Raw genomic sequence first — 472,494 nt, 5'->3', positions numbered from 1 at the left:
AAGACTATGGGATATTTGGAGAAAATGCTGGGGTTTCTATTCTTATATTTTCTTCTACAAAGCATCTGGTTATATTTTTATATGTGCTTTGAAATATATGAAACATGCTACCGTTGTAGAATATAAATAAAACTTAAGAATAGATGCATATATATTCTGGGTATACACTCAACATGTCTAATGACATGAATTTTTAAATCTGGTCTAGAAGAATCCATCCATCTCAACTACTCAATGACATCATTTCGGCAAGTGCCCTTCTCTTCTACATCATCAGTTTTCCCATTGTCCTGGGGCATCCCTATCAGCACCAAACATGCTGTCATATTTCCTATCATATAAAATTCTCTCCTGTGGCCCTCGTGTCACTCCAATATCTACCCCATTCCTCAACACCCCTTTTCAGCAAAACATCTACAAAGGAGTTTTCTGTATTTTCGGTTTCCCTTTCCTTTTCTCTCATCCTCTCTTGAACTTAAACTAATGTGGCTTTTCTCATCACCACTCCATGACCTCCACATGGTCAAACACAATGTCCAGTCCTCAGTCCTCAGTCCTCAGTCCTCAGATCTCTCCGAAGCATTGAAACGATTGTCACTCCTCTTGAAATATTTTCCACACAATGGGACACCATTTCATCTTGATTTTCTTCTTACCTCAGTGTCCATCCCCTCTCCATCTCTTTTGATAGTTTCTCTTCATTCATTAAACTCTGCTTTATTTTTTTCTGTACTGTTTATCACCACCTGAGAGACTGTGTATTTTTGTTGTTGTTGTTGTTCTCAATTTTCTCTGTCTAGAATTTAGGTTATATGAGGATAAGAACTATTTTTTTGTTTTTGACTCCAGTATCTCTCACTTAGAACAGGCCTAACCCATAGTGAAAACACAATAAATATTTTCTGTATAAATAAACAAATAATGAATGAATGGTGCTCAAATTTGTACCTGCCACCAGAGAAATCCCAAAGTGCCCAAGATTTGTGTGGGCTGTCATTGGATGCTCTGGTCATGAAACTATCATGACTCTGTAGCCTATCTAATGTCTTACTCAATCTCAGGCTTTTTTATCCATATCTAATACTGCTTTAAGTGTAAGTTCAAGAAGAAGCATGTCTCCAGTGTCTACATGTGAGGTATACCATGAGCTATATTTATTTTTGCATTTCATTAGATACAACTTCTTAATAGAAGTTCATACGGAAAAGAAAGAGCTCATGCTTGAAAAAATAAGTAGCTGAGTTAAAAACACACGCACAAACTAAAAAAAAAAAATCACAGGATATAAAATTGTTCTATTGGCTTAATTAATCGAGTATTTGCTCTATTCCAGTATCTAGCTTAGAGCTTTGCATAGGAATGTATGTCCAAATACATGGATAAATGAATGCATGCAGGCATGAATAAATGAGTGATTCTTTCCATATGGACACTCCAAGCACGCAGACATTTACAGGCTGCCCCAGCAAGCCAAATCTCTTTATCTTTGAAGAAGCTAAATATTCAATATCTTATGTCAAGAATGCTTCCAAATTAGCCCCATGAAGTGTTTGTACTGAACTATCTTTAACAATGTAGACCTCATCTTAGTGGAAAAGTGTAGCATCTGTGTGATCAGTGATGGTGCAGCTTTTTAATAGAATGTATTTTCAAAATTTCTGTTAGGATTGGTTTCAAAGACCATAACAAAACACCACAGCAATTCCTCTCACGCTCATTTGCAATGTGACATTGCCACCTCTCCCATCAAGAGGAGTCTGTTTGCCTTCCCCTTGAATCAGGGCTGGCCTTGTGATTTGCTGTGGCTGACAGAATGCCATGGAAATGATGCTCTGCCATACACAAGAGGCTTGCAGCTTCTGTTTTCCCTCTCTTGGAAGGCGACCCAGAGATTGCCGTACTGTGAAGAAGCTTGGAATGAAAATAACATGTCAAGAGAGAGTCCCAGCCATGCCAGGCATCCCTGCTGAACCCGGCCTCAGTCACCGAGCCTGCTGGATGCGATCACTTAGTGACCCACATGAGAACAGCAAAGGAACCACCAGCTCAATCCACAAAATCATGAGAAACAGTAAATTGTTTTAAGCCATTAAGGTTTAGAGTGATTTGTTACATAGTAATAGATAAATGAAACACAATTATTCACATCAATAAGGCAACCTAAGGAATACAGCAATATGAGGTACTTCTTTGATTCTAATTTCTTTGCTTTTAGAACTGCTGCTCTGGGAACTGGTGGACTATACAGTATTCATTTGTATAGGAACAATAACTAGTACATTATGAATAAAATATGACACCTGTACGTCAGATTTCTCTCAGGATGGCAAATAAGAGTGAAGAGCCATTTAATCCAAACACAGGTCCAGGAGGCGCTGAGGGTTATAGTCCTTCTAGCGCAGCTGTTTGCAGGCTTTGGGGTATGGTGTAAAGTGGACACAGCCGGCCAACTTCCTGCCCTAGGGTGAACCCTGGCCCAAGGCAGCCAATGTAAAAGGCACACATCTGGTGTGAGTTTACAAGGAGTGACAGGAAGCCTCCTTCAAGTGGACTTTCATGTGGCTTCTGTAGTCACAGTGAGTGCAAAGAGAAGCAGGAAATAACAAATGACTGTGACTTAAATCAGCTGTCAAGCCTTCCCCTATTTTATTCCTAAATTTCCACCGTTTAATAGATCCTCTTATCTGAGACTGAGACAGGTATGGTCCCAGAGTCTGGCCCTGTGTAGCCATAATTGTTATTATCATTACCAATTAGTATTAGCAGCAGTAATTGAAGAGTAACAGTAACAGGGAATAGAGGTAGAACTAGAAGCCATCATAGCAATGATAATTATGATTATTATAACAATAATGAGGGATCCCTTCCTGAGACCTTGCTAGAGGCCAAGATTATCTTAAGCTTGCTGCGCTACATGCATTATGTTTCATTTAGACCTCATAACAGCCTTTGAGGGAGGAACTTTTATCTTCTTCTCATGAGCCTTTGCAGACAAAGAAACATAGTTTTAAATTTTTGAAATGCCCCATTCAGATGATCTGAGCTTAATCTGAAAAATGGGAATCACACCTCTATTGCACAGGCACATTATGATAACATTATTGGAAAATGCTCAACTGCAAGTAAGCACACAATACATAGCATCTATTGTTACTATTCAGATAAGATGAAGTGTTTGTAGGACAAATGACAAGCAGCAGTAACGTTTAAATTGTTTCCACACTCCTACCTCTTACTTTATCTGCCAGACAAACCAAATAGATAACTACTTTCCTCCTATCCCCCTTCCCATCTGTCTTATAACGTGTTTGTAAAATAAGCAGGTTTTGTGCAGAGAAAGATAATTTTTTCATGTCATTCCCATAACTCTGAATTGCCTCATGATGGTGGTCCCATCCCACTAAACAATTCAATTCATCTGTAATAAAACAAATGATACATACCAGTTGTATGTCCTCAATGAAATTGTCAGAAATAAATCAAAAGGTCTCAGGTCTCTCAGACCTCCAAACAACTAATGATAGAGATTTTTTTTAGTTGTAAATTGTAGAGATGACTTTATTATTATGGTTTTTTGGGCCCTTTTAGGGTTACTCCTTAAAACTCTTTTGTTAGAAAATCACCATCATCTTTTTTCATTAACAGCAAGAAATATTGGCCCATGCATCTTGATTTAAATCATCCTTCTGATAATGATTAGCTAGCCAACTTTCAACCTGGTTTTATGATCTGCAGGGGCATATCTGGAGTGAATATGACTTTTCAAGTTTCACCCTGCTTTCAGCAAAAGTGCAGTTTTTACTGCTGTGCATTGCATTGAATAGTGAGGACAAAAATGCATGTTTCCCATTTAAACCGATTCTCCTATGATTTGGTACCCAGGCTTTGCTTTATATGGTTCCAGAAACCTGGGAACAGCATCTGTCCAATATATTTGGCAGTGCCTGCCTGAGGACAGCTGCTTTAATCACCAATCACAGAGTCTCCTAGGATGGGAGAAAACAAGCTCCCCTTGAAAACTGCTCCCAAATCCACATCTTTCAGCTGGAAGTGGAGCATCTTTCAGAGGTGCTCATCTTTTAGAGGAGGCTCCTGGCTCAAAATTAAACTCATTCATGGCTGAAATAAGGCAAACTGAATGGAAGCAAATATAGGTGTTATGAAAAGTCCCTAGAGTATAGGAGCTCCAGGACCCCATTTTGACTCAATCCTTCATGTCAAAGATTTGGCTGCAGCATTAATTGATTTATTCAGCTACATGCTCAACATCCAGCTTTGTATGGTTGCAAAAGCCTTTTACCATATGAGGCAGGTGGTCCACAAGACAACTTCTAGGTTAGCTTTCCCATACAGAGATCATTCAAAAACTTTATTTTGCAAGGTCAGTCCCATTTTCTAATGCCCACTTTAAAAAGAAATTGCTCTACATTTTAATCATTTGGGGATTTTGTTTTTTGTAAAATGTAAATAACTAGCACTAACCACCCAGAGTAGGTTTAATTTGAAAATATTTTTTTGCAGGAAGAAAAATTAAGTTAAGCCGAACTTTACCTTAATTAAATGTTAAAAATCGTAATAAAAATTGTCTTTTATTGGGCTTCCAAAGCCATCAGGTTTTCCAGGTCCAGAATATAGACATCCCATATAGAATATAGACATGAATCCAGGCTCAAATTTTTCTAAAAGTATTGTTTTTTAAATGCATTGATAATTGGTTCTCTGAAAAACAGAAGGGAAGGCAGAGGGTCCTCTTGATTGGTGATCTGAATAGTACATGGATTTCAGGTCACCACCCTCCCACTGCCAAATACCAATTTCATTCAAATATTGAATCTGCAGTAATAGGACTTAAGTGTCTCAAAATGAAGAAGAGCAAAAATCATCAATTTAATAAACTGTTCGTCTGAAGCCCCTAGTGGCCAAAATCAGAGATTCCAATTATGCCAGTTTATTTAGCATTTATCATGTTGATAGAATGAGAGACCTTACCATGGGAGAAAAAAGGATGAAGAAAATATCACTCACAATTAGAGAGTAAAATGTAATGTCATCATCCAGACTGACAGAGGGTAACTTAAATCATTTAAAATGAAATACAAATTAATTATTCCACTTCTCCCTTGAAGAAACTGGCCAAACACACACCCTACTGAAAAAATCAAATTTGTTTATATTTACTAGAGTTCCAGTGAACTTTCAGAGTTCTAGTGACCTTCCAAAAGCATTTCAGTAGATTAACATCTGCCCTTAAGACTTATTAGTCTAGAGGTGAGACTATTATAAAAGACTCAAAGGTGTTAAAATAAATTCATTGTTGCCATGCATAATCTTAATACCTGTTTAATAATTATTCTCAATTTTATTTATTTATTTTATTCTATGCTTTTTTTTTTTTTCTGAGATAGGGTCTTGCTCTGTCACCCAGGCTGGAATGCAGTGGCATGATCTTGGACCACTGCAAACTCCACCTCCTGGGTTCAAGCGATTCTCCTGCCTCAGCCTCCCAAGTTGCTGAGATTACAGGTGCACACCACCATGCATGACTAATTTTTGTATTTTTAGTAGAGATGGGGTTTCACCATGTTGGTCAGGCTGGTCTCGAACTCCTGACCTCAAGTGATCCACCCTCCTCAGCCTCCCAAAGTGCTGGGATTATAGGCGTGAGCCACTGCACCAGGCCTGCAGTTTACTTTAAAAGGGATGATTAGACCTCTTTTCAAATGATATTTCTTTCTGTGTTTTTTGATTGAAACAATAAAAACTAGAGATTATAAAAGTAGGTGAAAATATTTCAAGATGACAGACCAATTTATAGTTCAAAACTCAATTTAGATTCTAATAGTGTTTAGGAACAAATTTTGTCAAAGTCAGTCATCTTCCATGAAAATCATTGCTGACAAGAGACTATATCATTTAATCAATAATATAGACGAAGTACAAACAGATTTGGGGGATGCTATATTTTTGTTCACTGTTATAAGTGAGATATCAAAAGCTCATTTCTTAAAGTTAGGTTATTTTCTCCTCAAGACTGTAAAGATTGCTGCCTTTAGATGCCAGTTAGTATGCGTATAGTAATTGGTAAATTTCTGTCCTCAGATTTGGAATAAGATTTATAATCCAGCCAAATATCTTTACTCTCCACAAACAGCTATATTAAAAAACAGGTATTTGTGATCACTGATTATTTGAAGCAATAATTGAATATTTGAAGGCATAGATTGTGACCTTTCTGACCAACTGTATGTAATCAGTGCTTAATTTAATCCAACTGGGTGTTGTAGCTTCTACTTCCCACCAAATTTCTGAGTGTAACCCTCTTTTTTAGGCTCGACTATCTTGCTGCTTATTAGCGAAAGACTCCTTAATTCAAAGTCGCATCCATCATTTCTGAAACTCCAATCCCTACACTGTTCTTGCTGAGAAGTCTTTTGTTTTTCTTAATGAGAAATATCAATTAACAACCTCTACTCTCCCCTTCTACAACAATTAGATACAAGGCACTATCCTCTTCCCTCTCAAGGGTGACTCATGTTTGAGAAGAGTGAAAATTTTTGAACATCGAAGTCTCTTTAGTGCCCTATGATGAGTTGACTTCTGTAAGTATCTGTTCTTGTCAGGAATGGCAGCACTGGTAAGTCATCCAGGCTGTGATGGTGGCCTGGAGCAGTTTCCATTAGCCATTCCTATTCTCTTCAGGCTGACTTTCAGAGGCCACTGCTGGACAAGGGTGGTGAGGATGTCCTCTTGCATCCTATCAACTCTCCTAGGCCAGTAGCAGCTGCACAACTTAGCATTGCTTTCTTCACCCAACCTGGATCTCAGAGCTGCCCCTTCTTAATCACCAGGGAGCAACTGTAGGATAACACAGCTCCTGCAACCCTGAGTTTAATCGGAGACTAGGCCACTGCTACTGTGACACTCACATCTCCTCAGAGGCCTCCCTCCATTCCAGACCACCCTTTCCCTACTCCCTTGGAGAATTCAAGCAAAGCTCTCCACCTGTTCCTAAGGATGGTCTAATCTCAGGACACACAGACAAGAACCTGGCTAGGCCAGGATTCTACCAGAGAGGTAAGCACACTTTAACTCTAATTAGAGGCCTAGATAGGTATGTGGACAGTCAAAATCTGTCTAGCAACAAAAGCCCTGCCATCTTAGTGTAAACAGCCTCGGGCAGCTTCAGCTATTTTCTCTGGATCAGTATCAGGTGACCCAGTTCACTTTCTCTTATTTCAGCATAATTTGCCTTTGCGACTTGTGAAGAGGAAGTATGATCTAACTTTTTCTTTCTCAGTACTATTTACTTTTCAGCACTGATTTTTCTGTTTTGAGTTTAAACTTCACGTCTTAATCGTTTTCTTGCTATCTCTTCCATCTAAAACTAGGAAGCAAACTAAGCTAGTTTGTGACCTCTGGGCATCTCTCCTAAATTCTGCAACTCTCACCTTCTATCATGTATTAGATCACTGAGGTTAAGTTAAATATTACAGAGGTTGAGCACAGTGGCTCACGCCTAAAATCCCAGCACTTTGGGAGGCAGAGGCAGGTAGGTCACAAGGTCAAGAGATCGAGACAATCCTGGCCAACATGGTGAAACCCCGTCACTACTAAAAATACAAAAATTAGCTGGTCATGGTGGCGCGCACCTGTAGTCCCAGCTACTCAGGAGGCCTAGGCAGGAGAATCACTTGAACCCGGGAGGTGGAGGTTGCAGTGAGCCAATATTGCACCACTGCACTCCAGCCTGGATGACAGAGCAAGACTCCGTCTCAAAAAAAAAAAAAAAAAAAAAAAAAATTCTATAGGAATTCGATGCTCTCTTTAGAGTCAGTCCCATCCTTTAAACTTGACTAGGTTCTTTGAAACTGGTGTCAGCAAAATCCTTCTTTTGCTGACAGTTTCAAAGATGCCCAGACCTTGAAGGTTTTTAGCACTGGCTTATCCCACCTAAGATTGTTCAAAACACAAGTTTTTGAATCATTCAAACATATCTGGGACACACAAATCCGATTTTAAAACAAGTACATATATCCCTTTTGGAACAATACCCCAGCAGCCTAAAAACCACCCCCATCCCCACAGTGGCCGTGGCAGACCCTGCCCAAGAAAAGTCTGAGCTCAGACCCACCTAACCCTGCCCACAACTGGCAGTATTTCTCCACTTGCCCTGGTAGCTTAAGACAAAGGACACAAACTTTTGGGAGCTTTATGGCCACATCCATTGCCTGAGAAACCAGAATACTTCCCCTGGACAACTTAGGGCAGCTCAAATCCCACTGCTACTAATGCAGCTGGTCCTCTCTGGAAAGCGTGAACTCCTGGCTGAAGGCCAACAAACTCAGACATGTACAGTACCTCTTGACAGAATAGCATTGTGCCCAGGAAGGAGAAAATGCCTGCATGATCTCAGCTAACACCACTGCCTGAAACACCCTGACTAACCAGACGTCCTGCATCTATGTGACAATTTCACTACTAGTATAACCAGCGTTTGAGAGAGCCAGCTCACTAAGCCTGTCTACAACCAAGGATTCTCACAATCTGTCTTACTCCCCTGTGATGCCATCAAAGTGGGTGCTGGTACCCACTGCTGGGAGACTTGAAGACAGGTCCTATCACTGGATCCTTTGCAGACATTCCCGAGCACCAGCCTGGAGTCTGGTAGCCGCACTGGGTGGCTAGACACAGAAGAGCAATAACAATCATTGCAGCCTGGCTCTCAAGAAGTCCCATTCCTAGGCTAATGCGGAGAGCGCCACATGAAGGGAATACTTCCACAGGGTACTGTGGAAGAAAAAATTCTGAACAGTAGGCCTTGAGTCCTAGATCTTTCTGCTGGTTGGAAGTTTCTTACAGGAGAGACACAATTGCAGCACTGGGAGCAGTAGGAAAAGTCTGTACCTCTACCCCAACAGGCAGGCAGCCTCTGTGATAATGAAGGGTTTTGGAGAAGGGGTCCTTGTTCCCCCCTGGAAGACCACTACAGACACATCCGGGGCTTTTCACATGGGAACACAGCATGGATGCACTTATAGACAGCCTTCCTGGAACAATTCAAGTTGATTACAGCCCCACAGGAGGGGCACTCCGCAGATTCAGGCCTGCACAAGAGGCAGAGTCACAATCCCTCCCTACTTGGAATATCAACATTCCTATAGATGAAAAGAGGTGCCTTTCTAATCTGAATAGCCAGTACACTGGGGCAGGATTGAGACTATGAGGTGGGTAGCTTTCCTGCAGGCCTGGTAGGGCAGCTGAGGTAGCTCCCACTGTTCACCCTGATAAAACCTCAGCACATCTAATTAAGAGCTCCCCCAGCACCTTCATCAAGGCTGGGACCTCTGCTCACCATCGGGTATTACATCTACCCACCTGCCTTACCTACAAGCAGTGCCTACCCAGGGATACCTCCCCTATTCGCTTGAAACCTTAATTATCAGCTCAGTAAATAAAATACTGGGGAAAATTAAATAAATAAAGTGTACACCATGAGAGAATGAGATAAGTTTCAAGAGATCCCTGCCATTTCCAACCCCATAGGAGACAGTGAACTCGCCCATACACTAAGTACATAACTACGACACCCAGGATCTGGAAAAGCCAGTGCACAAAGACTCTGTATAACTAAGGAACTCATATATAGTCTTCACCCCTAAAAGCACCAAGAATCAAATTAGACTAAAATAAAAAATAGAAATTAAAAAAGAAAAACTCGGTCAAATAAAAAATAAACTCAAGAACAATTAGAAGAAATAGTCTACCCAAATGAGAAGGAACCCGAAAAGTAATTCTGGTAATATGACAAAACAGGATTCTATAACATCCCCAAAAGATCACACTAGCTCCCCAGCAATGGATCCAAACTAAGAAGAAATATCTGAAGTGCCAGATAAAGAATTCAGGAGGTCGACTATTAAGCTACTCAAAAAGATACCAGAGAAAGGTGAAAACTAACTTAAAGAAATTTTAAAAACAATCTAGGATATGAATGAAAAATCTTCCAGAGAAATAGATATCATAAATAAAAACAAATTGGAACTTCTGGAAATGAAAGACATGCATAGGGAAAAACAAAATGCAGGGGAAAGTTTCAACAATAGACTAGAACAAATAGAAGAAAGAATTTCAGAGCTCGAAGTCAAGGCTTTCAAATTAACCCAATCAGACAAAGACAAAGAAAAAGAAAACAAATTAACAAAGTCTCCAAGAAATATGGGATTACGTGAAATGGCTAAACCTAAGAATAACTGGTGTTCCTGTTTGGAAAACTTATTTAAGAGAATAATTGAGAAAAACTATCCTGGCCTTGCTAGAGATCTAGACTTCCAAATACAAGAAGCTCAAAGAACTCCTGGGAAATGCAGAAGATCACCACCAAGGCCCATGGTCATCAGGCTATCTGAAGATACAGAGTAGAATCTTAAGAGCTGTGAGACAAAAGCATCAAGTAACTTATAGAGGCAAACCTATTAGACTAACAGAAAGTTTCTCAACAGAAACCTTATAAGCCAGAAGACACAGGGGTCCTATCTTTAGCATCCTTAAACAAAATAACCATCAGAATCTTGTATCCAGTAAAACTAAGATTCATAAATGAAGGAGAGAAAAAGTCTTTTTGAGACAAATACTGACAGAATTCACGACTACCAAACCAACACTACAAGAAATGCTAACAGGAGTTTTAAATCTTGAAACAAAACCTCAATATACACCAAAATAGAACCTCCTAAAGCATATATCTCACAGAGCCTATAAAACAATAACACAATGAAGAAAAACAAAGTATCTAGTTAACAACAAATATGATGAATAGAACAGTACCTCACATCTTAATATTAGCATTAAATGTAAATGGCCTAAATGCTCCACTTAAAAGATACAGAATAGCAGAATAAATTAAAAAAAAAAAAACACTAACCAAATATCTGCTGTCTTCAAGAGACTTACCTAACACATAAGGACTCACAGGAACCTAAGGGGGTGGAAAAAGATATTTTATGCAAATAGAAACCAAAAGCAGACAGGAGTAGCTATTCTTATACCAGATAAAACAGACTTTACAGCAGCAACAGTAATAGAAGACAAAGAAGGACATTATATAATAATAAAAGGATTAGTCCAACAGGAAGATATTACAATCCTAAATTTATATGCACCTAACACTGGAGCTCCCAGATTTATAAAACAATTAACTACTAAGCCTAAGAAATGAGATAGACAGCAACACAATACTAGTGAGGAACTTCAATACTCCACTGACAGCACCAGACAGATCATCAAGACAGAAAGTCAACAAAGAAACAATAGACTTAAACTACACCATAGAACAAATGGACTTAACAGATATTCACAGAACATTTTTCCCAACAACTGCAGAATATACATTCTTCTCATAAGCACATGGAGCATTCTCTAAGATAGACCATATGACACGCTGCCAAAAAAAACAAGTTCCAATACATTTAAGAAAATCAAAATCATTAAGTATCTTCTCAGATGACAGTGAAATACAACTGGAAATCAACTCCAAAAGAAACCCGCAAAACTATACAAATAAATGAAAATTAAATAATCCACTCTTGAATGATTTAGGGGTTAACAATGAAATCAAGCTGAAAATGTAAAAGTTCTTTGAAATGAATGATAATAGTGATAAAATGTATCAAAACCTCTGGAATACAGCAAAAGTGGTACTAAGATGAAAGTGCATAGCATTAAATGCCTATATCAAAAAGTCTGAAAGAGCATAAATAGACAATCTAAGGTCACACCTCAAGGAACTAGAGAAATAAGAACAAACCAAACCCAAACCCAGCAGAAGAAAAGAAATAACAAAGAACAGAGCAGAACTGAATAAAATTGAAATAACAACAAAAAAATACAAAAGAAAAATGAAACAAAAAGCTGGTTCTTTGAGAAGATAAACAGAATTGATAGAACATTAGTGAGATTGACCAGGAAAAGAAGAGAGAAGATCCAAATAATCTCAATTAGAAACGAAATGGGAGAGATACTACAAGCAATACCACAGAAATACAAAAGATCACTCAAGGCTACTACTATTCATCTCCTGGAATTCAACTCACTCAAGGAGATGAATAAGTTCCTGAAAATATACAACCCTCCTAGATTAAATCAAGGAGAAATAGAAACCCTGAACAGACCAATAACAAGCAGCGAGAATGACGTGGTAATAAAAAAATTGCCAACAAAAAACGTACAGGACCAGATGGATTAACAACTGAATTCTATCAGACATTCAAAGAATTGATACCAATCCTACTGAAACCATCCCAAAAGATAAAGAGGAAATCCTCTGTAAATCATTTTATGAAGCTAGTATCACCCTAATACCAAAACCAGGAAAGGCCATAACAGACCAATTTCCCTGATGAACATAGATGTAAAACTCCTCAACAACATACTAGCTAACTGAATCCAACAGCATTTCATAAAGATAATGCATCATGATCAAATTAGTTTCATACCAGGGATGCAGGGATGGTTCACCATACCCGAGTCAATAAACGTGATACATCACGTAAACAGAATTTAAAACAAAAACCATATGATCATCCCAATAGATGCCAAAAAAGCATTTGGAAAAAATCCAGCATTCCTTTAGGATAAAAACCCTCAACAAAATAGGCATAATAAGGACTTAATTCAAAGTAATAAATGCCATATATGACAAACCCACAGCCAACAGTATACTGAATGGGAAAAAGTTGAAAGCATTCCCCTTGAGAACTGGAATAAGACAAGGATGCCCACTTTCACCACTTCTATTCAACATAGTACTGGAAGGCCTGGCCAGAGCAATCAGACAAGAGGAAGAAATAAAGGGCATCCAAATTGGAAAAGAGGGAGTCAAACTGTCACTGTTCCCCCATGATATGATCATATACCTAGAAAATCCTAGGCTCATCCAAAAAGCTTCTAGATCTGATAAATGAATTCAGTAAAGTCTCAGGATACAAAATCAATGCATACAAATAAGTAGCACTGCTGTGCACCAACAATGACCAAGCTAGAATAAAATTAAGAACTCAATCCCTTTTATGACAACTGCAGAAAAAAAAAAAGGAATATACTTTACCAAGGGGGTAGAAAGAGCTTTACAAGGAAAACTACAAAACACTGCTGAAAGAAATCATAGGTGACACAAGCAAATGGAAACACATCCATGAGCATGGATGTGTAGAATAAATATTGTGAAAACAACTATACTGCCTAAAGCAATCTGCAGATTCAATACAATTCCTATCAAAATGCCACCATCTTTCTTCACAGAACTAGAAAAACAATCCTAAAATTCTTATGGAACCATGAAAGAGCCCACATAACCAAAGTAATACTAAGCAAAAAGAACAAATCTGGTGGCATCACATTACACAAATTCAAATTATACTACAAGGCTATTGTTACCGAAATGGCATGGTACTGGTATAAAAATGGCATGTAGTCCAATGGAACAAAACAGAAAACCCAGAAATAAAGCCAGATACAGCCAAATGACCTTCAACAAAGCATACAAAAACGTAAATCAGGGAAAGGACACCCTATTCAATAAATAGTGCTGGGAAAACTGGCAAGCCATATGTAGAAGAATGAAACTAGATTCTCATCTCTCACCTTATAAAAAATCAACTCAAATTGAATAAAAAACTTAAATCTAAAACCTGAAATCATAAAAATCCTAGAAGATAACGTTGGAAAAACTCTTCTGGACATTGGCTTAGGCAAAGAATTCATGACTAAGACCTCAAAAGCAAATGCAACAAAACCAAAAATAAATAAATGGGACCTAACTAAACTGAAGGGCTTCTGCATAGCAAAAGGAATAATCAGCAGGGTAAACAGACAACCCACAGAGTGTGAGAAAATATTCACAAACTGTGTATCCAAGAAAGGACTAATATCCAGAATCTACAAGGAACTCAAACCAATCAGCAAATAAAATAAAATAAAATAAAATAAAATAAAATAAAATAAAAATAAAAATAAATAAAATAAAATAATAAAAATAATAATCCCATCAAAAAGTGGGCAGAGGGCATGAATAGACAATTCTTAAATGAAGATATACAAACAGCCAACAAACATGAAAAAATGCTCAACATGCACGTGCATGTTTATAGCAGCACAATTCTTTATTGCAAAGATATGGAACCAACCTAAGTACCCATCAACCAAAGAGTAGATAAAGAAAATTGGGTAGATATACATAGAATACTACTCAGCCATAACTAGGAATGAAATAATGTCTTTCTCAGTAACTTGGATAGAGCTAGAGGCCATTATTCTAAGTGAAGTAACTCAAGAATGGAAAAACAAATATCACATCTTCTTACTATAAATGGGAACTAAACTATGAGAAATGCAAAGGCATAAGAATGATATAATGGACTTTGGAGGCTTGGGTTGGAGGGAAATTTGGGAGGAGAGTGAGAGATAAAAGACCACATATTGGTTATAGTGTACACTGCTCAGATGACTGGTACAGTAACATCTCAGAAATCACCACTAAAGAATTTATCCATGTAACCAAAAACCACCTGTACCCCAAATATTATCAAAACTAATATGAACAAAAATTTAAAAAATAAAACAAGTTCATATAGTAATACTTCTTCATGTTCCTTCTAAGCAGCAGAATTATTCAGTTCACTCATTTCCATGTGTTTTGCCAATCTAAAAGACATTAGAATGATTTTAAAAATCACAAAATATCTTGCATTTGTGCCAAGAACAATACAATTAATTGAAATCAAACATATCATCTAAAATCTTAACCTGGGAGAAAAAAATGCTGGTAGCAGAGAATACTACACGAAACAGAGGACACAGAAATTTCTGAAAGAAGTTGATTGTCTTGAAAGATTTTTTTGTCACCGTCAAAGTCAAAAGAGCAGCAGAACTCTAAAAGACATGTTCTGTTGTGGAGGGAGGTAATAATGGATTGAAAAGAGAGGGTAGGAGAAGACAATTACGTAAATACCAGTGACATTTAAAATGTGACAGGATGAGAAAGTTAAAAAAAAAAAAGTTCACCCTGTAAGCAAGGCCACTCAAGATAAATTACAAAACAAGATGCCACTAATTAGATTAAAATTCCAACATTGCTCATTATGGTATTCAAAGTATCCAGCATATCAAGATAATGTCATGATCTGCCTTATAATGTGCCAGGGGTCAAATCTGGCCAGGATTCTATTAAATAATTTAAATACATCTAGTTTTAAATGACCTCTAAATTCTTTCCTGCCAGATTAACGTTTTAAAAATAATTAAATAAATATGTAGAACAAACTAAATGTTAGTTGCTTGTATATACTTTTCACTTTGAACTTTAAAATACATAATGATCTTTACTGTTAACACTGCACTTTATGCACCGACAACATTATGTAAAGAAAGAGATTATGATTGGATAAAAAGTTTCACATTGAAAATACTCTCCAATAAATCAGGAGAAGCTAGACAGTATTGATCCTTTGGTTTGTGTAGCTCTTATAAGTGCATATAATGCTTCCCTATAATTTAATTTGAGAACCTTTACCCATAATTCACACACAAAAGACTAGAGAATTAACTTCCTCCAGGATCTGGAGCTTTAGAAAGAAGTTCCTGGTTACTTGTTTGTGTTTCTTTCACACTTTCAGCGTAACTTCAGAGTTAGTTTTAATTGAGACTTTTAATTTTACTATTATTGAACTCAACAGTATTCCTTTTGGCTTTGGTTTTGCATTTCTGATGTGATGTATAGTAAGCCATTTCCAAAGGATGGATAATTTATTTATCATATTCATGGAGAGTAAACAGATCCTTCCAAAGTTCTGCCATCTTGAACTAGTGGTATTCTATGCAATTTCAACACCAAGCTATTGAGTGTCTGCTATGAACCTGATGTTATATTAACAGCTGGAGATTCAAAGATGAACAAAACAAAATTTGTCTTTTTAAGGGAATAAGTCATAATAGAGTCATAGGAGACTGGCCATCAAGGCCATCAAGATCAATGTGGATATCAGATTAATTCATGTACATGAAAATCAGTTACTCACTTAATTGTTTTCCTCTGATTCCTAACAGAGCATGTAGGAGCAACAGACACAAATAAAATATTTGAGCTACCTGTGAAGCAGGGTTTAGGGAAAGGGCAAATAGGTAAACAGTCAGAAAACCATAGAGAACTATCACAATACAAATTATACCAAGAGGGTATGGAATCTTTACTAAGAATATGGGGAAAAGTTAAGTTATAATTATCTGGAGTTGTAGCTTCATTCAACTTGGCATATTCAGAAAACTGCTTGCTTATCTACACTGCCTTTTTGAATTCCATCTTGTCTAAATAATGAGAATATTTTTCTTCAATTTTATGTTTATGGTATAGTCAATCCAAGTTGTTTTATTTTTCTAGTTTTCAAGGAGCAACATTTTATCACATGATTTATTTTTAAAAATCATCTTCCGTGGGAGCTGTTTGCTGTGGTGGTCTGATGTGCTCTGAATTTTAAAGTGCACCTACAGAGTGACTTTTCTTTACTTCTATAGGGGATTTCAGAGTTGCCACTTGTTGTCGACTACATTTTATCGTAATTTATTAGTTTGGGAGTACTATGCTATGTGCATAATAAACAGAATTTATGTACACTATAATCTACTACAAAACCACATGAAGCAAATACTGAAGTTTGATTTTTGTATACAGAATTTTGTGTTTGTTTGTTTGTTTCTAGGTTTATTTTTCCATCCAGATCCTTAGGCAGACAAAAGCTTTCTTTGTTAGTTTTCTGGGTCAGAGATTGGAATGCTTCCAGTCCCACCTTAATAGACTAGGCATTCCATCAAGGGTCTTGACACAGAGGTCTTAATTTCTCCTTCATACCTCTTGAGGATCAAATGCTATATCTGCCGAATCCCTGAGGATATTAATTTGATATTAACTCATAGGAACTATACCCATACTTACCACCTGCCACCTCATTAACTCACCAATTTGTCTTTGTTTGTTTGTTTTGAAGCCTCAATTATTCGTTTTGGGAGACATAGCAAATACTTTAAATATTTTTGGTATGTTTTATCTAACACTCTTGCCCTAATGTTGAAAGTCATTAGATTCTTCCACGCTACAAAAAAAAAAAAAAAAAAAAAAAAGGCATGATTTATTGGTGACTTTAAGAGTATAGTTTGTATGGAATCTGTATGGAGTGGGAGAAAAGAAGGTCAGTAAGCAAAAATGTTGACATGTGCATTAGCCTTCTTAACGTTACATGGAAATGGAATGTTTATAACTAGACTGTATGTCAATGATGAACTTAAGGAATACATTTTTGCCAGAAAATTTAAGAATTCTTTTTAAACTGGGAGAGATTTCTGATACTGTATTAGTTCATTTTGCACTACTATAAAGAAATACCTGAGGCTGAGTAATTTATAAAGAAAAGGGATTTATTTGGCTCATGGTTCCGCAGCTGTACAGGAAGCATGGCACCAGCATCTGCTTCTGGGGAGAGCCTCAGGAAGTTTTCAATCATAATGGAAAGCAAAGAGGGAGCAAGAGAGGAAGAGGGGAGGAAGTCCCAGACTCTTTTTAACAACTACATCTTACATGAACTCACAGAAGAGAACTCACTCATTACCATGGAGAGGGCACCAAGCTGCTCATAAGGGACGTGCCCTCATGAGCCAATCACCTCCCACTAGGCCCCACCTCCAACACTGGGGATCACATTTCAACATAAGATTTTGAGGGGACAAACATCCAAACTATGTCAGATCACACTCACAAAAGACTAATTGCAGGCCGGGCGCGGTGGCTCACACCTGTAATCCTAGAACTTTGGGAGGCCGAGGTGGGCGGATCACCTGCGATCAGGAGTTCGAGACCAGCTTGGCCAACATGCTGAAACCCCCATCTCTACTAAAAAGGCAAAAATTAGCCTGACATGGTGGCAGGCACCTGTAATCCCAGTTACTCTGGAGGCTGAGGCAGAAGAATTGCTTGAACCTGGGAGGTGGAGGTTGCAGTGAGCTGAGATCACACCACTGCACTCCAGCCTGGGCAACAAAAGCGAGACTCCATCTCAGAAAAAAAAAAAAAAGACTAATTGCCATGCTGATTGCCCTACCACTATAACAACAGGAAATTCAGACAGAATATATGAAACATTGGTTTCAGATGTAAGACAACAGAAAGCAAGGACTTTGATCCATGAGGAAAGAGAAATGAGTAAAGTAAGTTCTACAATTGCATGGACTTACTGCCTAGAGGCAGCAGTTATCAGGCTGCAACAATGTGAGGGGGACCCTTTCAAAGCCTGGTATTCTCACTGAGCTGAAGAGACAGAGATTGTATTTGAAGAGGCCATGGCAGCTAGAATGTGCGAAGCAGAGAAGTAGAGAGAGGATCGTTACAGATATCTACAGAGAGGTCCCAATGAGTCTTTGCCTTAGATCCACAAATATGTGTGAAGAAACTACTCCAGGTCATAAAGACTTATGAGAAAAGCGTAAAAAGAACAATTTCCAGATGTCAGATAGTTGGGAATAGTTTAGTTTTTCATCTGAGGGGAAAGACCTCCTAACATGGGGGTACTGAGAAGAGTTTTCCAATAGATACTGAGTAAAAGGCCTAAACTAGCTTCACAATAAAGACCACTCTGGACCCATAGTAATAAAGCTTAAAGCAAGCTTTTAAAAGGTAAATCTCATTTGTAAGGAATTTAACTGCATCCCAGAATAAAATGCCAAGACTATTTAAAGCAATGAAATCTGGCATCCAAGAATATTTGGCATCCCATCAAAATTTACTGGACATGCAAAAAAGCAGGATAATATGCCCCATTGCCAAATTTTAAAAATCAATAGAAACAGGCCCAGAAATAACAGAGATGATACAGTTTGCAGACAAGGACCACAAAACAGCTATTACAAAAATCTGAAGATGATATAATGAGAAAATACATTGAAGACACACACACACACACACACACACACACACGAACCCAGATTGAACTTCAGGAGGAAAAGTATAACATCTGAAATTTAAAAATATACTGGATATGGTTAATCAACGATCATGAGAAACTGAAAAGCAGCCAAAGATAAAAGACACTATTTATAAGGAACAAAGGTATGAATTACAGCAGATTTCTTGTCAGAATCTATGCAGTCCAGAAGACTGTAGAATGACAATATTAAAGCACTCAAAGAAAAAAACCATTAACCTGTAAAAAAAAAAAGGCAAAAAATAATTTTTCAAAATAACAGAAATGCAGAGAATCTATTACCAGCAAATTTGCACTACAAGAGACAGTAAAGGATGTTCTTCAGGTATAAAGAGAAATGATGCATATGCAAATACACATCTACAGAAAGGAGTGCAGAGTGCCAGAAATGGTAATTGTGTGGGTAAATATGAAAGACACTCTTTTTCACTTATTAATATCTTTAAAGGTAACAGTTTCAAACAATTTTCAAAAAATAATACTGTATTCTACAATTTACAAGATATTTAGATACATATAAGACAGAAATAGCAAGCACAGAGTGGAAAGCTGGATGTATATTACTGTATACAGGTTTTTACACTATATATGAAGTGATATATTTTTAAAGGCAGATCATGATAAGTTTATGATATGTATGTTAAACCTGAGAGCAAACACCAAATAAAATTTTAAAGAGCGATATAATGTAAGCCATAGTGATGACAAAGTGTAATCATGAGAATCATTCAATTAATCCAAAAGAGGCAGAAGATAGGAAAAAATAAATAAGTAATAAATGGGACAAATACAAAACAAATATAAGTATAGTGAATTTATTCCAATGCATATCAATGATTATATAAAATGTGAAAAACCTAAACAATGCAATCGAAAGGCAAAGATCATCAGGTTGGACAAAAATGGAAAACTCAGTGAAATTCTGTATACAAAAAACCTTCTTTAAATATAATGACACAGATTGCTTGAATGTAAAAGGGCGGACAATCGTATGCCATGCAAACACAATCAAAATAAGAGTGATGTTGGCTATAATTACATTAGAAAGAAATATTTTTAAAACAAGGAATATTACCTTGGATAAAGAGGAAAATTTCATAGTGATAAACAGGGAAATTTATCAATGAGGGTAAAATGAAAAGTGTGAACAGCCTTAATAAAATAACTTGAAGCTTTATAAAGCAAAAATTGATAGAGCTCAAAGGAGAAATAGAAAATTTTACAATTCTACTTGGAAATTTCAACACTGCTCTCAACTGATAGAACATGTAGACAAAAAAATTTAAAATGATATAAATGACTTGAACAACATTATCAATCAAATGGACATCATTATTTATAGAATACAAAAGAATATATATTTTTTCAATGCACACAAAATATGCATCATAAAACAAGCCTTAATACATTTAAAAGGATTTAAATCATGCATAATATGTTCTCTTACATAATCTAATTAAATTAGAAATTAATAACAGAAAGACATTTGAAAAAATCTCCAAATGATAGGAAAGTAAACAACACACTTCCAAATAACCCATAAGTCAAAGGAGAAATGTTAAAAGAACATATGTATTTTGATCTGGCAGAAGAAGAAAGATTAAATATCAGTATCTCCTTAAGACAAAAGAAAAAGAAAAGATTAAACCTAAAATAAGCAGAAGCAGTGAAATCAAAATGTTAAGCCCCTAGGAGAGGGAGTGAAAGTGACTATTTAATGAATAGTTTCCTTTTGGGGTGACGAAAATATTTCGGAACTAAATAAAGGTGATGCTTGCACAACACCAATGTACTAAATACCACTGAATTGCACACTCTAACATGGCTAGGTTTATATGCTAAGTAAATTTTACCTCAATAAAACAAAATGATAAGAATATAAAGAAGTGATATAGAAACTGATTTAAAAATTGAGAAAACCAATGAAACCCAAAGTTAGACACAAATTATTAATATCAGAAATAAAAGAGGGAATATAGTCACAGACCCAACAGATATTAAAAGAATGGTAAAATCATATTCTGAACAACTTAATGCAAGTAAATTTTAAAACTTAAATTAGACAAATTTATTGATAGATATAAATGATCAAAGCTCACCTGAAAATGAAGAGATGAGCTGAAGAGTCCTCTATCTGCTAAGTAATTGAATTCATAGCTTAAAACTTTCCCTTAAAGAAAATTCCACGCCCAGATGGCTTCACTGTTGAGCTAAACCAAACACTTAATGAAAAAATAATACTAATTCTACACAAAATAGTTCAGAAACTAAAAGGGGAGAAAAATTTCCCAAATCATTCGATGAGATTTAGGTTAGCTCCGATACTAAAATTGTAACAGCACTAAAGAAAACTACACACCAATATTTCTCATAAATGTAGACAACACAATTCTTAACAAGGTATCATAAAATTGAATCCAGCAATAGATTTTTAAAAATAATAAGCTATGATTAAGTTGAATTGATCCTAGGAGTACAAGGTTACATTAACATTCAAAAGTCAAGTGACGTTCTGGTTAGGTAACAATTTTTTAGAAAACAAAAAGCATAAATGATGAAAAATAAAACTGATAGACATTCTCAAATTAAAAACTTTTTTTGTAAAGACACTATCAGGAAAATGAAAAGGCAAGCCACAAACTGGAGAAAAGGTTTGTAAAACATGTAACAGAGACTTTTATCCAGAATATTTTTTTTAAAAATCCAAATTTTTACAAGTCAGTAATAAGAGAAACAACTCAATACAAAATGCACAAAATAGTTGAATATACTCTTCTCCAAGGAAGATCTATGAATTGCCAATAAGCACATGAAAAGATTCTCATGATCTTCGGTCATAAGAAAAAATTAAAACCAAAATGAGATACCACTACACACAAACCAGAATGGCTGAAATTAAAAGGATTGACAATACCACTATGCGAAGTGAATAAACTCATTTATGTAAAATTCTTGAAAAGGCAAAACTATAGTAAAAGCATATCAGTGATGGCCAGGGATTAGGATTGAGAGGAGAGGCAGCTACGAAAGAGCACAAAATAACTTTTAGGGTGAGGAACGGTTCTCAGTCTTGATGTGGTGGTTGCATGACTATGTAATTGTCAACATTCACTGAATTATAGTTTTGAAATGGGTGAATTGTGATGAATGTAAATCACATTTTAATAAAGCTAATTTGAAAACATATGAAAGATGCACCTTGAAAGGAAAAGAATCTTCACATAAAACAACAGTTGTGGGTGTCAGGAAAGCAACTTCATAATCCTATAAAAATCTTGAAATCAAAACACCCAAGGACTTGTAGTTCACCTTATAATTGCATATTAAGAATTAATTTTGAGACCCCACAACAATCCCTAAGAACAGTATTCCCTTATTTTTATACAAAATTATCCTTTGCCCAAAATATGTGTATGAGCACCCATGTCTTATCTATAATTACTGATAAGAAATATTGGTTACATTTTTCTAGTAGAAGGTTTTTAAAAGATACCAATTACAAGTCTTATCAATTCTAATTTGCTTAGAAATTCAAATGATTTTCTAACAGTTTGTCAACAATCATGTCATATATATATATATATATATATATAAACACACCTATAAGGTAAAACAGAGCATTTCTCCCTAACATCTGTTTTACAAGTTGGAATTTTTGCCTAATGGGTTGTATCCAATTTGGACATTTATCAAATCTAAGAAAACTTAGTTCTTTTTCAAAAATATATTTTAAGTATTAGATTTTGGAGAAAACAGAATGAAATACTAAATGAATGTTACATATTATATATATGTATTCATAAGATATGTGTGCTATTTATATCTAAATATATATTATATACCGAGATATATATTCATAAGATTACATATGTACATCTTCATAAGATAGATATCTAACAGATATATATCTGGAAATAGATGATAGATAGATAGATAAATAGATACCTTAAAATTAGTCCCTAAATTAGAACTGGAGTTACAAAAAGTAATTTGTATATTTTAAATACATTATTTACAATTAATGTTTAAATGGTGTTACTAAAAAACACGTAAATCTGAAATACACTCCATATTTAAAGTAGGTTGATTATAAAATAACAAAACTGAAGAATAAGTAGTTTGTCTTAAGTGCTGCTCTTGAACATGAGAAAAACAACTTTGTAGATGACATCTGTGGATATTCTGCAAGAGATCTTCAGACGTTCTCAGCAGCTTTAAGTGTCAATAATGGCTCCATATGAAAAAATTCACAAGTTATACCTTTGTATGTCCTCAAGCATGCTCCTATAGTTTTCAATATAGTTATACAATAATCCAGGTAAAACTCCCCACTCCACCAACTAATATGCGCAAATACAATTAAGAGAAAGAGAGAGGAGATAGATGCCATGGAGAACATGTATATATAAACCAGATTATTTGAGATGAGATTATAGACTATGCTGGAAAGTGTGGAGAAGGAAAGAAAGAGAGAGGAAGAGGAAGGAAGGAAGAAGGAAGGAAAGAAGGAAGGGAGGGAGGGAGGGAGGGAGGGACTGAACATTAATGCAATCTCCCAAAAAGATTAGGAAATTCTGTACTCAAGATAAAAACAAACAAATAAGAAACTTAGATAGAATATTTTGTCAAAAAAGGATTGTCCAATACTTGTAGGAGAAAGTTGAGATAGAAAAGAAAGTTCTGTAGGGAATTCATGATAGTCACGCCATTTGAGTTCGGCCCTGTACTTCTGTCTAATAGCAAGGGGGCTAAATCCCAGCTGTGGGGTTCAAATCCCAGCTTGGTCATTTGCTGCTATGGGACATTAAGGATATAATTTATCCTTTTTCTATCTTGGTTTCCTCAACTCTACAAAAGACTAATTAAGTACCTATTCCAGAAACTCTAGGAGCATGGTCCAGGCATTTGTTTTGTGTTTGTGTGTGTGTTTGTTTGTGTGTGTCTCTGTGTGTTTTCTGTATTTTTTTTTTTTTAAAAAGATCTCCAGGTGAATCTAATGAAAGACTAGGTTTGGGAGCCTGTGGATGAGATAAAAGTCTAAGATTCTATAGTTATATTTTGTGGTTGTTGTATTAGACTGTCCTTGCATTGCTATGAAGAACTACCTGAGACTGGGTAATTTATAAAGAAAAGAGGTTAACTGACTCACAGTTCTACAGACTGTACAGGAAGCATGGCTGGGGAGGCCTCAAGAAACTTACAATAATGGCAGAAGGCAAGGGGAAGTAGGCACATCTTACATGACCAGAAGGAGAAGAGAGAGAAGTGGGAGGTGCTATACACTTTTAAACAACCAAATCTCATGAGAACTCTCTCACCATCACAAGAACAGCAAGTGGGAAATCTGCCCCCATGATCCAGTCACCTCCCACCAGGCCTGTCCTCCAACACTGAGGATTACATTTCGACATGAGACTTGGGCAGGGACACAAATCCAAACTAAAGCAGTTGTACACACCAAACCACCATGAATTCACACTAAATTAGATACTTAGAAATATTTTCTCTCTTTCAAACTATATTGCAGCTGCTATATACATAGAAGTTTTTCAATAAATATTGAATAATTCATTCTAAGAAGACACTTGTTTTAGAGAAATAACGCTTTGGGGGCATGAAGTAACAAGGCCAAATCAATGGCAGAATCTGGGGAATTCTTATTCATCTGGAACTTTCCACAATATACTGTCTTATTTTTGTGCTATTAATGCACTATTTTCCATATATGTACAAAATTGTATGCATATTCACTGTTACTTCTAGGAAAGGAAATTCCCAGACCTACTACCGTAATAATACTCTAAGTAGGTTATTTCATTTATATGTAAACACAAGCTGAGATTTTTTTTCTGCATCTATAAAATGAAGATGTGACCAGGCCTCTCATACAGAGACACTGAGAGGTAATGAGACTAATAATCCCTTTGATGGTAGCAGGCAAAGTTTTCACAATCAAAATCAACAAAAAATAGCAGAAACTTAGGCTTGCAGGGATAATATTTCTTTTCTCATTGTCAGGCTTTTGCTTCTTCTATATAAATAAGAAAGGTTCAGCATATTATTCCCAGATATTCTGCACCCAGAGAGAAACGTTGTGCTTATTTCAATAGGAATTTGACCTTTGCTTTAGGTGAAACCATCAGAGCTCTTGGATGAGAAGCTCATCTTTCTGGTCCCTGGAACATTGTTCATGTACACTTGACTACATTTCATCTCTGTCCTTAAACCTTAAGTGGGGGTCAATAAACACAGTTGTTTGACTTGGATAGTACAACTCATATTCTTAGTGACATTATAATTACTTAACAATTCTCCTATGACTTTAGAGCCTAATAAAATCCGTTGACTATACATAAAAGAATAAAATAAAGTATACCTCTTAGGTAGGCCTGTCAGAAAGATGCAGGCTTAAATTTACACTGCAGCAGTTACAAAGCTCAGAGATAGAGGTATTAGAGTTCTCACAGCAGTCTAGCTAGAACACTATTGGGGAATAACTGGGCAATTGTAAAAGAAGAGTCACCACCATGCAAAGTTTAATTGTGACCAATTTTATTTTAGAACTGCATTGTTGGGTGTTTTATGGTAATGTAGATTTTATTCAATATTTATTTTTGCATATTTTTAAGAAAATTCCCAAAGCGATGCTTTTATACACATCTTCCCAATAGTAGTCAAGTTTGGAGATGATTTATACTGTAGCCTCAAGGATGCAAGAACAATGAAGTAAATCACAATTCTGGGTAGGTTTTTACAGATATCTGCTACCAAGACGAGCAAAAAGCTCAGGGTTTTCAGTCCTTTTAAATAGTTCTTCAGCTAACGCAAGAGAAATAAACTTTGGAAAAGTTCAATTTTGAACCCCTCCTGTGGCTTTTACATAAAAAAGATTTATGCATTTTAAGTTGTAGGACTCATGCAGTTCATATTAGTTGCTGTTTTAGGCACTGCTGTAAGTACTAAACTATAACAGACTCAAGAAATGCAGTTTTTCAAATATGATTATTAAATGGTTCTCAAAATAACCTTATGGAAGTTACACTGTCTGAAGGATGGTGACTTGACATGTGATGCACTAAACATGCACAGTTTTTAAATTCTGCCTTGTCCTAAATATCATATAATCAACCAAAGCGTAGATTTGATAATGGACCTCAACAAGGCTCACATTTGAGAAATGAAATAACAGAGATGAATAGACTTATGGGTTCATCATATCAAAGAGGTAATCATTTGTGACTTTCCAACATTTTAAAATAAAAGATTGAATAACTTCATTCAACTAAAATGTGGCTTGAAAAAAACATAGCATTCTGGATATAAAGCATTCTGTTAACATTGCTCTTCAGTACCTTGCTTTATTATTATTTTTTTGGTATGTTTGCATGTTGCATCCAGAGCTACAGATTTTCCACAGTGCTTTCCTGCCTCATTCAAGTATAATAAAGTAGAAATCTATAGAAGCTCTAAGGTTAAACAAACTGTACATCATACAAAAAATTAACTTAATTTACACAGTCAAAAAGTATTGGCAATGCCCTTTATAAATCTTATCAAAGATTCATCACAAAGGATACTACAATCCACATATGTGATCATCAGCATACAAATGCCATTTTGATTTAGGTGGTGCAGAACTGAGTATCTGTTAAATGTACACATGTAGAATCAGCAATTTGTACCGTATATATTTCTTTTAAAGTAACAGTATTGTCAATCTAATCTAAGGTACAGGATTTTCTTATTGCATATTTATTGTTGCTGAGGCAGTTAGTTATGATACAACAACACAATATCCATAATAATTTTAAATAAACAAAAACATTTCTCCTGGCAACAATATAAAGAATATATTTTTTCTAAAATCAATGAGAACATTGCTACATACAGATTTACTCAAATACTGAAAAACATGACCTTAAGGCATCTGCTAGAAAAACAGATGTACATATTTATACGAACTAAGTTATGCAAGAAAAATTATTGCACGAAATCCTATTATTTTCAAAATAAAATATTCTTCTGTCTAAATGTACATAATTCCTTATTTCTTCATCAAATCATGTTAACTGGCTCAAAACCACTCTGCCTCTTAAATAAGGTTTAACAACATACACTAACAATATTACTGGGTTTGACCCAGGAACATTAGTGCTGACATAGGGTTTGTAAAAACTATTGCCTACATTAAGAAGTGCTTTGGAGGAAACTAGATTTGGGGATTCATTTTACATTCTTAAATATTCTGATTTACAAATATCTTAAGATTCAGGGTCTTTTATGCCAGACAAAATGGAATTTGTATAAGAAAATTTATTCATGAAAATAATCAATCTTTTCCTGAAAATCCACATTTTCTACAAGAGAATGAAGGTCTACTGATAATGAGACATTCCCAGTGTTCTCCTCTTGATCAGGAGTCTACTTGTTCACCTTAATTAAGAAACAATTCATTAGAATTCCTGAATCCTATTATTAGGATATTAACATAGAATAGCACTAGTAACGGCAGTCACATAGTTTTTATTTAGAAGGGAGAGACCGTTTCTACAGAACGCTGTTATTAATATAAAAATAGTAAAAATTGGATTCCCATTAACATGCATCCATACCTTCAGTTACTCCTAAAATGAGTTCAGTGGCTCTAAGTATTGAAAAGGAGCATCATTCCATTATAGAGAGCCCTGTGCAGCCTGGTTATCTGATAATAAGATAAACAAAGACACTCAGTTTCTAAGTCTCTGAATCTGCCCTTTAAATGTGGTTATCTTAGCAGCATAATATATTTAGCATAATAATTGAGAAAGTTAATGAAATTAGAAATGATACTATGGTTCATACTTAGAGCATGCTTTAAATTAAGCAGCTAGGTTTTTTTTTTTAATTTTGTGTGTTAGAATCTCAGCTAATAACATCCAGGCAAAACACATTATTATTATTATTATTATTTTAATAAAAATTTGCAATTCCTTTTCCTTTGTTCCTTCAGAGCAGGGACTATGTCAGTGATTTTATTCCCCATATCCTCAGTTACTGTACCCTGCATATGACTGGTACAAAAAGTCAATGAATAGTTTTTAAATGAACATGTTATTAACTAATTTTAATTAACTGAAAAAATAATCATGCTATATTTTGGTGCTTTTCTAAGACACATTAAAGTAGGTAATCATCAAAATACACCACTTAGTAATATTTTCACTTAAAAAAAATAGCTCCTAAATTCCAATACTATTTCTCTATACCCCTGAAATACCACGGATGCAATATCTAAGGGTAAAAAGAAAAAAGTGAGAGTAGGATTCAGAAAGAACCATGACTCCATTGCAGGCCAGATAAAGACTATGTACCAAGGCCAAAAGTCTTTTTAGTTTATACAATTCTGTTGTATAACAGGTGTTGCTTCTTTGAAAAATAATTTCAAAAAGCAGAGGAGCTTACAAATATTTGGTTTAGTTACCATAGAAAATATGGGCACTGTAGAACATAAGATAACAACTTTCCTTTATTTCAGAACTCACCCCAGTTTAACTTCATTCTCACTATATCCACCATAATACTAGGAAGTCTAAGTTTAAGAGCAGACTTTGAATATTCAAAATTTTACTGGTTTGAAATACAAATACTTGGTAGTATTATTCTGGATGTTTTTAAAGAATAACATGCAGAATTGTTTTTCTGCTTTTGTTTTTAAAATAGAATAAAACCACTAATTTTGCATTAAAATAAGGCACAAATCATTTTTAAATACCTTGAGACAATTATTTATGAGTGGCTAAATATCCTCAAAGCAACACAGTATTATAACCAAACACTTTGAAAGGTGGCTGAAAAGTAGAACAAAATTTGGATTTCTGAAGCCATGATGTCGATTAAGCAAATGGACTAAAAACCAAATTTGACCTATGCTACACTCACAGTTGTTCTTCAGACTGAGTTCTGAAAAAACCAGACAAAAAACCATACCTCATTTCAAAATTCATATTAAAATGCTGATTTGCATTCTTTTCACAAATTATGAAGGAATATTTGCCAAGCAGATTAACAACCAGAGTAACCTTTTTTCCTTCTGATTTAAAACAGCTCTTTTGCTATATGGACTTCTTCCATTATAAGCTTCAGTAAAGTAAGTTGTAATTTTGTAATAAGCTTATAAAGGCAAAATTTGACAAGAACCTTGAGTCTTCTGTATTAAAAAATAAGGATTAAACATTGTTTTCCTTAATGTATACAGTCCATACTTATAAGGGAAGTAAGAATTGTCTTCTCATATAATCATAATGAATAAGTGTCCCAAATAACACATATCCATTTAGATTTTGAAACGCAGGTTTTAAAAAAACTTGGTCATTTTCTTTAAATTATTTCAAATCCTCTTCTAGGATTTTAGCTGAAATTATATTCTTTCAATAAATATTTAGAATATAGTCTTATTGGGGTTCTTTAATGATTTCTTGAACATCTTTTCTAAAAAGAAATGTAAAAAAAATCATGACTGGGGGTGTATAGAGTGGATATACTGAAAATGCTAGTAACAATTTAACCATACCATCACTGCTTTTTTCCCTGATTGTGCCTGTTAATCTAGTCTATCATGAAGTAATTAGTATATGATTCCTTCTCAGATGAATTCCAAAGCTCAACAGTGAATCTGAGAAAGAAGAAACAAATTTTCTATACAGAATTCCCAGTAATTTATGTAGATACTTCTCTGCCCTAAAGAAGGGGAATTATGACTCCTCACTCCTGCATGTAGTGACTTCCTTCCAAAAATGACAGCACGGAAAGGGCAGGAAGAACTTTAGAGTGACAAACGCTACCTCAGTCAGGTTATCAAGGTCCGTATCAGCATTCACAAATCATGTTCACAGTACATACCCTTGATATGACCTGATGAAAATGGCACTTTACTTCTGTGATCATCTCCTCAAAACCCATAATCCCAGTCTAATCATGAAAAAAAAAAATCCAACAAACTCCAAGAGAGGAGCACGCTACAATTTATCTGACAGGACTCTTCAAAGCTGTCAATGTCATCAGAAATAAGGAAAGTCTAAGAAACTGTCACAGGCAAGAGGAGCCTAAGGAGACATTCCAACTCAATATAATGTGGTATTCTGAATAGGATCTTGATGTGGGAAGTGGATATTAGGAGAAAACTAAGAAAATCTGAATAAAGTATGGACTATCAATATTGGTTCATTAATTGGGGCAGATGTACCACAGTAACGTAAGATGTTAGTAACGGGTAGATGGGAACTCTCTGTACTATCTTTGCAATTTTTCTGTAAATCTAAAACTTCTAAAATACAAAGTCAATTATTTTAAAAAGTAAATTTGACATGATGATATGAAGCATTTTGATAGAGAATTATTAGTTAAAAAAAAAGATTTTTTTTTTGTCAGGACAGTTTATGTTGTATTTGGCTTTCTTGGGGTGGACCCCTAAATAGCAAAGGCATACAGAGAGACTGTGAAAACTCGTTAGAGTGTCTCATTTGTAAACAGAAGTCATTAACTTCACATTGTAATTCAGCACTTCCTATATTTCACTGAATGAAAGGTAAATGTATATTTTTATACTTTTTGGAAAACATGGCTATAGTGCTTTATATAAGCAAATTAAGTATTTCCATTAAGAGAGCTTTTTAATCTTGAAGAGATGAATTTTGACCTTGATTTGATGAACAGAAAAAGGCATTATTGCTCTGCAGAACACTAATAACTTATCCTTCAAACTTTATACATACTTCATACATTATTTAAGTATGCTTAAAACAGCTTTAAGATTAAGGCAATTAGTGGGTTAACAGTTTCATCAGTTTCAGGCTAGTTTTGATAAGTTTTGATATCTTGATCAGTTCATGCTCAACCAGATTAGTATAGTAGCTACTGGTTATGTGCATGGGTTACATATGCATTCTTAGCTTAAATAAAATAAATGGCATTAAGCACCAAACACTGGGAAATCTCATGTTCAATACATACTTTAAACATACATACAAACTAGTACCTGATTTAAAAGCACAGTAGAATTCGCTTTATATTTAAAAATCAATGCATTTCATATATCCTCGAAATGAACAAGTGAGGAAAATGTTCCAAATGCAAAAAAAAATTAAATAGTATGAGTTGCCATTCCTACAAATAATTCTGTTTATTATACAGATTGCATTGAATCTCAAATGTCTCCATAGAAGCTTGGATGCAAGATTTAAGCTTGGTTTCCATTTGTGTTTTTGTCTGAAATGTTCAAGCTTTGTTGGAAGTCAGATGTCATATGACATAATGACACTACTTCATGGAGCAGTCCAATATCTTCTGAAGTCTCTTTGGCTTCTTTCCCTTCTTTCTCCCAAGGAACAAAAGTCGATGAATGCCGCCCAAGACCGGGTATAAGCAGATCATCTGAAATCTGGCTTAGTGTTTCCCTCTTTCCTGTTTTTCCTTTATCAGTCTGGGAAACTTCAGGGGAAGTGAGTTGGAAATCCAGTCCTGAAGTAGGGTCACTCACATTGTCAGCACTGAGGTGCTTGTCACTGTTTTCCTCTTTCAGGATAAACAGAGAATCTGTCAAACCACTAGAGGAAACCCGCTTCCTAGGAGATGGAGGGAGGTGTTTGCCATGGAGGGCACTATCGTCTTGCCCAAGATTCCACTCTGCTTGGTCACCAGAACCACCACAGAGGAAAGCCAGGTTATTCTCACTAGGAGCATTAGATTTATTCTGAAAAAAGAAGAAACAACAAATTCAGAAAACTTCTAATAAGCATTAATTTAGTTCTTTTTTATCATTTTGAAATAAATGTTAATAGCGTTAATTTCCTCCCAGAGAAAATACAGCATTGAGAGTCAATTTTAAACATTTCCAAATGGCTCTATTAACAGGGATGAAATGGAATGGGCTTGGTTTCCACTGTCTTGCAGCTATCACCTATCAAATTCAAACTAGATTATATAATTAATGCCAAGTTCTGAAGTCACTTACTATCAGAACAGGATTGTCATTACTCATACTTCTATCTCTGCTATTTTTAAGCATTCAGTTGAATTTGCATAAAATAATGTTAAAAAATAAAATCATGTTCATTTTTGGGTAAGAAAAATGATTTGAATGAATACATTTAGTGAAGTTTTTTTGAAAACTCAGGAAATATGGGGAAAAAGTGAAAACATTTCACATTTTAAAAATTCCCCAGAGACAAGTACAAAATTAGATTGCAAGAAAACATTATTGCTTGACAAAATAATTTCAATTAATGACAATAACCACCAGAACTAGATAAATGAAAGGGAAAATACTAGAATTTTAATAATAGAAGTAATTTCTAGTGATTAAATTTTATCATATTTTTGAAGTTTTGACCCTTACCTATTTAGAGGTTAAATGCTTCTACCAACAAAGATTATAAGATCCAGTAATCACAGCAAAGGCAGAATATTTTCTTCTAATTTTATAAGTAAAAAAAAAACTACTAACCGTAGGTTTGTAATCAATGTCATCCATTGATCTAAAGAAATCCAAGCTCTTTGCAGCTGCCAGCTTCCCCTGATCTGAGCTGTGTGTGCTCAGTGTATCAAGAATCTCTCCTAGTAAGTCCATTTCACCTGAGTAAGGAGTCTTCACTCTTGTTTCAACAGAGTCATCACTCTCATAGAGATAAGCAGAAGCTTCTTCACCATCTTCAGAAGATAATCTGAAGAAAAATAAAACACGCAGTAGTAGGTAAATAACCATATTTGCTGCATGTAAGTAATCTCTCACCAGTTACATTACATTAATGAGAGAGTTAGCAACAAAATCAATAATTGGTTCATGACCAAATTCTTTACAGTGATGTGTATACCAATTCCAATATGGAAATATTTTGTACATGCATTAAGAACAAATAAAAAGTTTACGGTACCTTATGAAACTGAAAATAGAAGTAGGGCTTTTCACAGTTTAATTCTGTGGAATTTGGGACCTTTACTTTAGGAATATTAGACTGAACTACTTGGAAAGTTTGCTATAGCCTAAATTCACTTTCAATATTTAATATGGTTTTCCTTTATTTATTCACTTATTTTAAAGGAGAATGCATATTCCTTTACATAGACAGAGATATAGTTAACGAAGAAAAAAGAATGTTCATTTTGTCATTGTCATACATCAATTGTAAGAAGCTAAACATATACTATTTCCCTTATATTAAAATTAATTTTTAACATTTTTTATTAAATTTTCATCTTCTGACATCACCATAGACTTAAGTCTCTGGTACCCTCAATTCCATTTCTTTCTATTGAGTATTATCACCATTCCTGATATTTAACCTTCCTCTCTTCAGAATGAGTAAGAGCCTAATTTAGATGGGCTTCTATTGACCCTTTAATACTATCCCAGATATCTCTGTAGACATTATTGCTTTCCAAGAACAAGATATTTAAGGTCCATCTTAGTTTCCTGTCCCAAGATATCCCCCATAACATTCCAGGAGCACTGGGTCCTTTTGCTGAAGAACACTTAAAAAGGCAACATCTGAGCTCTAAGAGCGCATACTCTTCAAAATACCCTTTATCACCAAAAACTTCTGCTGTTAAGCGATACCACTTAATAGGACACCAAAATCCATTACTTACTTGCTTGCTCTTTCAATGTCATCATCATCTTCATCATCATATAGAGCACCATCAAGGCTCTTAAGAGGCCTTTTTAAGCGTGCCTGGAGAGAGAGATTGACAATAAATTGGCATTAGCAGTTTAAAATAAGGCTCTTTAGCAAATTTTAAATGTGCTAAAGATGTGATTTGATAAGAAACACTTTCGCAAGAAATATGCATTCAGGGTTTTTGAATATTACCCAATAACTTGACAAACTGGGACAGGAAGAAAGGGAAGCAATAAGGTATATTTATCTCAACACTTACTAACTTCTCAAACCAATAAAAAAAAAAAAACAGATCACTGGATTGAATACATATGCACAGTCACACAGACTTTCAGGCCCTGATTTAGGAATACTTGACTTATACTCAATTATACCCTCATGCACCCATCACACAGTTTCAACAATTAACAGTATTTGCCAATTTTGTTTCTTTTATCCCCAGCCCACACTCTCTTCCACCCCAAGTATTTTAAAGCTGTGCTTCTCAAATCTTCATGTGTGTATAAATCGCTTAGGGACTTATAAAAATGTAAAAGTGTAGATTCTGGTTCTATAGTGTTTCTGAGTCTGAATTTCTGCATTTCTAACAAGCTCTTAGGTAAGGTCAATACTGCTGAATCTGGGGGGGGTCACACTTTGAATCATTAAGTTTTTGAAGCAAATCCCAGGCAACCTATTGATTCACCTGAAGTACTTCACTATGTATTTTTAACAACTTTTTAAAAAACATAACCAAAATATCATTATCATACCTAGCAAGTTAATAATTGTTCTTTAATATCTTATATTACTCAGGCCATATTCATATTCCTCTATTTCTCCCCATATTTTATAGTACGCTTCTTTGGACCAGAATCCCAACAAAGTTAACATTGTATTTGGTGGATATGTTTCTCAGGTCTCTTTCAGGGGACTCAGTTCAACCTTCCCTCTCCTATAAGCCATTCATACCCTTTAACATGTTATCCTGTCCTCACTTCCTATAAATTGGTAGCTACCTCTGGAAGCTTACCCTCAGTTTCTTTTTCATCTGGCAAGAATATTACATGGGTATTGATATGTGCATTTTTACTGTATCATGTATAGGCACATAATGTTTAAATATCTCATTTTTGGTGGTACTAAGATTCATTAATGACTTCAGGTATGATTCATTAAGCGATCCGTTATACATTTCATTATCAACTTTTGACCGAAGGTTTTAGCATTCTATGATAACCACTGGCTAAATCTGCTATTTCATTAGGGGCTAAAGAATTATGCTTTTCTAGAACATTCCTTCTATATTTATTTGCTGGCATTCTATAAAGAAGAACTTTACCTTATCAACTATTTGACTATTCCAAAATACAATGTATGGGAAAGGCAGGACAAATCCTTGATTTCTTTCCTTTTAACAATTTTGAGAGTGATGAGCTAAGCTAGTGTCCTAACAATCTCGAAAAGCAAGTCAGGAGGGTTTTTTTAAAAATTCCCATTATTAGTAGATACTTGATGTTGTTCAACCCACCACAATTCTTCTTCTTGATGTTCAAATTGTTCCATCTTTGAAATACACCATGATTATGTTTTTAAAATAGTCCTTATCTTTTAGAGCTACATCTTGAAATACTCCCAGATTAAATGATATGCTTTTGGGTACTTATTTCAAAATAATTTAATGGTGGAGAAAGAGAATAGGTGAGGCTGTGACTGAAATAAGATTGGCCATGAGTTGATAATTGGTGAAAGCTACATAAATGGTTCCTGGGGATTTTTTTTTTTTTTTGGCTTTCAGAATTTGACTTAAATATTTATCGTAAAATGTGTTGTCCCACTTTTTTCATCTTCTTTTTATTTATTTATTTATTTATTAATTATTATTATTATTATTATTATACTTTACGTTTTATGGTACATGTGCGCAATGTGCAGGTAAGTTACATATGTATACATGTGCCATGCTGGTGCGCTGTACCCACTAACTCGTCATCTAGCATTAGGTATATCTCCCAATGCTATCCCTCCCCCTTCCCCCCACCCCACAACAGTCCCTGAAGTGTGATGTTCCCCTTCCTGGGGATTTTTATAAGCTTCTCCTTCCTTCTGCATATGTTTGAAATTTTCAAAATAAAGTTTTTTTTTTTTTTTAATTACCCCATCTGTTACCAGTGGTAGCCCTTTCAAGTTGATTCCTGTGTCCTTTGACATAAACTCAGAAGTGTTTAGTAAGTTTCCTGTTTTGGGCACAATAAGATGTCTCATTTCAACTTAGAATTTTTCTGCATCAAACCTGGAATCAGCCATTTCTTCTAAAAAACACTGGTTTCTGTAGATGGGAAATGGCATTTAAAGGTTCGAGTCTGGGTGCTATGGGTGCTTATGGCTGCAAACCATCCTTTTGAATGAACAACAGTAAACTTGAATTTGGAGACTTCAACCATGACACCAGAGAGGAATAACTTTCTGCCTTCTGATTTTGAGTTCCCAATCTAGATAACTGTCTTCTTTTATTGCAGCCACAAAGAGTAAGCAAATTTATGGAACCTATAGGACTGATCCCTACTCCACTCCCTCTATGCCACTGCTTGTGAGTGGCAGAAAGGACGGAATGAGTAGTAAAATATGTTCTTATAACCCCTACTTGGAATGTGTAGTGAGGTTCCCGTAAGTTCAGGGATTAGAAATGTATCTGGGGCCTCTAACTGTCTAAAACTGAGGCCTATCACTTTACCACTGTAAGTTTAAGGTACATGAGTTAAACAGAAATCTGCAGAGTAGCCTAAGAACAAAGCCGCCACTCACAGCAATATTTCTGTGGGAAAAATATATTTCACCTACTCTCTCCAAAACTCACAAAATATGATACAATCCTTTGTTTCTGAAGACAAGCCATTAGTATTACACTGAGCTCTGTATATGGTTGGCTTTATACCAGCTAGCAGGTCCTGCATTTAAGTTTTTGTTTACAAATGAAACAAACTGAAACAAAGTCTATGAGGAAGCTGAGACTTTATATTGCTATCAATTAAAATCACTGCTACTTAGGAACTAATACAGGAAGATTAGACAATACATACTCAACAGTGTTTATATTTGTAGAGTACTTTGCAAAACACTCTCACACACAGGGAATATGAAGTTAAATTAAGTCAAGTCTTTGACACTAAACAGCTCTAAGTCTAATGGACCCTACAATAAATCTGGAGGTATTCCCAGAGAAGTATATAATTTGTCCAAGGACACAACTTTATCAAAACTAGGAACCAGAAAACAGAACTTATGTCTTTCCTATTGTGTTGCAAGTCCTTTGTTCATTTTCTTCCACAAAAGTTACCTTTATATTCTGTAGCTGTCTGCATATACCATAGTGTCTCTATTTTTTAAGTCCAACTTTTTTTATGAAGCTACTGCTTTTTCCACAATCAAACATCTACGTCATGATATAAGCTTCACAGATACATTTAAATTTTAGTTTCATGTTTCCTAGCTAGACAAGCATTCTATCCATTTCTATATAGGGATTTTAAACAGTGCATCTTATGATAAGTTTTAACACTACAAGTAAAATTAGAAACAGAAGTAAAACTGATTAATATGTTGTTTTCCTTTCCTTGGCTGTTAACCTTTGTGTTATCCATACTTATTATACATGTACTTATGTACTTAAAATTATTTACATATATGAAATAAGCTTCTTCTAATTAATAGTCATTGAATATATATCAACCTGCATTAGGAACTACAGTTTATATATAAGAAATAACAACGTCCAAACAGGTGACAGAATATGTCAATTGCTTGATGACTTCTACATAATTTTGTTAAGGTCACAAAAAAAGAAAAAAATTAAGGAGAAAAATAATCATAATGTAATCGACATTTAAGATAGAGAAGAATAGCAGTAGAGATAATATGGGTCCATACAAGCTCAGCAGCTGATGGTGTTCTGGTGGGTTGCGACTCTGAAGCACAGTGCTTTCAGGGGAAATAAAGGACAGTTTTCCCCATGTTCGGAACATACAACACAGGGCAAAAAGGCCTGGTCACAATCTTAAAAACAAAGGTCTTTTGTGGGGAAATGGTAGTAAGTAAGATTAGACTGCAGAAAACATATTGTGTATTCTTAAGGGTGCCAATAGCTAGCCAGTAACAGTACATCTTCATCTATGTTAACAAATCACAGACACATCATTATTAAAAACATGCATATGAACTATGCAGGACCTGAAATGTAAATGACTATGATAGAGAAAAATAATCTCAACCCACACAATAAAAATAAAAAATATATATACATTATTTTAACACAATTGGGTATAGTGACTTATCCTTCAACATCCAGCTCAAATGTAGCCTCTGGAAAGCTTTATCTGGTAAGTGTTCCTCTCTATGGTCACATATTTGGTAAACATTTGGCAAATGTGCTATTAATCTCATTGTGTTATCTGCTCATGTGTCTGCCTGCACCACTACACTCAGAGCTCTCTGTAAGTGGGATTCAAATTTCATACTTCCTTGTGCCCTTTGCACCCTATTGTATGCCTTCCTAGCATGGAAGACAGTAGCAGCATGAATGCAGTATGTGCTTACTGGGTGTTTGTGGATTAAAGAGATGCTAAAAATTCAGAGAATAATTAAATGTGGCTGCTTCCTTACTTGAGGGAAGTACAGAATAGCAGCTTACAGAAGGTTCTCAATAACTATTTGCTGATGAAAAAAAAAATGAATAAATGACATTCGCTTGCCTTTCATTCATTAGGTCCTGCAAGTTCAAGGTCTGCACCCTAGGGTTCCCTTTGTTCTAACCAAAGGTATCACCATGGCCTTCTTCAACCCCTTATATTTGTCCTGATTTGTCCTAGCACAGGACCTTTGCATATGATTCCTTTACAAGAAAAGCTTTTCTCTTACATTTAATCTCTTTGCACTTTGTCTATACACACCTATTTTCATTCAAAAATATGTAGTAACTGCCTACCCCATATTGAGTCTCTATTATTCTGTCTTGTAGAATGCTACAGTCTGTAAATTGCTGACAGAGTGATCTTTTTAAAAGGCAAACCTAATCATGCTATACCCCTATTTAAAGAAATCCTTCAACGGCCCCTTACAGTTTTCAGGATAAAGCTCATACTACTTGCCTTGCACAGAGGGATCTGGCTATGACAGCCTCTCTGGAGGCTTCACCTGCCATAGAGATGTCTGCTCCACACTACTAAACCGTCTCCTTTTCTTGTATACTTCTCAATGTCTTCTGCCTCTGTCCTACACGTGGGCTGACATGCTACCAAAACTTCTTTCTTCCTGGCTCTTCCCCCCAGCCTCCCCATGTTTTTTTTTTTTTTTTTTTTTCAGTTATCCTTCAAACCTTGGCTCAAGAGTTTATCTTTCCAGGAAACACTCCCTTGCTCACCAATTAATTTATATGCCATTACATTCTCTCTCTCACCATACAGTAGGCTTTTGAGGGCAGACCCCTTGCCTTGCTAATTTATCTCCTGTGCCCTCAGAATCTAGCACATTGTGTTATACATACTAGTTCCAGGAAAACTGCAAAAGACTCTGAAAGGAGCAAAATGATTATGAGGTGTCTGACCAGTGGAATTATGAATGCTGTCTAGAAGGTCTTGTGGGGGTTATCAAGTTCTGTAGTGCTCTGCATCTTTCATTGTCTTTAATTATCTTGCCAGGATATAATTGGACAAATTGTACAACCAAGGCCTTATCTCAAGTGGCAGTAATGACAATCCACTATAATGGAACAAAGAGGTTGTTGTATTTATGCAGTTAATGCCCACAAAACCCTCCCAGGAAAACTTACATGCTGCCTGCCTGAGAAAGTCCAACCTTAATGGGGTAAGGAAGGCCCTTTTCTAGAAAACCAGGAACCTCAGCAAATTTGGAGAATCTCAAGAGGAACTCACCTTAATTTAGAGATGTTTCAGGTAAACCATATCGTGGCATGGTTTCTTGGGCTTAGTTGCTTAGCTTCAAGATAGCAAATAGCAGAGACTATATAAGCTCAATCTGAGGTTTCTTATGAAAATTTACATAAATAAGGAAATTCTGAAGCCTTAGCTAGTCAATACTGCACGGCTCTAGATTTACAAAGCAAACTCAAGGAGGCTTAAATGGTTAATTAACTTTCTGGTTGCCCCAACATAAATAGGCCAAATCTAGTAAGAACAGCCCTCTTTTTGTGATTAAGAATAATCTTAGAGATTATTATGAACACAAGTGGGGAGACTGTCGGGAAAACTGTGAAAGACTTTGAAATGGGCAAAAAAAAAAAATTGCCATCCTCCCAGTGGAATGCTGAATGCTGTCTAGCATTCTTTTCCAGGATTTTCTGATACTATACAGGTCTGCACCATTCATGGGTTGTATTTTTATAGCTCTGTAAAGATAGAAATTAACTTGTGAAAGACTGACAGTAATGCAAATGTTTCTTGTCCATAGAGATGCAAGTAAATTTTGTCCAGTGAAGACATAATTATTACATTGTGGATATTATGGTTTTGTATCTGTCAGCATATGTATTTCAGGACTCTAGAGTGTTTCTCTTTTTCAGATTGTCCTTTATACCACCTTACTGGGGTTTCCATATTAATTAATGAGCTAATTAAAATATGAGTCATAAGTTTATTTTTATTGTAAAATTATTCTTTAGGTCAGGCAGAAATGTTTTCTGAATAAATGAATATCTTTATACATAGTAGGTAGTTTTTGCTGAGAATCTATTAATGAACTGATAAGAAAAACATAAAGGATAAAGCACTATACTAGTTCACTGACATAAACATTTTTAGTGTCCATGAGGCACAGAAGGGTATTATAGTCATTCATTCAACAAAGATTAAAGAAATGCCTGCTTTGTGCCAGGCATTGGGCTACATGCTAGGGTACAGTGATGACTAAGAAGAGGCTCCTTGTCCTCATGGATATTATATTCTAGTAAATGAGACATGAATTAAATTGAACAGTCATACAAATAAGCATAAAAATTATGACTTCGGTTAATTTGTACTAAACTATGATTGCTATGAAAGCCCTTCAGGAAGTTGACCTAGTGTGGGAGGTCAAGGGAAGTCTTTCCCTGAAAGATATTTGAGTTGAGCTCTGAAAAGTTAGTAGGTTAGCTAGATGATGGAAGATGTAGCAATATGTGCAAATGTCCAGTGGTGGGACAATCAGGGCAAATATTAAGGAATGAAAGGTAACTACTGGTGCATTGTGGATTGGGGCTTATGTTGGTACATGGGATTTTTTAAGGGGCCCATTAAGACTTGCAGTTATCCTCTTAATCACTAGATGGCAGACATATATTAAGAAGGCAAAAGCTGGAAATTTAAATTCAAGGGGGATTATAATAGTGAGGTGGGGGAAATCATAGATTTAGCAGGAAAGTATGGGAGATGAGAATTTAGTAGGGGCAGGCAGGCATGGGATAGCCTCTGGACTTACAGGTCCTGATAATGAAGAGCAATAGAAAGCCATCTAATCAACAAATATTTATTGAGAACCTACTGAAAGCTGCTACTGTGTATTCCCTGAAAGTTAGTAGCTGTATCTCATTTTTCCCTCAGTTCTTAGCATCTCTTCACTTCAACATCCATTAAGCACTTATTACATGCATACTACTGCCTTCCATGCTGTGAAGCATAACAAAATAAATGAAAAAGATGTTCCCTTTTCTCAAGACACTTAAAAAATATAGGGTGAAATGCCAAAATACTACATATAGTAGAGCAGTTATAAATAAAAACTTTATTCCTCATTGTATGAACATAATTGATAAACTTTTTGATCATAGATGAAAATCTTACATAAATGACCATTAATACTGATAAGTAGTGTCAAATTGTTGATGTTCCTAAATAATGAAAAAATAGGTTCAGTCAGCTAATAATACAACTGTAACTACATATTATAAACATTGGTAAATTCTGAGATCAAATAAGAAGGTATAGAAGTTTCTGAACTGTACAGACCTGGTGTAGCTATCACATTAACACTGGTTATTTCACTAGTCATGTTGATGCTGTGCAAATTAGTAACTCTCTTGAAAGACAGTACTGCACAAAACAAAGGTACATTTTTTTGGATGTAAAATACGTCATGAGAAAACAAAATAAGCAAAGTTTTATATCATTCTGATACAAAGAATTAAGAATAAAATGGGGAATTGGATGTCACACAACCTCAATTAGACTGCTCCTAGGGCCTAAACACACATAACTGTAAAAGTTTTGCTCCCCTGAAAATGTAAAAGGTCAAGTACACATCTAATATATGTAAAAATTCATAAGTGAACATTCGTGTAACAAGGGATGCTTGCTAGGAATGTGGAAAGGTACTAAACTAACGAAAAAGAAAGGCTATCAGCATGGAATACAACTTATTAGAGGAGATATTCTACTAGAGACACTGACCCTACAGGTGGACACTGAGTAAAAAAAATATACTGGTAAAGACAAGAAGGAAAAGTATTTTATATGAAAGAAAAATATATAAGAAAATGTACACAGAATGTGACAGAGGTAGAAGGACCAAGACACAAAATCATAGAACTTAATGTCTGAGGAGATCTCAAGAAATAAGTTTAGTTTCATTGCAGTAAGCAAAATAAATCTTTCTTTTCACTGCAATGGTTTCCAGAAAGTAAATCAGAAAATAGAATGATGAAAATCACTCCCCTGATGCACCAAGGAGACTGTTAACCTTGCAGTTACCATTTTGATCACCAGGTGGCAGACAAATATTAAAAAGGCAAAATGCAGGGTAAATTTAAATTCCTGGGGGTTGGGAGGGGGAGGAATAACAGATATAGGCAGACGAATGAGAAAATATAACTTTTTAGACATAAGAAAATTAAGATGTTTGTAATACATAAATTTTTTGAAAGTAGGTACAACCTGTACTACTACTCCATTTTAGAGTTTGAGGCAACTGAGATCCAGAAGTGTTACCTTGCTTATCTAAAGTCTACAACAAATCCCCAAGCTTATGTATTTTGTAGCCTAAGAAAAAAATACCTGCATGAAATAATATGTGAATAAATTAAAGAATAATATAGAATTATAATGGTGACATTTTAAAATGTCATCTTAAAATGCAGTTTATAATTCAAAATGAGCTTTAAAAAGATGTGTTTTAATCTGTATAGGTAATAACTAAAGTACAGAGTTAAAAGACTTACCCATGATTGACTTGCTTCAGTGTGTTAGCTACTTTATGTACTATATTTTATTTCATTTAAATGTCTACTATACAACAAATCTGGTGAACATTTTCCCTATTTTACATATTAAGAAACCAAAAGATTAACAAAGCAAAGTGACTTGGGCAAGATGAGGTAAATCATAAGCAACAGAATGTGACTCCAACCCAAGTGTTCTGACTCATGAACACAACTGTTTTCATCATAACTATGCTAGATAAATAAGTCCAGAGAGACCCAGAAGAAATAGATGTCCAAGAACTAGCCTGAGAAAGGCTAGCTCTAAAAATAGCAAGCTTTAAACCTCATTTGTTAAGGCAGGTGGTAGTTACAGAATAATAAGAGCACTAATGTTCCAGGTAGGTGAGATGTCAGGATGAAGAGACAAGAGCTGAACATACTTTGCGAAACATGCTGAAAACATACCTGTCAGGGCAAAAAGGTAAACTGGAAGATTATCAAGATACATATTTGGTGAAGTCTGATGAATTCAGTTGATTAAGGGCTGCTATTATTAGACTAAGGACACAAAATTTTACACAAGCATCAAAATTACATTCCTTGAGCAAGTGACTGCTATGTGAGACTAGGTCACTAGGGAAGATTCTGATGTGGCCCTAACACATTCAAGGACCCTTTACCAATTCTCCCAGTCCATAGTGATTTCAGATTCCTTGTCAGTTTTATTCACTTATTTCTCTACCACTCAACTGTCACCTGATATATTCTCCATTATAAAGGCAGTGTTTAATTTTAAGTACATTCCTCTCTTACCAAATCCTTGAGACTAAGAATCATATCTTTTCATTTGTTTTGCTTCTAATATCACTTCCACTTCAACTTGGAAGGCAAAACCAGCAAGAGAATGTCACTCCCATCCTAACAATGAGAAAAAGGTGGATAATCTTTTTAAAAAATCATAATTTTTCTTGAACCTATGAGTCCTGTGTTGCAAGTCAACCAAGTAAACTGAATTTCATATATTACAAGCTCCTCCAAGGAGAGATGAGAGACAGGATTAACTTCACTGTTGGCAAAGCACAAGGAAAGAGGTAGCTGCCATATAAACAGGTAAGAAAAAAATCTGCTAAAATGTCAATAAGGTCTTAAAGGCCAACCATGGGCTAACATGTCAGCTTAGAATAGCTGGGCATCTCAAAGACAGGAAGAGTTTGCACACGCAAGCTCTTTTCCATATATAAATTTAATTTAATTTCCAATTGAGGTAACTCTGCTACCTCGTGCTCATAAGAAAAATCGGGAGCAGTACAGGAGACTGAAAAGCACTCCCCTTGGTGGTTCAGGCTTGCAGGAGGTGACAGGCTGCACAGGGACAGGCATGAAGTCCCACTGACCTTTGAGGACATTCATTTATGTAAAACAAAAGCCTTAAACTGCTGACAAACTCACTGCCTCCCAAGACTGCTGGGGGAAATGTAGAAGTAAAACCTTTATCTGCCTTAGGGAAGAATAAGAAACCTTCTTAAGCACAGAATCCTATACTGATACCAAGCAGAGGTCTACTACCACTGGGCAGGGCAGAAAAGCCTCAGCCACTTAAGACCAATCACAGATATAAGGAAGTTTCTCTGCCATGAAAAGAAAGTGGAAGGATGCTAAGAAAGCCCCACTCCTAAGGCACGGGGGCGCATGGCCCACTTAAGACAAGCATAGGGAACACATAAGGCTAGGATCAACTAACTAGTCACAGATGTTAACTGCTTTGGAGGGGCAAAAACATTGAAAGAAAACCCTCTATATAGCTCAGGGGTTCCAGGACTGCTGATAGCTCAGAGTGAAGCAAGAACACTGAGAAAGCTTTCCAGTACCTTCTTTAGAAGTACTCTACTCTAAGCACAAGATAATAGCAGCCCATTATAGGTAATAATATCAACAAAATCAAAATCCAATTCATCTTCCGATGGACTCAGCCTCTTATACAAACAGCATTATAGAAGAAGAGCCTGCCAGTTTCTAGGTGTAAATACTATTTAACTGTTTCTACCCATTTCTGGGTGTAAATACTGTTTAACTCTTTCTATACATGGGGTCCGTTGTTCAATTAAGAATTACAAGACATGAAAAAGCAAGAAAAATAAAGATGGACAACATGCATGAATAGATGGAATGATAGCAGAGAAATGGAATCTATTTTTTTTTAAAGTCAAGTGATTAAAAAAAATTTTAAATGATGTAAGACATGAAGAATTCTTCTGATGGGCCCATTGGAAGACTAAGGAAAGATTCTGTGATCTTTAAGACAGGTCAATAGAAATTATTCAAAATGAAACACAAAGGAAGAAGAGAGCAGGAAAAATAAGACAAACAAAAAAATCAACAAGAAGAAACAGAGCATCCAAGAACTGAGGGATATTAGCAACCAGTCTAACTCATTCTTCTCCCAACACATAGTTGGCACTCATTAATTTTTTTTTTTGGTATGTTGTTGTTAAAGTTGACAGGATATAAACAATATTACTAATATTTATGAAACTTCTGGTGACTGCTGGAAGAACAAATTCTGTCACTACACTAATTCTAATCTTCACAATAACTCTATGGAAGTGGATATAATTATCAATATTTTATAGATCTGAGGGCTAAGAGGATTAGAGAAGTTAGGAAAGTTACTCAAGTTCACATACCATCCAAGCGGCATACTGTTCTGGTCCTGATCTCTTATACTACAAAGCCTGGAATCTTTATATTCCCACAGGGGGTCTTTCTATTAAGTGATGAGGGTGATGGTTGGATGTAAAAAGGAAGAGTAAAAATAAACATCAATGAAGTAAAGTCTTTCTGAATTTGTAAATAATGGTCCTTAGTAAGTTAAGAGGAGATAAGCGATCTTGAAAACTCTGGATCAGCAGGCCTAGCACAAAGTAGGTGTTCAGAGGAGGTATACAATCTTGAAATCTGTAAACCAGCACACGCTAGATACTGGTTGTGTTGAACTGAATTAAACAGACTCTCCATTATGGTATGTCCATTCTGTTCACATTGCATTAAATGCTTATTAATGCTAAGTTAGGGTCTGTTCTAGAATTTGACTAAAGAAATCTGCATATTAGATTTTAGAGAGAATATGAGAAATCGTAACTGACCCCTTTACAGTCTGATTTTCCTGAACACAGATTAGGAAGTTTAGTTTCTATCTAAAAGATCCCAGAAATGCAGTAGTTTATAATTCATTTCCCCATTGTTAATCAGAAACTACATAAAAACCCATTCAATGGCAACACTATATCAGGGATTCTAAAAGACTGTCTCTCACTGAAGTGTGTTAATAGGTAGAAGAAAGGTCCTGTATTCACAGGAGGTCTCATTATTTACCTGTGTTTATATGTAGTATGTAGTATGGTTGTGAACTGTTAATACTTTTAGCCAACTTTTAAAGACAGTTCATATGCCAAGTAATTATATCAATTTTAAATTTTTAAAATACATTGTTTCATTTTTTTTTTTTGGTCTTTAATATTTGAAAATGCAAATTCTACCAAAGACCCTGCAGTAACTTTTCAGGACCAAGAGATTATTGATCAGTGCAAATACAAGTTTTATAAGACTATTAAATAGTATTCTCAAAACAAAATAAATAAGTCAGTAACCCTTTGATAAATGGTAAGCTATTTGCAATTTCACTTTTGTTGACAGGGTTTAAATATTTCAACATTTAAAAAGGTTTCTTAATACATGACAAGTCTACTGTATTTTCAATAAGACACAGAATTCAGTTCCTCTCACTAACTAATGTGAAGATGACTTTTCTAGCTGGGATAAATAATTTAAAAGTTAGTACTGAAGAAAAGAACCATATTATTTTCAATCACCTTAGTAAATTACGTTTTCAAAAAATATATAGCTAAGGGTTAAACTATTTGTTAGTAAAATAATTATAGCTGCATTTTATTTCTCAGATTTACCATATTAATACATAATGAGCATAAATGTGTGTGTATGTGTGGAATCACACATAAGTAGAGTATTAAAATGCTTCTGGTGTTAAATGAATCAAAGGTCTTAACAGAAATTGCAATTACATTTTGGTCTCAGAATCAAATAATACTAGTTTTCAAAAGCATTTACTATAAACATCAAAGACACTAATAAAGGCAAAAAGAAAACAGATCTGTGAAATAACTGGTATTTTATTCGTATGTTAGAAAAGCCATAAAGAACTTCAGAGAAGGTTGAAAAACATAGTCCTATTTTGTAATTAGTATGGGCGCACAGGCCAACTTAAGATATTTATGTATTATTCTAGTGTTTTATGTTAGGAAAACATGTTAGGAAATATAACAATGTGTAGCAGATACAAATCCAGCTCAAATTATAAGATCCTATTATACCCCCATAGTTAGAGATCTATTGACATTTCTGAAAATTCCTTTCTCTTAGGAGACACTAATAGGCAGCAGCAGTAGCCCTACAAAGAAAAGACTAGTTTTACCTTTCATCAACACCAGCATTGATCTCTGACAAACTTTAAAAGCAGCTCTATATTCAAAACCAAAAGAAAATGGGCATTTCTTTATCCTAAGATTCTTGGAAAACAATAATAATTTGTTTACAAAAGGTAGGCACTTTTGGAATAGAGAACTGTTGTTAATTTTATCAAGACCCCTTACAAACAAAAAAGGCAACAGGAAAAAACAAAGTCAAATAGGACAGAATATAGGGAGGAAAAAATATTAATGATGTGATTACTGATGTAAAGTCTAGAATGGTAATATTCACTAGATTTACTAAATGGAGAAATTGAGTACCTTTGTTTTTGTTTCAAGACATTGTAATAAATGACAGTCATTTCTGGCAATAAATTTGAAGAGTAAAATTATAACATTAAGGTACATGTCAACTTTAAAATGTCTCAAAATATATACTGAACATGCTCACATAAAAAGATTATTTTCCATTATATGTTATTAATATACTAGGTGTTGTTCAGCAGAGCTAAACATTTTAAAAATGAAGTCCAAGCAAGTTATTGAAAGGAGCTGGTTTTGAATTATTTCTTTGATAGAATTATGTTCTTGAATAATCTTATGACAATATAAATGTCTCAATGTGTATCCTGTTGTGTTTCTAAAAGACACACTATTCTGAAAGGCGCTAAAAAATTTTTTGTGTATCTTCTTTTAAGGAAAGTACTACATAATGTCCACTAGAGGGCACCCTTGTAATCCATAACTGATTTAAAACAAACATTTAATTATAATCACATTTAATATTTTGGAAATTAGTATTATTTCAACAGAGAAACAAAAAGAGAAAAGTAACTTTCTTTCACATTAACAATATGGAGGGCGTATTTTTCAAAGTGAACTCAAAAGATCAATTTTATAAATTATTGACATTAGTATTAATATAATTAGACTATATATATCTTTGGAATGCTGACTGCTAAAATGTGTTTTCATTTAGGCAGTATTTTTTTTATGGACATGGACGTGTGTTAAAAGAAGAACATTCACTTAACTTATTTCAAAAGAGTTGATCACTTGAAGGTTTTTTGTTTTTTGTTTTCTGAGGCAGAGTTTGGCATGATCTCGGCTCACCGCAACCTCTGCCTCCCAGGTTCAAGTGATTCTCCTGCCTCAGCCGCCCAAGTAGTTGGGATTATAGGCATGCACCACCACACCTGGCTAATTTTGTACTTTTAGTAGAGATGGGGTTTCTCCATGTTGGCCAGGCTGGTCTCGAACTCCCGACCTCAAGTGATCCGCCTGCCTTGGCCTCCAAACGTGCTGGCATTACAGGCGTGAGCGACTGTGCCCGGCCTATCGCTTGAAGTTTTATAATATTTTCTTATTACTTTAACATTTCAGCTTGATAATAGTGTTCTTAATACTGAGCCAAATTACACAGTGATAAAAATAAAGATTGTCTTGCTTATCATGATTTGATTCAATTATTTGTATTATTCTGTAAACGTTTATTTTACAAAGTAAAGTATTCTTCCGAATTTTCTGCCCCACCCCCACCCCAGGTAACAACTATCTTTCTTTTTTGGATTTACAATCACTTTTTTTCTTGGTCAAAAGTAAGTGGTTACTTTCCTCTATAAACACTAAGTACACCATTTCTTTCCTGACCAGTAAGGCAAACTATTCAACAGATAGTATTTTTCCAAAGATCCCAACAAGTATAGAGTTTTCCGAAATCTATTACATCATCCGAACAAGAAACACTGTATTTAATTACATTCATTTTATTCCCAGAGTCCATTGAATTCCTATGAATAAAAGTGTTTCATAAATACAATACTATAAACCACACCCTACTAGGTGTGGACATCCCATCTTTTCTTATGCTTAGGAAATAAGTAATTAAGAGAACCTAAGATATTACCTTTTCTTATAAGTTTCACAGAAAATTTCATCTGCAGCATTTTAAAATATGACATTTATTATATATAAAAATAAACTATTTGATTGCTCATATTTTTAAATAAGATGCTAACATATTGAGATTTCTCTTAAGTCCCTATTCAATCAAAACATGGCTTTGAAATGCTTTACTTGTAAGTCTCTGCATGCATATAAGTATATATGACTTCTGAGCATATTTTAAAATATAAAAGTATGTTACTCATCAACTATAAAATGAACTCATAGCTATTGTGCTATGTTCCACAAATCCATTAGAATATTTTATAAACCATTAAATACATAAAGATTCAAAAAGACAAAAAGTTTCATTTTTAAGTGTGATATCACCTCGCATAATGGATAAAAATATAAAATCACAGATTATATTTTATGGTTAAAACATTCTTATTTGTGCCTTCAAAAGATAACTATTTATACCTCAAACTATTAGTCTGTATGTGACTATATTAAGTAAAATAAACGTCCACCAGTTTAATAGTGCTTGGTCTAATAGTAGAAATTGTGACTATTAAACATATTTCTATTTGTAAACACTTTATTTGGGTAACATTCCAAGTGAGAGTATTTATCAAGAAGCATACTGCTTTGTATCACACTGCAAATGAAAAATAACTTTCCACTCATTTTCTCATGCTGTTTTTACATAATTAACTGGAGGATGAAAATCTAAAAAGATTGCTATTTGTCCCAGACATGAAATAGTTAAGAGTGATATATATATATATATATATATATATATATATATATATATATGTATGTGTGTGTGCGCGCACACGTGTGTGGGTGGGTGTATGTGTGTGTGTACGTGTGCGAGTGCCAGGGTTTTAATAGGGCTTAACAACAAAAAGCTTCAGTCCCCCACTTTCCCTAGGTTTTGTTGTGATTTTGCCTTGCTTAGGGCCATCCATCTGTTAATGTTGACTTGTAATACAGCTTAGCTCTCATGCTTCTTCACTAGTATAGTTGAGGTGTCTGTGAGTCTCATGAAGACACACAGAAACATACACATTATAACTGCTAGACTAAGCCACACATGGCTAATATGGAGCAATATCTTAGATATATATAAATTTTACATATTATTTAAAGAAATTTCTTATTCTTAGAAAAGAAAATGTTAGTAAATGTTTACAAGTAAGTATTTTTAAACATAATTTCAGATTATAGATTTATGTTGTCTTATATTTTTCACTAAGTCTCCAGTATTCTGTTCTAAAATAAAACTGATGAAAGAACATAAGTACATAGGATTAAGACTGTTCTGCACCATGACCAGTGGCCATATTCTCAATGGACTCACTGGCCCTGTTTTCAATAAAACCAGAGAAGGATCCTTTCCCTGGAGTCCTGTTAGGCTGGGGCTGCTGTTGGAACTGTCATCTTTACACAAAAGGGAAAAGGGTTGGGTTTTACAAATGTGGAGCCTAATTGGGAGATCTTCATGGCTGTACCCTTGACATTTATTTAAGCCTCATCAACAAAACGAGCAATAGCCATACTAATTAGCAGACCAGCACACAAATTACTATTTGTTGGAGGTCGACTATAGATTCACAATCTATTCCAAAGATAAGCTAAATAATGGAAAACAAGCTTAAAACACAGGCTTAGAACTTTGTTCTTTTCTACAGCACACAGATTGTAAAACTTCATAATGTTTTACTTTAAAATACATTCTTGGAATTTAAATGATCATAATCCCATTTTCATCTTTTGAAAAACAGATGAAAATAAAGTCTCTCACTGACAAGTCTAGCTGGAAACTGGAAATGTTCTTTAGACAACTGAGATCCACTTCTGAAATGAATAATCAAATGGACTAGGAATAGGATGAGTGAAGACTATACTCAATTTTACTCACAATAAAATGACATACTCAAGGTCTTATAAACTTATAAATAAGATATTTATTGGTACAATAAGTTTTATATTTCTATTCAAGTCATATACTGGGATCTATGGTCATCCCTACTTAGAATGAAGATGGATAATTTTAGGAGTCCTAACTACTTTAGTGATTAGAGATTATTAGTGATCCTGGACTACAACTGCCAAGAGAGAAATCAGATGGTGCCACTGCTACAGAGGCCTGGAGTTCAAGATATATGATACGGTAACCATAAACAAACAGCTACCAATTATCAAGTACTTATTATGTGGCAGATATTTTATATACATTATCTATAATGCCTATAGCATCCTGGGAAAATAACCTGTATTATTATTTTACAAATGTAAACATTAAGGCTTAGGGATATTTTGTTTTGCTCAATGTTAAATCCTAGTACCTTTTTCAAAGTTAAGTTCTGTCTGGCTCTAAACTCCATATCCTTATTTCTAACTATCCCTCTTCTACAATCACTCCACCCAACATAAGGGCATGATAATAGTGGTTAGGTACCTAAGTTCTAGAATCAGTCTGCCTGCTTTTTAATTCCTATTCTGCTATTTATTACTTGTATAACTCTGGGCACATTTATTAGTCTCCATTTGTTTCTAAATCTGAAAAATGGGGATAATAATTCTTGCCCTGACTGGATTGTTGGAAGTTTTAAATGAATCACGTAAATACAAACATCCACAGATAGCCTCACTGTTATCACAAAACTGTCCATCTTCCCTAGGTCTTCTGAGGCTGCTCTAGTGCATTTTTCTATTATTTCAACTGTATAAAAATTGAAGTTTGAAAAATAGTAGGAACATGAAAATTATCTAGATTACAAAATCACAAAGGTCCCTGCAGAAATTTGCCTTTAGGCAATTAAATTCACCACATAACAAATCTTTTAAAAGAATTTGGATACTTGAGCCAGTTCTAACAAGACAGTGACGCTACTCTTCAGTAGCCTTACAGTAGGAAGAAAAGAGTGTATTTTATTTCCACTTGTACCTGTTTTCACCTTTTTTAATGAGGTTCAACAGCTAGTAAACTAAGCTGTCTTTGAGAGAGGTATTAATGAGACTGAGCATTTCAAATAATAGAAACGGCACAGAAAAGACTAAATGAAGAAAACTAAATTTCTGTCTTCCAAAACAAAAGTCTTTGCCTCTGCTAGGTACCTCCACCAGCATGTGAGCTCTTGTGACACTGAAAAGATTTGTGGATCTAAAACATCTACCCTATTTCTTTGGAATGATTGGGTAATTCATAAGCAACTTTTTAAAAACCAAAACTTTGCGGATTATGCATCATGTAGCTGTGCTTTTCTCTTCTTTTTGGCTGTGCAGGGAATAGGCCTTAACAGCTTCTTACTACATTTAACATTTTCTCTGCCTTAAAACTTACCTAATTTTAATACAGTTTAATCTTTTTATGGTTCTTTGTAAGATATTAAAGTATTTTTGGAAATAGGTAGAATATAAATGAATAGACATGTTTCTCTGACATACATATTGATAACTAGACTGCCTTTAACCACATCCAAATATTTCTAGAAATATTACATATTTAGTTGAAAATCTTAATATGCTCAGATCCCAATATTATTATACTTGGAGAGTCAGGAGTAAGAGAATTCCTGGATTTGGTAATCATCATACGACAGTATGCCCGTGGCTCTAGCATCAGCTTTCTGCCTCTTCCATAACATACTGTATCATATTTCACTTAAATCAATAGGGCTGGATTATCTCCAAAAAAGCGAACCAAAGAAGCTTCTGCAATATCAGACTGCAAAGAAAAGGCAGCAGAGTATGGCTGATGCCTTTTGGTTTCCTTGCCCAATGTGCAAATATAGTACCCTAAATTCATTTCCACCTGTAGCCTTTTTTGGTAGTGTAAGTGGCTCAATTCTCAGGAGAGAATTAAGGCAACATCAATCCATTAGGGTAGGCTGACGTTAAACTTATCAAACCCCAGATTTGTGGTACAAATTCCCAGCATCCAGGCATTTAAAAATGCAGATCTGTTTTTGTTATTTTGCAAATATGACTTTTTGGCAAATAGCATTACAGCAGTTCCCCCTTACCCACGGGGGATATGTTCCAAGATCCCCACTAGGTGCCTGAAAGTACAGTTAGTACCAAATCCTATACAAACTATGTTTTTTCCTAAACATACATACCTATGATAAAGTTTCATTTATAAATGAGGCACAGTAAGAGATTAACAACAATAACTGATACTGAAAAAGAACAATTATAATACTCAGAACAGCATGTAATTAAAAGTTTATGAATTATTTATTTCTGGGATTTTTCATTTAATATGTTTTGACCACACTGACTGCAGGTAAATGAAACCTTGAAAAGCAAAATAGTATGAAGCAATTACAAACAGTAGACATCTTGTGAGATATTGTCACAGTCCTTAAAACCACTTCTCTGAGAACTGTTTCCCTTGTTCATCCCACTCACCCCTACTGCCCTTCCTGTGTCCTCGGTAACATGGTACTCTCCTTGCCTCTCTGGCTGGAGTTTATCGAACCAAGGATTAATGCCTGGTCCAAGTGAGCTGATTACATTCTTCCTTAAGAAACTGGATTCTAGAATTATTATCCATTTCTAGTGGCTGCTTCAATTGAAGGCCTATAAGATCTGTGTCAAGGACACAGAGAAGCTGAGAAAACCAGTCTACAGAATACACAATGAACAAATAAGCAGAAAGAACAGGCCAAGCATTAAAGGGGGAGTGGGAGGGGAGGAGAAAAATGAAGGAACAGGGGAGGGGAGAGGGAGGAAGATGGAGAAAAGAAGAGGAAGAAGAAAAGGGACAGAGAGGGAGAGAGGAAGAGAGGAAGAGAGGGAGAGAGAGAGGGAGGGAGAGAGGGAGAGGGAGAGAGAGAGAGATAGAGAGATGAGATGAGATGAGATGAGATGAGATGAGATGAGATGAGATGAGATGAGAGATATGAGATGAGATGAGATGAGTAGGGAGAGAAGTTGATATTCTTCCCTGATTACTTTTTCCATTTCCTAGTTCTAATCCTACCAGAAGCCTAGATATATTCCTGCAATTAGATGTCCTAAAGAATGCCTATAGCCTTATAATAAATGGCTTGATATTATTTAATTTGTGAGTTTGCTAACACTATTAAAACTAAATAATTAAAATCAAGGATTTGATGATAATTTCAATGTAAACGTACCCTGCTCTGCTTTTATAAATAAACTGTTGGCCACCAATTGGCTATCATTTCAAAGTAGTAACAAACTCAGCATCAATTCAAAGAAGTAACATTAGTAATGCAAGATAGCATGGACTCTGGAAGCCTTGGGAAAAAAAAATTAAGGGTGAAATGTAGCAGAAAACAATTGCTAGGGGGCCCAAAATTTAGCTCTTTGTTAAATACATATGTGAATCTGAAACTAAAAAATCAAATTTCAATTATAGAAAAAAATGCAAGCAAAATACTAAATTATAATAGATATCAGTAGACAGGATATGAACTCTTAAATATGTTGCTACTAAGACATACACAACACAGGCCGGGCTCAGTGGCTCATGCCTGTAATCCCAGCACTTTGGGAGGCCGAGGTGGGCAGATTATGACATCAGCAGCTCGAGACCATCCTGGCTAACACGGTGAAACCCCGTCTCTACTAAAAATACAAAAACAAAATTAGCCAGGCGTGGTGGCGGGTGCCTATAGTCCCCGCTACTTGGGAGGCTGAGGCAGGAGAATGGCGTGAACCCAGGAGGCGGAGCTTTCAGTGAGCCGAGATCCCACTACTGCACTCCAGCCTGGGGGACAGAGAGAGACTCCGACTCAGAGGAAAAAAAAAAAAAAAAAGATATATACAACACACAAATATATTTACCTATTTATATAATGGGACACATAATGAATAAAAAGAAACATATATACTGGGTATACACGTTTCCTGAAACTCAGATATTTATCATTTGAAAACTAAAGATTGTTATTCAGATATTATCAATATTTGCATCACAATTCTAAACATGTACGTTTAACACATTCCTATACAGCAAGTAGGAAAATCATGTTAGAATTCTTAAAGAATAAGCCCTCCTCCTCTCAATTCCTGCTATAGTTATTGCTGTCATGTCTACTGTAAACCATAAAATGCTAATCAATGCAGATAACTGAATTAATGATAATAAATAGTAGCCCTGAAGACTTAGTATAAGTATACACTGAATGGAACCCATTATTCTATAAGGTTTTCCGTAACCTAATACAATTTTCTCTATTAGAATGTACAGTGTGAGGACTATAGTTAATAATACTGTATTGTATACTAGAAAATTACTAAGAGAATAGATTTTAGGTGTTCTTACTTTGCAAAAAAACAGGTAATAGATGTGTTAATTTGCTTGAGTGTAGTAATCATTTCGTTATGTATACGTATATCAAAACATCATGTTATACATGTTAAATATATATAATAAAAAAAGAAATTGTCTCTAGAAGTTAACAGAAAACAAAAACAGAAATCAGTAATGTATTTTGTAATTACATTATCATAAAAATGCTATGCATGTTAAAGGAAAGAAGACTTTAAAATTTTTTTTTAGATCTACTTTACAGCATGGTGAATATAATTAATAATAGAATACTGTACATTTCAAAATTGCTAGAGAGTAAATTTCAGATGTTCTTCCCGCAAAAAAATGTTAAGCATTTGAGGTGATGGATAGGTTAACTAGCTTTATTTAATTATTCCACATTACATTCATGAATCATAACATTACTTTAGACCCTATAAATTTGTATAATTATAAACCATCAACTTGTAATGAAAAATAAATTAATTAAAATATGAGGAGCTAATAGTAGTTGTCGTAACTTGAAACTAATATTTAGGAAACGTGTTTCTCCAATATAAATCATTTTTTTTTACATCTTAAAGTATCCTATAGGTAACAAAGATCTCATATTCTTTTTCACAGAAAATCTACTCGCCATGGTAAAGATAACCTAAATGCTCCAATATTAAGCCAGTAAACATTTTACAACAGTATTTGAGATGTTAAAGCTTGAAAACAGACAAGAATTGAACATATTAGTGGTGGGAAAAAAAACAACAGAAAAATCAATAGCAAATCCATTATTAGTTCACACATTAATAAATGTTCTCCAGTTAACAGCAGTAACAAGAAAAGGTTTCTGACTTCTGGAATAATTATTTTATTGAAGGGCTTATTTTAGAACAGACAATCAGTATTGACTGTCAGTATGCTACAATTACACAACTCTAATGTGAAAATATCAGCTTAATAAATGAATAAATCAGAAGGAAATACTACGTATGTTAGAAAAATAGTCCCATGAAGGCAGAGAATTTTTGTGTTTTCCTTTTATATATACCTGGTATCTAGAAAAGTGTCTGGCATATAGTGTTGATGAATGACTGAATTAATGGGATTTTTTATTTTTATTTTTTATTTTTTTTACAAAGGCCTGGAGTTTCAGTACAGCTTCACTATCCTTTCCCATTCTTAAAGACTGTTGTTACGGTTTGAATTTTGTCCTCTCAAAATATCATGTTGAAATTTAATTGCCATTGTAATGGTATTAAGAAGTGGGACTTCTAAGAGGTGATTAGGCCATGAGGGCTCCACCCTCTTGGGTGGGATTCGTGCTGTTATAAAAGGGTGAGTTTGGCCCCCTCATCTCTCTTGCCTTTCTGCCTTCCACCATGGGATGACACAGCAAGAAGGACCTCATAAGGTGCCAGTGCCTTGATCTTGGGCTTTCCAGCCTCCAGAACTGTGAGAAATAAACTTCTGTTCTTTACAAATTACCCAGCCTCAGATATTCTGGTACAGCAGCACAAAATGGGCTCAAAGACAAAGACCCATGGAAGCACCTTATGGCCATGTATACTTCTGCGGTGCCTGGCTATCCAGGAAAGCTAACTGAGCATCAGAGATGGGTTTTCGCCTCCTTCTGCCACTGATCAGTTATGAGACTTATGGCAAGTGTTGCGACCATTCTAGCTATCAACTTTCTCATCTGCAAACCTTGGCAACTGTTATAAATGAAGCTTTGCAGCCACTTCCAGTTCTGTAATTTTGTAGCTAGAGTCCACTCAAGAATTCTTTTTTGAAGCTAGTTTTCTAAGGCCACTTAAGATACGATTTGGTATATACCAATTTTGTTTAGTTAGAGCCTTCATAAATGTACTTATGAAAAAAAAAAACCAGAAACACTTATAGCTATGATTCTGAACACTCTTGTCACTTGAAACAATATTTTAAGTAGCATCAGCATATAAAAAGAAGCTTTAAATATTTATAGCAAATAAAATAATCTAACTTTAGAAAAGGTTAGACTTATAGTAGTTCAGATTTTAATTTCTATAGACTATTTTAATGGCCAAATACCCATCTATAAGATTGATTTTATTTTTGTAGTAAAGGAATCCTATGACTTCCAGTTTATCATCAAGCTATTCACACTCTATAAGAATCACACATTCAATTGTCTTTTCCCTCACTGGACTATGAGATCTATGAGGGCATGGGCTAACAAAGAATGTAGAAACTGATATCTGAAACATTTGACTCTCAATCCCCTTGTAGCCTTCCCAGGTTCCACCTACTCCTCCCCTTGACCAATACTGCAGGTTTTCTTATAAGATAAAAAAAATTAATGGATCCAAATTGTTCCTAAATAATTTATTGGAATTATATAATTTGAGAATGTGGAGGAATGAAGAGTAAATAACCTTACTTACCTGAGCAAGCTTACGCTTTTCTGAGTTTCCTCCCTTTTCATTGTGTAACTTGTAAACTGGTGTATATTGTACAGAACTAGAACAGGTCCCATAATCTTCTTCATTTTCCTACACATGAAAAAATATACCAGCAATAATTGTAAAGTACTCCTTTTATTACTAACGTATTAGATTAATAAACAAAGTATCTGATATACATACAAGTAGCAAAATAACACTTCAGCTTTAAGTGTAAAGAATCTATTTAAGAAGAAAATGCATTTTTCTATAATCAAAATTAATAAATTTAATTAAATAAGGTTAATGATATTATTTATATTGATAAATTTAATTTAATAAAAATAATTAAAAATCTTTGATTACTTTGAATAATCTGAATAAAACTTATATAAAGATAATTTGCTATCACTACACTGGAAGATTTAAGTAGTATGTTTTCTCCAAAGGTAAAAATTCAAAACATAACAACTGATAATAAAATCTGCGAAAATACAAATTAAAATCAACACACATATACACACATTTACATATCTGCAATATTCATAGCTTAAATACATACATAATATTTTGTAAATTAAGAACATTCTTCATTTTAAAGTAACTACGATTGGAATGAGACTATCAAAACAAATGATGGCATTCCTGGGTTACTTCTACACAAAAGATATCTTCGAAAAAAATTCTTAGCATAAAGCAAGAACTTCAATTGTGATATCAAGGCAATTAACTTTATGAAAACATACATCCTGTTAAAACATCTTTGAAGATTTCCATAGTTCTGTGATAAAATATTCAAAGAGTAAAGAGATTATTTGGTGAATGCATACAGAATAGCAGATAGTTGCCAGAGGGCTTGTATAAAAAATACATTCTTGAACAAAGGGCTAAGCATATTTCAAATGTCATTAAAAACACAAATTTCTAATTTGTAAGTATAAACCTCAAACTAATACAAGAATCAAGGTAAAATGGAAAAAAATGAATATGACAAACCTTGTGTTTTAGTTTACTCTTCACTTCCTTTAGTCCCAGCTTTGCATGATTTTTTGCCTAGAAAATGATAATAAATGTGCCTGGCTCAGGATGGTTCCATTACCATTTAAAGAATAAGTATACAAGATCAAATTTAATGACAATTACTAACTGTTCATATGATTTAGAAAAAGAACAGATTATAATCTAACACTCTATTTTCAGGGATACACATATCACCTACTATTTTATTACACCTAAATCAGTTGGTAAAACCATTAGTCTCTTCTTTGTATACAAGTATCATATGAAGGCTAACATTTAGACTATTTTGTTCCCTAAACTATAAAGAACACAAAAGGAATAAACCAGATTACTAATGTTAAAACTGTAATAAACTGGAGGAACAGAGAAAGTACATCCCAGCAGCAAATTATTTGGGTAGATGTTTGAACTTGAAGAAACTCTGGCAATTTTACAAAGCTTTATTAAGAGCTTTTACAGGCAGACACAGAATTTTATTAGCAGAGCCATCTTAATGTAATGGTATCTCATATATAGTTTTTCTGGTAAAAATTAAAAGTCATTTAACAATTTAAAGCTATCCTCATGTTTCACAGGGAGCCTGGCCCCAGCATTTGAGTTTCTCACATCCTGCTGTGATTCCTGTGGGGTATAAATTAACTAAAGACAACTGGGGGCTTTCATAAAAGCCTTAGCCTTTGTTCCACTAGAAATTCCTACTCACAGTGGCAAAGGTGAAAAAGAAGAGAAAAGGAATTCATATTTATTTTGTTTCCTAAATATATGACTTTGTGCTGGGTGCTTAGCATGCATTATCTTAGGTAGTTATCACAACAATTCTGTTAAGATTAGTACTACTATGATCACATTTTAAAATAAGGAAAGTGACTCAGGGAGACTGTAATCTAGCTAACTATCCTCGAATTCACTTGATCACACTAATCTTTTCAGATGCTCTTTAGTATACAGAGTTGAAGCTACTAGTGTCAGTCTCTTCCATGGTTCTATAATTCCATAGTGCACTGATTCATTAAAATAATTGTTGTCCTATGTCCTCCTCTGACTTCCTTCAGATTACCTGGATGACAGGATATACGTTCTCTCTATCCTTTTCAACTTACCAATTTGAAGCTTAACAAAATGCAAGTATTCTCCAGAGAAATGCTCCAAGCAAATGGCTTTGGTAATAATTTAAAATGGAGACCTAATAATTTAAAATGGAGACCTAACGAGAAAGATGACTCTGAAAACCATTTAGCTAAGTAAAATATGAATTCCACTTTGCTGTTATTCGTAAATTTATACAAGTGTGTATGATAACTCTAGTTTTCTTTTTGGCCCCTATCAGCATAGAAAAACATATGCATGAAAAGTATAGGAAAAAAATTTTAACTATAAAAATATATAAAAATGTTATAAGAACAGGATGGAATCATTATTTGCTTTGACAAACACATATTCAGTATTTCTGTAGTATGTTCAAAGTGCAGAGCAAAGTGATAGTAAAACAAATATAAAAGTTGGGACAGTATCTCTTACTGTACCTTCACATTCTGCTATAACTCCAATGATGAGTATAAGGCCTAGTTCATGATAGGCACTCAAATAATTTATTGAATAAATGAGATAGAGGTAAAAACATGATTCCTACTTTTGAAAAATTTACTGTCTATAGAAAACAAGGTAAGTAAATTCTGTTATACCACAGAACAGAAATTGGGAGTTTTACTCATAGCAATTTGTGGTCAAAGAAGGAATTTCAGAGTACGGATTTCAGAAAATGAGCAGTCTGGAAAGATCAGTTTTAGATACAACTACAAAGGTCACAGAATGACTGACTTACCTGCCCCAAACCTCTTGATTCAGGGATGATATGATCACAAGATAAATGATAAAAGTGATTAGGTATATTCTAAAGATCTTAATTCACCAGAAATTAATTTAGGGAATAATCCTCCAGAGTAGAATCCTTTTTTTTTTTTTTCTGAGACAGAGTCTCACTTTGTGGCCGAGGCTGGAGTGCAGTGGCACAATCTTGGCTCACTGCAACCTCCACCTCCCAGGCTCCAGCAATTCTCCTGCCTCAGCCTCCCAAGTAGCTGGGACCATAGGAGCATGCCACCACATCTGGATAATTTTTGTATTTTCAATAGAGATGGGGTTTCACCATGTTGGCCAGGCTGGTCTCAAACTCCTGACCTCAAGCAATCCACCAGCCTTGGCTTCCCAGGTGCTGGGATTACAGGTGTGAGCCCACAGCACCTGGCCCAAAGAATAGAATTTTTAATTTGAAAAGATTTTACTTCCTTGCAGAGAAGGGTTCAAAGTAAAATACTCCACTGATTAGAATGATAAATTTTAAAATAATGAATAGGGTTATGGACATGTTTGCTTCATTGCTGTGCTTTTGTGAAAAATGTGAGTGAAATTAAGGCAAGACACATATTTGGCAAAACAATACAACTTCTCTAAGCCAAAAAAAAAACCCTCAACTGCCTGCTCCAGAAGAAAATGAAGGGCTATTGACTGTGAAACCATTTTTAGAATCTTAAATGAATGTGAGAAACAAGGATCAACATTACTTTGCTTTTTCACATGGTGGTTGTGTGCTATTTCATTGTAAAAAAAAATCTCTTCAAAAACTGCACTTAAACCACCAGAGACGTTTCCTAGGAAAGCCATAGAACAACCAAACAAAACACAGAGGCTGAGGTTTCTAAGGGAAAATGATAACCTTGTCTTACTTTGGCTTTATGGTTAGGGATCAAATAATTATAATTTTTGGACTGTATTGTTTAATCAACTCTATAGATTAGCTTCTCTACTATAAAATTTAATATTTGAATGGAATTTTTAAACAGAAAGGGTGGCCATATTCATATCACAATTTTAAGTCAAGGAATAACAGAAGTTCTAAAATTTTATTAAAATATACTATTTTATTATTAATTCAATCACATCAACTCATTTACCAAGAAAAGCTTTTGAAGACAAATTCTTACAAAATCAAAACCCTTGCCTTAAATACTTTTAGAAATATAAAATATCTGACCTATTGAATTTTTAAAAATTTATTGAACACAACCCACTAGCTTCTCTCCTGAGAAGGTACTAGACTAGTATTAAGAGAGAAATGTACACAGACAACACAAGTGTTGAAACAGAAGGTCCTTCAGATACAAAAATACGTATATAAACATTTTTGTGTAGGGTTGAGAAGACAAAAATATGTATATAAACTTTTTTTGTGTAGGGTTCAGAAAAATTTTTTCAGGAGAAATAATGTCTGAACTAAGTCCTATAAAATGAACTGGTGTTGACTGGTGGATAAAGGCCAAGAAACTGACATTCCAATTAATAGGAATGGCTTGAGCAAGAATCAAAGGGCAGAGGAGAGTATCTTACATTCATGAAATGAGGAGTAGCTAAGTATCTTCAGAGATATGGAAGGTTCTGAGGAGTAGGGGGAAAAGGAACTAGACATGAAGGGTCTGGGTTTTGAAGAGTCTTAATTGTCATATTAAAGAGTTTTTTTACTTTATCATTTATTATTTACTTTATTATTCTTACTATTATTCCCGTTATTTTTTTCTGCAAGTCTTAGAGCAGCGGTGTCCATGCTCTTTTGGCTTCCTTGGGCCACATTAGAGGAAGAAGAATTGTCTTGGGCCACACATAAAATACACTAACATTAACAAAAGCTGATAAGCTAAAAAAAAAAAAAAAAAAGAAGAAGAAGAAGAAGAAAAATTCCAAGAAAAATCTTGGAATGTTTTAAGAAAGTTTAAGAATTTCTGTTGGGGCTGGGCGCAGTGGCTTACACCTATAATCCCAGCACTTTGAGAGGCCAAGGCGGGCAGATCACTTGAGGTCAGGGGTTTGAGACCAGCCTGGCCAACATGATGAAACCCTGTTTCTACTAAGAATACAAAAATTAGCCGGGTGTGGTGGTGGGTGCCTGTAATCCCAGCTACTTGGGAGGCTGAGGCAGGAGAATTGCTTGAATCTGGAAGGCAGAGGTTACAGTGAGCCGAGATCATGCCACTGCACTCCAGCCTGGGTGACAGAGTGAGACTTTGTCTCAGAAAAAAAAAAAAAGAATTTGTGTTGGGCCACATTCAAAGCTATCCTAGGTTGCATGCAGCCCACAGGCCATGGGTTGGACAAGCTTGCCTTGGAGACTCACTGAAGAATGTTAATAAACAGTCAATGCATCTTTGAGGGAAAAGACCTCGCTATATTTTTCTTTTTTTTTTCTACTTGAGCCACAAGTACGCAGCAAGAATGTAAAATGTTGTTAAATGAAATAATGACATTTTACAAAATGGTACCCCATCAAGAACTGTTTCAATTTGCTGCACAACTTTGCTGATAGCTTTGAAATAAAATGAGAATCATTTTTAGATTATATAACAGAAACTACCCTCTGCATGCAATGTTATAATTTTAACAATTGAATTTGCTTTGGTCAATATTAATCCTAAATTTTTTTTAGATTTAAAAGAAAAACAGAAAATATTCAGAATTTATATGTCTATCATCTAGGAAAATGTTTTGTAATTTCATAAATAGGATTTTTAAATATCAAAAAAACTTACAAATTTATATGCTGTTCGTACAGCAGGGGTTGCTTTGGTCATTGCTGTGTTGAACAGTGCACCTCCTTTCTGCAAAAGAAAAACAGAAACATATTTCCAACAACTTTTAGCTAAAATGTCCTGAAAACAAAGTATTACAGTAAGTTGCATATTAAAAAAGGGCTTTACTCACAACTTAAAGACCTATACAAATTATTTCATGTTCAGTGTTTTCAAGTTTCTATGTACTATAATAATTTCAAACAAAATGTACACTTTCCACTTTGTTCTTTAGTTGATATAATACATCACTTAAAAATCATTTCTTCCTTGAAGCTTAGGTAGACTTGAGCAATATGACTAGTAATTTGAATATATTTAAAGCTTAACAAGAAAGAAATACAAGTTTATCAGCTGTTTTAATATCGGGCAAATAAAGTCTCAGTCTGGGGGAGAAAGTTTCATATTTAAAAATCATATTAACAAAACTACATTACCACAAATTATAAAATTGCCATCAAATCCTACTAACCCACCTAATTTCTTCTTCTGGAAAATAATATAAGAAAACCAAGATTTGGCAGTAAAATCTTGCTTTTCAAAATGAGCCATTTATCTTTGGACCAAAACTTTCCATTTAAAAACTATCTTAATGAATATCAAAATATAAACATAAAATAAGAATATTTAAAATGTGACAAAATATACAAACATTTCAAATATTTCAAATAAACAGCATAAGTATAAACAGCATACCTTTGCTGAACATTTCTCCATTTATGTTAGAGTGAAAGAATAACATTTGAATGCTTATGATTACCTTGACTGTATGCACCCATTGTTGATATGACCTCGGGTTCCCTGGAATATATAAAAATGAGATGCCAGGAATGGTTGATCAAAAATAAATCTGTAAACCAAAATTTATCAAGAACTAGTATTTGCACAACTTTTAGTAGGCAAATTTTATATGCAATGTTGTAAAAGAAGCAATAAAAGCAATGGCATCGTAAGAACTAATAAATTGCTCTAATTCTTAGAAATAGAGTAATTAGCAATTTTAGGAATAACAGAGAATCACTTTTTCTTCATCCATATATGAAGCTAACAGTGTTCAATCTTCTTTCACTTTAATATTAGCCTCAGAGGAGAAAATATAACCAACCTCTCTTTTGAAATACAAAATTCTTATGTTTTTCAAACTGATTTTTCAGTGTTTAACATCTATGTTGCTTTGTAAACTTTGCCTCCCTTACACAATTGGGTTTATTTTTTGTTTGTTTGTTTGTTTTTAAAATAGTATTTCATGTACATAGAGAACTTTTAAAAAACTAGAAGAAAATTTAGAAATGCAAAGAAACTTGGCAACAAAAAAGCATTCTTCCACAGCTGCTAAATTAACAGAGATCAGTAGCTACCTTTATTTTAAGGTAAACTTGCAGTTTTAGTTTTGAAAATATCCTCTAGTTGTAAATCTGTAAGTTAGAGAACTATTACCCAAGGAAATGTGAAGCAAATGCAGCTTTTAGGTTACAGGTTGACATGATTATGAAAAAGTTCAAGCGCTAAGAAAAGTAGTTCTAATAAAATCTGGCAATCAACATATCTGGTTCCAAATTCATAAATAATTTAGTCAATAAGATGATATCAGAAGGTAAAAAAAAGAAATACATATACAACTTATCTAATCTTTCCCATTAACTGATCTCCGTTAGATTTCAGCTACCTTCTTGTTTAAAAGCTTAAATACTCCCTAAGTCACAGGGGTAAAAAGTCACAATCAAAAAACAAAATCCCAGGCCTGGTGTGGTGGCTCCCACCTGTAGTGCCAGCTACTTGAAAGGCTGTGGCCAGGACATTGTTTGAGCCCAGGAGTTCAAGGTTGCAGTGTGCTAAGATTATGCCACTGCCCTCCAGCCTGGGAGACAGGGCAAGACCCCATCTCTTTTTTTTTTTTTTTTAAGTCCCAGTGGCTACTCAGGCACTATCCAATACAAAGAACCCCTAAAACATACTGTTCTCCTCTACTTTGAGGCTGTGGATTTTAAAAGATGTATCACCTTGCTCTTACAAAATAGACACAAAATGATCTCAGCCCCAAAATTTCTTTCTAGCTGTTATCTTTGCATCCCTAATCAACATCAGGCAAGAAGTGTCCAGCTCTGGATTCACTTCTATATTTAAAATCTTACTCTAATTTAAAAGAAATATCAAAAAACAATTTTTATTCTGAAAAACATCTCTGACTACTCAAAACTCAGCATTGCACCTTTTCTGGAGGATGAAATATGAAGACAAATTTTTTTTTCTTAACTTGTGAAATAACTACAGCAAAATGTAACTACTTAAAATAACCTTTGTACAAATAAGTTGCCCTGTTTAAAAGGTATGAGTTTCACGTGGTATTTGGCTTGACCAAACTTTTAAAAGTATATTTCCCTTGTAAAATAATAAAACATTCCAAGTCATTCTACCAATTTATTTCCCAAGGAGATTTTTTTAAACAACAACAAAAAACCCCCACAGATCTTTATTCATCCAGATTATTCATATATGTTTATTTCTGTATTAAAAAGCTCTCATCAGTTCACATACTTTTGACTTCTCTACTAAGAATGGTTGAGTGGAAATCACATATTTAAGACTTTGTTATTATTCATAGTATTCTGTAAAGTGTTTTAATTATTTTCCCAAAATGAATGTAAGAACGTGGAAGAAGAAACACCACTTTAGCATTCTGTAACCTTTGTCAATCCAAAAAACAACTTTTTTTAAACCTCTGAACCACAAAGAAACTACCTATCATAAAAGCTTCAAACTATTGTAGAAAGGTTAGGGTCTTATTTAGAACTATGAGGAATAAAGAAGCTAATTTTCAGCTCTGTACAAGTCATCGCATGTTTTTATCTACATTATTTGAAATGTATTTTTCTACTGTAAAATAGGGAAACGTGCCATAAGCAGTCAGTTCAATGAGAAGGGAGTGGGCTTTGGAGTCCAATGGAACTTTGGAGCTCAGGCCTACTCTATCTTTGTGAAGGATGTGATTTGGGATGAGGTCCTTAACTTGGCTGAGCATCAGCTTCTTCATCAAATAAGCATAATAGTCATTGTCCTTCAGGATTATTGTGAGGATGAAAGATAACGATTAAACAATGTTTAGTATGGTACATAGTATATTGAAGAAATATCATAAATGATTGTAATTATTGTAAATAATTTGCCAAAATAGAAAACTGAGGTTCTATGATGATGTATTATTCAGCCATGTTCTTAAGGCTAGCAACTGAAAAAGAATAAGAATCTAGGAATTTAATCCCCGGTTCATTATTCCTTCAACTCTGAAAAACTTCCTCTAAGACTGCTAAATGAAATATGATTAAAACTTAAGTTATACAGGGTTTCCTCTGTATCACATCCAAAGCAATTATATTTGAAAGGGAAAGGGGCTGCTCAAGGCTAATACCCTGAAAAAGAAGGTTAATAGAATTACCAGTAATAATCTAAAATTTCATACTATAGGGGCAAAGAAGAAGTCCCTTGCTTCGATGTTAGGAAAACATGGTACAATTTAGGTAGATTCCTATTTTAAAAGTTTTAAGGGCTAATTGTGCCTTTGAATTTTAGTGCTTTTATGATTTAAGGTTCCTATTTCCACAATATTTACGAGAAAAGCACATTATTCTTTAGTAGTGTTAGAAAAAAGCTGTTATTCTTCTAAAAATTAATTTGAATGCTAAAGAAATCCCTCAGAATCTTTCTTTTAAAATAACTGGATTATGGCAATAATAGGCATTACTGAGGAAATTCTTAACATTATTTTTCTTAATAAAACAAGTGATTTTCTCACACTCAATGACAAAATATCTATTTCTCATTTATGCCAAGACTTTCTCTTCAAATGTACTTGCTTAAATTCCAGTAATTTGTACTTATTTATCTCAAAACGTAAATTGGTCTAAATTGTTCAACAAGGCCAGAAAAATGCCACTAAACTGATATTACGTACCACTTCTTCAAATTTCTTTGATACCTTAGTCAGTAAAACTAAATAAGAACGGAAAAATAAATAAATGAACAAATAAAAGACTCATCAGATTATATGTGTAAACTAAGGAAGAAACACATGCTAGTGATAGAGAGTAACCACACACTCCTCATAAAATGAATCTGAAAATATTTCTCTTATTTAAAGTTAAGTTGATGTAAATGTAAAAACTAGTTTTATTTTAAATGAAAAAAAGTATTTAAAGAAAGAATATGTTCTTAACTACTCAATATTCCCTACCTGCTTTTTCACAGACCAACGCTGTGTTTACTTAAATGCATCCTTTGTTCTACTCCTGTCCTGTTTTATTATCTTTTAAACTCCATGGTTACTCTTCCCTTCACACATTCCTTTTAAGTTAAGTTAAAATTTTCCTTTTAAGTTAAGGTTGAAGATTTTGCAAAGGTCTCATGAAGGAGTAAGGTGTGACGTGGATTTCCTTAATAGTCCTGATGAGGGCTCACAGGGCAGAGGCAGTTTTTGAAAAAATGCACGTATTCACAGATTCTTTAACCATACAGTTCTAGATTCAAATGTGAATCTAGATGTTTCTTATCTGATTGTCCTGCACTGTGTATTTTTAATCAGAGCTACAATAATGATAAAGCTCCATCATATTCATATTCATTTTATCATAACCATCGGCATTAACAAAAATAGTGTATAAACTACTACTGCAATGATAAAGAGGAGAAAATAGATGTTTCTCTGAAATTTCCTAATTATTGTTGCTTAAAGGAACACAATTTTTTCCTAGTTTTAGTTAATGTTAATTTCTGCCACAGTGGTCTTTCTAGGACTTTATGTGTAAAAAATCTACAAGAAATTCAAAAGAGATGAGAATTTTGCTTTGATTCAATCAGAGTAGGAAAGGGTTAAGTATTACTCTTGTTTACTGAATGTTTTTGCATTAAGAAAATCTACTATAAAAAACAGTGTATCTTTGAAGCCACATAGACACATGTGGAATTGAAACTCTGGCCACTACTGGCTGTGTGACCTTGAGTAAATTATTGAGCTGAATATTCAATAAAAATGAGGTAATGAAAGTACCTCCTTGGCTGGATTAAGAAAATGTGGCACATATACACCATGGAATACTATGCAGCCATAAAAAATGATGAGTTTGTGTCCTTTGTAGGGACATGGATGAAGCTGGAAACCATCGTTCTCAGCAAACTATTGCAAGGACAAAAAAACACCGCATGTTCTCACTCATAGGTGGGAACTGAACAATGAGAACACATGGACACAGGAAGGGGAACATCACACTCTGGGGACTGTTGTGGGGTGGGGGGAGGGGGGAGGGATAGCATTTGGAGATATACCTAATGTTAAATGACGAGTTACTGGGTGCAGCACACCAACATGGCACATGTATACATATGTAACTAACCTGCACGTTGTGCACGTGTACCCTAAAACTTAAAGTATAATAAAAAAAAAAAAAAGAAAGTACCTCCTTGGGTGTTGCGAGGATTAAATGAGATAATATTTGTAGAGCTCTTGGGAAAGTTTCTGCCACATATTAGTGCTCAATAAATATGACCAATTATTATATTACTATTATTATCAGAGAAACAACAAAGTTAGATCAGTTTACTTCTTTGAAGAACAGGTTAATTTCATGACATCGATATATTCTTCTTTCTCACAAGGGTAATGTGAATGACATGTGTTTGGAACTGACCTCTAGGAACCATTTTATAAACACACACACACACACACCCTAGATAGATGGATATCTTCTAATTAATAGTTAGAACACTGCTAATTTTTATTGTATTAGTCATCTTTTTATTTCAAATCCTAACACATTTTGCTTTATTTTCATCTACAAAAAAAGTCTATGTATATAATAACATAACATAGAATAATTTAAAAATAATGCTTGACAGGCACAAATTTCTAAGGGACTTTCTTGCTGTACTCACTGGAATTAACATTTGTCAAATTAGGCTTTCCTTTTAGATAAGTACTGGCTCTCTCAAATTAAAATAAGAGTTCAAAACCTTTTCATTTTAATAAAGAACAACAAAGTAGTGGGCATTAAGTTGTACTGAAAATGCAGCAGTTTCTAAGTCAGATACTAGTCAGTAATCATATTTTCCTAATCTTTTTTAAACAATAAGGCTTTTCATGAAAAATTTTACTGGGCCCTCCCACCAGAAAAGCCACCTATCTCTACTCTATTACAGAGGTACCTGGACCAATGGTTAAGACTACAGAATTTAACTGTACAAAAGGATCATAATTCTAGCCTCTTATTGTCACAAAATGTCATCTTCAATTCTATAAAAGCTACTAGCCTCACGGGTCATAAAGATAATGAGACAGCAGTTATGTAAATATTGAATAGATGCCTTAAGCAACTTGTCCATGAGCTGACAAAATTTTGCTTGTCTGAGTTGAGAAGTAAAAAAGTGTTATTTTAACACAAAAGTTCCATTGAAGCTAAATTTTTACCCATGAACTGAAGGAAGCAAGGAGCTGAATGATTCCACATTCAGCGTACTTGCTGAGTCAAGCAAACTAACTTTTCCCCAAGCTAAATGCTTTCAATGAAATGCTATACTTACATCAGACAAAGGTCCACAACTACTGAGTTCATTTGTACCTCCTTTAATGAACCAATTATCTCAATGATTTCTATATTTTCATGGTGGGAAAATGAATCTTAAAAATAACGTTAAATTTTGTGAAATGTGTAGATGAGTACTTATTATGTTTTGTCTTTCCATGTTTCATTTCTGAATTCCAGCATCTATTCATTTACACATAGACTGAAATTTTTTTTCCTCAAAACAAACATACAAAGAAGTTTAAAAAATTGCTATTATACCAGGCCAAAAATTAACACACTATTTAGTACACCTAATATTTAGAACAGTGCCTAATACGTTGTAAGCACTCAGCAAATAATGAATGAACAGGACATTGCAAGGACTCAAGCAAAATGCTCTGCAAGTCAAGACTATACACCACAACAATCGTGCAAAAATATCAGTTTGTAAATTATTAATTGCCTAGATAATTATAACAGTATTTGATCATTTACACTAGAAGGATTAATTGTACTTATGGAATGGTAAACTGGAAACTTTCCTAACGCTGCAGTGATCTATAAAGTAAAAAAGGTAAAGACATTTGTATAGTAATAATACAGTTACTTAAATATGTATAAAGAATTTTGGTGCTCAGACCCTTCTTTTTGGATTGTATTACCAATCATAACCTCAGTTCTTAAATTCATACTCAGTAATAACCATCACTAGTAGTTTTTCTAGCAGAGAATGCTACTATTCAGAAGGAAAGACAGGAAGATATGAGTTGACTGGATTTCTGTATTACTAATTTCCAGCAATATTAAGAGATTATCCAGGCCAACAGCTACCAATTCACGAGGCCAACTTAATGCCTTGAGTAACAGATGTCAGGCAAAATAAGCTAATTCCATAGCTTTTATAAGACGAAAAATGTATTTAAGACATTACATATTTAGGAGAAAATCATTAGTTGTTTATGAAATAGGTTTTATCAGACACAAGTGCAAAGACCAAGATAATTGTTATTGAGAAAATGGATAATCATATTGTAACTTGTCTTTACCTCCACAAAAGCCACCTGAAGTGATCTCTTCTTCAAATACATCAGAGAAACCCCTTCCTGCATTTAGTTTTGCCAGTCGACCATCGATAAACTAGAATTAAAAAGTGTCAAATAAAATGTATCAAATAAAATGTTATCCAATAAAATGTTAATTTTTCATTTTATAAGGTTAGATTTTTACTTACATCAAAAACATTAATAACAGACTTTTGTATAAATTACACATATATGGTGTATATATACACACACACACGAAAATTCTCAAACAATGGAAAGAACAGGTGCTCAGTAAACAGCAGCTAATTAATTAAATTGCAAATGTACAGCAAAGAGTCTAACTCTAACTTATCAGCAAAAAATAGCAAAGTGCAGTAGTAAAGATCATAGGCTCTGGATAGGTTGCTCAATGCACAATCTCTGCAGAGGAGTTTGTACAAAGGTACTGTTGCGTTGCCAAGCCATTTACCCATGGGGCTCTGTCTTCCCCAGCTAGGCCTGTTTTCCCAGTACCTACCTCATGGTGTTGCTGCAAACAACAAATTAGATTAACCTAGGAAATGTGACACAGCAAGTATCTGTGAGATGTTAGACATTACCTGTTTTCAGCTTATTAACTTCATTCAGTAAAATAAAACATTACTTGTCTAAACTATTATATTCTAAAGCATAATAGAGCACCAAATAATTTTAACTATTTACAATAAAATCAATACAACTTTCATAGTTCCTGGCATACATTCTCACTGAATGACAAGAATTATGATTATTAAGTTAAATACAGTTGAGGTAAATGCATATTGACTTGACATGCATGAGGTTATTTTAGGCAATATTTTTCAGTGTTCTTAAAAAAGAGGTTGGAGGAGTGGGAAACTGAAACTATCAATAGCACCCAAAGATCTTTTTCAAAGTGCAGAAATCCAGATACCCTGGAGACTATCTTCCATTGCCTGTTCTGCTCCAGTCCTTACCTGTTCCAACATACATAGCATATCAGAATCTCACGGTATTAATGCTGCATTTGAAAAGTATCCTGGGTATTTTTATATGACCAACCCAAGGTGAAAATCAATGATTATACACACACACACACACACACACACACACACACACACACACACACACGTATTACTAGCACTTGGTTACCTTTTAGTTTGTTGATTTGCGGCACCTAGAATTTGATATGTTGTGGTTTACTCCATCCATAATTATGATGAATTATCTTTAAGTCTTCCTTGCTTAAGAGGCAGGGGATAACATAGGAAAGATTTACATGCTTTTTGCAAGGAGGACTTGAAGATGGATTAAAACGTTGAGCTCCATCGAAAAACTAACGAATCCTGACCATAATTTTTTACCCTAGAAATTTAAATTTTACCTGAACTAAAATAAAGTAGCTGGTCTTTAAAAAGAAAAACTCAGATACTTCCCTGGTTTTCTATTTGAACGGTTAATGAACAAAACTAATTAAGATGAGTTGTATAGGACAATACAATATTCCTCAGCAGCAATTTAAGATAATTAATAGGCTGAGCATGGTGGCTCACGCCTGTAATACCAGCATTTTGGGAGGCCGAGGTGGAGGGATCACAAGGTCAAGAGATCAAGACCATCCTAGCCAACATGGTGAAACTCCGTCTCTACTAAAAAATACAAAAAATATTAGCTGGACGTGGTGGCGCATGCCTGTAGTCCCATCTACTCGGGTGGCTGAGGCAGGAGAATCGCTTGAACCCAGGAGGTGGAGGTTGCAGTGAGCCAAGATCGCACAATTGCACTCCAGCCTGGCAACAGAGCAAGACTCCATCTCAAAAAAAAAAAAAAAAAAGGGGGGGGGAAGATAATTAATAGCAGTAACACGAGTTATAAGACTTTGATACAAAAATCTCTTACAGAAAAAATTAAGAAAGAATAGAAAATGAATCAACAGATTCATGTTCAAAATGTGGTTTACCCAGACCAAGGGAACAGAATAGAGACACCTGAAATAAAGCTGCACACCTACAACCAATTGATCTTTAACAAAATTGACAAAAATAAGTAATGGGGAAAGACACCCTATTCAATACATGTGCCAGGAAAACTGGCTAACCATATGCAGAAGAATGAAACTGGAGTCTTACATCTCAAGATATAAAAAAAATTAACTCAAGGTGAATTAAAGACTTAAATGTAAGACCTCAAACTAAAACCTTTCTTCCTAGAAGAAAACCTAGGAAATACCCTTCCAGACACTTGCCTAGGCAAATAACCTACGACTAAGTTTTCAAAAGTAAATGTAACAAAACCAAACATTGAAAATTGGGGCCCAATTAAACTAAAGAGCTTCTGCACAGCAAAAGAAACTATCAATGGAGTAAACAGACAACCTACAGAATGGGAGAAAATACTGGCAAACTATGCATCCAACAAAGGACTAATACCCAGAATCCATAAGAAACTTAAACCAACAAGAAAAAAACAAGTAACTCCATTAAAAATCAGGCAAAGGACATGAACAGACACTGCTCAAAAGAAGATATAAGTGGCCAACAAACATATGAAAGAATGCTCAACATCACTAATCATCAGAGAGACGCAAATCAAAACCACAATGAGATACCACCTCACACCAGTCAGAATGACTATTATTAAAAAGCCAAAAAGTAACAGATGTTAACGAGTTTGTGGAGAAAGGGAACACTTATACACTGTCGGTGAGAGTGCAAATTAGTTCAGGCCCTGTGAAAAGCAGCTTGGACATTTCTCAAAGAACTAAAAATAGAATTACCATTCGATCCAGCAATCCCCATATTGGGTATATAGCCAAAGGAAAATAAATAATTCCTCCAAAAAGACACCTGCATTTGTATGTTTATCCCAGCACTATTCACATAGCAAAGACGTGGATTCAACCCAGGTGCCTTTTACCAGCAGACTGGATAAAGAAAACATGGTACGTATACACCACGGAATACTTTGCAGCCATAAAAAAGAATGAAATCATGTCATTTGCAACCAATAAATGATGCTGGAGGCCATTATCTTAAGCAAATTCATGCAGAAATAAAATCAAATACTGCAAGTTTTCATTTAAAAGTGGGAAGTAAACATTGGGTATATAGGGACACAAAGATGGGAACTATAAACACTGGAGAGTCCAAATTGTGGGGAAAGGTGGGAGTGGGGCAGAGGTTGAAAAACTACCTATTGGGTACTATGTTCATTATCTGGGATATGGGATTATTAGAAGCCCAAACCTCAGCATCATGCAACATACCCATGTACCAAACCTACATATGTACCTCTGAGTCTAAAATAATGAATGAATGAAAACAACTATTAATGGAAAAATGTGGTTTAATCATCCTTTTATCATCATCTAATGCTTTTGAGTGAAACTGTGGTAAGATAGGTTTAAATAAACATAGCCTAAAATAATGGAATCTTAGATTTTTTTAGAGCACGAGTTGTTCTCACAAAACTTAGAACTATTTGAGGACAGGGACCATACATTACCCATTTTCACATCTTCATTACGCTTGGCATACAAAAGGTTTCCTATAGTATAAATTAACATGGAGTGTGGAGTATCAAAGGCCTGCATCACAACTCGGCCACTTGCTAGTTTTATGATCTTGGGCCACTTGTCACCTCTAAGACTATTTCTCCTTCTATTAAATGGGAGTAATAAAAATACCTTATGGGGTATTGCAAGAGCTAATTAAAATAATACAAAGTGTCTGCATTGTGTACACCCAATAAATGCTAAATAATAAAGTCCACTTTCCCCAGTACCATCACCTTTTCTATCTCTGTCAAATTTTTATGAGTTTCCCAAGGGAAGGATCACTGTCTTTGTCATGTATGCATCTTCAATACCTGGCAAAATACCTGCCGTAAAGTTTGAACTGAGTAAATGTTGTGGAAAGACTGAAGTACACTTTAACAATGCTGAAGTTCATATACTTCTACTCAGTTTTAAAGTTAAATAATTAAAATGCATAGAACTAATTCATTTCATTCTATCTTGAGATCAAAGCTAGGAACTTACAATGTTGGCATCTTTGCTATACATAATGGTAATTTTTAAACAAGGTGGTTTAAAATGCATGCAGAATTTGACTTGCACACATTTGTAACACAGTTATTATAAATCAAAGTGATCTAATTTGATGGGCTAGTTATAATTTTTTAAAAAATAAAGTGAAAGCAAAATGATAAAGTGAAAGTAATACACTACTGACAAATAGAACAAACTAAGACATCCTTTAAAGGACTTAATTTGCTCTAAAAGATTAAGACTAGAAGACTTGCTAAAAGGTTTTCATTTTTGTATTTACTGGAAATAATCCAACCATTTCAGAAATAAGTGGAACAGTTCAAGTCTAAAAAGCGATAAATCCCAAAACTATTTACTGATTATGCATTTTTGAGTATGAGTAACTACTTTGTCTTACTAACCTAGTGATTTGAGCCAATAGAAATTAATCACTCAGTAAAATGACACATGTTATCACTGACTTTGCAAACAATCCTGGCAGTGGCAGACACCAATGTACATAATGAGTGAAAATGTTTGTTCTTATAACAAAAGATTGATTTCATACATATACATACATATATTATATATAGATGCATATAAATAGACATCCAGGAATAAACTGAGAAGCGTTATTAATGAGAAGGATGCTGAATTTAACAGTTTTTCAAACACCTTTTTCTATTTTTATTCAATAACAGCTATTTTTCCCCCAAGTGGAGTTGGTTCATGGTTATACCACTTTAATAACTCTGGAGCATTTCATAATAAGTAAAAGAGATAAGAACATTTTTAGTCACTGATGCAGAGAAATAATTTTGAACTAATAAAAAAAATCTGTTGGAAAAGCTGTGACTCTATAATGTGCTATCACATGTTGCCTGATAAACAGTTACCTATTTCATCTAGTAAACACATATCTACAGGTAATTGGAAGACATAAGCTTTGAAAGAATTAGTTTATTATTATAAGTAATGACAAATAACATTGTTAATAACAATAAAAGTGACATAGATATAAAATGAGGTTGCAAGTAGATTTTTAAAATAACTTAAGAATTTGCTTTAAGAAGATGCTTTTATATAAATTTTAATATTTCTTTTTATTCCAAAAGAAAAAAATTAAAATCTAGATCTAAACATGTTAATTAATCACACCAAAACATAAATAACATAACTGGAAATCTTACAAAAATTCATAGATGTTATCCCATAGTATAGATTCCATAATTTCACAAATTATAAATAGATAAAATTGATTTAAATAATAATATATGTAATTCTCAAGATCAATGACATTATTCCCTCTAAATCATCAACAATTGCAAGAACCAGATTTTGTTAATCTTTATGACATGATCTTTTTGCTTTTGGAGATGTCAAGGATTTTAGGAGCTATGAGCCAGGAACCATGGACAAAAACAAATATACATGTTACATAACACCAGAGGCCACCCCCTAGTTTTCAATCACAGGTCCGTTACATCAGGTTTGCAGGTTTCCTTTCAACCTTGCTTATGACATGATCTTAAAGTACTGTGACAGGTTACAAGATAAATATTTTCAAGCAGCAAAACTGCTTCTGGCTCTTCTTTTTGATATTGATGTCACTAAGGTTTTTAAAAGTGTTTTTATCTTCAAATAGCCACCTAACAGGACACTGAGTCAATTTTAAAAGTGTTTTTATCTTCAAATAGCCACCTAATACGACACTTAGTCAATTTAAAGCAATTATCTGTTGCTTTAAATATACTTCAGTAAGTAATACTGTTAAATGAAAATTAACATTCACTATTCAAATTCATTTTTTAAATACAATTAAATATAAAATGAATGTTTCAAATATGTAATATAAAGAATAGACTCCATAGGAGGCTTCTTTCCAAAAAATATAAAGAATATGTTTTGATCAAAGTCACAAATTACACTTCAATATAGCTGCCAGTAAACTGGTAGGAATGTATATGTCCTCTAAGAGATAAGTCATATGCCTTTTACCATTCTTTAGTTATTTACCAGTTAGTGTATTTCCAGCATTGAGTCTAAAAATCCTAAAACAAGTTATGCTATTATCAGTGTTCTAATTCCCTTAGTGGTCTAGACACATGTTATATAAATATTTAATTGCAATCACTCCATCAAAACTCTATGACAATTGAATTTCAGGATTCTAGTATCATTTTAAAAGAAATAGTTGATCTTTTTAAAATCCTTATAAAAAAGATTCTGGTAGGGAGATGAGGCAGTGGTGCAATTCTCTGCCGAGCTGAGGAAGTAGCAAGATTCAGTGTTGTTTTTTGTGCTAACATGGCAATCCTGTTACTGAAGCAAAGCTGCAGAAGTGCTGAAGCAACACAATAAACAAATCTACACACCCAAATTCCTTCTTCAGCCTGGAGGAAACATTACCATGGCTCAGAAATTTATCTCACATTAGAAACCCTTCTTAGGTACAACGATAAGAGGTAACTAATAGATTCAAGTCTTGAGAGCTAGAGAAAAATAGTTTTAAAAATCAATCAGCAATTTAAGGAAAAAAATCTAAATACAGTAAAAAATTGCTTTCAAAAATAAACTAATTTCTTATGAATCTTTAAAATTTGCCTTTGTATATAATGCTCTGGGCTAAAAATTTAATAAGTAGTCTAATTTAAATATTTCTTCTTAGAAATGTTCAGTAAACCTTGACAGGTTAGTGAAAACTATACTGAAGTGTTACAATAAATTACATCAACAGATATTTATAGACACCTGCTAAATGCAAGCCATTCAGTTAGTAGCTATATATAAACACAAACTGCCTATAACAAGTGGGAATAAGTAAGGTAGGTCAGCTCAAACTAAGAAAACTAAGTATGTGGAAGAATAGAAATAAATTGTTATTTTTATGCCATTAGGTAATGAGATGACTATCAGGCTCCAGTATACTAAATTAGACTACCATGGTATCATGAACAGGAAAACACTATGAAGAGTATTAAGAGCCCACTCAGTGCAATGTATTATTAAAACTAATAACCTAAAATAACAGTAATAAGACAACAATACTACTTTCAAGGATATATCAATTGACATTAAATAATGTGCTAAAGAATTTAGTCTGCTGAAACTTATGATCACCAGACCAAAAGAATCAACTAATTATATTATTCAGTGAATATTTCACTGAATATATATGCTTTATTCCAGGCACTTTCCTAGATACCTGAAATACAGGAATAAATGAAGCAGGCAAAAATCCAAGCCCTTGTGATGCTTAAACATGTAGTGGAGGTAGGCGAAGAGAGTTATAGCATGAAATAAGAAACAACAAATGATGTAGTCATCTCACATACTTGTGAGAAAGTGATGAGTGTTAGAGAATAAGATAGACTTCCTAAGGGAAGTTAGGAAATCTAGGCCAAGGAACTTTCTATTTTAAATAGTGTGGTCAGGGTAGGTCTCGTGAAGACAGCATTTAAGCCAAGTCTTCAAAGCCATGAGGAGGTTTAATGGGAGAAGAGGATTCTAGGCAAAGGGAATAGCTAGAGTAAATACCCACACTGGAGTAGGAACAGGCAGGTACTCAGTAGGCCTGTGGGAGGCTCCAAGTATCAGGAGAAAATCCCACCAGCCATGACTATTTGCACTCAAAATTTATAAACCTCAACCTCCAATAGGATTTGAATACCAAGCAATTCTATTTTACTTTGCAGTCACTCCATTCACTCTCCCCATCCATTTCACAATGTCCTATCTTCTTTCTCCTTAAATGTTTAACGACCTCTCCCATTCTCTTTCAGTTGACGATCTTGCTTCCTAATTTCACCAAAAAAGAGAAAACCAAAGTAATTAAAAGAGAAATTCTACAAGCTCTAAGTCACACATTTACCTACCTCCTCCATCTGTGCTCACAGACTGCCTTTTCTCCTGTTATGAATAAACTGCCTGTGCTCCTTGCAAAGACTAACTTCTCTAACAATTTTTCCTTCTCTCTTCTGAATATAGTTTTATTTCTTAACTAGATCTTCCCAGCAGCATACAAACATGTTATTTCTTCTCTTGACCCCACTTAATTCTCTAGCTATGTGCTATTCTATTCTTCACAGCAAAATTCAAAAGAGCTGTTAGTACTTTGTGTCTACGTCCTCTCCTCTCATGCTTCAATCACAATTTCTGTCTCACCACGTCAGCAAAATTGCTCTTGCTAAGGTCATCATATATTCATGGTTCCTAAATCCAGTAATCAATTCTAGGTCCTTGTTTTAATCAGCCTGTCATGAGCATTTGACAGTGTTGATCCCTCCCTCTTTGGTATTCTTGTTGGCTGCTAATATAAAGTACTCTTCTGGTTTCTGTCCAACCTAATTGTTCATCCACTCTTTCATAGCCTCCGTTGCTAGTGCCCTCTTATACTACTTTCTTATCATTTCTATTTATACTTTTTCCTTTGGTAATCTCATCTAATCTACAGGCTGATGGCTTTAAATTCTACCTACATGCTGATGACTCCAAAATGTATACCTCCAGTCCAGTTTTCTCCCCTCCTCCTTTATCCATCCACTTACCTAATCAATATCCTGCTTGCATCTCCAATAGACATCTTGACTTAATATGTCTGAAACTCAACTCTTGTTCTTCTTAACGAAATCATCTTCTGCCCACAATCTTCCCAATCTCAATTGTAATTGAGACAAATACTTCCTTCCAGTTTCTCAGATGAGATAACATGGAATCATCCATGACTCTGCTTTCTCTCATCTTTATATCAAATCCTTCAGAATATCTATTGGCTTTATTTATAAAATAAACCCATATTCTGACCAAATCTCATCATATCTTCAATCAACAGTTCCACACTGCCATCAATTTCTCACCTAGATGATAGCAATAGTCTTCTAAATCTTCTTTCTCTCTGTTTCCACTTTTGGTCACCCCACAGGATACCGCTGAAGTGACACATATTCCAGGAAATCTACATTGACTATATTATTTTAAATTGTAATCCTCCCCTCACCTCTGGTAGTCCCCATTTAACATACCCTGTTCTATCTACTTTCCAATAGTACTTCTGACCTTTGAAGATCCACATTATTTTTAAATTATAATTTGTTATTAGAAATAAAAGCTTCACAAAGTCAGAGATTGTCTTCTTCTTTGTTCTCTGATGTACCCCACACAAAACACTGCCTATTATACAATGGATACAGGCATATCTCATTTAATTGAACTTCACTTTACTGCACTTCAAAGACAGCTTTTACAAATTGAAGGTTTGTGGCAACCCTCCATTGAGCAAGTCTATCAGTGCCATTCTTCCAACAGCATCTGCTTACTTTGTGTCCCTGTGTCATATTTTGGAAACTCTTGCAATATTTCAAACTTTTTCATTATAATCATATTAGAATTACAGGATTATATTATATGATTATAGTTGTTATGGTGATCTGTGATCTTTGATGTAACTATTGTAATTGTTTTAGGACGCCAGGAACCACCCCCACATAAGTCAGCAAGCTTAATTGATAAATGTTGTGTGTGTCCTGACTGCTCCACTGACTGGCTATTCTCCCATCTCTCTCCCTCTCCTCAGGCTTTCCTATTCCCTAATTAATAACCTTAAAATGACCTCCATGCATCCAAGGGAAAAAACTAAAAATGATGAAGCTTGTGAGGAAGGCATGTCAAAAACTGAGACAGCCTGAAAGCCAGGCCTCTTGCACCAAGCAATTAGCCAAGTTGTGGATGCAAAGGAAAAGTTCTTGAAGGAAATGGAAAGTGCTACTGCCAGTGCCCACACGAATGACAAGAAGGTGAAACAGCCTTATTGCTGAGATGGAGAATATTTGGGTGGTCTGGATAGAAAAAGTCAAACCAGCCATGACATTCCCCTAAGCCAAAGCCTAATCTAGAGCAAGGTCCTAACTACTCTCTTCAATTATATGAAGGGTGAGACATGTGAGAAAGCTGTAGGAGAAAATTATGAAGCTAGGAGACATTGGTTCATGAGATTTAGGGAAAGAAGCCATCTCTACACATAAAAGTACACGGTAAAGCAGCAAATGCTGATGCAGAAGCTGTAGCAAGTAATCCAAAAGATCTAGCTAAGATTATTGATGAAAGTGGCTAAACAACACATTTCCCAGTGAGGATGAAACAACCTTCTATTGGAAGAAGATATCATCCACGACATTCATAGCTAAAGAGGATAAGTCAATGCCTGGCTTCAAGGCTTCAAAGCTTCAAAGGACAGGCCAACTCTCTGGTTAGGCGATAATGCAGCTGGTGACTTTAATTGAAGCCAATGCGCATTTGCCATTTAAAGGCGAGTTAATGGGTGCAGCACACCAGCATGGCACATGTATACATATGTAACTAACCTGCACATTGTGCACATGTACCCTAAAACTTAAAGTATAATAAAAAAAAATCCTAGGGCCCTTACAAATTATGCTGCGTCTACTCTGCCTGTGCTCTATAAATAAAACAAAGCCCAGATGACAATACATCTGCTTACACCATGTTTTACTGAACATTCTAAGCCTACTGTTGAGATGTGCTGCTCAGAAACAAAGACTCCTTTCAAAACATGACTGCTCACTGACAATGCACGTGGCCACCCAAGAAACTCTAATAGAGATATAAAAGGAGATTAATGTTGTTTTCATGCCTGCTAAAACAATATTCATTCTGCAACCCATGGATCAAGCAGTAATTTTGACTTTCAGGTCTTATTACTGAAGAAATACATTTCATTAGGGCTACAGCTACCATAGGTAATTATTCTTCCAATAAATCTGGGCAAAGTAAATTGAAAACCTTCTGGAAAGGATTCACCATTCTAGAGGTCATTAAGAACATTCACGATTCACAGGAAGAGGTCAAAATAGCAACATTAACAGGAGTTTGGAAAAAGTTGATTCCAACCAGCTCTCATGGATGACTTTAAGGGGTCCAAGACTTCTTCGAGGAAGTAAATACAGATGTGATGGAAACAGCAAGCGAACTAGAATTCTAAGTGGAACCTGAATATGTGACTAAATTGCTGTAATATCGTAATAAAACTTGAACAGATGAGGAGTTACTTCTTATGGATGAGGAAAGAAAGCAGTTTCACGAGATGAAATCTACTCCTGGTGAAGATGCTGTAAAGAGCGTTGACAATAATGAATTTAGAATATTACATAAACTTAGTTGATTAAGCAGCATAAGGGTTTGAGAAGATTGACTCCAATTTTGAAAGAAGTTCTACTGTGGATAAAATGCTATCAAATAGCACCATATGCTACAAAGAAATCTCTCATGAAGGTAGGAGTCAATTGATGTGGCAAATTTCATTGCTGTCTTATTTTAAGAAAAAGACAACCACCCCAACCTTCTACAGCCACCTCTCTAATCTGTCAGCAGCCGTCAATACTGAGGCAAGAACCTCCACCAGCAAAAAAAAATGATGATTTCTTAAAAGCTCAGATTATCATTACCATATTTTAGTAATAAAGTATTTTTCAGTTAAGGTATGTACACTTTTTAGACACAATGCTAATGCACACATAATAGACTATAGGACAGTATAAACCTAATGTTTATATGCACTGGGAAACAAAAAACTTTGTGTAATTCACTTTATTGCAATATTCACTTTATTGCAGTGGTCTGGAACTGAACCCACACTATCTCTGAGGTATGAGTAAAGAATACTTAAAAAGTGTTTCTTAAATTTTAGTGTTCTTACTTTTTATGGCATTTCATTAATAATGTATATTTCTGGCTTTAATCCAGGCCTCTTGAATCATTAGTTTTGAAGGTGAGACTCAAGAATATGCATGTTTAACAGGCTCTCCAGGTAAGTCAGTCTTACCAGAAAAGAGCAAGCAGTCTGAGACCACATTCTGAGAAACACTAGTTAGGATATTGAAATCAGTTAACAAGAGATGCTGGGGAAAAAAGTATCTTTTATCCTGATAAACTGTCTCCTCTTGTACATTTCTTCTTTCTGTCATTAAGTCTCTATATTCCCCCATGTCACATTACATTTTATCATTTTTTCATGTTATAAAATATATGCTTGATGCAATTACCATCTCCCATCTATTCATAACTCAAATGTTTCTTAACACTCCAAAACTGTTGAATCTTTATTTACTAGTAATACATGTGCTGACATTAGCTATAGATTACATACCATGAATCACTATCATGAAAAAGAATAATAGGAAAATGTAGAAGTCTGTAACAATTTTTTATGTTAAAAGCTTTTAAATATCTTCCGAAAATCTGTAGCTAACATAAAAGGAAATATTTCGCTTTGGTCCCACTCCTTTTATTCAACATCTTACTATGTCAGGGAAAGTAGATCACAGCACAGAACAGAGCATGTGCTCAGGATCCCACAGAATTTCCACTTCTACATGCTACACCACTATGTGACTCCAAGTTTAAAATTGTAGATATCATTTTATTTAAAATACAGTAACACTTTACTCCTATAATTTTCATACAGGTCTTAGATAAGTTTCATTATATTAATTTTCATAAACTCTTCATCTACTAAAACTGTCAAAATATTTTCATGCATATTCCTTATAATAGGGAATCACTCATCAACTTTTCATTTATTTATTTAATAAACTTAAATGCCTATTACGTATCACCTATTAGGATACAAAAACACTTAAAGCATGATCCTTGTTTTTACAGAGTCTACAACACAAGAAGGAGCCAAACAAACTAATAAATATCATATGGTGCTAAAAGAAGGGAAATTCATAGAAGTATGAGAGGTAAAAAAAATTTCCTGGAAAAGGTGTATCTGAGCTTGGTCTTAAAGAAAGAATAGACTGAGTTGTGGAATGTAAAATGGAGAGAGGATATTCAAAGCAGAGAAAACTAGAACAACAAGCATATGTGCATTTCTTCATTCATTTATTCCTAGAGGGACAGTAAATCATAATGACTAATGACAGTAAATAAAGACAGAAATAGTGACAGTAAATAAAGATTAGAACAGAACTAAATGAAATAGAAACTAGAAAGGCAATAGAAAAGATCAATGAAACTGAACATCAGATTCTGAAAAGTTAAACTGACAAACTTTTAGCTAGTCTAACTAAAGAAAAAAATAAAGAAGGCTCAAGTAAGTAAAATTGGAAATGGAAGAGGACACAGTTCAACTGATACTACAGAAATATAAAGAATCATAAGAGTCTACTATAATCAACAACTATACACCAACAAATTGAATAACCCAGAAGAAATGAATAAATTCCTAGAAACATACAACCTATCAAAACTGAATTATGAATTAACAAATAATCAAATAATGAATAAGGAGATTGAATCAGTACTCAAAAATCTTCCATCAAAGAAAACCCCAGACCAGATGACTCCACTGCTGAATTGTAACAAACATTTAAAGAATACCAATCCTCAAACTCTTCAAAAAAACTGAAAAGGAGAGAATATTTCCAAAGTTATTTTATATGGCCAGCATTACTCTCACACCAAAGCCAGACAAGGAGACTCCAAAAAAAAAAAGAGAATTGCATCCAATGTCCCTTAAACATAGATGCAACAAAATACTAGCAAAAATCTTCAACAAAATACTAGCAAACCAAATTCAACAGTGTTTTAAAAGGATCATCCACCATGATTAAGTGGGATTTATCCCTGGAATGCAAGGATGGTTCAACATTTACAAATCAATAAATGTGACATACCACATTAACAGAATAAACGGCAAAAACCTTATGATCACATCAACAGATGCAGAAAGGCATCTGACAAAAATCAACACTCATGATGAAAACACTTAACAAATTATGTATAAAATGATTTATCTCACCACAATAAAAGGAAAAATATAACAAGTTCACAGCTAATATAATAGTCAATGGTAAAAGCTAAAAAAAACTTTTCATCTAAGATAAGGAACAAGACAAGAGCTCTCATTCTCACCACTTCTTTTAAACACAGAAGTGGAAATCCTAGTTAGAGAAATTCATGAGGAAATAGAAATAAAAGGCATCCAAACAGGGGAGACGAGGGGAGGAAAGGAAGGAAGGAAGGGAGGGAAGGCAGGCAGGCAGGCAGGGAGGGAGTGAAGGAGGGAGGGAGGAAAATTGTTTGCTCATGGCATAATATTACATGTGGAAAACTCTAAAGACTTGACCAAAAAAACTGTTGGAACTAACAAGCAAATTCAGTAAAGTAGCAGGATACTCAATCAACATATTAAAAAGTAGCATTTCTATACATTAATAACTATCCAAAAAGAAAGCAAGAAAACAATTAAATTTACAATAGCATAAAAAAATACTTGGGAATAAAATTAACCAAAGAAGTGAAAGACCTATACAATGAAAGCTATAACACTAATAAAAGAAACTGAAAATGACAAAATAAATAGAAAAATATTCCATGTTCATGTGCTCATGGATGGAAGAATTAACATTGCTAAACTATCCATACTACCCAAAGGGATCTACAGTTCAACATAATTCCTACCAAGGTTCCAATGATATTTTTCTCAGAAATATAAAAATCAATCCTAAAATTCATATGGAACCACAAAAGACCTCAAATAGACAAAACAATCTTGCATAAAAGGAGCAAAGCTGGAGACATCACATTATCTGATCTCAAAATATACTATGAAGCCATAATAACCAAAATGGCATGGTACTAGCACAAAAACAGATATACAGACATATGAAATAGAATAGAAAACCCAAAAATAAATCCATACATTTCTCATCAACTGATCTTCAACTAAGGTGCTAAGAACACAAAATGGAGGATATCCACGTGCAGAAGAATAAAATAGGGCACTTATCTCAGATTATATATAAAAATCAATTCAAAATGGATTTACAAACATAAGACCTGAAACCATAAAACTACAAGAAGAAAACACAGGGGAAAAGCTTCTCAACAGTGGTCTGAGCAAAGATGTTTTGGATCATGACTTCAAAAGCACAGGCAACAAAAGCAAAAATAGACAAATATGATTACACAAAGGAAATAACAGAGTGAAGAGACAATCTCTGCAATGGGAGAAAATATTTGTAAATTATATCTGATAACGAATTGATATCCAAAATATATAAAGAACTCAAACAAATTAATAACAAGAAAATAAATAACCCAATTAAAAATGGGCAAAATATTTGAAAAAAAAAAATTGATCATAAGAAGACATACAAATGGCCAACAGTGAAAAAATGTTCAACATCACTAATCATCAGAGAAATACAAATTAAAACCACAGTGAGACATCATGTCATACCTGTTAGGATTTTTATTATCAAAAAGACAAGAGATAAGTTTTGGCCAGGATGTGGAGAAAAGGTAACCCTTGTACCTTACTGGTGGGAATGTAAATTAGTATAACCATTATGGAAAATAGTATGGAAGTTTCTCAAAAAACCAAAAATAGAACTATTATATGATCCAGCAACTCCACTTCTAGCAATACATCCAAAGGAAATGAAATCAGTATGCTGAATATCTATCTGCATTACATGTTCAATACAGCATTACTCAACAATAACAAATATATGGAATCAACCTAACTGTCCATGAATGGATGAATACAAAAAGAAAATGTGGTATATATATATATATATACCACATACACACACACACACACACACACACAATGGAACACTATTAACCCTTTATAAAGAAGAAAATCCTGTCAATTGCAACAACATGATTGAATCTGGAGGACATTATGCTAAGTAAAATAAGCCAGGCATCAAAAGACAAACAGTACATGATTTCACTAAAAAAGTCAAACTCAGAGAAGCAGAGAATAGAATGGTAGTTACCAGGGGTTGGGGTAAAGCAGACAAAATTTTAATTAGACAAGAGGAATAATAAGTTCAGGAATTCTATTGTTCAACATGGAGAGTACAGTTAATAACTACATAGTTAGTAACTATGTTATTAAATACTTGAAGATTGCTAAGAGAGTCGATTTTAAATGTTCTCACCACAAAAAAATGTTAATTATATGAGGTAACTGATATGTTACTTAGCTTGATTTAGTCATTCCACAATCAAAATTGATGTTAATTAATTTAGCCATTCTATAATCAAATTCCAGTATGAGAACATCATGTTATATATCATAAATATATACAATTTTTATTTGTCAAAAAAGTAATGGCCAGGCACACCGGTTCATGCCTGTAACCCCAAACCATTAGGAGGCTGAGGTGAGAGGATCACCTGAGATCAGGAGATCAAGAATAGCCTAGGCAACATAGCAAGATCCCATCTCTCCAAAAAAAAAAAAAAAAATTAAACCAGGCTATACTATGGTTACTGAATTTTCCTTATGTGACATGGGACTGTATCTCCAAAGAAGTACCAAAGATTAGTTGAGAATGATCTCCCCTCTCCAAAGCTACATGGGATTTATTTCATCAAATACTAAGTATTCAGATGTTTCCTCGCAATAACAATATAGTTATCCAAGGCCCACCAGAGACTTTTGAAACAAATTTTTATTCAATTACCTGGTAAGAATAATCTGAAGAAACAAAAATAAGATTTTTCAATTTATGTCAATAAAATTACATAAACATTTGATAGAATTGAGGGCATGTTTACAAAATGGAATGGTGATTTTATTAGAGGTGGATGATCTTGAGGATTTTTACTCTATTATAATTTATACACTTTGGTGAATGTACTATGTTATCTTAGTGTTCTCTTTTGGTCATAATGAGGTTACCTTTAATGAAACAGAAATCTCCCTATCTCCCTAATCTTAGAGTCCTTACTTATTGTTTATGGTTGTTATCACTGTAATATGCAAATATTTGAGTATTCAAAATCACTTTTTATGTGTAATAATAAAAAACATGTTAAGGAGAGATTTGACTAAAATTTATCTAGCACCCAACATTGACAAGGTCCTATGCAAGAAACTGGATATATAGAATGGAATCATAAATGGTCCCAGTATTAGAAAGGTTCATAATCTATTGAGAAAATTGATATGTAAATGAATAAGACAGTTATTAAAAATGTCAATATAAAAAGACATATATGAGCATTATCTTTGATTTCTTATTTCTCTCTACTCTGTCTAACCCATAAGTAAGAGTTGACAATTCTACCTCTCAAACATAAACAAATTCTGGCCTGCTTCACTCCATCTTGTTTACTACCACCATCACTTCTCTCCTGGACAACCGCAAAAGCCTCATAATTGGACTTTTGCCACCTCTCTCTCCTCTAACATATTTTCACATAGTAATCTGGGCAACCTTTATAAAATATATATCAGATCCAATCATGTGCTAGCTAAAACTTCCCTATAGCATACTGTTCCATTTAGAATAAAAGGTAAACTCCTTATGCCTTCAAAGCCTTGTATGATCTGTCCCTTTTATGCCATTCTAACCTCATTTAGTACAACTCTTTTCCATGCCCACATTTCATTTATTCTGATCTTAGAAAATGCCAAGTTCTTTCCTTCCTTTAGGTCTTTGTAACAACAATTTCCTCTACCTGTAATCATGTTCTTCTTTTCATATCTCAAAACTGATTCCTTCTTTAGATGTAGCTTAAATATCACCTTTTCAGTAGTGCCTTTTCTGGTCACTCAATCTAAATTGGCCATCCAGTCAATGTCTCACATACTCTGAACTTTTTGCTCACTGATATTTTTCTTATTTGCTGTTTGTTTGTTTGTTAACCCATTTCCTTCACTAGAAATATCAGCTTCATAACAGAAGGCTACACATCTCTGAATCTCAAGTGCTTGGAGTAGCAGCACCTGACACAAAATAAATAATCCATATGTAATTGTTAGAGTAAATAAACAAATAAAATGTGTTCAAACTGATAGATGCACAGAAAAGAGTACAGACTTAGTGACAGGGAGGAACACTCAGGGAAGACTTTAGAGAGGTGAAAATACATATTAAAAAGAGAAATTACAATAACATGGGATAAACGCTACAAGTGAGACATGAATAAAAATCTAAAGGAGGGATCAGTTCCAAGATGGCCAAACAGGAACAGCTCTGGTCTGCAGCTCCCAGCGTGATCGATGCAGAAGACAGGTGATTTCTGCATTTCCAATTGAGGTACATGGTTCATCTCATTGGGAGTGGCTGGGCAGTGGGTGCAGCCCACGAAGGGCGAGCCGAAGCAGGGCGGGGCATCGCCTCACCCGGAAAGCACAAGGGGTTGGGGAATTTCCCTTTCCTAGCCAAGGGAAATCATGACAGACTATATCTGGAGAAATGGGACATTTCCGCCCAAATACTGCACTTTTCCCACAGTCTTAGCAATCAGCAGACCAGGAGAGTCTCTTCTGTGCCTAGCTCAGTGAGTCCCACGCCCACGGAGCCTTGCTCACTGCTAGTGCAGCAGTCTGAGATTGACCTGCGAGGCAGCCTGGCGAGGGTAGGGGCATCCGCCATTGCTGAGGCTTGAGTAGGAAAATAAAGGGGCCGGGAAGCTCGAACTGGGTGGAGGCTACTGCAGCTCAGCAAGGCCTACTGCCTCTATAGACTCCACCTCTGTGGGCAGGGAATAGCTGAACAACAGGTAGCAGAAACTTCTGCAGACTTAAATGTCTCTGACAGCTCTGAAGGGAGCAGTGGTTCTCCCAGCATGACATTTGGGCTCTGAGAATGGACAGACTGCCTCCTCAAGCAGGTCCCTGACTCCCTGTAGCCTAACTGGAAGCTGGTAAGCAACTTCTGCAAAGTCTCAGGATACAAAATCAATGTGCAAAAATCACAAGCATTCCTATACACCAACAACAGATAAACAGGGAGCCAAATCATGAGTGAACTCCCATTCGCAATTGCTACAAAGAGAACAAAATACCTAGGAATCCAACTTACAACGGATGTGAAGGACCTCTTCAAGGAGAACTACAAACCACTGCTCAACAAAATTAAAAAGGACACAAACAAATGGAAGAACATTCCATACTCATGGATAGGAAGAATCAATATTGTGAAAATGGCCACACTGCCCATGGTAATTTATAGATTCAATGCCATCCCCATCAAGTTACCAATGACTTTCTTCACAGAATTGGAAAAAACTACTTTAAAGTTCATATGGAACCAAAAAAGAGCCCGCATTGCCAAGACAATCCTAAGCAAAAAGAACAAAGCTGGAGGCATCATACTACCTAACTTCAAACTATACTACAAGGCTACAGTAACCAAAACAGCATGCTACTGGTACCAAAACAGAGATATAGACCAATGGAACAGAATAGAGGCCTCAGAAATAACACCACACAACTACAACCATCTGATCTTTGACAAATCTGACAAAAACAAGCAATGGGGAAAGGATTCCTGATTTAATAAACGGTGCTGGGAAAACTGGCTAGCCATATGTAGAAAGCTGAAACTGGATCCCTTCCTTACACCTTATACAAAAATTAATTCAAGATGGATTAAAGACTTAAATGTTAGACCTAAAACCATAAAAACCCTAGAAAACCTAGGCAATACCATTCAGGACATAGGCATGGGCAAGGACTTCATGACTAAAACACCAAAAGCAATGGCAACAAAAGCCAAAATAGACAAATGGGATCTAATTCAACTAAACAGCTTCTGCATGGCAAAAGAAACTACCATCAGAGTGAAAAGGCAACCTACAGAATGGGAGAAAATTTTTGCAATCTACTCATCTGACAAAGGGCTAATACCCAGAATCTACAAAGAACTTAAACAAATTTACAAGAAAAAAACAACCCCATCAAAAAGCGGGCAAAGGATATGAACAGACACTTCTCAAAATAAGACATTTATGCTGCCAACAGACGTATGAAAAAATGGTCATCATCACTGGTCATCAGAGAAATGCAAATCAAAACCACAGTGGGATACCATCTCATGCCATTTAGAATGGCGATCATTAAGAAGGTAAGAAACAACAGATGCTGGAGAGGATGTGGAGAAATAGAAAAGCTTTTACACTGTTGGTGGGAGTACAAATTAATTCAACCATTGTGGAAAAAAGTGTGACAATTCCTCAAGGATTTAGAACTAGAAATACCATTTGACCCAGCCATCCCATTACTGGGTATATACCCAAAGGATTATAAATTATGCTACTATAAAGACATATGCACACGTATGTTTATTGCGGAACCATTCACAATAGCAAAGACTTGGAAACAACCCAAATGTCCAACAATAGACTGGATTAAGAAAATGTGGCACATATACACCATGGATTACTATGCAGCCATAAAAAAGGATGAGTTCATGTCCTTTGCAGGGACATGGATGAAGCTGGAAACCATCATTCTCAGCAAACTACCACAAGGACAGAAAACCAAACATTGCATGTTCTCAATCATAGGTGGGAATTGAACAATGAGAACACTTGGACACAGGGTGGGAACACCACACACCAGGGCCTGTTGGCAGGTAGGGGCCTGGGGGAGGGACAGCATTAGGAGAAATACTTAATGTAAATGATGAGTTAATGGGTGCAGCAAACCAACATGGCACATGTATACCTATGTAACAAACCTGCACATTGTGCACATGTACCCTAGAACTTAAAGTATAATTAAAAAAGAAAACAGAAAAAGAAAAAGAAAAAAGGAAAAAATCTAAAGAATAGAAAAGACAGAATGATCAATGTAAGGGTTGACGTTTGAAGAGGCTATGGTGGAATAACAGGAAGCATATTAACACTGGTGGGATAGTATGGCATACACAAAACCTGACACTGTGAAATGTATGTGTGAAGGAACATTCAATGTGATTGCATATTGCATTAGAATAGGAAAATGGGCAAGGATTTGGAGCCCAGAGAGTGACCAAGCACCTTATATAGTGTGATACTCCATGAAAGTGGCAGAACCAGGATTCCAAGATCTATTGGATTCCAAGCCAATACTCTTCACAGGGGTACAGACCTGTCATTAGTGACAATCAATGGTGTGACCAAGAACACAAAGCCAAAGGATGTATATGGTATATTTAACTGAAATCTTTCAGTTAAATATTTTAATTAAATTTATTTATTTAAATTTATTTAGTATTAAATTTAATCAAATTTATTTAGTATTAAATTTAATCAAATTTATTTAGTATTAAATTTAATCAAATTTATTTAGTATTAAATTTAATCAAATTTATTTAGTATTAAATTTAATTAAATTTATTTAGTATTAAATTTAATTAAATTTATTTAGTATTAAATTTAATTAAATTTATTTAGTTAAAATTTTATTTTAATATGAAGGTAAGAAGAGGGTAATACAACCAGTATTTAAAATGTTTTCACTTTAAAATAAACACTGCTATGTTGTGATACAGAATGTACAACATGTATAAATGTTTTGGAAAAATGCAGAATGCTTCCTAAAATGTGCCTGTCAGTGGGCTTCTACAGCCATCCCCTTATACCCTTTAAAAATATGTATTCTCTTCTGCCATGGGGGATACTTTTTTGGATAGAAAAGTTTGAGAAACACACATTTTTATTACTCAATGAAAGGTAGAAAAGGTTTTGGGGGAACACTAAAAAAGATTTTTCCAATTTGAATCTTAACCATTTTCCTCCCTGATAAGAGTTAGAATTTGGGCAAGCAGAATTATTTTGAATATCTATTTTAATATATGTGAGTTCCTTCACTATTAAATAAGTTTCCTAACAGTAATCTAGATTATCAGTTAAAAAGGCCTATATTCATGGAGATCCCGTAAGTTTACAGTTCTAGATGAGGCTCTTGGATTGACACACTAAATTCAATGAGAGTGCATGAATAAATAAAATGTGTTTAAAGTAATGTAGGCACAGAAAAAAAGGAGTACAGACTTAGTGAGGGGGAAGGACACTCAGGGAAGACTTTAGAGAGGTGAGGTCAATATAAAAAAGATAAATTACAATAACATGGGATAAATTCTATAACTCAGACATGAACAGAGCTCTAAAGGAATAGAAAAGATGATATGATTGACCTAAGGGTTGACATTTGAACTATTATAGCCACTTGCCATAGCTACATTGCGGTATAGAATATACAATGTATAAATGTTTTGGAAAAATGCAGAATGCTTCCTGAAATGTGCTTATCAGTGAGCTCATACAGCCACCCCCTATACTCTTTAAAAAATGCATTGTCTTCTGCCATGGGGGCCACTCTGTTGGATAGAAAAGTTTGAGAAGTACACATTTATATTACTTTATGAATGGTAGGAAAGGTTTTGGGGGAAAGGTTTGGTTTTGCCATGGTCGTTAGCCATGGCGAATGTATGGTAAGATGAGCAGGAAAAACTTCAGTTCCAGGGGCCTTAATAACAAGCAATGTACAGAAGAAAATAATTTCCTTCATTGTATTAGTATGAGATAAAAGTAAGAGACCTGAAAATAATGGCTTAAATCTTTGTAAAGCTGCTAGCTAAAGAAAGATGGTAATGTCAGTTGTGGATTTAAGGAACTGTTTCTGGGATTCCTTCCAAATCCATTATCTAAAGAGAAATTCATACAAATGGAACCCACTATCATCCATCTAAGCTATGTTTATTTCAAAGTATCATGGAATGTTAGAGATGAGAGGTATCTCAAACTCAGTGATCTTTAACTCATGTTACAGATGCAGAAACTGAGACCAAAAGAGGTTAAGAAGTCAACTGTCAACGAAAATACAGCCTATTACTGGATGATGTATAAACATTAAACATATATATGCTCTAACACAATACTTTAATTAAATATTAACAGTTTAAATAATAATAATAAAGCAAGGATAGTTGGTAGCTTATGCTTTGTTGACTGAAGGAAGGAGTGTCCAGGGGAGGGGAAGATTTTGATCAAAGGATACAAAGTTTCAGTTAGACAAGAGAAATAGGTTTTTGAGATCTACTTCATGGTATAGTGACCACAGTTAATACTAATGTATTGTACATTTCAAAATTGCTAAAAGAGTAGGGTTTTTGTTTTTTGTTGTTGTTGTTTTTGTTTTTTCTTTGAGATGGAGTCTCGCTCTGTCGCCCAGGCTGGAGTGCACTGGCAGAATCTCGGCTCACTGCAACCTCTGCCTCCCAGGTTCAAGCTATTCTCCTGCTTCAGCCTCCTGTGTAGCTGGGATTACAGGCGTGTGACACCTTGCCTGGCTAATTTTTGTATTTTTATTACAGACAGGGTTTCACCATGTTGGCCAGGTTGGTCTCAAACTCCTGACCTCAGGTGATACACCCCCATCAGCCTCACAAAGTGCTGGGATCACCAGCATGAGCCACTGTGCCCGGCCCAAAAAAGTAGATTACAAATGTTCTCAGCTTTCTAAAAAATGTGAGGTGATAGATATGTTAATTAGCTTGACATAATCATTCTACAATGTGTATGTGTGTATCGAAACATCACATTGTACCCCATAAACACACACTATTGTCAATTAAAATTTTTTAAAAATAAAATACAACAAAAATTATACAATTGAAATATTTTTAAAATGATAAGTAAACTAGGAGAACACTGTCTTTCCTTACACATATGTAACAAACCTGCACATTGTGCACATGTACCCTAAAACTTAAAGTATAATAATAAAAAAAAAAAGTCCCTCCCTTTAAGGGACCTCCCTAGTTAGCCTCACCTAGTAGCTAGAATTACAGGTGTGCATCACCACAACCAGCTAATTTTTGTATTGTTTGTAGAAACAGGGTTTCACTATGCTGCCCAAGCTGGTTAGTCTTCTTTTTAAGGCTTTCCAAGTGATTCAGATAGGTCCACCAATTAGATTATCTAGAATAATCTTCTTTATTTATAGTCAAATGATTAGGAGTTTTAATTTTATCTTTAAAATCCTTTCATAGCAAAACCTAAATTACTGTTTGATGGAATAATTGGGGATGGTAGCCTAGGCAAGTGGACACATTAATAAAACCAACACAAGGGGCGCAAACTCTGTTTTTGTTGGGAAATGTCCTCACGTCACTCATAATTAAAAGGTTTTTTGTTTGGCATAGAATTCTATGTATTTTTTCTCAACACACTGAAGATATCATGCCAGTATCTTCTAGATTCCATTGTTGCTGCTGCAAAGTAAGCTGTCAATATGTTGCTCCTTTGAAGGTAATCTTTTTTCTCCTATTTAAACAAATGTCCATTTTCTTTAGTGTTTTATAGCTGAATATACACTGTGTGTGGGCATAGATTCTTTCTTCTTTATTCAGTTTGGATGTTAAGACTTTATAAATTTATAAATTTATGAAGTGTATTTTCATTGGTTCTGGCACTATCCTTTCAACTACTGTCTCTGTTACATTTTCTGTCCTCACCTATTAGAACTGACTATATGAATTTAAGGACATTCTTAGTCTACCCTCTACGTCTATCAACTTCCTATATTTTCCATTTCTGTCTTTCCATACCATATTCTGTATAACTTCTTTTTCAAATATATCTTCAGCTTAGCAAACCTCTCTTCACTTACATTTGATCTGCAATTACGCCCATCAACTTATTTAATTTCAATTATTACATGCTTCCTTAACAGAAGTTTATTTGCTACCTTTTCAAAATTGGCTTTGCACTCTTTAAAGTTTTTCTTCTCTGAACATTTTAAAGCTTGTTTCTTCTTTCAACATGTTAAACATGGCTATTTTCATATTCTATTTCTGATAATTCCAATATTTAAAGTCTTTGCAAGTCAGTTTCATCTGTTGTTTCTGCTAGCTCTCATTTATAATTTCTTTCGTTGTATTTTTAATAATTTTTCTTTCTTTCTTTTTTTTTTTTTTTTTTTTTTGAGATAAGAGTCTCACTCTCTCGCCCAGGCTGGAGTGCAGTGGTGCAATCTCAGTCACTGCAAGCTCCTCCTCCCAGGTTCATGCCATTCTCCTGCCTCAGCCTCCCAAGTAGCTGGGACTACAGGCACCTGCCACCACGCCCAGCTAATGTTTTTGTATTTTTTTTTTTAGTAGAGACAGGGTTTCACCGTATTAGCCAGGATGGTCTCGATCTCCTGACCTCGTGATCCGCCCATCTTGGCCTCCCAAAGTGCTGGGATTACAGGTACCTGTTGCTAGGATCTAATAATTTTTCTCCTGTGAATCACTGCGCCCGGCCCTTTTAATAATTTTTAACAGCAAAATTTCCTTTTGGAATTTTAGCTGGAAGAATTATTTGATGCCTGGCTGAAGGTGATTTCCTGAAGAGGGAATATACGTTTGCCTCTTCCTGAGGTCTGGGGGCACTAACATTTAGGGTCCTTTAAATTTGGTTTGAGTTTTGTCAGCCAAAATCAGAAAATATTAATTCAGGCTGCAAATTTCTGTGCAGACTGACATGTGGTTACTTCTTAACAGCATTTTTCCCTTCCCTCTACCCAGCACTAATGCTTTGGATGTATGAGTTTCCTTACAGATCCCCAGGAAACTGACTGAGAAAGCAAACATCTTTATTTCTAGTTTACCTGTACATTAAGTCTTCTCAGAATTACAGGAATTGGGTCTCCTATTACACTTCTCATCTTGTAAAGTGATCACTAGGCTTTGTCTCCTATACTGTCTCAACATAAGGAGTTCTTTAAATATTACGTTTTAAATTGTAGTATGTAGGTTATCTATGGATCCTAACCCGCCATATTATCAGAAATAAAACTTCACTTTAACTCTTTCCTTAAAATTATATGCTGTTCTCCTGGATCAAAGTCCTCTCAAATTTGAAGCATAAGCTGTTCTAAGAGATAACCTGAATAATACTAGACCTATAATGGATCACAAAATCATAGTCATAAATCTTTTGTACCTAATAAATATTTTTATACTTTTTCAGCCATACGAGTAGTATCTTTGAGGATTCATCTGTGTTAGTTTTTTACCAATTGACTCTTCTTTTAGAAGTTTGGGAAACTCTGTCAACGAGAATCTTTTCAATCCTTTCAGGGCTATCTTCACGTATCACTTTTTTAAGAATCATGACCATATCAAGTTCTAGAAGACAGCCAATTTGTGCAAGTAAGACTATCCACATTGTCCCCATAATTAGTTCTTTGGTTGACCATTTTCATATTTTACATTTAACCTCCTTGACCAAACTGTATTTTTTAAAAGTCTTACACAGATATGTATTTTGTTATTGTAATTTCTCTAAGAATGAGGCAGACATTAAGATTTGCTGAGCATCAACAAGGCACCATGCATTGCGCTGAGAGTGTACACGTGTTAATTCACATAAACCTTACTATAATCCTGTGAGGTAGGTGGTAATATTTCTATTTTAAAGAAAAAGAAATATGTACTCATGTAAAACAGATATTCTGCGATAGTCAAAATGTAACCCAACTATACATGACTCCTAAAAAGTAAACGCTTCTGTAACTATGCAAAAAAATTACTGTTTTATTAACTTTATTAAGTGGTAAGGAACTAGTTACAGAAGCTCATGATGAAAGGGAAGTAAGTTAGATATTCTACCTACCCATTCAATCCCTAAACCCCATATAATTTAATCTTCACAACTCAGTTTTGATAATGGAAGATAGTCCCTCTTCTTGATAGAGAAAAATACAAAAAGGTACTGATATTTTACTCAACAAGCATGCACTGCATGACTAGCTTAGGCCTGTACTGTGTTATACTTCAGCATTTATAAAGCACTATCACTTGATCTTCCTTTCAACCCTGGGAAGTAACTGAGTCTATGCTTGGAGACCTCTAGGGACAAAAAGCTCCAAAAGCAGCCCACTCTATCTTTCGGAAATTCACAGGACATCTCTGATCCTGAAATCCATGCTCCTTAAGTTTGCATATAGGATAACCTTAACCGTTTCCTTAATGTAAAACTTCACTTATTGGAAGACAGGTATCTCCCCCTGCCCCAGAGTATTTTGTAATCTCAGATTATTTTTTAAAATTTCCTCAGAAGTAGTAGCATTAATTGTTGCCATGCTGACTTCTTTACTGACCTAATTTGAAGGTTATTTTGAGTGATATAGTATCTTCCCTTCTAACAGTTCAAAAAAATGATTAGACTGTCAGCTTCTCAAGGGCATTACTGAGTTTTTATTCATTTTTGTATCCTGGCCCTGAGCACAGTTTATGACACACAGTAGGTCTTCATTAAATGTTTAGTTCACGTAGTAAACTTTACACTTAACATTGTCATGTGGAATAAGAAAAACAAGTGTTAAGAACTTAATTCAAATTTTGTATACAGAAACTAAGACAACCCAATTTAAGACACTTGCTATGATTACACAATGGAATGACAGAAGCAGTGCATCCAAAATTTCTGAAATCTGATGTCTGGTTACTGCTTTTTTGAAATAGCAATTATATTTTCTGAACCAAAAATCAGGACAAACAGCATAACTATGAGTCTTATTATTAATTCTGAATGTATGAGTATTAAAAAGTCTTACAAAGCTTAAAAAGTTAAATATTCATTTTATGAACTATTTTATAAACTATATTACAATGGAATAATCCTATAAAAATACAGTTTGTTAGTTTACCGTATCAATCCACCATACCAAAATAACTTCTTCTAAGATACCTTATATAAGTAAAACTAGTCATGTTGCTGCTTCTTCTGTGAATGTATATTCTTCCTCAATGAGACTTTGAGCTCAACCACATTTGATGAGAAATTTTTTAATAGCAAAGTTATTATATAATATTTCTAGAGTGCTATGTCATAACTAGCTACGAGTTACAAAAGAAACAAAAATTTCCTGACATTCTAGAAAAGATGCTACTCAGGGTTTGTACATAGTTTTATAGTAATACAAATGTGTAAAACTGACAATGTTCTCTTACAAAAGAAAAATGTGGAGGTCCACTCTTACCTGCTTAAAAAGCTGGAGGTTAATGGCAGTTTCCAGGAACTGTTTCATCACGCTTGAGCGGTGCTTTACAAAACTCTCCTCACAGAAAGTGATGGGCTCACCCTAGATAGAAATAAAGATTTTAAGGGCATCAATAAAAGGTTAGTCAGAGAGAACTAGTCTCTTTAAATAGGTATGTGGAGAGTAATAGAGGAAGCGTAAGGTGCAGAAGCAACAGACCCTTCCTTACACAGAATAGTTTAGGCTAGTAGAAATATTCCTCTACTAATAAGCCTGTACTACAGCTTTCTAATCCCGGATCCTATATACTCTTAAAATTGCTCAATTTTACTCCCTCAAGTAAAAGTAAATCCCCTAAAAATAAAGATTTGACATCATCAGATTGAATTATGAGTATTAAACATAGCACACATATCTGAAAATATCACATAATTTTATTGCATCCTGATTAGAAAACATTGTTACTATAAAAATTGCTGCATGATTTTTGACATTCGCACTTAGTTGTTATGATCAGTAATTTGTTTTATAATTAATGAAAAGATTTTACAATCACCTTCTCTTCATGACTGCAAAACAATTCAGGCTGGATACTTTCCAGGATAAGTCCTACTTGGCATCTGCTTTCATTAATCCTTTGCGTTAAGTAATCATATTTTTGCAAGCGTCTTGTGGTAGCTCTACCAAATGCTCCTCTAAACCAGCAAGGACTTAAATCTCAAGTCCTACTGATTCCATTTTTTTCTATTTATTCCTTTGCATGAATGCAGAAAATCATCACCCACTGGCTAATTCCTACCACCTGCTATTTCCCTCATCAGCCTGAACAGCCCTTTAGCCCATTCAACACAAACAAAGATAAGTGACTAAACTTTATGACAAAAATGAAAACAGATGAATAAAAATGATTCATGCATTACAATGCACCTTGTAGCAATATTTATGTCATAGGAAAAAGGAAAAAGTGTGCCTGTTTACCTTCTAACAGAACTTTGAAAAAAATAAGAATTATAATTTAATTGCAATTATAATTTAATCTTAAGGAAGACTCATTATTACAGATATCTTTAAGTACAATTCTGAAAATAGGTTCCTGTATAAATAAAATGAGAGTAATTATGTAATTAAACTATTACCACTTTCTGATAAAGTTAATACAATATAGAACTGTACTGTCACATTCAGTAGACACTAATCACATGTAGCTATGTAAATGTAAATTTATGAAGATTAATTAAAACTTCAGTTCCTCAGTCATACTAGCCACATTTGAACTGCTCAATGGTCACATGTGCTTAGTGGCTACTATATTGAACGGCACAGATATAGAACATTTCCTTTGGCATAAAAAGTTTTCCTGGATAGCACTGCTATAGAAAAAAGGAAACAAAATTCAAACAAATTATTAAACAATTCGATAAACTCTTAAGTGGTGTCACCTACCATCAGCCACCAGCCAATGATTCATAATAAAAATGTCATTATACATTTTTATACAGATGATTGCCAATTTTTTTCAGCGGGGAGGGGTTGGGGAGGGTGTCATTCTGCCATGCAGGCAGGATTATAGTGGTTCATTCATAGCTCACTGCAGCCTTGACCTCCTGGGCTCAGGTGATCCTCCCACCTCAGCCTCCCAAGTAGCTGGGACTACAGGCACATGCCACCATGCCCGGCTAACATTTTGTATTTTCTGTAGAGAAAGGGTTTCACTATGTTGCCCAGGATGGTCTCAAACTCCTGGGCTCAAGTGATCTCCGCACCTCGGCCACCCAAAAAGCTGGAATTCTAGGCATAAGCCACCAACCCAGCCTATTATTGCCAATGGTAAAGAGCTACAGATGATCTTTAAATTACATATTTTTTAAACTGGACTAATTTACATAAATATATTTTGGAGGATCACAAATGTACTATATTTTCCACTATCACGGAATTTATAATCTACTGAAGGAAGAAAATCTACAACAGGCAAGCCTGTGAAAAATAAAGGTCTATTGTTTTCTAATCTCTAGTACTAGCATCATCCCTAGTTACACTGGGAGCCCGATAAATGTTTTATGATTGAATTTTAAAAATAAAATAAAAATAGCAAATGAGCTAAGCCTTATTCCATATGACATATCATCTTCACAAAAAATAAATACAATTTTAAAAATAAATATAAGTAATTGCCCCTAATGGCAGTTCTGGCATCACTGCTATTACAAAGCAATCAGGACTAATAGTAACTTTAGTTTTTATGTGATAGATTTTTCCTTAAACATGTAAAAATGTATTTCAAGACAAGAAGAAATGGATGAGAGACTAAAGTCTATGCTTTAAGAGTTGGGCATAGTTTAATTATTAGCCTATGTGAATTAAGCTGGAAGAATTCTGTCCTCATTAACCTTTGAGTACTTTCAATCTCTCCAGAGAATAAGTAAAGAAAAAGCTCAGATTTGCTGTCCATCCACTTGTGATGACACAAATCATGGAAAAATTTTGAACTAAACCTTCAATTTGATTAACACGGTTTATTTACTAAGAATCTCTGATAATAACAAAAGACAAAGCACTGACACATTAGAATTTTCTCTCAAGGAAAAAATAAGTCTTTATTAATAATGCTTTAAAGTTGTATATATTAATATACAAGAACCTCAATTACTGCCATCATTGGAAGCCTCAATTATTGTCATCCTTAAGGCATATGCTACGAAACAGATATTAATAAATGACTCCTCAGTATGAGTTCTTTAAAATCAAAGTTGAATTGAATGACATGAGAAGAATTCTGCCTATGATTTTAACCCAGGTTATGAGTATTTGAAGTTCATGTGGTTAACTACATTGTTAAACATTTCGTGGCAAAATCAGTAGGACTAGTTTGTCAACTGATATGCAGTGATGTTTTTCAAAGTGTGATCCAAGGTCAGACTTTTCCACAGGATCTGTAACAACAAAAGTATTTTCATAATAGTGTAAGTCATTATTGGCACTCTTCGCTCTCATTTTCTCCTGAGATCCAACAGTGTTTCCCAAAAGCTACATGGTTGGCAATATTGCAATAGACTGAATACAGAATCAAATATCAGAATCCAGCTGACTTCTATTAAGCCAGATATTAAAGAGATCTGAAAAAAATGTAAAACAATGATATTGTTCAGACTAAATTTGTTTAGGAATATAGCAATTTTTCATAAAAATGTTTTATATTCATATTTAATTAGTTTATATTGCTTTTTAAATAAATGTATATTTTCAGTTTTAATTTCTAATATGATAAATATTTATACATATACCTCCCATAAATTAAGGTTCTTTGATAATTTTTAAGAGTATAAAGACATCCAGAGACCAAAATGTTTGAGAACTACTGATATACAGTAACAAGTAGGGGTCAAAGGTGACTTCCATATTTCTAGATTAAGGGTCATAAAATGACATTATTTATTAGAGACTGAAAATATAGAAAGAAAACCACATTTAAGGAGATGTTGATAAAATCAATTTTGGCATATGTTTTCGGTAGTATTCCTACTGGAGCCTGAGACAGGGGTTCTTGTTCAATTGATTTTCGCAGATCACTCTCAGGAAAAAGGTATTAAAGAAAACAAGACAGGAGATTTTGGGCTGAGACAATGGGGTTTTCTAGATATACTATCATGTCATCTGCAAACAGGGACAATTTGACTTCCTCTTTTCCTAATTGAATACCCTTGATTTCCCTCTCCTGCCTAATTGCCTTGGCCAGAACTTCCAACACTATGTTGAATAGAAGTGGTGAGAGAGGGCATCCCTGTCTTGTGCCAGTTTTCAAAGGGAATGCTTCCAGTTTTTGCCCATTCAGTATGATATTGGCTGTGGGTTTGTCATAAATAGCTCTTATTATTTTGAGATACGTCCCATCAATACCTAATTTACTGAGAGTTTTTAGCATGAAGCGTTCTTGAATTTTGTCAAAGGCCTTTTCTGCATCTATTGAGATAATCATGTGGTTTTTGTCTTTGGTTCTGTTTATATGCTGGATTACATTTATTGATTTGCGTATATTGAACCAGCCTTGCATCCCAGGGATGAAGCCCACTTGATCATGGTGGATAAGCTTTTCGATGTGCTGCTGGATTCGGTTTGCCAGTATTTTATTGAGGATTTTTGCATCAATGTTCATCAAGGATATTGGTCTAAAATTCTCTTTTCTTGTTGTGTCTCTGCCAGGCTTTGATATCAGGATGATGCTGGCCTCATAAAATGAGTTAGGGAGGATTCCCTCTTTTTCTATTGATTGGAATAGTTTCAGAAGGAATGGTACCAGCTCCTCCTTATACCTCTGGTAGAATTCGGCTGTGAACCCATCTGGTCCTGAACTTTTTTTGGTTGGTAACCTATTGATTATTGCCATAATTTCAACTCCTGTTATTGGTCTATTCAGAGATTCAACTTCCTCCTGGTTTAGTCTTGGGAGGGTGTATGTGTTGAGGAATTTATCCATTTCTTCTAGATTTTCTAGTTTATTTGCGTAGAGGTGTTTGTAATATTCTCTGATGGTAGTTTGTATTTCTGTGGGATTGGTGGTGATATCCCCTTTATCATTTTTTATTGCATCTATTTGATTCTTCTCTCTTTTTTTCTTTATTAATCTTGTTAGCGGTCTATCAATTTTGTTGATCCTTTCAAAAAACCAGCTCCTGGATTCATTTATTTTTTGAAGGGTTTTTTGTGTCTCTATTTCCTTCAGTTCTGCTCTGATTTTAGTTATTTCTTGCCTTCTGCTAGCTTTTGAATGTGTTTGCTCTTGCTTTTCTAGTTCTTTTAATTGTGATGTTAGGGTGTCAGTTTTGGATCTTTCCTGCTTTCTCTTGTGGGCATTTAGTGCTATAAATTTCCCTCTACACACTGCTTTGAATGCATCCCAGAGATTCTGGTATGTTGTGTCTTGGTTCTCGTTGGTTTCAAAGAACATCTTTATTTCTGCCTTCATTTCATTATGTACCCAGTAGCTATTCAGGAGCAGGTTGTTCAGTTTCCACGTAGTTGAGCGGTTTTGAGTGAGATTCTTAATCCTGAGTTCTAGCTTGATTGCACTGTGATCTGAGAGATAGTTTGTTATAATTTCTGTTCTTTTATATTTATTGAGGAGAGCAAAATCTCCTTAAGCTGATAAGCAACTTCAGCAAAGTCTCAGGATACAAAATAAATGTACAAAAATCACAAGCATTCTTATACATCAATAACAGACAAACAGAGAGCCAAATCACGAGTGAACTCCCATTCACAATTGCTTCAAAGAGAATAAAATACCTAGGAATCCAACTTACAATGGATGTGAAGGACCTCTTCAAGGACAACTACAAACCACTGCTCAAGGAAATAAAAGAGGATACAAACAAATGGAAGAACATTCCATGCTCATGGGTAGGAAGAATCAATATCATGAAAATGGCCATCCTACCCAAGGTAATTTACAGATTCAATGCCATCCCCATCAAGTTACCAATGACTTTCTTCACAGAATTGGAAAAAACTACTTTAAAGTTCATATGGAACCAAAAAAGAGCCCGCATCGCCAAGTCAATCCTAAGCCAAAAGAACAAAGCTGGAGGCATCACACTACCTGACTTCAAACTATACTACAAGGCTACAGTAACCAAAACAGCATGGTATTGGTACCAAAACAGAGATATAGATCAATGGAACAGAACAGAGCCGTCAGAAATAATGCCACATATCTACAACTATCTGATCTTTGACAAACCTGACAAAAACAAGAAATGGGGAAATTCCCTATTTAATAAATGGTGCTGGGAAAACTGGCTAGCCATATGTAGAAAGCTGAAACTGGATCCCTTCCTTACACCTTATACAAAAATCAATTCAAGATGGATTAAAGACTTAAATGTTAGACCTAAAACCATAAAAACCCTAGAAGAAAACCTAGGCAATACCATTCAGGACATAGGCATGGGCAAGGACTTCATGTCTAAAACACCAAAAGCAATGGCAACAAAAGCCAAAATTGACAAATGGGATCTAATTAAACTAAAGAGCTTCTGCACAGCAAAGGAAACTACCATCAGAGTGAACAGGCAACCTACAAAATGGGAGAAAATTTTCGCAACCTACTCATCTGACAAAGGGCTAATATCCAGAATCTACAATCAACTCCAACAAATTTACAAGAAAAAAACAAACAACCCCATCAAAAAGTGGGCGAAGGACATGAACAGACACTTCTCAAAAGAAGACATTTATGCAGCCAAAAAACACATGAAAAAATGCTCACCATCACTGGCCATCAGAGAAATGCAAATCAAAACCACAATGAGATACCATCTCACATCAGTTAGAATGGCAATCATTAAAATGTCAGGAAACAACAGATGCTGGAGAGGATGTGGAGAAATAGGAACACTTTTACACTGTTGGTGGGACTATAAACTAGTTCAACCCTTGTGGAAGTCAGTGTGGCGATTCCTCAGGGATCTAGAACTAGAAATTCCATTTGACCCAGCCATCCCATTACTGGGTATGTACCCAAAGGACTATAAATCATGCTGCTATAAAGACACATGCACACGTATGTTTATTGCAGCATTATTCACAATAGCAAAGACTTGGAACCAACCCAAATGTCCAACAATGATAGACTGGATTAAGAAAATGTGGCACATATACACCATGGAATACTATGCAGCCATAAAAAATGATGAGTTCATGTCCTTTGTAGGGACATGGATGAAACTGGAAATCATCATTCTCAGTAAACTATCGCAAGAACAAAAAACCAAACACCGCATATTCTCACTCATAGGTGGGAATTGAACAATGGAACACATGGACACAGGAAGGGGAACATCACACTTCGGGGACTGTTGTGGGGTGGGGGGAGGGGGGAGGGATAGCATTGGGAGATATACCTAATGCTAGATGACGAGTTGGTGGGTGCAGCACACCAGCATGGCACATGTATACATATGTAACTTACCTGCACGTTGCGCACATGTACCACAGAGCCTAAAGTATAAGAATAATAATAATAATAATAATAATAATAAAAAGAAAAAATAAATAAATAAAGTGAGATCTTGAAAAAAAAAAAAAAAGAAAACAAGACAGGGCAGAGGAAAAAGTCAAGCAAGAATATGGTCTCAACTGGAGCCGAGCTTCAGCTGAATCCCATGGGAAAGCACTGACTGTACCACAGAGTTGATCCCACTTTGAGGCAGAGAGGCCAGCTTCTTATATCCCGTATAAGAAGTGGTCTTTTTCAATGGTGAGAGGTGCAAAGATGAGGGTTGAACATAGTTTTCCTGGTGAGGCACTCCCATTTAGCTAAATGCAATTTTTCACAAAATGGCAACAACAAGTACAGGGGATCTGGGCAGGGCACCAACAATATCTACTACAGATGTTTGTGAAATACATGAAGACATGTAGCACAAAGCTAGAAACTCGTGTTAGGAAAATTTGTTATTTAATACATACTTAAGAATTATCTGTACAGACTTGAATATTAAGTTGAGTTGATCAATCTACTTACAGAAAATGACTTATGCAATTGAGAAATACCCATCTATAATTTATTTTTTTAAATGTTGTATTATTCATTCACAGAAAAGTAAGTAAACATATGATTCTGTAGAGACACAAAGTAACCATGTAGAAACATAAAACAATGGAAAAGAAAATATCTTCATGAGATAATTCTGACATGAGAGAAAAACAACTGAATATTTTGCCCCATAAAACAGTGATGGGGCAAAAAGAAAGGAATCAAAAGCAGTCATTTTGATGAAAAGCCCAATAAAGGAACATAAACAGCTATCAGGAAAACATAATCTGCAGTAGAATCGGAATAAAGTTTATATTACAGAGAAGAGAAACAGATTTTCTTTGGGACTTATTTCCTGCCATACATTCAAGGTTATTTTCATGTATCTTATCTGTGAACTCTGGAGGTCTGGGACTAAATTCTTGTTCATCTTTGCATTCCCTATGGCAGTGGTCCCCAAACTTTTTGGCACCAGACACGGGTTTTGTGGAAGACAATTTTTCCACGGACCAGAGGAGTGGGGAATGGTTGTGGGATAATTCAAGCACATTACGTTTATTGTGTACTTTATTCATATTATTATTACATTGTAACGCATAATGAAATAATTCTACAACTCACTATAATGTAGAATCAATCAGTGGGAGCCCTGAGCTTGTTTTCTTGCAACTAGATGGTCTTATCTGAGGGTAATGGGAGACAGTGACAGATCATCAGGCATTAGATTCTCATAAGGAGCATGCAACCTAGATCCCTCACATATGCAGTTCATAATAGGGGTTTTGCTCCTATGAGACAGGAGGTGGAGCTCAAGCAGTAATGTGAGCCATGGGGAGCGGCTGTAAACACAGATGAAGCTTCATTCCCTTGCCTGCCGCTCACCTCCTGCCATTTGGCCTGGTTCCTAATGGGAGCTGGGGATCCCTGCCCTGCAGCACCCAACCCAGTACCCTGCATTTTGAGTGTTAAATAAATATCTGCTAGTTACTGTATGAATTATTTATATAGAATAATTAAGCCACAAGTAAGTTATGGATGAAATTCAGCTGTTTTTCTACCCTAGTATGCTGTTCAACTTCAGAGTGATAATCATTATTGACATAATGTTTGTGTTTGTTTGTTTTAAGAATAAGTATCTTTCAAGTTCTATATATTGTACCTGGAGTAGAAAACTTTGTAAGAACAAGAAAATACTTAAAACATAGATTAGATCTTGTACTATCAGGATGTGTATGACTTAGCAAGAGTTCACTGTGAAAGAAAATTAGGGCATCAGAAAGAATGATAACGTAAGAAATGTGAAATATAATCCAAAACATCAACATTATACTTATTCAGTTCCTTAATGCACCTGGACTCTATGTAATGTCACCATTACAAAAGGAGTATAAACAAACTAAGCAAAAATGTCTGCATATTGATGGCTATTTTAAATTTAAAATACCTGAAAGACTCTGCTGTCAGATATCTCATGGGAATGTTCAAATATTTGCAGATTCTCACAGGAAATAATAATAAATGATTTTCAGGTTATACAGCATTTTTCTTCTACATGTCGCATTGCTATTATTATGTAAGGTACAGCAACTCTACTTTCAGAGTATATTAACTATGGAAACAGTAATTTTCTTCCATTGTTGGCACTTTAGCTAGAAGTCAATGAAAAAGAACCTCACAGTCAAACCATAAAGTTTAATCATCAGCATCAAAATATTCTATTTGTACATATTATTTTATTACTTTATCCTCAAGTTGCTAGATCTGTCTTGAAAAAAGAAAAACTACAGCTACCTACTAATGTTCTATTTACCTATGATTCAGCAACTTAAGATAGAAAAAGGAACTAATTTTTCTAAATTAGACATTGCTGTTTATAGTTTTTTGTGTGAATTTAAATACTTAGAAAAAATTAATAGATTGTGCATTAACTTTGTTCATACTATTAAAAATTACATTTTTCTTCCCCACAACTTAAGACAATAAGAAAAACACTCTCCATTCTCATAAAATATATCAGTGATATATAAATGGAACACTTACTACCCAAGTCCCTAGTTCTATCTGTTCCAAAGTACTTGAGGAGAAACTGTATATTATTACTGAGGCAATTAAGCAAAATTATCTCCCTACTAATTAGAAATGAGCAGAAAGAAAGTGCCATAAAACAACTTTTATCCATTAGAAATCCAGATGCACACCAAATATTTCTTTGGTGGTAACCATCTCTCAAGTCAACAGGTCTATCTGTGCTCAAGCAAGAGTAATGACATGAAAGGATGAGTAAAATGTTTTAGTAACCATAAAACTGTGAGGAGTAGTACTTTTCAACTTGGATTTTTAAAACTCTAACAAGTTGACAATTACAAATTTCTTAAATGGAAATGTTAAGACAAAGATTTAGTGAATGGCCTTTTAAATTATGGGATGCCAATCCTGTGTTTAAATTGCTTGAGCTTAATCACTAAATACAACATTACTTACTGATAATGTTTTAAAGAAAATAATCAAAAAATGTTTGAAAGATAACTCCTCCAACTTGTCAAACGGAGGCCCGGATTACTAACCAATCTTTATTTTTAAAGTAACTTATTTTTTATCCATTAGCAAGGTTCAAGGCAGCCCAAGAAAGCTTGAGTGATGGAAACACATGACAGCACCTTAAGCATTAAAGGGAATAAACTTGAGTGTTACTTCTATGCTCTCAGATTGGATAATCAAGTATGTGTTTCAATATACTAAACAATATTTTAACTCAAACAAACATTTCTTCGGCATTAGCTGTTATTTAAAAATTTGACTTATTTTTAATAGCTTGTGACACAAGTGATACACAGAGGTATAATTAAAGACCATTTCTTAGTTATTTAATACCATCATTTAAAAGTATTGTCATGTTAAAGGCAGTGTTTTCCTTTCTGGAAAGATGCTTTGTTTGTGGTTATGCTAAAAGGATTTTCCTTACTAAATCTACTGATTTTAATATTTTATTTTTAATAATGACGACGTAAACAGCATTTACTACATGGCAATCTAAGAAGCATCATTACTTTTTATTAACAAATGCGAACACCAAAGCACGAATAGGTTAATTTGCCCCAAGTCATACAACTAGTTGGTCACAGAATGAGGATGAATCCAGGCAGTATGGTTACAGAGTCTTGCACTCTTACCACTTTTCTTCCAATCATTTAGTACATTAGTTTTATCTCACATTTTCAATCCTTAAAAAGTAGCTAACTTGCTGTTGGCTAAAATTCAAAAAAAGAGTAAAATATTCATTATTTAAATTTCCAACAACTTTAAGGAGTTTTATATTTTTCTCTGTAATTAAGAGTAGGTACAATTTATTTGCCAATCATGCCAAGTTAACATTTAGAGAGTGTGGATTACGCACTGTAAGTAACAACAATTTAGGGTTGCCAGCTTAGATGTTTTAAGTACTTAATTTATAAAATAAGTTACTCTTTAGCAGTATTTAGCATACGTATTTAGTATCTGTATAGGGATATGCAAATCATCCTGGTGGGTATTTTTCTCCTAATCCACATCCACTGGTTCTCCAGTACTCCTGTCTTCCTTCCTAAGGTCTTTGAGATTTGAGCCTTCAGGATATTCACAAAGGTCCTTTCCTCCTCTTCTTCAATAAGACCATAATAGCTACACCTGTCTCCCCACCTCTGGTCTTGCTCAACTTTGATCTAACATGAACATCATAAAAGTGAACTTTCTACTACACAACACTAAGCACTGCATTCCCATGATAAATAATTGTAAACACTGTGCATTAATTGTAAGATAAAGCTGAAACTCTCCTGATTGAAAGGTCATTTATGACTGGTTCTGCTGCCTCTATAGGAGTGAATCCTAACCCTTTTTGGTTTTATTCTTTTTTGAGAACATGCTGAAAGACACGAAAAACACATATATTCAATAGTTATCTCCCAGGTTTCTTGTTTCCCATACATTTAGAAGTATAATTTTTTTATAATTTTTGGATTCATTTTGTTTACTACTGCTAGAGAAGAAATGACTATATCACCCTTTATCACTATAAGCTCCTGCGGGGATGGGGGTGGGGCACATGCTGAACATTATTTTTTGGCCCAGAAGCTTCAGAGAGGGCCTATTATAGCTGCATTCAACATATATCTGATAAACATAAATTATATATATATAATGCATCCTAATAAACAGAAGAAGAAGTATATTCTTATACAATGAAGCATCTTGCCATTGACTTTTACTTTAGATGCTTTTCTACAGAAAGAGAAAAATAGACAAATCAAAACTCCCTTTCAGTACAATATATTCAGTCCTGCTGTGTAGAGTATTAAGACAAAGAAGGGAAGAGAAGAATTAGAAGACTAAAGGGAAGAGGATGAAGCTGTTTGAGTAGTAGTAGTTACTCCAGGTAAACAAAACCATAAATGGAAAGAGACAGCATAAATATCAAATAATTTATCCAATTTATATACCCATTATGAGATGCCTATACCACCTGTTTCCATTATGAAAATTCCTAAGACTTTGTATTCAGTTTGGTCTTTCCATTAGTGAATACTGAATGCCTTTCATGTATCTTCATTTAGAAGTAATGCATGTTCAGGAAACATATCTTAAGAAGTGTATCACGGCCGGGAGTGGTAGCTCACGCCTGTAATCCCAGCACTTTGGGAGGCCGAGGTGGGTGGATCACAAGGTCAGGAGATCAAGACCATCCTGGCTAACGCGGCAAAACCCCGTCTCTACTAAAAATACAAAAATTAGCCGGGCATGGTGGCGGGCACCTGTAGTCCCCGCTACTCGGGACGCTGAGGCAGGAGAATGGCATGAACCCGGGAGGCGGAGCTTGCAGCGAGCTGAGATCGCACCACTGCACTCCAGGCTGGGAGACAGAATGACATTCCATCTCAAAAAAAAAAAAGCATCATATGATAACAGAGGCAAGGTAGAACAGAAATATGCCACACTAGAGCAAGAGAGGGACTGTGAAAAAAACAGATTCAAACCTAAGCCCCACTCTTTGCTAGCTAGAGAAACAGTGAGGTTACTTAAATTCTATGAGTATCATTTGCCTCATCTTTAAAATATAAAGAGTAATATTTTGAAGGCTTGTAAAAATTCAGTAAGAACACTTATCTAAAGGGCCTATCAATGCCTGGCATCCAATGGGTGCTCAATGGTCAGTTAATGTTTTAATAGTGATCAAAAATTATGAATATCAGTCAAAATAACAACGTAATTGACAAATCATACATGAATAAGGCTGAAGAAATGTGTTAAAAGAAGTATAATTAATTCATAGAAAGAAGGGGTCAGTACAAACTACAGCTTCCAGGATCATGAAGGAACTAGATGGCTATTAAAAGTGAGGATTAAAAGCGTTGCCAGGAAGAAAGAACATTGTAAGTAAATGTGTGGAAGCCTGAGAAGCTTGGGACATTCGAAGCCACAGGCAGAATTCTCTGAACTGAGGTCAAAGTTTAGGAAAAAAGGATAACAGACTGCCTGCCCGTGGTAAGGGCCTTGAATGCCAGGTGAAGAGATGGCCCCTGAGACTGATCTGTCATTGGTCTAACCTACAGGTTTAGTTCTGTTAAAAGTAAGGGAAATAATGGTTTATTTTTATGTGTATAAACAATCATAAAATTTTAAAAAGTAATGTCTAGTAAAATAATTCACATTATTAACACCTACTGAGTAATATTTTCCTTTCCAATTGTACTATAATAGCTACAGGATATTCCTTAAATATTTTTTGAAACTTCTCTCTGCACTTAGCCCTTTTTTTAATATCAACAAAAATATATTTGATTGATATAAAATATTTTTGGTTGATATTTAAAAAAGGTCTAAGCGAAGAGAGAAGACATTGGTCTATTATATCAATGACGAAAAGGAATTATAAAACAAAACATTAATATACTTTTAATAAATTATGATACAAGTAATTTATAAAGATAATGGTTGAAAAAGCATAGTTTATGCACAAAAAGAAAGAAATCATTTTCCCTAAAAACCATCTCTTGTGAAAATAAATAAATGGAAAATAATCATCTAAATGCATTCGGTATACATTAAAAAGGAAGCTTTCATTCAAAGATTGAGTCAGAAGAAATGTAAAGGCATAGAAAATGAAAATACTCCTAAAAAAAAAAACTAGCAGCAGAAATGAAAACAGGAAAATATCAAATGTAAAAAGAAAAAAATGTAGGCAACTAAACAAATAAATTTATAACAAAATGTGATCAATAAACAAGAAAGATACTCTAAGATAAAATTAAACATTTTCACAGATAGTAACAATATGGCTTTCAAGATTTTTTAAAAAAAAAGTCACTGAAATCTTATACTCCTATCTGTGCAATGAAGCTTAAAGGGTGAGAAAATTAAATAATGAAATCTACAGTAACTAATATTAAAGATGGGATATTTTATTAATTTCACTCAGCACCCAACAAACTGATAGTTCAAATCATTTTAGAAAATGTTCTCACTTCGATTTGCTCCTTTCTTCAAATCTGAAGTACTCAACACATTTTAAAATAAAAATGAAGTTTAGTTTATAAAGATGAATACGTACTTAAATATGTCAAAATTCAAGCAAAGTGATATTTTTAACTTTCCTTCCTGTACTGTAAACTTGAAATCAATCCCTATTTTAAAACTTTGACATAACCAGAATCAATCACCAATTTTGTGTTTCAAACTCATTTTTATATTTTAACTGATGCTGAACAATTCAAATACGAAGATGCTCTACTGTAGTATAGATTATCGGTTTCCAGTCTTTTAAAGAATGAGACCCTTATAACTATGAACAACTTTTTAAGACTCCCCCATGTGAGATATGTATACTCTGTATAGTACTATGAATTATATAATGCTTTAAAAATATACACATATCTGAAAAAGATTAGCAAGTAAACTAGACAAACACACTTATAGAAACAGCAGCTGATCTGCCCATGCATTTAAGGAATGCTTCCAATAATTAGATGACCTTTTAGAGCTATAAGGACCACTTAAGTGGGAACCACTAATTCAGAAGTCAGTTTAGAAAAGATATAACCCATTCACATTTGCTTAGTGCTTCAGAGTTTACAATTGAGTTTAACTGAGTTACAACTGAGTTGTCCTGAAAGATAGAGGGGGAAGGTATAAGAATTCTCATTTTACAAACATGAAGATCAAAATCTAGAGAGACTAAGGAAATAGGTCAAGGTTACGCAGCTTAGTAACAACTCCTATTAGATAGCAGGTCTTCTTATTACTAAATCAATGGTTTTATATTTTACAACTTATTCACCCAGTGAAGGAAGAATAGTGTAATAATTTCTGTAAAATCAGCCTAACATGCTCTAACCAACAATTCAGAGAGAGCAACAAATGTATTTTGACTTGCACCTTTTTGGATACTCTTAAAAACTTGGCTATAATTCTACACAATAATAATTAGGGTATTAAAACAGAAAGAATGAGAAAATGAGCTAAGATATGCTAAAGAGATAAACCCACCTTAGCAAAGGGTCATGAATTAGGAAGACAACAAATTTCCAAATATTGTAAAACCTTCAAGTTCTATTTTTCTTAAGTATCACTTTGTACCTGTCATTTCTAAACTCAATCTAATAAGCCCAATTGTCTTGTGAATTTCTTAATGATCTTAACAAGATCAGGTAAGTGTTTTAAAATACAGTAATACAATTCTTTAATTAGTTAAGGAGTAAGTATTCCAATTCTAGAGCATTAGGTAACACAAAGACTCTGGGAAATACTAATGAAAGAGTACTAAACAAAACTAAAACTAAAAAGTCAAAAATTGGAGATGAAATATATGTTTTAAAACACATTATTTTGGATCTTAAAAGATTTCCATGATATTTTTGAACGTGTAATATTAAAATGATGTCTCTTTTTTTTCTGTCTCATTCCAAAGAACCATAAAAAAGCAAATTAAAACAGTGATGAAACAAAACGCTTACAGGTTTGTATCTCAGTGCATCTCTGTAGGATCCAAACAAAGCAGCCTGTGCTCTAAGAAAGGCCCTAGCTACTCCATCACCCGTAGCTGTAGACTGCTTCTTCAGTTTATTTTTCAAGGCCGAGACCTGCATGACAGAGAGGAACAGTTAAATTAACACCTCAGAAATTGGTACAGCGAGGTAGGAACCCAATCAGCAGGCAAACCACAGTGTCTGTAGGTCAGCCAAAAATTCATCCTCCTCCCTGATAGTTTATCTTTTTAACTGCAGAGAGCACCTGCTGGTCTGTTAATTGAAAGGAAAGGAGGAGAGGAGAGTAACGTGCTAATGCAAATTGGTTTATGCTCTCTTTTTTTCCCAAGGCCTCTTGACATAAATAAGCTTTAATTATTTTACAATAAACTGCTTGTGAGCCACATTTCTACAGATTTCTAGCAATTACAACATGTGTGTACTTGTTTTGAAATGAAGCAGGTTAGGGTTTGTTCATTTTTGCTAGGTAAGGTTATTTGTTACAGGTCCTCCAGGATCACTTACCATTTAAATTTTATTTTTGGAAGTCTCATTTGCATATATAATTTTCCAGTCATTTGTTGAATAGTTTTTGTCATTATGAGATAAAGAAGAGGGGAGAGGAGATAAAGTTATTGAAATTAAACCATGAGTGGAGAATTTTATGCAAATGTTATACATTGTGTCATTTAATCTTCACAACAGTCTTCTAAGAAAAGCATTCATATTCCCATTTATGAATGAAGAAATAGAGGAACAAAGATGTCAATTCATTTGCCCTTACTATGTAGCGAATAAGTGGCAAAGCTGGGATCTAAACCTAGTTCTGTCCAGTTTTTTCCACTACCACATGGTGGGTTTGAGTTCAATATCATTGCCTCATGAACCAGTTATCCGATTAAAACACTAATGTTTCTAAATCAAAGAAAAACTTATCTAAAAATTTGCATAATTTTAAAAGGCATTTAAGTTTGTTTTAATTCTTCATACATTTTTCTATCTTTCAATTTCAAGTGCTATGTATTTTAGAAAATGCATATTATTTATGAACAGAATTTTAAGTGAGATCATACTCCTGATGTAAACTTTTATTTTTTAAGGAGGAGGAGATATAAAATGCTCCTATGCATCCAATTCACTGTACCAATTCCTTTCACACAAAATAGAGAACTATATTCTGTTCACTTAAAAATATTGGTTCTCATATATATTCATCAATGCTTAAAATGGAAACATATTACGTTGTGTAACAATTCTGTTTTATTTAGAAAAAAAACTGGTACAACAAATTTTGGAAAGAATGCTCACTTAACAGAGCATATTCTTACCCTTATGAAACTATCATACAACAAAATAGTGTCATTTCTCCTTTTTAGGTATATATGTGCATACATATATATGCAAACATATACACACATACATACACATGCACACATATACACACATACAACACATGCACACATATACACACATACACATGCACACATATATCTATGCAAGAAGGGTTATTTTTATTTCTTTATGCAAGTAGCCCTGACTTTGCTTGTAGACGATTGTAATTGAACTGTCAACCTAATTAACAACTAAACTTTGAATAATGCTAATGAGAAATGAACACAGCATCAGAGGAAAGACCAGCTCTACAGGTGATAAACCTTCACAGTAGTGACATTTTCCAGTGTAAAATCACAGTTACTGTGATCTGATCAAAGAAACAGACCCCCATTGGGTCCAATTATAATCACAGTTTTGAAAAAATTATTGAGTTATGTTCATAATCTATGCAGAAAGGCCTTTGCAGTGTAGGTCTTCTCCCCATAGCTGTGATCTTTTCAATTTATATCCAAGCTCCATAGATTCAGATAAAAGTTGAGAGCCTAATTCATTTAGCCCACAAAGTGCATAAACCAGGATTCATTTAAGAGAGATTTTTATTATTAAAATCTAACCTCAATAAATGCATATTTTTTGGTAACCCACATATTCAAACAATAATAATTACAAAAATAAATCTAAATTAATGTCCTTTATTCTGAAACTTCTAATGCTATTTTTAAGTTTCAAATGTCTTCAATAACAATGGGAGTGCATATCAATATACATATTTAATTACTACCTCCATCCCCAAAAAAGATTACGATGTAAGGAATATGATTCCAGTCTTTTTAAAGTATTATTATATATAAATAGTTTTTTATTAAAGATTTTTACTTTAGAAAATAAAAAAATTGAAATGCACCTTACATCTCTGCAAAAGAAAATTCCTTAATGTGTATTTTTTAAAATAAAATATGAAATTCACAACTCAGTTCTCCACAAATCAAGAACACAATGTTCTCCGGACAATCACAACACGTATGCTCACTAAGAATACAGGCAAGTCAAGCCATTCCTCAGCCTTTATTATACCAAATCCTTGACTGCATAGTTGTTGCCTGAGTTATAAGGGAGTATTAAACACAATGCCACAAGCCATTCCAAACCAAATCATAAATATGCAGCCTTCACTTCCAAAACTAGTCAATGATAGCTCCTGAGATCCCTGTGGATGTGTAGAAAATAGGAAAAGAAAGTACCTGTTCTAGAACTATGCTGGCCAATAGGGTAGCTATCAGTCATACACGCACTTGATATTTGACTTGTCTCAACTGAGATTTGCCATAAGAGTAAACAGACACTATATTTAGAAGACTCAGTACAAAAAAAACTCAATAATGTTTATATTGATTATATTTGGAAGCAATAATATTTATATATAGGGTTAAAATATATCGTTAACATTAATTTCACCTATTTCTTTTATGATTTAATGTGGCTACAAGAAAACACAATCATACCTGTGGCTCACATTTTATTTTGGACAATGTTATTCTACATGAGTATGCTATCTAATTTCATACAGATTTTAAACTAAAATTGCCTGGCAAGAAATATAGTTATATTTCTCCTTTGCCTCTTTCTACATTATTTCAACTTTTACAAATTACATAAAAATAATTTTTCCTTGACCTACTCTAGTGGGCTTCAATTGTCAGTACATCTGATGTTGTTCCTGTTTTTCAGAGACCAGATGGGCAGCTAAGTGTTTCTACGTGGGCAAATGAATGCTCAAAAATAGTCTGTAAGAAAACAATTGTTTTTTAAAAATCAGTTTTAGATATAAGGATATTAATATAATATAAAATCATTGCATCAACCTTGCTGTGTTTCTGGTCTTTACATCACTGGAGTAAATTATCACCAGTTACCAATGCCCTTTGCAGTGTTAATTAGCTTTTAGCAGTTTTTAATCTATAAAAATGATGGTGTCTGCCCTGTACTTTTTAATACCCGGTCTAGGAAAGAGCATTTTCTGCTTTAATTTCCAAACTTCTAACTTTAGTTATGAAATAAATGTATCTCTTCCCATGAAATCCTAAGGCTTATACTCACACATAACTCTGAATTCAGAAAAGCATTTGGAGCCTTAGTCATATGGCTATCATCACATAATCCTATTAATACTGAAAAAGTATCAATTGTTTTCTCTTTTTATTGTTAAGAAAGCAAGCTAGCCTCAACCTCCAATGGCTAAGGATTACTTCACAAAGGACATTTTATTTTATTGTCTTTAGAGACTTTACACTCTGTAAATACATTTTTTTAGTCTAATTTAGTATTAGGATAGATCACAAATGAAAAGTTAAACAATGAAAAGAAAATTCAGAAATAAGCATCATTTCATTGATCTTATCAAATGTTTTAAATTCCTTTCAGCGAGAATTCAGACCTCCAAGCAGCCATCCATGTGAAGAATTATAACCTGGATTTTAGCACGCTGGGAATTCACCACAGCATGAATAATATTACCACCAATTCCCCACTTTTACCCTCTTAGCACTAAAATGACTATGAATAAAAGGACAGAATTACATGAGTAAACACAGCAAATAGGTACACGTTAAAAGAGTGCAAGCCATGTGCACCCAGTCTAAGTAACGAAGTAATTATACCAAAGGACAGTAAGCCAGGAAAGCAGCGCATATAAGGGGGTTGAGTTTTTCCGAGAAGTAACAGATTTTTTCTTTTACTTAACTTTTAGATGTGATTTCTAGATATGTTTTTGCAGTAAAAATATATTAACTGCTATACCTAGAAATTTTTATTTTACTTTTAATGATCACAAAGAGAAACATCAGGATAAAGAAGATAAAAATAAGTGTTCCAAAATAATATTTAGATAATCTACACAACCTAAAACACTCCTAAGATATTTTTAAATATTTCCTTTCATATAACTAAACTGCTCTCTAAAAACTACATACACTTAGAAAAGTTAAAGTGTCAAATAATTATCTGTAGAACAAAGTTATAAAGTTGAAAACTTTTGTTCTCCCATGAATCATGTTATAGTTATCACATGAATTAGATATTAAATCCTTACACTTCTTTAACCTTTCTAAAGTTCAGTTTATTAAGAAGCAAAATTAACACTTCTCTCTTAATAATTTTCTAACAAGTCTCTATTTGAAGATTAAAACAGTAACCTTTAACATTTATTAAATGAAAAGCATATGATATACTTACCTACAGAGTGTATCATTACATTGTTTCATTGTATGTTTAAAGTACCTGTCAAATCCTAACTAATATGGTATCATCTACAAGTATACAATGAATTTCCAATAAAATCCTAAGGTCTTTAACAAGAATTACACATCTTTTATGATCACCCCTGCCTATCTCTACTATCTCATTTTGCATAATTCTTTTGTGTATTTCACTACAGCTATATAGGTCTTGAATTAACCAACCTCTTCCCCACAGGAAAACCTTTATATATGTTATCTCTCCTCCCCCTCTTCTTCCTCCTCCCATTTGGCTTACTCATACTCATCATCATTGAGGCCAATTCTGCAGAAAAATGTTCCTGATACACTGAGCTTGGCTGTACCACAAAAGGCTGATCTGAGAGTGCGGACTAGTAAAAATGGCATCTCAGTTTGGCTAAAATTATTTTCTTATCAGTTTACTTACAGCAGAGATGGCTTTAAGTCCACCAACATCTCTTCTCCCTTTCTTTGCTAATGGAAATCTTAAGTTTGGACTGGTGCATATTTAACAAAACTAGGTTAACTCAGCTAGTTTCCAACATCCCTTGGAACTTGGTGTGTCCGTATGGCTGGGTTCAGACAAATGGAATGTGAGTTGAGGAACATGACATTTTCAGGCTGTCCCTAAAAGGGATATGAATACTCCTCTGTGGATTCTCCTCTTTATTCTGGGGCAAGGTAGACAAAGAGCATACCTTAAACGTGGAGTTGGATGCTATGTATTGAGGATGGCAGAGTTGTCCCACATCTCTGGAAAACTTACCTCTTAATTATTATACAACAGAGAAATACATTTCTATTTTTATCTAAGAATGAGTATTTAGGTTTCTCTGTTATAGCAGCTTAGCTTGTACCCTAATAAATATACCAAACAGTATAAAGGATAATAAACAAACAGTATAAAGGATATATGAGAGATATGAAATAAGAATATAGACCAAGCTCCTAACTGCTTCTATACTTTCTCATACTGGTGCACCTGAAATCCCATCCTCAGTGCAACTGGCACAGCATCAGGTTCCTGCCACATCATAAGAAAAATGAAACCTCAGGCTTGCAGCCTTTATTATTAAGCTGGAGAAGAACACTTGAGCCCCCGAGAATTTATGCACTACCACATAAGATAATGCCTTGCTGCACCACAGAGGCACACATGGTTTTTTTCCCGTGCCACTGAGCTACAACAGGCCCAGCCTCTACCTATCTCACCCTTAATCTAAATTAGGATATCACTGTAATTCTCTCCAACTGCACCCTGTTCTTTTATAACATTTGTCTCTATTTGTAATACTAGATGAGTGTTAACACACCATAAACTCTATGAAATCAGGGTATATGTTTGCTCGTTCACCACTATATACCCAGTTCTTAGCACAATGCGTGTACATAGTAGATACTTGATAAATACCTGTTGAATGAATGAATAAATGAACAAATCTAACAACCTGTTCCAGGCACAATTCTACATTTATTCCTCTAGTTGACTCAATCAAAGTATCTGTGATGGTGCTCAGAAACATAATTCATTTAAAAGGTCACCAGGTCATTATGATATCAGCAAGGTTTGGGAACTGCTATTGTGACAGTGCTCACAATATTACACACAAAAAGTTGCTTGGATATGGAAAAATCAAGAATTTAAAGGACCAGAAATAAATTGGAAATAATTTTAAAGCCAAAATCAAGGTTTACCTTTTTTAGAAAAAAAAAAAAAAATCTGCAGTAACAAGAGAAAGAAGCATGCTATTAAGATAATACATGGTGGGTGGGAGGAAGACATTAAAAGAAAGGCTAGGTAATTTAGTTGGAAATGAAAAGCCATGAGAAAGCCAAGGAACTTCATTGAGCACTTAAAATCACTAAAAGTAACAAACAATAAATCAACTTTAGAACGGCAAAAGTACAGAGACATAAAGGGGGGGATTACCAAAGCCTGGATCATTGCTGTGGGAAAGCCAGGTTCTCTTATTCAATCGAGAGAAACTAACAAAAATATTTTAAATGTTCAGAAGCACAGTTAAGGTTTTTGGGTTTTGCTTTTGTTTTCTTTGTTCTAGCATTTAAGGTTTATATTTTCAAAATATACACCAAGAAAACAGTTGGGAGAACAGCAAAATCTATAACAGTTTACCTACAAACAAAAAATCTACTTTGTAAATAATTATATCTCTGATAATAACTATTTAAAAGAATAGCTGAGTTTCCACAGACATTCAGCTGGGTATGCAGAAGCACAATGATTGCCATCACAACATGGTCTCTTTTTCTAAATACAGGAAATAAAAGATTATACTCATAGTCAAAAAGTATACTTTATATATGCGTCCAGGTTTCTCATTTTCATTATTATTATTAAAGTCAAATGGAAATATCCTTATAAAATGTTCTAGGAGGTTAACTGTAAACAGACTTTAAAAGCAAGTTTCTATTACAAAAGATAAAAGAAGTGCAATTATATTTCCTTTCAGCAATCACTTATTGAATGCCTATTTACAAAGCACTGTACCAAGGCTGTGTGGTGGAGGCAAGGTACAACTAGATGCCTGAGTTCTAACAATTGGAGATTGAGAGGAGAAAAAGCATGACTATACTTTTCCAAGGGCAAACTGAAAGCAGTATTCGTCTCCTGAAGTAATAAAATGTTCTCCAAATTACTCTAGAAGCTGAATGAATCTTTCTAACCTGACCACCCTAGAAATTTGTTAGGGACTTCATTTACCATTAAACACAATAAGGATTACAGCAGAACTGTGGCAAACCTGGAACCAATATAATATTCTCTGGGGCCCTTTTTTTTCTTTATAACATATATTATGACAATTTAACATGTTAAACCTTCATGTTAGATTACAGGAAATATTCAATGAATTAAACATATCCATTGACAATCTGTGTGGTTCTAAGAGTTTAATTTGCTTACATAACTTAGTATTTTTTGAAAAGTTTATTTTAGAATTCTCTGAAAAAACTAATTCTTCCAAACTTATCCCCAAATTAATAAATTCACTTGAATGTAGATATTCAAACATTTGATATCAGAGTTTTAGAGGTTTTCTCCAGTTCTTACATGCTCTTAATGATTTTTGGTGATTCAGAGCAATTTGTGTCTTTCCTTTTTTTATCACAATAAAACCACTTAATGCACTCCTTCTTATGATTCCTGAAAGCTTCACTATAATATATATATTTTAGATAGCATCATTATAATAAGGTCTTTTCAACATTTTAGTAATTAAATATGCTTCATACAAAATATAGCTATCCTGTAACATACAGTGGTCTACAGTGACTTGTACAATAACTCTTAAGTGTACTATATTTTCTATATACCCTCATAGTAGAAAACAGAAAATTATTTTCCAATAGTATTATATTTAAGATGAAAATGAAGTTTTAAAAATAGTGCTGAAAATCCTAATTTAAATCAAATGGATCAAACTGATATTTCTTTAACAAGTTCAAGTGGCAAGTAAGTGTCTATAATATATTTTAAATGAGTTATTCATTACATTGTATATCACATTTATATGAAAGGGACCATGGTCTACTGTTTCGGACACAGGCCTGAGGATCAACCTCTATGAACTGAATCTATAGATATACCATTAACAGTATACTTTCTGTGCCTTGATTTTCTTATCTAAAATAGGAATAGCATATTGACCTATCGATATTATTACTATTCTTACAATCTAATGAGTTTAAATTATTAGAGACTGTTAAGCAATACAGGTAAAAAAAACTTGCCTGTTGTAATGAATATTCTAATACATGTAACTTTTTCAGATGTCAATTCTAATGTGCTTTCATCTATAGGAATTTATAATTGTTTAATATTCATATGAGAGAATTCCTAAATCTTATAATTCTATTAGCTTAATTCCTAGTAAGAGAGTAATTCTATTTATATTTGAAATAGTAACAACCTCCAAATTGCTTTTTAAAATGTTGATGATAAAAACTAAAATGAGCAGGAATATCTCAGAAATACATTTTAAATTATTACAATTAAAACTAAATTGTATACAGATTTGGAATAGGAGGTGTTAATACTGCATTTTCATAAATTAAAATCAACTCATTTGAGATTTCAAATGTTATATTTAATTCAACTGGTTCTTTTTCTCACCCTTATAGACATACTACAATAACACTAACTGTGATTGATGCTGTAACTGAGTCCTAACATTTACTTTTTTTTATTTCAAAACATTCAAACTATACTACAGATGTTTGTAGGTGTCTATTTGGCACAGCCACTAAAAAACTAAAGTCACAATATATTAATAGACAAAAACTACCAGAGTATATTTTATCGGATCTACCACCTTTAAAAGTTATTCCATGTAATAATCAATATCGTTAAAATCACTCCCAATAAAATATTTGTTTTTTTCTCTTAATGATCCAAATCTATAGTGAAATGATGAAATCAAAAAACAAGTGTTCTTGTCAGAAGACAGGAAAAGAGGTTTACCCCCTCCCTTAACGAAAACAAAGGAATCCTGAAAGCTTTGCCCTGATTTATTTTTCCAATTTTAAATACCTTAAGAGTAGCGGAACTGCTACTGGCATGGTAGTATTTCTAACAGTCAATAAATCTAAAATATTATGTGTGAATATTGGAATGAAGCCATTAAGAAGATTACAGCATGCAACACAGCAGAGGGTCCACAGGAAAAAAGAACTAGTAATTCAGGACAACTGTGACCACTGACCTTTGAACAGCCAAGACCACTGGTCAATCTGACACAATAATAGAGTACACATGCATAGAAAGTCAACCAGCCTGTAAGTATAATTTAAATGCTTTGGTGAAGGATTTTAAAAGGACCCCCCCATTTAAATCTCAGTTAACCTATTAAACAATCAAACAATACTAATAGTAACATTTTTCAGGTTTCAAGTATATTTTATCAATTTAAATCACACACAAAAAATTTTAGTAAGATCATTTGTGATTTTAACACATCTCATTTAAAACATTTACAATTGTACTGTTCTGTCTAGTGGGGTGGGGAGCTTCTAAAATATGATGTGATGCTTCATCCTATTTCCACCAAAATTGTAAGAGATAACTTTAGAAAACTGATGAAAAAGCTATATTTATTAGAAATGGGTTCTAAAAATCACCCAAAATATTTTTAGAAAATTACTATAACTTTAAACCATCTCACACTTTCAGTAAATGGTCCTAGCTCCATCTCAGAACTATTTTTATTTGTCTATTCTTTAAATTTCTCTATAAGTCTGTGTCCCTGAATTTCAAGCATATATTTATTTAATCAGTCTACACCACCTTTCAGTATAATTTTTATCTATATTTTTAAATATTTCAGTTATGTTTATATTGTTGTTTATGAGTAAATAACAAGATGGTCTCCTCTGTCATTTTATATATTTAGGCCTTTACATGTGTGAATATTATTTACTTCTCCATATATTTAAATACTTACATGTGTGAAACATTATTTAACTTCTCCATATATCTAAATAAATGTTCTAATCATCAAACTAATTCTACTAGGAAAGTAGTACTTTTCAATTTAAAAAAGAATCACCCATCAAAAAATAAAATTTCAAAGATTATTTTTTCAAGAATCATCTATCATTGATTGAAGCTGCCTATAAAAATTTTAATATCACGTACAGAAAAGCTGAATTTCTTTCTCTTTTTTTTCTTCTTTCTCTTTTTAACAAACAATCTTTCTCCCTAGGGCATTAACAGTAGGAAGTACATGCATATAAGGAAAGCATTCTTAAAAGTTGGGATTCTATTTTCATAATTATTTCTCTATCCATTGAATAATACTTTTATTGATTTTTAAATGAGTAACTCTAATAATTTCTTTGTGATTTTGTTTTTGCAAATATTTTACAAGGAGGTAATTTAGTTATAATGAGCTAAAAAGATGTAATTGTTCACTGGCCTAGGATTAGATTTGTACATTCATAGCATAAGTTTTATTACAGTAAGATAAGGTAGTTCAATTTTAATATGTCTCAAGGTCAGCAAGTATTTTAGGTTATTATGGGCAAAAATAATCTGATTTTGACTTTAAAATCATATTTTTCCTATCATTAGACAGAAGGACAATCAAGGCTGGTATTAGTGTATTTTTGAGTTTAGGATTTTTAAACTCACTTTCTCAAACTCCTTAATAATGGATTTCAAAGTATTCAATATTACAGAAAAATATGCTCTGAAGGCATTTTTATTCCCAAATTTTAATATCCATATAAAGAATAAATGCTTTGTTTTTTAAAAAAGGAAGTTATTTTAACTTAGAACTATGCTATAAAAACATTTTTAAGTAGCCATTAAAATATATACAGAAACAGTACTAGTTTGCATTTTTATCCTGTACTAAGGAATATGAAGGCCAAAAATAATGCACTTTTGGAGACTATTTAACGTGACATACAGAATATGTCCCATTATAAGCTGCAGACACACGCACACACACACATAACCCTCCGCAAGATCAAAGACCAGAAGAGAACTGGCACTTAATTTATCAGCCTTTGCAGACAAAAGACAGTTTTCGTCATTTCAAAAGGATCAGATGTCTTTTATGACAAACTGGGTTTGCAGTTTAATTTACAAATAGAATTCTAAGTAAGCAGTCTTTGCTCTGCCAAAGCAAATGACAAACAGTGTAGGTTTTCATTCTTGCGGCCCTCAGCAGGATAGAAAAGATTAAAATAAAACTGAAATAATTTAGAGAAAACAAATAAATGTTTCAGAAAGTTGAGGGAGATCAAAGCCAGAATTTTCTGACCCCAACTGTACAAGCATTTCTTATTATATTGACCAGTAACATCAGATCATTAATTAAAAGGAAAAGCGCTGGCAGGTGGCAGGGAAGCAAAAGCCGGTAATTGGCCCCCTTCTTCTTCTTGCCTTCAAAAACTCTCTCATTTTTTTGCAAGACATGCCACTAGGCAGACAGAAATGCCTACTTTGTAATATAATGATTAAGATGAGATGAAGAGACTTAGGTTTAAAGAAACTCTGCCTAATGAATGCATCTAGCTTTTTAATTATGATCTTACTTTTACAATAAGGAATATGATGTTCCATTCAAAATCTCAACTGCTAAAAGGTAAAAATATTAAATATAGAATCAACATTGATTTCTCTCACACCCCATGCAAATACCCAACCCTTTTATTTCAGATATTAAAAGTGGGAAAAATAACTTAGTAATTCAGAGGTCCAGGAGAAAACATATATGTTTACCACTGAATAGCCTTCAGACTTACCACATCACTTGGTAGGTTGTTCAAGTCACTAAATGGTGATTCTAATGTGTTTGTATCAACATTTAACATAACAACATCTTCCAATGATTTGTTTTTCACTCTCTATTAAAAAAACACAATTACGAATACAAATCAGTATATTTACTTTACAAAGTTATGATGAGCTTGGAAACAGAAAATATTATCTTAATGCATTAGGCTTAGGAAAAGAAAAAAGGAAAATCCTATATTATGAAAGGATAGAAACAACTTTGCCTCCTGAGAAAGTCTGACTACAACTCATACAAAAAGATTCAGTAAAAATGCTTAAAATTGAATATTTCCTCATCTTATATTAAACATAACTACAACAAAAATTCTTATAAAATAGGCACAGTTATATCAAACTGTAAACAAATTATATTCTTTAAAATTTATCTATTTAAGTTCAGTCCCATGATATAAGAATTCATGGCCAGCGCTATACCTATGTTTAGCATAAATCATATTGCAAGGATAACATAAACCAATAACTATGACTACAGCATTAAACTATAATTTAAATTTTTTATCTATATTCCATACCAAAAGGTATATGTTGGTGATGAGGACCGAAAGCTGAACAAGAGAAATGTAACATGGAATTTATTGTTAGTAATATTTCTCACATGAATTTCAACAGAAGGTACCAAATTTAATAGCCTATCAGACTATCTTGACTTGTCCCATTTGTTTGAAAGTTTAATCAAAATAGTCAAATTATCTCAATATGTGTACAAATAATAGTAAATAAGAATTTTATCATATTTTTCATCCTTAAAGAAAATACTTATGGTTCATTTTTCCTACTTAAACTAAAAGGTATACTTAAACAATTCATATAATTTTATTAGTCTTATTTAATTTGTAACAAATAGTATTATTCCTTAGTGATAAGTGCTCATTAATTAAATATATTCATGAACTCTAAGTTTCATAATTGTATAAAGTCAACTAGCAATAGGTTAATAATTTTAGTGTGGTATTTTTTAGGTGGTGGCCTACAATAATAGTCATTTTTGAAAATTATCACTTAAAATCTTATTATTACCTTATATTTTAAATTGGCCAAACTGGTTATTTTAAGTTGGTCATAATTAAAATTTCTCTGATCCATTTACAATTTCAAATCTCTGCATATCAGAATGTTAAACCTTCTAAAGCCATGGTAGTCTAAAGCAGAGAATTTCCACATGTTAAGAAAGGCATAATGTCTACAGTGAGGACAGATGATTCTAAAAATCTGTCTTCTTTATTATAAAGACTTAAAAGATGCCACTTCTAAGATATTAGCAGAGAATCACTTATAGTGATACTAATGATACTACTGCAAAAATATTTACAAATACACTCATTTCCTTTTCTTTTCACATGTTTACATATATTTAAAAAGCTTTAAGTACATATATGCATAGTTACCTATAAAGTAACTATAGTATAACTACAATAACCTATTTTATATGTAAAAATATAAATTATATTAATTGCATTTGTGTGAAAAAACATGTCATAATTTTGATTTTCATCTTCAACTTTAAGTTGTCATTTTATGACAGAAACTGTAAAGATAATCAAATAAACCTGATGTATTTGTTAAGGGATAAAATGAGTTAGTCTGTAAATAGCTTAAGATAAAACTATGTGCCCCCAAAGTGTTTTATGAGGACATTATCACTAAACTCAGAACAAGGAAATTAGTACTACTATGACATGTACACTTTTTTCAAAACTGCTCTTAGTTTTAAAAATCTGGTAATTGCTGAATATTAAATTTTATTTAAGGAAGCACTCGAAAAAGAATAGAAAAATATATTCATTTCAAATTAATAAACTGAGGTTCCCTAACATGAAAATAATTCTATTAATACATTAACAAAAAAGGAAAAAATAGAGTGTAACAAATTTTTTTTAATTTGGATTAGTATCAATATTTCATCTATTTTTTCTCTCCAAATTAGACTTCAGCTATTTTTTTTTCTAAATAGGCATGGGAAGTCATGTGGTATATAAAATGGTACCTCTTTCTGTGTCCCACTGTTACATCTCATAAGTTATGAGATGCAAAATTAAGAAAATTTTAAAAATTGTCTTTTTCTTCAAAAATAAGAAAATAATATTAGACATAGACTGAAATGCTTATTAAGAACAACTGTAAGGTGGTGAAGTTAGTGAAGTCTTTCTCACATCCTCTATGTTTAACTTTTCCATACAATATGGCTACAAAGGTACTTTTGCACATTAATACAAAGAAATGACACAGTGGCAGCAATCACATGATCTTATAAAACTGGGTCAACATTTTATTTAGAATCCGTTGTATATTAAAACAAGACAATCCTCACATTTGTAGCCTTTACTAATTTATTCCTAATGACCTGCAGGCCTTAGTCTGCCTTGAGTTCATCCCCAAAGTCTAGTTTTCAGGCAGAACAAAATGTCTTTAGCCTTTATTTTAGAAGGAAATTTGTATTTTAAAAAGATCTGGCCATCCTTTACTCATAATTTCATTAAAACAACTGAAAGAAAGATGTTAAGGGATATTAATTTCATGTCTTTGAACAACTACATTTAGAAGTTGTTACATTAGGTTGGTGCAAAATTAACTGCAGTTTTCGCCATTAAAAAAAAAAAAAAATAGCAAAAACCGCAATTAATTTTGCACCAACCTAATAACACAATAAAATGTGTTGAAACTCTCTTGACCAAGGGAGAGGGAATAAGAAAATATTTTAATTATTCCTTAAAGAAAAAATTGGTTGTAATTGCCAAGCAAAATGCAAACATTTACTCAGTTCAGTCTTACATACTAAATATGTAAATAGCTGTATCAATATTTTAATTATGAGACCATTTTGGTAAAATTAAAAAGCATAAAAGATAGGAATTTTAGTGAAAAAATCTGCCTAATAGTGGCATAACAAGAATGAAATTTGCAGGATTTACATAATCTTGTAATAGATTAACAAGAAAGTTGCTGAATGGTATCCAATTGTTTTAAAAGAATTCCTGAAGTCCCCAGTACAGCTTCTCATTCACTAATAAACCAATTAAATAAAATAAGGCTGACTATTAAGACACTTAGATAAGTCCAGAGTACGAAAAATACAGAGATTTCCACCAGTCTAATAATGGCTTCAAATATTCTCATTTAATAATAAGAGCCAATTTAAAGTCAGAATGGATTATTCTCTAAGACAACACTTTTTAAGAAGCAAATAATTCTTAAATTTGCTACTTAAAAACAGTATTGGTTTTCTTTATAGGTATCCAAGAATATATGATAAATTTAATTGAATGTTTAAAATATATACCCTTTTATACAGTATTTTGGAAACACTGAATCATTTGTTTTAAAAGTTGATGTAGAATCATTATGCAAAAAAAAACTATAACATCAACAGGTAACCAACAACTTCAAATATTTTTCATCTCTATAAATAAATAAACATATTATAAAAATTATGTATCCTATTAGATTCATTAAGAAGCAACAAGTACACTAATATAAAAATCAAATTTGATGACTCTTTTTAGAAAAGAATCCAACCAAGGTTAGATTTTAAATAAAGTCATATTACTGATAAATTAAATGCTAGTCATATATTCCACAATCTAATTAACAAATTAAGTACCTACTCATTCATATTTTATGTAATTTATCCTTTCACTGAAAGTACCTTGGCATGTAAGAATAAGTTTTCTAGAAATGAATAAAAAATAAGGAGTCATAAAGTTAACCAACTCAGACTTCAATATTACAAACAAACCTACTAAAGATATTCATTTAAATATTTTTTTTTTGTTATTGGTGAAACAAATAAAAAATGTTGCCCTAGCATTTTGTGATAAGAAAAAATGCCCAAAGCTAGAGTACCGGTTGGAATCCACAACCTGGGCCTCCTAGAGGGGCATGACTCTCTCCCAATATGATCCTCAGGAGTTTTAAAATATATCAACAGACTCATCTTTGATCAAAGTAAGGACTGATGGAGGGTATACAGTGATGGCAAGAGGAAAACCAAAGCTAACTCATTTAGGTTGCTCATTAGAAACTGGGTTAAAGTACAATCTGTACAACCAGCAAAAAAAGACAAATTTATCTGAATAAAACTGATAGCATCTAGCATAATGACACCACTCAATTGACCCAAGCCTTTGTTTTAATTCAAGCCTTTTGCTTATTTTATTAGATGCTGATCCTATACCAAGACCTTCCTGGAAATCTCACTAATTTCAAGTTCATGGTGTTAATAGTTCAAGGTCTTTCACTATAGGAATAACTTAAGTGACAAAACTAATTTTAAAATGATGTGGTAATTGTGGAAAAAATTACTAAACTTTATATCCCTCAACAGAACTGAAAATTAAAACTTAAGGCTCTATTCTAAAGTTCATGATTAGTATATTAAAACCACACTTAAAATGTATACACTGATAAATGGGAACATAATGAAGTCTGAAAAATAAAAAATTTTACTTCATGACTCATAAGTACATAAATTTTGACTTTCAAAATATAGGTCTGAAAAAGAGATATAAATGATCTCAAGTTGCCACAAAAAAAGGCAACTGATCAAGGACTGAAGTTTTAGTATTTAAAACTTACCATATGATTTCTACCAAACATAACTAACCTATTTTTATGGATTTCATGCCATAAAAAATGGTCATTTAGTATGTTAATTTAAATGAAATTATTTCAATGTTGTCTTTTTAAAAATGATAAGCATACTCTAAATATGAAACTAGTCACTTCTTTGTCCTATACTACTGATACTCCTTCAAAACAAAACTGTTTTAACTATTATTTTATGAGTTAATTTTATCACTATCTCATGTCTGAAAGATACTCACCTGTATGAGGCTGGAGTGTATTCCAATCAGGTATGGCATTGGGGCACTAAATTAAAAATATATATATGCATAGATTCATATAGTTCATTAAAACTGAAACAACAGTATAAGTAATTCAAAATGATTAAAAATTAAATGTAATAAATGCTCAGTTCCAGCATAACACATTATAGATATTCAAAATTATTCAATATATAAAGCTCAAATATAATCTTAGAGGTCATTAATATATTTAAAATTAAGATTGCTTTTTATAAACATCATAAAATCATTTATAATTTAATCAAGAGTTATAATGCCTAAAAAGTTTGTTTGTTGGTTTGTTTTTAACTTAAGAAGAATATCCAGGTCTAGGCCATAGTCTGAATTGAATCTTTTCCATATACCTCATAGCAAATATATCTTAAATAATCATCAAATTTATTAACATCCCTTTTGCACATCTTTTCCTATTCAATTAAATTCTTATTTCTATGATATTCTTAATATATATATTCATTGATACATACCTCCTATGTCACCAAATATTTGGGTCAGAGGGTCAGTCTGCAAATATCTATCAAGACTTATTGTTTGTCAGGCACTGTTCTGGGACTGGATGTACAAAAGGAAACAATTTCCTCACCTACTCTGCTATCTTTCCCCTCATGTACACTGTCTTTTATTTACCTAATTTATAAATTCAGATTTATCCAACTTTCACTTTTATTAATAATTTTAATAAATTTAAAAATACCCAAGTGTGAGAATAATCTTGAATTAATTAATTCAACACATGATATTTGGAGCATAGCAGGTGCCAGGCCTTAGGGTAGAAACTTGGGAACAATAATAGAGAATATAAACAGAATATATTCCCTATGGATTTTATACTCTTGCAAAAAATATAGATACTAAATTTTTAATACATAAAATAAGAATTGCTGGTTATTTCAGAAATACTTCCCATGAAATACAAGAAGAAAATTATTCAACTTGACATTTCAAACCTAAAATATTATCTAACAGAAAAACATGAGAATTGACAGATATCTACGAAGTCAATAGCAGATATATGAATAAATAGCTATTTTAAAATAAAACATTTTTGGCAATTCTTTTATAGGCATCTTTGTGCTCTATTATGACGCACCTTTTCTGTTAATGCAAACAGGTAATCCTCTTTCTCAAAGGATTTGCATAATTTTCTAAACATCTTTGTCATTATTAGAACAGAGCTGTCCAAATTTCTATGTGTTCACTTTGCTACTGAGAACCAGCAATAGATTACACAGCCACCCTGACAGACCCAGAGATTTCAAAGTAACCTTAAAAAGTTCCAAATTTATTTAAAGATGGCTAACCACTAATCTATATATCCAGAATTTACAAAATAAGTGCTAAAGTTCTTATTTTACTCCTCGTTAGCCTGTACATTCCAGTTCATTACTTCTTATTGTACTAGATTCTAATTCCCAGTTGTCTTTGCCCTTTGTAGCTTTGTTCCTTCCCATTTTTTTTTTAATTTGAATGCAAGAGACCATCTGGAATTGATCTGATATTCTGGATACTTCACTTGGCTAAAAGTTGAAAACTATTTATAGGCCTTGATATCCTTAAGACCTAACAGATTTTCTACCTTCAAAAGAAAACAGGAGGAACAAATGTGGACCGTTCCACTACTTCCCTAATTCAAGTTCTCATCCCTGAATTCCTTCTGGGTCTCCAGAGAAGAAGACATAAAATGCATATCACTAACAAATCTAGGCTTCCACAACAAGGTTTTGATAAGTTTAACAAAATGAATTTAGGCAATTCCCATGATCTTAAATATCTCAAGCCCTGCCTATGTCCAAAATAGCATAAAATTATTAAAGTCACTGTGTAAACTTCCAATTAACCTCAGGTTAGTTTATTCTACTCACAAGATTTATAATACAGAAAAGCCCATGCTGTCTGAAATTTCAAAGTACATTTTAATGAAAGAGTTTTAAAATAGGTAAGCCTTCTAAAAACAATAATTACTAAGTCCATTTTACAAATGTTGGTGGGATAAATGGGTGGGTCAGTGTTTCTTAAAATCAGAAGCAGACTGCTAAATAACCTACCCAATACATCTAGGAAAACATTTTTTTTTTTTTTGAGATGGAGTCTCGCTCTTTCGCCCAGATGAAAACATTTTTTTAAACTATATGGAAGATACACTTACCTTTAGAAGTATAAAAAACACATTTATAAAAATTGTTAAGCTGGCATAAAAATATCCATTAAAAAGCTTGTATGCAAAATTTAATCACATAATAACTTGAAACTTTTAAAACGGGATCACTTGTTATCTCCACATGTTCTCTTCTCACCAATTTCTCACAAAATCCAAAACACAGATGTTAGAACTGTAAACATTATTAACCTAGAGACTAATTTCCTAAAATAATTACATTTTGCAGAATATAGAGTGAATAGTTGTTTCTCACAAAAACTGGATTGTGTAATACTAATATGAAATCACCCAAATCTTATGAAAAGTAACTTTGCAAACCTAGCTTAAATTTCCTAATTATATAAGGGCATTAAAAAGTCAAGAAGAGATTCCTGGCAACACTGATGTTTTGTCCTCTATGTGAAAAACTGTCCTAAATCTTTCTTTTCAATGAAGTTATTTTGCAAAGATAGGATACAGAAGCCTCCATATGATTGCTGCTTCTTTTTGGTAGCAATTCATCTGTACTTAAGAATAGCTTTTTTTTTTTCTTTTTAGGTTTCCTTACAAAGAGACCACCCATGACACAGACTATAACAGCAGTCTGTTGGGGTAGTCTAAAGAACACATTTTCCATTTTTTTTTTTAAAAAAACCTATTCTCTCAGAAGCTAAATCTGCTCCTTTCATAAAAAGAAGAGTCATATAGCCTAAATAGTGACTCAACCATTCATGAACAAATAATAGATAATTATAATTTTACTAGTCCTAAAGTCACACTACCTGCCATGTGTTTATGGACTTAGATAGGTTAAGACTGTCTTGCAACATCATAGACTTGCCACATTAAAGTACTCTTACATTGGCTGATTAGGGGAAAATGCAGACGGTGTCATTTCCTCCAAGGCACCTTCCCTAAGCTACCAGGGACTGTAGGCCACTTCTTCTTATGTGTTGCCATCCATGGTCCTTTGTATGCCTATTCTGTAATACTTATAGTATTGCAGTATTACACTGTGCTATGTGTGTGCATGTGTGCACATGTAAGTATGTGTGTATTTCTTGCTATCTGTGAATCCTGCAATGGCAGAAACTAAATCTTATTCATTACATTACATACTCACAGCTTGGCAAATATTAATAGATGGTCACTAAATGTTTAATGAACAAATGAATGGATGAACGAATCAACAAACTAGCAAGGCTTTATTGGTGGACCAAGATGCGATATTCATCCATGGTCACAAGATGGCATTATGGCTCTCCACAGTCCAACCCACACCAGAGCTACCAGTTGCAAAAACAGAAATACTTTATGGAGGTAGGATTACCTCAGGATTCAGAAAGTTCCAATCATGCCAAAGAGTTAGCAAAGATATATCCTTTCCCATCTAATCTTCATGATACTATTTTTGAACTGGAATATTCATAAAAAGTATTTAATCAAGTACTATGAGATTGAAGGGATGGTCTGTAATTTTTTTCCCTTTTACATGTAGATCAGTATGATTTTTTATCCTCAGGGATGGAAATGGAAGAAAACTATTTACCCTAGGAAACAGTTTAGTTTACCAAGTTTTCTGATAGCTATTCTTTAAAAAAAAATTATATTATACTACTCAGTTCCTACGATAGAAGCTGAGCCTATCATTGTGACCTTAAGGTTCAGGAAGTTTCAGATAACTTCTTGTTTGAATATCACTGACTTACTCTTTGAACCCAGGGAGGTTTTTGGCCTGGAAGCTGTTAGAACTCAACCCAAAGACTATTTCAGACATTAGACACTAGAAAGAAAATTCCAGGGACTGAAATATGAAACAAGCTTACTTCATTGAATTTTATGGCAGGGGTAGAAACGATCAGAAAAGCTCTGGAAAAAAATTAGTACAGAACTGCCTGTGTCATATAATAATTTCTAAATAACATTTTAGAAAGTCTTAAATGTGTAATTCATTACAGATAATTGAACTTAATTAAAGGTGTGCTATCTCTTAAGAGGTTAGAACATTTTAATAGAAAAATTAAGATGGCACTAACATCATATGTAAAATGTAATTCTAAAGATATATTATGTAAAATCATATATCAATATATTTCCAAATACTGCTGTAAAATATATTTTTAAATAAGTAAAGTTTAATTACTGAACAGTATATACAAAGATCTACTGCATATGTCAACATAAATAAATGAGAGACCCTCCCTTTAAGGAATGCTAAAATATTATAGGTGTGTTGGTTAAAGAAAAACTCTAAAATGAATAACAAAGGGCCTATTTATAAATTTAGCTTGATTCTTAGACTTGTGTGTGTGACACTTAACAATATAAACTACATTCCTATAGTTTCCTGCCAAACAGTTTCTCCTTTCTAGTTCTCAAACAGCATAATAGCAATGGCAGGTCACTGGGCACCTACTTCACAGCATTATCAATACTAACAATATTACCATGCTGTGGAAACACACCAATATATTAACATAATCAATATGTGGCCAAGTACATGTGCTGTCACTACAATCACTTGTTCTGAAGAGGCTCAGTCATAAAAAGTTAATAGAAACCCTCTATGTATGAACTTAAATCATTTTTAATCCTTAATACTTTCTGCCTTTTATGAAATAAGAAAGTTAAATGAATGCATTGATTCTAAAAGTGCTGTGTTTTAGTAACATTAGCTGTGAAATAAGCAAACACATTAAGGTCAAAATTGTTTCCTTCTATGTGTGTGCACAATGATTTAGAGGAAAAATCCCATCACATTTCTTAAGAATTAGGCTATACCTGCAGAAGATGATTATGCAATGAAGATAACATTTCCCTCCCTAGTCTTGAAGAAGGCCCAGAAGCTGCTATTTAGAAGTCTAATCCTTGTTTAGACTCATGATAAATATGCAGACTCTTCCAGGCAAAGAGAAGAAGGAGGGTCTAGAGGCCTGGTTATTGGGTGGGATCCTTTAGGAATTGTGTCTAATGCCAGGAAACTTTTCAGAACTACTCCCAATAGTTTTCAACATTGCTTTTCATGGTGGCTCAAGGCTGAGACTTTGACTTAAACAAAACACAAGAATTCTTGTATTAGAGACAACCCCTTTGTCAGTCCTTGGTATTTGGTGTGCTATTATTGAAAAAAGAGGGGTAAAGAAGTGTATTGTGAAGTAAAGGTAACAGGAGTATGCCCTGACAGAGACAATGTGGTTGCTGGCAGATTTGCCAGACAAATTCTGACACCTGGGATACTGGGTTCTCTAACTGACACCATAACTTCTATACAGTTTTCCTAAACACAACTTAAGACTGTTATTTTTTTCTATTTTACATTGAGTTATCTAAATGACTGCAGAAGAAATTCACAAAATCTAAAGAACCTTATGTTTGCTAAGTATAAACTTGTGCTACCTTTGTACAGAATTATTCTGTCCTTCATAAAAGCCATCTTTACTATTTATTAAAATGTAAGTTTCTGTGATTTCTTTTAAATATGCCCCCAAGTTTCCCTAATTCACAAACAAACAGATATCTAATTATGAAACCTAAACTTAAAGGAGTCTGGCAAAAGCCAGCTTACCAGCAGTAGTCCAGCAGGTGTGGAGGAAGCACTGGGATGTATATGTGTTGCCAATACATTGGGTATAGAAGAGCAGCTGATCCATGGATACAGGCAGTTAACTAAAATTTGTAAAAGGATAACAAAAATAAGTAGCTGCTGACCTTCCAAACAAAAAGCAATGTTCAATGTATCAACAATGAACAGTAATCACAGAACAATTTACATAACTACATAAATAACATTGTCTTTGCCAATTCTACATGTAAAAAGTATTATGTCTCAGAGGCCCCTCTGAAACATATATAAACAGCAAAAGAAGCTTCTTGGGAATCATGTAGATAGTCATAATCATCTGAAAATACAGAGCTTGGGATTGAAAACTTAGAACATAAGTAAAAGTAAAACTGAAAAATTAGGTGTGCATCTTAGAAAAATTGCAGGAAATTACAATTTTTACAGCATAGTTTGTGTATCACTCAGATTAATATAACATGATTAAATATGGAAAGGAAGAGAGGCTGAAAGCTCCTGTGGGATATCATTAGGGCAAATTGCCAAAGAATGAAACATGAGCCAGTCAGGAGAGTCTGGAAGCTGCAATAATATCAGGGGACTTGAATGTTCGACAGTTGGAGCTTCAGTAATGTGTGAACTGCGGGTTATGGTATCAAGAGACTCTGTTCACTGACACATAGAATGTCACTATTGACCAGCGAACTGCCCAAGCTTGACAGCTGTACTACAGGAAGCCAAGTATATCATAATTTCATATTTAAACTGTTCATTCCAGATTAACATTTTGTTTCCTAGCTTTATATCACAACAGCTGTAATTACATTGTTGCTATTTTAAAGGTAATTGCCATTTTAATTGTTTTGTTTTGATAAGCAGTTAATTAAACATTTTTTAGTGCTTAACAAAAGGATATCACTTTTTTCTCCCATCTTCTGACCCTCATCAGAATTCTTTCAATGTGACTTTCTTTCCATTTTAAATTATATTTCTGTAGATGTAAAGTCATTTTTATGCATAAAGCAATAATTAAGTCAGCATTCTTAATCATTTTAAAGTTTTGCTATAGTCTGTATTTCAAGGTTACCGATTAAATTATTTTATTCAACTTGAATATCAGAATTTTTAAAAAATCTGAAAATGAACCAGACTTTCTATAAACCATTTTCTCTATTATTATACAAAGATATTTAAAGAAACTACATGATACGCACAATTAATTTTTTTTTTTTTTGCTTCAAAAAGCTATTTTATTTCTTAATATATTTTTGATGTAAAAAATACAAATATAACATTCTTTGTCTACATTATAAATATGTCACTTCAAAATGTAGATAATTAATATACTAGTTTCTTTTTTTTTGGGGGGAGGGATAACATTGGGAGATATACCTAATGCTAGATGACGAGTTGGTGGGTGCAGTGCACCAGCATGGCACATGTATACATATGTAACTTACTGCACATTGGGCACATGTACAAAAAAAAAAAAAGAAAAAAAAAAAGAAACTAGCACAATTAATTTTAAAAAAGAATGTACACAAAGCGGTCCAAATCCTATTATTAGCCACATTTGTCTATGTTTAAGTGCAAAATAGATCCATTACATAAAGTCAATTAAAATAACTCGATTTGAACCAAAACCAAAAATTTTTATTCAAAGTATATTCATCTTTGCTATATGTATTATATTTTTTCCAGTCACGTTTTTAATCAGTTTTGTATGGCAAATAATGTATTTTGATTTCACTTAGGATGTTATCATTAAAGGATTTTACTACCTTGTACTTACAAGCTTTAATAGGTTATCATAGTATTCCTTCAATAAATATTACTTTTTAAATTCCTTAATTATAGCCTACAATATGCCACTAGGAGGCATTCAAATACTTCCATTTAACAATTATAGACCATGGATTTATTTATGTTACAAACTGCAGCGAGAGGGAAATGAAAATGGGGTTGATCTAACTCATTGTGTCAAATTCTCCAAGAGCTCTCAGGTACTCCTTAGTTGTAAATTAGGCCTCTTTAAGACTGTATTAACTCTTTCCACCCCCTTTTTAACCTGATGGGCTAAAAGAGCTTATGCAGCTTTGAAAGGCAGCTAATTATTCAATTTCTCAATCTGCACACAGATGACTTTTTAAACAGCTCATTTAAAGCCTTAAAAACAACAAAAAAGAGTGTTCTTTTTTTGTTACTGAGCAAATAAAAACTGTGGCAACAGGAAAAACACGTTCTTAATGTGAGGTATTATATTTAATACCTCACTTTATTTCACTGGGCAATTTAGTTCACTGGGCATATCCAGAGTCCAAAGCACTCTACTAAATGCCATGTAAATACTTTCCCTGCCTCCTTACTGGTCATCCTTAAATGAAGTTTTATTAGTTATTCGCTAACAAAATTCAACATTATCTGATGAATTTGACTGATTTCTTAGAGGATGGTTTCTGTAATTATATGCAGAGTCACAAAATTTCTGCAATGGCCAGCACCTGGTAGAGGGTTATGCCTGCTAATCAAGATCTGCCAGGAGAGAAGCAAGCTCTACAGGACTCGGCAACTTTCTGGATGTGGGGTATAGGTAACAAGCAGAGGAAAAAATATATGACAACTCCTCCCCAACCACAGTTCTGGAACTAAGCAACCAGAATGAATTATTAAAGGTAATATAGCAAAAGTGTCAGGTTTAAGTGGAATTACAAGGAATCTGCTTTGGCAAATATTTATTCTGTTAACCATGAGACACCTAAATGGAGATTTCCAAAGAAGACGGAAGCATCCCAAAGATGATCCTCTATATTCACCTAGTAGCATGCAAGAGCTGTGAAACTTAAAAAAAATGAGAAAATACTATTATGGCATATTCTTTTAGAGATGATAGCAAAGTTGCAAGTAAATAGAATAAAACAAATTTACTAGAAAATGTAACACATTCATATGTAAATTGCATAAAATCATAACATGTATATTACAGACACAAAATTAGGGCTCTGCCACCAACAAGCCATGTGATCTCTGGCACATCTACAGATATAACCATGTCTCAGTTTTCTGATCTTTAAAATAAGAACTCTATGCTAGATGATCTTTAAGTATTTTCTCTCATAGATCAAACATTCTTTATTTTTAAATCAGATCAATTCTATCTTTTTTATATTCTTATGTATTGAGATTTCTTCTATCCTGGTGGCTAACGGAATACTATGACTGGACTATAATTCAGAACCACTTTCAAAATATATCTAAAAGTTTAAGTGCTTTAAAGTGCTTTCATAAAGTCTCTAGGTGCTCTAGAGTCCATAAGGCAATTATGCAACTGAAAATATTATAATAATTCATTTGCTTAATTCAACAAAAATTTTGAGTGTCTGCTATATGCAATCGAAATCCCTATGAGGCAACAGGGGCACAGTACTAAACAGAACAAAGTCCCCGTTTCTATGGAGCTTACGTGTTGGTGGAGAAAGCAAACAATAAACAAGTAAAATAAATATTGTCAGAGATTAGATCTATAAAGAAACCTAAAGTAGGGAGTGATGGGGGTGGGGGGCTATTTTAGATAGGAGGATTACAGAACTCTAATGTGGTGACATATGAACTGAAACCTAAGTGAAGGGAGAGAGTAAAATCGTGGATTTGGGAAGAAGAGCATTCCAGGTAAATGAAACGAGGCATTCAGAAGTCCAAGGTGAGAACATGCCTGGCATCTTCACAGAGCAATGGGGAAGTCAGTGAGATTAGACTGGAGGAAGTGGGAGAATGGCAGGAGATGAGGTCAGCTAGAGAAGCAGAATCAATGATGGAGAGCCTTCTAGGACATGGCAAAGACTCTAAATATTATTCTGGATGACATTTTTACATACCTCTGAAGAGAGCGCTATCATCATAAACTATTTACCCGGAACATTTTGAGAATATACAAATTAAAGGAAAATATACAAAGTAAAGGAAAATAGAGCCTTCTAGGACATGGCAAAGACTCTAAATATTATTCTGGATGACATTTTTACATACCTCTGAAGAGAGTGCTATCATAATAAACTATTTACCTGGAACATTTTGAGAATACACAAACTAAAGGAAAATAAACTACATATTTTAGAAGTTTGGTTTGCAATATAAAGTACTACAAAGAAATGAGAACAATTTAATAAGCCAAGTAAGAAGAATCTTATTAATTTAAAGTTATTTATGATATATTGAATCTTTAAGCTTAAAGAAAAATGAAATATCATATAGTCTTTCTTTGGGCTAGAATTACCCAAGTATCATATGTCTGATTAGTGACAGGGCCAAGACTCCAAATTGCTTTTCTAATATCGTCAGTTGCTTCTTTAATACCACAATTGTTCCTCACGAAAGCAGAGAAAAGGGTAAAAGGAAAGAATTTCCATGTTTCACTTCAAACATATCTCTGGCATTATACCCTGAAACTGAATAATACACTGTTATAATTTTCAGAGAAAAATGAATTTACCAAATAAAGGTTTATGGAAAAAATTTTTTTATCTTTATGTGGCATATGATATTTAAAATGCACATATATTTTCATAAAGCATACCCAATATATTGAACTAATACAGTTCCAAAGAGCTGACTAATGCAAAATAGAAACATTGGGAAGACTGATTTACTATGGACTTCAATTACAACATAAGTATATATGGGAATCATGAGAAGGGACAAGAACTAATGCCCGTGAAACCAGACAGAGAAACCTGACAGCAAAGGTCAGCAACAGTTAACTCAGTCATAGAACAAAGGCATTTGAAACTTCTGGTCCCAGGTCACCAGGTCTAAACATAGGTAGTGCCATTGAAAATAATAGCAACAACAAATGTTTATATAATGTTTACCATGTGCCAAGAACTGTTATGAGTACTTGAACTACTCATATCTAATCCTCACAACAACCTCATCAAGTACTATTATCATTATTTCTACTTAACAGATCAAGGCACTAAGACAAAGTTCAACCAACTGCCCATGATCACAGAGCTTATAAACAGCAAAGCCAGGATACAAGTGGAGGCAGGCTAGATGCAAAGTATAGTAACCACTATTTCAAACTGCCTTCAATATACAAAGATTTTAAATTATCATCATTATGAGGCTTTGAATAGCATCCACTGACTGAAAATATTGTGTTTTATACTAATTGTATAATAGAGAATGCATCTTTGGACTGGACAATTAAACAAGAACCATTGACCTTTGTATGAGAAATCTATGATAGACAGAGATCTGATTTACAAAACTTTCCTCAGGCAACACAGACTGTTAAACTACAGCAGGAAACTAATAAAACAGACTCTCCCAGAAAATGTTAAAAGGATAAGATCATTGATACAAATTCTACAAGTTATCATCTCAACTTATGTCTATGAGTACACCTAAGTTTGAAACTGAACCAAAGTTGTCCTGCTCTGTGATACAAAATCTGATTTGTTCCTTCTTCTTAGACTATATTTATTAAAAGAAATCAGTCTATTAATAAAACTAGAATTGTTTTAAGCAATTAAATAGGCATGTATTTTGAGGGAGGAGAAAAAGACATTTATCAGACTCCCATGGACACAGCAGAAAGAAAATCCATCTAGTATAATCACCACTATGAAAAATAGCACAATTTTAACTAGCATGCCTTACAGGTAAAGGTATCATATAGACACATTGCTATTCACACTATTCTAGCCTCTGTATCACCTATCTAGATTGTGCCTCATTCTTTTGTAGAAATCCTACACTTCAGCTAGAGTTATATGAGTTACTGCAGGGTTAAATGAGTTACCGAGGGGCAGATTTATATTCCCTAAGAAAGCATTTATTAATAAAATCCAAGAAACATATATTAGAGACCTCACCTGATTTTTAACTGAATCAATACTTAATTTAGAAATTTAAGCACCATAAATAACTATAAGTATAAAGAGTAAACTGCTGCAGATGGGAATGTAATGAATTCTTCATTAAGATTTTTAAAAAATTAGTGGAAACCATAAAGAAAACACCTGCTTAAACACATTTAATTTATATTCACATTTTAAAGTTTAGACCAAAAACGGTAGCAGCAGGGTATTTGAAAACCACAACATTAAATACTAAATAGTCTCACTTAAGCAAAACTCTAATACTCAAATTAAGTGAGACTTATAAGAAAATGTTTGGAGAGCAGAAATTTTACATAATGCAAAAACAATATTTTGTATATTTTTTAAAAATGGAATTTATTTTTTAGAATACTTTTAGGTTCATAGCAAAACTGAGCAGAAAGTACAGAAATGTCTCATATTCTCCCTGCCCTCACACACCCATGGCTTCCTCCATTATTAACACACCCGACCACATTGGTACATTGTTACAGTCAATGAACCTATATTGATACATCATTGTCATCTGAGTCCCTAATTTACATCAGAGTTCACACTCTAGGATATAAACAAATTTACAGTGACATGTATCCACCATTATAGTATCATAAAAATGCTCTATTAAATAATTACGTATAAATCTAACAAAATATGTATACAATCTATATAAGGAAAACTAAAGATTCTGATAAAAGAAATCAAAGAAGAACTAATTAAATGGAGAGAGATTCCATGTTCATGGGTAGGAAGACTCAATACTGTCAAGATGTCAGTCCTTCCAACTTGATCTATAGATTACAATCCCAATCAAAATCCCAGCAAGTTTTCTTATGGAAAACAAGAAGCTGATTCTAAAGTTTCTATTGAGAAGCAAAAGACGCAGAATAGTCAACACAATTCTGAAAGAACAAAGTTGGAGGACTGACACTATCTGAGTTCAAAACTTATTATAAAGCTACAATATTCAAAACAGTGTAGCATTTATAAAAGAACATACAATTAGATCAGTGGAACAGAATAGAGAGCCCACAAATAGACCCACATAAATATAATCAACTAATCTTTGACAAAGAAGCAAAGGCAATACAATGAATAAAAGACAGTCTTATCAATAAATGGTGCTGGAACAAGTGGACATCCACATGCCAAAAAAATGAATCTAGATACAGTCCTTACACTTTTCATGAAAATTTACTCAAAATGAATCACAGACCTAAATGTAAAATGCAAAACTATAAAACTCCTAGAGGATAATACAGAAGAAAATCTACATGACCTAGGGCTTGGCAATGAGTTTTAGAGACAACAACAAAGTCATGAACCATGAAAAAATTAATTGATAAGCTGGATTTCATTAAATTTAAAATTTTTGTTCTGTGAAAAACAATGTCAAGAAAATTTAAAAAGCAGCCACGGACTAAGAGGAAATATTTGCAGAAGGCATATCTGATAAGAGGCTGTTACCCAAAATATACAAAACTCGTAAAATTCTACAATAAGAAAACAATCCAATTAAGAAATGGGTCAAAAACTGTAACTGACGCCTCACCAACCTCAACAAAGATATACAAATGACAAATAAGCATATGAAAAGATGTTCCCCATCACATGTCATCGGGCAAAGGCAAATTAAAACAATGAGATACCACTACGCACCTATTAGAATGGCCAAAATCCAGAACACTGACAACAAATGCTGATGAAGATGTGGAAAAGAAACTCTCATTCATTTATGGTGGGAATACAAAATGGTACAGCCACTCTGGAAGACATTTTGGTGGTTTCAAATAAACCTAAATTGTTTATACTTCATTTTCTTCCTTTATTCTCTTAGGATGGTATCTTAGTCTCTTTGGCCTACTATAACAAAATACCTTAGAGTAGGTAACTTATTAATAATAGGAGTTTATTTCTCACCATTCTGGAGGCTGGGAAGTCCAACATCAAGGTACCAGCAGATTCAGTGCCTGGTAAAGGCTTGCTGTCTTCTCCATAGATGGCACATTGTTACTGCATCCTCACACGACAGGAGGGACTGAACAGCTCTCTTGAAGCTCTTTTATAAGGTCACTAATTGCATTTATGAGAGCTCATGATTTCATTACTTCCTAAAGGCCCTAACTCTTAATACTATCATATTAGGGTTTAAATTCCAAAAATATAAATTTTAGGGGACACAGTCAGACCATAGTAGATGGTAAATTCTGATACTTCACTGCTAAAAGTTTATTCTAAACTATTTCCATCATACCCAAGACCTTTGGAAAGTTCTAATCATCTCACATTTAGTCATTGGTTTATTAGCTCTTCCTAGCCAAATAATTCTAAATTTTTCTTTCTTGCTTGCTTCAAGTGTTCATTCTTTCTTTCATTTTATAGTTGGAGAAACTGAGGCAAAGTTAAGTCAATTGCCCAAGATTACTAAGCCAGTAATTGGGGCACCAAACCTGTGCCAGACATTATTATTAGTGATGAGGATACAGTAATGAACAAAACATACAAAAATCTGTACTCTCAAGGAACTTACATTCTAGTTACCCTCTATATATCACCATTACTGTTGTACTCACCTCGTCACAACTCTTTAGATTTCTGTGCTATCACATTATACATAAATGCCAATACCCTCAAATACATCTCCTCACCTACATGACATTTCCCTATCACTAAATTTACTTCTTTCTAATTCTCACTCTCAAAGTCAATTCAATAGCAGTTTTTCTTTTCTTAGAGAAGGCCCTTCTACTTTTCCACCAAAATTAAAGAGTGTAACACTACAACACTCCTCAAATCTGTCTATATTTTCTCTTCACAAATATCTAAACTCTACATTCTGGAGGATGAAGGGTTAGGATATGGTTTATACAAAAATTACATAATTTGGCAATCATTTTAAAAAAATAAATTATACAATATAAGAACCATTGTATTTAACAACTAGAAAGGGTCCTAGAGATCATTCTTGTTCAATTTCTTCATTTTTTAGATAAGAAATTTCAGGGTAAAAGAAATTAAATGAATTATAAGAAGGTAGCTGATGTACTGTAGAGTAGTTAGGACTAAAACACAAATCCCTAATTTTAGAAGATATTATTAATATAAACACATACTACCATATATTTCAAATAAATTGTAAATAAAAACTGATTGAAGCTACTCTTTAACTATTAGTCATATTTGAAATTATAATTTAAAATGTCTTTCACCCAGAACAAAATAAAACTGATTGCAAACCACCAGCAACTGAAAAAGAGACAATCACAATGGCAGAACAACAACTAAGTAAATTCTAAATCTTTAGAGTTAACAAATATAATAATTTGTAATTAAATAATAAACAATTATATGTATTTTGTTAAAATTACCATATATACACCTTTATCTTATGTATGTTTAACTTACATGTGTATATTTAGAATGCATATCATATATATGTGAATATATGTATGTATATGTGTATATATGCATACACATAATTATAAAGTGAAATTTGCTGTTAGTAAATGATATCAAGAACTGTCCCCTTATAAAGCAAATACTAAGTAAACATTTGGTAAAGACTTGTCCTGTGTGTGCCATTCTACACTCTCCCTTTTCTTACCTACTCTTAGGCTAATACCATAGGCAAAAGACTTTTGCTTGGAAATGTTTCTAAAACCCAACCTCACCTCCCTCTTAAGGTCACTGTACTAGTTCAGGAGCTAAACATCTCTTGCTTTTATTACTGTAACAATCTTTTAACTGATCTCCTGTCAGCTGGACTTCCCCTACTGCATTTCTTCTTTTATAAGGCCACCAGTGTTATCTTCTCCAAAACAAAACGTATCATGTCATGTACCTCATTTGCTTCTCCACAATCTGTTGTATAAAAGCCAAACCTCTTAAATTAGCAAATGTGATTCTTCACAATCTGGCCACTGTTTATATCCCCAAATAGATTTTGTAATCTGATTTATCTCTCTCCCACTCTCTCCATATACAAACATACACACACACACACACACACACAGTAGTAAGTAATATATTATAGATATATTTCCTAGACATGATACAAATTCCTTTCGAGAATGAGGTGTCATTTTGAAGCAAACTCTGTAGTCTACCACTCTACCTCCTAATATCTCCCATGTTAGAATTTTTATCACACTGACTGTCCTTGACTCACTGACACTGTTATAGAATCACAAATTAGTAACTCTGAAATTCCCAGTACTTAGTACCTGGCAAATAATAGCATTTATCAATGCACAAATGAATAAATACTTATATACCTTATCTTTGGAAACTCTACTCATGCCAAATATTTATTTCAAAATAAAGGCATTTCTTTCCTTCTCAGGTGGTTAACTATTTTTAACTCCTTCCTATTTAACAGAAGAATGCTTCTACTTGAATTTTAAGATGCCACTTGGCTAACTGGGGTACAATATGCCACTGAATCAACAGGCTGAAAAAGAGGAAGTTAATCTACTGGCTTGAGTGATTGTTCTCAATAACCAAAGGGAAACTGGGGTGCTTCTACATAATAGTTTGGAAAAGAGAAATGTGTCTTGAACCAGGGGATTCTCTATGGTGCCTCAGGACTTGCATGCCTAAAGTAAAAGTTAATGAAAAACTACAACAACCAAAACACAGCCAGATCTTTGAGGACTGAGTTTCTTTGAGAATGGGACATTCTACCAGATAAAGATCCTGTCCAGGTGAAGTTCTAGCTGAGGGTGAAAGAAATATGGAATGGGTAATAAAAGGAAGCCATACATACCAATTATGGCCTCTTGACCAGTTACATAAACAAAAGCTTCTCCTTTAGAGGAAAGTGCGAGAATGTCTACATTTGTAAAAAATGATAGTTGTATGTTATTAGGTAGAAATATAGATTCGTTTTATTGTACAGGAATTCAAATGTGTGTAGAAGGGTACAAATAGAGGCTGAGTATCCAAAGGGGTGGACTGTACCAATTATCAACTTATTGCCTCTCAGCTCCAAATCTGCCCCTCACTGCCTGATCTGTGAAAATGGATCTGGACTCTGGATATTTTTCCTTTTAGCAACTGGCGTGATGTCAAACTTTGTCAGGAGAGGGTACTAAAGAGACAATGCAAAAAGAGGGAACTTGCTCCTGGTTCCAGTGAGACACTCTGCAGGCTCCTGCAAAGCTTATGGCTCATCAAGGGCTGGCTCCTATTGTACATGCAGCTTCCCTAGGGCCCATTTCCTATAGCACAGGTGTCCACCAGGCTCCTATGCAGTGGGCAGTTTCTGCAGTGCCTGGCTCCTGCAGGTACTGGCAGCCAAAGGTTTCCCTCGGCATTCCCCTACCTTATAGCAGAGTACCTCTGGCTCTTGCAGCACTTGAAGCCTTTCTAGTGCCTGGTTCCTGCAGCACAGGAGGCATCTCCTGCACCTGATTATTGGAGTTGTACAATTTCCAACAGTACCAAGTGGCCAGCAGCTTCCCTTTGTTAGTTTTTTAAGGGAGTTTCTCCAGTAACACAATCCTAGTTAATAGCTTCACCTTAGGAGGCTTTATAGTAGTCTGCTGCGAGTGAGGCATCTCTCTGAGAACAGCCTCCCCAGTACCTCTCATATGGCTTTCCAGCAAGTTCTAAGGAATGGCATTTCTCTGAGGGCAGCTTTCCTGGGCACCCCAAAGGGCAGGATTCCAGAAAATTCTGCCAGTGTGGCATCACAGCAACTTCTCTGCTATCCAATGAGCCACAGCTGTGCCCTCTCCATTGGAGTCTGGATCTCACCCAGATGGGGCTTCTTCCCTGGGTCCTCCGTCTCAGCCCTAAGACTAGTAGCTGCTTTATATTTGGTATTTCTATAGTCTTTAGAATTTCCTTCACTTACTAGTAGCCCATCCCTTGTTACCCCAATCCCATTTTATAGTTTTTAAATACTTTATATTAAACTTTCCTTGTTCAAATTACTATGTAATTTCTCTTTCCTGGTCATATCCAGACTGATACAAAGGCTGTTACTTTATGATCTTACCTATAGAACACTGCCTGGCATGAGTTAAGCATTCCTTAAATGAGGAATGATTCAATGAATGAACAAATGAACATTTTTCATAGAAAGAAAGTAATAAACTTTCTATTTAGGACTACATGAAGACCAAAGAATACCAAACTAAGTTCCTGTATAGGCTGAACAAGAGCCATAATTGCAATACAAATTCATGAATCTGAAAAGGGTTTAAGATGTATTAATACATTTTTCCCTAAGGCATTGACGTTTTGGCATAGACTTTTTAAAAAAATTATCTAGTAGAAAATAGCTAAACACAAATCTTCTTTTAAAGACAAAACCTATACAGAAATTAGTGCCTAGGCTGGGCACAGTAGCTCATGCCTGTGATCCCAGCAACTTTGGGAGGCCGAGGCAGGAGTGTTGCTCGAGCCCAGGAGTTCGAGACTGGCCTGGGCCACATGGTGAAACCCCCGTCTCTACAAAAAAAATACAAAAATTTGCCAGGCACAGAGGCGCATGCCTGTAGTTCCAGCTACTTGGGAGGCTGAGGTGTGGGAAGATGCCTGAGATCAGCGGGCAGAAGCTGCAGTGGGCCCAGATCATGCCACTACACTCCAACACCTTGGCGACAGAGTGCAACTCTGCGTCAAAGAAAGAAATAAAAGAAAGAAAGAAAGAAAGAGAGAGGGAGAAAGAAAGAAAGAAAAGAAAAGTAATTAGCACCTAACTTGGAAACTTCGAGGTTTACAAAGAAACTTTTATTATTTAAAGAGACAAATGTCAAAGAGATAAATCAAGGGATACATTTCTATTTGACAAAGATACAGTTTCTACTCTGGCATTCTCAGTATCAGATGAACACTTTATATTTTACACTATAATATAATTAATAGTTTTTTATTTTAAAAACTTTTCTGACACAATTTAAATGATTAAATTTATTCTTCACTACATACATGAACACACCCACAGACACACACAACCCATGGTTTTATTTATTTTATTTTATTTTTTGATACAGGGTCTCATTCTGTTGCCAGGCTGGAATGCAGTAGTGCGATTATGGCTCACTACAGTATTAAACTCCTGGGCTCAAGCAATCTTTCCACCTCAGCCTCCCAAGTGTCTGAGATTACAGGCGTGTGACACCACACCCAGCTAATTTTCTTAATTTTTTGTAGAGACAGGGTCTCACCACATTGCGCAGGCTATTCTCAAACTCCTGGGCTCAAGTAATCCTCTCACCTCAGCCTCCCAAAGTGCTGGGATTACAGGCATGAGCTACCATGCCAGGCAGGTTTTTAATTTTTAAAGAGATCGATATCTAATACAAGAGCTTGACATATTCACTAATAATTAAAATTTGAGAAGGGTATGTGGTAAATGCTATCATAATTCAGAAATGAAAGATGTTACACTGGTTACTCATAAAAACTAACCCTTATGTAAAGCAAACCAGATTTTGAAAAACATTCAGAAGCATGCATGTGGGAGATTTAAAACACATATGAGGAAGAGCAAAAAGTGCAATTTCATCCATTCACTCAGAAAATTATTGTTAAAACCTTCTATGGATACATATCATCACTGTCCTAAGAGATGGATACATTGCAGTGACTGACTGAACCAGATTTAAAAAAAAGAAAAAAAAAGAAAAAAAAAAAACCTGCCCTGATAACTTTATTGTCTAAAGATCTGCGTGGACTATAAGTAATCGAAAAACTTAGAAAGACAAGTTTAGGATCAGATAATGGATAGTTTTTTACCAGACTTAGCAGTTTATGGGCAATGAGTAACCAATAGATGTTTTTTTTATTCTGAAGGATTGAGTAATTACATATAGAATGAATCTAAAAGATGAGAAAATGGAAAATGAGAGGTCCAAACAGAAGATAAGTGCTAGCCCTAAAAGTGGTATTCAAATGAGAGAAAGGTATAAATATGACATATTGAGAGATAATCAACTAGACCTGCAAAGACAAGGAAAAAAGTCACTTCACTGTAAGTAATTCAAATAATAAACTCACGCTCCTTAAGGGAAGGGATACTACATTGGGGCAGAAGGTAAGGATGCATTTGGTTTTATAAGATGGTCATTGTAAGAGCCAAAATTGCATAAAGGTTGTAAGCATATACTTTGGAATCATACAGAACTGGTTAAACCAATTCCTAGTACTATGGCCTTGATCAGCTTACTCCCTCTCAATTTCAAAATCCACATTTTCATCTGTCTACTGTGGATAACAACTGTACCTACCACATAATACATAATAATTAAATGAGTTAGTTTAAATAAATTTCTCAGTAGGGTAAGTAGCGCAAAGCATGCCCTATATTATATATTGGCTATAATTAATAACATCATCATTTTATGTAAGTGAACTCAGTAAATATGATCTGAAAATAATATCTGTGGAAAGTAGTAACTGCTGAACTAAGACAGTGGGCAGTTGAAATAGAGAACAGGAATCGGAGAAGAAAAGATTAAGGAGGTAGAACCTATAGGATGTAGGTGGGGAAAACAGATGAGAGGGAGGAGTGATTCACCAAATTAGCCCTTTATAGTAGGAGAAGGAGACTATGGGGAAAAGATGGCGAGTTCCATTTTGGAAGCATTGAATGGGATGTCAACAATGAGCTAAACTGCACCACAAGAAAGCTCACTGGAAGAGAAAAACTTGCCTAACTGTAAAATGAAAAAAAAAAATTATAGTATGTAAAAACATATAAATATAGAAGGTACATTTTAAAATAAACACACTGCCCTCAATAGTTTTATTAAAGAAACAAAACCAACACATACATTGTTTTATTTTATTTAATGTTGATTACCACTATCAGCACAAAACTGTCACTGTTTCATATAAAAAATACTAACATTAACACTGTCTGTAAGCTATAAGAATAAGAAAAAAGAAAAAAAAATGCTTGGTAAACTGAAATCATCCAAGGTCATTTTTGTGGATATCATACAGGAACAAAGCTTACAGAACCTAGGGGAATGACAAGTTAATAACAACTCTTTGATAATTCCATAATTGTTAAATTAAAAAATTCTTCCTTGTGAATTAAAAGCCAATTATTTACTTTTAGAACACAAATGAACTAAACCATAAGGCAGAAATACGTGTTTATTTTCATGAAAAAACAGAGCCATTATCACTACAGGAGTTGGAAGATACAAACACCTCTAGTTTTCCTGTAACAGAAGTCTCCTCCAAATAACCTTCACACATCCCTTCCAATAAACTGTTTCCTGATTACCTCAACAGTACCATTTCCCCACTCCAGTCATATTCACTTAGCACTGACTAAAAATACAATGTTCAGAATAGCTGTGTACCAGTGAAATGATAAACTGATAAGTAGAATTATTCACAGTTTCAGATGACATAACTGGTTGCTTATGGGTTTGGGGAAGAATTAAAAATCTAAAAATTGCTTCTAGAATCTTTCCCTGAGAGATCATGATAATTTTTAACTGCACCACTCTGCTGCAGCTTTAAAAACATTAGGCACAAAAATACACTTTAATAACCTTAACTAGGAAGCAGGACTACGTAATCTTTGTTCTCTCACCAAATGTTCAATTGCTCATCTCCAGAAAGAGTCTCTGCACTTCAGGTTTCAGATTAAATGCTGACACAGGTGGCACCATTAAGAGACAAATCAAGAATATGTATAATCCAGATGAAGGGGTTAAAATCCTCTGGACTGCCTTTCAGTCTGACTAAACCTGTAAAATCTACATTTAACACCTGATTTTCCAGAGATCGAAAGATTTCTTTTTACATATGCCCTTGATGGAATTAATGAGAGGAGAGAAAAGCATATGCTTAAATGCCTGGGGGTAACTATAACAAAGGAAGAAATTACAGTTTATTAACGTAATTCCAGCACTCATAACATATTGCTTGTTCTAAGTATCCCCAAAATAACATGCACTACACAATCAAATCTCTGTAACTAATATGCTTATAGACTTTCTGAGGGTGAATTTACTAACTAAATAATGGTCAAAATAATAGCTAACATTTAGACATCTGCTTTTAAAAGAAGCATCCCTTCCACCTGCTTCTACAGGCCACAAAGATACACTCTAGTTAACATATTACTGACAGGATGATGAGAAAGCTCCTGTCAGATGCTGGCCAGCCGGGTGTTTGAGACAAAATGCACAGCCCCAGCTGACTAGTTAGAGAAAGTCTGGTGAGGTACAATTATAGAGGCATATGACAAGGCTTCATGCCTGACTGATTTGAGAACCACTGACATGGCTTTAAACAGCAATCCAACCTACCTATGGTCACAAAACAGCAATAAGTCAACTGATATCCCCTTGTAATATCATGATTTATGCCTCTGCTTTGAATACACGAGACTCTAATATGATGTTCTGCTAGTCTACCAAGATTCACTTGGGGCTTAAACATCTATGGCCTACCTACAGCATGGATAAAATCAATGTTCTTGTTCAGGATTACCAGAAACCGTTCCATGTGTACTTGACAATGTATAAATCAACAGAATAATGTATGAATCAACAGAATAAAAACAAAACTGATTATATCTCAATTCATTAAACTCAAACATGTAAAAGTATAATAATAGGTACTAACACAATACCACACTTTAAAATATAGGGAGAAAACCTACTAGAATGTTGAAAACATAACAATATTCTTGATATCTGTGCTTACATATCTTAATTTTTTTAATTTTAAATTTTTTATCTTTTAAAGGTTAAAAATTACTTTTTTTTTTTTTTTTGGACGTAGTCTCGCTCTGTCACCCAGGCTGGAGTGCAATGGCGTGATCTCGGCTCACTGCAACTTCCGTCTCCCGGGTTCAAATGATTCTCCTGCCTCAGCCTCCCGAGTAGCTGGGACTACAGGTGCATGGCACCACGCCTGGCTAATTTTTGTATTTTTAGTAGAGATGGGGTTTCGCCATGTTGGCCAGGCTGGTCTCGAACTCCTGACCTCAGGTGATCTGCCCACCTCAGCCTCCCAAAGTGCTAGGATTACAGGCGTGACCCACTGCATCCAGCAAGAAATTATCATTTTTAACCACAAACAGCACCTAAAGAAAAGGAACCTCAAGCTAGCTGATTCTCTAATGAGAGTGTCACCACTAAAACCTACAGCAAGCTGTAAGGTTTATAATTATCATTCTATTTTAACTATGAAAAATCATGATTGTCAAAAAGTAAATAACTGAGACAAACAAAATTTCTAAAACTACAATAGAATTATGAATGTTAGGCCACCTTTACATATATTCTTCTAAAAATTAAGAGTTGGGCTGTATACTTAAAAAATTAAAAATGGATAAAACGTAATTTCTAACATTAAATACATTATAATCTCCGTGATATATAAAAATATAAGAGTATAAAAAGCTTAAAAACAAGTAAATTCATTGATTTTACTTTTAATTTATGTTAAGAAATGAGTCCTTGACCTTAAAGGCCACTATGCATGGAATTTATAGCAGATATATTTTATATACTCTCTATATAAAAGAATTATTCAAGATAGATTCAAGTAAAGCAGCTTCCTCCATAAAAGAAGACTAAGATCATGAAAGAGAACTTGAATTATGTTTCTTTTATCAGCCCAACGGTCCCAGAGAGTGAACCGAAACAGAGCTGGTAACTTAGAAGTGACATCACCATCAAGTTTTCATAAACTGTCATAAACAGTTGATAATAAATTGACATCAAACATAGAAAACAACTCCCCCAAAATACTAAGCCTTTATGATAACAATTTGTTTTTAAAGCCAAATACTAAATTAATAAATAGTAATGTTAATTTTTACTCTAACTGTAGATGTAGACTATTATAAAATTAAATGTAGAGGCCGGGTGCGGTGGCTCACGCCTGTAATCCCAGCACTTTGGGAGGACAAGATGGGTGGATTGCTTGACGTTAGGAGTTCGAGACCAGCCTGACCAACATAGTGAAACCCCATCTCTACTAAAAATACAAAAATTAGCTGGGTGTGCTGGCAGGTGCCTGTAATCTCAGCTACTTGGGAGGCTGAGGTAGGAAAATAACTTGAACCCAGAAGGTAGAGGTTAGAGTGAGCCAAGATTGTACCACTGCACTCTAGCCTGGGCAACAAAGTGAGACTCCGTCTCAAAAAAAAAAAAAAAAATTAAATATAAACGATTATAAAATTATAGCTCATAATTACTAAACATTTATTCTATGCAGATATCATTCTAAGCACTTCATATATATGTATGTCTTTAATCTTTACATCAACCCTATGAGATTAAGGCTACTATTGCTCCTACTCTACACTTAAAGAAACTGAGTCAAACAGATTACTTGGTCATTAAGAGGTGGATACAAATTAAAACAAATAAAACACCATTATTTTTCAAAAACATATACTCAGATTTATTTCTAATACACAAATAGAGTAGCTTATGCTTCACTCACATAGCTTATTCCCTCACTTTCTTTGGATCTCTGCTCAAATACTACCTCACTGAGTTGGGCACAGCGGTGTGTGCCTATAGTCCCAGCTACTTGGAAACCCAAGGCAGGAGGATCCATTGAGCCCAGGAGTTTGAGACCAGCCTGGGCAACATAGCAAGACCCTGTCTCAAAAAAACAAACAAACAAAATACTACCTCACTGGAGAGGCCTTCCTTACATAAAATGGAAACCTGTCCATCACTGTCTACCCTGTACACCCACTCACTTTATCCATTATGTAACCCTAGCTAATAAATAATTGCTATTTGTTTGCTCACTTGTTTACAATCTGCTTCATGCCAGTCGAATATGGTTAATGTCTAGAAAGTGCCTGGCACATAGTGTGTGCCTAATAAACATTTGTTACATGAATTAATCCTGATAAAAATTAGTTCCAAGGCCTATTATACAATCTTTTTAATTTTGAGGACAATATCCATTTAAAAATATCATTTTTAAACTTAAAAATATCATGTTTAAAAAATGAGGAGGAGGAGCTGGGGGGAAAGAAGAAGAATATTTCACTTCAATAGTAAGTTAAAAAATAGCAGATAGGCAAATTAAAATGTCAAATGAGTCAAACTGAATTTCTTGACATCTCTAAGATGTGTAAGGAAAAAATTACTTGTGTCATTGACTAACACTTATTACTGCATCATTTATCCACCCTTACTCTTTTAAATGCGTATATTTTTCAATATGTAAAGTGCATTTTCAACTTTTAGGAGTGAGCATATCAAATTACAATTCAAAATCTCAAAATTGTATTTTTGAGATTTGTGTGAATTATAAATTCATAAAAATTATATGTACAACTGTATGTATTTTTTTCAATTGTAGAGTAATGGAAATAACCCAAAAACTAGAATCAAAAGACTCAATTTCACATTATCTGTCTCTAACTAGCTGTTTGGCCTTGAAGTGTTCATTTAATCTCACTGAAAATACCTTTCTCACTGTTAAATGTTAAACAGATATCCTACAGAAATCCTGAAACTCCTTCTACTTTAAATGCTAAAATACAGATGAAGGTTTTTATTTCTACTAAAGGAGAAGAAAACATTAAAAATATGGTTTTATTTATCAATTAATCAAATTTGTGAAGAAAATTCATACAATATTGAATAATAGTTTTTGCTAAATAAATACATCATAGACTACCTAAAACGATATTTAAATTTGTATTTAAAAATTTAAGTTGAAAATATTAAATTTTTAAAGCTTAAATGAGAAAAACATTATAAAATCTAGCAAAATACTTTTGAATATTTTTCTATGACCCAAGAAAAATCTTTCTCTCACTGCCTTTACCATATTAATAAAGACCTTCCAAAAGAACATTTTAGTGAATATCATAAAACCTGTGATTTATAAAAAATGCTACTTTGACTTTTAAGTTATTATCAGCCTGAAGAGCTGCTCTAAATCAAACTATTATACAATCTACTCCCAAACCACTACTTGGCAACAAAGATGAATCTACCTATTACCAGGTTAGGATAGCAGCTATTATCATGGCCCCTTGATTTCTTTCAAGTAGCTCCAATGGAAAAAGCCACAAGTGAATAATAAAAATCTCATAATAGCTCTTAAGAATTCTTTATATGGTAGAAGGCACTAAAATGAACTCTGGAGAGTTAAAAAGAAAAAAAAAACTCTCATCTCCTGATAAGAAAAAATAATTAACCTGACTTAATGCATCTGAGAAGGCTTCCTATAAATCAGACTTTTGTACTTCAAGAGCCAGATTAAAACCATATATCAAAAACGTATGTAGATATTGTCTTATAAGTACACATAGCACATTTCTAAATCTGCAGAGGTTTTTAGGTCTTCTTGTGAAACACTCAATACCTGCTACTTAAAAGAAGTGTGAAGTACTTACAGTGCTTAATTTGCTCGAGGTAATCACGATGCGCCTTTCATGCAGCATACTGGCATACAGCTGCAGCATGTTGCTCACATCCACGGCAACAAAATATTCTGTAAGATTTCTCTGTACAAATAAAAAATAATTGTGTAAGTTACAGCTCATAGTGAATGTGAAGAAAAATATTTTACACATTTACCAGAAAGTCTTGAAGTTCAAAGGATATTCTTATTTAAAATGGTATTCATTAAAATAATTAAGTGTAATACTAGTCTGTTGCCACATAAAGCACATAATATTCTATTATTAGTTGAAACATAACCCTACTCAAGGAAAGTATTTGCAGAGGATGATCAGATCACAGATTTCCCAACTTTCTTACCCACTAAGTATTTGAAAAGAAGCTAATTTCCTGGGACCCAACCCAGAGCTGCTCTGTTGAACTGTCATCTTTAGTGTATGTCCCCAAGAATCTGCTTTTTTTTTTCTTTTTTGTCACCCAGACTGGAGTGCGGTGGTGAGATCTTGGCTCACTGCAACCTCCACCTCCCGGGTTCAAGTGATTTTCACGCTTCAGCCACCAGAGTAGCTAGCATTACAGGTGCACGCCACCACGTCCGGCTAATTTTTGTATTTTTAGTAGAGAGATGGGGTTTCACCATGTTGGCCGGGTTGGTCTCGAACTCCTGACCTCAGATGATCTGCCCACCTCGGCCTCCCAAAGTGCTGGGATTACAGGCATGAGACACCACACCTGGCCAAGAATCTGCTTTTTAAACAAATACTTCTGGTGATTCTTATATACACTGATGCTTCAGAAACCGCTGCCCCAGACAACACATTTGAGTCTTTTCATGTTTGCCATTCACTATGCAGGCACAATCATCATCTGATATGACACAGTATGCACAAGGTACCCAAAGGATGAGATGAATTTATAAAACAGCCCTTTGGTACTTTATTAAGGAGATTACCTTGTTTATACTTCATGTCAGGCTTGCTTTATATCCACTATAATCAAATATAATTTGATGATGTTCTAAATTGATTCCTTAATTTAGCACTCTTATCCCCCACATGAGAATGAAACTGGGATAAGCTACTATATTAACTTTAACTTTTAGATCTTCTCCTTTCTTATTATTTATTTTTAATTTTCTATAATGAAACAAATACATCAGAAAGCAACAAACTAATTAAGGGATTCAATAAGATATAACAAACAAAAACTGTAGCATCAGGTGGGCTATGACCTAGTAGGCTAAAACTTTTAGTCGGGCAAGAATATAAGAAATCCAATTACTTCTTCAATTTCCAGAAGATAGAAACTTTACCATCACAAATTGGTAATCATGACAGAGCACATCAATAGAATCTGTAACTATCAGTGAGTGATGTTGAATTTGGTGGGAAGAGGTTTATTTCATGCTTTCTCACCTTCCAATTCAACTCTCCATATAAAAATTCAAGTTATTCATGATTAGTATATTTCCTATAATCTAAAAGAAAGGTAATTTTTAGATGGGGAATTATTTCTCAACACAGAGTGCTGCCTTATGCTTATTCTCTTGCTTTCTTTTCCCTAAACAGGACTTTCTGCAAAATAAAACATGTTAATAGACACGTAAAAATATATACTCTCAGTGGCAGTTTTTCCTTTGAATGTTTGTTTCTTTGAAACTTTCAAAGTAATCATCTTTTTTAAAATGTGACATTTGTTAAATCAAGCTATTAGTTGTTTGTTAGTAAACATAAGAGAAAGGTAAACAGGAGAGAGAGTAGACGTAAGCAAATTTGACTTTGAAACTCTGAAGTGAAGGGACAAGGGTCATATAAGTCAGGGCATGGTCAGTCAGCCTTAAAGAAAACATTAACAAGGAGTACCTGGCCCACAATGTACAGCAGTCAAGACTTTAGGATCCATTATGTAATCTGAGAGCTTTGATTACCTATCTCAGGCCCATACGAGCAACTTGATGCAAAGCTTTTCATAAGGGTTTTTTGGATCCATCTGTACTGAAAACACCATTGACAGTCTTGGTTTGATATCAGAAAATTTACAATTGTCTTCTTGGACTTCCTTCACTACCCACGTGCTTTTAGAAACCAAACATTCAGTAGGTTTGAAAACATTTGGAAAAATACTAGAATCCCAAAGTAAATAATAAGTATATATTGAAATACTTTTTTCCTCTTGATTTTTCCTTTACTTTTGATTGAATTATTCCTACTGATTCATTTTAACTTTCCAAGGGAAGCTGAAGAAAAATTACGTAAGGGAATATTTCATTTTCACACAGTTATCCAAAATCATAAAAGCATATTTGTTACTTCTACCTCTCTATGTAAACATTTCTACAAAATACTAATGTGTAATAACTATTAAAATACTGAAAATATTTCTAGTATGGCTAGAATTAGGACTCTAAATAAAATGAAAATTTTAGCAATTTTTAAAATTTCTTACAATAGCCATCAAACCTTGCAAGATATGTATTACTTTAAATTAAAATCAGGAAACTAAGAACAGTTCATCTACGATTTGAAGCATTATATACAAGGAATATAAAATACTATGTCAATTTCACTAAAATAACGATTTGTGTGAAGACATTTCCCATTGTTAGAATTCTCCACAAGTAGAAGCCATCTCCTGAGGTATCTCTTCTATCATATAGAGTGAGGCTGAAGACCTAATTGAATATATATGATCCTACCTAATTACTACAAATGACAGAAATAGTTTTCCTTATATTATTGTCCTTAATTTTCCTTATCCACAACCAGATATTAAGAAGAAGGTAAAGGGGCAGATATATAAAGAAGAAAAGAAAATAATATCATTATTCTTTATTTCTTCATTATTTCTCACAAACAGATAATTACAATGTATCCTATTTCTCTATATAAAAATGCATAAACAGTGAGACCAAAATAAACAAAATTAATAATATAAGAATAATTAGAGTAGAAAATAGGAAACTTACACTCTCGGGTATTGTTGGGAGTCCAGTTACATCAGGGGCAATGAAGTAGGAATGCTAATCAATACAAATAAATCACATACGAAAAAGATAATTAAAACTGGTAACATATAATTTGTAATGAAAATCAGAAAAAATATATTGAGTAAATTAATATATGCCATGGACTGACATTCAGGATTTATTGAATTTGAGAGATTCTTAAATGAGTTAGCGGGTTCATATGAGATTTAACAATTACATTACCATACAAAAAGTTAAGACTTGGTTAAAAATATTTGACCTTAAAATAAAAATAAAAATAAGGAAAAAGTGTTAAGGCAAAAAAAGAGTATAACTGAAAGGTTTATTTTGTACATATATACATATATACGTATGTGTATATATATATAGTATATAGAGACATACACACCTATACATACATATGAACATATATATTATTAAAACACATTTAGTTGAGGTAGACTGGAAAAATTAAAGCTTGCTAACCAAATATATCAAAATCTATTAAGATTCCTGAGTTTCTATGGTAAGTCACAAGAAATCTCTTTTGTAAACATCAACCACCCTATTATTTAGCAAATAGCAATAAAACATAATTTTTCAATGTTTAAAACTTCTTAAACGTGTAGTAATCCCACAATATGATTGTTACACATCTGCCAAATATTAATTAGCTTCTATAATGTTCAAAGAAGTAAAACAGTTCATCACAATACTTAAAGAATACATTGTGTATATATGCCTTCATGTTTCCCACAATGTTCCCAAATTTTACCACCCAGAATCAAAGTGCAATTTAATCATCAAAAAAGTTTTATTTTCTGTTCATATTAATCTCCAAAATTATTTAATATCTTAATCACATAAGGACATATTTAATACTATCTTAATATTAATGATTAGAAAAGAAACATTTTAGCCAATATTTGAGCACAGCTGAACTAGTCAGAACAAGGCTAGTTAACACAGTCATAATGTATAATTTTCCAGGGTAGAAGAACAACAGGAGATAAATCACAAGATCTTTTGTGATCTTGGGACCAAAAAATGTGACAAATCTCGTGCTGTGAATATACTTTAAAATTACTACTACTGAAAATGAAGAATATGCAAAGATTTTGGTCTCTATAAGCTACTTTTATTTGGAATAGTTTTTAATAGTACTACATTTCATAAAACTACGCTTTAAAAGATAGTATAAACAGAAAATATTATATATTCCAAATGATTAATTTTCTTAAAAGAGTCAAATTTACCATTTCCCAACGGGCTGGAGTGAAGCTTTAAGGCATAGTGAAATAAGTGATTATTTTTCCTATTTAATAGTGATTTTTAGAAGCCAATGTCCTTTTAACTCACCGGTACTAGAGCAGGCTGATCTTTCAGAACTTGCTCACAGGCAATAAATATCTCTTGGTTCTTATAATACATGAGAGAAAAAAATGAATATTTTACTTTCATGGGAGAAGCTTACACAACAATTCGCTGTGTAATTGAGACAAACCCATGTAGCCAAATTAGCCACTAAAAAATACTTGAATAATACTAATTATAAATATTATTTTAAATGCTGATTTGCTAATTTTATGCTAGAAAAATCCTAATGAAAGTATTTTCATATTACAAGAGTAGAGAATGCTGTGGATATTTAACGATTTTGAAATGTTTCAAAAAAAAGCATTCTCATTAGACATTAACTTTTATAAAAATCTCTGATTACTAATGGCCATTATCCACTTGTACAGGAACAAAAACTTCCATAATCATCCATTTTAATCTTGCATCATAAAACTACAATCTGCTCTAGCTAGCTGAAGACGTGTCCTAGTCCCAAATTTGTCACTTATTTAACAGCATAACACCAGATACAGTACTTTAGGAGTCTGTTATTGAAATCAAACGCAATTAATTATTCATGGTAAACAAACATAACAACTGATTTTATCAATACTTAAGATATTATAACTAGGCCGGATGCAGTGGCTCACGCCTGTAATCCCAGCACTTTGGGAGGCCAAGGCGGGGAAAATACCTGAGGTCAGGAGTTTGAGACCAGCCTGACCAGCATGGTGAAACCCCATCTCTACTAAAAACACAAAATTAGCCCGGTGTGGTGGCGGGCGCCTATAATTCCAGCTACTCAGGAGGCCGAGGCAGGAGAATCGCTCAAAACTGGAGGCGGAGTTTGCACTGAGCTGAGATCACGCCACTGTTTTCCAACCTGGACAACAAGAACGAAACTCCACTTCAAAAAAAAAAAAAAGATATTATAACTTTAAAATAGGTATACAAGGCTTGAAACTATCAGACTATTAATTCAAGTGTGTATAAGAAGGCTTAATTATGGAAATAACTATTATACATAGGAACAAAACACAGCCACTCAAATTCCTTTGACAAGATTATTTCAGCTACAATTTAGCTATTTCAGAATAAAGTATTTTCTCCATATGAGATGAAACTTCAATTTACTACCAACTAACATCTGAATAGCTCTTCATGGTATATCTAGATATATCATTTTATTTGATTACCAAAACAATTTTCTCAAAAGTTGACATGCTCAATTTCTCAAATGGAAAAAAAAGGATCATCTAAAGATATTAACTTTCTTGACTAACATTACACACTTTGTGACTGTAACTTAACCCAAAATCTTCTAATCCTAGGTAAAAAGGGGTAGAAATCTTTAATTTATGGTTCTTATTAATAAAGATGAAGTGTTTCAATAGCTGGTAGTTTTGAGATGTACTTTTGTAAGGTATTTATTTACCCCTGAGCAAATATGATACTCTAATTTAAAGGGAGAACACATTTGTATTTCTCATTAATGCCACCTCCATTGTCTTAGCACCTTTATTTTCCTTAACTCTTTAAGAGTGTTAGAATAACTTTATAAATATAACACTTTCAAAGAGAAATTACCATATTTTAGAAAATCCCAGGCTCTTCTTTATTCTCCTTGACCTTTCCCTTGGTCTTTCTACTGTATTTCCACTGACCATAAACCTTGGATTCTTTGGGCATCAATGACCTACAAGTCTAAGTTTCTCCTTAACTGCTCTTTCCCCCAATTCTTTCACTGGATCTCCTTTCCTTTTCCCTATAGCCTATTTGGGCAATTAGAACTTAGCCTCTGCTCTGTGCTCTTCTATATTTCATCCTTCAAATAGCTACAACTATGTCTGCTGTTGACTCACAAATTTAGGTTAAAAATTCCAGATTATCCTTAGTTTTTTATCACCCAGTCTACAAATGACTATTAAACCTTTCCGCTTTGACAGTGTGCAACAAAAGAAGATGCAGACATAAAGCAGCAGAGAGGGTCACAGGAAAGAAAAAACACTGCATTAAGTTGTATGACAAGAGGTTTCACAAAGTTGAAGACTGAGCAAGTTCTAGACTAACAACACATAGTCAACAAAGAGGCTTTAGTCCAAAAGGAAAGCATAATGTTCATTCAAGAAGCTGAACAAAACAATGTGACCAGAATAGAGGAGGAAAATTAAAAGTTGGATTGAATCTAACAAATGGATGGTCCTGAAAGCCTGGCCAAAGTTTGGACAAATTCTATAGAAAATGGGGAGCTACAAAAGGTTTTCAGCAGGGGGCTTTATATAGCTTAAGTAAGTTTCATCTGACAGTCTTTTGTAGAAATGACTGGAAGGAGAGCAGCTCTAGACTAAGAACTCTTTGAAGTACTAAGCACCAGAACTAAGGTGCTAACCATCTTAGTCTACTACTAATAGTAGGGGTTAAAGAATGCAATAATGTAAGAGAACACTACTATCACATGAAATCACAGGACGAAATTTTCTCAAGACACATGGACCAATGGAACAGAATAGAGAACCCAGAAATAAACCCAAATACTAACAGCCAACTGATCTTTGACAAAGCAAACAAAAACATAAAGCAGAGAAATGACACTCTTTTCAACAAATGGTACTGGGATAACCGGCTAGCCACATGTAGGAGAATGAAACTGGATCCTCATCTCTCAGCTTATACAAAAACCAACTCAAGATGGATTAAGAACTTAAATCTAAGATCTGAAACTATAAAACTTCTAGAATAAAACACTTGAAAAACCCTTCTAGACATTGGTTTAGGCAAGGATTTCACGACCAAGAAACCAAAAGCAAATGCAATAAAAACAAAGATAAATAGTTGGGACTTAATTAAGCTAAAGAGCTTTTGCAGGGCAAAAGGTACAGTAAACAGAGTAAACAGACAACACACAGAATGGGAGAAAATCTTCACAGTTTATACATCTGATGTCCAGAATCTACGATGAATTCAAACAAATCACTAAAAAGAAACAATCCCATTAAAAAGTGAGCTAAGGACATGAATAGACATTTCTCAAAAGAATATATTCAAATGGCCAACAAACATATGAAAAAAAAAAGCTTAACATCACTAATGAATGAGGGAAATGCAAATCAAAACCACAATGTGATACTACCTTACTTTTGCAAGAATGACCGTAATCAAAAAATCAAAATACTTTCGTAAACATCAGCCACCATATTATTTAGCAAACAGCAAGAAAACGTAATTTTTCAATGTTTAAAACTTCTTACACATGTAGTTATCCCAAAATATGATCCTCACACATCTACTAAACAAATATTAAACTGATCACCTGATCACCGCATCCATGTCAATAATAGATGTTGGCCTGGATGCAGTGATCAAAGAACACTTCTACATTGCTGGTAGGAATGTAAACTAGTACAGCAACTATGAAAAACAGTGTGGAGATTCCTTAAAGAACTAAAAGTAGAACTACCATCTGATCTAGCAATCCCAGTACTGGGTATCTATCAAGAGGAAAAAAGTCATTACATGAAAAACATACTTGCACACACATGTTTATAGCAGCACAATTCACAACTGCAAAATCGTGGAATCAACCCAAATGCCCAGTAATCAACAAGTGGATAAAGAAACTGCGGTATATATATATATATAAATGATGGAACACTACTCAGCCGTAAAAAGGAATGAATTAACAGCATTTGCAGCGACCTGGATGAGACTGAAGACTATTATTCTAAGTGAAGTGCCTCAGGAATGGAAAATCAAACATCGTATGTTCTCACTGATATGTGGGAGCTAAGCTATGAGGACGCAAAAGCATAAGAATGATATAATGGACTTTGGGGACTTGGGGAGAAGAGTGGGAGGGAGGGTGAGGGATAAAAGACTACAAATATGGTGTATTGTATACTGCTAGATCGATGGGTGCACCAAAATATCACAAATCACCACTAAAGAACTTACTCATGTAACCAAATACCACCTGTACCCCAATAACTTATGGAAAAATTAAAAAAAAATTAATTTTTAAAAAGAAGAAAGTTATTACCAAAGAAAATATAATAAAGATAACAACTTCCCTGTCTCATAAAAACCCAAAAGACTTATTATTATATATACTTTGAGTTAGCTTTTCTCTCATTTTCTCTTGCGACATTATATTTTTTATTCTTTATTAGGAAAAGTTTATTATTTTAGAAGAAATAAAATTAATATAAATAAATTTTAATAGTCTCACCCGTATGCCAAAACCATGAAGAAAATTAATAAAAAATCCATATTTTATGATTTTGAACTTTAAGCATTTACAAAAACTCCCAAAACATGAGTGTTTTTAGACATAGATGGTACACTTCGTTAAAAGTTTCAATAGTACAATAAATAATCTATCCCATCACAGGCTTGTTGTCTGACAAACAGCAATTCAATCATATTTCCAGTATTTTGTGATTATACTAGAAGACATATTACTGTATAGGGAAAGCAGACGAAACTTTTCACCCAGAATTTTTATCACATATTTATATGTCATATGTCATTTTCTATTCTTACTAAGTACCGTTTTCATTTTAGGAGGGTTACTAAGCATGTGTGTATATTCCTTTATTATGCACGGATTTCACCTGAAAATCAATGCTTCTTTTTTTTTTTGAGACGGAGTCTCACTCTGTCACCCAGGCTGGAGTGCAGCGGCACGATCTTGGCTCACTGCAAGCTCCGCCTCCCGGGTTCACACCATTCTCCTGCCTCAGCCTCCTGAGTAGCTGGGACTACAGGCACCTGCCACCACGCCCGGATAATTTTTTGTATTTTTAGTAGAGACGGGGTTTCACCGTGTTAGCCAAGATGGTCTCGATCTCCTGACCTTGTGATCCACCCGCCTTGGCCTCCCAAAGTACTGGGATTACACGCATGAGCCACCGCGCCCAGCCAAATCAATGTTTCTTAAAAGTGAAATATTCTCATAGATTTGGTTACTTTTAGTTTACAATAAAATTTTTTAAATTCAACACACCTGATATATCAAGTTATGATAGTTACAGCATGTTAAAAAGACACAATATTATCACCTTGTTATGTTAGCACTAGCAATGAAGTCTTCCTGGAAGCAGAGATGATTTGGTAAAGAATTGCCTGAAGGTTCACATGCTCTTAATGAAATTGAGACATAGCTATGACTCCCAAAAACAATTACTGATTGAATACTTACCACACTCAAATTTACAGGAGTATTTGCCTTTGGTACTGGGTGGTTATACAGTGATTTGAGAGTTTCATTCAAATCATTTTCCTAGAGCAAAAGAAAAAGCACATTTTACAAATAAAAGATATACCAAGCAACTGCAATTAAAACTACTTGATAAAATAATCTACTACGGCTTTTCATATTAGACATATTTATATAAATGTTTTCCACAGAAACATTTCAAATACCTGAAATTCAAATATTTGAGTCTAATAAATATGAAAACATATTTAAATCCCTTTATCCAGAAGAATAATGGCAATATTTCTATTTAGTATAAACGTGTATTTGAAAAACTTAGTTATTATAAAACATACTAATGCTATAAAAGGAAATTATCTAAATCATTACATCCAATAAGAACAACTGGATTGAATAAAAATAGTAATACAACTTTTTATCAGATCACAGAGTACTCTCATTTTCCATTTTCATTTTAAAATCCCAAAGCAATTTTTAAGGAATAGAAACAATTTAAGTAAGATTATTTCACTGAAGTGCAATGTAGAGGTTGTTCTAAATATTTCTTTTCTACATTGCTACTGGTCACTACTTGACCCACAATAAATGGGATTAAATAAAACATATAACAAATCTACTTCATAGGATTTGTATAATAATAATGTGCCTTGATGTGCACCCTCAATTTTTCTGCATCACATACTACAAATCCAGTAATAAATATACAAAGATTTTTATAGACATAATTATCCTTATTCTCTATTTTCATATTGGAGAGAATAAATCAAAGGAAAAGGCAATTGTTCAGAGAAGTTAGCAATTTTAATAAGTTTGGATACGAGACATAGACTTCTCATGATCATTCTTATGCCTTGTCTATCCACTTATACCAAAACTTAATAAATCAGAACTCTGTAACTACTTTCAAAAGTATTCATTCAAAACTACCTATTTGAAGTACTCTTCAGAATGACATAAAAAGACCAAAAACAATGTATTTCTTGATCATTTAAACAATGAAATGTATCAGAGAATACTGTAGATAATACCAACCCCCTTTGTAATAGAGGCTCATATGGTTATGTTTTAGAATTACCTTGTAGAAGAACTGCAAAATAAACAATTTACCTCTTGGACTTTTAAACAATGAAGTATACCACAGAAAATTGTGGATCATATTGATATTCTGTTTATACAAAATTCTTATAGGTATAAAAATTTTTAGACTAGCTTTTAAAAATTCTTTGCACTTTCTCACATTGATCAAGTAAGGATAACTTGAACTTTAAAAGTTACTTAAATAACCTATGGCACTGAATTAGAAATGAACAGAAAAAAGTACTACAATTACAGATTTATTTCTGGTTTAATTAATGCTATAAACTTATTTCTTCCTCAAATAAGGAACACAAATGGAGCCTCCCGTATTTCCTCTTCTCAGAAAGCCAAAATTATATAAATTTGCTCATAGCTATTTTCTTTTATGTATTCCAGTATTACTGATGGTTTCAGGAAAAAAAAAGATACACAGTATGGAGATAATAATTTATCAGTAAGAGTTACTAAAAGTTACTAAATAAAGAAAAAGTATTCAAAATTTGGACAACTAATATAATTAATGTGAATTCCACATGTACATTCACAAAAACAAAGAACAAGAAATTGTCATGAATAATTTAACCAGAATTCTGGTTTTGACTTTTCATTGCAAAAAAATAAGTAGTTGTATTTCCAGTTATTTTCTTAGGCAAGTGAATGTCTGTACAGCTTCAACATAAAATTATTCAACTGTAAAGTGATGTTAACATATACTTCATAGAATTAAGCAATCAAATATATACAGAAAAATATTTACATGCACAAACACATACATATAAACAACTAGACTTTTGACAAACATTAAAATTTGCAACTACATTATAAAAAATTGGTTGACAATTTTAGAAGAGTAAAAGGACTACCTTATTAGTAACACATTTAAATCCTATTTATATAAATAATACCTCCCTTACTTTCCAAGTGACAGAACTGATTATCTGACTTATAAACACTGTACTTTAATCAAAGTCACAAGGATATTAGGAAATATAACTTAGGCCGGGAGTGGTGGCTCCCACGTGTAATCCCCAGCACTTTGAGGGGCTGAGGTGGGTGGATCAAGAGGTCAGGAGTTTGAGATCAGACTGGCCAATACAGTGAAACCGCATCTCTACTAAAAATATAAAAATTATCCAAGCATGGTGACGCATGCCTGTAGTCCCATCTACTTGGGAGGGTGAGGCAGAAGAATCGCTTGAACCCAGGAGGTGGAGGTTGCAGTGAGACGAGATTGCACCACTGCACTTCAGCCTGGGCGACAGAGTGTGACTCCGTCTCAAAAAAAAAAAAAAGAATTTAAATCCAGGATGTCAGGGTTCAATCAAACCACATTGCCAAAAGTCCAGTTACCTTTGTATTACCAACACTGCATTAAGCTTCCTGGGAACATTTATAAAGATTTTAATTCTAAGGTGACCACATTCACCTTTACTTGCAACCACCACCACTTAAGGCAAATGAAGGATTTCAGCTGATTTATCAAAATCATTAATTTTTATTCGTACAAGCTTATTTTCAAATATAGTCTGCATCCATGTTTAGCATAGTGCCTGTTTCACCATACTGGGCAGAGAGAAATGTCTATACCATTTTAGCTGAACTGTATCTACCAAAGCTATATAATTTTTAAAAATTAAATAAAAACTCAAAATACTATGCCCAGGAGGATATTTTGCTCCAGATTCAGTCAACAGAACTTTTAAAACAATATAAAGAAATAAATGATTGTTTACTGAAAAGCTGAAAATAAGCTTTTCCTATGGAAAAATTTAGAGTGAGGAAAATAACATTCTGTCTTACTATATTCCTATTTTAAAAATTCCATCAACAATTTTGTCTATGATTGATTGACATTAAAGCACAGGCATACAGAATCCAGTGAACAAAAAAGTCACAATAGCTGGATATTAGTTTCTATAATTATAAAATGGAAAGCTAAAAACTGAATTATAGAAACTTTCTAACGTATTTTTACTTATTCTACACCTTTTGACTCAATATCTATTTGCTATGGGAGACACAGAGATAGAACAGTTCCAATTCTCAATTATTACTTTAGTTGTGCAGACACAGAGTTACAACCCAGTGTAAATGCTCTTGAAACCTACAGAAAGCATCACCTAACTTGACCCGGAGAGTCAGGAAAAGTCTCTAGAGAAGTACTTGTGCTGAAATTAGGTTTGTTTCAAAAGATAACTACATTAACTCTTTTTTTTTTTTTTTTTGAGATGGAGTCTCGCTCTGTCGCCCAGGCTGGAGTGCACTGGCGCGATCTCCGCTCACTGCAAGCTCCGCTTCCCGGGTTCATGCCATTCTCCTGCCTCAGCCTCCCGAGTAGCTGGGACTACAGGTGCCCGCCACCACACCCAGCTAATTTTTTTGTATTTTTAGTAGAGACAGGGTTTCACCATGTTAGCCAGGATGGTCTCGATCTCCTGACCTCGTGATCCGCCCGCCTCGGCCTCCCAAAGTGCTGGGATTACAGGCGTGAGCCACCGCGCCCGGCCCATTAACTCTTAAAAGATAAGTGTTCTTTTTTTTTTTTCTTTTATTATTATTATTATTATTATTATTATTATTACCAGTAACAGTTAGTGAGTGGTCTGTAATCTATCACAACTGTACAGAGTTATGTTCTGGGAAATTTAAGTGGCTCAAAATAATTAGATAGTACATTATGTGCAGCAGATGAGTGGGAGCAGATTAATTAGAAGAGAAGGTCAGAAGCCAGATCATAAAGTTATTATATGTCATGCTGCATACAAGTTTAAATTTTATTCTAAGAAAAAGAGAAGACTATGAAGCGATTGTAAGCAGTGGAATAAAATCAGTTTTCAGAAAGTTCATCTTGAAGAGAAAAGAGTAGTATGTAGACAAAGAGTGTGTCTGAAATACCCACAAATAGTATCTAGAGAAAAGAGAACCAAGAATATAACATAAATAACACCGAAATTTTAGGTGTAGATGGACAAAAAAGGCCCAAAAGAGAAGGTGAGGACATAAGTAAAACAAAGAGAAGACAATGTCAGGGAAATCCAGAAAAACACAATGTCAAGAGTGACAGACTACCAAATAAGAATTTAAACAGATAATCAGAGAATGGAAAGTACACCCTAAATGTAAAAATTAATAGACAATAGACAATTATAAAGAATTTTTAAAACACATTTTATTTCAATTAAATTGTATCAAATAGCATAGCTAATATTTTAGTAAATTAGCTCTTGTTAAAAACATCAAAGAATGGCCAGGCCTGGTAGATGGGAAGCAGAGACAGGAAGATCCCTTGAGGCCAAGAATTTGAGACCAGCCTAAGCAACATAGTGAGACTCTATCTGTACATAAAAATTTAAAAAATTAGCTATTTGTGGTGGCACACACCCATAGTTCCAGCTAATTGGGAGACTGAGGTGAGTGGATTGCTTGATCCTAGGAGGCTGAGGCTGCAGTGAGTGATGATTGTAGCACAGCGCTCCAGCTCTGGGCAACAGAGCAAGACTCTGTCTCCAAAAAATATTTTTTAAAAAATCAAAGATTAAGGGGAAAAAAAATTAAAATCATTATCCCAGAGAATTTTGTTCATTCAAAAGCAAACTTCAGCTTTTATTTCTATTTTTTAAGAAAAAAAGCATAAAGACTTTCATTGAGAGCTAAAACTATAAAATTCTTAGAAGGAAACATATGAAGAAAGCTTTGAAAGACTGGATTTGGAAAAGATTTCTTGGATATGACACCAAAAGCACAGGCAACAAAAGACAAAAAGTAGATAAATTGGACTTCATTAAAATTAAAAACTTTTGTGCATCAAACAATACTATCAAAAGAACAAAAAGGCATGCAAACCATAGATTGGGATAGAATACTCGCAAATCATCTATCTAATAAGAAATGAATATTTGAATATATGAAGAACTCCTACAATTCAACAACAAAAAACGCAACATGATTTAAAAATGGACAAAGGACTTGAACAGACCTTCTACAACATTTGACTCAATACCTATTTGCTATTGAGACACAGATAAAAGAGTTCCAACAAGTACTTCTCTAGAGACTTTTCCTGACTCTCCAGGTTGACTTAGGTGATGCTTGCTGTGTTCCCAGAGCATTTATCCTGGGTTGTAATTTTCTGTCTGCACAATTAAAGACCTTCTCCAAAGAAGATATAAAAATGGCAAGTAACTGTCCAATATCACTAACCATTAAGGAAATGCAAATTAAAACCACAACAATACACCACTTTGCACACACATTAAGAAACTATTAACCAAAAAAGAAAAGAAAAGAAAAGAGCAAGTATTGGCAAGATTGTGAGGGAAATGGAACCCTTGTGCATTACTGATGGGAATGAAAAATAGTGTGGCCACTGTGGAAAATGCTCTCATGATTCCTCAAAAAATTAAATGCAGAATTACCATACTACCCAGTAATTCCACTTTTAGGTATATACCCAAAAGAATTGAACCCAAGGGCTAGAACATTATTTGTACAAACATTTTCATAGCTGTATTATTCACAATAGCCAAAAAGTAGAGGAAGCAACCCCAGTGTCCATTATTGACAGATGAATCAACAAACTGGGGTGTATTCATATTCAGTCTTCAAAAGAAAAAAATTCTGACACATGCTACAACATGGATGAATCTTGAAGACATTATGCTAAATGAAATAAGCCAGTCACTTGGCAAATAAGGACAAATACTGTGTGAGTCCACTTATATGAGATACATAGACTATTCAAATTCATACATATGATACAATGGTGGTTGCCAGAGATGGTAAGGGTTGGGGAGGAATGAGTAGATACTGTTTAATGGATACAGACAGAGTTTTAGACTGGCAAGGAAAAAAGATGTGTGGTATTGATTGCAGATCAACATTAATGTACTTAATGTCACAAAACTATACACTTAAAAATGGTTAAAATGGTAAGTTTTGTGTTATAAATATTTTACCACAATTTAAAAATGGGGAAAAATAGCTTACCAGTTCCTTAGCCAAGTAATCTGCAAGAGTATTTAGAAGCTTGTAATACACTTCAAACCAGGGAAGGTAACTGTAAGATAATTATTTTAAAATGTATATACATAAAATTCAGAATCAGAAAACAAACAGACAATATAAACAATTCATATTAATTCAAACAAGTTAATCCTGGAGGTCAAAAAAGAACTATACCCATTTTCTTTACTTTTTCAGCACAGTTTTACATATTATTTATTACTAGTTTTCATAAAACAAATCAGAATCTAGAGTTCTATTTAAAAAGTTGTTAATTATATACTTCTATTTTACATCAGCAATATTTAAAATTATTTTCATGGTATTCAATAAAAGCATGCATAAGATAAAAATTAACCATTGTAAAAAAATCATATAAAAACTAGTTTTAAAAAGCTTTTAAACAAAAGATATCAAAAATATCTCCTTTGAATATGTTACTGCATTATATAATACAACAGAACTATGTGTTTTTCAATTCTTCAGAAATGATGTTTAAGAATGATGGCAAATTTCAAAATAACTCAATGCAAACATCAAAAAGACTATTCCAAAAATTATAAAAAATTTTAAATGACTTTTATATATCAAAACCAAATATAATTCAATATTTAATTCATTGTACTAGATAAAACTATAATTTTTATGATAGCTAAATATTAAATCTAAAAATCATTTATATAAAACAAAATCTATATTCCTTATTAAAAATTAAAATATTAGTATATTTTTAAATGTCTAAAGATTTTAATGTTAAACTGTACACTTTTCATGTAGAATAAGAGGAAATCACAAAATACACTGTTGTTAATTATCAATTGACAAATACTCAAGACTTTTCTTCAAAGCAATAATACAACATGCTACTTTTAAGAGAAAATATTGTGATGCTTTTACTACATAATTGTACACAGATTAATAGTACATACACATAACGTGTAAAATTTTAAAATCAGTAAGTAGAACTTAAAAAAAGAATTCTAACAGGATTTTTTTCATATAATGCCTGATTTGTTAGTGACTATGAATGATGCCATTTGAACCAGAAACTGAAAGTAGTAATAAAAGAGGAATTTAGGTAAACTACAGTATCTTTACTCAGCAGAATATTATAGTTATTTAAAATGATAATTACAAATACTAAGTAATGATATGAAAATTGATGTCATACTTTAAAATATGTACCCAACTCTGGTTAAATCTAACATATTGACTGTATGTATTTATCTCTGTGTCCTCTGGAAATAACTCCAAAATGACAATAAATGAATAAAAAGGGTATATATTAATGAATACAAGCAAAATGGAGGAAAAAACAATAGCAATGCAGGTGGATGACTTTGTAAATATGGTAAGCAGAAAGATAACTAACAGCAGAAGAGAGGAAATCAAAACCTAAATGCCATTAGAAAGGAAAAGGACCAGCAGAAGTGCTTCCTACAGAGTTGTGAAACACTGATTTAACAGTATCTCAAAGAAAAAAGCCCCTCGAAGTCCTATTTTCTTGGAATGAAACCCACTACTATACATGCAATGTTTCCAAATCAGTTTAATACCTTCCTTTTGAATACAAATTAATAGCCAACCACCAGATATTTGAGGAAACACAAATACAAAATGATGTTTATATTGAACATAAAAAGAACTACAAGTAAACATAGACAATACAAACAGCTGAAGAGAACTCCAAAACTTATATTTAATATCCTTAGGAGCTGAATTAAGAGCAGGAAGCTATTAAAAAAAAACTAAACTTTTCTAAAAAGGAAAGAGAAAATTTTAGACAGGAAGAAAGAGCTTTAAGAAATTCTAAAGTCAGAAAAAAATTAAAGTCAATAGAAAGTTTAGATGATAACTCCAGAAAATCTCCCAGAAACTAGAATAAAAAGATAAACAACCCTTGTAAGTTGTATTCCTAGGTATTTTATTCTCTTTGTAGCAGCAAACCACCATGGCATGTGTATACCTATGTAACAAACCTGCATGTTCTGCACATGTATCCCAGAACTTAAACTATAATAAATAATAATAATTTATGTTCATAACAAAAAAGATAAATAATAAGAGAAAAAATATTACACTATCAGGCCATCAATCTCAACTATCACGTAGCTATAGTCATTCCATAAAGAAAAAATAGAGGAAAGAAATGAATGAAAGTTTCATTTTAAAGAATTACTGGAAATTTTCCCAGAACTTCAGACATGAGTCTCCAGACTGAAAGAATGAATGAATGAACAGCACAAAGAATGTTCCAAACCAGAGTATCACTGTGAAATTCCAAAACAAGTGATAGAAGAGTGCCTAAGAGTTTCCAAAGAGACAAAACAAGTAACAAAGGGATCAAGTTCAAAAATGTCATCAAACCTCTCAACAGCAATAAGGAAAGTTAGAAGATAATGCCTTCAAAATACAAAGTTTAAATTCTTTGCACTCAAGACTTCTATGTCCAGACAAACTATCAATAAAGTGTGAGAACAGATTAACAGCATTTTCAGTCAGGCAAGGACTCAAAACTTCACCTCCTAAGACATCCTAAAGGATGGCTAAAACAAAATAAAGGAGATGAAAAAGAAGGAATACACAGATGTAGGAGGCAAGAAATCTAAGACCATGGAAGAACAGTTGTGCAAAGGCCTTGAGAGCAACCAGTCCAGACTGAAAACAGGAATGAAGGCTCTAGAAGGGAGATGCTGGAACAGGGTGTTTACAATAAGCATATTAACAACTTTGCCTGGAAAAATCTGGACAGGTATGTGACACATCTGTGACAGCTTTTGGGGAATCTAAAAATTAGAAATTACTATTGGTAATCTCAATTTTCCTACTTAAATTACTTAGCTCTTCAAGCCCCAGTGCTTAGATGGCTATTTTACTATGTATATCTTCCACTTACAAATAAAACCCTTAAAAATTACTAATACTGTTATAATACTAACTAAATATAATGCAAATCAGCACATCATATTTTCTGCATTCACTATAACTCAAAGAAATAGTTTTCATGGCAAATTTCCTTCCACCAAGACACATAATCCTTAGTTAGAGCCTAATTGCTTTCATTTGTAGTCATTTCAAACTCTCATTTCAACTTTTAATAGCCTGAAGAAATTGCTATTTCCAGACAATTTCAATGTGTCATGTAGTTCAGACCTAAAAATTCAGATAAGATGAAACCTAATCTATTCAAAGAACGTGCTGGTCTGTTTCTATCCAACTCTCAGGGAGCTTTAGATAAAGCAAAATGTATTGATTGTAGGTGGCTGCATGTCTACCTGTTAATGCTTACATTGTCATTTTCACCTTATTTAAATAAAGTGAGGCCTTTGGTAACCTTAATTTTTCTTTCATGGTCTACTATAAAAACTATATATATATATATATATATATATATATATATATATATATAAAAAATAATTATGTTATTAGAAAGTGAGATAATGTTTTTCTTTCTAGACCAAAAACCCTTAACATTTCTTTCAATGTTCTGGTTTTCTGAACTTTATATTATTGTTTTTCACTGGTTATCTTCCCCTTTTAATTTCCTTTCAAATTGCGAAGGCACATCAGAATCAGATTTTTCATTAAGAAGCTAATTTATACAGATAAATATAATTTATCTGTAAGATTATATCCTTGTCTTTGAATAAATAATTAATATATCCATATTTAGGTTACTTTTAAAAATTTAAACAGTTTTTATTTGTGCTAGGCATTTTGGTATCTATGTAATTATTACTGTTTTTTACATGTCCAAGATAATAAGCTTTATTGAATTTCATCCTGGTACCAGGCTATGACTTCATCTATAAATCAAACTATGACTTCATCTATAAATTAAACTAAAACCGTTTAGAAATAAGCTTTACCCTTATGGGATATTTCTCATAGTCATCTCTAAGGCCCCAAAATACTTTATTATTTCTATTTGGGGAGTATAACTCACTAGTTAGTTATACATCCATCTGGGGGTTGAGAGCAGAATCTAAGAATCATAGAATTTATGTGTTAAAACAATTGGAAGTGCAGGAAGTAAAATTACTTAAGGAGTAACTATATGAATGACAGTACATTGGATACTTACATGTATTATCTCATTTAATTCTTACACTAATGCTTTGATACATACTTGACTAAACTAAAATAAAGCAACTTATCTAGGGTCACAAATCTATGGAATGGCAATCTTGGGATTAGAACCCTAATCAACCTGAGTAATATATGCTCAGGGGTCTACCACAGACAGTCTATCACCCTATCTTGGCATGTATTTCTATACAGCGAGCCTTTTTTTTTTTTAATATATACTTTAAGTTCTAGGGTACATGTGCACAACGTGCAGGTTTGTTACATGTGTATACATGTGCCATGTTGGTGTGCTGCACCCATTAACTCGTCATTTACATTAGGTATATCTCCTAAAGTATAGTGAGCCTTTTAATAAACATGTTCAATGACCAGGCATTTCAGTCAGCTAAATGAACTGAGACAAAAATCATTCTGTTGTAATCTTAAATCAGCCTGCCTATATGTCCTATCCACTGAAGCAAATTCTATTTTTCAAAATTCATCTGTTTATTTAACATTCAGAGCATTACCTTTATGACTTTTAAATTATAGTTTGTTCATAGGGGCAAATTTCCCAACAAATAAAGATCTATTCAATGTGATTCTTTAAACTAACATTTTGGTAAATCCTTCCAATTTTAAGTTTGGTATTGCTTCTGTGTTCATCACTGTGGATAAAAATTTTGAAAAGGACATGGCCTGCAAAAGTCTTCAAGATGCTTCTCAAAATAACACCAATTATTTACCAACATTCTAAGTATGAAATTTTAACCTAATCGAAAGACTTATAATTGTATCATCTAACCAACACTTTTCTCTACACATAATTTGTTTGTGAAATATTAGAACAGACTCAAATTTCAACTACAGCACTCCCTGTTACATCAGTATGTACTATCACCATAATAAACCAAGCCTAGTTATAAACAATGCTCTCTTTGTAAACACGTACTGGCTCTCAGTGATAACTTTCTCCTTTTAAAGAGTACATATCATTCATATTTTTTAATAAAAATATCACATATAAAAGTGGAACTACTCTATAACGTAGCCATTGCTCCTAGAAACGTCAAGAAAGCAAGGACATTTTCTGTTGTAAATAAACAAGCATCTACAGCAAACAGTGCTAACTGGCTATTTGCAGGCTGCTTCTATCCTAAGGGCATATTTTGTTTGGTCAACACTGTACTGTTGTTTAATTAAATAAGTTGCCAACTTCCAAATCTGAGATAATTCATGGTAAAAATCCAGACTTCTTGTTTCTCTTAAAAGTCAAAAGAACTGGTAATACTGGCCACACATTTTTCACTGTGCAACGAATTCCTAGGGCTGAGTTGTGGCTTCTGTCTTTGAGTGTGGCATGTACTATTCAGATCACCATACTTACCCCAACTTCCTATTGTTAGGCACCTAACAGGTTTCTCTCATTTGAGTCCCTTACCTGATCTACACAGGTAACTGAATTCACAACTCCTGATAAGAAGCAACTGCTCAACAGGAAATCCTACTGACTACTCACTTTCTTATCTGACAAGAAAATGATCCAGGGTATACAAAGTAGTCCAGTAATTCCAATTTTAACTATACTCTAAGTACACTTTAAGTCTAAATATATGGCAAAAACAACATCATTTTTAAAAACAAAACTTTTGAAACACACACATACACACACACACACACACACACAGAGAGAGATAAAAAATATTGTAAATTATATAAGCTTATGTTGCTAGAGTAAGAAATGTTATTTTCAAGTCTTTATTTTGTGGTTTCTTAGGGAATTTTCAAACGATATATGTTCAAAGCAACTAATTTTAAACTGATTATCAATAAGGTAAAATGTTAAAATGTTTTTCACTAAATTTTATAGTCCCAAAGACAGTCAAAGTCTGTATTCTTACAACAGAGCACAAAAATCCTAGGAAGTTAAAAAAATTACTCGACATATTGTAATAAGTGAATAAGACACTTCACTTGAATTTTTAAAATTGAACAAAGAATAACTGTGACTCTCGTAGTCTTGCCAACATATATAAATGTAAAACATTATGAGCAATTATTTTAAAACAAAGTACAGGAGATTAGTTAAAATTTAATTGTAAGATCATTTCCTTAATTTTCTGTAAAGACATAAGGCAAAAGAGAGAGATATACATCAAGTCATGAGTCCATTTTGTGGTAGTAAGAAGACTTCCCCCACACTTCTACTTCCACTATAGAGCTGATAAAACTTTTACATTCAAAAGTCAAAGGTTAAATAAAGGAAAGGAAATGTTTTTTGTCAAATAGTCAGGTAACCACTAAAGTCTAAGCAATCAGCAGGAACCTAACTTATAGTAATCAAATAAAACTAAGGAAACTGCCTTTCCGTAGGAAAACGTCTAATGTCTAGAGGCTGTTTTTCTGTCTGGAAAATTGACACAAAATGTGTAAAATTGAAACATTCTGCTTCTAAGGGATTTGCCCAAAGGAAGAGTGTGAAAGCTTCAAGTTTGGTATGAGTTAAAAGGGGGAGGGGGAACTACAAAGGCCCTAAACATAAATCTGTCTTCCTTATTGGAGTATTTCATTTTGAACCCTTGGCGACAATTTTATAGTTATAAAATTATGTTAATCAAATTAGGTTAAAAAGTTATTTCTTGCATTTTTGCTAGCATATGAAACAATTCTAAATACAAACAACTGCCAGATTTAAGTTAGTAATATATCTCAAGATATTTTTGAAATCTTGTTAAAAGCAGGATAGACATGTCATAGAAAGAACAAAAGAACAGAACAGTGGCTCAAAATTAAATATCAACTTTTGTATTAAATAGGCCTAAATTCTAATATTTTTTTCTGAAAGGTGAACAAAATAAATAGAAATCAAAGAAATGTACTAACTTTCAAATCTTGTAATGGCATAAATCCAGGAGAAAACGGACACGTGGCTTATATAGCATAGCATGCAATTTTCTCAGAACTCCGAGGTAAATGCAGATTACAGAAATTTCAAGTCCTATAATAGCATCATCCAGGAGTAGATAAAAGCAGCTTTAAAGCATTATATACAAATGTTCTAGCTTAGAACTCTAAGGACTAGAGTAGTTTTTTGGGTTTTTTTTTTTAAAAATAATGCATACATGTCACTAAGCAGACCACTTGGCTATGGTAAACAAACACTAAATGATGTTGCCTTTAATTAATTGCCACATAGTATCATTAGTATCAACATCTTTAACCAAAAGAGTCTCTGCCAGTCAAGAAATCCAAATAAAATTATTTTCTGCTATTTCTAACGAAAATATTCTATCAATTTGTACTGTTTTACTTTACTTTGTCTTGAAATATCTTAAAGCTTCTTAAATGTATGGCATTTTAATTATGTCTATGCTTTTATAAGGACCTAAAATATTTTAAACAGTTCAGTATCAACAAAAACTCAAGAGACATTCATAGATATTTTTCTTTTACAATTTTTGGATTAAAAGACAAATTCAAACAGTAGAAGATAGCTCACAAATGAGAAGATTTTTATGAAAATATATTTTATCACAATAGAAAAAATTAGTGTTTAGGATATTGGAAAGACAATAGGAGAAACATCAATTAATTTCTATCCAAGAATCTTAATTCCTTTGCTTCTGACAATGAACTCTGGATAATCAAGCCATTATTATCTCACAGTAGAATACCTACAAATGGAGAATGCTTCAGTATAAAGGCACTAATTTTGCACAAAAGGCACCTTTAAGGAGAAGGTATTAACATTTTTTAACATCCAAAAGTCATAATACATTTCTGGTAAAGATATAAGAAAGTGATTAAATATAACCCATATTCAGAAGGGAAATATTTTTGTGTGAAATCTCAACTTACAAGAAAAGAAACAACAGCAATGAACAATTGTCAGATTAAGCATGTGTAAACATTCTAGGCACTTATGGACGATATGAAAGCCACTGTAGCTTTTTCAATTTATGAACTGCTTTAGATGCATTCATTCATTTTGCAAACTGTGAATAAAGACTACAGTTAATCATTTATTTTGACATAGAAAAATTTGTAAATGTATCTTAGCAAGTCTTTTGAAATAAAACTAGAACTAAATACCAAAACATAAGTGACAACTATGTGTTCACAAATATAAGTGACTTTTAATTTATCTTTTAAACTTCTCTGGATCCTCCAAATTTTCTATAGCAAATAAATTATTTTTGTTATCAGAAATATGGTTAAAGGCATATGTCTATGTCTTGCTTATGCAAGGATTTTATCATACTTCTCAATAAATTTTGGCCCTATTAAGCGCATGAATTCTAAAAGTGAGGTCACTCCTACAAAACTGACTGCAAACAAAAAGGCTTTTGCCAGCTACTCATGAATAACTCAGAAAATGAGCATAGTTGATCTTCTCTCACATACTTCTGGAAGCAGCACAGTCTGTTATAAAGGAAGCTGGCCTGTAAATTAAGAGACCTGACTACCCTAAACCATTGTATGAATAGCTCATTAGATAATCCTACCTTCCTTTTCCCCCTAAAATTACTAGTTATTCTAAGTCTTGGTTACATAGTGAAATAAGACAAACTAGGCTGGGGGCAGTGGCTCACGCCTGCAATCCCAACACTTTGGGAGGTCAGGCGATTGAGACCATCCTGGCTAACACGGTGAAACCCCGTCTCTACCAAAAATATAAAAATTAGCTGGGCGTGGTGGCGCGGGTCTGTATTCCCAGCTACTCCGGAGGCTGAGGCAGGAGAACCGGCTGAACCCGAGAGGCGGAGGCTGCAGTGAGCCAAGATCGCGCCACTGCATTCCAGCCTGGCGACAGAGCGAGACTCCATCTCAAAAAAAAAAAAAAAAAAAAAAAAGACAAACTTTTTCAACCACATCTTAAGGGACAGTAAAATTAAGTAACCACTGTTGGAGAAGGAGAAAAAAGAAATTAATTTTAGGTGTCACAGAATTTCTCCAAGCATCTTACAAATCATTCCCATCTGGTTGAACATTTTGTGTTGAAATTACAGAGAAACATCAACATCGGGCTCGAAGATTGTAAAGCCACCCCATCAGCAATATTTTTTTCTCTTTAAATCCCAATTTTCAAGGACACAGAATGAAACTGTCCCATTCCCATTCTTTTTATTTTTATTTGTTATTATTATTATTATTTTTTTTTTCTGAGACAGAGTCTCTCTGTCGCCAGGCCGGAGTACAGTGGCACGATCTCAGCTAACTGCAACCTCCGCCTCCTGGGTTCAAGCGATTCTCCTGCCTCAGCCTCCCAAGTAGCTGGGATTATAGGCGTGCGCCACCATGCCCAGCTAATTTTTGTATTTTTAGTAGAGACGGGGTTTCTTGACCTCTTAATCCGCCTGCCTCGGCCTCCCAAAGCACTGGGATTACAGGCGTGGGCCCCTGTGCCAAGCCCCCAATTCTATTCTTAATACTGCTATGTCACCATGATCACCTGACTTGTATGGAGTGCCTATACTAAAACATACTAGTAAGATAATTTCCCATCCTGCAAACACGTACATATTTTACCTGGCAAAAAATGATCTAGTTAAATTCCTACTAATTTTTAATATGATATCTGTGGTTCCATATTTATAGTTTATTATCTATATCATAACATCTCAGAGTTTTAGAGCAGGAAAAAATTGAAATGATTTTTGCTTATTGTAAAAAGTAGACAAATGCTGAAGTGAATAAAGTAAAAAAAATTCAGGGTATATCCTTTTAGACTTTTTTATAAGTACATACAATCACATATTAAGAAACAAATAGCTATGTGTTAGCTATTTCTTAAAATACATATACATTTACATACACATATAACTTGTTCTCTACAAATATAAGAACATACTATAAATATTATTTTGAAATTTTTCATCATGTTACAACAGATCATAAACATTTCTCTAAGTCAGGGTGTATATATGTGTATGTTTTTCTTAATAGTAAAAAAAGTTGCTGCATTATTCATTTATTTATTCAATAATTATCTATCAAGTCTATTAAGAATTATGTGCCAGGCACTATTGTAGACACTGGGAATATATGAGTAAACAAAAGACAAAAATCCCTGCCCTCATGAGGGTAACATTCTGGTGGGAAAGAAGGGAAGGGGTAGTGGGACAGAGAGGAGGTTACAAAATGTACCATAATATACCTAATCAATTCCTACTGAGGGGCATTCATGTTGTCAACACTTTTAAATTTATTTTTTATTATTTCTTTAAATTGACAGATAAAATTCTATGTACTTATTGCGTATATTTTCTTTTCAAGTATAACCTCCTCTCTGTCCCACAACACCCTCCCTTCTCTCCCACCAGAATGTTACTCTCATTGTTTGTATATACTTGAAAACATTGTTTTCAAGTACATATACATTGTGGAATGACTAAATATTGCTAATTAGCATTTTTCCTACTATAAACCATGTTGTAATAAATACCTTTGTTCATACTTTTCTCCTCACTCTTAGAAATAATCCTGGATTTAAACTCCTAGAACTGAAATTACTGACTGAAGAAATATGAGATTTTATAATTCTAATAGATATTATTAAATTTTCCTTCAAAAGCTTAATACCACTTTTTAGTCCTACAAACAGCACATGAAGTGTGTTCTCCCTCATGCTTATTTAAAAATTTTTTCAATTCTGCTAATCTTTTTTTTTTTTTTTTGCATACTAAAAATGGTCTTTTATTGAAAATGTGTGTGTGTAAGCATAATAATCATGCCAGTACAAAAATTTAAAAAGGAAATATTACAGAATAAAAAATACCAATACTTTTAAATTACATTATATATCTCAAAAAGAGGGGAGAGTTTATACCTACATGTTAGTCTGTCTCAGTAATGCATACTAACATTACAGTAACTGATAACTGAGTTTTAGTAAAACCAAGACATCTGCAAAAGGTACAATTTAGACAACTAGATAACACCACTGATATAACATTCTGTTTTCTTGAGTTATTCTTTTTTTTTTCTTTTTTATTATTATTATTATTATTATTATACTTTAGGCTCTATGGTACATGTGCGCAACGTGCAGGTAAGTTACATATGTATACATGTGCCATGCTGGTGCGCTGCACCCACCAACTCGTCACCTAGCATTAGGTATATCTCCCAATGTTATCCCTCCCCCCTCCCCTCTCCCCACAACAGTCCCCGAAGTGTGATGTTCCCCTTCCTGTGTCCATGTGTTCTCATTGTTCAATTCCCACCTATGAGTGAGAATATGCGGTGTTTGGTTTTTTGTTCTTGCGATAGTTTACTGAGAATGATGATTTCCAATTTCATCCATGTCCCTACAAAGGACATGAACTCATCATTTTTTATGGCTGCATAGTATTCCATGGTGTATATGTGCCACCAACAATTCTGCTAATCTTAATGGGCTCATTTTTTTTGCCCTCAGCAATGCTGAGCATCATTCATAGCTGCATATGTTATTTACATTTCCTCTGTAAGTTATCAGATGCTTTACTTATTTTTCTATCAGATTATTTTTCTTATTAACTTGTAGGTGCTTATTATGTATTTTGGCTATTAACCCTTTCTTATAGTGGTTGTAAATATATTTCCACCAGTTTATTATTTGCATTTTAAATTTTATTATACTTGTCACCATACAAGCATTTTCATCATTATGTGCTCAAATACACAAATCTTTTAGGGATTCCATGTAGACTCTCACTGCCACAGTAATTTTTTTCTTCTAGTCGACATAGCTTTATCTATCCTTTCAACAATTTTAAAGCTAAAAGTGGCGAAGGACCCATCAAACCAGGTGGATAAACTCGGACTAAAAGCACCATAACTCCTCTTATTGTAGCACTTACAGAAATCTGTCAAAATTCCTTTCCAGGGGATACACTGATTATAGCTTACAAATAGACATTTATCTATCTATAATTTTCTGAATAAGATGCTGAATTCCATTATATTTGAATACTCCATTCATTATTAAAATTAAATAGTTATCTAATTTGCTGGTTATTCTCTAAATCAGCTGTTCTCAAAGAATCCCTTCACATATTGTTTTTCAGAAAAAATATTAAGATATGCCATTAAAATCTTAAAATGGCAATATTTTTCTAATTTACTAGGAAAAATAAGCTGGAGAATAGAATTTTCTAAATTTAAGATTTTCCTCTATGATTTTTTCATAAAGTTTTGACACCTCCTACTTCTTATCTACCAAAAGCACTGTCAAATGACAAAAATAAATATAAAAGGAAAAATTATTTTAAATAAAAGATAAAATATTCAATAATACTTATTGTGAAATGTTCTCTTTATCAGAATACACGATTTTACTTTTGGTTTTCATTATCTTTATCTAATATAATCATATTTTCTGCAGGTTAAAAACTCTTCATACTGCAAAGAATATACCACAACATTCAGGCGTTCTTCTACATATACAAGTTTAGAACTGCAGATAAAAATAATTTGATTATTGTATTTGCTTTAGAGTTTGTTTTCTACAAATTAATGACAATTGGGTTGTCGATATGGACATTATATTATTCTTTCAGTCGATTAACAAATAGTTATAGTTCATGTTTTGTATTAATATTTTCAAGTAATGATGGCTTTCCTCAATTTAAACAGAAATTCCTAAGAATATTTATTCCACAAGCACATTTATAGAAACTATTCTAAACATTCAATAATTATTTGTGAATGATTAATAAGTTCAATGTATTCAAAGTATTTTAAGAGTTCAAAACAAAAGGCTCAGACTTTTAAATTACAAATATCAGGAGGTCAGTTTAGAGACAGTGAGGTAAGCTATAAAATACAGACTCAAATCTTACCTGAAAATGATGTTTACTCTCAAATGGGTGCACAAAAACAACAATAAAGGTGGGGGGAAGACTGTGTGTGTGTGTGTGTGTGTGTGTGTGTGTGTGTGTGTGTGTCTGTGTGTGTGTGTGTGTGTGTGTGTGTTGAGAGAGAAAGGGAGAGTAGGGGAGACAGGGAGAGAGGAAGAGAAATGCATGCTAACAACTGATGAATCTAGGTAAGGTTTATATAAAAGTTTATTGTACCATGAAAATTTTTCTGTAAATTTCAATTCTTTAATGAAAAGTTTCAAAAATTCATTGAGAAAAATAAGAAAGCATATACAGCTTTGGTCTTTCCATTAGGGCAAATCCATCTTGGGCACAGTGCATAAAGATATACTCCCCTTTAAACTGTAGCTTTTGAAATTTCAGCATGAAACAATGATAAAAGGAACTCTCCCCACCATTGCCCACACTGTCATCTCCATCCCCACTGCCCAGCCAACCTGTTCCAAGTTCAAAAAATTAACCTACAGTTTTAAGCATGACATTCTTTTGGATAAAGTGTAAGTTTTAAGCACAATTGTTATCCAGATGAAAAAGTTGTGCTAAAGAGAGAATGGGGGCACATTCACAATTCTATTACTTATAAGGCAGTTAAGCACTTACTTTTGAATAAAGATTGAAAAAATCTCTCCAGCTCTAACCAATGTTCTAAGTAAATTAACAACCTCTCAATGAATGATATAACTGTAGCTAAATATGAATAGCAAATGAACAGGAAGACTGATTTTATACCAAAGTTTTGTTTGTAATATGTTATTTCATAAATTGTTATTTCTTTTCCTATAAGCATTTCTAAGAAATCCAGTTTGACCAATATCCATGTTATAATACTAGTTTGGAGTCCTATTTTTATAGACTACATCTGGATTTCTGATTCATCAGGACATATTGCAAGAATGCTAACCTTTAGAACCCTTTCTTCCTAACAGTCAGCAACTCAGATCCCAAGTCCACAGGCAGGAGACATACTCTAAACTACCTACTGAATCAAGGCAGATAATGTAAGCAATTAGGCAGGACAGACAGGACCTTTAGAAACTAGCAAGCTCATGACACAACTAAAAATCTGCTATTCAGTTCCAGCTTATTGTTGCCATGGCAGAATTAGTAGATAGCCTCACTTTTCAAAAGGAATTCGAAATATGAACCATATACAAAACTTCCTAAAATTCATAAGGTTAATGTCCTTTAAAATTTTTTAAACACCCAGTAGCCAAACGAAAACCTCTAAATGCTTCTACCAGGTTCATCAGTTTGCAACCTCTGTCTTAAAGCAGCAGTTCACTTTTAAAAATCCAAGGTCTGGTTCAGTGACAGAAAAGGGCATACATTAATTTAACTTTTTTTTTGTATTCCATTTAATAGGTGAAACTCATATATTATTTGAATACGTCTCTTTATATTTAGTTTTCAAAAGTAATTCTACAAAAAACTAATCTTTAAAAAATCGATTATTTCAAGGAAAGTTGCACTATGTTAACGGTAAATCTTTAAACTTAACTGATTCTGTATACAGAAAATCAGGAAAATTATTTTTCAACTTGTTTTTAAAGAAAACAAGTTTTTCTTCATCCCAAGCATAACAAAGTACAAAAGAGAGATAGTTACCTATTTTGCATCTAGTTTTTTTTACTACAAATACTCACCTAAGGATGCATAAACAAATTGTGCCTCCTGACGTCAGTCTGCAGAATCCAAATCTCTGTTTACTTTCAATGTCTGTCAGTACAAAGGTAAAGTGCTGTCCAACTTGATTCTGAGACACCCTAAAATATAGTAACATTAGGAAACATTGTGCCTTGTTTGACAATTTTCCTCAAGAAAAACAAAAACAAGAGTATATTTATATGTGACATTGGTTTCATCCTTCTAATCAGCTGGTTCTTGAAGCTAGAACTATGTTCTAAAACTAGAGTAAGTGTGAAACATGTAAAGTAAACACCAAAATAAGTTGTAATACCTCACAGACTGAACAGTTCAGCATATATTAATCTCTCACTAGGAAATCATAAGGTAGTCTACCATAAATGTTCATAAGACTAAAAGTGCTCCTATTTCATAAATTATCAAAATATTATTACTGAAACTGTAGAAGCTAGAAATGATGACTAAGTCCTTTTCTTCAACTTTAGCCTCTATTCTTAATTATTCTAAAATTGCTTAGATAGCAAATCATGTCACTTTAGAATCTAATGGCAGACACCACCAACTCTGTTTAATTGCTTCTCCTGTTGACATTCTCACCCAATAAAGTACCCTACAAAAATACCCTTGGTATATTTTTTCTAGAATTCTCTTGTACAGCTATCAATATACTGAGGGATAAATTTCCAAGTATAAAATAAGAATATAATTTCTACCAAAAAAACAAAAGGCTTATCGGCTAAGCTGTAAAGAATTTTAGTCAACTTTGAAGTATCATACTACCATAATATGTGTCACACTTTGGTATAAGGGGCAATATAAAACATTAGATTGAATCTTTATTTCTATTTAAAATATATGAATATATTTCCTAGTACTGGCTGTAATCTTGCCATTAGATAACCATAACCGAACTTTCGCTTCCTTGTCCCAAAATAAAATATCCATGACGCCTACACTTTGGTTTTGAAATAGCCATAGGGATTGTGCAGAAGGAAATAAATTACTGCCAGTATCAATGCTACAAACAGTTTTGTCAGGAAATGCTGCATTTCAAATGCTGAACATTTAACAACTACACTTTTCAGTGGATAGGTTTCTCTTACACTTTAATAAACTTAAAAAAAAAAAAAACCCTGTAGTGACAAATGTGACCTCTAGTGCCCAAGATTCATAATATCCTTTTTGTAGCTGGATCCTAAATCTTCCTTACTATTAATATGAAACTTGTAACTTTTTTTGGTGGGGGTAGGGCAATGATTCCTCAGATAAGGTAAAACAAGGATTATCATTCATCAGCAATGCTTATTAGTACTGATTAGTCCATCATTCAGAAGGCTTTATCTTTAATACAATAAAATCATAAAGTCTCACTAATACTTACTTTAGCAAAGTATTTTCCTAAAATAAATATTCTTTCAAAAACCCTTCATATCGCCCTCTTAAGTAAACTGAAAATAGAGTATAAAAGTCACATGTAAAACAATAAATGATCTGTTGTTATGCTCACAGGGCTGTATGTTCCATGAAATTTCAAGTCTATGCAATTTCATCATTCAGTATTTGTTCAGTGAAATATAAAAACAAGATTTTCAAAACTAGAGGAGTTTCCCTATAGCTTTCCATAGTATTACACTATCTCTAAAAAGCTATTATTGAGAGACAAGTAGCCATGAGTTTTACAGCATGACACAGATGGTCTTTTCAATGAGGATGAAGTGAGATAGAAACCAGGAAACATACATCAAGACATAATTCTAAGACTCCAATCAAGGTCATATTCGTATTTTTTTCCACTAGTGCTCACAATTTCTACCTGAAGAAGAGAGAATAAAGGGAAAAAATAGAACCTGTTGGCAATGTGTTTTCAGACTTGTCTTAACTGGTCATAGTAGAGAAAATAAAAGATGTGATTTAAAAGGCTTCCTCTTCCACATATTCATTAATTTTCAAACTCTTTTCAATCTCTAGCCTTTTTGTGAGAAGCAATAAAGAGAAGCAACATTTTATAAAAAAGCACATGTGATCATTTTTAAGTATGTACTATAATAATCTACATTTATTTTAAATGATACTTATACTGTACCTTTCAACGTCAAAGGGAAAACAGAACTTGGGCACACTCTGTAGTATTTCCTACAAATGGAAATTTCAAATAAAAGAAATAAGTTTTAGAATATTTTTTAAGATGCAGTTAAAACTTCTTTGAGACATTTTCTACGAGAAAAAGTTGCTTTCTTTGTCCTTAAGAAAAATAGCACAGGTTCCTAGACTAAAATAATTGATTATTAAAAAGGAATTAAGTTTGTGCTTTGGCAGATTGCACTGACAATGCCACAGAAACCCCAGGGGGGAAAGGCCTGGCCTGAAGGGTATTAACACCCTTCACATTCCCGCTGGGATTCCCTTCAACAAGGCCATATGGATTTTACAAGAAGCACCGCACCATATGGGTAAGCTACGTCTGCTGCTACTTGTACCACAGTCTAGCCATAGGGACTTCTGACAGATCCTGGCTCAAAAATATAAATGTTGTTTCAATTAAAATGCAGGCAGAGAAAAGGGAATGAAGTTGGCAGCAGAATGAATTACTGAGAGGTATAACAACTCTACATGTCCCATAGTCAAACAGTTTAAAAAAAAAAAAAAAAGAGAGAGACTTTCTATAGCCAAAGAAACATTTACATGATTCAATTCTTGGTATTAAGTTTTATCTTAACACTCTTAAAGAAATGTGAACCTAAAAACAAGCTTTCAAAAATATAGCTTCTATTCTGTGCACTTTCATTTAAGGATTGCCTAATATGAAAATCAATGCTTTAATAAACACAGAAAATAATCTGAATGATTTTGAAACCTTCAGTTATTTAACAGTCATTAAAAATAATTTTAAAATCTTTTAGAAACCATACACATTAAAAACTATAATAAAATACAAATAATTATCAGCTACTTGGCAAACAAAGTCTTAAAAATCTATTTTGTTATATTTGAAAAATAACTTAAAATTAAGTCTGATTCAAAAGTTAAACTTTAAACTTGAAGACAACATCATACAACTTCAAAGTCAGGCAATTTTACAAGACAAAGAGTTTTATAAGGATGTTTCCCATTAAAAAGAGCAAATATCTTAATGCAGCAGTCATCCTCACTGAACAATATTTTTGCTACTACTTCTTTGCCACTAAAACTAAGGTCTATAGAAGTCATCAATATCTGAATATTTAAACCCTATACATAAATATAGCATTGAGTGTTTTAAAGTAGAATTTCTTGCATTCTTTTAAAAAGGTAGACTACAATAAAGTGTCAACTAAAAATAAAACATTATAAAATTCCAATACCAATACCTAAGAAAGCTTCAGTGCCTTAATGCACATAAGCAGAAAGAAAAGGATCTTGCAAAAAAAAAAAAAAAAAAAAAAAAAAAAAAAAAAAAAAAAAAAAAAAAACAATCATCTACTCTTAGGGCAGGGTACCCTGGATTGCTTATAATCATAATCATGTACCTTTAAAAATATGAGCACAGACTCCATATTAAGCGAAAGCTAACTGTTTCACCACTGACAATATTTTGTTAAATGTAGTTAAAAGAGTCACTAAACTTGCAGTAAGTTAAATTCTGTAAACTGAAAAACAGTTCATTGCAAATGAGACCAGTTCATTTTCATTTGACCGTTGCTTAATCCTTATCTTGTACTTCATAAAGGGAAACCATTCACCATTTTTACTATACATGTGAACACTATTCGGACCTCCTCCTATAAAATTGTCCACATAATTTCTGTAACAATAAAGAACATATATTCAAAATTCAATATCTGCCTCTAAATACACAAATTAGTAATATATTTCACATCAATTTTAAGACTCAAATTAAGACGAACGCTTCCCAGTTAGTTGCTCAATCTTTCACACCCTCCCTCTCCCTTCTTCCACAAGCAACACACATGCATACACTTCTGCGAAACAGCCTCAGCTCGCTTCCCAACTGGCAGAAGCATCCCTCAGGGGACAAGTCTTTAAACCTCCGCACTCTTTAAAATTCAACCAGCCAGCAGGTCTATAGACTAGTGTATAAACAGTATAGACAAAAAAAAAAAAAAAAAATTCCACTCTCAGCTTATGTCAGTGACAAAGCAGCTCAGCAGTTGACTGTTTCTCCCCTGACAGTATAAACTGGGTTTACACAGATCAATAGCTGGAAGTCCTACCTAGCTCCCAGGGCTTGGTTTTCTTCCTTAATTACAGGTGCTATTGAAACTGAAGTGTAAAAAGAAAAGAGAGAGACTTGGAGGGAGGCATAAAATGCATGCAAATAGCTTTTATGGATCCTCTTAGCAATAGTATTAATTGAAAATTATACTTCCACATTTATTACAAAAGTGTGTATGAAGGCTGGTATTTTCACTACACAGTGTTTTTAATATGACACATATACAAACACACACACACACGCACACACAAAATCCTAGGTTAGCATCCACAGATTACGTGAAAAGTTTAAGAAAATACTCTTCAGAAGTTATCAGTTTTTCCTTTTTCTACAGACTTTTGCTTTTAAAGAATACTCCTTAGCCAAGAAAAATTATTTGGGATTCAGAATCCTCCTAACTCTCCAAAATATTTTATTTTTATGCCAAAAGAGTATATTGGCTAACACATGTCAAATGATAAAAATAGGAATAACAAAAAGAATCGATGGACTAGAATACAAAATTATGAACAGCAAAATGAAAGAAGTAATAATACATATTTCTGTGTATGTCCTAAAACAGCACTTCTACTATCATGTTAATGACTGGAAACAAGGACTGATGAAAATTTACAGCACTTCTACTATCATGTTAATGACTGGAAACAAGGACTGATGAAAATTTATATTTTGGGGGGTTTTGGGTTCCATACCAGTGTATCTCTAGTAACAAGCATTACAATGAAATTGATCTTGTAAGAGAGAACTAGAGCCAATTGCTAGTGTTAGAGTGCTATATTAATTATTTATCCCATCAGGTTACCATTTAGCACCATAAATTGATCAACTGAAAAGGAAAACAAGCATTTAAGAAAGAATTTACTTCAAAAAAAAAACACTAAAGTTTACATCTTGATCAAAGTTCTTAGAATTTGTTCTTAGAACAAAGGTCTTTGAATTTATCTGAGAAAAATCTAAGATAAAATGAGATGTGTCATTGTCGATACCACTAATTGTTTTTCCTCCTTCTCAACCACTTTGTCCTCCACTGTACACTGAAATTTCAGAGCGTTCTCTGAAATTCCATAGTTTCTTCTCTTCCCTACTCAGTAAGATATACCTGTAGGCAATCTCATCTATACCCATAGTTTCAACTACAACTACTAAATCTCTTAGTCTTGTAGTTTAGATATTTCTCCAGGATTATGGCTCTAACTACTTTCTGATATGACTTTCTAAATGTTCCCAGACACCTCTAATGAAGAATGTACAAAACCGAAGCTGTTCTTTTACTTAAGGTCCTTATCACCTAAACTGGCAGCACCATCTACCTAGTTACCCAAATCAGAAACATGGTAGTTACCATGACCCCTCCTTTTCCCTGACCCCCACATATAATTAATCACTCACCAAGTCCTTTCATTCAATTTCATAACTATCTTGCTCCAGATGTTCTCAATGGAGGGTGGAAAGGATTAGAAAGAAGATGAAGAGGTTTTAGAATCACTTGGGAGTGTTTTTCAAAACACAAATTTGATTGCCTACACGAAACCCACAAGGGCCCTGAGTCTTTAACTTCAGTTTGAATAGCACCAATAATTAAGGACTAGGAGTAGCTATATCAGTTAAGGGTGCTTAATGTATATAAGGAAAAGTTATACTCTCATAGCAAGAAATGACATGGTTGACTTGTTCAGAGACTGTTTAATTCAACATCTACCTCATGGACCCAGAAGTCTTCCCTCCTGCCCTGCTGGGCTAAATTTGTTGGCTTTTTCCTCAGCTATCTCTACTCATGATCACAAAATGAGCTACCAGAGTTCAGCATATCCCATGAAGATACAGCAGTGTTCAGTGAAAGAAGCCTCCCTTTCTGTCAGTCTTTTTATCAGTGAGGAAACCTTTCCCAGAAGTCTGATCCCTGACTTTCCCATTACATTTAATTAGCCACAGGGTCATAAGCCACTCCTAAACTAATCCCTGGCAAGGGAAATGGTTATCTATGCTCAGTTTAGCCTTAGACTAGTTAGAGTAAAAGTCAGAATTCAACCCATTCGTCTCCCGATAACCATGACACATGTAACTATAGAGAAATACAAGTGAAGTATTATATTTTATTTCTTAAGAATCCTCATAATGATATTAATCAAATATTATGTTTATACTAAAGTTCTCAATAAAAGTACTACACCATATCATATAAGGACAATTTTAAACTATCTGTAATTTTATTTCATATGAATAACACTTTCAGAATCATTTTGCTACAACTAAATGAGCTACTTGTCCATTTTAATCTAATTTTTCACAAAGGCCATGAATTTCTGAAAAGATGATTACTTAATTTTGAATATTATCCCCCAAATAAGTGAGAATTACCTAATACTACACATTCATTCAATTTATTTATACTTTACACAAGAGAGTAATAACTGAAATTCCCGAACAGCACTTAGATGTTCCAAGGCACCACAGCAAACTCTCAGGGACACCATCAGGTATTTTAAATTTTCAAGGGAAATAAAGTTATATTAACAGGGTGATTAAATCAAAATGCATTTTATAGGGAGAATTATATTAATTTGTCAAATTACAGAGATAGCCTCTCTATCATCTTTTATTTTTTAAGAAGTGTTCTGCTCCCACTTATGATTGAGAATATGCAGTGTTTGGTTTTCTATTCCTGTGTTAAGTTTTCTGAGGATGATGGTTTCCAGCTTCATCCATGTCCCTTGGAGAATATATTTTTAAACTTAGGGCCAAAAAGGAACTGTCAGGACAACTATGCCCAGTGTGGAATTTTTCTCTTGGATTTTACTTTTATGTAGTGTTTTCGTTAGAAATAAATCCCTCTTTTACCCCTCCTCCTTAAATTAGGGAAAACACTCTAAGTCTGTGAATTCCAACACTAAAACTACATAGGTTATTAAATCTGATCAAGTTATTTTTCACTATCAAGAATTTAAAATAAATTTATATTATTAGAATATTAAAATAACTGCCATGAAGCAAATACATTCTGCTATAAAAAGAACTATGTTATAAAATATAAATTTCAGAAATTTCAGTTCTATGTGCATAAGTCTTAGGTGATGAAACCTATGCAATCACTTTAGTTTGATCCAATGTCAACGAAAAAGACTAGATTGGAAGCAGTGCAGAGTGACATTACCAAAAAAAAAAAATCAGAAGATTATGCATCTGCAGATTCAACCAACTGTGGATTAAAAATATTTGGAAAAAATACAAATAATACATATAAAAAACCAATATACTATAACAACTATTAATAGAGCATTTACACTGTATTAGATAGTATAAGAAATCTAGAGATGATCTAAAATATATGGGAGGATGTGCATAGTTACACGCAAAACAAAAGTCCCATTTTATATAAAGGACTTAAGCATCTGTGGAATTTTGGTATCCATGGGGATCTCAAACCAACAGGATTACATATACACACACATATTCCATGTATTTATGTACTTACATATATTATAAAAGTATATATGTATCTAAATATTTTGTGTATGTATATATTTATATATGTTATCTATATTTACAACAAGACAAGTGGTGTGCTTGGCAAATAAAAGGCAAAATACATTTATTCTCATTAGTTTAAGAAAGAGAAGTATTTTTAAAAATCAAAATGTATATATAAGAATATGGGTTTCCAAGGGTTTTTTTTTTTCAAAAAATTCTATTAAAAACTGTCTTCAAAGTTATGCCCCAGCCAGGCATGGTGGCTCACACCTGTAATCCCAGCACTTTAGGAGGCCAAGGCAGGCGGATTGCTTGAGCCAAGGAGTTCGAGACCAGCCTGGGCAACATGGTGAAACCCTGTTTCTAAAAAATATACAAAAATTAGCCAGGCATGGTGGCATGCACCTATAGTCCCAGCTGCTCAAGAGGCTGAGGTGGAAGGATGGCTTCAGCCCTGGAGGTGATCGCACTACTTCACTCCACTTCACTAGGTGACAGGGACCCTCTCTCTTAAAAAAAGTTGTGTCCCCAGGTTAACACTAGCTTTTAAGCAGGGATTTGAATAGAAATTACCCAGCTCTATCTAAGAAAAAGACATTTGGGAAGACTACCACTCTTTTCCCTTGATAACCATATAACCTCCTACCCCCTTCAGACTAAATATATCTCTGCTTCATTCACTCCTATACTAACTAGTAATATTTTCTAGATCAAAGAAAATAGATCATAAAATAGAACACTGCCCATAAAGCAATCATTTAAATCAAGATAAGTAGACTTAAGATAAGTAGGAAAATGCTTCAAGTTTTAGAAAGAAACAAGTTTTACAGCAGTTGACTAATGATCAGTTACCATGACTCCAACCCACAGCTATGTGCTATCGAGAGTAAAGGAAATACAATTCCTAATTTTCAAAACTAGGGAGACTTTAGATCATTAGAAAATAGATGTGTGCAACCCAATACGTACATTTTAAAGTATGTGTTTTATTGAAAATAAAATAAAATTATATTCTTAGATTTAAAAAAGAAAATAGATGGATAGTCACATGTACACAAGCACACACACATTAGGCAGCATATCAAAGTAGCCAAGTGCATGACGTACTTAACTCATTCAAATTCTGGTTCTGCAAACTACTGGTTATGTGCTCCAGTTTCCTCATCTAGGAAATGGGCAAAAATTAGTGTCTATCTCATAAGATCACACAAGGATTTATTTGAGGAATTTATATGAGGATTAAGTGAAAATAAAACAAAAATCCATATAAAATGATTAGGATAATATCAAGCACATTAACCACTCCCAACAACTGTTAGCTCTTTTATTAGTCAGCTATTTGTTCTAATAACTCTTGTTATATGAATTTAAATTCATACATATTTAACAAGTGTTTACTAAGCACAGTACAATATTAAAGGTCCTGTGTCCAATGCCTGTTGCCAAAACTTTAACATACTGAGATATAACATGATGAAAAGCATTATACTGAATAACTTATCTGCTCTTTTGAAGATTTTTCATGTATTTTGTAAGTAGGTATGGATGTGGATACAGATGTATGTACAAATATATATTTGAATATATGCAACTACTTCTATCTAACCAAACACAATAGAAGCAAACACTGTTAACATTGCAAAGTTATCCGATGTACATATCTGATGATTTCATCACATACAAAAAGCTTACTTTGGACTACTACATTGGCTGCTTTCTTTCAAATTAAAAATACCTTCAGAGTCATATCAACAGATATTTTCAATTTAAGGGGAACATACTGATCAAATTCTTTTATTCATGTACTTATTCAACAATCCAATAATAAAGATTAATCACCAACTCTAAGTAAGGCACTGGCCAGTTTGAGGAACAGAAGTATTTATTGGTCTCATCTACAACCTAAAAGTAGGCTTGTCTTCAGACTTTGTCTTCAACTATCTTGACAAAGGGTATTGCTAAAGGTAACCTTAGAAAACATCCTTTTTCTATCATTGCCTTGTATTACAGAATTTTGGTTTCTATTTTACTTTTGAAGCAATCTTTCTTTGTTCTTTGTCAGTCTCTATTTTACATTTCTCCCCAGTCTTGTAGACACCAAACCACCACATTATTTCTCTTAGTCTTCACACCTAGTCTATGTTCATACTATCTTTCTGTCATCATATTCATGCAAATATTCTCCATTAACTGCCCAGGCCATATATTAGAAAACTGATTTTTGTGCAACAGATGGAACATAGTGATAAAATATGTTCCAGAGCAATAAATTATAATTAACCTTGGTTGTTTTTTTTTTTTTTTCTGGTCCTGCCTGGAACCTAGTTCAGAAATATCCCTAAACTGCTTGTTTTCCCGAAATAGTAAATCCTGTTATAAACCAAATAGGACTCTTGTGGTTGATCTAGTTGCTTCAAGAAACAATAAAGCCTTTAGTTTTCAAGAATAAATCAGGGACCCTACATTTTAAAGGTCTGAAAATATACCTTTAGCTAGTTCTTATATTCTGGCGTCAGTGGCATATTATTAATTATTTATTTAAGCCTTGAATGTCCTGGAAGTCTATGAGACCACCCAGTATAAATGAGATTCATGGTATATTTGAAAAGTTTGGAAAAATCATAACTGATTGTTCATTCAGTTATTTGGAAGCTTTGTCTAGAGGAACTAAATTATAATTACACAATTTTTAAAAACAAATTATTTAATGAAGACTATTTACTTAAAAGGTATAAAGTCTAGTCAGTACCACTCATATATTTACAAACTCAATGTGAAATTATACAAATAACTAATTTTTATGTATATTCACTTTGCAAATATTTAATACATTAGAATAGCAATCGCAGCTAATAACAATATAGAGTAATAAGAGCATTGGTAGGAAAATTGAAAAATAGTAGGGACTCTAGAAGACAACATATAAATCAATGTGTGGCAGGTCTAGGAGAAAAGTCCCAAAGGAAGAAATCCTATGTAAATAGAGAAATGAAGAGCAAATAAGAAGTTGGCCAGGCTACAGCATGAGGAAAGAGTGGTGGGGGGGAAGTAGGGGTGGTCCTTCCATCATAGGAAAACATATGTGCAAAGAAAGGTCTGGAGTTGAAAAAGAAGTACAAATGTTGAGATAGTAATAAGACAAACTGGACTGAGAAATAACCAGGGGACTGATTATATAAGGCTTTTAGGCCAATTAAAAATTTTGGACTTAATACAAAGGGCAAGGAAACCATTCCTCCTGGCAACACTTTACATATATCTTCTCATTATAATTATCAGTAGCATTCTCTTTTACTTTCAAAAGTATCTGAGTTATAATTTACATTAGTGGAAATCAGCGAGTGTTTGTCTGGGGTAGGGGAAGGAGTGGAATGAGGAATCAGAATGGATATTAAATAGATTAACCAGGAAGCAGCAGGAGGGAACTTCCTGGAGTGATAGATTAATACAAGGTATCTTGAAAAGAATATGGGTTACATAGTTGTATGCATATGTCAAAACTAATCTCATTGTATATTTAAGATCTGCATTTCACCACATATAAATTATAGCTCAAAAATAAATTAATAAATATCTCAGTTTGAACAATAAATCATATGGCTACCCTAAGAGAAATAAAGGCAATTTGAAGGGCTTAAAGCAAGGAAAGGATATGACTGGACTTCAATTTTAGCAAGATCACTCTGGCTATAGTGTGAGAAGGCTGAAAAGGGGCAAGACTAAATGATGGGGGATCAGATATAAGGCTTTTACAGTAATTGAAGTGTATGGTGCTGGCTTGAAATAAGATAGCTGCAGCAAGAATGCAGAAACAGGCACAAAACTGAGATATACAGAGGAGTAAAAATGGAGACATACAAGAGGTAGCTGGATAAAATTTCTGGTGCTCCACAGAGAGAATCTGGTCTGGGACTCGCACTGATTAAAAGATATAAAAGCAGTAAGAGATATTACTATTGTATTCTCCAATGTTATGAAAGATAAATATCCTTCTTCATATTTTTATACTCCCATCAATTAGCAACTTTATTATCATATTCTCAAGTATGAAATCACTAAATTTTCTCTTACAACAGTGAAAACATATATCTTCATTTTCCTAACCACTTGTATCAAGACATAGGTTTTAATGTGTTCAACCACTTTTGATTTTATAATCACAATATGTGATTGATTAGTTAGCAACCAGATCAATGGAGTTAGTGGTGAATCAGAAAGCTCTAGTTGTTCCAGTTGGAAAGATCAGTTGGAACAAGTATGTCTCCAAAGTTTTTGTGGCTGTTTTCAACTTCGGAGGTGCCCTAGGGCCTAATCAGTGCCTGGCACATTACTCATGCTAAGAAAAAATCTGAACTCATGTAAAACGACACCATTTTAGCACCATCAGAATCAATTTGCCCTGATAGACATTTCAAGTAATATGATTTAAGAGTCTGCATGCTTGCTTTATCTTCCTAATAAAGACAAGATAAAATAAATGCTTACTCTGTGCCAAGTTCTGACCTAAGCACTTAGCATACATTATCCCATTTAACCTTACAACAACCCATGTTTCATTCCCTTTTATGTGTGAAAAAAAATTAAGTAGAGCGACTGAGAGGCTAAGTAGCTTGTCCAAAGTCAAACAACTAATAGAGTTAGGATTTGAAAACAAAGCCTGAAGCTTCAAACCATTATGCCCCAACCCTATGTATTTTTTTTACATTGTTTTCATCGAGATTGCAATCGATAATCAGCAGATGCCTAAATCTGATGCCTACTTGATCCTTATACAATGTATATTATCCATATATGAAGAGTTAAGATTATACAATAAATACTTCATAACCAAGGTTCAATCTCGTGTATAAAAAAATAAAGGGATGGGGTATGAAAGAATGGTAGGAGATGAGACAATATGTCATAACAAATGTGAGTCTTATCTGCCATAGATTGTTCTATTCCCTTTAAATTATACCGTGAGGCCAAAAAAAAAAAAAAAATGCTACTTATATCTATGCTTACTTATTACTACTAAGAATATCAGATTTACAGTAAAAACATATATTTAACTCTTTTCAAGTAATAGACTTATAAATAAGAGCTTAAACTGATTCTTTCTCACAGATGAGCAAAACACCAAGTAATTAAATTTGAGGCATTTTATTTAAAATCTGGACCAGGCACAGTGGCTCATGCCTGTAATCCCAGCACTTTGGAAGGCTGAGGCAGGTGAATCACGAGGTCAGGAGTTCGAGACCAGCCTGGGCAACATGGTAAAACCCCATCTCTACTAAAAATACAAAAAATTAGCTGGGTGTGGCAGTGGGTGCCTGTAATCCCAGCTACTCGGGAGGCTGAGGCAAGAGAATCGCTTGAACCCATGGGGCGGAGGTTGCAGTGAGCCAAGATCGCACCACTGCACTTTAACCTAGGCGACAGTGTGAGACTCCATCTCAAAAAACAAAACAAAACAAAACAAAAAACTGAAGCAAATTATATGTCATATTCAGAACAAGAGTCACAGCAGAACAAATAAATAATACTAGAATAACATAGGCAGGATGAGATTAAGCAAGGTCAATAATAATAGAGAAATATATGGTTGACAGACTATTTCATCTTAAGCTCAGGACTGGGAATCTGTAAATAAGACAAAGCTGTCTATACCTGGTGGTCAGATAAAGACATGTAACTTGGAAGGGAGACAACCTGGGGTCAGCTGTTATACTTTTGGCAATTTTATTCAGTAAACTTTGTTAGACTTCTTGTAACTCTTTCAACTTAAAGCAGGAACTAAGTACTTAGCAAGTGAAATAAAATTATATTCAGGTTTTATTTAGTCAGCAAGGTGTACTAAAAAAAATCAAGAATCTAGGAGATCCAAATTATTTTCTGTATTTTCAGGTTATCTTAAATTACACAAGATTTTTCTTCTACAAAAATGCACATGCCCATTAATGTTATTTATGTATTCGTTTTTTAAGGCTAGTCAAACGAAGTAGTGGAAGTAGAGAAGGAACAAAGAAATGTTAACTGATAGTGATCAATTAGTTGTAAAAACTACTGCACTCAGACCAGCCCCAAAATTTAAAATCTGAAGTCCGAAGTGTTTTTTTTTAATTGAGTGTTTCTTGAAATTCCAAATAGAAATATTGGGAGCCAATATTTTGCAAACTTATACTACCTTATCCATTATAGAAGACCAACCTCTTGGAATAAACATTTAGTTCACAGTTCCTGCTGATGTAATCTTTGGCCTCTTGCTGAGTTTATAAGTGAAGATGCCAATTTTGTTCTTAGTTCTTATCATGTAGAATGCTTTCTATGATAAACTGAAATATGAATACCAGTTGTTTTTACATAACAGAAAGCCATCAAAGAGCCCTCACCAAATAGCAATGAGTTTTTATCACTCCAGTCTAGTCTGCTTTGGCACAAGAGAACTTAAAGAGAAAACACAATTTCCTAAGTCTCTTACAGAGGATTTTACTCGATAAGGGAGGAACTATAAATAAAATTCCTTAATAAGCTTTCTCAGTTAAAAATAAATAATTCTCCTGAATAAATTATATCATGCCTTCTATTTATTCTTACATTTTATGGAAATATATCATAAATAAGGGACAAAATAAAACAGGAATGACTAATTTATAAAAACAGATTAAGGTAAATTCTCTGAAGTTAGATTTAACCTTAGATCAGCTAAAAAGAATAACTAAAATAGTTATTCCTTCCACTGAAAATTTCCTTGAAAGTATAATACATTCAACAAGTCTCTACCACATTTTGCTACTGAGTTTTCTCAGCCTGCTGCCACTAGTAATCTCTAGTTTCTACATTTAATAGCCCTTTTCCATTCTTTATCATATTTAACTTTTCTACAATGTGTGACACCTCGCTCAATGACTTTAACATGTGTTTATTAAGAAATGTACTATGTATGAAACTAGGATTCAAAGATGGAAGTACTCTGCTCCTTAATCTAAGAAAACCAAGATTTTAGACTAATCTCCTCCCACTGAAAAGTATCTTCCTAGATATCTGTCTCTTTTTTTTTTGTAACTCTCTTCCTATCTTTGTCATTTCTTTTCAGGCTGCTTCACAACTCCTTCTTCATATTGGTGTTCCCTCTGGACTCTGTATTCAGCTCTTACCTTTCCATGGGGAATCTACTCTCACTGCTATACACAACTGATAAAAGCTTGGGCTCTCCAGCCAGAATGCTAGGTTCAGAATCCAGTTGAACGACCTAACAGCTGTGTAAAATCGTTCATGCAACTTTTCCTCTCTTTGCTTCAATTTCCTATTCTGTGAAATAAAACAGCTGTATTGAGGGTTAGATAATTGATATAATACAAATAATGTTCAATACAATGTCTAGCATGTTAAAATGCTTAGTAAATGGGAGTCTTTATTTCTGAAGCAGAATAGCATAAATAGATGAGAACATGAACGCAGAGTCCAGAATGCATTGACTCAAATCAATGTTCTGCCACTTAAAAGCTGTGGAACCTCAGGCAAGTGACATGGCCTCTCTGTGCCTCAGCTTTCTCATCTATAAAATAAGATAACAGCTAATACCTACTTTGTAGTGTTACAGTGATAATTAGATGAACTTACAAGAGTAAAGTGCTTGGGGTAGCATTATGTAAGGTTTTTCTAAGTATTATTGATGCTTCCAACGTCTCCTCAGAGCTGCATATTTTTTCCATTTGTAACAACTGTTACTTTGATATTTTAACCAGAATGTTTGAAGAAATAAAACACATTATGTCTAAGACTTATCTATTTATCTTCTTCAAAAATTTCTACTTTCCCTTAATTAATAGCATCACCATTTATCTAATCTTCTAAGCAAGAAATTTCAGTAACTCTTTACTCTTCACTTTCTTCAAGATCTCTTAATAGATGCAGAAAGGCATTTGACAAAATTCAACACTTTTTCATAATAAAAAATCTCAACAAACTACAAACAGGGTGAGACTATCTCAAAATAAGGAAGGCCATATGTAAAAAACTCACAGTTAACATTATACTTAATAGTGAAAAACTGAAAGTCTTTCCTTAAGATCAGAAACAAAGCCAAAATGCCTATTCTTACCACCTCTATTCAATATAGTACTGGAAGTCACAGTCAGAGCAATTCGGCAACAAAAAGAAATAAAGGGCATCCAAATTAGAAAGGGAGAAGTAAAATTATTTCTGTTCACAGATGACATGACCTTATATGTAGAAAACCCTAAAGAGCGCATCAAAAATTTATTACACATACTAAACAAATTCAGAAAAATTTGTTGTAGGATATAAAAATCAACATACAAAATCAGCTGTGTCTGTATACAATAACATCAAACTATTTGAAAAGCAAATTAAGAAAACAATCTCATTTACTATAAGATCAAAAAGAATAAAATACTTAGGAATAACATTGACCAAGGAAATGAAAGATTTGCAAATGAAAAACTATAAAACACTGATGAAATAAATTTTAAGAGACACAAATAAATAAAAAGACATCCCATGTTCATGAATTGGAAGACTTCAATATCATCACAATAGCCATAATACATAAAGCAATCTACAGATTCAATGCAATCCCTATCAAAATCCCAATGGTATTTTTCATGGAAATAGAAAAAACAAACCTAAAATTCATATGGAACCACAAAGGACCCCAAATAGCTAAAACAATCTTGAGAAAGAAGAACAAAGGTGGAGGCATCATATTTCCTGATTTCAAAGTATATTACAAAGCTACAGTAATTAAAACAGTATGGTACTGGCAGAAAGACATATAACCAATGGAACAAAATTGAGAGCTCAGAAATAAATCCATGCAAATATGTTCAACTAATTTTCAACAAGGGTACCAGGAATACACAATGAGGCAAGGATAGTCTCTTCAACAAACACTTGGGAAAACTGGATGTCTACATGCAAAAGAATGAAATTCGACCCTTATCTTACTATACACAAAAATCTATTCAAAATGGACAAAAGACCTAAGCAGCTTTTTGGCAAAGGGTTTGCCACCAGAATACAGGTGTCATGAAAACTACCCCTAAATCAAACCGAAAATGGGAAAGAAAAAGACTCATATCAACATCATCATCACTGGACACGTAGATTCATTCAAGTCCATTACTACTTGCCATCCAGTCTATAAATGTGGTGGAATTGACCAAAGAACCATTAAAAAATGTGACAAGACTGCTGAGATAGGAAAGGGGTCCTTCAAGTATGCCTGGGTCTTGGATAAATTGAAAGCTGAGCTTGAACATGGTATCACCACTGATATCTCCACATGGGAATCTGAGACCACCAAATACTACTATGTGACTATCACTGATGCCCCAGGACACAGAGAATTTATCAAAAACATGACTACAGAAACATTTATTGTATTAGTCCATTTTCATACTGCTGATAAAGTCATACCTGAGACTGGGTAATTTATAAAGAAAAGGAGGTTTAATGGACTCACAGTCCCATATGGCTGGGGAGGTCTCATAATCATGTTAGAAGGCGAGCGAAGAACAAAGTCATGTCTTACATGGCAGCAGGCAAAGAGAGAAAGAGAATAAAGTGAAAGGGGAACCTGTTATAAAACCATCAAATCTCGTGAGACTTACTACCATGAACACAGTATGGGGGAGACTGCCCCCACAATTCAATTATCTCTCACCAGGTCCCTCCCACAACATGTGGGAATTATGGGAGGCACAATTCAAGATGAGATTTGGGTGGAGACACAGAGACAAACCATGTCAATATCAAATTGACTGTGCTATCCTTACTGTTGCTGCTGGTGCTGATGAATCTGAACTTGGTATCTCCAAGAATGAGCAGACTCATGAGCATATCCCTCTGGCTTCCACATTGATTGTAAAACAACCAACTGTTCATGTTAACAAAACAGATTCCACCGAGTCACCCTACAGCCAGAAGAGATATGAGAAAATCATTAAGGAAATCAGCACCCATATTAAGAAAATTGGCTACAGACCTGCTACAGTAGCATTTGTGCCAATTTCTTTTTTTTTTAAATCCATCATTTATTAATTCAACAAAACTTAAGGAGTCTATTACCTACCAGGCACTATGCTTGGCACTGAGGTGCAGCAGTGAACAAGAAACAGTCCCTGCCATCAATGTTAGAATGGTGACAATATGCTGGAGTCAAGTGCTAACATACCTTGGCTCAAGAGATGGGAAGTCACCTCTAAAGATGGCGATACCAGTGAAACCATGCTGCTTAAAGCTCTGAATTGCATCCTACCATCAATTCATTCAGTTGACAAGCTGTTGTGTCTGCCTCTACCTGATGTCTACAAATTGGTGATATTGGCATTGTCCCTTTGGGGCTAGTGGAGACTGCTATTCTCAAACCCAGCATATGGTCTACTTTTGCACCAGTTAACACTACAACTGAAGTAGAGTCTGTTGAAATGCACCAAAAAGCTTTGAGTGAAGCTCTTCCTAAGGATAATGTGGGCTTCGATGTCAAGAATGTGTCTGTCAAAGATACTCGTCATGGCAATGTTGCTGGTGACAGCAAAAATGACTCACCAATGGAAGCAGCTGACTGCACTGCTCACGTGATTATCTTGAGCCATCCAGGCCAAATAGGTTCTGGTTATCCTCCTATACTAGACTGTCACACATCTTATGTTGCTTGCAAGTTTGCTTGATGGAAGCAAGATTGATTACCACTCTGGTAAGAAGCTGGAAGGTGGCCCTAAACTCTTGAAATCTAGTGACGCTGCCATCGTTCAGATGGTTGCTGGAGTGTTGAGAGCTTCTCTGACCATCCCCCTCTTGGTCATTTTACCGTTCATAATATGAGACAGACAGTTACTGTGAGTATCTTCAAAGCAGCGGACAAGAGGGCTGCTAGAGTTGGGAAGGTCAGCAAGTCTGCCTGGAAAGTTCAGGAGGCTAAATGAATATTATCCCTAATACCTGCACCCTAGTTTTATTCAGTGGTTGAAGAACAGTCCCAGAAGTATTTGCCTGAATAGGCCATTTTAAGTTTAATAGTAAAAAACTGATTAATGATAGCAATGCATTATAAAACCTTCAGAAGGAAAGGAGAACATTTCATGGAACATTTTTGGGTTTTTTTGTGTGAGAGTTCTTAAGTTGTTAGTCTTTAAAATAATTACTTCTTAATGGAAATAACGTGACCAAAAAAATCTGTCATAGAACTTTGAAACCCATTAAAATATATTTTAATGAAAAAAATAGACTTAAACATAAGATGTGAAAAGTGTAAAGCTCTTAGAAGAAAACATGGAAAAACTTTCATGACATTGGTCTTGGCAATAATTTCTTGGCTACAACACGAGTCATGGATATATGATACAGATGTTTATAAACATATGCACAGGCAACTAAGGCAAAAATAGACAAGTGTAATTACGTCAAACTAAAAATCTTCTGCACCTCAAAGAAAACATCCTGAAGAGTGAAAGGCAACCTATAACATCTAAGAAAATATTTGCAAACCATACATGATAAAAGGTTACTATCCAAAGCATATAAGGAACTCCTATAACTTAACAGCAAAAAAAAAAGACCTGATCAAAAATTGATCAAAGGACTTAAACAGACATTTCTCCAAAGAAGTCATAGAATGGCTAAGAGTTATATGGAAACATGCTCAACATCACTAATTATGAAGGAAATGCAAATCACAGTTGGATATCATTTCACACCTGTGAGAATGCCCATTATCAACAACCAAATAAACAAACAAACAAAGGTAAGTATTGGAGAGAGTGTAGAAAATTGGCACCCTTGTATACTGTTGGTGGGAATATCAAATGCTACAGCAGCTATGGAAAACAGTTTCTCAAAAAATTAAAAATAGAACTACCACATGATCCAGCAATCCCACTCCTGGTTATTTATCCAAAATAACTGAAATCAGGATCTTAAAGGGATATTTGCTCTTCCATGTTCTCTGTAGCATTACTCAGAATAGCAAAGATGTGGAAATACCCTACATGTCCATTAACAGATGAATGGATAGTGAAAATGTGTTATATACATACAATGGAAAATTACTCAGCCTTAAAAAAAGAAAGAAAATCCTATTTGCCACAACATGAATGAATCTGGAGAACATTACACTAAGTGAAATAAGCCAGTCTCAAAAAGACAAATACTGCATGATTCCACTTAAATGAGACATCAAAAACAGTCAAACTCACAGAAGCAGAAAGTAGAATGCTGGTTGCCAGCCAGCCAGGGTCTGTGAGTAGAGAGAAACGGCAAGTTGCTGTTCAACAGATACAAAGTTCAGTAGGTCTGAACTTATTCTCAGAACATGAATAAGTTCTAGAGGTTTGATATACAATACTGTGCTTATAGTTAACAATACTGTACCATAAACTTAACAATTTGTTTATAGAGTAGATCTCATGTATCTGTGCCTCCACAATAAAAAAAAAACTCAAATCCATTCCCTTTCCCACTTTCTCTTTAAGCTTTCTGTAGTTGAGGTTCTCAACAGTTCTACTAAACAATTACCGTAGCCTTCTAACTAGTCTCTATGTCTCCAACAGGCTCCTTTTATCCAATTCAAAGCACCTAAATCTAAAGTTATCTCTTTAAAATATAGATGTGATGTGGAAGCCTCCTAAATATGTACCATTTTATGGTTATTTCCTATTGTCAATGCCAAAGCAGTTAGCATAGTATACAAAGTTCTTCATAATCTGACCAAACTACCTTCGTAGCCTCAGTATCAAGTTCCATATATCCCACACTCCAACCACATGAAATCAGCAGTTATTTGAACAAGTTCGTGTACTTAATTTAATATTTTGTTACTTCTTCCATTCCCTATGGCTCAAATTGGAGTTATCTGATGTTAATCTTCCTCCTTAATGTCCCATATCCTATAAATAATAACTCCACAGACAATCATGTAAAACTTCAGACTATTACAATTGGCAATGCAAAACATATTAAATAATCCTAGCTAGTTATATCAAAAGGAGGAAGTGAAATATATTGTTTACCTCTTAAAAACCAAAATATTTATAAGGGTCATAGGGTATGATTATCAAATTATATTTTTCAGTATGGATTTAAAGACATAGGTTGGGGCCTATAAAAGCAGTTGTTCTTGGAGATTCTTCTCTTTCCCTAAACTTTGCCTGGTAAGTTCATCCACAGAAGTAAATTCCATACCATCATCCTCTTCCTGAACTCCAGTCAGAGGTTTCCTTCTACTTAGAAGATATTCCTATTAGAATACCTGGCACATCCAAAATTAAAAACATCATCTTCCCTCAAAATATGATCCTCTTACCATATGCCTTATTTTTACATTTTCATGCTAATTTTTTCCTAATCTAACCTTTTGCAAACTTTAGAATCAGGGAACAACCTTTCCTTTATTAACACATCAATAACTAGTTAAAACCACATGAACTCTGTGTCCGCATTTTACAAAAATGACCACTAGATTGCATTGTTGTCTGGTCAAATAGGCTAAGGATATAGCTGTATGTTACCACTTAGTACTAATTCACCAAGATAAGCTGCAATATTGTCACTTATTTAGAAAAATAAACATAAGTAAACATGTGACTGTGTGTTTAAATAATTGTTACAAGGTAACAAAATAATTCATACTTTAAATAAAACATTCACCATCACAATTAGTTAAAATGCTTAAATTTAACAACCATGAAGTTAATTTTTGAAATTAGGTTCATTTAAAGGTGCCCAAATATTAAGCAAATATTGTATACCACTTAAAATATTTTTATGAAATATCATACCTAACATTATGTCTTTAAGATTTAAAATGTCTAAATATGTAAAGGTCTATTAAAATGCACATAATTTATCTGAATCAAAATGAAAATATATCTAATAAGTAATACCATTCATCTGGACTCTTTTAGCTCTCTCTTAATATACAAATGCATTCCTTTTCTCCAAAACATGGCAGCTGGGAATGAAAGATTTCAAATTATCATTTTCACATCATATTCCATCATCTTTTCATCAGTTTCTCCTAGCTTTTCTTTGAGCTCCATTCTTTTACAAGAGGTCTCTTTTTAGATCAGTCCATATTTCCATAATCCACACTGCTGTTTCCTCCTCTTCTCCCCAGGGGAGAATAACCCCCACATCCAGAACTATGGCCTACAACTGTCATTAAGCCTTATAACAATAACAAGATAACAAAAGATCGGGTGGGGAAGAGGCTAGCTGGTAACATATGTTGATCAAGTTCAATATTTTCAGCTCATACACAATAGTTTTAAACTTAAAAATTTTAATAATGAAGTACCTTCATACCTACTTCTTATCCTAAAGTGTATTTCAGGCTTAAATTTTCAACATTAATAAGCAACCTGGCAATACTTCCTTTAAATCGTTTATCTATTGATAATGTGAAAGGGGGAAGGAAAAATAGAAATCACACCAAAGAGAAAGGTGAGATGGCAATTCATGGATAATTATTCATTTTATAACCCACTCAACTTAGCCTTATTTTTAAAAAAAAATTAGAAAAATTCCCCTAAAAGTCATTTTAAAGCAATATACAGTTATAATAAACAAAATTATTTCAAAGTAACATATTTTATGAGTTAATAATGACTTTATGCCAATTTTGCAAGACTTTATTTTTTACCAAGTAACATTTTAAATGCTACTCTTGTTATTTCCATTATTTGTTTCACTTCACAGTTAACTAACTTTAACTTCTCTTCAAACTAAAGAGAAATTTGAAATGCAAAACTTTGAACTAGCAGAGAGATTTTCATGTCATGTTATAGTTATGCTTTTTCTCCTGACTTTGGGAGAATTGCTTCTAATTCATCAGCCTATGTTAGGTAACCTTGAAAAAATAATTTCTCCACTCTATTTCTCTCAAAGATTCAGAACTCTTTATAGAACTAAATTCCAGTTTCACTTTTGACAAATGTTTACAGCTTAATAAAGCTTTTGGGAAACCACATTTATTTCTTTCAATCAGAATCATTTATCATTATTTAATTTCTATAGATGCTGCATAACATCAGACCTTCCAGGTCTGGCTTGAATCATTTATATAGTTAGAATGTAAATTTCACTGCCATAAAAATAGATATAAAAACCTCACCTCTAAGATCTCATTAAAGTAAAAATCTGTTCACCCTTCAACAGAAAAATAAGGTCATTTGTACAGGGGTTTTCAAATACAATTTTATTATCTAAAATGTATGCAAAAATATTCTTTTCAATGGGAGTCTGCTAGATGAAATATTCCAGCAAATACTTCAACTATAAAGCAAAGTTCATAAAATATCACTATGTTTTTCCAAATTAGTTTCCCTGTTTGCATTAAAATTTTAAAATTTTAGCAGTAGAGAATATAAAATACGCATGCAGGTAAAATAAGAATGTGATTATGTTTTGCCTTGAGCTTCCTAAACTGCGCCTGCTAAAGAAATAAAAATCTAGTCTACATAAGATAGATAGATACAAAGATATGTTTATGACGATGATTTTAGATTTACTTTTATACATTTTTCCACGTTTGCCCCTTATAATGTTTCATTCTGATTCATCTTTTTTAGTCATAAGAATATACCAATAGTATATTGGTATAGTGGTTATACCACTATAGTGGTTGTATCTACAAAGAAGCCGATAGGAAATAATTGCTATTTTAGCATTACTGAAATATATGAATAATAAAATTTTTGGAATATGAAACCAAGTAAACAGCCATAATATAATTATAATTATCTTACATTTACCCATCATCTCTATAAAATTTATAAATTTTTATTTAATTAAACATTAAGAAATCGATTCGTTTTAGAAATACGAGTTTATATATAATATTCACAGGGTTAGAAAAAGGACTTTATATATAACATTTACGGGGAATTTACTATTACATATCAAAAATTAGTTCAAGACACTTCATTCTTTACATATGGAAAAACAATAGTTGATATAGAATGCAGTGAAATTATTTTCTGTCTCATGTAATTGACTGGTAGTTAAAAATGACAGAATCAAGCCCAAACAACCAAAAAATATCCAATTTTTAGAAATCCACAATCATTTAAATATTTTCAGAGTATTAGAATTTAATAAATTATTTCTGAATAATTTAGATCTTCTTTATGATGATGCAAGAAGCAAAATTATAGAATACTCAATGTGTCTCAATTTCAAATAATGAAAAACTAATCATTCCTACCAAATACCTTTTAAATCAATACAAAATTTTAATTATGAATGTATAAAAAAATTGTTTACTAATAAAACAAGCATTCCTCCTAAACCATGCAGACCTTAACTCCTACCTGCATCCTTTTTTTATTCAATAATGACCCATCCTTTTTATATTCAATAATGACCCATTAGTCATTATTAAACATAAAAACAAAACTGTATATAGTACTGAGTAGACTGGATTTAATGTCAGCTAAGTAGCCGGCTGCTTGCCATTCATTCCTACAAAGATGCAGCTGAAGGGTAAAATTTAAAATTCTCTGCTATTTTTGTATAATACATAATTTTTACTACTATTCATTCTTACAGTTATACTTTAAACTGTTTCCAGATAATTTCTACCAAGATTTGATTAATTAATGGAATTTTTATTATTGTTATAATTTAAAATAATGATATAACATACGCCCTTTTTTAAAAGCATTTCTTAATGCATTTTCATTATTTATCATGGAGGCACATACTAGGTTGTCAGTATATACTGAAATTTAATTTCATCTCCTGCAGAAATGAGGGACAGAGGAGAGAACAAACAAGTCAGGTACTATCGTGAACAGTCAAGGACCTATTAAATCTTCATGCTACCTAACCCCTCTGCTAAGTTACATCATTTCATTCAGACTTTGTTGAATTCCTACGATATGTGTCATAACACCAGTTTGAAATCTTTCCAAATTTAAGGTGAAACACTACTCTTAAATCCATCCTTCTTAAATTACCTTGCCTGTTATTTTTCCAAGAAGATTAAGATAAGTTATCATGAGTTTATTCAACTTCCTCTGACTTGTCACTCATTCAACTAGCTGTTCAAAAACACTTATTCACATTTTATGTTCCAGCCACTCTACTAGATGCGGAGATTGAAAAATGAGAAAGTTCTGCCCCTTTTCCTTCAAGAAACATACATACAGCCTAGGAGAGACAGAGACATACAAAAAAAAAATGAAAATATAGTTTAGAATTAGAGGTACATATAAGAAGCTACGGAAGTACAGACAGGTTGCCTTGGAGGTTCAGGAAAGTCTTCAAAGAAGGATTAATTTTCAAACTGAGTTTTAATAAACAGAACTGGACCACACAAAAGGAGAAACAGAATGGAAAAGTAAAAACAGAAATTCCACAAAAAAAAAAAAAAAGGAAAAGAAATAAAACCTAAGAAGACAGGGTTAGTGTGTGAAGGAAGTCTGATCATGCCCTCTCGTTTGCTGAATATCTACCACAGTACTTCAGACAGACCTTAACTCCTACAATGAATCCTGCGAACTATCATGTCACTGATAGCAGGGGATATTTTTTGATGGCAAAACCCATATAACTGACAGGGTTAGGATTTAAACTCACGTCTATATTACCAAAAATTTATGTAAATCTTCAACTAAATAAAAGAAATAACATTCCAACGTCTCTATCACTCTACTACAACTTCAAATCATGAATTAATTTCATCATTCTGTCTTTCCGCTACAATAGTGTATCACACTCAATTATCTGAACTATACGGCAGTGTCCTCCACTCTCACCCTAAGAAGAGGACCAACTAAAGGACAAAACTCAATGATCAAAAAATAAGGCTTAAAGATCACTTTCTATGTACTCCTCCTAAACACCAGCATTTCCTCATGAATCTCAGTCTTGCACTCCAGTTAGAAGTAGAGCCAGAACACAAATCGGATAGTCAAGACCCATCTGTGTGCTATATTCAGGAGACCCATCTCACATGCAAAGATACACATAGGCTCAAAATAAAGGGATGGAGGAAAATTTACCAAGCAAATGGAAAGAAAAAAAAAAGGCAGGGATTGTAGTCCTAGTCTCTGACAAAATAGACTTTAAACCAACAAAGATCAAAAAAGACAAAGAAGGGTATTACATAATGGTAAAGGGAACAATTCAACAAGAAGAGTTAACTATTCTAAATATATATGCACCCAATATAGGAGCACCCAGATTTATAAAACAAGTTCTTAGAGACCTACAAAGAGACTTAGACTCCCACACAATAATAGTGGGAGACTTTAACATCCCACTGTCAGTATTAGACAGATCAACAAGACAGAAAATTAACAAGGATGTTCAGGATGTGAACTCAGCTCTGGATCAAGTGGACCTGGTAGACGTCTACAGAACTCTCTACCCCAAATCAACAGAATATACATTCTTCTCAGTGCCACATCACACTTATTCTAAAATCGACCACATAATTGGAAGTAAAACACTCCTCAGCAAATGCTAAAGAACAGAAATCAAAACAGTCTCTCAGACCACAGTGCAATCAAATTAGAACTCAAGATTAAGACATTCACTTGAAACCCCACAATTACATGGAAATTGTACAACCTGCTCCTGAATGACTTCTGGGTACATAATGAAATTAGGCAGAAATCAAGAAGTTCTTTGAAACCAATGAGAACAAAGAGACAACATACCAGAATCTCTGGTACACAGCTAAAGCAGTGTTAAGAGGGAAATTTATAGCACTAAATGGCCGCATCAGAAAGCTAGAAAGATCTCAAATTGATGCCCTAACATCACAATTAAAAGAGCTAGAGAAGCGAGATCAAACTAATCCAAAAGCTAGCAGAAGACAAGAAATAACTAAGGTCAGAGAAGAACTGAAGGAGACAGACACATGAAAAACTCACCAAAAAAAAAAATCAATGAACCCAGAAGCTGTTTTTTTTTTTAATTAACAAAACAGACCATTAGCTAGACTAATAAAGAAGGGAGAAGAATCAAATAGACACAATAAAAAATGATAATGGGGATATCACCACTGATCCCACAGAAATACAAACTACCATCAGAGAATAATATAAACACCTCTGTGCAAATAAACTAGAAAATCTAGAAGAAATGGATAAATTCCTGGACACATACAACCTCCCAGGACTAAACCAGGAAGAAGTCATATCCCTGAATAGACCAATAACAAGTTCTGAAATTGAGGCAGTAATTAATAGCCTACCAACCAAAAAAAGCCCAGGACCAGATGGATTCACAGCTGAATTCTACCAGAAATACAAAGAGGAGCTGGTACCATTCCTTCTGAAACTATTCCAAATAACTGAAAAGGAGGGACACCTCCCTAACTCATTTAATGAAGCCAGCATAATCCTGATACCAAAATTAGGAAGAGACACAAAAACAAAGGGAAAACTTCAGGCCAATATTCCCGATGAACACCAATGCGAAAAATCTTCAAAAAATACTGGCAAATCGAATCCAGCAGCACATTATAAAACTTACCCACCATGATCAAGTCAGCTTCATCCCTGGGATGCAAGGCTGGTTCAACATATGCAAATCAATAAGCGTAATCCATCACGTAAATGGAGCCAAAAACAAAAACCACACGATTATTTCAATAGATGCAGAAAAGGCCTTTGATAAAATTCGACATCTCTTCAATAAAATAAATATTGATGAAACATATTCCAAAATAATAAGAGTTATTTATGACAAACCCACAGCCAATATCGCTGAATAGGCAAAAGCTGGAAACATTCCCTTTGAAAACTGGTAGGAGACAAGGATGCCCTCTCTCACTACTCCTATTCAACATAGTATTGGATGTTCTGGCCAGGGCAATCAGGCAAGAGAAAGAAATAAAGGGCACTCAAATAGGAAGAGAGGAAGTCAAACTACTGTGTCCGTTTGCAGACAACATGATTTTATATTTAGAAAACCCCATCATCTCAGCCTAAAAACTCTTTAAACTGATAAGCAACTTCAGCAAAGTCTCAGGATACAAAATCAATGTGCAAAAATCACAAAGTATTCCTTCACAAACTACCATCAGAGAATAATATAAACACCTCTATGCAAATAAACTAGAAATAACCAAGCAGAGCACCAAATAAATCACGAATGAACTCCCATTCACAATCGCTACAAAGAGAATAAAATACTTAGGAATACAGCTAACAAGGGACGTGAAGGACCTCTTCAAGGAGAACTACAAACCACTGCTCAAGGAAATAAGAGAGGACACAAACAAATGCAAAAGCATTCCATCCTCATGAATAGGAAGAATCAATATAATGAAGATGGCCATACTGTCCAAAGTAATTTATAGATTCAATGTTATTTCCATCAAACTACCATTGAATTCTTCATAGAATTAGAAAAAAAACTATTTTAAATTTCATATGGAATCAAAGGAGACTCCATAGAGCCAAGTAAAAAGTAAAATCCTAAGTAAAAAGAACAAAGTTGGAGGCATCACGCTACCTGACTTCAGACTATACTACAAGGCTACAGTAACCAAAACAGCATGGTACTGGTACCAAAACAAACATATAGACCAATGGAACAGAAAAGAGACCTCAGAAATAACACCACACATCGACAACCATCTGATCTTTGGCAAACCTGACAAAAACAAGCAATGGGGAAAGGATCTCCTATTCAGGAGCTAGGAAAACTGGCTAGCCATATGCAGAAAACTGAAACTGGACCCCTGCCTTACACCTTATACAAAAATTAACTCAAGATGGATTAAAGATTTAAATGTAAAACCCAAAACTATAAAAACTCCAGAAGAAAACCTAGGCAATATCATTCAGGACACAGACATGGGCAAAGACTTCATGACAAAAACAACTTCAACAAAAGCCAAAATTGATAAATGAGATGCAATTAAACTAACAGCAAAAGAAACTATCATCAGAATGAACAGGCAACCTACAGAATGGGAGAAAATGTTTGCAATCCACCTATCTGGCAAAGGTCTAATATCCAGAATTTACAAGGAACTTAAACAAATTTACAAGAAAAAAACAAACAACCCCAACAAAAAGTAGGGAAAGGATATCAACAGACACTACTCAAAAGAAGACATTTATGCAGCCAACAAACATGAGAAAAAGCTTAACATCACTGATCACCACAGAAATGCAAACCAAAACCACAATGAGATACCACCTCACGACAGTCAGAATGGTAATTATTAAAAAGTCAGGAAACAATAGATGCTGGAGAGGCTGTGGAGAAATAGGAATGCTTTGTTGGTGGGAATGTAAATTAGTTCAACCATTGTAGAAGACAGTGTGGTGATTCCTCAAGGATCTAGAACCAGAAATAACCATTTGACCCAGCAATCCCACTACTAAGCATATACCCAAAGGAATATAAATCATTCTACTATAAAGACACACATACACATTTGTTTGTTGCAGCACTATTTACAATAGCAAAGACATGGAACCAACCCAAATGCCCACCAATGATAGACTGGATAAAGAAAATGTGGTACATATACACCATGGAATACTATACTGCCATACAAAGGAATGAGATAATGTCCTTTGCAGGGACATGGATGAAGCTGGAAGCCATCTTCCTCAGCAAACTAACATAGGAACAGAAAACCAAACACCGTATTTTCTCACTTATAAGTGGGAGTTGAACAATGAGAATACATGGATACAGAAAGGGGGACAACACGCACCGGGGCCCATTCGGGGGCCAGGGGTGAGGGGAGGGAACTTAGCAGACAGGTGAATAGATGCAGTAAACCACCCTGGCACATGTATGCCTATGTAATAAACCTGCAGGTTCTGTACTTGTATCCCCCCCGCCTTTTTTTTTAAGAAAGAAGATAGAAGAAGAAAGAAGAAAGAAGAAGGAGAAAAGCCAGAACAGCTCACATCTGATTCCCAGTCCAATCTTCCTTCTCCTAACAGACTTCTGGAAGGCAAGAACCACATCGTCTTCTTTACAGCTTTATTGTGCCTGACAAGCACCTTTCAAAGTACTCTACGAGTAATTTTAAATTCTTAAGACAACTAGAGCTGCATGCTAATTGCCTAGGCTATGTTCATTTGTTTAATATTTGGTAAAATTTTTCATCTCTAATTTAAGAGTAACAATCAAAAATATAACTTAAAATGCCTTAAAAATATAGCATTACTTTTATAATTTTTTAAATTTTCCTACATACCTATTTAATCTGTTTATTATACACAGTATAACTAAAAACACCACCAAAAATATTGATGCCTGTGAGACTGTATGTCTATATTTCATAAAGACCTTTGCTCTTGTTGTGTTAGTATGAAGTATTTCCCTATCTCTGGAGTGTATCAATAAAGTAGATTATAAAGCCTCATAAATTAAAGACACTCTGTTCTGACTAACTTCTAGAGAGAAATGTACATAAACAGAATATTCCCAAAACATCTATAAAATAAGGAAGTTGAACTTGTAATATTTCAAATGAGCTAGACTTTCAAAATAATTCTTAGAGGATTCAAGTTCACATTATTAAGGCAAATCTTTAGACAACTCAAGTTTTATAACTTTGGCTTAATAAAAATAGCCATGTCTTCTCTGATTTAATAATGTTAAGGACAGAGCAAGTACACATTTTATTCTATTTGGGTACGTTTTTCCCAAATGTATACAAGTTATTGAACTAATAAGCAACTATGACATATACATGTAAATTTCTATTTAACCAAACTTAATCACTATTCTGGAAAACTTTATGTCAGCAGTGATTATATTATGTAGTACATCTACTTGAATATAATTTCCAAAATCTTTAGGTAACCAAAATGTGGAATTGATATTAAATTGACTTAATCAATGGATAATTCCTCAGAACACTAAAACATTAATTACTAAGCACAATTTGTCTATATACTTTTTCTTCTTATTTTTGTATGCCATCAAAAGACAATTTGAGTTATGTTAACAAATGTGTTCATTTTTCCTATTTTACTAAAACGTAAAAGAGATGTGGGCAGCTCTGGCAGTCTGTTAAAATGCTTGTGTATGACTGAAAGTTCTCAATCATCTACCCCTCAAGTGTTGTTGTTTTCCTGTAAGACATTAGTTACTTAGATTAAAAGTTATAATTATAATACTATGAGTGTTTAAGACTAAACTAGGGGCAACAGTGTCAAAGAAACAACTGAGTATATACTTTTGTTTTTTAAAGAGAAAGAATTATTTTGCCCTAAATCAGCAGTTCACTTCAGCTTTGCTTTTTTTGTTGTTTTGTTTTTGTTTTTATTTTTGAGACAGGGTCTCACTGTCGCCTGGGCTGGAGTGTAGTAGCAGCATCTCAGCTCACTGCAACTTCTGCCTCCCTGGTTCAAGTAATTCTCCTGCCTCAGTCTCCCAAGTAGCTGGGATTACAGGCCTGCACCACCAGGCCCGGCTAATTGTTTTGTTTTTAGTAGAGACAGGGTTTTACCAGTTGGCCAGGTTGGTCTCAAACTCCTGACTTCAAGTGATCTGCCTGCCTCGGCCTCCAAAGTGCTGGGATTATAGGCATGAGCCACAGCATTCAGCCCACTTCAGCTTTGCTTTTACAAAAAAAAAAAAAAAAAAAGAAGAAAGAAAGAAAGAACAAAAAAAAACACCTCTATACTCCTTTTCCTTATTGGGACTTATTAGGGACCCTGGAGAGTTGTTGTTCATGTATAACTATTGAAATGTATTATATTAGAAATTAAACTTGATACATTTTTTAAGAGGTATGGATCCATATAACAGCAATCATGAATCTGTTGGATGTTAACACAAATACCATAAATGATTATGGTATTACTTTTCATCATCATCATTTTGACTTTGCAGACCTCTGAGAAGTCTTAAAGTGTTTGGTCTTGAACATGAGCACACTAGGGAATAAAATGTGATTTTTGTCTTATTTGATAATATCTGATTCTAAAAAGAAGCTACAAAAATTGTTAAAATAAACTTCAAACAATTTTGATGGGTTTGCTTCCCTGGCTTACTGATTAATTTTTTTTCCTACAATAACAAAGTTATTCCTACCTCTGGCAATTCTCAAATTTGAATATTCACACTTTTTTATTTTCTTAGGTTGCAAACATTCTCCATTCTTTTCAAATCTCTGATGCCTCCTCTCTTCACTCACACAGAAAATTATTCAACATTTCTTGAAATGATAAAAATCAAACTCATCTTCTCTTCTTTAGTTTTCTCCATCTCTCCCCAGTCCCTCAAAAATAAACTTTTTGGCCAGACTCATGTCTATAATCCCAGGACTCTGGGAGACCAAGGTGGAAAAAATCACTTGAGCCCAGGAGTTCAAGACCAGCCTGGGCAATAGGGTGAGACCCCATCTCTACAAAAAATAAAAAACATTAGCCAGAAGTGGTGGTACATGCCTGTAGTCCTAGCCACTTTGGTGGCTGGGGTGGAAGGACTGCTTGAGGTTGAGGTGGGAGGATCGCTTCAGTCTGGGAGCCAGTCATGAGGGCACTACTGCACTCCAGCCTGGGCAACAAGTTAAGATACTGCCTCAATCAATCAATCAATCAATCAATAAAAAATACAAAATTTTTTCATGCAATCTCTTTTTTCCCTTACACTTATACTCTTTTCCATTCCTAATGTAACTGACTATTTCAGATCCTTCTTACTTTTCACTGAACTACTAAAATAACTACCAAACTAATTTCCTCGGCTCTAGTTTCTACCAAAACCAATCCATACTGAAATCTCTCCCACTTGAAGAAACAACTCTTTAGCAAGGCAAACTGTGCCAAAACCTAGCTCATTTACTTTTATAGTTTTATCTCCCAATACTCTCCTGTACAAAACCCTCCACTGCATCAAAAAAAGAAAAAATATATAATCAAAGCTCCTGAAATGCCATGTCAGTTGTCCCACTGGTTCCTCAATTGCCAAAAGAAGGAAAACATACTGCGAGAAGCATATAATAAACCAGTGCCTACGGGGACCAACAACTCCATGTTATGATAAATGGATTTAAAATTTAATTTAAAATTTCTTTGGACTAAATTACATATTGCTTTTAAATTCTAAAGATACCAAGAGAAAAATTATTATAATAATCTTTTTTAAGGGAGCTAAAATAAGTGAGGAAAGTTTGAGACAACATGCCAAGCAGAAAAAAAACAATAAAGCTAAAAATTTAAGAGTAAATGCTTTTGAGTCAGACAAACATGTCTTCAAATCTTAGCTCCGCCTCTTACAAGCACTGTGACCTCAGGTAAGTTTCTTACTTAAGACTCAATTCAGGTATAATACTATCTCCTATTAGCCCTGGGAGGATTTAAAAATAAAATGAAGTATGTACATAAAGCACCTAGTATAGTGCCCAGTGCATGGTAAGAGTGAAACAAAGAGCTTTTTAAGATTATAATTACTGAGGCAGCCTCAGATCCAGAGAAAAGGCTAGTTATGGAGAAGGCAGTTGGTAGAGAAAAGCAGTAAAAGGGAAAAGGGTTAAGAAATATACACAGAGTACTTGTGTCTTCTGTAGAATTCAATAAATTCCCTAAAAAGTATATAGCAAAACAATTATTCAAGGCCCTTGACTAGATTCCCATGTAAAGCTTGATTTCTTTAGATGTAAAATGAAATAGATACACAAAATGGTATCTAAAGTTCCTTTCAGCTCTAACCTTCAAGAAGGCTATAAGAATTGTTGTAAACTAGAATCCTAAGAGTTATGAATGTTCATCACCATTACATGGTTAAGCGCTTCTGTATTTCACTAAGCACATGAGGGTTTATTGATGTTCCAGTATCTCACAATTTCAGAAACAGAACAACAATTAAGCCCCAAATAAAAAAATTCCAAGCTGGACCTGACAAGTACATTATCACTCTCATGTGAACCCAAAGTTAGTAGTCTTCAGAACCCCTAAAAATGCTCAGGGGCAGTTTATAAAGTAAAAGGTAGAAATTAAAAAAAAAAAAAAAAAAGACCTGAACAGGAATAGGAGTTTTGTAATTGGTTGAACGGACAAGACAGAATTGAGAAGACTAATATATATATATATATATATGAATGGTAAAATGAGTGAGCAAGGCTCTAATCTAACTACAAGCTACTTGAGAACAAACGCAAACTTCTTATTCCCAAGTCATGTCTTCACTGTAGGGAGTTCTTTTACATACTTAAGATATTTATACATCTAAAAAGCTAAAATCAAATTATAATTCTATACCCTCTTTTTATGTGAAACCATGGTCAAAGGTTGTACTAGACGTAATTAATATTTATCACGCCCATTTAACCGACTTTTTGAGTGTAATTTCTAAGTCTTTCAAATTGACTTTCACATCTAGAAAAGTATTCTTTCATGTTTATTCAAAATTACATGTCTGTAGGTTATTTCTGAATGAACTGCTTTAAACACATACTTTTATCAGCTTTCATGCTTGCAAATTGTGAGAACTGTATCTGTGGACTTAAATTATAGTAAGTTTGTGTATTCTGAATTTAACAGTGACAAGACTGTCTTATCCCATTTATTTGAAGATATAAGAAAGAAACCTGCTCATCAGGCATCCAGCAAAAAGTACTTATGTCTATTAAAACTTAAATTTGTATAATATAAAACCTGGAATAATGCGTGAAGCTAGTAGGACAAAACATAGGATAAACACTTCAGGATGTTGCGCTGGGCAAAGATTTCATAAAGAAAACCTTAAAAGCACAGGCAACAGAAGCAAAAATAGACAAATGAGATTATATCAAACTAAAAAGCTTCAGCACAGCAAAAGAAACAACCAGCAGACTGAAGAGACAACCAACAGAATGGGAGAATGTATATGTAAACTAATCATCTGACAAATTAAGATCCAGAATACACATGGAACTCAAACAACAGCAAAATCACAAATAATACAATTTTAAAATGGGCAAATGAGCTGAATAGACATCTCTCAAGAAAAGACATAAAAATGGCCAACAGGCACATCAAACAATCTCAGCATCACTAATCACCAGGGAAATGCAAATCAAAACCACAAAGAGTTATCATTTCACCCCAGTTACAATAATTATCACCAAAGAGACAAAAACTAACAAATGCTGGCAAGAAGGCAGAGAAAGGGGAACTCCACACACTGTTGGTGGGAATGTAAATTAGTATAGCAATTATATTAAAAATAGTATGGAGGTTCCTCAAAAAACTAAAAACAGAACTATTATATGATCCAGCAATCCCACTACTGGGTATATATCCAAAAGAAAGAAAATCAGTATGCCAAAGAGATACATGTTTATCGCAGCACAAGAGCCAAGATACGGAATCAACCTAAGTGTCCATAAACAAATGAATGGATTAAAAAATATGGTATACATACAAAATGGAATACTATTCAGCTATAAAAAAAGAACAAAATCCGGTCATTCATGGCAACACAGATGGGCTTGGAGGACATTATGTTAAGTGAAATAAGTCAGGCACAGAAAGACAGATGTCTCATGTTCTCACTCATATTGGAAGCTTAAAAAATTTATCTCATAGAAGTAGAGTAGAATAGTGGTTACTAGAGGCTGAGAAGGGCAGGCAGGGGCTTGGGGCTGATAGCCACAGGTTAGTTAATGGATCCAAAATGACAGCTAGATAGGAGGAATGGTGTTCTAGTGTTCTGTAACACTGTAGGGTGATTATAATTAACAAGAATTTATCATATATTTTCAAATAGCTAGAAGAGCAGATTTTGAATATTCCCAGTGAAAGAAATGATAAATGTTTGAGGTGATGGATATGCTGATTACCCTGATTTGATCATTACATATTGTATACATGTATCAAAATATCACAGTGTACCTATATATATGTATAATTATATGTCTTTTTTTTTTTTTTTTAGACGGAGTCTTGCTCTTGTTGCCCAGGCTGGAGTGCAGTGGCGCGATCTCGGCTCACTGCAACCTCCGCTTCCCAGGTTCAAGTGATTCTCCTGCCTCAGCCTCCCAAGTAGCTGAGATTACAGGCACATGCCACCACACACGGCTATGTTTTGTATTTTTAGTAGAGATGAGGTTTCACCATGTTGGTCAGGCTGGTCTCGAACTCCTGACCTCATGATCTGCCCGCCTCAGCCTCCCAAAGTGCTAGGATTACAGGCGTGAGCCACTGCGCCCAGCCATATCAATTTTTAAAAAAGCAAAAAATATTGGCAAAAAAATCCTTAAATCTGTATTGTTTACCATATATTATATATAAAGCAACATCAAAATGATCTATAACATAAAGTTTAAATGATTTTGCTATTTACATATATCATGTAAAACTACCGTATCATTTTGGTCATACTAAATATTTGAGGAACTATAGAAGACCATAATATAAAATGCAAATGGAATAAATTCATCCAGTAGTTTTGCATGCCATATTTTTTAAAGAAAGTAAAGCTATAGGTAAGAACTATTTTAAAATAAAAAAAAGTGATAATTCAACTTCCATATGTAAATGACTCAGATAGTACTGTGACAAGGAGAGAACTGATCACTTATTTATGGCAGTAATGCTTACTTCTAAGTACACAGAAATCATAAGAGTATATTTAACAAAGATTTCATATTGTCAACTTTTTATTGTTTTTAATGTTTTCAAATATATATTCTATAGATAAATTAAACAAGTATAAAATATGTTGAAAGTTTAAACATCTAGTCCCTATGAGTTTCAATATAAGGACTTCTTCATCACCCATCTACTTGGTAACTTTAAAAGATTCTTCCATATATTCCACACACATGCATTTTTTTCTCACAGTTGATCAAGAGAAAATAATTTTAGCAATTCATGTTCACTAGTAGTTATACTAGCAACAGCAGCAGTAATAGTAGCAACAATCATAATACTTCAACTTTAAATTTTTAAAAAAATTATATGGTACCAACCTGGTCTCCAAAGTCCTCTGGGAATTTCCACAATACCACAGGATCTGTAAATAATTGACATGTATAATTAAACAGCAGCAAAAGAACACATTTAAAGGAACAGTCTTGGTTAAGCACTCTTAAAATTGTCAAAGCTACTTTAATTACATTTAAATTTTTCTTTAAACATTTATAGTTGATGACATTCACTTCCTTTCTATAATTAAATATTTTGATTGTTTAAGAAATTTAATGACCTTTGAAATAGAAATAAATGATATTAATAACTTGGTCAGGTTATTAAAAATCATTACTGTATTTCTTTTAGCAACTCACTTTTTATTTACATATCTTAGATTTTAAGATTTTAAACTCTGAATTTTCTTTTTTAACTACACTTTTAAAATACTGGTATTACTTTGAAAAGAAAAATATAAATGTATCAAGTATGTAATAAAATATATTATAGCCCTCAGAGACTAGACCAAAAAACACCTTAAATATCCATTTAAAATTCCAATTAAGATTTACAAATACTGTAATAATATTTGCCTTATATCAGTTTTTAAATCTCATATTTGCAGTAATAGATAAGTTGGTAAGTAGATATAAAGCAGTTCATTTAAAATACAATTGATATTTGCAGGGCATTTCACAGAAATTTTTCTAGCATGTTTTATCTAGTAATTAATATATATAAATCAATATTGTTTTATAAATATTCACACCAGTTTTTCATTTTCTTTGTTTCTCACAGTATTTCTCTTCTACTTAGCACACTAAAATGCTAAGATCTTAGTTTAGTAAGCACTAATAAATATTTTAGCCATATACTTATTGTTTAATTCTGTCAAAAATAAACTTCTGAATACTTCAAATGTGTTTTAAAGGGATAGTGTATAATGGATTATTTCTTCTGGGCAAAAAAAAAAAAAAAACTTGAAAGCCCAAGATAAGACTAATGTGAGTAACAAGTACCACCCATATGACAGGGTTTGAACTCCATGCCAAGTAAAAGGACTTGTGGATCAAAGATAACACTTCATGTACCAATCAGTGAAAACTTATAGCTTGATTCCATTATTTCCAATATTTCATACCATTTTCTAAAAAACACAACCTAAGGATATATATATATTTCAAAACTTTTAATTCTAAAACTCAATAAATGTCTAGCAACATTTTTAGCATGAGCTGGCTCCTCTTGTGTTTATACTTAAGTTCCACAGAATTTTTTTCAGGTATTTTAAATTAAAAAGAAAAAAGTAAGCTTTCAACAATTAAACTTTTTATTTATTAAGGACTAAAAAGTTTCCATATAAATAATAAAAATCAATAATTTAAAACATCTTATATAAGAATAATACATTACAAATTTATGAAGGTAATATTAAATGATTATATCCTCATGTAAAACAAAATGTGTACATTTCTAACATGAATGTGGAATGCATTATACATCACCTAAAAACAAACATAAATGTCTTGTGGATAATGATATTCCCAATTAAAAAAATAGACATATATTTATATGGCAGTTTTACCAAAATGGTAGCTGCTAAAATTTGAATCTCATAAAACAAAGGCATATGACAGAATTTTCATAAAATATTATATGAAAGTTTTTATCTTTATAAAGTAATACAATTACTAACGGCTACATAAACAAATCCTCATGCAGAAATGCAGAACAGTTCTTTCTCATGAACAATTACAGGGTTTCAATGTGAATATTTAAAATATCCCTTTTAAGTAACCTCAACTTTGTAATTACTATTTGAGAAGATGTTTGTGACAACTTTCTTACAACTATATCTTAAATAAGGATATTTATGTTATTGAATAGCTTACAGTTTGTCCTTGCTGTTTGTAGCATTTACCCAAATATGTTTTGCTGCCTGACTTTTCCTCACTACCATTTTTTTTTCTGTATACTCTGTTTTTTCGGAGAGAGAACAAATAAGTACATGAAAACTGCATCTATTGGTTTAAGCACAAAGTAGAAAATATCCCAGGTCTTTTCATTAAATGAATTTTACCCTTCAGCATGCAAAAAATTATTATAATCATGTGCATCCATATTTTGAAATGGATTAACTTAGTTACTGCCTATGTGATTAGATTTAGACCACATCTGACACATCTTTGTGGCAACTTTTCAGAAGTACTGCAAAGGAAGAAACAAAAGGGCTCTGAAAAAAATAATCCGATTCAACAACTTTATGCACAAAGAATGAATTTTCTGTTCCCTGAGGATTACTTTCCAGATACTCAATCTGATCTGGCAATGTTAGGTCAATTTTATGCTGATTTTATGGGTGAAAGGATGAGAACTGCTGGTGGGAATCATCGTTGCCAGTTATGACTGATATACACTGTGTTTCTCTTTTTTCCAATGTCTACCAGTAAATCAAAGGAGACTCCATATCTTAATTAAAGAAAAAAATTTTACTGCCAACATTCTAGAAACCAAATAAATATAAAAGGAAGAATACTTGATTTTGACATAAATATATTTAATCTCTTAGTTTAATAAGAGATAGTGTTATAGCATAGTAAGAAAAAAATACAAGTTTTTATTAAATCAGTAACTTTGGAAGATGAACATTTAAAGTATGATTTGCACATCATCAACATAAGGATTCCAAATTCACTATTAAGGCTTTTTTAAAATGTAAAGTAAGATAAAGTCAGTAATATTTTCTTTCCCAATCAAATATTTCACATTTCCTGGCTCTTAACTGAAAACAAAATTAAAATAACTTAGAATATCAGTGTGATTCTACTATACTACAAAAAGAGTATGCAGTAAAAGATCTCCAATTTGCACAAAAGGATAATATTTACTTAATTCGGTGGAATTCAAAGATGATTAAATATACAGTATCTTCAAATTTATGCATTTGTAAAATCTCAGTTCAGAGACTACATACTTTTGGAAAAGTATAATATATCATATTAGTATTTTTCTTGATTACGGGTTTCAGTGCCTAATATACCCACACTGTAGAAGAATATGTACGAAGAAATTGAGGTCAAAACAATGAGGAGTGTGATTTACTCATGTAGCTAGGTAATGTCCGAGGTTACAGCTTTCTTTATTGAGATGTGAGGAGCACATGTTTTAAATAATTTCCAATAATTCACACATTTTTGTGGCCCATTTAACTTAAGTTCAATTTATTTCATTCAAAAATCTATGCAGTGCTAAAGAAAGAGAAAAAGTCCCTGCGTTACAATGCCCTACAACATTCACAGAGAGAAACGTCAAAGGGCAATTTCGTTTTTGTACAAAACATTCTTTTAAGTGAGGTATCCTGTAGGAACATTTGAACTCAACTTGAAAATTCACTGGCTTAAAAATGTAAAAATAAAAAAAATGTTCCTAATGAAGCAATGATGTTTTCTGAATATAAATGAGCAAAAATCATTAAAGAAAATGTGTGATTTTTTGGTAATGTATGATTTTTATTCTTTCACCTGTGGACACATAATGGTAAACTAAACAAAACAGGGTCTACCACTTACAGAAAAGAGGAGTATCTAAATATATAATGTAATAAAACGTAATGCATTTTTATGATACTAGAAGAAGGGGTACTGCAGGAGCACATAATAAGGAAATCTAATTTAGAGAGTCACTAAAGGACTTCAAAAGGAAAGGACATAAGTTGACACAAGTTAGACAAGCAAAGGATAATCTGGGCCATAAAGTGGGCAAGGGAGAACATTCTAGAGTGAAGAACCAACATGCATGACATCTTGAAGATCAAAAGAAAGCAGAATACCTTTTAGAAACTGAAAAATCATCTGACATATCTAGAATGTAGACTAAGAGGGAGAAAATGTCTAGAGATGAAGCTGGATTGGCAAGGGAAGCCACTGAAGCAGACAGTAGTATAAATCAAGTGAGAAAGAACAACCAGAAAGGGAGAATGCAGCTAGAGTGTGTGTTATTATGAAAGTCAAGAGAAGAGGGTATATCTAAAAGAAATCCTCAAACAAATGCTGCAACACATTGAGAGATGATGACTGAAGAATGGCAACTATATTAAAAGACATAACATCACAATAAGATGAGCCTCAGTGAAACGGTAGGAAGGAGGTGGCCAATTTAAGATTATGGAATGAGTGAGTATGAGGAAAGAGAGGCAGTATGTACAGAGGCAATTTACTTAAGAAAGGATACACAAAGTAGAGGAAAGTACAGGTAGACAGAAAGATTAAGCTAGAGATATTTGTTTTTTTCTTTTGACTGGTACAGACTTGAACATGTTTAAAAGGCTATGGGAATTAATGAGCTAGCAGAGAGACAGCAAAGAAGGAATACAAGATCCCTGAGAAGACACGAAGGTTGGAATTCAGATCAAGACAGTGAGAGGAGCCTAAGACAGAAGCTGAAGTATGTTTTCCATTGTTATAGGAAAAAGAGAAAAGACATAAAGCCAAGTAAATTTGTAGTGCAAAAATACAAGTTTTGTGAAAAAAACTGCTAATATTTTTCTATGTAGTAGGTAGTTCTCTAAAGCAAAGCTTTCTGCTAAAACACACAAAAAAAGCTGTTGGAGCTTTAAGGAGGAGGTATGAAATAACTGTTTCAGGCAGAGTTCTCAATATAGGTAGATATCCAACATGGCGTTTAATGGCAGCAAAGTGGGATTTCTCTCAATTGGTGGATTCTGTCGGGGTGAGGTTTCTGTTAGTCAGGTGGATGGGAAGATAATCTAAAAGAGTGGCTGCAGATCTGAATTACGTATCTAAAGCTAATAAAAAGGAAGTCATATTTTCGGAAAAGTCCATTAATATTATATGTTATACCAAACAATACAAATGTATTTTAAAACAGCATAGTTTCAGTTAGAGGTCTACAACATATAACTGAAGACTGCAGGATTCAGAAATAAGATGACATAAATAAATGGAAGTATATGTAGAATTATGAAATCACATAGCTGAAGTCTGGGTCTTCTACTTATGAATAACACAATGCTTCCTGTATATGATCAGAAGTAGGTTTTGAAAAATAGCTAATCAATTTCCTTGTCTCTTTCTCCCTCAGACTCTCTAGGTTGATCTTAAGAGTCTCATCTATTTATCCAAGTGTACTATATAAATACCTTTTTTGACATGTGCTATTTTTGAAAAAGTTTGATAAGCATGTAATTTAATAATTATGGTTAAAATTATATTTTATTACATCTGCCAAAATAATTTTCAAACTCATTAATTATTGTAATTTTTTTTGAGACAGGGTCTCACTCTGTCACCCAGGGTAGAGTACAGTGGCATGAGCATGGCTCACTGCAGCCTCACTCTCTTGGCCTCAAGCAATCCTTTCCATTTCAGTCTCCCAAGTAGCTGGGACTATAGGCATGCACCACCATGCCCAACTAATTTTTTTTTTTTTTGTAAAGATGAGGTCTCGCTATGTTGCCCAGGCTGGTCTTGAACTCGTGGGCTCAGGTGATCGTACTGCCTCAGCCTCCCAAAGTGCTAGGACTACAGGTGCGAACCAACACATTCAGACTTATCATAATTTTATATTCAGCCTGATTGAAAAAAAAAAAGGGTTTAAGGAAATAATTCACTCAATCATTTAGGGCCACAAATGACTTTGGTGAAGCCAGAGATCCAGAAGATCAACACTTTTGCCATTTTTCCTTGGCACAGACTCCAGCAAAACACAGATTTACTGCATGATAGAAGATATCACTCATTTTGACAAAGTAGTAATAAAAAGCTTCACTGATCTACTCAAAAAAGAATAGTATGATAGACTGTATTATAAACCTTAAGACTATAAGCAACAGTGAAAATAAAAACAAATTCATTGCTGGAAAGTCTTAAATTCAGACTACATCTAATCTTGATAAAACATATATAAGCAGATGTTTGTACAAATTATTCTGAAGTTAACCTATAGATGATAATATTTAATTTTAGCATCTTCTTAAAGGTCTAATTCAGTAGTTCTCAAACTTCAACAAAAATATCTACACAAACAGATTGCTGGGTCCCACACATAAAACTTCTGAGGTGGGCCTGAGAAACTGCATTTCTTTTTTTTTTTTTTTTTTTTGAGACGGAGTCTCGCTCTGTTGCCCAGGCTGGAGTGCAGTGGCACAATCTCTGCTCACTGCAAGCTCCGCCTCCCGGGTTCACGCCATTCTCCTGCCTCAGCCTCCCGAGTAGCTGGGACTACAGGCGCCCACCACCACACCCAGCTAATTTTTTTTATTTTTAGTAGAGACAGGTTTCACCATGTTAGCCAGGATGGTCTCGATCTCCTGACCTCATGATCCGCCTGCCTCGGCCTCCCAAAGTGCTGGGATTACAGGCTTGAGCCACCACGCCCAGCCGAGAAACTGCATTTCTAAAAAGCTCTCAGGTGATACTGATGCTACTGGTCTCAGGACCACACTTTGAGAACTAACAGCATGGACTATGTATCTCTCACAATGATTAGCATTATGTGTCACATGTTAAGAAATTTAATATTTCCTTCAAAAGGAAAGGACATAAATTGACACAAGTTAGACAAGCAAAGGATAATCTAGGCCATAAAGCGGGCCTAGAGTGAAGAACCAGTATGCATGACATTTTTATATATTTATAAAAATATAAATATTCTTTAAAATATGACAATAAATAATTTATATTTTCCTTTATTACATATATACTTGATATGACAACAAATATATCTTCATAGGGCTAGAAACAAACATCAACTATGCCACTTACAGCAGAAAATAATGTTAGCAAGAAAAATACCACCAAAATGTTTTTAAAACCCAGATACTACTGATACTACATAATTCTATTTCCATATCCCAATGAAAAGAATTTTATTTCAAAATTGAGTGTTTTGTGACACTGGAACCATATGATTTAAGGAACAATTATGGAGGACTATAGTTATGTGTACACAAGATATACTGCCTATTACTCTAACTTTATATGCTGTATGCTGTATACATACCTATTGGTAGTCCACACCTAAACAAGATAGATGTCCTTTTGTACTTTTCCAACTCAGATATGTGAGAAAATTTTTCTTGCTGTGCTGTCTTATAATGCTTTCTTTCATGAATTTAAGCAATTAGTTCCAATATGAACAACAGAAAGACTATCCGTGAATGCAAAATATAGTAATAATAATAATAAGGCCTCTTTTATTTACTTATTTGGTATTTCAAGAAAAGGTTCATTATATATGGATAGAAACTTTGTATTTTCTGAATGAGAAAGGACATTAAATATTCTTTTTTTTAAATCACCTAAAGTTATACTGTATCCTGTGTCTAGAGCTAGTAACTATTGAAGCCAAGACTAGGATTCAGGTATCCTTGCTTCTTATATAACATCCTTTCTAAAATATGCTGCTGCAATTTGCTATACTTGGTTGATCTTTGATTTTACTGTTCATTCATTGGACAGTAATTTAAAGAACATCCACAAGTCTAAAAGCTTCTTAGTTATCTATAGGAAGACATTCTCACCAAGCCAAATATTTGTATTTTGTAAAACAATGGCCTAAATCTTACAGACTTCCTTTGAACAATACTCGGAAATTTGTATGTGAAGAAACCTAGAAAAGGAGATTAATTACTAATAATACTCAAATCAATACCTTCTCAATCTGAAATTAAAATAATTCTTCATTTAATCATGTAAGTTTGATTCACACATACAAAAATCTCACAGAAATGAAAACATTATTTCAAGATCTTTTACTTTATAATCACTTGCAAAAATAGAGATCACATTTCTATTTGTTATTTTACATAATGCATACATTTAAAATTAAAAGTAGGCAATTTTGAAAATATGTCCATTTGTTCACCATTCTAAAAATGCACATAAGCAATGGTGGAAATAAAATTTAATGTAATGATCCACTGTGATTATCTTCATTCGAATAAGCCATCCTGGAAAATCAAACTAGCACTTTAAAATAAATTTGGTGTTTTTGAAACTCAAACCTTAAAAAACAATTTGGATAATGGATAATTCCAACCTTTCTAAATATTTCTAGAAAGATGTAAAATCAGCATCACAACTTAAAACAAGGAAGCTCTTTTTTGAGCAAATATTAGCCAATTCTAACTAAGGTAATGAATATGGAACTTCAAAGAACCTTAAGAAAATATAACTCATAGCATGTTAGATATATCATTTTGCTACATCCATTCCTTTTAAACAAGACCTATTATAATAAAATGAAAACCCTCATCAATCACCTGATAGAGTAATTCCAAACTTAACCAAACAGGGCTAATGGGTGAGAATTGAATTGAAAACACCTTGACAAAGAAAGCAATTTCTTTTCTTCGCACTCTTCTGAAGCTGTGGGTGATCATGGTAATCGAACCATCAACAGTGAGGGGCCATCTGTCCCAAAGGCCCTTCATGAGAGTTTTAAAAAAAACATCAACAATAAAAAAGGGAAAGAAATGCTGTACCACAGATGTTCAATCTTGATTAATCTACGACAAGGAACTTACAACTGAGAATCAATGTTTTGACATTTTTCAGATACTAATCATTAAAAGCCAACACAAACGTTTTTATAAGAACACAGGGAAAAAAAGTTAATAGGTTGCTTTTAACCTATTAAAAGAAAGATGATCTGTCATACAGAACCTAATATACCTTTGAGTCAGCTAAGATCTTAAAGTTGCTTTAAGATCATATCCTAAAGCAATCGCTTTTATTACGATTCCTTTAAGGAGGAAAAGAAGGTAAGAGGCCATGCTTTAAATTAGCATGAGACTGTTGTTTGTTGTAATTCTTTATAATTTTTATAATTATAAGAATTATAAAAAAGCAAGTATATGGTTAAATAAAAAGAAGACATATATTTTTATTCACAACACTCATTATACTTAACTCTTTGAAGTAAAATATTGTCAAGACACAGTCTTAATGTGAAACTTCAGAATGTAAAATTAACTGAACTGCTCATAAAACGGCTTCGTTTTATTCATGACATTTAAAATCATGTTCATATTACACCAAAAAGTAATTTTGGGTAGATGTGCAAATGCTTCAAAGCTTTCTTCTTTGATATAAAGATGGTCTGAAGTACAGTAGACTTCTAATACTCCTGGATATAACACACATAGCTTCAATGATTTGGGAGTAAGCTAAAATTCATGAATAGAATTATATTACAAAAATGACTTAAAGTTCACTAACATAAAAACATGTGTAAGCTAAGTTAAGAATAACTGCTAAAAATATTTTAAAATTAATTTTAAAATGAAAAATACATTAAAACAAAACGTCAAAGAACCAAATTAAACCATGCATGACCTTTCTTTCAGGATACTTTCAAGTTAGAATAAAAGTAAATGTAGAATAAATATAAGATTCTAACGAATATAATAAAGTCACTAAGAAACTTACTGTAAATGCAATAACTCTTATTTATCTTTGTATCTACGAAGCCTAAAATGGATCCTGTCACCCTAAAGAGATGGCACCTCAGGCACATGACAAAAGGAAAGTACAAATGCCCTCTTGAAGAAGAAACACTCAACTCAGGTCTTGCCTAACATAAATGGATAATTCAAAATTACCACAGAAAATCTAAACATCTGTGATTATAACCATCAGACACAAAGAATGGAATTAAGATACTAATTTTTTTTGTTCCTCCCACATAGGCTTCAAATATTAAAATTACCTGAAACAGCATATATTATAAGGATATTTAAAATGTTATACAATAAAATAACTCAAAACATGAACTAGCAAATTTTGAAAACTAGAACTTTTAAAAATATAAAAATATAATCTATGAAATTAAAAGCTCAATGAATAGAACAGCACATCTTATAAAACTGAAGAGAGAAATAGTGAACTAAGTCAGACACAAATGATATTAAATAGATTGAGCCATAAAGAGACAAAATAAATGAGAAAAATAAAAGAGGTTAAGAAAAATGGAGACCAGAATAAAATAAATCTATATAAATTTCTAAAAGATCAGACCGAAGACACCAGAGTGTGTATAATGGAGGAGGGAAGAAAATAATATTAGAAGAAATAAAGGCTGATTTTCCAAAACTGATAAAAGACACATCTTTGGATTTGGAAATGACAACAAACCTAAGCAAGATCTCAAGAAAGACATGACTAGATGCATCACAATGAAATTGCAAAGTATAAAAAGACATGGATACCTTTCAAAGCATCCTAGAGAGAAAAGAGATAAGTAGAAAACTACATACATTATTACATTGACAGCAGACTTCTCAATAGCAGCAATGGAAGCCAGAAGACAGTGGAATAATATATTCAAAAACTTAAGAACTGTGCAAACAGGAATGTAGGTAAAATAAATACATTTTCAGAAAGACAAAACTAAAAGATTTACCAAGAATAGACCCTTTCTAAAGGAGCAGCTAAAGAAATTGTAACAGAAAAATTCTCCTTTTTTATAAAATGCAAGAAATTATATATTTCTTTTTTTTTTTTTCTTTTTTTTTCTTTTATTGTAATTATTATTATTATTATTATTATTATACTTTAGGTTTTGGGGTACATGTGCGCAATGTGCAGGTAAGTTACATATGTATACATGTGCCATGCTGGTGCACGATTTCTTATATGCAAACATAAATATAAAACAATGTTCACTGAAGCACTGTTTACAATTGGCAAAGTTTTGAAAGATAACCTATATGCCCATCAATATGAAAATGATTATACCATTATTATTCTATGAAACACTATACAACTCTGAAAAAGACTATAGCCTTGAAAAAAAAAGTTATATTTGTTCATATGAAAAAAATCTAAAAGAGTGATAAGTGAAAATAATGAGACAAGGTGAGGTCAGAGAGTTAAGGAGGAATAAGCAGAACATAAAGGGCCTTAAGAGTGATAAAAAGGAACCGGCTTACACTCTGGGAAAGGGAGCCACAGCAGCATTTGAATAGAGAGGAGACATGCTCTGACATATTTTAACAGGATCACTCTGGCTTCTGTGTTGAGTATAAACTGAAAGGTAATAAAATAATGAACCCAGTTATGATGCTACAGATAATATTTAAAATGAACCTCTTAGGAAAAGAACTTATTCATATATATGAATTGACTCAAGATACATATATACACACACACACACACACACACATATACACACACATATACATATATATAGATAATTTGTGGTAAAATATCAGGGAAGGAAGCAGATAACATAAAATTTACAAGATGATCTACCCTCCTGAGACAGAATTCATGGCAAGGGCAATAAGGGTCCAAGAGTCCAATGGAAACTCTCCCAGTAGATTATAGTGGGTATTTTATGAACCTGACCTGGACCCAGTGATCTTGCTGGCATGTAAATACTCTGGAAAGGAAAGAATAGTGTTTTATACAACTAAATGAGTTCTAGATCTGCAGAACTTCAACACAGATGATGAGAAGCCCTCCCTACTCACTTTGCAGAACCGCAACCCAGGCTGTGAAGGATCACATGACATTAAAACTGCAAAGACCTGTGACTAGCAACATCATCACAAATGGCAGTCCAGGAGCCAAGTGCAGCAATAATGAAATAGGATATACTTCAAACAATGGGCTAAGATGAGGCTGAATATCACTGTCAGCACCCACCAATGTCAGAAGCATAATCCTAGGTGAAGCACTAAAACAAGGTCTAGACAAATGATTGCATCAGTGATATGGAAATAATCGCAGTGAGACATTAAGAGCAAAGGCATGAAGCACAGTAGTTCAGGTAGACAAGCAATTCCTCAGTACTTATAAGATACCCCTGGAGGGCCACAGAAATACTAAAAGAGAATGAATATCTCAAAATGGGATCGAGACCCAGAAGGTACTCAGACAGAGGTTATCAAGCTGGAAAAAAACTGAATCTAAATATCAGTGTGATGTGATGTCATCTATACCTTCATGTTAGAGAAACCTAAGGACTTGTGGGGAACACCTTTCAAATGTTCATAATAAAAACTAAGGAACTTGTTAATGTAAAACTATAATAATCAAATGAACACAACATAGCTATTACATTTCAGTTCACAGGTCTACTGATGTAGAATGAAAAGCAAATGAAAGTAGAGATGTGAATATTTTATTCTGTTTCTAATTAAATATGTTGTTTTATTGCTAAAATCTTCCCTGATTGTATCCAGAATTTCCTTAAACTAATAATGGGTAAATATCATTAACCTTTGAGGTCAACATTATGACTGGTAAATACAACACTGTGATATTGGCAAAAACAAACATTTCCTTGAAGGGGCAGAAAACTATTAGTCTGAACATGCTTACTAATAATTAAGTCCTACAGTAATTTTCACCCATTTTTCTTAAAACATATAATTAGCACCAGGCGCCCTGGCTCACACCTGTAATCCCAGCACTTTGGGAGGCCAAGGAAGGTGGATCATGAGGTCAGGAAATTGAGACCATCCTGGCTAATACAATGAAACCCCATCTCTACTAAAAATACAAACAATGAGCCGGGCGTGGTGGCGGGCACCTGTAGTCCCAGCTACTCGGGAGGCTGAGGCAGGAGAATGGCATGAACCTGGGAGGCGGAGCTTGCAGTGAGCCAAGATCGCACCACTGCACTCCAGCCTGGGAGACAGAGCGAGACTCCTTCTCAAAAAAAAAAAAAAAGAAAAAAAGAAAAAGAAAACATGTAATTATCAAGTTACTGGGAATTATATTAAAAGTGCTATGTATTTCAAATAGAAAACAGTGATCTGATTTTGAGGCCAATTGGACTGGATTCTACTAAGTAGAATTCAAGAGCAAACACAAGTTCACAAGGATAATTTGTCATGTGATATTACACAAAATTGCCATATATCATAGATCAGAGGTAAGAGGGGTCACAAGAGACCTTGTTTCCTCTCCCTACATGGCAGGCTCCTTTATGTTCCACTAAAAAAAGGCACATCCTTTTATATTCTACACGTATACAGGGACTGCTCCAAATCTCCCAGCTTCCCTCCTAAAGTGTCAAATAAACTAATAGTTGAAAGTTCTTCCCAATGTCCAACTAAATCTCTCAGAAGATAATTTAACTCTTTTCTCACTTGTTGAAGAGCTGTGAAAAAAAAAAATGGATCACCCCCACGTATAATTTAAAACAAATTCAAAAAATTTTACTGAAATTCTATTTCCCATTGTTCACAAATTATTTCCTATATATTTACACAGTGGTTCTCAATCCTTTCTGTTCATTAGATTACCTAAAGAAGATCATTTAAAGTTTTAAAACGTGACCCTTCACTCCACCCAATACCATTCTAGACACATCCACAATTGTTTAAAAACTCCCCAGGTGATTCTTATGTGCTGTTCTGGTTGAAAACTACTGCTACAAATCTTTCTGTAAAGAAATTTTTCTCAAGCCTTTTAAAAACCTTCTGCCATTTTTCAAGTTTCAAATATTGTTTTAAACTGGACTAAAAACAAGAACATAATATATAATGTGATATCTAAAACTAAGTGTTTTTGTAGATATTCATAAGCATAAATGAAGCAAAAATTCTGTATCTCAAATTCAATTTTCCCAATGACTTGATTACACCATCCCCTTGACTAGTGTCCAACACTGAATCATATCCCTCTCACTCTACCTATGGAACCCAGACACCAATGCTAAAAGTTTCAGAATCAGTCTTCACACGCCTTCATCCTCTATGTCTAATCAGCTGCCTAACCATGTTAGTTATTTCTTCGAAATGTAGTTGTCATCCATTCCTCCTCTTCCATATTCATCTTACTCTAAATTCTTATTGCCTAATTAGTCTTCTTGCCACTCAGCTCTTCTCAACTCACTGCCACTAAATTAATCTTAAGAGTTTTTATTATTCCTCCTTTCACAGAACAATATTCAGTGGCTCACTACTGCTTAACAAAACCCAACTCATCAAACTGTGTTAATATTTAATGCCTCATATAGAACTTTAAGATTTTAACATAATAACTCCATATATTAAAACCAGTGTTGCAAAATTCTGCACTTCCTACCCAATTCCATCCTACCTATCTAAATGTATTTCCCACCAACTCCAACGCAAATTTTCTACTCAATCCCAGTGTCCTTTCACATAAATAAAATTTATTCCCAATTCCAAGGATTTACTTATACTCCAACAAATGGTGCGCCCCCTTCTGAAATCCTATGTTCACTTTTCTCTGTCTCTCTAAAATCAATGCCTTATTCCTGATCTATGCTATGAGACCTTCCCAAAACACTACAACCACACAGACTATCCCACTTCCAGACAATAACCATCGCTACCAAACCATCTTATTTGTGTCTCATTTAAACAAAGCTCCTAAAAGCAGGAATCATGTTTCAAATTTTAATGTACACTTTATAAAGGTAACTTTTTCAGTTTGTTATTGAGTATATTTTCCATTCCTTCCATTCAATGGAAATATATAATGCAAATAAAATTATTCCCTATCATATCAATTTTTCACAGTAAATGTCATAAACTTAATTTGCTTATTTTAATGTGCTTATTTTAAGAAGTAGCTAGCTTACCCTAACATAAACCTGATCAATTCTGATTTAAAGGTAATATAATAAATCAAGTAATTCTTAACACCAAAGAGAGTGATCCGCCCTTATTTTCATTACATATTTTCACTAAAGATAACAAGCAAATGAGCCGAGTAAAGCCATTACTAATTAAGAAAGCCCCATACTTCAAGAAAGAAATAGGCAATTAAATAGTAATCATGTAGAATAAATAGTAATTACACAAATTATCCTTGGGCATTTGCCGCTGACGTGTTTTTAGTTAGCCCCCATAATGTACAGCACAGTACCTCTCAAGCTTTTTGGTCTCAGGACTGATTTATTCTCTTAAATATCACTGAGGTCGTCAAAGAACTTTTGTTTAGGTGAGTTATAGTAAATGACACTTACGTATTAAAAATCAAAACTTAAAAATTAGTAAAGCACAAAAATCTTCAAGTACACACTTCATTAGTCATCAGAGTTATAACTTCATCATGTCCTGAAGCATATGCAAAAATCTACCATATACTTGTGAGAAATGGGAGCGAAAAAGGCTAATAACGTCTCACTACTACGAAAAAAGTTCTGACCTCACAGAACTCCTGAAGTACTCCAGGGAACCGCCACAGACCCCTAGACTACACTTTAAGAGCCAAAGATATATCACAAAGAATTTTAAAAACAGATTAAAATAATGTTTTTATGTATGGTATAAAACTTGTTTTCTAGTTAAGATTTTCTTTAAAACTTGAGAAAAAGTCAAGGTATAATTATTTATACCTTATATATTACACAAATATAGTCCCTTTTTACAGGCAGAAAAGACAAAGGGGAGATTTCAAGGTTAAATGCCTTTAGGATATATAGGTAATAAAAATGAGTAGAGTGAGCCTATAGAAGACAGACTATAAAAGGACATGTAGTAAAAAATAGATCCCATTCCCCTTCCCAAAAAAGCAACCATTATTCAGCTCCAGCCATGTAGAATGTGGGCCCAGTGTTGACAGATACTTTTGATTTTTCAAGAAAATCCAGAATATTTATGAAAACAAAATCACCTAATTTTTAAGTTGGGAAAAATAATTAAACATTTCATGAATACCATGTGAGCCAAATAAGGTGTGTCAGGGGGCCACTATTTTTTATCTCTGTATTATGACATGGGAACTTAAATTAGAAAAGAAAAAATTCTTTAAGGTTAATCACATGTTTAAAGTAAAGGGCTACTTGAATTTTTTAATCTGTTACGGTGGCTTTTAGACTGAAAACAGTTTTTATCTAATTTTTTCAAATGAGCCACACTAAATACAGGAAAATTAATCCTAATTTTGCAGATTCTAAGGTTAACATTTTAAAAGAAAATGAACATAGACATTATTAAACCTGTTTCCTTGAACTTAAGAACATTTAAAAAAATAAGTTAGATACAAGTTGTTCAATCAGAATTGGTACATATATACATTATATATGTATATTATTTGACATTTTTGAGATGTCTGAATTTTATAGGCACACTATCAAAAGAAAATACAATCTCAGAATAGGGTTGATCACTTTAAAAATTAGCTTACTAGAGCTTATTATGTTGATATTACCATATGACAACTTCATGATTCAACATAAAGAACAACTGAAATCTAGGAGGATACTGGCCACTAGAAAGTTTCAAGGAATAGCAGACACTACTTTATTCTGGTAACTTCTTGAGCGTATTTACATCACAACTTGTAAGAAACAATGAGAAAATGAGACAGCCAAAAGGATTAAAACAGATTAGCAAAGAACTCATAAAGATAAGAATTATGTCCTTTGGAACAACAAACAGAATCACACATTTAGAAAAATAATTATTGGCTGAGAAACTATAGCAGGAAAACAAACTGAAAGAAAAAGAATAAATTTGAAATTCATGACCTCAGACCAAAAATATGCTTATATTTGTTGTATATTCTAATACTAGTCTACCCTCTAGGAAAGTGAGCGATTAATTCCCATTTAGGTTGTCCTAAAAAAAAGTAGTAAGGAAGTAAAACAATAAAAGAGTTGGGGGATTATCATTTGAAGTTTAAAACTTTCAGTAGTATATAATTATATCTTCAGTGAATTCTTAAAGAATTCACGGCATGGTAGTTATGTGGCTGGATACTGAAGTCAAACTTTCACATAGACATGCCATGCATTGTCATTCACTCATTATACACCAGGGGTGTCCAATCTTTTGGCTTCCCTGGGCCACACTGGAAGAAGGAGAATCATCTCGGGCCCCACATAAAATATACTAAAAATAGCTGATGAGAAAAAAAAAAAAAGGAAAAACTTTTAAAATGCTTTAAGAAAGTTTATGAATTTTTTGGCCACATTCAAAGCTGTCCTGGCCACATGCAGCCTGCAGGCCATAGGTTGGACAAGCTTGCTATATATGATCTTTCTCAAGCTACACAGCACTCTGTGCCTCACTTTTCTCCAATGTAAAATAATGATAATAGCAGTACCCACCTTGAGAGATGTTGATAGGATGAGTGGAGATTACATATATTCACTATATCATTATATGCATTCACTATCACTATTCACTATCACTTTATTCATTGTTGTAAGGCAAGATGGAAAAAATGCTGAGATACTGATGCAGAAATTTGACCACAGTGAACAGAGATAATGCATTAAGCAAAATGGTAGGTTATTACTGGCTCTTTCTTTCTCTTCATATAAATCTACCTCCCCTCACCCAGGACCTTCCCAAGTCTGGTCACTTGTTTTGTAATGCCATCCTTCTATACTTCTGTCTTAAAGAGTAATTTCTTATGAAATTTTTACATTTATGGTCAACTAATTATTAGTTCAAAACTTAAGAGTGCTGCACAACAGCTCACCACCCATTCCTAACTGGCCCACCTATGTGTTTCACGTGTTTTTCTTTCCTTCAACTCACTCTCAACTTCTATTTTCTATACTTATCTCTTCGCCCTTACCTCATTATCACTCAATCGCCAGCACAATCTCTCCTCTCTCTCACCTTCTCTATCTCCTTTTCTCATTTTCTATCATGGTAAAAGTGAAACTGGGTCACTATAGGAAGAAATGTGTATTGTTACCAAAGGGAATCGGAATAACAGAAGAAACATTAAGTTAGTTAAAAGACACCATGGCAGACTGATCCTTAGAATATGACTCAAATAATACAATATAAGCTGCTGCTTCCCCATATGTATAGTTATTCTCAGGAATAAGTTACACACATTAATACATCCAAGCAAGAAGCCCAAGTGCATAAAACCTTAATTATTGCTCAAGATTGATATGTGACTGACAAGAGGAGAAGCAATTAGTCCAGGTTGGTAAATAAAAGCAGAAAGATGACACAGTTACTAGCAACTTAACTTCCATCACCTCTAAATGGACTGTAACTACATTCTCGGTATTGATAATACCAATATAAGATCAGACAGAGCTTCCGGATTCTTTGTACGCTAAGATTGCAACCATCTCCTCCAAGGAGTTGTATAATAACACTGCCCACCAGACCTATGTATCAACGGAATAGGTATCAGAATGCCAAATACCAAATTGGAGAGAGTCTTAATTATGTACCGCAGATATGCAGTGTCCTACTTCTTTATTTCTATAGACAAACGTGATCATATTAAACAAGGAAATTGGGGGAAAAAAATGAAGAAAAAGGATCAGATTTTGTACTCACACAACAGAAAATAAACATTCAGAATTTGACAGAAGACTATAATGGAGCTTTTTAGGAAAAAGAGTAAATACTAGACATCTACTGTTTCCTGCATTTATAGTGTGGTCTGCAATATACACTCTTCAAATTAAGAAGTTTAAACACCTATGTTTAAGAATAAGCAAAAAAAAAATTAGAAATATGCATGTATTATTAGAACTCAAGTATCCACCCCTGACAGTTATGTGCTTAACCTGTTTTTATAAACACAGCATACAGACCTCGATGAATGTTTCTCCTGTTATTCTTCTACCTTACCCAACACTTTTTCCCCCTTACCAGCTTATTTTACGGTCAGAGGTTAAACTGCTAACCCTTCACCTTCCAGGAAAGTTTTTTTTCCTCTCTCATAAAAGGTTTTTCACAGTGTGCAGCAGTCGGATTAGCTCTTCTCTTCGAGAACAAAAGCTCTGTCTTTGTCTTCGTTGTTTGGGCATGGAGCCCCTACATCAGAGGAAGCTGCTCCTACTCAACATGCACAATAATGATATTGTGAGGCCCCACGAAAGCCTGGCCTCTCAGTGTCTAGACTCTCATCCAACCAGCTAGCCAAAGAGAAAATCCTGTCAAGCACTCAGCTGAAAATTAACTAAGGTATCCTGTTGAGAACCTGATGAAGATGTTATTTGACCATACGGTAAAACTTTCTATTGTTGAATATAAAGATAAGAGAAAAACTTTTAGAACTCAATGCTTTAACAATCCTGGTCACCAATTCACACATGGGTCAGTAAATGTATTTTACCAACATATAACCCTTTCCTCTATACGTGCTCTTAAAATAATACACAGGCTTATTTATGACATTCTAATCTCTTGCATTTAAAAATCTGTGCAACCAAAAGATACATTCAAAAAAATTACAAGAAATTATATTTTATTTGCAGTATTTACATTAAATATTTATCATTAGAAATTCTGCTGCTGGATTTTTCACTGAAGGACCCAATCAAAATGCAGAAGTCAAAATAAAACTGTCATATCTTTTCATATTCCTGAATAAGTTTTAAAATATTGAACAAAAGAGAAACAGTAAACTAAAAAGTAGATAACTGATTAAAACTTAGAAATGAAAACAGAGTATATAAACCAAACTATTCTTATAAAAACTATTTATAAATTTTTAACCTGTAAAAAGTTAAACACATTAGATAAATTTAAATTCAGTCATATGATGGTAGTAAAAGATAATTCTCTCAAGTATATTAAGTTATGGTTGAGTTCATGAATATTTACAAGGGGCTTTGGGAACTGCTGCAGTTTATGAAATATTTTGTAATTTAAACCAATAGCAACAACCAATACTGAAAATTATTAAGTGAAAACTATATATGATTACAACCACATTTAATAAGCTCATATTGAAATCTAAAAAAGAATACACAAAAATAGATGTTTTGTGTTATTGGTATAAAAAGAAAAATCTTTCTCCTTCTTTCAAAATTGACTGCAATACATTACATTAGTCATTTAAAAAATAAACTTTGCAGAATAATCAGAATAGTTCAAAACCCTACAAATAGACAGCAATTAATAAAAGATAAGGGTGTAACTACTGTCTACAGGATTCAGAATTAAAGAATACATCATTTGTTACATACTCCACACAGTAATATAAATTGATTTCCCAAATGTTAGGAGAAACATAAATGTGCTTTTTTTTTTAACCTACAACAAACTTAACAAAAGAAATACATTTATTCTTAAGAGGGAAAAAATCAATGCTTATACATAGCAGATGTCTGGCATGGAGGAGTATGTTCCTACTCTTTTAATAGACACACGAAAATCTAAGCCTGGCAAACAAAAATATTTAAATTGAAGACTCTGGAACACAGTGAATAGTAAGAACTGGCAGAAAATGTTAAATATTTCATTCCTACTTCTGTAGAAAAAACGGACAAAATTTTAGCAAAATTTAAAAGAACATTTCATAAAATAATAATATGAAATTATAAGAAAATAGATCCGGTTAAATCTATATTATATATGAATAATACAAAAGTTAACAGAATGGTACAAAAACCAATATTGAATGGGTCCAACATGCCTACCATTGACTATCTTTTATATCAATGAATTAGCAATCTGTAAAATGATTACAGTACCAAATACATCCACCCAAATATTGGAGGCAGAATAGCTTTATTCTACTATATGTTCTGCAAAATACCTCTGCTTCAAGTGGTTTTATTCCCTCAGAATGCTACACAGCTCCACCTTGGCTTTTGGCAATTAAACTGAATAAAATTTAAAACTCCAAGACCTCAGAGTACTCACTGTTAAAAAAAAAAAATACTCTGAAGCTACTTCTCATGGGTTCTCGGGTACATTTCCTTTGTTAGAAGAAGTCATCTAAAGTTTTGCTTAACAGTTTATGTTCACTTTAGTGTGAACTATGAAACATTCCATTTACAAAGCGTTCTTAGACTTTTATGAATTCTAAAGGGTATTATTCGAAACTTTGGTTGGGGCCATCTTTTCTCCCCCCGTGGAGCTGCCGCCATGAAGGTCGAGCTATGCGGTTTCAGCCGGTACAAGGTCTACGCCGGACGCGGGAGGCGCTACGCCAGGACCGACAGGAAAGTTTACCAGTTTCTTAATGCAAAATGCGAATCGGCGTACTTTTCCAAGGGGAATCCTCGGCAGATAAACTGGACGGTCCTCTACAGAAAGAAGTACAAAAAGGGACAATTGGAAGAAATTCAAAAGAAAAGAACTTGCCGAGCAGTCAAATTGCAGGGGACTATTACTGGTGCCTCTCTTGCTGATACAATGGCCAAGAGGAATCAGAAACCTGAAGTTAGAAAGGCTCAACGAGAACAAGGTATCAGGGCTGCTAAGGAAGCAAAAAAGGCTAAGCAAAGTATCTAAAAACACTGCAATGGCTTCTGTTAAGGCACCTACAAAGGCAGAACCTAAGCAAATGATTGTGAAGCCTGTGAAAGTTTCAGTTCTCGAGTTGGTGGAAAACGCTAAACTGGCAGATTAGATTTTAAAATAAATATTGGACTTTAAAAAAAAAAAAGAAAATATAGGTTGGAATACTGCAAAACAACCCACTCTTTTGATTTAAAGCTCAATTTTAAGCTGCAGATTCCAACTTTTATTGAATTTGAATAGCAAAAATTTTGAGTCAGAGAGAACATAAGATATACTCATTTTGAGACTTAGGATTAAATGGTTTGCCCAATTCTTTCTTTCTATCTGTCTGTCTGTCTCTCTATCTATCTATCGAGACAGGATCTTGCTCTCTTGCCCAGGTTGGAGTACAGAGGCACAATCATAGCTTACTGCAGCCTCAGTTGAGGCTGCCTCAGCCTCCCAAATAGCTAAGACTACAGCCGTGTGCCACCACACCCAGCTAATTAAAAAATAATAATAATTTGTACAGACAGGGTCTCACTATGTTGTCCAAACTGGTCTTGAACTCCTGGCCTGAAGCAATCCTCACACCTTGGACTCACAAAGCACTAGGATTAGAGGTGTGAGCCACCATGCACAGCCTCTTATGTTTTAAATTGAAATAATAAATTCTATGTATGTCATAAAAATCATCCCTGACAAAATCTGTGATAAATTTGTTACTGTAACCTTTCTTTACAAATGCCCATACTGTATTCCTGTTGTACTGGAATGGCTATTCATTAGCCCCAAGGCTCTACTGATCTTGCTTGCCTTTCTCTTAGACTGCTATCCATATTTTTGTTATACTACTCATTCTGAAAACAGCTTCCTCTTTATTTGCGACTGCTGAGTACACACCCAAGCATCCATTCGAGTGTCTCTTTGAGACTACTTCATAAATGAGATTTCTCAATACCAGCATTTATGCAAGACATCAAAACTGTTGCTATGTCTCTTGAAAATCACCGAAGACTGCCTAATTGCACATAAAAAAGCCTATTCTGAGTCTAAATCATACTTCATCTTTGATAAGCCCTCATCCATTCCTAACTCTATCCCAGTTCTTCCAATTGCACACATAGGGCATATCAGAGACACTGCTCCTTTCCTACAATCAGTTATAAGGCAGCACACCAATAAACCTTACAGCAACATCTCCAACAGAATAGTGGGAAAATCATCTGCCCTATGTCGAAGTGGTTGGATCTAAGCACCACCACAGCCCTATTCCTTTAGACAATGGCTTCAAACTTTCAGATGCATAACAATCACCTGGGAAACTTTTTCCAAAATGTAGATTACACTCCCACCTCCATCCTTAAAATAATCAAAATATGTCCCAGGATCCTGACTTCTCAATAAATCATCTATAGCTCTAAATTACATACTGACAAACACTGAATAGCAGCTCTTTCTAAACACTTGCGGACATCCGTCTAGCAACATTAAACATTCCAACTTAGAGGTATGACAAAACTCCATAGGTCCCTGAAAACAAGGAGATTTTTGCACTCTATTAGACTTGTTTGCCTCTATCTACTAAGCTTTATAGGAGATTCTCCTACTTAATCATTACGGTAAGAATGCAGCAATGATTCTTACTCATTTTTAGGCCTTTTCTTAGCTAGACAAGAAAAACATTCACATAGGTATCCAGGATCTAATTTACTACAGGTAGGAAAGCCTCAAGATTTTAATTATGTAAAATTTGGTGAATTTAAAAATAAATACTTAGAATTCTGCTTCAAAAAAAGAAAAACAAGTAAAGCTATGTCTTCCTGCTGAGTTACACATCTCCCTTTAGTCTGGTAGAACTGTGTTTTCCAATCACCTTGAGGAAATAAAGCATTACTTAGTTCTAAGACAAAATTTCCAGTATTATGCTGAAATTGTATTAGAAAGGAGAGGGCAACATAGATATCTGACCTGGAAAGCAGATAACCCAGCTCATTTTCTTCCAGCAGGTTTTGATTGCCTCCTAATTTCCTAAAATTTATTGTCCCTATTTACTTTCCCCTTCAACTTATTTACACAGATTTCTCTGACACCTGTTTATTACATTTCTTCTCCTCTCTGTCACTGATCCAGTATGAATTAGCATGCATGAGTACCCTCTGTTATATAACAGGACAAACGGGAGTATCTAATATTATAACTGGAAAAGAAGCTTTCATGACAAATGATTTTGAAACAATGCTGAATTTTGAATTTAAGGTGCTATTTTTCTCATTTAGACATAGAAGTATTTTCCTTTCAAAGCCAAAAAATATCAACATTAAATCCACATAGAGAATGACAGCCAGGTCACAATTCCCTCTTTTCTGGGAACTACATCTTATACCCAGGGTGGGTTTTCAGTAGTTGCATCCACAATTGGTGAATGTGACCTCAGGCCAGAGCTGAGAAGTCAAACACATGAACTAATCTGGGCCAGTTTCTTTCTCATAGAAGACTTGGGTTATGAACTGTGAAACACAACATGGAAGATGCTGATGCAGAATCACTTTTTGGCAGAAAGATGACAGAAGATCCTCAGAACTTCCATGGTAACTATATTCCCAAACATTATTTACCCATGTACTTAGTTAACATAGCTTTTCCTCTAACCATAGATGCAGAATGTTAAAGCAGCACTTTTACATCCATAAACAGGACACCTGCTTCCAGCCAAGAGAAAGTACAAACTGTATTTGCTCTCTCTCTGACAACTAAAAATCTAAAAAAATACATTAAACAATTTTCAGACATTAATAAATACAGGACAGTGATCCCTGACAGAGATAAAACAAACAAGGTAAGCTTTACAATTGGTCTTACTATCTGGAGTTTCCAGGATGTGGCACAAGGTGGGAGAAACCCAGGCATTGCCTGGTGGTCTTCCTGAGATGAGGTTGGAAGGCCAAAGCATCTAGACTCCACAAAGAGAACAGGAGACGAAGCTGCACAGGAATAGAGCTCTGGAGAGCTGCAGAAGGTTCACCACCAACCCACCCAAGACTTTAGTGCTGATGGTCAGTGCACACATATGAGGAAACTACCAGACCCTGAGGAAAGAATCACCCAAAAGAAATGGGGGGGAATCCCAGGATCAGCTGACATTCACACCACCCAGAGTGGGAAAACCTCATAATCAACAGAGTATCCTTTACAGTACTCAGAGGGTAATACCTTAGCAGTGGGACAAAATCAGCACTGGACTGAAGATGACTCTGGTTTCACCTACCAAAGCTTAAAAAGCAAGCCTCAAATGTTCAAACTATTTCCAAATAACTTAACTGTAATCTAAAACAAAACCTTAAGTGCATATGGGACATATAAGGTAAGAAACCATATAATGCACCACAAAGCAAGTCCCAACTGATTTAAAAGGATTCAAGTCATACCATGATATTCTCTGGAATTACATTATCAAAATATAACAGAAACATCACAGGAAAATCCCCAAATATTTGTAACTTAAATAACATACTTCTAAATAACCCAAAGGTCAAAGAAGAAATCAAAAGGAAATGAAAATCTAAATGAACTCTAAATGAAAATAAAAACAAAACTGATAGACGGATCAAAAGTAAGGACTATTCTCTGTGAAAGACAATGTTAGTTAAAAGCGTGAAAAGACAAGACACAGATGGGAGAAAAAAATGCAATTCCAACAAAGTCAGTGTAACCTGGATATTTCAAAATCTTTCAAAATTCAGTAATAAGAAACCAACCCGGTAAAGAAAATATAAGGGAAAGAGCTGAACAGACATTTCACCAAAGAATATAAACAGATGGAAAATAAGCAAATGATTTCATCTTTTTTTTTTTCTTTTATTGTAATTATTATTATTATTATTATAATTATTATACTTTAGGTTTTATGGTACATGTGCCCAATGTGCAATAAGTTACATATGTATACATGTGCCATGCTGGTGCACTGCACCCACCAACTGGTCATCTAGCATTAGGTATATCTCCCAATGTTATCCCTCCCCCCTCCCCCCAACCCACAACAGTCCCTGAAGTGTGATGTTCCCCTTCCTGTGTCCATGTGTTCTCATTGTTCAATTCCCACCTATGAGTGAGAATATGCGGTGTTTGGTTTTTTGTTCTTGCGATAGTTTACTGAGAATGATGATTTCCAATTTCATCCATGTCCCTACAAAGGACATGAACTCATCATTTCTTATGGCTGCATAGTATTCCATGGTGTAGATGTGCCACATTTTCTTAATCCAGTCTATCATTGTTGGACATTTGGGTTGGTTCCAAGTCTTTGCTATTGTGAATAATGCGGCAATAAACATACGTGTGCATGTGTCTTTATAGCAGCATGATTTATAGTCCTTTGGGTATATACCCAGTAATGGGATGGCTGGGTCGAATGGAATTTCTAGTTCTAGATCCCTGAGGAATCGCCACACTGACTTCCACAAGGGTTGAACTAGTTTACAGTCCCACCAACAGTGTAAAAGTGTTCCTATTTCTCCACATCCTCTCCAGCACCTGTTGTTTCCTGACTTTTTAATGATCGCCATTCTAACTGGTGTGAGATGGTATCTCATTGTGGTTTTGATTTGCATTTCTCTGATGGCCAGTGATGGTGAGCATTTTTTCATGTGTCTTTTGGCTGCATAAATGTCTTCTTTTGAGAAGTGTCTGTTCATGTCCTTCGCCCACTTTTTGATGGGGTTGTTTGTTTTTTTCTTGTAAATTTGTTGGAGTTCATTGTAGATTCTGGATATTAGCCCTTTGTCAGATGAGTAGGTTGCGAAAATTTTCTCCCATTTTGTAGGTTGCCTGTTCACTCTGATGGTAGTTTCCTTTGCTGTGCAGAAGCTCTTTAGTTTAATTAGATCCCATTTGTCAATTTTGGCTTTTGTTGCCATTGCTTTTGGTGTTTTAGACATGAAGTCCTTGCCCATGCCTATGTCCTGAATGGTATTGCCTAGGTTTTCTTCTAGGGTTTTTATGGTTTTAGGTCTAACATTTAAGTCTTTAATCCATCTTGAATTGATTTTTGTATAAGGTGTAAGGAAGGGATCCAGTTTCAGCTTTCTACATATGGCTAGCCAGTTTTCCCAGCACCATTTATTAAATAGGGAATCCTTTCCCCATTGCTTGTTTTTCTCAGGTTTGTCAAAGATCAGATGGTTGTAGATATGTGGCATTATTTCTGACGGCTCTGTTCTGTTCCATTGATCTATATCTCTGTTTTGGTACCAGTACCATGCTGTTTTGGTTACTGTAGCCTTGTAGTATAGTTTGAAGTCAGGTAGCGTGATGCCTCCAGCTTTGTTCTTTTGGCTTAGGATTGACTTGGCGATGCGGGCTCTTTTTTGGTTCCATATGAACTTTAAAGTAGTTTTTTCCAATTCTGTGAAGAAAGTCATTGGTAGCTTGATGGGGATGGCATTGAATCTGTAAATTACCTTGGGAAGGATGGCCATTTTCATGATATTGATTCTTCCTACCCATGAGCATGGAATGTTCTTCCATTTGTTTGTATCCTCTTTTATTTCCTTGAGCAGTGGTTTGTAGTTCTCTTTGAAGAGGTCTTTCACATCCCTTGTAAGTTGGATTCCTAGGTATTTTATTCTCTTTGAAGCAATTGTGAATGGGAGTTCACTCATGATTTGGCTCTCTGTTTGTCTGTTATTGATGTATAAGAATGCTTGTGATTTTTGCACATTGATTTTGTATCCTGAGACTTTGCTGAAGTTGCTTATCAGCTTAAGGAGATTTTGGGCTGAGACAATGGGGTTTTCTAGATATACTATCATGTCATCTGCAAACAGGGACAATTTGACTTCCTCTTTTCCTAATTGAATACCCTTGATTTCCTTCTCCTGCCTAATTGCCCTGGCCAGAATCTTAATAAAACATAATGAGTCTTAAAATGCTTCCACCAATTTCTAAGAAATCAGATCTTTACCTCTAAATTAGAATATGTAATGTGCTAAGATATTCTTAATAGTCCCTTTCAGTTACCCTATGAAAATTTTGCACTATCAAATATAATTTTGCATCAGCAAAGACAATCACTATAGCCCTGAACTTGTGTTTGATTTGGGGCTGGGCAGGCATATAACCTAATTATGAGCGCAAAAGGAAGGAGAGTGCAATTTTAATTCTGTTAAGTTGGTTAAAGTGAGACTCATTGACAACGAGCAAAAACTTGAAAAAGGTAAAGAAATTACGTGTGCGGATACCTTGGGAAAGTGTATTAGAAGTAAACAAAAAATGCAAACCCTTGAAGGAGCATGCTTGATGTTCTTCCAGGGATAGCAAGAAGCCAGTGTGGCCGCAGTTAAGAGAGCAAGGGAGAAAAGTGGGAAAGGATGAGGTTAGAAATGTAAACAAGGGGGATTTGAGCCAGTTATATGGAGCCTTGTGGGTTCCTGGCAAGTCAAAATTTGAATGGTTTGAAAAGGCAGAGGGATGAGTAAAAAAGGAATTATGAGCAAGAGATCCCTATATGGGGAAGACTAAGTCTCAGAAAGTCAAGGTTTGAGAATTGAGGTTGTAGACAAATTTCTATTATTATATCGAATACGCTATACAATATATTGTGAGAACTATCAAAAGAAAGATGAAATCCTTGCTTCAGTGAGTTGATAATGTAGTTAAAGAACTAAACAATAATACAATTAAAATGACAGAATGTTTAAATTACAAGGGGCTTTCGGATAGTCTGTAGCTTTTGTTTATCTGAAGGAACTTGAGTCAAGAAAGGGACAATGTTTTATGCAAGATCATATAACTAGTTGTTGGTTCAGGCAGAACTAAATTGGCCACCTTCATTAATAAGTTCTCTTAAAGTCCAGTTTATCAATGCTATGAAGGACAAGTTGAAGAAAAGACTATACTTATAAAGCACTTTTGCAAGATAAATAAGCATTTGTCACATTCACTTGCTTTCCTGACTTCCAAATTTCTGTCCTACGATTTTGAAGGAAGGAGTGAAAAGCAAAGCTAACACCTATGTTGATAAGTAAATTTAGTGGATCAAAAGATAAAAATCCTTCTGTATTATGATCAGAAAAGCATACAAAGCTTTTCATATGAAGACTATATTTTCTTCCTAAAAAAAAAGACCCTATTTTCTGGAATTTCTCTAGGCTACAAAGAGAAAGGATATGACAAGTAAATCATTATCCTCTATGTTGATAAAGCTTGCTTCCTTCAAATCAAGATAAACACCACTGGCTGGTAAAAAATAACATCTCCTGCCAGAGTCCTCTCACTGAAGCAGTAGTACTTCTGACATATCCCAAGATAGAGTAACCAATTAATTCATGTGCATATTCCGAAGATCATCACTTCCAACTCAACCCAACTAAGGATGTGTTACCCAAAAAAGGGTTTAAAGCGATTACAATGATGCCATCCTTATTTATGCATATTTATAGAGCAAAGAATCATTAAAGCAGTTTTAAACTACAAATATACTTTTAAAATTCTAATGTTAGAACATTAATCTTCAAAGTAGAACAAGTCTAATGTGAGAATGTCAATACACAGTCTTTAACACATTTCTGCACAATCGTTTGAACCTAATTATCAAATTGACAATTTAAAGTAATTATAAAGTAACACAAAAACATAACTTTTATGCCATTACTAAAGATTTACTATTTAAAAAACTTCTAAAAGTAGTTTCAAATATTTAATAGGCAGAAAACTTAAAACATTGGTATCTATACAATCTCACCAGGTAAAGAATTTAAAATTTCAGCTTCATAATCCTATACACAGAATGAATAAAATGGGCAGAAACTACATACACTCAAAAAGAAAAAAAAAAGAACTAAAATAAACGTGGCAACCCACACCTATGATATGCAGAAAGGCAGAAAGAACATTAAACTTCATTTAGAGATTCAATTTGCAGTCTCAGCTCTTCCACTTTATAACTTTGGAATCTTAAGTATGAAAGAACCTCACTGAGCTTTAATTTGTTCAATAAAATGAGGATAGCTACTGAACCTAACATAGAGAGTTGCTGAGAAAATCAAAATTAATTTAAAATAATATCTGTAAAATTCCTTTCAATCTGTAAATTAGTACACAAATTTACATTACAAGGAGAAATGTTAAATGTAATACAGTGGCACTATTTCAAGTCTTAGTCGATACCATCTAATATAGCAATCTCATTTCTTTAGTAATTTTTTTCTTTCAAAAACTCAGTTCATAACAAGTTTTATGTTATCAACTGTAGGCATATGTTTACCTAGAGGTAAATAACCACAAACTAACCTGTCATATAACATCCTAATTGTCATCATTACCATAACAATAATATCAAGGGACAGAATTTTTATACTTCAGTCTTATATTTCTACTGTGTGCTTTGTGGAACAAGACACATTTACTGAGTACCTACTTATATAACACTCTAAAGAATTTTTAAAAGAAGAAACGATAACATCTCTGACTTTACCAATCTTGCAGTCTAGCTGGCATAATACTATATATTCACAAATAATGCAAATTAAAGTGATAGGAGACTTCACTTTTGGTCATGAGGCAGTAACAGGCACAAACCAGCTGGCCCACCATAAACAATGTAAAATAAAGTAAAACTGTACAAAATATTTGAAACAAATATTTTTAAAAGTTGAGCAATAGGAAAAGCAAGACTGTGGTCTCTGGGAAAAAGAGCACTACAATCTCCCTGGCTTTCTGTCTGAAGGCACTTTCAGAACTGTAGCACACAAAGAACTACAGTCTTTCTGAGCAGCGGAAAAAGAGAATAAAGTTTGGAGATGAGGCAAAATTTGTGGAAGACAATATCAAATACAAGGAGCACCAGAAATCTGTATAAGGGTCATATTAAGTCTTTGGCCAAACACTAGGTTGCACATGTGCAGGGTGACACTCTTGACAATGCCTGGCAGTGAATAGCTGATTGGAGATTCTGGTGGTCACATAGAACCAAGAGACAGAACAAGCAGATAAAACCATGGACATGTGAGGGATTCAACTGAGACACCTCAGAAAGGTCACACTGTTAGGAGACAATTCCAGGGGTCTCTCACTTCACTTCACTTCTTTAGAGCCCGGATAGATGACTGGGTTTTATTCCAGACTATCTTTTCCAGGATGACTGACTGACAGGGAAAGTAATCATTAACAAAGTTTTAAACTATTAACATGATATTAACAAGATTAAAGCAAACACCCTTAGAAAACAGTCTCCATCCCAAGCAGAGCGCACATTACCTTATAGCCTTGGAAGACAGAAACACAGATATACCTTGAAGATATTGCAGGTTCAGTTCCGGATCACCTCAATAAAATGAGTATCACAATAAAGCAAGTCACACAAATTTTGTGATTTCCTAGTGCATATAAAAGTCATGTTCACACTATACTGTAGTCTATTAAGTGTGCAATAGCATTATGTCTTTAAAAATGTACAAACCCTAATTTAAAAATATGTTACTGCTTTAAAAAATGCTAACAATCTTCTGAGCCTTCAGCAAGTTGTAATCTTTTTTTTGGTGGAGGGTCTGCCTCAATGTTGGTGGCTGCTAACTGATCAGCATAGGGGTTGCTGAAGGCTACGATGGCTGTGGAATTTCTTAAAATAAGGCAACAATTAAGTTTGCCACATCAATTGATTCTTCCTTTCACAAAAGATTTCTTTGCACCATAAGATGTGGTTTGATAGCATTTTATCCACAGTAGAACATCTTTCAAAAGTAGAGTCAATCTAAGCTGGTTACAATAGTGCAGGCCTGAAGTCCTAGCTGCTAGGGAGGCTGAGGCAGTAGGACTGCTTGAGCCCAGGTGTTCAAGGCCAGCCTGGGCAACATAGCAAGACCCCATCACAGAAAAAAAAATTGGAGTCAATCCTCTCAAACCCTTCCCTGCTTTATCATATAAGTTTATGTAATATTCTAAACCCTTGGTTGTCATCTCAACAATGTTCAGAGCATTTTCACCAGTAGATTCCATCTTAAGAAACCACATTCTTTGCTCATCATAAGAAGCAACTCCTCATATATCAAAGTTTTATCATAAGATAGCAGCAATTCAGTCACATATTCAGGATATACTTCTAATTCTAGCTCTCTTGTTATATCCACCACATCTGTGTTACTTATGCCACTGAAGTCTTAAACCCCTCCAAAGTCATTCATGAAGGTTGGAATCAATTTGTTCCAAACTTCTGTTAATGTCGATATTTTGACCTCCTCCCATGAATCATGAAATATTCTTAATGACATCTAGAATGGTGAATCCTTTCCATTCACCAAAGAGATTTTTCAATGTACTTTGCCAAGATCCATCAGAGGAATCAGTATCTAGGGCATCTATAGCCTTTCAAAATGTATTTCTTACATTTAGACTTAATGATATAAAACTTGAAAGTCAAAATTACTCTCTGATCCATGGGCTGCAGAATGGATATTGTGTTAGCAAGCATTAAAACTTTTGTCTTCTTGTATATCTCCATCAGAGCTCTTGGGTAAACAGGTACATTGTCAATGAGCAACAATATTTTAAAAGAAATCTTTTTTTCTAAGCAGTAGGTCTTAACAGTGACCCTAGAATATTCAATAAACCATGCTACAAACAGATGTGCTGTCATTCAGGCTTTGTTATTCCATTTATAGAGCACAGGCAGAGTAGATTTAGCATAATTTGTAAGGACCCTGGGATTTTTCAATTGATAAACGAGCACTGGCTTCAACTTCAAGTCACTAGCTACATTAGCCCATAATAAGAGTCAGCCTGTACTTTGAAACTCAGAAGGCAGTAACTGACTTCTTTCTAGCTCAGAAAGCCTTACATGGCATCTTCTTTTAATATAAGGCTGTTTCATCTACACTGAAAATCAGTTGTTTAATGTAGCCACCTTCATCAATGATCTTAGCTAGATCTTCCGGATAACTTGCTGCAGCTTCTACATCAGCACTTGCTGCTTCACCATACACACTTTCATGTTACAGAGATGGCTTCTTTCCTTATCTCATGAACCAACCTCTGCTAGCTTCAAATTTTTCTTCTGCAGCTTCCACATCTCTCTCAGCCTTCACAGCATTGAAGAGAGGTAAGACCTTGCTCTGGATTAGGCTATGACTTAAAGCAATGTTGTGGATGGTTTGTGGATGGTTCCATCCAGACCACTAAAACTTTCTCCACCTCAGCAATTAGGGTGTTTTGCTTCCTTATTATTTGTGTGTGCACTGGAGTAGCACTTTTCATTTCCTTCAAGAACTTCCCCTTTGCATTCACAACCTGGCACAGTTAGTCAGGTGCAAAAGGCCTGGCTTTCAGCCTATCTCAGCTTTTTAAATGCCTTCCTCACTAAGCTTTATCACTTCTAGCATTATATTTCAAGTGAAATACATGTGAGTCTTCCTTTCACTTGGACACTTAGACGCCACTGTAGGGTTATTAATTGGCCTAATTTCAATGTTATTGTGTCTCAGGGAATAGTGAGTCCCAGGAGAGGGAGAGAGATGGGGCAACAGCTGGTCTGGGGTGCCCCATCTCTCTTGTTAGAACACATATATTTATCAATTAAGTTTGCCATATTATGTGGGCATGTTTCATGGTACCGCAAAACAATTACAACAATAACATCAAAGATCACTGATAACAGATCACCTTATTTTTTATATATATATAATATATATAATAATAATGAAAATTTTTAGAAGGTTCAAAGTTACATTATCTTGAGTTATAACTGTCTGCTTAATACAATTACACCATTTTCACTTCTAAGAACCATCCCATAATTTAAAGAATGACATGGCTGAGAAAGATACTTAGGAAGACATTTTTAGGCACTGCTGATTTTAAATCATCTTCCAAATACTACATTCTGCCCCTTTCTTTAGTGTAACAGTTTATCTGAAAGTAAAAAAAAAAAAATCAGTAAATTGCTTTTACTATGCAATTCTGAAATATCAAGTCTACTGCCTCCAATAAAAAAATCAGTAACTCCTTTTATAACATTAAGGTCAAGTCATTTGTAAAGACAGTGTCAATTGAAACTTTTTGGCATTTATGACTAATCCATTATAAACAACTGTTAATCTTAAAAATACAGTTCCAGTAAACGTGTAGTTACACTGGATACAGATAAGAAAGTACAAGGCCAGCATGTTTGCTCACGCCTGTAATCCCAGCACTTTGGGAGGCCAGGGCAGATGGATCATATCAGGCCAGGAGTTCAAAACGAACCTAACCAACACAGCAAAACCCATCTCTACTAAAAATACAAAAAGAAATTAGCTGGGCATGGTGGTACTTGCCTGTAATCCCAGCTACTTGGGAGGCTGAGGCATGAGAATCACTTGAACCCAGGAGGCAATGGTTGCAGTGAGCCAAGATCATGCTACTGCACTCTAGCCTAGGTGACAGAGACTGTCTCAAAAAAAGAAAGAAAGTACGAGAACCTCACTGACTACGCTAAACCAAATGAACGAAAAACAGCAAAACTGATTTTATACTGTGGGTCTATACAAATAAATAAACAAAATTCTATCCTATTTTTCTATATTTTTTCTTACATTTCTTATACAAATACGAGAATGCTTCATTTTATTCACTTCAATAGGACAAAGCCCTTAGAGAAAGATTGAAAAGAGCTGATAATCAAACTCCCAAATTTTATGCTTATTTTTGTTCTAGTGCTATCAATTTTCTGACATATTTAACACAGGCGGGAAAACGTTCTCAGTAAATTGAGCATATGAGTCTACAAATGTCTTGAAGCACTCTGGTAAGTTATGCACATCCCATGTCACTTTTGGTTTCCCATCTCTTCTTTGCCTCAAACCCCCATGCGAGTTTCTTCTTTCTGGGGGCAGCCTGTGAATTTTCAACCTCCTTTTTGGCTTTTACAAAGTTGTGGCAGATGACTGCTTTGGCAATTTTTACACCAAGCTCTCGAGTAGCTAGCTGGTTTCTGAGTTCCTCAGTCTTCTCAATATTCCACTCCTCCACAAACTGGTCTATCCTCTCTTCGAGGCCTGATTTCTCAACATTTTTCCTTTTAACATGGGGTTCAAATTAATCATTGACTCCAAAATACTGAGTAAGCTCCTTCCACTGGGTTTCATTTGAGCACTGTTCACTGTGAGCTTCTTTTTCATTCCTCAATTTATCTTTTCTGGAGCGTTTTTTTTCCCTCTGAATCTTGAGGTTGCGTTTTTCTGTTCAGAATGTCTTTTATGCAATTCTTGAAATTTATTCTACATATCTAGGGGAATTCCAGAAGGACAGTCTTCATAGGCATTTACATTCGACTCTGTTTCAGTTTTGGGTTCATCTATTGATAATCTATGATTTCTGTTTTTCTGATGTTCCCATCCTCTTTATCTTCTTGTAAGTTAAGTCCAGAGTTCTCCAATGTAGCTTCATCTTCAGAGTTTCACTCAACATCACTTTCATTTAGGCCAGGAGGTAGCAGCCCACTCCACATCTTTTCTTCTGTCAGGAAGCAGTCACCTGGCAGCCATCTTAAGACCCCGTCAGAAAATGTTTTAAATATTGGGAGAGTTACCAAAATGTGACACAGAGACACAAAGTGAGCACATGCTGTTTAAAAAAAAAAATGGCACCAGTAGACTTGCTCAAAGCAGGGCTGCTACAAACCTTCAGTTTTTAAAAAATGCGATACCTAAAAAGCACAACAAAGCAAAGTGTAATAAAACAAGATTTGCCTAAAGTATATCTGCCTCCAACAGCAAAAAGCAGGCATGCTTACTGCACACTATATGCTACTTGGGTTTCCTACACTCAGGGTTCCTCTTCTATAACATATCCAACTGCATTTGCAGGCAACCACCTGGGTGCATTCACACCCCACTCCTGTGATTTAGGGGCAAGGAAAACTGACACAAATTATTGATGCTCATGTCACTTGTGCCATAGATAATAAAGTCCTCTATCTCTGATCATGGAAACTCACATCTTCTGATAGCATCAATGAAACCATAAGAGGCTAACCAGTTAGCACGTAAATAGAATAAAATCTCAAACTCTACACAGTTGTTGACACATAGCTTAGGAGTAAGGCTACTTTAGCCTTAGAGGTAAAATACTCTAGACCCACCTAAAGATTAAAAACAAACCTTGAAAAGATCTAATTGGTCCATCAAAAATTTGATTGCCCACCAAAAAAAAATGTGATACTTAGTTAAAAAAGATAAATTTCAAACTGTCAATAATATGATAACCAAAATATTCAGCATGTAACAGAAAATTATCAGACATGCAAGGAATCAATAAAATGTCAGGGAAGTAGGGGTGGGGTGGGGTGGGGGTGGGGGCATGAAAAGTAAACAGAAACAAATCCAAAATGAAACAGATATTAGAATTACCAAAGAAGAATGTTTAAAAAGAGTTATGCAGTAGGCAGAACAGTGGCCTCTCAAAGATATCTATATCCTAATGCCTAGAACCTGTGACTGTATTACATAACATAGGAGAATTAAGATTGCAGATGCAGTTAAGGTTGCCAATCAGCTGACCTTAAAATAGGGAGCATATCCTAGATTATCCAAGTGGTACAATCACAAAGATCCTTAAATGTTGAAGACAAAGCAGAAGTGTCAGCATCAGAGTGACAAACTAGGAAAAAGACTCATCGGCTATTGTGGGCTTTGAAGACAGAAGGAGGCCAAGAGCCAAGGAAGGCAGGCAGCCCCTTAGAAGCTGAAAAAGGAAAGAAAACACTTTCCTAGAGCTTCCAGAAAGAAACACAGCCCTGCTGACATCTTGGTTTTTGCTCAGTGAGTAACATTTCAGCCTTCTAATTTCCAAAACTGTAAGATAATAAATTTATATTATTTTAAGCCACTATGTTTATGGTAATTTGTTACAGCAAAACAAGAAATTAAAACAAGCTATTAAAACTACATCTAAGTATTTAAAGGAAAAGATAGAATGAATTAACAGATAGAGATCCTCAGTAGAAAAATAGAATCTATTAAAAAGATTCAAAATGAAAATCTAGAACTGAAAAAATACATTATTTGATACAAAAACACTCACTCTATGGGCTTAACAGCAGATTGGAAACTGCAGAATAAAAGATTAGAGAACCTAAGTACAGAATAATTGAAACTGTACAAACCGAGGCACAGAAAGAAAAAATACTGAGAAAAATAAAAGAGTCCCTGTGACTCATGAAACAGTATCAGTCTAACACATATGAACTGTGTCCCCAGGGGAAAAAGAATAAAGGAGGATAAACAGAAAAATAGCTTCAATAAAATAATGTTCAAAATTTTTCTGAATATGTATGTACATATATATAAATTTATAGACCCAAGAAGCTCAAAAAGTCCCAGTCAGAATAAATACAAAGAAAACTAAACCTAGCACATAACAACCAAATTTTTGAAAACCACAATAAAAAGGGAAAACCTTAAAAGCAGACAAAGGAAAAAAAAAGATATGACATAGATAATGATTAAAAACTTCTGCTTAGGTATCATCAAAAACTATGCTAGCCAGAAGACAACAGAACATTATTAAAAATGCTGAAAGAAAAAAAACTAGAAATCTATTCCCAAGTAAATTATCCTTCAAAAATTAAGATATAATAAAGACGTTTCCAGATAAAATGTGAGAGAATGTGTCACCAGCAGACTTGATGTACAATTAATACTTCAGGCTAAAAGAAAATGACACCAGATCATACTTCAAATTTACATAAAGGAAGAATGCAAGAAATGGTAAATAGTAGGTACAAAAGATTTTTTTTTCATTTCTTAACTTTTTAAAAAAGGAACTGATTGTCTAAACAAAAATAATTTATTATGGGGATTCTCTTATTTAATAATTTCAATTTATAGTGAAGTTTTTTGTTTTGTTTGTTTGTTAGTTTTTGAGATAGGATCTTACTCTATCGCCCAGGCTGGAATACAGTAGCACCATCAGGGCCCACTGCAGCCTGGAGCTCCTGGGCTCAAGCAACCCTTCCCCTAAGCCTCCAGAGTAGCTGGGACTACAGGTCCACACCACCACACCCAGCTAATTTTTTTATGTTTTGTTGAGATGAGGTCTCACTATTTTGGCCAGGCTGGTCTCAAACTCCTGGTCTCAAGCAATCCTCCCACCTCAGCTTCCCAAACTGCTGAGACTATAGGCGTGAGCCACCACGCCTGGCCAGGATTTTCTTTCACATAGAAAAAACAGTGTATGACAGCAATAGCACAAAGGAAGGAAAGGAATAAAATATAAGTGAACTCTTGGAAGGCTCTTATACTCACAGTGGTATAATTTTAATTCACTGTAGATATGATCACAATAGATATGACATAATCATCAAGTACAATGTAATCCTTAGAGCTACTAAAAACAAAGTGAAGAGAAAAGCATAAAATACAAAAAAAAAGAAAAATACATTAATCTAGAAGAAGATGAGAAGGAAGCAAAAAGGTAACAACAATCCAAACAAAAACCAAAAGTACAACCATAAAACAAATAAGATAATGAATTTAAACCTAACCATATCAATAATTACACTGAATACAAATGTATCAAACATTCTAATTAAAGGCAATGATTGTTAGACTGGCTAGAAAAGCAAACCTAAGATAGATAGATAGATAGATAGATAGATAGATAGATAGATAGATAGATAAAGATATAGACATAGTTTAGACATAAGAGAGTTTAGAAAACAAGAATGGAAAAAGAATTTCATGCAAACACTAATCATGAGGAAGGCAGAGCAGTTCTATTCATATAAAAGTAAACTTAAAGACAAAAAGCATTACAAGCAAATTTCTGAAAACTACAATAAAGAAACAACCTTTTGAACTAACCCTTTTAACATATGAAATTTCTCTCTGTCAGACAAAAAGAGACAGAGACAGAGAGACAGGGAGAAATTTCATATGTTAAAATGGTTAGTTCATAAAGAAGACATAATAGTTGTAAATGTGTATGTTTATTACAACAGAGCTTCAAAATACATGAAGCAAAACCTGACAGCACTAAAGGAGATAACCAAGAAACCCACAATTATACAATTATAGTTGGAGATTTTAACACTCTTCCCCCAGTAAGTGAAAGAAACAGATCCAAAAAAATAAAAATATAAAAGGTTTGAAAAGCACTATCCATCAACTTTATCTAACTGGCATTTAAACAATACATCCAACAACTGCAGAATATATATTCTATATAAGTGCACACTGAATTTTAACCAAGATAGACAATCTCATGGGCCATAAAACAAATCTCATATTTCCAAGGATTGAAGTCATACAGAGTATGTTCTCTGACCTAAATCAAATGAAAAATAACTAATAAAAATATATCACAAAGAATCTCAAATATCTGGAAAGTAAGCACCCCATTTCTAAATAACCCACGGATCAAGAAAGAAGTCACAAGCGAAACTAGAAAATATTTTCAACTACATAACTATGAAAACAAAATATATCCAAATTTGTAGGACACAGCTAAAACATTGCTTAAAAGTCAATTTACACATTTATGATTACACTAGAAAAAAAGAAACGTTTAAAAATTAACACTCTAAACTTCCACATTAAGAAGCTAGAAAAAATTAAATCCAAAGTAGAAGAAAATAATAAACGTCAGCCAGGCGCGGTGGCTCACACCTGTAATCCCAGCACTTTGGGAGGCCGAGGCAGGTGGATCACTTGAGGTCAGGAGTTCAAGACTAGCCTGGTCAACATGGTGAGATCTTGTTTCTACTAAAAATACAAAAATTAGCAGGGCGTGGTAGCATGTGCCTCTAATTCCACCTACTCAGGAGGCTGAGGCAGGAGAATCACTCGAACCCAGGAGGCAGAGGGTACAGTGAGCCGAGATCGTGCCACTACACTCCAGCGTGGGAAACAGAGAAAGGGGAGGGGAGGGGAGGGGAGGGGAAGGCAGGGGAAGGGAAGGGAGGGGAGGGGAGAGGAAGGGAGGGGAAAGGAGGGGAAGGGAGGGGAAGGGAGGGGAAGGGAGGGGAAGGGAGGGGAAGGGAAGGGAAGGGAGGGGAAGGGAAGGGAAGGGAGGGGAAGGGAAGGGAAGGGAGGGGAAGGGAAGGGAAGGGAGGGGAAGGGAAGAAGGAGGAGGAGGAGGAGGGGAGAAGGAAAAGAAGAAGAAAAAGAAGGAGGAGGAGGAGGAAGAGGAGGAGAGGGGAGGAGGAGGAGAAGAAGGAGAAGAAGGAGAAGAAGGAGGAGGAGAAGGAGAAGAAGAAGAAGAGGAAGAAAGCAGAAATCAATGAAAACAGAAAATGGAGACATCAACAAAATACTATATTGGCTCTCTGAAAATATCAATGAAATTGATAAACTCCTAAAAAAGACGAATAAAAAAAGAGAGGTGATATGCGAATTATTAATATTGGAAGAAAAGAGGGATTATCACTGCAGATCTTATAAAAATTAAAAAGGTAAATATTATGAATGGTTTTGTGCCAATACCTTTTACAATTAAATAAAATTCCTGAATTTTGTTTAAATTTTAAATTCCTTGAAAATTACCAAAACTGACACAAGCAGAATCCAAAAGTCTGATTAATCATTTATCTGCTAAAGAATTTGAATTCATAATTAAAATCCTTCCCACAAAGAAACCTTTGGGCCTAGGTAACTTCATGGGTAAATTCTATCAAACATTTAAAACAATAGTATCAGTATAATTCAACTAAATTAAGTTTCTACATACATTGAAGATGTAATTGTAATAAAGCAATTTGATCAGAAATATATTGAAAACATTAACTTCTGATTTTCCCTGAGTTTAGTAGCTCTTTGGCAAAAACACCAAAATAGAAATTTTTTTCAAAGACTATTTTTTTTTCTTTCTTTTATTATTATTATACTTTAAGTTCTAGGGTACATGTGCACAATATGCAGGTTTGTTACATATGTATACATGTGCCATGCTGGTGTGCTGCACCCATTAACTCGTCATTGAGGTATATCACCTAATGTTATCCCCCCCTCCCCCACCCCACAACAGGCCCGGGTATGTGATGTTCCCCACCCTGTGTCCAAGTGTTTTCATTGTTCAGTTCCTACCTATGAGTGAGAACATGCGGTGTTTGGTTTTCTGTCTTTGTGATAGTTTGCTGAGAATGATGGTTTCCAGCTTCATCCACGTCCCTACAAAGGACATGAACTCATCATTTTTTATGGCTGCATAGTATTCCATGGTGTATATGTGCCACATTTTCTTAATCCAGTCTATCATTGATGGACATTTGGGTTGGTTCCAAGTTCAAAGACTAAATTGACTACAAAAAAATTTAAACTTCTGAATAAAGAACATAAAACAAAATTAAAAGATAAATGTTAAATTGGAAAAATATCAATATGTGATAAATAATTGGTTGCTACAGATAAAATTAAAGCCTTTATTGAATGTGCAAAAGACAAAAATATAAAATGCACCAAAGAAATATTAATGCCAACATGAAATACTGGCCAACCTTTCTAATTAATCAAAATATAAAGTAAAGCAAGATAGGCAAAAATGCTTTCAAAAATTAAAAAAGGGAAATATCTCTGGAAAAGGCAAACTGTAGAGACAGTAAAAAGATCAAGGGTTGGAGGTAAGAAGGGATGAAAAGGTGAAGCACAGAGAATATTTAGGGCAATAAAACTATTTCTGTATGATACTATAATGGGGGATATGTGTCATTATACTTTTGTCAAACCCATATAATATACAACATGATAAGTGAACCCTAAACTATGGCTTTGGGTGATAATTAAGTGTCAATGTAGATTCATTGCTTGTAATGAATTTACCACTCTGGTAGGGGATGTTGATAGTGAGGAAAGCTGTGCATATGTCAGGGCAAGTGATATATAGGAAAACTCTTTACATGCAATTTTGCTATGAACCAAAAACTGCTTTAAAAATAAAGTCGATGGCCATGTGCAGTGGCTCACGCCTGTAATCCCAACACTTTGGGAGGCCCAGGGAGGCAGATCACCTGAGGTCAGGAGTTTGAGACCAGCCTGGCCAACATGGTGAAACCCCGTCTCTACTAAAAATACAAAAAAAAGCTGGGTGTGGTGGCGCACATCTGTAGTCCCAGCTACTCAGGAGGCTGAGACAGGAGAATCGCTTGAACCCGGGAAGTGGAGGTTGCAGTGAGCCGAGATCGCGCCACTGCACTCCAGCCTGGCAACAGAGCAAGACTCCAACTCAAAAAAAAAAATAAATAAAAATAAAATAAATAAAGTCTGTTTTTAAAATACATATAGGACTTAAAAGACTAAGTAAAAAAACTGTAAATTATTTTAATAACATTTCAATACTATTAAAATTATGTTTTGGATATATGGAATTAAATAAAATACATTGTTAATATTTTTTAAAAGAGGATTAATACTTAGTATTGTTGAGAACCGTGGTACACAGAGGCTCTCTAACTATTAGTAAGACTATATATCTTTTCGGAAAGGCAATCTGCCAATACATATCAAAAGTCCAACAGTGATACTCAAGAATTTATTTGAAGTAGATAATAATACAAGTATAAATGAGATATATACACAGTCAGCCCATACAATAAAATTCCAGGTAACTATTAAAACTGATAAAGTAGGCCAGGCACAGTGGCTCACATCTGTAATCTGAACACTTTGTCAGGCCGAGGCAGGAAGATCACTTGAGGCCAGGAGTTCCAGCCTGGGCAACATGGTGAAAAATTAGCCAGATGTCGTGGTGCACACCTATAATCCCACTTACTCAGGTGGCTGAGGAATGAGAACCACTTGAACCCAGGAGGCAAAGGCTGCAGTAAGCCAAGATCGTGCCACAGCGCACTCCAGCCTGGGCAACAAAGCGAGACTCTGTCTCAAAAAAAAAAAAAAAAAAAAACTGATACAGTAGATCTATTTTCTGACACAGGAAGATGTTCATAACAAATTATCAATTGGTAATAGTCAGATAATAGGATACCGTGAACAGATGAACCAGTTTATGGAAAATGCATATTCATGCAAATATATTCATATAGAGATGTGTAACAGATTGTTCAACAAAATATTACCCATTATATTCTCTGGGTAATGGAATTCTAGTCTCTTCATGTTATTTTCTTCTTCTATTTGAATCTTTTGCAATGGGCCTGGAGTTTTTTGATAAAACATAAAGGCATTTACACTCATACACATACGTAGGCATACATATACAGGCACACATACTGACAGTATTTGGCTACCCTAACTTCCAATTTCTCCTAGCAAAGAAAAATTTCATTCTACCTAAAGAAATCATTCACTTGAATCTGTAATTCGAGGCAAGTCTCTCAAGTTACTATACTTATCTGATATAAAATTGAGGTTTACTGGAAAAAGTGTGGGTTTTAGAGTTGAAATCTTGGTTCAAGTCTGCCAGTTATATGTATCAGCCTGGTCACTTCACTTTTCTGTGCTCCAGTTTCCTCAAATGTAAAATAGGAATACGAGTATACATCCTATCAAAAGATAGGTATGAGAATCAAATAAATAATTCATATGAAAAATACTTTCTCAACATACTTTCTAAATTAGTAGTAGTGGAAGTATCTAAATTATTAATATTGGTAGTATACCCTTAAGAGTAGTATACTGCTCAACAGAAAAAAAAAAATACAATGGTACAGGATGCCAAAACAAAAGAAAAAAAGATCAGACTTTTAAAAATGGGAAGAAAACTAGTAAAGAGAAAATATGTGAAGAAATATATGCAGACAATAAGGAAATAAAATGAGCTTAAACTAATAAGAATTTCCATTTTTAAAAAAATCAAATAAATGAAGAAGTAGTTATATTAGTCTGTTTTCACACTGCTGATAAACACATACTCGAGACTGGGCAATTTACAAAAGAAAGAGGTTTATTGGACTTACAGTTCCACATGGCTGGGGAGGCCTCACAACCATGGTGTAAGGCAAGGAAGAGCAAGTCACATCTTCTGTGGATGGCAGCAGGCAAAGAAAGAGCTCGTGCAGAGAAACTCCCGTTTTTAAAACCATCAGATCTCGTGAGACCCATTTACTATCACAAGAACAGCAGAGGAAAGACCCATCCCCAGGATTCAGTCATCTCCCAGCGGGTCCCTCCCACAACATGTGGGAATTATGGGAGCAACAAGATGAGATTTGGGTGAGAACACAGAGCCAACCCATATGAGTAGTTACAAAGTGGTCACATAGAGAATAAAAAATCTGTACATTTAAAAGTATAGGGAAATATACACAATGTATAGTAAAACCAAAAAATCTTTTTCACCAATGGCATCAGGCTAGTTCTTCATTAAGAGTGCCAAGAATTATCCTACACATAGTCTAGGAAGGAAGAATTAAGGAACAGAATATTTTGATTAACTAACTGATTGATAGAATTAATACATTCACCTGTTCCTCTGTGAATTTTAGTCTACCAGGTCAGACGATGTTTGTTCCTAAATGTTTCTCCAACAATTAGAATATGCTTTCATTAGGCTGGGCATGGTGACTCAGGCCTGTAATCCCAGCACTCTGGGAGGAGGAGGCAGGCAGATCACTTGAGATCAGGAGTTCAAGACCAGCCTGGCCAACAAAGCGAAACCACATCTCTACTAAAAACACAAAAATTAGCCGGATGTGGTGGCATGCGCCTGTAATCCCAGCTATTCAGGAGGCTGAGGCAGGAGAATCGTTTTGAATCCAGGAAGCAGCTGTTGCAGTAAGCCAAGATCGCACCACACTCCAGACTGGGCAACAGAGCAAGTCTCCATCTCAAAAAAAAAAAAAAAAAAAAAAAAGAATATGCTTCAATTAAACAATTAGATTTATTATTTAGGGAAAACAATGGCATAAATAGCCAGACTTTCAGAAAAGCATGGGTCACTAATAATAAACTAATATTAAATTTTATTCATTATCCCTTTTATTTAAAAAAGTTCATTAAAACAGATGTACATTAGATACTTGTGTTTAATAATTATCAAAACCCATAATTAGAGTTAATCATTATTAAAGAAAATATTATGCCTGAAAGGGAAAGAAATACTTGCATAAATATAATACATCTCTCATAATCCTTAATTTTTATTGCCATTGTTAAATTTTGCAATTCTCTCTCCTAGCTTTGGGGTCAGAAGCCCTCACTGATATACTGTGACACTATGCCATTATATGTTAAATATATTTATATGTATATACACACTATATATATACACAGACACATGTATGTATATAAAACAAAAGAATCTATTTCTTCTTGCAAGTTACAAAAGAGATGTACCTGCAGTTTGCTTAAATTATATTAAAAATAACCATCTATTTAAAAGCATATTCATATAATTTATTATCTCTATTGATCATCACAGGTTTACAGAAGAAAGAGAAGGGGGAACATAACTGTTCTCATTTTAAGACAAAGAAAACAGGCTCAGAGTGGTTCAACTGGAACTCCAACCCAATTTCGAACTCCAATCTAACTCTAGAGTTCTGCTAACCTACCTAGTAGCATAAAACAACAGTGAACAAAAGCAGTGAATAAAAAGCCAGTCTCACCAAAGAAACCATAAAGAGAACATCCCAGCCTGTGCCTCTCTAATGGGTAAGAAGAAATAAGAACATATTGATTCCCTCAACCCTAGGAGACCCCAGGCCACTTACCTCCTATCATTGCATGAAGTCCATTTGCCCAGAAGTACCATACAAATATGGTCATTTTCTATGTGTTATAATATAAATAAAATTAAGAAACACTGTTATTGAGAACTCAGGAATCTACAAAATGGTCTTACATAAATTTGTCTGACAAAATATAAACTTCATCAACATTATTAAATTACCTATAAAAAGGAGATTTATATCAATGATATAATGGAATCTTGCTTCAAGGATAATTTCTGGACTTAAATTTAGCATTCACTCAAGAAAGTTATACAGGAATTCAAATAAATGGGAATAATGTCATTACCAAGATAGCCTTGAGTGTTCTGTATTTTTTAATCATTCACAAGTTGCAATACTTAGTATTTGTTTACACAGACCTCAAAACCAATTACACTATACCTCTCCTCTCAACAAATATTTCCTTTGAGAACCCTACACTTGTGTAATATTATCCTTAATTTTAGCTCATCATCATTCCTTCGAGGATATAAGCCCAATGTTATTTCTATTCTAACAACTTTCTAGCTTATCAATATTAGCTCTTAGAAGTTTGAAAACTTACACATATATGGAATTCTAACTTTGTTGCTGAAGTTGTACATGTGAAAAATTCGGAAGAAAGGAGTGCTAAAGAAAAGTCACATTGTAATTTTCAACTCCTGTTTGACCTCTCTGGACCTCACCAAATATTTATATGGATGCTGTCCGATTCGATACTACAAACTTATTCTCTGCTAAATATCCTTTTCAAAGTGAAATTCACTAATCACAGCGCAAAATACCAAAATACGTGTCTTCTAGCCTCCTTGTTCCTGACACTTCTGCAATATTAAAGAGGGGACTTGGAAGTTTCTTTAGCATTCCTATCTTCCAGATTGATCACATACATCAAAATAGGAGGAAAGTTTTCTACTAACAATTTCTGTTGAAGTGATCATACCTTTTTTCATACGGCTAACAACCACAACACTGAAACCAAATAAAAGTTTCTATCTACATGGTGCAATTTATGAAGCATTTTCATGCTATTATGTATTTGACTCTCATAACAATTAGAGATATGCAGTGCAAATATTTTACAAATGTGAAAATGAAAGTAATAGAATTTAAAGGACTTGATCAAAGTCAGAATCTAACAAGTGATGAAGCCAGTACCAAGAACTACGTTTCAACTCTCGGTCCAGTATCTTCCCATTCCACCATGATGTCTATCAGGTAAAATATCTGTCTTATCTTTAAGAGGATTCCAGAGTTTAGGCTTTTAGAAAATCACGGCATCAAACCCATTACTCCTGTTCATCTTGAAACAGAGTTTTAATTACCTATTCACAGTCCATTAAAGCATAAGTATTAGTTTTATTAAAATGTGTCTGCTACATCTTATGAAATTCTCTCTCCTTGTTTCTTCACTAAAAAGGAAAAAGGTTCAAAAGGCACACTAATTAGAACAAGAAAAAGCACAACTTTTCCCAAAGAATAGAGAGTACTTCATTAAATTTTTTTTTTTTTTTTTTTTTTTTTAGATGGAGTCTCTCTCTGTCGCCCAGGCTGCAGTACAGTGGTGTGATCTCGGCTCAATGCAACATCCACCTTCTAGGTTCAAGCAATTCTCCTGCCTCAGCCTCCCAAATAGCTGGGTACTACAGGTGCACACCACCACACCCAGCTAACTTTTGTATTTTTTGGTGGAGATGGGGTTTCACATGTTGCCCAAGTTGCTCGAACTCCTGGCCTCATGTGATCCACCCACCTCAGCCTCCCAAACTGCTGGGATTACAGGTGTGAGCCACCATACCTGGCCTTAAATACTTCTTTAAAAAATTTAAAAAACAAAATAAAAGAAATTAATATAAAATAATAAAAAGCAAAATACAATTAAAAGTAAAATTAGAAACTAAAGAATTGAGCTAAAACATTTTAAAGTAACATAAAAATATTAAATATCTAATCAATGAAAAAAACACCAAATACATTCAAGATAAAAGTGAAACAAGGCAAAAATACAAATTCCAAAATGAAAGTATCTGCACCATCTTCATGCAGGTGGCATGAGGTGGTGCAAAGAACCAGCAGGCCATCTTTGGTGAAACCCCGTCTCTACTAAAAATACAAAAAAAAAAATTGGCCAGGCGTGGTGGCAGGCGCCTGTAGTCCCAGCTACTCGGGAGGCTGAGGCAGGAGAATGGCATGAACCCAGGAGGCGGAGGTTGCAGTGAGCTGAGATCACGCCACTGCACTCCAGCCTGGGTGACTGAGCAAGACTCCATCTCAAAAAAAAAAAAAAAAAACAAAGTATGCAGGAGGAAGATACTTCTTAGAGAGCACCAGCTTATTCATCTCTTTCCCATAAACCAGGCAAAAGCACCCTCAATCTACTCTCCTCAAACCCAGCTTTTAAATTAAGTTTTAACAGAGAATGAGATTGAAAAATCCCTTAACAGCAATACATAAATAATTTTTGTGTTTTGACCAATTCAGCCATACCTTAAAAAGATCAACTTTAATCATACTTACAATTGTTTTAAAATAAATTTAAATTATATGTTTAGTCTGTCATATATATTAAACACAATGTAAATTATACGTTTTTGAAGAACTAAGATACCCTGAAAAGGTAAAGTGTAAGCCATCTTAAAATGTATAGGATGACTAGAAGGCAATTCTAATCTTCATGATTTGGAAGTCATTCCAGATGAGTTCAGTGACTTCAAACATTTTTAATGCTTTGATCAATATTTTGAGTATATCATATGAAAGTAGCAGTAAGTGATGCAATGTTTAAGGTAGAAAATTTGATATGAATGCTATCTCCTCTCTTTCTTTCCATATCCATTTATAAACAAAATGGTCATTGTTAATCTGGATAATTACTGAGAGAAATGAATCAAAAAATTACCGGCAAGGCATAGTGGCTCACACCTATAATCCCAGCACTTTGGGAGGCTAAGGTAAGCAGGTCGCTTGAGCTCAGGAGTTCAAGACCAGTCTGGGCAAAATAGCAAAGCCCCATCTCTACAAAAATTAGCTGGGCATGGTGGTGTGTACCTGTAATCCCAGCTACTTGGGAGGCTGAGGTGGGAAGATCACGTTGGGCCCAAGAGGTGGAAGTTGCAATGAGCCAAGATCACGTCACTGCACTTCAGCCTGGGCAACAGAGTGAGATCTTGTCTCAAAAAAAAAATAAAAATTACCCAAGGATTTTATAATCCCCCAAGAAGAGTAAATTATTAGTCAATGGGTTTAGTAATGGGCTTTATAATGAATTTTAAACAGCTATATCAGCTCTATCAAAGGCAAAATTTAGAACAATGACATCTTAAACATTATACTGCAGATTCATTTATGTCTTCAACTATTAAGCTAAAATGAGGCAAATATTTACAAATTAAAATTTTGTCTTTCAACTAGCATTCCATTTCAATATTTCCATGTTTAGGGTATACAGTCAATGTCCCTAACAAACACTACAGTAATCATTAAAAGTTGGAAGCTAGTATTCTTGTACGTAACAGTTCTCAGCTTATTATTTCTTCTCTAACATGTCTAAACCTGTACATAGTAAAAGAACCAACATATAATCTTGATGAAATTGTGCTGCTCCTTATTGTCAGTGATTACTCTGCAGGTATTCATCAACAAAATCACACATTTCATAGTAAAACTAAGACTCCAAAACTTAGTTCTCAAGTCTTGAAGTAATAAGAACAAAAAAATTTTAAAGACATTATTTTCTAAAAACCAAAAAAATTAGCTTCACTAACTGCTTATAATTATTAAACAGAAATTGCTCTTTTAATTTATATATGAGTAAAAATGATGAAGACCTTCAAAAATATTTTCTAAATATTATATTACTTCCTCTTCCAAATATCATATCTAAAATACACTGTAATCTTGAAGAAGAAAAAAAAGAATCCTTTCTGAACCACTTCCATGCAAGTTTAAGAGCACCTATAATTTTAATGCATAGACCTTGAGGACATATGATGTTCCCGTGTATTAAAACACATTTGAACTTATTTGACTTTCATGTGAACCATGTTTTCTGTATAAACATATAAGTTAATTTCAAATAACTTTTAATTAATTTGATGATAATCTTATGAAAATAAAAGTCATCTAAGTTTTTATAATTACCCAGGTGATAAAATTTTAAAGGACTGCTTAATTCTAGTTAATAGTAAATTTGAATACTAAACATACCCTCATGCTGGTACATTTCTGCTACCAAACCAAGATAAAATTATTTTTTTAATGAGTAATTTCTGGAATCATATATATCCGCAGAAGGCTATCAGATGAACTAAACTGGTTGTTGTGTGCTTTTCTTCAGATTCGAGTGATAATTAAGAAGGAACTGAAAAAGGAAAAGGCTCTATCTTGATCTTTACCAGTTCTGCCTACAAAGTTACAGTTTGTGGTTTTTCAACAGCTCTACTTAAAAAAAAAAAAAAAATTTTTTTTTTAAATAAAGTGCCCATTGCTTGTGATGACAAAAATCTGCAAGCTTTCAAAGTCCTTTATGTTCAAATTTTTTTAAGATTTAAGAAATCTTCAATAGGAATTGATAATCAGAACAATCTTTTACAAATTTCACTGTAATAACAATATAATTTAGCAAGTAATCATTGAACACCATTCTCGTGTAAGACAGCTTCCCAAAATCTGCAAGAGATTCAAAGAGGTCCTTGTCCTTAAAAGCCTGAAATCCAGTAAACAACATAAATCAGGACAATAAAGACCTAGCTCAAGATAGACTATAACTTCCACGAGACAGACACCAAAAGGCTTATTAGTCAGCAATTTTTTTTTTTTTTTTTTTTGAGATGGAGTCTCGCTCTGTCGCCCAGGCTGGAGTGCAGTGGCACAATCTCGGCTCACTGCAAGCTCTGCCTCCCGGGTTCACGCCATTCTCCTGCCTCAGCCTCCTGCGTAGCTGAGACTACAGGTGCCCGCCACCACGCTTTTTAAATAAAATTTTACCGTGTTTATTTGAGGTGCCCAACGTGATGAAATACATACAGATAGTAAAATGGTTGCTATAGTGAAGCCAATTAACGTATCTATCATCTCACATACTTACCTCTTTGCAACAGGAGCAGCTAAAATCCATTTATTTAACAAAAATCCCTAATACAATACAATTTTATTAACTTTGGACCTCATATTGTATATTGGATCTCTGGACTTGTTCATTCTATATATCTATTTTGTATCCTTTGACCCACGTTGCCTCATTTCCTCTACCCTCACCCCACCCACGGTAACCACTGTTTCATTCTCTATCTCTGTGTATCCGAGCATTTAAAAATATATATTCTACATATAAGTGAGATCATGCAACATTGTTCTTCCTGGGTCTGACATATTTCATTTAGCATAATGTACTCCAGGCCCATCCATATTGTAGCACACGGCATTATTTCCCCCGTTTTAAGGTTGAATAATATTCCATTGCATATATGTATACACACCACATTTTCTTTATCCATTCTTCTGCTGAACTACTACAGGACCCAGCAATCCCTCTTCTGGAAAAAAGATAAAATCACCACCTTGTAAAGACATCTGCCAGCTTGGCGGTGGCTCACGCCTGTAATCCCAGCACTTTGGGAGGCCAAGGCAGGAGGATTACTTGAGGTCAGGAGCTCAAGACCAGCCTCTACAACAGAGTGAGACCCCATCTGTACAAAAAATGTAAAAATTAGCCAGACATGGTGACATACGCCTGTAGTACTGGTTACTCAGAAGACTGAGGTGGGAGAATCCCTTGAGCCCAGTTCGAGGCTGCAGTGAGCTATAATTTTGTCACTTCTTTTTATACATATTTTTTTATTTCTGAAGCTTCACTTTAACAAATCTTACCTGTTTAATACTGTAATTATACTTTTTTTAAAAGAAAGGAATTTAACAACAATTATTAAGCCCATAATACCCTACACAATTTCCATTCCTTTTCTTTAAAAGCTATCTCAGTACCTTTATCAGTTTAACAATTCAACAAATATTTACTGAGCACATACTATTAAGTCAGACACTGTTTTAGGCTCTGAGTAAACAAAATTAAATGCAACAATCCCCTGCCAAGGCAAGTTACACTGTAGCAGAGAGATTCTTTATCTTCTTCATCAGATGCAAGTATTTATACCAAAAGCAATATATTCTTTACTTTTAATTATTCACACAAGATTTTGAATATGAAGTAAAACTCCAGTTAACTTTAGAAAAAGATAACCACCTGACACCCAATTGTCTCTCCCTCTATTACCTCACAACTACCCACAAGATCTCCCCACTCCTCTACTGTTCCCTAAGCAATGAACTGAGTTAGGTGCCTTCTTCGTACTTCAGTGCTATATGCACTATACAACCTCTACCACAGCCTTTACTACTCTTACAATTACTGACTTGAAATTGACGCTTCCCCTTCAAGAATGCCATCTCAATTGCATTTCATCTGTGCATGACACATAACTGGCACTCAGAAACATTCATTGAAGGAATGAGAGGGCTGAATACTTCCTATGGTGTTTAAACTCTTCTTCTGATGTCTGTTAAGAATATCACAACAATTCTGGTCAAGTCTAGAATCAGTCAGGAATTTTCTAAAACGAGTGGCTTTTTAAAGTTGCTGCAGAAGATTTCACTGCTATTGTTCTAAAGGTAGCACAGCATAATTGTTAAGAGCTCAGGCTCTAGCACCATAGAGACAGGTTCAAATCCTAGTCTTACCTCTTAAGTCTGTGTGCTTTGAGCAAGTTGTTGAACTTGCCTCAATTTCCTTATGTTTTGAAAAGAATAACAGTCAGTAAATTTTATAGCTGAAGTGAAGACAAATGGAAGATGTAGGCTCTTGGCACATTTTCTGACATATTATAAATACCAAATAAACAGTTTCTATTACTATTTATGTAGAACATCTAACTGGAAGCCTAATCAGAGAAAATAAATTGAAAAATAAGGTCCTGTAACCATGACATTATAGCTTTAGCTCATTAACCAGGAACTTTAAGCAACAAAAACAAGTCTTTATGAAATTCACTGAATTAATACTCTGACTAAATATACTTATACACTTACTAAAGTTGTTAATCACAATTACAAGAGTATCAACACGTATGGTGGAAAGATGGTAAAATGAAACCAGAATTTGGCAGTTACAGATACATTTGACCCTTAGTCAACAGATCTTCCCATTATAAAAAAACTGCTTCTTTTTAATTGATTTGAGTTTACAAGATTTTCTTTAAAATTAAAATGTTCCCTTAAAAAATACATAATAAAAAATAAAAATAAAAATAAATGTTTCCCTGAAGGCTGTCTATCAGTTGTTCACACCTCACTGTTAATTAATCAGATATATACTTTAAGTAACACCAGTGTACTTAAAAGAAATTGTTAGTTGAAAAGTGGTGAGAAGAGAAGAGGGGAAATCTTAGTGGAGCAGGCCTATATAATGCTCATTGTGAGAATTTTTACCAGTCACCAGGCAGCATGATGATAACAGCACCTACAAGGTGACAGCAGAGGGGATCCAGGAATTGTAAAAGGCATCAAAGCAATTCCCCCCACACTCCATGGGATTATACTAAGTGCTCTTCAAGGAAACTCAAGTTCTGTTATTCTACTCTTCTCTTATTCAATGTCATAAGAATTAGTACCACAATCTCCTAAATAAATACTTCTAAAAGGTCAAGTCAGGATCACCTTTTAGCAAGTTCCCCCACAACGCCAATGACTGACCTATCACAGAAACGTGAACCAAGACATTACTTTCTATAGATAAAATTAAATTACTACATGAAAGAAATCAAGAGTTTGAAAGTGGGAAAAGTTTTTCAATGTTAAACATTAAGCTTATTTCCAGGGAAGAAGTATTATTTTGGAAATGATTAAAAATCCAAGAGCTCAAATGTGATATCCTCATTGTTATCTAAAATACCATGGCCATCTGCGTAAAGCATTCTAAACATGTCTATTGCTAGTATTATATGAACACTTTAAAATGTATACTGTACACAGTAAATTATTATCCTCTAACTTGCAAATAAAACATGAAAATTTAGAGAAAAAGAATATACTATCTGAGCCTAAGAACAATCTGAAAATGAGAGAATATTATCAAAAGCACATCAGGAACATATCACCTTGAAAGTCAAGAAAACAAAGTTATAAGAAAAAACCTGAACAAACTTGCACTGTGGCAACACAGCAGTGACCAAACAACGGTCTTAAAGCATACCACTGTGAAATCTGCAGCAGAGGCCAAGCAGCCTCACATTTAACAGTGGAAATCATGAACATCAAAAACCAAGAGGTCACCTTAGATTAAAGCGGCAAAAATAAAGAACATGTAAACAAATGAAAGTACCTAATGAGAAAGTGATAACCAAACCATTAAAATGTAAACTTTGCAACATACCTATGAAAGTAATAATCAACAAATACTGAACAGTGAAATTTGATTTGCTTTTTACACTTGCAGGCAGCTACGTGAAGGAGGATGTAATGCCCCAAGCCACATATAAAAGTACATATATTCTCAACTATTTTCTATATAAATCAAGAAGGGCATAACCCAAGGACATGGTTCTGAAGAATCACATTACATTTTGTTCCTGGCTAGCAGTGTAAAAGAAAAAACAGTTTCATTTTATTTTATTTTTTAATAGAGATGGGGGCCTCGCTATGTTGCCCAGCCTGGTCTTGATCTTCTGACCTCAAGGGATTCTCCCACCTCTTCCTCCCAAAGTGCTGGGATTACAGGTATTAACCACCATGCCTGGTCACAGTTTCATTTTCTTCAACAATTTAGCTTATACAGTTTGCATTACTCTAATTTATCCTAGTGCATCTGAATTGAGAGAGAGACTCGGAGTTCTTAAATGAACACAAAGTTACAGCAAAAACAACTATCATGGTAACCACATTTTACTCAGACTTTTTCCATGTTGGACAGTAATGCAATACCTCCTAAACTACTTTATTATCTGTATGATTCATCAAGGTTCCACGTTCTAAATGTTAGAGTTTTGTTGGGTTTTGGTATGTATGAATGGTTATAGATGAGTTTTAAGGTAAATTCACAAACATATATAGCAACTGTTCTTATAAATATTTTGATATGAGGAGAGGAAAGGAGACATAAGCACTGAATGAAAAGAGCTTGAGGATGGGGTATTCCAAAACAGCCCATTCCAAGACATATATGGACTTCTATTTCTAATGCCCCTGTACTGTCATACCAGTACACATTTAAAATCATTGCTACAAGCAGCTCTCTGTGGATTAATGTAATCAACATTCATTTATTCAATGGCCAAACATTAAGCTAGGTCCAATTTATTTTTATTTTTTATTTTTTAGAGATAGAGTCTCCCTCTGTCACCTAGACTGGAATGCAGTGACACAATCTCAGCTCACTGCAATCTCTCTCCGCCTTCTGGGTTCAAGTGATTCTCCTGCCTCAGCCTCTCAAGTAGTTGGGACTACAGGCTCTTGACACCACACCCCGCTAATTCTTGTATTTTTAGTAGAGACAGGGATTCACCATGTTGGCCAGGCTGGTCTCAAACTCCTGACCTCAAATGATCTACCTGCCTCAGCCTCCCAAAGTGCTGGAATTACAGGTGTGAGCCACTGCACCCAGCCCCAGTTTCTTTTATTCATTCTGTAAATATTCATTAAACATGTCAGATGTGTTAAGTTTTTTCTTAAGAATACAAATTAATAAGTTCTGGTTCATGAAGAACTTACCTCAAGCAGGGCAAACATACATTTAGACACATCAGTATTTCTCTAAATGACCATATTAAACATATCTGTAATAATACAATAAGTGCTAAAATACCAAGCATAAGCAAAATGTTGTAGAGTCTAGTGTAGATAGTATCACTATAGACAAAAAGTTATCAAATGCAAAAAGTAAGTTTAGAAATACCTTTCTTGTGCAGGGCATGGAGGACACTAAGAATTCTTTGGCTTAAGGTGCTAATTTAACAAAAAAGTGAAAGGCAGTTAAACTGTTAACATAAGTTGCAGATAAGAAAAATTGATAATTTGATACTGGGTCGGATAGGCAGATCAAAGTAGAAAGCTGGTAGCAAAGAAGAATTTGTTCCTAAGAGAAACTGTTCTAGGTAAAAAGAAAGGAATAAAGAAAACAAGACGTGCTAAAGATGTTTTAAAACTACTATTAAATAGCCAGAACTATTAGATAAAAGATTCACTAAATATGAAGATGCAAATCCTAAAAATGAAAAGTGATAGGGAGGGAAATGGGATGAGTTAGGCTCTGCAACCACAAAGAAAAATCTCAGTAATTGTTTTAGGTGGAATTATATTGGATTCATTAATTTTAGGGAACACGCTGTATTCCCATTTGGAAAAAATTATTTGTACCACATACAGTTTATACTCAAATATTTCCTCACATGATAAAACCACCTATACATGTGAAGTCACTATGCAATGGGAGGCAACAGAGCAGTAGTTAAAATACAGACTCTGGACAGACTACCCTGGGCAAGTTTCATCATGTCTCTGTTCTTCAGTTTCTCCATGTGCCAAATGGAAACAAGCATTTCCTATATCATAAGATTTTTGTGAGGCTTAAATAGTACATGAAAAATATCCAGAATTGTGCCCAGCACAGAATAAGTACAACATATTAGCTGCTGCAGCTGCTGCTGCTCTTCCTCCTCCTCCTTTTCCTCCTCCTCCTCATCGTCCTCCTCCTCGTCCTCCTCCTTCTCCTCCCCCTCCTTCTCTTCCTCCTCCTCCTTCTCTTCCTCCTCCTCCTCCTTTTCCTCCTCCTCCTCCTCCTCCTCCCCCACTACTGCTACTATTACTACTTGGAATAAACTATCAACAAAATAAAAAAAGAGAAAGCTAGAGTACCAAGGCCACTTCCCAGAAGAGAAATGCTTAGAGGCATACCCAAGCTTTTATTGCCGAAAAGTTACTTTTCATTTCCCTGAAGTCTTATGTCACTTTGGGGAAGGTGGGGACAGTATGGTAACAATGACTCCTGTTAACAGAATTAAGGAGAGGCCATCACTGCTGGCTGTACTTCCCTGCCTGCTAAAAGGAAGACAGACAACAAAAAGAATAAGAACACTAGCAATTATCTTGGAGATCTACCAGGAAGAGCATTAAGATCTAAATTTTGGCACTTCACTTTTGGACAGCTGGAGCAGAAGTTACTGGGAGGTTGTTCTGCCAAGGAAACCTCCATTAAAAAAAAAAATGCCACAACTAATCTGTCAGACACTGCCAGAACAAATTCTACTAACACATAGGGGACACTATAGGGAAATACTACCAACCCCTCTTATGGCATTTTTTTAGATTTGTAGAGCACTCCATATGAAACTAACAAGCTATTTTCCCGAATGTTCTGAAATGTGTTGTTCTCAAAAAAAAAATCAATATAATGCCTCTGAAACAAGTCCAAATAGCAGTAGATCAGATAAAGATCACAATCTTACCAGAGGAGCTTTATCAAGTTATATTTTAAAAGCTAATGTCATTTCACACTGTTAACTAAAATTTAATTAACCACCTGTCTCTGAAGATACTAATCTAAGCTATTCAGGATAAATGAAAACATTTAGACTTATCTATTAAAAATGAACAAGAGAAGCATGCCAAATACCTTAACATAATGTCACCAATCTTAGTATAAACCAAATTTACTCTAAATATATTTTCTATTTGATCAGTCATCAAAAAATAAATATTCTGAGAGTTCTTTCACAAAGGCATTTTAACTGATTTCTCAACATCTATTCATTGCCAATTTAAATAAATCAATCACGATAGTCTTGCCACCCACCCCTTTACCTCTACCCCACCAATGATAATTTCAGGAGTGGTCAGGTGCATGCCAACTTAGGCTACCAGGATCTAAGGAAAGGCTTTCTAGGGGATTTGAAAAAGAAACTTTCTGGCTCTAAATAGAGACATGTAAAGCCAGTGTCTGTCACCCCCAGAGTCACAAACGAAAAAGCAGAGTTCCAACTTCCACTGACAGTCTTAGAACCGCAAGAAATCTAAGCCCTCCAATGACACCATTACTGTGAGTGGCAGAAATGAGAAGCAGAAAGCACCTGGATGTTTGACGACTTCTTGTATGAACTATATCAAGTTTCTCTAGTTCCTCTATTATTTAAACCAATCTTATGTTTGTACTCCAAAGCATCCTAATTTATACATTTTGTTTTCCAAGTCTATTACTATTTAAGAATTTCACCCATGATCATTTAATGTTAGCAAAAAAAAATTATCATACCTTAAACAAGCTGATAATGCACATATCAGAGCCTCATTAAAACAAATAGGTACTAACAGTTAAATAGGAGGATTCCAATAACTTTTAAAATATTTTTCATATATTTTTCTATTTAAGATTTAGCTATAAAGTAGAACACTGATAAAATATTACAGAAACATTAATCTCTCAATTTGGCAAAAAAAATTACTTTTATAGCCCTCTTATAGTTCTTGATTTTATTATTTATAGTTACTACTTTATCATTTGTTATTTATTATAGTTACTGATTATAGTTATTACTTGTTAGATCCTAAAATATTAGCCATATTCATACTATTTAAGTCATAATAAAAGAAGAAAGGTTACTGCTGCTTACATGGCTGAGTTCAGCTTTTTAAAATATCTTTAGAATTTTCTGCCAATTAGCCATATAGAATGGATTATTTGCAACCTACAGAGAAGCCAACATTATTTACTTTAACCATTTATCATATTTACAACTTTACCAGGCTAGATATAAACTGTTAAAATACAAATGAAGATGTTTCTAAAAAGTAGTGATTTAAATAACAACAGCAAAAAGACAAGGTGTAATATTAAAGCAGGGCAGAAGTAGAAGATACAAACTGGAATAACTAGCTCATGAAAAGTGGAAAAGAGCAAAAAGAGGAAGAAGGGAGTAAACCACTCAAAAGTCTTTATAAAAAGATCACAATCTCTCTGACACATGCATAGATTGGGTGTTATATAAGGCAAATTGATCTTTTAACAAGATCACTTTAATACACATTTAAAATTAGAGAATCCATATTTTCCAAGTGAAATTAGCCTGTTGTGTGTGTGTGTATATACATATAGATATATCTATAAATATATATATATATATATATATTTTTTTTTTTTTTTGAGACAGAGTCTCACTTGGTCACCCAGGCTGGAGTGTGGTGGTGCTATCTCGGCGCACTGCAACCTCCACATCCCCAGTTCAACTGATTCTCGTGCCTCAGCCTCCCCAGTAGCTGGGATTACAGGCATAGGCCACCATGCCTGCATAATTTTTGTATTTTTAGTAGAGATGGGGTTTCACCATATTGGTCAGACTGGTCTCGAACTACTGGCCTCAAATGATCTGTCCACCTCGGCCTCCAAAAGTGCTGGGATTATAGGCGTGAGCCACCATGCCACACCTTTACAAGCAATATCAGATGAGCATTACTTCACACACCTTCGGTAATGCTGTGGTAGGTATTTTTTAGATTAACTCATATCATAAACCACTATAGAATAGAATTAAAATGGAGCTGAAAATATAATGTATCCATTTGAGTATCTATTCTACCTAATACATCCATTCTTCAAAGAGAACCTGGTTGGGGCTCAAAATAATGCAAATGGACAAACTTTACTACATACAGGACAATACAAGATAACTTCATCAACTAGAAAAGGCTCCCTACAACCTAGGATCACTCCTTGCCAACAGACAAACCTGACCACAGCTGCAGTTCAAATAGACCAGGAGTACAGTAGTAGGGCTGATGGAGCCAACAATGTGTGACTTCATACTAAAATTAGCCATGCCCATTTCACCACAACTGGGTTGGGCTTCTCTATTTTAAGGTGTGCAACTCCAAATTACTTAAGAGTATGTAATTGCTGGATAGTTTCTGAAGCTAAAATTGTCAGCAGACTTTCCTCCAAGGCTTTAGGATGTCCAATCAGTCTCCACAAAACCCCTATGCTTAATCATCATGCTATCCAGGGTCTAAGCACACAGCAAGTAAAGACATATACTTTAAGTATCTAGAAAGACATACCATGCAAGAACACATTAAAAGAAAATAGGCAAGAAAAGAATTCCTTATTCTTGTCTGCTAACCCTGCCCCCTACCACACATATGCACAATACACAATATGACAAAAGTGGAGGGAAATTATGAAAATCATGACATTAAAGTATTACGCTCTCATCTTTTCAGGAAATTGTACGGAACTGACACCTGAAACCCTTCCAAGTAATTTCACACTATTGTTTACCTCCCTGCAAAAGTGCTGTGCTATTGGAGTAAATCCAGCAGAAGGGGCTACTCAGTCTGCATTCTGCGTTCTGGAAACATCAGAAGGGAAGTGGTGTAGCTTCCATTGGTACTAGCAGGAGAATGCGCACTAATGTTTAAAAAAAGACACTAAATTTCCAAACATAAATGAAAGAAAATGAAAAGACTTGCCCTTTCACCAAAACTAATAACTTTACCAATGAATGGTGAAGCTGAGTTGTAAGTTATATGGGCTTAACACACACCTGAAATTCAAGCTGCACAGATAACATTCATGATTTTTACAATCCCAGGGCAAAGACTTAACACCTATTTTATTACCAGCAACTTGAGACACTCAATGCAGAATACACATTTAGTAGTATTATTTTCCTATTACTATCATGTTCCAGCAGTCCACAATATCAACACTTGCTTTGACAGATTCAATCAATTATTTTAAGAATTAACAGAACAGGCCAGGCACAGTGGCTCACGCCTGTAATCCCAACAATTTGGGAGGGCAAGGTGGGTGGATCACTTGAGCCCAGGAGTTCAAGACCAGCCTGGGCAACATGGTGAAACCCCGTCTCCACAAAAAAATATACAAAAATTAGCTGAGCGTGGTGGTGTGCATTGGTAGCTCCAGCTACTCGGGAGGCTGAGGTGGGAGGATCACCTGAACCCAGGAACGAGAGGTTGCGGTGAGCCCTGATCATGCCACTGCACAGCCTGAGGAACAGAATGAGATCTTGTCCAAAAAAAAAGAGACCTTGTCAAATAACAGAACACAGAAGACACATACCTTCATTTTCAGAGGCATGACATTTCACTTTCAACACCAAGTCAAAGGTTCTGTCTGGATTTGCCCTAAAAGAAAAAAGTTTAAATTAATTTCCTATGACAAATAAACATCTCCATGAAACTTGTATTTTCTTAATTCTAAAACTAATCTTGTTTTTGTCTCAATACATTTCATGTGACTATATTACTACAGTATAGTAGAAATAACAATGAAACTGTTTTCTCAATTAAGCAACTTAAAAGAGCTGAGACTTAGGAATTCTGAAACTTGGGGCAAAGCATTTAAACTCTTGAGACTGTTTTCCCTCACCTATGAGGTGCCTTGTCCACTTCACAGAATAACAGTGAGGATTATAAAACAAATAACATATGTGCAAGTACTTCATAAGTACTAAGTGCTACAAAAATGCAAAGTATTGGTTTTATCTTATTGGATCAAATTTAAAAGCCAGAGTGTCCCTAAGTGTCATTATACCCTGCCAACAGAGTTTGACATAGGTTCTCAGGCTCTCTCCAAAGGACTTGCAATGTAAGTGTAAGTGATGAATACATGGTTCCACCTGCCAAGTTCTAGATCACCATAAAACATTGATAATGCTCCATGAATGTGATACGTTGCATATATTTTTCTTAAAATGTATTTACTGTACTTATGCATATTTAAAGTAGCAAACTATTTGTAGCTCTAAGGCTAACAACATAAAAAGCCTTCTTTTTATCTATTATCTTTGGAGAAACTAGCCATCTGCTTCCATGTTAGATTTTCCCACTAGAAACTGTAAGTTTACTTTGCTTAATTCAGAAGTTATTGACTTTTTTACTAACTTGCCATATTTGCAAAATTTCAAAGCAACATTGGTTAAATTTCAAAAAGTGAACTGAAATATACTGAGACACTTTTTCTTCATAACATTGCTGTTTAAATCTCTCGTTCCATCATAAGGTAAAAGATTAAGTCTGGTACCACAACGGCCAATGTGTTAATATCTCAGTTATTCCTGCTAACAAGACCTTAGTGCCTTTGTACATTGGCTGTATTTAATATGTACTTCCTTTAAGAAACGAATGCCAGCTCTGACGTTTAAAAAAACATTTCTTTTTTTAGAAGCTTTTCTTATAAGATATGAATCTGGAAACACAGGAAGTGACAAGACATATAAATTAACATGCAAATATACATTTTTTTAGCCTTTCCACTATTAACTTGTTTCAATGGGAATAACCTGGGCTCAGATGACTTCCTCCCTCTTAAAACAATTAATGTCAAGAAGCATACTATTTTTACTCACTTACCCTGCCACCATGATGTCAAACACACTGAAGAAAATAATTCTATTACATAATTTCCCTCTTTCCCTAATACTCTTTAGAATTTCTCTTAGGTGTAAAAGTTAAATATTGACTCAGTTTTACTTCTGTGAAATTCAAACGGCCTTTCACAATAATACAAATATACATGGCATTATTTTAAACTTTGTGAGAAGGAGGTAGTAAAGGGTGGGTAAGCGAAGTAAAACGGAATTCTTTCCAAAGTTAAGTTTCAGAAGAAAAATATAAAACTCATGCCTCTAAGATACCTAGAAACAAAATCATCACCGTTATTAAAATTGGTTTTTACCTAATCTCCTGAGCAAAGTAGTCGTTGATAAATACTTTAGCACACACATAAAAGTACCCTCTAATTGGATACCGTTTTGCAAGAACCATGCATCTACAGTTCCTGCATAAAGAAACACCAGAGACCAATCTAATTTTATAAGCAGAATCATAAGAAAACATCCAAGACAAAAGTAACAAACAGACTTAAGAAAACACCGGTTATATTAATGCTCAGAGAGCACTGGGAATAATAATAACCTCTTAACCTCAACGCTGACTCCCTCCCGGACACCACACGCACACAGGCAGCCCCAGGAGAGTCACATCTGACACACTCGGGGGAAGCACGAGAACCCCTCAGCGGCGGTGTCAGGGGCCGCCCGGCCTCCCCTGTCCCCCGAAAGGCGGGCGTCGACAAGGCGCTAGTGGCCTCTCCGGGAGGAGCCGCGCCAACCACGGAGGGCCGGGGACGCCGGGCGGGCAGGCTTTGCGGCCTAGCGTCGTCCCGCCGGCCGGCCAGAGGCTTGGGGGACGGACCGCACCCCCAGCCCGCCAGGCCAACCTCGGCCGCCCCGGGAGCCGGTTGAGCGCGGAGGCGCGGAGGAGCCGAGCTGGCCTGGGAGGGGCCGCCGAGGGACGCCCGCCCCCGACGCGCCCGGGCCCCCCCACTCACTTGGTCCTGCAGTCCATGGTTACATGTCGGTGTGGGGCTGTCCGTCCGGCCCCCGCGCGCTGGCCTGGAAGCCCGCAGCCCGGCCGCGCGAGGGTCGCGCCGTCCCCGCCCACGCCGGCGGCCACACCGGGAAAGAGGCTACTCACAGCAGCCGTGGCGGCGGGCCCATGTCTGCTGCGCCCCCGGCACTTCCCCGCCTCCCACCCCACCCACCAGAGCCTTTCTGTGACAGCAGCGGTGGCGTGGCCGCCGCCCCCGTCTCCGCCGGTAGCCGCCACCAAAGCTGAGGCCTCTCAGTTCCTGCGACCGGGGCAGCCCGCTGCGGCTCCTGCACCTTCTTGCAAATCAGGAAGTCGCCGGGAGGGGGAAGGGGCGCGCGGGGACGCGCCCAGCGGCTTCACCTGGGCCGTGCGGCTCGCAAGTCGGAGACTGTGGAGGAGGCGGGGGCCAGAGGGTGCAGGGGGAGCGCTAGTGCCTGCCGGGATGGCCCACGTACCGCTTTGCCACCGAGCCAAAAAGGCAAGGTGCCCCCTGTGTCCTCAGCATGCACCAAACCGGCTTCCTTTCTGGGTCCAGTCCAGATTCCAGGGCGTCGGGGCTGCAACCCCACAAAGGGCGAAGTACCTGGAAAAGTACCTCGACCTGCAGTGTTTTCCACACACATACACAAGGACTTGGGTTCCTTTCATTTCATACTGCAAATTCAGAGCTCAAGTTGATGCCCCTGGCTCTTGCGTCACTCCAGCTGTGGCCTGCTTACAGCTCTCTGAAATCCAGAGCTACCCCCTCCTGATTCAGGAATGTTCAGACATGTGCACCTGCTCAATAGCCCTGTCAAGTAGCCAAATGGTAGTGCCCCACTTGTCTGCGCATGTGGGAGGCAGACATTCCTATACCACAGACTGCAGTAATAACCAAGGACTAACTTTTGAACACATGTACATAGTCGCAGGCCTCATAGTCTGGCAGTTTAGGCAAGTTCAGGGAGGGCACCACTGAATAAGCGTGGGAGGGACTGATTTACACAGCCCTAAAGCACATGTGAAGCAGGTTATGTGCACTCTCACCCGGTACTTGTCATAGGTGTGTGATAGATACTTTCATCAGCATTTTACAGATGAAGAAACCAGGGAGTAATGGCAAAGCTGGAGTTCACACCAGGTCTATCTGATGCTGATTATTTACTTCTACCTCATATTGCCTGTCTCCCTCCTCTGCTGTCTCATATTTAGGATCTACTGAGAAGACAGGTAGAAAAGTCTTATGATGGACATTCAAATTACTGTGGAAGGCCAGGCTCTTACACAGAGATCTTCTGGGGAAGGCCTTCTCCCAAGCTAACACTGCCACCCTTGACACATAGCCACAGTGTTTCTTCCAAAAGGTGGTTACTTCAGACTTTATTCATGCAGAAGTTAAGATGATGAGAGGAAACCAAATGTGGTATGAATGTAGCGTGAGTCATAAGACATAAAAGTCAGAAAAGGAGTCTTAAGAATTAAAAAACTTAGAGTCAGAGAACCTGAAGTTGCACTCAGTTATATAACCTTAAACTTTCTTGCCAAAATTGGGTACTACTTGATCAACAAGATGAGAAATATTGTATAGCCATGGGCCTGTTAGTAAAAAATGAGGACGGGCCATAACTGGGAAACAAACAAACAAAAAAAAACATGTGTTTATCATAAAGTGTTGTCATAGCTTGACTCGGGGTGAGACACTTCAGTTTCTCGGTTCCTACATTTGTAAAATGGGAATTATTACTTGTACATCACAGGAGCAGTGTGATGTTCAAGTAAAACAGGTGCTACAAATTTGTATTATCTTTTGAGAAATTATTCTGTGAATTGCAGTTTCACAATTAGGCAAACTATACTACATAAGTTTTCTTTTCCCAAATAAAGATTTTTCTGCATAAGTGACCATACTCCAAAGCCTTGAAAAAAAAATTAGTAAACTAAAAGCCACTTCTGCCCCAACTATTACTGAATTTCTCAAACTTCTTCTTTCATTATAATTAATTATTTCCAAAGAAAGGAACCCTACTTGGGGTGACCATATTGAGGACTTTTTAATTTGGTGTGAGGAGATAATAATACAAATGTTTTCCTCATCCATTGTTGGGATTTTTTTTTAAATGACAGTCATACCCTTGCACAGTATAAAATTGTTCTTCATTCCATTTATGTTAAGTATATCGAGGGAAATACTACACATTCGCATCCCAAAGCAAATCTTTTTAAATGAGCTTTTAGGCTGACCATAATGAAGAGATTTATCTGTTCTGATATTACTGAAGTAAAAGGGATAGAAACATAGGTGTACATCATTTACATGCATGAGGTGTTAAAAAATTAGAAAACAAATAGTATACACTTACCTTGGTAATAGCTTTAATGAAATCGGTGGTATAACTTTAGTAATACTCATTTCATATAGAACTTCCCATATGACTGATAGAGAAGTGTACAAAGGGCAAACCTTCAAATTAGTCTTAAATCTTCCCAAGATCATATTTCAGCAATGGTATTTCCTACTTGTCAATTAATATTAACAGTTTTCAGGACCATACCAGTCAAAGAACATAGTCTGTATTGTTGTCAAAGAACATAGTCTTTATTTATTAATTAATTTGTTATTAATTAATTTAGTTATTACTTTTTAAATGTTTCGAGACTGAAATGTTGTATGTGGTTTGTAAAGAATATATATTCTGCAGCTTTGGGGTACAGTGTCCTAAATATATGTCCATGATCAAATACGATGATTGTGTTGTTGACATCTTCTATTACTGAATTTGCATCTGCTTGACATAATTCAATTAATGGGAGAGATGAGTTTAAATATCCTAACATGACGGTAGATTTTTCTCTTTCAGCCTATAGTTCTTTCAGGTTCTACCTTACACAGTTTGGGGCTGTGCAATAATATACACATCAGTTTATAATTTCTATATCTACCTAATAAATACAACCATTCATCATTATGTTGTTACTTTCTTTACCTCCAATTGTACTTTTGCCTTAGATTCTAAACAGTTTTCTTCTGAATAGTATTTGTCTGATGTTAGGATATCTGTTTTCATCCTTTTACATTCAAACTTTCTAAACCATCATGTTTCAAATTTATCTAAAATTTTTAGTTTTGATTTTTAATCTGGTCTGATCATCTTTAGCTCTTACATCAAACCCCTAGACAATTTGCATGTATTAAAACTGTTGATAAATTTAGGCTGGGCGCAGTGGGTCATGCTTGTCATCCCATCACTTTGGGAGGCTAAGGCGGGTAGATTAGTTGAGGCCAAGAGTTCAAGACCAGCCTGGCCAACTTGGTGAAACCCTGTCTGCTAAAAATACAAAAATTAGCTGGGTGTGGTGGGTGGTGCAAGCCTGTAGTCCCAGATAATAAGGAGGCTGAGGCTTCAGAATCACTTGAACCTAGGAGGCAGAGGTTGCAGTGAGCCGAGATCATGCCACTGCATTGCAGCCTGGTTGACAGAGTGAGACACTGTCTAAAAAAAATAAAAAAAAAAAAGAGAGAAAAATGCTGATAAATTTAAATCTATTTCTGCCATCTAACTTTATACTTCCCGTTTGTTTCTTCTGATCTGTTTTTTTCTTTCACTTTTGCATTCTTTAGGATTACTATTTATGCTTTCATTTCTGCCCCCACCTCTTCTAGTTTGGAAGTTATTTACTCTGTTTCTATTCATTTAGGAGTTATCCTAGAAATTTTAATAGGTACATTTTAACTGATTAAAGACAGAGTTCACAAGTGTATCCACCCTCTCTCAAACAATACAACGACCTCTAAAACCCCCTCAAAACTAAAATTCCCTCCAAAAATGCATTATGAATGTTTTTTATACAGTCCATGTTTGTTTAGATTTACTCAGAACTTTACCATTCTTTTGTATTTTCATCTTAGATCTTCCACATAGGATCACTTTCCTTCTGCCTAAAATTCTTTCCCTTTTTGTTTGAGTTGGAATGTATTTATTTATCCCTCACTCTTGAAAAATATTTTCACTGATGAAGAATTCAAAGCTTACTATTATTTCTTTCTGCATATTATCAATATCATTACACTGTCTTCTAAGTTCCCTAGTAACAATTGGAACTTTGAAAGTAATCTTAAAATGTCATCTGTTTTTTCTCTCTGACTGCATTTATGATTTTTCTTTTTTGTCTTTAGTTTTCTACAGTTTCACTGTGAAGTATCTAGGTGTAGATTTTTATTCATCCATCTGTCTTGGTTTCTTTAATTGTCTTGACTCTGGATTGGTGACTTTCATCAGTTCTGGAAAATTCTGGACTCCTTTCTTTCCATTCCTTCTGGGACTCTGATAACACATGTGTTATTCTACCCTCCATGTTTGTCAAACATCTCTTTTATAGTGTGTCTCTCTTTATCTGTCTACGCTGTATTCTGGAAAATTTCAAAAATATTCTCCTGTTCACTAATTCTTTCTTCAGCTTTGTCTCATTTTCTGTCAAAGTCATCCATTTAGTTTTTAATTTATATTATTTTTATTTCTAAAGTTCTGTTTGGTTATTTTCCAAATCTGTATTCTCTTAACTCATATTTTCAGCCTCTCTTTAATTTACTAAAAATATTTAATATACATACTTTAAATTCTATTTCTAAAAATTCCAGTATCTGAAGCATTTGTGGGTCTGCTTCTACTAACTGATCTTTTTTCTACTTGTTCTTACTTATGGTCTCTTGATTTCTTCTATGTATGTGATTTCTTTTTATGTTATGTGATCCTTAGAACTTTATATATAGAAATTGAGTGACAGCTGAAATGAAAATGAGTTATCTGGAGAAGATATTAATTTACTGCTGGTAGATGCTTGGGATCACTAGCAATTCAGAAACATAAATACTAAATTCTCAGCTTGAAATTCTTCAGATCATTTATGTGAGACCTGGTTTGTAGCTATGAATCCTCTGGGAAGCTTTTTTACCTTTAACTATGCTCCATTGTTTGAGACAATTGTCCTTGAATACCTTTGGGGTATATCAGCTTCATGAAGAGTATCCTGCTAGATTTCCCACATTAGGAAGGGTCTGAAGCCCCATAAGACCATGATAACAGTTCATGGTCTTCCAGTTCATCCAGCTTAGGAAAAACCCTAAAGATGAAGATGAAAGGTGGCTTTTTTTTTTTTTTTTTGAGATGGAGTCTCGCTCTGTCGCCAGGCTGGAGTGCAGTGGCACGATCTTGGCTCACTGCAACCTCCACCTCCTGGGTTCAAGCGATTCTCCTGCCTCAGCCTCCTGAGTAGCTGGGACTACAGGCACCTGCCATCACGCCTAGCTAATTTTTGTATTTTTAGTAGAGACAGGGTTTCACCATGTTGGCCGGGACGGTCTCCATCTCTTGACCTCATGATCCACCCACCTTGGCCTCCCAAAGTGCTGGGATTACAGAGAAAGGTGGCTCTTGTAGCTACTTTTATTTGTCCCCCATCCTCCACCCCTAAGTATTCCCACTTGATTGCCTGCTCTTTAATGCATTGTAAACTTTTAAAAATACTTAATTCTGAATTTTTAGTTGATTTTCATGAAAGTTTTGATCAGACTATAATGAATAATTACTTAGTTCTGACTATAGTGTCATGTAAAATGGACTAATTACAACTTTTTAATCCACCTAATAACGTCCACTTTCCTCAAACCGTGTCCAAAAAGTCCCCAACTTATATATCCTTATATATTAATGGTGTAGAGAAACCCAAGTTCAGGGCTTTTAGTGAGCCAACTGCCCTGATTTCCAGTATACTATGACAATTAGAAAGGTAACTCCTGGCTTCCCAACCCCAACCATTTATTCATTGAATCTGTGTAGTAATATGCCTTAAACAAAAGTAAAGAGTTACTGATACCCAGGACTACTAAAGTTGACAGCTCCTTTCCCTTCTGAATGCGAAATAATAAACACTATTATAAACTCTAGAATGGTATTTTTAAAAATAATACTATTAATAATGCTTCAGGTTCAGTATAAATTAACTAGACTCATAAGCCTCACCAATATATATGAAGATTTTGAGTTCCAAACAATTAACTTAGAAATGAATTTTTTGAGGCAAGCATCTCATGAGTTGTAGCTAACATGTATCCAAGTCAGGCATTTCCTAGACTGTAACTCTGCACAACCTCTTATTACTATTCTTAGGTGAAATTTATTAATAGTATTACCACCTTCATTTATTATAGAAGAAAAGTTATAAACTATTTAACAAACCAAATTTATTGAAGCTCTTAGGAAATTATCTTTAAATTATTTTATCAAGACCTGCCTTTTAATATTGACTGAGATAGTGTTGTTAAGGAAAACATCCTCCTGGCATGTTGTCCTTTTTATACTTAGCAGCAATATCATGAATTTGAATCTGAAGGTAAAATCTCCCTCAACAAGACATGTGAAATACTTTTAAAATAAAGAGAAGATGGAGGTGAGGATTCGGGAGCAATATCTTCCCTGAAAGTTTGCCTTTCTGAGTTGTTTCACACCTCATAGCTCATAGAGTTAGCATTCTATGTTGATTTAAAATCCAATTTAATAAAAATGTTGTCTTCCAGTTTGTGGACAAAAGAACTCAGATATATTTTGACATCTTTACTACCAAATCTGAACATATCCAAATATTTCTAAAATTCAATGGGTCGATGATGATATTTGTATATCTTGCTGTTAAACTTTTAGTAAGAAAATACAGTAAAATTCTCAAAACTAATACAGCACAGCAAAAGATCTTCTTCTGCCTTTTTCAGGTGATTTGCCAAAAATTGTAAATAAATTTTCTTACCTCTGACCAGTTTCTGCTTGTTCTCCCTTATCTTTGTTCCTCAATCTGCCAGACATTGTAGAACTTAAAACAGTCCTTGGAGTTCAGAACAAAGAATAATTGAAGCAGAGTGTCACCAACAGATGGTAATCAGTGGAGTCAAATTTTCTTCAGAGATTCTTTGAGGATTCTCATTTGGACTTCAAGAAAGAGTGCTGTGTTTGTGTAACCCTGTGGCATTGCATGGGAAATAATTTCCCAACCCCACCTACAAGATACTCCACGTAAATACAGTCTTCCTTGTATGACAGCTCTGCTCACACCCATTTAACACTCTCAGGAGAATGAGTAATCACATCCAATGAGCAATGTCATTAGAATTTACTAGAAGGAAACATAAATGATCATCTAACATGATGCTAATAGTTCAACAAAATCAGCAGCCCCTATAAGCAACCCTAATCCTAACGTAAATAGAGAGATTATCAAAACAAATTGCTATGTGCCAAGTTCTGCTTTCCTAAAATATGAGAAAATAACTAGGCAAACATTACATGCATTTGTATATGATCGATTCTAGAAGGGGAAAAGTGCAACATTCCAGCAAATAGAACTCAGTCAAATACCAGGTCAAATGGTATAATTCCACAGCAGAAGTTCATATGAAACAGAGACTTGTAACTCCAAAATAGATGACAAACTCTCCCCATCTCTTACTATTGCAAATTATAACAAGATAAAAATGAACAAGGACTGAGAGTTCTTCTGGGCTTCAAAAGTATGGACATCATCTTTCTCTCTGCTATTGTTTCTGATGTCACAGACCCAAGTCTTAGGCAAGTAAGACTTGCCAAAAAATGGTCTGGTAAGACCATTTCTCTGGGAAAGAAGGAACAGAAAGAAGGATCTGTGAAACTGATCAAGGTCTTCTTAGTTTGGTGAGAACTTATATGTTTCCTTTGTAAAAAGGATGCAGTCTCACCTGACTTTCTTCATTCACAGTGCACAATTCCAGAAGTTTCTTCCCTTCTTCTTGAGACTGCCAATCAGGACAGCTGGGCTTGGCTGGAATGGGAAGGAGGATTTTGGACCCATGATCCTGTCCATTTGCATGACCGTATGCATGTGACTTAATAAAATTACTGCATCAGTGTGTAGTGACTTCTTTATGCCTGCTGCACAGCTGTTTCCTGGGCCTTCCCTTCACTTCCCTCTTGGACTGAGTTGTGGATCAGAAACATATGACATTAGTATGTATACTGTGCATAGTAATTATACTGTGTTCTCCTTGTGGTTACTTAATAAAACCACCAAATAGGTGCTGCTAATTCAGATTCTGTGATGATGTAGGTACAGCCGTTGATTACTACACAACCAATTTATACGCCTGATTTTTGACACAAACATGTTGTACTTCCTCTTTAAATAAGCAGGCGTTAATTATTACATAATGTATGCAGGAATTCATGAGGATAGGCTTAATATTAGAATTAGTAGGAAGGTTTTAAATCAAGTGGCCTGCTATTGAGCTAGAAACAACTCACTCCAGCAAACCAGCTGGCTTAACTACTCCCAGTTTGTGAAAGAAAAAAAAACTTTAACATTTGAGTCACTGTATCATTTCATGTGCAAAGACTTCATGGACATACCAGAAAGACAAGCTTTACCACATTTGCATTTATTCTTTTTTATAGTCGTTGTGATTTTGCCAAGTGCTTTATGACCATTTTTTATTAGCTAGGCCTCTCAATAGTTCTGTGAGGTATAGATTAGTAGGTAAAACAGGTACTATAAATGATGAAGCAGGAAGCTAACTCTCCAGGGACATTTTATTCCAAGAACGCCTGTGTGGAAGAATGCACTTTCCCATGTCTGCCAGAGGCACCAGGAAATAAAAGTCAGCCTGCATACTACTGAGTCATTTACAAAAGCCGTTTTCTTCATAAAGCACACATGCATCTCTCCTCACTCACTCACTCTTGCTTTCTCTCTCTCAAATCAAAAGTGAGCAAAGCTCAAGTGAGTCTATATTTCAATTCAGAAACATTTATTATCATATGTCATCTCCCTTGTTAATATCATATTTTTTTAAAATCCTCAGTCAAGGTGATACCTTGTTGATATCTTTAAATATGAATTATAAGCCACACTAAACACTTCTGTAATCATACCTTTCTTTAAGAGTTTTTTGTACAAGTTGCAGGATTAAAAAAGGCATTTATGGGCTGGGCATGGTGGCTCATGCCTGTAATCCCAATAGTTTGGGAGCCTGAGGTGGGCAGATCACTTGAGGTCAAGAGTTCTAGACCAGCCTTGCCAACATAGTGAAATCCTATCTCTACTAAAAATATAAAACTTAGCCGGGGACGGTGGCATGGGCATGTAGTCCCAGCTACTCTGGAGGCTGAGGCAGGAGAATTGCTTGAACCTGGGAAGTGGAGGCTGCAGGAAGAAGAGATCGTGCCACTGTGCTCCAGCCTGGGAGCAGAGCAAGACTCTGTCTCAACAACAACAAAAAAGGCATTTATGTAAGAAACTGAAAGAGATATTTGGGTTTTTTTTTATTACTTGCTATTACTCTCTCATTTTACAGATAATGAAAGCTAATGTTGAAAGAAATTTTCTTAATGAAATTAGTCTACAGACAAACTCCATCTTTTAGAGAAACACTTTGTCCAAAAACTGGATCTCATGGTTCTTAAAGATGAAAATAAAAAACTAAAACTAAAGAATAATTCTCTATGGACATTTATACAAATTGAAAATAAATCTGTCATGATTCTGTTAATGAACTTATTGATTATTTTTCATTTTATATTCATTTTATTGTGTATTTGTGGTATGATACTTCACTTAACATACAGTTTTTAACCCTTATGTAAAAAATATATATGAAATAGGGTTTGTTCTTTAATGGAGCATGGGGGCCTAAAGGGAAAAAATGCCAATGAAGATAAGCTATGTACATAGTCAAGATGTATATTATTGAAATGGATTCTAGAACCAGCTGCTAGGGTGGAATTGATTTGGCATTATTTTATGATGGGCTCAATCGCTTGCCCTGAATCAGTGTTCAAATCTCATCTTTTTTGGTTTGTCCGTTGTGTTTTCTACTTCTTCTCCAAGTTGCCTCCTCTGGTTCTAGGCTATGCTATGTAGTTGTCCTTGACTCATCCAGATCTTGCCCTATTCCTTTGAATGAACAAAGCCTTCAAAGATAGCTTCCTTTTGTTTTCAGCTATCTTGCATTTTTTTCTGCATGCCTTCACCTCTCCCAGATGACCATATGTGTCTTGGCTCCTAAAGCCAAGGATTAGTTGATACATATTCTTTACATGGTTATAAAACTAATAATATTCTTTGCTAAAGTTTGGCTTCTTTGCCTAAACTAGTATTATTTTTATCACTAGAGACCATATAGTTTCTGCCCTCATGGAGATTATAGTCTAGTTAATAAAGACCAAATATAGGCCGGGCAGGCAGATCACGAGGTCAGGAGATCAAGAACATCCTGGCTAACATGGTGAAACCCTATCTCTACTAAAAATACAAAAAAATTAACCAGGTGTGGTTGCAGACACCTGTAGTCCCAGCTACTCGGGAGGCTGAGGCAGGAGAATGGCTTGAACCCGGGAGGCGGAGGTTGCAGTGAGCTGGGATCGTGCCACTGCACTCCAGCCTGGGCAACAGAGTGAGACTCCATCTCAAAAAAAAAAAAAAAAAAAAAAAAAATACATATACGTACATATATAAGCATGTAAATATATAAATAATGAAATTTCTGATAGTAATGAGTGCTAAAACAAAAAGAAGCAGAATAATGAGATAGAGTGATGGGCAGAAGACTATTTTAGCTAGGATAGACAAAGCAGGCCTCTCTAAGATGAAGATATTTGAACTGCATCTGGAATGATGAGAAGACAGCAGTTGTGTAAGGATTCAGGGAATAAGCCTTCCTGGCAAAGAGAACAGGTTAATCCAAGTCCCTGAGGCTGAAACAAACTTGGTACATTTAAGGAAAGCTAGGGTGACAGGCAAGGGTAGTGGGAGATAAGGCCAGAGAGGTAGGCAGAGGCTAGATTGTGAAGAGTTTTTGCAAGCCATAGTAAAGACTCTATTTTATTCTACTTGCTATAGGGAGCTACTAGAAGGAAATAATCATGGGGCAAAGTCAGGGTTTAAGGAAGACTATGAGGGTGCTGCTGTGTAATTCAGGAGAAATAATAATGTTCTGGATTATACTTGCAGTGCAAATGATAAGAAGTAGACAGATTTCAAATACATGTAGCAATCTACCCATCAGAATTACCAGTGGATTGGATGTGGATAGGAGAATGTGACTATTAGCTTTTGGGCCATTTGACAGGGAACAGAGGTATGGATAGATGTGTGGGTATGGGGTGAGAAAGGAACCAAAAGTTCTACTTTAAGAATTAAAATGTTGAGATGTCCATTGGACACCAAAGTAAAGATGTGTCATAGACAGCCTCAGGGACTTGGATTAATCTGTTCCCTTTGCCAGGAAGCCTTATTCTCTGTCTTTAAGCATTAAAAGATTGAGATGCCATTAGACACCAAAGTAAAGACGTGTCCTAGACAGTTGTCACTCAAGGAAATCACCCTGCATATTCCATCCTATGAACCTCAGCTAATAGCATTATAATTTCCAGGCATTGTAGGAAGACAACTGAAGTTTTTGAGGCATGCTTTTGGCTTACTGGTACACTAAGAGCCCATTGATTGGTAAGGCTTTCCAGACTCAGGTTATCAGAAAGACAGATGAAATTTTCAGACTTTATCCTCTTCCCTAGGCTTTCTTTAATGATTGATTGCCCCCAGGAGACCCTTTGCAAAAGTGAAAGATAGAGCACCATTATTTTGGTAATATGTATCAAAAAGCTTAAAACACATAGCAATAATAGCATCCATAAATTCAACCAAAAGAAGAGGAAAGTAGTGTCCTTGCACTCACCATGGAGACATTAAGATGCTCTCTGATTGTCTCACATTCTATGATACTAATTCAGGGGTACTATGGGGGTTATGGGAGTGGGTGGGTGCTTGGCAGCTTAATAAAGCTTGGATAGGATCTATAGAATCACTAAAATGAGTTGAAAGAGCACCCCAACATGTCCTGAAATCAGGCCTTAAGTCCTATAAACATAAGGGCAGAAGTCCCTCCAGCCAGACACACACACTGCAATGGGCACCTCTGGTTATAAACAGTTCCTATAAGAAGCACAGAGTGGATAGCCATTGTTGACTCACTCTGCCCTGGGCTGTCCAGTCAGATTCAGGCATGTGCTAATTAGTATGATAGGACAGAAGCTTCTTGAGCTGAGATCTTCCATTTAGATCCTCCATTTAGTTTGCTTGGCAAGCACAGAATCAAGCTCAAGTGGTAAGTTTAAAAACATGATGCTAAATGCTACCAAATACTAAGGCCAGCATAGGTGAAACTCAAATCATCATGACAGAAGGCAGAAATATTTCTATGGAAACTTTACTGTGTCCCTACTCCCACCTTTTAACAAAGAAATCTAAAAAACAAAAAAAAAAAAAGTGAAATAATAATGAAATGTCAAAAAGTCTCTAATAATTAAACTATTCCTATGTGTTACCTCACTACTTTATGCTACAATGCCCCTAGAAACCCCTCACAGCAAAGGCCCTCAAATGAGTTTACATCTATTGTGTCCCCAAAATTTAATCACTCTAGAATCTAAATATACAGTGATCTGGCCCTTTTATCCCCCAATTACTGGTCTCCCTAATTTCACAGAGTAGCCAGAAAGTTTGCAAATAAAGAATATAATAGAGAGTGGCATCAGCAAGATGATAGAACAGGACTTTCCAGGGCTTATCCCCTCACAGGAATATCAATTAGAACAACCATCCATGCAAGAAAATACCTTCACAAGAACTAAGGTGAGAGATTATGCCACCTGGGTGAAGCATGGAAATAAGATGTATTGAAGAGGGTAGGAAGGACAGTTTCATATTACACCCTTCCCCAAGCTCAGATAGAGCAGCTCAGAGAGAGATACCCTTCGCTTAAGGGAAGGAGAATGAAGTGAGCACCCAACTTTGCTGCACACCCCAGCACCAGGCCCACCTCAGTGAACCCCAGCATGAGGCTAGACCAAGCCACCAGCCTGGCACCTGCAGACCTGGGCTCCAGGCCCACTCCAGCACCAGGCTGGCCTCCACTGTCCCAGATTCCAAGACAGCCCTAGGTTCCAACAGTGCAGCCCCTGCTGCCCCAGGCCCCAGGCTCCAGGCCCACCCACCGCAGCTCCAGGCCAGCTTCTGCAGACTCCAGCCTCAGAACTTCCCTGCAGATATAATCTCCCAGCCTCTAGTTTGGCCTCCAGTCAGAATCCAGGCCCATGCAGGCCAGGCCAGTCCCTGGAGCGCCAGGTTTCATGCGTGCCCCAGGTTCCAGACCAGCCCAGAGCCAGGTCGGCCCACACAGCCCCAGGCTTTAGGCAAGTCCCCTGGCCTCAGGCCCAAGGCCAGCACCCAATGATACAGGATCCAGGCTTGCCCAATACCAGGCCAGTCCCTGCAGCCCCATCTTCCCAGCTGGGCCCTACAGCCCTATACTACAGCATACCAATGGTCCAGGCTCTCCCAGTATACCCTAGTACTGGGCTAGCCCCACAGACTCAGGATCCAGGACTACCCCAGTGGATCCAAGTTCCAGGCCAGCTCCCATTGCCCCAGTATCCAGGCCAGATCTTGCACCTAACCTCCAGGCCAGCACCCAAACACCCAGACTCCAGGCTGGGCCCATAGCCCCAGGCTCCAGGTCAGCCCCCATGGCTTCAGGCATGAGGCCACTATCCACAGTCCTAGGCTCCTAACTAGTTTCCACAAACCCAGGCTCCACACCTGCCCCAGCAGCAGGCCAGCCCCAAGCTCCACACTGGTCCTTGTGGTACTAGGTTCCAGTAGATTCATGGTCCAGGCCCGCTCCAGGAGACTCAGGATCCAGGCCCACCACCATAGTATACCCTGGTGCTAGACCAGTCCCTGTAAACTGAGACTCCAGGACCACTCCTGTGGATCTATTTTCCAAGCCAGCCCCTATGGACCTAAGACCCAGGCCTGCCCTCACAAATTTAATCTCCAGGCATGCCTTAGCCCCAGATAGGTTCCTGTGGACTCAGGCTGCAGGACCATTCCAGTGGACCCAGATGCCAGGCCAATCCCAGTACCTGAATGACCCCTGTGGACTCAGGCTCAAGGCTCAGCCCAGCACCAGGTTAGCTCCTATAGACCCAGGCTTCAGGCTAGGTCACACAGACATGGGCTCCAGGCCTGCATTCACAGACCTAGACTCTAGGTGCACTCCCATGGACTTAATCAACAGGTTCCACCCCAGTGAATTCAAGTGCTAGGCCCAACTCCATGGACCTGGTGCCAGGCCCACCTACCTGCTAACCCAGGTACTAGGCCATCCTGCCTAAGAATAAACAGCAAGCCTACCCACAAACCATACCAGACAGCTTGCCAAGAATTTCTGCAAAGGCTGACTGGTGAAGGGCTTTTCCCAAACCAAGTCAGTTTGCAAAGACTGGAATAAATCTCTACTTCAAATGTGCAGACACTAACAGCCACAGAGATCATGCACAATCAAGGAAATAGGACACCACCAAAGGAACAAATTAAAGCACGAGTAACCAATCCTAAAGAAATGGAAATTTATGAACTCTCTGACAAAGAATTCAAATTAATTGCTTTAAGGAAGCTCAGCAACTTTTAAAGTGTATAGCATGGTGCTTTATTATACATATACATTGTAAAATAATCACAAAAATCACACTAAATAACATATCCATCAGTTCAAACATTTGGTTTTGTTTGTGTGTGTGTGATATGTATACTTAAGATCTATTCTCTTAGCAAATGTAAAGTATACATCACAGTATTATTAACTATAATCACCATGATATATATTAAATCCCTAGAATTCATTCATCTTATGATTGAAAGTTTGTGCTCTTGAAGCAACATTTCTCCATTTCTCCCACACTTCAAACTTTGGTAACAATCCTTTTACTCTCTGTTTATATGAGTTCAAATTTTTTAGATTCCACATATATGTGGGATCATGCAATGTATGTTTTTCTGTGTCTAGTTTATTTCCTTTAACATAATATGCTCCAGGTTCATTTATGTTATTTCAAATGGCAGAAATTCCTTAAAGCTAAATAATATCCCATTGTATATAAATACATGACTTTTTTTTTTTTTTTTTTTTTTTTTGAGACAGGATCTGGCTCTGTTGCCCAGGCTGGAATGCAGTGTCATGATCTTGGCTCACTGCAACCTCTGCCTCCCAGGAACAAGTGATCCTCCCATGTCAATCTTCTGAGTAACTATGACTACAGGCACGCACCTGGCTAATTTTTGTTTGTTTGTTTGTTTATTTGTTTTGTAGAGACGGGGTTTCACCATGTTGCCCAGGCTGGTCTTGAACTCCTGAGCTCAAATGATCAGCCTCCCACAATGCTGGGATTACAGGCATGAGCCACCGCACCCAGCTGACATTTTTTTTTGTCCATTCATCCACTGACAGACACATAGATTGATTCTGTATCTTGGCTATTGTGAACAGTGCTGGAATGAACATAGAAGTGCAGACATCTCTTTGACATAATGATTTCATTTTCTTTGAATATATACCCAGTAGTGGAATTGTCAAATCATATGGTAGTTCTGATTTTTATTTATTTTTTTATTTAGTTTAGTTTTTTTTTTTTTTTTTTTGAGACGGAGTCTCACTCTGTCACCCAGGCTGGAGTGCAGTGACGTGATCTCAGCTCACTGCAACCTCCACCTCCCAGGTTCACGCCATTCTTCTGCCTCAGCCTCCCGAGTAGGTGGGACTACAGGTGCCTGCCACCACGCCTGGCTAATTTTTTGTATTTTTAGTAGAGACAGGGTTTCACCATGTTAGCCAGGATGGTCTGGATCTCCTGACCTCGTGATCTGCCCACTTCGGCCTCCCAAAGTGCTGGGATTACAGGCGTGAGCCACCACACCCAGCCGATTCTTATTTTTTGAGGAAACTTCACACTGTTTTTCATAATGGCTATACCAATGTAAAAATCTCCCCTCCCCCAATAGTGTACAAGGATTCTCTTCTCTCCACATTTTCACCAATACTTGTAATCTTCTGTCTTTTTGATAACAGCCATCCTAACAGGTGTGAGGTGACACCTCATATTGGTTTTGATTTGTACTTCCCTATTGATTAGTGATGTTGAGCCCTTTCTCATACACTTTTTGGTCATTTATAAAAGTGTAGTTTTGTATGCAATAGAAATTATGTTCTTATCCGCTTAAAATATACTTTTTTAAACTATGAGATATTTATGTACTCCTCATGGTAACCACAAAGAAAAAAGCTGTAGTAGATACACAAAAGACAAATATAAAGGAATCAAAGCATACCATTAGGGAAAATCATTAAATTGCAAAGGAAGACAGTAAGAGGAGGAAAAGAACAACAAAGCAATACAAAAGCAACTAACAAAAATGCCAATAGCAAATTCTTACCTATCAATAATTATTTTAAATATAAGTGAATTAAATTATCTAATCAAAGATATATAATTGCTGAATGGATTATTAAAAACTATATCTGACCATATGCTGCCTATAAAAGACTCACTTAAGCTTTAAGGACACACATACACTGAAAGTGATGGAATGGAAGAAAATATGCAAATGATAACCAAAAGAGAGCATGAGTGTCTATAAATATACCTGACAATATAGACTTTGGCCAGGCGCAGTGGCTTATGCCTGTAATCCCAGCTACTCGGGAGGCTGAGGCAGGAGAATTGCTTGAACCTGGGAGGCGGAGGTTGCAGTGAGCTGAGACTGCACCATCGCACTCCAGCCTAGGCAACAAGAGCGAAACTCTGTCTCAAAAAAAAAAGACTTTAAGCAGAAAACTGTAATGAGACACAAAGAGGGTCATTATATAATGATAAAGGAATCAATCCATTAAGAGAATATAACAATTGTAAATACATATGTACCCAATATCAGAGCACCTACATATATATAGTAATTAACAGAACTAAAGGAGAAACAAAGAGCAATACAGTTGTAGTGAAGGATTTCAATATCTCACTTTCAACAATGGATAGAACATCCATACCAAAAAATAAAAATAAAAAAATCAATAAGGAAAGAGTGGGTGTGAACAACACTGTATACCAAATGGACCTAACAGATACATATAGAACGTTCTATTCAACAGTAGCAGAATACACATTCATTTCAAGTGCACATGAAATATTCTGTAGCATAAATCATATGATAGATTACAAAACAAGTTTCAGCAAATTTGAGAAGATTGAAATCATATCAAATATCTTTTCTGACCACAATGATATAAAACTAGAAATCAATAGAATAGAAAATTGGAAAATTTACAAATATGTGGCCATTAACACATGTCTGAAAAGTCAAAGAGGAAATGAAAATAAATTTTAATTGTATTTATTTATTTATTCATTCATTATTTTAACTTTTATTTTAGGTTTAGGGGTACACATGCAGGTTTGTTGTATAGGTAAATTGCATGTTACAGTGATGTGGGATACAAATTATTTCACTACCCAGGTAATAAACGTAGTACCCAATAGGTGTTTTTTCTGATTTTCTCTGTCCTCCAATCCTCTGCCCTCAAGTAGTCCCCAATGTCTGTTGTTCCCCTCTTAGTGTCCATGTGTTCTTGTTGTATTGCTCCCACTTACAAGTAAGAGGATGCAGTATATGGTTTTCTGTTCCTGTGTTAGTTTGTCTAGAATAATGGCCTCCAGCTCCATCCATGTTGCCTCAAAGGACATTATCTCATTCTTTTTTATGACTGTGTAGTATTCCATGGTGTATTTGTAACACATTTTCTTTACACAATCTACTGTTGATGGTTATTTAGGTTAATTCCATGTATTCACTGTTGTGAATAGTGCTGCAATCAACATATGCATGCATGTATTTTATAGTAGAACAATTTATATTATTTTGGGTATATACCCAGTAGTGGAATTGCCAAATAGAATGGTAATTCTGTTTTAAGTTTTTTGAGCATTTGCAACTGTTGTTCACAATGGCTGAACTAATTTACACTCCCACCAGCAGTTGATAAGCATTCCCTTTTCTCTGCAATCATGCCAGCATCTATAATTTTTCTTTTACTTTTTAATAATAGCCATTCTGACTGGTGTGAGATGATATCTCATTGTGGTTTTGATTTGTACTTCTCTAATAATTAGTAATGTTGAGCATTTTTTCATATGCTTCTTGGCCACATATATGGTTTCTTTTGAAAAGTGTCTGTTGGCCATGCACAGTGGCTTATACCTATGATCCCAGCATTTTGTGGGACTGAGACAGGTGGATCGTTTGACCTCAGAAGTTTGAGATGAGCCTGGGCAACATGGCAAAACTCCATCTCCACCAAAATTACAAAAATTAGCTCGGTGTGGTGGTATGTGCCTGTGATCCCAGCTACTCTGGAGGCTGAGATGAGAGGATGGCTTTAGCCCACGAGGTGGAGATTTCAGTGAGTCAAGATTGCACCACTGCACTCCAGCCTGGGCGACAGAGCAAGAGCTTGTCTCAAATAAAAAAAAAAAGAGAAAGACAGAGACAGAGGCAGAGAAAGAGACAGAGACAGAGAAAAGTGTCTGTTCATGTTCTTTGCTCACTTTTAATGGTTTTTTTTTTTTTTTTGCTTGTAATGTTTAAGTTCCTTATAGATTCTGGATATTAGACCTTTGCTGGATGCATAGTTGGCAAATACGTTCTCCCATTCTGTAGGTTGTCTATTTACTCTGTTGATAGTTTCTTCTGCTGTGCAGAAGCACTTTAGTTTAATTAGATCCCATTTGTCAATTTTTCGATTTGTTACAATTGCTTTTGGCATCTTCATCATGAAATCTTTCCCTATACCTATGTCCAGAATGGTATTTCCTAGGTTATCTTCCAGGGTTTTTATAAATTTACATTTTATATTTAAGTATTTAATCTATCTTTTTTTTTTTTTTTTTTTTTTTGAGACAGAGACTCACACTATTGCCCTGGCTGGAGTGCAATGGTGCGATCTCAACTCACTGCAACCTCTGCCTCCGGGGTTCAAGCGATTCTCCTGCCTCAGCCTCCAGAGTAGCTGAGATTACAGGTGCCCGCCACCATACCTGGCTAATTTTTTGTATTTTTAGTAGAGACAGGGTTTCACTATGTTGCCAGGCTGGTCTCAAACTCCTGATCTCGTGATCCGCTCACTTCGGCCTCCCAAAGTGCTGGGATTACAGGCGTAAGCCACTACGCCTGGCGTAATCCATCTTAAGTTGATTTTTGTGTATGGTGTAAGGAAGGGGTCAAGTCTTGATCTTCTGCATATGGCTAGCCAGTTATCCTAGCACCAATTATTTAATAGGGAGTCCTTTTCCATTGCTTGTTTTTGTCAGCTTTGTTGAAGATCACGTGTTTGTTGGTATGCAGCCTTATTTCTGGGCCCTCTATTCTGTTCCATTGGCCCATGTGTCTGTTTTTGTAGCAGTACCATGCTGTTTTGATTACTATAGCTCTGTAGTATAAATTTGAAGTCAGGTAGCATGATGCCTTCAGCTTTATTCTTTTTGCTTAGGATTGCCTTGGCTATTTGAGCTCTTTTTTCATTCCATATGAATTTTACAGTTGTTTTTTTCTAATTCTGTGAAGAATGTAATTGATAGGAATAGTACTGAATCTGTAAATTGCTTTGGACAGTATGGCCATTTTAATGATATTGAGTTTTCCTATCCATGAGCATAAAATGTTTTTCTATTTCTTTGTGTCATCGCTGATTTTTTTTAGCAGTGTTTTGTAATTCTCATTCTCATTTTGTCACCTCATTCTCAGGTGACAGTAGAAATTTGTCACCTCCCTGTTAGCTGTATTTCTAGTTTTTTTATTCTTTTTGTGGCAGCTGTAAATTGAATTGCATTCCTGATTTGGTTCTCAGCTTAGATGTTGTTAGTGTATAAAAATGGTACTAATTTTTGTACATTGATTTTGTACCCTGAAACACTGCTGAAGTTGTTTATTGCTCAAGGAAATTTTGTGCAGAGGCTATGGGGGTTTCTAGATACAGAATCATGTAGTCTACAAACAGGGATAGTTTTGAATTCCTCTCTTCTCATTTGGATGCCTTTCATTTCTTTCTCTTGCCTGATTGCTCTGGCCAGGACTTGCAATACCATGTTGATCAGGAGTGGTGACCGTGGGCATCCTTGTATTATGCCAGTTTTCAAGAGGAATGCTTCCAGCTATTGCCCATTCAGTATGATGTTGGCTACAGGTTTGTCATAGATGGCTTTTATTACTTTGAAGTATATTCCTTGAATGCCTAGTTTATTGAGGATTTTTAATATGAATGGATGTTGTATTTTATAAAAAGTCTTTTCTGCATCTATTGAGATAATTGTGTGGTTTTTTCTATACTTCTGTTTATGTGATGAATCACATTTATTGTTTCATGTATATTGAACCAAACTTTCATCCCAGGGGTAAAGCCTCCTTGATCATGGTGGGTTCCCTTTTGGATGTGCTGCTGGATTCAATTTGTTAATATTTTGTTAAGGAATTTTGCATGAATGTTCATCAAGGATATTGGCTGGATGTTTTTATTTTTGTTGTTGCTTTTCTGTCTGGTTTTGGCATCAGGATGATGCTGGCCTTGTAGAATGGGTTGGAGAGGAGTCCTTCCTCCTCAATTTTTTTGGAATAGTTTCAGTAGGAATGGTACCAGCTCCTCTTTATATATCTGGTAGAATTCAGCTGTGAATTCATCTGTTCCTGGACATTTTTTTTTTGGTATGTGTTTTATTACTGATTTAATTTTTGAACTCTTTATTGGTCTGTTTGGGAATTCAGTTTCTTCCTGGATCAGTCTTGGGAGGTTGTATGTGTCCAGGAATTTATCAATTTCTTCTAGATTTTCTAGTTTGCGTGCATAGAGGTTTTCATAATGGTCTCTGAGAGTTATTTGTATTTCTGTGGGGTTGGTAGGAATGTTCTCTTTGTCATTTCTAATTATGTTTATTTGAGTCTTCTCTTTTTTTCTTTATTAGTCTAGCTAATGGTCTATCTTTTTAATTTTTTCAAAAAAGCAACTCCTGGATTTGTTTATCTTTTGTATAACTTTTTTTGTCTTACTTTCCTTCAGTTCAGTTTTGCTTTTGGTTATTTCTTGTCTTATGCTAGCTTTGGGTTTGGTTTGCCCTTGCTTCTCTAGTTGTTCTAGTTTTGGTGTTTAGTTGCTAATTTGGGATCTTTGTAACTTTTTGATGTGGGAATTTATTGCTATAAACTTCCCTCCAGACACTGCCTTAGCTGTGTCCCAGAGATTCTGGTATGTTGTATCTTTGTTCTCATTAGTTTCCAAGAATTTCTTGACTTCTGCCTTAATTCATTATTTATCCAAAAGTCATTCAAGTTCAGGCTGTTTAATTTCCATGTAATTGTATGGTTTAGAGTGATTTTCTCAGTATTGATTTCTGTTTTTTGCCATGGTCCAAGAATGTGGTTGGTATGATTTGGGATTTTTTGAATTTGATGAGTATTGTCTTATGTCTGATTGTCTGGTTGATTTTAGATTATGTGCCATTTGGCAATGAGAAGGAAGTATATTCTGTTGGTTTGGGGTGGAGAATTCCGTAAATGTCTTTTAGGTCCATTTGGTCAAGTGTTGAGTTCAGGTCCTGGATATCTTGGTTAATTTTCTGACTCAATAATCTGTCTAATACTGTCAGTGGGAGGTTGAAATCTCCCACTATTATTGCTTAGGAAACTAAGTTTCTTCATAGGTCTCTAAGAGCCTGCTTTATGAATCCGGGTTCTTCTGTGTGGGGTGCATATATTTAGAATAGTTAGGTCTTCTTGTTGAATTGAACCCTTTACCATTATGTAATGTCCTTCTTTATCTTTTTTGATCTTTCATGGTTTAAAGTCTGTTTGGTCTGAAATTTGGATTGCAACTCCTACTTTTTTCTGTTTTCCATTTGTTTGATAGATTTTTCTCCATCCGTTTAATTTGAGCCTATGTGTGTAACTGCATGTGAGACGGGTCTCTTGAAGACAGCATACCATTGGGTCCTGGTTCTTAATCCAGCTTGCCACACTATGCCTTTTCTTTTTTCCCTGAAATAGCCCTCAGGAGAACCTAAGAACATGTGCCCATCACTCTGTCTTTTAATTGGGGCATTTAGCCCATTCACATTCAAGATCAGTGTTGATATGTGTGGGTTTGATCCTGACATGTTGTTAGATAGTTATTATGCAGCTTTGTTTGTATGGTTGCCTTAGAGTGTCACTGGTCTATATACCTGTGTTTTTGTAGTTGCTAGTAACAGTCTTTCCTTTCCATATTTAGTGTTGTTTTAAGGAGCTCTTCTTTAATACATGTCTCATGGTAATGAATTCCCTCAGCATTTGTTTATCTGAAAAGGATCTTATTTCTTCTTCACTTATGAATCTTAGTTTGGCTGGATATGAAATTCTTGGTTGGAAATTTTTTTCCTTAACAACACTGAATATAGGTCCCCAATCTCTTCTGGGTTGTAGGGTTTCTGCTGAAAGATCCACTGCCAGTCTAATGGGGTTCCCTTTGTAGGCTAGCTGCCTTTAACATTTTTTCTTTCATTTTGACCTTGGAGGATCTGATGATTATGTGTCTTGAGGATGGTCTTCTTGGATAATATTTTGCAGGTGTTCTCTGCATTTCCTGAATTTGACTGTTGGCCTCTGTAGCAAGGTTGGGGAAGTATTCATGGATGATATCCTGAAATATGTTTCCAAGTTGCTTGCTTTCTTCCCATCTTTTTCAGGGATGCCAATCTGTCATATCTCTTTCCATAATCCCATATTTCTTGGAGATTTTGTTCATTCCTTTTTATTATTTTTTTTTAAATTTCTGTATGACTGAGTTGTTTCAGAGAGTCATTCTTCAAGCTCTGAGATCCTTTCCCTTGCTTGGTATATTTTGCTGTTAATATTTGTAATTAAACTATGAAATTCATATAGTGTGTTTTTCAGCTGTATCAGATCAGTTTCGTTTTTTTATGATGGTTATTTTGTCTATCAGCTCCTGATAATACAGCTCCTGTATTGTGATTCCTTGGATTGGGTTTTGACATTCTCCTGAATCTCAACGATCTTCATTCCTATCCATATTCTGAATTCTGTTTCTGTCATTTCAGTCATTTCAGTGCAGTTAAGAACCCCTGCTGGGGAACTAGTGCAATCGTTTGGAGGAAAGAACACACTCTGGCTTTTTGAATTGCCAGAATTCTTGCACTGGTTTTTTTTCATCTGTGTGGGCTGATGTTTCTTTAACTATGGTGTAAATTGAATACAGTCAGTAAACTTCTTTTCTGGATGTTTTCAGAAAGTCTAGGCTTTGTGTCAGGTCTTTATTTGTAGCTGAATTATTATCTTTGGTTTAACAGGGGGGTTATATTAGCAAAGTATTTTTAGTGTTGAAGTTTTGGGCTGTGATCCAGCAAGCGGCACTTAAGCATAACGGCCAGTAGTTAGGCTCTTACTCAGTCTGTATTTCCTCATGATTGTGGCCATGCTCCCTCTCAATTCTCTGAAGTTGTTGTTCCTCTCCCACTTGAGTGCTGGCTGCAGATCCTGGGTAGCCCTCCAAGGCTGCACACTGTAGTTCTGGGGTTCCCTCCCAGCTTGGAAGCAGCAGGGAAAGAGACCTTAGCAGTGGTTATGGCAGATGGTCTTTCACTTGTCTCTTGGGGCTCCACCCCAGAGAGATGCAGAGCTGCAATCAATCAGTGCAACTGGTCTGGGATGGGGCAGCTGTGCTATTAGCCCAAATCAGGGGATCCCTGCCTGATGATAAGCAGGGTTGTGGGTGGGACTTAGGGGAGACAGACTGGCCTCTTTTCCTTAGAGTAACTGTGGCTTGCTGGAGGTGTGGTTAAAGTACTCAGGGTCTTTGCTCCTTCGCCAGTCTGAGGTCAGCAAGGGCAGTACCACTGCAGTGGTACTGGCAGAGGGGCTTCTGGGAGCTCCACTTCAGAGAAATGCAGAGCTGCTGCTACTCAGAATGTTCAGCCAGGGGTAGTGGCAGCTGAGCTGCTGGCCTGAGCTGGGGACTCCACTTATTGAGGAGTTGGGGGTCGAGGACTCACAGGGAAGAGAGACTGGATTCCTCTAAGTATAGTGACTGTGGCATGCTGTAAGTGCAGGTAAAGCCCTCAGGCTCTTTGGTTATTCCCCAGGCCAAGGGCAGCAGGAGAACTGCTGCTGTGGCTGTAGAGGAGGGACTTTTGGTTGCCTCTGGGAGCCCGTCCCCAGGGAATCTCAGAACCACTTCCAGTAAGTGTGCTTAGCTATGTGTGGGGTGACTCATCTGCGGTCCTAAGTTGTGGACCCTGCCTGGTGAAGAGTTGGAGGTGGGGACTCACAAGAAGGAGAGACTGGACTCCTCTCCATGTGGTAGCTTTGGTGTGATGGAGGTACCAGCATATCAACTAGGCCCTTTGTCCCTACCCCAGCCTGAGGGTAGTTAGGGGAGTACCACTGCAGCTGCAATGGCAGATGGGTTGTGAGTTGACTCCAGGATTTCCTCTTCAGAGAAATGCAAAGCCACCTCCAACTGAAGTGTTCAGGTGGGGGCAGGGTAGTTGTACTGGAGCCCCAGCCCCATCCAGTGAGAAGTGGGGATGGGGACCTATATGAACAGTCTACCACTTTTCCAATGGGTGGCTGGGTTGTGCTGGGAGTCCATGCCAGTCCCTAATCACCATGCACCCTTCAGAGCCTGAAACAAGAGTCACAAGGGCTGTAGGACAGCAAAAATGGTGGCCTGCCTCTCCCTCTGAGAACCCTGTCCCAAGGGAGTCCAGAGCTGATGCCAGCCTGAGAGACCTGGCATGGGGTAAAAAGAAATTTTAAAAATCTTGAAACAAAGGAAAACGAGCCCAACATATTAAAACTTATGGGATGCAGTAAAAGCAGTTCTAAGAAGGAAGTTTATAGCAATAAACACCCACATTATGAAAAAGAAAGATGTAAAATAAACAGCCTAACATTATATCATGAGAATAAAAAAAGAATAAGTGATTCCCAAACTTAGTAGAAAAAAGGAAATAATAAAGATCAGAGCATATTTCAAAGGAACAGAGACTAAAAAAAAAAAAGAAAATATAAATCAAACTGAGTTGCTTTTTTGAAAGATAAAATTGACAAATGTTTAGCTAGAATAATTTTACAAAAAAAGAGAGAAGATACTCAAATAAATAAAATTATAAATGAAAGAGGAGATATGCAACTAATACCACAGAAATATAAACGATCATAATGATGGCAGTGGTGGGCTGTCCAGAGCGCTGGCATCATGTTGCCTGCAGCAGGGAGGCACAGAAGGTGGTGGGAGGAGCAGCAGTGGCGGCGATGGGACCCATGTGCCCCAGGTCCCCAAGGCAGCCAACCGTGCTGCCCCCACCCTTGCAGGACTGGGCAGGACCTGCTCCCAGGCTTGAAGCCTCTGCCACAGCCTCAACTTTGCTCCTTACTGCATCTTGGGAGCCTGTGAGCACCTGGCTGAAGTGCAGCCAGGACTGATGGGGCCAGCCCCGAGAGTGTCGGGTTCATTTGTGCGGGGTTGGCCAGGGATACCACACTACCTTCACTTTGCCTGCCACCACTGCAGGGAAAATGTGGAGAGGAGGCAAGCAGTCCCTGGAGTCTGCCCCTGGGAACCACTGTGATGGGGATGGACCAAGCTGCCCACCAGTGAGGGAGCCACTACAATGGGGCCAGGCTGAGTCACCCACCGGTGGAGGAGCAGCATGATCAGGCATGGAGGGGCAGGTATACAGGGGCCCTGAGGTGGAGCTGGTCCTGGGACAGTGCCACGCTCCACGAAGACAGCAGAGCTGCAAGCAGGTGGAAGACTCACCCTCCCAGGCACAGCTGCAGCTGCCCAAGTTGCAACTGCAAACCCAGGAATCTCTGCACCCTTGGGGACCCAGGAAGACTTCCCCTTTCCAGTGCAGGCTTGAAGGTGTCTGCTCCCACTGCCTACCTTCTCCCCACTCCCAGTGCCCACTCTGATCTCAGAGCAAGTTGGGACTGAGCCTGGGTGCTGTCACAGCCCAGCTGGGTGTGTGCACACTCAGGTCAGTACTAACATGCCAGCCCTCTACTGCCTTGGCTCCCTCCAGACTTTGGGCACCAATGAACATGGTAGGGAGGCCAGAGGGTGCTGAAAGCAGCTCAATGCTGGCCTGCAGGCACTCCTTTGCATGAACAGCCTGGGTGACATGAATGGTAGCAGGAGGCAGACAGGTTCCTGGGCAGAGAGGGATGAGTCTCCAGTGAAACCCCACCCAGGGAGGGCCTGAGGCCTGGGGGCTGGGCTGGCAGTCCTGTAGACCAGAGTAGGAACTTGTGTTGCTTTTTCTGGGCCCACCTATGGCTACCCATGGACCAATCAGCACACACCTCCTCCCACTGAGGCCCATAAAAGCCCTGGACTCAGCTAGACCTGAAGGGACGATGGAACAACCAGCTACAGAGGGCCAAGTGGGCAGAACGAGCCCAGTGGGCCTGAGCTAAGCTTGGGCAAAGGCGCCACTGCTCGCAGAGATTTCCATGGTTCCTGGTGTCTCCAAGCTTACAAGCACCATCGCATTCTCCAGTGTCAGCCGTGGAAGCTGCTTGTGGTACGCCTGGTCCAGCCACAGCCTCACAGGGAGCCAGTGCCCATACTGCTGCCTGGAGCTGCCTATGCTGCTGCAGCTGGCATGCCTGGCTGTGTGCAGTGGCAGGACCCATGCTCACTCACACACCTCTTGCTGCTCTGTGCCTGGCTCACCTTTGGCGGGCATGGAATCCAGGCCAGTAGCACAAGCTGAGTGCAGCCTGCCAGGCCAAGTGTGCAGAACGAGCCCAGTGGGCCTGAGCAAAACTTGGGCAAAGGCGCCACTGCCCACAGAGGTTTCTGGCTGGCAAAGAGACACCCCAAGAATCCTGTAACAAGAGACCACTATGAATAATTATATTTCCCCAAATTGGATAACCTAGATGAGATGGATAAATTCCTAAAAACTTACAACCTACCAAAACTGAATCACAAAGATATAAAAGTCTAAACAGATCAACAATGAGCAAAGATAATAAATTTATAATTTAAAAAAATCTGCTATCAAAGAAAAGCCCAGTACCTAATGGCTTTACCTGTGAATTCTACCAAACAATTAAAAATTAATGTCAATCATTCTCAAACTATTCCAAAAAATTAAGGAGGAGGGAACACTTTTAAACTCATTTTATGAGATGAGAATTTATCCTGATACCAAAGCCAGACTTTGGACATTTTAAGAAAATAAAATTATAGCTGGGTGCAGTGGCTCATGCCTGTAATCCCAGCATTTTCAGAGTCTGAGGTGGGTGGATCATGAGGTCAAGAGATCGAGACCATCCTGGCCAACATGGTGAAACCCTGTCTCTACTGAAAGTACAAAAATTAGCTGGGCATGGTGGCACACGCTTGCAATCCCAGCTACTTGGGAGGCTGAAGCAGGGGAATTGCTTGTATCTGGGAGGCGGAGGTTGCAGTGAGCCGAGATCACGCCACTGCACTCCAGCCTAGTGAAAGAGTGAGACTCTGTCTAAAAATAAAATAAAATAAAACTCTAATATTCGTGATGAACATCGATGCAAACATCATCCTAAAAGCCACTCAACTAAATACTAGCAAAACAATTTCGACAGCACATTAAAAGTATCATATACCATGATCAAGTGGGATTTATCCCCAGGATGCAAGTGTGATACATAAATCAGTAAGTATGATATACCACATTAACACAATGAAAGACAAAAATCATATTATTATCTAAATAGATGGGGTTGACTAAACTCAACATCCTTTTATGATTAAAAAAAAAAAAACTCTCAACAAATTAGGTATAGAAGGATTGCACCTCAACATAATAAATACCATATGTGACAAGCCCATAACTACCATCATATTCAATGATGGAAAGCTGAAAGCTTTTCCTCTAAGATCAGGAACAAGACAAGCACGTCCACTCTTGTCACTTCTATTTGATATAGTGCTATAAGTCCTAGGCAGAGCAATTAGGCAAGAAAAAGAAATAAAAGGCACACAAATCAGAACAGAAGTAAAATTAACTCTGTTTGCCAATGACATAATCTTATATATGGAAAACCCTAAAGGCTCCACTATATCCATCTTTTCCTGCTGCTATAACAAAATATGACAAACTGGGTAATTGATAAATAATAGAAATTTCTTTTTTTTTATTTCTTTTTATTTTTTGAGTCAGAGTTGCCCAGGCTTGAGTGCGAGTGCAATGGCACGATTTCGGCTCACTGCAACCTCTACCTCCCAGGTTTAAGCAATTCTCCTGCCTCAGCTTCCTTAGTGCTGGGATTACAGCCATGCACCACCACGCCCAGCTAATTTTGTATTTTTAATAGAGCCAGGGTTTCTCCATGTTGGTCAGGCTGGTCTCGAACTCCCAACCTCAGGTGATCTGCCTGTCTTGGCCTCCCAAAGTGCTGGGATTACAGGTGTGAGCCACCATGCCAAGTCAAAATTTATTTCTTATAGTTCTGGAGGCTGGAGAGTCCACGATCATAGTACCAGAAGATTAGGTATCTGGTGAAGACTTGCTCCTGCCCTCCAAGATGACACTTTGCTGCTGTGTCCTCACATGGCAGCAGGTGGAATATCAAAAAAGATTAGGATGCTCCCTTTAAACTCTTATAAAGTCACTAATTCCCTTTATGAGGGCTTCACTCTTATGACCTAATCATCTCCTAAAGGCCCATCTCTTAATATTACCACATTGGCAATTAAGTTTCAATATACGATTTGGGGGACACATTCAGATGGTAGTATGTACCAAAAAACAGTTAGCATTAAGAAGCATATTCAGCAAAGTTGCATGATATATATTCAGCATGCAAAAATCAGTGGCGTTTCTATACACTCACAATGAACTGCCTGAAAAAGAAACTAAGAAAACTATCCCATCAGGGAAATACAAAGCAAAACCACAATGAGATATCACCTCACACTTGTTAGAATGGCTATCATCAAAAAGACAAAAAATAACAAATGTTGGTGAGGATGTGGGCAAAAATGAAGCCTTGCACACTGTTGATGAGGATGTAAATTGGTACAGCCTTTATGGAAAATGGTGTGGGGGTTCCTCAAAAAATTAAAAATACAGCTACAATATGATTCAGCAATTAATTGCACCACTAGGTATATATCAAAAAGAAATGAAATTAGTATATTCAAGAGATGTATGCACTTCTATATTCATCGCAGCATTATTCCTATACTGATGGGAGCTTCTTTAATCACTAATTAAGTATCTTCAGCATGCCTGTTGCAGGCACAAACCATAAATACTCGAATTAGTCTCCAAACAATAATGCCACCTATCTATTTACTGAAGCAGCATTTCTCCTCATGTATTAATAGCCTGGTACTTTCAGTTGGTTACTTGTTGTGAGAGTCACACCTCACTTTGGCTTCTAATGGGGGAAGTAAGTAGCAAGCATCAGCATTGTTTTTCTTCCAGCTTCCATGCCTGTGTTCCTGCTGACCCATCCCATTTGTATGACCCTGCCTCTCCCTCCTACCCATCCTTCCGGGTCCAGCTCAGGTCTTCTCTCCATAAAAACTTCTTCCACTAGTTTAAGTCAATAGTAATATGTCTCTCCTTTGTGTTCCTATGGCACTTTTAGCCAATTTTTAGCTATTCAATATTTAACTGCTCCTTGCTTTATTATATATACAATAATTTAAGCACTTCCAACTATAAATACCTTAGGAGCAGGAACTATGATATCTACTTTGTGTGTGTGTTCCCCCCTTTTTGGGGGCCATTTGATATTCAGTAAATGTTTACTGATTGACTAATACAATAGTGTGACAACCACCAGGCAAGGAAAGGAAGAATGATAAACTGTTGTATGGTAGACACACCTGACAGTGATAACTTCACTTGGGCATACCCTGAGAATGACCCTGTATAGCAGATGCACCTGAATGTATGTTCAGAGTTCTGAGCTAAGGGAATCCAGAAGTGGCAAACCCACAGATCCATTCCTTATCTATGAGGAGCCATACAGCCCTCCACCCCCCGTTTCCACATGGAACACTGGCCATATAGAAGCTCAGGGCCCTGAATTTTGCATTAAATAAAGGTTTCCAGGTGGAACTTGTTAGGGAAAGAGTGTTAAGTGAAAATGCTATATAAACTGCATGCCTTTTGCAAGAAGTTGCTGTTCTCCTGCCAAGCCTGCCGCCACTGGGCTCTCTTCCGTGGATGTAAAAATAAAACCCCATGTCTCATTTCCTGGCTCTAGGTTTCTTCTTCAGCCTCTTGAACCTGGTGCCATGCTCACTGAAGTCAATAGGGATTTGGCACAACTATTATTGTTATTCTGAAACTTTTAAGACTCTGGATTTTACTGTTTACAGGATGGGGTTTATTTGTAAAACTTTGTTTCCGTAAGAGTTTGATAAAAGGCATTCAGCTCAATGCATAAAATTATGCTTGAATGAATGAAAAAGCTAAAAGCTGAAATGAAAAATGAATATAAATATTAACTGAATATGAATTTTTCTGTAAAAAGATTTTAATCCATAAAATCAAAATGGCTTAGAATATGAATGCTTATTTTATTGTTCTAATAGTTTGAGGATGGGGAGAAAAGGAGCATACCTCAGCAAGTAATAAGGATGCATCAGTCAATTAAAGTTTCGAGATTTCTCACAAAGACACCAGATTAACCTTATTGAATATAAGTTTCTGTACCTTCCAGACTCTTCTGCTCCTCCTTTCCCCCAAATTTTACCAAACCTACTTAGCATTTCATTCATTCGTCTCTTTTTGAGTACTATTTTTTAGTACTTATTTTGCTAGCTTCTAGGTATTTAAAAACTATAGTGACTGAGCTGCATAACCCTAGTATTTGTTGTTAGAAAGCAGTTAAGTTTTGTTTGAAAAATGTGTCTTCTGTACTTCCATAGAGCAATGAGTTGTGAACCTCTCACAGTTGTAGATCATGTTGGTGCTGCCCCTTAGTCACACCTCGCCTTTCAGCCTGATGAAGTATTTTGCAGCAGACGTGGCAAATGTAGAGGTGGAGCTGTTATGAGCATTTTCTGCACTAAGTGGTAGGGGTTTCCCCTGCTGTTCCCTTTGGCCAACTGGCTCCTCTCAGGGTGTTGTTGATGAAATTTGGTCTCTTGTCACATCATCTTCCGAGCTTTGCAGCAGCTACTCCCTCATGGTTTCTCATGCATGATCATGAATTTATGGATAGAGTAGCTCAGCTGTGATGTTAAAACCTCCAGTTAACTGACACATTCCTTAATAGAACTTTGACCAACATGACCAACAGCAATCAGCTTTTGCTTTCACATAATAGTGTTTTGTTCTTTAGGTACACAGAAAAGCTTACTTTTCTTTTGATAACAAGTGTACCAAAAGCTTACTTGTTCTTCAAGCATTTCACTGTGTGAGAATCTTTGCAGTTGCATTTAAATCTATATTCCCTCTGCAGCACCACGTGAAATGTACAATAATCATGGTCTCTCACCATGCATTTACACTAGCAGGGCCATCAATTAACACGTTCCAGCACACCTGTTACCTGCAGTGCTTGGTATCTACATTCAAAACCTTTGCCTGATATATTCTAGTGAACAACATCTATGTAACTAGTCCATAGTGTTTTATATTCACAAATTGACAGGAAAAATACAGTCTTCTATCCTATCATCAGGCACGTTAACCATGCAAAAATAAATATCTCAGCTATTTGGTGTATTCCTATCAGTGCTTCTTTAAAATATCACCCCTAAAAATCATTATTTCCATCAGTGACTGAACTTACAATTTCTAGAATGAAAATAATCTATTTTAATGCTAACTTTTTTCTCTTAAATGTTTTGTTTTTAGATTTTAACAATTACCAAGTATATAATTTTTTAATAAATTTAATTTAAATAAAACAGCTATGATATAGAATAGCCTAGAAAGGAAATTTGACATCATTTTTATGGCACAGGCTAACTTTAAAAATTGACTTAAATAACCTGTGAGTCCATAAAAATTTTACCGTTGATCTCACTTAAACTGCCTTGAACCTTACCTTTTTGTGATCCCGTATTATTGTCTCACATTTCTAACAAGCCTTTGCCTAATGACCAATTTACAGGTAGATTTGCTTCAATATTGTGTTAGAATCTCGGACTACATGATGTAATTTATGTGAATCAATGTGGATTCAGTCTCCCCTCTTAGTCCCTAAGAAGGTGGCATATGTAGAAACAGGTGGAAAGACTTCCTCATTGGAATCCTATACATCCTCAAGAATAGAGGCTTCTCTTTGTTCTTTTAGTCCTTTCACATCAATCAATCTGCAAAATATGTACTTAGCCAATGCCAACAAAATAGAAGCATATCCATTTAGTTTAGTTGTTAGGCATGAGGTTGTGAAAGAAGAGTCATTAAAACACTCAGTAAATTCACATATTGGTAACTTGGATCCCTCAGTCATGGACCCAGAGGCAAGAAAAAAACCAAGAAAAACCAGTCCTTGGCAGGGCGCAGTGGCTCACACCTGTAATCCCAGCACTTTGGGAGGCCGAGGCAGACGGATCACGAGGTCAGGAGTTCAAGAACAGCCTGGCCAACGTGGTGAAACCCCGTCTCTACTAAAAATACAAAAATTAGCCGGGCATGGTGGCAGGCTCCTGTAATCCCAGCTACTGGGGAGGCTGAGGCAGGAGAATCGCTTGAAGCCAGAAGGCGGAGGTTGCAGTGAGCTGAGATCGTGCCACTGCAGTCCAGCTTGGCCAACAAGAGGGGAACTCGGTCTCAAAAAAAAAAAAAAAAAAAGGAAAGAAAGAAAAAAGAAAACCAGTCCTCTCTCCAACCTGTAGTATATCAGTCCAGAAAGCACACAGCCCAAGTTATTTACAGCCATTCAGAATGTCGACATTTTACATCCTGTTTGAAAGTTCAGGTGTAGCCCCAGCTGTATTTCCCAACAAAATTACAAAGCAAGAGGAGATGCTATTTGCATGATAAGAAGGGGTGAGTAGGCTATAAGGAGCGTGTTGTGTAAATGGGGAGACTTGAAAGAGCAATCGCCTTTGGAGAGGGAGAAAGACAGCTGGAGAAGATACTGCAAGGAGGGAGTCAGAGGAAGAAATACCTTGTTCATTTCTCCTTCTTTCTTGAATCTCCTGTTGCAGCTTTCCTTAGGTTGGATCTAACAACAACAACAACAACAAACAGCTGGTATAAGAACTTATCCAGTCCAGGTGCAGTGGCTCATGCCTGTAATCCCATCACTTTGGGAGGCCAAGGTGGGCAGATCACCTGAGGTCAGGAGTTTGAGACCAGCCTGACCAACATGGTGAAACCCTGTCTCTACTAAAAATACAAAATTAGCCAGGCATGGTTGTGCATGCCTGTAATCTCAGCTACTTGGGAGGCCGAAGCAGGATAATTGCTTGAAACTGGAAGGCGGAGGTTGCAGTGAGCCGAGATCGCGCCATTGCACTACAGCCTGGGCAATAAAAGCGAAACTTCATCTCAAATAACAACGACAAGAACAACAACAACAAGAAACTTATCCAAGTCAGTCTCCCAGAGCAGAAAGCAGAGTAAAGAAGACTACAGGAGTCATCTAGAGGGGCAAATAGAAGATATTCAGCCCATGGTTCATTTTGTATTATTTAACATATTAAACTACTTCTACCCTTTTGAAGTAAGCAAGTCATAAATCCTAGATTCAAAATTGATGTATACTAAAATAGCAGCATGAATGCATTTGCTTATTTAACTTCATTTTTTTTTTCATCCAGCATTCAAATAGGCATTGAGGGAAAAACATTGAAAAGGAGAAAAAAAATCTTGATGCCATGCTTATCCAACTGTTTCTTCTTTCTCTCAGACTGGTTAAAGGCCAAAACTTGCCCTTCCTATTTGTGTCCTCATGTTCTATGTACTTATTTGAATCATCCGAAGAATGTTAAGTATCATGCTTTCCTCCTATCCTGTATTTTCTTATCTCTGGACCTTCTTGGGTAACAATTAACTCATACTGAATTGTACTATATGACCAGGCTGTTCATGAAGTCTCAGTGACCATGTCTTTTAAATGAAAATGATACTCTTTATAATGTCCTTGAGCATGAAGCTAAAAGAATGAGACTCACATACTTGCCCTCAGACTGTCATTTAAATATAAAGAACAAAAACATATTTCCACTCCCTCCTCAAACACTGCTACAAGGATTGCAAAGAGGAAAAATGGCAAACATACACATAAACTAGAAAATATAATATATGCCAGCATACAAAAGATAAAATCTTGAAACAGAAAAGGGAATTGACTTAGGAGTCCAAAAGAAAGCTAAAATGTAAGCATCTATGTCCAAAAGATGAAAACCAGTTCCCATTGCAGATTTGTGGAAAGACAAAGGAATTGGAGGCAGTGGGTACTTCAGAAGACAGGGTTGTGGATGAGACTGAAAAGAAGAAGACTTGACAGTCTTTTAAAGTAAGTGGAATTTTAACTCTGATCTCTCCTACCTCATACAACGAGACAAATATGACTTCCTAACAGAAGATGCATTTACTCTCTAGAGCAGTCAAACCACAGGGGTTTAAGTACATCTGGCAGAGCTAATGTGGTTTGGGAGGTGGTGGGGAGGGTAAAGTAAAAGGGAGACACCCCAGACTTAAAATGAGAATTAGTAAAACCTAACATACTAAATGTTGCAATCTCTGGCTCCCTTTTCCCAAAACACTAGCAGCCAGGTCTGGACATGGTGGTTCACACTGGTAATCTCAGCACTTTGGGAGGCCAAGGTGGGAAGATTGCTTGAGCCCAGGAGTTCAAGACCAGCCTGGGTAACAAAGCAAGACCTCATCTCTGTTAAAAATAATAATAATATACATTGCTTCTACCAGCATCCCTGGAAGTTGGAAGATAATGGAAAAATGCCTTTAAAATTCTAAGGAATTTAAAATTCTATACCCGACCAAACTATTAGTCAAGTATGAGAATAGAATAAAGACATTTTCAGAAATACAAGCTCTTAAAATTTACCTCCCATGATCTCTTTTCCAGAAAGCTATTACAGAATGTGCTCCAATAAAACCAAGAAAGACAAAGATATGGGATTCAGGAAATGAGGGATACAACTTAGGGAAAATGTAAAAGGAATTCACAGAATGATGGAGAACAGAAATACCAAGATAACAGCAGTCAGCGGACATAGAAAAAGACTAGAATAGAGCAGGACAGAGGCCTCTAAGAGCAATGTCTCTAAGAGGAATATAAAACTGATTGAGTATAGCTAATATTTACGAACATGTTTAGAGGAGAATTAGTTCTAATATTGGAATGAGATAATTGGCACAAAAACTAAGGAAATAAAAATATGAGGCAACTGTTTGCATCAAGTAAAAAAAGTATATGAAATAAAATATAGAGTAAACTATATGACTCAGCCATGAATATTATACTGTGATTATATTGCATGTTGATTTATCTAAAAATGTCACTATCACTACATAAAGAAGGTGAAATGAGGGGAAGCTGTGATAGAGACAGAGGATAGAGAAGTGCTGTGCAAAATAGAAAAATCCTCATCTACCATAGCAGAAAGTCAGTGGGTAATGCCCCATATTGAATTTCCCAAAAGCAGACTCTGAGACGGAGATTGACATGCTAGAATTTTATTGAGGAATGTTCTTTGGAAGGAGAAAAAAAGCAGAATTGGGCAGAAGGAGCAACTGGGCTGTAGTAGAGTCTCAAAGAAGGCCTCTGCTAATTCTACAGGGAACTGTGATGCTGGATACTTCCACAAAGTTGTTTGGCCCAAGTTGGGGCAAGGGGACTAGTCATTTATGCTCCTGTATATATAACTTCACTGAATGTAGGCCTCCCTGGTAAGAGGTTGTGGGGAGGGCAAAGGCATTTCTCTTCAGATGCAGATGCTGAAAACTTAGGGTTGTCTGACAGAAGCACTCACAGCAGCTAGGGGGGTAAGTCTTTTTATTCCTAAAGGTGCAGCTCATCACAGCATCCTCAATCAGTATATCAAAAAAGCTAAAATCCAGAAGTGCAGACTAGGCATACTTTTTAAAAGTACAGAAATATAAAAAATAAAAGAACTAAAAAAAATGAAGGTGCTAAATGGAATAGGAAGAGAGAGTGGGGAAGAATGGGGCAGGTACTGACTGCTGTTTTTCATTGTAAGGCTAGTACCATAGGACTTTAAAAGCTTGAAGGTCAGAGCTTTGGCCTTTTTTTTCTTTTTCCTTTTCTTTTTTTTTAATTTTTAAGTGTAGCTAAGGAAGTAGCCATTGAGATGAATATCACTATAATGATCATGGTCCTTAATCCTATTAGAACTAGAGGTCACAATGTAGAAAGGGATAGTGGTAGAGTTTGGGAAAGGAGGAACATAAATAACTTAAAGCATTCTGCATAATAATGTGGAAGGTTAACTCCATTGAACATGAGCAATTTAAACCTTTTGCATAGTAATGTAAAAGCTAACTCTGTGGAAGGCAGGGGTAGATAGCCTTGCAAAGGAAGAAGTTAGGAAAGTAATTTTCTTTCTCCTTAAGGGTCTAAAAAGTCTATACTCTTAGAACTAACATCTGTCTTGATTCAGAGATTACTATTTGGCAGGCGCTGCACTCAGCCTCATGAGATAAAGGCAAAAGGTATTTCAAATGCACTTCTCCACTTTGGCTTTTTGATGAGATTTGGAGGGCCAAAGCCTATCCCGGACTGGTCTGCTGAAGTTATTAAAACTGAATACCAGCTGGGTGTGGTGGTTTATGCCTGTAATCCCAGCACTTTGGGAGGCTGAGGCGGGTGGATCACTTGAGGTCAGGAGTTCAAGACCAGCCTGGCCAGCATGGCGGAACCCTGTCTCTACTAAAAATACAAAAATTAGTCAGGCGTGGTGGCACACGACTGTAATCCCAGCTACTGAGGAAGCTGAGGCAGGAGAATCGCTTGAACCCGGGAGGCAGAGGTTGCAGTGAGCCGAGATCGCACTATTGCACTCCAGCCTGGGCTACAAAGCAAGACTCCATCTCAAAACAACAACAGCAACAACAAACCCTGAATATCCAGGTTTAGGGATATTAACTATAAGACAAAAGAGGCTGGATCCTGGGATAATAACAAACTCTGATAAGTATGCAGTTATGAGTTCTCCAGAGACAAGTAAAAATTTTGCACAGAATTTAAAGGAAACAAACCCCCTGGAGGGGGACAGGGACATAAAACACAAGTTAGAAACTGAGACCATCTTCAGGATAATTCTAGGTAAACTGATCAACTTCTTTGGTGTTAGAACATGAGAAATGGTGTTTGAACCTTTGTGTCCCTTAAGCATGGGAAAGTTATAGCTAAGGAATCTTTTGACTATTTATTTTATTTGGTTATTTTTTCCTTCAAACCTTTATGTCCCAGTACCATAAGGAATCGTTTTACATTGTTTCCTTCCTCTGCTGTTATTCCTTTTATTTTCCCTAATCTTCAGTACAATTAAACATGTCTACCCTATTGTCAGGAATCTCCTAGACTGCATGGCCCTTCTGTGGTCTTTGCCATCACGTCAGAGTCTGCCATGACCCTGAGGGATACTGTGTAGTCTGCCCATCCAGCAAGGCCTCCACAATACCCAGCCGTCTTCCAGATTTAGACAATTCTTATGCTTGTTCATTCTGGTGTAGCAGCGGATGATGGGATAGGAAACCAACAGAATGGCCCTGTGCCTCTGTATCTCTCATCCATACCCAATTTGAGCTCCTTGGCTCCAAAACGTGTTTGGAGTTACTCTCCTGAGGGAATTTGGGCATAGCCAGTAATCTCTAAATTGAGTTATCAGTTGGGGGTCTCAAACAGGAAGCAGATGGCACTCTCAAATTGGGATCAAATTCAAGGAGGGTTGATTTACAGAGGGACTAATTGAAAAGGTGTGGCAGTGTTGGAAAGCCACAAAAGAACTTGGGCTAACAGCAGCAGAACTATCCCACCTCTAGGGCCAAAAGGCTGAAGGCAGAGATTATCAAAACCCAGGAGAGAAAATTAGATTGAGCAGAACAGTGACTTTAGAAGAGGGACATGGCCAGCTCGAGGAAGCTCCTCAGGAGAAAAGGCAGGGTTATTGATACCCTGTCCTCATTCTCTTGCTTCCTGCCAGGGATTCCCAGTGACTAAACCCTACTGCTAGTCAGAGGGCAGAGGCCCCTATTGATTTAATCCATTAAAGTCTAGCCTCATAGAGTAAGAAGCAAGGTGAAGGGTGACGAGTGGTAACAAGGGGCAAATGGAAGATACCCAGCACACCATAAAACCATTCAGATTCTGATAATTGACTGAAGTCATTAAGTAGCTCAAATTATGAATGATTAACATGTTTTAATACAGAATTTCTCAAACGAAGGTTAAAGAACACATATGTGTTCCCACATGTAAATGCTTTCCAAGAGGTATACAGGCAGGGATAATTGTAAAAGAATCAATTTCCAGATGTTCAACTTTCATATGTATACATTTTTAAAATGTTCAGCTTGAAAATGAGCTTCTCATTTTGCAAATGCAAGTACTATATTTTACTTATCAAAAATCTTAAAAAAAGATATTTTACAAGGATATATAAAACTCCCTGGGCTCCAAATAATGGGAGAGCATTTCTTAATGAGAAAGCCCCATAAATCTCTGGAGCTTCCTGCCTCTTCCATTCTTACATTTATTTCTGTAAATATATGAAAGAATGGATTGTTAAAGTGGTAACAAGTTTTGTTATATGATTTTGCCTCTTCCTGTGTTTAAAATGAAAAATAATTCTTTTTGGCCATTATCAACATTCATCCATATTACATAGTTACTTGAAAATTACAGTTAGAATGTCATCAGTTAAAAAGTAAGGTACTTTTGAACAGTTGAAGAACTGTAGGTTCGTGATAACTCTTTTAAATATAACAGAAATACTTCCTGTGTTAAGAAAACTTATCCACATTATGAAAATAAGGCAAAATGATAATTACGTGCCTTTTAAAGTCATTCTGAAACATTGTCTTATCTTATAGACCAACCTAAAGAATGTCTAATTCTCTCAGGGAATGTACCTTCATAATTTTTTTTAGTGTTTATCTTTTATAAAAGAGACAGTAGTCTCACTATGTTGCCCAACCTGGTTTTGAACTCCTGGCCTTGAGTGATCCTCTGGCCTTGACCTCCCAAAATGTTGGAATTATAAGCATAAGCCACCATACCCAGTGATGAATGCACATTTGACTTGCAACTTACTAATGTTTATGGCTCAAATTAGGTAAAGTTAAATGTTAACCTGTAGAACATTGATACAAATAACTTTTGTTTAGCAGAGATGAAAATAACTTGTTGGTCCAGGCACAGTGGCTCATGCCTGTAAACCCAGCACTTTGAGAGGTAGAGGCCAACAGATCACTTGAGGTCAGGAGTTCGAGACAACATAGTGAAACCCCAACTCTACTAAAAATACAAAAATTAGCCGGGCATGGTGGTGCACACCTGTAATCCCAGCTACTTAGGAAGCTGAGGTGGGAGAATTGTTTAAACCTGGGAGGTGGAGGTTGCAGTGAGCTGTGACCGCACCACTGCACTCCAGCCTGGGCAACAGAGTAAGATTCTGTCTCAAGAAAAAGAAAATAACTAGTTCCAGGCAGAATGATAACCCCCAAATTACAGTTGTATTGCCTGCAGATCATTTAATCAACTTTACACTGAAATTCTGCATTCTTATGCTAGCGTTATTTTTCTTGCATTGACTGTATATTCTCCAGTCTATCCTATATTCCTTTAAACCACGTTGCCCATATTCTGGTTCCTTCATTATTAAAATAAATACATGTTTAATGTGTGGTCACTACTTGAAATATGGGACTATCAAAAATGTCAAGATACTTTAGATAAAACAGAAAAGTAAATATTTTATCATGGTATGTGTGTCATTCAATTGGGTAATGAAACCTTCTTTACAAATTATATTATGAAATATTTATTTTCTTTATAGTCAATTCTCATCTTATAAAATGTTTATTATCTTCTTTGTCATATTAACAGAAAAATAAAATCATATGATAGCTGCTGGACCAGTAAGTTTTAACAGTGTATATATTTCCTCTTCCATGAAATACATAAGAAATGTTTGATTATAATATTCAGATAAAGTAATGTAGTTATTCTTGATTTTTATAGCTAATTGTCATTTAATGATTCCAAAAATTCAAACATTGAAGTTTGATGTACTATATACATGTATACCCACACACATTAACTGAAGGAAAGATATACTTTATTTTCCTTTTCATAAATTAATAACAAATTTTATCTGTACTTCATATTATTATTAATTAAGTAATGAGAAGGGACATTTTTATTTATTACTTTAGTAATCTACAAGATTGATAAATTATGTTTGTTTTTGTAGAGACAGGGTCTTTCTATGTTGTCTAGTTCCAAACTCCTGGCCTCAAGCAATCCTTCTGCCTTGGCCTCCCAAAGTACTGGAATTATAAGCATGAGCCACCATGCCCAGCCAATAAATTATGTTAAATACACATTTTAATCTTGACTGCTTTAATAACTTACTTATTTATTTATTTTTATTTTTTTTGAGATGGAGTCTTGCTCTGTCACCCAGGCTGGAGTGCAGTGGCACAATCTCGGCTCACTGCAACCTCCGCCTCTCGGGTTCAAGTGATTCTTCTGCCTCAGACTCCCAAGTAGCTGGGATTACAGGCGCCCGCCACCATGCTTGGCTAATTTTTGTACTTTTAGCAGAGACAGAGTTTCGCCATGTTGGCCAGGCTGGTCTCGAATGCCTGACCTTGTGAGCTGCCCGCCTCGGCCTCCCAAAGTGCTGGGATTACAAGCGTGAGCCACCACGCCCAGCAAATAACATATTTTTAAAGCATGTTTGGCAATATATTCCTGAGAGGTTTTTTTGAAGTGCATTGAAATTCATACTACATATTTACTTGAAAAATATAGGTAGACACTTTACAATATATTTGGCTATAAGATCTGGCTTTGGGAGGCAAAGCTTCAGAGATGAGGGTAAAGGAAGATGACCCAATAGAAGCCTCCAGCAATCATTCTCTGCTACAGGAACACCAAATTGAATGACTATCCACACAAAAAAGCACCTTCATAAGAATCAAAAATCATGTGAGCAATCACAGTACCTGGTTTTAACATCAATATTAAGGAAAAAGGCACTGAAGAGTGTAGGAAAGACAGTCTTGAATTGTCTACACCACCTCTCCCTCCATCCTCCATCAGTGGCTGCATGGCACAAAGAGAGAATCTGTGCTTTTGGGGGATGGAGAGCATAGTGATTGTGGGACTTTACATTGGAACTCAGTGCTACCCTGTCACAGCAGAAAGCATCGTAGCAGAAAGCATTCTAGAGCCTGTGGAGGGGGCATTTAGACCAGCCCTAGCCAGAGGTGATTCGACAATCCCAGCCATCAAAACCTAAGTTCCAGCAAGTCCTGCCACCATGAAGGAAAGTGCTCTGGGATCCTAAATAAACTTGAAAGTCAGTCTAGGCCTCAAAGACTACAATTCTTGGGCAAGTCCCGGTGCTGTGCTGGGCCCACAGCCAGTGGACCTGGAGGACACGTGACCTAGCCTGGGCAGCTAAAGGAGTACTTGCATGGCCCCTCTTCCAAGTCCAGGCAATACAGGTCACAGCTCCAGGGGAGAGTCCTTCCTTCTGTTGAGGAGAGGAAAAGGGAGAGGAAAGAGAGCTTTCTCTTGCAACTTGGAGACCAGCTCAGCCATAGTGGAATAGGGCACCAGGCAGAGTCCTGAGGCCCCCGTTCCAGGACTTAGCTTCTGGTGACATTTCTAGACACACCCACAGCCCATAGGGAAACCTCTGCCTTGAAGGGGAGGACTCAGTCCTAGCAGGATTCACCACCTGCTGAATAAAGAGCCCCAGGGCCCTGAATAATCATGAGTGGTGGCCAGGCAGTACTCACCGTGGGCCTTGAGTGAAACTCAGAGCAGTGCTTGCTTTAGGTGTGACCCATGATGTTTGCACTTATTGTGGTTACAGGAGAGCCTCCTTTTGCTTGAGGAAAGGATAAAGGAGACTTTGTCTTTCAGCTTGGCCACAGTGAAGTAGAGCACCAAGCTAGCTCCTGGGGTTGCCAATTCCAGGCCTTGGCTCCTGGCAGGCATTTCTGGACCTGCCCTGGGCCAGAGGGGCACCCGCTGCCCTGAAGAGAGAGACCCAGGCCTGACAGCATGCACCGCAGCTGACTGAAGAGCCCTTGGGCCTTGAGTGAACATCAGTGGTAGCCAGACAGTACTTGCTGTAGGCCTAGGGCAGTGGTGCCCATGGGGAGAGACTCCTCTGCTTGAGGAAAGGGAAGAGAAGAGTAGAAAGGACTGTGCCTTGAGGCTTGGGTGCCAGCTCAGCTGTACTAGAATAGAGCACCAGGAGGTTCCTATGGTTCTGAACTGTAAGCCCTGACTCCCAGACAGCATCTCTGGATCTGCCTAGGGCCGGGGGAATCTCACCACCCTTAAGGGAAGAATAGAAGCCTGGCTGGATTCACTCCCTGCTGATAGCATAGCTCTTGGGCCTTGAGTGAACATTAGCGGTAGCCAGGCAGTGGTCACTGTGTGCCTTGGGCAAAAACCAGTGCTTGGCTTGCTTTGAGTCTAACCTAGCACAGTCCCAGTGGTGGTAGCCACAGAGGGGCTCTCCCTCAGCTCCAGGAAGCTCAGCCCAGAGAGAGACTCCATTTGTTTGGGGGAAAGTAAGGGAAGAGAACAAGAGTCTCTGCTTGGTAATCAAGGAAATTCTCCCAGATATTACCCAAGACTACCAAGGTGGTACCTCTGTAAGTCTGTAAGAGCCACAGCATGACTCAGCTTTGGGTGCCCCCTAATGCAGATATGGATGCAATGATTAAAGACTTAGAGCACAACACCTAAGTCCCTTGGGATATTTGGAAAGCCTCTTCAAGAAGGACAGGTACAAACAAGCCCAGACTGTGAAGACCGCAATAAATACCTAACTCTTTAATACCCAGACACCAACAAACAAGCATCAGGACCATCAGGAAAACATAACCTCACCACACAAACTAAATAAAGGACAGTGGCCAATCCCAGAGACACAGAGATATGTGACCTTTCAGACAGAGAATTCAAAATAGCTGTTTTGAGGAAGCCCAGTGAAATTAAAGATAAGAGAAGAAATTCAGAATCCTATCAGATAAATTTAACAAAGAGATTAAAATAATTACAAAGAATCAAGCAGAAATTATGGAGCTGAAAAATACAATTGGCATACTGAAGAAGTATGAAGAGTCTCTTAGCAGAATTGATGAAGCAGAAGAAAGAATTAGTGAGTTTTAATACAGGCTATTTGAAAACACAGTCAGAGGAAACAAAAGAAAAAAAATAACAAAGAATGAAGCACACCTACAATATCCAGAAAATAGTCTCAAAAGGGCAGATCTATGAGTTCTTGTCCTTACAGATGAGGTAGAAAGACAGATCAGGGTAGAAAGTTTCTTCATAGGGATAATAGAGAACTTCATAAACCTAGAGAAAGATATCAATATTCAAGTACAAGAAGCCTATGGAAAACCAAATTTAATAAAGAAAATGGGGTACATATACACAATGGAACACTATTCAGCCACAAAGAAGAATGAGATCCTGTCATCTGCAACAACCTGGATGGAACTGGAGGACATTATGTTAAGTGAAATAAGCCAGGCACAGAAAGACAAACTTCATATGTTCTCAATTATTTGTGGTAGCTAAAAATGAAAACAATTGAACTCATGACATAGAGAGCAGAATGATAGTTACCAGAGGCTGAGAAGAGTAGTAAGGGGTAGGGGGAGTGAGGATGGTTAATGGGTACAAAAATATAGTTAGATAGAATGAATAAGATCTAGCATGTGATAGCACAACAGGGTGACTGCAGTCAACAATAATGTATTGTACATTTAAAAATAACTAAAAGAATATCACTGGATTGTTTGTAACACAAAGAAAGATAAATCTTGAGGTGATAGATACCCCATTTACCCTGATGTGATTATTATGAATTGCATGCGTGTATCAAAATATCTCATGTACCCCATAAATATATACACCTAGTATATACCCACAGAAAAAGATCTGGCTTTGCCAGTTAGGTTACATAAGAGCACTTTTTGTAAACTGAATAAGACAAATATGCAATTGTAATGTTTTGTAATAAGATACATTTTATTATATTAAAGAAAACAAAAAACCCAAAAGTTTCATGAGATTAAACATTTCTATTTTCCGAAACTTTTCTTAATATATAAAAATAAACAATATGTCCCTAAGTGAAAGGGTAACTAGTACAATTAACAGGTATCTACTTCTTGGTAACAACTATTTGGTGTATATTCCAAAAATAGAAAAATGACTCTAATAACTACTAACAAATCACCTTTTACATAAGATGTTTTCCAGTTCATTGCTCTTAAAAAGGCAAAATTGAAAAAATAAGATCCAATACAATTGTTAGCTGATATATTATTAAAATAATTTTATTTTTAAATTGACAAATAAAAATTGTATATATTTATGGTATACAACATGATGTTTGAAATATGAACACATTGTAGAATGGCCTAATGAAGCTATTATAATTCACATATGCATTGCCTCATGTACTTTCTTTTGTGGTAAGAACACTTGAAATCTCTTTTATTATTATTATTATTATTATCATACTTTAGGTTTTATGGTACATGTGCGCAATGTGCAGGTTAGTTACATATGTATACATGTGCCATGCTGGTGCGCTGCACCCACTAACTCGTCATCTAGCATTAGGTGTATCTCCCAATGCTATCCCTCCCCCCTTCCCCCACCCCACAACAGTCCCCAAAGTGTGATGTTCCCCTTCCTGTGTCCATGTGTTCTCATTGTTCATTTCCCACCTATGAGTGAGAATATGTGGTGTTTGGTTTTTTGTCCTTGTGATAGTTTACTGAGAATGATGATTTCCAATTTCATCCATGTCCCTACAAATGACATGAATTCATCATTTTTTATGGCTGCATAGTATTCCATAGTGTATATATGCCACATTTTCTTAATCCAGTCCATCATTGTTGGACATTTGGGTTGGTTCCAAGTCTTTGCTATTGTGAATAATGCTGCAATAAACATACGTGTGCACGTGTCTTTATAGCAGCATGATTTATAGTCCTTTGGGTATATACCCAGTAATGGGATGGCTGGGTCAAATGGAATTTCTAGTTCTAGATCCCTGAGGAATCGCCGCACTGACTTTCACAAGGGTTGAACTAATTTACAGTCCCACAGAACACTTGAAATCTCTTAGCAACTTTCAAATATACAATATATTTATAAAATAATTTTAAATGATAGATCAGTTTTTGATTTTTGACGTATAACTTGAAAGACAGTCAAATAACTGAGTGACACTGCTGCAACAAAACTTCCTTTCCCACCTATGTATTTGCGTGGGCAATTAATATTTCAGCACTTCCGTCTATAAAAACTATTCAGGCTGAAACTATGACAAATTCAGGTTTAATTTTGTTTCATATTAGCAAAAAGTCATATTTATTCACAGAGACATACACGATCCTTAAAGCCTATTAATTTTGTTAAAAGTTGAATTTCCATTAAAAATTTACTCATTTAACAGCATATTTATCTTTAAACTTAAAGAATTAAAACATTCACATTTAAATATTAATATTACCATTCGTAGCAAGTATTTATATTACATTTTAATCCTTTTGTACTAATCAAAATTCAGTCCAGAAAAAAAGTTTAACACTATGTCTAATACATGCAGCAGTTAAAATAAAATTTTAATATCAAATAAATATTTGAAAATATTCATATTTCATGTTAAAATATGAATTTATACACATTTTTGTGAATAGAAGTATAATAGAGTGTTCAATAAAGACTTTAAGGCATAAAAAATATTACATTGTGATAAAATGTAAATATGAATTTAAGGCAAAAAAGGGAAGAAATTAAATTTCCATATGTGGAAGCAAAGCTTGTTCATATATTTGTTAATTAGATGAAAGTAGGGATCAAATTGTCAGATATTTGTATTCCAATTAATACATTTATGAAAGTGAAGTAAACAGGTTTTTCTGGTGGTTGTTGTTGGTCTTGCTATGTTGCCCAGGCTGGTCTCAAACTCCTGGGCTCAAGAGATTTTATTAAAATTAAGAAACATTTTTATTAAAAGAGATTAAAAAGTCAAGGTACAGATTGGAGAAAAGTATATATGTGTATGTATATTCTCTGATATACAGATATTTGACATAGCTATATCTGGTCTATATAAAAAAGTATGACTAACAGGCTGGGTGCAGAGGCTCATGCCTATAATCCCAGCACTTTGGGAGGCCAAGGTGGGTGGATCATCTGAGGTCAAGAGTTCAAGACCAGCCTGGGGAACATGGTGAAACCCCTTCTCTACTAAAAATACAAAAATTAGCCAGGCGTGGTGGTGGCCGCCTGTAATCCCAGCCACTCGGGGGGCTGAGGCACAAGAATCACTTGAACCCGGGAGGTAGAGGTTGCAGTGAGCCAAGATTGCACCATTGAACTCCAGCCATGGCAACAGAGCGAGACTCTGACTCAAAAAAAAAAAAAAAAAGCTAACATATATATACATATATGTCTTCATCTGACATATATACAATTAAACCCAACATATATATTTTGGTATCTTACAAATGGCTCATATTCAAAATGTTTCAAAACCTCCTACTAACCAATAAAAAAGCAACTCAATAAAATGGGCAAAAGACTTGGTCACTTTGTAAAAGAAGATATCCAAATAAATAATAAGCACACTAAAAAACTGCTCAACATTATTAGTCATCAGGGAAATGTAAATTAAAACCAAAGAAATCTTACAGTATATTTTTCATAAGACTAAAATTATAAAAAGATTGATAATACCAAGTGTTGGCAAGGATTTGGAACAACTGGAACTCCTATACATTTTAAGTGGAAATGTAACAAGCTACAACCACCTGGAAAAAGTCTTTGGCAGTATCTATGGCAATGTGACATGTACAATACCCTACAACATGAAAAATTCCACTTCTAGGTGTACACCCAAGAGAAAGAAGTATACATATCCACCAAAAGACATGTCCAAGAATGTTCATAGCAACTCCGTACATAAGAGCCAAAACCTGAAAACAACTCAAATGTCTATTCATAGGAACTTATATAAATAAATTTGAATGTATTCATATAACAGAATACTACTCAGCAATATAAAGAATGTACCTTTTCTATATGCAACAACATGAATGATTCTCACAGAAATAATATTGAGCAAAAGGAGGTACTCACAAGAGTATATTCTGTATGATTCTATTCATACAAAGCTGAAGATTAGGGAAATTTAATCTATAATGATAGAAGTACTAACAGACATTGTCTGTAGAGAGAGTATTCGCTGGGAGGAGGAATGAGCGAAGCTTTTTAAGTGATGGAATGTTCTAATCTAGATCTAAGTGGTGGTTACTTGGGTGTATATATATGTGAGAATTTATTGAACTGTTTTCTTAATATTCATATACTTTACAGTATATAAGTAATGCCTCAGTTAAAAGGTTAAAAGAAGATTATCAAGTATAAATTCTTGTTTTCCTCTTTTCTGTCACAAAGTTAACATTTTCCACATTCCCAAATTACCACACAGAGAGGTACACTATTTAAGATGACAGAAGATCTCAGTTTATAATGGCAGATGTATTCTAAAAGTCATAGCCTCTTAAAGGTAGAAAAGGCCTAATATAAAAGGACGATATCATAAAAGTGCAATGGTACATAAATCAGTGAAGAAGAAATCTTGGCCCATCATACATACACAGTGGTACATAACAATTGTACATTCACACGTTTAGCAATAAGTCATTCAAAATGAAAGGATGAGGCACACTGTGGAGGAAAGATGATGGAGAACTCCAGAGCAGCCAATTAGGGTTCAAAGAGGAGTCTATTTCTGGAACCGTTCCTTAATGATCAGGCTCACCCTAGTCTGTGGGGAGAGGCCAGTGAATTGCAGAGTATTAACATCCTTTCTATTCTCATTCTGGATTGGAATTCTTAGAATGATCATATGGGACAGATGAACAATTGCAGCTATAGGCTGAGGCCATTTCTGTAATCCCCAGCCGAATTGCCCAGACTTTGAAGAGAATGAGGATCTACGACTTCCTAGACCAACGTTACTTCTAAGCAACAATAAAGATGACTGGACCAGGCAAAATATATTCATATTTAATCACAGGATTTATTATCTACACTTAGCCAAAGTCTCCAACATCCCACAGGCACTTGAGAATGCAGGCTTTATTTTACCTTTATAACCTATAACTTCACTTCTTTTCTTCATGATTTAATCTTTTTTTCTCTAGCACCACCACCTCCCAGACTAACCCCCCATAACTAGACATGTGTTACTGAGTTATAATTACTATTTGCTTAATTTGCATGCATCTTCTTTCATTTTAATGTCATTATCATGGGGAAGAGCCTTCTGCAAAGGCAACTAGGAACGCAGTATTTTTAATTTAACCTTTACTAAAACCCTGAATCTACTTGGGTACTTGGCTCATCTTATCTCTGTGGTTCAAAGAAAGTAAATACTCTAGAGTTTCTTTTCCTGGTGTTGTCTGTTTCTCTCCCAGCCTTGGTAACCTACTTATACTCCCCTGAATTCATACATTTTCTTTCTAGTCACTAGCACTGATACAATATCCTCTCCTTCCCACCAAGACTACCAGTTCAACAAAGGGCATCTGCAGCAGGTTATCTCAGGGCTAAGAACTCTAACTAGTGCACAGCAATGAACTGCACAGTTCACTTCTGTCCAGCCCTTAATGAGAAAAGACTGCAAACCCAGGATGGGGAGAAACAGGAAGAGATTAAAAAATATTATCAACCAATTATGTAAGAATCATATGTTAAATGTATGAGTTACTTTCTATGAATCCTTTTACAAAACAAAATTTTATACACACACACATACATATACACACATACATATGTATCTACTTATATACACACATACATATACACATACATACATAGGTATAATCACTCTCTAATTTGTCTCTTTTATATGATGTTTTCCAATTTTATGACTCATCCGTACAGCTGATACATTATGCCTAGGACTGACAATACTGTAGTGGCCAACTTTCTACTTTAAGACAGGGTTAAAGTATTTCCCCTCTAATCTGTACCAAGAAAACCCCACAATATCTATAATTTTAAGAAATCTTGCCATTTGAGTCTTTGTTGCAACTTAGACATTGCCTCAGAGTCCCTAAAGAGGATCTGATTTCTCTGAGATTTATTTCAACACAAAACCCTAGAATCAGATAATCCCCACCCAGATGCTACCATGCTGCTGCCTTGGGGTTTGGGATTTAGCCTTGGGGACTATGGCAATATTCTAATTTCCAGAAATACATGTTGACAACCAAAAATTTCCTGGACTTACCATTAATCATCATGCTTTTGTTTATATCAAGTCCTTCTCCATGTGTTAATGATTTCTTTGCTGGGTTAAAGAGGGGCTATGTTCTAGTGAAAAGGAAAAGGTGCGAGAACATAGATGAAAACATTTAGGGAGATCAGGTGAAGACAGACTTTAAAGAATATTAATAGGTTCTGTGTTTATTTTTCTTGTCTTTTCTGGCTGATCGAATTAATCTTGTCCAAACTTAGATCAAAAACAAGTTTAATTAAGATAGAGTTCAAAGAAGTTAATAATACAGTGAATTTTTACAATCTAAAATTCTCTGTGTTCTGTGCCCACCAATTCATTTACTAAACCATATTTTAGAAATACAACTAAATGAGGCCCAAGAATTATTGTTTACCTAAATTTCAGCACAAAAAGTTGCTCTTCTGTATCTGATGTTGAGAGTGGCAAACTTTTGCCACTTCCAAGAAAGTGTGGTCTTGGAATATAAACTGAACTATAGAGAGCTTTAAAAAATGACAGGTGCCAAAACAAAACAGAGAAAAATGAGTATGTGGGAAAATAAAGCTATGGAAGAAAAGCTAAAAAATAAATATGGTATCACTAAAATAAATGCAATATTTTCAAAATAGCTTTCGAAAGTATTTAGTTGAAATAGCCAGGCGTGGTGGCTCATACCTGTAATCCCAGCTACTTGGGAGGCTGAGTTAGAAGAATTGCTTGAACCCGGGAGGTGGAGGCTGCAGTGAGCCGAGATCATACCACTGCACTCCATCCAGCCTGAGTGACAGAGTGAGACTCCATCTCAAAAAATACATAATAAATAAATAAATAAAAGTACTTGGTTGAAATTAACCTATGTTTATTCAATATTATGCTGTAGAATTTAACATACAAAAGATGAGTTATCATTAGTGTTAAAATGAAACTATATATTAAAATGAAATAGGGATTTCATTAAGAAACATTTAAGTAGAGCTTAAAATAGCTGATTATTAAAGGATCACATTTGATATTGCCTTATTTCCTATGGCTGCTGTAACAAATTACCACAAACTCAGTGGCTTAAAACCATGCAAATGTATTCTCTCAGTTCTGGAGGTTAGAAATCTGAAATGGTTTATGGGGCCAAAATCAAGATTGACAAGGCTCTGTGTCTTCTGGAAGCTCTTGGGGGAGATCAGGTTCCCTTGCTGATGACCCTTATAGGAAGAATCTGTTCCCTTCTAGAGATCACCTGTATTCTTTGACTCATGGCCCCTTTCTCTGCCTTCAAAGCCAGTGGTGTAGAATCTTCAAATCTCTTTCTCTCTCTCTCTCTGACCTCTGCTTTTCTGTCGTTGTATCTCCTTCTCCATCCCTGATCTTCCTGCCGCCTATTATAAGGACTCTTTAAATTATATTGTCCCCACCTGGCTAATCCAGGATACCATCCCCTTTTCAAGACAATTTAATCACATCTTCAAAGTCTCCTTTGCCATGCAAGGTAACAGTTTCACAAATTCCAAGGGTTAGGACGTGGACACCTATGAGAAGATGGGAGAGACATTATTCTGCCCACCACAGGTATATTCATATTCTTAAATGAAATACAGTATACTATGTTTTTATTAAACACTGCACATTTGAAAAACATTTAATTTTAGCTTTGTTGGACAATCAATAGAATTCCAACATCATTTTAAAAACAGATTATCCCATAAAATTACACATGCTCTATGACACAACCATTCTACTCCTAGATATACAGCCAACACATCATGTATGTTATGTTCATCAAAATCATGTACTCCAATCTTTAGAGCAGCATTGTCCAAATATCTGCAAACTAGAAACTATCTGAATTCCCACCAACAATTGAACAAATAAATAAGTTGTGGTGTATTCATGTATGGGAATATTATGCAGCACTGAAAAAAATACCTAAATCTACACAAAATTATGAATGAATCTCAGAAACATAAGGTTGGGTAAAATAATCCAAACATAAGAAATTAAATAGTTCAAAAACAGGCAAATTGGTCAGAAGGGTGATTACCCTTGGTAGGAGGTAGTGACTAAAAGAAAGCACGGCAGGAACTACTGAAGTTCTGATAACATCCTATCTCTTAATCTGGATGAAGGTAAATTGAATGTGTTCATTTTGGAAAAGTTATAGAGATGCACACCTATGATTGACGCATTGTTCAGTAGCTGCATTTTATTTCAATAAAGAGTTTAATAATGTAAAAAGTATTGCTCTCATTTTTCTTTTCTTTTCTTTTTTTTGAGATGAAGTCTCTCTCTTGTCACCCAGGCTGGAATGCAATGGTGCAATCTTGGCTCACTGCAACCTCCGCCTCCCGCGTTCAAGTGATTCTCCTGACTCAGCCTCCTGAGTAGCTGGGATTACAGGCGCCTGCCACCACACCAGGCTAATGTTTGTATTTTTAGTAGAGAGGGGGTTTCACCATTTTGGCCAGGCCAGTCTAGAACTCCTGACCTCAGGTGATCTGCCTGCCTTGGCCTCCTAAAGTGCTGGGATTATAGGCATGAGCCACCATGCCCGGCTGCTCTCATTTTCTTAAAATATAAATAAATACGAATAGAGACTTCTTTCAAGTGGTAAAACTTAATGACAAAACTTACTGCTAAGATTTTTTTAATGCTATTTTTATATGTTCAAGTTATATACATTGTACCAAGAAAAATAAGCAAGTTAGCTCTTACAGTTTCATACTTGTCACAAATAAGGCTGCAACTGAAATGCTATCTCATACATGGCATTTATGAAAAGCCTAAGAAATATTTGCTAATATTCAAAAATATTAGCAAATAAAATTGGAAAGCAAGGTCTCTTTTTCTGATGCAGATATTGACAGTTGTAATATTCATATTAGCAAAGTAGAACCAAGCAAACAGCTTTTACACAACTATATCCAAAAGGATTTGATTGAGTCTATTTATTGAGCAAATAATTATTGACTTAAAAAAAATCTACTAAGGCACTGTGCTAAGCACTGGGGATAAAATGAACAAGAAAGATGAGTCTTTGTCTTCACAAAATTTACATTATTGTGGGTGAAACCAAAAAGTACTTGAACAAGTGACAACAAGGAAGTGATAATGAAAGGTTTCTATTGAGCCATGAAAAGACATACCTGCATCTTAAATGCATATTGCTAAGTGAACGAAGCCAGTCTGAAAAGAATCTATACTATTTCATTTCATTTATATGACATTCTGGAAATGGCACAATTATAAAGATGGTAAACAGATCAGTGGTTACCAGAGGCTCAAGGGAGGGGGTTCTGTAGGTGATGTGGTTTGGTTCTGTGTCACCACCCAAATCTCATCTCAAATTGTAATCCCCATGTGTGGAGGGAGGGACCTGGGCAGGGCAATCAGGCAAGAGAAAGAAATAAAGGGTATTCAAATAGGAAGACAGGAAGTGAAATTGTCTCTGTTTGCAGATGACATGATTGTATATTTAGAAAACCCCATTGTCTCAGCCCCAAATCTCCTTAAGCTGATAAGCAACTTCAGCAAAGTCTCAGGATACAACATCAATTTGCAAAAATCACAAGCATTCCTCTACACCAATAATAGCCAAACCATGAGTAAACTCCAATTCACAATTGCTACAAAGAGAATAAAATACCTAGGAATAGAACTTTCAAGGGATGTGAAGGACCTCTTCAAGGAGAACTACAAACCACTGCTCAAGGAAACAAGAGAGGACACAAACATATGAAAGAATGTTCCATGCTCATGGATAGGAAGAATCAATATCGTGAAAATCAGAGGCAGAAGCCAAGATGGCCGAATAGGAACAGCTCCGGTCTACAGCTCCCAGCGTGAGCAACGCAGAAGATGGGTGATGTCTGCATTTCCAACTGAGCTTTGAAGAGAGTAGTGGTTCTCCCAGTACACAGCCTGAGATCTGAGAACGGGCAGACTGCCTCCTCAAGTAGGTCCCTGACCCCCGAGTAGCCTAACAGGGAGGCACCCCCAATAGGGGCAGACTGACACCACACACGGCCGGGTACTCCTCTGAGACAAAACTTCCAGAGGAACGATCAGGCAGCAGCATTTGCAGTTCACCAATATCCACTGTTCTGCAGCCACTGCTGCTGATACCCAGGCAAACAGGGTCTGGAGTGGATCTCTAGCAAACTCCAACAGACCTGCAGCTGAGGGTCCTGTCTGATAGAAGGAAAACTGACACAAAGAAAGGACATCCACACCAAAAACCCATCTGTACGTCACCATCATCAAACACCAAAGGTGGATACAACCACAAAGATGGGAAAAAAACAGAGCAGAAAAACTGGAAACTCTAAAAAGCAGAGCGCCTCTCTTCCTCCAAAGGAATGCAGCTCCTCACCGGCAACAGAACAAAGCTGGACGGAGAATGACTTTGACGAGTTGAGAGAAGAAGGCTTCAGAAGATCAAACTACTCTGAGCTACAGGAGGAAATTCAAACCAATGGCAAAGAAGTTAAAAGCTTTGACAAAAAATTAGATGAATGCATAACTAGAATAACCAATGCAGAGAAGTCCTTAAAGGAACTGATGGAGCTGAAAACCAAGGCATGAGAGCTACGTGACAAATGCAGAAGCCTCAGTAGCTGAAGTGATCAACTGGAAGAAAGGGTATCAGTGATGGATGATGAAATGAATGAAATGAAGCAAGAAGAGAAGTTTAGAGAAAAAAGAATATAAAGAAATGAACAAAGCCTCCAAGAAATATGGGACTATGTGAAAAGACTAAACCTATATCTGATTGGTGTACCTGAAAGTGACGGGGAGAATGGAATTAAGTTGGAAAACACTCTGCAGGATATTATCCAGGAGAACTTCCCCAATCTAGCAAGGCAGGCCAACATTCAGATTCAGGAAATACAGAGAATGCCACAAAGATACCCCTCGAGAAGAGCAACTCCAAGACACATAATTGTCAGATTCACCAAAGTTGAAATGAAGGAAAAAATGTTAAGGGCAGCCAGAGAGAAATGTCGGGTTACCCACAAAGGGAAGCCCATCAGACTAACAGTGGATCTCTCGGCAGAAACTCTACAAGCCAGAAGAGAGTGGGGCCAATATTCAACATTCTTAAAGAAAAGAATTTTCAACCCAGAATTTCATATCCAGCCAAACTAAGCTTCATAAGTGAAGGAGAAATAAAATACTTTACAGACAAGAAAATGCTGAGAGATTTTGTCATCACCACGCCTGACCTAAGAGAGCTCCTGAAGGAAGCACTAAACATGGAAAGGAACATCCGGTACCAGCCACTGCAAAATCATGCCAAATTGTAAAGACCATCGAGGCTAGGAAGCAACTAACGAGCAAAATAACCAGCTAAACATCATAGTGACAGGATCAAATTCACACATAACAATATTAACTTTAAATGTAAATGGGCTAAATGCTCCAATTAAAAGACACAGACTGGCAAATTGGATAAAGACTCAAGACCCATCAGTGTGCTGTATTCAGGAAACCCATCTCACGTGCAGAGACACACATAGGCTCAAAATAAAGGGATGGAGGAAGATCTACCAAGCAAATGGAAAACAAAAAAAGGCAGGGGTTGCAATCCTAGTCTCTGATAGAACAGACTTCAAACCAACAAAGATCAAAAGAGACAAAGAAGGCCATTACATAATGGTAAAGGGATCAATTCAACAAGAAGAGCTAACTATCCTAAATATATATACACCCAATACAGGAGCACCCAGATTCATAAAGCAAGTCCTTAGTGACTTACAAAGAGACTTAGACTCCCACACAATAATAATGGGAGACTTTAACACCCCACTGTCAACATTAGACAGATCAACAAGACAGAAAGTTAACAAGGATACCCAGGAATTGAACTCAGCTCTGCACCAAGTGGACCTAATAGACATCTACAGAACTCTTCACCCCAAATCAACAGAATATACATTCTTCTCAGCACCACACCACACCTACTCCAAAATTGACCACATAGTTGGAAGTAAAGCACTCCTCAGCAAATGTAAAAGAACAGAAATTATAACAAACTGTCTCTCAGACCACAGTGCAATCAAACTAGAACTCAGGATTAAGAAACTCACTCAAAACCGCTCAACTACATGGAAACTGAACAACCTGCTCCTGAATGACTACTGGGTAAATAATGAAATGAAGGCAGAAATAAAGATGTTCTTTGAAACCAACGAGAACAAAGACACAACATACCAGAATCCCTGGGACACATTCAAAGCAGTGTGTAGGGGGAAATTTATAGCACTAAATGCCCACAAGAGAAAGCAGGAAACATCTAAAATTGACACCCTAACATCACAATTAAAAGAACTAGAAAAGCAAGAGCAAACACATTCAAAAGCTGGCAGAAGGCAAGAAATAACTAAGATCAGAGCAGAACCGAAAGAAATAGAGACACAAAAAACCCTTCAAAAGATTAATGAATCCAGGAGGTGGTTTTTTGAAAAGATCAACAAAATTGATAGATCACTAGCAAGACTAATAAAGAAGAAAAGAGAGAAGAATCAAATAGACGCAATAAAAAATGATAAAGGGGATATCACCACCGATCCCACTGAAATACAAACTACCATTGGAGAATAGTATAAACACCTCTACGCAAATAACTAGAAAATCTAGAAGAAATTGATAAATTCCTTGACACATACATCCTCCCAAGACTAAACCGGGAAGAAGTTGAATCTCTGAATAGACCAATAACAGGCTCTGAAATTGAGGCAATAATCAATAGCTTACCAACCAAAAAAAGTCCAGGACCAGATGGATTCATAGCCAAATTCTACCAGAGGTACAAAGAGGAGCTGGTACCATTCCTTCTGAAACTATTCCAATCAATAGAAAAAGAGGGAATCCTCCCTAACTCATTTTATGAGGCCAGCATCATCCTGATACCAAAGTCTGGCAGAGACACAACAAAAAAAGAGAATTTTAGACCAATATCCTTGATGAACACTGATGTAAAAATCCTCAATAAAATACTGGCAAACTGAATCCAGCAGCACATCAAAAAGCTTATCCACCATGATCAAGTGGGCTTCATCCCTGGGATGCAAGGCTGGTTCAATATACGCAAATCAGTAAATGTAATCCAGCATATAAACAGAACCAAAGACAAAAACCACATGATTATCTCAATAGATGCAGAAAAGGCCTTTGACAAAATTCAACAACCCTTCATGCTAAAAACTCTCAATAAATTAGGTACTGATGGGATGTATCTCCAAATAATAAGAGCTATCTATGACAAACCCACAGCCAATATCATACTGAATGGGCCAAAACTGGAAGCATTTCCTTTGAAAACTGGCACAAGACAGGGATGCCCTCTCTCACCACTCCTATTCAACATAGTGTTGGAAGTTCTGGCCAGGGCAATCAGGCAGGAGAAGGAAATAAAGGGCATTCAATTAGGAAAAGAGGAAGTCAAATTGTCCCTGTTTGCAGATGACATGATTGTATATCTAGAAAATCCCATCGTCTCAGCCCAAAATCTCCTCAAGCTGATAAGCAACTTCAGCAAAGTCTCAGGATACAAAATCAATGTACAAAATTCACAAGCATTCTTATACACCAACAACAGACAGAGAGCCAAATCATGAGTGAACTCCCATTCACAATTGCTTCAAAGAGAATAAAATACCTACGAATCCGACTTACAAGGAACGTGAAGGACCTCTTCAGGGAGAACTACAAACCACTGCTCAATGAAATAAAAGAGGATACAAACAAATGGAAGAACATTCCATGCTCATGGGTAGGAAGAATCAATATCGTGAAAATGGCCATACTGCCCAAGGTAATTTATAGATTCAATGCCATCCCCATCAAGCTACCAATAACTTTCTTCACAGAATTGGAAAAAATGACTTTAAAGTTCATATGGAACCAAAAAAGAGCCCGCGTCACCAAGTCAATCCTAAGCCAAAAGAACAAAGCTGGAGGCATCACGCTACCTGACTTCAAACTATCTACAAGGCTACAGTAACCAAAACAGCATGGTACTGGTACCAAAACAGAGATATAGATCAATGGAACAGAACAGAGCCTTCAGAAATAACACTGCATATCTACAACTATCTGATCTTTGACAAACCTGAGAAAAACAAGCAATGGGGAAAGGATTCCCTATTTAATAAATGGTGCTGGGAAAACTGGCTAGCCATATGCAGAAAGCTGAAACTGGATCCCTTCCTTACACCTTATACAAAAATTAATTCAAGATGGATTAAAGACTTAAATGTTAGACCTAAAACCATAAAAACCCTATAAGAAAACCTAGGCATAACCATTCAAGACATAGGCATGGGCAAGGACCTCATGTCTAAAACACTAAAAGCAATGGCAACAAAAGCCAAAATTGACAAATGGGGTCTAATTAAAGAGCTTTTGCACAGCAAAAGAAACTGCCATCAGAGTGAACAGGCAACCTACAAAATGGGAGAAAATGTTCGCAACCTACTCATCTGACAAAGGGCTAATACCCAGAATCTACAATGAACTCAAACAAATTTAGAAGAAAAAAACAAACAATCCCATCAAAAAGTGGGTGAAGGACGTGAACAGACACTTCTCAAAAGAAGACATTTACGCAGCCAAAAAACACATGGAAAAATGTTCACCATCACTGGCCATCAGAGAAATGCAAATCAAAACCACAATGAGATACCCTCTCACACCAGTTAGAATGGCGATCATTAAAAAGTCAGGAAACAACAGGTGCTGGAGAGGATGTGAAGAAATAGGAACACTTTTACACTGTTGGTGGGACTTTAAACCAGTTCAGCCATTGTGAAAGTCAGTGTGGCGATTCCTCAGGGATCTAGAACTAGAAATACCATTTGACCCAACCATCCCATTACTGGGTATATACCCAAAGGATTTTAAATCATGCTGCTATAAAGACACATGCACACGTATGTTTATTGGGGCACTATTCACAATAGCAAAGACTTGGAACCAACCCAAATGTCCAACAATGATAGACTGGATTAAGAAAATATGGCACATATACACCATGGAATACTATGCAGCCATAAAAAATGATGAGTTCATGTCCTTTGTAGGGACATGGATGAAACTGGAAATCATCATTCTCAGTAAACTATCGCACGGAGAAAAAACCAAACACCGCATATTCTCACTTATAGGTGGGAATTGAACAATGAGAACACAGGACACAGGAAGGGGAACATCACACTCTGGGGACTGTTGTGGGGTGGGGGGAGTGGGGAAGGACAGCATTAGGAGATATACCTAATGCTAAATGACGAGTTAATGAGTGCAGCACACCAGCATGGCACATGTATACATATGTAACTAACCTGCACATTGTGTACATGTACCCTAAAACTTAAAGTATAATAAAAAAAATTTTTAAAAAAAGAAAATCACTTGTCAAAGGATTTAAGTTTTGGGTAACACACCAAAGCAGTACGGGGGAACACACACACACACACACACACACACACACAGAGTACAAAAAAGCCACTTACATGAATTCCTTAAGGTTTATTTATACCCAAGAGATAGACTAAATTGGAGTCCTTGAAATATTTTCTACCTCTCCTCAAGGTAAAGCACATGCTACCTGAAATTCTTCACTTTTCTTCTGTCAGCTCCCTGAATGAGAAGATTGCTATCAGTTTTCTGATAGGCAAGCAAACTAAAATAGCAATCAGAGAAGTTTGGTACTGGGGTGATATAGTTTGGCTGTGTCCCCACTCAAATCTCATCTTGAATTGTAGCTCCCATAATTCCTGCGTGTTGTGGGAGGGACCTGGTGGGAGATACTTGAATCATGGCGGGGACAGTTTTCCCCATACTGTTCTCTTGGTAGTGAATACGTCTCATGAGATCTGATGTTTTTATAAGGGGAAACCCCTTTCGCTTGGCTCTCCTTCTCTCTTGTCTGCCATTAAGTAAGATGTGACTTTTGCCTCCTGCCATGATTGTGAGGCCTCCCCAGCCATGTGGAACTGTGAGTCCATTAAACTTATTTTTCTTTATAAATTACCCAATCTTGGGTGTGTCTTTATCAGCAGTATGAAAACGGACTAATACATGGAGTTTGTTTTTTGTTTTGGCAGTTTATCCATTAGCCAAGTAGCATATTTTCGGATTCAGCTTGCGTTTATCGAACCTACTATGTGCCAGGCACATTTTGTCATTTAGGACCCACAAGAGCAAGCTTAGGATCCTCTGTTATGAGGAATCAATGTCTGCTGTACTGTTCCTTCTTGGCACTCATCAAAATTATAACCAACTCATTATTAATGCAATTGTTTGTTTAGTATCTATTTTCTTCCATAGGCTATAAGCTTCACAAAGGCAGAATCTGTGTGTAAATTGTTCATTTCTATAACTTCAGTGCCTAACTCAGAGCACACAGTAAATATTGCTTGAATAAATGAGTTGACAAAAATAAACAAACAAAAACAAAAACTGAAGCTCAGAGGTTAAAACTGTACAAGACCATACTGTTTTGTTTTGTTGTTGTTGTTGTTGTTTTGAGATGGAGTCTCGCTCTAACACCCAGGCTGGAGTGCAGTGGCGTGATCTCAGCTCACTGCAAACTCTGCCTCCCGGGTTCACGCCATTCTCCTGCCTCAGCCTCCCAAGTAGCTGGGACTACAGGCGCCCGCCACAACGCCAGGCTAATTTTTTTGTATTTTTGGTAGAAATGGGGTTTCACAGTGTTAGCCAGGATGGTCTCGATCTCCTGACCTCGTGATCTGCCCGCCTCGGCCTCCCAAAGTGCTGGGATTACAGGCATGAGCCACCACGCCCGGCCACAAGACCATACTGTTAAATGGCAGAGCTGTGTCTAGAACTCAGAGCTTTACTCCAAGAGGAGTGCCCGTTCTCATGTTATTATCACTTATGTTTATCAGCTGCTTTTCAGAGATTAAGAGAATACAAGAAGGAACATGGAGGCAAAAGATGGCATCCCTGGCTTAACAAAGCAGTATAGAGGGTGTTTAATTCTCCCTGATTGCCCAAACTCCAGGTCACAAGTCCTTTGTAGACTGTTATTTATTATTTTATTTTTATTTATTTATTATTTATTTTTTAGAGACAGGGTCACACTGTGTCATCCAGGCTTGAGTGCAGTGGTACGAGCATAGCTCACTGAAACCTCAAACTCCTGGGCTCAGATGATTCTCCCACCTCAGCCTCCTAAGTAGCTGAGACTACAGGCAAACGCCACCCAGCTGATTTTATGTTTTGTAGAGAGGGGTTTCTCACTTTGTTGCCCAGGATAGTCTCAAACTCCCGGCTTCAGGTGATCCTGCTGCCTCAGCCTCCCAAGGCACTGGGATTACAGGCTTTAGCCACTACACGTGGTCTTTTCTAGACTTTTAAAGAATACTATTTCTGCAGAGAAAGACCTTTGGACTTGCACACTCTACTTACTATAGAATAAGGTGGAATTCGTCAGGTTCCCTACTGTACACTGCCAAAAGAAATCAATTAGGAAAATGGCAAAAGTGTTTCACTTGTAATTTGTCTCTTTTCTGCTGTGGGGTCCTAATTACAGGAGGTTCTAGGTTAGCCTGACTTGCTACAACAAGTTTAATACTTGAAAATGGAAATGTTTAAACCATAAACATTAGTAGATTCTAAATATATTGTTTTTTATTTTAAAGCATTTCACAGAAATACATTTATAATATTCTTCAAAAGAAAAATCTTCATAGTGAGAAAAAGAATTTAAAGTTTTAATAGCACACAATGAAGTCTGAAATTGTTTTATAGCATAAAATCCTTCAAAGTAATTCAGGAATAAACATCATTTTTCCTGCAAGTGTGAGTCAGGGATAAACATTACAGTAAAACATACTGTAGAGGAGTTTGTGGGACAAAGTCTGCTACTTTGTTCTGGGTTAAGATTCTGAAGTACTCTCATTCACAGTAATGATTGCCAAAATTTGGGGTCATTTTCCAAGAAATTTATGTTTCTTGGACTTTCTGCCCAGCTGGTGTATTGACTTCACAGTGTTCTGTTCCAAATCTCAGTTCCAGCTCATCACCAATTCAGTTCTGTAGTGATCACAAAGGATGGTGGTACAGGATCTTGAGCATGTGGAGGAGGGAAGAGGAAGGGAGGTGAAATCCATCTTAACTTTGAAAAGCCCAGTGTTGATCTGCATTTTTTAGGGTGATATAGTTGAGGTAGTGATATGTGTGTTTGGGGGTGGGGGGATGGGGGGTACTTGCTTGTAAGCATGGGGGGGAGGTTGGATGTGGTTAGAGCTCATTTAGACATGCTGATTGACTACAGATCCTCCCTGCTTCTGTTTTTTTTTCCACGCAAGAGAAGACAGGCTGTTTTCGCAATAACCTTTCTCACTTCTGCCCACACTGGTGACTCCACTCCATGCTTTAAATCATTGTGTTCATGAGGTTTATGTAAACCTCCTTCCAAAGCTGTTCAATTCAGTGGCATATTGTAAATCACCTGCTGACTTTTTCAATTGCCTGGGTATTATTTTGAGGGTCTATGATTATTTCTTTTTAAGCAGCAGATTTGTGGCAAAAGCTTGGCTGAATTTTCTTTATCATTCATCCGATTTTAAATTTTAACCACAGAATTTCCATTAATCTCAGTCGTAGTTTAATGGATGTGCTCTCTCTCATGTTCACTAAATAATTATTTCATTTCACTAATTATGACATTGTTCTTCAGACACTTCTCGGGGGCTTATAATACCTCACAATGACTCCTAATCAGGTTCAAACTTTTCATGTGTTCTCCTAAAGCCTAGCGTTATGAAATCAAATGGTCAGCAAGCTTACCTCCCACTCCTGCAAAATTACTTTCACCCTTTCAGGGCCACCGTCCTCCACATACAGCATGCTACTGCTACTTTCATGCTTTTTCCTCATAGTCTCTACAGCTTCCTAGTATGCCGCCCCCATCCTCAAGTTCCATTCAAATGTCACTACTGGGACCCATGTTGGATTCCAACTCAGATTTCTCTTTCTTCCTATTCTTCGCTTTATTGTCCACAAACATTTTAGATATCCATTGTGTATCAGCTTGGGCACCAGACAGACCTAGGTTGAAGTACACGTTCTACCCCTTATCAATGTGACCTTCTTCACATTGTTTCATACCTCTCACCTTCGCCCAGAATCTTTATCTATAAAATGAGAACAGTAAGAGATTCTTATGAGGATTATATGTGTATCTTGAGCAAAATGCCTAGCTCATATTATGTACTAAATACGTGAATCCCATTCCTTTTTACCCTATAATTTAATTGTTTTATGTGTCTAAGTCCTGGTATTTCAATGGAATCCCCCAAAAGAGGAGTATTATATACACTTTTTTTTGCAACCTACAAAAAGCCTATTTTATATTGAGGCATATAGGACATGAGGAAAAATAATAAACTGGAATAGAAATTGATCTGCTTCCTAAAAACAAATAAATGAAGAGTGTTCAAAGCCTGTGGACACTGGGCTATGAGCTCTTATGGTAGGAGAGGTCCCTAGTGAAGGTTGCTAACTCTAGTAGGGGTTGCTTAAGACTCTGGAGCCACACTGCCTGCCTGACTCAATGCTGACTCTGCCACTGACTAGCTGTCTGCCCTTGGGCAATGGCCCTGTGCCTCAGTTTCCTCTTTTGTGAAATAAGGGTAATGATGGTACCGACCTTATATGTGTGTTGTATTAAATGAATTCAGATATATATAAACATTGTGTGGCACATAAATGCCATATAAGTGTTTGCTGCTATTACAACATTGCTATTGTTGCTGTTGTTATTGAAACTGGATAAAAAGGGGTAACTGTGGTTAATTTGAGAAGCAATGTAACATAGTGGAAAGAGAATAGAGTTTAGAATCAGATAGACTTGGGTTCTAGAAGGCCTTATTTCTTACAAGTTAAAGTCTCCTGGTCTCAGTTTTCTAATACATAAGGTGACACTGATCCTCATATGTTTTTGTGAAGATTACTTAAGATACTAATTGTAAAGTACTTAGTACAGTGACTAGTACAAATAAGGTTCTCAAAAATGCAGCTATTTTTGTCATGAATATTGCATTATTTTTCCTAATCTATTATCAAATGAACCATTCTTTTGTTTCCCACCAAGAACAAAAGGAAATATTGCCAACTAAATAATGATGGGCCATAAAGGTAAATTTCATTTCACATGAATAAAAATGTGAAAAAATATTAAAATAGATGAAATGTACTAGTTTTGCTAAGTGAGGGATCACAATACAGCCAATTTCAGAGGCGCCATGGATTAGGAGGTTTAGGAAGTAGAGATAGTGCGAAGAAATGTGTAAAGGGCAGTCCCCTGCCTTGTCACGGGTTTCAAGGCCTGAATTCTTAGATGTCTAGCCTGAGTTTGTGACAGTACATCATGTTCATGGCCATATGCACTGTAGAAAGCTACCAGGAACTCATGACTTTGCACGCATTCTTTTTTCTTTCCAAAATATCTGGCCATAAGAGTTTCAACTAAGTAAACACCACTAAACTAAACTCTCTATGAAATATTTTATTATTGTCTCTTCTCAGGCATCTCCACTTTAAATTCAAAAATAGCCCAAACACAGAAATTGCATAAAGGATTTCTTAGTTTTCGAGGTTTTTCTTTTTAACTACAGCTGCACAAGATTTTCATTCCATTTCCTCTGAGTGACCATGAGAAAAGGCTCTCCTTTGTCTTTTTCTGGTTCTAAGACCCTAGAGAATAAATTGAGTTTTTGGGACATTGCCAGATATGTGATAGGTCCACAAGGAAAACAATAAGCAATCTTTTCTGTTTGGAAAGACTAAATTCAGAGACTACTGCCCTGACAGGTTAGACATAAAACTAGTCCTCTCTCCTCTCCTCCAGCTCCTCTTCTGATTAGCTTTCCTTTGAAGGTTGACGGATATGAGTTAGAGTATCTTTTCTAATTCAGATCCAGTGGTTGTGGGGGCGTTACAATTTACACACAGAACTAAAAACTTTGCAATGCCAGATTCTAAATCATCACTATCACTGAGTTTAGTCTAGTGCCACTGGCCTCATCAGACACATATTTCTCTCTGTCATAAGGGATTTTTGGTCAGCTTATTTTAAAGTTTTAGAACACAACAGTTTCCTTTTCATTCCTACACATTCTTCATTCAATATTAATCTAAACCACTTTTTAAAAACTATACCTTATTTTATTGCCCAGAAATGCTGCAATGTTCATTCCTATTCCTATTTCTAAACATATGGCACTCATCTTCTTGCCACTATAGGGAAGGGAGGAAAGGGCTGATTATCGGAGATCAGGAAAGGGATTTCAGAACAGTAACGTGTGTGGTAGAAACAGACAAGCACTCCACACGTATTTGCACAGCCTTTCTATTTATAGATGCAGCAGCACTTAGATGCTGCCCCCAGCAAACGGGGACACGGCTGATGTAGACAGCGGAGTCCCAGCTAACTAGCTAAATATTGGAAGAAATTTTCCCACTCACATAACAGTCATTTCCTAGGGCCATTTTGAAGTAATGTGGGAAAGATTCTTTGTCACCAATAAGGAATGATTTCTCCCCTTAAGTAAATCTAGGGACAGTCATTTTCTAGAGGTAATGGTGTTACCACGTAAAACTGGAAATAAAAAGTTTCTCGGCAAAGCTAATTTGATCAAACCAAATAAGATAGAATACAATCAATTGGTCAAAACACTCCTACAAAGTATCTCTTGCCTTGATTCTAGTTTGTAAGATTCTTAATAGCAAGGACAATTTTACTTGTATTTGAATCCCCTTACTGTTTTAGAATGACATCTGGCAAGTTGTGAGTTCTCAACAAATGTTTGTTGAATTGAATAGAATTAATGTTCAAGCTCCCAGCCATTGTTATAAACACCTATCCTAAAGAAACATACTTTTTTACATAACTCACATAAAAGTAGAGTAAGTTAATTATAGATCAATGATAAAATACAGATAAGTAAACAAAAATTTCAGCCACAATTTTACCAACCAAAGCAACTTCTTTCTTTTCTTTCTTTTTCTTCCTTTTTTTCCTTTCTTCTCATTTCCTTTCCTTTCTTTCTCCTTTCCTTTCCTTTCTTTTTCCTTTCCTTTCTTTTACCCTTCCCTTCCCTTCCCCACCCTTCCCTTCCCTTCCTCTCCCTTCCCATCCCCTCCCCTCCTCTCCCTTCCCCTTCCCTCCCCTCCCCTCCCTTGCCTTCCTTTCCTTTCTTTTTGAGACATGGTTTCACTCTACCTCCCAAGCTGGAGTGCAGTGAGGCCATCATGGCTCACTACAGCCCTGATCTCCCCGGCTCAGACGGTCCTCCCACCTCAGCCTGTGTAGCTAGGACTACCTATGCGTGCCACCATGACCAGCTAATTTTTTGTACATTTTGTAGAGATGGGTCTCACCATGTTGCCCAGCCTAGTCTCAAACTCCTGGGCTCAAGAGATCCACCTGCCTCGGCCTCCCAAAGTGCTGGGATTACAGGCTTGAGCCACTGCGCCCAGCCCTGACAACTGCACCTAATATTTCAGCAAATAATTGCTTTTAGAATCGAGTCTGAATTCAGTGTTCAGAATTCCAAACTCAGTGGAATTGTGTGCAATCCCTACCATAACATGATCATGATCAGCAATTCCAACAAAAATGCAATGGACTCATGTCATAGAACTTTTTAAATAATAAAGGAAAAAATCCTGTTCTAACTCAAAGTCATAAAAATTAGTGAAGGTGGGGTTCCCCAGGAAGCAGACCCTGAGATGAAGTCAGGTGTGCAAAAATACTTATTGGGGCTTAACATCTAAGAATGAAAAAAAAAGAGAGCAGGACTGGGCTACCAAACCAAAAGCAGATTTGATACATTTCTACGAGCCCAGGAGGGACTCCAGAGCAAAGACTGCCTATCCAAGGAATCCCGTGTTGGGTGGAAATGGCTTGAACATTGACTACCATCTTGCTCACTCATTGTCTGGTGGCCCCCACAAGAACAGCATGAACATGAGCTAAAAGCTGACATGGATCCAGACAAAGCTAACAGCTAGAGGCTGACAGCTTTCCACACTTATTGCAGCTGACCAATGAGACCTTTACTGAAAATGGATCTGGGTGATGCCTCCTTGTTGGCCACATAGATACTCTCTTACATTTTCTTTCAGAAGAAAAATGTGGGCTGGGCACAGTGGCTCATGCTTGTAATCTCAGCACTTTGGGAGGCCAAGCGGGGAGAATGGCTTGAGCTTAGAAGTTTGAGATGAGCCTAGGCAATATGGTGAAACCCTGACTCTACAAAAATCTAAAAAAAATAGCCAGCCATGATGGCAAGCACCTGTGTTCCCAGGTACTTGAGGGGTGGGGGGCATTGCTGAGGTGGGAGAATCTCTCGAGCCTAGGAGGTCGAGGCTGTAGTGAGCCATGTTCATGCCACTGCACTCCAGCCTGGCGGCAGAGTAAGACCTTGTCTCAAAAAAAAAAGAAAAGAAAGAAAAGAAAAGAAAGGAGGGGGAAAAAGAGAAAGAGAAAGAAAAAAAAGTGGAAACGTGGGATTTCAAGACCAACCAACCTGGGCAACATGATGAGACCCCATCTCTACAGTAAAATATATTTTTTAAATGCCTTGTCCTTTGATATCTTTAATCAAATATTGGAAGAATATATCCTCAACTTTTTATGCTATTTGCAATCAACGTAATGGCTATAGACATGAAACACTTTTTTTTATTATTATTATCATTTTGAGACAAGGTCTTGCTCTGTCAACCAGGTTGGAGTGCAGTGGTGTGATTATAGCTCACTGCAACCTCAAATTCCTGGGTTCAAGTGACTCTCCCAACTCAGCCTCCAGAGTAGCCAGGACTACAGGCCTGTGCCATCACACTCAACTAATTTTATTGTATTTTATTTTATTTTGTAGAGATGGGGTCTTGCTTTTTTGCTGAGTCTAGTCTTGAATTCCTGGCTTCAAGCGATCCACCTGCCTTGGCCCTCCAAAGTGCTGGGATTACAAATGTGAGCCATCATGCCCAGCATGGCATGATACACTTTAAAAATTAATCTGCATTATTAACATTTTCCCCTCACTTTCTCAAATCTAGACCACCAACAAAACAATAAAATAAGTGCTGATTTGTATTATAGAAGTGTCCAATTTCTGTGGTGTAAATACTCCCATCATGCTAATTTCAAGCTACCAATGTGATGCCACTCAGCTCAGAGTTGGGAAGAGATGAGTGGTAGCATGCTGTTACATAGTATTTCCTCCATACAGATTTACAATAGATGTACATAACCCCAAGAGCACAGATAATTGTAGTATGTACAATAGGAACATAGTAAATTGGAGTAAAATAATTAGCAAGTGATGAATTTTAGGTATTTATTACTTTTGTTCTTAATATAATTTGCATAATTATAAGTTTATAGAATTTAATTTTTAATAATTTTTATTTTTAATAACCACCTTACAGAATTTTGACAATTTAATAGGTTCTCATGAGATAGCATGAGTTAACTCCAGCACACAACTGCAACTCAGAAATTTCCCTTTTAAGTACCTACCCTGGAGTAACTTGAGTCCATATGCACAAGGACTCAGGCACAAGAATACTCATTGCAGTGCTACTTATAATACGAAAAAGTGAAACTGACATACTTGTCCAAAAGTAAAGATATTGATAAAATAAAGTGGGATTCATTCATATAATGCAATATTAAACTATAGTTTTAAAAGATGAATTATATTCTCATATATTGACATAGATCAAACCCAGAAGAAAGCTGTAAGTGCCTTCATGCAATGTGATAACAAATGTGTAAAATTTTTAAACATAAAAACACTTTTTTTTTTAGATAGGATCTGGCCCTGTTGCCCAGCTGGAGTGCCACGGCATGATCATGGCTCACTGCAGCCTCAACATCCCAGGCTCAAGTGATCCTCCTACCTCAGCCTACCGATTAGCTGAGACTACAGGCATGCATCACCACACCTGGATAATTTTTTTATTTTAATTTTTGTAGAGACAGAGTCTCACTATGTTACTCAGGCTGGTCTCAAACTCCTGGGCTCAAGTGATCCTCCTGCCTAGGCCTCCCAAAGTGCTGGGATTACAAGAGTGAACAATTGCATCTTACTGTAAACACAGTTTAAATCTAGTTTATAAAAATCTGCATATATAGCCCAGGTGTAAAAACATGTATGAACACAAAACATACGAAGTTCAGAATAGTATTTACCTCTAGGGAGGGAAAGAAGGTGGGATAGGACTTTAATGGTATCTATAACATTTTACTTCTTTAAAGAGAGGATGATAAAAGAGAAAATGCTCAGATGATCTTAGCAGTAATCATAAGAGAAAGATAAAATCAACATTATATGCCCCAAATAGAAGTACACAAGGTATTTATGAAATATTCTTGCTCAAAAAAAGAGAGCTTATCTCCATATAAACGTTTAGATTCAACCCCCAATTTTCTGAAAAACAGGGAACACAGAAAAATGTTAAATGGAGCTATTGGGATGCAATCAGAAAAATTTAAGAGTGTATAAATTATGAGAGCTAAGCAATCTATCAACTAATTGCAATGTATGGACATCACTTTGGTTCTGATTCAAACAAACTTATAAATTATGAAAAACACAGGAATTGTTGAATACTGAGTGAATACTCAAGGATGTTAAGGAATTACTATTAATTATTTAGGTGATATATGGTAATGTAGATCTTTTTTAAAATTAATCCTTTTATTTTAAAGATTGATGTTTAAAAATGTATGGATGAAGTGATAATGATGTCTAGGACTTGCTACCAAATAATCTAAGGAGATAGAGAAGTGGGTAGTTATATAGATGAAACAAGATTGTTGTTTCTTCTTTTGTATGTTTGAAATGTCCTATTAATACTTTTTTTAAAAAAGGAGGAGGAGAAAAAAGAAAAATGGATGCAAGCAAGAAAAATGTAAACATCTATTACAACCAAGTGGTTAAACATGTATCATATCTAAGTGAGTGTCATTTTATTTTTTGTATATTTGGTGAGTTTGAAATATTATATAATTTAATTTTTTAAAGATTTAAATTTGTATAAATACCTCCACAGTGCCACAAACATAAAATATACTCTGACTATATTTTAAATACCATGATCCAGCCTCAATGCAGGGAGACAGATATGTTATCAGCAGTCAAACGAGGGCTTCCCACAGCCTGCTGCTCATATACACCAGACACTTTTGATTTACCCTCCTACCGGATTCCCCCGGCCCCTCCTCAGATAGTGAACCACCACTATCTAGTGCCATGAACCAGAAATTAACCCTTCACATCTACCTAAACAAAAAAGCCTTAGTTCTAGCTGAGTAGCTTGACTGTCTCTTTCAGTTAAATATACCTTCAAATTATTTATACTTTGCTCCCCGGTGAATGTCAAAGTTACAAGATTAGTTCATCAAAGACAGTGTTTTGTCCCTAGAGTGCAACGTGTCTTGTTCTTGTGTATGTGAAGAGGGTATTTTCATGTTCTGTTGTGTTTGCTGCAGTGTTTATAATTTAGGTATTTGAGTTGACCATAATGGACCCCCATCAGAAGTTTTCTATAAATTAGTCACATATTTCTAAGTCTGTCCAGCCATCTAGGATGAGAACAGAACATTAAAACATCTGGTATGTTACTCTGAAGTGTTATCAGGCCACTTAATTGTTGCTGAATAGTTTCAAACTCTAAAGAATGATTTAAACATTCCCTATGCAACAGATACTCTCATATTCATTAGGACATATTAAAGACTATAAGATAATCTCCTTCATAGCTATTCATGAAGAGAATAAGTAAGGCATCTTCAAAATTAAATTAATTTAAAAAAATGCTGATCAGAGGCAGAGAATAGCTTCCACATCCTTCCGAAGACATTATGCTTGACTTTTTTTTTTTTTTTTTTAATGTAAAAACCTTCTTTCTGAGCTTGGAATCATCAGAACCTTGTTAATCTAATTTTGTAGTAAAAACAAAGAATTTTCCATTCATCTGCAGATATATAGAGGTGCCTGAATGCATCTCCACGTGAAAAACCAAAAGGTACAGAGGTCACTGGGTCAGGCTGCTCTGTGATAAATGATTCACTGGAGAGGCAATATGGAGTTATTCAGAGTACAGATTTAGAAACCAGAATGCTTGTGTTCAAATTCCATCTGTATCATTACTAGTTAATTGACTTGGGAAAGCTACCAAACTTTCTTGTGTCTCACTTTCCTTTCTTTATAATACGGGGATAATAAAGTTAATATATGTAACGTACTTAGAACAATGCTTGTCATATAATAAATGCTACATAAGCATTAGCTATTGTCATTTAATTCTCCAAATGACCAGCACCATTTTACAGATAAAGTAACTAACTTGTTCAAGATTAAAAATTTAATAGTCGCAGAACAAGGGTTTGAATCCAGGTTCTGTCCAAAGCCTGTGTTTTCTTCACTGCACATCCTGTCTTCCATGTCTTTGTGAGTACATACCAAGCTCCTGTGTCAACAGGAGAGCCATGCTTATAATATGACATGACATTTAACCTAAAACTTAAATGACTTTGAAATATTTTAGAATAAGGGAACTGAAAATGACAAAACTTAATTGTTCAATTAATAGATTGAGAGATTCTGATCAGACATTGAGAGAGATTTGGAAGACAGTTTGGGTATCAGATGATGAACACTTTGATTTAAATGTTCAGAATACGTAAACTATTTCATGTTGCAAGACTTTTAGTGAAGAAGTTGTATTTCACATACTAGCAATAAATATTAATGGTTCCAGGATTAAATATGAGACAATTATGAGTCATAATAATTCCCTTCAATTCATCATGAAAAGAAAGATGCATAGTGAAAGAAATGACAAGTTTGAAAACAAATGAGAAAATGTAAGAAACGTAAGAGATAGACACAAGGAAAAATACTGTGTGAAGAAAGAGGCAGAAATTGGGTGCATCAGCAAGCCAAAGATCATCAAGGATTCCAGACAACCACCAGAAGCTAGAAAAGAAACATGGACAGATCTCTTTCAGAACCTTCCAAAGGAACCACCCCTGCTGACACGTGGACTTTGGACGTCTAACCCCTAGAACTGTAAGAGAATAAATCTCTGTTGTTTAAAGCAACCCAGGTTATGGTATTTTGTTAGGGAACCCCTAGGAACCTAATGCACATATATACATAGGCTAATTCAATGACCACTACCAGTAAATGATCAATGATTTAATAGAAGATTTCTGCACGGAGAATACTCTGCTTTAACACACTATTTTTAGCTGTTCTCATTTGAAGTGTGTCAGAATAGTTTAAAAAACACAAATGAACATGTACATAAAAAAATTGTACTTGAAAACCTAAGAGATGACAGAAATATGATTTGGCATTAAAGACTATTTAATATTAAACACATTAAACACGAACCATTCATCAAATAAGTAAAAGAGTATGCCGATAAGAATAGTGCAATCATAAGCACATTTTTTAAAAAAGACCAAAAAAAGCCTGCTGACAGAAAATGTGCAATTACTTGAAGATGCCTTTAAAAACAAAGGCTTTAGGGCGTGGTGGAGGGCGCCTGTAGTCCCAGCTAGCTGGAAGGCTGAGGCAGGAGAATGGCATGAACCCGGGGGGAGGAGCTTACAGTGAGCGGAGATCGCGCCACCGCACTCCAGCCTGGGTGACAGAGCAAGACTCCATCTCAAAAAAAAAAAAAAAAAAGGCTTTAATTATCCTTACTTTAAAAAATCTTATAAAAACATAAATAAACACTGAAGGAATAACTTGAACCTAAAGCATAAAGATTTTATCAAGTTACCTTCTACAGAGTACCATCTTAAGTCTTTTAGTAAACAATTTGATAAATTCCTGACAATTTGCTTGCTGCCTAGGACAAAAAGAAAGATAAATAAGTATCTTTAAGAGGCATCGCACAGATTAGATTAATACTTTGTTTCTTGTGCTCTCTGCACCTAAGCTATATCCAGAGCATCTTTAAATGTAAGTAAACAAATACAAACATCATTTCTTTGTCTGCTTGTTTATATACATTACTTAAAGATGCATATGGCTACTTGCAGTGAACATAAATATGGAAAACATAAATGTCGTAAACATAAAAATTATACTTCTGAGGTTTGCTTTTAGACTTGTTTTCGTATTTGCTGTGTTTTTCTTTGAATTAATTATTTATTTCCTTATCGACAAGCCAGTGATATAACATGTTTAAGATTTTCACCGAAGAAACAGAAAACTCATAAAAGGGAAAAAATTTTAAACAGTATCTTAGGGATTCAAATCCAATTATAAGTATGGAGATGTTGGGTTCATGAATTCTGAAAGACAGAAGAACATGAATCCAAAATCTATACGATTTTCTTTTCAGCAGATGCTACAATGTCAGGAGAAGAGATGCAGATAAATCTCTTGTGCAACCTCAGAAATCAGGCATTTCAACACGTCAAACATATTCTGTTCAAGAAAATGATATGAGAAAACATATAAGTGGTCCCACTGAAATGGCAATGAAAAATCGAAAATACATAAACTTAGTTTTTCTTCCATTAAAAAATTAAGCAATGTGAAGCAGAATTAGAGTTATATAATTAATTCTGTAAAAAGTTTTCACAGCATTTGTACACATTTAATTTCATCTCCTATACTTTGTAGCATTTGCATCAGACTTACTTAGTCAATCTTTAAATATATATATAGTTTACCCTTGAACAACTGCAGGGGTTGGAAGTACCAACGCTTGCGTAGTCAAAAATTGGTGTATAAATTCAACTCCCGAAAACTTAACTACTAATAGCCCACTGTTGAACAGAAGCCTTACTAATAATATAGTCAATAAACACATTTTATATGTTATATGTATTATATACTGTATTCTTATAATGAAGTAAGCTAGAAGAAGAAATGTTATTAAGAAAATCATGAGGAAGAGAAAATGTATTTACTATTTATTAAATGGAAGTGGATCATCATAGAGGTCTTCATCCTTGTCTTCATGTTGAGTAGGGGTGGCAGAGATGGAAGAAAATCCAAGTATAAGTGGACCTGTGCAGTTCAAACCCATGTTGTTCATGGGTTAACTGTTCCCGGAGTAGTGAGTTTACATAGAGCTGACACTATATTGGGTCGTCTAAGAAGCAGATACTGGTATAGGGTTAGGAGAGCCAACAGTTTATTAAGAAATAACACCACTAAAAGATTAAAAAGAGGAGGCTGAAGAATTGGGCAGGGAAAGCCTTCAGACCATGATGCTCTTGTGAAAGGAAAGGGAGAAAGGAAGAATGTGGTTCTAACCAGGAGGTATCTCTGGTAAAGTCTCAAGCAACCCAATGGATAGCTTGGAAAAAGTATTGCCTGATAGAAGAGTCCCATGTTGGACAGAAATAACAAGGTCTTATTACCTCTTTAGTGTTCAGTTACTGGTTGGAAGCTGCCCAGGAAGAGCATCTCCTCAGCCCCAAAGCTAAGATGTATCCTGAAGGCACTGCAACTGGAGGCTAGCAGCTAGCTGTACTCCTTTCAGCTAAATTGCCCTTATTCTTGAAGGTAGAGCTGAGTAATGCCTGGCTGCTACACATAGAAAACCTTGCAGCTCTCCTTCCCACACCACTGGAGACTTGATCCACACCCTGTCCTGCATCGCCTTTACAGCCCCACCCCCAATACTCTCACTCTTCTCAGCCCTCTATAAATGTTACCATTTGTACTGTCTATTAGAGAGAACCCACTTTTCAGACACCCTAAACCTCTCCTTACCTCCAGTCTCACTCATATACACGTTGAGAACGACTGAAGACCACACAGGCTCTCAAGAATTGGAAGTTGTATTACAGCCAACTACTTATGGGTTAAAAAGGCTTTTGCCAGATGGCCTAGCATTGCACTTTAGGTAAAGATGTAGTTCAATCTTTTAACAAGTAACAAACAATTTCATACCCTGCCTACTTGCAGGTAAGTTAGAGAGAAAAAGAACTTCCTACTTCCTATCTCATTTCTTTGTTTGACATATATCTATTTACATCATCATCAAAATAACTCTATATTTTCAAATAAATTGAATTAACTTTCTATTTTTTTAAAAAGAGCTCTGCAACATCACTGATCATTAGAGAAATGCAAATAAAAACCACAATGAGATACCATCTCACACCAGTCAGAATGGCTATTACTAAAAAGTAAAAAATAACAAATGTTGGTGAGGTTGTGGAGAAAAAGGAACACTTATACACTGTTATTGGAGTGTAAATTAGTTCAACCATTGTGGAAAGAAGTGTGGCAATTCCTCAAAGACCTGAATACAGAAATATTATCTGACCCAGCAATCCCATTCCTGGGTATATACCCAAAGGAATATAAATCATTCTAATATAAAGAGACATGCATGCATATGCTCATTGCAACACTATTCATGATAACAAAGACATAGATTCAACCTAAATGCCCATCAATGGTAGACTGGATAAATAAAATGAGGTACATGTACACCACGGAATACTATGCAGCCATAAAAAAGAACGAGATCATGTCCTTTGCAGGGATATAAATGGAGCTGGAGGCCATTGTCCTTAACAAACTAATACTGAAACAGAAAACCAAATACCACATGTTTTCACTTATAAGTGGGAGCTAAAAGGTGAGAACACATGAACACTTAGAGGGGAACAACAAACACTGGGCCCTTTCAGAGGATGGAGGGTGGGAGGAAGGAGAGCATCAGGAGAAATAACTAATGGGTACTAGGCTTAATATCTGAGTGATGAAATAATCTGTAAGATAAACCCCCATGACACAAGTTTACCTATGTAACAAACCTGCACTTGCACCTCTGAACTTAAAATAAAAGTTAAAAAATAAATAAATAAAATAAAATTTGAAAAACAAAAGTTTTGACTTTGAACTAATAATTATAGTGGTTTACTTCTTATGCAAATGAGTCCATTATACTCCGCTCTCTAGATTCCTCAGAATATATCAGAGAAGAAATGCTCACTTCAACATTTATACAGTAGCAAGTTGGTGGCAGGGTAAATTATCTCATGATGCCTGAATCATAGCTCCCATATCCTACTACTGATAAACAGTCTGGCTTTATTTATTTATTTATTTATTTTATTTTTTTTTGAGACGGAGTTTCGCTCATTGCCCAGGCTGGAGTACAAATGGTGCAATCTCGGCTCACCGCAACCTCTGGCTCCCAGGTTCCAGCGATTCTCCTGCCTCAGCCTCCTGGGTAGCTGGGATTACAGGCATGTGCCACCATGTCCGGCTAATCTTTTTTTTTTTTTTTTTTTTTTTTTAGTAGAGATGGGGTGTCTCCATGTTGGTCAGGCTGGTCTCGAACTCCTGACCTCAGGTGATCTGCCCACCTTGGCCTCCCAAAGTGCTGGGATTACAGGTGTGAGCCACTGTGCCCGGCCAGTCTGGCTTTCAAAATCTAGTTGCATTTTCAAAACCCTGTATAGATTTTATCCATTGTTTCCCCTAGCTTTTAAAACTACAGAGGAGGAGTTGAGCAACCATTTTTTTTTCTGGTTATTCCAAAAACAACCACTTATTGGGAAGTGGTTGTTTTTGTTTGTGTGTTGTTGTTGTTTGTGTCACTGTTTTTGTGCTATGTGTTAAGGCAGGAGTTGCAAACTCAAGGCCTCATGAACTAGGTAGGTATCTCAAATTAAAGAGATGGGCCATAGGGACGGGGGGCACAATAATAGTGAACTGGACCACACAGGTCCACTTGAAAGCCTGAAGCTCTTGCTCAACTGCTGCACATTGGTTACCAACTAGGAATTTAGGCCCAGGATGGCCAAACTTTCAATTTTCCAAGAGAAAACAGAAATACAGATTTTTATGTGGCAAACATTTTTGGAAGGCAATTTGTGAATCTACCAAATTATAAATTGTGCATTCTCTTAATGTTTCCTGTAGAAAAACCCTACTGGGTACACAAGGATATATGTAAAATTGCATTTATTTATAATAGTGAAAGTGGATGAAAAGTTAAAAGGTCAGCAATATAGGATTGAGGAAACAGATTGGGTATACTACAAAATGAAAAAACTATAAACATGTCTATCAAAGCATTTTTAATCATTTTCTTTCCTTTTTCCTTTTTCTTTTCTTCTTTCCTTCATTCTTTCTTTTCTTCTTTCCTCCCTTCTTCAGTCTATAAGTGGAAGCACCTAAATTTTGCTCATTAAAGCATCTGTCACAAAGAACAACAACAAAAAATTGTTGCCTCCAAGCTGACTTCCCTTTTCTGCTAGCCTTCAAGTGGTACTATTTAGTTATGCAAATGTAAGACAAGAAGGCACCTGCTTTTGGAAAGAATAACAGCACCTTTTATTTAACAAGGTTGTCCTCTTCCTGGCACATAAAGAATCAACTTGCATTAGACGCCACTGAGAAGGAATGACCTGTACCCCAATTCCTATTCTCTGATACTCAAAGTCTACAAGACTTCTGGAAAAAACAGATGGGCTCCTTCCAAGATGCAGTGGTAGAGCAGGGTGGTAAAATCCTATAAATAAATTTACCTTGAGGTAACAAAGAAAGAGCATGGATAAGCCAGCATATGCAACTGAGTCTTTGAGAAAAAGGGAACTGTAGTTCTTGAAGCACTTTTGCAGTCCTCCTGAGGCTGACTTCAGCACTGGGTGAAGTGACTGTGTGGAAAGTCAGAGCGGGTCATTAAGAGCTATAGGCCTTGTGATCCCAGGCGAGCTTTTCTTTCCCCGAGGAATCACTTTCCCTCCCAGGGCTGCTCTGGAGGGACAGGGCCTTGCCCCAGCATCTGAGATAGTGGCCAAACTGGGCATGTAGTGTAATTCTTTTTTAAAAAATATCAACTTTTATATTAGATTCAGGGGGTACATTTGCAGGTTTGTTACATGGATGTTGGTTACATATGTGATGCTGAGGTTTGGTGTATGAATGATCCAGTCACCCAGGTAAGAGAGCATAGTATCCAACAGTTAGTTTTCTAACCCTTGCCCCCTTTGTTCCCTCCTCCCTCTAGTAGTCCCCAGTGTTTATTGGTCCCATCTTTATGCCCATGAATACCCAGTGTTTAGCTCCCACTTATATATGAGAACATGCGAGATTAGTTTTCTGTCCCTGGGTTAATTTGCTTAGAATAATTAATTGGATAAAGAAAATGTGGTACATATACACTATGGAATACTACACAGCCATAAAAAAGAACAAAATCGTGTCCTTTGCAGCAACATGAATGCAGCTGGAGGCCATTATCATAAGTTGAATTATTTACGCTGTGGATTACACCCTTGAAGATGGCTGCTCCTTCAGAGAGAAAAATTCCTGTAGGCTAGAACCTTTGGAGACATTTTCGGGAAGTCATTAGGCATTTGAACTGAGTCAAACACTAATCATCCCAAGAAAAATACTTTAACTATTTCACAAAGTTTGACCAAAATAAATAAAAACAACCATGATAAATTTAATTCAACAAATATTTGTTGAGACAACAACTGAGTCTGCTAAGTATAAAGCTATATACTGGGCACGATGGGATATAATGGGGTAAAAAAGATAACACAAAGTTGGTCACTGGCTTCAGGGAACTTACTGTCTAGAATTAGGCTGTCCAATACATAGCCACTTGTCTCATGTAGCAATTTAAACTTAAATTAACTAAAATTAAGTAAACTTTAAAATCCAGTTTCTCAGTCACAGTAACCACATTTCAAGTGCTCTATAGCCACATTAACATCACAGAAAGTTCTACTGGTCAATACTGGTCTAGAGTTGGGGGGTGGTGGCTGTGGTTTTCAGCTTTGCAAACCATACAATCACTATTGTAACAACTCAGCTCTGCTGTTGTGGCACAAAAAGCAGCCATATACAATAAGTAAATAAACAAGCACGATTATATCCAAATAAAACTTTATTTTCAAAACTAGGTGGCAGGCCAGCTTGTCTTGTGAACAACAGTTTGCTGAGCTACTATCTACAGAAAGAAACCACTAACTATAGTATGAGGGTGCAAGATAAGAATAGAGAATTGAGTAACTTTCTGTGGGAATTCAAATGGTCTTTATGGATGCATTACCTGCAATAATAAAGTATTTTTGTCTTAAGCCACTAGCTTTGGGGTGATTTGTTAGACAGCAATAGATAATAGATAGAGTTAATCATGCTATGCCCTTAATACCTTATATAAACAATTTTCTGAATACCAAAATATAGTTTATTTACCATATTTTATATCTCCCAATGCTCAAAATTCATATCGTTTATGGAGCCTTTTCCACTTCTCCATGCAAATCTGTGAGTCTACCCTCCAACATTTTAAAATCTCTACTACTGCACATTGAATTATAAGTATTTGTTATATGCCTTTCTCCCTATGTATGGAAGTAAGCTCTTCAAGAATAAAGTTTATGATTTTATCTTTGAATCCTTAGTGTCTAAGACAAATTTGGCACCTAATAGGCATTTAATAAGTGTTTGTTAAATTAGTATAGCCGATGACTTGATATTATTGTCAGCAGCCTCAGAGCTTACATACTTAGCATTTTATACAGCTTTTGCACACTAGGTATATAATAATGTTTATTTAGCCATTGCTTACATCCTTGCAATAGCTCAATATTTTATCTGTTCAAAGAGTCACTGAAGGCCAGGCACAGTGGCTCATGCCTGCAATCCCAGCACTTTGGGAGGCCAAGGCAGACAGATCACTTGAGGCCAGGAGTTCAAGACCGGCCTGGCTAACATGGCAAAACCCCATGTCTACTAAAAATACAAAAAAAAAAAAAAAAATTAGCCGGGGATGGTGGCACACGTCTCTAATCCCAGCTATTTGAGCCGAGAGAGCGCCACTGCACTCTAGCCTGGGTGACAGAGCCAGACTCTGTCTCAAAAACAAACGAACAAATTAAAAAAAAAATCACTGAAGCCATAAATCTCTATGTATTGTGCTTGATTTATCTAAATTTTCAATCCACGCCCTTTTTTTTCATAAATATAACAATCTTGAAAGAAATTACAGTTACAGTTTTTGTGTTTTTTTTCCTGAAGAAAATTATGCACACTTATTTTATAAAGTGGCATGATTTACGTTTTGGCATTAGCTGAAAGGTAGCTTTGTTTTCACCTAAAGCTGCTGTGAATATATTTACTGAAGTGAATTTAATTTGCACATTAAATTTGCATTTTTATGACCAGGAGTTGTAATTGAAAACGAGAATTAGACACACACAAGAAAATGGGAATTATTTACTGTTTAATAATTCAGTTGTATCTAGTTGAAATCCTTCTAGTATAGTAAAAGTAATCACAGTGTTAGATTTTAAAATATTACCAGATTAAATTTATTTTCACAAGAAACGGCCCAAGTAAATGATTGTATTCATTTTTCACAGTGGAGGAACCCATTGTGTTATAAGTAATCGCATTATGTTAAAAGTCTAGGTAAATGACCAGGATTGTCTATTATTGAACAAATAAATAAATAAATGACTTCCTCCTTAAAATTAGTGTTTCTTTAAACGAATAAAGTTCATTATCTGGTTGATATAACCTTAAATCTTTGATTAATGTTAAATAATAAATCAGAAAGCAAATAGACCAGCAAAAAAAAGATATTATAAGGGATATATTTTTAAACACACAGTTATTACTTCAAAGTAGATATTAAAAAGGGGCCATTCATAATGGCCTTCCAGAGTCACACAGAAATATGAATCAGATAAAACTGCCCTAGACTGTATTTATTTTCTATGTATTAAATTCAAATATTATTAATTTGTATCACATGATTTACTCTTAAAATTTGCAAATTATTGAATATATGTATCAGAAAAAAGCAGTCAAGAAATAAACATTTACATCTCTAATTGTCTAAAAAACAGTATCACATTAAATGTTTTCTATGATTTACAAATAATTGTTTTTATTAATTTGTGGCTCCAGTTATAGCAACTACTGCAGATGTGTCTTTTTCCTGGAGCAAACTGATAACACTGGCACATGACATGCAGCTATTGGGGCGGTAAATACTTTCATTCTATGCTAATCAAAAAACACAGTTTCTTTCACCTGAAAGGACAGCAGGATACCTTTTTCTATCTTGTTCCAGAGTGGTGACAACTCACTGGTTCTGTGCCACAATTGAGCTCATGGAGACATTTATTGTATTGTCATTTCACAGGAGTTCATGCTGGTCCCTTACATTAATGTCAATGTAGTGGCAGATATGCATGATGCCTTGATAAAATTCTTGTGTGCCAGAGCATTGGATAGTAATTCCACCAAAATACAGGGATCTGCCACTTCCATGAAATTCCTGAAGAGCCAGTGAAATTGAGTATGTCAAGATACCTTCTCCAAAGGAAAGGAGAAATTCTTGTACCTTCTCACTGCCTACTATAAAAAAAAGGCACAGGGCTTGGTAAACATCTTTTCATTTTGGAAGTAATGAATATCATATTTAAACATATGATTTATATCCATTTGTCAGATTTGCCAAAAGACCGAATACTGTTTTTTTGAGACAGAGTCTGGCTCTGTTGCCCAGGCTGGAGTGCAGGGACAGGATCTTGGCTCATTGCAACCTCCGCCTCCTGGGTTCAAGCGATTCTCCTGCCTCAGCCTCTGGAGTAGCTGGGATTACAGGTGCACACCATCACACCAGCTAATTTTTGTATTCTTAGTAGAGATGGGGTTTTGCCACGTTGGCCAGGCTGGTCTCGAACTCCTAGCCTCAAGTGATCCACCTGCTTTGGCCTCCCAAAGTGTTGGGATTACAGGCATGAGCCACTGCGCCCGGCCAAGACTGAATATTTTTAATGGATCCCAGTGCAAGTGTAAACTGAACAAAAATGTAATGCAATTACAATGAAGCTTTAATCATACTCAAATGTCTATGATCAGTTGTGACACTTTTGGCAAATCTGGAGGAAAAAAATCTAGTGTTGGCTCCCAAGGTCTAAGAGCAAAGCCATGTATTTTAGCAATAACAATCCTCTTTTCAGAAACAGCTCTTAACTTGATTGGTCCCTGTCAGAGAATGAAGTCTGACTTTGGTATGTTCATAATGTTAGGTTCAGAAATAAAAACAACAACAAAAAGAAAATCTGACTTTGGAACATCGGGTGGCAACATGACACCATTGCTATAACAAACTGGGGTTATTTGACTTCCTAGTCATAGATTTAGACAAACTCAGTGGCATTACATTATTCAGATGGAAGTGAAATATATGGCTCCAGACAAAGTAGACCCTGAAAACGCAAGTAAATTGAGTTAACAACTGATTTTCATTCCCAACTTGCCTGTATTATGCTCTGCCATCCTCCTTCAATCTCTATTTATGACTCATGGGGAGTTTCTTATTATTAATTGACCAGAAGGGGAAAAGTTCAAGCCTTATTTACAGGTATTACTGTATAATTTACTGGCACCAGACAGAAATTCACAACTGACACTTTACAGCCCCATCCTGGGTTGACCCTTTAAAAAGCATGTGTAGGAGAGTATGAAGACAAAACCTTTTAATGGTTTATCTTGTCCCCTCTGCCTTGAAGGAGAGATAGCCTTAGGCAAATACCTACGCTTTTCTTTCCTTGAGTAATCACCTTCCCTCCTGGGACTTCTCTGGGTCCTGTCCTAGCATCTGCGGTGGTGTTCAAAGCTGGGAACTTAGTTGGAGCCTCCGTGTGATGAACTAGAGGTTTGTAGGTGACATACTTTCTGTTATGGTGAATCTGGGATCTAACCTTTTGGAAACACCAATACTTACGGAAGAAATGGTTCCTCTAGGTACACAAAAATGCTACTATTAAATTGGAAGCCAGACTACCACTTGGATATTTCAGATTCTTCATGCCTTTAAGCAAATAGACCAAAAGTGAGCTGATCTTTATTATTGGTTTGGATGATGAATCCTGGATATTAAGAGAAAAAGAAATACTAGAGACAATGGGATATGAAGCTGTATAGACAGAAGCCAGAGAAAACAATAGATCTTCAATTTTCAGTGTTAAAAATTAATGGCATTTTAATTTTGACTATCATGGAGTAACAGGGGCCAGATTAATCCTCCAATGTTAAAGAACTGGAAACATTAGATGACAAACAGTATAGAACAATAATCTTTGAGAAAAGGGAAACAAAAGAAGCCCCCTACAATTACCCCAGTTTATTGTTTAAAGAGAGGGCTTCCAGGCTATAGCAGTGAGAAGAGGCCCCAAACAGACCCTGAAAGTAGTGCTGAGCTGAAAAGACAGAATTCAGAGTCAAGAAAGGCAAAACAGCTAGATTTCTGGGTGTAATTTCAGGAAGAAGAGTGCTGCACAAAAAACAAACAAGCAAACAAACAAACAAAAAAATGGGCTCCAAAGATCTGTCCAGGTCCAGGAGTCTGCTTTAGTCTATGGCAGAGTATTGATCTGAACATGGAGATTGTGGAGGAAACTACATAAAGCCTCAGAAAGGATCAATGAAAGGGAATAGGTGGACTTTTCCCTGGAGATCCAAGGGATAGGGAATCTTTCATGTTCTAATCAATCACAGGGGAAAGACCCCTGATTAAGTAGGGAATTGAGTAGATTCCTTAGACGGTTATTACCTCAGCAGTGGAAATTGCATAAGTCCTCAGAGGAAGAGCTGCTCTGGACCTGCCCTAACAAAGTTTGGAAAAAAAGACTTAAAAGGGTAAAATTGTTTACAAGTAATTTAGCAGAATCCTAGAACAAAATCTAATAATATCTAAGAAGATTCAGCAAAATACAACAGCAACTACAATGTCTGAAATTCAGTCAAAAATTTGCCATACAAAGATACCACTACATACCCACTAGCATGGCAAAAAATTAAAGCTGTAAAAAAAATTAACTCTTTTCAATACTTTTATTTTTACTAGTGGGGTTAGCACTGTTATTCTGAGATGTCTGTGTGTTTATTGAGAATATGGCAAATAAGCAAGTATGACATAGTCTAATTATATTGTCCTTTATAGCCTTGAGAACTAGGATTATCAGCAGTGTAAAGGATATATTGATGTGAAATAGAAGCATTACAGATGTAAGACTGCTCTAACTCTGAGTTGAAAACATAAATATGAGCTCATAATATATTTTATTTGAAAAAATAATCCCTACTGTGTTCACTGAAAAGGCCTGGAAGTAGTCACCCTAATAGAACTAAAAACCCACTAAAAAAAAAAACAAACTAAAAAGAGCCTTGGCTAGTGCTATTATTTTGCTGTGTCCCCATCCTAATCTCATCTTGAGTTGTAGCTCCCATAATTCCCAAGTTTTGTGGGGGAGATCTGGTGGGAAATTGAATCGTGGAGCGGTTTCCCCCATACTGTTCTCATGGTAGTGAATAAGTCTCACGAGATCTGATGGTTTCATAAGGGCAAACCTCTTTTGCTTGGTTGTCATTTCTCTTTTGTCTGCCACCATGTAAGATGTGCCTTTTGCCTTCTGCCATGATCAGGAGGCCTCCCCAGCCATGTGGAACTGTGAGTCCATTAAACCTCTTTTTCTTTATAAATTACTCAGTCTTGTATATGTCTTTATTAGCAGTGTGAAAATGAACGAATACAGCTAGTTCTAAGACAGAAAAAGTACAAAATGAGTGTGGAACACCTTGTCATACCAAGTAGCAAAGAAACCATCAAAGGTTATTAAGATCATGTCGACAGGACTCACACCATTTAGAACATTGGCCAAGAAGAGCATCAATACGAATAATAGCTGCATGCCGGGCATGGTGGCTCACGCTTGTAATCCCAGCACTTTGGGAGGCCAAGGTGGGCGGATCACCTGAGGTCAGGAGTTTGAGACCAGCCTGCCCAATATGGCAAAACCCCATCTCTATTAAAAATACAAAAAATTAGCCTGGCATGGCGGCAGGTGCCTCTAATCCCAGCTACTTAGGAGGCTGAGGCAGGAGAATTGCTTGAACCCGGGAGGCAGAGGTTGCAGTGAACTGAGATTGCACCACTGCACTGCAGCCTGGGCAACAAGAGCAAAACTCTGTCTCAAAAAAAAAAAAAAAAAAGAAAAAAGAATAATAGCTACAATAGCTTAAAACGTAACTAAAATATGTTTAAACCCATATGTTTGTAGTGATTAAAAAAAAAAAAACTCTTAAAAACCTAATTAATCACTGTTGGATGATTCTAGGGAACAAATACATTATGAAAACTGGTAAATAAAGGGATACCATCAAACATTTATCTTGATTTCTTTATATGAACTGTAACACTGAGTAACTAAATGATAGATAAGTAGAATTTTTCTCTTTAGAGAGATATTTCAGCTAATAAAGAACAAAGGTTACAATTAGAATATCACTGTTTTGTGATAAATTAATGGAAGTAGATACTAAGCATTAACAGCCAATAACATCACAAAAAGAGAGCCAGTCAAATATTTCGTGCCTCCCAATAAAATATAACAATATCTATAAAGTGTCTTGGCAAGAAAAAACAAACTAATCTAAATCTGATCAGTCTCTAGAGCCGAAGTAAAAACAACTCAGTTTATTCAACAAATAAATTTCAAAGGTGTACTAGGAGAAATTTACACATTAAACACTATTAAAATTATGGCATTAAGACACAATTAGGAATTTCAACAGTACCTATTTGTTGATATTAAGAAAATATCCCTCTTTGTTTAGGTACACTTATAGTATTGTGATTATGTTTTAAAAGAGTTCATATCTTGTAGGCATAAATACTTAAACATTTACAGTGTTTGGCATCTGCTACAAAACATATTTAGAGGATAGATGGGCTGTAGATGAAACAAGAATTGCTATGATACATGGGGATTCATTACATTTTTTCTGTATGCTTTTGTATTTCTACAGTAAAGATTTTAAGGTTATAAAAAAAAGAACAAAAATAGAACTCAGAAAACTAATGGAAGACATGGCCAGGAGCGGAGGCTTACGCCTATAATCCCAGCACTTTAGGAGGTCAAGGTGGGTGGATCACTGGAAGTCAGGAGTTCGAGATCAGCCCGGTTAACATGGCAAAGCCTCATCTCTACTAAAAATATAAAATTTAGTGGGGTGTGGTGGCACATGCCTGTAGTTCCAGCTACTCATTAGGCTGAGGCAGGAGAATCACTTGAACCTGGGAGGCAGAGGTTGAAGTGAGCTGAGATCCCGCCAGTGTACTCCAGCCTGGGTGACAGAATGAGACTTCAAGTCAAAAAAAAAAAAAAAAAAAAAAAAGAATAAAAAAGAAAAAGAAAAGTAATGGAAGACAATAACAACCCTAAAAAGATTCACCCAGAAATCAAATCCTTCAGAAATGATATAAGTTGTTCAACTACAGAGTTTACATAATTTTTTAAAACCTTAAAGATATACCATTTTAGGAAAAGAAATTTCAATTAGTTTATATGAATGTTTAATAATAGTTAATTGTTACTACTACATGAAAAAATCTTGGTTATATTTGCCTCTTTTTAATGAATTTCAATTAATTAATGTATTTTATTCTTTTTTTTGCCCTTTTCCACATAAAGTCAGAGTCAAAATATTCTAGTTTTCTTTTAGAGCACATGCCATTATTGCTTACCATAAGAAGAAATACTGCTGCTGCTGCTCCTAATATTTATCAAAAAGGAAGGAAGGAGGGAAGAAAGTAAGGAAGGAGGAAGGAAGGAAGGAAGGAAGGAAGGAAGGAATGAAGAAGGGAGGGAGGGAGAAAGGAAGGAAGGGAAGAAGGCATTTGGTTTTTGTGTTCTTTCTGAACAGCATGATCTAGGAAGCTCTATGTCACTAGAAATGGCAGAACTTTACCGTATATGAGTCGGAGGGCCTGTATTCTACTTAAAAATAGTTTTTTACGAAATATTTTTAGAGTTTGAGGTGAAAAAGGGAAAAAAATGAACTGCTTTTTTGTATCACTTTCAGACTTGTAAAACATTTTGACTGGTAATATGTTTCCATTTTCACAAAAACACTTTATTTTTTTGAGGGGAAGTGGGAATGAAAAAGCATAAGGAAGAAAGTTATAGAGGAGGCAGAAGAAAAAGGAATAATAATAAGGACAGGAAGGGAGAGTGGGATTATTTTTCTCAAGAAATTTGCATTGTGCCAGAAATTTCAGGAGAAGGAATCAAGTCTCCAGCCTTAAGACATAAAACATTAAAGGGAAAGATTAACATAATACCATTATATTTTCAAAGTCCCAGTCAAATCCATCAGTGAAATGCATGTTCGTATTGTGCATGTATTATAGCAGGTATATTTTTGTAATTATTAAGTTCTTTAAATGAAATTATTTCCTTCTAGTTTTTCATTCCAAAAAATTTCATTTATTGCATGTAAAAAAATGCGAAAACATATATAGATAACACTGATTCTCTTTTAGCCCCAACACTGAGGTAACCAAGGTCATCGACCTGGTGACCACCCTCACTTCTCTCTTTACATACAAAAGCATGCAAAGGCAGTTTGAAGTTTTTGTTTGTTTGTTTGCTGTTTCAAACATCAAATATACTATAAATATTATGCTGGAACTTACTTTATTCACTTAGCAGTACATCACGGACCTCTCGTGTCAATAGATAGAAATCTAAATCATTTTTTTAAACAGTCACTTAATAATATTCCATTGTAAGAGCTTACCACATTTAAATGTTGCCCTATTAATAGACAATTATATTGTTTCCATATTTTTACTACCATAATTAATGCCACAATAGAGGTTTCTTAATGTGGCCTTAAATAATGATATGTATATATGTATATATATGTGTGTATCTATATGTATGTGTGTATGTATACGTATATATACATATATACACATATAGGAAAGCCATTTAAAAGTGGAGTTGGCAGGTCAAAGAGAATATATTTAAAATTATAATAGACATTGACAGCTTTCTTTCCAAAATGTTTGCAATTTATATTCCCACTAACAATATATTACAGTGTCCATTTTCCCATTTATGTCTTACCAACAATGAATATTATAACCCTTTTTAATTTTTGCCATCAGATAGGAAAGATTGTAAATTATCAAAAAAACTGTTCTGCAGTGTTTTCCTTAAACTGAATTCACAGTCTATCTGTTTAGGTCTCTGGCATCTATAGCTGGTTTGCTTCATAAGGTCAGCATGTAGACTGGACTTAAGCAGTGGTTTTCTTTGCCGTACTCTGAGGTCCCAGAATGACTACAGGAGACTGTATCATTGGAATTGAACTACCAAAAAAAAGCATGTTATATAGGTTAATACCACCATTGTCATATATGAAAGATACCTTGATATTCACTGGAAACAAAATAATAGAAACACAAATCTGAGGGGTTGAGGGAGCTATCCAGTGCTTGAATCTTAACTATAAAATCTCTACCAATTTATTATCTCACCTCTGCTTAAATTCCTCTAATGATGGAGAACATACAAAAGCAGACAGCCTATTCCATAATAATAAAGCTAACTTTTATTGAACGTTTATTCTGTACCAGACAGAATTGTAAGTGCCTGGCAGGAAGTATCTCATTTAATCCTCACAAAAACCCAATGGGGGAGGATTTACTATTATACCTATTTCACAGAATAAACCAAGGCACAGATCACACAACAGGCGAGTGGTTGTATTGGATTTGAAGTCAATGGGAAGCCATACTCAACCTCTACACCCTACTGCCTCCCAGAGGCAGATTTAGAAAACTGTGAATGCTAACTCTATACAAAGCCCAACATTTCTTCCTGTAGCTTTGTTGTATTGCTCTTACTTCTACTGTGCTGGTTTCCAAGAATTCTCTTTAAACCTTTGCATATGAAAATACTGCCAATATTTGCAAATAGCGATGAGATTATCTATTTGTCTTTAATTCTAGAAATAAAAGTGTGTTTAATAGAAGCCTAAGAAAAATCAGCTCATAGAATCCACCCAATGGCAAGAGAGAGAAAAGATAAGTGACCAAATATCTTACTTATTGCAGACCCCAAATCAAGCTAGCTATGAGTCTTTATAGGAAATAGGGCTAAAAATTTCAGGAGGAGGAACCAAGTCTCTAGTCTTAAGACATAAAACATTAATGGGCAAGATTAACATAAAACCATTATATTTCCAAAGTCCCAGTCAAATCCATCAGTGAAATGCATGTTCCTAAAAGGACTTCCAAGAATACCTCAAATACCAAAGGATTAAGGTCCGTTAGTAGTACAATAACAAATGAGAGTACGGCACTTATAAGAGACAAGTTTAATAATGTTCCAGTTAGAGGAATTCAAAGATAATGGAGGGTACAATCATAAAATTAAAACAACCATAATTTCCACATTTATCACAAGAGAATGGATTCCGTAGAAACACAAATAGAAAACAAACAAAACCAGACGATAAAATAGAAGTAAAGTGTGCCTGTGATGAACATCTGGTATGTCAGTCAAAGATTCAGCAAGAATACACTAATGTAAGGCTGACCTTACTAATGTAAGGACTCTCTCTCTCTCTCCCTCTTTCTCTATCTCTCTTTCTCTATCAACATATGCTTTTTGCTCTTAAAATACCTGAGATTTAGATCATATTTTCCATTTATAATCTCTTTAGTCACAGAATTATTTCTTCTCACTTTTTTCTCTATCCTTTGCACTCTCAGAAAAGAGAATAAAATTAGCATTTTTCTTAAAATTCAGGCCACATTAACAGTATAGCTCTTTTATTTTGCTAAATTAATTTGTACACACGTGAGGTCAAGAGCTCATGGAGCTTTATTCCTGCAACTGCCTTGCATTTTTTCACTGCTTGTTTTTCAATGCATTCATCATCACTTCTTTACATTCAAGATAACAGCCTAATCTGTATTGCAGTCTTGCATTGCAATAATTTAGAACTAAACACTAAACATACCTTCCAAACATTAAAATAAAAACTACAAAGGAGGATCTTTGTTAGGTGATTATGGATTGTGTGTGTGTGTATTCCACTTATCTGTAATTTGTAAAAAAATTTATATATTTATAAAAATTTGGTTTTATTTATTTTTAAGTAGTGGACTCTTAAGATAATTGTTAAATCTATCTGAATATCCCTTTTATTGGTTTGCTTTCAACTTGATTATTAATTATTAATTGAATAAATTGAAGACAATTTAACCAGATACTATCACTTTGGAGATTTTAAAATATTTTGTTTTCTAAATTTAAGTGAAGTAAATAAGCTTTTTAAAAATATGGACTTTAATGAAAAATAATATATGTATTTTCAACTTCTGAACCACTATGCTACAGATAAAACATAACCATTGATGTATCTATTTATTTCATAAATTTTTAACAATTGTTTTGTAGAACATATAATAGAGAATTGGCTAGCTTGAGACAAACATTTTAAATATACTTATAGAATAACTTTTTTCCTGTTTGCATCAGAGAATGTTAAGGTTAAAAAGACTTACAATTTTCAAAAGTTGTGCTATTCTTATTATTTGGGATCGTTTTTGTCAAGTCTTTTACCTATTCTTCTATTGGCTGTCAGTATTTTACTTACTGCTTTGTAAAAAAAATTTAATGTATACTTTGGAAAACTTGCCATATTTACTAAAGCTGATGTATTTGTTCATTTTCATGCTGCTGATAACTGGGAAGAAAAAGAGGTTTAATTGGACTTACAGTTCCACATGGCTGGGGAGGCCTCAGAATCATGGCAGGAGGCAAAAGACACTTTTTACATGGTAGCAGCAAGACAAAAATGAGGAAGATGCAAAAGCAGAAACCCCTGATAAAACCATCAGATCTCGTGAGACCTATTCACTACCATGAGAACAGTATGGGGGAAGCCACCCCCATGATTCAAATTATCTCCCATTCAGTCCCTCGTGTAACATGTGGGAATTATGGGAGTACAATTCAAGATGAGGTTTGGGTGGGGACACAGAGCCAAACCATATCATTCTGCCCCTGGCCCCTTCAAATCTCATGTCCTCACATTTCAAAACCAAGCACGCCTTCCCAACAGTCCCCCAAAGTCTTAACTCATTTCAGCATTAAGCCAAAAGTCCACAGTCCAAAGTCTTATCTGAGACAAGGCAAGTCCCTTCTGCCTATGAACTTGTAAAATCAAAAGCAAACTAGTTACTTCCTAGATACAATGGGGGTACAGGCATTGGGCAAATACAGCCATTCCAAAGGGGAGAAATTGGCCAAAACATAGGGGTTACAGGGCCCATGCAAGTCCAAAATCCTGCAGGGCAGTCAGTCAAATTTTAAAGCTCCAGAATGAATCTCCTTTAACTCCAGGTCATGCTAATGCAAGAAGTATATTCGCATGGTCTTGGGCAGCTCCACCTCTGTGGTTTTGCAGGGTACAGCCTCCCTCTTGGCTGCTTTCACAGGCTGGTGTTGAGTGTCTGTGGCTTTTCCAGGCGCACAGTGCAAGCTGTCAGTGGATCTACCATTCTGGGGTCTGGAGGACGGTGGCCCTCTTCTCACAGCTCCACTAGGCAGTGTCCCAGTAGGGACTCTGTGTGGGGGTTCCACCCCACATTTGCCTTCCGCACTGCCCTAGTGGAGGTTTTCCATGAGAGTCCTGCCCCTGCAGCAAAATTCTGCCTGAGCATCCAGGCATTTCCATACATCTTCTGAAATCTAGGTGGAGGTTCCCAAACCTCAATTCTTCACTTCTGTGTACCCGCAGGCTCAACACCATGTCAAAGCTGCCACTTTGGGGCTTCCACCCTCTGAAGCCATGGCCCAAGCTCTATGTTGACCCCTTTTAGCCATGGCTGGAGTGGCTAGGACACAGGGCACCAAGTTCCTAGGCTACACACAGGTTGGGGAGTCTGGATCTGGCCCATGAAACCACTTTTTACTCCTAGGTCTCCAGGCCTGTGATGGGAAGGGCTGCCGTGAAGACCTCTGACATGCTCTGCAGACATTTTCCCCATGGCCTTGGGGATTAACATTGGGTTTCTTGTTACTTATGCAAATTCTGCAGCTGGCTTGAATTACTCCTCAGAAAATGGGATTTTCTTTTCTATCACATTGTCAGGCTGCAAATTTTCCAAACTTTTATGCTCTGTTTCCCTTTTAAAACTGAATGCCTTTAACAGCACTCAAGTCACCTCTTGAATGCTTTGCTGCTTAGAAACTTCTTCTGCCAGATACCCTAAATCTTCTCTCTCAAGTTCAAAGTTCCACAGATCTCCAGGGAAGGGACAAAATGCTGCCAGTCTCTTTGCTAAAACATAACAAGTCACCTTTGCTCCAGCACCCAACAAGTTTCTCATCTCCATCTGAGACCACCTCAGCCTGAATTTCATTGTCCATATCATAATCAGCATTTTTGTCAAAGCCGTTCAATAAATCCTAGGAGGTTCCAAACTTTCCCACATTTTCCTGTCTTCTTCTGAGTCCTCCAAACTGTTCCAACCTCTTCCCATTACCCAGTTCCAAAGTTGCGTCCATATTTTTGGGTATCTTTTCAGCAACGCCCCATTCTACTAGTACCAATTTACTGTATTAGTTCGTTTTCACACTGCTGATAATGACATACCCAAGACTGGGAAGAAAAAGAAGTTTAATTGGACTTACAGTTCCACATGGCTGGGGAGGCCTCAGAATCATGTGGGAGGCGAAAGGCACTTCTGATATGGTGGCAGCAAGAGAAAAATGAGGAAGATGCAAAAGTGGAAACCCCTGATAAAACCATCTCAGATCTCATGAGACTTATTCACTACCACGAGAACAATATGGGGGAAACCACCTCCATGATTCAAATTATCTCCCACCGGGTCCCTCCCACAACACATGGGAATTACAGAAGCTACAATTTAAGGTGAGATTTGGGTGGGGACACAGAGCCAAACCATATCAGCTGAGTACATGCATATAGTGTGATCCAGCAATGAATTCTACTCATAGTTTTATACTCAGCAGAAATATGTGTGCATGTGTGTCACCAAAAGACATGAACAAGAATGTTTATAACAACACTGTTCATAATAGTAAAACTGGAAACTAAATGTCCATAATAGTAAGTAAATAACATTTAGGTGAAAATAATCAATTGCTATTGAAAGTGGAGATGTAGCAGCTAGGGGCATAAGGGTGTTTGGAGGGTATTGGTAATGTCCTGTTTCTTAATCTAGGTGCTGGTTAAACAGGTGTGTTCAATTTGTGAAAATCTGTCAATCCATACAATCTATTTACAATCCACATGATCTATTTTTGACATACACTTCATAAATCCTTAAAGATCATCTGGTACAAACCATTTCTTCAGGGATTTACAAATTACTCACTTATAAAACTATGAAGATTTGTTGCCCATTTTGCAAACTGAAACTCATATGTATTAAACAGAGATAACTTTCCTGTGTTTAAAAGAGAATGGATGGGGTGATTGAGTGTCTATCTGGCTTTGGCTTTAACTTTTAGGTAAAGATTTATGCAGTCAACTTTTCAAGGTTTTAGAGCTAGATCTGCATTCAAATCCTGAGCTTACTACTTACTATCTACATTTCATTACCTGTAAAATGGGGGTAATAATAGTTAATTTGAAGGTTATTCAAAAAGTTAAAGATAATGTTTGCAAAACGTCTGCCACAGGTGGGCAATCAATAAAGAGTAGGCATTAATTTTAGAGAGTCTCACCCAACAAAGAATAGGCCATAAAGAATGTAGCTGGAGTGTACTAGTGAAGCAGAGAAGTGTTTTCTTTCAAATGGAATCTAAAAACAGAAAAAAAGTACACCTACTAACACATGTGTTTAAACCAAAATTAGATCACCCAAGTAGAAAAGACACGATTACACCACCCTCCTATCATTTGTTATTTGGGGAAAGGAGGAAACTAGGGGGCATAAATATTTCCAACATATTTTCTTCCACTGAAAACAAAAGATTATATGAAGCAGAGAACTGACATGTACATTGTTTTGAACTAATAAGTACTTTCTCCAGAAAAAGAACATTGTTTTAGAACAGGGTTTTTAAAAGTTATTTTTATTTGTGGTAAATACTCATAAAAATTATCATCATAACCATTTTTAAGTGTACGGTTCAGTGGCATTAAATACATTCATACTGTTGTGCAATTATCACCATCATCCATCTCCAGAACTCTCCATCTTGCAAAACTCTGCACTCATTAAACAATAATTTCTCATTCCCCCTCTACCCAGACCCTGCCAACTACCATTCTACTTTCTGCCTGTATAAATTTGACTACTTTAGATACCTAGTGTAAGTGAAATCGCAATGTTTCTCCTTGTGTGACTGGCTTATTTCATTTAGCATAATGTCTTCAAGGTTCGTCCACATTGTATCATGTCAGAATTTCCTTCTTTAAGATTAAATAATATTCCATGGCTTGTTTATACCACATTTTGTTTATCCATCCATGGACATTTGGGTTGTTTTTACCACTTGGCTATTGTGAATAATGCTGCTATCAACATGAGCATACAAATACCTCTTCAAGCTCCTGCTTTCAATTATTTGGGGTATATACCAAGAAGTGGAATTGCTAAATTGTATGATAATTCTATTTTTAATTTCTTAAGAAACTGCCATACTGTTTTCCAAAGCAGCTGTACCATTTTACATTCCCACCAACAAAGCATAAGGGTTCCAATTTCTTCACATTCTCACCAACACTTATTTTCTGTTCATTTTTATATCAGCCATCCTAATAGGTATGAGGTAGTATTTCTTTATGGTTTTAATATGTATTTCTAATGATTTGTGTTGTTGAGCATCTCTTCATGGACTTATTGGCCATTTATATATCTAGTTTGGAGAAATGTCTATTTAAGTTCTTTGCTCATTTTGGAATTAAATTGCTTGGGTTTTTTGGTTGTTGAGTTTTAGGAGTTCGCTATATATTCTGGATATTAATTTCTTATGAAATAGATGATTTGTAAATATTTTTCCTTTTGGTTGTCTTTTTTACTCTGTTGATAGTTGTCTATTGATGCACAAAATTTTTACATTTTCATGAAGTTCAATTTTTTTTTTTTCTTATACCAGGATAGGGGCTTGCGATGTTGCCCAAGCTAGTCTTGAACTCCTGGGCTCAAGTGATCCTTGCAATTTGGCCTCCAAAAGCGCTGGCATTACAGGCATAAGCACCACACCTGGCCATGAAATTCAATTTCTCTCTTTTTTTTTTTTTTTTTTTGAGACAGAGTCTCGCTCTGTCACCCAGGCTGGAGTACGGTGGTGTGATCTCCATTCACTGCAACATCTGCCTCCTGGGTTCAAGCGATTCTCCTGCCCCAGCCTCCTGAGTAGCTGGGATTACAGGCATGCATCACTGTGCCCAGCTAATTTTTTTGTATGTTTAGTAGAGACGGGGTTTCGCCGTGTTGGCCAGGCTGGTCTTGAACTCCTGACCTCAGGTGATCTGCCTGCCTTGGCCTCCCAATTTGTCTTTTTGTTATTGTTATTGCCTGTGCCTTTGGTGTCATATCCAAGAAATAATTGCCAAATCCAATGTTGTGAAACTCTTGCCCTGTGTTTTCTAACAGTTTTCCAGTTTTAGGTCTTACATTAGCTGGTGGATCCATTTTGAATTAATTTTTGCATATGATGTTAGATAAGGATCCAGCTTCATTCTTTTGGATGTGGATATATCCAGTTTTCCCAGCCCCACTTCTTTAAAAAGACTGTTTTTTCCCTATTGAATGGTCTTGACACCCTTGTCTAAAATCATTTAACAATATATGCAATGATTATTTTGGAACTGTCTATTCTATTCCATTGGTCTATATATGTCTGTTTTTATGCCCCACTGTTTTGATTCCTGTAGCTTTGTAGTAAGTTTTGAAATCAGGATATATTCTTTATTCTTTTTTTGCAAGATTGTTTTGGCTATTTGGGGTCACTTGAGGTTCCATTTGAATTTCAGAATGGGTTTTTCTATTTCTGCAAAAAATAAGTCATTAGGATATTGACAAAGATTGCATTAAATGTGTAGATCACTTTAGGTAGTAGTTACATCTGCACAATATTAAATTTTTAGATTTATTTATGCTTTCCATTTATTTATATTTTATTTAATTTATTTTAGAAAGTTTTTGTAGTTTTCAGTGTACAACCTCCTTATCCTTGGTTAATTCCTGTCTATTCTTTTTAGTGCTATTGTAACTGGAACTGTTTTCTTACCTTTTTTTTTTTTAGATTTTTCATTGTTAGTGTATAGAAAGGCAACTGATGTATGTTTACTTTGTATCCTGTTATTTTGCTGAATTTCTTAATTAATTCTAATATTTTTGTGGAATTTTTTGTTTTCTACATATAAGACCATATTATTTGCAAACAGAGATCATTTTACTTCTTCTTTTCCATTTGGATGCTTTATTTATTTTTCTTATCTAATTGCTCTGGCTGGGACTTCCAGTACCATGTTGAATAGAAATGGTGAAATTAAGCATTCTTGCCTTCTTCCTGCTTTTAGAGGAAAAGCTTTCAGTGTTTTATCACTGAATATGATATTTGCTGTGAGTTTTTCATGTGTGACTTTTATCATTTTGAGGTAGCTCTTTTCTATTCCTATTTTTTTTGAGTGTTTTTGTCATAAAAGAGTGTTGATTTTTGTCAAATAATTCTTCTGCATCAATTTAGAAGATCAGCTTTTTTCCCTTTCATTCTGTTAATGTGGTGTAATATTTTGATCAATTTTCATATTTTAAGCCATCCTTGCATTCCAGGAATAAATCCCACTTGATGAATAATCCTTTTAACATGCTGCTGAATTTGGTTTGCTAGTATTATATAGAGGATTTTTATATCAATATTCACAAGGGATATTGATCTATAGTTTTCTTGTAATGTAATTTTCTGGCTTTGGTATTGGGGCAATGTTGGCCTCATAAAATGTGTAGAGAGGGTTTCTCTTCAATTTTTTTGGAAATGTTTGAGAATGATTGGTGTTAGTCCTTCTTTAAATGTTTGGTAAAATTTACCAGTGAACCCATCAGGTTCAGGGTTTTTCTTTGTTGAGATATATTTAATTACTGATTTAATCTACTAACTAGTTATAGGTCTATTCAGATTTTTTACTTCTTTGTGGCTTAGTGGTGATAGGGTTTGTATTTCTAGTAATTGGTCCATTTTATAGGCTTTTCAGTTGGTTGGCATATAATTGCTAAAAGTATTCCTTTTTGTTTCTATGGAATTAGTAGTAACATTTCCACTTTATTTCTGATTTTAGTAATTTGAGAATTTGAGTCTTCTCTCTTTTTTCTTAGACTATTTTGTCTCATATTAGCATAGTCACTCTTAATCTCTCTTGATCAATAGCTAAATATTTGTCAATTTGGTTGATCTTTTCAAAGAATCTATTGGTTTCATTGATTGTTCTCTATTTTTTTTACTCTGTACTTTATTTAACTCTGCCCTAATCTTTATTATTTCGTTTCTTCTGCTGGCTTTGGGTTTACTTTGTTCTTTTTCTAGTTCCTTAAATTGTAAAGTTAGGTTGTTGATTTGAGGTCTTTCTTGTTTTTTAATGTGAGCATTTATAGCTATACTTTTTTTTCCTTAGCACTGTTTTCACTGTGTCCTATAAGTTTTGGTATGTTATTTTTATTTTCATTTGTCTCTTAGTATTTTATATTTCCCTTAAAATTTATTCTTTGATCCAGTGGTTAAGAGTATTTTGTTTAACTTCCACAAATTTGTAAATTTTACAGTTTATCTTTCTTTATTGACTTCTAATTTTGTGCTGATGAAGTCAGAGAAGATACTTTGTATGATATCTATATTTTTAAACCTATTGAGACTTAATTTGTCTCATGTGGTCTACCTTGGAAAATATCCCATATGCACTTAAGAATATGTATTCTGTGTTGTTAAGTAGAGTGTTCTGTATATGTGTTAGATCTAGTTGGATTATTGTGTTGTTCAAGTCCTCTATTTCTTTACTTATGTTCTGTCAGGGTGTTCTTTTTTTTTTTTTTCTTTTTCGAGACAGTGTCTCGCTCCATTCCCCAGGCTGGAGTGCAGTGGCACAATCTCGGCTCACTGCAGTCTCTGCCACCTGGGCTCCAGCAATTCTCCTGCCTCAGCCTCCTGGGTAGCTGGGATTACAGGCACGTGCCACCACTCCTGACTAATTTTTGTATTTTTAGTAGAGATGGGGTTTCACCATGTTGGCCAGACTGGTCTCGAACTCCTGATCTCAGGTGATCCACCTTCCTCAGCCTCACAAGGTGCTAAGATTACAGGCATAAGCCACCATGCCCGGCCTTCTGTCAGGGTGTTCTATCAATACTGAGGGTGGGGTATTGAAATATCCAGCTATTATTGTGGCACTGTCTATTTCTCCTTTTGATTTTGTTGATTTTTTCTTCATATTTTGATGATCTATTATTGGGTACAAAAATGTTTGTTGTAATTGTTATATCTTTTGCTGTATTGAAGCTTTCATTTATGAATGATGTCCGTCTTTGTTATTGTAATTTTTTTGGATTTAAATTATATTTTGTCTGAGATTAGCATAGTCACCCTTAATCTCTCTTAGTTACTAGTTGCATGGTATATGGAAAGAAAATATCCTTTTCCCCTGCTTCACTTTCAACCTATTTGTGCATTTGGATCTAAACTGAGTCTGTTATATTCAACATATATTTTGGTCATGTTTTTTTAAATTCATTCTGCCAATTTCTGTCTTTTGATTGGACAGTTTAATCAGTTTACATTTAAAGTAATTTCTTTTTTTGTTTTTTCACATTCTTTTTTTTGTTATTATACTTTACGTTCTAGGGTACATGTGCACAATGTGCAGGTTTGATACATAGGTATACATGTACCATGTTGGTGTGCTGCACCCATCAACTCATCATTTACATTAGGTATTTCTCCTAATGCTATCCCTCCCCCAGACCCCCAACCCCTGACAGGCCCCAGTGTGTGATGTTCCCCGCGCTGTGTCCAAGTGATCTCATTGTTCAATTCTCAGCTATGAACAAGAACATGTGGTGTTTGGTTTTCTGTCCTTGTGATAGCTTGCTGAGAATGTTGGTTTCCAGCTTCATCCATGTCCCTGCAAAGGACATGAACTCATCTTTTTTATGACTGCATAGTATTCCATGGTGTGTATGTGCCACATTTTCTTAATCCAGTCTATCATTGATGGACATTTTGGTTGGTTCCAGGTCTTTGCTATTGTGAATAGTGTGGCAATAAACATACATGTGCATGTGTCTTTATAGTAGCATGATTTACAATCCTTTGGGTATACACCCAGTAATGGGATTGCTGGGTCAAATGGTAATTCTGGTTCTAGATCCTTGAGGAATAGCCACACTGTTTTCCACAATGGTTGAACTAATTTACACTCCCACCAGCAGTGTAAAAGTGTTCCTATTTCTCCACATCCTCTCCAGCATCTGTTGTTTCCTACTTTTTAATGATTGCCATTCTAACCAGCATGACATAGTATCTCACTGTGGTTTTGATTTGCATTTTTCTAATGACCAGTGATGATAAGCATTTTTTCATGTGACTGTTGGCTGCATAGATGTCTTCTTTTGAGAAATGTCTGTTCATATCATTTGCCCACTTGTTGATGAAGTTGTTTGTTTTTTTCTTGTAACTTTGTTTGAGTTCTTTGTAGATTCTGGATATTAGCCCTTTGTCAGACAGGTAGATTGCAAAAATTTTCTCCCATTCTGTAGGTTGCCTGTTCACTCTGATGGTAGTTTCTTTTGCTGTGCAGAAGCTCTTTAGTTTAATTAGATCCCATTTGTCCATGTTGGCTTTTGTTGCCATTGCTTTTGGTGTTTGAGTCATGAAGTCCTTGCCAATGCCTATGTCCTGAATGGTATTGCCTAAATTTTCTTCTAGGGTTTTTATGGTTTTAGATCTAACATTTAAGTCTTTAATCCATCTTGAATTAATTATTGTATAAGGTGTAAGCAAGGGATCCAATTTCAGCTTTCTACATATGGCTAGCCAGTTTTCTCAGCACCATTTATTAAATAGGGAATCCTTTCCCCATTTCTTGTTTTTGTCAGGTTTGTCAAAGATCAGATGGTTGTAGATTCTGAGGGCTCTGTTCTTTTCCATTGGTCTATATCTCTGTTTTGGTACCAGTACCATGCTGTTTTGGTTACTGTAGCCTTGTAGTATAGTTTGAAGTCAGGTAGAGTGATGCTTCCGGCTTTGTTCTTTTTGCTTAGGATTGTCTTGGCTATGCGGGCTCTTTCTTGGTTCCATATGAAATTTAATGTAGTTTTTTCCAATTCTGTGAAGAAAGTCATTGGTAGCTTGATGGGGATGGCACTGAATCCATAAATTACCTTGGGCAGTATGGCCATTTTCACGATATTGATTCTTCCTACCCATAAGCATGGAATGTTCTTCCATTTGTTTGTATCCTCTTTTATTTCATTGAGCAGTGGTTTGTAGTTCTCCCTGAAGAGGTCCTTCACATCCCTTGTAAGTTGGATTCCTAGGTAATTTATTCCCTTTGAAGTAATTGTGAATGGGAGTTCACTCATGCTTTGGCTCTCTGTTCGCCTGTTATTGGTGTATAGGAATGCTTGTGATTTTTGCACATTGATTTTATATCCTGAGACTTTGCTGAAGTTGCTTATCAGCTTAAGGAGATTTGGGGCTGAGACAATGGGGTTTCTAAGTATACAATCATGTCATCTGCAAACAGGAATAATTTGAATTCCTTGTTTCCTAATTGAATACCCTTTATTTCTTTCTCTTGCCTGATTGCCCTGGTCAGAACTTCCAACACTATGTTGAATAGGAGTGGTGAGAGAGGGCATCTTTTTCCTGTGCCAGTTTTCAAAGGGAATGCTTCCAGTTTTTGCCCATTCAGTGTGATGTTGGCTGTGGGTTAGTCATAAATAGCTCTTACTATTTTGAGATACATTCCATCAATATCTAGTTTATTGAGAGTTTTTAGCATGAAGGGCTGCTGAATTTTGTCAAAGGCCTTTTCTGCATCTATTGAGATAATCATGTGGTTTTTATTGTTGGTTCTGTTTACGTGATGTATTATGTTTATTCATTTGCATGTGTTGAACCAGCCTTTCATCCCAGGGATGAAGCCAACTTGATTGTGGTGGATAAGGTTTTTAGTTGCTGCTGGATTTGGTTTGCAAGTATTTTATTGAGGATTTTCGCATCGATGTTCATCAGGGATATTGGTCTAAAATTCTCTTTTTTTGTTTGTCTCTGCCAGGCTTTGGTGTCAGGATGATGTTGGCCTAATAAATGAGTTAGGGAGTATTTCCACTTTTTTTTTTTTTTTTTTTTTTTTTGATATGGAGTCTCACTGTCGCCCAGGCTGGAGTGCAGTGGCATGATCTCAGCTCACTGCAGGCTCCACCCCCTGGGGTTCACGCCATTCTCCTGCCTCAGCCTCCCGAGTAGGTGGGACTACAGGTGCCCACCACCTCGCCTGGCTATTTTTTTTTGTATTTTCAGTAGATACGGGGTTTCACCATGTTAGCCAGGATGGTCTCTATCTCCTGACCTCGTGATCCACCCGCCTTGTCCTCCCAAAGTGCTGGGATTACAGGCGTGAGCCACTGCGCCTGATTGGAATAGTTTCAGAAGGAATGGTACCAGCTCCTCCTTGTACCTCTGGTAGAATTCGGCTGTGAACCGTCTGATCCTGGACTTTTTTTGGTTGGTAGGCTATTAATTATTGCCTCAATTTCAGATCCTGTTATTGGTCTATTCAGAGATTCAATTTATTCCTGGTTTAGTCTTGGGAACGTATATGTGTCTAGGAATTTAGCCATTTCTTTTAGATTTTCTAGTTTATTTGCACCGAGGTATTTATAGTATTCTCTGATGGTAGTTTGTATTTCTGTGGGATCAGTGGTGATATCCCCTTTATCATTTTTTATTGCATCTATTTGATTCTTCTCTATTTTCTTCTTTGTTAGTCTTGCTAGCAGTCTATCAATTTTGTTGATCTTTTCAAAAAACAAACTCCTTGATTCATTGATTTTTTGAAGGGTTTTTTGCGTCTCTATGTGTTTCATTTCTGCTCTGATCTTCGTTATTTCTTGTCTTCTGCTAGCTTTTGAATTTGTTTGCTCTTGCTTCTCTAGTTCTTTTAATTGTGAAGTTAGGGTTTCGATTTTAGATCTTTCCTGCTTTCTCCTGTTAGCATTCAGTGCTATAAATTTCCCTCTACACACTGCTTTAAATGTGTCCCAGAGATTCTGGTATGTTGTGTTTTTGTTCTCATTGGTTTCAAAGAACATCTCTATTTCTGCCTTCATTTTGTTATTTACCCAGTAGTCATTCAGGAGTAAGTTATTCAGTTTCTATGTAGTTGTGAGGTTTTGAGTGAGTTTCTTAATCCTGAGTTCTAATTTGATTGCACTGTGGTCTGAGAGACAGTTTGTTGTGATTTCTGTTCTTTTACATTTGCTGAGGAGTGCTTCACTTCCAATTATGTGGTCAATTTTAGAATAAGTGTGATGTGGTGCTGAGGAGAATGTATATTCTGTTGATTTTGGGGTGGAGAGTTCTGTAGATGTCTATTAGGTCTGTTTGTTGCAGAACTGAGTTCAAGTCCTGGATACCCTTGTTAGCCTTCTGTCTCATTGATCTGTCTAATATTGACAATGAGGTGTTAAAGTCTCCCATTATTATTGTGTGGGAGTCTAAGTCTCTTTGTAGGTCTCCCAGGACTTGCTTTATGAACCTGGGTGCTCCTGTATTGGGTGCATATATATTTAGGTTAGCTCTTCTTGTTGAATTGATCCCTTTACCACTATGTAATGGCCTTCTTTGTCTCTTTTGATCTTTGTTGGTTTAAAGTATGTTTTATCAGAGACTAGGATTGCAACCCCTGCTTTTTTTTGCTTTCCATTTGCTTGGTAGATCTTCCTCCATCCCTTTATTTTGAGCCTATGTGTGTCTTTGCATGTGAGATGGGTCTCCTGAATACAGCACACTGATGGGTCTTAACTCTTTATCCAATTTGCCAGTCTGTGTCTTTTAATTGGGGGATTTAACCTATTTACATTTAAGGTTAACATGATTATGTGTGAATTTGATCCTGTCATTATGATGTTTGCTGGATTTTTGGCTGCTCATTGATGCAGTTTCTTCATAGCATTGACGGTCTTTACAATTTGGCATGTTTTTGCAGTGGCTGGTACCGTTTGTTTCTTTCCATGTTTAGTGCTTCCTTCAGGAGCTCTTTAAGGCAGGCCTGGTGGCGACAAAATCTCTCAGTATTTGCTTGTCTGTAAAGGATTTTATTTCTCCTTCACTTATGAAGCTTAGTTTGGCTGGATATAAAATTCTGGGTTGAAAATTCTTTTCTTTAAGAATGTTGAATATTGGCCCCCACTCTCTTCTGGCTTGTAGGGTTTCTGACAAGAGATCTGCTGTTAGTCTGATGGGCTTCCGTTTGTGGGTAACCCAACCTTTCTCTCTGGCTGCCCTTAACATTTTTTCCTTCATTTTAACTTCAGTGAATCTTACAATTATGTGTCTTGGAGTTGCTCTTCTTGAGGAGTGTATATATATATATATATGTATGTATGTATAAAATCTGGAGATTAGATTTAAAGAGATTAGATGACTTGCCTGATGTCACCCAACTGGCAGTAGCAAGCCTAAATGAACCTCAGACCTTTTCCCAACATTCTTAATGGACATTTTAAAGGGATTCTTAGTAACATTAACGCATATTTCTCATCAGAAACTTTGAAGGCCACAAGGCAGTGAGCTAATATATTCAAAATGGTAAAAGAAAAAACCCTGTCAACGAATAATACTATGTTTGGCAAAAATTGTCCTTCAAAAGTAAGACCTTCCCAGATAAACACAAACTGAGAACTGACTAAGTGCAGTGGCTCATACCTGTAATCCCAGCACTTTGGGAGGCCGAGGCTGGTGTATATTTGAGGTCAGGGGTTCAAGAGCAGCCTGACCAACACGGTGAAACGCTGTCTCTACTAAAAATCCAAAAAAAAAAAAATAGTTGGGCATGTTGGTGTGTGACTGTAATCTCGCTACTCGGGAGGCTGAGGCTGGAGAATCACTTGAACTCTGGAGGTGGAGGTTGCTGTGAGCCAAGATCATGCCACTGCACTGCAGCCTGGGCAACAGAGTGAGACTCTGTCAAACAAACCAACCAACAAACAAAAAAAAACCCAAAAACACAAACAAAAACAAAAACCTGAGAACTGCCCTGCAAGGAATGCTAAAGTGAGTCCTGCAGGTTGAAATAAGGGATACTAGACAGTAACTTGATGCCATATGAAAAAATAAATGGTAAGGGTAAATATATGGGCAATTATAAAAGCTAGTATTATTATAACAATGGTATGTAACTCCACTTTGTTTTCCACATGATTTAAAAGACAAATACCATGAAAAAAATTTTTAAGTTTCCTTTATTCTTAGATACATAAAAGGCTATGACTTTATTCAAGTAGCTGACCTACCTTGTTATCAACTGGTTTGGAGTGTGAAAGATATGAATGTAGTAATCTAAAGGAGACTTACTAGATTCAGAACTTCACCCCTTACAGTGAGTTAAACTACCTATTCATTTTCTATTTTTGCTTTATACCAGTTGTAGAGATGATGAAATGGATCAACTATTTGAATAAAGTCATATCCCTTCCTACCTTTAATAAAGGAAATTAAGTTCGGATCTTTCACTTTAGAGTAAACCTTATCTAGCCTATCAGTTTATCTAAATTTACTCTATTTATAAACACATTTACCTTACAAGTTTAACAAATGTCGTTATTTAGAATTTAGCAAACATCTGAGCAACAAAAAATAATTTGGAACCACACAAGTTTTGATAAAAGAACAAAACAAAGTACTAATGGAGCTCTTGTTCATAACTGGAGACATCTCCTGAGTAGCCCAGTTTAAGTAAAAAGCAAATCATGACATTATTTTTCAAAAAAACTCAGCAAAAGGCACTCACAAAGCATTTCGATCACATAAACTCCCATTTTACCTGAGTAATCCAATATATTCATAGGAAAATCTGAAGACTCAGAGCTAGTCAACTAAATTTATTTTTCCCAGCATACGTGAAACCTAAAACTTCTATTTGTATCCCTACGTTATTCACGACATGACCAATATTCTGTCGGTGAGGGAGATGAATACCCAGAAGGGCAAGAAGAGGTTAGAGCTTATCCCACTTACGCCCCTCGTGTAGTACAAGGCAGGTATTTTCCTCGAAATTCGTCTCCCATCCGGTGAAAGAAGCAACGAAGGAATGAGAAGGCAGAATGGCAAGGTAGGAAGGTGGGGGAGGCGGAGGCAATTTTGAGTAAAACGAAGGGAAAAAACAAAAACCTAGAGAAAACCCAAAGGGCGCGCCAGGGGAGCAGGGGTACGGGTGGGGATGGGGAGAGGGCAGTGGTTGGGGAGGGGAGAACGGAGCTTCCGGAGGAGACTTTGCGGCCGCGGCAACGGCGGCGGCGGCGATGACGACAGCGACGGCGACAGCAATGGAGGAGGTTTTCGGCGCCATCGGGCCTGGAACAGGCGCGGAGTCGCGCGCCCGACGGCGCCGGCCTCGAGCGGCTTCACGGAGTTATGGTGCTCCGCGGGGTTGCAGGCGTGGTGCAGGTGGACCAGGGTGAGGAGCTTCTTGGCGGACTCCTCCCTGATGACGACGACGGGCGAGTCGGCTTGGATCGCCTCGATGGGGGACTGCAGGACATGTGACAGGGCCCTCAGCTCCCGCTGGCCTCCTCACGAAGCGCTGAGCACGGTGTAGTTGCAGTAGCTCATGAAGTCATCGCCGCCGTAGGCATCGCCGGTTCCGGGGTTGCTGAAGAAGGGCAGCAAGCGGTCAATGTGCCTCTGCGTGTAGTTGGCGGTGCGGCCCGCGCAGGCTCTCCGCGGACACGGAGAACAGCAGCTGGTCTTGGATGGCGCGGCACATACCTGGCGCTCGGCCGGGATATCTTTCATCTCCAGATTCCTGGCCCCAAGGAAGACGACGAGCTTCTCCTCCTCCTCGCGCCTCAAACTGGCCAAGTGCTGCATCTCGGCCTGGAAGATCCTCTCCTGGGCTCCCTCTCCAGGACCACCCTTCTTTCTCGCCTTGAAGAGGCGGGGAGGCTGGTTTTCCAGATCCATCTTGGCTAGATCTTCAGCGACAGAATCGAGGTTGCTGTTATCTTGGAACTTCCCCAACTCCTGCCGGTGCTTCTGCTCCATCTCGGTCACGTCCCAGAGCAACTGCTTTCTTTTCTTCTTGTCGCTTTTGGGGACGGAGTTCATGCTCTGGATGCGGGCCTGTGACTTTCTTCTCGCACTGGTGGCGTTGCAGCATCCGCTGCTGTTCACTCTGCTGATCTCCCATTAATGGCAAGCGGGAATCGAAATTTGGTGGCAGTTGAAGTACTAAAAGACTGCAGGTCCTCAGCCTGCCGTAACCATTGCTCTCTCTCCCACACCTCTTTTATTGTGAAGTAAGTCCCTTCGTTAGATGCTATGTTGCATGGGATTCCAGGCCTATGGATCAGGCATTCTGTAAGCCCCTGGATTCTGGTGCTGGCTGAGGCAGAAAGGCAAGTTATACTTAGAATGAGGTATATATCCCCGTGAGGATAAACCACTGATCCTACAAATATGAAAGGGGCTCAGTATACTTGACATGCCACCAAGTAACCAGCTGATGTCCTTGAGGGGTACTGCCACATCAGGAGCTCAGTGCTAGTTTCTGTTGCTGACGGGTTGAACATTCAGAGGCAGCAGTAACTAGATCAATCTTATACGTGGTAGTCTATTCTGCTAGGCCTATCCATAGCCCCCCCTCTTTGCCAACATGGTCACTTCATATATGTGTTCACCATACCAATTTCACCAACTAAGTCATTTTGTCTACTTGGTTGCTTGATGTCTCTTCTATGGCGAGTGCTCTCTAGTAGATGTTAACAAAAATCACTGTACTCTGTTCCTATTCTCATATGTCCATCACCTGTAACATGGACCTTCTTGTCTTCAACCTTCCGTTCTTTTTTTCTGACTCCTGACTAGATGGCCATGTCAAGGGCCATTGCCCATGAATCTTTATATATCTTATGGGCAATGGATGAAGCCACTTCTTCTGTCATGGAAAATAAATAATCAGGTGCACTCCTCACAGCTTCACCCATTAGGAAGATTTTTCATCTTCACTGTCTTTCAAGGTTACCCCTGAGATATGTCTGTGATGCAGCTCGCATCCATTTTTAGTTTATACTCATGTAATGCTTGACCTTTCTGTAAACCAAGCTCATGCCTCTTCCTCCTCCTTCAGCTGGTCCTATGAAACCCCCCCATATGGTCATAGTGACAAGCTGTGGAAGGGATACACTAGTTCAGGTGTTGTGGATAACATGGAGTCTGAGATATATTTTATCTTAGTTCAGGCTGCTATAACAAACATACCATAAACTTGGTGGCTTAAACAAACATTTATTTCTCACAGTTGTGAAGGCTGAGAAGTCCAAGATCCAGCTGCCAGCAGATTCATTATCCAGTGAGGGCCCATTTCCTGGTTTGCAGGTGGCAGTCATCTCTTTGTATCTTCACATGGTGGAGAGCAGAAAGAGCAAGCTCTTGTATCGCTACTTCTAAGGGCACTAATCCCATTCATGAGGGCTCTACCCTCATGACTTAATTGCCTCCCCAAAGGCCCCAGCTCCTAATACCATCACACTGGTAATTAAACTTTAATATATACATTTTGGAGGGACACAAATATTCAGACTATAACACTGCTCATGCAGCTTACTCATGTCTTTTGGTCCTGTTCAAGCTTGATCCCGATATATCATTTCTAGCTTAAGATAGACTATTGCTGGGCCCACCTGACTCCATGACTTGGTGGGTCTGGTCTAGGTCATAGTGTGTTATTCTAGATGTATAATACTTTTGTGCCCCATGGTCAAGTATTCTTTCTCTGTGAGTTCAGTAACAATTCAAGATCTGTTTTTCAAAAAAACAGATCACACTCTGCTGCAGATGCTCTCTTGTTCCAGAGGCATCTGTGATGATTCTCCTCCTGGGGCTTGTCATTAGCACGCTGTGGTATCTTTTCCCACCACTCACACCATAGAGTTTGTTGGATTGTATGATCCAAGTGGTAGGGCTGCTTGTATTGGAGTTTAAAACCTGCTATGGAATTTTTTTATGCTCTGGACTCCACTCAAAGCTAGCAACCTTCCACGTAAATCAACACATCACCGAGACAGGTATTCTTATGTGTGGAATATGTTGCCTAAAAAACCCAAAGAAGCCTGTCAACTATTGTGCTCCCTTCTTTGTGGCAGAGGATTCAAAATAAGACAATTTTATTTAGTAGGAGATATGCCAAAACTCTCCTAACTACCAGATTTCTAAAAACTTCACTGAATTGTCAGATGTTCTTAGGATTTATATCCCACCCACTGGAATGCATGTGCCTTACAAAATTCTCCATTGTACTAGCCACCCCCTGCTCTTTGTGTCCAATCAGCATGATGTAACCAATGTAATGGACCAGAGTGATTTTCTGTAGGATGTTTAGGTTGCCCTGATCTATTCAGACTATATTATGACACGGGGCAAAAGAGTTAACAGAGCATTGTGTGCCCAAAACTGTAAGTGAATAGTGCTGTCCATTCCATGTGAATTCAAGCTGTTTTGTGTTCTCTTTTTCAAAGTCAGCAAAATTTTCTGTAGTGGGCCAGGGAGTAAGGATTTATGGCTTCAGATATGGTCTCTATTGCAACTACTCAATTCTGAAGTTGTAGAGTGAAAGCAAACAGACAATAGGTAAGCAAATGATCATGGCTGTGTTCCATTAGCACTTTATTTACAAAAAGAGACAGCTGGCTGAATTTGGCTAACAGGCTATAGTTTTTTGACCCCAGCTCTTTTCTAATCAGAATGAAAAGGAATGAATGCTCTACTTCAATGGCCTTATACTGTGTACCTGAGACCATATTAATCTGTTCAATCCTTGGTACCACATCTGACATAGCAACACAATGAGGCTTGTTGAGTCTGCAGTAGTCTATAGCTGTTCTCTAGATTCTACAGAAGACAGACTGCTGATGTGACAGGGAAAGTCAGCCCTGCATCCTTTAGGTCTTCAATTGTGACAAAAATCTCCATCATGAACCTTGGGATGCAACCATGTTTTTGGATAACTATCTTGGTAGAGAGGCAGGTGGTTGATGAGGTTTCCACTTGGCCTTCAGCACTGTAATAGCTATTATACCATAGGATAGGGACTCAATGTTTGGGTTACTCCAATCACCACACATAACAATACTGGTAAGACATTCAGGGCCTGGGTATGTGACCACTGGATGGATCTGCAGACCCACTGTGTGTCCACAATGGACAAGACCTACTATGAGCCCGACTTTATCTAGAGCTTCATTTGTTACTTAGCTCCTACAATTCCCACTCTAAAAGGGACCATTGTGTTGGTGAAGTCATTCAAGAAGCAGAAACCAAGATAGGGTTGAACATGCAAGAAATGTATTCAGAGGGGAAAACCTATGGGGAGACAGCCAGAAGAGACTGGGAGGGCTATCAAACCATGACGCAGTTCTGACTGACCTCAGTTGAAGGACAGAGGGCAGGAAGATCGGGCGGAAGTGTCTTAGCATTGCAATTCTAAGTAAAGTTCAACAAGGCTGTGTGGGGGTGTTCAAGCCCAAAGTTGCTGGTCAGAGGAATCCCACACCTCCCAGGAGTGAGCCTGCATTTGTATCCCTGCCATGCTCAGTCATCATGAGGGAAGGAGTGCAGCCTCAGCATGAATGTGGTAGTGTATTTTAGACCACAGCAGCTGGGGCTATCAGGCAGAGAACCGAGAGATGCATTCTCATAGATGCTTCAGATCTCTAAGTACCAAAATAAGCTCAGATTCTGTATCCAATAGATCTCAAAATACCTAGGATTCATCTCTACCTAACATACATTCACTCAAGGAAATGGCCTCTACAGAGAAGGAGTTGAGGGAATCATTACAGCATGTTCTTGACACGGTTCACATGGTCCTTCTCAGGAACCTGGCAATCTCTTCAGTTAATGAGTTCTGGAACTGAAAATTGGCTCAGGTAACTGAGCAAGAGATTGGACATTTTACTGGGTGGCCATCCTTAGCATCATATTCTTCCACTCTTGACACTTTTTGTTGTTTGTAGATATTAAGTAGTAGCTTTGTTGGCTATCTATTTTGCCCCTAGGAATGCTATGCTCCATTAACCAGCTCTATAACTTCATGTGGTTCAAAGCGTTTTGGCTGCCCCTCCAACTTAGCCAGACATTATGGTAATTCTGGCTTCTTGGTCCCTGGTGCTTAAGCCCCATCACCTGGCCTCTGTTCCATCAAAGCTCCATTATCCCCTTGGATTTCAGCAAGCTCAGTTTACTACCTCCCCTTCTCTCTGGCTTTTAGAGGAGAGCCATAGCTGATGATGCTGGCAACTCTCTAACCAATGCATTCCTAAAATGGCCTTAGTGAATAGTACGTTCTCTGGGCCATTCCAGAGAACATATTTCTCTTATGAGTCTTCCGCCCTCACAAAATCTATCCACTCTCAGCATCTTTGTTCCCTCCTCTGCCTTTTCCTAGGCCATCTTGGGAATTTGCACTCCAGTCAGTGTTGTCCTTCACCTTTTTCAGCTTTGTAAAAGCCACTCTAGGCCAGGCACAGTGGCTCACGCCTATAATCTCAGCACTTTGGGAGGCCAAGGCTGGCAGATCACTTGCGGTTAGGAGTTCGAGACCAGCCTGGCCAACATGGCAAAACCCCATCTCTACTAAAAATACAAAAATAAGCTGGGTGTGGTGGTGTGTGCCTGTTATCTCAGCTACTTGGGACGCTGAGGCAGGAGAATAGCTTGATCCTGGGAGGCGGAGGTTGCAGTGAGCCAAGATTGTACCACTGCACTCCATTCTGGTTGAAAGAGCAAGACTCTGTTTCAATAAATAAATAAATAAATAAATAAAAGCCACTCTAGCAATGACATCCTGGAGCCCTTGACAGGGTATTAAATCCTAAGAAGGATTCTCTAAGTCAAAAAATTATTCGAGTCTTATTTTCTAGCCATGAAAATTCAGTCTCAGAGATTCTCATCTGACTTCTCCTGGTACATGACATTAACAATTCTTGTACTTCCTTGGTGGGTTTTCTCTTTTGTCTCTTATTCAGCTGTCATCAGCTGGATTATGCTGGAACTTAACCCTAGATATCAGCCTAGAAGCCAGGAAAAGAGGTGGGGGCAGCTTCTGAGGGAGGCACTATTTGCCTTGTGGAGGAGAGGCTTCTAAGGCAATTTCCAGCACAGGGGAATTTCCAGCCATTATTAGAGAAGGATGGGCCACCTCTTGCAAGCTTTGAAGTTTCAGGGTACTCCAGGTATTGAAATTCAGGTATTTCCATCCCATGTTTCAAGATTCCAGGTCTCCCCAACCAGAGTACTGACTTTAGTACACCAGACCTGTCTAGGCTGAGCATCCAAACATATTCTATCAGACTTACAGTCTATTGTTCAGCTGTGTCTGCTCTTCCACTGTAGAAGATAATGGTCTGTTTTAAGCTACCCTAGAGTCCTTCAGGCACTCACACCTAACCCTTGGCTGATTGTTAATTGCCCTCAATTTCTCATTTTATTTCTGCAGGGAACTAATTCAGCTTAGCTGTAATCAGCTAACTCTACTATATGTAAGCACTTCCCCACCATATCTCAAATACCTGAATCACCACACCTGAAGGACATTCCCCTCCATGAGATGTTTTCCTAGGTCACTATTGGTGAAATCTTTAGCAATTAGTCACCACAAGGACTATTCACATGCCACCTGCCTACCAACTAGGATGACATTCTCTTTGTTCCTGGTAGTGAGTGGGCCAGTTAAAAATCTTCATCTTACTACTTGTTTTCTCAGACCATGCTCAGTGCCACTTGTGTTAGGTTGGGCCTACCAAGAAGCAGAGATGCTTCTTGGTAGGCCCAACCTAAGACAACATTGCTTAGACAACATTGGACATGCTAAGACAACATTGGACATGCAAGACACTTTTTGGAAGAGACAGCAGGAGAAGGCGGGGAGAGCTTTAAGACCATAGACAGGTCTGACACCTATGGAAGGAGAGAGGGAAGGAGGGAGAATTGGGTAAGAAAAGTGTCAGACTGCAATGCATTTCCAAGAAAGATTCAGACAGGCCCTGAAACAAGTCCCACATCTTACCCAAATGGGCCTGCCGTAGTGCTCCAGTGGTGCTGTCATTTCTGGGAGAGTCTTTGTCTCCACATTTATCAAGAGGGGCAGCAGCTGGGTCCATCAGTCAATTATGCTGCTTGCAGCTGGTGATTTGAGCAGCATATTTTATGGCCCCTACATTAAGTAATTAGGGAGACTTCTTATATTTAATATGTATCAAAATAAATGACAGCTATAATTATTATCACTCATTTAATTTCTCTATAATAACTCAATTCTCTGGTGTGTCAAACAGGAGTAACTTAGCATCTATTGAATCTAATTTATGAGAGTTTTTGAGGCTCAAATATAACACTTCATTTAAGAGAGCACTGAGACATTTAAAAATTATAAAAAAGAGTACTAGTGAAAAGTCTATATAACTAAGAACAGCTCATAAATTTTCCCTTTTCTTTAGGGAAACAAGATTGAGATTGGGTGAGGAGATACTAAGTACCTCAAGCAAAGGAACCAGAATAAATATTTAGGTGTCAGTTTAAGTAAGAGGGTTGAGTATTTGCTGACCAAATAAAAATTGTTGATTCTAAAAATTAGAATCAACAATATATATTCATAATTGATTCTAAAAATTAGAATCACCAATATATATTCATATGTAGCAATCTGAAAACATGTCATAAGGCAATGCTTTTGAAATTATTCCACCAAAGTGGTTACCAAAATATCCTTTTGGTACTTTGGAAAAGAAAAAAAAATCATATATCCAAAGAGAGATTGATTTGAAAAAACTTTCACTCAACATATTTAATGGCTAAGTGCTATGGGCAAGGAATGTATACATGTTTAGTTGGAACAACCTAATGCCCAATTGTAAGATTCTCTTCTAATTTTTTTGACTAAGTTTTATTACAAAGGCAATATCAAAAAACGTAGATAATCACAAGGATAACATAATGAATTTACATAATCCCATCTACCCTGAGAAAATTCAGCTAATACTACTAAGATCTTTTTCTATGCTTATATATTTGTATGTATGTATATGTGTGTGCTATATTTTATTTAAAAATTGGATTATCCTATACATATATTTTAAAACCTACCATAATTTAAGTAATCCACTAATTGTTGGACATATGGGGTATTCCATCTTATTCTCTATTGTTACATACTTGGCCTTTGCCTCTACTTTTCCTAATAAAAATGGCAGAGCAGAAATAATTAGTCAAATAAACCAGAATATTTTTTAAGTATAAAAAACTTTTTGGTTCATTTTTTCATCAGAAAATTGCTTAAGCATTTAATCAGACATACAATTGATTTCCAAGAAGAGTTTTGTGGCTTATATTCCCAAAACATCCTTGTCCTAGCCAGCGTGTGGGACAATCTTTTATTTTAGAGTGTATATATTTTATGAAAACTTGTATTTCAGTATATATGTACCAAGTCTTGAAGCAAACTTTATTTTTCACTGTGTGTCACTGTCAATGAGGTCTGAAAAACACTTCTTTTTTTATCATTATACTTTAAGTTATGGGGTACATGTGCAGAACATGCAGGTTTGTTACATAGGTATACATGTGCCGTGGTGGTTTGCTGTACCCATCAACCTGTCATCTACATTAGGTATTTCTCCTAATACTATCCCTCCCCTAGCCACCCACCCCCCAACAGGCCCTGGTGTGTGATATTCCCCTACCTGTGTCCATGTGTTCTCATTGTTTAACTCCCACTTATGAGTGAGAACATGTGGTATATGGTTTTCTGTTCTTGTGTTAGTTTGCTGAGAATGATGGTTTCCAGCTTCATCCATGTGCCTGCAAAGCACATGAACTCATCCTTTTTTATGGCTGGAAAGTATTCCATGGTGTATATATGCCACATTTTCTTAATCCAGTCTATCATTGATGGGCATTTGGGTTGGTTCCAAGTATTTGCTATTGTGAACAGTGCTGCAATAAACATATGTGTGCATGAGTCTTTATAGCAGAATGATTTATAATCCTTTGGGTATATACCCAGTAATGGGATCACTGGATCAAATGGTATTTCTAGTTCTAGATCCTTGAGAAACCGCCACACTGTCTTCCACAATGGTTGAACTAATTTACACTCCCACCAACAGTGTAAAAGCTCCTATTTCTCCACATCCTCTACAGCATCTGTTTCCTGACTTTTTAATGATTGCCATTCTAACTGGCATGAGATGATATCTTAATGTGGTTTTGATTTGCATTTCTCTAATGACCAATGATGACGAGCTTTTTTCATATGTTTGTTGGCCAAATAAATGTCTTCTTTTGAGAAGTATTATCTGTTTATATACATCACCCACTTTTTGATGGGGTTGTTTTTTCTTATAAATTTGTTTAAGTTCTTTGTAGATTCTGGATATTAGTCCTTTGTCAGATGGATAGATTGCAAAACTTTTCTCCCATTCTGTAGGTTGCTTATTCTCTCTGATGATAGTTTGTTTGTTTATTTATTTATTTATTTATTTTTCTGAGACAGAGTCTTGCTCTGTCACCCAGGCTGGAGTGCAGTGGCGTGAGCTCGGCTCACTGCAAGCTCCGCCTCCCAGGTTCATGCCATTCTCCTCCCTCAGCCTCCTGAGTAGCTGGGACTACAGGTGCCCACCATCACGCCCAGCTAATTTTTTCTATTTTTAGTAGAGATGGGGTTTCATCGTGTTAGCCAGGATGGTCTTGATCTCCTGACCTCGTGATCCGCCCACCTCAGCCTCCCAAAGTGGTGGGATTACAGGCGTGAGCCACAGAGCCCGGCAATAGTTTCTTCTGCTGTGCAGAAGCTGTTTAGTTTAATTAGATCCCATTTGTCCATTTTGGCTTTTGTTGCCATTGCTTTTGGTGTTTTAGTCATGAAGTCTTTACCCATGCCTGTGTCCTGAATGGCATTACCTAGGTTTTCTTCTAAGGTTTTTATTGTTTTAGGTCTTATGTTTAAGTCTTTGATCCATCTTGAGTTGATTTTTATATAAGGTGTAACGAAGGAATCCAGTTTCAGCTTTCTACATATGTCTAGCCAGTTTTCCCAACACCATTTATTAAATAGGGAATCCTTTACCCGTTGCTTGTTTGTGTCAAGATTTGTCAAGGATCAGATGGTTGTAGATGTGTGGTGTTATTTCTGAGGACTCTGTTCTGTTCTGTTCTGTTCTATTGGTCTACATATCTGTTTTGGTACCAGTACCACGCTGTTTTGGTTACTGTAGCCTTTGTAGTATAGTTTGAAGTCAGGTAGTGTGATGCCTCCAGCTTTGTTCTTTTTGCTTAGGATTGTCTTGGCTATGCGGGCCCTTTTTTGGTTCCATATGAAATTTAAAGTAGTTTTTTCCAATTCTGTGAAGAAAGTCAATGGTAGCTTGATGGGGATAGTATTGAATCTATAAATTACTTTGGGCAGTGTGGTCATTTTCATGATATTGATTCTTCCTATCCATGAGCATGGAATGCTTTTCCATTTGTTTGTGTCCTCTCTTATTTCCTTAAGCAGTGGTTTGTAGTTCTCCTTGAAGAGGTGCTTCACATCCCTTGTAAGTTGGATTCCTAGGTATTTTATTCTCTTTGTAGCAATTGTGAATGGGAAATCACTCATGGTTTGGCTCTCTGTTATTGGTGTATAGGAATGCTTGTGATTTTTGCACATTGATTTCGTATCTTGAGACTTTGCTGAAGTTGCTTATCAGCTTAAGGAGATTTGGGGCTGAGATGATGGGGTTTTCTAAATATACAGTTATGTCATCTGCAAACAGAGACAATTTGACTTCCTCTTTTCCTAACTGAACACCCTTAATTTCTTTCTCTTGCCTGATTGCCCTGGCCAGAACTTCCAATACTCTGTTGAATAGAAGTGGGGAGCAGGGCATCCTTGTCTTGTGCCAGTTTTCAAAGGGAATGCTTCCAGTTTTTGCCCATTCAGTATGATACTGGCTGTGGGTTTGTCATAAATAGCTCTTATTATTTTGAGATACGTTCCATCAATACCTAGTTTATTGAGAGTTTTTAGCATGAAGTGGTGTTGAATTTTCTTGAAGGCCTTTTCTGCACCTATTGAGATAATCATGTGGTTTTTGTCATTGGTTCTGTTTATGTCATGGATTACATTTATTCATTTGCATATGTTGAACCAACCTTGCATCCCAGGGATGAAGCTGACTTGATCGTGCTGGATAAGCTTTTTGTTGTGCTGATGGATTCAGCTTGCCAGTATTTTATTGAAGATTTTCGCATCGATGTTCATCAGGGATACTGGCATAAAATGTTCTTTTTTGTTGTGTCTCTGCCAGGTTTTGGTACCAGGATGATGCTGGCCTCAAAAAAATGAGTTAGGGAGGAGTCCTTCTGTTTCTATTGTTTGGAATAGTTTCAGAAGGAATGGTACCAGCTCCCCTTTGTACCTCTGGTAGAATTCGGCTGTGAATCTGTCTGGTCCTGGACTTTTTTTGGTTGGTAGGCTATTAATTACTACCTCAATTTCAGAACTTGTCATTGGTCTATTGAGGGATTCAACTTCTTCCTGGTTTAGTCTTGGGAGGGTGTATGTGTCCAGGAATTTATCCATTTCTTCTAGATTTTCAGTTTTTTTTTTTTTTTTTTTTTTTTTTGCTTAGAGGTGTTTATAGTATTCTCTGATGGTAGTTTTTATTTCTGTGGGATCAGTGGTGATATTCCCTTTATCATTTTTTTATTGCATCCATTTGATTCTTCTCTTTTTTCTTCTTTATTAATCTGGCTAGTGGTCTATCTACTTTGTTGATCTTTTCAAAAAAACACCTCCTGTAGTCATTGATTTTTTTTGAAGGGTTTTCATGTCTCTATCTCCTTCAGTTCTGCTCTGATCTTAGTTATTTCTTGTCTTCTGCTCGCTTTTGAGTTTGTTTGCTCTTGCTTCTCTAGTTCTTTTAATTGTGATGTTAGGGTGTCGATTTTAGATCTTTCCTGCTTTCTCTTGTTAGCATTTAGTGCTATAAATTTCCTTCTACATACTGCTTTAAATGTGTCCCAGAGATTCTGGTACGTTGTGTCTTTGTTCTCATTGGTTTCATTGAACATTTTTATTTCTGGCTTCATTTCATTATGTACCCAGTAGTCATTCAGGAGCAGGTTGTTCAGTTTCCATATAGTTGTATGGTTTTGAGTGAGTTTCTTAATCCTGAGTTCTAATTTGATTGCACTGTGTCTGAGAGACTGTTATGATTTCCATTCTTTTGCATTTGCTGAGGAGTGTTTTACTTCCAATTATGTGGTCAATTAGAATAAGTGCAATGTGGTTCTGAGAAGAATGTATATTCTGTTGATTTGGGGTGGAGAGTTCTGTGGATGTCTATTAGATTCTTTTGGTCCAGAGCTGAGTTCAAGTCCTGGATATCTTTGTTAATTTTCTGTCTCATTGATCTGTCTAATATTGACAGTGGGGTGTTAAAGTCTCCCACTATTATTGTGTGGGAGTCTAAGCCTCTTTGTAGGTCTCTAAGAACTTGCTTTATGAATCTGGGTACTCCTGTATTGTGTGCATTTATATTTAGGATAGTTAGCTCTTCTTGTTGCATTGATCCTTTTACCATTATGTAATGCCCTTGTTTGTCTCTTTCGATCTTTGTTGGTGTAAAGTCTGTTTTATCAGAGACTAGGATTGCAACCCCTGAGTTTTTGTTTTTTTTTTTTTTTACTTTCAATTTGCTTTGTAAATATTCTTCCATCCCTTTATTTTGAGCCTATGTGTGTCTTTGTACATGAGATGGGTCTCCCAAATACAGCACACCAATGGGTCTTGACTCTTTATCCAATTTGCCAGTCTGTGTCTTTTAATTGTGGCATTTAGCCTATTTACATTTAACGTTAATATTGTTATGTGTGAAATTGTTCCTGTCATTATGATGCTAGCTCATTATTTTGCCCACTAGTTCATGCCGTTTTTTCATAGTGTCAATGGTCTTTACAATTTTTATGTTTTTGCAGTGGCTTGTACCAGTTGTTCCTTTCCATGTTTAGTGCTTCCTTTAGGGGTCTCCCTCTCTCTTCTGTCTTGTAGGGTTTCTGCTGAGAGATCCGCTGTTAGTCTGATGGACTTCCGTTTGTGAGTAACCTGACCTTTCTCTCTGGCTGCCCTTAACATTTTTTCCTTCATTTCAACCTTAGTGAATCTGACGATTATATGTCTTGGGGTTGCTCTTCTTGAGTAGTATCTTTGTGGTTTTCTCTGTATTTCCTGAATTTGAATGTTGGCCTGCCTTGCTAGGTTGGGGAAGTTCTCCTGGATAATATCCTGAAGAGTGTTTTCCAACTTGATTCCATTCTCACCATCACTTTCAGGTACATCAATCAAATGTAGATTTGGTCTTTTCACATAGTCCCATATTTCTTGGAGGCTTTGTTCATTTCTTTTCACTCTTTTTTCTCTAATCTTGTCTTCTCACTTCATTTCCTTGAGTTGATCTTCAATCTCTGATATCCTTTCTTCCACTTGGTCGATTCAGCTATTGATACTTATGTATGCTTCATGAAGTTCTTGTGTTGTGTTTTTCAGCTCCATCAGGTCATGCATGTTTTCCCTAAACTGGTTATTCTAGTTAGCAATTCCTCTAACCTTTTTTCAAGGTTCTTAGCTTCCTTGCATTTGGATAGAACATGCTCCTTTATCTCGGAGGAGTTTATTACCCATCTTCTGAAGCCTACTTCTGTTAGTTCATCAAACTCATTCTCCATCCAGTTCTCTTGCTGGCGAGGAGCTGTGATCCTTTGGAGAAGAAGAGGCATTCTGGTTTTTGGAATTTTCAGCCTTTTTGTGCTGGTTTCTCCCCATCTTTGTGAATATATCTACCTTTGGCCTTTGATGTTGGTGACCTTTGGATAGGGTCTCTGAGTGGACGTCCTTTTTGTTGATGTTGATACTATTCCTTTCTGTTTGTTAGTTTTCCTTCTAACAGTCAGGCCCCTCTGCTGCAGGTCTGCTGGAGTTTGCTGGAGGTCCACGCCAGACCGTTTGCCCGGATATCACCAGCGGAAGCTACAGAACAGCAAAGATTGTTGCCCATCCTTTCCTCTGGAAGTTTCGTCCCAGAGGGTCACCCACCGGATGCCAGCCGGAGCTCTCCTGTATGAGGTGTCTGTGAACCCCTGATGGGAGGTGTCTCCCTGTCAGGAGGCACAGGGGTCAGGGACCCACTCGAGGAGGCATTCTGTCCCTTATCAGAGCTCGAATGCTGCACTGGGAGATCTGCTGCTGTATTCAGAGATGTCAGGCTGGGATGTTCATGTCTGCTGAAACTGCGCCCATATCCACCCCTTCCCCCAGGTGCTCTGTCCCATGGAGGTTTTATCTATAAGTCCCTGACTGGGGCTGCTGCCTTTTTTCAGATATGCCCTGCCCAGAGAGGAGGAGTCTAGAGAGGCAGTCTGGCCACAGCGGCCTTGCTGAGCTGCGGTGGGCTCCTCCCAGTTTGAACTTCCAGGCAGCTTTGTTTACACTGAGGGGAAAACCACCTACTCAAGCCTTGGCAATAGCAGATGCCCTTCCCCCCACCAAGTTCAAACATCCCAGATCAAGCTCACACTGCTGTTCTGGCCATGAGAATTTCAAGCCAGTGGATCTTAGCTTGCTGGACTCCATGGGGGTGGTGCCCGCTGAGCCAGACCACTTGGCTCCCTGGCTTCAGCCCCCTTTCCAGGGGAGTGAATGGTTCTGTCTCACTGGCGCCAGGTGCCACTGGGGTATGAAAAAAAAAAAAAGTCCTGCAGCTAGTTCAGTGTCTGCCTGAATGGCTGCAGAGTTTTGTGGTTGAAACCCACCCTGGGTGGTGTAGGCACCAGAGGGAATCTCCTGGTCTACCAGTTGTGAAGACCCTGGGAAAAGTGCAGTCTCTGGGCCAGAGTGCACCATTCCTCCCAGTACAGTCTCTCACAGCTTCCCTTGACTAGGGGAGGGAAGTCCCTTGACCCCTTGCGTTTCCCATGTGAGATGACACCCCACCCTGCTTCGGCTCACCTTCCATGGGCTGCACCTACTGTCCAATCAGTCTTAATGACATGAACCGGTTACCTCAGTTGGAAATGCAGAAATCACCTGCCTTCTGCGTTGATCTTGCTGGGAGCTGCAGACTGGAGCTGTCGCTATTCATCCATCTTGCCAGCCTCCAAAAACTTTTAATAATTGGAGAAACTGGCTTTCGAAATGCTTGTATTAATCTGTTCTCACACTGCTATAAAGAACTACCTGAGACTGGGTAATTTATAAAGAAAGATGTTTAGTTGACTCACAGTTTGGCAAGCTATAAAGGAAGCATGGCTGGGAAGCCTCAGGAAAATTACAGTCATGGCAGAAAGTGAAGAGGAAGCAAGCACATCTTACAATGGTGGAGCAGGAGAGAAAGAGCTAGAGTGCAAAGGGGGAAGTGCTACTACAAACTTTCAAGCACCAGATCTCATGAGAACTTACTCACTATCAGAAGAATGGCAAGGGGAAAATCTGCCCCCATGATTTAATCACCTCCTATCAGGTCCCTCCCAACAATAGGAATTACAGTGCAAGATGAGATTTGTGTGGGGACACAGAGCCAAGCCATATGAATGCTTAAAGAGACAGTTGTAAAATCACGCTGTGTTGCATCTTACCAGATTTCTGAACACCAGTGATTGAGGAATATTGACTGTTAACCAAGCATTGTCATACTATGAATGCTCCCATTTTTCTTTATAAGTTTTGAAACATATGTTCATAGGTAAATAAGTTTGATGTTTGCATTTTTTTGAACTTTATATAAATGATTTTGCATGTACATATTCTTCAAAACTTTTTTTTCATCAATATTATATTTGTGAGATTCTATTGTGTTGATTTGTGTAGCTGCAGTTCATTTGCTTTCATTGCTGTCCAGAATCACATTGCTGGATGACATTTTCATGGTCTACAGGTTTTTGTTTACAAACTATGCTGTTAGGAACAATCTTCTACAAGTTTTCAGACACATATTTATGATACTTTCTTAGTCTCCTCTAGCTGCTATAACAAAATACCTTAGACTGGGTAATATATAAACAACGGAAATGTATTGCTGACAGTTCTGGAGGCTGGAAAGTCCAAAATCAAGGCACCAGCAGATTCAGTGTCTGGTGAGGGCTCTCTGATTCATAGATGGTGTCTTCTATGTGTCCTCACATGGTGGAAGGGCAGTTCTCAAACCTCTTACATAAGAGCACTAACACCATTCATGAAGGTGGAGCCCTCGTGACCTAATCACTTCCCAAATGCTGTACGCTTAATACTATCACATTGGGGATTATGTTTCAACATATGAATTTGGGGGAAACACAGCAGATATATTGTCAAAAGTGAAATTATTGGTTATAAGATATACACATCTTTCCCTTTATTAGAGTTCCAAGTTGTTTTCCAAAATACTTGTGCCAATTTATACTCCTACCCACAGAGTATAACTGTTTCCTTTGTTCCATTCTCTAGACAATACTCAATATTCTCAGACTTTTTTTTTAACAATCTGTTGGTATAAAATAATAACTAATTGTGGTATTAATTTGAATTGTCCTGAGGAATTTAGTCTCAGCATTTTTTCATACTTTTATTAGACATTTATGTTTTATTTTCTTGAAATAACTGTTCATATCTTTTGACATTTTATTAATTTGTATTGTTCTTACCAGTTTGTATGAGTTTATTATATTTCTGGACAATAATCTCTTGTCAGTTATATGTTACAAATATTTTCTCCCAGTTTGTGGCCTGCCTCTTTACTTTTGTGGTGTATTTTGAAGAACAGAAGTTTAATTTTACTTTAGTCAAATTTATCTATCATTTTCTTTATGTGCTGTGCTTTTTATATCTTGTTTGAAAAAAATTCCCCTAACTCAAAAGTCATAAAGTAATCTCATGTATTGTCTTGGAAAATTTAAAGTTTTACTTTTCACTTCGAAGTATTTTATTCAGCAGAAGCTGGGTTTTACATATAGTGTGAAATAGACATCTTTTTAAAAAAATATACTTATCTAAATAAGCTAGGACTATTGATTAAATAGTCTACATATTTCTTCAATGCCACTACTGCATTATATCAAGTTTCCATATATTTGTGTGTCTGTTTATGAGATGTATGCTATGTTCCAATGACTATTTGTCTACTACCACTTATCCAAGTCCATGTTGTCTTAATTGCATTACTTTTACAATATATCTGGAAATCTAACAGGGTAGTACCACCCCATATTTTGTTCTTTCTTTTCAAAGTCTTCTGTAGTAGTCTGCCTATTTCTCTTCCATATAAAATGATTACACTTGGAATGATTTCATTTTAAAATCAGCTTTTCATGTTCAGTGAAAATCCCTGTTGGTTTTCATGATGGGAAATACACTGAACATAGAGATCAGTGTAAGAACCACTGACATTGCTATTATATTGAGTCTCTATCTATAATGCTTTTTCAATGGTTTATGCTGTCTTTTATGTCTTCCTATAAAGTTTTAAAAGTTTCTCCAAAACCTTCTTGCACATTTTTTGTTCTATTTGTTCCTGGATACTTTATATTTTTGATGCATTATAAATCCGTCTTTTAAAATTGTATCTTCTAATTATTTGTAACATATATAGAAATAATAAAGTTGGCTTTTAATGTGAATTTTGAACTCCAATAACCCTTGTACATTTTCATATTAGTTCTAATAGGTAATTAAACTTTTTGTGTATTTTATGACAAATTTATGATATTTTATTTCTATATTTTCAAAGTTTATACTTTTATTTATCTACCTTGACTTAATGCTGATAAGGGATTTCAGTACATTGTTGGAAACAGGTGGTAATAGCAGATATCATTTTCTCATTCTATGTTTTAAAGCACAGTCTTTTAAACTTTCACCATTTAGAATGATGTTTGTGGTCGATGTTTCCAGCTACATTTAAATCATTTTAGGAAGATTCTTTCTAATCCTATGTGCACAGTTGTTTAGAAATACTAGTTTTCTGGTGAACTAAACCTTTTGTGTTTATATACCATTCCTTTACATTCTAGTAATGTTTTTGTCTCAAAGTTTATTTTGTCTGATATTAATATAACAGCTTTCTCTTGGTTAGAAGTTGCCCAGTATATATTTTTCTTCTTTTCTCTTTCAACTTTTCTGCATTCATATTTTATTTGTGTTTCTTTTTAATAACATAGAAATTTGAAAACTCTAATAACTTTTATATTTTAAGAGGTTAGTTCACTTTTACTAATGATTACTGATATATTTCAGTTTATTTCCCTAATTTTATTCTTATTCATCCATTTTTTTTTTCTCTTCCTGCCATATTTTGGATTGACTGATTTTTTTGCTTATGACTTTTTTTTTTGTTTTCAAAATTGTGTACTCTATTTCTATACTTTTTGTGGTTATCTTTGAATTTTAGCAAGCATATTTAACTAAATCTAAGGTTATAATAACTTTTTCCTCCTCCAAACAATTCAAGATTTTAAAACTCATTAACTCTGCTTATCCCTCCCTAGGCTTACATCCTTCTGTTGACTATTATTTTAGCTTTATTTAATAGTGTTTTTTAAATCCCATATATTATACATTAGGATCATAATTTCAAATAATCAGCCTTTGTTTAGCTTTACTCACAAATTTACAGTTATGATTGCTTACCTTCCCTTCACACATCTCAGTCCTTTCTGCAGTACATTGTTGAGGAGTTCCTTTACTATCTACTGTTAGTCAGTATTTTAAGCTATTGTCTGAAAAATATTTTTCACCCCTATTCTCCAATAGTAGTTTACCTTGATATCCAATTCCAGGTTGATAGATTTTTTCACAGCATTTAAAAAACAGTATGCCATTATTGCCTTCTGGTTTCTATTGTTGCTGCTTTCAAGTCAGCTGTTAGTCTAATTGTAATTCCTGAGTAAATAACTCGCCTTTTCTCTCTGGCTTTTTAAAAAGATCTTCCCTTTGTTTTAATGTTCTGCACATTCACTATGGTGTTCATAAGTGCCTATTTATTTTTTATCCTGTTAAGAATTCAGTGTACCTCCTGAATCTCAGAATTTATGTGTTCTATCAGTTACAGAACAAAATTCTTTTTTTTTTTGAGACATAGTCTCACTCTGTTGCCCAGGCTGGACTGCAGTGGTACAATCTTGGCTCATTGGAACCTCCACCTCCTGAGTTCAAGCGATTCTTGTGCCTCAGCCTCCCCAGTAGCTGGGATTACAGGCATGTGCCACCATGCCTGGCTAATTTTTGAATTTTTTATTTTTTTAGTAGACACGGTGTTTCACCATGTTGGCCAGACTGGTCTTGAACTCCTGGCCTAAAGTGATCCACCCACCTTGGACTCCCAAAGTGCTGGGATTACAGGCATGAGCCACTGTGCCCAGCCATTACAGAACAAAATTCTTGCTGTTCTTTCCTATTCTCTCCATTATCGCCTTTTAGAAGATCTATATTATAGATCTTCTAATTCTGTCTTCTATGTCTCTTTACCCGATTTAAAACCTTACATTTCTTGCTCTTTCTGTGCTTCATTCTGGATTTCCTTGTATATGAATATTTTTTCTAATTCTTGATTAATTCAAATTCTTTTATTATTAGTTTTTTTTTTTTCAGAGATGACGTCTCACTATGTTGCTCAGATTGGTCTCAAATTCCTGGGCTTAAGCAATCTTCTCACCTTAGCCTCCTGAGTAGCTAAGACTATAGGCACAAGTCACCACTTCCTGTTTCTCTAATTCTAATTAACGAATTATTGTTTCACTTGTGCTGAACCTGCTCTTTAACCCACTCATTGAGTTTTTAATGTTAGCTATTCTTCTTTTCATTGATGAATTTTCATTTAGTTGTTGTTTAAATCTATCTGGCTTTTTAAAATCTTTTATCCTGTTCCTTTCTCATGTTCCAATTCTAACTCTTATTTCCTTACAAATTTAAAGCATTATTTTATATTCTGTATCCACTATTAAATTAAGTTTGGCCTAAGACTGCCTCCTTACGTATTTTAAATTTGGCCTACAGGTTTCTGCATACATAATAAACTGTAACAAAACGTGATGTGTAAGCAGAATGTAACCTACTCTTGTAACAAGTATTGGAGTATCGGCCAATCACAGTAGCTAAAATTTAGTCAACCATAGGCAGCCAACTGTTCAAATTATATGAGGTAAAATTATGTAAGGTTCATATAAGGTAAACACCTAGCTGTAACCAATCCAGCTGTTTCTGTACCTTACTTCTGTCTTCTGTATGCAACTTTTTTTTTCCTCTCCATAAATGTGATCCAACCATGTGGCAGCCCTGGAGTTTATCTGAACCTGTTCTGGTTCTGGGGGCTGCCTGATTCATAAATTGTTCTTTGCTTATTTAAACTCTGTTTAATTTGTCGAATGTTTTTCTCTTAACATCAGTAATTTCATTTTTGGAAATTTTGGTTGTCAAATTACGCTGTTTGTTATTTGTGTTTACATGATGCCCGAATTCCTCATGTGTTTTGTAATTTTGGGCTGTAGGATTATGTTCAGCAGGGCTTTTTTTTTTTCTTTTTTTTTTTTGAGACAGAGTCTCACTCTGTCACCCAGGCTGGAGTGCAGTGGCACAATCTCAGCTCACTGCAACCTCTGCCTCCCGAGTTCACGCCATTCTCCTGCCTCAGCCTCCCAAGTAGCTGAGACTACAGGTGCCTGCCACAACACCCGGCTAATTTTTTGTGTTTTTAGTAGAGACAGGGTTTCACTGTGTTAGCCAGGATGGTCTCGATCTCCTGACCTCATGATCCGACTGCCTCGGCCTCCCAAAATGCTGGGATTACAGGTGTGAGCCACCACGCCCGGCCCAGCAGGGCTTTTTCTATAGGAATCTTGTGAGACAAGGATTAAGGTTCATTTTTTTTTTGTAAATTCTCTAGAGATAATTTATTTCTCTCTTCTTGCTTCTCTCAAGCAATCAGGGATTTTACCAACCTAAGACAAGTTCTTGTTATTGGATTTTACTGGACTAGTGTTTTCCTGATGTGGGTTTTACTTAGGAAACATAACTTTTAGTCTCAAACTCATGTGTGGGCGGACATCTCTTCATAAATTTTCAGGGGAGCTTAGACAGAGATAGACAAGTGTTCTGCCTTGTCCCATGACTGGAAGGTAGATTTAGTTTATAGTACACCCATTCACTAAGGGCCAGTCTGTGACTAAGGTATGTTCCTTACTTGCTTCACCCTAGTCCTGGCCTGACTAAGGGTATAGCTCTTTGAATGTTCCAATTTTACAAAGGGATCTTGGCTTAAATTCCTCGCCTGGCACAGGCCAAGGCTCTTACTCCTGACTCCATTCAGACGCTAAAACCCAATCATCATGGTTATAAAGACTGACAAATTTCTCCATGGCAACAGTAGTGCCAGAGACAAATTACCTCTCTAATATTTAGCTCAGTTTTCAATTTTTAATGCCTAGATTTTCTCTATTTTATGTAGGCTCAGCTATACATTTTTAAGATATAGTTTTATTTTTCCATTTTAAGGATATCTACTATGCCATATTCTTGGAAACCAAAATTCCCTTAAGAAAATCTTTCCCAGTAGTCTCCCTGCAGAATTTCCTCTCACGTGTCATTGGCCACTTGCTTGCATAAATCAATCAATGGCAAGAAAAGTGTGGTTTCCAAAATTTAATTAAAGACTAGTCAGGATTTACCTCAGGGACACATAGGAGAGTGATGGACAATGAAACAAAATTGGGGAATGGGGGAATAGCTTTTGGGGAGACAAAAACAGCATGTCTGCAATATGGATAATTTAGGGGAGACTGGGCAGATTAGTCTGACTAGAACCTTGTGTTTGAATTAAAAGGCAGCAGAACATAAGACTGAACAGGTATTTGAGGCATCAAGGTGTGGGAGTACCACAAAAGCCTAGGTAATTAGTTAATATTTTATCCTACATGTACAGTTGTGATATTGAGGATTTCTGAACCAGAAAACGACAATAAAAATGTGTGTACTATTTTGTAAAAAGTGTTGAGAATGAATTAAAGAGGGAAGAGACTAGAGGCAGTAATTATAATTTAGGGAGTTTTGCAGTAACTTAGGCATGAAATGATAATGAACTAAACCATGTTAAATTACAATAGAAATTCAAAGGAAGGGAGACAAATTATGAGAGAAGAATAAATAGAATTTGGTGATTCAGTTGGATATAGGATAAGTTACGGGAGAAAAAGGCAAGGATTTGGTGCCCTTAAATATATTTGATAGTGTGATAAAGACCAGTTCTCTCATTTGTAAAATTGAGATGATTATATATTTAATACTTATCTTAAAAGAATGTAAAAATTATAGTTTCTGAATGTACTTCAAAAATTATGTGAGACTATATAAATATTAGGGCATCTCGACCATATATAAGGATTTAATTTGGGTACTGCAACAGGAGCTAGTAGGTGTGTCTCTATTCCTTAAGGCTGTTATAGCTCATTGTGTTGGGAACTGGTGGGAGAACGGACATATAAATTTTCCTGTGTTAAAGAAAGGTGTGAAGAGCAAAGGATAACAGTGGTAAGTCAGGAATGGAAAGTAGAGTTGAAGAATGAGGGAATATGAATGGTGAGTGAAGTAAACTCACTTCCAGCCTGAGCAGGTTATGTATCTTTCACCAAACTTAAAGGATATATCTTACAAATAATTGCAGCAAAAAATAAAAGGAGCCCGATTTCTTGGATTACTACTTAATGGAAAACTGTCCAGGAGAACTGACTGATGAGAAATATCAACAGTTGATTTTGGATAAGTAAAAAATAAACTTTTTCCCCTTTGCAGCTTTATCAAGGTAGAATTGACAGAAGCTTATATTTACAGTGTACAATGTGATGTTTTCCTATATGTATTTATTGTTAAATGATTAAATCAAGCTAATTTGCATATCCAACACCTCACCTTTTTTTTTTTTTTTTTGTGGTGAGAACTTTAAGATCTAATCTCTTTGCAATGTTTCAGTATACATTATTGCTAACTATAGACACTATGATGTACAGTATATCACTAGGACTTACTCATCTCGTGTAACTGGAACTTTGTACTCTTTGACTAATACCTCTCTGTTTTCCCCTCCCCCAAATCCCTAGCAACTATTCTATCTCTGCTTCTTTGAGTTTGACTCCTTTAGATTTCCCATATAAGTGGTATCATGTTGTCCTTCTGTGACTGTCTTATTTCACTTAGCGTAATGTCCCCCAGCTTCCTTAATGTTGTCCCATATTGCAGGACTTCCTCCTTATGGCTGAGTAGTACTCCATCATACGTATATACCACATTTTCTTTATCCATTCATCTGTTGAACATTGTGGTTGCTTCTGTGTCTTGGTTGTTCTGAATAATGCTGCAATAAATATGGGTATCTCTTCAAGATCCTGATTTCAATTCCTTTGGATAAATAACCAGAAGTGGGATTGCTGGATCATACTGTAGTTCTATTATTAATTTTTTGAGAAGTCTTCATATTGTTTCCCATAGTGGCTGTACCAATTCACGTTCTCACTGACAGTGTATGTTAGGGTTCCCTTTCCTCCATATCGTTGCCAACACTTGTTATTTTCATTTTATTATTATTTTTGGATAACCATCCTAATAGATATAATATCTCATTATAGTTTTGATTTACATTCCCAATTATTAATGTTGAACACTTTTAGCTATATTTACAAAATAGAATCCTATACATGATGAAAAGGATGTGCTAAAGCTACATGAATTAACATAGGTGCATCTCACAAAGTTAACTGAAAAATCAAGTTTTATAAGGTTGTATAGCTGTATGAAATCATTTATGTAAAGCTGAACAACATAAAAAGCAATACTAATTGTTGAGGGATACTATATTGTTGAGCAATACTATATTGTTGAGGAGCAATACTACATTGTTGAGGGATATACATGTAGTGAAAGGGATGTATGGTATCTTAGTCTGTTTCTGCTGCAACAAAATATTTGATACTGGGTAATTTATAAATAACAGGAATTTATTTATCACAGTTCTGGAGGCTGGTAAGTCCAAGATCAAGGTGCCAGCAGATTCAACGCCTGGTGCAGGCTGCTGTTTCCAAGATGGTGCCTCTTGCTGCACCCTCACATGGGTGCAAAAGGGGGACAAAAAGGAATGAACAAAAACAGGGACAAAAAGGAATGAACACTGTGTCTTCACAAGGCAGAAGGCAGGGAAGGGTAAAAGAACCTAGCTACTTCCCTCCAGTCTTTTTATAAGGACATTAGTCCCATTCATGAAGGTAGAGTGCTTATGACCTAGTCACCTCCCAGAGGCTCCACCTTCTAATACCATCACATTATTGATTAGGTTTCAACACACAAATTTTGGAGGACCATATATACTAAAGCCATAGCACACCAGAAATGATAAATTCAGAATGTGGGGAACAGATATATGCTTGGAGTGGTATGCACAGGGAGTTAAAACTGTGTTTCTAACGTTTTCAACTGGGTAACAGGAATATGGGTATTGGTTATACTCTCTTCATATTTGTATGTGTGTTTGCATATCCATAATAAAATTTAAGAGGCACAAGAAAACTCATCCTTCCTCTTTCCCTGGTGTGACAGTCCATCTGTATTGCTATAAAGGACTACCTAAGGCTGGATAATGTATAAAGAAAAGAGGCTTATTTTGGCTCACAGTTCTGCAGGGTGTACAAGAAACACAGTGCCAGCATCTTCTCCTGATGAGGCTTCAGGAAGCTTCCAATCATGGTAGAGGGCAAAGTGTGAACCAGTGGGAGCCAGCATTTCACATGGTGAGAGAGCAAGAGCGAGGAGAGGAGAGGAGAGAGAAAGCACACGAGAGGGAAAGGAAGGAGGTGCCAGGCTCTCTTAAACAACCAGATCTTGTGTGAACTCATAGTGAGAACTCGCTCATTGCTTTGAGGACAACTTGAAACCATTCATGAGGAATCTGTCCCCAAGACCCAGACACCTCCCATTAGGCCCATCTCCAACACTGGAGGTCACATTTCAACATGAGATTTGGAGGGGACAAAACATCCAAACTATATCAACTGAACATTGCCATGTCTGGATATGATGCCTGAAACTGCAGCAAGCCAGGCTGTCATTCTAAGGCAAGCAATAAGAGTATCAGGTGGGCTCACTCAGAATGCCAGGGCGAAAGACAAAGAACTTAGGCCCTTGGGGCTGCTACAAAGCCATCGAGTCAGGCTACCCTGCAGCACTTAGCTCTGGACTTCTTGTTTTGTGACATGATCAATGTTCTCATTTTATGCAAAGAGAGTTGCCATTTGCTGTCACTTGTAACCAAAAGCATCCTAATAGCCTCCACAAAACCTCTCTTCTTCAAATCTTTTTCTTGCCAAAAATAAGGTGTTAATTCATAGCTCTTAGCAAAATTATAAACATTCTTTAATACTCAGTTCAAATTCTTCTTCTGTCATACAACTTTTTCTCACCAAGAAACTTATAAAGATATATCCCTATTCTGAATACCTTTATCACTTACTGTCTATAACTATTTAGGGCTACTCAAGGAGTAGGTTATTTATATTCTTACAGTCAATATGCTTTGGAAACATGATCTCTGGAATCTTAACATATAATTTTAGCTCACTGTACAAAGCTTTTAATTAATGGAAAAACCTGTTTGATTATGTAGGTATATAGCAAGCTTTTGTCATTTATTAAAAAAAAAAAAGTCATCATTCAAACAACCTAAGCCTCATCTCATTAAGGATTGATGGTGAAACAGGCAACTATTAAGCAGCTGAAGGCTAACATACAAAAAGGCTAAAAGCACAAAAGTGGTTTCCCAGTTCAGTAGTAACAACAGCTAATATTTATGAGCTCCCACTATGTGCCAGACACCATGACAGATGTTTTATATATGTCATTTAACCTTCACAATAATTCAGCTTTGAGATACTATTCACATTCCACAGAGGAGAAAACAAAGGTTTAGTTTAAATAATCTCAATGTCACAGAATTAGAAAGTGGATAGGTTAAGATTCAATTCACGTCTTCATGCCTTCAAAGACAATGCTCTTTCAACATTCCATGCTACCACTCAAGAACATATTCCTTCAGTGAATTATGGGTGAGTCACTGTCCTTAACAGTGGAATAAGATGATAGGCAGAATATACATGTTTCTATCATAAAACTTAGATCGTATATGAATTACACAATTATGTTACAAATGTACCACTGACCATTTCAGAAATCACAATGTGGGCATAGCACTTATATTTTGCAGCACTCAGTCAGCCATGAAACTTTGCTTTTTCTATTTTTATTGGTCCAACAATGCAATGCAAACAGGTTTAGCTCATAATAATGCTGTCTGAAATGTGCCATCAAAAATATCATCAGATGGAGCAACTGATGTTGATGACATTCTTACAGAATTATACAAAGAAGAAAACTCACATAGCAATAGTACAGTTTAACTGCACAGAAGAATTACATTCCACAGGATTTCAAAGATGCATCAATTTCAATTTTACACCTGTAGAAAACCTAAAGGGGTTGTGCATGCTGTGTTGATCACTGAGGCATATCACTCGTGCCCACCACTGGGAAGATATTAACATGTATCATACTCAGTAGACTAGTCATACACGTCAATGTCATGGATATTTGACCTAAAACTCAGTGTGCCTTTCATTCCAGTCATGGAACAGTGGACATGGTTTTCTCCCTCAGGCAGCAACAAGAGTGCAGAGAACAACGCTCCAATTTGTATGTTGTATTTATGGCCTTAACCAAGATCTGTTACAAATGTGTTGGTATATGGGAAATCCTACAAAACAGTGGCTGCCCATGCAATTTTAAAAGCACGATGCTAATCCATTTATCTTAATAATGTAAAAATTCTTCCTTTTTTTTTTCTAACGATGTTCCTGGAGATTTCACTGTTATACTAAATATACCTAAGAGTACGTTTCATTTCTTATACTTGCATAGCAAAAGGGCTAGAAGTAATTAGTCTGGATATTTTATGTGACAGTGATTGTGTACATGTAGTTTATAATTGAAATGATTGTTCAGGGTTAACAAGGCTACACTTCACTGTCAACATACACTTACTTCATTTGGAATGCAGCTCATACACTGCACTTACCATTAATTCAATGACTGTTTGGGGGAACTTACTAAATGGATTTCCAAATAAAATCACAGTTATGTTGTTATTTTAGTATATTGTGTCTCATAAACAATAGCCAGAGAACAACTAATGTACTGGCAAAACCCAATACTGCTTCATAACCATAAAATATTAAGGAAAAATACATTTGTATAATTTATTTGCTATGTTACTCATATGTAGGTTTTTGCTGCCATTATTCATTCATCTATTCATTTAAACAAGCATTTTTTAAGCATTTCCTATGAACTTGTGCTACTGGAGATACAGATTATTAAGACAATCTTTATCCTTAAAGACCTCACAGTCTAGCAGTAAAAACTCATAAACATAAAATTATACAATAGGAAAGTGCAAATGTAGAGTCATGCTTTGGATATTATGGGAGCCTTGGGGTGGCATGCCTAGCCAACCTGCAAAGAAGACTGGGGAAAGGAGACAAGGAGCTGAGTAAGCAGTCAGGAAAAGCTCACTAGAGAAGGTGACACATAGGCTGAGGCTTTAAAAACAGGTATAACTTCATCAAAGACATGAGCTGAAGACTGAGGTGGAGATAAGAATAGGGTATTTTTTGTCAGACTAAACAGCATGTGCAAAATATGAATAATAAACCTGATACACAGTAAGCCCTCCTTATATATTATTTCCATTAAGAAACCATTGTGTTATAGTTGTAGTCAGAGGAAAGAAATGATAATGATACAGATAATGAACAATGATAGAAGCAAAGGAAAGGACCAACTTGAGACTTTTTGACAAATTAGAGACAATTTGAGACTTTACAGACAAAACTGACAAGACTTGGTGATGGTCTGGATGGAGAGATGTAGAAAAAGTGTAGAATTACTCCAAGATCTCTGAATTTGATGAATGATTGGGCACCCATGCCTTTACAATTGAAAATAAATGGGAAAGTAAGATTTCAAAGGTAATGGTGATTAAGTCTGTTTTGGATACGATGAGTTTGGCGTAATTTTAAACATGTATGTCTAGCAGGCAGATGGCTAGATAGATGTGTTGCTCTCAAAAGCTTTGAACCCGATGAAGAATCATTACATGGTAATAGGTTAAAAACATAAGCATGGGTAAAATCACTTGGAGAAGTATTATACAGTGAGAGCAGTGGGCTGAGAATTGCTGAAGAAATCTGAAGAAAATCAACATTTAAGGATGAAGAGGAGAGAAGAAGGGCTCTTTAAAAATTCAAAGAATAATCCTAAAAATAAAAAGCAAATTTTAAGAATATGGGGTCCAAGAAGTCAAGAGAATAGCTTTGAGGGGCAGACAACTGACCACCTTAAAAGTACAAGGAGTGTTAGTTAGGGAAGTACTGTATAAGTGCACTGGATTTAGTAACACTTCAAATTGGCAGTGCAGGTAGAAGCCAGACTACCATTCCATTAGAGAGTGACTGAATGGATGAGGAGATGAAATGGCTAGATTACTTCATATTATATAGCTCATCTATACTCGTCCAAGATAACAAAAACAAAATGGAAAGATGGGCGCCAAATGCAGCAGTGCTCTAGGCATGTAACACTGGTGGAGCAGCATCTTCTGTGAAGTCAGCAGAGATTTGCTGGGCTTGCAAATAGAAATGGTTATAATTCCCAAAAGAATTTTCTAAGACCAGCTCTGTGAAACAAAGTGTGCCACTGGATGTCCGATTAAATGAAACAAAGATTCCCTATAGGCAACCTTAGGGGCATGTAACATTTGCTCTCAATCATAAGAATTGATAGTGAAAATCCACTCTACATGGAGCATGACACGTCATAACACACCATTCGGCTATTTGGAAAACACGAAATACATAATCAGTGTCCAAATGGAAGTGTGCAAAACAGGCAGTAAATGGACAAGAAGTCTGTTGGTAGCTCTGTGGCTCCAGTAATAATTTGTCCACTATCAGCTCAATACATTCATAATTCATTAAAAGATGACATTTAAAGTCAATTAAAGGCAGCATTTCAAGGGCTTAGATCAGATCATTTAATATATGCATCTGTCTTGTTTGTCAGTAAAATAGCTCGCTGTATTTAATAAAATAATTTAATAAGATTTCAGATTTAGTACCTCTTTTCACTTAGTGTTTTAAAGAAATATTTGCAACTATATATGTTCAAATACGCAATACTATGTATAGAAATTTAATAAAAATTTCATGACATTTTTGTCCAGTAATTAGGAATATGTATTTGAGAATAAAAAACTGCTGACTCATTTATCCATTCAAAAATTCATTATTCATTATTCACTATGTACCATAATACTTTCTGCAGAAGTACAAGTTGGGCTTGGAGATAAAAAGATGAAAATGACATGTCCCCTATTATCTTATGATCTGTTGGGAAAACAATGCAAAAAATATAAAAAGTTGAAATGGCACAAATAATTGTGAGAAATCAAAGGAAGGCTTCTAGAGGGCACAGAGGAACATAAAAAAACTTTAAAAATGAACATTTAAATGCTAAGTATTAAAAAGTACTGGGTGGGCTGGTGGAATTTTCTTTCCTTTTGAAAGTCACACTGTAGTGGACTTTTGTGAATTGTGTCCTCAGCACTAATACAGGCCATTTTCAGCAATACGTTTGGGTTGGTTGACCATAGGCAGATCCAGGGATAGGCCCTGAGTGGCTTAAGTATAATCTATACTCAAAAGACTGGTTCTGAAATGGGCACATGATAAAGATATGGCTGACAGAACTTTCAGGAGGGAAAAAGGGCTTCTCTTATCCTAGAGCTTCATAACATGATTTTTTTTTTTTTTTTTAACTTGGACAAGGACCAGAAAGGATGAAACCATGGGAGCTGTCTGCAGCTATATTTCACCATTGAGAAAAACGCCTGCCTGAAAAGAGAATTAGCATTGAAGAGGCTAAGCAGAAAAATGAAAACCAAGCCCTGGTGAATCCTGAATCAAGTCATGCTTCATGGTTATATGAGCAAACACATTCCTTTTATTGTAACCAGATTGAGTTGTATAATCTATATCTTGCAACCTAGAGAGTCCTAACATACCTAAAAATTAATATCAATGAAATCTAGGGGAATGCATTTCTCTGATCTCCTCACCTCCATCATAACAAGCACGTTCAATATTAACACAAATATCCCAAATGATATAATAAATGTTATAAAATATATCAAATATTACATGTTACGCACAGAGTTGTGGCACAAAATGACTCTTTCTAGAGCAAATCTAAATGTAAATGCTTTGTAAATAAAGTTCAAACTTTATGTACCACTCTAAGGTGGGACTTAGTGCCCGACTTTCATACAGTTTTGTCTACTTTGAGCACAGAGAATCTGAGAAATGAACACATGATAGAATAAACTAAGGGTAAAGCCCTGAGGAGGCTTTCTAAAACAAGAGACATAATGAATGAAAGTTACTTGGTGAGAAACGACACCAACTCTAAAGTATGAAGATCAAATGAAAATTGAAGGGGGCAGATAAGCTATTCAAAATCTAAATGATACTGGGAATGGAGAAGACAGAAAAAAAAAAGGTTAATTTTGGTTAATTCAGTAATCTGCCTTACAAAATAATCTGAAATCCATTTCTACATCTCTTTAAAATTGCTGTTTTTAAGCCAGGTGTGGTGGCTCACACCTGTAATCACAGCACTTTAGGAAGCCAAGGTGGGAGGATCCCTTGAACCTACGAGTTCAAGAGCAGCCTGCGCAACACTGGGAGACCCCATGTCTACAAATAAAAAGTTAGCCAAGCATGGTGGCACACACCTGTAGTTCCAGCTACTCAGGAGGCTGAGGTAGGAGGATGACGTGAAATCAGGAGTTAGAGATTGCAGTGAGCTATGACTGCACCACTGCACTCTAGCCTTGGCAACAGAGTGAGACTCTTGTCTCAAAAAAAAAAAAAAAAATTACTGTTTTTAGATTTTGAAATAATTATAGGTTCACATGCAGTTGCAGATATGGTACTGTATATACTTCACCCAGGTTCCCCCAATGCTTACACCTTACATGCTTACAATATGAAAACCAGGGATTTGACATTAAAACAATGTATGTATAGCTCCATGGCATCTTATCACATGTAAATTTTTGTAATCATCATGGTCAAGATACAGAATTATTCTGTTACCCACAAGATCTCTGTTGTTCAAGCCCTGTACAGTCACTTCCACCCTCTCATCTCCACCAAAAGAAGTTTCATGTAACAATATGTACTCTTCCTACATAAGATAGTTCTATTTATTTTCTATTTAATCGATGTCATGGCCTATTAGTGGATCCTGATCCTTAATTTTAAAGACAATGCAATAAATCAATCTCAGGTTTTTGTTGGTGCGGGGACCTGACTTATGGTGAACGTGAATAACATTACAGTTGTTCATTTTTGGTGATCTCAAGTTTGGTCCCGCTCTTCTACAGCTTTCTCTAGGGTCCCTCCTTCACTTTCCAGATTTTAAACTCTCCTCAGATTACTTAACAGTCTCCAGATCCTAATTTTTTATTCCAACAAAATCAATTTGCAAAACAGAATTCCAATTTATTAATTCACTGAGATTTTTAATGAACCAATAGGGTTGTTTCGATCACCTCCTACTAAGATTTAAGAAAATGAAAATATGACTACAGGGTTGCATGGTAAACACAGAAACCAAAAAACACGTAGCGATAGTCTACAGTGGCTTAGTCGCCTTTCTCCTGTACAACTGAATAATCTACTTGTGTCCTCAAAGATCAGTTCCTGCCCTCAGTTCTTCAGTATTGAGGAGCACTAACAAAATTGGTACTCTTCAGCCCTCCTTTTCTTGAAACCCAGACTGGGGGTAGGAAGATGGGGTGGTGTTAATTTAATCCTAACACCTGAAATTACCTCCCAGGCTTGCCGTAATTTTCTCAAATTCAATTCTGTGACGGTATCAAGATCACTTTCATCCATCAGAAAGGAGATAATAGCTTTAGGTTGGATTTTGTAAATATTCAGCAACATGAACACAACACCTTTTCTTACTCAGTGTGCGATTTTACTTTTGGCCCTCATTCTAGGGTGGGCCAAAGAACCAAGCAAAGAAGGCTCCGCTTCCACCTTTATTCCTATCACATATTACCTGGAAACACTCAGCCTTTTCTGCATAGGCCCAAGGTGGTTATTCACAAACCTCGGGTCTTTTGATCACTTTCTGGGATCTTAACAGTTGTGGAGATTATACTGAATGATCCCAAGTCCAGTTTGACATAACAAAAAATGTCCACCTTTCAGCTGGGTGGGCGCGGGGGGAGAAGAAGAGCTTAGAATTTAAGTCCAAAGATATGGAAACACCAGGCTCTTCCCCGTCCAGGCAGCTCATCAGAGCCTCGTTAGCTGCCTTAAAAGCCCATTTTATTTCCGCAGCGGGCCCGGTGGTGAAGGCAGAAGGCTCAGTCCGTCCGCCTCCACCTGCTGCCCCGGCAGCGCGAACCGACCCCACGCAGCGGTGGCCACGAGCTGCCCAAGACCGGCTCGCCGCGCCCAGGCCCGCGTTGGTCGCCCCTCCGGGCCCCAGCGCCAGGTGCTCCGCCTCCCAAGGCCGGCGGCGGCATGGCGGCCAGGCAGATCTGGACACGGGCGGGTCCCGCGCTCTGGAGGCAACCTTCCGCCGCCCCGCCGCCAGCACCTCTCTGGGTACAAGCTGGGTTCCGACAGCAGCTCAGCTTAACCCTCTGCCCTGCTAACGAGGGAAACTGCGGCGGCTCCGCGCCCAGCACGCCCGGTAGGCCGGAGAGAGCGGCGAGGCCTTCGGTGAGCGAAGAGTTAACCGCGGCGGAGCGACGGATCGCGGAGCTCCACGCTGCCGCCTGCGCGGTGAGACTCCCTCTTGTCCGCCCCGCCCCGGGCTCGGCGCGCCTGCGCATCCCGGGCCTCTCCGGACCCGGAGGCCGCCCGGCAGAGGCAAAGGTTGCTGGACACCGGCGCGGTCCTGTCTCGGGCGACACGCGCGCACGCACACGAGCTTCCAGCCCCAACCTTTTCGCGGGAAAACTGGCCACAGTTCGGGTTCCAGACAAAGGGTTTATTTACCCTGTATCTGTCTTGAGTATGAGTGTGATTTGTTTTCCGATCAGCGTCCGAGCTAAACTCCTGTCGCAGTGTGGGAGCCACTGCCACTCTTTTGTGGTGTATGTGTGTGTGTTGCGGAAGGGGGTGTTAAGGAATTGATGGAGAAGGAGGAGGGACTGAGAAGTCACAACAAAAATGTGTTGTGTGTTTTTCTGCATTGTCAGTTGAACACTTAGCCATCCAGTGATTCTTAGAGTGAAAAAAAAAGACATTGACACATTTATTTTAATTTTTCCATTGCCTTCTTGTCCTTTCTCTTAACTCTTAACGGAGCAGAGGGAACTACAATCTGGCATTTGTAGACACTCAGCTGTTTTCTCCTGTTTTGCGGATTTGACAATTGTCTGTTAGTACCAGTATCTAAACTTGTCTCCCTTTACGCCTTCTAACACAGTCTGCGTGAGTTTAAAGGCAGCATGGTTACCTTTACAAAAGAAACAGAAAAAAAGAGAAATTGCCTATAATAAAGATAGAAAAGCAGTATGAAGTGAACCCATTTAATAAGCTGTGTGTGTGTGCCTCCAGTACTTGATGGGACTAATATTATTATATGGTATGACTTGAGCCAAAGGGGTAGAGAAGAAAATCCCGGAGGTTGCCTAAAATAGACTTATTTAAATAATGACAGTAGGCCCTGAGAATCCACTGTCGGTCTGACCCATTCAAGTGCTGAAACTGAATAAAGACTCATTAGGAAGTGACTGGCAGCTTTTGATTGTTCTTGTTTATGCTCTCCTTTTAAAAATAATGTATATAATTTGTTCTCATACTTCACCATATAGATATGGTGGATATTAAAGAAAAGTTTCATTCTCTTTAGAGCAAACACCAGTATCATGTGAAGAAATTTTCAGTCTAGGGAAGGAAAGGAAGTTTTTCTCATTCGGGAAATTCACACTTGTTTCATCAGTGTCAGTATCACAGGTTAAATGACTATCCAGGAGACCATAAGTAAGCCCAGTAAATAACAAGCTGCTTGTTTTTCTTTTTCGACAAATCAGAGCCCGCTCACTATGGTCCTTCTTCCAGCCTCAAGGCAGATAGCTCTCTTACCTTTCTCCGGGTACCGATGCGCATCACTGAACATCTTGCTCTCCAGTCAAACTGTCAGCACCCTTGCCTCATCTTTGTCTGTGGCCACCATTACGTGAGGCTCATTTACTGATGACAAATTAAGTTTGTGTGGGCAGCCAGCAAGCTCAGAGGTGCTCAATCAACATGGAAAGCTGTAGAGCAGGCGCATGCGCAGGAGCAATCTGTTAGGCTTCCAGGTTGCCAGATAATTGCCCTCAGAAGACTCCCAGAAGCTATGAAAAGTGAAAAGAAGCCTGCTACAGAGTTCCTAGTGTTTTTTTGTTTTTCTTCCAAGTCTCCAAACACGAGCTTCGTAAATAAATAAAGAAGTGAGGTCCTGACAATCGGTCATTTTAAGGTAGTGCTGAATGCTCCTGATTTCATGTAATCTGCTTCTGTGGTCCCCCTGGACTTGGGCAAGTCTCTCTCAGACCAGCCTTGGGACTTGCTCGGGTTTCTGCTGCCCCGCCCTGCTCTAGCTTTGCTGGAATGCCTTAGAGTGAGGCTAGACTTCAACTGTACCTGTCCTTTTGCTACACACTTTATTCATGAAACATGTTGGGTTAAAATCTCAACCAGAATAAAATATTCTGCCATTAAATAAGACACTGAAGAAGTTGTTGGTGGTTCATACAAAAATGTGTTTGTCAGAAGACATGGAAGTTTCATGTGTATTTTAATGAAAAAAGCTCTGTACAAGTTGATGCACTGAGTTACTGCGGGGTAAAAAGGTTATACAAAAAGTCCATGGGAACGTTCCTCTACAAAAACCCAAGGCTGAGTAGTATCACCCAAAAGACCCAAATCCACAGAAAAGGTTATGCTATTTACTTTTCCCTTCCCACAAAGTACTTGAGACACCGTTTTAAGTCATGTTTGAATGTAGATAGAATATACTTCCTTGACATTTGAAATAGTACAATAAAAGTTTCTTTTATCAAACTTGTGAAAGCAGTGTGTTAATATGTTAAAACAATACTTTTTTCACTTAAAAATACAACTAATAACACACCAGCAAAAAAAAAAAAAAACTATAAAATGTGCAATGAGGTAACACATGAAGGTAAAGAAAGTGTTCAATAATAGCAAAGGTAATACTTTTCTATAAGGACCGTTGGTTTTGATTAGCACCTTTTCTGTAAGTTTAAATCATTATCCACATATTTTAAGTACTGAAATTCCAACTGCAACTTCTGAGTGTAAGTTCATTTTCAGCCTCTTAAGCTCTTAAAATCATTTAAATCACCTGTTATTAAGCTTGTTACCTAGAAACCAAATGAAAAATATCAGAGCAGTGGCTACATAGTTATTAGGTACAGAGGAGTTCTTGTTTTTCCATCAACTTCTCATTTTTCTCAAACTGTATATTTTCTCCTTATGTCACATAAAGTTGGATTGTGTAGAATGCTGGAGTGCATTTGGTCTTTAATTGCAAGTGCCACTAAAACTGCTGGGAAGAAGTTTAATATTGTTTAAAATTTTTCTGCAGTATTTTATGAGTAGACATTATGGTGAGGAGATATGATGAATATTGAGATTAATGAATTGTTTCATTTTATTGCACTTCAGGCTGGCCAGCTAAACTATGTGGATCCAGCTACTGGCTATGTGGTGCTCACACAGATTGCCCACTTGCAAAGAGGTGAATGTTGTGGCTCTGCTTGCAGACATGTGAGTAGCAATTCTCGCATTACAGCAGCAGTTTGCGGTGCTTCTGTAACTTCGTAAATACCTATTATTTGAACAACAAGTCAAATAAAAAAGCCAAATAGACCTGGAATGAACTTTTCACAAGCTACTTTAGCCAACGACAATGAAGTCCTTAGTACCAACGTAGGACCTTTAAAGTTAATGGAATTTTGTAAAGTTTCACTGTGAGCATCAGTTCCTTGAAATGCTGTGATTTGAAATTCATGGGAGCTCTTTATTACAAGGAAACTTTTCATGGGGTTTCAAATAAGTTGTTTTCATTAGGCAAGTACAAAGAGGGCAGGAAAAGAAATCTAGAATGTTGCAAACTAGATCCCTCTTCTTTATTAGTTGAGTAAATAGAAACTCACCCAGCATTGAGAGGCAGGTTTCCTTCAGATAATGATTTTTTCTTTTCTTCTTTCCTTCCTTCCCTCCCTCCCTTTTTTCCTCTCTTCTTTCCATCTCTCTCTCTCTCTCTCTCTCTGTCTCTCTGTTCCCCCCCACCACCACTACCTTCCTCTGTCTGGTCCGTGGCTTTTTTCCAGTCTGTGTTTGAAATAACTGTGAAACTAGATTAAACCGCATGTAGTGCCTGTACATTTCCTAAAATGTTTATTTCAATAGATACCTGTCTGTGTTCACTAATTAAGATAAACAAACCTCTCCTTCCCTATTATGAGCAAAAAATAAATGGGAATGAGTTCTTCACTATTACTTTTTAAAGGCATAGTAGTGAGGTAAATTGTTATAGGGTCAAGATTATAAACAGTAACAACCTCTGTTTACAGAACACTTTGTATGTTTTGGTGCAAGAAGGTGTAATTTCCTTTAACTAGCCACTCTATAATTAAGGAATAGACACTAAATGCATGTATTAACTGTAGCCAGGATTAAAAATGAAACCTTCCGTTTTATGTATGTTCCTGTGCCCTTAGCTGTTTCTAATCAAATGCATAAGAGCTTTTTGTAAATTGAGGATTTGAGGATTTTCTAAAAGTGGATTTTTTGACAGTAAAATTCTTAAATTTGGAAGGATGAATTTAGGAAACAGTTCTTGGACCCTAATTAGGACCATTTGCCTGAGGTTGCCAATATTTTTCTCTTAGTCTGCAGGACCTGATAGTTCAAATGATCTATATAAAATTGTTCACAGTCTCTTTTTGTCACCATGAGAAGTGTGCTTTTTCAAGATGATTGTTAAATAATTTAATAATAATTTATTTTATTTCTTCTGCAGTGTCCATATGGTCAAGTCAATGTTAAAGATCCATCTAAAAAGAAGCAATTCAATTCATATTTTTATGTTTGACCAAATTTCATCTCTGTTCCCTAACTGTGCTTGTATTTTTAAAAAAATAAAGCCCTAATTCAGAATTGCTGGGTTATTAGTACTTGAACACTAGTTTAATCCTAAATACATATATTAAAAGAACATCAATAAAATGAAAAAGCTAACAAATGTTTGTGTGTTTCTGAAATGGCACATTGATAGTTATTTTCCTTTCTTTTTGCTTCATTATCAGACACATATGTTGAAGAAGGAAAATAATGGCTGTTCCATTAAATAAATAGTAGCAATCGGGTCACATTAGTAGCTCCTGGTTTTTCTTAGCCTCTGTTCTCCTACTGTTTTCTCATCAGTGTTAGCAATTCCAGGGAGGTTGCTGGCAAATAGAAGAGTTTTCATATATTCTTCATTTTATTTATATCTTGAGCTATACGGAGATTGATATAATATATCGTGCAGCATGTGAGTGCCCAAGAAGTGCCATCCTGCATCAAGAAATGCTCTCATCTTCCATCTGTTCTTTCAATAAAAACTTTAAATCATTTTGACTCGAGGGTCAGGCAGCTGAAGATGTGTCACTTAGACCATCCTTTCTTTTCTCCCCCACCCTTTCCTCCTGTATTTCTTTTGGCACTTCCTAGGCAAATCTATCTTTGAACATTTTATTAGCTGTACACTTATTTCATTCACTGCAGTGATGCCCCTGGGCATCAGTCTCCAGCCTGAGTCAGGAGCTTACAGGAGCTTCTTTCCACACCTTCTCTGCTTCCTATGAGGACAGCAGTCCCCAGGAAGCCCTTTGCTAACCAGTTGCAGCTGCTCAGAAAAATGAGGGTGCTTCCCACTTGGAAGACTGGCTTTGCCCAGAGCTGACTCCCAGCCTTCCCTCAGTGGAATCTGAAAGGTTCTCAGACATCTCAGGGGTCTGCCTCAGGTTCTGCCTGTGGCCCAAATAAGAGCTTTAGAAATCTTAAGCAAACAAAAGGTTTTGGTACCTTCTCCCACATTCAATTCAAAATAAAAGCCATTCTTAACCGTGAAATGATCAAGAAGAAGCCCAATAAGGTTCCAATTTTCCTTTTGATTATGTCTTTTATTTTTAAATGTCAACTATTAAAATGTCTCCCCAGATTGTTGGCTTTTTTGGTGCCCTACTTTTGCTGGTGCTCTAACCATGGTGCCCTAAGTAACACTGCCCATGAGCCCTGAGAGGTAACAGCAGGATGTAAAAGAGTGGTGTCTGTGGACTGGTACTGTCCTATCTTGAAACTGCTTTCAGAGGAGTAGGAGAAGGTGATCAGCATTGTGATAATTGAAGCAGTTTTCCAGAAAAGCATAGGGATTCCTGGGAGCCAGTTTCCTTCACATTTTTTGGTCAAGAAGCAACCAGCTAGTTTCATGTTTTCTGCTCGATTTGAAGATTAACAAGGCCATTTTCTGTGTGGGGGATAGATAGTGTTTCTTTAGCAGCCCCCTCCCCCTGCAAGAGAGAAGAGTCTAAAATGTCATCTTTCTGGAGAATGGTGGAACGAAGAAAGGAAATTCATTTTGAAAAGGGGTCTGAGGTAAGACTGTTCTGAGAAAGCCCCTTAGAAGGTGGGAAAGATGCCTCCTTCCTACCAGCAGCTCTTGCCTCTTCCCAGTGCACTTCCTGTAGTAGGAAACTGGCTGAAAAAGAAAGGATGTTTGTCACGGAGGACCCTTATGTGGGACGTTCATAATTCTTATTGGCAATTCTTCCTGGCAGAACTTCAAGCCTTGAGGGCAACAACAGCAAAGGAGCTGCCGGAAGGCTGTGGCGGGGACTAGGGAGGAGAGATGCTTATAGTCTTCCCTGCTCCTGGAGCCAGAAGGAGGGCTGAAGTTTGCTGTAGTTCTAGAGGGATGCATGTGAACTACACATTAGAGGTGGCAGCGGGGGTGAGTGCTCCCACATTAAATACAATATGGCCACATAAATGGGTATCCCTGTAAGAGCTTTAAGCTATATTGTATTCGCACATTGTAAAGTAAAATTCAGGTTTCTTATTAGGTGTGTGTATACAAACACATGTGGATGCCAAGAAATAGAGACTTACTTAGAGACTTTAGAGTTTAAATCAACTCTGGTGCTGCTTCACTTTCAAGGTTTCTGGAGACTCCTTCTGCCCCAGGGTGCAGTAAATCAAGGGAAAATGATTTTTAGATTGTTTCGTATGTGAAACGACCCAACGGAAACTGGGGAATCTTGTCGTGAGGGTTGCCAGGGTGGGGTGTGAAGACAGATTCCTGCAGCGTTGATTGTCGTGGCAGGTGGATCATGATGCACACTCCTCTCTCTTCAAGCAGCAGCACTGCCCCCACTCTTTATACAGAGCAGGGAAGAGAAAGGCTTTTATTTTTTCAAGTAAAATTTAAGGTTCCCAAACAGGGTGTGTTTGAAATAGCGCCCTGAGAAGTGGAGGCGCTCCCTGGGCCTGGCGCAGTTCTTTGTTCCAGCGCAGCACCCCTTCTCCAAAGGCACTGGCAAAGTCTATTCCACACACACAGTTCCACTGTCAGAAATCTGCGGATCTTAGATTTGTCTCCAGACAAGGCTGGAGAAAAGAGCTCACTACCAGACAAATGGCAATTGGCATGTTGCCTTCCTATGAGCACTTTGAGATCTCACAGCCCCTGGCTAGTGCAAAGGGAACCTTGCCCTGCACTCCTTGCTGACACCTGCCATTTCATCTTTTCTAACACTCAAGCCATAGCTTAGTTTGTGGATTGGATGTCTGTGGTGAAGGAGTGAAAAATCGGTGCTATTTTTTCATTACCATGCAAAAATTAAGACATAATCCTGAATGCCAAAACTATCCCCTCCCATCATTAAAAAAGTAAGATATTTAAGTCGGGGGTGGAGGGCAGAGAAAGTCTACGTCCTTTTTGCGAGTCTCTGTGAAGAGCCTGATTTCTGAGAAAAAGGTTGGGGAAGAACCCGCAGCTATCCTTAGCCAAGAGACTGAGCTATCCCTGTAATGTCCAGCGTACCCTGGACCTCTGGATGCTCTGATGTGTGCTGGGGTGCCCAGGGCACTGGGTTGACCTCTGTCCCCACAAACAGCTTCGAGGCTGGGCTCATGACACAAAACGCACAGATTCACGGCTTTCCTTCCTGACACTGCAGGCATAAAAGACAGTGTTAACCAAGGAATCATGGACTCTAGAGGAATTGGAAGATCCTTAACGACCACATCCTCCTAGCAGAAATTTGTATTCTAAAGTGTGAGCTTTGGTGCGCGTTTCAGTGTGCGTGCGCCTGCGTGTGTGTGTGTGTGTGTGTGTGTGTAGAATGCATGTCGTTACCAAATACCTAAAACGGTATTGGACCGCAAAGAGGTTAAACCCGGTTGCTTTCGACAGGAATGAGTTGAAAGCACCCAAGCGTTTTCGGGTGGGTATCGCCGTCCATCCATTCGATGGCCTCGCTGATGAGCATAGAAGATGTACCCGGGAGGTCTGTCCCTTCCTGGCTGCGAAACCTGACCGATATAGCGGAGATTCTAGAAGAAAGAGCTAAGGAGGCCAGGGCGGAAAGAGGAAAGTCAGGTGTGGGGGAGATTAAAAGGTAAACTAGTGGGACTGACCGGTCTGGTGGGACTAGTTAGCGAAGCCAAGTGTGGGTAGGAAGCGAGATCTTGTAGGAGGTGCTCCGAGCTACATTCCGGGATTTGGGATGAAAAGAGAAAGCCAGGGGGCTCGGGTTCTCCGCTCCTGGTTTGTTCCTTACAGACCCTAGACTGTATGGCGGAGCTTGTGGGGCAGGCGTGGAAGCGGCGTCCACCCCCACGTGCCCCACATGCAGCAGCAATCCCACGCGGTTTTCGCAAGCGGCTGGGAGGCAAGAGGGCGTCCCCCCACCCCGCCCACTGCGCCCTGGACCCACGCCACGCACCGCCAAGGAGTAGCTATGGTGGCACGTGGAGGAGGGGCGGGTAGGCAGGGCGGCACCATCACCCGGACCAGCATCTTGGAGCGGCCAATCTCACTGCTCATACTCTCCTCCCCACCGGCGCGGGAGCCTTGCTGTAATCCCCCGCCTCCCCATCTCCGACTGTGAGGGGCGCACAGGGTGGGGGAATGGGTAAATAACTGGCCCAAGGCCCAGCTTCCCGGTTCTCCCTCCACTTTCCCGCGGCCTGACTGCGCCCCGGGCAACACAGCCCCTCGGGAACCTGAGACCAGGTAATGTGGCCTCCGCCCGGTCCCGGGTCTGGCTGCATCCCCTCGAACCCTTGCCTGCCCGGGTCCAAGTGAGGGTTTTCTCCCGGAAGGTTAATCACCACCCGCATCCCTTAGCCGGGTCCCGGGAGGAAGAGATGCCCTGGCTCTCTCGTTGACCCGGCCTCGAACGCCGACCTCGAGCGCAGAATACTCCCCAGAGTGCTGGGTTCCTGATACCCAGCCCGGGAGCGCGGAGAGTGAAGGAGGGACCGGGAGGGGAAGGCGGGGACGCGGTGGGTGAACAATCAATGGCTTAGCCTAGTTTCCCCGCAGGAGCTACCGCCCATTCACCGTCTATGCAAGCACCAGCTGGCGGCAGCATCTTTTAGGTACAAGCTGCAGTGAGGCAAAAGCTGGCTGGGGGGCCGGGAGCCCAGGGCACGCCGCGGGACTCCAGCCCCCCTGCTGCGCCCCAGCCTCAAGACGCTCTGGGCTTTATGAGGTTCAGTTACCGCCGAGTCCTCCATTAACACCTCCTCTGATTATTGAGAGGCTGGAAGGGCTGAACGCAACCTCAGAGCGTTTCTCTGGGCACCGGCCCGCGTCTGTGCCCTCTGCCCACCCCTTCCTCCTCCCCCTCCCGATTTGGAAGCATAAACAGAAAATAAAAGACAGGTGGAGAGAGCTAAGGGTCAGAGGTGAGGGAATCAGATCAACTCCAACGGGGTGGGGGAGAGAGAGAAGGGAGAAATTAATTTTCATCCAACGCTTTATTTATTTATTTGGATTAACAGGGGGACCCTCAGCGAGACGCAGGGACTGGCCCGCACCTCTGGCAGCCGCCTCCCGCCTTTCCTCGCCGAGAACCGAGTTCTAGTGGGGGAAACGTCTGACATCTGGACATCAAGGTAAGACCCTGAAGGAGATGTTTTAGTTGGAGCAGTTTTCTGCCCTCGGAGTGCGCCCGGACGGCCGGGAGTTTCAGGGACGTCTTGGGAGCCTACCGGAGGAAGGCCCGGCTTTGCTCCAAGCCGCGTCCCTACCTGAGGTCTCCGCGGGAGGAGCGGTTTGGACGCGCCCCACCGGGTGGGAGGAGGTGCTTGGGGAAGCCGGGCCCTACCGCTGGGCTGACGCGCGGCTTTTCTCTGCCAGTGCAACCACCATTACGGCGTGATCCACTCCTTTTCCTCTAAGAATGCTGAACGGTACCACTCTAGAGGCAGGTGAGTTATGTGCCAGGTTCCTTCTGATGTTCTCTGCCCCTTGGGCCAGTGCGTATACCATGTGAGTGTGTGTGCGTGTGTGTGCGCCTTCGTTGGGTGGAACGAAGAGGAGTGTGTGTTTGTCTTAAAAATTAAACCGCGCTTCGTAGGCTCAAAAATACACATTCTCTTTCAGAGTCTCCTGATAGGACTCCTGAAACCCTCCTTTTGCCTTTCTCTTTGACTGTCTTTGACTTTCCTCAGGATCAGGGTCCGGGGCGCCAGGCAGCGGTCCTGGTTCCACTGATCCTCCAGTAGTCAGTGGCTCAAGGGACGCGCTCCTGACCCTCCGGGGAGCTGCTGGGGGTGTCTCTTTCTTGGAAGGGATGGAAGGGGGGCCGAGAAGACACCATTTCTCACACGTGTAGGGGTTAACTGGAAACTGGCTTCACCCACATTTTTTTGTTGTTGTTCAGTCCTAACCTAGCGCAGCCGTTTCTGCGCCTGATCTCAGCGGACGCAGTGCGGGACTTCTCCCTTTATTTCTGCAGAGCTGAGGGCAGGCGGCGCAACAAATCTCAGGTAAAAGAGCATCAGATTTCAGAAGCGCTGTATTCTAGACTTGGCGCAGGCCCCTTTGGGGAGAAGAGCCCAGGGGCTATAGAGGACAGAGGTTTGAAGGAAGCAAAAGCTGGCGAGAGGTTTTTTTTTTGCCGCGAAGGATGAGGGTAGGCAGAGAACGCGCGAAAGGGCAGGGCCTTGGCCGGGAAGTACTGCCCAGCGAGAGGCTGGCAAGGGTGTGCAGCTGGAGCGTGGCCTCGGGTCCCCCTTTGCAGGCAGCCGAACTCCCCCTGTCCCAGCTCTGCTTGGCTCACTCCCATTTGTCTTGAGGGAAGACCCCCTAGTAGGACTGAATCAGAAGTGCGCCCGTGCAGCAGCCCCAGTATGGATCTGCCAACCTCAGTGTAGGGGGAAGTTTTCCACATGGAGTATCTCAGTCTCCACTGTCTGGAGAAAGGCCCCAGCGTGTCCCGGCAATCCGCTCACCTTCCATCCAGCGCAGCCCGGGCATCCAGGGCCAGGTGGCACGGCACTGAACGCATGGTTCCTAGCCTCAGGCTGACGCTGACGTTTCACTGGGCTTTGGGTGCTCAGGACAGTGCCAGACGCTGGATACTGTTTTAAGAGCCGCGCCTTTCAAACCAAAGGGGCTCCTTAACCAGCTTAACACGGTCTGGAGGAAAGGTAACTCCTCCTTCTTAAAGGGCAAACTTAGAGGCACAGAATCATGGCCTCCAAAATTCAGGTAGAAAGAGACCTTAAGTCACCTTTGCTCTCAAAATACGCACATTTGTTGGGTTACTTCTTCCCTCTCAACCCTAACTGTCCTGTGGGTTTAATTTCCCTTTCCTCCCCCCTAGGGAATTCTACTGGGCTCGGGTTCTTTGCCCATGTAGACCCACCTGAGCCCGCGACAAGGGCGCTGCAGTCTTTTTGACCTTCATAGAGATTCTAAGATCCCGAACTCTCAGTTCCAACTATTATGCTCCACTATAGTCCGGCCGTCCACTTTCCTAAAAGCGGCAACAGTAGCGGGATGGGTGCTGTCAGAATAGAAAGGAAAGAAAGCTTAGTGGACTACGTGTGCTCAATTGTGAGGGAGAGCAGTGCTGGTCAAGGGACCTGCCCCATTATACCTGGTAGAGCTTTGAATTTAGAGGAGAATTAAGATCTTATCCCCGATGCAGGCTAGAGAGAACCACATGCACCTGTCCCTCAGCTCAGGAACTGAAAAAATGAACACTGTAATTTTTATAGAACACTTGCGGGCCATTCAGACTACAGCTGGGAGAAGGGGGAACATTTTTTTTTTTTTTTTTTGTCCCCAGCCACCGGGCCTCAGCCCCTCTGCTGGAGAGGTGAAAGAAGGCAGAGGTACAAAGATGATCTCCTTATTTAAAGTGCTTATTTAAAGTCCTTTGAGAATGAGGAGCGGGGAGCTCTTAGGCAATCTCTCTTGGGGGCTCCAAGACAAAAAGAGTAGAAAACTCAGGTTCACACACCCAATTTGAGGGCATTCCTTCCCACCCTTCCTGGGCTTCCTCCTTAGGAACTGTGAGAGGAGGAAGGGCTGGACCCATGGGGACCTATTTCCGCAGAGCTAACAAGGACCTCCCAAACTCCAGCTGACCCCCACCCCACCCCCAGCTTTCTCCAGACTTCCTGCGTTCACTGAGAAGGAAGAATCCTGGCAGTTTGCTTCTTTACAGGAAGTAGCAAATGCCACTGGATGCAGGAACTCATAACCTGAGTTTTATAAGAGCAGGAATAGCTAGGATTCAACTTGGAAACCGATTGCAGAAGGTGTTCTGCCTTGCCTGTACCTAGACGATTAACAAACTTGTGTGGAATAGAAGAATGAATGGATGATTGGAGGGCTTACAAAACCTCCGTGTTTGGCTTCCCTGGAGACACTGTAAAGTTCTGGCTTTTTCCTGGAGTTGTTTAACTTTCCCTGCATGCAGTCTCCAAAGTTTTATCTCTTGCAAGGAAGCAGTGGTATTCCTGGGTTCTTCGTTGTTGATTTTGCTGAGCAGGGGCAATATGCAACAAGAACCAAACCTAATTTCAAACACCCCCATTTGGGGGTTGGGAGAGGTTTTAGCACAGAAACTAGACAAAGTAGGTTGAAGTCCTGTATTTACTTTTTGCTTGGAGCTTCCTTGGGTGAATTGACTGAGGGTACTTCTCAGAGACTCCTCCTCCAGCTCTAAGCCAGTTTAGCCTCTGACTTGTGTGAAGGCAATCTGCCCCTTTGTGAGAGGACCGGCTGTCTCTGAAAGGACTGCTGCCCCCAGCCCCTCCTCAGGGCCCTTCTTGTGTGCACGTGGGTTTGAAAAGCTCATTGATTCCCATCCAAAGGGGCTAATTACATTACTTACAGTAAATAGCAGCCCTGCTGTCAGGTATAGCTGCCAAAGTAAGGAGGAGGGGGATGTCTCCAGCTTAGTTCACTTGATTGGCTTCATTTTTGTGTGAAATTGTGTTTTATGAGCTGCATTTTGGCACCCGGAGGACCTAAACTGCGTCCAGTCTGCAAATAACATTATTTTTGACCCTGAGAAAAAAGGAGGGGAAGCAGTAGAGTCTTGAGTTTCATGGAAGAGGCCACTCCAGCAGCCTCAGAAGGCAATGCTTTGGGACAGGAAGTCAGGCTGCTGCACCAGGGGTCGTTTCCTCTCTCTCTTTATTTCTGCCTTCCTTCCTTCCCCTTCTTCTCATCCTCTCCCTTTTTTTTTCTTTCCTTCTTCCCTCCCTCCCTCTCTCCCTGGCTTTTCTCCCGTCGTCTTTCTAGCTTTGGCCACAGTTCGCGGTCGGGCTCCCCCGGGCGGAGGGAAGCGGGTCTGCGGCCGGGCGGCTCTTCTGAGGTATCTAGGATGTGCCAGGACACAGGCACCGAAGTCCTGGGAAAGGCAGCGGGAAGTAGTGGGGAACGCAGGCTGACGACGGGGACGAGAGGAACAGAGAGCGGCCGGCGCGTCTTCCTCTCTGGGTAAAGCCGCGTTGGTTCCTGCCGCAGCGCTGTGCCTCGGGGCCCTAGGGGACCTCTGGCCGTTTGAATGAATCGACAATATCAGAGTATTGTGGACACTTTTTAATGGGGCCGGGGAGGGGCCGCCGCTACCGGGAACAGAGGGCGACAGAACAATCCCACCTCTTGTGAGGAGCAGATCTGCCATTCTGCTTGTCAGTTCTCACCTTCCCCTCCTCCACGGCAAAGAGTCCCTTTCACACCCTTCTGAGTGTGCGGGTGCGCCCAGTTTTACAAGTCCTCTGTCCTGCCAGGGTAGTGAGAGCAGCACGCGATGGGGCTAGCGCCCAGTCCTGCGGGGGCAGGCGCCAAGCTCCCAGGAGTCCCCAAGTCGCTTCCCATATTGGCAAGCTTCAGATGAGACATTAGAATCTCCGGCAGCCTTCCTTCAAACCTGAACCGGGGAAGAGAATAAGCCGCCCTATGGCCAAGGCGCAATTGCGTACCCGTGTGTACAGGTCCATGCCCTGTCCCCTACACTCTAATTTTCTCAAAGAAAATTGTTTTGCCAAAAGTAACCCTGAGAAATGCAGACGCTCCAAACGCCCTTTCCACTTCGGATGAAGCCAGCATCTAGTAGGGTCTCCGGCCCTCAAGAAGGTGAGGCAAAGAGATGAATTGTCAGACAGCTGCTTTTAAAAGTGGATTGAGGAAGACGGGATGGGGAGGAGAGGAACCAGCATTGTCTCCACTTCAGTAAATTGCTTACATTTCTGCTCAATATTTATGCATTTCGGGTGACAGTCCTGCAGGCTGGGGATGAAAATGTCCACAAGGAGGAAATCCAAAGTTTGAAGCTGATATTGTGTGTGTCCTGAGCCAAGGTCTGATCTTGAACTCGGATCAAATAGGCGGGCTCTAGGCCTCCTGCACCAGGGCGGGGACAACAAGAGCTCCTTTTCCCCTTTAAAACATGACTGCTGGGAACTCTTGGAAGGATGTGTGTGTGTGTTTTGTGGGGAGGTAAATGCCCCCTCCTCCTGCCTCCCTACTCTCTATCCCCCCACCCCTTTGTAATGTTTGTCCTGCTTGCCCATCACCAGGGGGTTGAGAGGAGTATGACAGGTCTTTGTTGTCTGAATAAAAATCCGTGGCAGCTCCGGGGAGAGAACTCCTCCTACTAAATTATCAAAAATGGGCTGGCTTTAGTCTCTTAACAAATTGGACACAGCTCAGGCAGGAGCAGTCCCCAACCCAACCTACAGGCACTGGGAACTTGCAAGCAGCCAGGGAACGCTGAAAATAGCACGTCTTTTTCTTTCTTTGTGTTCAAAACTATTTTCTTTCTTCACCAGATTTTGTTTTCCTCCCCCCGCTGCAGTTGTTTCCCATTAGTAACCCGATCTCTCAGAGCAGTAAGATTCGCCTTCTACGCCTCTTTTTCCCTCCGCCCGAATTGTTTGTTTTCTGCACATCTCCTTCAGGGAGCCGCTGAGGCTTCCCCCCGACTCTTCCCAGTTCTTTTTGCTTCCCCTCGGCCCCCCAAGCAGAACGATTTCCACTCCGTCTGTTTCTTCTCCTCCTTTCTCTCCCTCTTTCCCTCCATCCTCGAGCGTCTCTGCGCTCCCACAGCGCAGCCCTCTCTGGTCCCTTGCCTCCTTCACTCGGATGAGCTGAAAGCCCCGGGCGTGTGTATATGGAAATAGTGGGGTGCCGAGCAGAAGACAACTCGTGTCCTTTCCGCCCCCCAGCCATGCTCTTCCACGGGATCTCCGGAGGCCACATCCAAGGCATCATGGAGGAGATGGAGCGCAGATCCAAGACTGAGGCCCGTCTGGCCAAAGGCGCCCAGCTCAACGGCCGCGACGCGGTAAGGAAGGGCTCCGCCGCGGCGGTAGCCGGGCACCCCTGCGCCCTCTGTTAAACCAAGCCGACTCCCTGGCCGGTGGAGATCGGGGGCGGCGGGTCGCAGAGACGTCCGCTTGAGGGTGGCGGGTGAGTTTTCTCCCGTCCACCTAGGTCTGCAGGGCTAAGAAACGGTCGTTTTTCTGAATCGAAATGTCTGCAGCTGGCTAGCCTCTGTCGCAGCTGATTCCGAAAGAGCAGGGAGAGGAACTGGGAGGAGGTGGGGTGGGGGGCGGTGGCGTTCTCTTCTACAGACCTCAAGGTTCCCTTGATTCTGGGGCAGGCGTCTCCCCGGCGAGGATCCGCAGCTCCGAGGGCAAGCTGGGCGCAAGCAATAGGAGGACCGCGCTCTGCCGAGGCGTCCGAGCCAAGCAGGAGCCCAGGTGGCCTTAGTCTCTGGGCCTGATGACCGGACCTGTGAAGTAGATTCGGACGCGACTGGGTCATTTCCAGTTCTCTAGACGCTCGGGGCTTGGGACCCCTAACCGAGAGACTCTCAGGGTTTCTGGTATCCCGACTGAGTCCCTCTAGCGAGACAGCACTACGTTTAGCGCCAGGACCGGGCGGATGTCATGTGTAGGGGGAAATCAAATAAAACATACGGAGGAGCGTGGCACCCAGTCGAAACGCATGAACTTTATAACCAACCCTTAAACAAGCTAATCAACTACCACTGTTTCTACTATCCATAATAATAAAGTCATGTCCTCTTAATAAAGAAAACTAATTACTTATCTAAGCGCTTCCCTTTCCAGATTACTAATGGGAGGGGGGGAACTACAGAAGTCTCCGGAAATGATTTCAGCCAAACATAGCTGTGTAGATCCTTTGGTACCACAGTAGGACTCGTAGCCCAAACTAATCAGGAGACTGCTCTAGCCCTTGTCAGCTGGGTTTTGGGTCCGGCCAAGTAGCCCAACTCGTGAACGTGTCTATATTTGTAACACTCATTCAGTGCCGGGGCCCCTGGTCGGAGTAAAGGGCTAAACTTTACTTTTTCAGGCCCGCTGAAGTTTCGTGGGGAAGTTCAACCCATTTCTGCTAGTCGTGAGGGAAATGTCGGGAGGTTAACTACTTTTCCCTTTTTCTGGTCATCACATTTAAAAACAAATAGTAGCAACCCAAACCCAAATTTTGCAGCGGGGCTGGGCTCCTCAAGGTGGGGCCACTGGGGCGTCCCCAGTCGGGTCAGTGGGACCCAGAGGGAAGCGTAACTTGGGCACTAAACAGATTTTCAAGACGAAGGTCTCAGTATGCCTGTTGATGCTAGGGAAAGAGGGGACTGTATAGAGCGGGCTGGACAACGGACCCTCTTCGGGAACAGCCACTTTACACACTTATTGGGAACGGGACCAATAGCCCTGAAAATTAGGGAAGAGCAGGGTCTGCCAAATATATCTCAATCAAAACAAAGTCGACCAAATTATGAGCACAGGTCCAATAATCTCCCCTTTGCTTTTGATTTCAATGCTGCTTATAAGAATTTAGAGAAATCGAACTGTAATATTTTTTGTTTAAAAACAACCTGTGCTTGTTCAAATTTCCTTTTCACTCCCCTATCATTTCCGTTGTTTTATTTTGTGTGCGTCGAAAACCACAATTTTTAGCTTGTAATTATTTGAATTCGGAAACGATCACCAAACTGTAGTCAATATTCTCCTAGTCCTTTTTAAGCGAGGCTCCGGATGGCTGGGATGTCTTTAGGTTAATAGTCCTGGGAGGACGCGAACGCCGGTTCAGGCAGACACGGAAGAAAGCAAGCGAGCCGCAAAGGGAGAAATCACAAATGTTTCCCCTGACTTTTGCCTTTGTGCAGTGGACCCTGGCCCCTGCCGCGCTCTCTGCACGCCCTGGGCTCGGTCTGCCTGGGGGAGAACCCCGCGTCGTGCGGCGACACCGCGCGCCCTCCTCAGCCTTGCGGTGTGCTTTCTTTGCAGGGCATGCCCCCGCTCAGCCCGGAGAAGCCCGCCCTGTGCGCCGGCTGCGGGGGCAAGATCTCGGACAGGTACTACCTGCTGGCTGTGGACAAACAGTGGCATCTGAGATGCCTGAAGTGCTGTGAATGTAAGCTGGCCCTCGAGTCCGAGCTCACCTGCTTTGCCAAGGACGGTAGCATTTACTGCAAGGAGGATTACTACAGGTACTCCCCTACACCCCCACTTCCTACGCCCGAGTACACCTGGCGGGGCCATCTGCCTGAGCCCGGAATCCCCTCTCCGTCCCCTACCTTTTGCCCCATTCCGGGTGCGGTTATCATTTCGGAGACCAGGGAAACCCACTGCATATGCCTTCAAGCTGCAATCTCCCTGACCGACGGTGAGGGTGGGTGGGAGGGACATTAAAGGTCTAGAGCTTTATCAGCGAATACCACGTGCTGCCATCACTTCTCAGCTTGGCTGGCGGAATTTGGGGAAATCTGGGGAAGAGTAAATGGACGTGGTCTCCGTCGACCGAGACTTGATTGGGTTTTTGTTTTCCGCTTGCTACGAATTGGGCAAGTTCTGCGCCTTGAAACTGAACTAGTGGCTCGGGCAGCAGCAACAGAGTGTTAGGTTTTCGCAGGTGGCAGGAGACTCTGTAAATGACTATGAAAAGGAATAAATGCCATTGCCAAAACCCAAGCCACTCAGTTCCGAGTTCCTTTTATCGCTAGTTACAACCATGCCCGCCAGATTGGAGAAAACTCAGCAGCAGGCTTCTTTATTGATTCTTCTCAGTTATGTTTCTGGATCGGGAAAGACAGAACTATGTGCAGGTGACCTAGTTCCGCTCTCAGCCCAAGCAAGATAAGTGGTTAAAAAAATAATAACCTTTTCTCTACAAAATCGTCATTTTCCAGGACTGTGTCCGCATGCTTTCCCACACCCGCGCACATCCAGGAATAATTATATCTTCTTTCATTCATATAATATTTCGTAATTGATTTAAGTGTTTTCACTTGGCATAGCAATTTAATATTCTAGTACTGTGAGTTAGCTAGTGCTAACTAGTGGTTTGCTTTTTAAAATTTTTTTTAAATTTTTTAAATTTTCACTTTACAGAGAAGAAAACTAAGGCTTAGTTGCCCGGTTCTTCTGACTTTAATGTAAAGATCCTTTGTCTTGGTTTATCAGAAAAGGTCGATGAGCAAATAAAATTAATGCCCACTGTCCTGTCCTCCTGGAACCCTCCCAGGTCCCAGTCTCAGGCCACTGCAGGCCAAACCCAGGTGTCGCGGGTGGGAGATGGCTCTGCCTTGCTTCAACTAGCGCCTTGACTCAACTGTTTCCTTCCAGAAGGTTCTCTGTGCAGAGATGTGCCCGCTGCCACCTTGGCATTTCTGCCTCGGAGATGGTCATGCGCGCCCGAGACTCTGTCTACCACCTGAGCTGCTTCACCTGCTCCACTTGCAACAAGACTCTGACCACGGGCGACCATTTCGGCATGAAGGACAGCCTGGTGTACTGCCGCGCCCACTTCGAGACCCTCTTGCAAGGAGAGTATCCACCGCAGCTGAGCTACACGGAGCTGGCGGCCAAGAGCGGCGGCCTGGCCCTGCCTTACTTCAACGGTACGGGCACCGTGCAGAAGGGGCGGCCCCGGAAGCGGAAGAGCCCAGCGCTGGGAGTGGACATCGTCAATTACAACTCAGGTGTGCCCTCTATCCTCACCCCCGGCGCAGCCCCGGCCTCCCTGAGGAAAATTCGTAGAGCTCCTTCCCCGTCCGAAGTCTTGCAGCAAGAGTGTGTTTTGCCCAATGCCTCTGTTCTCACTACAACTCCCTCTCACTCTGAAGGAAGGGAGAGAGGGAGGAGGAAGGGGGAAGGGAGGGAGAGGCAGCACTTTATTTAGGTTGTGGCAAAAAACACATTCATAACTATGGGGCTGTAGTGACTTTCCCCAAACAGGCAGAGCCAAATCCTTCTTGCCCATTAGTTAATGAGCCCATTAGTTTCTGGCTCTCAGTTGGAGCAAAACAGCCTCAGGGCAATTTCTTTGTGGAGGCCAAATTATAGATCCTGGAGGAGGTTTCCTAAATACTGAAGAAAAAAAAAAAAAGTCTACAGAGCCCAACCCTAGTCTGTCTAGAGGGGTCAGAGGCTGTGGTCACCAGCCCAAAGTTAATCAGGAACACAGTTGGCAAGAGTGTTGAAAAACCTAATCCCTGATCTTGGCAAAAAGCAGTTGTAGGGGTGGGAATCACTCTCCACAGCTGAGCTAGCCTGTGTCTTTCCTAAGTCAGGATATTCATCCAGCCGTCTCATTCCCGGTGTGATAGACCATCCAGACATCCAGACCCCTGGAACTGAAAGTACCTCCAGGTCAGGCGTCCTGAAGAGGCTTAGTGGTATCTCACGCCATTCATCTATACTCAACCACCTTCTCTCTTCATTAAAAACAACATGCAGACAACAAGTCAAGAACACATTCTTCCTTGCTTTGGGGGACACGCCTATCATGTATCAATCTCTCACATGCATCAGTTTCCCATTGTTGGTAGCCTGCCCCCACTCCCCATCCTCCAGGTGAGGATGGTGATCGGCTCTGCAGATGATAATCTAACTGAGCAGAACAGAAGCTATTCTTGTGAGTCCCAATCACTGGAAAAAAGAGGTTTTAGAAAACCTGGCTAACTTTTGGGGAGCCTAAGGACCTTAACTGCTTTGGCTTTCAGTGCCCTGGCCCACACCTGGCTGAGAATCTCAGCAGACTGACACTCAGGACAGGGGAGACCATTCTGTTGGAAGGAACCTTGAGGACCTTATTATGGCAACCCCACTCTATTACTACGAATGCCCCCAGATACCAAGCATGGGCACCTCAGAGCACGGGATTTTTCCTGTTTTTCTCTTTCAGTTCCCAGGGCCTGGTATGGTGCCTGACATTGCTAGTCAATGGTAAAGAACAGTGTCCAGCTGGTTAAGTGATTTGCCCAAGATCACACAGCCAGTGGGAATGTGAGCTAACAGTCCTGCCCTGAGTTTAGAGTTTTCAGGGGAACCCACACAGGATGAGTGGCCGCTCTCTCAGCCCTCTGTTAGGCTCTCTCCTGGGGTTCTCTACTGCCTGATCTAACTGAAGAGGAGAATCCTTTATGGGCAAGCACAGCGGGTGGCCTTGCAGGGAGAATGGGGAGCAATGGGGAACACTGTGTGGCAGCACTTGTCCCTAGGGGGTTCATACCAGGGTTGCTGGACGAAAAGAAAAGGACCTGCCGGCTCACTGCAAATCTCACCAGGGTCAGTCAATCTGTGTGAGGGCAGCGGGCAAAGCCCCGGGTTTTGGCAACCCTCAGTAGTGGCCGTGCCCTCACACTGGCCCCTGCTGTGCTGGAGCAGGAGATTTGGTTAGGGGCCACTTTGCCCAGCATGCTTACTTCATCTTCTTTGATGCGTGGTCCCTGGGGCAGGGCAGGCAGGGCACTAATTGTTCTTTATTAATAGAAGGTGACATTGGAATCTCAAGCCACTCACCAAGGCCCTAATTCCCGAGAGAGAGAGAGAGAGAGAGAGAGAGAGAGAGAGAGAGAGAGAGAGAGCGCAAGCCACTCATACACAACTAGTGAGTTTTTTTGGAAAGAAGGGATCTCTCAGCCCGGATAAAGTCCAGAAGGGTGAAGATTTCTAGCCAAACAGTAGGCAAGCCTGACTTTTTGATTGTTTATCTAATCTAATTAGCTAAATTTGATTTTGCCTTGGATCTTCATGTTAGATCCAAGGAGCTTTAAGAACAGTAGAATTTAGATTCTTTTACTTCTCTGAAAATAACTAGAGAGTACAAACTTATTTTTAAGAAGAATAAAAGAATCCTTCTGAGCCACTTAGGTCTTTAGTTTGCAAATTAATGCTGCTACAAGTTGTTGTGGAGAAGGTTGCTTTTGTCTTGCTCCCAAAGGAGGGAAAAATTGTTTAGGCCCCCTTAGCCCAAAGAGTTTGTACCTCGCACCACTACAAACTGGATGCCTCTTAGTTAACATCTACTCCATCCATTCTGGACTTTTCCCAGAGATACTATTCAATAGTATATATATTTTAAAGATTAGGTTAAAATTATCTATGGGAATTGGTTTGAAGATGCCTGACCAGAAATCAGGCCATCATTTAAAACAGTGCTTGCGAATCTGATGCCACTTTGTTACAAAACTAGGGCAAGAAACCCTTCAGCAAATTAAACACATGTTAAAATGTAAAAAATAAAATAAATCCAGTTTTAACTCATTATTTTAGCCTTCTTTGGATTTTATCTTGCTATCTTTCATTAAATGTAAACATTAAATGTAAACAAGTCTCATAAAGGGTAAGGTTGATACTAAACTAAGTATAATTTACACAGTATGTTTTCAAAATGTGCAGAAAACATGTTTGTGATTCAAAGAATCTCAGAGAAGATATGAAACTTGGCAAAGGCCAGCTAGTGCTTGATAGGGCAAATGCCTTTTAATGAGAATGTCCCTAGTTTGGTTTATACCTCTGTGCAAATTAATCAGGCAAATATTTTAGAAAGAGACATGGAAAGTTTACCTGAAATGCTAGCTTGAAATAAAGCCCTCTAGGGATGAGAAGAAGATTTAGTTTAAGATAGAAAGCTCTTATTTGTGTAATTTAAACATTAATTGAGAGATTAAACTCTTGCCACTTCTCAAAATATCCTTTCCTTAAGTCCTTTCTTCCTATCCAAACTTTTAAGGCTCCTGGTGGTTAAATTAGCCTGGCACTGACCCCTAGTGGTCTTCCAGGGATCAGTTCATTCTCAGAAGGTTACATACCTTCACAGCGACACTCACTTTAGGATGGGTGACCATTGCATAAGTGACTGGAAATAAAATACTTAGATCTTCTCATTAACTTTATAATACTGGATGTGAACTGACAGGTAGATATTTAAGACAGTTTTAAGAGTTATCATTTCATCTCATAATTCGGGGAGTGGGGGAATCCCCTACAGCTTTAGAACTAGGCCTTGGAGAAACAGTCATTTGCAAGTTTATGTAATGCATGTGTAGTTAAACATAAACAATATCAGATAATGCACTGTTACTCTGTAGAAGAAATAGATTTCTCTATTAAGTTGCATAATATGAGATAACAGTCACAGGAAAATCATATATAGTAATATCTGTTTAATAAAGACCTAATGAGCTATCTCCTTACATATTGGATTGTGTATTTTATGTGGAAACAGGGCCTATAACTGTATTTAACACACTAAAAGGCTCTGCTGAGTTTTTAATCAGCAATAATGGATATAGAATGCGTTTTCAGGGAAGCCATTTCATTAAATCTTACTACAATTATTTTTCATAAATTTCATTTTAAGAACTAATGATTATATAGTCAGGTTGGGAATCATATTCATTTCTATATATTACCCTGGTATGGAGTGGGGGAAAGATGGCCAAGGGCATTATTTAAACACCAAGTCTTCTGTCCCAAGTGTGAAATTCAGTTTGATGTGTTGTTCAGGAAAGGTTACATGTTACATATGATAGGAAAGAAATCTTACTTGAAGAAACCTCCGATGACTAACGTGTGCCTCTTTGACTATTTTTTGTGGGTATATTTATAATCTGGTTATGAAATATGGTTGAGTTTACTGGAGGTAAGTATAGTTTTATAGTAGGTCATAGAGATGCTGTTTCATCCATTTGAGGATATGAAGGTGCAATTCTGTAGAATATTTGAACTTGACATATCCCCACTGGGCCAAAATAGGATAAAATGTAATGCATACTCTTTCTGTTATCTCTGGACATATGGTACCCTTTCTGGTGGAGTTTAAGAAGCCTATGCTTTACATTCGAATGTATATATCTGACTTGGATTCCACTTCAAGTTGATTTAATTTCGGATTAATACTCACTTGTAATTTACTGATGAACAAAGGGCCCAACATCTTGATTGAATGCTTCTTGAGCTCCTACCCCTGTGTTTGACTCAGAGAAGCAATTCAAAGTTGAATACGGTATAGTCATTTCCCTCAATGAACTCACCTGTTCTTTTGCCAAGTGTGTCCTCCTACTTATGTGTCTTATGGAAATACAAACAAAGGAGACATTTGTTTATGTCTAGTCTTTTTACATTAGGAGGAATTTCTTGTTAAGTGAGTTTTATATGTGGCTGACTTCTTGGTTGATGACTACAAAACTTCTGTGTTTCTGTAAATATGCTGATTTGCTGAATATTTTTTAAAAAGTAATTCTAAACAGAGCCTAGCAGGCAGATAACATTTTATTAAGCAGAATACTTTATTAAGCAGATTGGAAGAGCTCATATTAAAGGATGCCTCCCTTTTTTAAGATTCAGGTTTCTTTCTCCCTGGAATGACATGATCAGGTTGGTTTCAGATTTTCTATTATAAAGCAGTACAAGTCAGGATGATCAGATCTAAATTTATATAACTATCTGAAGGAAGAATTTAAAGAAAAAAAATTGCCATGCTCTTTAATTTGTGAAGTTGGCTGAAGTTGGTTGTGTAAATATTTCACAAAATGTTTTCATTTTACAATTGTATTTCCTATGCAGAGCCAGTAGATTCTTGGAAATGACCCTTTAAATGTGCAGCTTTACATCCTGGGGGTAATGACTTTCTGGCTGGTTTCAAAGACTGGGTTGTTTTGCCCTTGGTGCTAAGAAAGTCTTTGTAAGGGGAGAGAAAATGCCACCCTCTCTCTGCCAGACCAGCCAGGGGCACAGCTTACATCCCACTCACACACATCTGGAGCAAAAGGGACTAAGATCTGAGCCTAGAAATAAGCACCACCAGTGTCTCTCAACTGTGAGCTGTGGGGAGCGCTTCAGGCATGAACCGTGTGAAGGGAAGTCTGGGCTCATTCTCTTTCAGAAATATTTATTAAAATCACTCCAGGGGAAAAATATTTTCTTTCTGGTATAGCCCTGTGTTAACCAGTCATAGCTAAAAGCTGAAACAAATAATATTCTTATGTTTACATAAGAAATTCACAAATTTTAAATTTCTAACTTCTCCTCCTTTTTCAGCCTTTTCTAACTTTTTCCTGACTGACAGAGCTCTAGGAATATGAGAAAAGGCTAATCCTTAGAATTGACCTAGATGCTTCCTTAGTCGGTGGGCCCTCAGAAACTTTCAGACTTGAGAGAGTAGTAATACTTGTTTCTCTACGTCTCATGACAAAAAGCAATACCTTCAGACAGTGTGTCTCATTCCAGAAATATAGACAAAAGGTAGAGTCTTAAATACTGTGAGTGTGGGCAGTGGGGAGCTGGTACAAATAATTGCATTAGAAAAGGGTTTCTTCTCACTCTCGTAGGTCTCTCTCACTCCCACCTTACTACTTACGGTTTGTTCATATTCTCAAATTCTTCCAGCAACCATTAAACAAAAGAGAGGATTTAACCAATATTTTTCTATTGCATAAACTTTGGTTGTGTCTACATTAACAGACGAGTTCAGCTCACTTTAGCAATTATCTTCTTTCTTTTTGTCTAGATACTACTCATAATTGGGTTGACAACCTTTTTCACTGCTGCTTTATTACCACAGCAGTGTCATACAGCCTGCCATCATGTCAGCTAATGCAAGAATTTCTGCTTTAAAAAAAAAAAAAAAAAAAAAAAAAGAATTTCCACTGAGCAGTTGTTTGTTCACTGTTACTGCAACAGGTTGTAATGAGAATGAGGCAGACCACTTGGACCGGGACCAGCAGCCTTATCCACCCTCGCAGAAGACCAAGCGCATGCGAACCTCTTTCAAGCATCACCAGCTCCGGACCATGAAATCTTACTTTGCCATCAACCACAACCCGGATGCCAAGGACCTCAAGCAGCTTGCTCAGAAAACAGGTCTGACCAAAAGAGTTTTGCAGGTAAGACACGTGCATCATTGACTGTGCATACATTTCCCTTCCCCTTGCCAGTAAATATAGTGCTCTTCCCTGGTTAGAGTGACGCAGATATTTCCTATATTGCTTCTTACTAGTTTATCTTAGCTATCTCCCTAGAGGGTGTTCTGAGATTTTGCAGGGGCTTCCTGGAGGGTGCCCAAACAGAGACCCAGGGTCTTTTTAAATACAGCCACATTCTCTCTACATATGTGGAGATGGGCCCTTCAAAGGCAGCACAGCTTGTCTCACTGCTGTGCAAATAAGAGTGATGTTATTTGCACAGGCCGTGGCTTTATCGATTTCCATTAATATTATGCTCAGTGCACAGACTTGAGAGGGACCTGTTGGCACTGTCTTAACTCGGCAAACTTTTGGTAGCCTCACTCACCTTCCAAAATCAGGTGGAAGCTTCTTTCCACTCCTGAAAAGCCAAAAGTATGGTTAGTGTTTCAGCAACCAATTGGAGCAAGTATTTTCCTGCCTTAACAAACCATAATTAAAAACAAAGTACTGGAAGTTAGTTCTGCTGTCCAATTGATTTCCTAAACTCATCATGGCAAGAACATATAACTAATGAAATTATGATAGGTTGCTGTGAGTCACCTGTGATCTTCTCTCACTTCTTGGTGACAAATAGCAGGCATTTTAAATTCTGCTAAACAGTTTCAGGCTGTTTGAGGTCTGTGGCCCTGGGAGTTTTTTTCTATGTGAAGAATATATACCGTGTGCTGGGCTCACGAATGGCTTGAAGTCTGTTTCAGTGATGTCCATTTCATATGAGTGATTCTTACTTTGCCATACTTTCAATGGCCCTGCTTCTACCCCTTCTCAAAAGATAACAGTTGAGGAATCACAGTGTATTTCCCCCTTTTTATCACCATGTGTTCATTTCCATGGTATATCCACTTAAGCATCAGTTGTTCCAAGTGGCACTTGTTAATGCTACAGGGTGGAATAAGTGCAGTTGAGAGAGAATAAATCCGTAGTGTTACTTGAATAACTCTCTTTTAAAAGAAAGGAAAAAAAGCCCCTTTCCTCCTAAGAAAAACAAACAATTATATTTAAAAGGAGAAACATATATCAAAAAAAAAAAAAAAAAGAAAGAAAGAAAGAAAAAGAAAAAAAGAACAAGTGAGAGAGAAAGAAAAGAAATATAAAAATGAACATCGGTAAAGAAATCAATTGGGATTGGTTTGCAGGTTTGGTTCCAAAACGCACGAGCCAAATTCAGAAGGAACCTTTTGCGGCAGGAGAATGGGGGTGTTGATAAAGCTGACGGCACGTCGCTTCCGGCCCCGCCCTCAGCAGACAGCGGAGCTCTCACTCCACCCGGCACTGCGACCACTTTAACAGACCTGACCAATCCCACTATCACTGTAGTGACATCCGTGACCTCTAACATGGACAGCCACGAATCCGGAAGCCCCTCACAAACTACCTTAACGAACCTTTTCTAACATTGGTTTTTTTTTTTTTATTTTTTAAATTCTTCCTCTTCTTTTTATTATTATTCTAATTATTATTATTTTATTATTTACAAGACTTTTTTTTTCTTCTAACCCACAAGATATTTGGGGAATAAAAATAACAGCTTGGTGTGTAGCATCTGCAGCCACTTGGCAAATGAGTTTACAGTATTGTCTCCTTTAAGTGAATATATTTTGTCTACAAAGTGTATTTGGATTTAAAAAAAATTAATTAGGTCTTTCAGTTGGTAAGGAGAGTTTTTGAATAATTCTAATAAGTGCCTCTTAAAATTGTATGTTACTTATTTCCAGAATCTCGAGGAAAAAAGAAAAAAGAGTGGTATTATTATGGGCAAATAATCATATTCCCAGTTAAATGATTAGGTTAATAAAGAACCAGATAATTAATTAGTTACTTTTTAAATCTTGCAATTGTATGTGTGATTATGGAGTTTTGAAAACGTTACATTTTTTAAATCTTAAAACTGAAAACTTGTTTTTAGTATTTCTATTTCTTACCTGAACTGTTAATTCAAGTGAGGAATATGATGAAATAAAAGCATTAACTATAGACATTTTAAATAGTAATGGTTAATTAGGTGAGAAATCTATTACAGGAATGTGACTTTTCCTTCTCTTAGGGGTGTACAACTCTAAAAACTTTTTACTTGGTTATTTGTTTTTCAACATTTGAAAAATACTTAAGCTCCCTATGTATCCATGAAAATTCCGCATTGATTTTGACATTCCATACTTTTAACCTCCTAAAGCTAAAAACAATAGCTCGGAAACCATTCTTTCTAGTTACTTTTTTTCCCAGGGAAAATGGAAATAAGCAAAATATAATGTTTTAAGAAGTAAAAAAATTAGTATAATTTAATTAATAGCTCTATTAATTGGCTTCAGCTGTACCATGATATTGTATCTGGCATTCTATGTGAATAATGTTTAAAATACCCAGCCTGGTAGACTTATACCAACAATTGGTTTTGTTTTGCTTTATTTTATTTTGACATAGGTTGACTTATGTATTGAAAATAATTTTTCTGATATTAGAGATTTGAAGTTATTAGTCTTAAAGTAGATAAACTCAGAAGCCTTGTGGATGCTGATCTGAATATATTTCCTAGTTTACAGTAGCATTTTTTTTCTTTTAATTTAAGCTAAAATCTTAATGGTCTGGGCAGTGGTGAATGTTCATCTATTACGCTTCTGTTGTAGTTAAATACCAATTAGATTGTGGATTTCCTAAAAAAATAAAAAAGAAGTCAAGATATATGTCTTGCTTTAGTGGATTGTTAAGAATAACTTTGCACATATTCTCCACTTTTTGGACCCCTTAAATCTCCTTTGGTGGTCGAAGTGGCTATTTAATAGATTTTAAAGGTGTCCTTCTGGCTGTATAAATGTGTGGTTACATATTGACAGTTCACTGCCCACATTAAAGTGCATTATTGTAACTTTTGCTCAGGGTCTTTAGAAAATTAGCACAGAAAGTAGCTTATTTTTTAAAAAAAGATGATGGAAGATAAGTTAACACTGTAACAGAAGAAAGGTGTGATTGCCATTATATATTTAGCAAGTATGGTTATCATCTTATATGGAGCTTAAATCTTGACTTTTCATATTTCTATTACATTTTGGGCATTTACCACTAACCAGACCAAACAACCTTGGTAAGGCTGAGATCTTATTAATACACTTTTACAGGTAAAATAATGACACTTATAAATTTTGTTCTTTGACAGAACAATATATGGTACTATATAGATCTACTTTATTAAGTAGACTAATTATAACTCAGTTCTCCTATGTGCCTTATGATATAACTTGGAAGTAAGTTTGTGAAAAATCAGGATATATGTGTTGTTTGTTAAATTAACTGTTTTAAGCCCTTTTGACACCTCACTAGTTTTGTACTGTTTTACCTCTTATTTCTGAAACTCTTTTTATGGTGTATCCTGTTAGAGGAGACAAACATGTCATAGAAAGCAGTTGTGCACTCTCTCAAATATAGTTGATAAATTCAATAATCTTATATATTGAGCTTCGTGTTTATAGTACAGTAAGTGGTCTAGCAAAATTGTCCATGTTTCTTTGTTAATTGATAAATGCATTGTATAGAAACTATTTCCCCTAAATATTTATGGACCAAACAATTGTGATATATCCTATTAAATTTGTGTGAATAAACCATTTTGAATCTAAGGAGTTTTCTTTCCCATCAGTTTTATTTAAGTTTTAACCGTACTAGTGTGTTCCAGCATCTATATGTAAAAGCTATTCAAATGGTAATACAACATTTTTAGAAATATTTAAACATACAAATAGTTTTTAGATTTCCAAATTTCTGATTCATATGAAATGTTACACATTGTTGCACATGCAATGTAATTCAACCTAGAAATACCTTTGGATATATTTTCTTATAACAAAAGTAATGCCCCACTGATTTGACTCAGTCCAATTTTTAGAATAAAAAGGCTAATTAGCATATAAAGTAATTGCATGGAACAAAACCTTAAATATGATTAAGATTTCATGTTAGGTCTATTGAGCACAAATGGATATTTGTAAATCTAAATAGAAATTGCAGACCCCTAAAAGCCAAGTTGCTCTGTAGTTAATAAATTGTCACTATGATTTTTTTCAGGGAGAACAAATCTTGGGGCATTACAGCCAAACATCCCGACGTTTGAAAATTCCCTAAAGTATTAAAAGAAGGGGAAAAGTTTGATCGGAAATCCACTGCAGTGAAGACAAAGACACTATTAGGTTATGATAATCATACATTAAAAAATTTATTAAGCCAAAAAAAGAGAGAGAGAGAGAGACTTAAATGTCATTTACTGAATGTTAACGAATCTTGTGTTCTTTATGGTGTCTAACACAACTGAAGGCCTAAAATTATGTGGTTTAAACAAAATTAGATAAACCATGTACAAAACCAGAGCAACCTGGCAGTAATATGCCCACCCCATATTTGAAAAAAATTATTATTGAAAAAAATTTCACACATTTGTCAAGCACAAATAGTTGTAAAATAAAGTCCAAAACATTCATTTCACCTGCTTGCTAATGTGTATTAGTCCTGTTAATGGCATTTTCCAACTGTAAATTCAAAGAAAAGCTATCACCCCTTTAAGAGTATAGGGCTCAAACCCCAGTAATTTTAGCATTATTGTTTATTACTTCCTTTTTAAACAGAAATCTCTGCATGCACTTTTACATATGTCACCTCTAGTGTACACCTCTGTATGATGACTTATCTTTGCTGTTTCTTGTATGATAAATAGCTTTCATTAATAAACATTTATTTGATGCAAACATAGTTAACTTTATGTTAAACACACGCTGTTGAAATTAATTTTGAACACTTAAAGAGGCAGCACAGTACATTTACAACTTGTTATACTAATGAAAAAATACAAACAGCATAGTGAGATTAAATTCTGGTAATCTAGGATAAAATTACTTACTTGGTTTTTACCTTTTCATGACTTATTTTCATTTGTTGTATTCAATTGCCACATGTATTAAAAATAAAAAACAAAGTGAACCCAAATTACAACAAAATAAACCTTAGAACAAGCTATTGTGTAAAATTTCGGCAACTTTTTTAGATTACTAGGGTAAAATTTATAGATCCTATGTGAGTTTACATGTTTGCTATGCAATGAACAAATTTATTGAAGTATACAAATATATTCTGAACTATGAAAAGATCCAATCTTTGCATAGTTCAAGTTACATATGATTATTACAAACAAAAAAGCAAATGGACAGACAGACAAATATTTAGGAATGAGGTTTTTTTTAATTGTTAAGGGGAATATTTGAAGAATAAAATTTTAGCTATTCCTATTTAGCTGTATATCCAAAGCACATGTTAAACAAACTAACATATACTTTCCAGAAAATTTTTCATTATGATGAAATTTTTATTATATACAAATGAACCCTATGTAAATGATGTAACTTTTATGAATGACAGACATTAAATATTTCACTTACATGTATTCTCAGAATTTTGAATGTTTTCTTAAATGCTTTCACTTCCTGAATACTAAAAAGAAAAAATTTTAAAGAGAGAGCAACTTACTAATAAAAAAAAGCAATGCACCATGACAAGTAGACTATTTTGAGTGATCACACATCATGCTGGTTTTGTCAGTAACTTGAATGTTTATGCCTCATTGAAACCTCATCCACAGCTATAGCAACTTAAATAGATTTTCCAATGCATTTCCAGCCAGTTTATTCAAATCTTTGCCCTACGGTCTTGCCTTCTTTCCCCGTTCTGTCACCTATGGCAATTTCATTTAGAAGTATTTTGGAACTTCGCCTGGTTTTACAGACCTTTAAATATTTGCCTGGTATGTGAAATGCAGGAAGAGACCAGAGAGGGAAAGAACATAACTGAAATTAGACATCTGAAAAAAATAATACAAATTTGAAACAGGCACATTTAAAAAAAAAAAAGAGAGAGAGAGAGAGAGAAAGGAGTACTATTATGTGAGTGGGAAGGGGAAGCGTGTGATGCAGAGTTGGAAGGTCTATTGTGCTTTACTGTGATGTAAAGCAGTCTTTGAGTCTGGGCAACTGCACATTTTCTGTTTGGTGTGGAATAGAAAAATGTGGACCTCTTAGTTGAGAGCAGGGCACTAAATTTTCATAGCTTCTACCTCCCAGTTGCCTGGGTTAGTCTAACTTCTGGCAGATTGATCTTGGGCAAAAAGCTTCACTGAGAGTTAGTGTCTGTGCGCTTTGGTTGAATAGCCACCTTAATACTGACTTACAGAGTGGGTAGGTTTTTGATACCTCAAATAAGGATAAAACTCCATAATAAAGGACCCAAAGCAAATACTTTTAAAACTTAGGTGATTTTTCATCACCTAAAACATAAATAGCTTTATTTAGCAAAATCCCAGTGGAATCTACCATACATTCTTTTATAATAACCCTTTTTTGGGAGTCAAAGTATTGTTTTTTATTAGCCACATATAAATATCATCTCATTTTCTGTTGCAGTGTGACTGCGAGGTGTGTTGTGGTGGAAATCATTAGAACTGGGAAGCTCTGGAATGGAAATTTGGAATCATGTCATTCTAGGCTCTTAAAGAGAATATTAGGGATAATACTGTTGTAAAAAATAAATATAAACACCTAATTTTGTATGAAGTTTTGCTATTTAAATTTTAACTATGTTATAAACAAAGCTAGCTTTACTTGTAGAGAGTTCGTGTACTCTTGAGCTCATTCAATAGCTTTTACATTTTGTAGTCTCTTCCACAACAGGGCAAAATAAGCACAGTAGGACTTAATCCAAATTGACGAAATATCATTGAATTTTCTTTGAAACCATATATAGATAAACTCTGGATTGGCCTTTTAGATCTGTTTTCTGTTTTTAGTAATTGGGAACAAACTCTCAATATTAAAATAAATAAAATGCCTCTAATGTAAAGCCACAGCCCTGCTTCTAGCCAATGTCAAAAATAGGAAGTTTTTTTAATGGTTTGCTGTTGATTTTAAACACTTTAATAATACTGCTCTGCCCTCACAACAGTTTTTTTTTCAGAATAATATTATGATTTACCTTATTTTAAAAATAAATTATAATTCTAACTTATTATTTTAAATGCCCTCTGGGAAGATTTCCATTTTATTTTATGAGGTTCCCTGGCAGTTGGTGGGGGTGGTGAGGTTGGGAGAGGGAAAGTTCAGAACTGTGCATGATACTCAAGGAAAAGTCTATGAATATGATGTAAGTAGTAACATTATTGTCACTACTAAATTTCTGTTTAACCGTGTTGCAGAATAAGATAATGTCATCTAACATCACTCCCTACTTGCAACATTCCTCTGTGAATATTAATATAGTTAACCCTCCCTTATCATGTATCATATCAATAAGTTTCTCTTCCCTTGGATTAATTTTTGCTTCTTTGCATTACATTTTATCTTGTGCTAAGATAACAAAAAGCAAGCAAGAATAAAGATCCAGATATTAGCCATATGTAGAAAGTTCCTGGTGTGCATTTCTGTGTACTTTTCCTTCACATATTAGAATTGTCAGGAAAGTTTTTTTCTTTTGGAACTCTCTGTTTACATTTTGCATGATCTTATAAATTAACCTGAAGAGTAATTGGATACCTTTTATGGTTATTTGAAAATAAAATTTGCTACAAATAAGATGCTTCAGTCTCTGTTGCCTCATATTATGCCTGAATATATTATTTTTTTCTGTACTTTCATATCAAATCAGAAAATATTAACCTTAGAGGATATTTAAATTGTTATTTATGACAAATATACAAAGATGAAGAAATTCAAAGGTGAAATTGCCCTTACTTAATCATTCTCATTCTGCTTCTTTTCCTTTTCCAAAGCAGCAAAAATTATGAAGGGCTATCAGCTTTAACCTCAACATTCAAGGGTTTTGACAGCTTGCATCACTTAAAGTATATTTATTATTCAGTAAACTTTAATTCTGTAGAATAAATGCCCTTTATGAAGTGTGATTTTTGAAAGCACAAAGGTATTTCAGGATTTCAAGCAGCCGAAGCTGCTTGAATTCTGCAAACAGAGTAGTTTTTCAGAAGAAAAATATAATGGAAAGTAATTGTAAATATAATATTTGTAACATTTTACCTGATTGGTCCAAATACTGCACATGAATTTTAAAGAGTTATAAAAGCCTCCAAAATATTAGGATGTAATTACGTGATGATTATTTTTGTAACATAAATTGAGACAGTTTATTTTATAAATACAATTACCTAGTTACTTTATTGAGTACAGATTCTGAGGTCTCCTTCTGGATATTTTTTTCTTTTATTATTATTATTATTATTATTTGAGATGGAGTCTTGCTCTGTCACCAGGCTGGAGTGCAGTGGTGCCATCTCGGTTCACTGCAACTTCCGCTTCCTGGGTTCAAGTGATTCTCCTGCCTCAGCCTCCGGAATAGCTGAGACTACAGGTGTGCGCCACCATGTCCAGCTAATTTTTGTATTTTTAGTAGAGACGGGATTTCACCATGTTGGCCAGGATGGTCTCCATCTCTTGACCTCGTGATCCACCTGCCTCAGTCTCCTGAAGTGCTGGGATTACAGGTGTGAGCCACCACGCCCAGCCTCCTTCTGGATATTTTAATAACAAGATGTTTATATTTCCAAGGTTCTGATATATTTCCCCAGTTTTCTTCTTAAATTCAGCATCAAGAGCCTGTGTATGTATGTGTGTTGTATATTTTCATCCTAACACCCATAGAAAGATATATATTTTTAAGAAAGAAGGCTCATCTCTTCTAAAGCCAGTTGTTAGTTGAAAGCAAAAGAAAAAGGCAAAATAATGGCAATTTTTCTTCAATTGAGGTATTGTAATAGACCTACTTTTTGTTAGCCTAACATAAAGCCATGCTCCCCAAAGCCTCCCTGCCAATGCAGTAGGGGGTCTTTCCAGGTTACTTTCTTCATGGAGCTTGGCCATAACTTTTCTTTTTACTGGAATTGTGTTGCCATTTTGAACTTTTCTGTTCAACAAAGTTTGGCAAATGCTTATAGTTCAACATAAACAACCACAACAAAAAAGATAATTTTTGTTGTAATGGACAGTATAATTTACTTCATTTATTAAAAGAGGCACAGTAGAAACAAAATGTTATATAGGCCAGGCACAGTGATTCACACCTGTAACCCAGCAATTTGGGAGACCAATGTGGGAGGATCGCTTGAGACCATGAATTCGAAACCAACCTGGCAAACATGGCGAGACACCATCTCTAAAAAAAAAAAACAACAAAAAAACCCCACAAAAGGTTCTTTCACAAATCAAACGGACTATTTTGGTTTAATTTCAACATTATGGGTCTATTAAAGTGGCTGGAGTTCAATGAGTTCCTTACTAAGTATCAACTATACATTAATCAATCAATCCATATTTATGTACACATAAGTACCCAGCATGTCATGCTCAATGTGTGTCCTATGTAATAAATGCAGCTAGATCCTGAGACTTCACCACATATGCAACTTCAGTATCCTGAATACCTAAGTATTAAGTGTTGGATTATTAAGCCTTTGGGATCAACACTGATGTTTTCTGCTTTTCCAGAGTGTCTTGTATTGGAATTTATCACTAATAAAAGTTTCCACCATAGACTTTGTTTCTGTTTAGAATCGGATATTGATAAAAGCATAGAATCATTCTGTGTACCAGAAAGAGGGTTACTAAATTGTCTGGCACAAATTCTTATATTTTTTTCCGTTGAAATGGAAAGCACCCAGACAGATGTGTATTGTTTCTAGTTCAGAGACAATTTTTGGCCTTCCTCAGAAAAATGTGTGTATCAAGAGTTACCATTTAATCTCTGCAGATTTACACTTTTTTTTAACCATTGCTGAAACAATGTAATTGCAATAATTTGGCACTATCGATACCTCTTATTCATTGCCCCTGAATTGTTACTGGAAGTTGCAATTCATTTAGATAGATTACAGTTATTATAAAACACAGATGGCTATTACTTCATTGAATTTTCTATAAATGTTCATAGCTTCCATTACCCATCAGTGGCTTACCACCATTTCTCCTAAATTCTCATTCATATCACTTCTATTCCCATTACACTATTGAAACCACTTTTCTTAAAGTTAGCAATTACCTTTTTCTTATCCAAATCTTGGTATTTCCCCTGTCTTTATTCACATTTACATTTGTGCCAGATTTTACACTCCTTATTACTTGCTTCTCTCCAAAACGATTTCCCTGCAGGCCACGCACCTGCTGCTTCTCCCTGTGGTTCGGCTGACTCAGAGCCAGCACATCATGGTCCAGCTTCAAAATCTCCTCTCCACTCTTGCACTGCTAGCTTCCCGGGAAACAACATTCTTTCTTAAAGGCTCAACATTTTAGTGATGACTCCAAATATATTTCTTGAGACATTTCCACCTGACTCCTCTGCTATTGTTTGAAGGGCAGCATAAATAATATTGAACTCGCTTTTCCTCTTCAGCAAACTTCTGGACTTTTTGCCATTTTTGTTAAAGACGTTACTGAAGTTTCTCCCAGTCACCCAGACTGGGAGTCATCAATTTCTCCATCAACTTCTTCTCCTTTTTTTTTTTCCTTTTTAAAATTATCTTGTATCATTCTGTTACCAAATCCTATTGATCCTTTCTTCATTCTATGTTTTTAGTCTCAGTCTTGATCTACCTCTTTTATTTTATTTTATTTTATTTTATTTTTGACATCCCCCTGATCATTGTACTCACTAGAACCAAGTTTTCTTAATTGGTAGGAAGATATTCTCTGTAGGACATCATATGAGTTGTTTCAGGTTTTGTGCTGCTTCCTCCATCTTCACTCCCTGCAGCCTTATAAGAGTAGAACCAATGGTCAGACTTTTTAAAAAGATTGTATCTAAACTATATGAAATAACTTTCTTACTAATGTAGAATCATATGATCTAGAATATTTTGATCATTCTCTGTGGGGATTTAAAAAGAGCCTGGGCCAGGTGTGGTGGCTCACGCCTGTGATCCCAGCACTTTGGGAGGCCAAGGCAGGCAGATTACCTGAGGTCAGGAGTTCAAGACCAGCCAGGTCAACATGGTGAAAACCCATCTCTACTAAAAATACAAAAATTAGCCGGGAGTGATGGCATGCACCTGTCATCCCAGCTACTCGGGAGGCTGAGATGGGAAAATGGCTTGAACCTGGGAGGTCGAGGTTGCAGTGAGCCAAGATCATGCTACTGCACTTCAGCCTGGGTGACAGAGTGAGACTCTGTCTCTAAAAATAAATAAATAAATTAAAAAACAGAGCCTGATCATCACTTATTTGCAGTGGCTGAAGGAGAGCTTTCTCAGCCCATGTATAATTAGAATAGAATATGCAGTCATGTATTGCTTAACATTGGGGACAGATTCTGGGAAATGCATTGCTAGGTGATTTCATCATTGTGTGAACATCATAGAGTGTACCTAAACAATCTAGCTGGAATAGTCTACTACATACCTAGGCTATATGGTATAGCCCATTGCTCCTAGGATACAAACCTGCATAGCCTGTTACTATACTGAATACTGTAGGCAATTGTAATACCATGCCTAAACATATCTAAATACAGAAAAGGTAAGGTAAAAATGCTATAATCTTCTTTTTAAACTTTTATTTTAAGTTCAGGGGCACAAGTATAGGTTTGTTACATAGGTAAACTTGTGTCATAGGGGTTTGTTGTACAGATTATTTCATCACCCAGATATTAAGCCTAGTACCCATTAGTTATCTTTCCTAATCCTCTCCCTCTTCCCATCCTCAACCCTCCAAAAGGCCCGTGTGTGTTGTTCCCTTCTGTGTGTCCATGTGTTCTCATCATTTAGCTGCCACTTATAAATGAGAACATACAGTATTTGGTTTTCTGTTCCTATGTTAGTTTGCTAAGGATAATGGCCTCCAGATCCAATCATGTTCCTGCAGAAGACAAGATCTCATTGTTTTTATAGCTGCGCAGTATTCCACAGTGTATGTATCACATTTTCTTTCTTTCTTTTCATTTCTTTTCTTTTCTTTCTTTCTTTCTTTCTTTTTTTTTTTTTTTTTGAGACTGAGTCTCCCTCTGTTGCCAGGCTGGAGTGCAGCAGTGCGATCTCAGCTCACTGCAACCTCCAACTCTCTGGTTCAAGTGATTCTCCTGCCTCAGCCTCCCGAGCAACTGAGATTATAGGCATGTGCCACCACACCCAGTTAATTTTTGTATTTTTAGTAGAGACGGGGTTTCACCATGTTGGCCAGGACGGTCTCGATCTCCTGACCTTGTGATCCACCCACCTCGGCCTCCCAAAGTGCTGGGATTACAGGTATCAGCCACCACGGCCAGGTCCACATTTTCTTTATCTAGTCTACCATTGATGGACATTTAGGTTGATTCCATGGCTTTGCTATTGTGAATAGTAAAACTGCTTTTTTTTACTCTCTCTATGTATGTAGTAGAACTGCTAGTTTTAAGGAACCACTTAAGATAGTTCATATATGCAGTCCATCATTGACTGAAATGTTACACAGTGCATGATCGTACTTGTTAATTTTACTTGATAAAATTTTAAATATTAATTTTTTATTAAAACAAATATGAATATGCAATATAAGACAATAAAAGTGTTTGCTTGAATTGTAAAGATAAAATCTGCTACTTCAAAGAAAGTTTTGGTTTGCAGGTGGATATCCTAAGATTGTACTCCAGGTTCTCAGGAACAAATTGGTGGAAGAGTTTGAGAAGTGGGGAAGGAGTAGAGTAGAATCAAGGTTCCTCTGGTTCCAACCACATGTGACAGGTGTGTGAAACAGAAGAATCAGATGGTGCAGTGGCTCATGCCTATAATCCCAGCACTTTGGGAGACTGAGGTGGGAGGATTGCTTGAGGCCAGGAGTTCAAGACCAGCCTGGGCAACACAGCAGGGCCCTGTCTCTTTGAAAAAGAAAAGAAAAGAAGCAGAGAATCATGGGATTTGGACAGACAGACAGGCCTGGGTTCAGACTCTACCTCTTCCACTGTAATTCGAGTCCAATCTAGTTGCTCACATTCCTCATACTTCAGTCCTTTATTTGTGGATTCTCTTATGTCTAATTTCTCTTGGCTGAAATATTTACTGTAGGTTGCAAGAGTAATCTTTCTAAATATCGCCTTACAATGACTCCTTCGTCTCAGGAACTTTAAGAGATTCCCATTGTAGATATGATTAAATATAAACTCCTCTGTGAAACAGTAAAGGTTCTTTGTAATATGACCCTGTCTCACTCTAACCCCCCGTTGTCCACAGCACGTGATGTATTAATTCTCTGTCACGTTTTTGCGTACGATATCTTCTCCAATTATAAAACAGTTTTCATTACTTCTTATGTGCCCAAATCTTACAAATTCTTTTTCATTACTTATTGCATGCACAATACAAAATACTAACAAAGAAAAATGTTTAGAAGAAATAAAATCATCACCGGCCATCCCCATCATGATGATAAACCATTATATATCATAAATACACATTTTTTCAAGTTCTCTTCCAGTCTTTGTATTTTTTGCAAAATTATGATAATTTTGTTAAAGTTCATAGTTTGATATCTGGGACATGGTAAATACTCAGTAAGTGGTAATTGAATTTGAATCTCAAAGCCATCAGTTATTTACATTATTCTGTAGTATCTTCATGAAAATTCCCTCTATTAACTCTTGTCATAATTGATGCCTTCCTTTCTGACCCCTCCATAGCACTCATTGTGTGTCCCATACATTTGACCTGAATATTAGGTCTTTATTATATACATAGCACAAGTCTAGTTATTTCCTATGTCTTCCCCAAATATTAAACCTTTTTTATTTTTGAGAAAAGAGGGTTTTTTATACCTCTATTGTATTTTTAAATGTATGAGGAAAATAGTAATTGTTCAACAAGCATTTTAAAAATTGAGTTGTGATGTAGTAACTCTTTCATAGATGAGACATTTTGTCAAGAATTCTGGGGGAGAGAGAAGCTTTCATTATGAAGAGCTACTGCTGGCACTTACCATTCTTCGTAATGTAGGTCAAAGGAAAGGCAATGACGTGGACCCAGCAGGACTTGTTCAAGTCTTACTTTCCTTCTCTGAGACCAGTAAGTGCTATGTGGGGTTAGCCTCTCGAGAATGGAAGTCAGAGTGCTAACTATTTTCATCCTATTCTGTAGCAAGCAACACCCAGCATCGTTATGAATTTCTCACAGGGAGAGCATTCCAGGGACCAGTCCTGGTGCCTTGATTGGGAAGGATAAAATCTTTTTGCCCTGAATATTTTAGTTATGTTACTGTAGTAGTTCTTTCCATTTTGTAAGAACAGTTACCACCATAGAGTTTCGGGAGGCACACTTGAAAGGAATTAAGAGACTCAAAGGAGCATTGAACAAGTCACTAATGATGACCACAAAATCACTACTACTGAATCATAACGCCTTTCATTAATGACAAAGGCATTTAATTGTACTGTTCACTTATCTATCCTTTAGTTCTGAGTCTTGGTTTGAGTAAGAATGTGTATTGCTCTGAGCAGACTTTCTTATGTATTCATAAGGCAAAATCTCACATTTCAATAAGCATAAATATTTCTTTGGTGCCAGATTAGTGTTAAACTACATTTTCTTCTGTTGCTGGTATCAAGCATATCTGGCTAAACATGACCTGAAACCAACAGCATTACCTTATCAATATATAAACTCAGAGCAGAAATAAATGCTGCACATTAGTTAAAGCATGGCATCAAATCCTTTTTTTTTTTTTTTTTTTTTTTTTTGAGATAGAGTCTCACTCTGTTGGGTAGTGGTGCAATCTCTGCTCACTGCAACCTCTGCCTCCTGGATTCAAGTGATTCTCCTGCCTCAGCCTCCCAAGTAGCTGGGATTATAGGCACCCACCACCATGCCTGGCTAATTTTTGTATATTTAGTAGAGACGGGGTTTCACCATGTTGGCCAGCTGACCAGGCTGGTCTTGAACTCCTGACCTCAAATGATCTGCCTGCTTTGGCCTCCCAAAATGCTGGGGTTACAGGCGTGAGCCACCGGGCCCAGCCAGCATCAAATCTTTGAGGTGTTCACAGCATAGCTGGGAAGGGTTCGCCATGCGTCCATGGCTGCATCATCCTGGTTGAGAATCGCTTTGTAAAAGAAGGAGGTGTATGCTGTTTTCTCCCCAGGAGCCTACAGCTCACTGGTGTTTATTATTTTCCAAGGTTGGTTGTAGATTTTGTATTTTTTACATTAGAAAATAGGTATTAAACTCCTCTACCAAATTGATGCTAAGTCCTTATTAAGTATGAACTATTTGGGATGCACAATGACCAATAATTGGCTATCTCTACATTAATAAAATACATATGGCCTTTAGATAAGTGTACGTAGATGTTACTAGCAGGGGGATTAATGAACATTGAATGAACTTTGAAATAAGAGGCTCTGGAACACTTTTTCCTTTTGAGACAGGTGAACTTCTAAAGTTGATCAGGCTTGCAGATGAAAATATTTTATATCACTTCTTCTCAAAGTCTTCTTTTAAGCAACAAACATTGCTCATTGAACTTTTTCCATAAAACTGAATGTATAAACCAGATAAGAGTAAAGCTATTCTGGTGGAGAGAAGAGAGCATTGGGAAAAAATAAAATAAAAGCTGTGGTTCCACCATTCTGTCTTCAACACCTTAAGCCTTGCCATGGAGTCTGGAAACTTCTAAGTGAACACTTTGGAAACCACAATTTTAGATCCAAACCTAAAATCCTGTCAAAGACTTTGGTATATAAAGGAAAAAAAGTGATACTCTTGTGGCAGTCAATTATATGGGGAAAATGTAAACATGACAAAATAAAGCTGTAACCTCAAGTGAATCATTTGAACAGTGTTGGCCTTGGAGAGGCTGCCCTAACTCAGCTTCCAAAACTTACTTGATCTGAAGGTTTATCTCGAGGGCTTGCTAAAAAAAAGTGGGGGCAGGCGGGGGGTTTCTGGCCCTCACTCTCCCCGATATAAGAGGCCTGAAATCATTTTCTTTTTCTTCATAAATATAGCCCAAGTGATCAGGCAACTTTGGGAAAACATTGGATCAGATGCTCTTTACTTTCAGCACCAACGTTTTGATGATTCCATTCAATTCCTTGAGTTTTTCCCTAACCTGTGGGACAGGAACATTTTTCCTCAAATTAGTAAGGGTAGAGCAGCTCTGAAAAGCAGGAATTGAAACATGATGGAGTAATGGCAGTTACACAAAGGTGTCTCATTCTCAGAGAACTTGCCCAGACAGCTGTCAGGAGACTTTTAGAAAGTGGCAAAAACTAGGGTGTACATTAGAAGGCAGTGCTTGGAGTTCAGCAAAAGTGTTTTGTGAGTTTTTTTAGGGTAAAATATTTTCTGAATAATAACATACATATCTCTGCATCTTTCCAGGCCTGGTCTATCTTGGGGTACCAGAGGGCATCATATAACTTCAGACACCCAACTTCCACTGTTCTCTTAGACCCCCTACTGGAAACATGTGAAAGTCCCTAGGGATGTTTCAAACATACTCATGTATCTGTCGAGTACATAATAGGAGGTGATTTCATGTTCTCCCCTTCAGCTCTGATTTCCCCCGGAAATCCTTTCATAAAGCTGTGTAAGGGTGCCTATTAAGAGAATACACCATTTGCATCAAAGATTCTGCTATTCCCTAAATGTCCCCAGAGAAGGAAAATGACTCCTTCCCCACTCACCGTTGCACTTTTCAGGTCACCTGGGATCCAAGCAGCACTGTGGGAACTCCCTTGTCATAGAGTCCTTCCCTCAACTTCTTCTGGTTTCTCCTATCCGCAGACCTTGATATCAACTCAGAAGACTGTGTGGGAGAGATATCATTCTAACTCCACCCCACCCCAGGCAGCTTTATACAATCCTCCTTCCTCATTTATTCCCAAAAAGAGGTCCTCAAACAACTAACACCTGCAAATCCACTCTTGTCAGGTCTCTCCATTTTGCCAGACATGATTCGACATATTGGAATCTGAATTTGGTCTCAGGGTTGGAGAATCACTATTTATAGTTGTGTAGATTGGTAACTGATTTGACAAAGAATCCCAGAGAGTACCTATTAATGAATTACTATACCCTGTGGGATGTGTCTAGGGGCTTGTTCAATGACTTTTTTCAACATTTTTATTAGTGACTTAGTTTGAGGACAGAGCTGTCAAGCTAGTCACACTTGTAGATGGCACAAAGCTAGGAGGGACAGAAAATAAAGTGGATGGCAAAATCAGAATTAAAAATATACTAAGAGATTGGAATGCTGATCTGAGCCTAAGAGATAAAATTTATTAGGAAGAAAATGTAAAGCTACATGTAGGTCCTAAACTCCACCCGTATAGATATGAGCTATTGCAGTGACTTTTACATTTATTTTACCATGGACTACTTTCTTTTTTTATTATTTATATTTATGTGTTTATTTTTTATTTTACTTTAAGTTCTGGAATACATGTGCAGAACGTGCAGGTTTGTTACACAGGTATACATGTGCCATGGTGGTGAACTGCACATATTGACCCATTCTCTAAGTTCCCTCCCCTCACCCCCTACCCCCTAACAGGTCCTGGTGTGTGTTGCTCCCCTCCCTGTGTCCATGTGTTCTCATTGTTCAACTCCCACTTATAAGCGAGAATATGCAGTGTTTGGTTTTCTGTTCCTGTGTAAGTCTGCTGAGGATGATGGCTTCCAGCTTCATCTGTGCCCCTGCAAAAGACACGATCTCATTCTTTTTTATGGCTGCGTAGTATTCTACTACCATGGAATACTTTCATCAAGTAAAATCTTGCCAGAATTCTCATATGTAAGAAAAACTTGTTCTGGTTGAAGTGGGAATGGAGGCTCTGGGAACCCACTCCTTACTCCTCTGCACCACTCTCCATGGCCCCTGAAGACTTTCTGTGAAACACAGTTTGAAAGCTCTTGGGCTCTGAGGTGGCAGGCAGAGTGAGGAGAAAGAGACAGGAAGGCTGAAGAGATGGCTAAGCAGCACATACGGCAACAAAATCTGATCAATTTTGGTAGCAGACAGACTCAATAAGAGCTAAAGATGTGATGTGGTTATCCCTTGAACATGGTGATTTTATTTGGGTTGAGGTAAGTGACACAGTGTAGTAAGACTGGGGAATGTTCCTCTCCAGGACAAACCACACAGGGACGTCATGTTTTCATACCATTGTGATCATCTGAAAGCTATAATTTTACAACTTATATTTTCATTAAGATTTTATTATTATATCATAAGGATTTTCCACATGGTTAGATAATTATTATTTGTAATGGCTGCATACTATGTCATCATGTAGGTACTTCATGTAACCACTCTCCCACTATTGGAAGATTGGGCAGGGCTGCCAAATATAGCTGCATAGACTGTGCAGTGCACAAGTCCAAAGACATTCTCAGAGAATATAATGATTACAAAAAGTTGTTCTTCTTAATTTTTTCTTATTATTCCTTTAGGTTGCCTGCTATTCAGACCTCTAAAATTTCTTTTTAAAATTATTTATATAAATTTAAGGGGTACAAGTGTAGTTTTGTTATGTGGATGTATTGCGTAGTGGTGAAGTCTGAGCATTTAGTGTAACCATCACCCAAATAACGCACATTGTACCCACTAAGTAATTTACCATTCCTCATTCCCTTCCCATTCTTCCACCCTTCCAGGTTGCCAGTGTCTATTATTCCACGCTCTGTGTCCACGTGTACACATTATTTATCCCCCACTTATAAGTGAGAGCCTGCAGTGTTTGATATGCCGTCTTTTAAGGTCAGACATACCCCAATGGGTATAGCTGGAAAATAGTAAAAAATATATTTGTTACTCCAGTATTTAAAGAATTCTAGTAATACCTGAGTATGGTGTTTTCTCATTGGTCTTGGTAAGGAGAATGACTGAAGCAGTTAAATATTCCACACAGGTTCCCAGCATTCTTTCTACAATCCACAAATGAGAATAATTTTTTTTTTTTTTGAGATGGAGTGTCACTCTATTTCCCAGGCTGCAGTGCAGTGCTGTTATCTCGGCTTACTGCAACCTCTGCCACCCAGGTTCAAGCAGTTCTCTTACTTCAGCCTCCTGAGTAGCTGGGATTACAGGTGCCTGCCACTGGGCCATGCTAATTTTTGTATTTTTAGTAGAGATGAGGTTTCACCATCTTGGCCAGGCTGGACTTGAACTCCTGGCCTCGTGATCCACCTTCCTTGGCCTCCCAAAGTGCTGGGATTACAGGCATGAGCCACCACGCCTGGCTGAGAGGAATTATGAGTTTGATTCTCTCAAATGAGCAGGATGGCTTCAGGTTTACATATAACTCACCTCTGACTTTGTTCAGTACTCAGTTTCCTTGTCTTAAATGTAAGTGACTTAGATGAGATTATCTCAATGTTCTTATCAATTTTAATGTTTCATGATTCCATTATAGTTTCCAGTCAGTCAAAAACATACTGTTAGAGAAAGAGGCGATAATACCTCATTCTTATAATTGAATCCATCTATTCCATGTCAGAGTCATGCAAACTCCTTGTAGAGATTCTAAAGCAACAGTTCTCAAAGTATGGTCCTGAGACTGCTGTGGGTACCCCAGACACATTTAGGGCTTCCATAAGGTCAAAAATATTTGTATAGTAGTATTAAGTTGTCATTTGTAATTTTCACTCATATTTTCTAGTGAATATTCAGAGTATGAGAAATTTATTGTTGTGTTTCCAGATTCCATATTGCAACTGACCTTTAAAAAACATTGTCATGTTTTGGTGTAGTGTCAAAGAAGACTATTGGCAATTATATGGTTCTTAAAATATTCCTCTATTTTCTAATTACACATCCTTATAAGGCCAAGTTTTCTTTATATAGTACAACCAAAATAATGTCTTAGATTGAAAGCAGAACCAGATATGAGAGTCAATTTCTACTACCATAAATAGTGATATAAATAAACCTCAAAAACAAGTATCTTCAGGATCCTCAGTAAATATTGAGTGTAAAGGGGTCCGGTGTTCTAAAATGTTACCAGAATTGCCACACTACCTTGCGAAAGAGGCTGGTTGCTGCTGTTACTCCCCTGAACTTCCCTTCTTTTCTGTCCTCATTTGTTTACATGAAGGTCCATCGGGAAGAGTCATCAGCAATTTGAAAAATGATCATCCTGCAATACTTCTTGAATTCTTATATTTTGGTTTATTTGATGCTATGACAGCATTCCCTTTCGTTCCCTCTCTAGCGTTTTATTCTTATATAGAGTTCAGAACTTATTTTCTGAGTTTTGTTTCAATTAAGGACATTCTTTAGGAACTCTATATAAGAATAAAATGATAGAACATTTGTTAGATCTCAAGGGAATAAAAATGTAATGTAGGGGATGGAGAAGAGGATTAGAGGCTGAGATGAGGGTGGTAGGCAATATGGGAGGTCCAAGATTCAAGGAAAGAGATGGTATCCACCACCCTTTTGTGTTCCCAAAACAAAGATGCAGGAGGGACTAGTATCATATAGTCATTGTGGTTGGAAGGGTCCCACAGAAAAGAGATGGAAGTTTTTCTCTGGATTACTCTATGTTTTACTCTTTTTTAAAGGGCCAGGATGGGCCCAGATCAGTGCATGATCTGTATTGGTGGGACCCAAAGATGCACTCAAATGAAGGGCCAGTTTGTGAGTGCTACTGCAGAGCCTGAAAGCCGTAAGGTGAATGCTGAATGCCTTCAAATCCTTGCATTCACTTGGAAATGACTCATTAATAGGACTTCTGTTTGGGTATTCAACATGCAGGAATTAGTGGAGAAGAGAAGGGACAGTAGGACAGAGTATACACATAGATATAATTTTTGTACTTTCATGTAACTTCTTAATGGATTTTCAGATGATTCCTAGCCCGTTGAGCTCCTCATCCCTCCCCAACTCTCCTTTTAAAAACTTTTTGAAGGCCATATCTCTGTTTTTATCTGATTCAGAGTGAAGACACATATCACCTAGGTGAGGCAGACAGAGGCTGGCTTCGACCCCTGCTAGAGAGCATTCGAAGGGACACAGAGGCTTTTATCAATGCCACAGGCAGAACTCAAGCCCTTTCATTCTCAATCAGGTCACCAGTAATGAGATCCTGGAACACATCCCCAGGGTCAGCCCCTGATGTTACCGTCAAGCTCACTGCAATTTGGGCTCATCAGATGGAACATATAAAGAGGGGAGGTGACAGCCAAAATCCTAAGCAAATGCTAGAATGATTACATGAGGGCGGCCTTCAAGCAAGGTTACAAGTATTCTAAGGTTACTGTGATATGCAGTCATATGTGAAGTGGTCTGGCAATGATTATTTTCATACATGGATTTTAAGGACCTGAGTAAAATTTTTATAGAATAGAATTCATTCATCTCTCTTCATTCATTCACTCATCTATACACTGTTTGTTATACTCCAAGTCCTCTCACTCCACCTTTTCAGCACATTTGAAAGACAAAAGTTAAAACTTGGCTGAGCCTAACTATGCACTTTCTTCACGACCACAGTAAAACAACTGCCTCTGTGAGAGAACTTTGCATGATAGGTCAGATGGGTATTATGATAACTTCACAATACTAACCTCAATATTTCCTGGCAATCCTACCTACTATTTCTCTGATTAATCTTACTCTCTGCAATAACTTTTCAGTTTTTCCACTCTTTTCAAACCTCTAACACCAACTTCTCCACAGTACCACCAATCCTATGTTCCACTTATTCTAAGCAAATGGCCTGGCTTATTTTCTAGGAAATAGAATCCATTAGATGGGAACGGCATCAACTTTCTGCTAAAACATACCAACTTAGCCACATCAAAATTCAGTGTTTCCCCTCCTGTCATAATAAAGGAGGGGAAATCCATCTAAGCTGTGTGCAGTGCAGTCTGCCAGGTATGTGGGAAGATCATTTGAGCCTGAGCAACCTCGTGAGACCCCACCACACACACACACACACACACACACACACACACACACACACCCCCTTCCATCTGTGGACCCACATTCTTTAGCCTTTTCATGAAATTTGCACAACAATTTACTCATCTTTTGTCTTGTATCCAACTGATCTCCTGATTGTCCCTGTATTAGTCTGTTCTCACACTGCTATAAAGAAATAAATACTGGAAACTGGGTAATTTATCAAGAAAAGAGGTTGAATTGGCTCATGGTTCTGCAGGCTGTACAGGAAGCATAGCAGCTTCTGCTTCTGGGGAGGCCACAGGAAACTTACAATCATGGCGGAAGGCAAAGAAGAAGCGAGCACTTTACATGGGCAGAGCAGAAGGAAGAGAGAGGCGGGAGGTGCCACACACTTTTAAACAACCGGATCTCATGAAAACTCACTCACTCACTATCACAGGAACATCACCGGGGATGGTGCTAAACCATTCATGAAGAATCCACCCCATGATCCAATCACCTCCCACAAGACGCTACCTCCAATATTGGGGATTAAAATTTGACATGAGATTTGGGTGGAGAAACAGATCAGTCCCTAAGCCCATTTTCTTTTCTTTTTTCATATATAATATTTTTTATTTCAAAACACTTTTGCAAACTTCAGTTTATGACACTTAAAGGGCCAGTTAAGATTGCTACTTAATATCTCAGGACTGGAAACAATATTAAAGTTTACCCACATAAACTACCGACACGACACAACCATTAAGCCACTCTACTGTCCCCACCACACCTCTGTTTGTGTTGGGCTTGATAATTCCAACAATACATGTTTACCTTCAAAGGTAGTAGATTTTATCTGTGAACTTCCTCTAGTCCAAAATGATTCGTGTAATTCCATACATAGCTCTTAGAAATGCTAATTTTTCTTTGAAAATAGTAAAGGCTTGAAATAGGAACAGCTCCGGTCTACAGCTCCCAGCGCGAGCGACGCAGAAGACGGGTGATTTCTGCATTTCCATCTGAGGTACCGTGTTCATCTCACTAGGGAGTGCCAGACAGTGGGCGCAGGTCAGTGGGTGAGCGCACTGTGCGCCAGCCGAAGCAGGGGCGAGGCATTGCCTCACTCGGGAAGCGCAAGGGGTCAGGGAGTTCCCCTTCCAGGGGTGACAGACTGCACCTGGAAAATCGGGCCACTCCCACCCGAATACTGTGCTTTTCCGACGGGCTTAGGAAACGTTGCCCCAGGAGAGTATAGCCCGCACCTGGCTCAGAGGGTCCTACGCCCACGGAGTCTCGCTGATTGCTAGCACAGCAGTCTGAGATCAAACAGCAAGTCAGCAGCGAGGCTGGGGGAGGGGCGCCCGCCATTGCCCAGGCTCGCTTAGGTAAACAAAGCAGCCTGGAAGCTTGAACTGGGTGGAGCCCACCACAGCTCAAGGAGGCCTGCCTGCCTCTGTAGGCTCCACCTCTGGGGGCAGGGCACAGACAAAAAGACAGCAGTAACCTCTGCAGACTTAAATGTCCCTGTCTGACAGCTGTGAGGAGAGCGGTGGTTCTCCCAGCACGCAACTGGAGATCTGAGAACGGGCTGACTGCCTCCTCAAGTGGGTCCCTGACCCCTGACCCCCGAGCAGCCTAACTGGGAGGCACCCCCCAGCAGGGGCAGACTGACACCTCACACGGCCGGCCAGGTACTCCAACAGACCTGCAGCTGAGGGTCCTGTCTGTTAGAAGGAAAACTAACAGAAAGGACATCCACACCAAAAACCCATCTGTACATCACCATCATCAAAGACCAAAAGTAGTTAAAACCACAAAGATGGGGAAAAAACAGAGCAGAAAAACTGGAAACTCTAAAAACCAGAGTACCTCTCCTCCTCCAAAGGAACGCAGTTCCTCACCAGCAACGGAACAAAGC

At 36.3% G+C, this 472,494-nt stretch overlaps 3 protein-coding genes and 2 pseudogenes across 17 annotated transcripts; 3 read left to right on the top strand and 2 right to left on the bottom strand.

The window, feature by feature from the left end:
• Positions 1–26,357: 26,357 nt before the first annotated feature.
• DENND1B (DENN domain containing 1B) lies at positions 26,358–286,793 on the bottom strand. Of its 9 annotated transcripts, none has more exons than XM_063647586.1 (23): positions 286,541–286,793; positions 283,774–283,838; positions 223,920–223,963; positions 189,434–189,483; positions 187,350–187,469; positions 172,760–172,829; positions 166,679–166,759; positions 161,503–161,562; positions 160,144–160,197; positions 157,172–157,282; positions 136,946–137,046; positions 131,202–131,247; positions 126,330–126,431; positions 114,460–114,585; positions 98,941–99,042; positions 71,138–71,228; positions 64,301–64,341; positions 63,502–63,570; positions 58,901–58,957; positions 57,908–58,015; positions 33,642–33,724; positions 32,500–32,716; positions 26,358–31,746 (listed from the first exon to the last, which is right to left on the bottom strand). In XM_063647586.1, exons 1-23 carry the CDS (start codon positions 286,588–286,590, stop codon positions 31,234–31,236), a joined length of 2,361 nt encoding a protein of 786 aa, XP_063503656.1. In that variant the 5' UTR covers positions 286,591–286,793; the 3' UTR covers positions 26,358–31,233. The 9 variants fall into 9 exon arrangements, with proteins under 9 accessions (XP_063503656.1, XP_063503687.1, XP_054308015.1 ...); XM_063647617.1 differs by lacking the exon at positions 286,541–286,793 and adding an exon at positions 286,446–286,528; XM_054452040.2 differs by lacking the exon at positions 286,541–286,793 and adding an exon at positions 286,045–286,495.
• Positions 204,091–205,959, top strand: LOC129014601 (elongation factor 1-alpha 1-like; annotated as a pseudogene).
• LOC129011382 (protein FAM204A-like) lies at positions 257,624–258,877 on the bottom strand (annotated as a pseudogene).
• Positions 286,794–423,212: 136,419 nt separating the features above from the next.
• C1H1orf53 (chromosome 1 C1orf53 homolog) lies at positions 423,213–428,128 on the top strand. Its single transcript, XM_054501861.2, has 3 exons — positions 423,213–423,661; positions 426,560–426,661; positions 427,920–428,128. The coding sequence occupies exons 1-3, from the start codon at positions 423,398–423,400 to the stop codon at positions 427,989–427,991; spliced, it is 438 nt and encodes a 145-aa protein (XP_054357836.1). The 5' UTR covers positions 423,213–423,397; the 3' UTR covers positions 427,992–428,128.
• Positions 428,129–433,004: 4,876 nt separating this feature from the next.
• On the top strand, positions 433,005–453,683 carry LHX9 (LIM homeobox 9). Of its 7 annotated transcripts, XM_063647518.1 has the most exons (7): positions 433,005–433,063; positions 433,308–433,378; positions 438,641–438,759; positions 440,732–440,934; positions 442,070–442,425; positions 448,412–448,614; positions 449,832–453,683. In XM_063647518.1, the coding sequence occupies exons 2-7, from the start codon at positions 433,351–433,353 to the stop codon at positions 450,087–450,089; spliced, it is 1,167 nt and encodes a 388-aa protein (XP_063503588.1). In that variant the 5' UTR covers positions 433,005–433,063; positions 433,308–433,350; the 3' UTR covers positions 450,090–453,683. The 7 variants fall into 7 exon arrangements, with proteins under 7 accessions (XP_063503588.1, XP_054350388.1, XP_063503616.1 ...); XM_054494413.2 differs by lacking the exons at positions 433,005–433,063; positions 433,308–433,378 and adding an exon at positions 436,875–437,549 and having other exon boundaries at positions 452,752–453,683; XM_063647529.1 differs by lacking the exons at positions 433,005–433,063; positions 433,308–433,378 and adding an exon at positions 438,151–438,304 and having other exon boundaries at positions 449,832–450,445.
• Positions 453,684–472,494: the final 18,811 nt, after the last annotated feature.

Source organism: Pongo pygmaeus, chromosome 1, assembly GCF_028885625.2.
Source record: "Pongo pygmaeus isolate AG05252 chromosome 1, NHGRI_mPonPyg2-v2.0_pri, whole genome shotgun sequence".
Lineage (NCBI taxonomy): Eukaryota > Metazoa > Chordata > Mammalia > Primates > Hominidae > Pongo > Pongo pygmaeus.
The sequence above is the reverse complement of the archived record's forward strand: the minus strand, read 5'-3'. Positions and strand labels throughout refer to the sequence as shown.

Bases quoted from the DNA above. Each gene is read 5' to 3' on its own strand.
- LHX9 (XM_054494405.2), top strand. From the start codon at position 438,586: ATGGAAATAGTGGGGTGCCGAGCAGAAGACAACTCGTGTCCTTTCCGC. The intron at 438,760-440,731 runs GTAAGGAAGGGC...CTTTCTTTGCAG, and splicing joins AGCTCAACGGCCGCGACGCG to GGCATGCCCCCGCTCAGCCC. The intron at 442,426-448,411 runs GTGTGCCCTCTA...TTACTGCAACAG, and splicing joins CATCGTCAATTACAACTCAG to GTTGTAATGAGAATGAGGCA.
- C1H1orf53 (XM_054501861.2), top strand. From the start codon at position 423,398: ATGGCGGCCAGGCAGATCTGGACACGGGCGGGTCCCGCGCTCTGGAGG. The intron at 423,662-426,559 runs GTGAGACTCCCT...ATTGCACTTCAG, and splicing joins TCCACGCTGCCGCCTGCGCG to GCTGGCCAGCTAAACTATGT. The intron at 426,662-427,919 runs GTGAGTAGCAAT...TTTCTTCTGCAG, and splicing joins GTGGCTCTGCTTGCAGACAT to TGTCCATATGGTCAAGTCAA.
- DENND1B (XM_063647586.1), bottom strand. From the start codon at position 286,590: ATGCTGAGGACACAGGGGGCACCTTGCCTTTTTGGCTCGGTGGCAAAG. The intron at 157,283-160,143 runs GTAAGTTTCCTA...TTATTTGTACAG, and splicing joins TCCCAACAATACCCGAGAGT to AGAAATCTTACAGAATATTT. The intron at 99,043-114,459 runs GTAAGCGTTTTG...ATTTCTATCTAG, and splicing joins ATGCACTGAGATACAAACCT to GGTGAGCCCATCACTTTCTG.